This window comes from Anabrus simplex, chromosome 4 (assembly GCF_040414725.1).
Source record: "Anabrus simplex isolate iqAnaSimp1 chromosome 4, ASM4041472v1, whole genome shotgun sequence".
NCBI lineage: Eukaryota > Metazoa > Arthropoda > Insecta > Orthoptera > Tettigoniidae > Anabrus > Anabrus simplex.
Window position 1 is genome coordinate 282,824,748 of NC_090268.1, and position 576,716 is coordinate 283,401,463.

Consider the following 576,716-nt stretch of genomic DNA (forward strand, 5'->3'; position numbering starts at 1 on the left):
ATGTCTTGTCAGTGTATGGCATACATTAACGATTGCCTGGCTCTTTCTTGTCAATTTCTTCGTTTCTTTCAAAGTTTCACAGGCATATGGCAAGACTTACTTTACATTACTAGATCCGCACTTTGGTTTTAATACCGAAATCTTTTAACCTCTAGGAGTGAAGAAGAATCATTAAGTCACCCTTGGCTTTATTTATAGAACTGGCTACAACGTCAAGTACTAGGCTACATTAGCTGTTATAACGTTTCCCAGATAGCAGCAACTGTTTACCCTCACTATAGTCTGTCGATCGACAGGCATAATTAATATCATCGACCAAATCCAACTCTTCGAGACGTTGAGCAAGATTCCACTGGATATCCTAACGACTGTTCATTGCATTTATCATGATACTGTCTAGAACCATAAGCAGTAGGATGCATGACAGCAGGTATGCTTGTTTCATCTCAGTGTTCACTTTAATCTGTTATGTCAGGTAACCCTGGTATTCTACCAAGCATGTATAGTTGTCATACATGCTCCGAATCATTTTGGTAGTAGATCGACTGATTGATTGGTCGATTTACTGATTTTGAAGAACCAATTATTTACTTGTGCCGAAGTGGTGTAATCTTCTTCCTATTGTATTATTATGTAAGTAAACTGAAACCATCGTTGCCATTCCGGTGATATTCTTGTGAAAGTTATCTGATTTAGTCTATTGTAAGCTACTGTATTTGTCGTGGAGGCAGCCTCACTTGCTGCTGTGAATTGTTGTCCTCTATATCGCGCTGCTGTTTAAAATTCATACCATGTGTATGTGTCACGACGTAGGATCGAGAGGATTTATTCACATCTCTTCTTCCTGAACGTTTTGGTTCCTTGTAACTGATAAAATTTCCATATCATTGGCACGACTGCTGGTGTTTTCTCTGTTTTCAGAGTCTGTGCTTCTAGTGTGTTAAAGTGTTTCTTAAAGTGGTTCTTTGTCCTTCATGTCATTTTTCCACTCTAGGTTTATTTCTATTGGATACATTCTCACACTGTTATTTTAGTATATCCTCAAGTTTCGTAGGCTGATGAATACGGGATTTCATGAGCTAATTTACCATTCCCACCCTCTCAATATATCGATGACCACTTCGGATACTCGAAATGAGTCCTATATTCCTGTATTTTAGTAGCAATAGGCTTCTATCTATTATCTAATCTTGTCCGATTTTCCTTGGCACATAGTTCTTCACTGATTCCTAAACTTACCAGGGTATCTAAGGTCTGAAATGTCTTCTATTTGCCTTTCTCTTTTGTAAAGTGTCTCTCTTATTTTTCCAACATTTTCATCTGTTCAGTTTCTTAATGCACGCCCTGAGGGGGTCTTGGCTGCGAGTAATAACACATGGGCAAATTTTATGACCGGATGTCCTTCTTTTCAAACCAACCGAAATAATCTGAACGTTGATGCACTTCTTCTTAGCCTTCTCTAAGTTCATTGCACTGGAAATGGAAATGGTTTTCTGCTTTTCATCCAGTTTCGAACCAGATAATTGCAAGGGCTGTACATTAATTAACTGAACGGCAGTCTCCTAATCCTTTCCCGTGCTTTCGTCGCCGAAATCTTGAATGATAATAATTTTTCTAGCCTGGTGCAACCCTTGTTAGGGAGGGCTTCCAGGAAGAATGAGCTGCGTCGGTCGTGTATAGAAACTGCATTTTGGTGAGGAGGAGGATAGTGTTTTGTGTAGTATATGAGTTGTGAGCTGTAGGAATTTTGGGATCACCACAAATACTAAGTCCCTAGACCACGGTAATTTAGAATTTACAATTAAAACCTCGACCGGACCGGGAATCGAATCCGCGGTGCCGAGGACCGAAGGCCAAGACGCTGACCATTCAGCCATGGAGGCGAACGACCTCCTGAATTTGTTAGTGCGACTTCTAAATTGCTAGGAAGGCAAAGAAACGGACACGTTAATTGACTTTTAATCCGTTTTAATTACGTATTGCGATCTATGAGAAGCCAGAAATAGTTGTTTTTCAAGATATTTCCGGAGATAGAAGAACTAGAATTTACATCAGAGACTGAATTGTAGATAGTTGTACACTGACTGACAGAGCAAATGCAACACCAAGGAGGAGTGGTTCGAAAGGGATGAAAGTTGGGGAAAAAACAGAGACGGCACGGACGAATAATTGATGTTTATTTCAAACCGATATGGAGGTTACACAATGCGCACGGCATCGACTCAGTAGGATGTAGGACCACCGCGAGCGGCGATGCACGCAGAAACACGTCGAGGTACAGAGTCAATAAGAGTGCGGATGGTGTCCTGAGGGATGGTTCTCCATTCTCTGTCAACCATTTGCCACAGTTGGTCGTCCGTACGAGGCTGGGGCAGAGTTTGCAAACGGCGTCCAATGAGATCCCACACGTGTTCGATTGGTGAGAGATCCGGAGAGTACGCTGGCCACGGAAGCATCTGTACACCTCGTAGAGCCTGTTGGGAGATGCGAGCAGTGTGTGGGCGGGCATTATCCTGCTGAAACAGAGCATTGGGCAGCCCCTGAAGGTACGGGAGTGCCACCGGCCTCAGCACATGCTGCACGTAGCGGTGGGCATTTAACGTGCCTTGAATACGCACTAGAGATGACGTGGAATCATACGCAGTAGCGCCCCAAACCATGATGCCGCGTTGTCTAGCGGTAGGGCGCTCCACAGTTACTGCCGGATTTGACCTTTCTCCACGCCGACGCCACACTCGTCTGCGGTGACTATCACTGACAGAACAGAAGCGTGACTCATCGGAGAACACGACGTTCCGCCATTCCCTCATCCAAGTCGCTCTAGCCCGGCACCATGCCAGGCGTGCACGTCTATGCTGTGGAGTCAATGGTAGTCTTCTGAGCGGACGCCGGGAGTGCAGGCCTCCTTCAACCAATCGACGGGAAATTGTTCTGGTCGATATTGGAACAACCAGGGTGTCTTGCACATGCTGAAGAATGGCGGTTGACGTGGCGTGCGGGGCTGCCACCGCTTGGCGGCGGATGCGCCGATCCTCGCGTGCTGACGTCACTCGGGCTGCGCCTGGACCCCTCGCACGTGCCACATGTCCCTGCGCCAACCATCTTCGCCACAGGCGCTGCACCGTGGACACATCCCTATGGGTATCGGCTGCGATTTGACGAAGCGACCAACCTGTCCTTCTCAGCCCGATCACCATACCCCTCGTAAAGTCGTCTGTCTGCTGGAAATGCCTCCGTTGACGGCGGCCTGGCATTCTTAACTATACACGTGTCCTGTGGCACACGACAACACGTTCTACAATGACTGTCGGCTGAGAAATCACGGTACGAAGTGGGCCATTCGCCAACGCCGTGTCCCATTTATCGTTCGCTACGTGCGCAGCACAGCGGCGCATTTCACATCATGAGCATACCTCAGTGACGTCAGTCTACCCTGCAATTGGCATAAAGTTCTGACCACTCCTTCTTGGTGTTGCATTTGCTCTGTCAGTCAGTGTATATTGAATGTGGCCGGTGCTTATCTTTGTAAGGTACTGCGGGTCATTCCCATTCCGCGCTCGACTGCATAATCCTTTCGGTTTGCTGAAAGTTACATATTGAAGCGGAGTGTTAATATTTGGGACTCTAGTGGACTAGTTTGTAATGGGCTCTTGAGAGGGTGCGTTGCCTATTTAAGCTTGCTACGAATTAGATCTATAATCCGTATTTAACTTTGGTCTCCATATGGATTATTCTACTGTACTTCAATAACTTGTAGCCACTCCGAACAAATAAAATGTTCTGTGAACGTGTTGCTGGACGACGCTATAGTACCTCACTGGAACAGATATTACTTGTACAGTTATAGTTCATCCGGTATTATGAACAGCAAATGTGTCCACCTGCAACACCCCGACCCCTCCATTCTCTCTTTTACCCCTGTTTCTGTTAGTTAACTTCTCTAGCTTTTGTTCATTTCGCGTCAAGTGAATGTCATTTTTACCTGCAGTACTGCAAGGTATGCACATATCTTTTTGCCGTTAAGACAATGTAGCTGGAAAATGGAGCTACTATCAACACAGGCATAAGAATAGGTAGCCTATGAAGACCGAAGGATAGAGAAAGATATTTGGATGGATCTCCAGAATACAAATGGTATGACCAGTGAGAACTGGAAGGAGGCAGACTGTGACCTAAAAGACACTTTGTTTTCCATCTGTCAGTGGGGGAGTAGAGAACATCCACGTTATCTCCAGCCTGTCGTAGGTGGTGCCGGAAATGGCTCTACTGCATCCACGGGCTCCTAGTTGTAGGGGCGGCACTTTTCCAGTGCAATCCGTGCCCTCTCATATGGTGCCGAATGTATGGTCAGAAAAACGTCTTTCCCAAAGGATTATTTTATTTTTACCTCCAGCTATAAATATTTTGAATAAAACAAGATGATTTCGCTTTACTGAACTTGGGTAATGCGCCACTGCTGATATATTACCGTATCGGTTGCCTAAACGGTGCTAGACTGTTGACATTTTAACCTTCATTTGTAATCAGTATTTGTATTTTTCGCTTCTATAAAGATGTTATTTCCTCCCTCACTTACGCCTCCAAGAACTGGTAACGGACTCGCCCAAGTCGTTGATGCGTCCCCTCCCTAACACCTCTACAATAATGTTCGTAAGAAGAAAATAATCTGAAATTAAATTGTTTAGACTATTTTAATTTGATTTAATTTCAAATAAATTCAAGATCCAACTTTGTAAAATAACAACAATAAACTAAGATCCAAGAAATTGGTTTTTTCATGTTGAATTCTGATTATGATGTCGTATGGCTTTGAGTGCCGGGATATCCCAGGACGGGTTCGGCTCGCCAGGTGCAGCTCTTTCTATTTGACACCGAGCTCGATAGCTGCAGTTGCTTAATTGCGGCCAGTATCCAGTTTTCCGTGGTTTCCCATTTTCACACCAGGCAAATGCTGGGGCTGTATCTTAATTAAGGCCACGGCCGCTTCCTTCCCACTCCTAGCCCTTCTCCGTCCCATTGTCGCCATAAGACCTGTCTGTGTCGGTGCGACGTAAAGCAACTAGCAAAACAAAAATTCTATTTGAGGCCCATAGGCGACCTGCGCGTCGTAATGAGGATGAAATGATGCTGAAGACAACACATACACCCAGCCCCCGTGCCACTGGAATCAACCAATTAAGGTTAATCCCCGACCCGGCCGGGAATCGAACCCGGGACCCTCTGAACCGAAGGTTAGTACGCTGACCGTTCAGCCAACGAGTCGGACATTGAATTCTGATGTAGTTCCGTTATCTTAATTTAAGTTCTTGTTTAGGTTGCTTAATTGCACTTCATTTCAATTTAATTTCAGCTCGCAATGAGGGTTGCCATTTAAATTCCATTGGTTGTTAAACCTTTAGTCACCGGGCGAGTTGGCCGTGCGGTTAGAGGCGCGCTGCTGTCAGCTTGCATCCGGGAGGTAGGGGGTTCACATCCCACTCTCGGCAGCTCTGAAGATGGATTTCCGTGGTTTCCCATTTTTACACCAGGCAAATGCTGGAGTTGTACCTTAATTACGGCCACGGCCGCTTCCTTCCAACTCCTAGACCTTTCCAATACCATCGTCGCCGTAAGACTTATCTGTGTCGGTGCGACGTAAAATCACTAGCAAAAAAAACACCTTTTGTCGCATTTTTAAAAAATGCTTTCTTAGCGGGCACCTAAGGCCTAAGGGCAATATCCTTGCAAAGATTTATCTAATGTAGTGGAATGGATTTTCATAAACGTTGGGTAAACCTCGACTGCTAGATAGAGGTTAGATGAAACTTTCAGGAATATAATACTTCAAATGATGACTAATGATAAATATACGCTGCTGATTTTATTTGTGTGTGTCACTCGGCGAAATATAGAAGTTCGATTTGTATTATTTTCAGTTTATTATTATTAGGTGATTTCGCGGACTTATCAATACAATATTTTATTCTAATTAAGTCTTACACACACACCTGAGGATATTGTTAAAGGTAGCGTTAAGCCGAGTCTCTAGAATGCTCTTCCCATAACTAGCGCAAGGGTTCTACTCTTAACAAATATGAAAGGTGATTTTATTTATTTTTTACAATCTTCTTTAGCCTACATCACAATGACACAGATAGGTGTCTTATGGCGACGATTGGGTGGGAAAGGGCCAGGGGTGAGATGAAAGCGACCGTGGCCTTAAGTAAGATACAACGCCAGCATTCGCCTGGTGTGAAAATGGGAAACCACGGAAACCATTTTCAAGGCTGCAGACAGTGCGGTTTGAACCCACCATCTCCCGAATGCAAGCTGACAGCTACGTGACCCAAACCACATAGCCACTTGCTCGGTAAACGCTTTTATTGTCAGTGACCTTGTAAAGGTAGTTATGTGGACCTCCGGACTCTTTTGTAGATCTTTTTATGCTCTATAATTCTTATACTTGTACTTTGTGGATATCTTTAACACTTTATTCAATCTAAACCCAGAAAGTCTTCGCGTGCCATCACTTTTCGGCGAGTTGTTTCGCAGACACCGTTTCTACTCGGTTGTATTTAATCGCAGTGTAGCACTTAATACACGGAAACCTTCCCTCTGAGGTCCTGTTGGCAACAGCGAAAACCAGATAAAAATCTCACCAGCGGTTCTCGGGTTATAGAAAGGTCTTCTCGTACATGGCACAGGATTTCTACCGTTAACGAACGTAAACACTGCAATTGTGGTTGAACCATCTTAGGGATAATTATGTGGTACCCAGGACTTTTCGTGGAACGCGTGGATATATTGAATGCTTTAGGCAGCGTAAGCCGATAAAATATTCTTCGAGTTGTTCCTCAGAAATCGTTATTGCTGAGCTTCTTTTCGTCACAGTCCTATATTTTATATACGGAAGCCTTCCCCAGAAAATCTTCCAGGCAACAGCGAAAACCTTATAAAAATCTTCTCGATGGTTCTAGAGTTACAGATGCTATTCTCATATCTAGTGCAGGATTTCTGCTGTTAAAGACTGAAAAAAAAAGGGCCTGTAATTGTGGTCGAACTTTGGCTATGAGGTCTCAGGGACTTGTTATTAGAACATTCTATGCTGTAAAATTCTTACGCATACAGCTGGTATATACCTTTAATCGTTTAGGCAGCGTAAGCCGAGATATTGTTCGTTTACCGCCATTTTCTTCGAGTTATGTCGCATAAACGATTAAGCCGAGCCTCACGAATGACCTTGCCGCGCCGTACCTAGAACAGATTTTCCACTGATAAACATGCAAGCTGTTATTGTGGGCGAATGTTTGAGGATGAATAGGTAATCCTCAGGACTTGGTTTTGTAGAACATTTTATGCTTCCATTTCGTATGCATATAGTTTGTGGATATTTTCAACGATTTAGGTAGCATAAGGCGAGAAAATGTATAACGTGGCGTTATGTTCTTCCAGTTGTTCGGCAGAAACAGTTACTGCTCGATTTGCTTTCATCAAAGTTCAGTGTTTCATTCATGGAAACTTTCCCCAGGAGATCCTCCAGGCATCAGAGGAGCAACCTTTGGCCCCTGTATATCGGATTAGTTTTTTTTTTTTTTTTTTTTTTTTGCTAGGGGCTTTACGTCGCACCGACACAGATAGGTCTTATGGCGACGATTCGGATTAGTTCGTCAGTCCCCTATCACCAAATCACATAGGAAATTTAATTTGCTACTATTTAAGAATACTTACTACCAAATCACATAGGTGATTTAATTTGCTACTATTTAATAATACTTACTATATGGGACACATATTTGACATGACATTTTAAACATGCGTTTAGACCGCTGGCTAAAATGCTTCCACTTCCTACAATATTGTAATTACCTGAATGTGCTCACTTCAATTATGTATGTCGAAGGAATTTCTTGTTTATCTTTGGCATTAATAGTATTATTGTTATTTCACAGTATTAAATCCTAAAATAGGCGATTTGATATATATCCTTTGTTTTCTTCTAATGTTTCAGGTGGAGTATCGTCCTTGTGTGGTGGCTGCTAGCTGCTGGGAGCTCATAAGGGAGTTCCTGCAAGGCATTCTGGGATCTGTGGTGCAGAATACCCCACCACCTTATCTGCAGGTTAGTGTACGATTTTTATAATGTTGATCATCATTCAGGTAACGCATTCGTTTTATGAGTTTTCGTTCTCTAAAATATTTTTGCATGTACTAATAGGTACGAAATCAATATAAGAGTAATCTATTAGAATTTTGGTTCAAGTTTTCATATAATCAGTAAATGTTTAGTTTTTAATTTGATGTAAAATGAAAATTGGTTTTATTTATTTCTGGCAATATCAGTCAGTCAATCAATCAATCAATCAATCAATCAATCGTCACTGCTTATCTGCATTTAGGGCATTCTCCCAGGTGGCAGATTCCGTTTGTTTAAATTATTGCAATCTTTAGTTGCGATCTTCATGTAATGTACGTTAACTCAGGAATTAAGAGGAAATAATCGAACAGTTTTCATTAGGTCTGTTTAATTCTAAACTGTTTAAAATAATTGGACACAATATCTGAAAAATTTATGTGGGAGGAAATGCTAAATATTTTACTTCATTTTTTGACTGATCAGTAAAACAATGGAATATATCGAGGGCACTTAGGTTAATGAAGATGGTTCCGTACACATATAAACTTTATATCATGTACACTTAGGTAAACATTCGTAATTTTTCAGAAAGCCCGTAGTTCAATTATAAGGAGGTACTGAACTCCTAGATTTTCACTTTATCTATTCCTTCATATGCCGAAATAAAACATCATTTAAGTACTTTCTTGAAGTATGGTGACAACAGTCATAGACATGAATTCTGTTGTATCTAAAAAGAACCTTAGCGAAATACTAGATGACCTGAAATACCTCATTCACAATAATGAGATTTGCTCTATATTTATTACATTATCTGTTATTTGTTTTTGAGAAAATTCGGATGTATCAGTGTCTTGGGAAGAGAGGGAGAGAAATGAAATGTCAATTGTCGTGGAGAATGTGACTTTAACACGCAGTGATTGGCGTTCCTCTGGCAATAATTCTGCAGCCCTTTGTAGTTGTTCATGGTCGAGGTCAACAGAGTATTTCTTTCTTCTCTCGATTTCTGTTGTAAAATGGTTGGTAGCTGCCAGTGGTGTTAAAATTCACTCGGAGTGGTCAAATGGCAAGTTCTAACAAAACAACTGTGTTAATTGCGGCAGTAACTGAGATGTTGTTATTGCTTACTAGCTTCTGCACCCGTTGTTGACGGATTATTTTGTCATAGCGTCTGCGAAAACCGCTATGCGGATTATTTCAGCTTAGAATTTTGGCTTCTAGGGTTCTATATTGCGCGATAATTCTCAAAGAATTCTCGTTTTTAATGAGAGACGCTCTGCGGGTCAGTATTTTTCCAACACCATCGTCACATAGCGGTTTTTGCAGGCGCAACGGTGATTTGCCCAATTGCCGCAATAATGCCTTGTAGCGGAGAAGAGTGGCTGCAGAAGAGACCAAACACAGGTCACCTAACAATGGTCAGTCATTGTAATGGTATTGTTGATTAGTTCCAGCACTGTCCGGCTCTTTGGCTAAATGGTTAGCGTGCTGGCCTTTGGTCACAGGGGTACCGGGCTCGATTCCCAGTAGGGTCGGGAATTTCAACCATAACTGGTTAATTTCGCTGGCACGGGGGCTGGGTGTATGTGACGTCTTCATCATCATTTCATCCTCATCACGACGCGCAGGTCGCCTACGGGTGTCAGATTAAAAGACCTGCATTTGGCGAGCCGAACTTGTCGTCGGACACTCCCGGCACTAAAAGCCATACACCATTTCATTTCAGTTCCAGCACTGCCTTCGTGATGTACTGTACCTACATTACGAAGAGAGTGGTTCCAGATTCTCCCTCTCATGGTTGATAGTAAGAGTGTCGGCCTCCAGAATTCAAAATCACAGGTTCAAAGCTGAGTAGTGGTGGTATTTCCTAAGTTATTCGCGATTAAATCAAGTCAGAGACTGCGCAAAAAGCTTTTATAATATAACATGTTAAAGATTAAATGTAAAGTAAGTGTTGTGTAAAACTGACCGTTTTTGAAATATCGACAAGAAACTATTTCAACTCCCTCCCACTCTTAACTAAGTTTGAATGGTGTTCTTAAAAGCAGGAAAGATCACAATGTGAAGATAAAGTTGGAATTCAAGAGGACAAAATGGGGGGAAGTATTAGTAAGATTTATTAAAAAAAAATAAAGCGTCCGTCCTCCAGTGAGAGTGACCATAAAAGTCCGGAATACATAACTTACAGTATATAATGTCCGGCTCCGTGGCTAAATGGTTAACGTGCTGGCCTTTGGTCACAGTGTTCTCGGGTTCGATACCCGGCAGGGTCGGGAATTTTAACCATCATTGGTTAATTTCGCTGCCACAGGGGCTGGGTCTATGTGTCATCTTCATCATCATTTCACCCTCATCACAACGTGCAGGTCGCCTACGGCAGTCAAATCAAAAGACCCGCATGGCGAGCCGAACTTGTCCACGGACACTCCCGGCACTAAAAGCCATACGCCATTTCATTTCATTTTCACGGTATATAATTATAATAATGATTTTTTTTTTTGGAAAATGAATAGCAAGGAGATTATGAATTTAGGTATAAATGCAACTGCATAATTTGTAGATTATCTCTTATGATCTGTAATAAGATGTTCTATGTGGCATTAAAGGGAGTTTTAAATTTTTTAGGGGAAGAGGAGTTAGGGACCGAAATAATTTACCAAGGGAGGTGTTCGATATATTTCCAAATTCTGTGAGATCATTTAAGCAAAGTTCAGGTGAACACCTGATAGGGTCTGCCACCTGGGCGTCTGCCCTAAATGCAGATCAGCGGTGATTGATTGATTGATTGATTGATTGATTGATTGATTGATTAATTGATTGATTGATTGATTGATTGATTGATTGATTGATTATCGTAATCCCAATTAGCCCAACATTGAAGTTAACGCATTTGTATAACGGATGCTGTGTTTCATGCCCTGCTCTTTTCACGTAATTATCAAATGAACATACGTTCATACAGAGAGAACTTCTACTGGTCATATATATGACAGGGAAATTATTATTTGTCAAAGAATATTTTCTAGTGCATAGACAAACCGTTAAATTTTATTCATAGAGATTACTATCTGTCGAACTTGTAAACAATGAATATTGATTTTTTACGACCGCATTGTAATCGAAACCGTCTTTCAACCTATTAGGTCGTGTTACGTACATTTAGTACGTGTTGAAGAGATGTTAAGTACAGAACAAAAATGGCCAACTGGACACCAGTGGGATCCGAACCCACAACCTCCCGATTTCGCGTCGCTTGCTCTACCAATTGAGCTATAGTGGCATAGGCAATCCTTGTTCTGTTGGAAAGGATCCAAGCTACAGGTCTGGCAGTACTGCCATCACATTGTAGAGTGCGTTTAAGTCGCCCGTTGAGGACCAAGTCAATGAATAGTAAATTTTTACGACCGCATTGTAATCGAAACCGACTTTCAACCTGTTAGGTCGTGTTATGTACATTCAGTACGTGTTGAAGGGTCGTTAAGTAAGGAACAAAAATGGCCAACCGGACACCAGTGGAATCCTAACTCACAACCTTCAACACGTAGTAAATGTTCGTAACACGACGTAATAGGTTGAAAGTCGGTTTCGATTGTCGTTAACAGCTTAGATGTTATGCAGTTGCAGTCTGCATTGGTAATGTTCTCTAGCGGAGATGTGTGGCAGCTGAAGAGAAAAAGAGCGCATCTAAGTTAACAGCAGTCAGTGTAGTGTTTGTTATTGTTGAAGAGTTCTATCAGAACATTGTACGCTACGGCGTTTAGTTTTCTTGCCGATGGGCGATATGAGGACATCCAAGGTTAAGGGAGTCTTTCATTTCTACCTCCCTTTATATTTCTCATATTGTTTTTCTTTGCGTTTTCCTCCTCATTTCGATGGACATCTTCCTAATACATATGGGCTGACGATCACGCGGTTTTTACCTTACAAAACCAACCATGACATCGAACATCATCGATATTTAACTCGTCTCCATGACTATTTAACAATATTTCCATATCAGCGATCTTCGGTATAGATGGAAATCGCACTTAAATGAATATCTCGTGCGGTAAAAATGTGTGAAAGATAAATTTTCGAAAATTTTAGTTCCTGTAACGCTTGTAATATATAGGGTATAGATGGAAAAAGTATTTCCGGAGATATTAGGAAATTTATGAAAAATATAATAATCGCGACTATCTCCGGTATTATTATTCGTAAGTGCATAAAACATAAATTATCCGAAATTATATTTTCATAGCTTTAATAATATACAGTTTTTTATACAACTAGTAGTAATGGAGAATTTTGACATTTCCAGTTTTGGTCCCCTTAAAAGTACTGGGCCACTTATAGGAATCAAATAATAAGCTCGGACAAATAATTAGTCACCCCAAAAGGCACCGTTCTAATACTGTGTAACACCGCCTCCAGCTTTGATAACCGCCTTGATTCTACAAGTTTCTGCGAGTATGCCATAACCAGTTGTAGCCACTCACGATGATGAAATACCATAGATCTACCAAATTGCTGGGATGCTATGTCTGCGTTTCATTCGCTGTTCCAAATGCTCCCACACATTTTCTGTTTGATTAAGATCTGGGGATTTAGTGAGCCAGTCGACGTGTAACAAGGTCTCGGTGTTTTCGTCAAACTAGTCACGTATGCGTGCACCCCAGTGAACACAGCTGTTGTCATCATGGAAAATAGGAGTGTCCACAACATACTCTCAGATGTTGAATGATGAACAACCGATAATGCTGTTGAAATAAACATCCTGGTTCGTGTTCACGGTGATCTGAATGACTGTATCCAAGTCATAGTTCGAAAATCACCCCCAAAGCATCACAGAACCACCTTCGGCCCGAACTACACCCTCCACATACTGCTTGTGTAATGCCTCAATGGGGCCGGCAGTACATTTGATGCTTTGCGTCATTTAGAAATGGGCGAAATAGTGACTCGTCGGACCACACTATTCACGTCCAGTCCACTACTGCCCACGTTCGGTATTGTTCCCATCGAAGACGCTCAACTTTATGTACCGCTGCGAACTTTATGTACGAGGTACCCGACTCCAAGAGATCATTGTATGCAGTCTTCTTCCCAATGTTCGCTCGGAAACTGGTTGGACGTTCATTCGCTGACAGCAGCTATTCTGTCGGGTTTGAAACAGATTTTCATTGACAAGGCTTAACATTCTTCTCCGGTCCCTGTCGGTTAGGACCTTCTTACGACCACAGTACATACGCCGTATTTGATGGCCGCGTGTGGTACACCATTCCCGGTAGACACGTTGGACAATTCGCACCGGTACACCAACTACTTCATTCACAGTGTGGTCATGGACATGTCCAAACTCGCCAGCCCCCTTTGCCAGTCTGTCATGTCTTTGCTTCGACATACTCTCTGTAACATGCGCTGTTACCATACAACTGACCAGCGCGCGCACACCACTTCACTGTCATGTTCATATGTCAGCGGTGAAGAGACACATAACTACCTGGTACCATTATAACACATCTACATCGCTCCAAAGCGACCAGTGTGCTCCCTTCAAGGGGGTGAATATTATTTTGCGGTGTGCTTACATAACCTTGTGCACTCTCCGGATATCTCTGAACTTAAATATCGAATTTCATGAAATTCTCTCAAGTCATTTTACCGTGATGTTCAAACAAACATCCAAATAGACAGACAAAAATTGAACTTAACCCACTTTCGACTTCTGTACTCCTAATCCGAGATGAAAACGAAGTATGAGGCACACATTTGAAGCGTGAGAACAAAATTGTAATTTTATTTATGTAGATCGATGGCTGTTATTACTAGCTATAACACCTGTCTTCGACAGGTCGGCCATATACTGTAGGTGGTGCAGGTAAATGAAGTAAAAGTATGAATATGGTGGTCTTTCTGCAAAGGTCAGGCTCCTTCGTAAGATGACTTATCAATTCAAAAGTGAGGGTAGTGTGGATTGTGTGAAATACTTTGTGGGTGTTATTGAATAGCTGACTAGTGCTCGTTATCTTAGTGGAAGGGATACATTTCTTGTGGAGAGTCTCTGTATAGAGAATGTTTTCGGACTCACCTCCTGTCGCATTTGAGGACCTTCCTCGAGAGAAAGCAACGTACAAGGACACGGTTTTCACTCCTTGCAGAATCTGTTAAAATATCGGCCTCACTTGTATTCCTGCGTAATGTCCGTTCTTTGAGGCGAACACTGTTGCACTATTTCGGTGCATATGGGTTCCCAAAGTGCATTATCGGCACTCTTGTTTTTGACATAATTTAATGTGCTGGCAGATCTGGTGGAGAAACAGAACTGAGGAAAAGTGGATGATGAATTGCATCGTCGCAGTTCATGACAGAGCTGAGATGTACAACCCGTGACAATAAAGTTCGGTGTATAGTCCTGTACTATCAATATAGATGAACAATGCACGACAGTGACCTTACTGTCCTTCGAAATAGTCCCCCCCCCCAATAACTATGCACTGCTGAGATCGGCGATACATGTCATGGAGATTTTGCAAGAATGCTTCCTTTGGGGTGGTGTTCAAAAGCCTCGTCACGTTTCGTTGGATGTCAGGAATATCGTCAAATCTTTTTCCTTTCAAAGCGAGTTTTAGTCGTGGGAATAGGAAGAAGTCTGGAGGATTGAGATCTGGCTAGTATGGCGGATATTCAAGTTGCACCACCCCGTTTTTTGCCATGAACAGTTTGACGTTGTTGACTGTGTGTGGGCGAGCGTTGTCATGGACAAAAAGCCATGAATCTTGTTGTGCGTACTGGGGTCGTGCCCTGCGTAGACGATTCATGAAACGGGTCAAAATTTCAGTGTACCGTGTAGCATTCAACATCGTTCCCTCAGGTAGAAATTCCTTGTGAATAATGCCTCGACTATCGAAAAACGTGATGAGCATCGTTTTGATGTGTGACTTTTCAGCTCTGACCTTTTTCCGACGAGGGGATCCCGGAGAACACCGTTCCATGCTTTGCCGTTTCGTTTCAGGGTCGTACTTGAGACATCAAGTTTTATCCTCAGTGACAATACAGTTCAAGAAATTTGGTGTCACATCCGTTTCGACAAAATCCTGTGAAGCCTCTAAACGTGCCTGCTTCTGATCGTCAGTCAAGTGATACGGCACAAGACGAGAACACCTCATTTTCCATAACTTCTGGGTAACGATCTGTGGCACGGATGCACGGTTAATCTGCAGTTTATCCGCTATCATGCGCACAATTAATCATCGATCGTTCGTGATTAATGTCCTCACGTTCTCAATGTTTTCGTCACTGACGGCGATCGCCGGTCTAATGCTACGGGGGATGCCAGAAACACTTTCCCGGCCTCCTCGAAAACGGGCGAACTACTCATACACACACTTCAAGGACAGTGCTTGATCTTCATAAACACGTACCAGCATTGCATGCGTTTCTTTCGGTGTCTTGCCAAGCTTAAAACGAAATTGTACATTGATATTTTGGTCGTTCATGTTTCTGTTCGCAGTTCAGAACCAACGCAATAAACACGCACTGTTTCAAACAGATCTTACACGGCACACACACGATGCTCAACTGAACAACGTTGGGAGCAGGTGGTCAAAACCTGCTGCTACGCAGATGCAGCGTTGTGTGTCGCCAGAGTTGCCGGATCGACTGTTCTGACTTCATTCACCGAACTTCATTGTCGCAGGTTGTATTTTCCTTCTTTGCGCAGTTTTGGAGCCGAAATAGTTCGTTCACAAAGCTACGTACTTCGAGCACCTTGGATATTGCGAACGTTTTAAAAAACTGTCAATTAAGTTGTCCTGAGACGGAACGGTGTTAGCCAGTGGTGCAGGAATTGTAATGTTATCACCAGAGCCCTGTAATATACCATTTATATTTCTCATTAGTATCTCGTTGATTTCCTCTTCTCCCTGAATGCTAATTTGCTCACGCATGTTGGTTATGAGAAGGAGCCTGTCCCTAGACGGAATTATCCAGCTCCATGCCGAACAGAGGCTGGCCTAGTCGGCGAGGTACCTCCCATAGCTGATGCGCCATTCAAGGGTCCGTTCACGGCCGTTTTTGGACAGATTTAAACATTGAAACCTATGAACTTACTATTACAATAAACATGTATCAGGCATGAAAGGTTAGTATTTATTACTTCTCTTCAAGAGATTCAAAATGATTCTTCAGTATGATTTCATTAATCAACGATAGGACGCAGGATATACAGTAAGTAAAAACAAAATTAAAAATTTAAATATTTCCTGTATTCTTCTTCGTGAAATCAATTTGTACATTACATAAGATTAGAAATTCTATTTTCTAATTTGTTTTAAATATAGCACTTAATTACTGTATTTCAAAATGTATTTCTAGGTCTTCTCCTGAACAAGTGTTTCACCCAGTGTGAATAAAATTATTTAAAGCCTGGCTTGTGGTGCCGTCTTCGCTGTCCTTAAATACCGGTTTTTATTGGTCTGTTCAGCCGTTTTCTTGTCATGCACGTACATACATACATACATACAGACAGACAGACAGACAGACATAAAGACAAACTCAGGTGGTGGAGCGCTGGTCCTGTGATTTCTGAGCTCAAGTTGGTGGGTTCGATTCCGGCTCAGAACGGTGGTATTTGAAGGTCATCCGTGTGTCTGTAGATTTACAGGTACTCCTGCGGTACAAAATTCCTGCATCACGGCCTTTCCGAAAACAGTGAAACTAGTTAGTGGGACGTAAAACCAGTAACATTATTATTATTATTATTATTATTATTATTATTATTATTATTATTATTATTATGTGCGTATGGACCCAATGGATCACGCAAAGCTCTAACGATTCTGTTTTCTGAGTTGCCAAACAGCTCTCATCCTTTCTCCGTGGATCCTTTTTCGTTCTTCTGTCCACTTTGTTCCAGTCTTCTTTTTCACTTCGTTGTCTGGTTGCACTTTCCATCCATTAATTTTTTTCCTATAAAGGTTTCTGTCCGCGGTGTCATTTGGGTTTATCTGGGCTTTTTCCAGATCCTTCTTCACTTCTAGTACCCATGGAATATTTTTTAGATGTTCTATGTAAGTGAGAATCTTGTGTGTCAGTCTGCTTGCCGGCAATCTGTGGACGTGCCCATAGAATTTCAGACGTCTTTTGCGGATGTCTGCTGCAATGTTGGAATGCTCTTCTGTCTCTTTGCGTGACCTCAGTCTATATCCATCTTCTGTTTTTCGGGGGCCGAGAATTTTCCTCAGGATTCTTCTTTCTTCTTTTAAAATGTTTTCTAGGTCACCTTTCCCGTTTAGTGTAAGGGTCTCGCTGGCATATAAGACTTCGGGCTTTATTACTGTATTATAGTGTCTGATCTTTGCATGGTGGGACAAGCACTTTTTATTGTATATGTTGTGAACCCTACCGTAGGCTTTCCGAAATTTTTGTAGGCGAATTTTCTGGGCAGCCTTCTCGCCTCCCGTTGGTTCAAGTATTTCTCCCAAGTACTTGAAGTGTGGTACTCGGTTGATTTGCCCATGTGTCGTGTTCAAATTTTGGATGTCAAATTTTGAGCAGAAGAACTTGGTCTTTTCAAAGGAAATTTGTAGGCCAACCTTTCCAGCACATTCGCTGAGGGTTTCAATTTGTTTAACGGCTGTGAATACATCATCTGTAAGTATGGCCAGGTCATCTGCAAAAGCGAGGCATGATATCTCAATACCGTCTTTGGGTCGTCCTAGTCGTATGGGGCGCCAGTATCCCATGTCTTTCAATACCTTTTCCCACTCGCGGATGACTTTGTCTAGGACGAGGTTGAAAAGAAGCGGAGATAAGCCGTCACCTTGTCGGACGCCAGTTTTAATCGGGAATGGTTCAGAGATCTCCCCCATGAATTTAACTTTGGAGATAGTGTCAGTGAGTGTTGCCTTGATTGAGGTTGAGCGTCTTGGAATCAAGCCCCAGTTCCTCAAGAACAACGAAGAGAGACTGTCGATCAACCGAGTCGTACGCTTTCCTGAAGTCAACAAAAATGCAGATGACCGGTTTGTTCCTCAATGCTTTGTATTTAAGTGTTGTCTTCAAGTTTAAAATTTGTTCTGCACACGAGCGACCAGAGAGGAAGCCTGCTTGATATTCGCCAATACGTTGTTCAAGTTGTTCTTGCGTTGTTATTATTATTATTATTATTATTATTATTATTATTATTATTATTATTATTATTATTATTATTATTATTATTATGTATATGGGCATATAAACATAAACAAACCTTATGATACTCCTAGTTCACTTGTTTGGAAACCTACGATGACGTTTTAATAGCCTGATGATTGGGTTGAAGTGTTGTTCAATAGATACAGATGTATCGAACATTCCTTGTTACTTTCAGAAAGTAGTGTTCCTCCCTTGTGCTATTAATGCTTGAAATGGCACTTTGTGTTGTTCTGTATTACGGAGCATGACAGTTCACCAGCTATTTTAACTTCAGCATATAACATTTAAAAGTTGACGAATTTTCATTTAACGGTTATATTCCATTCCATGACTTAAGAATTTTGAAATTCAAATCGAGTGAATGTATCATAGTCTCCCACGCTAACTAGAGCTTGATGTTTCATTCATGACATCAGTGCTGCGAAGTGTTAATATTTATATCAGGAAACCTAGACTGTGTTCTCCTTCTTCAGCCTTGTAAACATGCCAATCAGTGTCAGTACTCACTGTCATGTACGTTGTTGATTTGTGATTTTGCAAGGTTGAAAGTGAAGCCTAAGTATTCAGTGCTCTTTACGATTTCCTTCTTAGCCACCATCCTTTGCTTAATCAGTTGCCAAAAAATAAGCATTCTTAATCCAGAAATTAGTTCGGTGACATGAAGCTTGAGAGGCGTACAAAATTATCTCTTCCTGTGACGGCCCTCTGCATTCGTTGATCGATACCCACGTTCTTCGTGGGACAATAATTGATGGTGCACTTGTTCAAAACAAATCATTACTGCGAGAGAGAGAAGCAAGAGCTAACCTGCCATCATTGTAAAAATGGGTTACCAAAGAATGCACACAATAGAGTCCATCACTGATCGTTCCTTGCATTTTAATCTTAATGTTGGAGTGGAATGTTATTTCAACAAACTTGGAATGTATTGCAATCTCTCCTGGTGCACTAGTACTACATTTTACTTGAAAGGAGGCTTACAGCGGTGTCACGACGGTGCGGTAGCCGGCGTCGTGGAAATGTATGACAATGAGCCGCTTCCATACTGGGGCGAGACACTGGTTACGCCACTATAGGGAAAGCCTAAAGAGCGTGAATACTTTCGATTTTACTTTGTGATATTGGCAATCGGAAGTAATGAATTATGTGCCTTACTGGGTACTTAGTTTTTGAGTACAGAGTATTCTTGTTTTACAGTTAAACGACATTTACCGTGGTCACTTCGTGGATGGGTGACCGTTTATTCGCTAACTCACTCATTCACTCTTACTGAAGAGCAGGGTGAGAGAATCTCCTACTCTACCAACCACAAACACACACCAAAGTTACAAATCCTCTACTCAAAATTGAATTTCTGAAAGTATATTAACTTCTAAGTAGCTTCAAATAGCTTGCCACTCTGTGTCAGCACTGTCGGGAGATAGCGCCCTTGAAGTGGCTCACGATCCTGCTCCACAATAAATCTATCGCCGTGAGGCACACCTACAGCACCGGAAGAGCACTTCATGCTCCGGGTCCGGAAACCTATCCTTTCCCACAGGAGGTGGGGGGAAAACTGATATCTGGATATATGTTTCTTATTGGTCTAACAAGGTAGCTAATTGCGTGTCCGGACATTCCGTACGACTTGATTTTTTAGGACATTTCGTACCACTACGTCGCTATATACCTGCGAACGGTTTTTCCGTAATCCCCAAATATTTACACCAGGACAATCCGTACCACTTGATGCCAAACTGGAATTCCAATTCTACGCTAGCGGGCGTAATGAGCCTTACAGACACACTTCAGAAATCAAACAAACATAATTTATAATATTTGCTGAAGAAAACTATATTATTTTAATAATTTCTCTTTAAACTAGACTTATCATTTATGTTTACGTAAATCAAAAGCTGTAAGGTGCTAGTCGACAAATGTGCAATCCATTAAACTCTTGTTCTTGTAGTATGTATTTCCTCACAACGGGAATAAACCCTGAAACAAAAACAATACAATAGAAATATACATCGTGTTCGGGCGCAATATGCCTGACGAGCATAAAGATGGATAATATTACTATTATTGTGAATATTTATAAACTACTGCATTAGTGTATTATCACGTAAGCGAAATAAAAGATTCTCATGAACTGGCCGATGTGGATTTGAAGGTCGCGTGAAAACAGAAACTGCTGAAAGTTGGAAGTAGGTAGTCCCCGCGAGTGACGAATACGAGATAAGAATTAACACGTGTGCCAATCAGATCACTTGCGCCCTACGGAAGGTTAACATCAGTAGTGGTCACACCGTGCGGAAGCTTCTGCTCTAGTAGTGGACCGTGGATATACAAACGAATTCATTCAGCAGGATATCGTTTTTACTTCCTTTCCCCACTCTTTCAAGTGGTGCACAATCTCCTCTCCTAAATATATTAAAGTCATTAGCTGACACTTCTCAGGTAATCATCTGGTCAAGTGGTACGAAATGTCCTAGAACCAGGTAATTGGACAGAATGGAAAAGAAATAGTCAGGCTCCAATACTTTGTAGAGTGAAAATTCTTTTAAACATAATTGTTAGGAGCAAGTTATTTATCATGCTATTTGACAATACTACATTTTCAGCCTCGTTTCTTTTCCCACGCATATCTGTCTGTATTATTATGAAATTTATTATTTCCCAGTTTCTTCCCAAATAAGTATACTGCCATTTATTTTCTTCTCTTTGGTAGGCTTAAATAATAATAATAATAATAATAATAATAATAATAATAATAATAATAATAATAATAATAATAATAATAATAATAATAATAATAATAATAGTAACCTACTGACTTCTTAATGTAGCGATCATCACAAAGATATCTGCATTGTGAATTAGGTTTTATGGTAATGTGAAACTACTTTATTCCTCTCATGTTCGTGTGATGTATGTAGCTGTCTTTTCATCGCTCTCAAGTGCTGCTGGAGCCTCAGCCGTTGCTGAGATCTTTGCCATTAATCATGTTATTCATTGTGCCCTGTCTGACGCATGTTTTACACACTATGCACACTTGACACGCGTTTCATCGTACATTGGAATCCCCTGCTACTGTGCCTGGAATAGATAAATTGTCTGATGATGACATCGCCAGGATGAAATTGTAGTATCTTATTCAGTGGAATTAATCTGTACGTGAGCCTGAGGATGCCTTTCACTTCGATCTTTACTGGGTGTTTGAAGCTTACTGCGTGTTTATCAGCTTGCGGGTGGGTGATTTCTTCAGTGAGTGCATAAACAACTTGAAGCAGGGGAATTCCGTTTAAATGAAGAGTTGAGCATCCAGACGCAAGTGTCTTCGTCATAATCGTATTTGATCAAAATGCACTACAGAGATGAAACACCATCCTAAGAATAATAATTCAATAGTAGGGGTCCTCAGCCTCTTTAAAATAGTGAACATCACACCCATGCAATACCAATTATGCTAGCAGCATTAAATGGCCGTCCATCGGCTGTGTCTAATATTCTTTTTCTGCGCGAATGGCTCACTTTGGACCACACGGAATCAATATTATTTGTTGAGCTTTTCTCCTTACCCACTAGTTCTTCATTTTCATTGATTGCTGTAATTTTCGTTCCTCCGAACAAGTACGTCATGTTGGTTTCTTTTCTTCTTCCTCAAATCCATTTGTATGAACAATTTTCCTAATTACATGTCTATCCTGCAGATTCGGTTACCCTAATTCAGTGAGGTGCTTCTCTACTTGCTTAGACCATTTTGATCTCGTGCGTTTGATTTGCAAAAAATTGTGTATTTTATAAGTAAGTCTATTGTTGTACATTATTTCCAAATGGCTTATAAATTGTATTCGTCGCAGTCTGATTGTATCAGTAAGTTTAGAAATTTTTAAGTACGGTATATTTCCGAGTTGGGTTTGGGGTAATGTATTCCATTTTTATTTCTTGGCCCTAATTTTCTCATGATTTTCCTTTCTTTAATCTCGAATTACTGGGCGAGTTGGCCGTGTGGTTAGAGGCGCGCAGCCGTGAACGTGCATCCGGGAGATAGTGGGTTCGAATTGCACTGTCGGTAGCCTTGAGGATGGTTTTCCGTGGTTTCCCATTTTCACACCAGGCAAATTCTGGTGCTGCATCCGAGTTAAGGCCACGATAGCTTCCTTTCAAATCTTAGCCCTTTCCTATCTCATCGTCGCCATAAGACCTATCTGTGTCGGTGCGACGTAAAGCCATTAGCAAACAAATCTCTAATTGTTCCTTTACTTTTTTATGATGTAAATTGAGCGTTTCTGAGGCATAAAGAGCTTCAGGTTTGATCACTGTTAAGTAATGACGAATTTTACTGTTCCATGACAAGAATTTTTTGTTATAAGCATTCTTTGTGTCTTGAAAATCAATTTCCATTTTCTGAATTCTTGAAGGTGCTGATTTACTGTATTTTCATTGGCACTTTCAGTGATCCATTCCCTTAAGGGTTTACATTTCTTTACTCTTACAATTTTATTCATATCAACGGTAAGTTCAGGTGGAGCAATTTTGATATTTGTCTTAAATTTACTTTTTTCATATGAGATTTTAAGTCCTTTTGCTGCTTATTCTTCCAGTATAGCAATCTGTTTCTGTGCATCAGAGATGTCTTTGGCAGTTAGTGCCATATCATCAGCAAACGCTAGACAGTCTAATTCATTACCCTTAATTTTTGGTCCTAATCGGTGACATGGTGCACCTGCTGTTCTCCACCCTCTGACAACTCTTTCAAGAGCACAGTTAAACAGCAGTTAAACACATTGACGCGCACCTGTATTTTTTTCAAATTCCTCACTACATCCGCTCATGAACTTTACTTTATCCTTCTTTTCAGTCAGTATGTAATCATCAAATGAATGAATGAATAAATAAATAAATAAATAAATAAATAAATAAATAAATAAATAAATAAATAAATAAATAAATAAATAAATAAATAAATAAATAAATAATCTTCCATTAAGTCACATAATTTTTAAATTACTAACTAAGCTAATGGGACCTTTGGGCTTGAATATTACTCCGAATTTCGGTTATGTCTATGGCAGTCATTTGTAGCTACATGTCCTGTAGATGTCAATCACTTAATAGTACTTTGTTCTTCAGGTATTTCGTAAGTTATTCGCACAGATAGGTCGTCCCGAACGTAGCCATCGAATTGTCAATTACTAATGACGATTGCTTTCTTGCTCTCATTGGGAGAGTATCTGTTACATTTGAGAGAAGTAGTCAGCAATACTGTATTTGTAACTTTTGATATCTCTGCCCTCTATTTTCGAACAAACACTTTAGCGTTTTGGAAGACCGCAGATCTACGTATTTAAGTTTAGTACAGGCAGCCATATTATTCTCTTGAATAACCTTGATTTCACTGATTCAACTCCCACTGGGTTACAGTATACAGGGTTAAATCTCATGTTAAACTAATGAGGGACTGAGAACAGAAGTCAGCTAAGTGAAAAATGCATTGTTTTGAGGAAATTTCTGTTAAATTATACATACTGTAAAACAATGGCATGCACGTTTTATTGCCTTCCTTTGATTTCGTACATTCTAAGGGTATCTGCTGTACTAATGCTCAGGAGGAAGAAAATTCATACATTCATTATATATATAGAAATATCTATCTGAATATACTTAACTTGTATAGAAAACAGTCGCACTGCAATGCAGAAACAAGGTCAGTGGTTTTATCATAATACTATGACATTAATATTCTTATTATACTATCCGCTAGTGACTAGAGTTCCTGGGAAGTACACTGTATTCATCAATTTAAATGTTAGCAGTCATCAGTTGATTTTTAGTAGACAGACGTCCTCTTCACCGATTGTCTGATATTTACTGGTGAATTATACTCATGAAATAGGACGTAGAAGTGATTTAAATTCCTGGAGGTCCTTGTATTTTGCAGCCCTTTTAGCTCCACCCCTGGGTAGATCTGTGAGAATATTGCTACCGATGGTCTACGTAACCCACATTTTATTACATTAACTCTTCTGAAGGGAAGTCCTCATTCAGAGTGTCTTTGAAAAGCATAGTTGAAGGATCTTTCTTTTCCACATGTGTTCATTCTATGTAGTGCCATGAAACAGCATGACCTCCATCTTTCGTTGTGGTCATCCTTGTAATTTGTCTATGGGCTGAACTATAAAGAAATATTTACTCTTCTTTGAAGCAAAACTATTTTTTTTTTAATGTTGCTTTCACAGTGTTGATCTCATGATCAGGAACCGGGACCTTAACTGTATGTCTGAAGTTTTAATGTATGATCATAACGAAAGAACCACTGCCCATGTGATCACTTATGGGTTTCTCCCTAAATAGGTAAGACATTTTACAAAGAGTGTAATGTGAGAGATGCATATACTGTATTGCAGCACTGCTCAATGGGATCGCTTACCTGATTATTTCCCAAATAAATATCAGTGAGGGCCATCACAATGTGCTCTTAACTCATTTTGTGATAAAACATAACTTACCTGCTTTTTGTTTTCAGCCCCCCAATTGTTCGTTGTTTTTTTTTTCTAAATACAAAAACGCTTATTAAATTCGTTCAAATGGATCTTGAATTGCTAGTTAGACAATTTTAGAACTATCAGACTGGGCTTAGCGAAGACTTCTCGAGTGTGTGTGTACAAGTTCTAGGAAATGTTGGAGTTCATTGTCGCTTACTGCAGAAAGTATGTTTCATAAATATAACTGAATGAAAATATAATTATTTCGGTTTATTCACCATGAGCAAGGACTTCAAAAGTATTTCGTGCTCGCAAGCACATTTTTAATTGCATGACGAGAAAGCCAAATGTCATTTAAAGAGCACCAGGTTTAGAGCATTGGTCGTTAACACATTGTACTTGTATGTGCAGGAATTGTCTGAAACCTTCTTGGCTATGGAGTCCTTGTAATGTTAATGTAACTATTTTCTTTGAGTATATGACTTGGTTGGTTCTTTCGAACGTGGACCGGTCGTAGTGTATGTCTCAAGGACATAATAGTGTCGTCTCTTTAGCATTCGATAACGACCTCTTTGAGAGAATATATCCTCTGAACAAATAAAATGTTTTACAACTTTCGCCACTCTCGGACTTGACTGGAAAGTCGCGTCAAGGCACCGTCAGCTAGATATAATAATTCAGTTCTTAGCCTGATGATCGTTGTACAAAGTGCCATTCAAGATAAAGTAATCCAGAAATAGCCTTTCTCTTTTGAGGCCCATTCGATGTTGAAGACAGCGCGAATCCATATCCTGTGACGTTCATATCGACACAAAAACCTTCTTGTGATACAATCTCCTCACAGAAAGTTAAGACTACCATGGAGTAATTTTCCTATTTTGTGTTTCCTGAATCAGAGTTGCCGTATCTTTGATGTCGAACCATTGTTGGAGTTTTCACTCAGGATAATCTTCTCCGCCCAGGACCACGGTTCCCTTCGATCTTGCTTACTACGATCAGTTGTATCAGAATGTATTTTTCATTCCAGGAGATGTGACCGACAGAGGCTGTTTTTTTTCATTTTGCAAGGATTAAATTTCACATGATTTTTCAGCACGCCCCGTTGGCGACGTACTCTACCAATGGGGCCTTGAACATTCTACGATACGTACACCTTTCAGAAGCCTGAATTCGATTCACAGACGAAGCCTTTAGTGTCCGTCCTTCAGTACCGAAAAGGAGCCTTGGAAACACATACGACTTAACGTCATGCCAATGCGTTTTGAATCGAAGGTGACGGTTGCACAGAAACAGAATAGTTGCAGTGCTGATTCTGGTTTTGATTTCTACGTCCGGATCCATTCTCGTGTTAGCCAGAATCATTATATATCATCCAGTAAAATTATCTTAGTGATCCGTCTTGTTGTTCTAATCTCTGGACACAGAATATACGTTTCCGCCACTGCTGGTGCTTCCTGTGTTATTAACTACGGCACAGCGCCCTGCTAGGGAATGGAACTATATAATTGCCCTGGTTCAAGTCTGAAGACTTTCAAGTGGTACCCAAGGTCGCAGTCATACGATTAAAAATTTGGAGAGTACCTTCACGACCAGAAAACCTAATGGTACACAGCCAACAGACTGAGAGGGTCAGAAATTTGCTTTATATCGAGTGCAAAAGAAATTAGAAGATATTTTCATTTGAAATTAAAAGCAGAATAGAGAAGGCTAAGGAGACCTTCATGAGCATCTGGCAATTCCTGTTTTGTTTAGAGTTCTCAGCCTCACACTGAAGAAGAGAATATTGCGATGTCCTTCGTCGTCTCCACTTTTCTGTACGGTGTAGAATCCTGGACGATATCAGCAATCACGGAATGGAAATCTTATCCTTTGAGACGTGGATCCAAAAACGGGTTTCAAAAACCTCGTAGATGGACTATGTGAAGAACGAAGATGCTTCGAAGGACTAGTTGCCAAGCTGAACTCATGATAACAGTTTCTAATGTAATAAGAGGACGTAAGAATATCTGATGTGAAAAGCCCGAAGTATAGCCTGCTACAAATAATATTTTTGGTAAGAATTACAGGTATATGATTTTTCACGAGAGTTTAATCCTGATGTAAACAAGCCATGTCCACGCCTCAGCCAAAGAAAGAGTTGTGATTCGCTGAGCGTGTAGTACCGACCTCCGCCCCGTCAACGTCTCGTGTTCGGACATACAGTGCTGCGCATATCACCTAAAATAGACGAGGAACAGTTTTTGAGCTGTATTAAACTAAATGGAGGGGTTTGAAGGGTGATCTACTGCTGAAGATTAGGGCCTACATTATTTATTTATTTATTTATTTATTTATTTCTGAATATTAAAGAAAGCTATCGTAGGCTAGAGCACAAAATTACACACGTAGGAAGGTTTATCTTAGGACAGCTGTTTGAAATGCCACGCAAATATTTCCGTCTCCACAATACAATATCCTCCCTATCCATTAACACAGGTTTACGTTCTCTTTTAACAAACTGGAACCCTATGTCCTTTAAAAGTCTGTACAATGTAGTTAAACTGAAGGTGGCTACTTTGCTCTACGTCGCACCGACACAGATATGTCTTATGGCGACGATGGGATAGGAAAGGCCTAGGAATTGGAAGGAAGTGGCCGTGGCCTTAATTAAGGTACAGCCCCGGCATTTGCCTGGTGTGAAAATGGGAAACCACGGAAAACCATCTTCAGGGCTGCCGACAGTGGGGATCGAACCCACTATCTCCCGATTACTGGATACTGGCCGCACTTAAGCGACTGCAGCTATCGAGCTGAAGGTGGGTCAAGTTTTATCTTTATTCACACTGTCTAATACTTTGCGTAAAGTAGGTGGTTTATTCCGAAAAAAGAATTCATGCATTTTCCTTCTAATACCACTTTTGACGATATCGTCGTACTTCTCGACTCTTTGAGGTCGTTTACGTTCCTTTCCCGGCGTTGTTAATTTCCCTGTCTTTCTAAACTGAGTCCGCATGTTATGAACCGAAATAGCCGACACACCTCACAACTCTGCACTTAGTTTCTCTACCTCTTTTACGACTAAACCTGGATTCTGTTTACTTATTTTATTAAAAGCATTCACAACGCACTGCCTATGGACACTTCTGAGCGGTTTTCCTCTTTTGTGCTTCACTACACGCGATGGTCCTACGTCTTGCTCCATTTCTCTCACTATGAATACTGACACTGACAGCTGCTGCAAGATGCAACACCTTATCTCCGCACTGTACAGCTTGGGACTTTCCCTCACTATGAGAAGACTTCCTGCATTACACCACGCCTTCTGCCTTCATATCTCGTTCTTTAATCACTGTTTTATTAAAAAAAAAACTATAGATATATACCGGTATATATGACAACCATATTTTAATTTGATTACGTACTCTTTCAGACTATCTAAATGTAATAAACTGAGATAAAATGAAATTAATGCGACGTACTAATTTTCTTCGAGCTCGCATACAGTCGAGTTAGTGCGACGGATGCTTCTCCAATCAACTACGTCTATGTCCACGTGCAAAGCCAAGGTGCTCCGCCTATTTGTTTACATCAGGATTAAACTCTCGTGAAAAATCATATAGAAGAGGACTTGCTAGAAAACAAACATACTGACTTTTTAATGATAGGGTTTATCCTTCACACTACCCTTCCGCACCTCACACGGCAAAGCCATAACCATATTGGTAGCCAGTAACCGGGTGGTGGTGGTGGTGGTGGTGGTGGTGGTGGTGGTGGTGGTTTTTAGGTTATTCTGACATTTTTTGTATATTTCTGCCACCCAAATATTGTTTCTTGTGAAATATGTACTGGTTTATAATTAATCAAAACGCTTTATATTCATAAAAATGTTGTATATTCTTACAATACTTCCCAACCGATCGATATAAATGCAAAAATGTCGAAAACTAATTTTGTCCATCTAGTTTGTATTGGACGGAACACTGTGCGCCCAACGTCTAAATCAGCCTGCTTGAGCAAGATTATCAGAATTTAACGCGTCCATAATCTACTGTTTGCAGCTAACTTCGTGACCTCGTTTATTTCCACATCTTTTATCTTGAAATTGTGAGAAATTAAGTCTAACCACCGTATCTTTGGTCTACTGCTTTGCTTACCCGCCATTATCGATCCTGTTCTTGGTATGTGAAAGTGGTAAAATACTCCAGTCTCGCGTCAGAAAATTTACCTGCACGGAAAAGAAGTTTTGCGAGACAAAATTCCGCCACCTCGGTGTCTCCGACAGTAAGTATATTTAGTCATATAAATAAAATCAATAACATATTTTTAATTTCTAACACCTGTTAATATCACATCATAATCCCATACATGTTCCTCGTTATTATATCTCTGTCTGTATTCAAAATTTGTAGTTTAAAGAGCTAAAACTTGTATCAACACGGTCAAAAATACTCTGTATGCACTGGTGAAGTAAGTTTATAACACAGAACTGTTTTCGCGGTCGTATTTTACCCGGGGGTTCATCAATCACCTCACGACGGCAGTGGTGGAGGCTTATATCATATTAAGGTTTGTTACCAGTACCAAGCTGTTCGCTAGAAGAGTTAGCAGTTTTTCATAAACACGCTGCGATCTACCAATTGGTACCCTCTTGCGCTGATGCAATCAGTGAACGATATATCACCATTAGAGAACGTAAATCCTTTACTCCCCGCAGCGACAGCGGATTGTATCCCACGATCTGTATTCAGTGTTCAATGAGTCGTTCAATAATTTCTTTTTTATTCACTCTGTTTAAGAACTCGTGCCGAGGGGAGTCTTAATAAGATTGCTTTTTTATTTTATTTTTTCATGTGGTTCTCCACAAAGGGTTGGAATTATTGCGCGGCGCGTGCGGACAAGTGAGAATCGGCCAAATGACAGCGGGAGCTGTACAGCCGTATGTCAAACCGAAAATCTTCATATAAAAGCATCCGTTAAAAGTTCGTCTTTGTGTTGCACAAGCGAAGTTGATTGAATTCACTCCCACGTCCGCCTGCCTTTCAGTAAATTGCATATGTCTGAACATTCCCTTCTCTAGCGGTTAGCCTGGCAGATTGTTTACCGGGAAACACTAGGTTCGTCTCGAAGCGTTTAGGTACGGTTTGTTATGATGAGATTAGCCAGCCTCGAGAGGTCAGTCGGTATCTGATTCAGCGGCATTGGGTGGCTTGAAGACCAAGGCAACCCCGATTCATACCGCGATTTTAATCCATCCAGTACGTGTGGGATTTTTTGAAATGAAATGTCGCGCCCCTGAGGCTCGGACTCCACGTAAAACTGGAGGTCCAGTGGCTGTATTCACGAAACAGTCACGTAAAACTATATGACTCGGAATGCTGAGTTGAAAAAGAAACGGAAACGAGGGAATAGACACTCCATGTAGTGAGATGTGTACATAAGACGGGCCCGTGGAAGTGACGAAGCTCGATAAAAATTCGAATCGACACCATCTGAAAATCTCTGAAAATAACACTAACGTTATAGAAATTGTAAGAACACCGTTTAAGATGGTTAGCCCTAGGACGATTCAACACAATAAAGAAAGCATGTGTTAGATAGGGCCTGGACAGCATCAAACCTATTGAATAACTGGAGGATGGCGACCTAATAATAACAACAATAAGAATAGGAAGAACAAGTACCTTGCCTTGTGAATACACTTGTTTAAATCCTTAGCACATTTGAACTACATATTTGTTTTCATCCTGTGTTCGATACCCGACTCTGTTACAACGAATTGTAACTCGTTTTGGGTTTGTACATTGGAATGTACTTGACGTCATGTACTACAACTAAGAAGAGCCGTGGGTTGTAATCCCGCGCTTGGTCAAAGTGACTTCTCGTGCTAGCTTACATAAAGGTCCCGAAAACCGTAAAACGAAAATTCGTGGGACGTGTTATTATTATTATTATTATTATTATTAGTATTATTACTATTATTATTATTATTATTATTATTATTATTATTATACCGGGAGGTACACCTGCCCCGTTCATTTAAATCAAGCGCCTGGAAGAACGCTATCTGCCATCCTAAAGTCGCAACAACTAATGCAAGTAGTTTGGACTTTTCTCTACAGATGTCTTTACCAAAAAAACTTATGTTATGCCCTCTGGTGTGAAGAGGGACTATTAAGATAGCAAAGTATTTTATTTTATTTTAAGGTTTACTAAACTGAATTGTTTATTCTTTGTTCTTGGTGTGGTAAAGTTTGCAACACTTCTATCCATTCCCGCCAACTCTGGATGTTGGCCAATAGAAAATTTTGTATATCTATTTTTAGCCAATAAGCTCTGTCTTGTATCCATTTAATTACCCAATGAAAATTGGGGGTGTGTCGGGCCTTAGCCCAGAGCTTTCTAGCACCTTCCTCTCGGGTATATAAGCTGGCACATTTGTCGAGCCAGGTGGTCTTATTCATCGCTCCAGTCTAGTGTGTGTGTTTACAAAGGAGGCAGGGTGCCTCGTTTATCTTCGAGCAGTCCATCAGCTCAAGGTAATGGCAGTCCGGATTTTATTAAGTGATGATCTTTGAGAGCTAGCTCGAGGGGAAGGTTTCCAGTCTTTACTAATGTAACTTTCAAACAAGTCAAAAGAACTTAGCCGAAATCAAGGAATAGAGAGTGTGATACCCTCTTGGGATGAGGTGGCTATGATTTTGTAACCTTTTTCAGTTTGGCTTGTAATTTAAATATTATCTCCATCTAGTCACCTCGGTAGTATAGGCTTAGCCTCTGTAACTTCGGGCCAGAAGCCCAAATAGGGTTTTAAGCTTTTAATTACAAATTTCAAGGAGTGCAAGCGTCCGCCTCCACAACATTTTGATTTTTGGGCCCGTAACTTTAACCTGCTGTTTTTCACACAGGGCCGGTAGATTGGCTCTTCGATACCCCTGTGAAATTCTATTTCATTCCTTTTGTGTAAAGATGTTAGACTGTTAAACATAGAAGACAGTCAATACTATTGGAGTTTCTAAAATGTAGGTCGAGCCTTTGACAGGCCTGGAAATTTCAGGACATAGATTCCGAAGTGTAAATTTTATAGAGCATAGATGCTCCTTCTATTCATGTAGGGGTGGTTGAGTAAATATTGAATGGTGGCGTTGGAAGGTTGTAACGTTGTAATGTTTGGGGGTGGTCTCCTAGATAATTTTGTGGAAGAGCGTGTATTTTGAATACTCTGTCTTCTGGTGATGTAAAAGAAAGTGGGAGGTTCGTCTCCTTAACTGTTCTTAGAAGGAGCCGCAGCGCTTCTAGAGAATGTGTAATTAGGGAACTGCAAGCTCAGGTTTGCTAATGTGTAACGGAAAATGAACCTTACCGTACTGTAGAAATATGTATGTTTGCGCGCCGAATTTACTCACTCGTTCAGTATACTGTATTTAAGGTTCATTTTCCGTTACACTACTGCATAGAAAAATTAACACAATGAACATTTAAAGTTAAAAACTTCATGATTGTTCCGTATTGAATAGAGAAATATACAATATTATATAGAAGGAAGGATCCGCCTTTCAATACTCCGTTGTTAAGTTGAACCAAATAGATGTTACAGCCTGTTCATTTGGGACCGGCTTCAACACATTTGAAGTGTCATCATCAGCCAATTAGCAAAGCAGTGCCAAAATTAAGTCATAAAGGTCTTAAGACAACTAACACAGTGATCACAGGCAAAAAATTAACACTATTAAGTGCCGAAGCAATTAAAGAGAACACCATTATTTCGTGCCGAAACAAATGCAGTTGAAGTTCATAAGCAGGTCTAGTACAATCCTGTTACGCCGCATTCACATATGAAGACGTAAGGTAATGTATTTGAGATCGATAACGAGTTAAAGGACTTGTTTTAATACGCAAACTTGAAGGATAACTCGAGTTATCACTGTGTTAGTTGTTTTTGGACCTTTATGACTTAATTTTTGCACTGCTTTGCTAATTGGCTGATGATGACACTTCAAATATGTTGCAACCGGTCCCAAATGAACAGGTTGTAACCTCTATTTGGTTCAACTTAACAACGGAGTATTGAAAGGTGGACCCTTCCTTCTATTTAATATTGTACAATGAACATTGTTCTGATGGACTGCGTATCCATCTGTGGCTGGGAGGCGTGACCAGTCTTAAGGAACATAATGAATAGGAAGAGCATTGTGACATACGAGGTTCGGTTTCTTCACCGACGATATAGTAGAACTTTCTGTACCTCAAATCTAATCACCAGAACCGTTAAGGCAGTTATTCAACTGGGTGATTGGATGGTCAATTCCATTGCTGAAAACGCTTGTGGGCTGTCGACGCAACTACATCTACACCCAGTCACATACGTCGTCGTGACATGCTAATCGGTGTCCACTAAAGTCTTTCTTCAGCTCTCCAAAAACGTGAGGGAGGTCATGAAGAGTTTCCCACCCAACTCTCCGAAGCGTACAGTATTCCTCAGAGATTTAGCGTGTGGAAGAAGGATAACGCCATTCGATAGCATGTCCGGGTGGTTTGGCTTTATAGCGCGCCTCAGTTTCTACAACATGTCTTCATAGCGCTGTGCGTTGATTGTAGTCCCGTGTTCGAGCTGAAGAAACATGCATGGACACCGGTTTGCATCGGACGACAACGTGTGTGAATAGAGATGTAGTTCCGTCGACAATCCACCAGCTTCTTCAAGGATGGATATGACTGCCTCATTATCCAGTGGGATGAATATCTTAGTAGTGTGGGTGATTACCTTTGACGTACGAAATATTCTGCCATACTTTTTGTCAGGTGACCCGTCTGTATTTGACTGCCCCTTATGAAAGAGATTCAACCCCTCTTCTATGCTCTTTGTTGATAATATGCTGGTAGATGAGAACACGAAAAGAGTGGAGGAACAGCTGGAAGAGTGGAGAAACTTCCTTAAGGAAGGAGCAGTTAAGATTGGCAGAGGAAAGACTGAATACATATGGTTCGGAACAGAAGACAGCGACGGAAATGCGAGGCTACTTTGGGATAGATTACAGGAACCAAATAATTTAATTATCTTGGCACGTTCATAATGAGAGTGGAGGATTAGACAGACAAATCATTCACAGGATTCAGGCTGGATGGAGAAATTGGTTGGAAATGGGCAGGTGTGTTAAGTGATCGGTAGATTGTGAAAAAGCCTAAGGGAAGGTTATTCAAATCAGTTGTGAGGCCAGCCATGATATACGGTAGTGAAAATGGCCAGTCAAAAAATCCACGAGAGAAAAGTAAATGTGACAGAAATGCGGATGTTAAGGTAAATGTTGGGGAAAGACACAAACTGGCAGGATACATAATATGACGAACGATACGAGAGATGTGTGGTGTTGTGAAAGTAGCAAGGAAGGTACAAGAGGAAGGACTCCTCAGATTTGGACACGTTAAGAGAAGAGAGGAGAACTGTGTGGGAAGGAAGGTAAGTAAGTGGCCTACAGGTGGTGGGAAGAGGTGCAAGACGAAGAAGGGATGGGAAGACTGTGAGGTAGACGATATGAAGAAGAAGGGACAGCGCGAGGAGGACAAAATTAACATGAAGAAATAGGAGAGGAAAACTAGGAACAACGAACCCTAATTAAGAATAGGTAAGTAGTATAATTGGACAGTTCGGCGGCCACCTCCACCTCAGGCTCCCAGTGGCCACCTCCACCTCCACCTCAGCCAGAGGCCTCCCAGATGCCTCCTCCACCTCAGCCAGAGGCCTCTTCCAGTGCTGCCAACTTAACCTAACTAGCGCGAAATTTGAATTTGTAAACAAAGCCACGTGCTTTTTGACAGACAACAACGCACCGCTAACCTCAGTACTGCCATCTTGACGGGCCTAAACCTCAGTAGTGCCAACTTAACCTCACAAGCGCGAGGTAAACAAAGCCACGTGCTTTTTGACAGCCACGTGCTTTTTGACAGATTTGTAAACAAAGCCACGTGCTTTTTGACAGACAACAACGCATCGCTAACCTCAGTACTGCCATCTTGACGGGCCTAAACCTTAGTAGTACCAACTTAACCTAACTAGCGCGAGGTAAACAAAGCCACGTGCTTTTTGACAGCCACGTGCTGTTTTGACAGCTGTCATCCGCCATTTTTGAGCACTGTGCTGCCCTCTATATCGCAGTAGCTGCAAAATTCGTCACCTGTCATCGGCAGTGCTGCCATCTTGACGGGTCTAAACCTTAGTGCTACCAACTTAACCTCACTAGCGCGAGATAAACAAAGCCACGTGTTTTTTGACAGCTGTCATCCACCATCTTTAATCTATAGAGCACAGTGCTGCCCTCTTTAGCTACTTACCTTTGAAATGTGGTGGCGGATAATTTGAAAAATGCTTTTTTGACAGCAGCCATCTTGCATCGCAAACCTCAGTGCTGCCCTCTTTAGCTAGATACCTGTGGTGGCAGACAATTCCACGTGACAGCAGCCATCTTTAATCAAGAGAGCACCGTGCTGCCCTCTATGTGGTGGTGGCAAATTCCACGTGCTCTTGTTGGGAAACAAAGCCACGTGCTTTTTTTGACAGCTGTCATCCGCCATCTTTGAGCACTGTGCTGCGGGCAATTTCGTCAGCTGTCATCCGCCATCTTTGAGAACAGTGCTGCACTCTATGTGGTGGCGGTAAATTCCACGTGCTTTACAAACCTATGCGCTTTTCTGACAGCTGTCATCCGCCATCTTTGAGAACAGTGCTGCCCTCTATGTAGCGGTGGCAAATTCCAAGTGCTTTACAAACCTATGCGCTTTTCTGACAGCCGTCATCCGCCATCTTTGAGAACAGTGCTGCCCTCTATGTGGTGACGGCAAATTCCACGTAGAAACAAAGCCATGTGCTTTTTTGACAGCTGTCATCCGCTATCTTTAATCACCGTGCTGCCCGGTGGCGGCAAATTCCACGTGCTCTTGTTTGGAAACAAAGCCATGTGCAGCTGTCATCCGCCATCTTTAATCACCGTGCTGTCCCCTCTTTAGCTACTTACCTTTGACAGCTATCATCCGCCATCTTTAATCACCGTGCTGCCCGGTGGCGGCAAATTCCACGTGCTCTTGTTTGGAAACAAAGCCATGTGCTTTTTTGACAGCTGTCATCCGCCATCTTTAATCACCGTGCTGCCCGGTGGCGGCAAATTCCACGTGCTTTACAAACCTATGTGCTTTATTGACAAAAAAAATTCTGCTCTCGAGATACTTACCGAACTATACTTACGAAACTGCTCATCACCTTCTTTCTTCTTCTATGAGTAATAAACAAAAACTCTATCTTGCAAATAAGGAGCGGGAGGAAGGTGATACCTAACCTAAAATAAAAGAATATGCTAATTCTACATTATTTATTTACATCTTGTATGTACACGTTTTATCTCGAATCATTTTACCCCAGTGATGTTTTGCGTACTTCTCGATGCAATTCTTGAATGTACAAGTTTAAACTTGCCGTACTACACTCTCAGCGTACCTCTTTGTGATGTAAGACAGCGTAACGTGAGTACACACACCTCTAGCATAATGTTTATGTAAAGTAGTACTTATCAATACTACTATGCCCCCAGGCTAGCGTGTTGGTAGAATTTGGGATGACAAACCGTTTACAATAATCGCTATTAAGGGCTACCTTACTAATTAAATGAGTGTACAACTGGTGCTTCTTGCTTCTAATGACAGACATTTGCTTATGCAAAACAGGTGGATTACTTTTAATGCAATTGTTATAGTTTTCAAAACTTAGCTGATTCTGAACGACATTCTTTTTAACCCGTTCAATCTCTTTATTTGTAATTCATTTAAGAGTTTTATGCAATATGACTTAGATTTAGTACCTACAAATGAATCGATAATATTCCCAGCACATTCATCTTTCATTTTACCTAGAACCTTTTTGTTCACTAGCGGTAGATGATATTGATTATCTGCAGGATAGTTACTTGTATCAAACCTACCCAAGTCAGGCTTTATATCATTGTAATAGTCATCAGTTTTGATTTGATAAATAAACGAATCGGTATCTGTGTAGAGCAATTGCGCATTATGCGCGTACTTCTTCATCATATAATCGTAATGGAATTCATACATGAGTGTTTTAGCCAATTCAAGTACTGTGAAGCCGACGTAGGTAGGTTTGTCATACTTAACCTTGACACGATTCATCTGTATAATAACTAAATTCTCGTGTATGATGGTGCAGCTGTGGAAATTTGGTTTACTTATTAAATAGTTAGCACCATACCTTTTCTTAATATTATCCCAGTTTGTAATCAATTTTACATCAACGCGTTTGTCAACATTCTCCATAGTCTTACCAAACACACTGTTATTCATGAGCTTGTAGAAATCTTTTTCAAACTCGTTAACCGCATTCGTTCTTAAATTATTGTTCAGATCGATATATGGCTTTAGCCACGGTGACTGATTAAATTCTAGTACGCGATGAATTTTGGATAACTTCAAACCATGCTGCAAACACTGTTTTAAATTTCGGTAATGAATGATATACTTAGATTTATCGCATAAATTAGCAATGAGCATTTTCGTCGTTGATGCAATGTACGGGGGCTTCATATTTTCAGGGCAGAACGGTAGGTCATCATGAGAAGTGTGTAACTCTTTAGGATACTGTAAGTCAACTTCGAGGAAATAACCTTTACTAGCTTCATCGCCTAGGGCGTGTAGCTGTAAAGCATCAATTTCGCACTGCGTCAGCCAGCGGAAACCACTCACCGGTAGATGCTGACTCATCGCCCACCCATACTGATTATTAGCATCCAGATAAACGATATACTGAGATTCCTGACTAGAATCGAAACTCGGCATGTACTTATTATTAGCCCTCGAATATCGGCCGCTGCACTGACTCAGACCGCCTCGAATGGATGCTTTTATAAAGTGCACCATATCGATATCGGACAGCAGTTCCAAATTCACACGCGTGTATTTTAACATCGCGTCCCAACTTAACCCAGGTGCAGTAAAATACTGACATGGGTCAAGGCTGTAGGTGTTCATGCAAACACAGCGAAAATTTTCAAAAACATCAGCTAACAAAAGTACATCTGTCTTTAAATATAAATCGGAGTATTCACCCAGCGTTTAAATGTGGAACTGCTCCCAGATATGTTGTGCATGTAAATAGTCATCATCACTAATATCTGCTGAATTCAGCGAGCTGTAAAAGGATTGTTTCGATGGTAAGGCACGTTCTTCGAGGCGGTCTAAGCAGTCGAGATATTCGTAACAAAAAACACCCTTACGCCGAAGTAAATTAAACTGCGCTTCTTCAGGGAAAACGCGTCGAATTTCCGTAAATTGTTCAGGCTGTAAATGACTAGAAAGTTTATCGAGGCTACTCGCCATAAAGCGAAACGAGTCAAGGAATCTCAGTTTTATAGAATGCTCAGCATCTACTTTTACAGACTTTGCAAACGCAATGTACCGCTCTTTATTCTGAGGGATTATATCTACTTTTTCATCCGAAGCTCCAAATTGTGAAATGATGAAATGAGAGTCGTAACCAGATAAGTTATGAAAAATTACAGGGATGAATTTAGGAACTCTATACTTAAGATTACAGCTATAACGAGCGGCACATCTGTAGAAACCAGTTAAATGATCATGATCAAAAACTTTAGGGTCATTTTCGGAAAATTCCCCATCACAAATGCTACACTTTGTAGCACGTTCATGATCATTTAACTGAATGTCGGTGAGTGGCTTCATAGGAATATTACTATTCAGAATACGACCGAGACGAACTGCATCACTTTCAAGTCTTTCTAAAAATACTTTAGCAGCATCATGTCCTCGATACAGCTCTAACTTGTTAAGAGTACTATCGTAACTACACTTGATGTAATACGCGAAGCTATACGGGACATGCATGTGCGTAGTATTAGTGAAAGAGTTGTCAGGATTAGGTGAGCATGTGTTGCATGGCGTGAGGATGGCTTCAAAGTCTGCATAAATCACGAACGGTACCCACATCTGCTTGTGAAAATTTGTAAATTTTAAAACATTATTGCCTGTAGTAGGTATCTCTGTACGTACATGATTGCAGTCATTCTTGGAATGCTTCGTTAACTGATCTTCATTTCTGAAATACTGCAAGCATCCATCACATAGCCACTTTTTACCATCATGTTTTGACAACTGATTGCCAACAAGTCTACTCAGATTTTTAATCCAGCAAAAGTGGCTATTCTCACTGTTTTCAATATAGAGTAAATTAACGTGAGTACTCTTCTTATGACATGTATAATACAGAGGACCTACTACAGACTTTTTCTCTACACCATACACATTGATACTAATGTTATTTAGTTCCTCAAAGTGCTTAATATCCTTTATCTGTACAGGAAATTCTATACTATCGAAATTTAGCTGCGTTGAATAGTGTGGATACGATGATGTTCTCTTAGCTACGTCTGATTTCGCAGGATTTAAAGCTGACATCACCGCCCATGCAAAACATGCTTCGTCATTGTTTTGGATGTTTACAACAGCTTCTTTTCGCTGAATCCATGTCGGCAGCTCGATGTACGATGAACCTCGCATGGGATTGTACTTATTGATGTTAACTTCTAGATACATTATCTCAACTAAAGCCCACCCTGATTCCTTTTCCTGAAATTCCTCGCTCTTAGTTGAAATAATGTTAGAGACATCCCTAAGTACATCACCAAAATTAGTCGACTGACTTATGACAAAATTCTTCGTATTAAATGATTTAATGTCCGTTATTTCGGATTCATCCGTGCTTTTAATGTACAAGGCGAAAAGTTCAAAATTAACTTTTAATAAACTATGATTGGACAAAGATTTAGCAAGAAGCTGTTGTACATCCGGTTGAACGCAATTTAAAAAGTTTGAAGTGCTCTGAAACTTTTGACTGGTGCGAATTCGGTATCTAGCAATCCTACTTTTAAATGCTGTATTAATTTCCTCGATGTTTGCGTTACTACCACTTCTACACGCATTATTTTTATGCGCATTACTCCGTAAGTGCCCCTGAAAATGCGAAGATGGTACATCAGTGTTACAGTGCTCGCAGTGAATAGTTTGAAGTTCATGATTTTTTCTAGGTTTTTTACTACTAGTACTTTCTACAGCTACATCAGTAGCTGCACGCTTTTTCCCTACTACTACCTGAGGGCAAGTAGATATTTGATGAACCTCTGCTAAGTGAGCCTGGTATTGCTCTACATTAGCGAAGTACAGCCCGCAAACATCACATAAAGCAGATGTTATGCTAGGGTGTTTTGATTTCATGTGGCGCATGAAGTTATCTCGCCTTGTAAACGATGTCTCACACTGCTCGCAGGTGAACGTAGACGCTTCTCTATGTTTGGTTTGTAAATGTCGTGTGAGGGCATCTCTTCTTGTAAACGTTATATCACACTGCGAGCAGGGAAACATCTGAAAAGAGAACAACCAATAGAGATTAGCCTAAAGTTGCGATGTTCAACCTATAGAGGTCGGACATGACTGTGAGTTTGAAATTATACGATTAACCTCTCCTATGGCATGCGGATTAAAGAAAATAACTATTTATCAATAGACTAAAGTTACGATGTTTTAGAAGAAACCAAGTTTCAGCCTGTTGAGGGCAGACATAGCTATGTACGCACCTCGTCTATAGCGTGAGGATTAAAGAGAACAACTATTTATCAATAGACTAAAGTTACGATGTTTTAGAAGAAACCAAGTTTCAGCCTGCTGAGGTCAGACATAGCTATGCGTGCGTGTTTGAAATTATAAGATTAACCTCTTCTATGACATGCAGATTAAAGAAAATAACTATTTGTCAATAGACTAAAGTTACGATGTTTTAGAAGAAACCAAGTTTCAACCTGTTGAGGACAGACATAGCTACGTGTACGTGTTTGAAATTATACCACGTCTATAGTATGAGGATTAAAGAGAACAACTATTTATGCTTAGCTTAAAGTTACGATGTTCGGAAGAAACCAACTTTCAACCTGTTGAGGGCAGACATAGCTATGTGTGCGTGTTTGAAATTATACTACGTCTATAGTATGTAGATTAAAGAAAATAACTATTTGTCAATAGACTGAAGTTACGATGTTTTAGAAGAAACCAAGTTTCAGCCTGCTGAGGTCAGACATAGCTATGCGTGCGTGTTTGAAATTATAAGATTAACCTCTTCTATGACATGCAGATTAAAGAAAATAACTATTTGTCAATAGACTAAAGTTACGATGTTTTAGAAGAAACCCAGTTTCAGCCCGTTGAGGGCAGACATAGCTATGTGTACGTGTTTGAAATTATACCACGTCTATAGTATGTTGATTAAAGAGAACAACTATTTATGATTAGCTTAAAGTTACGATGTTCGGAAGAAACCAAGTTTCAGCCTGTTGAGGGCAGACATAGCTATGTGTGCGTGTTTGAAATTATACTACGTCTATAGTATGTAGATTAAAGAGAACAACTATTTATCAATAGACTAAAGTTACGATGTTCAGAAGAAACCAAGTTTAAGCCTGTTGAGGACGGACATAGCTATGTGTGCGTGTTTGAAATTATACCACGTCTATAGTATGTAGATTAAAGAGAACAACTATTTATGATTAGCTTAAAGTTACAGAAGAAACCAAGTTTCAGCCCGTTGAGGGCAGACATAGCTATGTACACACCTCGTCTATAGCGTGAGGATTAAAGAGAACAACTATTTATCAATAGACTAAAGTTACGATGTTTTAGAAGAAACCAAGTTTCAGCCTGCTGAGGTCAGACATAGCTATGCGTGCGTGTTTGAAATTATAAGATTAACCTCTTCTATGACATGCAGATTAAAGAAAATAACTATTTGTCAATAGACTAAAGTTACGATGTTTTAGAAGAAACCAAGTTTAAGCCCGTTGAGGGCAGACATAGCTATGTGTACGTGTTTGAAATTATACCACGTCTATAGTATGTTGATTAAAGAGAACAACTATTTATGATTAGCTTAAAGTTACGATGTTCGGAAGAAACCAAGTTTCAGCCTGCTGAGGTCAGACATAGCTATGCGTGCGTGTTTGAAATTATACTACGTCTATAGTATGTAGATTAAAGAGAACAACTATTTATGATTAGCTTAAAGTTACGATGTTCGGAAGAAAACAAGTTTAAGCCTGTTGAGGACGGACATAGCTATGTGTACGTGTTTGAAATTATACCACGTCTATAGTATGTAGATTAAAGAGAACAACTATTTATGATTAGCTTAAAGTTACGATGTTCGGAAGAAACCAAGTTTCAGCCTGCTGAGGTCAGACATAGCTATGCGTGCGTGTTTGAAATTATACTACGTCTATAGTATGTAGATTAAAGAGAACAACTATTTATGATTAGCTTAAAGTTACGATGTTCGGAAGAAAACAAGTTTAAGCCTGTTGAGGACGGACATAGCTATGTGTACGTGTTTGAAATTATACCACGTCTATAGTATGTAGATTAAAGAGAACAACTATTTATGATTAGCTTAAAGTTACACAAGAAACCAACTTTCAGCCCGTTGAGGGCAGACATAGCTATGTGTACGTGTTTGAAATCATACCACGTCTATAGTATGTTGATTAAAGAGAACAACTATTTATGATTAGCTTAAAGTTACGATGTTTGGAAGAAACCAAGTTTAAGCCTGTTGAGGACGGACATAGCTATGTGTGCGTGTTTGAAATTATACCACGTCTATAGTATGTAGGTTGAAGAGAACAATTATTTATGAATAGCTTAAAGTTACGGAAGAAACCAAGTTTCAGCCTGTTGAGGGCAGACATAGCTATGTACGCACCTCGCGTGAGGATTAAGGAGAACAACTATTTATCAATAGACTAAAGTTACGATGTTTTAGAAGAAACCAAGTTTCAACGAATAGAGGTCAGACATACCTTAAAATCTTCGCGCTGCAAACTGTTACTCGGATGAATAAAATGCGTGCGTTCAAGCCTGAAACTTGAATGATAATATTCTGGTCGAATCGAAAAAGAAAAGAATAAACATATATGAATGCAGTGTAGGGTGTATCAGCTAGCCTAGTTATCTTTACAACTCAAAGTTCGAAAACATACCTTAAAAAAAATGAATGTGCTGCAGACTGTTACTCGGATGAATAAAATGCGTACTTTCAAGCCTGTAACTCGAACGGTACCTAAAAAAGAAAAGAACAAACATATATGAATGTAGTGTAGGGTGTATCAGCTAGCCTAGTTATCTTTACACCTCAAAGTTCGAAAACATACCTTAAAAATGCATGTGCTGCAGACTGTTACTCGGATGAATAAAATGCGTACTTTCAAGCCTGTAACTCGAACGGTACCTAAAAAGAAAAGAACAAACATATATGAATGTAGATGTCTATTACCTAGCGTAGAAGTTTCTTTGCAGACAGTAACTAACAGTTCTAGCTTACCTTAAGATAAAGGCTGAAGAATAATATTCACAGCAGACAGTACTTAGACGGGAGATGTGTACGTGATAAACGCATACAGAGAACTGTAAGCACTTCACGCAGACTGCGGTGAGTAAATATGCTGCTTGTTACCATGCGGATGTGAAAATCGCTGACAACTGCAGTACAGTCGGAACGAATGCAACAAGAGCACTCCTGTAGTCCCGCAGGCTGACGTATTTAAGCCGGAATCGAACCTCCTGTTGACGCCGAGGTGTCAGAATTTAAGAGTTCGAGCCTTGGAAAGTTAGCGTGTGATCCTCGACTTCTCGAGGGTACATCCGCGGTATTCCTTACCTGTAGGTATTGAGCTAAAGCTAGATCATGTAATGACGATCGCGCAGGCCCCTCGCCTAGCATTTACGGCTTCTAGTTCGAACCCGCTATCCCCGAAGTAGCGAGAATGATTGAAGAGTGTTTGAGGGTGATTCATTCGTCGGATGGAGGCGTTAAGCTATGTGCAGGCTTCTTCTAGTCGGGGTACGCGATTCAAATCCTGGCAACTTATACCGTCGGGAAGGGCATCCGGCTAGATCATGCAATGACGATCGCGCAGGTCCCTCGCCTAACATTTACGGCTTCCAGTTCGAACCCGCTATCTTCCGAAGTAGCGAGAATGATTGAAGAGTGTTTGAGGGCGATTCATTTGTTGGATGGAGGTGTTAAGCTGGCTTCTTCGGTAGGAGTAGGCTATGTCGGGATATCGATTTAAAATCCTAGTCAGGAAGGGCAACCGGTCGTATAAAGCTATGGTGTGAGGCGGGGTGTGCAAAAAAGCTAGCTATAAGTAAGGGCTGTTGATGGGGACGTTAAACCTTGTGCAGACTCCTTCGAAAATGATTTTTGAGTACAAGACTTGACGGTGATTCATTTGTCGGATGGAGGCAATAAGCCTTGTGCAGGCTTCTTCAGCGGGAGTAGGCTATGTGTCGGTACCGGGATATCTAGTTATAAAACCCGCTACAACAAATTTATCACGTATACTGCGATTTAAAATCCTAGTCAGGAAGGGCAGCCGGTCGTAAAACTATGGTGTGAGGCGGGGTGTGCAAGAAAGCCAGCATTAAGTAAGGGCTGTTGATGGGGACGTTAAACCTTGTGCAGACTCCTTCGAAAATGATTTTTTGAGTACAAGACTTGACGGTGATTCATTTGTCGGATGGAGGCAATAAGCCTTGTGCGGGCTTCTTCAGCGGGAGTAGGCTATGTGTCGGTCCGGGATATCTAGTTTTAAAACCCGCTACAACAAATTTATCACGTATACTGCGATTTAAAATCCTAGTCAGGAAGGGCAGCCGGTCGTAAAACTATGGTGTGAGGCGGGGTGTGCAAGAAAGCTAGCAATAAGTAAGGGCTGTTGATGTGTTTTAACCTCTCCGTACAATCGTGATATTTTACGTTAGGAACTTACATAGGCTAAATGCTACACATTCCGTGGCAGAGCCAGGAATCGAACTCGGACCTCCGAGGGTAGCAGCTAACTACTACACCACAGAGGAGTACTATTTCAGAATATTTTAAACCTTAATTAGTACTGTGTTTTAAGAGCTTACATGGGACTCAGCTAAGAAGACGTTCGCGAGTTACAAGCACGCAGTGTCCTCGTTCAAGGTCGAGCCGGAAGATACGTGTACAATTTCAGCTAACACACGCATTCCACACAACTCGCTCAGAATGACTGTGCCGATGCTTCAAGGACTGTAGAACAAATCTATAGCCTACAGTATGCATGCCTCTCACCCGGTAGTCTCGGGTTCGATTCTCTTGGGAATAAAAATGTGTTTAAATCGCATGAATTTGTTGAGTTATCCTTCCTGATGCAAAACTAGCAGTATCTAACCTCATACACTATAGTTTTCAACCGGTTGCCCCTTCCTGGCAACTCGGATTAAGAATCTGTTTTACAACGTCTAACACGGGGAATCGGGGATTTACAGCTGGATGCACTTCTTAGATTTTAAATCACGAACTATTGTTTTACGGCCGGATGCCCTTCCTGACGCAAAACTAAGATTTTTAAGTCACAAGAATTTGTTTTAAGACTAGTCGCCCTTCCTGATGCAAAACTGGCAGTATCTAGCCTCTCACGTCATACACTATTGTTTCGACCGGTTGCCCTTCCTGACGTCAAAGAACTCGGATTGAGAATCTGTTTTACAACTTCTAACATGAGAATCGGGGATTTACAGCTTAAAGATGGCGGATGACAGCTGTCAAAAAAGCACATAGGTTTGTAAAGCACGTGGAATTTGCCGCCACCGGGCAGCACGGTGATTAAAGATGGCGGATGACAGCTGTCAAAAAAGCACATGGCTTTGTTTCCAAACAAGAGCACGTGGAATTTGCCGCCACCGGGCAGCACGGTGATTAAAGATGGCGGATGATAGCTGTCAAAGGTAAGTAGCTAAAGAGGGGACAGCACGGTGATTAAAGATGGCGGATGACAGCTGCACATGGCTTTGTTTCCAAACAAGAGCACGTGGAATTTGCCGCCACCGGGCAGCACGGTGATTAAAGATAGCGGATGACAGCTGTCAAAAAAGCACATGGCTTTGTTTCTACGTGGAATTTGCCGTCACCACATAGAGGGCAGCACTGTTCTCAAAGATGGCGGATGACGGCTGTCAGAAAAGCGCATAGGTTTGTAAAGCACTTGGAATTTGCCACCGCTACATAGAGGGCAGCACTGTTCTCAAAGATGGCGGATGACAGCTGTCAGAAAAGCGCATAGGTTTGTAAAGCACGTGGAATTTACCGCCACCACATAGAGTGCAGCACTGTTCTCAAAGATGGCGGATGACAGCTGACGAAATTGCCCGCAGCACAGTGCTCAAAGATGGCGGATGACAGCTGTCAAAAAAAGCACGTGGCTTTGTTTCCCAACAAGAGCACGTGGAATTTGCCACCACCACATAGAGGGCAGCACGGTGCTCTCTTGATTAAAGATGGCTGCTGTCACGTGGAATTGTCTGCCACCACAGGTATCTAGCTAAAGAGGGCAGCACTGAGGTTTGCGATGCAAGATGGCTGCTGTCAAAAAAGCATTTTTCAAATTATCCGCCACCACATTTCAAAGGTAAGTAGCTAAAGAGGGCAGCACTGTGCTCTATAGATTAAAGATGGTGGATGACAGCTGTCAAAAAACACGTGGCTTTGTTTATCTCGCGCTAGTGAGGTTAAGTTGGTAGCACTAAGGTTTAGACCCGTCAAGATGGCAGCACTGCCGATGACAGGTGACGAATTTTGCAGCTACTGCGATATAGAGGGCAGCACAGTGCTCAAAAATGGCGGATGACAGCTGTCAAAACAGCACGTGGCTGTCAAAAAGCACGTGGCTTTGTTTACCTCGCGCTAGTTAGGTTAAGTTGGTACTACTAAGGTTTAGGCCCGTCAAGATGGCAGTACTGAGGTTAGCGATGCGTTGTTGTCTGTCAAAAAGCACGTGGCTTTGTTTACAAATCTGTCAAAAAGCACGTGGCTGTCAAAAAGCACGTGGCTTTGTTTACCTCGCGCTTGTGAGGTTAAGTTGGCACTACTGAGGTTTAGGCCCGTCAAGATGGCAGTACTGAGGTTAGCGGTGCGTTGTTGTCTGTCAAAAAGCACGTGGCTTTGTTTACAAATTCAAATTTCGCGCTAGTTAGGTTAAGTTGGCAGCACTGGAAGAGGCCTCTGGCTGAGGTGGAGGAGGCATCTGGGAGGCCTCTGGCTGAGGTGGAGGTGGAGGTGGCCACTGGGAGCCTGAGGTGGAGGTGGCCGCCGAACTGTCCAATTATACTACTTAGGTAGAAGCTGAGGAGGAGGAGAAGACGATAAAAAATATATATCTTTGAGTTGCTTTTGAAACAAGACATCACATAACCAGTGTTTGCGTAGTATTTGATCTTATACAATAAATTAACTTAGGCATTCAGTCGCTGGCGAGAATAATGATGTCTTCTGAGTGCATCAAGGTCACCAAATATTGGCTGAAGAAACCAATTCTGCGAGAACAAGCTCTGTAACAATGCTGGTTCATCAAAATTGTCAAAGCCCATTTATGATATAGAACCTGATGGTCATTTCTTCTCTAAGCTTCCATTTGTAGTTCTTCGTAATTTATGGATATCAAATAATTTGAGATGAAGTAAGATTAGGATCGATTAGTATACTTCTCACGGATATAAAACGAGGAATGGTTAAATTCTTCCTAACTTTTTGTTGTTGTTCAGAAGGAAGCCACCGGGCGAGATGGCCGTGCGGTTAGTGGCGCGCAGCTGTAAGGTTGCATCCGGGAGATAGTGGGTTCGAGCCCCACTTTCGGCAGCCCTGAAAATGTTTTTTCCGTGGTTTCCCATTTTCATACCAGGCAAATGCTGGGGATGTACCTTAATTAAGACCACGGCCGATTCCTTCCCACTCCTAGGTCTTTCCTATCCCATTGTCGCCATAAAACCTATCTGTGAGTCGGTGCGACGTAATGTAAGTTGTAATTAAAAAAAAAAAAGAAGCCATACTTTTCAGTGTCGACGCTTTTACTGTAAATGTAGCTTAAAAGCCTTTCAGTCTGTCGAACACGTAAGTTCAGTATAGACTACATATTACACTTTAACATACCTATAAGAAACCACACTATTAAACAAGGAATACACATACGCATTATTAAACAAAGCATGGCATGTTTCTTTCTTAAACGAACATCGTCAATTTCTATCAAGTCACACTCAATTTTTGGGATAATTTATGTTTATGTCTGTCCAAACACCTGTATGCTGGAGTGGAGAAAAAACAGGACTCCGTTAAGGTAACTTCCAAATTTAAAATTCCTATGTGTTCGGACTGAAATAAACATAAATATTTCCAAACATTGATAGAATCTGATGATGTTCTTTTAAGAACGAAAGATTCCATTCTTTGTTTGATAGGCCTAGTGTGTGTTTATATTCCTTATTTAATAGTTGTTGTTTTTTACAGGTTATGTTATAGTGTCATTTTTATATTGAACTTGTGTGTTCGACAGATTGAAAGACCATTAAGATACATTTAACATGTGTGTGCACAGCATCGCAGTTGATTCATTTCGAATTGAAGAGACTTGATGATTTCAAGAAGAAATTATAGACTTCTTTAGCTGTTAACTGTTGCGTAACCAAAATCGCCTGAACCATCATCTTTGTTAGTCACTTGGATGGTAATGAAGACGTTGTGCTTGATATCTTCCTTCATTAGTGTCTCCCTGGAGGCACATTGCTGTCTGAAGTGGTCTTGTACTAAATTAATTGCTAATTATGTTTGCTTAGACGGTAGGAGCGCATTAGTGAAGCCTCTGCATAGTAGGCACACGATCCCCAATTGAATGAACCCTTCGATCAGCCCTCGAGAGGTGGGTCGGGCCATGAGAATGTCTGGGTGTGACGACTAGAGTGATGTAAGTGTTGCGTGATGGTGAGCTCACTCCAGAATTCTTTCTCGAGTAATGACAGTGGAGACATTTGGAAATTGTTATTTAAATGTTCCCCACCTGAACAGTTAATCAGACCACACCATATTTTGCATCCATAATAAAATGCTCGTGATGATCATCTTACCATCACTGTTTAGCTGTGGGTAAAATCACATGTAATGTTCAAAATTTTTAATAAAGACCATGAATTTGCGAGGTCTGATAAGGAGGTTAATTGTCCGGCTCCATGGCTAAGTGGTTAGTGTGCTGGCCTTTGGCCACAGGGGTCCCGGGTTCGATTCCCGGCAGGGTCGGGAATGTTAACCTTCATTGGTTAATTTCGCGGACACGGGGGCTGGGTGCATGTGTCGTCTTCATCATCATTTCATCCTCATCACGACGCGCAGGTCGCCTATGGGTGTCAAATCGAAAAAAGACCTGCACCTGCCGAGCCGAACGTGTCCTCGGACACTCCCGACACTAAAAGCCATACGCCATTTAATTTTTTACATTAGGAGGTTAACAGTGTTGTATCCTGATGTAGCTCGAGAAATTTTAGTACTGATTCAAGTGAAGAATACAATAGTCAGATGCGTGGTGACAACACTATTACCGGTTATCGTTTTTTTTCTTTTCTTGTAATATTATTGGTTTTCTGTCTTACTGGCTACTTGTACGGGTTTTACCCAGTTTGGTGACTTCGATCCCTGCTTATTCTGGCGGTATTTGAAAGTGCCAAAATACGCCAGCTTAGTATCCATAGTTTTGCCGAAATGTAAAAGAATTCCTGCAGGGCAGAGTTTCAGCAGATCGACGTTTCTAAGAATCATGAAATTAGTCAGTGAGATAAATACCCATGACATCATTGTTTCTTAAATTTCAAAATTCGAAGCTGCATTTTCATCCCGTCCGAAAGTCGTGAACATGGAATAAAATTCTCATATTATTTTATGCTGAAACAGTGTCAATATTCTGTTATACATCTAGTTTAAACTCTCGATTAATTACAAATAAAGAGCACGGGTTTAAGGAGGTGTACAGGAATGACCTATCTTGAATTCTGAATGTCCTGATATTTATAATGGATTATACAAAAGCTTTCGATAGATGTCAGTCACGAATAGACGGTCACTGGAGTAAATAGGTACGGATGACGAATATATTAGAATCATCATCAGTCGTCATCAACCTTTACTGACACGAGACTTTAGGGCACATGACTGAACAGGTTGAAATCCGCAAAGACGTGCGACGGAGGTGTATGTTGTCCCCGGTGTTGTTTACGCAGATGGCAATCTCCAGGGCACTGCCAGACGTGAACATCGTCTGACTTCTTGGCTGAATGGTGAGCATTCAGGCTGTCGGTCCAGAGGGTCTCAAGTTCGATTCTCGGCTGGGTCGGGGATTTTAATCGCGTCTGATAATTCTTCTGGCTCGGGGACTGGGTATTTGTGTTTGTCCCAACACTCCACACTACCAACCACCACATGAACTCGCAGTAGTGATTATATCCCTCCACATACGGTTGGCGTCAGGAAGGGCATCCGGTCGTAAAACTATCCCGAATCCTCATCCGTGACACAGTTCGCACCCGCGTCCCCACATCATGGAATGCAACGGTTGGAGAAGAAGAACAGGAACACGACTGTCAGACCTGAACATTGGTACCTAGGTCAATGAAGAGAGCTTGAACAACGTTCTCTATGCTGATGATGCGGTGTTGCTAGTTGAGAACCTTGCGGATCTCCATTTGGTTTTAGACGGAGACTAGGCATCAAGGCAACTTCACTTTACCAAAACACTGCCTACAAAATTCACCCATTGGTTTCAGTGAATTTGTCAAAGATCTCGGTGTTATGATAGACGAACATCTTTCTTGAAAGCAGCAGGTTACCAGTGTCTCCAGGAAATTATTTGAGACACTTCACTCACTTAGAAGATTTCGCGACATATTTTCTCGACTATTAAAAGAACGCCTCATTTGCACTCTGGTATTACCTCATTTCGACTACTGTGACGCCGTGTACAGCGACCGGACCGCTACTCTTAACGACAAATTCCAAAGCACGCAAAATGCCTGTGTTCGCTATATATGTGACCTACGTTTCCATGACCTGCCTACGATAAACTCGGTTGGCTAAAACAGCGTCGTAATCTTCATGCTTTATGCCTTCTTCATCGAATACCTCCCTACTGGTACAGTCAATTTCACCACCCTTCATCCAATCGCAGTTTCGGAACACGGTCTAAATCTGATAAACTCTTATCTATTCCACCTCACCGCACCACACGATACACAAACTCATTTGTTATTTCTTTGGCACGACAATAGAATACACTAACCGTCTCTGTCAGAGGAGCCTCACCTGTTAGGTTTAGGCAACTTTGCCACCGATACTTACTAAGTAATAGATGAAGTCTTAAGTTGGTATTCGTATGTTAAGTAAATATTGTATATTTAGCCTTCCTCAAACTACATTCATACATACATACATACATACATACATACATACATACATACATACATACATACATACATACATACATACATACATTATCATTATAGACTGTTATGCCTTTCAGCGTTCAGTCTGCAAGCCTCTGTGAATTTACTAAACGTCGCCTCAATCCTCGATTTGCAACTAGTGTTGTGGCCTCATTTAGTTCTATACCTCTTATATTTAAATCGTTAGAAACCGAGTCTAGCCATCGTCGTCTTGTTCTCCCGCTACTTCTCTTACCCTCCATAGCAGAGTCCATTATTCTCCTAGGTAATCTATCCTCCTCCATTCGCCTCACATGACTCCACCACCGAAACCGGTTTATGCGTACAGCTTCATCCATAGAGTTCATTCCTAAATTAGCCTTTATCTCCTCATTCCGAGTACCCTCCTGCCATTGTTCCCACCTGTTTGTACCAGCAATAATTCTTGCTACTTTCATGTCTGTTACTTCTAACTTTTATTCATAAGTTCATATCCTGAGTCCACCCAGCTTTCACTCCCGTAAAGCAAAGTTGGTCTGAAAACAGACTGATGTAAAGATAGTTTCGTCTGGGAGCTGACTTCCTTCTTACAGAATACTGCTGATCGCAACTGCGAGCTCACTGCATTAGCTTTACTACACCTTGATTCAATCTCACTTATTATATTACCACCCTGGGAGAACACACAACCTAAATACTTGAAATTATCGACCTGTTCTAGCTTTGTATCACCAATCTGACATTCAATTCTGTTGAATTTCTTACCTACTGACATCAATTTAATCTTCGAGAGGCTAATTTTCATACCATAATCATTGCACCTATTTTCAAGTTCCAAGATATTAGACTGCAAGCTTTCGGCACAGTCTGCCATTAAGATCAAGTCGTCAGCATAGGCCAAACTGCTTACTACATTTCCACCTAACTGAATCCCTCCCTGCCATTTTATACTTTTCAGCAGATGATCCATGTAAACTACGAACAGCAAGGGTGAAAGATTACAGCCTTGTCTAACCCCTGTAAGTTTTTTTTTTTGCTAGCGGCTTTACGTCGCACCGACACAGATAGGTCTTATGGCGACGATGGGATAGGAAAGGCCTAGGAGTTGGAAGGAAGCGGCCGTGGCCGTAATTAAGGTACAGCCCCAGCATTTGCCTACCCCTGTAAGTACCCTGATCCAAGAACTCATTCTACCATCAATTCTCACTGTAGCTCAATTGTCAACATAAATGCCTTTGATTGCTTTTAATAATCTGCCTTTAATTCCATAGTCCCCCAGTATGGCGAACATCTTTTCCCTCGGTACGCTGTCATATGCTTTCTCTAGATCTACGAAACATAGACACAACTGCCTATTCCTCTCGTAGCATTTTTCAATTACCTGGCGCATACTGAAAATCTGATCCTGACAGCCTCTCTGTGGTCTGAAACCACACTGGTTTTCATCCAACTTCCTCTCAACGACTGATCGCACCCTCCCTTCCAAGATGCCAGTGAATACTTTGCCTGGTATACTAATCAATGAGATACCTCGATAGTTGTTGCAATCCTTCCTGTTCCCTTGCTTATAGATAGGTGCAATTACTGCTTTTGTCCAATCTTGAAGGTACCTTACCAACACTCCATGCTAATTTTACTACTCTATGAAGCCATTTCATCCCTGCCTTCCCACTATACTTCACCATTTCAGGTCTGATTTCATCTGTTCCTGCTGCCTTATGACAATGGAGTTTATTTACCATCCTTTCCACTTCCTCAAGCATAATTTCACCAACATCATTTTCCTCCTCCCCATGAGCTTGGCTGTTTGCAACACCACCAGGATGATTTCCTTTTACATTGAGAAGATTTTCAAAGTATTCCCTCCACCTCTCTAGTGATTCCCTGGGATCTATTATGAGTTCACCTGAATTACTCAAAACACTGTTCATTTCCTTTTTCCCTCCCTTCCTAAGATTCTTTATTACTGTCCAGAAAGGTTTCCCTGCTGCTTGACCTAGCCTTTCCAGGTTATTACCAAAATCTTCCCATGACTTCTTTTTGGATTCAACAACTATTTGTTTCGCTCTGTTTCTTTCATCTACGTGCAAATCCCTGTCTGCCTCGGCCCTTGTTTGGAGCCATTTCTGATAAGCCTTCTTTTTACGTTTACAGGCTGCTCTCACTTCATCATTCCACCAAGATGTTCGCCTTTTCCCATCTTTGCACACAGTTGTTCCTAGGCATTCCCTTGCTATTTCTACTACAGCATCCCTGTATGCCACCCATTCACTTTCTATATCCTGAACCTGCTTACTGTCTACTGTTCGAAATTTCTCACTAATCATATCCATGTACTTCTGTCTAATTTCCTCGTCCTGGAGATTTTCTACCCGTATTCGTTTGCAGCCAGATTTCACTTTCTCCACCCTAGGCCTAGAGATACTTAGTTCACTACAGATCAGATAGTGGTCTGTATCATCGAAAAATCCGCGAAAAACTCTCACATTCCTAGCAGTTTTCCTGAATTCAAAGTCTGTTAAGATATAGTCTATGATGGATCTAGTACCTATAGCCTCCCATGTGTAGCGGTGAATAGCCTTATGCTTGAAGAATGTATTCGTAACAGCTAAACCCATACTAGCACAGAAGTCCAGCAGACGCTTCCCATTCCCATTAGCTTCCATATCTTCCCCACATTTACCAATCACCCTTTCGTATCCTTCAGTTCTATTCCCAATTCTCGCATTGAAATCGCCCGTTAGCACTATTCTGTCCTTGCTGTTGATCCTGACCACGATGTCACTCAATGCTTCATAAAACTTGTCAACTTCATCCTCATCTGCACCCTCACATGGTGAATACACGGACACAATTCTTGTCCTAATTCCTGCAAGTGACAAATCTACCCACATCATTCGCTCATTTACGTGCCTAACAGAAACTATGTTGCGTGCAATGATATTCCTGATAAAAAGCCCTACCCCAGACTCTGCCCTTCCCTTTCCAACACCCGTCAAGTACACTTTATAATCTCCTATCTCTTCCTCGTTATCTCCCCTTACCCGAATATCACTTACTTCTAGCACATCCAACTATAGACTTTATATAATCACACTGTTATTATTAAGGTTGATATAAATTAGCTAATCATGCCATAATTGTGTGAATAATAATAATAATAATAATAATAATAATAATAATAATAATAATAATAATAATAATCGTCATCATTTTCCTATTTTTATTATTGTCTTTATCATAATATTGTATTGTTTAGTAGTTGCAAGATGTTTCAATTGTAAGTCTATTTATTTTAATTTTGCACTTGTAAATACTATATACTCGTATTCTGGTTTGATGGAAGAGAAGGCCTAATGGCCTTAATCTTGCCAGACAAAATAAATCCATTGTATTGTACTGTATTGTAATATACGGTTTGTTTCTTAACGTCAAGGGAACCAAGTCTTTCTGTCATTAGTCGAACTCCAGCTCAGGAAGGGAAGACAAGAAAATGAAAGAGTCACTTAAATTATATACAGTACTTGAGACCGAGAGTCAGAGATTGGATCGACCTTCATGACAGTGAGTCATACACATTTGCTCTATTACATAATGTGAAATACTACACATTACCTGTGTTATAATTTGGAGTTGAATCCTGTGTATTTACCATAAAATCTGAAAAGAAGTTTGAAGCCTTTCAACAATAAATTTAGAATATCATAGGTTGACCGTGTGGCTAACCATTAAGTAGTGAGCCGACTGAGTAAAGTGAAAGGACTACATAACACCATCAGACAAAGGAAGCTGAAATATCTTGGGCAATTCATAAGGAATGAAGGAAAGCACTTAATACTCCAGCTCAGCATCCATACTCCATCAGTAAGAGAAGTCGAGGATCCTGTCGAATCCCCTGGTTAAGAAATTCAAGAGATCGGTTCCAATGTCTTCAACGGAGCTGTTCTGAAACGCTACCAACAAGTCTGAAATCGTCATGATGATAGCCAACATTCGAAACGTACTAGGCACCTGAAGAATAAGAAGAAAAGGAAATACAATTAATGTTTTTCTTCGTGTCCCCATGCTGAAGTATCTCTTCTTGCGTATGTTCTGACTTGAGACAGGAATTCCACAACGCTTAAATTGTATGCGTATGTTGCACAAAAGCTGACAGACATCGGAAACAATTTCACCCCGTGGGTGGGGGCAGTAAAATAACACTCACGGTATTCCCTGGGGCTCTCAACTTGGTAGCGTGGGTTGGCGACCACGGGGCCCTGAGCTGAGTCCCGACATGCTTCCACTTACTTGTACCAGGCTCCTCACTTTAATCTATCCTATCCGACCTCCCTTGGGCAGCTCCCGACGGTATTAGGTGTCGAGGCCTAGGGAGCCTTTCATTTTCACGCCCTTTGTGGCCCTTGTCATTCTTTGGCCGATGCCTTCATTTTTCGAAGTGTCGGATCCCTTCTATTTTTTCTCTCTGATTAGTGTTATATACTGTAGACGATGGTTGCCTAGTTGTACTTCCTCTTAAAACAATAATCACCACTACCATTCAGAAACGATTGCGGCCCGCCGTGCTAGTTAAGAATAAGAGTTACCCGATATTTTCGGTTAACCGATCGCTCCACCCCATGTATTAAAATTGATAACTGATTATATTCTGGGTTTACTTACTGAAATACCAACGTTTAGACAAAGCAAGCAATCTGCACGTAATGCACGGTGGAGATGAGACTGAATATGGATCGTCATTCTGGCAAAGTCCAGTAGTGAGAGGAAATTGCTTTGGTTTCAGACGACTACGCGGAATGTTCCGAGCTGTCAGTGGAGAGATGGTTTGGAATGACATCTGTAGACGAAAAAAAAAAAAGCCTGAGTGGAGTTTTTAAAAGAAGGAAAGATCATAATATGAAGGTAAAGTAGGAATTCTAGAAGGCAAATTTGTAAAAATACTCATTTATAGGGAGAAGAATTAAGGAACCCCATGTGGGTGGGGAACGCAGGGTATCCCCTGCCTGTCGTAAGAGGTAACTAAAAGGGGCGACCAAGGGATGATGACATTAGAACCATGAGAATACTTGTGATTAGTACCATTACGTGCGGAACACCATGGGTCGACGTTACTTGCGACTAGTACCACCTTGCTAGGAAAACCATGGGTCTACGTTACTTAAGAGCAGCACTGTTATGCGAGAAACCCTACGAGTCTGGGCGTTGTTTGTGATAATGGTCATCGTGTGTATTCCACCGGTCTGCGTTACCTATGATTAGTATCACTTTATGGGAAACACCATGGATCTACGTTGCCTGTGATTAGTGCCACTAAGTGAGGAACACCACGGGTTTCGCTGGTGCCCGTGATTGGTACCACTATGTAAGTAAAACCATGGGTCTACGTTGCCTGAGTGTAGTAGTAGTAGTAGTATGTGAGGAACACCATGGCTTTATGTTGCCTGTGGGCGTTGCCATAATATGTGAAACACCATGGGTCTACATTGCCTATGATTAGTAGCACTATATGAGCAACACGTGGCCTGTCTTTAGTTCCACTGGGAAACACCACGGGAATACTTGCGCCGTAATTAGTCCCACTGTGTGAGGAGCACCATGAGTCTGCGTTGCTTGTGAGTGGTTCTCTTAAGTGCGAAACACCATGGGATTGTGGTAGCTGTGAGTGGTGCCATCGTGTGTGACATACCATGGGTCTGCATTACCTGTGATTAGTATCACCATACGAGAAACACAATGAGTCTACGTTAGTGATGCAAATTCCAGTGCCTCTGCTGGCACTGGTATGCACAGTGCCAGTGCCAAGCGCGTCACCACGCCAAAACACCGGTGCCGTGGCACTGCCAGTGCCACGATGACTACTTATTCATTGGACTCGTATAGAAACGTTTATGCTTCATGTATTGACAACTGCACATAGATATACCGTAATTTATATTAATATTTGCATGCAAAATACTACAAAATAACCCTCAAATAAAGTTTCCATTCACATTCAAGAACAGTATTTTTTCAATTCATTCACTGACAGTCTCTTAGTGAAAATTTGACCAGCTTTCGAAAACACACCTTCGGCAGGCGCGGATGTTGCTACAACACACAACTTCCGGACAGCTAAATAGTAAAGGTTGGGATACTGAAGCTTTTTTCCCAACCACCATTTTAACGGATCGGCCTGCCTAGCTATTAAGGGGTCTTCCAGGTACGATGAAGCACATACCGTTTTGAACATGTTATCGTCGATTTGAATGATATAAAAGATTTACAAATATCTCACACTGCTATGTACTGGTTTTTATCATCTGGACTGAAATAGTTCCTGGATTTTCGCCTATCTGCCATTAACACGGAATTCAAGACAATCCATAATATAGCGAAAGAGAATAAAGAATAATGTGGCACAGTCCGGCAGCACTAGTAGGACGGCGTGACCAGTAGGTACCTACTGTAGAAGCGATCTGTCCTGGCACTGCCACTGACACCGGCACGGATCTGAGATGCACTAGCCTGTACATGCCGTGCCGTTGGCACGGGGCAGTCACGTGGCTACATACAATAGTGCTTCGCTCGGCAACAGTGGCCGCCATACTGTTCGATGTACTCATGGAAAAGCAGACCTGATTGAGGTGTGTTCTTGTCCTTACTAACGGTATGAATAAGGTCAATATTCACGTCACAAACCTTTTTATTCTTGTAAACGTTTCACAGATTTATTTTGATGGCAGTGCCACTGGCACTCGTTCATTTTAAATAGTGGCACCGTGCCTACCGTGCCGTCCTGGTACCTGTGTCAAAGCACGGTGCCAGTGCCTTCCTTACATCACTAGTCTACGTTATCTGTGTTTAGTACCACTATAGGACGAACACCATGGTTCTGCTTTACCAGTGATTAGTACCATTATGACGGACCGGTGATCTGGATTTTGGACCCCTTTAGATAATAAGCATCATCCCGGTAATTAAAGCATTGTGAATTGGATCCACTGATTGTTTTTTTTTTTAAACGATCAATTTTTCATCATCATTCGCTTTAGATTCTGGTAAGTGGATATATTTGAAGTTTTAATTTTCGTTTCGTTCACCTCGTATCATTAGGGACCGATGACATGGCTGTTAGGCCCCTTTAAACAACAATCATCATCATCATCATCAAGAAATAAGGATTGGAGTAGTTTAACGTTTGATCAGTTTCACAGTTCATTGATATAATTTAAGAAAAGAGTAAGGAAACAAACGATAGGGAATATACCACGTGGGTGAGAGTCCTAAATACGGATTAGTGTCATTGATTGATTTTGAATTTGATTTGAATTTGATTTGATTTGATTTGATTTGATTTGTGACTTCGTGAGAGGGATTTCCCGCGATTATTCTGTACTTGTTCTTTAAACTTTCTCGTTCTTGAAATGTGTAGACCTATGCACTTTCAGAACCAATATAACACTTCTATGTTAAGATGTAGATATCCATAAACTAACAAACTTTGAAGGTTTCAGTATATATTGTTTTTATTTTTATCGAAAGTATGTTGGTTAATATTAGCGTAATGCTGTGCATTTTTGTGAACGTCCTTCAGTGACTGTCGACAGCATTATATCTTATGCTACATCTGTTGAACAGCTGACCGACTTCAGTTGGCCCAGTCTTGCTTCTTAGAAAGCTAATTCTTGAAATATATTTACCTTGGAAGTGAAATTTAAAAGAGGTCAAGTCTATACATTTATACCTGCTTTATTTATTTTTTTATTCGTTACTTGTAGCCAAGTGCAGGACAGGGGAAATTAAATCAGTCAACATTGAGAAGTAGAACATTAATGACGTTAGAGGTTGCTATATTTGTTCTTTGAGGTTCACGGGGAGGGCCTTTTTGGTATCAGTCTCATTTACTTGCATATGTGGGAACTGTCTTCCTGTGTTATAAGAAAATCTACAACCTGTTTTTCAGTCATTGACCGGGTCAGGGATGTGATGAATGAAACATATATAGGCTGTTGTTACAATGGGGTCGCCACGCCCAAGGTGATTTATTAATGAGTGATAAATGCTATGAAATGAGAATGGAGAGTGTTGCTGGAATGAAAGATGACAGGGAAAACCGGAGTACCCAAAGAAAAACCTGTCCCGCCTCCGCTTTGTCCAGCACAAATCTCACACGGAGTGACCGGGATTTGAACCACGGTATGCAGCGGTGAGAGGCCGACGCGCTGCCGTCTGAGCCACGGAGGCTCCCTCCTGTGTTATAATTGATTTTTATTGCATATTTACTGTAATTATCTGATATTGTAGCTATCTTGGTGGATCAGTGGTCGACTGTCCGTCCGACTCATCCCAGCCTCGCGAGTTCGACACTGGCCAAGGTAGTGAATTTGTATAGGGTAGTTAAGCATCTTGGCAGCTCATGTTGTTGTTGGCATGTTAAATCTCTCTTGTTGGACACTCAGTATTATACGAGGAAAATTAATTCCGCCATACGAACCGCCCAGTGGAATGCCGCTTTCTATGCTAAATAGCAGCACAATCACAATGTCGAAATTAGTAGGCAGACCACCTAGACAGCAACACTTCAGGCTACAACTCAACTCGGTAGCTGAGGCCGAACCACCATCATCATCATTATCATCATCATCATCATCATCATCATCATCATCATATGACAGGGAGGGATTCAGTTGAGTGAAAATATAGTACGCAGTCTTGCCTCTGCCAATGACTTGCATGGTGAACTAAATTCATAATGGTAGATTTTACTAGAAGCCTGCAGTGTAATCTTTTAGGGCATGAACGGAGCTGTAGGGAATACAGTACGATACGAAAATTAACATTTTAAAGACTGAAGTTTTCCGTAGTTCCCCATTTTCTCACCAAGCAAATGCTGCGGCTGTACCTTAATTAAAGCCACGGCCGCTTCCTTCCCAGTCTTAGCCCTTTCCTGTCCCATCGTCGCCGTAAGACATGCCTGTGTCGGTGCGACGTAAAGCCAGTAGCCTATTTTCTGTTAGGTTTAGAAATCCTTCGGCCATTCATGGCTTCCTGGGTTTAAGTTTTCTTATTTCTAGTACTTAGCTAGACACACCCACTATTTATTTTTTCACTTTCTGCCATCCCAAATTTTCTCCCACTCTTCTTACATCATCTTTCCATAAGCAGCTTCTTCGTTTCTTCATCTTTCAAGCCTTCCTTAGTCCATCTTTTGTTCATATTTCTCTTCACTCCTAAATTTAAATGAATATAACACTTTGCTAGAACTAATAGATGATCAATATATAGTTATAGTTATCCAAGTCCTGATATATATATATATGGGTTTGAATTTCTAAACCATTGTTTGACTAATATAGTCAATATGATCTCGTATATAATATATAACTTTTCTCCGCCGGAGAAGGTAGTTTGAACAGTGTGTTTGAGATCGCAATTCCTTGTTGCTCATAAAATTCAATGAACCGTTTTTCCCTTTCACTTGTCTCTCCCAGTCCACATTTCCAACTACTTTTGTATTCATTTCAGAACCTACTATGTAATTAAAATCTCCCAATATCATTACATTATCTTTGTTTTATGGTCAGCTGTAGTAACTCTTAATTTTGATCATATAATTCCTCTACTTCGTCTTCTCTTGAGATTGATGTTGGGAAGTCTGTATGATCACCAAGTCATTAGGGATGCTATGAGTTTTCTCCATTATCAGTTATCATTCTTTCGGTCAGTATGACTGCCATTCCATTATTGCCACTCTTTCCTCCTCCACTAAACATTACTCTAAAACCGTTGTAGGGATGCTATGAGTTTTCTCCATTATCAGTTATCATTCTTTCGGTCAGTATGACTGCCATTCCATTATTGCCACTCTTTCCTCCTCCACTAAACATTACTCTAAAACCGTTGCTGTAGAATCCTCCTCTTTTTCACTTTTCGCATATCCCTAAGCTATCTGAATCATTGTGTTGCCTTTGCGCTTTTACCTCTTTCGGTTTTCCTTTTCAATAAGATTCTTATATTTCATTTTTTATTATTTTTTCGTATCTCTTATCGAACCTGTATTTATTTCTTCGACTGTTCATTTCCTGTCAGGTACTCATGTCTAGTATACGTTGAGGTAGTCCCAGACCCAAGTGTGTCTTCAGAAATGGAAGTCTCATTTATAATTTTTTTGACATCCTGTTGGGAAATCGAATCCCTTCTTCTTTCTTGAATTATGTAACCATGCTGTTTCATACACTTGTTACCTTAAATAATTAGGGTCTGGGAAGTCTATTGACTTCAGTGTATCCCGTTATTGTTCCGTAGCGAGTTTTTACCACCGAATGCCCTTCCTAAGGTTAACCTCCTCAGAGGAGTTAATGAGATGAAATGAATGACGTGATATGTGATAGCAGGAAGGGAGAGAGTGGCACCCGATGCCGGCACATAGCTTACTCCTGCCGAATACTATCAGAGGGTCTGCTCAATGATTTACGTCGCCATCCGAAGGACGAATCACCATCAACAGCGTCATATGCCCACACTCCATATGAATACTGCGAAGAGGATTGGAATTGAATCCAGGCATTTGTTACCCTAACATTCTGATCGTTACCTTTTTCAACCAGCGGGACTCGAACCGGTTAATCTCGGTGTCAGACCGTATAGACTTAACGCCACGATCATGGCCACCAGGCAGGTTTGTCTTTTCACTCGAGTAAATTATCATATTGTCACGGCACATCCTAACTTGGCGAGGAAAGCAATGCTACTCATTTCCCTAGTGCGCCTCTTCAGTGACGCCTAGGCCATCTGTGACAGCTAAATCTGTTGAGGATCCAACCAGCCTTCGGGCAGATAACTCAGCATACATTGTGGTGGGACATTTTCCTCTGCCGCTGACCATACACATAAACTTAAGACAGGAGAAATTGAATTTATTTTAATTTTCATTCGATGACAAGTTTGTAAATAATATGAGTATTTTTAATATATGAGGACGTGGTGTTGTTTTCTTTGGCACGAAATGCAACTTGTGAGTGAACAGTCCCGGTTGCGCTGCGAGTTTGCATTATTGGCTCGAAAACAAACTGCTCTTTAAACAAGTCGGGGAAGCAAGATGAATGGCTGGGAGTTTACTCTAGAGCCAATAAGACAAATTATGTTGTGGAATCTTTCAACAAACTCGCTGACTCCGTACGTCACACCCCTCCAAGGTATAAACACAGTGCAGTACAGCTCACACCCGCAGCCACCCACGGCGCGGCGCTGAGTGAAAAATCGCTCTGGCCTCGGGGGATTCTGTCGAACTTGTTATGCCTTACATGAATGTTCGGCGTCTTGGACTTTGACATGATGGAGTTGCTGACAGTGCAAGAGGAATATAAGGAATAGGGCTCGTCTATCACATCTCGTGTTTGATCCTATTTAAGTTACCTGAATGACTGCGAGGGAGAGCTTATTAGAAGCTCAGCTTCCGCATCAAAGGTTGTGAGATCAAATCCCAGCCGAAATGGTCGGCGTTTAAGTGTGTTAAAATGTGAGAGCAAAATTGCATTCTTCTGCCCCCTCTAAAGAACTTCACTAAGGCATACCATTCATCTTTAACATCGTTATTTATTTAATAATCATAATGTGTACCGAGCTCGATAGCTGCAGTCGCTTAAGTGCGGCCAGTATCCAGTATTCGGGAGATAGTAGGTTCGAACCCCACTGTCGGCAGCCCTGAAAATGGTTTTCCGTGGTTTCCCATTTTCACACCAGGCAAGTGCTGGGGCTGTACCTTAATTAAGGCCACGGCCGCTTCCTTCCCACTCCTAGCCCTTCCCTGTCCCATCGTCGCCGCAAGACTTATCTGTGTCGGTGCGACGTAAAACAACTAGCAAAAAAAAATCATAATGTATTATTTTTTCGTCCCACTAACTACTTTTGACGGTTTTTGGAGACGCCGACTTGTCGGAATTTTGTCCCGCAGGAGTTCTTCTACATGCCCATGCCAGTAAATCTACCGACACGAGGCTGACGTCTTTGAACACCTTCAAATTCCACCGGACTGGGCCAGGATCGAACCTGCCAAATTGAGGACAGAAGGCCAGCGGCTCAACCGCCTGAGCCACTCCGCCCGGCCGATATTTATTTATTTATTTATTTATTTATTTATTTATTTATTTATTTATTTATTTATTTATTTATTTATTTATTTATTTATTTATTTATTTATTTATTTATTTATTTATTTATTTATTTATTTCACAACAGACAGAGTATTATACTGATGGTGAAATTGTGTGGTTGGAATTCAGATCAGTCCTCGAATACTTATATGATGTTCGAGGTGAAACTTTTATGCACTTCATGAGAGTGTCTCAGGAGCTTTCCCATGTACCGTAGAAGAATCATTTTCGATACTCCATGTATATGGCCATTTTTTCCTCATTGTAAATCGGATGCAGGCATATGATAACATACGCCGTGTTCTCCCGCTTTAGATTTCCAAAGGTCTGTACTAAAGTTAGTTGACCATACGGTACGAATCGGAATGGTCGGTTCACACCCCACCGTTGGCACCCCTGTAGATGGATTTCTGTGATTTCCCATTTTCACACCGGACGAATGTCGAGGCTGTTAATGCTACGGTCACTACCTTTGCTTTTCTACCCCGGTGTCGCCGAAATTATGTATGTATTAGTGCGATGTTAAACTACTTCAAAAGGTGGAGCAAGGAAGAATCTGCAAGTCGACTTCTGTACTGATATTTACTGAATTTGATCGACATGTTTAAAAAAACACTTTCACATAAGTATATGCTCCCAAACGGTGATGTCACTTTTAGTCTAAATTGTCTTAGGGTATTTTTCGCTCAATAGCAGTTTAAGAAATGTGATATCTTTTCTTGTCTGGTCCAAATCCAAAGCAGTTACACGAATCTGAAATCCCAGTAAGGTGATTTCAAGGGTACTTTGCTGAAACTTTCTTCGAACGTGCAGTTCTGTGTACCAGCCAGTACTACCAACAAGAGGAGAATGAAGAACGGAAACCACCTCCTGCACCAATGGGAATGAAAGTATACGCTAATTAGTTCAAGTGAATGCCTACAAATAGTAAATAATAAATAATGAATTAATTCTAACTCGGGACTGGGTACGAAAATTAATATTTTTCTGAACGAGCTATGAAATTTTCGTAAATTTTATTAATGTTTATTACACTGTTTCCAAAAATCTTTCGTGGGTCTCCAGTTGGAAACCCCTGGTTTAGAGTCTTTTACTCCCCAGCATCTTCGTCAGCCAGGAACTCATAAGAGTATGGGAAAAGCGACAGAGTAAGGTGCAAATATGTTGGGGCCTTTATGTTTCAGTATTATAGCTCAGTTTTAACCCCCCCCCCCCAAAAAAAAAGAAACATCAGCATCGCACATACAGTATATCATACAAGAACCAGCCAAATAACCAACCCGACAAACGAATAAAGCAACCAGCCTTTTATCGTTTCGAATTTGACTTACAATTTTTGGTATAAATTAGAGATTCCATTCACTTGTCATTTTGATCAACTCATCATCACATGAATTAAGTGTTTACACCCACCCACCCCCCACCCCCTGCGTTGTCTGAGAGTAGTACCATTGTGTGAGGAACACCATTGGTCTGCGTTGCCTGTGGGTGGTATCATAATGTGTGATAAGCCGTGGGTTTGCTTTGCTTATGGTTAGTACCACCAGGTGAGCGGTACCAAGAGTATCCGTGGCCTGTGATTAGTGAGGAACACCACGAGAATACTGGCGCCCGTGATTAGTCCCACTATGTGAGGAGCACCATGGGTCTGTGTTGCTTGTGAGTGGTGCCCTTACGTGAGAAACACCATGGGTCTGTGTTGCCCGCGAGTGGTTCCATTATGTGCGACATACCATAGATCTGCATTGCCTATGATTAGTACCACCATGTGAAGAACACAGGGAGTCTACGTTACCTGTGATTAGTACCACTATAGGAGGAGTACCACGGTTCTGCCTTGCCAGTGATTAGTACTATTATGAGGGGGCGGTGACCAGGATCATCTCAGAAAACAAGTTATTGTAAATTGGATCCACTGATTGTTTTGGATTCACGGTCATTTTTTTCATCATCATACGTTTTACATTTTAGTCAGTGGATACATTTTGAAGTTTTAATTATCGTTTCATTTCGTTGCACCTCTGCCATTAGGGACCGATGACCTAGCTGTTAGGTTACTTTAGACAACAATCATCATCATCATCATCATCAGTTTACATCCCCAAAGTGTTCTGAATTGCCGTCCTTCACAGAAAGGATACCTAACTTTGATCAACCTCACGAGATTCGGACCAAATTAAATCGTATTCTTTCAAGTCATGAAGATATCCTTTACAAATGAGAGATTTTCACTATGTTGTCACTGTGCCGCTGAGAAGCAAACAATGAAGTAAGATACTCAAGACTGACGTGTGAGGCCCTGCTGGGATATCTAGGGTCACCACAGTCAATTGATATGTTTGTAATTTAGATATTGAATTCTAAGTATTTCTACGTAGCCTGTATGCTATAGGATTAATACATCTGTATAAATAGCTGCGTCTGTGGATCAGCGGTAGAGTGTCGGCCTCCGAATCCCAAGAAAGCGGGTTCAAACCCGGCAGAGGTAGTCGGATTTTTGAAGGGCGGAAAAAAGTCCATTCGACACTCCATGTCGTACGATGTCGGCATGTTAAAGATCTCTGGTGACACATTTGGTGTTTACCCGACAAAATTCATTAAATCTCAGCCATAGACGCCCAAGAGAGTTTCGGTTTACTCGGTCTGCCATCTAGTGGGGGCTTAGAGTAAAACGGAACGTCGAAATTGACGAGCAGACAGCCAGATGGCGTCAAATTGAAATGTCTGCACACGGTAGCTGAGGCCATACGATTATTTTTATTATTATCTGTATAAATAAAATTGTAACGACCGTGTGTCTGTACATTGACTATTTTGGCGAAACTTTCCTACAGTTATCCGTTTAAGGTGTAATAATGACCATCTGCATGTTTGTTAGCTTTAGTTTCCTGAAAGTCCTCATTTTTGCCCCCTTGCCTCCAAATAAGATTGGGACACGATCTTCCAGAGGAGCTAGAATATTTAAATTTGGCAAAATGATATGTCTTAGCCTGCAACAGACGGAAAGCTTCTAGGATCTTTAAATTTTTCACATTTTACCCGCGAAAAATATCGAAATAATGAGACAAATTTAAGGACAGTGCAGACCTTCGTTTGAGGTATTTCGTGGCTAAACGGTAAGTGGTATCACAAAGCGGATGCCACAATCTTACTTCAACTTGGAATGGTCTGCAAGTTTGGTCCTATGACTTTTTGTCGTATCTCTATCCCCTATACGTTAGGTTTGTCTCTCTTTCTCGTTTGTACGTGAATGTTGCACTTTTTACACGTATAATTCATAGTTTGAATCACTTATACGAAAGATATAATCATCTAATTCTACACGAACATTGGCCCACCCAGTAGCCATATGTGAGCCGACTTCTATGTTTGTAGCTGCCACAAACACACTGTGAGAAAACTTTACCCAAATTGCACCCTATTCAACGTTTCTAAATCTTACCCATAAATAAATGAGGTATGAGAAAATATCATAAGCAGCCATTTCGACGCCTAAATGTGGCGTCTTATAGTACAATCCGTTTGTCGATATGACGTATCGTTTAGCAGCAGTTAATCTGTAAATGAAGGTTAGCAATATTGTAAACATGCACATACTTCGTATGTCGATCTGTATATATTCATTGAATTCGATTTGTAGCGATTTAGAAAGGGTGTCTGCCATTATAATTCATATATTACAAATAGATAGTGACTCTCAGCGGGAGGGCGTCTGCTATTGTAATCATTACTCTCTACGGCGACTTTGACTGGTAGTAGGAATGGGATCCTTCTCCAACTCCCGTGCAAGTGGCATTAGTAAGGAGGGACTATCATTGTAATGAATAATTCCCTTCTCGATTTGACTGACAGAAGGTAAGGGAGCATGCAATTTTGTTCAAAACTCCCCTAAGCGATTGTGTTTGTGAGTAAGCAAGGGTGACCGCCATTATAAATAAATTTACCCATCTAAAGTGTGACTGGCTTCAAAGTAGCCTGCTATTATAAGAAAAACTCACCAACTCGGTGTGACTGACATAAAGAAATGGGGCCTGTCATTATAATGATGACAGCACAGCTGTTTTGACTGGCATTAGAGAAGGTGCCTGCCATTATAATAACTCCTCAACTATAATCTGTCTGGAAGTAGGAAAGGGGGCCTGCAATTATAATGAAAACTCCCCAAATCGACTGTGACCGCGCATTAGGTAATGGGCCTGCTATTCTAATGAAAATTTTCCTACTCGATGGTGAATGGCAGTAGGCAACTGAGCCTTCCGTTATCTTCACAACTCCGCAACTCGCACTTTGTTTGGGAAATAACGTTTCTGGATAACGCTAAGGGACATGTAATTTTTAAAAAACCTTATTCACTGCATGTACAGTGATTTTCTTCGATATCCGTACACAATGTACAATACCGTAGCGAAGCACAGGTATATTTGCTAGTAAATAAATAAAATCGCCTCATCATTTTACAAGTTTAGTTACAATAATTCTTCCCCGTTCAACTGACTAAAGAGCGCGAACATAGCTACATGGACAGTGCCATTTTGAGGCCGCGGTTTCTCAGTGTTGCGGAATGGAAAACTTGCATACGTGGGAGGACCACATCCTGTGTTGATGAGGTCAGTGAACGTGTTATTTTCCTCTGATGTTAAAACATCTGGCAGTCAGAGTTTAAATATTTATCGCAGAATATTAGAACAGCTAGAAGAGCTCGTCACGACTTCACCACTCACCATGTCTGTATATGTATCATTGAACCGGACATGTCACAGGTATAGAAACAGAGAAGTGTAGCGGAATGTGACTTTTACTATTTTAAAACTTCCTAGAAAGTGAAAGATTTCGCTCTGATCTCAAGAACCTTAAGCCGCTCTATCAACGCCTCTTTTACGTCACAACATATCGCCCGGAAATTATAGTTTCCGGTGGTGTGCACAAAGCAACATTTCGTTTTAAGGATCCAGATGCGTTTTGAGATCTAGCTCTTTACTTTAAGACAGAAAATAAGCGATCTTTGCCTCACCACCACATGTAAACATTTTTGACAAAATCTCGTCTAAAGGGATGCAGATAACTAATCTTGGTTTAGATTGATGCTTTCCCGATCCTTGCTTGACTAAGGCTGTTCGCTTTTATCTTTCGTATTCGGCCTCCCGTGTTAAGCTCTTGTTCTCTTCTGACCCCGACAGTATTAGCTTTGCAAGGGGTAGGGAGTCTTTCATTTTCACGCCCTTCATGGCCCTCCCCTGTCATTTTCTGATACTGAAGGGTTGGAATTTATCTACACTTTCCTCTGATTAGTGAGAGAGGATGGCTCCCCTGTTGTTACTTCCTCTTAAAACAGTAATTACAACTACCTCCTTTCATGACCTAGAATAATAGATCTTCTGTTTCTATGGCTCTACAGTTCATTGTATACCTTGGCCTCTTCAACAGTCTTCCGCCATTTATCTCGATCCAACGCTCTCCATTAATCAGTCCGGCTTTCTTTTGTTGAAGTTTCGCACTTTTTTTTTTTTTTACTGAGCGGGATGTCAGTTCAACGTCCATTCTCTTCCGGAGGACAGGTAATTTTTAGGGTTTTCCTCCGTTAGCCTTTCAAGTGTCAACCCCACATACTACAATTCAGCAAGTTATTCACCAGAGCCCCGTTGGCCGCCACTTTTCGAGGTTCTTGCTGGTCCTTCACAGTTATCGAAGTGGTCACGGGGCACACGTAGTCCCCACTGTATATCACTCCACCAGGAATATACCTTACTTTATGACGTTGCCCATCTTCCACAACGTGGACGAGGGGTTGGACTTATGGAAGACAAAAGAATAGATATCTTTCAAAAATAGTTTATGCCGTGTGGAACATGACAAGCTGCATGGAACGTTAACATTTCGCGAAGACTCTACTCTGTTTCCTTAGAAGTTAATCACGATGGACGAGGACTGTTCTAAAAGTTTCCCCTTCAGGAAGCCGGAATATTTTCCACTTCCTGAGAGGCACATGGTCGGGAGATTCATTCAGCCCACACCAGATATGAGTACCAGGTTAATTCCTGGAAGCAAAAGTGGCTGGGCATAGATTTAACCACTTGATCCCTCTTAGAGCTGAGGTTGCGGATGGTGGAAGTCTTTACCTTCCACTCCTCAAAGGAATATCACGTCTGTGGTATATATTGATGAAATAAGGGCTTATTGTTCTGTTTTCGACAGCCGGAAATTCAGTTAGTACCTGCTCCGCTTTCTAAAGTAAGAAGCTTGCCTCTTACAGATTTCTTAGATATCGAGTGAGTGAGTAAGTGCGTGGGATTTCATATTTATGTGTACTAATGTACCTAACCCTTGGCTCATTTCTCTACGGGGTCGGGTATGGAGTGAGATGAATCTTCGTCTACCTTTCTGACGTCTACCTCATCTGAAAAGTTAAAGAGATGAAATGAATGACGTGATATATGATGGTGGGGGGAAGGGAGGGGGCGAAATCCGGTGCCAGCACATAGCCTACTCCTCTCGAATAGCACCAAAGGGTTTGCGCAAGGCTTAACGTCTCCAACCGACGGAAAAATCACCTTTAACAACACCATATGCCCTCCCTCCATCTGAACACTGTAGAGTGCTTTGTAATTGAACCCAGGCTTTTGGCACGCAGTGTAGTGAGTGGAAATTGTATACCACCAACTTCCTACCCTGCCGGCCAACATTCTGATAGTGAAAATGTTTTCGACCAACAGGATTCGAGCCGGCCAACCACGGTGTCAGACCCTATAGACTTGACGCCTTAACGAACATGGCCATCAGGCGGTATTCGTATTTGTGTACGCTTACGTGTCGAAAATGTGGCTCATGTAGGAATGACTATTTAGGTCGGTCTGAAACTTTGATCTTTTACATACCTACATAACATCGTTCCTTATCTTGAAAATCAACACAAACGACCAGTGCCTTCATGGTGTTGCAATTTCCATTTTCTTAAGTGTAGTTACTAAGTCTCCTCTATCACTGATACAGTATGCTTTGTTGATCATGTCCCCGTGGAAAGTACGCACTCCTCGAATGTCACTTAGCTGCTGAAGTACTGAAGACTGTTGCACTCACGCTTTCTTCTTTTATAGTCTGAGGGTAACGCCGCGTCCAATAGTACATCTCCGAGATACAAAAGGCTCCCTTTGTGTTCGGCCAGCGACCTCGCAACGGATATTTCAGACAAGTTGGAAATAAACAAAACAGGCACAGTTACATCACTTTAATAGCTCATTGTACTTCGAAAATATCAAGAGGAATTGTCCTCATCATGGATCTGTGGGATATGGCTTTGTGACATACGGGATCCAATTCAAATGATTCCACACCTGGATATTTTGTGTTAGAGGACACCGTGGCGTTGTTCGGTAGTTCCCCGCTTTCAAATCTCTCTCTCTCTCTCTGTCTCTTGCAAGCTGTTTGCTAACTCTCTTTTCTCCTCGGGTATCCAAGCTATCGACGAGGTTTACACCAGTAAAATTACGGCAACCTTCCCCGGTTCGTCTGAGGGAAATGCGCCTCACCCTGCTTTCTATGGGTTCGATACGTTTATATACACGGTCTCCAAGCGTTCCTAAGGTCGTTCCTTAGCGCTGAATTCAAAATGTTCCACAGTGTTAAATCAATCCAATTGGACCGTGATATGACACGGCTCACAAGGAAATGCAACTCATTTTATTCAGGCTTTTATTACCAAAAATAATTGTATAATAATTGAAACAAAAGTATGTTTTCATTCATAATAGCAAATTAAACAGAAAAGTTACCTGTTTTATGTCGCACCTGGTTGCCCTGGTGTAAAAATGGGAAACCACAGAAAAACATCTTCAGGCCTGCCGACAGTGGGGGTGCGAGCCCACTATCCCAAATGCAAGCTCACAGCTATGTGATACAAACCGCGTATCCAGTTCGCTCGATAAATAACAGGAAAAACACCATACTGTATGAATATGTTGTTTTTGTTGTTGTTGTTGGTGGTGGTGGTGGTGGTGGTGGTGGTGGTGGTGGTGGTACGATTCTAGGACAAACAAAGGAACTACCTGAAGGGACATTTTGACATCATCAGAAAGACCGAACATAAAACAGTAACAACCACCACCACTACCACCACCACCACCACCACCACCACCACCACCACCACCACTACTACATCTACCTCTTTCATACACCGTTGTAGTATACAAAAGTACAGTACTTCACAGAAGCATGTGGTGGTTTGCCTGTATAACTGGGCGTTAGACTAATTCATTATCTTATGTGATCTTCGTACTCGGTCATGTAGGACTTTAGTCTACCGCCTCAAATCAGTCGTGTTTTCCTTTCACATCACTGATCGAATAAGCGTAGTATAATGGAATGATATCTTGCACTGTATCTTTTCTTTCCTTTCATTTTCTCGTCTGTCATGTTGGCCATTACAGAAATTAAATTTTGTTGTATGGCGCAACGTTTGATGAAGAACTCGCTCAGCTGCACAAATAACCAGGTGAGAGTGTACTATTGTTAGTTTGCGGTCGTGTCTTAAGGACAGATTGAATAGTTCAGTGAAGGCGGAACGAAGAAATAAATGGAGTCATCGTCCTGAACATGTACTTAGAATGGTGTAGAGGAAAGTTTTATGTAAATAAATGGAATTGTTAGTAGCATATTACACGCAAGCCTCGTGCTAGTTCACAATACATCTCTGTCGAGAAACAAACTTTATTACCGTGATAAACTCTAACACGGAACTAGGAAGATACCTTAGGTTCACGTACCTTCCAGTGTAAGTCATTAATTCTTGTCGAACTATAAATAGCCCCCTGCTTTTACCTGAACAGATGTATAGCAAGCAAACACGTCTCTTCGTTAACAGAGTGAAATGCGGTTTATTTTCCTATGCACATAGCAGTCAGCTACGATGGATACCAGGACATGGCTCTTCCAGATAATGTTCTACCTTGGGTGATGTCGGCGGAAGCAAAGGTATCCGTACAGCTTTTTTCTCTCTATCGTATACACTAGCTAAATATTAAAGTAGAGACATCATCTTTATTCAGAGCTCCGTAACGAAATATAACTTACAAATATATTCCCGACGCAGTTCGGATCCCAGCCAATGCATGTGGGATTTTTGAAATGAATAATCACCTCCCAGTGGTTCAGATTTCACTTAAAACTGGAAGTCCCATTGATATGATCACGATATGAACAGTCATGTAAAACTACAAGCCAGCTTTCCTGCTTTCTATTTAATACAGATGAAAATTCATCATATAGTTAGAAACATTTCCTGTTTGTTTAAATACTACGAAGATTGAAGTGTAATAAACGAACAGCAACAACCGACTTCGTAAAGAGAAATAACTAGTGACTGATATTATTTTGTTCTGATTAGGTACTTTGTTTTTGGGGTGACAGTAACTCACGGAAATCACTGGAAGTACCTAGGTGTTAACATAAGGTGAAATCTTAACTGGATTGTAAATAATGGTTACAGATCTAATACTACCCTTTTGTGGGGAAATCACCCCGAACAAATAGTGCCATTACCTTGAGATCGTATCCAATTCTCGAACCAAGCAATCGTATACACTAGGAACTATACTCTAATTGGGGTCTTATCAGTGACTTGCACGCCGTATGTTTTACATCCTCACTACAAACCCTAAATTCTCCCTTAATATAAGGAAAGATCTTCATTGAGGTAATCACATAAATGGGATTGTATATAAAGTGTACAGATCTCTGCTCATGCTTATGAGAGTGTTTAGGGATTGTAGTAAGGATGTAAAGGAGAGGGCATATAAGTTTCTTGGAAAAATCCAAAGAAAAGCAGCTCGATTTGTTCTGGGTGATTTCCGACAAAAGAGTAGCGTTACAAAAATGTTGCAAAGTTTGGGCTGCGAAGAATTGGGAGAAAGAAGACGAGCTGCTCGACTAAGTGGTATGTTCCGAGCTGTCAGCGGAGAGATGGCGAGGAATGACATTAGTAGACGAATAAGTTTGAGTGGCGTCTTTAAAAGTAGGAAATATCACAATATGAATATAAAGTTGGAATTCAAGAGGACAAATTGGGGCAAATATTAATTTATAGGAAGGGGAGTTAGGGATTGGAATAACTTACCAAGGGAAATGTTCAATAAATTTCAAATTTCTTTGATAACATTTAAGAAAAGGCTAGGAAAACAACAAATAGGGAATCTGCCACCTGGGCGACTGCCCTAAATGCAGATCAGTATTGATTGATTATTGATTGATTATCCCGTGTTATAACAACATTGGCATGAACTCTTTTACTCTCACCCCACCACAGCACAACAAAAAATTCCAGATTTAACGATTTCTGCTACAAGAATTTGAAAATGAAAGAATGCTGGATTTCGTTAATTGTTGCGTTGACATACACCGGATGCCTCTGTGTCTTGCATTCGCGAATCTCGCGCTTGGGCTCGGCGCCCGCGGTTTGCTCGGCTACTACGAGTACACATTTCGATCATAGTACTGTTCCCTACAGGACCCTATGGTTCCGGCCAGGCGAATGCCGGTCTCGAACCCAGAGTACAGTAGTGAAAGAACTCTCACAAACGTGAGCTTGTGCACATAGTCTTACCTGAACACATATCCACGCTCGGCCGCACAGTCGCGCACATCCCAGGGATAACAAGGGTGAACAAAGGGCAAAATTAAGATAAAACAATAGGATATGTGACTAATCAGGTAAGAATCAGCTAAAATAAAATAAAAAAATATATCTAACAGAAAACATCGCTGCATTCAAAGTTTTACAATCAGAGATTTATTACATAAAAATATACTATTTACAAATATAAGAACTTTCAAATGTGATTGGGGTAAAGATAATGTTGAGCCGATGACAACCAGTTCACTGCCTTCACGAAACAGCTCTGCTGTAACAAGCATGTTACAATTGTGTAAGTAATGAAATCTAGAAAAATGGTTATCTACTGAAATACACATCTAACAGTAATTTCCATAAAATTTACTATGCCTCGTACCATCGAACCCCGGTGCAAACAAATATAAACACATAATGTACAGTGCCCTGACCCGTTCTCGAACCTTGGTCCCATGAAAAGCAAGGCGTTGAATATTCATATACAAACAAGATAAAAAGGAACACAACCAACTTGTCCAAGGGGTCAATGTCAAACGGGCAAGTATTAAAATAAAGCAGAACAAACAGAACTAAATTCTCTCCCTGCGTTCAAAACATCAAGGTCGTCTTCTCTCCCCTACACACTCGACAAGCTGCAGACAGCAATATAACCGAGTTTCAAGACTGTGACGTCAGGCACAATAACCCTCACCAGCCGTGCACTCGACAGGCTGCAGTCCACACAATTTATGAGCCCAGCTGACTGACTGCGTGCTAAGAAACTTCGCCTTTCAAAGTACCTCACATAATCTGGCTGCTAAAAGCACCCTTTTAAATACACACGGGCTACCCGCCCTCATCTCAATATCACCATCAATATAACAAATCTTATTTCCGCCTCCCATGGGCTCAACCTTGATAATACAAAGGCACAATTCAGTAATCTATAGTCACATAGCTATAATAAGGCATCTCAAATGCATCCAATACACTCTCAAACTGTGCTGGGGCTCTCTCATATTAATTCATACAGTCAGCTACATGCATAATGCCCACATCTCTCAAACATTCGGACTCGCTCGCCCTGTCAGTAAAGCTAGGTGAGTTACGGGGTAAATCCTGGTCTCAACTACACAACCTACGTCTGCAGAGACATATGCCTAAACGCTACACAATAAACAGTGCATGCCTGTCAGACTAACCTACCATGACCAAGGGAGTTCGACCTGACCCATGAAGATAACACGTACACTAATATAATACTATCGAAATGAAATATAAACACATCAACAAGGAATCTACAAACTATCATCTACCCTAATGTACGGGGTTCGAGCTTGAGGCCTAGCTCTTTATTACCAAGAATTTTCCTACCATAAACTAACCTGTTGGCTGACGGCCCCCCTGTTTCTATCTAAATTTAAATGACATGCTTGAAACAGAATTGGAAAGCTCTGACCTTATATGATCGATGACATGACGGAGCGGCCCTTCCTGTGGACCACTGAATTTACCACATCATGACAAACTGCGACGCTTGCAGCAGATACTGGTGAACAATTGGAGACATTCTATCTTGCGTGAGTCCTTCGTACTGCTCTTTAGATGGTTGGAAGATGTCCCCTTCGACGTTGCGCTGATCAGGTACGCCCAACGTTCCTGGATCGATTCCCGATGTCGTGCCGGCTTCAGCTCCCGTTGTGGCTTCCTCGCAATGATGATGTAGAAGCTCGTTCTGGCTTGATGCAGGGGTAACTGAAAACAAATTCATTTATTACAGACTGTCCAGACTCGGTGCCTGTTTCCACTACTATCGTGCCTCACACGTTACATTGACCAAGTCTTGTTTTGAATTTTAAACCTGGTACAGAATAGTTTCTTCACCACTCTTAGTAACACTGTTATTCCATCCTTTCACTCGGACAACATGTTGTGGTATAAGAACTACCCTGAGCCTATATTTATTCTAGCATTACGTCAGTTACAACTTGACCTCACAGAAATATGAAGCTACTAGTTCATCAGTCTATTATAGGCAGTACCTCATCTCACCACATCAGATCAACACAGGTAAAATCAAGAATTTAGCTGAATATGCAAGTTAATTACTTACTTCCTCGCAGGTTCAGTAGTACTAGTTGTATGTGCAGCTCGAAGATAAAACTTTGTTCGCAGTACCGACTCGCAGCAGGACGACTTCGTTCAAGCAGCCTTACGGTCAGAGAATGAGGCTGATGTGCCAGGTGGCCTTGCATTTATAATCAGGTTGGCGTAGCCACGCCGCTTGATCGCGTGCAGGATACGCGCGCCCGCGACTCGAAGTTTTCCCGCACAAAGCACGTCAAGTACCCTACTTAACGAATGCATTTATGATTGCAGCCCTAATGCATATCAAAATTAAGCATAAATTATGCAGGTTGCAATTCTTGTATCAGATCCAATGCATCTCTTCCGTAACCAAAGATATTAATTTAATTCTTTCTTCCCTCCGAAGGTTAGTTTTGCCGGGATCCGGGAAGCGTCCCCAATCTTCATTAAGAGGCTTGGTTTGGGACGTAACTCCCTTTAATGAGGTTCTGGAGATTTTCATAATGACGCTCTAGCTCTCGTCCCACGAGAACGCTTCTTCTGGAATCTTTTATGAAATAAACTATAAGACAATGACTTCATGGGTGGTCTCAGGTAATCCCAATATCTAATACCAAAATCCATACTATTGGTCCATGAACAGAATGGTTCAGTACTGAATCGCTACCTGGAGAATAATGAACTGAAACGCAGGATAAGTAAACTCTACTGTAAAGAGATCATTTTAACCATGGCAGAAGTTGGTTGTTTAAATATGAGGGGACAGTACTTAAGACTTTCAAATACGGGAAATCCTGTATAATACGGGACACCTGGTAACCGTGGTTGCGGACCCAAAATATTTGGGAACAGTGCCAGCTCGTTTCAAGTTTTTCCTTTCCACGATTCTTCCCCCCGTTTTACCAATCCAGTTCTGCTCTAGTTATGCAGAACGTTAGCTCTACCACAGTGTTAAATTTTTAGTTTGTTTTTATTTTTGTTCATTAATCGTTTTTTTTTTTTTTTGCTATTATGGAATTTATTTAGACGGGGAAAGGTAAGCCATGTGCTTTAATGCATGGTTATAGTTACAGACAATTTAGAATGAGTAAAAATGGTATTACTGTACGGATTTATTTGAAGGTTAAAACGAAGAAGTGAAAAGGAAAATAATTTACGAAAAAGGGGGGAGGGTAGTACACAGTCAGGTTGGCACTAACAGTGAATGTGTACGTACTTGAACTAGGAATGAAAGTACAACATAGATGCTTTATTTCACGTAGGCTTATCGGTATGGAAAATATGTCTGCAATCGAGGCATGTCGAGACTATTATGGGGTGTCTGCAATCGAGACTATTCGCAATAAAGAAGCAATCGAACGAGCTGGCACTCTTACCAAATATTTTGTGTCCGCAATCGAGACTATCAATGGGGTGTCCGCAATCGAGACTGTTCGCAGTTGGGCGGACACCGGTTACTGTAACCTTTATTTACAGTCCCGTTTATGTGATTGTCCTATATTAACACCTAGACACTTACTGGTATCTCCCATGAGTTAATATCATCCCATCAACACAGTAATTAAAACAAATTACTCACTAGTTATTTCTCTTTACAAGCTAAAAGATCGAATAACTCTGTAATTATGCACTTCCGGACCCTTGTTGTCATACCTCTCTCTCTCTCTCTCTCTCTTTGCCGTGGTTGCCCATTTTTCCCATTTTCACGCCAAGCAAATGTTGGAGCTGTGTCTTAATTAAGGCCACGGATGCTTCTTTTCCACTCCTAACCCTTTCCTGCCACATCGTCGCCATAAGACATATCTGCGTCGGTGCGACGTAAAGCAACTTGCGAAAAAAGCGCGCTCTCTCTCTCTCTCAGGAATCCATTCCTGAAGTTTTGCCCTTGAGTTTTAATGTATGTAAGAATTTTCCTAGAGGGAGGAAGTTATGGTCTTGTGGTTCAGATACAACGTTTGAACTGCTGCTCATGTGGCTTAAGATTACTGAATTGACGGTGACAGAAGTGTAGGTTCACTAGAGGATAAAATACGGGTAGACCTTTTCTCAACCACTCAGTGACCAATATGATTTTATTAACGAATTTTTTAATGTATTTGTAGTTATGTTTTAATCATATTTTCCTTATCATTCCATTTGTAGATGTTTTTTATTGATCATTTCAATCATTATTTCAGTTGTAGTTATGTCTTACTATATTCAGAAAAAATACTCAGATTATACGTGTTATTAAATTTCCTTTTCAAGTTTCTCAAAGCCTCCATGGCTCTGGCGGCAGCGCGCCGGCCTCTCACCGCTGGGTTCCGAGGTTCAAATCGCGGGCACTCCATGTGAGATTTGTGCTGGACAAAGCGGAGGCGGAACAGTTTTTTCTCCGGGTACTCCGGGTTTTCCTGTCATCTTTCATTCCAGCAACACTCTTTAATATTTCATTTCATCTGTCAGTCATTAATCATTGCCCCAGAGGAGTGCGACAGGCTTCGGTAGCCGGCACAATTCCTCTCCTCGCCGCTAGATGAGGGGACTACGTTCATTCCATTCCTGACTCGGTCAGATGACTGGAAAAAGGCTGTGGGTTTTCATTTTCAGATCAATATGTAAATTCTGTGAACACGGTTTTTCGTTGTATTTTTAAAATTCTGACGTGCTTTTTCTATGATATGAAATATATACAACAACGAAGTGGTGAGAAAGTTATCCATGCACCTTACTCATGTAGCAGAACGTGAAAGTCGAATTCTTCCTGTACCTGTCCTGTTAAGGAAATCACCAGACTACGATATTTTACGTTGTCCTGTGGCAACTTTGCAGGCAACATGTATCAACTTATAGCTGAGTACACTCAGTCATGTCGGTAATAAACTACGGCCAGCACGCCTACCTGATTGTATACCGATCGAACATTCCTGGATTGTGTTGAACTTACTTCTATCCCCTGTAAAACTACAGACTCACTGAGTTTAAAACTGAAGGTTGAAAAGAAAAATCTCAAGAGGACGTTCTGCTCGCATTTCATCGTAGGCATCGCAGAGTGCAGATTTATGTGTTTATACTCATGCGAGTGCAGATGTGTAAGCTATGGGAAGTCCAGCGTTTTTGGTTTTTATTCCTTACAGATGTTGAGTTTTCTCTTCCCGGTATTATGGCAGTAAAACAGTGTAGATTATAAATAATAAATTGTGTACAAACATACTCGTTGAAATGTTCTCTCAGCTATGTTATACATTACATAAAAAAGGATTCGATTCTTAATGTTTCCGTAGAATGTAAATGGAAATGGTGTTGCCCCGTGAAGTCATGTTTTGTGTGATGACATTTTTTTTTTGCTAGTGGCTTTACGTCGCACCGACAAAGATAGGTCTTATGGCGTAGATGGGAGAGGAAAGGCCTAGGAGTTGGAAGGAAGCGGCAGTGGCCTTAAATAAGGTACTGCCCCAACATTTGCCTGGTGTGAAAATTGGAAACCACGGAAAACCTGTCGTGTGTCTGCGCGCTTCTCGCTCTGCGCCGCCTGCTCCGCGCACGCAACAGCCTGGATTGTTCTCGACTCTACGAGACGTCTGCACTGCGCTTGCCTGTTACATCAGCCAGCTATATAAAGGCGCTGCCTTCCTGCCATAGGCGAGGACTTGCCAGTGCCCAGCACCAGATTACGCCAAATGTCGAACACGGAGGCTATCCCTCTTAAAAAGGTGTCTGGTACCGGTGGACTGAATTCTGAGTGTTTGAGGTTTCACCTCGGGTTACTGCCTCCGCTCCCGTTTCCCGCAGCCACGTCGAGCCCAATGACAGTATTCCCTCAGTCCCACCTAGGCTCAATCACATCAATTAGTATTCTACTAATTATGCATTTCAATGTCAGTTCCTGACAAGTTACAGAAACAACTAATATTCTACTAGTGCTAGCTTTCGCTACTGTTTACACTTGTGACGGTATAGAACAGTTTTCAACTATCAAGAACTTTCGCATCAAGATAGATTCATGTATATATGTATACAAAGCGTACATTTTTTAGGAACTTCAGTCTTCAAGCAACGTTAACTGTTTATAATTTTCATACTGCTTCGAGGAAAGTTTTATTTGAACGTATGTATATATGTTGTTAAGACTATCTGAAGCAATAAAATATAGTTGTGTTCCTGTATACCTGTTCTTGTATACAACAAAACCATCTTCAGGGCTGCCGACATTTGGATTCGAACCCATTATCTCCCGGATGTAAGCTCACAGTGTGATGAAATCTATATCAGCCGTGTTCTGTGACGAGAGTGAAGACGCGTAGACTGCAATCGAAGTCAGGACATGGTCTCTTCTTATGTTACTTATTTTCAAAATATTTTGCGATTAGATTCTCTTCTGCTTAATTTTTATGGCATGGCACCAAAATGACATCGTAGGAGATGTATAGCACTTTTCTTTTTTCGGGGGGGGGATGTGACCTGAACTCAAAATTTGATCGTCTAAACATTATCTCAGCATCTAGTACCAACACAACCGGTAGAAAGGAGCTTGGGCTTTCTTGGCTAGTTAATACATTGATGTGTACCCACACTTTTCTATCACAATAGAACCACGCAAGTTTATTGGCCAAGTGCGTATTGTTCAAATGTATATTAAAGAGTTAGGAAATATTTTGGTATGAAAGGCTATGGCACGACACGTGGTGTACAAGGTGGAGCATATAAGTTGAGACTGTACAATATCTCAAAAACTAAGCGTTGTGTGAAGAACTGTCTGAAATAAAAGTTGCTTGATATTATGGGTCAAAGAACGCGTTGTATGTCGTGTTTTATTTGGCGATTTGGATGGTCATTTGAGGGTCACGTGACGTTTTTAAAATGGGAACCAACATTCCTTATTTTGTTTTCGCGATCCCCATACAAAACTAAACAACTTTTGTATAAAGCACTTTGCAATTGTTCGTACACCAACGCGCATAACAACGAAAATTATGAACGAATTAAATGAATGTTTTTGAAGAATGAATGGTTGGACCCATTCGACACAGTCCAGCATAACACTACGGCGAGGAGGCCATGAGATAGGCCTATTGTGTTCGTTGTTTTGTCTACTTTCCGCGGTAGGACGGTTTCCTGGTATCTGTCGTTATTGGACTTGCAACCGCTTGCGAGTCCAAGTGAATCCACCGGTAGTACGTACCTACTACAATTAGTGATCACCGAGTAACAATCATCATTTCCATGTAAATCGTTAAACATTTGAATCGTACGCAGTTGTCTATGAGTTCAAATGGACCGACCTTCGTAACAAGACAAAGTGGAAATGGTTCTCATTTACGGGAAATCTAGGGGAGAGGTGGAACAGGCTATTCTTGTGTACTTGCGAAGGTTTCCTGATAGAAGAAACTCCATCAAGAGCTTCATTTTATCGTGTGGTTAAACAATTCACCAAAGAAGGCTGTGTCAAGCCAAAGAACAGGAAGCTCAGACGAACCACTACTGACGACAATAGGGCAGTTACGGTGCTAGCTGCAGTGAATTACGACCCCAATGTCAGTTCTCGCGCGTTAGCTACCAGTGCGGTAATGTCCAAAAGCATAAATTCCATCCCTACCATATGTCATTACACGAAGACTAGGGTACATGGTGATGATTTAGTCAATATACTAACGTTCTGTAGGTGGCCACAAGACAGACTACGGAATAATATTAACTTTTTCAGGTAGTATTGTTTAGTGACGTGTGTGCATTCACAAATCGTGTTGAAGTAAATCGACACAATATGCACCACTGGGGCTGTGGACAATCCACATTGGTTGCGAGAAGTGGAACATCAGAGACCCTGCTCGGTTAATGTGTGGTGTGGAACTTTGGGTGCCAAGGTAATTGAACCGTTCTTCATTGATGGCACCTTAAGAGGTGCAAGTACAGACAGTTTTTAACGGAAGTGTTCCGTTATTGTTGGAAGATGCACCATTAGATACCAGGAAGCAAATGCGGTATCAGCACGAGGGATGCCCTGCGCATTATGCACGTTCGGCTCGGAATGTTTTAAATAACGGTTACCGTGATCGTTGGATAAGACGCGCAGGTCTCGCCAGTGGCCTGCTCGGTCTCCTGACCTTACATACCCGAACTTTTTCTTATGAGATTACGTGATGAAAGATCGCGTGTATTGTGAAAAACCAACGACTCCTGACATGACAAGACGGACGATTGAGCCAGTATTGACAGAGACACCCTTTTACGGTCACATCACTCGTTCATTCACAGAGTTGGAAAATGCATTGAACGAGAAAGGCATCATTAAGAAGTTGGGTTTCTATCGTATTCCGTACACAGTGTTTACCAAACATTTAAGACTACTGCAACATAAATATTTTAATTTAAATAAAAACATAGCATGGTACACTGGTGACTGGGAAACGACACATTAACTTTCATTCAGAATGATTTCGGTTCAGTTTCTTAAGAATTAATTTACTTATCTATCGATTTGTCCGACTCATTGGCTGCATGGTCAGCGTTGAGGCCTTCGTTTCAGACGGTCCTGGGTTCCATTCCCGGCCGGGTCGGGGATTTTAATCGCCTCTGATGAATTCTTCTGGCCCAGGGACTGGGTGTTTGTGTTTATCCCAACACTTTCCTCTTCATATTCAGACAACACACTACACTGCCAACCACCAGAGAAACACGCAATAGTGATTACATCCCTCCATTTAGGGTTGGCGTCAGGAAGGGCATCCGGCCGTAAAACAGGGCCAAACTAACTAACTAACTAACTAACTAACTAACTAACTAACTAACTACTACTACATACATACATATATACATACATACATACATATATATATGTGTGTGTGACACAGTTCGCACCCGCCACCCCACAGGTGTGGGAAAATCAATAGAAAAAGAAGACGACTCATTTATTTTTTTATTTTTTTATTTATTTATTTATTTATTTTTACTTATTTATTTATTTATTTATTTATTTATTTATTTATTTATTTATTTATTTATTTATTTATTTATTTATTTATTTATTTATTTATTTATTTATTTATTTATTTATTACTGCCTTGTGACGTGGCGGAGTTCGGGTTCTACGGTCTCTCTTATACTTAACCACATTTTAATTACAATCTAAAATAATTAGAACTAAGTAATTAATAGAATTAAACATGATTTTTAAAACATTAACAACTGAATTAATATTAAAAACTGGCGTAGTATAAGTAAAATTTAAGAATAAACATTACACTAAGATCATCGAAGTTGAGTATGACAAATGTTGAATCTGTAAATTAAAGAAAATTGGGACGTTCTTTAAGAGCAAGTATAAACGTAATAATTAAACTAAATATTGAAATAGAGTATTTTGAACAACTTGAAATTAACCTATGTAGTTTAGAGGCATTCTGTACTTCTTTTCATTAAATAAATGCTTGGAAATATTTGACAGTTACAGCATCTGTCTCTTTGTATTTTTCATTGTATTAGTTACACAACTCTTGCTGGCATTCAAGTATTCTGAAGGGGTGTTACTGAACGTGCCACACCTGCTTATGCCTATTATTTTACCACTTTAATAGGTTTGGGTGCGCCTATCCTCCACTCTTGTGCTAACAATACGTACTCTACTAAGCTCAGCGTGATTCTGAAACAAAATGGAAACCTGTATACAGAAAAGGCCTGCGATTTACAACCACGACGTTTTGAACACACAACGAACTATCGGATGATTTACAATACGGCAACACTTGCTCGGTTATGCAGATACGACGAGAAGATGAAAATCAGATTGTTCACATGCCTCCAAAAATAAATAAACAGGGTAAAAATGCGCATATTATATTTCAGATCGTCGACGTTTTTCACCAGTAGAATGTTACAGTGTACTGGAATACATGGAATGTAAAATATATATACTGTAGGTCCTACATGGACAACATATTTTGTGCACACATGTGAAACATGCTCGAAACTCACTATATTTCTCAACTCCCCTATTTTTTAAATTTTCCTGTTCAAATTTGCTAAATAATATAGAGAAATTCTTTTGTCGTAAAGTACTTGTCCTATTATGCAAAATTAGATAAGAAATTACTACTTACTTAGCTTTATAACTTTTAACTCTCGGATGAATTGTCCAAGCTTCAGTTTAAACTACACCGTACGTACGGTATGGCGTAGATGTGAACAAAAAGAACGTGATAAGTTATATTTTATTACCTTTGGACGATTGAAAACTTAAATTAGAAACTGTATTTCACAACCAATGGTCTGTTGTAACTGACTGAAATATCATGTTCAGCGCACTAGAATGATTGTCCATATCACGCAAATTACACATTAACTCAGGGTCAGACTAATCATTGCGTTTGGTGCGTTCTCAGTTGTTCTTTCTTTGTGTTTTATCTTACACATCGACATTTTATTCTCTTATATGCTCTTTTGGTACAGCTGTAGACATGTGGTTGTAGGTGAGATGGCTGCAACTGTTGAGTTGTATTTTCTTCATAATTCCTGTAAGTAACATGCAGTAATTATAAGCATTGTCTTATATGAATGAATGTCCAGATTAAATTCTCTGGAACCTAAAATTATGTGAAATTCAAACACAGATCGTAATCGCTACCGCCTGATCATGAATGTCATTGAGCTAACACGTCCCTGTACAATATTTAGGAGCCGCCTGAATAACTCTAATAGTGTGACAACACCTTTACTGGTGCACCATTGTTGTGATATTAATTTAGTTGTTTGAATTTCAACCCAATGTTTTCTTTCTTCGCCGCTTTTCCTACATCATGGTTGTATCAAAGTTGCAGTCTGTGTCGAATATGTGGACTTAGAGTCCTGTTTCACGACCGCATGCCCTTCTTGACGTCCCAATTATGGGAGATCTGCCTATTGCGTGTTTCTTTGTTGATTGACAGTGCGATGTTTTGTGTGTGTAAATGAGAATCCGATGAATTAACTCGATGCGGCTTAAATCCTGCCCGGTCCAGGAATCAAACCCAGGACCCCTCAGCATCCAAGCCAGCTACACTGATCATGCAGCCAAGCAGTTGGACTTCGACTCGGACAATTTCTGGTTAAAAAATGAACTTTAAATGATGAACTTGTAAATCTTCACTGAAAACCTCGAAAGCATACTTTCAGCAGGTATTTTCGTCTGAGATAAAGGTGCTATTTTTTTCAGTGCGTATGGAGGAGTAATGTTTATTGCTAATAACAAACTATTCCCAATTAAGGCCATGTGTTCTATGCAAAGAAACACTCCTTCACAGGGGGGAGTTCCCTTGTATGACACACTTCTTTAACGAGGCCCACATTCCTACCTTACCTTAAGACACTCCCGGCTGATTTTATGTAAGGACTGAATGCAGTAAGTGCATTTTTTAAGTGTTTGCTTTGCTATTTAATTTGAGTTAATATATTAACTTGAGTTCTTCAGTCGGTCAACAAGTGGTACATTTTCAAATACCTTGAGGAGTTATCAATTTAGTAGATGTAAAACTCGGTGTATAGAATTAATACGAAACACACTATAGTGAATACATTCCTCCACAAAGGGAAGGGCATCAGGCTGTATAACTGGACCAAGTCGACATGTAGAACCACCTCAAGTGATAGGAGGGAATAAGGGCAGGAAATAATATATCGTCGTCATCATCATCATCATCATCATCACCACCTTCATTTTTGCTGGGCTTTGTGACACAGATGGTAGAGCGCTAGCTTCTGAGCCCAGCTTGGTGGGTTCTATCGCGGCTCAGTCCGTTAATATTTGAAGGTGTTCAAATCCAGTTGTGTCAATAGATTTACCAGCATAAAAGAATTGCGGATTTTGAGGTTGTCAGTCGCTTCAAGTATCTAGGATCTATTGTCACAAATACTGGAGATTGTGAACCTGAGATCCGCAAGCGCATTGCGGTTGCGAGAAATTCAACAGCAAAACTTACTCGCATCTGGAAGGACACCTCCATCACTTCCAAGACAAAGCTCACCCTCATTCGAACTCTGATCTTCCCTATCGCGACCTATGCAGCAGCAGAAACTTGAACAATGAAGACGACGGATCGCCGCAGAATTGATGCTCTAGAAATGTGGTGCTATAGGCGATTACTGCGAATACCATGAACAGCACACCGTACTAATGAATTGATCCTGCAACAGCTCAGCATCAGAACAAGACTGTCGACCATTTTCAACCAAAAACAACTCAGATATTTTGGTCATATTGCCAGAAGACAGGAGGCAATGGAAATACTTATCACAGAGGGAAGACCTAGAGGGCGTGCACCGTTACGATGGATGGACCAGATCAAGAACTTAACCAGGATGAGCTTACAGCAAGCAAGTCACCATGCCCAATGCAGAGACTCCTGGAGGAAGATCGCCAAAAGGATTCTCGCGTGATGCCACTACACCCTTATGAAGTGTTGGACTAATAGAGAGAGAAGAGAACTCCTGCGGGACAAAATTCCGCCACCTTGTAGTATCTGAAAACTGTAAAATGTTGTTAGTTGAACGTAAAATTATTATTATTATTATTATTATTATTATTATTATTATTATTATTATTATTATTATTATTATTATTATTATTATTATTATTATTATTATTATTCGTCGTGCTAGATGGGCTTTTTATAAAATATCTTACTTAGGTACTTCCCTCCTTTCTCGATAATATTTGTATACATCTGTCTGTGTCGGTTCCAAACAACTTGTAGTGTCGTTGACCGGACAGACACTGTAGAAACCCTCTCCAAAGTCTTGCAGATTCACACAAGTCTGGACTGTCCATGAGGATAGTTGGAATTCAGCTTGCGGCGCTGAGGAATGGGGCCTGCTCGCTGGTATGCACTGCGACAAAGGCTCGGATTCTCCTGTTTCTGAGGTTTGCAACCAGGCGACTGTTTAATGAAAAAGAAGAAAAAACAAATCTGAACTTTTATAATGCTACTGACTACTTATGGGAGAGGCATTCTTTGTTTCTGTAATTCTGACAGATTTTTAGTCCTAGAAACTGATCATTAAGAAGTTTGTCAATGGCTGATAATCTCTTGCCTGGTCCTTCAAAACAATAACCACCATAGATAAACTTATTGACATTACGTATTCGTAGGTTAGTTCTGGTGCTGCTAATACAGGTCTGTTAAGCACGCTGACCCCTGCGAGAGGGTTCATGTCTTGGCAAACAGCTGTTGGTGACGTACCATGCCCTGGGTCAATGTGTTGTACACACAGTATGCACAGAACAACATAACGTTGGACTTTTAAATATTTTTTTCCTTCAGTTCATAATGTACGATGTAAATGTATAAACGATGCACACTCGCTTACAAAATAAAAATAAAAATGCGCACTATGAAGGAGTCATTACGTAGCTGGGTACAGACAAAGAACATGGTTCCACACTAAGCATAATTGCAGGGTGACATACAAATGCGAGATGCACCATGGACCATCCATAGCACTGAGACGGGCGGCGATACGGTTTGGCATAGAGGCATACATACGTCGGATTTTCTCCTTATGAAGATACTGCCTTACCTGGCACAACTGACCCTAGAAATCTGCCGTAGTTGCCGCTGGCCCAAGTTGCCGTCCAATCTTGTCCCGTACGTTCCCGATGGGCGCGAGGTCTGGAGACCTTGCTGGCCAAGAAAGCATGTTGACATCATGTAGGCAGGCCTCAGATACCCGTGTTTTGTGAGGCTTGGCATTATCAAGCTGAAAAATGGAATTGTTGAGATGCACCAGTCTCAAAAAACAAAACATTTAATGCTCAGCGTCCCACGACGTTTGAAGGTGGTCAGTTACAAATTAGAAAATATTAAAGTGAAATTCACTTTCATGTACATGTGTCCGAATAATTTCGTTGTCAGGAAAATGTTATTTATTTTCAGATTTCAATTATTGACAAGAAATATAAGTATCTTTTAAAATCATTAGCCTATCGGTGCACAAACTGTTCACGAAGTGCATTAAATGTTTGTTTTGTTTACAAAATGTATATGAATATATGACAATGAAAATATAAAATAACAAGTGTCCGATTTTTTTAATTACCTGTGTGTCGAGATGGTGTTCTGTGTACAGTAGTTCTGCTATAATTTTGAAGTATGTAGCTCGCGCGCATTCGCAGACAATAGTCGTACTAAATGGAAATCATGAGAATTCTGAGTCCAGTCCCGATAGCATCCGCTATTTATTTTCATTGTTGAAATGATTTCAGTTTAAGAAGCTACCACTAACTTCAGTTTCGTTCCCGCGAGTATCCAATTAACATCTAAGTGAAAATCAATGTACGTGTATTTGGTATTTGATGAAATGAACTCAGCATCTTGATCATACATGCTTCTATCAGAATTTTCTTCTTCTATTTCTATGAATTTCATTTTTTTTAAACTCATCTTTCTTATGGCATGTCCGGTTCTACGAAGTGATGTCGTATGAACTGTTCATATCATTCTCGATAAGGCTGGCTATTACCACTCTGTACTTCGAGTAATATTAAATGTGCGTGTCAGTTTATAGGCATTTGTATCCCAGGCAATTCCCTGCCCTTCGCGAGATAAAGTGCCTGTAATATTGGAGACTCTTAGTAGAAATGACCTGATCAATGGTTACGGGAGCTACTGTATTTACATAGTAGGTTTATTGTATTTTATGCATTTTTCAAAACGTCCTCATGTGCGTGGTTGCTTCTTCGTTGATTTCCTCTACACCGAGCAACTTGGCTACGTGATACCAGACAATGGGTTCCAACCCCACTGTCGGCAGCCCTGAAAAGTTTTTCAAGGTTTCCCATGTTTTCACCAGGAAAATATGTTAATTAAAGCCACATCGCTACGTTACTGTAATTTACTGACTGGAATGATTTATACAGCTAACAGGAAATTTTTTAACTCTATTTTTATTAATCTTCTAAGCAATTGCCAACGACCGTAGCCGTGTTGAAATATCGGATCCCGTGAGATCTCCGAAGTTAAGCAACATTAGGCGTGGTCAAGATTTGGATGGGTTGCCACGCGCTTTTGGTGGGGTGTAAGGGAATGGAGGAGCGGTAAGGAACTGTCTACCCTATCGTACGTAAACTCCGGCTCAGCACACCTCGGCGGAGGTTTGGACCTGCCTTCGGGCAGAATACACCCTTACCTTCTAAGCAAATAAAAGTAATCAATACCAAAATAAAAGCCATGCTTTGAGACAGGAAGGGTAAGGGGGTTCTGTTTCCCAACCATTTTGAAGTCTTGTAACGAGAACCTGTCATCCTACAACCCCTTCCTTTGTCGGTGAGTTGGTGGATCAGTGGTGTTACATGCCGTCATGCTCTTACATGTTTCACTGATTTGGATGTTATGAAGGGTGTATCCTGATAAAATGATGTTGGAAGTTAGTTGGAAGCATTGGCAGAGCTTGACAAGTCAACATTACCTCATAATTCCGCACCTTCGTACTCGAGATCATCTCAGGGTGAGAGGGAAACAACCGAGCGAGTTAGCTATGCGATTCGAGTCGCGTTGCTGTGAACTTGAATTCGGGCGTAAGAGGGTTCAAATCCCACCTTTGGCAACTTTGAAGGTATTTTTCCGTGGTTGCTCATTTTCACATCAGGCAAATTACGCGGTTGCACTTCAGTTACGGGCACGGCCGCTATCTCTCCATACTCCGTCGCTGAATACCTTCGATCTGTTAGCGCGACATTAAACCACTACAGTAGGACAAGAAAATAATAACTTTTACAAGTTACTTTACGTCGCACCGACACAGATAAGTCTTGCGGTGACGATGGGGTAGGAAAGGACTAGGAGTGGAAAGGAAGTGGCAGTGGGCTTAATTAAGGCATATCCCCAGCATTTGCTTGGTGTAAAAATGGTAAACCACGGAAAACCATCCTCAGAGTGGGTTCGAACCCCACTGTCGGCAGCCCTGAAGATGGTTTTCCGTCGTTTCCCATTTTCACACCAGGCAAATGCTTAAGCTGTACCTTAACTAAGGCCACGGCCACTTCTTTCCCACTCCTAGCTCTTTCCTGTCCCATCGTCACCATAAAACCTATCTTTGTCGGTGCAACGTAAACCCAGTTGTAAAAAAAAAAAATAAAAAAAAAAAAATAAATGAAAAGTTAACGGGGAGTAAGTTATAGATGATCAAACTAGCCACTTAAGATAGAGTTAATTTTCCGAGTGCCTGTTGAGAGTGCCTTTGGACGTTTCATATTAAGGTAAATAAAGTAATAACTCTTCTAGCCTGCAGTGGTTCGCAAACGTTTTTGATATTAGATCCCTGTGGACTTCAAAAAGCAATTCACGAATCGTCAAACGAATCCTATTGTAAATAAGCCTCCGTAGTGTTTATAAACCGCATGTATTTTTCGAGGAATTACATGCATAATATTATAAAGTCTTACTGTCAAATAGTGTAAAACGAGCACTTGACACGAACATGGTTGCACTAAATACATATTGAAAGGTTACTTGCTAATCAAAGTAGCCGAAGTAGAACCCGCGGACGACAATATAGGAATTTGCATTTTACTAAAACCGGAGAGGAGGTATTTATTGTTGCCTAGAAATCATTGTCAACCAAATTTAAGTCTCTAAACATTTTTTTAAACATTACACTGTTGGTCTCGAGATAAAAAAAGCATATGCACACACCCCGAGCAGATATTAAGTAACCTTTACAGCTACGATCAGTCAGTCGCCACCCTTGTCCCTCACCAGACAACAGTTTTCAATGAAGTTAAACCAAACCCAAACCCCATGGTACTACAGCCCTTGAAGGGCCTTGGCCTACCAAGCGACCACTGCTCAGCACGAAGGCCTGCAGATTGCGAGGTGTCGTGTGGTCAGCACGACGAATCCTCTCGGCCGTTATTCTTGGCTTTCTAGACCGGGGCCGCTATCTCACCGTCAGATAGCTCCTCAATTCTAATCACGTAGGTTGAGTGGACCTCGAACTAGCCCTCAGGTCCAGGTAAATATCCCTGACCTGGCAGGGAATCGAACCCGGGGACTCCGGGTAAGAGGCAGGCACGCTACTCCTATACCACGGGGTCGGCTTTCAGTAGAGTTGACGACTTTAATTGAAAGAAAGAAAGAAAGAAAGAAAGAAAGAAAGAAAGAAAGGAAGAAACAGCTTGAAGGCCACCTGATGCAAGGGTGAAATATGATCACCTACCCTTGCCGGTATACTGACGTTCTCTAATATAGTCGCATACGATATTGCACGGTTGTGTCGAAGAAGACTGTTGTATTAATGCATTATTTACTTGACGAATTTATGACCAACCCGCGGTTTCCCTTTAGATTGATGGTACACTTTGTGAACCACGACGGTCTAGCGGATTTTACTGATCACATTGCAAGCCTAAGAAGAGATATTTATTGTTGACTAGAAATTATTGCCAACCAAATTTAAATATCGTAACATATACAAAATCTTACACTGTTAAACTCGAGAGAAACGTGACTGTTTATTCTGGATATTTCTAAGAAAATATTGTGCCTATGTGACTCACAATATAGTGCTAATCAATATATCGAACTGTTAAGAGACTGTGTGACTGCGATGGTTTTATTTCGCGATGTGAGGAGCCGTAATGTCTTTTATGTGGTCGGTATTGTCGTAAGTCAAGTGACTTGTCAAAAGCAGAGCTTGCAATGTAGGTCAAGGTAGGTACATTGGCGTACCGTTCCATGACAGTAAGACGGGATTAAAGACGCCAACTACCACATAAAATTTCTTATAGTGGTCTCGTATTTTTATTTTGTTTCGTCACGTTTGCTGTGTGATGTCAAGCTTCAAGAAGACAGTTACCTAATAACTGTCACTGAGGTCCGTAGATTTAAACATAGATTGTTGATCTTTATATCTCCTGTTCCTTACAATAAGGAGGACAAGCATGATCGAAGTTGCGTAGCTTTAATTTACGGACTACGAATCTCAACATTACGGCGGTCTAATACTATTACTGCTTATGTGACATCCGACCTGGACCTCATGCGAAAGCCGATAGGTAGTCATAAATGCTTATGGTGAATAAAACATCTAGCATCATAGAAATTGGTATATATTTAAAAATATTAGCCAGATCTTTGCGTAGATCTTAACCGTACATTTGTGGCAAATGTACCTTGAATTTGCAAGCAAAATATTGAGGTTAAATTTACGAGATACACTGACTGACAGTGACAATGCAACACCAAGGAGGAGTGGTTCGAAAGGGATGAAAGTTGGGGAAAAAACAGAGACGGCACGGATGAATAATTGATGTTTATTTCAAACCGATATGCAGGTTACACAATGCGCACGGCATCGACTCAGTAGGATGTAGGACCACCGCGAGCGGCGATGCACGCAGAAACACGTCGAGGTACAGAGTCAATAAGAGTGCGGATGGTGTCCTGAGGGATGGTTCTCCATTCTCTGTCAACCATTTGCCACAGTTGGTCGTCCGTACGAGGCTGGGGCAGAGTTTGCAAACGGCGTCCAATGAGATCCCACACGTGTTCGATTGGTGAGAGATCCGGAGAGTACGCTGGCCACGGAAGCATCTGTACACCTCGTAGAGCCTGTTGGGAGATGCGAGCAGTGTGTGGGCGGGCATTATCCTGCTGAAACAGAGCATTGGGCAGCCCCTGAAGGTACGGGAGTGCCACCGGCCGCAGCACATGCTGCACGTAGCGGTGGGCATTTAACGTGCCTTGAATACGCACTAGAGGTGACGTGGAATCATACGCAATAGCGCCCCAAACCATGATGCCGCGTTGTCTAGCGGTAGGGCGCTCCACAGTTACTGCCGGATTTGACCTTTCTCCACGCCGACGCCACACTCGTCTGCGGTGACTATCACTGACAGAACAGAAGCGTGACTCATCGGAGAACACGACGTTCCGCCATTCCCTCATCCAAGTCGCTCTAGCCCGGCACCATGCCAGGCGTGCACGTCTATGCTGTGGAGTCAATAGTAGTCTTCTGAGCGGAGCGGACGCCGGGAGTGCAGGCCTCCTTCAACCAATCGACGGGACGGGAAATTGTTCTGGTCGATATTGGAACAGCCAGGGTGTCTTGCACATGCTGAAGAATGGCGGTTGACGTGGCGTGCGGGGCTGCCACCGCTTGGCGGCGGATGCGCCGATCCTCGCGTGCTGACGTCACTCGGGCTGTGCCTGGACCCCTCGCACGTGCCACATGTCCCTGCGCCAACCATCTTCGCCACAGGCGCTGCACCGTGGACACATCCCTATGGGTATCGGCTGCGATTTGACGAAGCGACCAACCTGCCCTTCTCAGCCCAATCACCATACCCCTCGTAAAGTCGTCTGTCTGCTGGAAATGCCTCCGTTGACGGCGGCCTGGCATTCTTAGCTATACACGTGTCCTGTGGCACACGACAACACGTTCTACAATGACTGTCGGCTGAGAAATCACGGTACGAAGTGGGCCATTTGCCAACGCCGTGTCCCATTTATCGTTCGCTACGTGCGCAGCACAGCGGCGCATTTCACATCATGAGCATACCTCAGTGACGTCAGTCTACCCTGCAATTGGCATAAAGTTCTGACCACTCCTTCTTGGTGTTGCATTTGCTCTGTCAGTCAGTGTATATTAGTAATGATACCAACGCCCTCATAAAATGTCTTGTAGTGAATTCGTATTTCAAGTGTATATTGTCTTTTAGAAAATTTTCTTAAAAGCATATACCACTTGTGCCTGGCCGAGGCGGTAAGGGCGTACTCGGTTCACCCGGAAAGACGTGGGTTCGATTCCCCGTCAGAAAGCCGAAAATTTAAGAAACGAGATTTCCACTTCTAGGGGTGCACATGGCCCTGCACCAAAAATGACTATCAGGTTAATTATTGGGGGGCAAAGGCGACCGGGCGTTGAGCTAACCACTCTACCCCACCAAGTACCGAGGTTACGGACGATGGAAGCCTTTACCTTCCACCCGTCCCAGAGCCTTCATGGCCTGTATGGAGCTATATCACTTTTAGATGTATAGCTAAGCAAATCTAATCACATAGTTTCTCATGAACTATGTTGCAGTTACCTGTTAGTTTCAGGACTGTCCAATCTTCATATTTTAGAATGTCAACAGTACACATGTTCTTGTATATATGCGCCCTATAGTCGACCAGACAAGTAGCGTTGTGGATGGAAGGGAAGATTTAATGGGAGCAATTTTTTTTATGTTAATGAAAGTGAAAACAACATCGAACGTAAATTTCTGCGACGGCTATCAAAGCCCTATAATAATTAAGATACTATGGGCTTTATTCAAAGAATGACTTACTAGGGGTATCATTTTACGGCTGATGAATGAAAGGAATATTTTCTTAAAACCTAGAAATTTTGTATTGATCTTAAAGAGTAGATTATAATATGCAGGAGGAACATATTGTGAAGTAATTTTCATCAAAGGGCTAAGCGTGAAATTTTAAACTGTTGAACATAATTTATGAATCTCTGCTAGTTCACATATTTCAAATGCTCGAACTAATTAAGGCTATTTTTAGGCTATATTTTCATAATTTACGTTTAAATCTGAACGATACTGTCATAAGTGAAAAATATCTCTTTAATAATCGACTGACTGAGTGACGTAGTCGGTGAAGTTGAAGAAGAAGTTGGATTTCAAGAGTATTTAAATGTAAGAAACTTATGATTGTACAATTTTTTTTTTCTAGTTGCTTTACGTCGCACCGACACAGATAGGTCTTATGGTGACGATGGGACAGGAAAGGGCTAGGAGTGGGAAGGAATCGGCCGTGGCCGTATTTAAGGTACAGCCCCAGCATTTGCCTGGTGTGAAAATGGGAAACCACGCAAAACCATTTTCAGGGCTGCAGACAGTGGGGTTCGAACCTACTATCTCCCGAATACTGGATACTGGCCGCACTTAAGCGACTGCAGCTATCGAGCTCGGTGATTGTACAATCTACAAGTTGGAAGAGAATTAGATGAGTGACGACTGTGAGGTTTTCAGACGGTAGAGCGTTTCGGTTCGTAGACAAAGTTGGTGGGTTCTCAAGTAAGTCGACCTCTTGTCGGAAGATTTACCGGCACGTTAAATAACTCCTGCGGGTCAAACGTTCGGTACCTTGACTTCTACAAACACCGTAAAAGTAGCTAGTGAGTCCTCAGAATTATTATTATTGTTATTATTATTATTATTATTATTATTATTATTATTATTATTATTATTATTATTATTATTATTAAAGGGGAGAATGGACGGTAATAATAGTGAGAAAGGCCGAGACATGAATAATTTGTCAATTGTATTGTTGTGATGGTGGTGGTGAATATTGTTTTAAGAGGAAATACAACTATCCAACCATCCATCAGAAGGGAAGAAATGGAAGGGATCCGACATTTCGATAAATGAAAATATCAGCCAAAGAAAGATAAGGGCCATGAAGGGCGTGAAAATGAAAGCCTCCCTAGACCTCGCGAACCTAATACCGTCGGGGTCGGAAAGAACAAGAGTTGACCAAGGGAGGACGGATAGGATAGATTAAGTGAGGAGCCTGGCAAAAGTAAATGGAAGCAATGCCAGGACTCAGCGAAGGGCCCTGTGGTCGCCAACCCACGCTTCCAAGTTGAGAGCCTCTGAATTCCCTTTTAGGCGTCTCTTACGACAGGCAGGGGATCCCGTGGGTGTTATTCTACCGCACCCACGCACAGTTGGATGTCATTTTCGTAATAATAACTTATTGGTATAATAATTAGCACAGGATAGGGTGGCCCTCAGGATTATGTCAAGCAACATCGATCAGTCCAGCTGGTTGCTTTGCCCCTTTTGTACGCAGTGGCCTTGCTTATACTTTTTCCACCCCTACTCAGTTTCAGCAACTATTATTACGGTACAAAGGCCTGATATTTTCGCTGTCATAAGAGCAAACAGACAGCCTCTAGCGGCCATCTATTAGATAATAATACTGTAGCTATTCCTTATATACCGTCCTGTTATTTCCTTAATGCTATAGCTATTCGTTATATACCATCCTATTATTTCCTTAATAGGATCGATGTTGGAGTAGAAATACAGTGCACCTGCAAACGAATAATTGAATTAATATCCGACCAAGACTCGCCTGTAGCAGCACAACTTCTCGATCAGCTGACAGCACGCGAAGGCGCTCACATGGACACGCGAAGAGGTATTCAGCCACACCCACTCAAATCCAGTTTCGATATCTTTCATGTTTTAAAGTCTTGGAAGCAGGCTCGGAGCTCTTCAGTATGTGATGCTTCCGTATATTTACCCCTTATTTCTCGTGGGAATCGAGAATGTGAGATCCAGTGCATAGTGTCTGTACCGCATATCTGCCAACCCTTCCAATTTAACCGGAAACTTTCCGGTTTTTAACTCGTCTTCCGATTTTCCGATTTATTTTTACTTCTTCCGATTTTTTACTAATATAACCTCTAGTACGGCCAATACTCTTCCCCTACGATAAAGGATAAATTCTTACGTGTTTGTGTAATTTACGAAACCTCATTTTCAAGCGTATTTATTTGATACCTTATTTCGTAAGTGTTTCGTCCGTCGCCTACATGTATCGTGCTTCGCGCTCACCACAGCAGCGTGTGCGCTTGATGCAGCTGGGGATTCGGGGCAGCGATCGTAGTGTAAGCAATAGGCTAGCTCGCGCCAGTGTTGCCAACTCCTAAGTCCAAGTTCCCCCCAGATCACTTCCAAAATCCCTCTAAATGAGACAAAAACCCCCCAAATCACAATTATTATTTTCGTCACCATCATATTGATTAAACACAGTATTTTAAAAAATCTACAGAAATACTACGGTACACAAAAGGATGATTGGAAACATACAAGAAAATTATTAGAAACCGTGTATGCTACTGTTGAAGAGAAAACTACTCACAAGTTTGTCTTTCTTCTATTCCTGCTGAGTGATCCTCAAAATTTGCTCAGATCCTCTAGCACCTCCTCTTTTTCACTCATTTTAACGTTTTTGTAATGATACATGGACTCACTGAACTTTTTCATCACTCGAGGGGATGGTTGAAAACGAGTACAACATATTTTTTTCCTTATTAAATAATAACTAGATTCAAGTAGAGAATTTATTAGTTCTAACGATATCCTGTTCCTTAATTTGTTTGTTATAATAGAAAAGACTGAAAATGCGCGCTTCACTATGGCATTTGATACTGGTAACGTTAGCAGCCTAATTGCAAAGTTACCAATATTAGAGAAACGATCATTTCCAGCTGCATTTTTATCCTGAAGAACCTCATCCCACAAAGGCGTAGTACTTGATGTGTTGTGCCATTGTTTATCTTGGGAGATTGTTCCACTCTGAGACAATGTCATTTATATTCCCAGCCACTTTAGGACCACTGAAATTGGAGGCTAGTTGAAGTGTTTCATGTTTCTTCTGTGATGTTGCTGTGGAAGGATGTAGCACTGCCATCGTCTGTAAAATTGCTATATTTTCTGGTAATCTTTCCTGTAGTTCCTTCCACAAGTCAATTAAGAACTTCTTGCATCTTTCATGAACGTCGTTGCGTTCATCAGGTTTCAGAATTTGTACCAAACATTCAAAATCATATCTTAAATACATACCTGAAGTATGCATCACGTACTTCTCAAAGTCAAAGTATGGGAGATCTACATCCTTCAGCTTTTCCAGCTGAGTGGGAACAACAATTTTTTCAGTACTGATTTAAAGAGTAGAAAGACATCCTGCAGTGCTTTCTCTGCGTCAACTCGCTCACATTGAAATATCATATTAATCTTGCATGTAGCTTTTAACTCAGTTTTGAGGATCACCAGAAGGGCTTTATAGGCTACGTAGAGCAGTCCATTATATCATAAAGTTGTTCAGCCATGAAATATTTGTCCTCAGTTCTTGCTAAGGAAAATAGCAATTTCAGATCTTGCCATTGTTCCAGAGTTGTTTCAATGGTAGCATATCTCGCGAGCCACCGAGTGCCACAAAGCCCGTGAATCCTTTTGAGGTTGCGATGTTATTCATTGTTTTAAACAGTTGTTTGTAATGGCCTAGTCTCTTAGGACTCTAGGAAAACCACTTGCGGGTCTCCCTGATTAGAAACTCCAACTGACAAGGAAAAGTTTTAGTAGCTTTCTCGGCACAAAGATGGAGAGAATGACACACGCACTTCATGACGATAAGGCCAGGGACAGTGCATTGCAGAAGAGCTGTTACAGAATTATCGATCTCTACCATTACACTTACACCATTCACCCCAATGCCTACCGGTACTAAGTTTTCAAGTGTAATGCCATCACTTTCAAGCTATACTTTCAGTGAATAGTAAATGGTTTCTGCATCACAAGTACGGTACCGGTAGTCAGTTACAAAATACAATAAAATGTAGAAACAATGTCTTTTCAACAACAGAAATGTACCGTAACATAAAGCTAAGCAGCTTTTGAGTTGTAAGATCGGTACTCTCATCAATAATAATAGAGTAAGGGGAATTTTCAATTTCGAGAACCAAATTTTCTTGCAGAGAAGGGCCTATAACGTTCTTAATAAGCATGGTATATTTTGTTCTATGGATCTTTATACTATATAAAGTAGTAGAAGTAGAACACTCTAACAGAGAAATGAGTTCCCCCAGATGATCAACAATCTTAATGGAAGAACGTTGAGCTACATAACCAGCAATTTTAAGTTCCTGCCAATTTCTACAGGTTTGATCTCTTGGCACAATTTTGCGACCCTCTCCATCTGAACTTTATCGCAATCTTTTTTATGAGCTTTGAGTCTAGCGTGGAAATATCTGCAGAATGCTTTGGCCAGATGCTTCAGATGTTAACCATTCTGAAAAGTGATGAAGAGATTTGTTACTCATTAATTATGAAAGATGAAAAAAAACATGTTTATAACCTAACCATAACAACAAAACTGATCCACTGCGTCCGTGTACTGATGAGCGATTTACAAACATCTCAAGACAGCTGTTTATAATGACTTAATCTCTTAGGACTGTAGGAAAATCAGTTGTGGGTTACCATTGACACCTCATGTCTACCAATATTGTACCGTATTTTTAAATGTACACTTTTCTGTTTGAGATGATGACAAAATAAATATCTCATGAGAGCATTTTGTAATGTGGTATTTAACACCTTTTAAGTATACTCAAATTGATTACATTTCATATATAACTTACCTTCCAATACGGGAAATGTTTCCCATGTCTTTGTATACTTCTGTACGTATTTCTTCTTCTATTTGTATGCCATTATATATTACACCGGTACACATTCACAAAAAAGAAAAATCACTCCACAGAATTATTAACACATCAAGCAAATAACATAACAACTGCATGAACTGCACAGTCAAAGTGAAAACTGCTTCGAGTTACGCTATGAGACTGTTACATTCACGTAATGCGGGGATTTTCCTCCTACATGACATTTTTTCGACAAAACAGACCAATGAACTACAGTATGTGCGAGACCCGAAGTCTCTGATTCCCCTCAACATGTACCAATAGGTATAAATGCTGCTGCGGTTATCGAGGAGAAGGAGATACAGAGAGAAAGTGAGAGATATGCATATTTGTAATGTTTTGATGCACCGTATCGGTAGTTTGTAGTTCTTATTAATTAAAAAAAACCGCTGGTAGTCAACAGAAATGTAAAGAATAAGGCGGCTGCTTGGTTCATAAAAGAGACAAGAAGAGGGAATCCCGAGGCACGTGAAGGGATCGTACGTTAAGAGCTGCTAGAAGAGAAAATAATGACGTTGCGTGTCTGAGACAGGCTGGCCAACAGTGAAAAATTAAACCTCAAGATAAATTTGACGCACTAGCGGACCCAAGCATACTACAGCAATGAAATAAATAAATAAATAAATAAATAAATAAATAAATAAATAAATAAATAAATAAATAAATAAATAAAAAATGTCATTCGCACAACCCCTCAAAAAATAATTTTCCCCCTAAAATTCCCCCCGACTCTTTTATCCACCCCCAACTTGCCCTCCAGGACGAATAAATCCCCCTAAATTTAGGGGGAAAACCCCCAAGTTGGCAACACTGGCTCGCGCTAACGACTCAGTTAATCGGGACGAAAGAATGAGTTTTTTATTGTATTCGCTCGCTGTTAACATCGTTTCAGTGCGTAGTTTCGTCGGAGTTATAGGCCACGTGTTTTTTCTTGCATTTCTATGCTTTCCCTCTCTGTCAAAGTCATATGTTAATAATGTATGGGACATACTGAATTGTTTTGTATGTGGTAGTTTCGCGTATTTAAGTGTATAGTTTTAATGAGTTGAATGTTTTTTTTTTTTTAAGGAGGATTCGTGTCGGTGACAGTTTCTGGCATTTTCTTTTCTCGTTATGGCCAAAAAAAAGTCGAACAATCGGTAAGAAAGGAACATACAGTGTTATCAAGTGTTATCGTACGGGCTATCGGAAGAAAAAAACAACGATGTACCGGTACTGCAATGCTTGCTGTCACAGCTGATGGCAGAAAGCTTGCACCTTACATTGTTCTAAAACGAAAAACAATGCCTAAAGCAAATTTTCCGCGAGTGATCCACGTTCGTATTTAAGAGAAAGGGTGGATGGACGTCACTCGTACAAGATTGGATACGAACGGTTTGGAGTAATGTAGCAGAGTCCCTCCTTCGATGCCCGGCCCTACTTGTGTTGGATAGTTTTCTTTTTTTGCCGGTATGTCGTTCAGGTCGTATTTTAAGCTCGTAATGAGAAGAATATTTTCTAGTGTCGGTACTTTAAACCCACGTGTCTAACTTACCCCTACCTGATGTACCCTATTTGACTTTTCAGAAAAAAATCTCACCCTAGAATTTTACGCTATATGACGATAACCGCAAATGAGTTGAACCAATTTTGATTATATTATATTTGATGTATCTTTTAAATGTAAACGAATTGTAAATAATTTGTAAAGATCTGAATTCCTTGAATAATTTACGCGTGCGAAGTTTTCGCCTGTATTTTTCGTCAAAAAAGTGCGTTAATTACGAGAAAATACAGTGTTATGCATTTTGTTGCGTGTGTCGGTGTGACACAAATATTATTATTCGAATGTAAGTGTCATAAATGAGAGTGATTAGGTACATTTTCTTGTAAACATTTTTATGTTTTCTTAGTTTAAGATATTAAATTTAATTGTCAATTCGCATTGTAACTGTAGATATGTATGTCTTTTATCCTGACCTATTTTCACGTTGACTGTGGTGGAATATATGTGATGAAATCCAAGAATTAAAAAATCTTCCTATTTTTGGTTTCTAAAAGTTGGCAGGTATGGTACCAGGTGAATAAAATACTTCTCCATGAATATTTCAGGAACCAATTGATGCACTTCGTTTACTTTTCTGTATTTTTATTTTCTCCAAACGGCCAGTGACCTCCGAAAAGGGCGTGGTACAGGCACTTCTATTTGACAAACATAGCTGACCTGCGCGTCTTTGAGGATGGAGCCCTACGTAGGAAAAAATCGAATATTGAAGTCGGTACAAATACCCAGTTCCCGAGCCAGAGGAAGTAGCCAGTAAAGGTTAAGATCCTAAATTTCGTCTGGAATCTTAACTCAGAATCCCTTGGGCCAAAATCCAGCATGCTAACCAGTTAGCCATGGAACCGGTCTAAAACCTGGGTTATTGTGGTACGGCTGTTTTAAGGTATATCCGAAGGGAAGTGAGCTGCATGAATACTTGGGAACAAAACCTGACGGCCTCAGTTCCCGGAAGCGAGCTGGAAGCCAGCAGTGAATCACACTCTGCACTATGCTGAGTTAGCGAGTTCTAAGTGATCCTTGTTTGGTGTGGAGAGGTTGCCAAACCACTTTCTTCAGACTTTACCCCTTCTGCGTGTCGATTGCAGTAGACTATTTGGCAACTCCGGCTACAGTAGACGTAGTAAATTCTATGAAATGAAATGAAATGAAATGAAATGGCGTATGGCTTTTAGTGGCGGGAGTGTCCGAGGACATGTTCGGCGCGTCAGATACAGGTCTTTCAATTTGACACCTGTAGTCAACCTGCGCGTAACGATGATGACGAAGACTACACATACACCCAGCCCCCGTGCCGGGAATCGAACCCGGGACCCCTGTGACCACAGACCAGCACGCTAACTATTTAGCCATGAAACGGGACAGTCAATCCTATAAGCCGCTGTCCCTGGAGATTAGTGGTGTGAGGCGAGGTCGTCATGTTTTGTCTCCCCAAATAGGCCCCTAATCCATTTTAAGCACATATCAACCCTCCTTGCAGTCTGACTCATTGGCTGAATGGTCAGCGTTGAGGCCTTCGGTTCAGAGGGTCCCGGGTTCGATTCCCGGCCGGGTCGGGATTTTAATCGCCTCTGAATAATTCTTCTGGCCCAGGGACTGGGTGTTTGTGTTTGTCCCAACACTTTCTTCTTCATATTCAGACAACACACTACACTGCCAATCACCACAGAAACACGCAATAGTGATTACATCCCTCCATATAGGGTTGGTGTCAGGAAGGGCATCCGGCCGTAAAACAGGGCCATACACCTATGTGTAGCACAGTTCGCACCCGCGACACCACAGGTATGCGAAAAGCGGCAGAAATATCTTAAATCTCTAGAAGTATCGGGAATCCAGCCCGGACTGCGAAGACGGTAGCTATTAATGTTAACCATTACGCCACGAAGGTAGATAGATAGATATGGTTTATTTTAACTGACACTTGTCCCTGTCTTACACTTAACCAGTGAAATACATAAATAACTAAAATTAAAATATTAAAATATTGAATAAATGAAAAAGAGACGGAAGCAAATTACTATGCTACTATGCTATCTTACTGTACATAAAATATCTATTATAATACACAATAAAAATGAACATTTTGCTTCCTAAGTACAATAATACATACGGAGAAATTAACATACAACGAATTACAAAATTAATAATATCGATAAACCTACTAATATTTGCAAATAATTTGTCCAATTGGAGGCCTCCGTGGCTCAGGCGGGAGCGCGCCGGCCTCTCGCCGCTGGATTCCGTGGTTCAAATCCCGATCACTCCATGTGAGATTTGTGCTGGACAAAGCAGAGGCGGGACAGGTTTTTCTCCGGGTACTCCGGTTTTCCCTGTCATATTTCACTCCAGCAACACACTCTCATATCACTTCATTTCATCTGTCATTCATTAATCATTGCCTCAGAGGAGTTCGACAGGCTTCGGCAGCCGGCACAATTCCTATCCTCGCCGCTAGATAGGGACTTCATTCATTTATTTAATTCCCAACCGGGTCAAGTAACTGGAAAAAGGCTTTGGATTTTCATTTCGGTTTGTCAAATTCCAGAAATTTCTCACATTGACAAATGTTAGTTTTGATGTTATTACTGTGAGCGAAAAACATTCCAAAATGGGGATCGGGATAAGGATAACTATGCAGGGAATCACAGCTGAGCACTCCTTAACACTATTGATGAATGAAATAATTAAAAGAAGGAGAAGAAATACCAGGAGGAGGAGGAGAAAACTGTCGCACTACGAGCTCGCCTCATGGCGATATTTTGAGAAGCTACTTTTAAATCCTCCGTGGTTTGATATCCCTCTGACCTCCTACGGAAGGAAGTTCCATTTACGGTTGGCCACAACAGTGAAGGAATTGTTTTATGTTGAGGATTTATGCTTAGGAATAGCTAGCAATGTCGAGTTCAGCACTCTGGTGTTTTTAACATGGTGTTGAGAAAGGCTGTAAAATCGTTCGTGCAGGTAAGTTGGGGATTGTAAGATACGGATTTGATGTAATGAAGTCAGGGTAGGCAGCTAAGTCTGTCTTCAAGGCATAGCCATCCGAGGTCGTCATAAGATTGGGTAACATGATCTGAGAATTTCAAATTACGTATAAATCTTACACAGGTTTTTTGTGCATGTTGTAATTTATCTCGAAGTTCGGCTTTCGCGTCTTTGTAAACTACGTCACAATAATGAATATTAGAAGAAGGAGAGTTTCTTTAAACTGAACGGGAAAGTAAATTTGAAATTGTTTAAATTGCGCAAAATGGCAATAATTCGTCTACTCACAGATATTGTCTGATCCATCAACGAGAGGTGCTGCTTGATGATTGCTCCCAGATTTTTCACGTTCTTGCAAAAGAGCAAAGCTTGGTTTTGAAGTCGTATGTCAGGGATGGACATGCGGTAATTACTGGAAATAAGTCCTGGGTGGGCAAGGCATTGATCAGCTGTTTTCAAAGAACGGAAAAGCAGACAATTGCTCACAAATTTAGTTCATGCAGAGCTTCCAATCAGCGTTACCAACCGTACGATTCAACCCGCGGATCGTACACCTATTGTACGATCCTATGACGTATCGTAAATTTTGTCTTGTTTTCCCTTTAAAATGCGTGAGATTTTTGTTCCTTCTTTTATTCGTGCAAGTTGTGTTCTATTAAAGATGACAAGTTCGAAAGAGGTAGAGAGACTTTGCAATCCCAAAGGGAATTTACCAAGAATGGGCTATTTCCTGTATTGCAATCAGTGGGTCATAGCATTCGCCTTCAGGAGATTGGCGATGACTAGAGGAAATTACCCTTTGCCAACGTCAATGATGATATTAAAATCTACTCTGAAGTACATTAATTTTGGGCTTAGTTACAGGAGGTGAAAAATACGTTTGGTGAATTTGAGTTTCCCGCACTTCCAGAATTTGCACTCTCTAATTTGTCACTCCCTCACTCGAAAGCTGATTGTGAAAGAATATTCAGTAAAATTAATCTCATTAAAGTCCAAAAAAATGTAGGCTAATTACTTATACGGTGAATGGATGCTTGCTGGGCAGTCATAGTGTTCGAGTCAGTAATACGTATAAAGATTTCAAACAGTCGGAGAACATGCTCACAAGGATGACAAAAATTACTTAAGCAGAGTTATATAATCAACCACCAAGCTCAAGTACCGGTACTTCACAACCTGCTGTGAATGTACCTAGATGTTCCATAGAAGAAGATGATCATGATGACGATGATAACGATTTCCAGCTATGAGGTAAGGCACTTCAGTGACGTTATGTCTCATGTTGAGTACTTCTGTACAAATTACCCAATTCTTGAGTAATTAAATAAAAATTATTTTCGTATCCTTGATACTGTATCTCTCATATTAGCACAATGACTTACATTAATTTTCCACCCTCACCTATTTAAGTGTAGAGTTGCAGCAGTAGGACACCTAGCTAACGTGTTATAGGTAATCCACGGAACGTACAGTTTTACGTGCGGCCCGAACCAGAGGTTCTCGACTTCTCGGAGATTTTATATTATTAACCAAGAATCTAACCAGTCAGATTCCTGAGAAGCAAACTGCTGCATAATTGAGCTATTGCGTCTGTAAAGAGACTTAAATAGCAAATATTTTAATGGTCATTTTAAGTCGTATGATCCCCTCTTGAAAAAATATGATCTTTTGGGGGTTATTGTACGATCCTGACCATTTCAGAGGTTGGCAACGCTGCTTCCAATGCGGTTTGCTAGCACGCAGTTTGTTTTCTTATATGGAACAATGCCAGTTAACACGAAGAAATGAAGTACGACCGTCCGGCAATACCGAAATTGATGAGGAAGAACAGTACACCTGATGGCTGCCGGAATTCGTCTTCGTCCTTGCATAAGCCATGTGTATTTCACTTCTGAGTCATTGATAATTTAAAGAAATGTTCTAGTCATCGCTACACCAAGAGTAAGACTCCTGGCTCTGTAAAATTTGAAATACCGGGCGAGTTGACCGTGCAGCTGTGAGCTTGCATCCGGGAGATAGTGTGTTCGAACCCCCCTGTCGGCAGCCCTGAAATGGTTTTCCGTGTTTCCCTACTTTCACGCCAGGGTCTGGGTAAGGCCACGACCACTTCTTTCCCTCTCCTAGGCTGTTCCTATCCCATCGTCTCTATAAGACCTATCGGTGCGAGGTAAAGCAAATGTTAATAAAAAATAAACGAAAAGAAAAGAAATAGTTTTAATGTGGTCTGGTATTCGATTGCCTAACCTCATGAGGATATGTGGGACGGTATCTAATGCTTGACATATGAGGGATGTATGTATGTTCAGTCCGTCAGCGATTCCGCTGGTGGGATCCTCAACAGCTCTGCCATCAGCTGTCATAGATGGCCTAGGCATCACTGAAGAGACGTACTAGGCAAATGAGGAGTGAGGTAGTTTCCCGTTGCTTTCCTCACCGAGCCAGAGTTGCTAATACATATCATTCTGCCAAGCCCACTGAAATGCATACACCAACCGACCCTATGAGCAACATTTTCACACCATTCATAGCAGGGACTGGCTGCATAAGGATTGGCATTACGAGCACCGCTCATACCTCAGCCACTCTCATATTGTAAAAGCCAAGGATAAGACAGAGACAGATCTATGAAAGTAACAAAATTGCTCTAGTCTATACCAAAAGACATAGTGCACTGTAAACACTAGGTTCTGCCAGCAAAGGCATATGAGGGATGGTAAAGGGTTGATTACGTTATGTTACGCAATCTCGACTCAAGACATCTGTTCAGTAGACCTTGTCTCGTCGATTATTATAGGTATAGGAAGAAGTTTGACTTCACGTCAGTCTTCTCGTGGTACAGTGCAAGTCTTAATTAACACACCCCAGAGACAGATGAATATTAGTAATGAAGTATTGTAAACATGTTCCTGAGTCGCTGACTAAATTTACAAATATTATATAAAACTGCATTTAACTTGAAAAATCTGAATATCTGTATTTAAAATGGAAATTATGAAAATTAATATTCATTAAATAAAATACACATTCGTCGGACCTTATACTCACACTTACTTGTTACCTGCTTACTTACACATACGTTATTTGAAGGGCGCCAGCTGCCACTCAGTGCAGCAATAATAGAATGAGACTCTTGACTATCTCTAGGGTGTGGGGTAATAAGCTTACTTTTGACAACATACCATATAAGTTCTGGGAAAAGGAGATTGGCGTTCGGTTTCCCCATTAATTTTGAGGTTAAGAGATTTTACTGTTATTGAAATAAAACTAAGTATTCGTTTGATAGAACAAAATATATTCTTTAAATAATAAAAACGATAAAACAGATGAGAATGTGAAATTATGACTTTGCAACTGAAAGAAACTAGGCATGAATTTGAATTCTTCTTGACCGGACATTTAACAATTTATACGAAATATTTCCCTCACTGATTCACTTGACTGTACCTTCAATACTTGAGTGTAATTACGACGTAATCCTTTGATCTGGTGTTTACTGTAGATGTGTCACGCCTAACTTGGTGATACATCCTTGTGACTGCTTCTTCTCCATATCATCTGACTTCTTTGTAAGTCAATATGGTATTACCTCTTGGCAGGTCCAGGGTTGCCCTCTCTGACTCCATGGTAAGCCCTTGCGTCCGTGTCTCCCACTAAGTGACGGACCAACTTTGTCCTCACTCTCTCAATGACCAATAATTAATGGCTCACTGAGTCTTCTCCATCTCTCGTTCACACTCGTTGACTGACCGACTGAGGCCTCTTCACCTAGTAGACTTGTTCACTGTACTGCTTCCGTTTAAATAATGACTGACGCTACAATATGCACCCACCTTTTATAGACGTTGGTTGACACAGCTACGTAATCTCCAGAAATAACAATGACATACTCCCACAACGCGGCAAATTTTACATACAATGGTGAAATCCCCCAGGGCGGCTGAGTCTCTGAGCGCATTGCTAAATAAATACGATGACGTAGCCATGGCGTGGCAATGACTTGGCAGAATCGCCACCAATATTGCACAATGTACCAACGTCACATCCAATCTCTGATATATACAACAATTCTCACTGTACAGGTATTGAGTGTTATTCTACACATACGTATATATGCATACATCTAAGTACAATCTTGCAAGCAACAGGCATTGCAAAATCGAATTGAATAAAACTGATAATTACAATAATATTAACAATATCACAGATAACATAATAATAATACTAACATAATAATAATAATAATAATAATAATAATAAAAATAAAATACAGATAAAATCATACAATAATAAAAATACAGATATCCTCTTGTAACGGGATTTGAACCGTTACAGTATATGTTGACAAAATGGATATAGCCATTCTGGAATATTCAAGCCATGCACTAGTCATCGATAAGCTAATAGAGCATAGGATGAAAGTGCGAGTACAGGAAGTTAACAGTATCACAGCTTCGTGATTTCGTCGCTAACTTGTAATCAAAGCGGTGTTATTTTGAAACCTAGCCAGTGCTTGTGAGAAGTTTCAGAATTGAATATAATTCACATTTCACGTAAAAGTATTGGCTCGTGGTTCAGATCAATAATTACGTATTCTAAGTTCGCTGTCTTTCACAAGTTATTAATTACGTTTCTGCCAACCATCTGGTTACATACGGCTGTAGTAACTTCTTTCTGACAGTGAAATAATTACCAATTCCACATTGGAAAGTTGGGATTGCCAATTTAACTTCCTAATTTGAAACCTCTGATAAGGAATTTGGTATAGCTTTAGTGTGTCAATTTATAAATTAATCATTCTATCATATGTTTTTACACAGACATGACCAAGATAATGACAGCAGTATTAGTTGCAGGCAAATTAACAGAAATTGTCAACTATGAGGGTGAGTCAGAAAGTAAGTTTTTCTGTTACATTCCTAGAATATTATTATTATTATTATTATTATTATTATTTGCTATTTGCTTTACATCGCACCGACACAGATAGGTCTTACGGCGACGATGGGATAGGAAAGGCCTAGGAGTGGGAAGGAAGCGGCCGTGGCCTTAATTAAGATACAGCCCCAGCATTTGCCTGGTGTGAAAATGTGAAACCATGGAAAACCATTTTCAGGGCTGCCGACAGTGGGGTTCGAACCCACTATCTCCCGAATACTGGATACTGGCCGCACTTAATCGACTGCAGCTATCGAGCTCGGTATTCTTAGAAAAGAAATGGAACTCACTCCAACTTATGTCTCAGTTTATAGTCACTCGGATGGATTGCTTCTTGGGCACAAGACAATAAACCAGAGCCAGGGCACCGCGACAATTTACGCACAGCGAGAGTTTGCAGAATGGCGAAATTATTGAATGAGTGTTCATGAGAGGCGGTAAATTCACGATCAGAAGAATTCCGACTGGAAAGAGAAACGGGTAACGTTTGTGCATACATTTTGGCCAACCCCGATAATTTAATGGAAATATGGGCGAATTTAGTTTTTATTGCCATCTCCATCAACGACGAGCTTCGCTGACTTGGAATTATTGAACACTCGGCGATGGTGGTGGTTTTTGTGATTGTATTTTACACGTTGATAAACTACGTGGTCATTATTCCGTATTGATTAGGAATGTAATGAAGAAGACTGTCGAAATGAGAAGAAAATATTAACTAGCGATCACTCGAAGAATGAGATAAAAAATGAATCACAAAAGAAAGGGTTGCGAACCTTATCACTGAGCTGGAAGAGAAAATGTGATGACGCACGAAGTCTTGGAGCTCCAAGGGCTGCTAACTTGGGAGCGTGGTTTGGCGACCGCGGGCCCCTTAGCTGAGTCCTGGCATTTCTTCCACTTGCTTGTGCCAGGCTCCTCACTTCGATCTATCCTATCCGACCTCCCTTGGTGAACTCTTGTTCTTTCCTTTTCCGACGGTATTAGAGCACTCGAGGCCTAGGGAGGCTTTCATTTTCACACCCTTTGTGGCCCGTCTCTCTTTAGCCGATGCATTCATTTTTCGAAGTGTCGGATCCCTTCCATTTCCCCTCCGATTATTGTTAATAGTGGATAGTTGTCCATTCTTAATTCCTCTTAAAACAATAATCGTCCCCACCGCTTATCATTAACTGACTGTTGTTAGCTGAGGTGTGCTTTGTTTCTTCTGTTGCTACTCATCTCCGCTAGATGACATTACTGCCACAATTATACAACTACCCCGCGGGGGATGTTGAGTAGGGCCCACGGTCAGTGATGTCCATAAAAAGGATGGTTGAGTTGGACCCGCGTTCAGCTCGGAGTGAGGATCGAATTGCCCCCAGTAGTCACAACTTTTGGAAATCAGTTACAATATACAGCTAAATCAACTCAAAACTAGATTAGGTTGGTTAGATTAGGTTTAGTGATGAAGTAATGATTTAATCATAAATGCTATTTTTAAACCTTATTTAATGTTCATTAAAAATATACATTGACTGACAGAGCAAATGCAACACCAAGAAGGAGTGGTCAGAACTTTATGCCAATTGCAGGGTAGACTGACGTCACTGAGGTATGCTCATGATGTGAAATGCGCCGCTGTGCTGCGCACGTAGCGAACGATAAATGGGACACGGCGTTGGCGAATGGCCCACTTCGTACCGTGATTTCTCAGCCGACAGTCATTGTAGAACGTGTTGTCGTGTGCCACGGGACACGTGTATAGCTAAGAATGCCAGGCCGCCGTCAACGGAGGCATTTCCAGCAGACAGACGACTTTACGAGGGGTATGGTGATCGGGCTGAGAAGGGCAGGTTGGTCGCTTCGTCAAATCGCAGCCGATACCCATAGGGATGTGTCCACGGTGCAGCGCCTGTGGCGAAGATGGTTGGCGCAGGGACATGTGGCACGTGCGAGGGGTCCAGGCGCAGCCCGAGTGACGTCAGCACGCGAGGATCGGCGCATCCGCCGCCAAGCGGTGGCAGCCCCAAACGCCACGTCAACCGCCATTCTTCAGCATGTGCAAGACACCCTGGCTGTTCCAATATCGACCAGAACAATTTCCCGTCGATTGGTTGAAGGAGGCCTGCACTCCCGGCGTCCGCTCACAAGACTACCATTGACTCCACAGCATAGACGTGCACGCCTGGCATGTTGCCGGGCTAGAGCGACTTGGATGAGGGAATGGCGGAACGTCGTGTTCTCCGATGAGTCACGCTTCTGTTCTGTCAGTGATAGTCACCGCAGACGAGTGTGGCGTCGGCGTGGAGAAAGGTCAAATCCGGCAGTAACTGTGGAGCGCCCTACCGCTAGACAACGCGGCATCATGGTTTGGGGCGCTATTGCGTATGATTCCACGTCACCTCTAGTGCGTATTCAAGGCACGTTAAATGTCCACCGCTACGTGCAGCATGTGCTGCGGCCGGTGGCACTCCCGTACCTTCAGGGGCTGCCCAATGCTCTGTTTCAGCAGGATAATGCCCGCCCACACACTGCTCGCATCTCCCAACAGGCTCTACGAGGTGTACAGGTGCTTCCGTGGCCAGCGTACTCTCCGGATCTCTCACCAATCGAACACGTGTGGGATCTCATTGGACGCCGTTTGCAAACTCTGCCCCAGCCTCGTACGGACGACCAACTGTGGCAAATGGTTGACAGAGAATGGAGAACCATCCCTCAGGACACCATCCGCACCCTTATTGACTCTGTACCTCGACGTGTTTCTGCGTGCGTCGCCGCTCGCGGTGGTCCTACATCCTACTGAGTCGATGCCGTGCGCATTGTGTAACCTGCATATCGGTTTGAAATAAACATCAATTATTCGTCCGTGCCGTCTCTGTTTTTTCCCCAACTTTCATCCCTTTCGAACCACTCCTCCTTGGTGTTGCATCTGCTCTGTCAGTCAGTGTATTTTAATTAAAAAGTTATTCGCCCGGGGATCTGCATGTTCCACCTATCTCCGAAGAGATAGAGATAGGTGGTTAATGTCGTACCGATACCGGTGCGCTAATCCGCGCTCCTGTGTCTGTCTGTAGTAATTGTGGACTGTTGTGTGTATAATCAATTTTACCCGGTTTAGGTAATTTTGTATGCAGTATTAGTGATTTGTAGAATTATGGATGTTGGCCACCCATCCAGTGGGTGACCACGCATAATGTTGCTTAACTGTGGTACTGATATGTGTGTTTGTGTTTTCCTGTGTGTGATTAATTGTGTGTGACCAGGAAAACTAGCTTCATTCAGTAAAAATGACTAACACAGCATTTTAAGTATACGATGGGGCTTGCCCTGTATAGCTGACCATGCAGGGCTTACCTAGCATAAGGTTGCTTTTGGAAATTTGCAACACTGCATCGTATATCTGCGGGTGTTAGAATTTTGAAAAATCAGCGTCTAGTGGATTGCAGCTTGTGGCACTCCACCTCGGCTATACCCGAGTTCCAGTGCTTTTAAAGATGTTAGATAGTAATTGGAAGTGAGATCTTTTGTTTACGTTTTCTTGGCGAGATTGTGGTTGGTAGGAAGGGTTAATGCGTTATAAGCTGTCTGTTAGGCCGGGTGGGTAATAATGGTGAAAGTTCAGGTGAGAGTAGTTTTAGGAGGCGTATGTGTAGGAAGGTGGAGGTGTCGTGGTTGGGCTGGTGGTTGGAGGGGGCTGTACGAGGGCCGGAGTTCGAGGGTGAAGGTATTTAGAGTTTTAAGAGTTGGGGAGGTTTTGTGTGTGTTTTACGTGCTTTGCGTGTCTGTAGTGTCTCTAATTGCCTTTTTGAGGAAGGGACAGCCAGGGAATGAGGCGACGTGGCTGCCTTGGCAGTTCGCACACCTCGCCTGGTCTCTTGGCACCTTACAATCAGTATGGCGGTGAAAACCGCCGCGTCTGTTGCAGCGGGTGGGCTCTGAGCCGTTATTATGGTAGTCATTAAGTAGTGATGTAATAATATTTCAATAAGTGCATTTAATTGATATAAAAATATAATTTTGATACTTATTACTTGTTAAGGACGTTCAAACAAAGACGAGTGGCCGAACATTAACAAATGGAGAAACCTACCCCACTGAACAGGGGCACAACTAGATTTCGACCCTTCGAGGATCTACGGTAATCCGCAGGGAATGTTTTGACCGTGGCACCAACTCCAACGTGTCTACCCCGTCAGGGACAGGTCCAACAGCTAGTGTACAATGGTGGTGGTAATTAGCTTTTAAGAGGAAGTTCAACTGGGCAGCCACCCTCTAGTAACACTAATCAGAGGGAAAATAGAAGGAGGCCGTACCTTCGAAGAATGAATACATCGGCAATAGAAAGGGAAGAGCACGAAGGGGTACTCCCTAGGCCTTGTAAACGTAATACCGTCGGGGTCGGAAGAGGACAAGGGATAACCAAGGGATGTCGGATAGGAAAGATGAAAATCAGGAGCCCTACACAAGTAACTAGAAGTAATGCCGGACTGAGGTAGAGAACCGTGGTCGCCAACCCGATCTCACAAGTTGAGCCCCTGGTCCCCCTTTTAGTCGCCTCTTACGACAGACAGAGGATACCGCGGATGTTATTCTACCACCCCCACCACTGACCTGTTGACCTATTGAAATCTTCGGTAAAAATGCCTCTATTAACATAGCATCCAACCTGGTCGTCTGCATTCTCCATTTCAGTTTCCCTTTTAATATAGCCTATACAAATGAATAGATCGATGTGAATGGGTTAATAAACAGAGGCCAGATCTTTTTTCTATTATTTTAGCTTATGTTGTTGCTTATTTCATTGTTTGTTTTTATGTCATATTTCTGTTTGCTTCGCTGCACAGACTCTTAATAATTTACTTTGCTTTGTTCAGTACCTTCCATTTCCGACTAGCTACGCTCAGCCGACAGTGCTGCAATAAAACTCTCCGATATGATCTCCAGTGAATGAAACATGTCCTCAGAGTTCATCAGAGCGCAGAATAAGCTTTTACCGTGTATTTGAAACACTACAGTTTCTTCTCTCACTACTGGCATATAGTCTGCATATAAATTGACGCCAGTATTTCCAGTGACCTGAAAAGGAAGGATTTATTATCACAAACTGTGCGAGTGCATGGATTAACTCTTGGCATCTCTTAGGGCTCAAAGCTTGTAATCAACTGGACTACACATGAGACTGATATTGTTCACATTCTTACTCGGTGACCCCTCCCCACCTCTACTAAGGTAAAGGTGTATTCTGCCCGAAAGCAGGTCCGAACCTACGCAGAGGTGTGCCTGAGCCGGAGTTTACGTACGGTAGTGTGGCCAGCTACTTTCCGCTCCTACATTCCCTTACCCCCTACCAACAGCGCGTGGCAACTCATCCAAATCTTGACCTCGCTCAATGTCCCTTAACTTCGAAGATCTCACGGGATCGGGTGTTTCAACACGGCTACGGCCGTTGGCCCCCACCTCTACTGACTAACTCTTAATATTAATAAAGATTACCTAGCCGTCAGAAAGTGGCCAAAATTGTCTAATCACCTCCCAAGTCCATAGTTTTATGTCAAGCCAACTACTGATGGCTGAATACTATCGTTTTTATTTTTTACTTTCTTGTAAAACTGCTGTTTTGGAAACTAAGTTACATTTATTTCCCGAAGCTTTCTCCATAAAGTAATTGTACTACTACATGTGCCTGGTTGTACTCCCTTTTAGATCAATAATCACTACTACCTTAGGTACGCAACCCGCTACGGCCTCCAGCTGAGTCTGTGATTAGTATCAACGGGGGAAGATTGTACGGGAATAGTACGATTAATTGAAGAATACTATGGGTCTGTGTTGCCTATGGATGGTGTCATAACATGTGATACACCGTGGGTCTGCATTGCCCATGATTAGTACCACTATGCGAGCAACACCATGAGTATACGTGGCTTGTGATTAGTTCCACTAAGTGAGGAACACCACGGGAATACGGGCACCCGTGATTATTCCCACTAAGTGAGGAACACCACGGGAATACGGGCACCCGTGATTATTCCCACTAAGTGAGGAACACCACGGGAATACGGGCACCCGTGATTATTCCCACTAAGTGAGGAACACCACGGGAATACCGGCGCCGGTGATTATTCCCACTAAGTGAGGAACACCACGGGAATACGGGCACCCGTGATTATTCCCACTAAGTGAGGAACACCACGGGAATACGGGCACCCGTGATTATTCCCACTAAGTGAGGAACACCACGGGAATACCGCCGCCGGTGATTATTTCCACTAAGTGAGGAATCCCCAATAAGTGAGGAACACTACGGGAATACCGGCGCCCGTGATTATTCACACTATGTGCGGAACACCATGGGTCTGTGTTGCCTGTGAGTGGTGCCATTGCGTGTGACATACCATGGGTCTACATTGCCTGTGATTAGCACCACCATGCGAGAAACACCATGAGTCTACGTTACCTGTGCTTAGTACCAGTATAGGAGGAACACCATGATTCTGCTGTACTAGTAATTAGTACCATTGTGAGGGCCGGTAACCTGGATTTTGGACCCTTTTAGATAATAAGTATCATCCCGGTAATTAAAGCATTGTGAATTGGGTCCACTGATTGGTTTCGTTTCACGATCATTTTTTCATCATCATTCGTTTTAGATTCTAGCCGGTGGATGTATTTTGAAGTTTTGATTTCCATTTCGTTGCACCTCGTGACATAAATTAAATTGGGCAGGGAGGTGGAAAGAATTCGTTGTTGCATATGAATAGGGATTGTCCCGGCATTTGCCTGCAAGTGAAATTGGTAAACAACTGATAACCATTCTCAGGACAGTCGACGTTGGGGTTCGAACCCACTCGCCTCCCGAATGCAGAGCTTAGCTCCATAGACGCAGCGCCTTTAGACGCTCGGCCACTCCACACGGTTCCAGGAAGATATTTCATATTTATATGAAAAATGAAATGGCGTATGGCTTTTACTGCCAGGAGTGTCCGAGGACAAGTTCGGCTCCCCAGATGCAGGTCTTTTAATTTGACTCCCGTAGGCGACCTGCATGTTGTGATGAGGATGAAACGATGATGAAGACGACACATACACCCAGCCCCCGTGTCAGCGAAATTAACCAATTATGGTTAAAATTCCCGACCCTGCCGGGAATCGAACCGGGGACCCCCGTGACCAAAGGCCAGCATGCTAACCATTTAGCCTTGGAGCCGGACATATTTGTATGAATTGATTTAGCTGAAGAAATGCCATGTCATTCATAAATAACCGAAAAATTTTGCTGTAATTTTATAGTATGTGACAATCTAAATTAAATTAAATTGTGTATGGCTCTACGTCAGTAAAACTGGTAGAATATGTGCATATGATACTATACATTTCGCTACCTGACTGACTTCCTGTGGTCTTCTAGAGTGTGCTTCTCTCACACCCACGTTAAATGAATGATGTTGTTGGTATTTTATTACATTTTGTGGAGTACAAAGTAGTATCATCACCACAATTATGCCAGCTTCATAGAACACCGATCCTTGTACCTTTTTGTTCGTAGGAGTGTGTTCTCACAGCGCCGCCTAGCGTACACCACTCAGTTAACTATTGTACTCGGTGTTGACATAACTAACATGTTATCGACACATTACATTGATTGGTGCAATTTAACATTGTCCATTGTTCAAGTATTATGGTATGTATTATTACTCGAGGTGTAACGATGCCCCTCCAATGTAAAGACGGGCGTGTCTTTTACTTCAAGAATTCCCATTCATTTGCTCTTCCTTCCGCCATCTTTAGAATAATCTCAGGTTTGTGTAGGCAAGACAAGAATGGGTCTGTTGCCAGAACATATTTGATTTACCTTTTTCTTACGTCTTATACTCTGTTTGTAATGCACTACTTGGTAAAGTCAAGTATTGTTTGTTCTGCAATATGATAAACAATTGCTAGAGTGCCTTCATTGTTACGCTATTTGAAGAACCTAACATCAGCTGTAGTTGGTTTGATGATCTTCCTATACAGAAAAGCCATCGCAGTACGGTCCACGAAAACAACTTTCCGTAACATCAGACTGGGATGCAGGTCTTGTTTCTGCCCACTCTCAATATATAAATCATCGTATGCAGTTAACACCGCCTATGAATACGCTTGTTAATGTAAATTACCAGATATGTTCTGTAACCTAAATTCCTTTTGGTTTAATTATCATACAATTTATGACTTATCATTACGACAGAACTTACAATACAAATGATTGAGATTATAGAGGAATTATTTCTCCTTTCGTTTTGGCTGACTGTGGACCATGTTAATTCGAATTCAGCTTCATCTGTTTCTGGGCTCAAATCCTCGTCCAGTACCTAACTTATTCTTTAAACCTCTTCGTGGCCTTGATCTTCGACTTGCAAGCATCCCTGTTGCTGATTTCCGTTCCTTGTATTCCCATTTCTTTCATGTCCTTCACCTCCTGATACCAGCGCATCTTAGTTTTCCTGATCTCAAAAGTCGTATTATCTGATTGGTTAGTCTTTCCGGGTTCATTCTGTAGATATGTCCAAGGAACATGGTTTTCCTCTTCCGGATGGTATATGAGATCTTTTCCATCTTTCTTTCTATATGATCTCCTCTTTTCTTTGGGTCCCAGTGTCTTTCTCAGGATCTTTCTCTCCACTAGTTCCAACTTCTTGACCAATCCTGTTTTTATCAGGTTCAAACATTCAGCTGCATATAAAGCCTCCGGGCGGATTACTGTCTGGTAGTGTCTGAGTTTTGCATTGGTCGAGATATTTTTCTTGTTGTAAATATTCATAGTTAATTCGTATGCCAACTTCATCTTGCTGATTCTCGATAATAGTGTCTCTCTTTCTGACAGGTTATTGTTTACCCACTCTCCCAGATATTTGAATTTGTCCACTTTCTGAATCCTTTCTCTCTCAACTCTCATATATCTGAACGCTGTTTTGATGTTGGTTATGCATTGTGTCTTCCCGAAGAAGATCCGTAGGCCTGCCTTACTTGCTTCTTCCTGGAGTTGGGCAATTTTGTTCCATGCCTCCTTCTATTGACTCTACTACTGTCCAGTATTGTGCATTCTACAAACGATTTCTCAAAATCTGAAGAGAACCGTTCATCGTTAATATACTAACGTCCAGAACTTTGTTTACTTTACAGTTTTAGTTCAGATTGAAGTAAATGGGGATCATGTTCTTCCCCCATTTGCATAAATTGATAGCTGCCATGATCGCCTGTGATAACTTCAGAAATGATACTGTTTCACGTAGAATAACTTTCCTGCACGACCTTATTCATGAACAGCTTCTTTTATTTAGTTGACTTCAAGGTCTGCTTGGTAACCTGCGATATGCTGATGCCCATACTGGTGTTAAGGTTTGTTATTAATTTGTAAGGAGGTGACTTCGACCTATAATTCTCCTAAAAATGTTCCTGGAGTTCAATGATAAAGCTATTTCCATGGTTAACAACGAAGGGAGTTAACCTTGCTGACTCCATAGTCTTTTAGAGTCAATGAATGACGTCGCAAAGGACACCGTTGTTTAACTCATTGTCAGCTTATGTGATTTGTCATTTCATTACACTGTCATTTTGAACATATTTGTAAGAAACAGCAAGGCTTTTTGTACAGCCTATATATAGAGCCCTGCGCGGATATGCAATATCCGCATCCTCTCCGCATCCTTACTTCCTTCATCCGCATCCGCGAATGATTATCGGCATCCGCGAATTGTTATCCGCGGATATTGTAAATATTTCACAACAGTGTATTACACCCAAGGTATTGAAACGGATATATCTGTTAACATAATGCAATATGCCTGACACCTGGCACCGGAACTCTACAGTCACAGGTTTATGAGGGATTTTCTCTTGCGACAACTACCGACGAATTGACCTTTGCTCCTTCATTCCATAAATTGCGAGCAGGAGCCAGTTAGGCTCAGATCAGATTTACGGCTTTATGGTCTCAAGGCTCTTAATATATCACCATTCCCCCAATCGCGTAATCACCAGGAAAAATAAGAGTATACCTGAATGAAAATCAATAAACGTCATTATTTAGAAATTATCAGCAAAATTATCCGCACTGCCATAGAGTTTGTATCCGCCAAGACACTAACTTTGCGGATATCCGCATCTGTGCAGGGCTCTACCTATATATACTATTATTGCTATAACTTTTTTCTTGTATATTATAAATTCGACCTACCGGTTGACTGTCAGTTTGCATTCGGGAGATACTGGGTTCGAACCCCACTGTCGGTCATCCTGAAGATGGTTTACCGTTGTTTCCCATTTTCACACCACGCAAATGTTGGGTCACGGCCGCTTTCTTTCCACTCCTAGCCCTTTCCTATCCCATCGTCGACTTAAGACCCACCTGTATCGGTGGGACGTAAAGCACATTGTGATATATATAAAAATTCGAGATGTCGTTTCGTGTGTTTTCTCATTTCCAACTCTCCCTTCTTATGTTTTATACGGGTTCGGTGGAGCATTCAAGCTATCTACTGGACTTGACCAGGAATGCCCTATTTCTGCTATACGGTGACAACCCCCCTCCCCCCCCCCCCCAGCAAAACACACGCGCGTGCTTTTTTCAGTTTATACCGAAAATGATATATTGTTATTTTTCAGACTTAGTGCGATAGAATTTTTTTATCTGGAATGTCTTAGCTTCGATTCCCTGTTGACCGAGCGAGTTGGCCGTGCGGTTAGAGGCGCGCGGCTGGGAGCTTGCAGCCGGGAGATAGTAGGCTCGAATCCCACTGTCGGGAACCCTGAAGATGGTTTTCCGTGGTTTACAATTTTCACACCAGTCAAATGCTGGGGCTGTACCTTAATTATGGCCACGGCCGCTTCCTTCCAACTCCTAGGCCTTTCCTATCCCATCGTCGCCATAAGACCTATCTGTGTCGGTGCGACGTAAAGCCACTAGCAAACAAACAAAAAAAAAGGTTCACCGTTGAAACACAGAGTTCTGACATTCAACCTAACACCCTTACCTTTGCCTTTGTCTTCTACTGTTCCAAGTGACTTCGTAACTTTAATATTTGCCAAACTGCCACCATAGGAGTGATACAGTTATTACTTCAGGTATTGGTGTTGTCATCCAAACTGCTGGTCAGCTTATTCCGAAAGAATACCAATGAAGTTAGCAATTCCCCCGATGGGCGAGGCAGTAGTAATTAGAGAGTAACCAGCAGGACTACTCGAGGTTCAGTAGATATCTATAATCTGTGTCAGATTGGAAGCCGTTCCCGATGCGGTCATTTTTATGAAGTAAAAAGTAGTTTGGCCTGGTGCAAGTGATATTTAACGCAGTGAAATTAGCGGGTGGGATAACGCAACAACATAGCAGCCACTAGGTTAGACAGTTCTGAGCAGCCACTCGAAACCAAAACGCTTCCATTTGACACAGACTATAAGTTCAGTGTGTTTCGTTTCTTTATGATTAGGTTGTCATATACCATACCATCTTCGCATGAACGTTAAGCGGGGAGTATCATGGTGTCTGCTTCGCTTACAAGATAATAGTAGAGTGATGCTGACATTATTATTATTATTATTATTATTATTATTATTATTATTATTATTATTATTATTATTATATTTGCGATTAAGGCCATTATGACTACGCAGAGTACTTAGAGGCTTGTGTTCGTCTTCATTTGTGCCCATAATTCTTTGATTCTTTTACTGAGAGCGTCCTTTCTGTCTTCACACCAAATTTTTCGGTCTTCTGGTCTTGTAATTCCTGCCTTTTTTCAGATCAGTTTTGATTTCGCCAGTCCATCTCATTGTGTCGGTTTTCTAGCTTTACTTCTGTTTTCATAGAGTTCGACTATTATTTTGTATAACTCTCTGGGTGCATTCTTTTAATGTGTCTATAGAATCTTAACTGCGTTTTTTAATGCCACTGTGAATATTTCTGTATTATTTGATTTCCTGTCTGCCACTGGGTCAGGATTGTCCGTCGGCGAGTTTTGGGCCTAAAATTTTTTCGTATGATTTTGCATTCCTTTTTCCCTGATGTTTTCAATGTCTGCTTTCCTGTTCAAAAGTAACGTTTCTGGTCGTTAAAGACATTCTGGTTTAATGACTGTCTTGTGATGTCTTAGTTTTGTGTGCTTGGAGGTACATTTTTTGTTGCAGATATTTGGGGTTTGGCATGTATAAATTAATTGGCTTTTGTTTCGAGTCCATATTAATATTATTGTTGTTGTACCAGAGATACACCTACTTCGTACATTCAGACTGAGCGCCTTTTAGAAGATCATCTGTTAGACGAGCAGTGAACTGTCTAGCTTAAGAAGTTTCGAACTTTATCTTCAGGTGTCTCTACTATCGGCTTAAGTGCCTCCTCTGGTGGGAGGATGGACAATTAATTTTAAAGAGAATCTCGGTATTTATAAGTTTTCTGAACCGAATTTTTTGTAGATTGTTTTTGGTGTTCTAAGGTTACTAGCACTTCTATCTCCTCCCTCCTTGTTAAAATATTAGCCAATCACAAATTTTGGATATTTACTAAATTAGCCAATAGGAAATTTGGGTGTGTACAGGGCTTCGGCCCAGAAAGTTCTGGAACCTTCCTCTCCGCTATAACAGCTGGGACCTTTTGGGCCATTGTTCTCTTTCCCATCGCTCCAGTCAAGAGATTTAGAGTATGCTCGTAGCAGGGGCAGGGGGCAAGTCTCGCTTGTCATCGGAAGGCCCACCAGCTCAAGGTAATGGCAGACATATTTTAATAATGCAATAGTTTAAAACAATGACTTTAGGGGACGGTTTCAAAATTATTTCGTAATGTAAATCTAGCTACTTTTCAATGTAAATTCTCAAATAAATCTAAGGACTTTATTCTAAATTAGGGAATAAATGGTGTTAACCTTCTTATAATTTCCATTCAACTTGGTATTGGGGCGACTATGATTTTTGTAAATTTAAAAATATGTCTCTTCTTTTTGATATTTAATTCTTTCTCTCCATCTAGTCAGCTCTGTAGTATAGACTTAACCTCTGTAATTTCGGGCCATAAGCCCTTATAGTGTTTATAACGACTGTCAAGTGTATTTCAAAGGAGTGCAAGTGTTAGCCTCATAACATTTTGGTTTACAGCCGATATAATAAATATTTTCTTTTTTATTCACTAGGACCATGTAGAATGGGCACTTATTGCCTCTGTTAAAGTTTTAACTATTTCCATTTAAGTGTAACTTATAGTATCGAGCGGGTAATGTTGTGTAATGGTATAGTGTAAAATTGAGATTGTACCTTGGAGAGACTTGGTTGTAGTTTGGAGAATAGTCTCCTAGAGAGTTAATTGTGTGGAGCAAAGACGCTCTTTTGAAATTTGTAACTTGGGAAGTTCAAGCTCATTCTGTAAAATCATTGTGTACTTGATTGTTCTTGGCTTTTTCTAATATTGTTACCAGAGCTCGCGAGCTAACCTTTATCTTTCCAATTGTTATTTGATGCTGTCCATCTAAGTTTCAATTCAGAGAAAAAAGGAAAGAAATAACATTTCAAATTTTAGAATTTTAAATTATACTTTGATCTTCTCTCTGTACACCCATTCATGCCTCTGTGCTCCACGGAAACTCCGTATCAATTATTGTGCACCTTTTCCTCACATTCTAGTGGGAGCGCGGGTGTGATGCATGTCGCACATATAGACATGACCCAGTTTTACGTTTAGATGTTCTTCCCGATCCCAACCCTGTGCGTAGGAGTGTAATAACTTGTAGCGTGTTTTTGTGGTGATGTGATGTTTTGTACGTGTATGAAGAGCTGTGGATTAAGACGAACAGAAAAGCCCAGTCTTTTAGGTAGTGGAATTAACTAGGTGCAGCTGAAATCCCCGACCAGACTGGGAATCGAATCCGAGACCCTCTATCCATGTTAACCAGTTAGTAATAAATAGGTTAAATAATAATAAAATAAATAAAATAGTAATAAATAATACTATCTAGGTTGATATTTCCCGGCTCACAAAATATTATAATAGCCATGCTGTGTTCTAACACTTCGTCGTCTTAACTCAGAAAGATATTTCGTTGTTTGAAGCTTCAAACTGCGGTATAAAGAGCTGTTCGTGACCTCTTATCAGGCTGTATTCAAGGAAGATTGTTACAGGGAAGCTCGTTAAGATCGATGTCCGGAGCACTGTGTCCCTTCCTTGTTAGTCAAGAGCTTGTGACATGCAGGATCTTTCTTGGAGAAAGGAACTCTTTGTTGTTTGTCGAGCTTCAAATAGTGTAGCAAAGAATGTTCCGTTGGTAACAAACCTCTGTAGAGTTCAAAGGAAGGGCTTTTAATCTTACAAATAGTCTCTTTAGAATTAATTTCGGCAACTGAACATTTATGGATGCTGTAGTGCATTATGTTCAGCTCATTTGTGCAAACCTTGCTGTGTGAAAGCTTGTTACCACTTCATATGAGCTATCATTATTGAAACAATGGTATGAATGTTTTATTTTTCTAGTGGTTTAAAGTCACATCGAAGGCTTGTCGTGACAAAGGGATGGTAATAAGGTCATTTAGGGATATCTCGACACGCTAAGCAAAAACCTGTAATTTTGATCATGCTTTATTTGCAAAATAGTTCAATTTTTACCTGGTGAATTTGTACACAGTTAGTGTATGTTTTCTATTATTTATGGCAAAAAATAACACTTCATATCATTGTCAATTAGAAAATAAATAAACGATGCAAAAATGTCCACTTCTCCCGCACTTAGGGAGAACCTGACACTAGGTAGGACCTCGGAAGAGTTACACAACTATTGTACACAGTGGGCACATATAAACAGTTCGTCCTTTCCATTTTCCACACACATCTCGTGGAACCATTTCCTGCATTCCCCACTACACTGGACCCATGCCTCATTTCGGTTGTCGTCATAGAAATAGCCATCACATACTGCGCAGTAATTCTCCGAGCAGTTACGACTGCTTGAGGAACTAATCCTGAGAAGTCACCATGGCGGATTCTTGCACTCTTCTTTCACTTCCTTTTCCAGATAGGAGTCTTAATATCGGAACAGGAGATAACTCCTGCACTGAGCAACTCGGAGGTGTAAATGCAGGTGAGGCTTCATGTTCCTGTGATAATGTAGGACTACTGGCCTTAGCTTCTACAGCAATATCTTCTCCAACATGTACGTGATTTGAACCATTTTCGTCTTGCACAAGGTCGTATTCAAAAATGTCTTCTTGGAGGATATCGGGATTGTACGGATAAATGCCACATTTCCTAAATCCGCCGGTAAAATTTCCTGCTGTTGCCGATTTGTCCCAAGCCATCTTGAGAAGGTCTCCAAAATTATCTTTAGTGATCCCTTTTCCCGGGAGTGTCGGGATCTCCCACGCTTGTCATGTCGACATCTCCCCGAGTTACATTGGCAGGCAAGAGGTGGCAGCACTTACTACGCTGAATGATTGGCGATTTGAAAATGACATGGCCGCTTCTCCAAAACGTGCTTTGTGCGCCTAACCTCAAACATTGTCTTAAAAATATCGCATATCTACGTATTTCATTATACAACCTACTCATTATCTTATAGTACGTTACTTTTCCATCACATATCACTTACATACTCACCTTCAACTATTCAGATGTCTTGTATTTATAGTGATAATCGTCTGCTACCAGGATCACAATGAGCACAACACCCTACGGCTCCAATACATGTAGTTACTAGTTCGACCTGTAGAGTACTGTGGTCACCAGTGGCGCTAAGCTTAAAAGTGTCGAGTTCTCCCTCATGTCGGGATCTCCCTAAGTTACCTTAATAATAATAATAATAATAATAATAATAATAATAATAATAATAATAATAATAATAATGGCGTGTGGCCTCCGGAGAGGCCTTGTGCAGGTGTTTTGATTTGACGCCACACAGGCGACTTGCCCCCCCCCCCCCGCCAATCTCGCGTTATTAGATTAACTAGCATGTACAGGAACTTCTGCGGTACAAAATTTTGGCACCTCGGCGTCTCCGGAAAGTGGTAAAGCAGTTAGTGGGATGTAAAGGCCAAGAGTATAATTGTTTTCATTGACATATTAACTGATATGTTTATTTTAATCTTCTCCTTCTTGTGCCATCTCCTCTTGGAAGGTCGGCTACCACTATCATAAACATTCTTGGTCTAGATGATGCAGTGCGAAACTTCTCAATAGCTGAACAGTTGAACCAAGAAATGCGTCTTCTTCGTGGTCTTTTCTTCTTCTTCTTCTTCTTCTTTTTTTGCTTTACGTCGCGCCGACACAGATGGGTCTTACAGCGACAATGGGACAGGAATTGCCTAGGAGTGGGGAGGACGCGGTCGTGGCCTTAATTACGGTACAGCCCCAGCGTTTGCCTGGTGTGAAAATGGGAAACCACGAAAAAACATCTTCAGGACTGCCGACAGTGGGGTTCGAACCCTCTATATCCCGGATGAAAGCTCACAACTGCGCGACCCTAACCGCACGGCCAACTCGCCCTGTCTTATTTTGCCTTGCATCTTCTCTTGAATGATCAGCTGCAGTAGGTGGTATTTCTCTCCTCGCATCATATGACTGAGATACTGGAGTTTTCTGATTTAGACAGTATTTAATATTTCCTTTCTCTTTCATCTCGCTACCTCATCGTTTGTGACATTATCTGTCCAACTCAACCACAGCTAGGTCGAACACGTGAACTTGGAATCGTGAGTAGGATACGCAACTAATTTACAGATACAGTAGAGTCTCGCTCAACCGACCTTCGCTTATCCGACATTCCGTGTTATCCGACACTGGTAGACTTAATTTTCAACTTTTGGTGGAGACTAAAGGACCTGCCAATATCTGGCCCCCTTCTGCAAGAAAAGGCGGTGTATTTCCAGAAGGAGGTTTAATGAAGGGAACCCTAAATTTGCTGCCAGTGCTGGGTGGCTTCATCGGTGGAAAAAACGGCACGGAATTAGGCAGCTTAATATCTGTGGAGAAAAACTGTCAGCTAAATCCGATGAGGTTGTGAAATTTAAAAAGGAATGTCAAGTAATAATACTTGCTGAAGGATTAACCGGTTAACAGATTTTTAATTGTGATGAGACTAGGCGAAATTTCAAGATGCTGCCATCAAAAACTCTCGCAGCCCAAGCCGAGACGTCTGCACCTGGCTACAAGCGTAGTAAGGAAAGATTTACTGTTCTTGCCTGTAGTAATGTTACTGGGTACTTAAAAGGAAAATTGCTTATGATTGGTAAAGCAAAGAAGCCTAGGGCATTTATAAAAAAAAATCTGTTAATGCTCTTCTAGTCCATTACACGAATCTCAAGGTTGCCTGGATGTCTGCTGACATCTGTGAAGACTGTTTTGTTACACAGTTTGTTCCGGTTGTAGAAACATTTCTAGCTTCAAACACTCTCCCTAGAAAACCTCTTCTTCAACTAGACAACGCTCCATCACACCCAAATGAACAGCAACTTAGAAGTGGTGACATCAAATTCACGTTCCTCCCTCCTAACGTGACGTCATTATGTCAGCCAGTGGACCGAGGTGTACTGGAAACACTGAAGAGGAAATATCGGCGGAAACTCCTTTCATCCTTGATTGTTGGCAAGTTTCTTTTCGTAAGATACTTGGAATGTTTTCGTTCAATACGGCATGTACTGTGCAATTGAACTGATAATTCAATAGAGTGTTGTAAAACATGTTATTGTTTTAGTAATACAGTACGGCCTTCCTGTTTGTTTTAGTTAATTTTCAAAGTAATTCTGTATTATCCGACATTTTCGCTGATCCGACATACTCCAGGTCCCGTTTGGATCGGATAATCGAGACTCTACTGTACTCCCATAAATATTCAGTCACTCTGATTTTTGACACACTTGTATTTGGTAGCTATTGTCTGTGTCTGTTAGGTCATCAGCCCAGAGGCTGGTTGGATCCTCAAATAGCACCACCAAAGGTTATGCGGTTATAAGGAAACCACAAAAACCAATGGCAGCACCAAAATGAGGCGTACTAGGCAAGACGAGGAGTGAGGTAGTTTGCCATTGTGCTCCTCACTGGGTAAGAAAGTACTATTGCAGCACAACTGACCCTATGAGCAGCATCTTTCATAACACTCAGATGCACTAGTCATGCTCTGAATTTCATTACTCACCACCACCCATACCCCAGCAGCTTCCATATTGTCACAGCCATGGATGAGACTGGGACTTCGGTGAAAGCTACACTTTACTCTGGCCTGTGCCAAGAGAACGTATAATACAACGAAACATGCAGGGAAATGTAATACCACGTTCTATAATCATTGTGATGTAAATCAAACTCTTCTGACAGTCATTAGTTCGCCATCTGGCGTGCATTAAATAAGAGCAATAATTCCAGTGCCGCCTCAAAAATATTCGGCCACTATACAAAATGCAAAACAAACTCACATGTGCGCAATGTCCTTTTCTTTACAGCATACTGTACATCAATTCTCCGTGATTCCTCTTCTCCATAAGCAACCACATGTAGTTCCATTACTTGGACACATTTGGTTTCACATTCTGCCCATGGTTACGTTATTGTCATCACTTTTCTGCGTATTTTATCAGTGGCCGAATATTTATGGGAGTGACTGTATTTATTTAGCGTATGACTTGCATAAAGCACAAAACAATAGGGAATAAACAAAGAAAAGAAAAATAGGTTCATGATGAACAGCCCTTATAAATTACAGTCCAGGTTTTTGAGCCATTCAACTACAAATAAAATCTTGTCTCTCGCCTGCGTAACACCTAATAGCACACTCAAAGGCGATATGGCAGTTTGACGGCCAATCCCACAGTCACAGGTACTTGATGGTTTCCAACCTTATTTTTATGCAGCACAGCGTCCATTATTAGTGCGTATCCGGTTTAATCGGAGCCGTAAGGCTGATGACACACGGAGCGGTTTTTGCCGAGTCGGCGCATGTTTCTATTGTATCAGATGGGATGAAACAGACACAGCGGTGCTCGCCGACAGGCGTCAGATTTGCCGACTTGGCCTGTCATTTAGTTGGCAGTGCAGCGAGCGTTTTGAAGACTTTGTGTGCGCTCTAGCGCCACTGATTTAATACATTCAGCTGAATCACGGCCGACTTGATGCGTCGCTCTAGCGAGGGATCCAGTCGGCCGTGGCTGAATTTTCGCGGCGATTGTATCATTGGTAGGTATTCCTGTAGTATAGTAGTGCCCACGAGAGTTGAAGTCTGACAGGTGAGCGGCGAAAGCTGTAACTACGAAGTACGCTGCGTTGTCATAGTTACCTCAATTCGCGGTCTACCACCTTTCAGACAGGCTGAGTGTTTAATAAAATATGTAGGCCTAGGCCTAATGCAATTCATTTACACTTGACCGGTTCCTAAGCTCGTGTTAATAATTCCAGCATTTAAGACAGAACGCGACATTATCGATATATATAAAAGATTTCATAATCACTAAAAAAAACATCAGTTTCTGACAATAACCTCAACAAATACACATGTTGATTACAGTATAGAACAACACTACCCACATTGATAGTTTTTATTATTTAACGCCGATTGTTAACGGTACTTGTACAATTCGGGAATAAACTACGGTATAATAAACACAATAGGAAGACGATACTTCATCGAGAAAAGAAATCAGTCAGAATATGAATGACAATGATGGAATTAAGGAGACATTCGGACTTTCCCCCGTAATTGCTCAGAAAATAGCAATAAAATGTACAGACATGCAATGTACACAAAGCACTGAACCGAGATATTTGTGAAAATAAAAAGTACTCACTGCTCTGCCGACAGCAATCAGTCATCTAGAAGGGGCTCTATCCCATCCATATCATCTCCTGTACTATCCTGCTCGTTGTCACTGTCACTGTCACTGACACAATCATTTCTCTTCCCTGGCTTCGAACAGTCACACCTCGGCCAGTTGTATTTTTTTGGCGTTTCTTTTGACTTGGAAGTCATTGTTAAACACTCAAAAGAACCGATCAAATAAAACTACACGGATTCTTAACGAATAATGGAGTACTTCACACTAACACTATAGTCACACTACAAGATCGCTAACATCTACAGACGAACAAAACTAGGAAAACTGAACAACTAGCCACCGATAAACTTAAAGAAATAAACTAACACCTAACATAATATTCTGAAAACACACACATTAAGCAGCAACGACTAGCACAGCTAACACAGTACCATTCGGAATACTATCACAAAAGCGACTGAGAGCAAGCCAACCCACGTGGTGATAGCGTCCTAAAATGTTGCAACTCTGTTATCGTTGCCATAGCAACAGGCCATTTTCGAACAGCGTTAGTCAACTTTTTCTCGCCGGTGGCGCTAAACGTCAGACTTCAACTCTCGTGGGCCCTACAGTAGATAGCATGAAGTATCTTTGAAATTCAACAATATACACGTAAAAGGACATACAGAGTAAGCAGACTTTTGGAATAAGAATAAGAAAAATTATTTATTTTTGTATAATGTTAGCTAGCTTCCTCACCTAACGTCGCGCTCACTAATGTGTTTTGTCCACTGCCTGCTCGAACTGCATTTAAAATGACTGCTTATAAGCAGTCATCGGGTGCGTATCGAGCAGGCAGTGGTTTCGTCACAGTCGGCAAAAACCGCTCTGTGTATCATCGGCCTAACTGTCGGGGTAGCGAAATCCTGAGGGCCTTTTTTTATTATGCTCTTTCACTCGTTGCCATGGTGGAGGTGCCTTTGTAGCCCATTATTAATTCCATTTCTGCTCAAATTTCTTAAACTGCAAATTCCAGGAATTGTCAGCAGTGGTTAAGGAACACTCAGCCAATATAATATTAGCGGTTTAACGTTGCCTCAAAGACAGTTGTTCGGTGACAAAGGAATGGGAATGGATTAGGATCCAGAAAGTACCGCTCGTGACTGTAATTTACAGTACCGATATTTTCTGGAGGAGAAATGGGAAACCACCATAAACCACGAAAACTGCACGAACGGGAGAACTTTTCATGAGTCTCCCTAAGTTGGTGCTGAATATCCGTCTAAATAATAGCAACCATTTTTTCATAACTTAGAAATAAACCTGATGCTGAACTCAAATTGCGATGGACTTTGTTACCAGCAACAAACCCTTCAAGGAGATCACACCTATTGAGAAGTGGATAGTATTTAGGGCACCCCATTTGCGTCAAGCATTTCACCCACTTCGGCTACCCATCCTCCTACCACCTTTCAATCCCAATTATTCCTTGTATAACTTCTTATCCTTTTGATAATCTCGATCCTAATAATTTTGCATTATCCCATATGACGGTCATTGTCTTTCTCTATCCAATTCTTCGAGGGTTAGGAACCGTTCTTTCTCCAGGTAATGTTAAGAGGGCTGGCAATCTCATTCCTTCGCGCCCCCTTAGAACAGCAATCACATTATTTTCGCAGTTTACAGCGCGACTTTAGCTACGTACTTGCTTGACATTTTGCATGCTTCTCGGGCGTCATTTAGCATAAAACAGTACGTGACGAACAAACGAACATCTAAAATATGCATACACTGTCCTCGCAAAATAAATACAGAGTGGCAAACTGGAGGTATAAGAAGGTCGTTAAAAATTAGAAGTTTGTATAATGTATATCGCAGTGGACGTGCCCTCATTCTGCAGTAAGGGGATCATACGATAGAACTGGGCTTATTGGCATAAAATGAACCGTACAATTTTCTGCATCACATCCCTCAATAGTTTATATAAAGCTAAGCGAGTCGACTGCGTGGTTACAGCCGTGTAGCTGTTAGCTTGTATTCTGGAAATGTGGGTTCGAACTATACCATCGGCAACCTTGAAGATGATTTTCCCTAGTTTCTCCTTTTCATACCAGGCATAAGATGGTGCTGTTCCCTAACTAAGACCACGGTCGCTTCCTTCCCTAGCCTTTTTTATTCCCCATCATAGCAAAAAATTATTACGAGAGTTGGTACGACGTTGAAACTGTAGAAATAAGATTCAGTAAAAGATACACCCCTTGAGTTGGCCATGCGGTTAGGGTCCCGCAGCTATGAGCTTTAATTCGGGAGATAGTGGGTTCCAACCCCACTGTCGACAGCCCTGAATATAGTTTTCCGTTTCAAATGCTGGGGGCTGTACCTTAGTTAAGACCATCCCAGTCCTTGCCTTTTCCTATCCCATCGTCGCCATAAGACCTATCTGTGTCGGTGCGACGTAAAGCAAATAGTAACCAGTCGTTTGACAGAAAAACCGGGAGGTTCCAGAGTCTCAGCCTAGGCTTCGCTCTGGCTGCATTTTTTAGAACATGGTACCAGTTACGTGACGGTGTAGCTGGGAGGTCTGAGATCAAAGTCACAGCCTTGGTACCAGTTACGTGACGGTGTAGCTGGGAGGTCTGAGATCAAAGTCACAGCCTTGGTACCAGTTACGTGACGGTGTAGCTGGGAGGTCTGAGATCAAAGTCACAGCCTTGGTACCAGTTACGTGACGGTGTAGCTGGGAGGTCTGAGATCAAAGTCACAGCCTTGGTACCAGTTACGTGACGGTGTAGCTGGGAGGTCTGAGATCAAAGTCACAGCCTGGGTACCAGTTACGTGACGGTGTAGCTGGGAGGTCTGAGATCAAAGTCACAGCCTAGGTACCGCTCCCAGTGTTCACAAAAAGTACGAGATTCCCAAAATAATATCTTTATAATAATCCCATTGCACATGCGTTTAATTTTGGCGAATGTTCTGCCAAGACGACTGCTTCCCAGTTTGATGGCATGCCGATATTGGAGTGTAACGTTTTAGTGTCCGATTCGTTGGCTGAATGGTCAGCGTACTGGCCTTCGGTTCAGAGGGTCCCGGGTTCGATTCCCGGCCGGGTCGGGGATTTTAACCTTCATTGGTTAATTCCAATGGCTCGGGGACTGGGTGTTTGTGTTGTCCCCAGCATCCCTGCAACTCACACACCACACATAACACTATCCTCCACCACAATAACACGCAGTTACCTACAAATGGCAGATGCCGCCCACCCTCATCGGAGGGTCTGCCTTACAAGGGCTGCACCCGGCTAGTAATAGCCACACGAAATTAAAAAGAAACGTTTTAGTGTTACCACATCCACAGCCGTATTGCTTGGCTTTCGTGACTATGTTCACTGCCTCTAAGTTACTCTCAGTTGACCTCGAAAAAAGTGAGTGAACCCCGTCCTAGCCCTCAGTTCAAGATAATCCTTGGACGAGCTCGAGATTGAACTTGGAATCTCTGAGTAAGAGGTAGGTACGCTGTTCGTACACAACGGGCTGTCTCATTATGGTCTTATATCTTCATGTTCCAGGAGGAAAGTGAATATTCAGGGATATGACAGGAACGATCATTTGAAGCAAAAACTTTCACATGGAATATTCCGAATTGTTTTCGAGATAGGACATATTTAATGTACATTTGTTTTGGGGCTAGTGGTACGAATGTGTCTTACCCAACCAACCTCTTTGACGTTTTATTCTAGCCCAACCTACCTCATTGCTTTCAACCTCTCCTTGTTCGGGATGTCTTTCTGCCATTAAACTAGCCCGTTGTCCATGGTGTGAAGTAGTGCGAGGGATTGAGAGTGTATCATAGAGAAGGATCGGTTAACTGTGTTTGTACACACGCTGCCTCAAATGCTCTACATGTGTGGTGCATGTTTACGGCTCCTGCGTAGTTAGTGCTCCTGCTGCTGTCGAGGAACACTGTCGGCGCTTTCCCACACGTCAGATTCCTGATCGTAGAGTGTTTACCAGGGTTTTTAGCACATTGCATGAAACAGATATTCCTCCAAGTTCCCATTGTTCTTCTGAACGTGTAGTTTAATAACCTGTGTAGGAACAGCAACACATTGTTGAAAGGGTGCAGTGTAGTCCTACTACCAACACACGGCGACTTTCTTCCACGTATCAATGTCCTACGAACATTACATGCGGAAAACTTGTATCTATCTCAAAACGTCAGTGGGTAAGACACATGCGTGCGCGCCACTGCCCCCAAAACAAATGTACATTAAATGTGTTGTATATCGGAAATCATTCGGAATAGGAAAAATGAAGTTTCTTGCTTCAAATGATCGTTCCTATCATATCCCTCAATATTGACAGTTTCTCCTGCGATATCCTGTATAGAAGAGAAACATCATGAACAAAATGAATCTGCATACCAATTTCATCATGAGGAAAGACAATATTGTGGAACTGAAAATAGATTCAGTACATTAAATCCGAGGCGAAACCAGAAGTATGATGTGTCAATACTGAAAATGAAAATCCACAGCCTGTTTGTAGTCTTTCGACCGGGTCAGGAATGGAATGAATGAAGCCCCCATCTAGCGGCGAGGATGGGAATTGTGTCCGCTGCCGAAGCCTGTCGCACTCCTCTGGGGCAATGATTAATGAAATGAAATGATATAGGAGAGTGTTGCTGGGATGAAAGATGACAGGGAAAACCGGAGTACCCGGAGAAAAACTTGTCCCGCCTCCGCGTTGTCCAGCACAAATCTCACATGGATTGACCGGGATTTGAACCACGGAACCCAGCGGTGAGAGGCCGGCGCGCTGCCGCCTGAGCCACGGAGGCACGATATGTCAATACTACTTTTGAAATTTGAATTGATAATTTTATTTGCATTTGCATATTTACGTGCATTTGATACCAGTTCTCCTTTATGTGCAAGATTATTGCCGTTATTTATCACAACACTATCTTTGCTAAATTTGTATTTATTTGAGCATAATATTGTCATAATCTTTATGTCTATGTGTTTATGTTTCAGAATCGCATGAACGAGCTCTACCAGCCCATCGACACAATTCACCAGTACTTGGAGCAGTTCGGGGCATACCGCAAGGCTACCGGTGTGCGTTAGGAGAGTGAAGTAGTTGAATATGTAACTCTGTAAGCTGGACTCACTAATAAAGACCTGCATTCCTTTGAAAACTCTAGTCTATTTCCCTCAGCCCATGTCGTATCTCCTAGCTCATCGGGTTTGGATCCAACCATACCTCAGGAAGACAACTTTATTTAGATCGTTAGACGATTTTAATAATAATAATAATAATAATAATAATAATAATAATAATAATAATAATAATAAATGAAAATCCACAGCCTGTTTCCCGTGGGTCAGGAATGGAATGAATGAAGCCCCCATCTAGCGGCGAGGATGGGAATTGTGCCGATTGCCGAAGTCTGTCTCAATCCTCAGGGGCAATGATTTATGACTGACAGATGAAATGAAATGATAGTGGAGAGTGTTGCTGAAATGAAATATGACAGGAAAAACCCGAGTACCCGCAGAAAAACCTGTCCCGCCTCCGCTTTGTCCAGCACAAATCAACATGGAGTGACCGGGATTTAAACCATGGAACCCAGCGATGAGAGGCTGGTGCGCTGCCGCCTGAGCCACGGAGTTGTTAATAATAATAATAATAATAATAATAATAATAATAATAATAATAATAATAATGGTTGAATTATGAAATCAAATTATTACAATTATGAAATAGTAATAGTAGTAGGATCACGGAATTTGGAGGATGCCATAAGCATTACGATCGCCAAAAGAGACCGATTATTTTATCTCAAAAAGGCCTGATGCTAAGGTAATAATTTCGTGTGGCTATTTCTAGCCGAGTGCAGCCCTTGTAAGGCAGACCCTCCGATGAGGGTGGGCGGCATCTGCCATGTGTAGGGAACTGCGTGTTATTGTGGTGGAGGATAGTGTTGTGTGTGGTGATGTTGGGGACAGCACAAACACCCAGCGGGCCATTGGAATTAACCAATGAAGGTTAAAATCCCCGACCCGGCCGAGAATCGAACCCGGGACCCTCTGAACCGAAGGCCAGTACGCTGACCGTTCAGCCAACGAGTCGGACGATGCTAAGGTAACAGGCTGGTGATAGTGTTTATTCTTTAAAGGGGGGAGTGTAACAGATTACCCATCCACAAATCTGAGACTCGCCAAATTTGATTCTATCTAGGCCGCGGTTCGAATCCCGGCCAGTGTATGTGGGTTGTTCGAAGCGAATAGTCTCATCCTTGTGGTTCGGATTCCATATAGAACTGGAGGTCATGTGTTATGAACACGTTATCATCAATCAAGTAAAACTACCCGTTTGCCTTTTTATTTATCGTGTCCAGTTGCTCTATAGATAGAGTTAATTGGAAACTACTATGCTGAATACGTGTTATCCATGTCAATCAGAAAACGTCACAGAATTGAGTGATAGATGGCAGGATGGTATTTTGAAGTGTGAAACTGTTCCCCGTCATGCGTAGATGAGCGAGAGAGGGGTAAGGAGTCTCGCAAGATTGCACCGTACTTCAGGACTTGATCGCTCAAATATCAGATCCGTAATATCGAGCAGAGTGAACATCCTCGAGCGGCTAAGGGGACTTGTCGCCTCTCTTCCAACATACGGGACTTCGATACATGCTCATTGCGTTTTATTCTCCATCTAAGACTTTGTTGAACTCCCAGTAGAAACTCGAGGACACCTATTTTGGCTTTAACTTATTATTAAAGGAAATTTGGATAGTCTACACACACATGCAGTTTCAGGCGTGATTAAACCTGTGATGTCAACTATTCCACTAGTCAACTAACTATTAAGTGATATTTCGTACCTCACTCTCATTTTCTATGCAATAGAATGACTTTTAACTTGTGACTATTTTTACTTTATACTTCATTCAACGAAAAATAAAAATGATTTTTAGAAGTTTTGTAAAACAGTTTTTTAGTGATTGATAGCAGTGTAAAATCTAATATGATTAGTCTTGCTCACTAAATAGCTCGAAGGCAGAGTCCAGATGGAATAGACATGATTTACAAGAGGCACAGTACTTTGGCACTCCACCACTCCGCTATGAAAACCCGACTCAAATGTGGATAAGCGGAGTGGGCAATATATAGTGGAACAGAATATTCCAGAAAAGTAGAGAAGGCTACAAGCCATTGAGTTCGAGAAACATGAGGTCACGTGTAAACACAGCGCACAGGCAACGGCGAAGTGCAGCGAGGATGACGTAATCACACTGGTAGAGCACAGGTGAGCGGAGTGTTTGATGCGGCGAGGACGAGCTCGAGGCGAACAGCAGTATGTAAGGTAGGGAAATGTGCTGTAGATACGGCGATCGTAATACCACAGTCAATATGAATGAAGTGTTATCTTAATTGTGTCCGCCTTCGTAGCGTAACGGTTAGCACTATTAGCTGCCGTCCTCGGAGGCCCGGGTTCGATTTCCAGTATTGCCAGAAATTTAAGAATGGCAGGAGGGCTGGTATGTGGTTGAATTGGTACCTGCAGCTCAACTCCAATGGGGGTGTGCCTTAAAAGAACTGCACCACCTCGGGGTGAGGACACGAGTTTACTTTATCTTAATTGTGGGAAATTGTTAGAAGCTTATACACTAATTATGCGGTTATTGATTGTCACTAATGAGAACGTTAGTTCTTAGAGAACTATTATACTTTAAGTCACTAGGTTCGGGGCCCTGACCAAACTTTAAGTTAAGTTTATTATGGATGAAGATGCTTACGACAGTTGACCGAAACATGTCCCAACTTATACCACCAGTTGTAATGATCGCATTCTAAATATAAGGATTGATAAGTATTGGAAAGGTGGTTTATCTTATTATTATTGTTGTTAGAACTCGTCATTGACAATAAATGTGAGATTTTACAAAATACGCATATTAAATGTAAAATAGAACTGTGCAACTAGCCACTGATTAACTTACAAAATAATAAATTAACAACGAAAATAATATTCAGAAAGCAAACACGTAAATACATAAAGCAGCAACAATTAACACAGCTAACAAAGTACCACTCCGAAAAGCGACTGAGAGCAAGCCAACCCACGTGGGGATAGCTTCCTTAGATGTGGCATTGCTGTTATCGTTGTCATAGCAACATACCATTTTCCAGCAGCGTTAGTTAACTTTTTCTCTCCGGTGGCGCTAAACGTCAGACTCCAACTCTCGTGCAGCTTAGTATAGCCTTGTAGCTCTGCATCCGGGAGGCGGAGAAACTGGTCCCCACCGTCAGCTGTCCTGGGAATGGTTTTCCATTCTCCTGCGCTAAGGCGAATGCCGGGACATATTTTATAGGCCACGACCGCCACCCTCTCACCTTCTCCGCACCTCCGTTTCAAATCTCCTTGGCCTGAGAGAGGTTGTAACCCTCTAGGAGGTCCGCCTCACCCCTTCAGGGTACGGAGTAAAAACATTTATTAGTACTAGATTCTTAACTTCTGTGATTCAATCTGTAGTAGTAGTAGTGGTAAACTTGGTTAGTTGTCTATGCGGTAGTGTTATGTTGCTGTAAGTTCGCATTCGAAATATGTTAATTTCGAACCCCACCGTTGGCAACCCTTAAAAGTGTTTTCAATGAATTTGCATCTTCACATCTGTTAAAGTGAGGTTTTAGCCTACCTTCTCAGTCTTTGCCCTTTTCTACCCCGTCGTCGCCGAAGTAACATGTATGTTTAAAGACAGCCAACGGAAGAGGAACACTTGACGAGATGCATGGCGTACATGCTTGACAGTACTGCAGTTTAGTCTCAGGCAACAGCGTATGCTTGACTTAGTGATAATGAGATGCGAAGTTCAGGCATTTCTTTTTCCAGAAAAATACGTGTTCAGCTTTTGTTCTTATGATCCTACTTAAGTGTCAGGAATTGGAAGTTTATTTCATATCTTTGTGTTAAAATTTTACAGGCCCTTCCCCCTACTTCCTCCTTTGTAAATCCACCACAAAATTAAAATTGTAAACGTGTGGATCTGCTGATATCTTCGATTAAGTCGATGGGAATAGAAATTAAGTGCTCTATGGGAGGTTGGATGAGAATGATCCCATAAATATCTTGACGAGAATGGATTGAAGGGTTACCTGCTGTGGTTAGGGGCTAAGTCAATGTTTATTTTAACTCGAACCGGGAAGAAATGTGTCTAGCAAAAGTTACGTTCCCGGTGTGTAATTGGTGCTTTCGTCGTGAATTTTGAAATTTATGAGAACTTCGTGTAGCAATAGCAAATATAATTAGTTGAAAATTTCAGGCGGAAATTAGCACTATGATTATTTTTATTACAAGACAATGTGCCTGTTTGAATGCAGCAAATGGCTTACAAAAGCGTGTGCTTTAAAAATAAATGTCATCAAGTAGAAAACATTAACTTAAAATGTTGTAAGCGATAGCATGCCTTACCTTCATTTAATGAACTTTACTGTGATCACATTGTAACGGTAAAATTTTGTGTTTGGAGCTCTTTGATCTGTTTCAAACCTTTAAATGTGGATCAGATTGCAGGTAGAGACTTTTCATAACTTCTTGCAAGAAAAGAATCTGAATGTTGTACTCGTTAGCGAGCAATGGTGTATAATTTAAAGGTTAAATCAGAAATTAGATATGACTAGATGTGACACACTTCTTTTATTGTAATGATTCACCGGCTCGTTTTGGTACCGTTCACCAGCAGATTGGTTTTAGAAATCTCTCTGTTTTCATTTGATCGAATGACATGCCTGCATGGCTGTTCGGTGTAGTGGGTTCGAATACCATTGACGGTAAGAGTGAAGATAGTTTTCCGTGGTTTCCAATTTTCACACCAGGAAAATGCTGGGACTGTACTTTAATTAAGGCCACGGTCGATTCCTTCCCAATCATATCCCTACCCTATCGCACTGTCGCCATAAGACGTAAGTCGGTGCGACGTAAAACCAATAACAAAAGTATTAAGTTTTCATTCCAGATGGGTGTGTCTCCAGTTGTTCTGATTAAGTCATATATAACGTGAATTTATTTGTAATTCTTCTTTCTCCGCATCTCCATCACTTCTGTTTAGCACATCTAGGTATTGATCTCGGGCATCTCATTTCGCAGACCATAAATCTTATTTCATCACCTGCTTTTGTTGTTCGGTTTCCTCCGGCTTATTATAGCTCATACCTTGTCAAGTTATTGTGACGACTTGCTAGGTCGTGCTTACATGGACTAAGGAAGCTATCTCATATATAAAATATGTTAAGATTTTTAGTTTCTAAATTCTATTATTATTATTATTATTATTATTATTATTATTATTATTATTATTATTATTATTATTATTATTATTATTATTATTATTATTACTATTATTATTATTGTTACCGAGCTTTTGTGGTAGTTATGCGTGAAAGAAGGTGCGGGGTGGTGAACGGGTCTCAAGCTACGAAAGTAAAATTAATTTAAAATTTAACCAGGTTATATTTTCTTTTCAAAAACAAAGAAATAACAAGCATGGCAGGTACAAAGTAGCAAGTCAAAGGGTAGTTACAATATTTACAGGATTTGGGCTTCGAGCCCTGAAAACACAATGCTAGGGCAATCAGCCCAATTTTATCCCAAATACACTTTTCAACAGAGGGGCAGAAAACCCCATTCATGCCTAGGAGCGCTTGCTCCAAATTACACTGAGAAGCCTCCACGAGGCATACAACACTCAATTTTTAAAAGAGCCACTCGCTCTCAAATTTAAGCCTCTCCCAGGCCACACCAAACTCCACCTTCAAGCTGTCCTCAACGGACGTAAACACAGGGGTAAAATACCCAATCTACTGAGGTCTATTAAATGAAAAGGAGGTTAATTAAATGACCTCTAAAATAACAATTTGAGAGGAGGCGAACTTGCACTCCTAATACACTTTGATTAAGACCTACTTGGCACTAGGCCGTTAATACAAGGGCTAATCCCATACTAAAGAGGTGACTTAAGAAGAGAACAATTTGTTTTACGTTAACGAAGAATAGGTTGAGAAAAATAAGTTCACCTCAAAACAATATGAGTGGGAGCTCGAGAGGGTTAGCACTCTCTATCCCAGTATGTAGCTTAAAAGAGAATAGAAGAAAAGATCGTTTCATTTTAGGAAAAGGTTACATGGAGGAACGCTTCGCACCCGCCCCGAGAGTTAAACTGCTGAGCTAGCAAAGAAAGAAGTTATTAATCGGCCATTACCTTATTGATGACCGCTGCCGAGGAAAGAGGCGCTTCCCGCCTCCTGCTATGTACTTTATACACTGAAAGATGGAACAGAAGTGGCCCGGAGACCCTAAAATCAGCAGTTTATATCCTCTCGCGGAAGGTTCTAGGCGTTAGGGGAATGAAAACACCCTCCCACAAACTTTTTATTGGCTCGGGTACAGAAACATATCCAAGTTGGGGGAAGATACATCGGATTGGTCGGAAATAACTCAAAGAAATTCAGGATTGGTTAAATGCAAAACAAGGGGAAAGAGAGGGGTATACAGCCAACTTAAACAATAACTGAAAAAAATTTTAGCAAAGACAAACATTTGAAATAAAAATTTCTCCAACAAAATAGTTCTTTGACTTCGCACTAGGGTGCACTATTGTTGATCTTCAGTAGTGTCCTCTAGAAGAGAAAGTTCACACTTCTTACTTCAAGCGAAACAAAAACACATCAAAAATGACACAGTTCAAAAACTCAAAATTTTCCACGTGGTGACATCTTCTGAGAAAGTAGAGAATTAATAGCGTAGACAAAGTTCAGACTTCCTCCAGCAGAGGAGTTTCAACTGGCGCAAATTTTAAATTAGCGGCGTGGAGGTGTACCGCCCGGTACAGACCTCCCCCCCAAAAGTACCTCCAGGGGTGGCACATGAAATCTGTTTGAAACAAGGTCCAAGTTATGCTGTGGATATGAAGATTGATTGCAGAAGCATTTATAAGATTTTCTTAATTTGGTTTGATTCAGTTTCAAAATTTTGTTGTTGCAGGTGAAGTAAAGTCTTTATATTTGTAGAAGTTGAATTTCTGAAGATAAACTTTTAATACTTAGAGGTGAAGAAAAATTTTTGCAATTGCCGCCAAATATTGCTGTTGAATTCCCAAGTGTAGTCATCGCTTATCGTAACTGTCCATGTAGTTGATGTTGATTAAGTTGAATGGCCAGACCGGCCGTTGCAGCTTGCGTCCAAAGGGAGGCCGCTCGGACCCCTCAAGTACCCTGAGATACCGCTCGCCCGCACTATGAGGGGAGCAGAGGTGTTGAAACACGCCGCGCCCGCGGTGAACATATACAGGCTGCGGGCAAGTAGCAGGTCGTGCGCCGCGCATCAGCCTCGGCCGGGAGGAGAGCTCCGGCTCGCCGTGCACCTGACGTACTCGCTGGAGAAGAGGGGGCCCGTCCTCTGCCCCAGTTGCTGCACGGCGCCGCGCAGCTGCGGGGGCACTGAAACATTAAAGCTAGGCGGCAGAATTGTGTTGGACCATCATCTTTTTGAGGGCACAGGCTTGGTGAAGAGGTTGAGGGGTCAGCGGCGTGCAGATGTCCATGGCATTTAATATAATCCAGCCACAGTGTGTATTGGAGCAGGAGACGGGAGCGTGGTAATGGCCGAGGCAAGGACAGGATGGCAGTTTAACAAATCGGGGGAGGTTTCACACAAATGCTTACATATAAAACAAAATATTATAGAAGGGGCAGAAAGCCTTAAAAGTGAAACTCAAAAAAAAAAAATAACCTTCATATTCCTTTCAAAATAATATGAAGCAAGTTAACACAGAAATTACACCGGTTTCACCTGGGACAGGTGAACTCTAAATATCCTCTCGGTGGCTGGATTACTTAACAATAAGGTAACCGGCGTAAGGAAATCCAGAATAATGCATGGCCCATGGAATCTGGGGGCAAGCTTGCCCGCGGGAACAAAGTTCTTGACCATCACCTGGTCACCTACCTTCAAAGTGGTGGGTCTCCGTCCACGATCATACCTTTCCCTAACCTTTTCATGAGATACCTTAAGATTGGCTTTAGCCTTCTTCCAAAGATCTTTAATATTATCCGGATCTATTGTCTCGGGTAGAATGTCACTCAGAGACCAGAGGTTAGAGAGCGGCGAGTTGGGAACAAACTTGAACATCAAAGAAGCTGGAGTAAATTTATGTGATTCATGAACCGCCGAATTCAAAGCAAAAGCTAACCAATGCAGGGACGTGTCCCACCTGGAATGGTCATCATGATGATAGGCAATAAGTGCGGACCTGAGATTACGATTAACCCGTTCAGCCAGAGATGGTTGAGGGTAATAAGCAGAAGTAGTTACATGAGAGATGGATAAGTCAAAACAGAATTTACGAAAAAGATTTGATGTAAACGCCTTAGCATTATCGGACACAATATATTGGCACGGACCAAAGGAAGCAAAAATAGAATTTAGGCAAGTAATGGTGGACTGAGCGGTAGCCAGCTTAGTCGGAAATAACCAGGAAAATCTTGTAAAACCATCTACACATACAAAGATGAATTTGTTGGCATTTCCCTTCGACTGGGGGAAGGGTCCTACATAATCAATATACAGGCGTTCCATGGGGCGCGATGCTTGATGCGAAGACATAAGACCTACCTTGGTGGACATGGTGGGTTTACTGAGCAAACAAGATTTACAAGCTTTTACAAGTTCACGGATTTCACCGTCCATACCTTTCCAGGTGAACATTTCACGAATCTTTTCACGAGTTTTAAATATTCCCAGATGCCCCCCCAATGGGGTCTCATGATAGTATTTGAAGATCATAGGCACAAGGACGGCTGGAACGACAACCTTCATCATCTTGTCATGCCTCGAAGGGCAACATAAAACACCATTCCTCAGAACATAAGGGACGACATGTTCCCCAGAAGAAAGGGTTTCCATTATCGGAGCCAGCGTCGGATCTTCATGTTGGTATTTCTCGATATCCCTAAAGAGCATGGGGGCATCCGTTAAGATGGCATTAACATCAGATAGTATGGACTCGGGAGGTGATGAACTGTCGACCGGTTCTTGGGTCTCGACGTCGTTTGAAAACATACGGCTGAGTCCATCAGCGACAATATTTTCGGTACCTCTGATATGTCTAACATCAAACTGGAAGGCAGAAATACGGATGGCCCAACGGGCTATACGACCAGTACGACGCGGCCTACCTAAGACCCAGCTTAAGGCTTGATTATCTGTCTCCAGGTCGAATTTAACATGTTCCAGATAGAGACGGAACTTCTCTAAGGCGAATAAGACTGCCAAACCTTCGAGCTCATATATGGAATACTTGGCTTCTTGAGCCGGCAATGTCCTAGATGCATAGGCGATGGGTCGCCTCCCTAGTTCAGTCTCTTGAAGAAGGACTGCCGCTACTGCTGACGACGACGCGTCGGTTTGGACGATGAATTTCTTTGAGAAATCAGGCATAGCAAGTACAGGGGCATTACAGAGAGCTAATTTAAGGTCTTCGAAAGCGGCTTGTTGAGAAGGTCCCCACTCAAATTTGATGCCTTTCCTACGGAGAAGGTTTAAGGGCGCCGCTCTATTAGCGAAGTTAGGAATAAACTTCCTGAAGAAATTCACCATACGAATAAACCTGGCGATGCCTTTGATGTCCTTGGGAGGTTTAAAATCACGGATGGCCTGTGTTCTAGAATGATCGACGGCTACACCATCAGGTGACACAATATGCCCTAGGAAAGACATAGAGGGTTTAGCAAAGGCAACCTTGGACAACTTAACCGTTAACCCAGCTTTACGTAGGCGATCGAGAACTTCTCGCAGATGATCTAGATGCTCTTCAAAAGTCTCTGAAAATACGACGACATCATCCAAGTAGTGATATAAGTACTCAAATTTGATGTCGGAGAAGACCCTATCTAGCAGCCTAGTGAGTACAGCTGCTCCCGTGGGGAGCCCGAAAGGCACGCGGTTGTATTCATATAAATTCCAGTCCGTGGCAAACGCTGTAAGGTGTTTAGACTCTTCGGCAAGGGGAATTTGATTATAGGCCTGATTCAAGTCCAAGATAGTAAAGAACTTGGCCTTACGAAACCACGAAAAACAAGAATGAAGTTCGGGAAGGGGCACAGATTGTAACACCACCTTCCGATTGAGAGCCCTGTAATCAATGACAGGCCTGAAGCCCCCTTGGGGTTTCGGGACTAGAAAAATAGGCGAGGAATACGCTGACTTAGAGGGCCTAATAATACCATCCTTCAACATCTGATCGATAATTTCTTTCAGAGCCTTCAATTTAGGTGGAGATAGCCTATACGGTGGAAAACGGACAGGAATCGAATCCGTGACCTCAATTTTGTATTCTATCAGGTCAGTAACACCAAGAGTATCAGAAAACACCTCTGGAAACGACTGACACAGCTTACGAATACTATCAGCCTGCTCCTCAGGTAGATGTCTAAGGTCTAACAACATCTCATCCTGGGTAGGCGAAATAGAAGAACATGATGCAGAATTACACTTTAATAAAGGGATGCTACAATTAGAGGCAAATTTGAAAGTGCAAGACCTACTCTGAAGATCGAGCACAAGACCAGTGTGAAAAATAAAGTCCGCTCCCAATATAATGGGGCAAGACAAGAGCTTGGCCACAAACAATTTAACTTTCCAAGTAAATTTAAAAATACGAATTTTGACCAATAAGGAACCTAGAATTTCTAATGGGGATGAATTAGCCGAAACATATTGAACAGGAGATGAGACATAGTCAGGTAGTTTACAAACAGATTTCAATTTAGAATACCATTCAGCCGAAATAATCGAACAAACACTGCCTGAATCTAAGAGAGCTGTAATAGGCTCGTTATTTAACTCAATCTTAAGAAAAGGAACAGGTGCGGGGGAATCCGCCGCAATCCTAAGACACTCTTTGGGACCTTCAAAAGATAAATTTGAAAATTGCTCGTTCCCTGAATTTACAACCTGTTTACTAGGGGCTGAGTCTCGGGAAGATGGATTAGTCGACTCAGCCGAAGCCACTAGTCACTTTTTATTATTGGCATAGGTAGAATTTGCACCAGAAGTTGAGCAGGAGGGGGTGCTATTCGAGTTTGGGCAATTCTTGGCGATATGTGAGAAAGCCCCACATTTAAAACAGCCTTGTGCTGAACCAGCTCCATTATTTGCCCTACTAGTTTTGACCAATGGACATTTATTGCGAAGATGGTCAGGCGACCCGCAAGCATAACATTTACGGGGTGTGACTGGTCGGCGAGGTGGAGGCCGAGTATTACTAAACGAAGGAGGGGGTTCTTTTGCCACACGCAAAGAATCGGCGTACCTAACTCCTTCCGCTGAGACGGCCAACGCTTCAAGTTCAGAGAAAGTTTGCGGGCACGCCGCGAAACGCAAGTATGACCTATAAGATGGTGAAATACCTTCCACAATAGCTTGTACAATTTGATCCTCAGGGAAGTGAAGAGCAAACACCCTAGTATAAAACTTAATGTCTTGTATGAAATCAGCCAAGTTATCATCCAAGCGCTGTACACGATAATAGTACTTCTGAATCAGAGAAGACCTCGCGCGGGCGGGAATAAAATTTGCAAGCAAGTGTGCATGAAAATCTTCAATAGATGACTGTTCGGCTATGGCTCTTACTATTTTGTCAGAAAGAATACCAATTGCATAAGGATAGATAATTTGCAAAATTTGACATGGAGAAAGAGAAAACACAAGGGCATGATCCTGAAATTCAACCAGAAATCTTAAAAATGAAATTACTTCACTGGTGGTATTAACCGAAAACTTAGAGATACCTCTGAGCAACATTGCCAATGGGTGAGGCAAGCTGCTAAACCCGGGTGACATAGTAGGTAAAGGTTTCAATGGCAAGGAAGTTAATTCCGAACGGATGTTACTCAACGATGCACGGCGTTCAGATTCGTTGTCCAATGGGGCAGAGATAGTTTGAGCAGCAACGGTTATCCTATTAACTTCTCCCTTATGAGGCTCTTCCTCGCTACCTACATTCACTGTGGTGGGTAGATCGCTTTTGGGAGGAACCTCCCCTGTTAACAATTGAGTGACCTTGCTAGATAATTCAGACATATTTTCAAGCAGCGTACTAGCTTCCTTCTTCTGAACGTCATTCAACTTTAGAGACAACAGATCGTTAACTCTATTTGAAAAGTGATATAGCCTAGCTTGCACACGCTTAATTTGATTAGGAGAAGGATCATTTTCATCAAAAAACTAACTACAGAAGCTAGCCCAGTAATATTCTCCGTGATCGTGGAAAGAGAGTCGTCAATTTCTTTCTCTCCCAAATTGGGGATGGAAATGGGCAAATCTAGTGACTCTCTAAGCTTGTTTGTGTCTACTGCAACCGTGCCTCCAGATTGTACATTTCTAATAGTCAATTCATAGATCAACTCCTCCTTGCGCAAATAGTTAAGATGGAGAACATCGCGAGGGCCGGGCATGGTGACAGAACAATTTTGAAAAACTCAAAGATTCCAGCAACTGGGAAAATAGTTAGAGTTCGGAACAAAACAATGTTTAGCCGTCAAAAGGGGCTAAATTGAGACCCATTCAACCACGCTCTGCTACCACTTGTTACCGAGCTTTTGTGGTAGTTATGCGTGAAAGAAGGTGCGGGGTGGTGAACGGGTCTCAAGCTACGAAAGTAAAATTAATTTAAAATTTAACCAGGTTATATTTTCTTTTCAAAAACAAAGAATTAACAAGCATGGCAGGTACAAAGTAGCAAGTCAAAGGGTAGTTACAATATTTACAGGATTTGGGCTTCGAGCCCTGAAAACACAATGCTAGGGCAATCAGCCCAATTTTACCCCAAACACACTTTTCAACAGAGGGGCAGAAAACCCCATTCATGCCTAGGAGCGCTTGCTCCAAATTACACTGAGAAGCCTCCACGAGGCATACAACACTCAATTTTTAAAAGAGCCACTCGCTCTCAAATTTAAGCCTCTCCCAGGCCACACCAAACTCCACCTTCAAGCTGTCCTCAACGGACGTAAACACAGGGGTAAAATACCCAATCTACTGAGGTCTATTAAATGAAAAGGAGGTTAATTAAATGACCTCTAAAATAACAATTTGAGAGGAGGCGAACTTGCACTCCTAATACACTTTGATTAAGACCTACTTGGCACTAGGCCGTTAATACAAGGGCTAATCCCATACTAAAGAGGTGACTTAAGAAGAGAACAATTTGTTTTACGTTAACGAAGAATAGGTTGAGAAAAATAAGTTCACCTCAAAACAATATGAGTGGGAGCTCGAGAGGGTTAGCACTCTCTATCCCAGTATGTAGCTTTAAAAGAGAATATATAAAAAGAGTAGTTACATTTAGGAAAAGGTTACATGGTGGAACGCTTCGAACCCGCCCCGAGAGTTAAACTGCTGAGCTAGCAAAGAAAGAAGTTATTAATCGGCCATTACCTTGTTGTTGACCGCTGCCGAGGAAAGAGGCGCTTCCCGCCTCCTGCTATGTACTTAATACACTGAAAGATGGAACTGAAGTGGCCCGGAGACCCTAAAATCAGCAGTTTATATCCTCTCGCGGAAGGTTCTAGGTGTTAGGGGAATGAAAACACCCTCCCACAAACTTTTTATTGGGTAGGATACAGCAACATATTCAAGTTGGGGGAAAGTACCTATGATTGGTCAGAAATTAATAACAGAAATTCGGGATTGGTTAAATGCAAAACAAGGGGAAAGAGAGGGGTATACAGCCAACTTAAACAATAACTGAAAAAAAATTTAGCAAAGACAAACATTTGAAATAAAAATTTCTCCAACAAAATAGTTCTTTGACTTCGCACTAGGGTGCACTATTGTTGATCTTCAGTAGTGTCCTCTAGAAGAGAAAGTTCACACTTCTTACTTCAAGCGAAACAAAAACACATCAAAAATGACACAGTTCAAAAACTCAAAATTTTCCACGTGGTGACATCTTCTGAGAAAGTAGAGAATTAATAGCGTAGACAAAGTTCAGACTTCCTCCAGCAGAGGAGTTTCAACTGGCGCAAATTTTAAATTAGCGGCGTGGAGGTGTACCGCCCGGTACAATTATTATTATTATTATTATTATTATTATTATTATTATTAACAAATACATCGCAAATGGGAAAATATCCCGGTGGCAATGGTCACTTTCAGTAGTGTAATAATAAAGTAAAGTTAACATAATTACCTAACAACAACAACAACAACAACAACAACAAGAGAACAACAAGCAATTCCGTGGAAAGAAAATATTAGAAGAAATACTACTAGTTTAACATTCTAATTCCAGCCGAAAGTCGCAAATTCAGTGTCCGTCGTTTAGGGCTTTTACTTTTCACTGGCACTAATCGTCATCTTAAACGATTTGATACCGGAAGGGAAGGTAAGGGTTATTCTGTCCGAAGGCAGGTCCGAACTTCCGCAAGGTGTTCCTGAGCCGGAGTTTACGTGCGTTAGGGTAGCCAGTTCCTTTCCGCTCCTCAATTCCCTTACCCCCCACCAACAGCGTGTGGCAACCCATCCAACTCCTGACCACGCCCAGTGTTGCTTGACTTCGGAGATCTCACAAGATCCGGTGTTTCAACACGGCTACGGCCGTTGGCATACCGGAAGGGAATCTATCAAATTCCAGAAAGGAATTAATTGGTATGTTTACATGTTAATTGGAAATCCTGGCATTCTCAAAAATCAGGAAAATATCCAGTTTGGTCATATCTTACGAATTCGGCTTGATACCACTTATTCTAGAAGGCAAGATAGCTGCAGTCGCTTAATTGCGGCCAGTATCCAGTAATCGGGAGATAGTGGGCTCGAGCCCCACTGTCGGCAGCCCTGAAGATGGTTTTCCGTGTTTTCCCACTTTCACACCAGGCAAATGCCTGGGCTGTACCTTAATTAAGGCCACGGCCGCTTCCTTCCATTTTCCAGGTCTTTCCTATCCCATCGTCGCCGTAAGACATACCTGTGTCGGTGCGACGTAAAGCAAATAGAAAAAAAAAAAAAGAAGTTCGGTGCGAAACCTCCGATACTATTAATAGTTCGATATCCACGATACGGGAAAATAAGAATAATTAATCCGAAATTTTCACCAATGATCTGTGGGAAGAAGAAGAAATAATTATTCAGGGTGCCTTTGAGAAAGGTTCCAAAATGTACAGAGAAGGCAGTACGCAACAAATGAAGGAAGAAAGGTTCTATGAACATTCGTCACAAAGCCAATATCTTAGGAGTTATCCATTACCACTACTATCAATGACCACGAAATTCCAATAATAATTTACGGTGGGTCGTAAGCAACGGATGACCGAAATACGTTCGTACCTAAACAATGGTCGTAAACTTACTAACTTGTGTTATGGTCTTGTTATGATGGGGCACCGGTTCATTTTCATCGCAGGGTTAGACGACACATAACACTTGTCTTCCATGAGTGATGGATAGGTCGGGGTGGGCCAATACCTTGGCCTGCCCGTTCGCCTGACCTTAACCCTTTAGATTGTTAACCTTGGGAACATGCGAAGACCATGGTGTATGCGGTACCCATAATGATGTGGATACACTACGAAAACGCGTGTTCAATGCGTGTAATGCAATCCGACAACAGCCAGGGTTGTTCCAAGGAATGCATGATCCCATGCGACATAGGACGGAAGGCTGCGTTGCAATGAAGGACTGTCACATCGAGCATATGTTGCGAGGCGTACATCGAAGACATGGTGGCCGTTGATGGTAGTAGTACCGAACCATAACTCCGAAGATATTGGGTTTGCGGCCAATGTTTACAGGGCCTTTTTCTTCCTTCGTTTATTGTGTGCTGCCTCTCCTATAAATATTCAAGGACATTCTGTATACAGTATGCTCCAAACAAACAGTACTGAATGTCACCAGAAACCTGCCGCTCGAATGACAATGAAAGTAGCAACATGAAGCTACAGCGTACACCACGATGAGGTCACTTACCCTTCTACAACACCACTTTGGAAATCGCTTACTTTCCGAGGAATGGAATTCCCGTATCCTTCCCACTCCCCGCATCTCACACCCACAAATGCCTACATTTGGAGCATGCTGAAAAAAAACTTTTTCCAGTCATATGATCCACCTACGAATGCTCCCGAATTACTAGAGAAGATACAGTCATTTTCTGTGTCCTCGTGGCAACTTGTTTTCATCAACATGTTCGACAATGTACAAGACTGTTATGAACAACGCGTGAGACTTGAGGGTGCACATTTTTAACACATGCTGTCCTGACACAGTTATAAGTGTTGAATGTTATAGTGACGTATCTTGATGTTCAGACCATGTTTGTAATTTCAGTACTGTTTGGTTTGCCGCATACTGTTATAATGACCATTAAAAATCCACAGCCTGTTTCCAGTTTCAGCCGGGTCAAGAATGGAATCAAGAAGCTCCCGTCTAGGCCGAGGATGGGAATTGTGCCGGCTGCTGAAGCCTGTCGCACTCCTTTAGAGCAATGATTAATGACTGACAGATGAAATGAAATGATATTCGAGAGTATTTCTGGAATGAAAGATGACGGGGAAAAACGGAGTACCCGGACAAAAACATGTCCCGCCTCCACTTTGTCCAGTAGCGAATCTCACATGGAGTAACTGGGACTTGAACCACGTAACTCAGCGGTGAGAGGCCGGCGAGCTCCCGCCTGAACTACAGAGGCTACAATAATGGCCATTATGACTGTAATTGTTGTTTGAAAAGATCTGTGATTATGCTGACTCTGATCAATCAATCACTACTGTTCTGCATTTAGGGCAGTCGCCCAGGTGGCAGATTCCCTATCTGTTGTTTTCCTAGCCTTTTCTTAAATTATTTCAAAGAAACTGGATATTTATTGAACATCTCTCTTGGTAAGTTATTACATTCCCTAACTTCCTTTCCTACAAATGAAAATTTGCCCCAATTTGTCCTCTTGAATTCAAACTTTATCTTCATATTGTGATCTTTCCTACTTTTAAAGACACCACTCAAATTTATTCGTCTACTAATGTCATTCCATGCCATCTTTGCACTGACAGTTCGGAACATACCACTTAGTCGAGGAGCTCGTCTCCTTTCTCCCAATTCTTCCCAGCCCAAACTTTGCAACATTGTGAGGGTCCCATAACTGGAACCATAACTCTAGTAGGGGTCCTTCGAAAAACAGATATGAAAGAAAAGGAATGTTTTAATCCTGGGAAAAGTGACTGTATCAGGACTTGTAATAAAAGTGTGTATTACAGTGGCAGAGATTTATATCAGTGATGACCCGAAATTATAGGAGGAAAAGGTTCTCAATATGATCTACTCCAGAAACTCTCAATTCTGAAAGGACTCTCACCCTCCGAGAATATCATCGGATGATCGGTTAACCGAGCAATAATGAACGTAGGAAAGATCACAATATGAGGATCAAGTTGGAATTCAAGAGGACAAACTTTTTTTTTTGCTAGGGGCTTTACGTCGCACCGACACAGATAGGTCTTATGGCGACGATGGGATAGGAAAGGCCTAGGAGTTGGAAGGAAGCGGCCGTGGCCTTAATTAAGGTACAGCCCCAGCATTTGCCTGGTGTGAAAATGGGAAACCACGGAAAACCATCTTCAGGGCTGCCGATAGTGGGATTCGAACGTACTATCTCCCGGATGCAAGCTCACAGCCGCGCGCCTCTACGCGCACGGCCAACTCGCCCGGTAGAGGACAATCTAGGGCAAATATTAATTTATAGGAAGACGAGTTAGGGATTGGAATAACTTACCAAGGGAGACGTTCAATAAATTTCCAATTTCTCAGAAATCATTTAGGAAAAGGCTAGGAAAGCAACAGATAGGGAATCTGCCACCTGGGCGATCAGTATTGATTGATTGAACGTCACTTCGTATACAGCCAGTAACATGTGTGTGTGCTTACAGAAGTTCTCTAAACAAAATTCATATTATTACGTGCCACACGAGTTCGTATGCGTGATACACGCGGACGGGAAGTCCTCGTACTTGGGCGTGGTGTAGTATTTTCGTTTTCAAGGGCATTCATAATCAAATGTTTTACTCCTAGAAAGTTATTTGAAGGTTATCTGAACTTCCATAATCGGCAACTTTTCAAACAAATTTAATGAATGCAACGTTTCGCATATTAGAAAGGTAGATTATTCCTTACAATACCACTCTGGTCCTATATTTCAACACGGCTACACTCTTTGTTTTCTTAACACATTTCTAACATTTAGAAAACAAAAATTCACCGAGCAATAATTGGCCGTGCGTCTTGGGTCACTGTCTAAATTAGAAAGCAATAGACTATATAAATTATCTAAAGCAACAACGATGACTGTCATAAAATATGGAGGGATTTAAAACAGTTTTACTGTTTTACCATGAGTTCCCGAGTTCGATTCCCGGCAGGGACGGCAATTTTAGCCATCATTGGTTAATTTCGCTGACATGGAGCTTGGATGTATGTGTCGTCTTTATCATCATTTCACCCTCATCACGACGCGCAGGTCGCCTATGGGAGTCAAATCCAAAGATCTGCACTAGGCGAGTCGAAGATGTCCTCGGACACTCCCGGTACTGAAAGCCATACGCCAATTTTTATAACCATGAGTCATAATAAAAGGAGCGTAGGAACATTTTTGTACATTTAGTGCAATAATATTATATATCTATTTTATGAATATTACATATTTACTATATTTTTATGTACATACAGGTTCTACGAAAAGTTTAAGGACATCTGCATATTTCATGAAGATGATTCCTGTCCTTAAACTTGTAGTCTTAGGCGTATGATTGTTCACAGGGAACTAGAACATATTTAGAGAAACATATGCTGACATTTTTATTAAAATATCGTTCTTTGTTTCGAAGTTATTATGTTTTTAATGTACTAATAGTTGGGAAGAAAACAGCTATTTTTTAATATTTGAGGAGCGCTGGACAGTACAATATGGGGATTACATTAATAATTTTTGTTATGGATAAATACAGATACCTGAACAAAATTTATAGTTGTAATAGAACAACTGAATATGTTTCCGTTTAAAAATATCCCCCGTTTAATAGTTCGCAATAGAACTACAGAAGGTGGTAAAAGCAAAAACACCCCTTGACTTTGGCTGGACAGGATTCCCCTGAAACTACAGAGATTGTTGTTGTGTTACATTGTACTGTAGATATCCCGCTACAATATAGCACACACATTATCTCGGTAGCTTGAGGGGTCTCCTGTCCATCCAAGGTCAAGGTATGTTTGTTTTCTACCACTTTCTGTGGTACTGTTGTGAGCTATAAAACGGATGATATTTTTAAATGGAAATATAGTCTGTTTCTCTATTGCAGTTATAAATAGCCGGGCTGAGTGACTCAGACGGTTAAGGCGCTGGCCTTCTAACCCCAACTTGGCAGGTTCGATCCTGGCTCAGTCCGGTGGTATTTGAAGGTGCTCAAATACGACAGCCTCGTGTCGGTAGATTTACTGGCACGTAAAAGAACTCCTGTGGGACTAAATTCCGGCACCTCGGCGTCTCCGAAGACCGTGGGACGTAAAGAAAACATTATTATTATTTATAAATATTCTATAGATATGTGTTTCTCCACAGCAAAAGTTATTACTGTAATCCCCATATTGTACCCGCGCAGATTTCCTCAAGTATTAAAGCATGGCTATTTTCTTTCCAATTATTATAAACAAGAACTTCAGTAACTTCGAAATGAAAATTTCTGCAAATGTTCCTCTAAATATGTTCTAGTTCCCTACCAACAATCGTATGCCTGAGACTAAAACTTTAAGGACAGGAATCATGTTCATGAAATATCCAGGTGTCCTCAAACTTTTGGTAGGACCTGTGTTAAGCACTTTGATATTGCATAAAAAGGCCTATACACGAGTTACTTTTTTTTTTGCTAGTTGCTTTACGTTGCACCGACACAGATACGTCTTATAGCGACGATGGAATAGGGAAGAGCTAGGTGTGGGAAGGAAGCGGCCATGTCCTTAATTAAGGTACAGCCTCAGCATTTTCCTGGTGTAAAAATGGGAAACCACGGGAAACCATCTTCAGGGCTGCCGACAGTGGGGTTCGAACCCACTATCTCCCGGATGCAAGCTCACAGCTGCGTGCCCCTAGCCGCACGGCCAACTCGCCCGGTACACGAGTTACTGTTGAGTGTCCCCCAATAGGTACATTCTTGTATGTTTTACGTTTGCGAGGATACATACGCTCTGATACCTTTGATAGCTGACTGAATGTCTTCCGGTATTTCGGGAAGAACATACCTTAACGCAGCAATGAAATTATATTTTCAATATCTTCTGCACGGAAGTTATAATTAACAATTGGATGGCTAGATGTTCTTATGATAATACAAGTAACACTTAGCTCGAGCAATACTTACAAAGGCTCGCAATTACAGTTTCAGTTTTTATTGTCCTTAAAACTGTATTATGATACTTTTAATAATGCAACATTCGTCAATGATATAGTGATTAAGAGGTATATCGTACTGATGCAGTGAGGCTGAAACATGTGAACAGTTTTAGCTTCTTAGACTAAAAATTGGCCACCGCAAACATTCGCTCTCTAAACTATATCTTATTATGTAAGTCAAATATATGCCTTTGCTGGCAGGACCTAGTGTTTACAGTGCACTATGTCTTCTGGTATGGTCTAGAGCAATTTTGTTACTTTCATTGATCTGTCTCTGTTTTATCCTTGGCTTTGACAAGATGAAAGTGACTGAGGTATGAGCGATGCTAGTAATGCCATTCCTTCTGCAGCCAGTCCCTGCTATGAATGGTGTGAAAATGTTGCTCATAGGGTCGGTTGGTGCATGCATTTCAGTGGACTTGGCAGACTGATATGTAAGAGCAACGGCTGGTTCGGTGAGGAAAGCAACGGGAAACTACCTCACTCCTCATTTCCCTAGTACGCCTCCTCAGTGATGCCTAGGCCATCTATGACAGCTGATGGCAGAGCTGTTAAGGATCCAACCAGCCTTAGGGCTAAAGACTGAACATGCATACAAGTCAAATATACTATGTCCGGCGGGTAATATAACTACAGAAGCCATTCGGCGCTACTCCAAAGTGCAAACATCGGATGTCAATTCTATCCCTTGGACACAAAACATTCTACAAGTTTAATGAAGTTCAGCCATTAAGTAATATGGCGATTATCCCCAGCCCAATATTAAATTGTTTTGACGTATTGCCCGAACGTACTATATACTGTATTAATTCAGGAAGTTGGTCATTTATTCTTGAGAATGATGTAACTATGTTAAAAACCAGGAAAGATGGACTTCCTGTAGTTTTTGTTGGGACAGATTGTCCCACCAGAAGGTTTGAATGGCTGCACACACACACACTAGAAATATAACATTTGGAACTTACGCGTAAGCAACCTTTATCTCTAAGAGGTTTCAGTTTAGCAACATTCTCTTTATTCGCAGTCAGCAGGCATATGGCGTGCTTTTTGAGCGAGCAACACGTTGTATCAGAACGCATGCAATGGCTAGCGAATCTGTATGCTTTGTTGAGGCGGTTGTCTGTACTTTGGAAACTCCTGTACGAACGGGTCTCATAAGCAGTCATTTAAAAAGCTACCCCATAAATTAAGACTCCATCGCTTAATCCTGATGTCAGTGAACGTACAATAATTGAGTAATTGATTACATTTTTGCCTTCAAAAATAAATCAGTCACAAGAGTTAAGTAATAAATAACGAATTGAATGTTTCGCCCCTGGCTGTGCACGCTATGTGAGTTGATTGCATGTCTTGGAAGATTGGCGTGCTGCGTGGGTGGGGTATCGTGGCTCGGTAGCTTGGGTGTGTATCCACAAGGCACGTGCTGACTTCGCTGGTGGCGTGTCCGAACACGTAGGCTCTGTGCGTGATAGCAAGGTTATTAATTCCTCGTCCTTCGACTGCTACACTGGTATCGAATGTCTTTATACTATTTCACTGTCTAGATCAATTTGGGGTGAATATCTTCGTCTTAAGGGCCCATAACAGGCACCTTCCTCTATAGCCGTGGACTGCCAGACACGCACCGTGAGAAGAAGAGACTTCTGGATCAAAACTAGATCTCCCTGCAGATCTGCAACGACGGTACCTCCGCCGGTCAGATGAATAGGTGTCGAAAGGGATGGGAGGCCAGCTACTTGCGATATTCCCTGGTTAACGAAAAATATAAATACACCCGCAGGGTTTAACAATATGTTGACGTTATCGATGCTGGCAGAGAATTCCAGAGAATGGTCCACCCTCCTCCTTTCCAGTTACATTGGAAAGGATCCTTCTCTCACTCTCTCTCTCTCTCTCTCTCTCTCTCTCTCTCTCTCTCTCTCTCTCTCTCTCTCTCTCTCTCTCTCTCTCTCTCTCTCTCATGAATTCACAACAGGTATCAGCGATTATCATAGCGTAACATATAACATGCCAGTTGCAGTGCTTCTGCTGTTGAGCAGTAGGAAGTCTCCCGAGCTATCTGGATAAGCTCTAAGCTGACACTCGGGAATGATCTGACGAGGAGCTCTACAATCGCTTTCTAGAGAAGGCACGATATTTCAGTATTCCAGTTATAGAGAGAAATTCTGACCTTCCATGACCCGTCCTGATTCTATTGAGTCTCGAGTCCAAGCCTTGAGGAGCAGTTGGGTTCCGCTAGCAATTTGTTCTCCAGTGAATATGTTCAGGGCCATTTCTGTAGTGTTGTTCTTGCGGTCTTTCCACTCGTCCAAAGTACTGAAGTTGGTTGATGTCTTCACAGCAGCATCACAAAGGGGCGGGTGTCGAAATTACTGTCTGCGTAGACCGAGAGAGGGTTTGTGATGTAGGACATGTTGCTGAAGGCTACTGCAGATCTTTGGATGCTCTCGAACAAGAGCATTACACCTTCGTAGATCAAGTGGCATTATACCAGACAGCAGTGGGATTCAGTGGTTGAAGCAGATCTGGTGGTGCAAGATATAAGACGCGTGCTGGTATTCAGTTGCAGGTCAGTATCAACAGTAATCATCATCATCCCATATATGTATGTCTTAAGTCCTGATTCTAACTTAATTTTTCTGGCTTTCAGTGTTGCCTAGTTAACTTGAGATAGCCGGGCTGAGCGGCTCAGACGGTTGAGACGCTGGCCTTCTGACCCCAGCTTGGCAGGTTCAATCCTGGTTCAGTGTGGCAGTATTTGAAGGTGTTCATATACGTCATCCTCATGTCAGTAGATTTACTGGCTCGTAAAGAAAACTCCAGCGGGACTAAATTCTGGCACCTCGACGTCTCCATAAACCATAAAAGTAGTTAGTGGGACGTAAAGCCGGTAACATTTATTTTATTAACTCAAGAGTGATTTTCTGGTCTCTTATAGGCCCTTAACCTATTTAAATGAAATAAAAGGCCAATATACCGATACACCTATGCGGCGACTTCGATGTCGACATAACGCAGAACAAATAATTCGTCACGGTTGCGCGACACAGGTGACGACGAGTTCGACTTTGGGCAATGGGCAATACTTGTCCAGATCACTTTTGCGTGCAACATCAACGTGGAATGCCAGAATTACATCTCGTACCATCGCTTGTTGAACAGAGCGGTGAGACGATTGTCTGAGCTGCTCCCCTCTATTCCGCCTTCGCCCAAAGATGACCTAGTGTAGCTGTGACGTTCACTCAGTGATTCTCTTTCAGGAATTGCATTATAATATAAAACTACTGTTTTTTTTTAATTTATTGTAACAATGTTTTACTGTATGTATTAAAACTTAAACAAAAGCAATATCCTGATACTGAAATTATACACAGTTGTTTCGAGCTAGTAATTTTATTCAAATTATCTCCATTCACACGACGTATTCATGTTAAAAAGAAACTTGCGGCCCTGTCCCAGCACAGACTACCCGATTTCTTTTTCAATTTATCAACTGAGTGTCCCCCTTGATTTAAAATGTACCCTACATACATATCTAAATTAGTTGTGGCATTGCGTGACACTGAGAAACGTCCACCGTACAATAAATATTGATTGTTAATATTTTGTTCGTTCACCTACCCCAAGCTGTCTGTCGGCAAGGCAAGCTGTCCTCGCTGGCAGAAGATTCAACGCTGACATCTGCCGTAGGAATAGCCTAGTTACCGTTTCTGTTGGCACAGTTATGACAGTCATTGCTCCCCACGGTGGAAGTCTCACACCTCCGATGCCGAAATCTTGAAATTCCAGTGGCAGAAGCGATGAATCATAAGAAGACCAGTTCCAAAAGAGTAGCCGCTTCTTTAAAATACAAGCTCCCGAAATCGAAGCCGGAATCCTGGACTGGTAATTCAGTATGCTGTGCAGATGAACCTCCTGCTTCGAGTGGAATTAAGTGTCTATTGTCGCGGCCACCAAATTAGGCGGGTCAGAGAAATTACACTGTTGCCAAGGATATGTAGCAATTGGCGAAGAGATGTCTAACTGAACACATCATTTCGGAGTGCGAAGCAAGTTGTTCTCTCTCAAGCTCCTGATGTTACTTCATACAATGTTTCGAATCAAATTATACTACAAGCTTCAGAAAAGATTGCAGATTTCAGTGGTATAGCTATTTTCCATATAAACCACTTTAAATGATTATTAAAAATTAAAATCTTGAACGAGTAAATCCGTAGGATCATATATTGAAAATTTCAGTAAGCGGCCAAGTTTTTATTTCTTCAGCCAATAAAATTTTGTCTGTGGGAAAAATGTAAAAAATCGCCTGACTTATATTTTTTATCTGAAACATATTTCCGTGAGTCTTATAATTTTCCTGGAAAATGGCCGGGAAAGCGATCATGTAAATGTCGCTAGCTGAGGCAGTTCGGCGGGTGCGCACCAGCACTGGCTGCAGGACGCCGTAATTACTTTCGGATTACATATTAATCTCTATCAGTTTTATTACATTATAACTTTAAATATTTGAATACTGTATGTTGTACTGAGTGATATAGAAAAAGAACTACTTTAAAGAATAGGTTTACATTAATTTACAATGAAGTAAGAATCGGTTTCTAGCTTCAGGGCAATCTAAGATTTCTTAGTCACTGTCATCAGTCATCTCACTATCTGTCGAGTCGTCTTTCACACTGATGATGATGAAAGGCTCCATTCTTTCGTGCCTTACTATTTCCTCGGCCTAATCGTCTGTTTGAAGATTTTCTGCGCGATTGAAGCACTTTTCCCAGTCTGCAACAGTCACACGGTCTATGGCTTCTGACGTGAGTTTTTCTACGTCCTTTATTTTGAATGTCTTGTTCCTCTCTGCCACTTCTCTCTTGACTTGAGCCCAAATCAATTCACATTCTCTATCCATCTTTAACTGCACTTACGGTGCGAGTTCAGCAGCTGCATGACAGGGAATGACTCGGGTAAGGTGGCCTGGAGCGGATGGGCTTCAGTTTGACAGCACTGTACGATCAGCGTTGCCAATCCGTGCCCGGAGGTAAGCGACTCTCGACCATCTGTCGCTTCGCCGTTCCCATATCTGACGACAGCGCAGTTTTCCTCACGCGCCTAATTTAGTGACCGCGACAATAGTCAGAAAGCACTACCCAGGAAGACTCGACTCAGCATAATATACACTTTCTCGCGTCCAACTTTTGACTTCAACTAGTCATAAAAGAAAAGCAAAAGTGACTAATGTTAATTGAATGATGAAAATTACATTTATTCTTTCACCATGCACAACCTGAAAGTTCCTGATTTTGTAGTATCAGCAATGCTTTAAGTAATATTTTAGAAGTTACTGGATCAAACGTTGTTCTGTTTATGCTGACTGTAGGCTTTACAGTGTACAAATGTGTCATCGCACTGCGAGAAGGTTCTTCGTATTGTAATTCCTTTGTTTCCAGAAAATGTTTCGCAGACACTAAAATCTCTGGAGGTCGATATGTAGCATTTTGAAGACATTTTAGATCATTTTAAAGTCACCTTTTAAAATTTATGCATGTATTCTTGATTGTCAGGCATCTTCTTGTTCTTCTTCTTTTCTTCACGGTGCCTCAAAATATTAGTTCCTAATTACCGGCGACCTCTTAGATTTTTAGCTACCATGTTTTTCCTTCATTCCCACCTAGATATAACTGCTCCCTTTACAAAGCTGCTGGTTGTTCTTACTGATTCTTCTTGGATTTTTTCATTCTTTTTTTTTTTTTTTTGCTTTACGTCGCATCGATCTTATGGCAACGATGGGATAGGAAAGGCCTAGGAATGGGGAGGAAGCGGCCGTGGCCTTAATTAAGGTACAGCTCCAGCATTTGCCTGGTGTGAAAATGGGAAACCAACGAAAACCATCTTCAGGGCTGCCGACAGTGGGGGTCGAACCAACAATCTCCCGGATGCAAGCTCACAGCTGCGCGCTCCTAGCCGCATGGCCAACTCGCCCGTTTTTTTTTTTTTCACCTGGTAGTCTTAGAGTGGAGAGTCTGATTCTACCCAGCGCCTCACATTCGAAAAGTATGTGTTCAGCTGATTCCTCTGCTTCATTGCATTTCCTACATATATTGTCTCTTATTACTCCAATTCTATGTAGGTGTTTTTTCAGATGGCAGTGCCTGTCAACAGTCCTAATACCCATCTTATATGTTCTCTGCTTAGTTTCAACAGTTCTTTAGTATACTTCTTGTTTGGTCCTTTTATCCTTTTTCCTTTGCAAGCCTGCAGCCTGGAGTATTTTTCCAGTTCTCCATTTGTTTCTTTTGTACCCATTTTCCTTTGTAACATCGGGCTTGTCTATAGGAAATCCCGCATACAGGTTCTGGGCCTGCAAAATGTGTTTTCCTGGCCAGTTTATCTACCTTTTCATTTCCTTCTATACCTCCATGCCCCGGAACCCATATTATTTTGACAATGTTGTACTTTGAGAGCTTCAGGAGAAGTGAATGGCAATACCAGACTATTCTGGATATTATCCGGACTGCTTCTAGTGCCTTAATGGCCGCTTGGCTGTCCGTAAAAATGAAAATGTTCTTATTCCTATAGTTCATTTTCAGATGTTCTTCAAGACATGTTGTGATAGCTACCACTTCCGCTTGAAAGACTGTAGTGTGTTTGCCGAGGCTCATCTGGATTGATCTCTCAGGTCTTCCCCCGTTGATCCCTCCTCCTGTGCCATCCCCAGTCTTTGAGCCATCAGTCCACCACACTATATCTTCTTTTTCAGTTTTCCACTTGTTGAGATGCCAGTCTTCTTTTTTTATTATCTGGGTCTCAAACTGTTTTTGAAAATTGTACTTTGGCATCATATGATCAGATGGCATGTGTAGAACTTCCTCTGTTAATAACTCTGTTAATTTTACAGTGCCCTAGAGTGGATCTTTGTGCATTGCAGCACTCTGATTGTGGCAATCTATATGAACTCATTGTAGCCTGTCATTTAATGAAAGTTCATAGTGATGGTAGGTCTAGTAAATATTCGGCGTAGTTCTCATAGTCCCACTTATGGCTATGCATGCCATTCTCTGTAGGCTATCCAATCTACTACTGACTTTTCCTTGGCTTACTTTCTGCCACCAGATGATTGCAGCACAGGCCATCAACGGTCTAGTGACCGTTGATTGACCGTTGATTGTCTTAGGCCCCATGTCTTCCCGACGGCTCTTTTACATGGATACAGCAACTTCTTGGCCCGGGTTATGTTCCTTTCTATATGTGGATTCCAGGTTAGATTTTATCTAACACTACACCTAGGTGCGGTGCCTGTTTTTCCATATATATATATCTTGCCCAAAGAGCTTAAGTGGTCTCTTTCCCTCTAATTTCCTCCTCCTTGTAAAAGGGACCAGAGTTATCTTGTTCGGGTTGACTGATAGTTGTTCTTCCCGACACCAGCTCTCCACAAGGTTAAGTGATATTTGCATGAGGTCCTGTTTAACACTCATCACCTTACCTCGTACAACAATCACTAGGTCATCTGCGTATCCTTGTGTATAAAAATCCTGTTCGTTGAGCCTAGCTATGATTTTGTTCACCACGAGGTTCCACAGCAGACGAGAGCCTAACCGTCAACGTTTCTTCAAACAGGGTTGCTCGCAGCGCAGGCGATCGGGCGAGCGACAATCCTCTGAATAGATTTTTTTTAAATGTCCCTGTATATTGTAAATTCGATTTAAGAATATTTATGTACACTGACTGAGCACATGTCATGGGATAGCGGAGCACTGATGCGCAGGTGTGTTGTCTGCGCACCATACGCCCTCTGTGCCAGCGGCAGTTGTATAGGAGACATGAGCAGTGGCTGTGATTGTGACAGGTGTAACATGGAACGTCGTCGTGAGCTTGCACCGTTCGAACGGGGTATGGTGGTCGGTGCCCAACGGATGGGAAGTGCGATTTCTGAAGTGGTGCGGGAATTCGGCTTCACACGATCAACCATGTCCAGGGTGTATCGTGAATGGTTGAATGCGGGTGTCACCGTCCACAACAGACGAATGGCCGGCCGTCCAGCCACCCTCGACGACCGTGACCGGCGACATCTGGGACGAATTGTCAATATTGACAGACGGGCAACCGTGCAACAAATCACGGCTCAATTCAACACAGGCCGTGCTAAACACGTCTCCCGGTGGACAATCCGTAGGAACATGGGTTCTATGGGGGTATGGGAGCCGGCGCCGCACACGGATGCCACTCTTAACCCAACGTCATCGGACACAACGACGCGCATTTGTCGCCAGTCACCAGGGATGGATACTGGAACAATGGCGTAACGTGATATGGTCGGACGAATCACGATTTCAACTGCACCATGCCGATGGGAGGCACCGTGTATTGCGCAGACCACATGAAGCGATGGAACCCCCCTGCCTCGAAGGTGTGGTCCAGGGCGCTGGTGTCTCTGTTATGGTCTGGGGTGAACTTCCCTGGTATGGAATGGGCCGCCTAGTTGTTCTGGAAGAGACTTTGAATGGTACGCGGCATATTGAGCTGCTCGGAGACCATCGCCACGCATTTTTGGCCTTCCAGCACCCAGACGGTTCTGCGGTATTTCATGATGATAACGCGCCGCCACATCGCTCCCACGTCGCCCGGGAATGGTTCCTGGAATATGCAGCGGCGGTCCAACGACTGCCATGGCCACCCAGGATCCCCGATATGAACCCTATCGAGCATTTCTGGGATGTCCTGGAACGCAGGCTCAGTACCATGGATCCTGCACCCACGAACAGACCAGCATTGGTGGGCGCTCTGCAAACGATTTGGTGTCAGCTGCGTTCAGAGGACTACCAGGGACTTATCGACTCACATCCACGGCGTCTCACTGCAGTTCGCAGGGCCAGAGGAGGCCCCACACTATATTAGGTGACTATCCCATGACATTTGCTAAGTCAGTGTATATATATTCAAGACAATACGGAACTGATGATGAAATTTATTACATGTATGAATTCAATTTGGTCTAAGATTTTAAAGTCATATTTTACTTATTTTGTAGCATTTTTTCTAGTATTTTAACGGCATTTTATTGTTCATTTTCAGTAATGTTTAAAGTCAACAACATCTGCTCCCTAGTTATGAGGACAGCGCTTTATTGCAGTCTGGAAGTGTGATGACGACAAATAAAAATAATAATAATAATAATAATAATAATAATAATAATAATAATAATAGTTAACGATACTGGTGTAAGAATGAACTTGGCCATTGGGCACGGTTCTTGTTCGTGGTCTCAGTGAGCCTACTTTATGACGTGCTGTAAATCTCGGCGCTGAACACATAAAGCGACCTCGTCTATCACAACCTGGTCATTCGCAGCTTTCCCAAGCCGTTAACTTTAAGAATCAATTTGTAGTAAAGATAAGATAGCGAATGAGAGCTAATATTGTTCTGCCTCCATGCCGACACTTTGATTCCTGCCTTCTTGGAAATTAGGTCTTATTCTTAGACAGGATCATAGGAAATTAAATGAATTGATCATTGTATGGGCACCCATGGGGCCGCGATAACCGAGTGGCGTTGTCACTAGCTTCTGAGAAGTATCAGAATATCCTCTAGATTTCAGTAACACCAAAGTTCCTCAATACGCAAGAAATCAAATGTAAAATAGACAAGCTCTTTAGGGTGTTTTAATCGTGAAATTATCAATGTATCGCCTCAGTGTTGCAGTGGTGATGACGATTATTGTTTTTTTTTGCTAGTTGTTTTTTACGTCGCATCGACACAGATAGGTCTTACGGCGACGATGGGACAGGAAAGGGCTAGGAGTGGGAAGGAAGCGGCCGTGGCCTTAATTAAGGTACAGCCCCAGCATTTGCCTGGTGTGAAAATGGGAAACCACGGAAAACCATTTTCAGGGCTGCCGACAGTGGGGTTCGAACCTACTATCTCCCGAATACTGGATACTGGCAGCACTTAAGCGACTGCAACTATCGAGCTCGGTGATTATTGTTTTAAGAGGAAGTACAACTAGGCAATTATCCTCTAATATAGCACTAATCAGAGAGAAAAAAATGGAAGGGATCCGACACTTCGATAAATGAAGGTATCGCTCAAAGAAAGACAAAGGCCATGAAGGGCGTGAAAATTAAATACTCCCTAGGACTTGAATGTTCTAATACTGTGGGTTCGGAAAAGACTAAGTGTTGACCAAGTGAGGTCGAATAGGATAGAAGCAAGTTACGAGCCTGGCACAAGTTCAGTTCTCATCTGAGGACTCCGTGGTCGCCAACCCACGCTCCGAAGTAAATAGGCCCGGGACACCTTTTAGTCGCCTAGTGGGCTCTCAGATTGATTCCCGCACGACGATGGAGGCTAATGCACCGTTGAGACACCACCGCAAGCCTCCTTCGTAGGCCAATGCAGTGACAGTGTACTAAAGGTGATGAGTATCTACACTTGTGTTAATGCCTGCATTTGACTTTCATATCAACAATTTTCGCAGAAGAGAATCACCATTTATTTAAATAAATTCCCCACTGGTCGTTAATGCCAAATCAAGGCCCTACCCAACTTGAGGGCATTGCTTGATTATGATACCGGCCCTAAGATGTTACAAAACTGCGGAGGTAAACTTTCTCGGTCGTTCTGTCTTGTTTGACCCGATGTCGGAGGAGATTGAGGGCCGGTATTATAATAGAGGTTTAAACTGTTGGTTCAGTTTAATCTTCGGTTTATCTGTTAGTTGCGTATTACAAAACTTAATCTTAAGTTTACGTAGGGATTAACTTTACTGCCACTCATCTCCCGTTGAAACTGAAGTTTAAGAATACATAACCTTACAAAATGGCGGAACGAATGGATCTCGAAGATATTTTTGAGGGGTTTGAAGAAATGCTAAGCGATGATGAAAAAGTGGTTCAAATTATTGAACGACCACGGGCACTACGAGTTTTTCGAGCAAGGGCACGTCACTTTCATATATGCAACGAAACAGGGTTTTTAAATAGGTTTAGGCTTACAAAACAGACTGCCATAACCCTATTTCAGCAAATTGGTGCTAGAATAAAACATGCAACGAAAATGGTAAGAATGTAAAAATGACTTTTTGAACTGTTTGAACGTCAAAAGTGTAAATTTTAGAAAATAAAGTGACTTCTTTTTATTTCAGAAATCATGCTTGTAGAAACCCTCAGTCAGCTACTAATAGCATTGCGGTGTTATGCCTCTTGTAGTATGTTTATTACAATGGGAGATTTCGGAGGAATTCATAAAACCACTGTTTCACGGACTATATAAATATTTCTGTACTAATTGCACAAGCAATTATATTTCCTTAGAAGTAAAATTAGGACAATATTGTTTTTATCCGCCATTTTACCTACAAGAAGTAAACAAAACATTATCGATAGTCATCTTTTCTCGCAAGTCATGCTACCAAGATCGTATATTTTCTTCTTCACCTCAGTTTAACTTAGGTTGGATATTATAAGACTAAGTGTATAAACTGAAACTATTGCATGACTGCGGTTCGAATCCCGGTTAATGTATTTATGGTCTTTAAAATTAAAAGTTGCATCGTAGTGGTTCGGATTCCACGTAACACTGAAGATCTAATGGCTATTATCTCAGTATGAACAGTCACGTAAAATTGAAAGTTGATGTTTTTTAATGGTTATAAGTCCCTCTGCACCATTCAATTTTGAGCACAAGCCGATTAAAAGGACAATGGGAATACACGTTATATCGACCTAAGGTATTCAAATGGAGCTGTCCCGTGTGTTTGTGTCGTAATGTGTACGGCTACGAGTATTAATTTTAGCATTCAGGTTGGGTTCTGTAGTTTCTCACATGCACGGATATATCTGAAGATATATATTCAGCCCAAACCACCGTATCTCCTACCTGTCGTGAAATTGGACTAAACGGGAGATCCCCAATGGCTGTCAACTTGTAAGCGTGGGTTGGCGATCAGCGGGCACCTGGATGAGGCAGACATGTTTCCACTTAGTTATGCCAGATTTCTCACTGTCATCTTCCTATCCGATTTCCCTACATTCTCGGTCTTTTTGAACTTTGTTTTATTTTGCCAATGCCCTTCTTCTTCAACCTGTCGAAGCTCTTCAAAACTTCCTCTTGAAACAGTCACCAACGACACCACCATCAGATCCAGCCGTAAAAAAAAAGAAAAAAAGAAAAGGCGGATGGCTTTTAGTGCCAGGAGTGTCCGAGGACATGTTCGGCACGCCAGGTGCAGGTCTTTGATTTGAGGATGAAATGATGATGAAGATGACATATACACCCAGCCCCCGTGCCAGGGAAATTAACCAATGATGGTTAAAATTCCGGATCCTGCCGGGAATCGAACCCGGGAACCCTGTGACCAAAGGCCAGCACGCTAACCATTTAGCCATGGAGCCGGACAGATCCAGCCGTAGCTATTTTTCTGTTCATCCAGGATCAGTCATTACAGTGATTTCATGAGCAAGTCTTTACTTGCTTGTTTCTTTGGAAGTGTGAATTGCGTTATGGCACATACTGTACTATCTTACGCACGTTTGTCACCTGGAAACCACTTTATATCCCCCTACGTCTCTCCCTTACCCGAACATCAGTAACATATTCAATCCCATTCCGTTTGCTGACACAGTCAATTTCAATGTCACCCCTCCATTTCTCACATTCATATAATGGCGCCCCATCTGAAGCCTATTCGTTGGTTTTGGCGATATCCAGGCTTGTGGAATGGAGTCAGAATTCACTACACCGCACGTTCGTGCTAGTTTCCAGAAATCATGGCAGTATTATGATTTATATATCTGTATACATCTCTCTGCGTTCAAAAATGTCACAAAGCACAGACATCTTCTTCTTCTTAATCTGTTTACCCTCCAGGGTCGGTTTCTCCCTCGGACTCAGCGAGGGATCCCACCTCTACCGCCTCAAGGGCAGTGTCCTGGAGTTTCAGACTTTGGGTCGGGGATACAACTGGGGAGAATGACCAGTACCTCGCCCAGGCGGCCTCACCTGCTATACTGAACAGGGGCCTTGTGGAGGGATGGGAAGATTGGATGGGACAGGCAAGGATGAGGGAAGGAAGCGACCGTGGCCTTAAGTTAGGTACCATCCCGGCATTTGACTGGAGAAGTGGGAAACCACGGAAAACCACTTCCAGGATGGCTGAGGTGAGAATCGAACCCACCTCTACTCAGTGGACCTCCCGAGCCTGAGTGGACCCCGTTCCAGCCCTCATACCACTTTTCAAATTTCGTGGCAGAGCCGGGAATCGAACCCGGACCTCCGTGGGTGGCAGCTAATCACGCTAACCACTACACCACAGAGGCGGACACAGACATCTTAATCATCAAAACAATCTACATTCAACTGTAAATTGATTTAGTCTGTCTCCTTCTAAAGGGTTAGATTAACATCCGCTATATCTAAAGTTGCAGAATAGAATTCCATCACAGTCGGTCATCATTTAAGAGTGCTTGAGTCGTGCTGAGTGGCTCAGACAGTTGACGCGCTGGCCTTCTGTCACCAGCTTGACATTTTCGATCCTGGCTCAGTCCGGTGGTATTTGAAGGTGATCAAATACGTCAGCCTCGTGTCGGTAGATTTACTGGCACGTAAAAGAACTCCTGCGGAACTAAATTCCAGCACATCGGCGTCTCCGAAACCGTAAAATTACCGTAGTTAGTAGGACGCAAAAACAATAGCATTATTATTATTATTATTATTATTATTATAATATGAAGAGTGCTTGACTCGAAAATCGAGAGATCTGTCGTAGTGGATCAAGTGCCACGCTTAAGAATACTTTTAGAGAGAAATCCTTCATCCGGTAGCTGCAACAGTTGCTTAAATGTACTTTAAAATTTGCCGCTTTACAATACTAATGTATTATTATTATTATTATTATTATTATTATTATTATTATTAATATTATTATTATTTGAAATACATTACCGAGTCTTGAAATCAAGCAACAATTTATAATTTTCGTGGAAGAAAAGTTAATAACAATAAAATATTCATCATTCATTGGCAGCCCCAAATCGCTGTGTCTGGACACGGATACTGGCATTTCTGTGTTGTTTAACTATTATTTTTTCGACACAACCGTGGGGATGATTATAATTTGAAACGCCCAGTCCAAATAGTCAAATATTTGAATACAGCAACTGGCAGTACTCTTACATATGAGTGACACCGAGTACTAGCGCGTTCCCACTTGTCCCATCTCCTTGTCTTTATCGTACACTCTAACGTGCATACGTGACCTCGACCACTTCTCTGCTTATTCCGGCCAAATAACGCGTGGAGAGGCCAAGTTGCGTGCCTTACGAGAGGTCAGGAGATACCTCGTCTCCGGTTATTCAAAGTGCTTGGTCCAGTCGCTCGTGGCACTAAGCTTTTCTGTTGGAAGAAGGTGGTCATAGTGTAGGAAGTTTACGAATTAACATCAGCGAAAACTTCTCATTCATGTTCTAGTATGTGTGGTGGAGTTTGAGTGTGCGTGACGTGTGACGTGGTGGTTGGTATGGGTTGGTGTCGTGTAGTATTTTAGATAGATAAAGTATGTACGCTCAGAATATGATCTCGCCATGCACCAGAATGGGAATGGTAAGACAATGCACCAAGAAAAACACAAGGGATAAACCAGGATACTAATCCAACTGACGCAGTACCAATCGACGCACGTGATGGCGTAGCAGAAAGGGTATATCAACACTCAAAAAAAAAAAAAAAAAAAATATATATATATGTCCGTCCGTGCACAAGTTCACAGGTAGTTTACAATTTTCAAGGTAAAAGGTTTTCAGCAGAGCGCATAAATGGAAGCTTTTTCACTGAGTCCATATATTCAGAGGAACCGAGGTAGGTACAAATTTCGTGAGGGCAAGGAAAGGCGTACGACAACAAAAAAAGGGGAAAGAAGAAATAGTTTTTTTTATAATAACAATATATTAGCAAAAAACACCCAGAAGAAACATTTACAAGCCAAAGAAAACAACAATCATCCAAAGGTCAGATAGTTCTGACTTCCAAAAGAGAAAAAGCAGATGGGACAACCATGTTAATTTTCAGATCTGTTTTTCAAAGAGAACAGCTAGACTCGAAACCTTCAATAATAATACCTCCTCTTTTTTTTGAGGAGTGTCCTACACAAGGAAAACAGAAATTTACGTATGAACACGAAAAAACATTAAAATTTGAAAGACATATGGGCCACTGTACAATAATACATGTAGAAGAAAAAAAAGGGCGGAAGGGATGCGGAATAGGAAGGTGGGGAAAGGGGAGGGACGTGAAAGAAAACGGTACCAATGGCTGCCAACAGGGATTTGGAAAATAGGACCAGCCAGTATCGATGAAATTCCAAAATAGCAAACAGAAGCTAGGTGATAGTTCAATTGATTCTATTCATGCGTTTGCTCGGGAAAACAGTTGAATTTCAATGGTTCATATCGCAGCAATCACTTGACGTATCACAAAGTCCAACTTCGGAGTGAGATGGTAATGTAATTCCAAAGTAAGGTACCGCTATCAATAGCTGCAGTTAGCTTATTATCAACATGAACTGTCATTGGTAGCCAGTAACGGCAATTTGAAAATTAAGGAAGTGCAGCATTAAAAGAAAGTTCAAAGAACAACATGAAAATAAATTAAAGTTTTCGCTCACCCGTCCAGCAGTCGTAGCTTTTCAATGGTACACAAAAGCACATTTTAAAAGAAACATTGCACACAGTCCAGCTGGTAGCAAAATAAAACCAAGTCCTCCCTCCACACAAATCGTCGTGTTAATCCCAACTCGCTGCTCAAGCCCACAGCAGGCCAATTTATATTGAGGTAGAAGCGTCCAGAAAGGACGAGAGCATACAGTACCCAATGCGCAGCGAAGCGGTAGGGGAAGGAAAGAGGGAGGGTAAGCCGCACGAGCAGTTGAAACTGGACGGGCGAAGAGAGCACAGGCAGGATTAGTAGCGGCATATGCAGCGTAGTAAACGTAGAATCCATAAAACAGTAGAAAAATTCGGAGCACGTTATATATGGTAGCTAAAATTTCCATCAAACATTGTTGATGATGACGATGTAGATTTCTTCTTATTATTATTTTCCTGCCGCATATCCCACACCTGTGGGGTCGCGGGTGCGAACTGCGACGCACATGTGGATTTGGTCCAGTTTTACGGCCGGATGCCCTTCCTGACGCCTACCCTATATCGAGGGATGTAATCACTATTGCGTGTTTCTGTGGTGGTTGGTAGTGTGGTGTGTTGTGTGAGTATGAAGAGGAGACAGACGGACACAAACATTCAGTCCTCGAGCCAGAAGAATTAATCAGAAGCGATTAAAATCTCCGACCCGGTCGAAAATCGAACCCGGGACCCTCTGAACCGAAGGCCAGTACGCTGACCATTCAGCTAACAAGTCGGACGATGATGATGTAGATTCATTTTAGGAATTAGCGGCCATTACGAACTTTCAGTCCTTCTTGTTTCTTCTTCTTCTTCTAGCATGTTTTTCACAGGTGCGGGGTTCATTGTTCGGATCATACTAGGCAGCTTTCGACTCCATACACCATTTCATCAAACTGTACGATCTTCATGTCTGTGACTAGCGCGTCTTGCCAGCGTTATGTTGGTGGGTCTTCCCCTTGACGGCGAAGGTGTAGACTTCGTAAGAGACGGAATCGGGCGCAGTTTTCAGGCAATGGGCGACTTCTGTCCTTACTCTGACGGAATAACGCTTGAAGAGGCCATTATAAGTGCAGTGCGGGAGGTCAGGCAACACCTCCCGCATTATCTTTTGCTAGTGGCTTTACGTCGCACCGACACACATAGATCTTATGGCGACGATGGGAGAGGAAAGGGCTAGGAGTGGGACGGAAGCGGCCGTGGCCTTAATTAAGGTACAGCCCCAGCATTTGCCTGGTGTGAAAATGGGAAACCACGGAAAACCATCTTCAGAGCTACCTACAGTGGGATTCGAACCCACTATCTCCCGGATGCAAGCTCAAAGCCGCGCGCCCCTTACCGCACGGCAAACTTGCCCGGTCCGCATTATCTTCTGTATGGGAACAACTCCCATTGATTTGCGGATTGTGGCGTTGTTTATATGCCGAAGGAGGTAAACACCAAGAGACCAGCAAAATATGTCCATGAAATAAGGAAGATATTCTATACCAGAGTTGCTCACGCTGAGGATTTCGTCCCGCGACGAGCATACATGCTATTCAGCCATGGTGTCGTGGTTGTCACAGGCCGTGAAGTCTGTGCGAAGTTCTCTCAGTCACTCTCGATCACGGCAGCGATACCCGAGGCAGAAAATAAAGAGAGAGGGTATACATGTACCTCACTTTCAGTTTACGTTGTAAGAAATAAGTTATTTATGTTCATTCCAGTTTATGTATTTTGACCGGAATCAGTAACGTGTTAGGCCTACAACCTCTTTTTTTTTTTTACAATTGGCTTAACGTCTTATGGCGACGATGGGAGAGGAAAGGCCTAGGAGTGAGACGGAAGCGGCCGTGGCCTTCATTAAGGTACAGCTCCAGCATTTGCCTGGGGTGAAAATGGGAAACCACGGAAAACCATCTTCAGGGCTGCCGACAGTAGGGCTCGAACCCAACCAAATATTTTTGTACTGTACCAAATGAATTACAACCGAGCTCGATAGCTGCAGACGCTCAAGTGCGGCCAGTATCCAGCATTCGGGAGATAGTAGGTTCGAACCCCACTGTCGGCAGCCCTGAAAATGGTTTTCCGTGGTTTCCCATTTTCACACCAGGCAAATGCTGGGGCTGTACCTTAATTAAGGCCACGGCCGCTTCCTTCCCACTCCTAGCCTTTTCCGGTCCCATCGTCGCCATAAGACCTATCTCTGTCGGTTCGACGTAAAGCAACTAGCAAAAAAAAAAAAAAAAAAAAAAAAAAATTACAAGTTTCACTATTATATTATTTATATTATTTTAAGAGGTGCTTTAGAAACATTTCTCATATAAACGGAGTTAATGTGGATAAGCTGTGGTTTCTGATTGCTTGGGTTCAAATTATCTGATAAACTCACCAACAATCCAATCATGCCTACCGCAAACAACATCGTTTAGGTTAAAGGCATACTATTTGGTAGACGCATTTTCATGTTTATTGTACTTTAATCGTATATAGTAAATGTCAATATCCTCAGTAGTTACGAAACTCCCTCGCCATTCAGAGGCTAGGTATTATCATCGGACGCCTGATAAGTTTTAAATACTATTTTCAGAAATATAGTGAACAGAGAAAATCACATAACACTGTAACACTATGCAAAATTAAGCAGTAAACTTGTTGAATTGTATAAATATATTACGTTTTGATGAATAAATAATACGAATTATACTTTTTTTTTAAATATAAACACTTTAATTCCCATCCGAGGAATTGTAAATCATAGCTTGTACGCTTAAACCCCTGTATCTTTGTAAATTGTAACAGCAATTATAACGTGTCAGTTTTCTTTGAATATAAATACAAGGAAATAAAACTGACTGTTTACATCGAGCGCAGTATAAATCAAACCAGAATGTCCTGAAAAGGTCGGTTTTCGTGCGATTATAGTGTCTTTAAAAAAAATACTGTACCCCAACCAGCATTTCGCTGAGAGTAGAGGCGAGCTTTGTAGTCACAATCGAACGTCATTGTTCCACTTCCCTGCAAAGTGTGTTCACTTTCTCGCTTCACTATGACGTATGCTTGCAACGTAAGCTGCCCGCATTTACGTCAGACCAGCCCGGCCGCACTGGGATAGCCTCGACTGGCACCAAATTGACCACCTCTGTTCTACACTTCTGGTGACTGGCCTGCTCTCAGTCTCAACGCTACGGGGCCGACTATACTGTGATACGCATTTGTTTCGAGGTGGACCGCCTTACGCCTCATTTCCATCTCTAATAATGGGGTGTGGCCTCCGAAGTGGCGTGATGCAGGTCTTTCGAGTTGACGCCGTATAGGCGACCTGCGCTTTGATGAGAAAGGGGCCCTGTCTATAATGAATTCTAATGCTGAAGACGGCACACATACCCAGCCCCCGAGCCATAGGAATTAACCAATGAAGGGTAAAATCCCCGACCCGGCCAGAAATCGAACCTAAGCTCCTCTGGATCAAAGGCCATCACGCTAACCATTTCGCCATGAAACCGGGCTATTTCCATCTAACAAAGAGACACTAGGCACGTGTCATCTGGGATTCGGTTCATTTCTGGTGGGGTTATAGAGCATAGGCAGAAGAGTTACAGGTCAAAATATTAGGACGCAACTCGCCTCACCATACCCCACCCCATCACTACCTCCAATTTTCGAGAAATATCGATTTAAACATTTCGCTTTGGTTTAATTACACTAAAAGTTACATGTATATGTTACAGTATGCTTGGCGCTTGTGGGAGCGCGTCGATCTCCCATTCCAGCGACCTGCGTTCAAGTCCTATCACTGGCATCTTTTTTCATCACATTTGTGTTTGGTACATTATTCTCTTACCTGGAGGCCCCGGGTTCGATTCGCGGCCAGGTCAGGGATCTCTACATGGATCTGAGGGCTGTTTCGAGGTCCACGCAGCCTACGTGATTAGAATTAAGGATCTACCTGACGATGAGATAGCGGCCGCGGCCTAGAAAGCCAAGAATAACGGCCGAGAGGATCTGTCGTGCTTACCACATGACACCTCGTAATCTGCAGGCATTCGGGCTGAGCAGCGGTCGCTTCGTAGGCCAAGGCCCTTCAGGGCTGTAGTGCCATGGGGTTAGTTAGGTTAATTACTTTATTATTTTTATGTACCGGTACGTACAAACGCACGAATGTTACTAAATTCTGTTTTTAACGTTGTGCTCACACTATAAATTAATAATAAACATCCAAACATTAATCATTTTATAAAAAACAAATTAAAAAAGGAAAAAATGTCGGTTGTTGGACTTGATTGCAGTTCACCGGAATGGGAGACCGATGCGCTCCTACGAGCATTAAGCTCCCTCAAACACATACATGTAACTTTCAGATTATTTAAACCAAAGCGATTTTTTAAAGGGATATTTCTCGAAAATGGGGCGGGGGGGGGGGGGTAGGGGAGATAACATCTTGATATTTTGACTTGTAACACGTCTGACCAAGACTGAACCGAATCCCAGATGACACGTGCGTTGTGTCTCCTTGTAAACCATGCTGCTTGTAGGCCTACCTCCGCCACTCTGCAGGCGGGATCCCAAATACAGGAAGGAGCAGGTTTTCACGATCTTGACCATTAATCCTGATCACCTGATGAGTGATGGCTCCTCGCCATCAGACTGCTTAGGGCTTAAGTCTGGATAACAGATAATAGTGTTGAAGCGAAATATATCGACTGATGTTTTCTAAAGGCATGTACTGTATTAGTAAGAGAACGCCAATGAAGATCTTCGGTGTTGTATAATTGCAGACACCTTTCTACACCTTGTGGTCCTATTATCGTCGAAATCTGGAAGAGAGTTCATTGAGGAAGATCGGATAGGGAAGATGAAAATGAGGTATTTGGCCAGACTCTGCTAGGAGTACATGGATGATACTCTGAAATGATGAAGGTATTTGTTGTTCTGAATAACAAAGGAAATTTCGAGCGTCTTTATCATAATAACTAATGATCTGTCGCACAGAGAAGTAAAGTACGGGATTTTTTGCTAAAAGTGAGAAAATAGACTTACTAAGCCTCTGAAAGTTATTACCACCAGGCTTGATAGAAAACAGGAATTGACCAAGGGAGATCGGAGGTGAAATACGAAATTAATGTAAGAAATGATATATTTAACTGGAGCCCAGCAGTCGCAACAGACATTTCAGAATGTTACCGTCGCTGGATGCCTTCAACAGTTTGTATAATGAAAATCCACAGCCTGTTTCCAGTCATTCGACCGGGTCAGGAATGGAATGAATGAAGCCCCAATCTAGCGGCGAGGAAAGAAATTGCGCCGGCTGCCGAAGCGCACTCCTCTGTGGCAGTGATTAATGACTGACAAATGAAATGAAATGATATTGGAGAGTGTTGCTGGAATGAAAGATGACAGAGAAAACCGGAGTACAAATCTCAGATGGAGTGACCGGGATTTGAACCACGGAACCCAGAGGTGAGAGGTCGGTGCGCTGCCGCCTGAGCCACGGAGGCTGATAGTTTGTATATTATAATAGATAAACTGTGTATGTGCCTATCTGTTACAAATGTTTAGCACACTTCCCCATTATGCTAGAAACTTGAAGTGTGGTATGTGGGAAACTTCCATATTGGAGAGTGCACGAAATGGGCAAAATAGAATTCATATCAAGTATCTATCAAGTGTGGGACATCAACCCGCTAAATATCTAAGGAATGTGGTCTCATTGCTTCACAAGTCACTTCACTGATCATAAAAGTTCAAAATGCTGAATCAAAAACGAAATCCGTCAATGTAGTTAGCGAATCATTGTTTAACCACTCGTGGAGAATACACATTGAACCTCATTTAAACAGGGTGAATAAAAATGGCGCACTCGAAGTACAGCATACGATTCCGGCTCTGCCACGAAATTTGATAAGTGGTACGAGTTCTGGAACGGGGTCCACTCAGCCTCGGGAGGTCAGCTGAGTAGAGGTGGGTTCGATTCCCACCTCAGCCATCCTGGAAGTGGTTTTCCGTAGTTTCCCACTTCTCTTCCAGGCAAATGCCGGGATGGTACCTAACGTAAGGCCACGGCCACTTTCTTCCCTCTTCCTTGTCTATCCCTTCCAACCTTACCATCCCCCCACAAGGCCCCTGTTCAGCATAGCAGGTGAGGCCACCTGGGCGAGGTACTGGTCATCCTCCCCAGTTGTATCCCCCTGACCCAGAGTCTGAAGCTCCAGGACACTGCCCTTGGGGCGGTAGAGGTGGGATCCCTCACTGAGTCCGAGGGAAAAGCCAACCCTGGAGGGTAAACAGATTAAGAAAGAAAGAAAGAAAGAAAGAAAGAATAATAATAATAATAATAATAATAATAATAATAATAATAACATGTAAGTAAGAACAACATACGCTATGTTGATTTTGGAACTCTTACAGCTAACACGTCTCATACTGAGAACACACTCGTGACATCTGTTTGTTCAGCTTTGAATATTCGCGTGCAGAGAAAGCTTTTAAAGTCTCAGCAGAGACAGCATACTCCATATGCCAGTAGCGGACTGCTCAAAGGGATCACTATAAAGAAGCGTAACAGCAGATAAAACCTTAATACTCCACGAAATATGGATTTCATAAAACGAATAAAGGTTTTCTTTTTCTCTCTCATATGTTGGATTTAGAGTTTATCCCGGCGAAATGGAGCTCGCCCATGCGAAAGACAAAACGCATGGTAGAGCTCGTATCAGTATTCAGTTCGAGGAGAATGTGAGTGACTTTATTTCTTCAGTGCACACGATGAAGGGATCAGACTCATCACGACACTGTGATCTGCGCCACCTTCGTATCCAAGGATACATGGCAATAGCAGAACGCCAGCTTTGTCTAACATTATTTCTATTTTATCTCAGACTGCTTCGATCATCTTTTCTGATTGACCTCTCTTGGCTAGGTATAATTCTCATCCTACCCCAACACCAAAACATTTGAGACATCGGTAAGTTCACTACGGGCATCTAACAGAATCTGATATTAACTTCCACTTATTTGTGAAGGACTTCCTTCCTTTCTTCCTTCCTTCCTTCCTTCCTTCCTTCCTTCCTTCCTTCCTTCCTTCCTTCCTTCCTTCCCTTGACCAAGTTGGCGGGTTCGATCCTAGATCAGTCCCCTGGTATGTAAGGTACTCAAATACGCCAGACTCGAGTCAATCACATAAAAAGAACTCCTGCTGAACAAACTACCAGCACCTCGGTATCTCTGAAAATCGTAAAAGTCGTTAGTGGGAGTCCAATTGCGGCGATTGGGAATTAGAAGTGGAGGGAAGCACAAAAATGTATAGACAACAGAAAATACCTGACGGGGGTTGGGGGTGTGGGATTACATCAAAATTGAAAAAAAATAGCTACAAAATTGTATTTTGATGCTCCCGGAGCAAATTTCGACAGAGTGGTAAAGGTAGAACGCCATTTCCATCTACATCAACTGGGTGTAGGTGGATGCATATGAGATCAGAACTGTATGCAGCCGTCGTCGTTGAAGGTCTTCGTCGTGGGCATCGACCATCGACTTCGGTGGTTAATGTTGTTGGACCGGTGACACTTTACTTTTGAGCAGCACGTCTGTGGTGGGCGTACCACAGGAGGCGTCCCTCTCCCATTCTTATAAATATGTATGACACCCATTCACTGTCTGATTGTGTCGTTTTTGACCTAATCCCTTCTTCCTGGCCTTTTCCCAAGTTCTTAGTGTCGGCAATTAAGGTAAAACCATCTTCAGGGCTGCCGACAGTGGGGCTCGAATCCTCTATCTCCCGGATGCAAGCTCACAGCTGCGCGGCGCTAACCGCAAGGCCAACTCGTCCGATACCAACTTTTACCGAGCTCGATAGCTGCAGTCGCTTAATTGCGGCCAGTATCCAGTAATCGGGAGATCGTGGGTTCGAGCCCCACTGTCGGCAGCCCTGAAGATGGTTTTCCGTGGTTTCCCATTTTCACACCAGGCAAATGCTGGGGCTGTACCTTAATTACGGCCACGGCCGCTTCCTTCCACTTCCTAGGCCTTTCCCATCCCATCGTCGCCATAAGACATCTGTGTCGGTGCGACGTAAAGAAAATAGGAAAGAAAAAAGAAAAAATACCAACTTTTGAGACATCGGTAAGTCCACTACGGGCATCTAACGGAATGCGATATTAACTTCCACTTATTTGTGAAGGACTTCCTTCCTTCCTTCCTTCCTTCCTTCCTTCCTTCCTTCCTTACCGAGCGAGTTGGCCGTGCGGTTAAGGTCGCGCAGCTGTGAGTTTGCATCCGGGAGATAGTGGGTTCGAACCCCACTGTTGGCAGCCCTGAAGATGGTTTTCCGTGGTTTCCCAATTTCACACCAGGCAAATGCTGGGGCTGTACCTTAATTAAGGCAACGGCCACTTCCTTCCCACACTTATACGCCTTTCCTATCCCACCGTCCCATAAGATCTATCTGTGTTGGTGCGACGTAAAGCAACTAGCAAGATCGTCCTTCCTTCCTTCCTTCCTACCTTCCTTCCTTCGTATGCGGGGAGATGCATTAGTATTACGCGTTTCTGTTGTGATTGATATTGTGCTGTGTTGTATGTAGATGAAGAGAAGTGTATTAGGACGAAAACAAACACCCAGTCCCCGAACCAGAGAAATTAACCCTGCATCGTCATAATCCCCGGCCCCACCAGGAGTCGAACCAATTTCACATTTTCAATTTTCTCAAGGCAAATTTTCGGGCTGTACCTTAATTAAGGCCACGATCGCTACCTTTCCAGTTTTGCGGTCGAGTGCCCTTTCTGACACCAACCCTATGCGGAGAGATGCATTAATATTGCGCGTTTCTGTTGTGATTGATATTGTGGTGGGTTGTGTGTAGATGGAGAGAAGTTTAGTAAGACGAAAACGAACACCCAGTCTCCGAACCAGAGAAATTAACCCTACACATTTATAATTCCCGGCCCCGCCGGGAGTCGAACCCAGGGTCCTCTGAAACGAAGATATGTACGCTGACCATCCAGCCAAGAAGCCAGACTTAAAGTAATACTAAATTTATACCGAGTAAGTGGCCGTGCGGTTAGGGATCACGCAGCTGTGATCTTGCATTTGGGAGATAGTGCGTTCGAACCCCACTGTCGACAGCCCTGCAGATGGTTTTCCGTGGTTTCCCATTTTCTCATAGGCAAATGTTCGGGCTGTACCTTAATTAAGGTCACGATCGCTACCTTTCCACTCCCAGCCCTTTCCTATCCATCGTCGTTGACCCGTTAATTGAAGACTACTATGGACCCGATTCTCTACCTCATTAATAATAAATAGGTCCAACCTGGAAATATGCATTTATCCTTGAACTTTATTCTTGAAACTCGTTGCCATTTGTCTATGCAGAAGTGTCCACAGGTACCAGGAGTTCACTATGAAAATCCACAGCCTAATTCCAGTCATTCGACCGGGTCATGAATGGAATGAATGAAGCGGCGAGGATAGAAATTGTGCCGACTGCCGAAGCCTGTCGCACTCCTCTGGGGCAATGATTAATGACTGACAGAAGAAATGAAATGCTCTTGGAGTGTGTTGCTGCAATTAAAGATGACAGGGAAAAACCGAGTATCCGGAGTAAATTCTGCCCCACTCCCGCTTTGTCCAGCACAAATCTTACATGGATTGACCGGGAACTAAAGCACGGAACCCAGTGGTGAGAGGCCCGGCGCGCTGCAGCCTGAGTCAGCAAGGCTTTCTCCCACTAGTTCACTATACTTATTTTTTATAATGAAAGCCATCAGTTTTTATTTAGTTAATTTATAACTGTGAAAAAGTGTGATTTGAAAGAATCTGATGATGTTTTATCAAGAATGAAACACTGTCATTCTGTTTTTAATTAATGTTTTATTAGGAATTTTCTAAAATTATTTTATACTGGATTAGTATCGACAGACTGAAGAAGTTCACAGTTACACATTTTTAAGGTACAGTACAGTAACTATGCAGTGAAAGCAATCCAGTCATAGCTAACTGACTGTTAGTAGAACATCTTGACCGAACGCTGGAGGGAAGGTCTTGTTCCTTAATGAGATTGATCACCAGACATTCTTGAAGCTACAACACAAAATTAATCGTACAGTAGATTCAACGGAGGCAGCCACTGAGCGGGACAGTTTATTTACGAGCCAATTAATCTGAAGCTCTTTAGAATATTTTGAAGTGAACTGCACATCCTTTGTTGATATCTCAGTCACAGCTGCCTCCGCTTATCCCACCAAACCAATAGTTTTCAACCCTCCTGAATAATGGATGGATCGATTTCATCTTGCGAATAAAGGAAGCGAGAGAGAGAAGGGGCAGGAAGAATAAGAAACCTATTGGAAATTTACAAGAATCCTTCACCATTAGCTTTACTCCAAACTCTTTCCTGCAAATGTACATCTGTGTTCAAAATCAGCGTAAAGTATTATTATTATTATTATTATTATTATTATTATTATTATTATTATTATTATTATTATTATTATTATTATTAAAGCAAACTGAGCCTCCGTAGCTCAGGCAGCAGCGCGCCGGCCTCTTACCGCAGGCTTCCGTGGTTCAAATCCCAGTCACTCCATGTGAGATTTGTGCTGGAAAAAGCGAAGGCGGAACAGGTTTTTCTCCAGGTACTCCGGTTTTCCCTGTCATATTTCATTCCAGCAACACTCTCTAATATCATTTCATTTCATCTGTCATTCATGAATCATTGCCCCAGAGGAGTGTGACAGTCTTCGGCAGCCGGTACAATTCCTATCCTCGCCGCTAGATGGGGGCTTCATTTATTCCACTCCTGACCCGGTCGAAAGACTGGAAACAGGCTGTAAATTTTCATTTCGTTATTATTAAAGCAACTACTACTAAAAAGTTGCATTTTAAATGGACTACTTGTCCACCCCCCCCCCTCAAAATTTGTTTCTAAAAGTGTACGATTGCTACTTGCTCTAAAGTTGTTATCAGTGTGACCATTTTCTACTTGATCTATATCTGTTTCCTTAAGCGACCGGTTTCTTACTAAGGTTCCTACTTTATCTCCTCGAATGTTGTTTGTTAATGTGCTGTTTTCTGCTTCCTCTGAGGTTGTTTGTTCTGTGTCTGCCTTCTACCTCCTCTAAGGCTTATTCTTACAGTAGTATACTGTTTTCTACTCGTATAAAGTTATTAATTAGAATTCTTGTTTTTATATCCTTTCTTTAGATTGATTTTTAGAGTGATTGTTTTACATATTTCCTTGTTTATCAAGGACTATACTTTCTACCCTCCCACAGATTATAATATCACTATTTTCTTCCTCCTCAAAAATTGCTTCTGAAAGTAACTACTCGTATTTTCTATCCTATTTGGAGTAGTTTCTGAAACAGTCTGTTCTCCTCCGCGTAAAGGTTTATTTTCCGAGTATCTTTCTTTCCTATCTTCTCTGGAACTATTAAGTTCCACTACGCACGTGTTACATGAAATGTGGCTTTCTGGAAGTTGTGTATTGTTGTATCATGAGTTGTGCGCCGTCTGTCATTGCATGTGGTAGTAAGAGTTCCTGAGGTGACAGTGTGTTACATTAAAAAAAACTACATGCACAAATTTAAATGCACGTTCAAGAATAACTTGCAGGACTGAGTTGAAAAAAGTGACCATGGCAAAGGGTTTTATAAACCTAATTTAAATGCATTAGGGGCTGCTTGGCCGCGGTGGTAAAGGCGTGCTCGGTTCGCCCGGAAGGACGTGGGTTCGAATCCCCGTCAGGAAGTCGTAAAATTTAAGAAACGAGATTTCTACTTCCGGAGGTACATATGGCCCTGCGGTTCACTCAGCCTACACCAAAAATGAGTACCAGGTTAATTCCTGGGGGCAAAGGCGTCCGGACGTAGAGCTAACCACTCTACCCCATCACGTGCCGAGGTTAACAATGGTGGAAGCCTTTACCTTCCACTCTTTCAAGGGCCTTCATTGCCTGTACGGAGGTGACTAAAACAATTATATGCCATTGATCTGTTGCGAATTTCAGTGTGCATGCGTAGGAATAACCATAGTTAACAGAATATCTCACATCCTTTTATTTGTACCACATGCCAGTTTCTCAGGGTGCAAGGTACATGTTAGTGGTTGGTAAAGAGACTACTGATCATCGTAGGGTCATGAACGTCATGGGGTAGAGTAACATGTAGACGAGGGTCTCTCTCCATTGCTTCCCTCGTGGCGAGCAGCGCGTTTTTGTTGCCAGACCAGCACCTGCAACAGAATGAGAACCATAATTAATATTCACTTTGCAGTAACAATAGAGAAAGACATGAATATATTTTAAAGGGTTAAATATATATTTCTGCAGAATTTACTTCATTGACTTTTTCTACCATTATCTTGATCATTTAAAATCTTCATTAATAGACTATCGTGCTTATGAATATTGCAACACCATGAAGGAAGGCTGAAACGCATGTTAAACTTTACATTTACTGTAAGTATGAAAAGCAAGCAATTATAATTGCAAAGTGATTTTGTATTCGTCTCAGCAGTGCTTTCTGGACTGCTATATTAAGAGACCGCCTGTTGCCATTTCTTGATGGATCCAGTACTTTAGCATCTGTCTCTTGACATAGGCCAAAGCAAAATGTAGCTTCCTAGACAGGAGCGTACGAAGAAATTGTTTTGGGGGAGGGGTATTCAATATTGAAATTTGAGGACTTCTATAAAATAATGTTGGGAGCATATTGAGAAATTAAAAACATCAAATTAAAACTTTCAAAATAACACATTTTTTAAATTAAGACACATTTATATTCATGTTGATGTTTACAATAGAAGATGTCTCTTGGATTTTTTGGCCAGCTAATGGATTATACTTTCTACGGTCACATGTATATATACAAAGGCAAAATAGCAAAGCAAAGTCATCTCCATACAGGCCATGAAGGGCCTTGGAGGAGTGGAAGGTAAAGGCTTCCACTATTCGTAACCTCGGCACTTGATGGGGTAGAGTGTTTAGCTCTACGCCCGGCCGCCTTTGCCCCCAGGAATTAACCTGGTACTCATTTTTGGTGTAGGCTGAATGAACCTCAGGGCCATGTGCACCTCCGGAAGTGGAAATCTCGTTTCTTAAATTTTGCCACTTCCTGACGGGGATTCGAACCCACGTCCTTCCGGGCGGCGAACCGAGCACGCCTTTACCGCCTCGGCCAGGCAGCCCCTATATATACAAAGGGGGTACACAAAAAACCTAACACATTCAGTCTTTCCTATGCAGTCTTATTCTGCAAAATATACTTTTAGATATTTCAGGGATGAAATAGAGCGTTCTGGTATGGCAGTGGTTACTAGTAAGAGAGCAAACAGTTTCAGTACTCGATGTACTTTTGGGAACATATCACTGTCGCAAAATGTAAAATATATAATTATATTAATTGAAGTATCAACACATTGTTGGCAAATACGTAGTTCAGATTAGAGCAAAACAATGAGCTGCCTAAAATCTTCATTTACATGGTTCCCACAATTCATCATGAGTACTAAACTTCAACATTTCGGTGGGGGGGGGTCAACCCCCCCCCCCCGTCTGCGCACGCCCCTGTTCCCACTCACCCATGGCTGTGACAATAGGGAAGCTGCTGGGATATGAGTGGTGCTGAGTAACGTCATTCAGAGCACAACCAGTGTTTGATGTTTATGAAACGTGTTACTCATAGAGTCAATCGTGCTGCAATAGCACATTCTGGCCCAGTGAGGAGAGCAAAGGTATACTACCACACTCCACATCTTGCCTAGTAAATCTCATTTTGGCACTGCCATCGGTTTTTCCAGTTTACCCCCCAACCAGATAACCTTTGGCTGTGCTATTCCAGGATCCAACCAGGATGACCTAACAGACAGGCATATTTGGCGTACAAGTAGAGGGACGTTGAGGAGTCAAACAATTAGTGTATCAGGGTCAACAGGCTGTGAACTGTGTCACTATGCCCCGTCATGCTAATAGGGTGCAGTGTAAGCAAACTACAGAATTTGAACAGGGACTCACGATCGCACTGCGTGAAGGGGGATTTTTGTGCCCTGACACTGTTGCTCATATGAGACGTATGGCGGTTTCTGGAATAACAGTTATCTGTAGACTTAACAGTGACTTAACATGGTGATAGCCAAGGGCCGTAGCCGTTTTCAAACACCGGATCCCGTGAGATCTCCGAATTTAAGCAACATTGGGTGTGGTCAAGATTTGGATAGGTTGCCACGCGCTGTTGGTGGGGGGTAAGGGAATGGAGGAGCGGAGAGGAACTGGCCACCCTACCGTACGAAAACTCCGGCTCAGACACACCTCCGCGGAGGTTCGGACCTGCCTTCGGGCAGAATACACCCTTGCTTTAACACGGTGATATGTTTAAAATGAGTTTCCGAAAGAACAGTTATCGGCTTCTTCACAGTTATCTCCGCAACGACTGGTGAACATAGAGGTGATTCCAACAAATACCGATATGAGGCGCCACTCCATACCGTTTCGTACAAGGTCTTATTAGTTTCGTAAACATTAGTAAGTGATAATGAACCGGTTAAAGTATATTTACAGTCATTCAGTGTATTTTTAACGTGCTTGGGTGTGCTGGAGTCGACAATATTTCGGTCAGTACGTTTACTTCCACGTTATCACTGGCTTCAGTCACTGATTCCACTTGTATGGTGTCATCTGTCGCAGCTGTTGAGAGGTTACAATCTCCTCGGAGCATGACGCCCCTACTGTAGATGTATCTTCCAATACGGGAAATGAATCGTCAAATAAAATAGAACTCAAATCAAACGAATTTTCATCAGGTTCAATTTGATCTTTCAGTGTAGCCATAATGTTAAGATCTCTTTCGTCAGGCTTTGAATCATGAGTCCCACCAACAGTTAGTGAACACCCAATCTGAAATTATGGAGTATTTACTATTAATATTTACATTTGTACTAAACAGGTACCGTATGCATTTAATATAAGCTTGCTGAATAATAACGATCGATTTTTCATTGCTTTTTTTAACGTTAATATATCCTTTAACCGGTGACGTGTGGTCTCATAGACTCCCAATAAGCATAAAACATCTGGACTCAAATTACTAGTCCGTTGCAGTTATTAAGAACTACAAATTCTCAGTTCGAGGAGTACATTAGGGAACTACTAATGAAAAATTTAGTGATATGGCTATTTTCTTTTGGCTATTGGCGATCGCAGTTTATAATGCTTTCGTGTTGTTCAAGTTGTGCCATGATAACTCTGGAAAAAATGGAATTGGAATTCTTAAAGGGTTTGGCATCTGTTCAGGTCAAATTACATGCCAAAGAAGAATGATAATAGAGCGAGTTCCCGAAAGATACGAGCAGGAATCAGCAACATTTTCCACGTAAGACTCGGCGCCGAGATACGGAAGAAAAACTGAAGAAACGGTAATCTTGCCGTATATGTCCAGCGTCCTTGAAGAGAAAAACAGTATATGCGTGTTTTAAGTAGGAGTTTTCGGTTTGTTTGCAATCCACTAGAAAAATCTGCAACAGCTACAGCGAGAACAAATGGATATCGCATCATCAGTGCCGGAATGATAGGTTCCAAATTGTGCTGCACGTTTTCATTCATGTGATTATTTTCGTTTATGCTTGTTGTGTTCTGGATCAGTGAAAAGTGGTCTGTTTCGTAATTGCTGTGTATTTTTATCATTTTACTGACGACAACGTTCAAGGTGAAATTTAAGACGATCTCTGCGTACTGTGAATAAGAAAGAAGGGAAAATCTATATTTGCATTGTTAGATCGTACATATATTCATATTATGAGAGATTATTACATGTTGAATCAGACTGATTGAGATAACTGTGTTCATATTTGCCAACCATTTATCATTGTAGTAAACTTCTGCAAGTAAAAGTAACTAGATATTACCAAAATAACCCTAAAACATTTGCGTAGAGACATGTATTGGAGGACGAGAGATACTAAATATGACGGTAAATGTACTGTATATTACCAGGGCTTATAAATCTGGATTTAAGTTTCCGGAAACTCATTAAAGTTAACAGCGCAGTTAATGTTACAAGCGCATTCAGGTGACTCACAGGTAACTGTGGTGTACCAGAAACCGGCCAGTAATGGTATAACAGTGATGCGACTGTATAAGCAGTGGACCAAATAGAACCGCACCCATCGAAACTGCGTAAGTGGATCACGAACTGTGATGACACGATATTGCAATATCTCGTCCGCATGGCAGTGAAGGATTGTATAGCTCCATGGTTAAAAGGTTAGCGTGCTGGGTTTTGGTCCAAGGTGTTCCGGATTCGATTCCCGACCGTGTTGAAGATGTTAACTTCGCAGTAAATTCAAATGGTTGGGAGTAGGGTGTGTGTGCCTTTTTCAGAATTACAATTCAGCACATGTAGGGCCCCATTGTCATAGATGCGCAGGTCGTCTATAGGCGTCCCTTTGAAAGACCAGGCCTGTGCGAAGGCCACACGCCATTAAGTTATTAATTAAACACAAGTGCTAGCACAGCAGGTGTGCTTCCACTTTTCGACGAAGTCTGCTCCGGAGAGGACTCGTTGCACGCACTTCTTTGTGACGGATTTCCTAGACTCTGTTACATCGACGGCTCAGGCTACAGTGCAGTGGGCTCGTGAACACACACACAGTGGAGTGCAGATTAGCGGTCTGTTGGGTTTCCGGACGAGGCTCGCGTTAACACGGACTAAAATGATGTCCGTATACCCACTACACCAGTGGTTCTCAAACTGTGGTACGGGTACCCCTTTGGGTACGCCTGAGACTTTTAGTGGAGTACGTGAGCAGCCTTCAGGGGAAAATGAAGAAAAATTGAAATATGGAAGTGAATAAGAAGAAAGTTTAATACGCATATACGGAACTACGCTTCGCTTAAAAGTTTCACCTTGACTGGGACACATCAGAAAACTGTGTCACGCCAAGCAGACACACCATGCCATTGAAATGTTGATGGTTCGCAATGTCTGAACTCCAGAAGTAAGATCGAAATTTCGAGGCTAAAATCTAGCGTTTCGTAACTTTCATACAATCAGGGTATCCTGTGTTACTTTATTATCAAAATATCATTGTATTATACTTGATACAGTCACAAACTCTTAAATTCCTTGTGATGTGTTATAAAAATGTATTCAATTTCACAATATTTATAATATAATTTAATGCAGCCAATGGCCATGAGGTAGATATATACATAAATAAATGGATAAATGTTCACTTAGAATACAATATGTAGTTATATGTGTTAATCACTACAAAATTTGGTCAAGGGCACCACTCCTGGAGGTGATAACGATCACAACGATTCTTGCACAGGAAACACATACAATCCTCATGCGGATCATGATGTTTCATATTGTCACATATTCTGTGATGTAAGCCATGTAACCGCAAATCGTGTCGTGTCGTGTCATGTAGCTCATAATTTGGTTGTTTACGACTTTGAGTCAACATGGCATCCGTGGTATAAAACGTGCTCCATATTTCCTTTTTCTTTGAATAAAGTTCTTGTAGAACACTGTCGTAGGCAGGTGTAGAATGTAGTAGCATCCACTCTCGTAGGCCATCTACGAAGAACATTTCTCTTACTAGTTCGTATACCAATCGTGAGGGAGTATTTTTTGATAGGCTAAGAGCTTTATTTAGATAAACAGCTTTCGTATTCTGTAAATATCTTAAATTACTGTTGGTAAGATGGTCCCATATTAGCAGTAGTCCGTAACTCACTATTGGTGAGATCTTCACGTTAAAGAGCTTCATCGCTCTATCCACTGAGAGACTCCGTAGATGCTTAATTTCATTTATGGCTATTACCGCAGCAGCGGTACTCGTGACCTGTAGAGCTATTCTCAGGTACTTAAAGGAGGCGGGCGTCGATAATCTCTCACTCTTATAGTAAATTGTATCTTTCTAAGCAGTTTTCCCTCCTCGTCTGAATGTCAAAACTACTGTTTTACTTGCATTCAGCTGTAAATCGTTTCTACCTACCCATTCCACTAATCTGTCAAAAGTTGCTTGTAGATCTTCACTTGACGAAAACGTAATTGCCATAACATCTGCATAGACATACATGTTTACATTATCTGCACTTACTCTCCGGATTGCGTCCATGGTCGCTATGTTCAACAGGATTGGGCTCAACGGATCCCCCTGAAGCAGTCGTCTTGTTTGTTCTATTGGAAAGGACGTTGTCAAATTGTCGTCAATTTGAACGTAGTTCTCTGCAAGCATATTTCGTATCAGAACAAATAGGGCATTATCACTTCCAGTAAGCGGCTCAAGTTTTCCTTTTAGTAATGTTGTGTTGACCGAGTCAAAGGCCTTTGAGAAGTCGGTGAAAGCAACATGTAGTTTCTCTTTCTGTCTCTGTCTCCCTGTTGTTTCTAGTATGTAATTTTGTAAGCGCTGAACAGCCTCTGGAGTAGATCTGTCCCTTCGAAACCCAAGTTGCTCTTCCAGTACCACACGGTCCACAAGTTCTCTTAGTCTTTTTTCAAGGAGCTTAGTCAGTATTTTGAATGGAATGCATTCTAATGCAATACCTCTGTTTTATTTACAATATTTATTTAAAATAATGGTTTATAATCAATCGAAAAAGCCTTAATAATTAGCCACGTCCTCATATTCCTTAAACCTATCATTTAAGGATTTTCTTCGTGGGGTACATCGAACTTTTCGCTATGAGTGAGGGGTACAGTCTCATAATAGTTCGAGAACCTCTGCACTACACGATATCGGTCGAGAGGTATCATACAATATGTATTGTCCAATGTCATCTTGGGCGAACGCCAGACGTGATGGTGTGAGGTGCCACTGGCGGTTGCCGGACATTTGCGGTCGCCGGACATTTGCGGTCACTGAGATAAATTTGTGCCCTCTCACAGAAATTCCCTAGTTGTCACAGGACATTTGCGTTCACTGCAGCAGTGGGTGTGCCTCATTAGCTTAATTTCTGGGTATCCCCGCTAAACCTGCCTGAGCACCTGCTCGCTCCTTGCAGATCAACACTTTTCTCTCGCGGGCATTATTTAGAGATTGATATCTTCAGCCACAAAGACCATTCTATACCGAAACTTCCTGGTGTGAGTACTGTATTTATTATTTTGTGCTGTATTGGAGTTGGCAGTTACTAATCAGGGAAAACGTTGTGCACTTTACAAAGATTATATGTACAGAAAGTATAGGGAGAGTGAACCTGCTATCCTCACCTGGGTGTGTCTGAAGGAGAAGAAGAAGTGTAAAGGACGGCTGAGTACAAGAGACGAAGAAATACTTCATACCGTCATTCATCAGTGTGGGCCACCTGAAGAAGCGGCCTTCACAGTGATAAAGCAGGTTCACGAAGCAAAGAAGACTGCAAGAGAAGAAGCGACTCCACTACCACAGATTTACGTGCGGAAGTTGGGTGATCTACATAACAGGGGCTATGACTTTGTCACTGATATCCCAGTTCAAGAAATTTTAAAAATAACAATGCGTTGGCAACGTAATCATGCACGCGGAATACAAGTATAGCCAAAAACAAGTGCTCAGATAATTCTTAATGAAGAGGCGTTAAGGATGAATAATGGCAGCCCGTATCTTTTAGATGGCGACGGAATGCGAAAGAATTATAATTTTTAGTGCCGAAAAAGGTAGAGAAAGTCTTAGGCATTGTGCGCAATTTTTTATGGATGGCACGTTTAAGAGTTGCAGCAAACAGTTCGCCCAGATCTATACCATACACGCAGACCTTGGAGGCCCGGAGTAATGAAAGCAACGTTTATCCAGTCGTCTTTGCGTTCTTGCCTAACAAAAAGAAAGAAACTTATATTCGTTTCTTTCACCTTTAACATGGATGTTGTTCCCCAATGGAATCCTAAGAAAATCACTATTTATTTCGAAGCAGCTACGATATCAGTCCTACGAGAAATATTTCCGTCAGCAGAGTTAAATGGCGCAATGTCTGTGGAGAAAAGTACAGGAACTTGGCCTGACGGGCGACTACAAGGAGAACGATGATATACGTTTCCACATCCGAATGTGCGCTGCTCTGGTGATTTTGAAGCCAGATGACGTCAGTGAGGGATGGATAGTGATACATTCTCAGGCTCCTTCTACTGGCTTCCTAGACTATTTTGTAGACATATGGCTTGAAGACAGCGAGATAACAATCACTATGTGGGGCTGTTGCCAAAAGTGGCATCGAACAACAAATGCTGCAGAGGTATGGCATCACAAGATCAACTCTTTAGTTGGAAATCCACATTCTCGATTCGACGATTTGGTGGTTTGTTTAAAGAAGGAAGCAGAAGCGACGAACTGCATGAGCGTACTTACAGGGAGCTGGAATATGATAGTGAAGCAATGTCATGTGTGGTTATAGGCTCCCTGGTCTAGTGTGAACACGAATCCGATCTGAATTCATATAAACTGCAGTGATTATAGTGTGCATGTTTCCCTGACCATCTACTTATGAAAATGAAAACCTACAACCTGTTTTCTAGTCATGGACTGGGCCAGGAATGGAATGAATGAATCCTTTATCTAGCAGCGAGGATAGGAATTGTACCTGCTGCCGAGGACTGTCGCTTTCCCTGGGGCAATGATTAATGATTGACAGATAGAATGACATGATAGTGGAAAGTGTTGCTGGAATGAAATATGACAGGGAAAACCGGAGTACCCGGAAAAAACCTGTCCCGCCTCCGCTTTGTCCAGCACAAATCTCACATGGAGTGACCGGGATTTGAACCACGGAACCCAGTGGTGAGAGGCCGACGCACTGCCGGCCATTTACTTCTATTAATGCTAAATAGTCTAGTGCCCTTCGCTTATCCGTTACCTTATTAATGTCTTCTTGGAACAATCCTACCTTTCTTCGGCTTTAGAACGTCTCGCGCACATCTAATTATGGTCGTTTTCATTTCCTCCGTTTCAGAGGAACGGGTTCTGAAGAGCTCGCCAGTAAATAGAAATCTACAAACCAATTTCACTTCCACATTAAAACAGGGACGAGACTTTTCTTTTAGACCGGAGAGAAGGCAATCTCCATTTTCTATCATTATACGGTAATGAGCCAGAAACCTTATGAAGTTTGGAGTCAGTGCATTGCTGAACGCATAACAATTAGAATAAAGAGGAGATAATGTACAGTGAAATCTGAAGGAAAGACCAATCGACTACGAGAAACTCTTGCCAGTTAATTGAACTCCATCTTCTCGAGCTATTATTGATGCCAATGTTAAATTCCACGAGCATGGAGGATAAATAATTTACAAAAACATCGAAAATATAGAAAAGGATGCTGGAATGTTGTCCAACAGGAGTTGTTTTCTTCTTCTTCTTCTTCTTCTTCTTTACAATTTGCTTTACGTTGCACCGACACACATAGGTCTTATGGCGACGATGGGATACGAGCGGGTTAGGAGTGGGAAGGAAGCGACCGTGACCTTAACAAACATTTGCCTCGTGTGAAAATGGGAAACCACGGAAAATCATCTTCGGGCCTGCACAATTCTTATCACAATTCTTATCGCCGCTAGATGAGGGCTTCATTCATTCCATCCTGACCGCTCAAATGACTGGAGACAGGGAGGATTTTCATATTCATAGAAATTAATACAGTGAAGTAGAAAATCAATTTGCCTGGAACGAAAGTGGCATTTTGAGAATATTGAAGTGAATAAGAAAGAGTTACTGCTAAACATATTTTGAAAATTCTACGAAATGCCATTTCTTAGACTGACTGACTGACTGAGTACCAGAAGAAAATTATTTTATGTCCTGTGCTGGATAACTGTCATTTTAGGCGAATACAGTTTATTTCTTACGTCCTTGCCACACTCCTATGTGCTCCGTTTTTAACACGTACATCGCACATCGTACGCCTTCGTGCATTTCTTGTCAACGCCTTAATCCACACTGAACAATTGGAATTCGGTGTAAATGTACACACACCACTAGCAAAGTCATGTCAAAACGGCAATGATTCCTAGAATATTATATTAAGTGTTAACTCACCTTCTGGCCACTCCATTACTGACGTCCCAACCCAGCATGAGTTCAGCGCGGTTAGCAGCATCAGTTGTTCCGTCCAAGACAAGGCCAAAACCTCCATTGATGACTTCTCCCCTGGAATATAATGACTTCATTAACATGTCTTCTACATATACTCTGAAATTCAGTACCGTAAAATTATTAATAGATGATGAGAACTGATTAGTCACTCAGGAAAACTTCTGTTTAAATACACATACATGCCAGGCAGCCTACTATGAGGGGTGATATATATGACAGACATTTGAATATAAATGTTATGAAAATTTATAATTTTGGGACAGTTTTCGCAATACAGAAGTAATTCTAACCTGATATCAGATCTCTGTCGATTTTGTTGAAACCAGAACTACCAACCTCGAGTGATCTATCTAAATTTGACTTCTTCACTTTTGTGATTTTAGAATGGATAGCATGAGCTGGCCGTGCGGTTAGGGGCGCGCAACTGTGAGCTTTCATTCGGAGGATAGTGGGTTTGAACACCACTGTCAGCATTTATTCATCGGCTAGTTAATTTGGAACAGTTAATTAAGTTCTAAAACGAGTGACAATTCAGTAAAATTTTAATTTCGGAAAGTAGAAAATAGGTTAGGATTAAAATTTCTTCAGATATTCATATTCCTATTTTTATTGCTGGCAGCACTGGCATAATTGCATGCATATGCTCACGTTTTGTATTCGTAGTTAAATGCTCAGGGAAATTATAGCTATCGGTTTTTTTTACAAATTGCTTTACACGGATGTCTTATGGTGACAATGGCACAGGAAAGGGCTAGGACTGGGAAGGAAGAGACCATGGCCTTAATTAAGGTACAATCCCATGAATTACCTGATGTGAAAATAAGAAACCACGGAAAAGCATCTTCAGAGCTCCCGACAGTAGGGTTCGAACCCACTCTCCCGAATTCAAGATGATAGCTACGTGACCCAAACTGCGCCGTCACCTATTCGGTGATGGAAATGTGTGCATTTTCAGCGAGTAATTGTGAATGTGCGTTATTACGGGAAGAATTCCATCCAAGATTAGATCAAGCATTTCAGAACATTTTTCTCTTACTTTTGCGCAACGCCAATTTGATTTGATTCATAGAAACTGTGTTCTTTAAAAATTGTTGCGTCAGTATAACCACTAAATATATCACAAACATTTTTTATATATTTCATGTACGTTATTTCTACCAAAGAAATCATTCTGGTTTCCTCTGTTAAATGAGAGCTGCGTAGGTCAAGCGGTAAAGGCGAGCTAAATTAATCCAGAAGGAAGTGAACTCGATTCTCCCTCAGGAAATAGGAAGAAAATTCGAAGCAAAACGTTCACTTTTGGGGAGGTACGTAGCCCTGAGATTCACTTAACCTGGTAATCATGTCTGGTGTAGGTTAATTTCTGGGGGGCAAAGGCCACCAAGTATAGTGTTAAATACTATGTACCACTTAGTATAGAGGTTGTGGATGGTGGACACGTTTACCCTCCAGTCCCCTGGGGACTTTCATTACGGGTACAGAGATAGCTCTGTTCTGCTTCCTCTGTTAAGTAATATTTGCATATTTAGCTGCTGAGTGGTACAGGTCAAATACCTACAAATTGGTAATAGCTAGTTGGTTTCCTGTTATTCTTCGTTGTTCACCTCACTTCAGGAGTATCGTTTAACGAAGTGCACTTGAAATCTATCGGATGTCTATATACCTGTGGTATTCGGACAGATGTGTCAATTTCTAATTAACCGGCGTCGAGGTTAGTATAAAAGAGATCGATACCTGTTTTCTTCTATGTATAACGACATAATTCCTCCAGAACTGATGTGCGAATCACAAAGGAAAACACGTCTAAAACATTTGAGAGTTTGACTTCTAAGTTTTCTTGCATGCTCTGAAATCACAGTTAAATTTGTTGCGAGGCATGGCATCGAGTCACATGGGAAAACTGAACCTTGTACCTCAATGGTAGGGAGATATCCTCTTCTCTGGGCATTGAATAAATTGACAGTGTGTTTTTAAAATTGTAACTTAGTCACTCTGGTACTGAGTATTTAAACTGAAGCGTATTTTCAAGTCGATTTATTTACTAAGTTTACACAGAAAGCAATCACTTTAGGAATAAATACATGAGAAGAACCAAATGTGATATAATTAATATCTACAATAATTGCTGATCTCAGTGGAGCAGACGGGCACTCGCTTCATTCAATCCTCCTGATGACACGGGAGTCAAACTCAACTGAGGTCGGTGGCATCATGTGAGGGTGTTTATGCGAAAATACCGTTTAATGAACTTCGAGAAGCTTAACTAACCCCTGTGGGACAAATTTCCTACACAGCAGCATCTCCTCAAATCTAAAGCAATTGAAAGAACCTTAAACAAATCACATTATTATTATTATTATTATTATTATTATTATTATTATTATTATTATTATTATTATTATTATTATTATTATTATTATTATTACGAGTGCCTTGTGAAATGATCGATGAATTTAGCCACACATCCACAATTGTGACTGAAAACCTACAACGACAGTATTTGCCACATCATCCCTCCGTCTGTTACTGCTTCACACACATTTGGGGGCTTATTTCCTTTCTGACCTGAGCAACTTGCAGAATATACAACGGACTACAGATACAGTTAAGAATCTTATGAATTATTAAAGATGTAGTAAGTGAATTAACTTCCTATTCTCGACACTGGTAAAATACAAAACAAAAGATAAGATATATTTCTGAAACTTCACTATAACATAGGTCAGATATCTGACTATTCAAAGTGTATGTAACGAATCATATCCCTCAGGCTTGTGACCGGAGAAGAACAAGAGGTTACATCACTAAATCCTCTACAGTGAAATAATACTAGGTCTCACCATCCGACGCCTCCTCCATTATGCAGCGCCACCCAGGTGGCGCCACGGAACGAGTCTCCTATACAGTTCTGTACAGCCATATCTGTAAAACAAAACAACACACGCATATTAGGACCAGCTTGGAAGGGCTATGAAATTAATCTTACATACAAGATGTCTCGCATTTTGGTTTACCCTTCCCCATTTCATTCTAGTGTCGTAAGCCTTCAGCTCGAAGGCTGCTTAGATCCTCATGAAATTACCACCAAAAGTTATGTGGTTATAGGGAAGCTCCATAAAACTATGGCATTGCCATAATCAGGCGATCAAGACATGATGGGGGTGATGTAGTTTGCCATAGCCTTCCTCATTGGGCCAGAAAGTGTTCCTGCAGCACGAACGCCCTGTGAGTATTGCCCTTCGTAACATCCAAACGCACTAGTCGTGTTCCGCTCATATTTCAGCAAATTCCACACTGTCACTTCAAGGCAAGCCACACTTTGCTCTGCCCTGAACACAAGAGACAGATGTAAAAATCCTGTATCCATCAAGAAATAGTAACAGGCCACTTCCTACTTCATCTTGTCCTTTGTATCATTCAGTTTCTAAAGTTGTTCACTTTGATGAGTTATGTGTTAAGGTTCCTCACAGGAAGAAACGGTAGTGGTAAAGCAAAAGCAAAGCACGAAGGCCCTTGGAGTAGTGGAAGATACAGGTTTCTTCCGCACTATGTACGATAGGGTGGTTAGCTCTAGGGCCCGGCTCCCTTACCTGCAGGAAGTAATCCGTCCGGTACCCGTACATGGCACAGGCTGAGTGAACTCCAGAGCCATGTGCCGCCTCAAGAGTGGGTCTCGACTTTCTGACAAGGAATAAAACCCTCCAGGTGAACTGAACAGCGCCCGGTAGTAATGGAGCAACAGATATTTATGCTGTCCATCTCTAAAAATATCTAAGAAAATAGGATTCGACTTCCAGTATGAAATACATTGGTACGTACTAAAGAACAATGTGCGATTACGTTTATTTGTAACAAATTGATGGTCTTGATATCATCATTAAAATGTATAATTTTGTGAACATATTAATAATATATAATGTAAAATGCAGCAGTTATTTTCACATGTATATCCATAATGACAACTATAATAATAATAATAATAATAATAATAATAATAATAATAATAATAATAATAATAATAATAATAATAATAATAATAATAATAAAGTTGTTTGCTTTACGTCCCACTAACTACTTTTACGGTTTTCGGAGACGCCGAGGTGCCGGAATTTAGTCCCGCGTGAGTTCTTTTACGTGCCAGTCAATCTACCGACACGAGGCTGACGTACTTGAGCACTTTTAAATACCACTGGACTGAGCCAGGATCGAACCTGTCAAGTTGGGGTCAGAAGGCCAGCCTCTCAACCGTCTGAGCCACTCAGCCCGGCACATATATAATGAAAATTAAGTTTTGTAAAATTCCAGGTGCTAAAGATGTTATAGGTTATTTAATTAGTTTTAACGCAGTTGTTTATCGCGGGAATACACTCATAAGTTGGCTGAGCTTTGGGCTAGATACATTTTCGAATGCCTTGTGATATTCATTATTAAAAAACCTACAACCTGTTTTCCAGTCATTGACTGTGTCAGGGATGGAATGAATGAAACATATATAGGCTGTTATTACAATGGGGTCGCCACTCCCAAGGTGATTTAATAATGAGTTATAAATGCTATGAAATGATAATGGAGAGTGTTGCTGGAATGAAAGATGACAGGGAAAACCGGAGTACCCGGAGAAAAGCCTGTTCCGCCTCCGCTTTGTCCAGCACAAATCTCACAAGGAGTCACCGGGATTTGAACCACGGTATCCAGCGGTGAGAGGCCGACGCGCTGCCGTCTGAGCCACGGAGGCTCTGTGATATTCATTATCATTACTAAAATTTTACTCTCACTATCATGCGATCATTTTCCATCAGTCTGGTAAGCGAATAGTTTACTTAGTGCATTCAATAAAATACAGTAAGCCCTATTCTAAGGACAGTTCAAACTTCAAAATAAACAAATACTTAGTGTCGTTGGTGAGGCACTCGTTATCCTGTGTTCAGGGGTCGAGATGGAATTCCGGTGCAGTCTGTTGGCGGAAATGTGTCCTGAAAATATATCCTCTAATATATCATTAAATTTAATCCGTCGAATGTAAGAACCTTTAAATGGTCATAAGTTTTTTTTTTTTTTTTTTTTGCTAGTTGCTTTACGTCGCACCGACTCAGATAGGTCTTATGACGACGATGGGACGGGAAAGGGCTAGGAGTGGGTAGGAAGCGGCCGTGGCCTTAATTAAGGTGCAGCCCCAGCATTTGCCTGGTGTGAAAATGGGAAACCACGGAAAACCATTTTCAGGGCTGCCGGCAGTGGGCTTCGAACCTACTATCTCCCGAATACTGGATACTGGCCGCACTTAAGCGACTGCAGCTATCGAGCTCGGTAGGTCATATGCTAAACTGTACCAAGTGGCATTAAGAAAAGGAGGTAATGACACCGAAAGCCTAAAACTTACTATTCCTTAAGCCAGAAGTCTTTCAACTCCAATAGAAGGAAGTGAATTACAGACAGATTACGACGACCATAGTTAAGATTAACCTATAGTTCAGTGACTGAAGAAGCTTTACTTTACACTGTTCACTGGTACTACAATATATAACTCAATGCTGTTAAGAAATGCTCTCTTCTTGACATAGAATACAGTACGCTTTTCTTTTCGTTCGTGTAGGCCCTACTGTGTTCACCGTGAGATATGGAGGGTCAGACGAGAATGTGTGGTAATTTCGGCTTCATAACATTGCAACTATAAGTTAATATAATTAATTGTTAATATAATTTTATAAAAGGTGAATTATAAGAACATTCATTGATATTATTCTTAATTAACCGGCGACTTCATGGCGAGTGGTGGGGCTTCCACCATTGTGTGTTAGAGATTGCTGCGACGCAGTAAAATTAGTATAGTAGTTCGCGACTCTGAGGTTCTACAGTGTAGCAAGTGGTATCGTTATTTCCTAGTACTCAATCATACTAAGCACTATTGGCTAACATAATTTCAATTACTTAAATTTTGAAAATGATTCTAAATTTGTAAAATGTCTAAACATCCTCGGTCAAAGTGGATCACAAACTAAGGAAAACATGTTTAGGAGGATAGAGGGGAATTTGAGGAATAGTCTAAGCCAGGGCCTCTCAAACGCCCAAAATCTCACGCGTGCAGAGCGAGGCGCAAGAGCTCCGTGCACTGTGCATCGGTGCCGCTCGGTATGGCTCGGATCAACGCTTCGTCTCCGGGCTACTCGGCTATGCTCGGCTATACTCCGCTCAACTCAGCCCGGATTTGGAGCGCTACGGCGCAAGTGGGGGAGAGGGAGACAGGCGGAGCGAGCGAGACAGGCGTGAGGAAAGAGAGAGTTAGCGCTATTGCTCCAAATCGAGGAGTGGGGGGTCTGCACTCTGGTCAACCAAGCCAAGTCGTCTTTTGCACCGTGCACAGTGCATGCACCACGCGCATGCACCCTGAGAGACCCTGGTCTAAGCCAAAGCAGTCTGCAACAGACCATGGCAGAGAGTATTGGCAATGCAATAAAGTGGACGCGTTACAGCAGTGGGACTTACAGCTCAGCACTTCTACCGTGCCTGTAGATGCTGTGGATTGGGAGTCGGCTGTGGATGACGAAGCACTCGCTAGGGATCTCTCGCATACCTCTTATGGTCGTCAGCAGCTTTTGCAGGACAACTTTTGGCAGCCCGACGCGCCTCATTCAAGATCAGGCGACCAAGTTTGTTGGGATTTAGCTAGCCGTCATTAAGCGACATTGAGTTACTAAGTACTGTTGTCACATCTAATTCGATCTACTTCATTTGTCGGAAAGACGTATTTTACGCCATAAATCTTGTGATCGCGCCTCCAACGCAGCCTATTAAATCAGTAATTATTTGTACTATTATTATGCTTCTCTACTCTTGTCTACCGGGCGAGTTGGCCGTGCGCGTAGAGGCGCGCGGCTGTGAGCTTGCATCCGGGAGATAGTAGGTTCGAATCCCACTATCGGCAGCCCTGAAAATGGTTTTCCGTGGTTTCCCATTTTCACACCAGGCAAATGCTGGGGCTGTACCTTAGTTAAGGCCACGGCCGCTTCCTTCCAACTCCTAGGCCTTTCCTATCCCATCGTCGCCATAAGACCTAGCTGTGTCGGCGCGACGTAAAGCCCCTAGCAAAAAAAAAAAAAAAAAAAAAACTACTCTTGTCTCTTCCGCTCCCAAGACATCTTCATTTTCTGACTTTTGACCTCCTCCTGTCAGTCTGTTACGGTCCTCTGCTGTTTATCAGGTTAATACGTGCCTCCTGCAGTAACTGATAATACACTCGTTATCTACTCAGACCGGTCCCGTGGTGTACAGACAGCGTACCTTCCTCTCACCCGGAGGCCCAGGGTTCGACTCCCGGCCAGGTTAGAGATTTTTACCTTTATCTGAGGGCTGGTTCGAGGTGATTACAATTGTGGGAGCTATATGACGGTGACATAGCGTCCCCGGTCTTGAATGCCAAGAATAACTGCCAAGACCGAGCTCGATAGCTGCAGTCGCTTATGTACGGCCAGTATCCAGTATTCGGGAGATAGTAGGTTCGAACCCCACTGTCGGCAGCCCTGAAGATGGTTTTCCGTGGTTTCCCATGTTCACACCAGGCAAATGCTGGAGCTGTACCTTAATTAAGGCCACGGCCGCTTCCTTCCCACTCCTAGCCCTTTCCTATCGTCGTCATAAGATCTATATGTGTCGGTGCGACGTAAAGCCAGTAGCAAAAATAAATAAATAAATAAATAAATAAATAAATAAATAAATAAATAAATAAATAAATAAATAAATAAATAAATAAATAAATAAATAAATAAATGCCAAGAAGATTCGTCGTGCTGACCACAACGCACCTTGTAATATGTAGGCCTTCGGAAAGAACAACGGTCGCTTAGTAGGCCAGACTGTTTATTTAAGTATGTATTTAATTAATTAATTAATTTATTTATTTACATGCTCAAAATTATGACCGCACTGCGTACTATATAATTAATAAGGTATTCATAGAATAATTACAATCCACTTGTTTGTAAAACGTAAGGAAATTCTTCTTCTACAACTGCAGACATGCAATTACTTCGTACTGTAATGTAGAATACATCATATTTCTTATAGGTGATAATTAAGTCTTCCAGATCTTACGGAATGGCGCTGTACATGCCTCAAGACTGTTGGCCTGGTAAGTTACTTTTTTGTTTACTGTTTTCTAACGTAACTCCCATTGCCACGGTCAGTGCCTCTGACCACATACAAGCACTTGGAGCGCCCAACGTAACGACTACCTGTTAAACCGATCTGTAATGCGTAAAGCCTAAACACTGCTTAGCAGGCGTTAGTAGGATAAACATCTCTCGTTCCGCTGCTATCAAAAACCAGAACAAACCACGCTAAAACTAAATTTGTGTAGTAGTAGTAGTAGTAGTAGTAGTGCTTTAGTAGCTTGAAAGATAATTTAATAGCTCATCAGCTCCGACTACTGATGTTTGTAAGGAAACTGTATTTTAGGTACGGATTTGTGATATGATGTGGATTAGTTTTGCTCTGAAATTGGAGTATGTAGTTTCGGGAATGAAATAAGGTATATCCCAGCATTCTCCAGGAGTGAGTGTGAATAGTTGAGAGACTAGCTCATACTTAAGGTAGTTCTACCACCGTCGCGATTTAAACGACGATCCCAGAATGGCGCAGCTTTCCTATAGCAAAACGTGAGTGATAGGTACGAAAGTGAGTCGTAGTAACTTATCATACATTTTTGGAGAGAGACATCTGTTCTTTTTCTTACAACAGTACTTAGTGTCACTGTTTCGAAGAGATGTATGATGCCGAACACATTATCTTCAGAAATGAAAAGAGACGATGATAGGGACATAAGTGAGGACAACTATTTTTTCCTCACGTTTTCACCTTGGTACAATACAATGGTCATGTTATGTCCTGGAAAGCATGATACTAATAGTACATGGACACAGTACGAGATGGCAGTGTGTTGGATAGTACCACACACTGGGCGGTGGGACTGCAGTAGTGAGTATATTGACTACGGGGTACTCCAGTATCTACAGGCTATCTGAATGGGTGGGAGTCCTCTTGGCAGTCTTGGACTCTAACGAACTGTTACACCATGGGTTGGTTGTTGTTGCATTTGTTGATGTTAATTTACAATAGTTAGTAATTATTGTATGGTATACCTCCAATTGCCGGTCATACAATACAAGTAACAGCCGAGGATGTCCTGACGCTGACCATATAACATTCCAATATCTGCAGGCTCTCTGGCTGGGCAGCAGTTATCTTATTAAGTGAAAGCCCAAAAATGACTTTTTTATATCAGACTCTGCGCAGGTGTAGTATAGCCTGGCATACAAGGAAAAGTGTGCTAATGTTTAACATTTTACACGAAGATATTCTTGATAGCAGTCTGCAGTCTTCCAGCAATTACTTGCTATGAGTACCAGGTTAATTACAAGGAGGAAAGACAAATCCGCGTAGACCTAACCACTCTAATCAACTTAGTGCTTGGGGTGGATGACTGCACTGTTGCTCGCCTGGTAGCTATGATTGTTAAGGCGTCAGGTCTTCATGGCCTGACACCGTAGTTAGTTGGTTCGAGTCCCGTTGGTGGAAAAAACATCAGAATGTTGGCTGACAGGGCAGAGTGTGGTGATATACAATTTCTAATCCCTCGATTGCGTGCTAAAAGCCTGGATTCATTTCTATAACTCTTTGTAGTGTTCATATGGATTGACAGCATATGATGTGATACTCTCCTTCCGTCGGATGGGCATGTTAAGCCTTGAGTAGACTTGGTACGAGTAGGCTATGTTCCGACATATAGTCCCACCCTCTCCCTACATTAGTTTGTTCCAGATCATCACCACACGCTCAGACGCTCAGATCGTCCAGGGTCGTCAACTAAAACAGCCGCAACACACCTTTTCGCAGGCTACATGACAACGCATCACAGCGCTCATCGTCATCATCATCATCATCATCATCATCATCATTTTAATTAACAAATACAAATCACAACTGGGAAATATCCCTGTAACAATGATCACTTACAGTAGTGTGATAATAAATTAAAATTAAATCATAATTACCCAACAACAACAATAATAATAACAACAACAAAAACAACAACGACTACATCAAGAGTAAGTACAATAATCATTCAATGGAAAGAAAATATGAAAAGAAATACTACTAGTTTAACATTGTAAATCCAGCATCATCATATACAAATTCACATACAACTGTATTTCCAGTGCTTACCACTACGGTTTACAATACTATAGGTTGAGCTTACTACTAGCTTAATATTACATCATCATCAACAACAACAATTAATGTCGTGATTAGGAATGGTGGACGCATTTTCCTATGTGATTTTACCATCCGGTTATCTGGATATTAAGGACATGATAGCAGAATTGCACATACACTGGCTTCTAACCAAGGCAGCTGCAATTCGAATCCCACCCAATGCACGTGATAGTTTTGAAATGAAAATTCACATCGCTGTGGTTCGGATTCCACGTAAAGCTAGAAGTCTCGTGGTTACAATCACGTAAATATTAAAGCTTCATTTTATTCATAGACTGTATCCTGTCACGACATCCTTACGATAACTAATATTGTCGTTACGCCTGCGGAAACCGTTGCGTGATAATACTGTTGAAGAAATACCGACCCGCAGTACATGTATCACCTTACAGTAGAACGAAAAATCATTGATATAGTGCATGATATTAAAACAGCCTCTGTGAATCAGTGGTAGAGTGTCGGTCTCCGGATCCCAAGATAGCGGGTTCAAACCCGACAGAGGTAGTTGGATTTTTCAAGGGCAGAAGAAAGTCCATTCGACACTCCATGTCGTATGATGTCGGCATGTAAAATATACATTTGGTGTTTATCCGACAAAATTCATTAAAATCTCAGCCACAGACGCCCAAGAGAGATCCGGTTTACTCTGTCTGCCGTCTAGTAGGCCTAGAGAAAAATGGAACGTCGAAATTGACGAGCAGACAGCCAGATAGCATCAAATTCAAATTTCTGCATACAGTAGCTGAGGCCATATAATTATTCTTATTGTATTCTAGCTCATGCAATACTGAACCTTAGATGACAGAACCTTTTGGTCAGAGTTCTAAGCTGAAATATACCACGACGATATGTCACTTTTCTATTCAGCACCACTTCGATTATGATCCACCACCATTAAATTTACATTTTTAAAGAATTAGATCAGAAACCTAATTGTTCTGAGATTGTGATGATGTTCATTTCTACTATTTTATAACAACAAATCTATATTGTGTCGTTATGCGTTACTGTCTTCCTCGTGGGAGTTGAGACTTACTGAAGAATAATTGCGCATGCCTGAGAAGTTATTTAACATTGTACCACTTTTGTGGTCATTTACACCAGGCATCGTCAATAGAGAGCGAAATGCCTTCGGAGCCAGTTTTCTCCCCGCTTTCCAGGCACGAGAGCAGCTTAGCGAGCAATTAGGGGAAGTGCATGACGTAGTACTGTATGTGCTGAAGGCCAGTGGCGCAAGTAAAGTACGGCCACGTTATGCAATCCGCATGACTGCTTCTCTATTGTCACGTGACAAACACCTGTCCCGAGCGGAGCAAGTAACACCGGCTCCCTAGAGCAACTACGTGATGACGTCTGATTTACATGATAAATATGGTGATACTCACAGCCCATGAAAGAGCACTAGGCACTCTTTAAAGGCTCATCTGTGGCAAGGCGAGATTCGAGATGCCACTCAATTCGAGCCAAACTTAACATTGTTCGGTTACGCGAGCCATGCATTTCTTCGTACAGGTTTTATATCGACAGCAGTTCTGTGACTGGTGATTCGCCATGATTCAGAAAACCCTTGAGTTATTTTCAGTGATGACCAGATTAAAATGTTACTAACACTTCTAAAGTCTGTAAGCTCGCATCCGGGAGATAGTGGGTTCGAACCCCACTGTCGGCAGCCCTGAAAATGGTTTTCAGTGGTTTCCTATTTTCACACCAGGCAAATGCTGGGGATGTACCTTAATTAAGACCACGGCCGCTTCCTTCTCCTTCCTAGGCCTTTCCTGCCCTATCGTCGCCGTAAGACCTATCTGTGTCGGTGCGACGTAAAGCGACTAGCAAAGAAAAAACACTTCTAATTACAGATATTATTTTATTACCAATTTGGGATATTTTAAACAAAAAATCACGTTCCTGTTGTTTGAATTCGGCATAATCACGATATCAACAGTCACATAAAATACAAGCTTTCTCTCAAGATAATGAAAATTTGTTATCGTAAAGGATATGTTTCGACACTGAGATACCAGGGGCTATTGTCTTCCAAATATCACAAGGAACCGGCACTCTGTTACACTGATAATTCTTGATACACTATAGTGAGTCGATATGACGAAGGGATTTTTTTTATTTTGAAAAATTTCAGAGTTGAATTATGAAACGACAACATATTTGGGTGAAATGTGCTTGAATCGACGGCCCAGATTCACAAGAGTTAGTTTATAACTTGGGCTACATTGGGTTTCCAAGTATAACTATACTATACAACGTCCTCTAGGTTATTTTAATGGGATGGTGAACAACTATTAACTTACCTGCGGTGAATGCTGATCCGTCTTCTATGTTGGAGGTTTCTCGGAATGGGCTATCAGTGCCACTGACATCGTGATGATCTCTGCTAATTAGCACTGGGCCCTACAAAAATTATATCAAAGAATAATTTGAGCAGCGTTGTACCTTCAAGGCATTATTAGTGAAGGACATTGTAAAACTGATAAATTTTTGTAAAGGCAATGTTATTTAACTCATTTAGAAATATCTGTGAAGATTTTCGGTGAAAAGCTAGAGTGTTGCCGTTTGAGGGAAATACAAAGAAGGACGTGGCAGAATTACACAGAGAAGGGCCTGAAAATGATGGTTTTTAGACGATGGTAAATGAGAGTGACGGACAAGGGATAGTTGGATTGAAATTGTTCGGAAGGCCAAGACCATACATCGGCTGTAGAGGAAATAAGAGTAGTATCCCAATCCTTTGTTTCCTAAAGGAGAAGATCTTTTGCTAAACCAACAATTAATAGATTCTGTCAAGCAATATAAACTCCTCTACTGTCCTGGCATTCGCCTTAGTGCAGGAGAATGGAAAACTTCGGAAAACCATTCTCAGGACAGACGACGGTGGGGACCAGTCCCTTTCCGTCCCCCGAATGGAGAAGTGTAGAGCTACAGTGGAATCGCGGCCACCCGTCCTCTGCTCGGTTGGTCAGTCGGAGTGCAGAGCTCTACGGCCACAGTCCAGCTGTGGCCACTTGTGGCTCCAAGGCTACTCTGCATCCGCCGACCTCTGTCCCTAGGTGGGTAGGGTAAAGTTTTCATTCCCTACCCGGACTGGGTACGGCTGGCCTTCTAGACTGTATCACCGTCTCTCAGGTCAGTGTCAGTGGAGTGGTATTCGTAGAGGTTAAGGTGGGTGCAGCCGTAGCCTATGGGAACTATCGTGGAATTCGGCTTAGTGCAAGAGGATGGCAAACCACAGGAAACCATCCTCAGGACAGCCGACTGTGGGAATCAGCCCCTCTGCATCTCCCGATGGCCGGATTGTAGAGCCACGGTCCAGCCCAGGCCACCGGTTCAGCCGAAGCCAACTCTGCTTCAAAACGGATATCCCTTTTATAGGACTATACTGTTTTAAAATTCACTGAGAGTTTCACTAGTTCACTTCAAATTTGTCGCCAATTTGTGGCAATAAAACTTCATACGGTCAACTCTACTTCATGGATGCGTTGACGGTGACTGAAGTTTTAATATACAATAATAATAATAATAATAATAATAATAATAATAATAATAATAATAATAATCATCATCATCATCATCATCATCTTGTGGCCTCAGCTACTGTCTGCAGGAATTTTTAATTTGGAGCCATCTGGCTGTCTGCTCGTCAATTTCGACATTCAGTTTTACTCTAGGCTTACTATATGGCAGAGAGTAAACTGAATCTCTCTTGGGCGTCTATGGCTGGGTTTTTTAAAATGAATTTTGTCGGGTAGACATGAAATGTCTCACCAGAGACCTTTTACATGCAGACGTCGTCCAACGAGGGGTGTCGAATGGAATACTTCCTGTAATTCAAAAATCCGACTTTCTCCGCCGAGTTTGTACCCGCTATCTTGGGATCCGGAAACCGTGGTCATAAAGGAAAGGAAGCATCGTTACGATCCTGGGAAGTATCAAGACCAGAATGGATATAGGGCATACCACAAAGTATACTGATATAGAATGAAATGACCACCTAGGTTGCGTTACTGACTTTATTGAGGAACAAGTCTTAATAAATTGGCGTCTCGTTTGAATGAAATGTGATTAAACATTCTCAGTCAATTGTTGTTATTAACCTATCTGTTAAACGAACTTTAGAAAAAATACATGATTTACGATAGAGGATCCTTTTCACCCGCTTGGCGCATGTTGACAAACATTCCATTGTCTGTTGCTGTTCGACACAGTTCGAAGATCGATTTTCCGTACTAAGTCTCTTTTTTCCGCAATGTTCGTCTTTTACGCTGACGTATATACCTTCGCGTTTTTGTGCATGATGATGGGCAAAATATATCTCCGGATATCGCATTACAGGGCATAATACAGGGTGGTTGTGAACCGGGTATATGTGCGTTAGTGGACTTTAAAAAAAATGCTATTTGTTCGGGGCGCCCCTACTTGCACCATATGTTAGGAACCTGCGTGTATTTGGATATTGCGGAAGTGTAAAGTGTTGAATTTGAGGGTAGGAACGTTAAGGACGACACAAACACCCAGTCCCCAGGCCAGGGATATTCAATCATTTACAATTAAAAATACTTGACCCGGCCGGGAATTGAACCCGGGGCCGCCGGGTGACAGGCGGACGCGTTGCCCCCTACACCGCGGGGCCGGACACGTTAGAGGACTGGTCATACTGATAAATAATTTGAAATAAGTAATTCGATATCTCGCGTCATTGGTATTTTATTAGCTTCTGAAGTTAGCCAATCAGTTTGCTTCGCGGGCGAATTCAAATGGGCTTTGCGTGGCACTGTTGCTAAATCTGCTCGTGACTTCAGACCGCCTTGCGAACCATGCCTAGAAATCAGCACCAAAGACAAACAAACTGTGGTTTCAGCCCGTGTCACCGAAGGGCATTTGCTGTGGAGTGATCTTGACAGCTCCGAGGTCCGTGTTTCAGTCCCTCTCTGGGCAAAGTTTTTTTTCTTCCCTTGGTGCCCTCAATCCAGTCTGAAGCCACGTTCAAATTTAGCAATACCGCCTCACAAAGCCAATTTGAATTCGCCCGCGAAGCGACCTGATTGACTAAGTTCAGCAGCTCATAAAAAGACGATGGCGCGAGATATCGAATTATATTTTTTCAAATATTTTATCAGTACGGCCTACCTTCTAACGCCCATATACCAGGTTCACCTTGTTTCCGACCACCCTGTATATTCCAACATATTGATATTTCTCACAATTGTTTTTGTCTTTCCTTTGTGTCTGAGGACGTTTACATTTTTCACTATTTGTGGGTCGTAACCACCAATTAGAGGACTGAACGTACATGTCAGGATCCGTCTGAAAACTCAGCGAGACAATGATACCAACCGTTGATATAAGGGTATGTTAGAAGCCGGAATACACTTGTTGGGGACGGCAAAGTGTTCCAGTGTGAGACCTGACAGCCGTTTAAAGTATGAAAAGGATTGACTCCTCGATGATGAATGAGTTTCTCTGTTAATTGGTGTTGTATTGTTAGCCGAAGTCTTTGAGTCGCTTAATTAATTAAGTTGACGTGAGCTGTGCTATACTGTCTTATTGATTGTAACCGCAAGCTGAGCGGTCGCCGCGTCCTAACGACTTCCTTAAAGACACTGCGAACAAAAGGTGCGCAGCGAGCGATTAATTTCCTTATGCTAATGAGACAGACTTTAAACGAGCTGCAGATTATCTCTTTGTTATAAAGAGGGAGCACTTTGAGACTTTCCGTTCCAACTTTTACTCCATTTCATAAATGCTTTCTTCCAGTACCGTTAGTGATGTTGTGCTGGTCATGTTGTAGTTAGGGTCATTCACTTCATACATTAGTTTTCTATGCCACAGGACACTCTCCTAACTTTTACACCAGCACACATGTGATAATAATAATAATCATAATAATAATAATAATAATAATAATAATAATAATAATAATAATAATAATAATAATAATCGTCGTCATTCCCATATCCTTGACAACATGGCATGTGTAGTTGGAAGTATCGCATAATGCTCTGCCGACGTGAAATGGGGTTCGAACCCACCGTCAACCAAATACAAGCTAATAGATAAATGGTCTGACCGTGCAACCAGCTCGCTTGTCTGTTACCTTGCATGTTTCTTCCAGTACTAGAGGTATGATGTGATACCAGAGCGCCATACATTTGCCCTGAATGAGGGTTTCTTACGTGCCAGCAAATCATTTTAGCATGGGTCTCTTGAATGTATTTCTATTGAGTGTTAATTATTTTCAGGCAACCAGACAGTTCTATGATTATTTATCTTCACAACAGTACGCTTCGTCGTGTGTCAACGGAACCCATACATTCTTTAAGTACTCAATCATGTGATTTATGTAGCTCCATATTTACACACGAAGTTGAATTTAGCATACACATACACTGTGTATAATCGCTTCTTTGTTTTTAACACATAATAATAATAATGTCCGCCTCTGTGGTGTAGTGGTTAGCGTGATTAGCTGCCACCCCCGGAGGCCCGGGTTCGATTCCCGGCTCTGCCACGAAATTTGAAAAGTGGTACGAGGGCTGGAACGGGGTCCACTCAGCCTCGGGAGGTCAACTGAGTAGAGGTGGGTTCGATTCCCACCTCAGCCATCCTGGAAGTGGTTTTCCGTGGTTTCCCACTTCTCCTCCAGGCGAATGCCGGGATGGTACCTAACTTAAGGCCACGGCCGCTTCCTTCCCTCTTCCTTGCCTATCCCTTCCAATGTTCCCATCCCTTCACAAGGCCCCTGTTCAGCATAGCAGGTGAGGCCGCCTGGGCGAGGTACTGGTCATACTCCCCAGTTGTATCCCCCGATCAAGAGTCTGAAGCTCCAGGACACTGCCCTTGAGGCGGTAGAGGTGGGATCCCTCGCTAAGTCCGAGGGAAAAACCGAACCTGGAGGGTAAACAGATGATGATGATGATAATAATAATAATAATAATAATAATAATAATAATAATAATAATAATAATACCGAGCTCGATAGTTGCAGTCGCTTAAGTGCGGCCAGTATCCAGTATTCGGGAGATAGTAGGTTCGAACCCCACTGTCGGCAGCCTTGAAAATGGTTTTCCGTGCTTTCCCATTTTCACACCAGGCAAATGCTGGGACTGTACCTTAGTTAAGGCCACGGCCGCTTCCTTCCCACTCCTAGCCCTTTCCTGTCCCATCGTCGCCATAAGACCTATCTGTGTCGGTGAGACGTAAAGCAACTAGCAAAAGAATAATAATAATAATAATAATAATAATAATAATAATAATACCGAGCTCGATAGTTGCAGTCGCTTAAGTGCGGCCAGTATCCAGTATTCGGGAAATAGTAGGTTCGAACCCCACTGTCGGCAGCCTTGAAAATGGTTTTCCGTGGTTTCCCATTTTCACACCAGGCAAATGCTGGGACTGTACCTTAATTAAGGCCACGGCCGCTTCCTTCCCACTCCTAGCCCTTTCCTGTCCCATCGTCGCCATAAGACCTATCTGTGTCGGTGCGACGTAAAGCAACTAGCAAAAAAAGAATAATAATAATAATAATAATAATAATAATAATAATAATAATAATAATAATAATAATAATAATAATAATAATTAGAGCTATAGATCGATCAAAACTTTTGATCGGTTAACCGAATGCCTTTAATTGATTAATCGAATTTTAATTGGGTTCACACAGTATCCTTGATAGCTTTATTTAAACAATAAATTGTAGAGTGTGGGCTACGTACCGAAAATTGTCGTAGTTTGGTCTCTCAACTCCTAGCACGATATTTCTTGCACTGTCAGTGAAAACAGCGACGACTTCGTCTTCCAAACCCCATTCATGAACTCGTCTTCAAACTCTTCTGTGCAGTTAGCGACAGTGAAGATTTCTCTAACATGTTTAACTTACCGGTATGTTGAATTCCGACATTCCCCATTTGAATCAATCCAGTGAGCTGTAACTCCCATGAGGCTACGGTTAGATATGGAAGATAAAAATCCCCCGTGAGATTAACAAGTTATTCCTATTTTAGTTCATCTAATAATTTTCACCTTTGTACGTCATACAAACTGTAATCTTTGCAATTTAAAAAAATAGTCACCGTGTCTGAAGAGGGAGGTTGGTAAATGAAAAATGAGAGCTTCTTCAATCTATATAAATAAAATTGTAGGGGGACCGCTGTCTGTAATTTCTTTTGTTTTGCCAATTTTTCAGATATTTATCCGTTTTAGGTCAACTCAAGACCGAATCGGTGGTTTTTACGTTTCGTGTTTGTCTGTTTGTCTGTTTGTCTGTCTGTTTGTCTGTTTGTCTGTTCCACCATCACGTCGAAACGGCTGGATAGATCTCAACCAAACTTCATATTTAGAGTAAACTCATCCCAGGGATGGTTTCGATATGCATATCATTTTAAAATCTTTCAATACTCGGGGGGTTTATAGGAAAACCAGAATGGTTTTTCCACCATCACGTTGAAACGGCTGGATAGATCTCAAATAAACTTCATATCTAGAGTATACTCATCTCGGGGAAGGTTTCGATATGCATATTATTTTAAAATCTTTGAATAGACCGGGGGTTTATAGGAAAACCAGAATGGTTTTTCCACCATCATTTCGAAACGGCTGGATAGATCTCAACCAAACTTCATATTTAGAGTATACTCATCCCGTGGAAGGCTTCCATATGCATATCATTTTAAAATCTTTGAATAGACGGGGGGTTTATAGGAAAACCTGAATGGTTTTTCCACCATCACTTCGAAACGGCTGGATAGATCTCAACCAAACTTCATATTTAAAGTATACTCATCTCGGGGAAGGTTTCTATATGCATATTATTTTAAAATCTTTGAATAGACGGATGGTTTATAGGAACACCAGAATGGTTTTTCCACCATTTTCTCTTATACTATTGATTTTCTGTAAACTTCAATTACCGTACGTGAAACGTCTCTTCATTATAAACAACTTTCGTTATGTTCATAATTTACCTTACTCTTCACATGACGGAGAAATTTACAATTTTCCGCTGGTATCATGCTCTGCATTGAGTGACCGACAGACCGACAACGAACCTACAGGTTACCATGGCAACGTCTCTGACTGCATGCCAGCAGGGAAGTAACGTATTGCCATTTTCCTCATCATGCTTTTAAATTCGTGGTTGTTCCTTGGGTAGAAGGCAAGAAAGGCGTCAATCGGCCTATCTGCGGGATATTGGTGGAATATCGTTGGATATTATAACCGCCCTCGAATAGATTAAGTAATAACACCATTAGTCATCTTCTTATTATTTGTTTACCTTAGAATCACTGAACTAAATTTCTCCTCTGTTACCGCTTTATTATATCCATTACTCACACTAGCATAATTTATTGAGGGGCATTTGATTTTCCAATACATTCACGTGGCATTTACATATTTGTCGTTATCCGGCTGTCCTCAGTTATAATCCATTTTCTATTACTTTCAACTTTCTTAACTGTATTATTTTCTTCCTTAATTACGCCGTATGTACTGGATGTATTTCCACCAATACTCATATTTAGAATACACCTGTCCTTGATAGGTTTTAGGGCAAATATTGTTTCTAAATCCCTGAACTGACTGGGGGTTTATACGAAACCGAAACAGTGATTTTGCACTTCCAAAAAATATACACAACCGAACTTTATGGAAGTCTACCTACCTTGGTAGAAATTAATTTCTAAACCTTTTTTCTCGTGTGCATCATTTCGATACGAGGATTAATAAGGGAGATATCATTAACGGACCGTTTTTTTTGTACAAGTCCCATCGGACCTAACTCACGAGCGGGTGCGTGTAAAGCGTATTCCTTACAACTTGAAAACTACTGAAGACATTCGAACCAAAATTCATATTTAGCATCCACCTGTCCAAAGGTAGGTTTTAAACGTAAATAACATTTCATGTTCCGGAATGGACTGGCGGTTTATAGGGAACCGAAATGGTGATTTTACTCTTCCACAATATATACAGAACAAGACCAACCTGACTGGAAATCGACCAAACGTGATGGAATTCCACCTCTAAACCTTTTTTTCATGTGCATTTTTTCGTCAGGAGGATTAATAAGGGAGATATCATGAATGGTCAGTTTTGCAGGTTAAGTCCAGCGGACATAGCCAAAAAGGTGTTTTACATGGAACAGATTCCTTATCTATATAAATCAAATCGTAACGACTGTGTGCCTCTACACTGACTATTTTGGCGAAATTTTCGTACAGCTTTCCGTTTAAGGGGTAATAATGACCATCTGCATAATTTTTGGTTTAGTTTCCTGAAAGTCCTAATTTTTACCCGCCTCGCCCAAAATCCAGATTGCGGCATAATCTGCCAGAAGAAAAAGAAGATAATTGAAATTTGACAAAACTATACGTTTTAGCCTGTAACGAACGGAAAACATCCAAGATCATTAAATTTTTCACTTTTTATCCCCGAAGAATATCGAAATATGCAGGCAATTTTAATGATGGTGCAGACCTTCGGAAAATTCCTATCACATAACAGATTGCACAATCTCCGTTCAATTTGGAATGATCTACAACCTTGGTCTTATGACTTTTTGCCGTATCTGTATACCTTTTACGTTTGATTTTTCTCTGTTAATGGATGTTAAGTCAATTTGGAATTTTCACATGCATAATTCATACCTTCGATTACTTATATGAAATACAGAATCATCAAACTCTTCACGAAAATTGGCCCACCCAGTAGCCATATATGAGCCAAATGCTATGTATGTAGCTGGCACATAATTATCCGAAAATTAATGTAATGTGAGATAATCTTACAAGAACGTTACCCTGTTCCACGTTTCTAACTCAATCTGACCCAAGAATAGATGACATATCATAGGACCAGCCATTTAGGCCACTAAATCCGGCGTGTCTTATGGTATAATCCTTTGTCGATATGACGTACGTTTAGTAGCAGTTAATCTGTAAATGAAGGTCTCCAATATTGTAAACACGCATATACTTTCGTATGTCGATCTATATATATTCACTGATGTCGATTTGTAGCGATCGAGAAAGGGTGGGTCTGCTATTGTAATCAGTACTCCCCACACCGACTTTGTCTGGCAGTATGAAAGGGTTCCTTCTCCAACTCCTGTGTAACTGTCATTAGTAAGGAAGGTCTACAATTGTAATGAATAGTTCACTTCTCGATTTGACTTGCAGAAGGCAAGTGAGCATGCAGTTTTGTTTAAAACTCCCCTACCCGATTGTGTTTGGCAGTAGGCAAGGGTGCCCGCCATTATAAAGAAATGTCCTTATCTAAAATGTGACTGGCATTAGGCATAGTGGCCTGCTATTTTGATGGAAACTCACCAACTTGGTGTGACTGGCAGTAAGCTGGCTGGCAGTAGGAAAATGGGCCTGGCATTATAATGATAACTGCACAACTCAATTTCGAGTGATAGTAGGGTAATTGCCTGCCATTATAATAGAAACTCCTCAACTGTAATCTGTCTGGAAGTAGGAAAGGGGGCTGCCATATTAACGAAAACTCCCCAAATCGATTCTGTCCGCGTAGTAGGCAATGGGGCCTGCAATTATAACGTAATCATCCCAACTCGATTGTGAATGGCAGTAGGCAAGTGAGCCTGCCGTTATATCACAAATCCGTAACAAACACTTTACATTGGAAACAACGTACGGGGAACTCCCCATGCTCTTTCTCGGATAACGCTAAGAGACATGCAATTTTAAAACAATCTTATTTACTGCATGTACACTATTTACTTCGATAACCGAATACAATGTAGAATACCGTAGCGAAGCACGGGTACATTCGCTAGTACCGCAATAAGAAACAACGCGACCCACTATCCTGCACAGTCCACTTCACTAGTTTATTCGTAAATGCAGTTATACTTTGGAAAGGAAGAATGTGTTTAAGATGATATTGAAGACTTCTTGTACTTCCAGCATAACTGAACGATTTCCAGCATTTCTTATAAAACACTGTTTTTCTGTCTGTCACCTTACAACAGTTGTTTAGTTTAAGTCCGGAAATTTCACCAAGATTTCTCGCATCGATTCACAAGACACTGAAGAAAATAAAGTTCACAAATACTGACTGCGAATTTCTGAATAACAACCACACACGAACTGAGGTTTAAGTTGTCACTGTGTCTTTCTAGCAATTGGTATCTGTCCATTTGTACATTACCTGGAAATGACTTAATGACAGCCTCTTCAAGTACCTTCCCAGCATCTATCCATTATACCACCAGAACCAGATTGTGTTTTGTAAAGGTCCGCAAATATACTACAATAACCTGACCGATATTTCCTTTCCAACAGTTTGTAAAAGCAATGGTCATAACTCATAAGCCTCGTTTTACAAGAAAGCAATTATGGAGTCATTATTGCTTTTAACAATACAATACACAGATTTTGTGCTAGGAAAAACAGTTATTTTTCCTTCACCACATTAATCGGTTCGATTAATCAGCTAAAGCACCTTGACTTGTTAATCGGACTTTTAGATTAATCGATTAAATCTACAGCTCTAATAATAATAATAATAATAATAATAATAATAATAATAATAATAATAATAATAATAATAATAATAATAATCATACAAATGTTCATTTAGATTTCTTCGTCGCATGTTTTAAATACTGGGAATATCTTCAGTCATATTCAGATTCTGAACTAGAGAACGGTTCAAGTAGTCTTTCAGAAGGCCGATGATAGAAATGTTGATATACCGGTATTATATTACTCAGGCAAATGCGTGCTTAGTCGTTAGCCATTCTGAGGCACAATAATAATGAAAATAACAGCAATAGACTGGGTTATTAGGCCGTATGTGAGTAGCATTTCACCTCGGTCGTGCCATTTGGGCTCATCAGTTGGATTGGCACGCCTTTCCAAGACGGTGCTTAACATTGGGAGATCGTCTGACGATCTCGCTAAGTCAGCAAATAAGGATTGCTAGCCTGCTAAAGGGGAAAATATTCTCCATATTCAAACATTTTTACGCTCCATCGAGGTTTTTTTTATCTGCGGCCGTGAAATCCTTAATTGGCAGAATATTTCTAGGCCTAAAGACTTGTATGAGTCGCCTGGTTTCGTCTACTTCCTGTTATTATACTATCGTGTTGATAGTGATAAACCGTTTCGTCAACAGAGTTATAGAGTTTAAATACTAACAGCCTGCGCCGGGAGTTGATCCGGCAACCATAGGAACTCTAGGAAATAAATATCGTACCCATTGTACTACTCATTAGGCCGACACTGGTTCGATTTATAGCCGTATGGAAAATAAGAAATTATACGCAGAAGGGTTCTGCATTGTCTTGGTCGCTCATTAGCACGACCACTTGTAGCAGCGTGCTGGTGTTATTCTGAAGGTGTCTGAATAATTAAATATTACGGAGGCTTTGTAGACCCATTATTTTCCAAGAACATGGCAGAATTTATTTTACTTGAGTATCGTCTATACTCTCAATGTTCCGTAATGTATTCAAAACTATCTGTTGTACAGTTGCTGATGGAAAACATCGTAGAGGCGTGTAGTGAAGGAGTAGCGTGCAAGCTTATTCTAAGTGACCATGGGTTCAATTGCAAGAACTTTAATTCTAGGCTGAGGTGTGGAATAGGATTCACTCCACCTCATGAGAGCAACTGAAAAACTATCTGATGTGTGAGAGGCATCGGATCCGGTAACAAATTTTAGCCTCTCGATGAAGCCAGTAGGTAAGTTGTAAAATGCGCTGGAAAGAAAAATAAGTATGTTACTGCGTTGTACTGCGCACAGAGGATGTTTACGGAGCATGTCAACTCATTAGGACTCGTCTTGGGAACAATGTTAACACAATTATAATCAGTGACCTGTGTGGCTGGTCAGATATTCTGATTCCAGTGCAGTGACTGCAGTAGACACTAGTTTTCTTTGCTTCTCGTGAAGGCAATAAAGGATTTAGCCAATTAAGGAAGATTTGGAAAAACGAAGTCATGCTTTTAAAAAGTTGAAAACTCCGTAAGGATCTGTTGTGAAAATTGACGACAAAAGAAGACTTCATTATCAGACCAAGTACTGTAAAGTGGCTGTCACGCAGGTCTCTCTACATTACATTTATCAGCACAAAACCAATTACTACAAGTTACAAGCAAAGTCAGAATAATTGACAGGACTCTTCCGCTCCTTCTTTCTCAGAACATCTTTTCTTCAAATAAATTAGCAGTTTCCCGCTGGTTCCGCCCGCAATGTACATAGTATGGTGTTGTTCGTTACTATCCTCACGGATGTATTTGCAAAGTTTCGAGTTAATGAAATAAAGCACATGATCTGCTGTGGTAATAGAATGTAATGTTATGTCAACAAAACACTTGAAAATACATCACACAAAGAAATTTAATTAAACGTTCCTTGGAACAACACTACGCACCGAACTGTTAGAAAGTACTTCAAAGATCTTCGTCATGGAGACAAATGTACTCATAACTTTTCTCAGAATCTACCAATTTAAGTAGTTATTGCCCCAAAAGAAAGCATTTGATTCACTGAGTGTTTTTAGATCTAAACAAACTGCGTTCCTCAATTAGAACGAAGGATACGATTGCTTCAATGAGAAAAAATGTTGAAGAAATGAGACGTCAAATTGAATGTGCACTCCTAACTTTCCTCAGAATCAACCAATTTGAATAGTTAAGAGCTGAAATGAAAGAGGGTGATCCGCTGAGTGTTTTTAGGCCAAAACGAACTCCGTACCTCAATTAGAACCAAAGATATGATTGCTTCAAAGAAACAAAAAATTGAAAACTCAAATAATTTGAGGAAGGCGGAAGTTAAGTGATTTATAGAACCTGATGACAAATCCAATCTGTACATGAATACCTTTCAGTTAAAAGAATAATGAAGGAAATCGACCGGATAGAATGGCCGGACTGACTGAATTTAGTTTTCATAATTATTTTTTTTTTGTAATATCTATATAAATAAAATTGTAGGGGGTCCGCTGTCTGTAATTTCCTTTGTTTTGCCAATTTTTCAGATATTTATCCGTTTTAGGTCAACTCAAGACCGAATCGGTGGTTTTTACGTTTCGTGTCTGTTTGTTTGTCTGTTTGTCTGTTTGTCTGTTTGTCTGTTCCACCATCACGTCGAAACGGCTGGATAGATCTCAACCAAACTTCATATTTAGAGTATACTCATCCCGGGGAAGGTTTCGATATGCATATCATTTTAAAATCTTTGAATACACGGGGGGTTTATACGAAAACCAGAATGGTTTTTCCACCATCACGTCGAAACGTCTGGATAGATTTCAACCAAACTTCATATTTAGAGTATACTCATCCCGGGGAAGGTTTCTATGTGCATATCATTTTAAAATATTTCAATAGATGGGGGGTTTATAGGAAAACCAGAATGGTTTTCCTCCATTTTCTCTTATACTATTGATTTTCTGTAAACTTCGTTTACCGTACGTGAAACGTCTCTTCATTATAAACAACTTTCGTTATGTTGATAATTTAATTACTCTTCACATGACGGAGAAATTTACAATTTTCCGCTGGTATCATGCTCTGCATTGAGTGACAGACAGACCGACAACGAACCTACAGGTTACCATGGCAAAGTTTCTGACTGCATGCCAGCAGGGAAGTAACGTATTGCCATTTTTCTCATCATGCTTTTAAATTCGTGGTTGTTCCTTGGGTAGAAGAAAAGAGAGGCGTCAATCGGCCTACCTGCGGGATATTGGCGGAATATCGTTGGTTGTTATAACCGCCCTCGAATAGATTAAGTAATAACACCATTAGTCATCTTCTTCTTATTTGTTTACCTAGGAATCACTGGACCTAAATATCTCATCTGTCACCGCTTTATTATATCCATAACTCACACTAGCATAATTTATTGAGGGGCATTTGATTTTCCAATACATTCGCTTGGCATTTACATATTTGTCGTTATCCGACTGTCCTCAGTTATAATCCATTTTCTATTAGTTTCAACTTTCTTAACTGTATTATTTTCTTCCTTAATTACGCCGTATGTACGCGAGTGCTAGAAACTACTGGATGTATTTCCACCAAGACTCATATTTAGAATACGCCTGTCCTTGACAGGTTTTAGGGCAAATATTGTTTCTAAATCCCTGAACTGACTGGGGGTTTATACGAAACAGAAACAGTTTTTTTCACTTCCACAAAATATACACAACCAACGTTAATTTAAATCTACCTGCCTTGGTAGAAATTAATTTCTAAACCTTTTTTCTCATGTGCATCATTTCGATACGAGGATTAATAAGGGAGATATCATTAACGGACCGTTTTTCTGTACAAGTCCCATCGGACTTAACTCACGAGCGGGTGCGTGTAAAGCGTATTCCTTACAACTTGAAAACTACTGAAGACATTCGAACCAAAATTTATATTTAGCATCCACCTGTCCAAAGGTAGGTTTTTAAACGTAAATAACATTTCATGTTCCGGAATGGACTGGTGGTTTACAGGGAACCGAAATGGTGATTTTACTCTTCCACAATATATACAGAACAAGACCAACCTGACTGGAAATCGACCAAACGTGATGGAATTCCACCTCTAAACCTTTTTTTCATGTGCATTTTTTCGTCAGGAGGATTAATAAGGGAGATACCATGAATGGTCAGTTTTGCAGGTTAAGTCCAGCGGACATAGCCACAAAGGTGTTTTACATGGAGCAAATTCCTTATTTATATAAATCAAATCGTAACGACTGTGTGCTCTACACTGACTATTTTGGCGAAATTTTCGTACAGCTTTCCGTTTAAGGGGTAATAATGACCATCTGCACAATTTTTGGTTTAGTTTCCTGAAAGTCCTAATTTTGAAGCGCCTCACCCAAAATCCAGATTGCGGCATAATCGGCCAGAAGAAAAAAAAGAAGATAATTGAAATTTGACGAAATTATACGTTTTAGCCTGTAACGAACGGAAAACATCCTAGATTATTACATTTTTTACTTTTTATCCCCGAAGAATATCGAAATATGCAGGCAATTTTAATGATGGTGCAGACCTTCGGAAATTCCTATCACATAACAGATTGCACAATCTCCGTTCAATTTGGAATGATCTACAACCTTCGTCTTATGACTTTTTGCCGTATCTGTATCCCTTTTACGCTGGTTTTTTCTCTATTAATCGATGTTAAGTCAGTTTGGAATTTTCACAAGCATAATTCATACTTTCGATTACTTATATGAAATACAGAATCATCAAACTCTTCACGAAAATTGGCCCACCCAGTAGCCATCTGTGAGCCAAATTCTATGTATGTAGCTGTCACATAATTATCCGAAAAGTAATGTAATGTGAGATAATCTTACAAAAACGTGACCCTGTTCCACGTTTCTAACTCAATCTGACCATAGAATAGATGACATATCATAGGACCAGCCATTTAGGGCACTAAATCCGGCGTGTCTTATAGTATAATTCTTTGTCGATATGACGTACGTTTAGTAGCAGTTAATCTGTAAATGAAGGTCTTCAATATTGTAAACACGCATATACTTTCGTATGTCGATCTATATATATTCACTGATGTCGATTTGTAGCGATCGAGAAAGGGTGGGTCTGCTAATGTAATCAGTACTCCCCACACCGACTTTGATTGGCTGTATGAAAGGGCCCTTCTCCAACTCCTGTGTAACTGTCATTAGTAAGGAAGGTCTACAATTGTAATGAATAGTTCGCTTCTCGATTTGACTTGCAGAAGGCAAGTGAGCATGCAGTTTTGTGTAAAACTTCCCTATCCGATTGTGTTTGGCAGAAGGCAAGGGTGCCCGCCATTATAAAGAAATGTCCTCATCTAAAATGTGACTGGCATTAGGCATAGTGGCCTGCTATTTTGATGGAAACTCACCAACTTGGTGTGACTGGCAGTAAGCTGGCTGGCAGTAGGAAAATCGGCCTGACATTATAATGATAACGGCACAACTCAATTTTGAATGGTGGTAGGGAATTTGCCTGCCATTATAATAAAATCTCCTCGACTGTAATCTGTTTGGGAGTAGGAAATGGGGCCTGCCATTGTAACGAACACTCCCAACTTGATTGTGACCGCGCAGTAGGCAATGGGGCCTCCAATTATAATGTAAACTTCCCAACTCGATTGTGAATGGCAGTAGGCAAGTGAGCCTGCCGTTATATCACAAATCCGTAACAAACACTTTACATTGGAAACAACGTACGGGGAACTCCCCATGCTCTTTCTCGGATAACGCTAAGAGACATGCAATTTTATAACAATCTTATTTACTGCATGTACACTGTTTACTTCGATATTCGAATACAATGTTGAACACCGTAGCGAAGCACGGGTATATTTGCTAGTATAGAATAGGTCATTTTCTCTCTTTCATTGTTCCATGGTGGTGATACCTGGCAAGGAACTCACCCCATTTCCAATTTGGAAAAGCGTAATGATGTTGAATTAATTGAAAGGGCAGTGCAGTGACTTGTTCACATGGGAAATATCAGGTGCTAGTGGAAAATCTTGTGCACAGCAGAACAATGGAGTGTTTATCTTGGGATAAGAAGATTATCTATAAGAGAAAAAATTACATTTCACAAAGTGTTCATCGACAGTGTTACCAGTGAAGTGATCAAAGCAGACTACTGTCTTCCACCACTTTCAGTGAATGTAAAATGATTCAGTGCACTAATTGCAGAACTTCTGCAGTGTGGCAAACCATTTAGTTGATCAGATATTTATATTTATGTAATAACTGTCACTGAAAGTGCATTGAAACTTTTCTTCTTCTTTTCCTTTTCTTTTCTTCTTCTTATTGTTAATCTGTTTACCCTCCAGGGTTGGTTTTCCCTCGGACTCAGCGAGGGATCCAACCTCTACCTCTACCGTTTCAAGGGCAGTGTCATGGAGCTTGAGACATAGGGGCTGGTATGAAACTGGGGAGGAGGACCAGTACCTCGCCCAGGCGGCCTCACCTGCTATGCTCAACAGGGCCCTTGTGGTGGGATAGGAAGATTGGAAGGGATAGACAAGGAAGAGGAAAGGAAGCGGCTGTGCCCTTTAGGTACCATCCCGGCATTTGCCTGGAGGAGAAGTGGAAAACGACGGAAAACCACTTCCAGGATGGTTGAGGAGGGAATCGAACCCCCCTCTACTCAGTTGACCTCCGGAGAATGAGTGAACTCTGTTCCAGCCCTCATACTACTTTTCAAATTTCGTGCCACACCCGGGAATCGAACCCGGGCCTCCGGGGGAGACAGCTAATCACACTAACCACTACACCACAGAGGTGGACAGTGCATTAAATCACCAAGCTAAACTAATATAATCGTCTTGAATACTGGAGAGATTGTACCCAACAGAAGTAGAAATCGCAATTGCCTACCATTTGCAACCTACTGTATACAGAGTGTTCGGAAACAACGTAAACCGGATATATCATCGTTAGAGGGATGGCCATACTGATGAATAATTTGAAAAAAATATTAAATATCTCTCGCCGTTGACATTTTATTAGCTGCTGAACTCAGCGAATGAGGTCGCTTCGCGGGCGAATTCAAATGGGCTTTGTGAGGCGGTGTTGCCAAATCGGAACGTGACTTAAGATTGGCTTGAGATCACCAGTCGAAGAAAAAATATTGTCCCGGGCAAGTATTAAAACACGGACCTCCGGCCTGACAGGATCGTGCTACGGTGACACTGACTGAAACCCACGGTGTGTTTGTGTTTGTTGCAGATTTTTCGACATGGCTCTAAGGCCGGTCTTAAGTCACGTGCAGATATAGCAACTTCGCCTCGCAAAGCCCATTTGAATTCACCCGCGAAGCGATCTGATTCGCTAACTTCAGAAGCTAATAAAATACCAACAGCGCGAGAAATCGACTTTTTCCCGAATTATTTATCTGAATGACCACGCCTCTAACGCACATATACCCGGTTCCCGTTGTTATCGACCACTCTCTATTATTCTTAGTGCGACGAATGATATTTACCAGTTATTGAGAACAAGTTATTGGACATTTCCTTAGGTATGCATGCGAGCTAATCATGTTGAAATTAGTTAAACATAGCAAAAGTTGCACTATACGAGAAGTGTCGTAAACGTCACAATGTGAGGTAAGGACTGAGAGGTCAACAGTCGAAGACGGAGAACAGTGATTACTAGGGGCCAGATTTTTATCTATTAATAGGTTAGAATGCAAACTTACTGAAGCGAGTAGCAAGTATAGTCTACCTTCACAACGACTGTGCTATGGGGTTTGCATAAACATTAGGGGTTCGGCCCATCAGAACCCCTACAATTTATGTTACTTATGCTACACTATGGAAGAGCGGGTGGCCGACACCTCCTACTAACCAAATTAGTTAGCAAACTAACCTGTTACTGCATAAAAATCCGCGCTTTAGTGATTACCTAGTTCGTTACGAAGGAAGCCAGTGTCGACTAACTTCAAGAAACTTTAGCTTTTCAGTGTGTTGAATACGAACATAACGCTTAGAACACTATAAAATATCTAAAAGCTTATAAGTTTCTCTGTCTAATCTGTGTCTCTTCTTACTCCTTACCAACCGCCTCGGCGACCGTGGTTGAACAAGACCTCGTCATTTTATTCTGCTAGGGAAGTTCTTACTTTACGTTTCTCTGCCACTTGTTCAATGTCTCTCTAACTTCCTATGGGTCTCAGCTACGTTTAGAAAATAATTCTAGAAAGGTAATGGTCAGGTTAACCTTCAAAACACACAGTTAAAATGAGTACAGTAGGTAGTTTTTCTCTTCAGATTCAGATTCAGATTATTATTATTATTATTATTATTATTATTATTATTATTATTATTATTATTATTATTATTATTATTATTATTATTATTATTACCGTGGTTGGTGGATCAGCAGAGGTGAAGAATGTGCCGGGGTGAATGGGTCTAACTACCAAATCAAAGTTAATTTAAAACTTTAACAAAGTTATATTTTCTGAGTTTTAACAATCAATAACAACAAAATTTAACAGGATCCAAGAATTTAACTCTCTTGGGCTAAAAGCCCGTAGTTTTACAATTTCGAGCTCCTAGCTCCACGCCCAAATTTGTTCAAGGGCAGAAATCCCCTAATAACATGGAGCACTTGCTCCCACTTTACAATGTCAAGCCTCCCAGAGGCATTCCAACAACACTAGAAAAGAAACGAAACGCTCTCAGTTTTTCAAGCCTATTCAAGGAAATATCAGAAACTTACTATTACTGGCCATCAAGGCACAACATACAAAAATGAAACAGGGGTATCTCGTACCCAGCCTACAGGGCCTTCGTGTAGAAGAAATAACAGATAAATAAATGGCCCGAAAACAAAATGAAAGGAGGCGAATACTAGCACTCCTCGATGTAACTTCTTAAAACCTAACGGGCACTAGGTCGATGAAACAGGGGCTATTCCCAAACTATGGAGGTGACTCGTATAATGAGGAAATTTAAAACATTACTAAAGTGAGAAAATCAGTTACAAAACGTAGTCACCTCAAACCAAAATGAAGGGGAGCTCGAGAGGGTGAATCACTCTCTATCCCCGGATTACAGTTACAGATTTTATGAAATTTTCACATTGGCCGGCATAACTTACATTTTAGAGACGTTGGTTACATATTAAGGTTTCGGACCTTTCCCGCGGGTTAAACTGATGAGCTAGCAAGAAATAAAGATGTTAAACGGCCATTACCTTGCTGAAGACCTGCGGCCTGACGAAAGAGGCACCACCCGCCTCCTGCTTCACATCCACACACTTAGATAGATGTTGATCAAATGGCCAAGAGACGTGAAAATCCGCAGTTTATAAACCCTCGGGGAAAGTTCGAGACCTTTCATAAATAATCAAGCCACACCCTCTCACTTTTATTGGTAGATGAAAACGTTACGCGCAAGATCGGAGAAGAAACCTGTGATAGGCTGAAAATTAATTACAGTAATTAGGGATTGGCTGAATTCAAAACTGGCGGAAAGAAAAGATCAATATTGCCAACCCAAAAATGAATGTACATAATTTAGTAAAGGACAAACTTATGAATACAAAATTTCTTCAAAAACGTTCCTTAACTTCGCACCAGGGTGCATGATCATAGTTTTTAGCAGAGAGATCTATGAGAGAATGTCCACACTTCTTGAAGAACGGAAAACAAATCAAGTTGAAATGCACACAGTTCAGGAAACTTCACCATAAAAAAACTTACGGCAGTGACATCTTCTGAGGAAAAGTTTAAGTAAGTCAAGTTCCAAGTTCGGTGTTTCTCCTGTAGAGGAGGTTTAATTGGCGCAAGATTTAAAAGTGCGGCGTAGGGGTGTACCGCCCGGTACAATTATTATTATTATTATTATTATTATTATTATTATTATTATTATTATTATTATTATTATTATTATTATTATTATTATTATTATCTATAGGGTCTTTATTAAAAGAGTTTACAAAAACAGCTTTGGCGAATCTGTCCGTCCGTTCTACTGGATCGATTTGCTTCACTTGTGTTTTATTCTCTCCGGAATTACCTGCCGGTGAATCATGAGACATTGATAGGTCTCTAAGTTCAGCCAATTTTGAGTAATCATATAATCAAATGACTAAATGATCACTCCAATAATTGCAGGGGAAGGCTTACCCTAACCCGCCATATTTTTGTCTTAAGCAGATTGCTAAGCGACTGACACTTTCATTAATATTCTGATATATGTGATTTTCATCCTAAGTAATATCATTGCATGTAGCCAGGTCTGATTACTACGTGTGAAGGCCGAGAGTATACACTTCTTCTGATCACGCATGAAATGCTCTTTGATTCTCTAACCTTTTCCAGGTTCCAAATATATTCGACAGGTTGCAGAGCGTACCTAATAACATTATATCAAGAACTGCAGGACAAAAAAGCGAATATATGGATAGTTTTTTTTATCAAACAGGCGGTATGATGTTAAAATTGAATAATTGAAAAAGAGGTTCAACCTATTCAATTTTAACGTTAATACTTTCAATACGGAACAATGAAATTTTTATCTTTAAAGGCGGTATGATGACGACAGAACGGATGAATTCTGACTGCAAACTGAGGCATTTCATAACGCGCTTCTTATAAATGTTCATAAACCCACTGAAAAGGGCGGGCAAATGAATATGAGTACGAGAGGCGAGTTATCTGACCTACTTATAACGGAGCAGAATGGGTCCTCTGGTTATTGTTATTATTATTATTATTATTATTATTATTATTATTATTATTATTATTATTATTATTATTATTATTATTATTATGATGCAATTTGCTTTACATCGCACAGACATAGAAAGGTCCTATGGCGACGATGGGGCAGAAAAGGGCTAGGAGAGGGAAGGAGGCGGCTGTGGTCATAATTAAGGTACAGCCCAAGCCAGCATTCTGCCTAGTGTGAAAATGGGAAACCATGGAAAACCATCTTCAGGTTGCCGACAGTGGGGTTCGAACCCACTATCTCCCGAATACTGGATACTGGCTGCACTTAAGCGACTGCAGCTATCGATCTCGAGTATTATTATTATTATTATTATTATTATTATTATTATTATTATTATTATTATTATTATTATTATTATTATTATTATTATTATTATTATTATTATTATTATTGGGTGCCTTAGCATAATGGTCTAGCACTCGACTCTCTAAACTTGCGATCCAGTTTCCAATCCGGCGATTACGAGTGGGGATTTCAACAGACCCGGCACGTGCGTTAAAAGAATAAAAATTATCCCACCTTAAACCTCATCCAAGTCCTAAACTGGCATTGATTGCTTCCTCAGTCCAAAATGAACGTCTTAAAAATAATGTCATTAGTGTAAATACTACAGGGCGTGCGTAACCGAGGCGGTAAGACGTGATTTAGTTTCCCCATCAGGAAGTCGAGGAACTGAGAAACATTATTTGCATTTCTCGATTGATAATAATGTAATAGGTTTTACGTCCCACTAAGTACTTTTACACCAAGTGAGTTGGCCGTGGAGTTAGGGGTGCTCAGCTGTGAACTTAGTTCAGGAGATAATGGGTTCGAACCCCACTGTCGGCAGCCTTAAATATGGTTTTCCGTGGTTTCCCATCTTCACTCCAGGCAAAGGTTGGAGCTGTAACTTAAATAAGGCCACGGCCGTTTCTTTCCCACTTCTTGCCTTTTCCTATCCCATCGTCGTCATAAAATCTGTCTATGTTGGTGCGACGTAAAACCAATTGTGAAAAAAAATCTTTTACGGTTTTCAGAGACGTTGAGGGGAGATATCTTAGGTGGCGGTGAATATACCGACACCGGGCAAGCGTATATGAGAATCTTCAAATCTAAGTCAACTTAGGCTTAGAAGGCCAGCGCTCTATTGTTAAATGCACTTAGCCCAAGAATTTTAAATGATCGAATGACATAGCGCCTCAGGATTCACTCAGCCTACAGTAGAAACGGGTAAGCAGCGGGCAAATTCCTTGGAGGGAAGGTGACTCTCACAGAGAACCAAAACAATGTTTTTCTTTATTCCAGTGTGCTCCGTGATCTGTGAGATCATCAATCATCATCGTCAGTTGTGCGTCCTAGAATCGGTCAGTTGCCATGAAGTTGCTCCATATTCGACGCTTTACCACAGTTGTCTTCATTGCCACATGGCTGTCCGGCCAAATGTCATTGACGATTTATTTGAAGACGCCGTATCTGTAACATCACCGAACGAGCTGTCTACGCGTTTTGGGTCACGAAGCTCTGAGCTTGTATTCGGGAGACAGTGGGTTTGAACCCTACTGACGGCAGCACTGAATATGGTGGATTCCCCATTTCCACACTAGACTGTACCACGGTCGCTTCTTTCCCATTTTTAGCCCTCTCCTATCCCATCGTCGTCCTAAGACCTTTTTATGTCTGCGTGACGTAAATCAAAAGGCAAATAATATATGTAACATACCAACAACAATGTCGTGGAGTGCCAGGGTAGGCTGTCCACCTTTCAAAAATTCAACCTATGAACTTGAGCTCATTCGTCTGACACTCTACGATTGATCCATGGAGGAAGATAACACGCGAAGTGGTAAGAGATCGTTTAGTCAGAACGTCGTGCGCCAGAAACGAATTCTCAGATACGCCTCATTACTTCCCACCTTAACGCGTAAACTGTGTTACGAAGTAATTATAGGTTCATCATTAAAGGGCAATCAATGCTGTTATTGAGTTGTAAAGCAATTTCTTCGTTTGAACAGGAAATTAGCCATCTCGTTTCCCAAGACAAGCACGCAACATGTCAACTGTGGGGGAAGTAACAGCCAAACGCAGTTCCTTCATCTCGTATATGTCAAACGAAAATATTTATAGTATTTGTTGTGATATTTCAAATAAAGTGTGGATCTTACGTGTTATGAGCTCCATATGCGGATCAATGGTGGAGTGTCGGCCTTCGAAATGCGGCAGAGTTACTCGGATTTTTGGAAAGCGTTTAAAAGTACATTCGTCACTCCATATTTTCTAGGGTCTCTGGTGACAAATTTGGTGTTTACCCGACGAAGCTAAATAAAACTCAATAACGTATCGTCCACGTAAAATCGAACGTTAAAATTAAAACGCAGACAACGGAAATGGTGTAAAATTACAATGTGAACACGCGGTTTATACATTTATTATTATTATTATTATTATTATTATTATTATTATTATTATTATTATTATTATTATTATTATTATTATACCGGAGGTACACCTACACCATACATTTAAACTGAGCGCCTTTTAGGAGGCCATCTGCAATGTGAACCTTGAACTGTATATCAGAAGAAGTTTCGAACTTTATCTTCAGATGTCTTCAGATGGGAGGATGGACAATTAATTTTCAAAGAAATTTGTAGCCCAGATAGGGTTTACTTAACTGAAATGTTTGTAGATCGTTTTTGTGTTCTAAGGTTACTAGCACTGCTATCTCTTCCTTCTTCATGAAATCATCAACCAAATCAGAAATTAAATTAGTCAATCAGAACTGAGAGTGTGTAGGCCTACAGGGCTTCGGCCTAGCGAGTTCCGGAACCTTGCCCTCCGCTATAAAACCTGGGACCTTGTAGAGCATGGTGTCTTTTCCATCACTCCAGTCAAGAGGTTTAGAGTTCGTACGTAGTGGAGGCAGGGGACAAGCCTTGCCCGGCTTCGGAAGGCCCATTAGATCAAGGTAATGGCAGACATCTTTTAATTATTTGAGTCTTAGAAACCTGACTTGAGGGGAAGGTTTCTGAATTCTTTCTTAATGTAAAGTTCAACCTCATATTTTAAATGTAAATTCTCAAATAAGTCTAAGGACTTTATTCTAACTTAGGGAAAAAAGAGTGTTCATCCTCTTATTTCCCATTCAACTTGGAATGGGGGTAAAATATATCCTTTCTTTCGGGATTTAATATTTTTCTCCATCTGGTCACCCTCCGTAGTATAGGCTTAGCCTCTGCACTTAGGGTCATAAGCCCAGATAGGGTTTTAAGTGTATTTCCAAAGGAGTGCAAGTGTACGCCTCCTAGCATTTTGGTTTATAGCCGATATTTTGAACCTTTTCTTTTGATCACGAAGGCCATGTTGAATGGGCACTGATTGCCTGTGTTAAATTTTAACTATTCCTATTCTAGTGTAAATCAGATTGTCGAGGAAAAGCTCTTTTTTATTACGAAATTGTGCCTTGGAGAGCCTCCTTCAGTATTAATTGAATGGAGCAATGGTACTCTTTTAAATATTGTAACTTTGGAGCTACAAATTCAATTCTACAAGTTATTGTGTACCTGAACTTTGTTATTCCTTGTTATTTGAGCCAACAAGCTCCTGACCTTTTGTTATTTACAAAGTTACAAAACCTGAAAAAGGAAATCGGAAAGAAATAAAATTTTCCAATTTTACTCTTTTAAATTACGCTTTGATTATTTCTCCGTCCACCAATTCAAATCATGGTAACAAGTATTATTATTATTATTATTATTATTATTATTATTATTATTATTATTATTATTATTATTATTATTATTATTCCGGGGTTACCCGTGGAACGCAGAGGTGAAAGAAGGTGCAGGGGTGAATGGGTCTAACTACAAAGTCAAGAGAAATATAAAACTCAAACTGAAGGTTATATTTTCTTAAATAACAAAATTTTCATAACAATAAAATGTCAGCTACACTGACGAATACTAGACAAGACAAGAAATCCAAAATTTAGTGACTGTTTTTTTTAAAACTGGGGTTCAAGCCCCTCACTTTACAATTCTTGACCTCCTAACTCAAATTTACCAAAAGCACAATTTTACACAAGGTCAGAAATCCCTCAATACATGGAGCGCTTGCTCCCAACTCACTATATCAAGCCTCCCAGAGGCACTTTTACAACACCAGAAAAGAGCTGACGTGCTCTCAGTTTTCCAAGCCTATTCAAGGCAATATCAGAAAATTACCTTCACTCGCCACCAAGGCACAACTTACAAAATTTGAAACAGGGGTATCTAGTACCCAACCTATTGGGCTTTAGCGGAAAAGAACAGATTAAGTAAATGGCCCGAAACACAAATTGAATGCAGGCGTATACTTGCACTCCTAGATATGAATTCTTAAAACCTAAAGGACACTAGGCCGATGAAACAGGGGTTATTCCCAAACTATGGAGGTGACTCGTGTAAGAATAAATTAAGACATTACGGAAAGGAAGAAAACCAGTTACAAAGCGTAGTCACCTCAAACCAATATGAAGAGGAGCTCGAGAGGGTACATCACTCTCTACCCCCGATTTACAGTTAAAGATTTTATGAAGTTATTGCATAAGCCGGCCGAAGTTTACATTTTCAGAAAAGTAGGTTACATAGTTAAAATTCCGGACATCTCCCTCGGGTTAAACTGCAGAGCTAGCAAGAAATAAAGATGTTAAGTGGCCATTACCTTGTCGGTGTACTACTGCCTGATGAAAGAGGCGCCTCCCGCCTCCTGCTTGACACACACACTAGGTTAGATGACGATCAATTGTCCAAGAGACGAGGAAATCCGCAGTTTATAAACCCTCGAGGAAAGTTCGAGACCTTTCACGAATAAACCAGCCACACCCTCTCAATTCATTGGTCAGTTTGAAAGGTTACACTCCAAATCGAAGAAGAAGGCTGTGATAGGTTGAAAATTAATTACAGAAATTTGGGATTGGCTGGATTCAAAACTGGTGCAAAGAAAAGATAAATATTGCCAACCCAAAAATAAATGAACATCAATTAGTAAAAAAAACCTTATGAATACAAAACTTCTTCAAACCAAAGGTTCTTCCACTTCGCACCAGGGTGCATGATCATAGTTTTTCAGCAGTGACATATATGGAAGAATGTCCAAACTTCTTGATGAAGGGCAAACAAAGCAAGTAGAAATTCACACAGTACAGGAAACTTCACAATAACAAAATTACATCAAATTTCTGTGGTGAAATCTTCTGAGTAAAGTTCTAACTTGTTGTAATATTGGTTTCACATTTGGTAGATAGAGGAGTTCTTTTAGGCGCTCATTTTGAACGCGCGGCGTAGAGATGTACCTCCCGGTACAATTATTATTATTATTATTATTATTATTATTATTATTATTATTATTATTATTATTATTATTATTAATATGGTCCCTTTCGGAACACACGAAGGTTTATTTATGATTTCGTTTGAGGAGGATCCAGGATGCTTTCATCTGTTCACTAAAGATCTCCTTTCTTTCTCCATCCACTTGGTACCCGCTCTTTTTGGTACTTCATTCTCTGGAGTAACTTCCCACTTGTCAATTTTCTTTCTATATATATTTCGATTCAAAATTTCTTCAGGTTGAATTTGTGCTTTCTTCTTGTACGCTTTTGTTTGTTGTGTCCAAGGGAAAATCTTCACTTTATCAACTCTTTCGAGAATTTGGTCGCTTAGTCAGATTTCTGGAAGCCTCTTAACATGTCCATAAAATGTTCCTGAGGTCTAACGTAATATTATATAATGTTTCTGTGGATTTCAGGGATTGGAGGTGGTACTCTTCTTCCATGTGTCTTGGTCCTAAAATTTTATTATTATTATTATTATTATTATTATTATTATTATTATTATTATTATTATTATTATTATTCATGGTTTATGTAAGGTACCTAAAGCTGAGTTTATCTATCTAACTTTAACTTAATCAGATGGGTACCTGCACACGTCCGTCTTTGATGGCTGCGTTGATGGCAAGAGCCAGGCGGATCCTACCAAGCCTGTCCGAATAGAGAATGCGCGCCTGTGAGCCGACAACCAGCTTATGGAGTCCTGCTTCACGAATCCATCGTAGATTGTCTCTGTATTGGGCAGCCACTACTGCTTCCACACCCTCTGAAACAAGAGAAGAATCATCTAATTTATGTATTGCTGTAGTGATGGTGTTGGTTATTTAAGGCGAATTACAACGAGAAAATGATCACCTTAACATAATCACTCGACTGAGTGACCCAGACTGTAGAAACGCTGGCCTTCTGGCATTATGCACACACCCGAAGCAAACTTGACATTATACCAGTACACCAAGCGTGGCATTTTGGAAGGGTTAAGTGTATCCATTTTCACATTTCAATAGGTTATTAGATGTGATGTTACTGTTTATCTTGGCACGTAAGATACAATCCATTCCTTGGTAAGTGTGGTCTATAGCCTTGTTAGTCCCATATTTTCCCTGGATTTTTAATTGTTCATGGTGTATAGTGAGTAATTTCAAGTAAATGTATGCCTTTACTGGCGAGACATGGTCTTTTCGATACACTATGTGTTCTGCTGTGGGCCAGAAAAAAATGGTTACTTTCATTGACCTGTCTCATTCTCATCCTCATCCTTGACTCTGTCAATATGAAAGTGGTATGAGCAATTTTCGCAATGTCATTTCTAATTTAAACCAGTCCCTGTAACAAATGGGGTCGCTCATAGTGTAGTTTGGTGTGTGCATTTCAGTGAGTTTGACAGACTGATAGTGATGGGTAATACCATGGGATGGATTGATGTAGAAAGCAGTGGGAAACTACACCACTCCCCATTTCCCTTGTACAACCCTTCAGTGACGGCTAAGCCACCTATGACAGCTGATTGTGGAACCGTTGGGCATCCAACCAGCCTTCGGGCTGAGTATATAAAGAACAAACAAACAAACAAACAAACAAACAAACAAACAAACAAACAAACAAACAAACAAACAAACAAACAAACAAGTCTTGCAACTCGTTTTATTTGTCGATATTACTACTCAGCGATAACAATTAGATCAATTCGATCTGCAGTAGTAGACCTACGAAATGAAGTAATACAGTATTACATCTTGTAGTTTATATGTTCTTATTCATTATTGTAATTTATATAAACATTGAAATCTGGATGTCTTTGATACAGATAATAATAACTGTACCAGGGGTAGAACTTTCCCGGCTATTTAAACTGCGAGCCTTCCCTACGGCCATCTGTGCTAAAGGACTTGAACTTGTAAACTCCCAAAGAATGTCGTCTTCTACGGTTAGATGGCTCTACCATCGATTTGCTAGCGTACTCTGACGGAATGTAAACAACCTACTAGATAGAGTAATATTTATTTAGGGAGTTGGTAAACCTATTTCTGAGGATTGTTTTTTTAATGTACCTCTATTGTAATTTACCTGTTATAAGCTTGTTAATATGTTCTCTAGCCAATCAAACCCGGGGGTATGTATGGGAATTCAGCCTATCAGCAAAGGGTAGTTCAAATTTAATCTGGAAGCTTCCCCTTCGGAACTATAAAAGCAGGGCACTTTAGGGTCGTCTTGTCTGAATTGCTCCAGTGCTTGGGAGAGCAACTTGACGGAGGCCTAGGAGGTAGGGGCATGGCCTGATTGAAGAACATCCAGGAATACAAGGTAATGGCTGAATTTACCTAAACATGTGATAACGCCTGCGGGTGGTTTGAGGGAAAGGTTTCAGCCGTTATTTTAATGTAATTTTATAATATGGTGGTTTAAATGAAGGATTTTCGACGAAGTCTGAGGACTCTAGTTCTATTCCCTACTGGAATATACGTAATGTAAGGGAAACGTGAGTAGTGACCCTCTGTCGTCTCCCATTCAGCCTTTCAATTGGGTTACACATTTTCAACCTCTACATTTTGGAAATCATGTCTCGAAATTAAATGTTCCTCCGTTACTCACCATTTTTAGTTCGGGATTACCCTCTGTAGCATTGGGCCACCTTTCCTTTTGTTAATGGCCGGTTAGGTGCAAACATATTTTTACCCTTAAGGCCGTGTAGTATGGGTAATTATGCCCCTGTTAATTCTGTATTATTCATAGGATAATTATTTCATCGTGGTAGTTCCCTTTGAGAACAGTGACTTATATTATTGTTGAGTAATCATAAGCCCAACATAGGGCAACCGTGTATGAAAATTTTGAAGTGGGGTCACCCGATGGGTTGCCTAGTGTAATTTTAAGTGTGTCATAAGAAACTGATTGCCTCTTCGATGCTAGACGTTTGTATATTGGAGCTCAGACTCCCGTGAATTGTACCTGCTCGGAGCAAATCTTGCTCTTCCAAAATATTCTACCTGCCAGGAGCAATAATTCGCTTCTCTATGTAATTTAGCGACTAGGTATTTATCTCTAGTTTTTGTACCTGATTTAGGACTTGTAAGTCCAAGATATTATTAGAGCTGATGAGCCCTTTGTTAACCTTGCTATTGCTCCATGTTATTCTATTAGATGATCCATTTCTCAATTTTTAGAAAGGAAAGATATACAATTTCCAAATTTGTTATGTTAAATGCTGCTCTAAGTAATCCCTTGTCCAGCCATTCAATCCAGGCGCTTCCTATTCCTCTGTGAATCCCGTAAATTCAATAATAATAATAATAATAATAATAATAATAATAATAATAATAATAATAATAATAATAATAATAATAATAATAATAATAATAATTTTCCATTATTCCGTGTCTGCTTTAAGAGCAGCTACAGCGCTGGAACTTTGGACTGAAAAGTTTTCATTAATGAGTCATTAAAACTGCTGACACGGGGGTCTCTCAGTCACGCACTTTCAAGTTCCAACCGACTTCATCGAGCTTCGAACCTAAAACGTCGGTATAGAAACAAAATTTAATTTAGTTATTCCTCGAACACTTACATTGCCAAAAATATCAATCAAGCCCTTTAGACAGTGCTAAAAAAATAAGATAACATAATTAGTAACTAGTATATACAGCCTATGCTTTCATCCTCCTACATAAGGCTGACGACAGGAAAGGAATCCGGCCATAAAATGAGGCTAAGTCCCAGATGTGCGGCACAGTTCTCATCCGTGACCCCACCAGGTTGTGTGAAAAGCTGCGAAAGAAGAATAAGAATATACAGCCAATTATTTAATTGAATACAGGTGAATTAGGCCGGCGAAGAGTTCTAATTATTGATGGAATAGAGGTGATTTAAGATGGATATTGAAGATTTTAGAATGCGGAATCCCAGTTAATGATGTTTAAATTCCATACAGCAAAGCGTTTCCTTGCGAACAACGGGCCTAGTGTGTAAATACTGTAGCTCCCACTCGCTCCCAACATGCGCCCTATGACTTCAATGAATTCAAAGTTGTCCATCATCAATCAAATCAATCACTACTAATCTGCATCTCCAGGTGGCAGATTTCCTATCCGTTGTTTTCCTAGCCTTTTCTTAAATTATTGCAAAGTAATAGGAAAAATATTGAACATCTCCCTTGGTAAGTCATTCCAATCCCTAACTCCCCTTCCTATAAACGAGTATTTACCCCAATTTGTCCTCTTGAATTACCACTTTATCTTCATATTGCGATCTTTCCTACTTTCAAAGACATCACTCAAACTTATTAGTCTACTAATGTCATTCCGCGCCATCTCTCCACTGACAGCTCGGAACATACCACATAGTCGAGGAGCTCGTCTCCTTTCTCCCTTCACAGACCATTTAACATTACAACATTTTTTTACGCTACTGAATTGTTGGAAATCACCCAGAATCACTTGTAATACTATGGTGGACTTGTATTTCTTCTCTTCACTCACTTCGCGAGCTTGTTGCGCATGGGTCTCAGATTTTACAGTCTAATCGAGAAGGAAGGCCTTCTTGTTACCAAGTTTAAAGACAATCATGTCCCACGGTCAGTTGCATGGCCGTAGACTTTTTTATGCACTGTATACTGTACCCAATTTTCACAGTGAGACGAACATAGACAATAATACTGTGGAATGTCTTCAGTTCCGTAGACCTCCTTCTTCTTGTACCATATCCTACCGGCTGTCATCACGGCGATCTGATTCTTGTTCTCAGCAACTCGGAAAAGAGTGTGGGGGGGGGGTACTGAGTCCATATCATTCTCGAATATTCCATGGCCAAGATATTCTCCTTCTTCCCTTACTTCTCCTTCCTTCAGTTTTACCTTGTAAGATGAGCTGAAGGAGTCTATATACATCATTTCGAATGATCTGACCAATGTACTCCCATTTCTTCTTTTTGATGTTGTGCATGACCTCCGGCTCTTTGTTCAGGAGTTGGGCATACTTCAGTGTTATGTACCTGTCAATCCATGACGTGCGTTATAATAAAAGGATCCTAAGACGTGAGCTAATGTTTCAATCTCACCGCATCATTCGCAGTGTCTTCTGTCTGTGGGTCTGCCTGGAACAGCTCATGTGAGTTCAACATTTGTTGTCTTCTCTAGGAAATTTCTCTAAATATTCGGTATAAGTGAACTCAAGCTGTTTTCTTAGGCATCGGTTACAAGGATCGAATATTCGATAGAATATTTAACACTTTTCCTTTTCTGGAAATTACACCAATTTTACATTTCTGTCTCCTGAAGGATCTCCTGCTTTTTCACTTGATATAGAAATGCCCTTATGTATGAAAACTGGAGATACTGTCGGGAAGATTATCAGTAGGGAGTGTTGAAACGTACTGGTCAAATACTGGTTACAGACAACTAGTTTTCTACCTCATATTTCTACCTGTAATGAGAGAGAGATGTTCTTCTGTACAATGCCTTCATATCCTCTCGCATTAATTCTTCTTGCTTATTCTTATGTCGTGCTCTCTGAGAGAGTTGTCGATCTAAGTACTGCACTATGTTCTATCAGCTTCTGTCTTTAGCCAACATCCATGCTTCTACTCTACAGTGAAGAGCAGAGGGCATCAAACATCTCAACACTCTGATCTTGCAGTTAAGGTGTACAAACAACTTTCAGCCTGATATAGACCTGTCTAACGTCATCAATTCGAATTCTAATCTGTTTCAATATGCGCACTATGCATGATGCTGGGGAAAGCTTTCGCAATACTACTTGGTTCACTTGTTTTGCTGTTGTATTTTAGTTTTCTCCACGTATTTCAACGATATGGGCCAATAATTTATGCAAAACTATTTTACAGTTTTCTGCCACAAATCATTGATTATCCATCCACTGACTACATTTTCTACTTCCATGTCAATGAAGACTTTTCTGAAAAATCGATACCGAACATGCATTAGGCCCTAAATAATTAGACGGACGCCTTTCTGAATATTGAACTCCTTTGAAAACAAGATTCATACCTACTCATAGCGCGAATTCTTATGAGCTGAGCTGAGTGGCTGAGACGGTAGAAGCACTGCTCTCCTGACCCCAAGTTGGCGAGCTCGATCCCGCCTCAGTTAAGTGGTAATACGTCAGTCTCGTGTCAGTAGATTTACCACCGCTTAAGACTGCTCCTGAGAGACAAACTTCCAGCACATCGGCGTCTCCAAAACCCGTGAGTTAGTGGAAAGTTAAAACATTAACATTACAGTACAGATTGATTTTCATAAATGCTTGCGGCTTTTATAACATCGTTAACATACGTAGTACAGTCATTAAGTTCTGAGACTGACCGCATGATGCCGTTATGGTGCATTATAGGGCATAGGTGGCCCCGTGGTATGGTACCATGTCAGTTAGTCTCTCGTCCCTGCAAGAGACAGTTGAGTGAATGCACTGGAAGCAGACGTACGGGCGTTGTTGTGACGGTGATTTGAATGCGCCCGTCCAACCTTGACAAGTTACAGTTTGAACAACGTGTAAACATCAATTTCTGCTAGAAATTAGGCAAAACCGCTGCTGAAACGTTTGAAATGATGCAGCAGGTTTACGGTGAGGACGCATTGAGTCGCAGTGTTGAGTTTTGGTGGCACCGACGTTTTGTGCAAGGACGGGACAGTTTGGAAAATGATGTGCGTACTGGTCCGCCACGAACAGTTCGAACGGAACGCAAGATCCCAGAAGTTGCAACGTTGGTGCGTCCTAACCGCTCCCAATCGTAAGACGATCTCGCAGCAGCAATAGGAATCAGCCATGGTACTTCTCACAAAATTCAGACGGATGACCTCAACATGTCTCGTGTTACCCAGCACAGTGTGCCACGAATCCTGTCGCAAGACCAACGTGATGATCACATGACAATTTGTGGTGACCTCATCAGTAGTGCTAACGATGATCCGACGTTTCTCAACCGGACAATAACTGGAGACGAAACATGGCGTTTCCTTTCAGCGGTGCTTCCAGCATCTATACCAACGTTGGTAAAAATGCATAACGGCCAACGGCGACTATTTAGAGGATGGATGTGCTCCTGTATATGTGTACGTCATGTAATGCGGCATCGTTTGCAACATGCAGAGTCGTATGTGTGCCTATCCTCCAGGCGTCAAGTCTCAGAACTTAACGACTGTACTACGTATAACATTATTTATTCCCTGAAGAATGTAGAAATTATTTTATGCCGCTGTCATCATGCTACTAGAATTTAAGATTCCTAGGAGTTCTCCGTCGAACACTTTATCATTAGCCTATAAAAACACTTACAAATCATCGCTGAACCATAATTTAAATACTGTAAGGGCTTCTCTTAATCCGATAATTATGTAACCGATATCTCTTCTTAGTCTTGTCTTGTCAATGTTGGCCTTCGACCGCTATTAATTTTGTCAGGCAGTGCTGATAACTCATGTTTGCCAATGCATGGTTGAGTACTTCTGACATTAATTCACGTCCACATAATCTCAGTATGACAGAGTAATATCATGAACTAATATCAGAGTTTAGAAGTAACTGAGTGAAAGAAATCAGATTACTTGTAACGAATGCATGTTTAGTAATTTTTACTTGTACTCGTTACTTTTTGCAAAGGCTACTTATAGGCCTAATTTACTACATGAAATAAAATATTAATCGTTACAATCTATTAATTGATATACCCGGAAATGGAATCGGGGAAGAAGTAGTGAAGAGATAACTCTTTTTTTTTTGAAGTTCTAGTACAGCAGAAGCAGTAACTTCACCAATCCTGGATGATGTACGTATTTACCTCTCCAGTACTTCTAAATACGGCATGCTCATCCCAAAGATTTTCTTAAAATTAAGCACAGATATTGCTTCAAGTGCTCCTGTAGAGTGTCTTTTCTGTAAGTGCAAAGATGTACTTTCCCCCGAGGAGGACATCCAAATAACTCTAAAACTGCTTAATAGATCATAAAATTTCAATCAACATTTCAAAGGAATTCTATAAAAATTCACTTTACATATAACTAACTGGTAATACAAATCTAAGGCAAACATTCAACAAAATATCCGAGCAACGTCGGGTACTACAGCTAGTATTCTGATAAATGTGATTTTCATCCTTAGTAATGTGATTGCATGCAGCTATGTGTGGTTACAACCTCTCATGCCAGAGAGTATACACTTCATCTGATCACGGAAGAATATTCTTCCCTGATTGATACTCTTTGATTCTCTTACCTTTCCCCAGGTTCCAGATATATTCAACAGATGACAGAGCATTTCTAATAACTTAGATGCTGCTAGGAGAAAAAAGTCTACGTGCAAACAGACCCGATCATGACATAAGCCTTAGTCATTACCTGGGAACGCCAATCGAAGGTTAATCTTAAAAAAGTTCTCTGCCCGGCAAGAAATGCTCCTCCGAGGTGAACGATGAGCTCACAAGACCTCCCCCCCATGGCACTACAGCCCTTGAAGGGCCTTGGCCTACAAAGCGACCGCTGCTCAGCCCGAAGGCCTGCAGATTACGAGGTGTCGTGTGGTCAGCACGACGAATCCTCTCGGCCGTTATTCTTGGCTTTCTAGACCAGGGCAGTTATATCACCGTCAGATAGCTCCTCAATTCTAACCACGTAGGCTGAGTGGACCTCGAACCAGCTCTCAGGTCCAGGTAAAAATCCCTGACCTGGCCGGGAATCGAACCCGGTACCTCCGGGTAAGAGGCAGGCACGCTACCCCTACACCACGGAGCCGACTAGTTTACAAGACAGCCGTTCTATATAGATGATCGACGATTATTAAAAATACCATTGCCTTCTAGAACACAATACCAAGATTTACATCAACAACTGCAGGATAAAAAGCGAGTATTTGGTTAGATGTTAACCAAACAGATGGCATGATGACGTTAGAATGGATGAATTCTGACTACGAAATGCGGCATACCATGACGTGCTTCTTATTAAATGTTCATAAAACCAGTGAAAAAGGCTGGCAAAGAAATATGACTACTACAGGCATATCAAGACGAGTTACCCGACTTATTTATAACGAATGCTGCGGGGCAGCACGGGTCCTCGTATAATAATAATAATAATAATAATAATAATAATAATAATAATAATAATAATAATAATGGCGTCTTCCTCTGGAAACGCCTGGTGCAGGTATTTCGAGTTGATGCCAATACGCGACGTACATTTCTGTGAGGATACCCTCCCCCCTCCCACTACCTATTATGAATTCTGATGTTGAAAACTGCACAGTTACCCGTCTCCAACTCAGACCGGCCTGAAATCAAACCCAGAACCCCTTGGACTAGAGGCCAGCACGCTAATCATTGTCAGTGCAGTTTCAGAGAGCTTTGCCCCTTACAGGCCCTATGAAGAACGAAGGACTACGTAAGTTAAACAGAAAGTCTAAAGTTGTGAGATGCCGTGAGGCGATAGTGTTTGATAAATGTACGTTTAAGAATGTTTCGAGGCGCCCTGTGTTCTGTAAATAGTGGATTTTTTTGGAAGCGTGATCGGACATACGAGGACTGTTCAAAAATAACCGGGCGAGTTGGACGTGCGGTTAGAGGCGCGCAGCTGTGAGCTTGTATCCGGGAGATAGTGGGTTCGAATCCCACTGTCGGAAGCCCTGAAGCTGGTTTTCCGTGGTTTCCCACTTTCACACCAGGCTGTACGTTAAATATGACCACGGCCGCTTCCTCCCAACTCCTAGGCCTTTCGTATCCCATCGTCGCCATAAGACCTATCTTTGTCGGTGCGACGTAAAGCCAATAGCAAAAAAAAAGTTCGCAAATAACTGAACTTTGAAAACATCACTCATACACCTTCCAACTGCGACATGACGCTCATGTCTAACCATATTTCTAAACATTGGGATGGCTACGCATAAATGAACGAAGGAATTTTCACCTAATGACACTTGTTTACCAAGTGCTCTCGACGAACACTCCTACTTACCTCTCTTCTAATTTTCGTTTCCTTTCCTCATTCTACGAAATTAGTACCCGTTCTGGCTCCCTACTTGAAATTCCACTAAGTGGAACGAATTCCTACAATCATTTCTCTCTAGTTACTGCATCGAGACTCTGGAATACACTCCCAATGGACATTCGGCACCTTACTTCCTCTCATAAATTAAAATCTGCTGGCCGAAAGTTTTTCCTGGGAACATAAAACTGAGTTGTGTGAATCATTGTGTGTTTGTTGTGTGAATGGGTTTTCTTCATTTATTATTATTATTATTATTATTATTATTATTATTATTATTATTATTATTATTATTATTATTATTTGTATTAGTATTAGTATTGTCACACTAATTGCCGTACTGATATGTAGGCCTAACTTAGTCTTAGAATTATTTGTCCGTAGTATTATGTCCTTTTAGAATTTCTATGTCTTACTTTAATGATTGTTTACATTTGTAAATTTTACTATTTATAGTGGTTAAGTGTAAGAGAGGGCCGTGAGCCCTAACTTCGCCACAAATGCAAGTCAGGAATAAATAAATAAATAAATAAATAAATAAATAAATTGCGAAATCCGGCAAATGGCGCTGTATAGTGTATCCTTAAGTAACCAGCCATTTACCGCACGTTTCTATAATAATTAATCACTCACTAGCTGTTGGTTTGCTGCTGTGTAGAGTATTACTTGAGATTGTCGAGCTGTCAACATTACGATCTGCATATCAACAGCACGCCTGGTGGCCATGATCAGTAAAGCGTTAAGTCTGACACCGTGGATAGCCAGTTCGAGTCTTGTTGGTAGCAAAACTTTTCACCATCAGAACGTTGTCCGGCAGGGTAGGGTAAGTGGTGGTATATTTCTAATCAGTAGATTGCGTGCCAAAAGCCTGGGTTCAGTTCCAAACTTATCCGCAGTATTCATGTGGAGGTAGGGCATATGCCGCTGTTGGAGATGATTCGTCCGTCAGGTGGGGACGCTAAGGCTCGAGCAGACCCCTTTGTGTTATTCGACACAAGTAGACTATGTGCCGGTACCGGATTTCATCCTCTCCCTACATCATTATCATGATCCCATGCCCGGGCGTTCAGGTCCGCCATGGGTGTCAAATAAAAAGACCTGCACTAGGCGAGCCGAGCATGTCCTCGGACACTAAAAGCCATACGATACATAAATTAATAACACTCTTTCCGACTCATTGGCTGAATGGTCAGCGTTCAGGCCTTAGGTTCAGAGGGTCCCGGGTTCGATTCCCCGCCGGGTCGGAGATTTTAATCGCGTCTGATTAATACTTCTGGCCCGGGGACTGGGTGTTTGTGTCTGTACCAATACTTTCCTCTTCATATCCAGACAACACACCACACTACCAACAACCACAGAAACACGCAATAGTAATTACATCCACCGGGCGAGTTAGCCGTGCGCGTAGAGGCGCGCGGCTGTGAGCTTGCATCCGGTAGATAGTAGGTTCGAATCCCACTATCGGTAGGCCTGAAAATGGTTTTCCGTGGTTTCCCATTTTCACACCAGGCAAATGCTGGCTGGGGCTGTACCTTAATTAAGGCCACGGCCGCTTCCTTCCAACTCCTAGGCCTTTCCCATCCCATCGTCGTCATAAGATCTATCTGTGTCGGTGCGACGCAAAGCCCCTAGCAAAAAAAGAGTAATTACATCCCTCCATATAGGATTGGCGTCAGGAAGGGCATCCAACCGTAAAGCAGGGCCAAATCCACATGTGCGACACAGTTCGCACCCGCGACCCCGCAGATGTGGAAATGCTGCGGAAGAAGAAGAAATATATTAACACTCGCTTGGCCTTCAAGCGTTTACGGAGGGAGAAAAACACTCATAGCGAAGAAAGCGTGGCAGGTCAAGACGAAATATCAGGAGATGGAAAGAACAGACTTGAGGAGAAACAACACTGAAGCCCTCGCCATGACAACGCGCCACTCCCGCATCCCTGTTGATTCGTAAAGTTTTGACGAATACGAAAAATGCTGCGCTTCTCCATCCACCCTACTCACCTGACCTAGCCCAGCAGACTTTTTTAGAGTCATCAAACTGAAATTCACACTGAAAGGACGTCCAGTTTAGTCAACTGAAGATACGATATTCAAATAGCAGGTGCCCACCAGGACTGCTGCCATAAATGGTGGAAAGTGCGTCGTATACTTCACTGCTTAAGAAAATGAGTGCATTCCTAAAATTGTGAACAAATTGTCAAAATAAGGTAAGTCCATATCATGACAGCCCAAGGTGTGTTCTGTAGTTTGTTATCAAAACAAAACCAAAACAAACGGCGCAACGGCACCGAACGGCCTTGGCCTATCAACCGCTGCTCAGCCCGAAGGCCTGCAGATTATGAGGTGTCGTGTGGTCAGCACGACGGATCCTCTCAGCCGTAGTTTGCAATTAAACGTGTGCGTAAAAGTATAATCTATTAATCTAAGACACCTTGGTTGTTTTAGTATCGGTCCTAAATTAATTTAAACATTGTTCAAATTTCCTTTGTTTCAAAAAAAAAATTCTACAAAAACATTTCATTTAAATGATAAGTATCTGTTTCCATATAATCAATATTTGTAAGTTATCTCTTTTAGAATACAATGTTAGCACGCTAATAATACACGACCGGGCGAGTTGGCCTTGCGCGTAGAGGCGCGCGGCTGTGAGCTTGCATCCGGGAGATAGTAGGTTCGAATCCCACTATCGGCAGCCCTGAAAATGGTTTTCCGTGGTTTCCCATTTTCACACCAGGCAAATGCTGGGGCTGTACCTTAATTAAGGCCACGGCCGCTTCCTTCCAACTTCTAGGCCTTTCCTATCCCATCGTCGCCATAAGACCTATCTGTGTCGGTGCGACGTAAAGCCCATAGCAAAAAAAAAAATAATACACGAAACTTTAATCACTTGTACTGTAAATTTGCGTATTTCGACTTATACACTTTTTTCTGTTAGAGGAGGAGAACACTTCGAAGTAGACTAAGCCACCTAGAGTTCAATAATGCTGTGAACGGACGTCGTATATCTTGCTTGTTTTTCTTTTTGCGTCGCACCGACACAGATAGGTCTTATGGCGACGATGGGATAGAACAGGGCTAGGAGTGAGAAGGAAGCGGCTGTAGCCTTAATTAAGGTACAGCTCCAGAATTCGCTTGGTGTTAAAATGGGAAACCACGGAAAACCCTCTTCAGATCTGCTGACAGTGGAGTTTGAACCCACTATCTCCCGAATGCATGCTGACAGCTGAGTGCCCCTAACCGCGCGACCACTTGCTTGGTGTAGCCTACATCTTCTTTGTCTGCCTACCGATGAAATGAGTGCTTCTTATATCTACTGTAAACTGTATTGTAGTCTGTAGGTTGTTACCCACTGATATATTTGAATACGTTAGGAAGCTCAACTCTAATTTCACCTAGTTCTGAGCTTGCATTCGGGAGATGGTGGTTTCGAAGTCCACTATCAGCATCATTGATTATGATTTTCCATTGTCTCCAGTTTTCACACCAGGCAAATATTAGGATCGCTTCCTTCTCAGTTCTGTCCTATCCCATCGTCACCATAAGACCTGCCTCTGTTGTTGCGAATTCTTACTGGTGGCTGAGTGGCTCAGACGTTAGAGGCGCGGGCCTTCTGACCCCGACATGGCAGGTTCTTTCCTGGCTCAGTGCAGTAGTATTTGAAGGTGCTCAAATACGTCAAAATACGTCAGACTCGTGTCAGTAAGATTTACTGGCACGTAAAAGAACTCCTGCGGAACTAAGTTCCGCCATTTCGGCGTCTCCAAAAACCGTAAAAAGTAGTTAGTGGCACGTATAGCAAATAGCATTGTTATTATCTTTCTGGTATTATAATTTTACACTGACTGACAGTGACAATGCAACACCAAGGAGGAGTGGTTCGAAAGGGATGAAAGTTGGGGGAAAAAACAGAGACGGCACGGACGAATAATTGATGTTTATTTCAAACCGATATGCAGGTTACACAATGCGCACGGCATCGACTCAGTAGGATGTAGGACCACCGCGAGCGGCGATGCACGCAGAAACACGTCGAGGTACAGAGTCAATAAGAGTGCGGATGGTGTCCTGAGGGATGGTTCTCCATTCTCTGTCAACCATTTGCCACAGTTGGTCGTCCGTACGAGGCTGGGGCAGAGTTTGCAAACGGCGTCCAATGAGATCCCACACGTGTTCAATTGGTGAGAGATCCGGAGAGTACGCTGGCCACGGAAGCATCTGTACACCTCGTAGAGCCTGTTGGGAGATGCGAGCAGTGTGTAGGCGGGCATTATCCTGCTGAAACAGAGCATTGGGCAGCCCCTAAAGGTACGGGAGTGCCACCGGCCGCAGCACATGGTGCACGTAGCGGCACTAGAGGTGACGTGGAATCATACGCAATAGCGCCCCAAACCATGATGCCGCGTTGTCTAGCGGTAGGGCGCTCCACAGTTACTGCCGGATTTGACCTTTCTCCACGCCGACGCCACACTCGTCTGCGGTGACTATCACTGACAGAACAGAAGCGTGACTCATCGGAGAACACGACGTTCCGCCATTCCCTCATCCAAGTCGCTCTAGCCCGGCACCATGCCAGGCGTGCACGTCTATGCTGTGGAGTCAATGGTAGTCTTCTGAGCGGACGCCGGGAGTGCAGGCCTCCTTCAAGCAATCGACGGGAAATTGTTTTGGTCGATATTGGAACAGCCAGGGTGTCTTGCACATGCTGAAGAATGGCGGTTGACGTGGCGTGCGGGGCTGCCACCGCTTGGCGGCGGATGCGCCGATCCTCGCGTGCTGACGTCACTCGGGCTGCGCCTGGACCCCTCGCACGTGCCACATGTCCCTGCGCCAACCATCTTCGCCACAGGCGCTGCACCGTGGACACATACCTATGGGTATCGGCTGCGATTTGACGAAGCGACCAACCTGCCCTTCTCAGCCCGATCACCATACCCCTTGTAAAGTCGTCTGTCTGCTGGAAATGCCTCCGTTGACGGCGGCCTGGCATTCTTAGCTATACACGTGTCCTGTGGCACACGACAACACGTTCTACAATGACTGTCGGCTGAGAAATCACGGTACGAAGTGGGTCATTCGCCAACGCCGTGTCCCATTTATCGTTCGCTACGTGCGCAGCACAGCAGCGCATTTCACATCATGAGCATACCTCAGTGACGTCAGTCTACCCTGCAATTGGCATAAAGTTCTGACCACTCCTTCTTGGTGTTGCATTTGCTCTGTCAGTCAGTGTATATCATTGTAAGTTTAGTTGGCAGTGAATGTTGATACTTTTGAAATTGAAACAATAGTGAGATGAAAATATAATCGAATTCTGTGCGATCACATGAAAACAGTAACTCTAAAATCACTGGACTCAATTCGGCAATACATTTCAGTTGTTTTACGAATATCGGTCTATAGCTGTGTTGATGTCCATTTAAGTGTGATATCACACGGGATCTCTGGACAGATAGAGACATATTCCCTGCTCGATAGTTGCGGCAAGCCGAGTTGTGTTTCAATAAGATGTAGACGCAAGTGTCTGCCACCCAGCAGCGGTTTAATTAATTCCCCCTGCTCCGATAAATTGAGACTTTTGGAATTGAACTTTCCAAAGTGAGCCGGGGTTTGAATAGCAGCTGAGAGTTTATTATCTCTAACGCCGCACAAGTACAACCATGTTCTGCTTATCAGAGGAATACACTCCTTACACTTCTGTTTATCCTCAGCATGGAAGGTCAAGCAGCGGAGTGAATGTGGAAACTGGAACTCTGAAATGATCGACCGGACGATCACACTAAATTTGATGTGCAGCTCACACAACACAATCGTATCGTATAGGAGTTTGATGGTTTTGTACCAAACTTGATTTCTAATTTTCGATTAAGTTCCTTTTCTGGGTTGAAGGGTGTCGTTTTGTTACGGCTTGCTGAATGCAAATGACGTATCTTACTAAAAACACAATGACACTGTTAAACCCGGAAAGGGAACTTAGTACTAATTTAATCGACGTTAGAAGCTTCACGGAATATACGTAGGATACAAAAAATTGCCAACGGCCGTAGCCGTGTTGAAACACCGGATCCCGTGAGATCTCCGAAGTTAAGCAACATTGGGCGTGGTCAGGATTTGGATTGGTTGCCACGCGCTGTTGGTGGGGGTAAGGGAATGGAGGAGCGGAAAGGAACTGGCCACCCTACCGCATGTAAACTCCGGCTCAGGAACACCTCTGCGAAGGTTCGGACCTGCCTTCGGGCAGAATACACCCCCTCCCTTAATGTTGATGCCCTCGAATCTGCCTGCTGTCATTTCTTGATGGATACAGTACTTTTGCATTCATCTCTTGGCACAGGCCAGAGCAAAGTGTAGCTTCCACTGTAGTCCCAGTCTCATCCATGGCTGTGACAATATGGAAGCTGCTGGGGTATGGGTGGTGCTGATTAATGACATTCAGAGCACAACCAGTGTGTCTGAGTGTCATGAAAGGTGTTGCTCATAGGGTTAGTTGTGCTACAATAGCACTGTCTGGCCCAGTGAGGAAAGCAATGGCAAACTACCTCACTCCTCATCTTGCCTAGTACGCCTCATTTTGGTACTGCCATTGGTTTTTGTGGTTTTCCTATAACTGCATAGCCTTTGGTGATGCTATTTGAGGATCCAACCAGCCTTTGGGCTGATGACCTAACAGACAGACAAACAAAAAAATTGGAAACTTCGTGCACCCGTTCAAGTGCGAGCATTTAAGTTATACAACAGTGTCTGAAATGTATCTTACCATCTCTTCCCTCTTATTCAGAATGGATTCAGCCGTGAACAGAGAAAGAGCTGCGCGCACGCAGACACGGTCTTGTATTGTTAGTCGTGTTTGTTCTGCGAAGAAGAAAATATAGATATTCGAAACCATCACATGTATTGCAATTTAGTTCATTATGATTGATATTGTCGCTGTTCCTAGGTTCTGGTTTAACGATTTTTGCACCAATGTGCAATCCATATTTCTGAGTGCAAACTTTCGCATATAAGGTTTAGAACGAGTTTTGTAATGGAAGAACCAACAGGATCGCAGCGAAAGGGCAGTCCAGTTGGGTGGCGAAGGGGGCAGTAATCGCAGGGAATTGTCTATTTGGAATTCATTCCCGACAGTAAAACGAGAGCTGTATCTAGTCGCTTTACACCGTTTTTGGGGAGTTTGTCATACGCCGCCTGAGATGTCGAAGCACTGTATCCTGGCTACATAGAAGATCCAGCATACTCACGTTTGTTATATTCTGTATTATGGAGGGTCAGGTGACGATGGATCTGCTGAGGCAGGTGTTAAAGGAGATGACTGCGGAGTTAGATGATAAGATGAAGGTTCAGAGTGAAAGCCTCAAGGAGAGTCTGAAAGAATCTAGTGAGGATTTGAAGGTTAGGATTCAGGACACGCAGATAAGTTGCAAATAATTTAGTGAGGATTTGAAGTATAAACTACAGAGTGTAGATATTAGGACTGCTATAGACCAACCAAGACCATCAAAAGGCACTTGCATATCCATCTTTATTTGTTTCTCGCTAAACTTGGAACGGCTATGTTTCAACATCCTGCTTGTTCAGCGTGCAAAAGTTTGCATCCACGAATAGAGTAAGAGCAGTGTCGCTAGAAGCATTACGGAAGGTTGGCAAGAGTCAGCAGTGCTTCCAGAAGACTTTCGCACTTGTTCGACAGACATAATCCACCTCTGAATGTTGGAAGGTTCCATGCTTTTGGCCGCAGAAAACATATCGCTATACAGACCTTCTCTTGACACCATTCATTCGGTAATTTAGTAACTTTGCTACTGTCACTATTCCAAGGTTTTGGTTTACCGATATTTGCACCAGTGTGCAATCTTTTGGTATGAGAACAAACTTCCGCATTCTTGAGTTAGAATGAGTTTCGTTCCTTTGTTTCTGAGGAATAAAATAGGGAAATTTACTGTTTGAGTTACCCTCTTATATATAAAGAGCGAGTCTCTCCTCTAAATAAAAAAAGCAAGCGGGTGATTCGGAAAGTGATAAGGAAGGTAACAAAGACAAGATTTACGAGGTTCATTACACTATCGTTTTTGTACCATAACTGTATACTGCTAACACAGCAGACCTACATATGATGATGTAGGGTAAGTCAGGAAGTAACTTTCCGTAGCATATTCCTCAGGACAAAGGAACGAAGCTCGTTCTAACTCTTGTATGCGAAATTTTGTAGTCACACCGACAAATTGCGCAAATGTGCAAAATGTACAGTATGTCGTCGTTGCGCGAGCAAAACGTCGTATTCCACAATGCTCTTCCAATCCATTATTCTTCGTAAGACTGGTCACGCCTCCCAGTCACATATGGATATGCAGTCCACCAGAACAATTTTCGTTGGGTTCCTGTTCCTACACCAATATTTAAAGAAAATTAATCTTACTGTGCGTAATATAGGAATATATGTTTCCATGGCGTATTTACGCACACCTACAGTGTAATGGCCGGCCCCGTGGGGTAGGGGTAGCGTGCCTGCCTCTTACCCGGAGGCGCCGGGTTCGATTCCCGGTCATGTCAGGGATTTTACCTGGATCTGAGGTCTGATTCGAGGTCCACTCAGCCTACCTGATTAGAATTGAGGAGCTATCTGACGGTGAGACTGCGGCTGCGGTCTAGAAAGCCAATAATAACGGCCGAGAGGAATCGTCGTGCTGACCACACGACACCTCGTAATCTGCAGGCCTTCGGGCTGAGCAGCGGTCACTTGATAGGCCAAGGACCTTCAGGGGCTGTAGTGCCATGGGGACGGGGGGACGGGGGTTACAGTATAATGCATTTAAAGGTTAATTTTCCTTTAGACATTAACATAGAAAAATGAACACAACGGAACCTGTTCTGATGGACTGCTTATCCATGTATGGTCAGTCTTAAGGAGAAAAATGTATAGGAAGAGTATTGTGGGATATCACGTTTCGCTGGCGCAGCGACGATGTATAAAACAATTCAGTCTTAGTTTCAATAGTAAAAATATTCATGTTTCCATTTCGAGGTGAAAATGAGGCAACAATTGAACTAATTTATATATTTAAAAATTTTATGGAAACTAAAGTCGGTCAGTCAGACCATTCTATCCGATCGATTTCCTTCATTTTTTTAAATTTAAAGGTATTTATGCATAGATTTGTCATCAGGTACTATAAATCAGTTAACTTCCGCCTTCATCAAATTATTTCAGTTTTCAGTTTTTTGTATCTTTGAAGCAATCATATCTTTGGATCTAATTGAGGTACGGAGTTTGTTTTGGCCTACGAACACTCAGTGGATCAAGCTCTTTCATTTCAGCTCTTAACTATTCAAATTAGTTAATTCCTAGGAAAGTTATGAGTGCACATTCAATTTGACGTCTCATTTCTTCAACATTTTTCTCATTGAAGCAATCATATCCTTCGTTCTAATTGAGGTACGCAGTTCGTTTTGATCTAAAAACACTCAGTGGATCGAGCACTTTCTTTTGAGGTAATAACTACTTAAATTGGTAGATTCTGAGAAAAGTTATGAGTACATTTGTTTCCATGACGAAGATCTTTGAAGGACTTTTTAACAGTTCGGCGCATAGTGTTGTTCCAAGGAACATTTAATTCAACTTCTTTGTGTGACGTATTTTCAAGTGCTTTGTTGACATAATATTACATTCTATTACCACAGCAGATCATGTGCTTTATTTCATTAACTCGAAACTTTGCAAATACATCCGTGAGGATAGTAACGAACAACACCATACTTTGTACATTGCGGGGGGGAGCCAGCGGGAAACTGCTAGTTTTATGTTAAAAGGTAACACTTCAGACCACAGCACAATATAGCCGACTGTGAGTGAAAACTAACTTTTAACCACCACTCCCTTTAATTGACAAGGATGGTTGCTGGATTGTCAAGCTGTTACGAGTGAACATAGATGCTGGCGGTTAACAATGCAAGCGACTTAACTTATTAGGACACTCATCTTGTGTTTTGAAGATCTCCTTCGTCATTAGGAGGAGAGAAAGGAAAGTAAGTACAATTGATGTTTGGATTGTAGACATTCCACTGTTGCGGGATACTTTACAATTTAAAATAAGTGAGCCAACTTGTAGATTATGTGACTGAACAACGTGATTGCAGCCATAGAACTTCCGTAGATCCACAGGAACGTAACTTCTCGTTTCAAAAATCCTATTTGTTGTAGCGGGATTCACATCCAAGCCTTCTTGGCGAGAAGCCAGTGATAATGCCCCTCAGCTATCACGCCTCTGTAGAAAATAAACCCATCTCCCGCCTTTTTAAAATAAAATCTAGTTTATTTATCCTTCCAACAATGTGGAGTTCGTTCAGTTTGGGGGAATCCCCCAAGTCCTACAAGAAGTGTAATGGCGACAGAAATAGTCTCTCATGAATTCTTTATTGCATTTCAGACTGGGGATTGCTAGGGGGGAAGAGACTCGGTCGTCAGTCTTCTCATGCACAGCCCTCAGCGTTATAAGAGAAAAGGGGAGGGCTTTGTAAAGGGTCGTGAAGAAGAATAGCAGTTACATCTGATATTCTGTTGTATTATGCTATCTGTCGTTGAAATGAAAACTGGGGAAATATTATTCCTCATAAATCACGTTCATATTAGTTGCTATTCCTACTGTTGAAAGTTGATCTCCAACTGGAGCCATGTAGTCGCCATAGTACAGCACTGGAAACTAGAACATTGTGTTATTTTGAAACTCTATATTTTGATGACAATACGTTTTATGCATCGGCCCAAACCTGGAAAAAACTACGATCTTCAGGCATAGGAAAACCCGTAGAGAAACAAAAGCACATCTCACCACATCCCTAGATACGTTCAATAATTACTTCTCTCGATCGTCAGCCACGGGTAATAGGGGCTTTATACTACGCCTCAAAAATGTTTGGAATATTATGAGATTAGGTACGTTGTGTGGTAGGTCGTGAGTAGTCGTGCTTTAAGTGATAAGGAGAATTGTATACACACAAGTAATTCAATTGCTTGTTTACAATACAGCAGATTCCGTTGCCTACGGTCTGTTTCGAGCCTTATCCTGCCATTTCAGGTGAAGACTGGTAGTGGTATACACAGTCTAGTACGAGCTCCTATGTTTCATGTGTAATGCGTATTTCTCACTCTGATCGAAGCAGAATTGTGGCATTGATTCAAGGTGGACATACACAAGCAACAGCGTAAACGCATCGCAGGAGTTACCCAAAGTATAGTGTCAGAAATTTGGAAAAGGTACCGTCAGTTCAATGATGTGACTGACAGACCAAGGGAAGATCGACCGAGGGTGACAACGCAACGTGAAGATCGGTATATCCGTGTAACAGTGCAGAGGAGACAAACTTGGATTGCTAAACAATTAGGCCTACGAGATGACTTCTTCAGCGCAACCGAGGTCCGTGTATCTGCACACTCTATACGCAATCGGCTGCATAGTGCCGAATTAAGGTCATTTCGACCAATTCGACGTGTTCCACTAGAAAATCGTCATCGTGTTGAGGGGACAAGATGGGTTATCTAATATCTTAATTGGAGGTTGGATAAATGGCGTAATTCCGTGTTTGCAGATGAAATAGAGTATCACTTAGAAAATATTCACAACGCAAGACGCGGCGGAAAGTAGCAGCATGTTCAAGAAGTTAATGCATTTGGAGGTGCATGGTAGTCGTACACCTTTGGCACCAATTCGAGGGATATTAACTGCCCATCGGTATACCGAAAGAATTCTTAGGACATTTCTACAACGTTTTAGGGATGAATATGGTGCTGAATTAATTTTCGTCGACAAAAATGTTCACCATCGAGCAGTATCAGTGAGCAACATCAAGAAAGTGGCTGATATGAACCATACGAATTGCCCAGCTAATTCATCGGGCTTGAACTACTGCATTGAGCATCCATGGGACAGGTTGAAAAACTGCTGTTTTTGATAGTCCACAACTCCAGAGACACCCTCAGATCTCATTAGAAATTACTAGATGGAACGGTACGTTCTTCTTCAAAACGACATCAATTTACTGATCGTAAGCATGCCATAGTGTGAGAGAGACTTCAGCAATTCCCGAGGAGACCATACAAGATACTAAGGCAGAGTGAAGAAGGGACAACTTTCACTAAAAACACAAATTGTAATATTTCGTTATTACCGTTTAGTCGCGCTAGGTATTGGAAGAAATCATTTGAGTTTACATTTCCAGTTTATGTGTGTCTGTGATACAATAAACAACATTCTGAATTGCACTGCTTCCTTGCTATTCCAAACGTATTCGCGGTATACATATTTGAATGGCTGTAAGCTGATATTTATGACACATTTCCTTTTCAGTTTGTGATACATATATTGGGACCTTTCCCACCGTCCCCCATGACTCATGGGACCATGTGACAACAAACCAACCCTTTCGGGTCACGAACACATGGGACCATGCTCCACGGAAGTCGATAGTCAAGGGATCTTTTTGGTCTGTGCCGATTTCTCCTCATTGGGATTGTATACTTAATCCACTCACATGAGAAGTTATCAGCCATACGACTCAGCTAGAACACAGCTACTCTCCCGTTCCTGAGGTCTGAACACGGACTCCTCAGGGCCGAAGAACGTTCGCGGCATATAGAGGCTATCAAACATAAGCTATCTTAAAGGCCTACAATGAACGGAAGAGGATTCTGGATGCATGTTTTTCGGTATAGATAGGCATGAAATCGTTTAGAACAATTTACTATTCACTCGGTGAAATATACAAAATTTACATACACTCTTGATCTTTTTTACACAGTTGATATCAGCAATCACTTATTTTAGCAGCGGAAAAATCCGGGCTGCCATTGACATCAGATGTTACCTCCACATTCCACAGACCAAAATCTATGTGGACGGCAACGTTAACTGGTACTCTCTTTAATCCAATTAAATTTCCCTTTTGACACAGACGTAAATATCCATATCCCTCTCTACCAAGACAGAGAATTACCGAGAGGTTATTAATATGATCTCACCTTTTCACATACTATCACTTTGAATTGCCTGTGTCCTATATTGCTTGCATAACTATTACATTAGTTTGGATGTATGCTACACAAATTGTTTTGTGTATTATCGCGATTGTTTTGTGCGTTCCATCCCCCGGTTACCATAAACCACTTGAGTACGACATACACAATAAAATGACCCTATCATATTCACAAAAACAAAACAAGCCATGTTCCCCCCAATGCGAGTATTCCATGGGACTGAATCCCGTATTACACATTAGACTCTATTTACACAAAAGAAAAATGTCCGCTTTTGAATGGTCGGATAACTTAAGGGATCAATGAAGTAAATATAAAAACATAATTAATCCGAACATTCTGACCATATCAGAAATCCGTCACTAAAACACGGAGAAGGAAAATAAAAACAATGGACTCAAGTCTTCCATATAAAATTAAACAGACTTGAACAACGAATTATCATTTGCAATCACTACCAGTGGACTTTCACGAAGTCTAGATTCAAGTCGACATCGATTATAAGTAAACAAAACACTTCCTGGAAAAGAAATATATCAAACACATGTATCAATAAAGACAATAGCTGTAATTAACCCGTTGTAACCAGCTGTCTTAGCGAGCTGTTGATCACTGCTGTGCCCACACGAGGTTCGAACCTGAGACTCTGGTCGTCTCCATCCAGGGTACTGTAATCAAGCCCTAATTAATCTAATCATGTATCGAACAGTAGTTACTCTCTACATTGTTTTCCGGATCAAGGCTAATGGACAGTGTGTATTATTTACATAAAATTTGTGTCTTCTTTCACACAGTAGAACGCAACATTCTACCAGACACGTTTTCTTATCAAGGCGAGTTCTTTCTTTTCTCTGGTCATAAATTCTGACCCAAGTCCGCTCCCCTCTCGCACCACAGCGAGACTAATTCACCACATTCACAGGCGGCCTTCAAGGAGTCCATAACATCATTCAATTTAGCTAATGCAGGGTCACCTGCTCAAATTAGCTCATTACGATCCTTATGACCAATAATTATTTATTTATTTCTATTACTCAGCCAGATTATATCAAAAACTCCCTCGTTATACTAGCAATTGGGATTTACCCATACATTTCCAATCGTATCCTCATTCACACTTCCAATCGCCTTTCCTCGAACGACAACGTCTCCTAATTCCACCCGTGTGTGTATAGATTGTGTACCTGGCATAACATTAACTTGCCATTTTAATAGATCGGCATGAAATCATCGATCAAAACATGAAAGAAAATAAGAATAGTAATCATAATAATAATAATAATAGTAATAATAATAATAATAATAATAATAATAATAATAATAATAATAATAATAATAATCCTCTAACCTTTTGCTTAAAATGTATTGGCATCCAAACACTGATCAAGTTACATTAAGAAAGTAATAATAATAATAATAATAATAATAATAATAATAATAATAATGAAATTCAAATTAATTTAAATTATTAAATCCTTCCAAACCACTAACAGACCTTTTACATCTAACCTCAATAGTGTAGTGGAGGACAGGGGTTCAAACCTCGGCACTTCATTTCTTGACCATCTTCAGTTGCAGCCAAAACTTATATTATCATGCAACAAACTCTACCATTACGAACATAGTGCTGATTCTAGCCCAAGCCTTTCCTTTTTATACGGGCACTTGTTGATGACTCTGTCACCTCGCTAGTCCCTGTCTAACTTAGGCAATAGCTCAGATGAGATCTACATTATTAATCTACATAGCACTCTACTCCTTTTCCCCTCAATACCTTCTCAGCACTAAATAAACAAAATATGATAACATGCAAATATATCCACTAAAAGGGGTCCCATATTCTATACACTAACACAGGATCACTCCCTTCCCATATCTAATTAATTAATTGAAACAAAAATGAATAAAAGGATTCCCGACCATTCTTGGGCGGATTAAACCTATTTATATACGTTATTTTAACCCTATACTTCATGACTATTATTTACAAAGGGAAATACTAGCATTGGAGAAGAAAACATAACTTTGTACTCAACGGTTGCTGTCATCGGCCTGGTCCGGAGGATCCGGAGGCCTACCCATGTTGGATTACTCCATGGCGTTGGATCCTGGAATCCTGGAGTTCAGAAGTTCCATATCTTGTCTCGCGTAATCCATTTTTGTAGCACACGGATCACTGAAATTAGATTGTAATTTACACAATTTATCAATTTCTTGCACACGTGTTACCGTTCACTCCTATTACTTCCTTTTCTACCCACTGCCAGTTACATGGAGATGAATATATCGGCTACTTTCAGCTGGTCTATTACACTGTTAAGCCGGGCGCTCCCAGCATCCGCATGATGCAGAATTTTCTATCCCTATCTTTTGTATGTTTTGATAGTTCAGGAACACTTCTCACTGCCTGTTACTCAGTTAATAATCTGACCTGCGCTTTGTTCAGAAACAGCGCGGATTTATACAGATCTATGTTCTCCCACAGAAATTCTGCGTACTATCCAGTAATTGTTGCTATACAAAACCCTACTTCATATTTCACGAAGTCTTAGTCTACTTCGCAACCGAGATCTAAAGTACATCTCATTACCGTAGTCTTCTGTTGCCTATCACAAATTATAAACGAAAAAAGAGTGAAAGATTTCACCCCCCGCTTTGTTCACATAGTATACAAAGGAGCGGTAATCCGATAGCGAACCGACCGTCGTTTCCCGTCGAAAGCTCCTCAACGAATGCTGAAGCTCCCTGGAAGTGCAAAAACTTATACTAGCCCCGGCAGTAGGGGCGGTTTAGTGACTTCATCCCCACTCTTATTTCGACTGTTCCTGGATAAACCAGCCTGTCGAAATTAGCAATACGCTAGACTGTGTGACTTGGTTATGCACAAGTACGCTATGCCATGCGGAATTGGATATGTTCGGCGGATCTGCCGTAATTAATTTATCATCTTGGAGGGGAAGTAGGGAATCCCCGAAGGCATCTGGTTTTCCACTAGGCGTTCGTACGCTATGAGTGTTATATAAGTTGTTTACCAACGCCTTTCGCTTGGAGAGTATTTTCTACCAGAACTCCTGACTTTATAATTCCACCAAAATTCAGCACACTACTCTAACGGGTGCAGTATTGTTAATTAAGCCTTATTTATGCCGAAAATGCATTAAATCTTGCCCGATCGCTTTGGCATCGCTGTACACTGGCATATGTTTTCCAAAATGGAGTCGCTAAATAGTGTTCTTCTCCTGCTTCTTCTATGACGTGTGCCTAGTTCGGGAATTCTTTAAGCCACCCAGTGGGCGGGTGAAGGCGCCTCTCTGGCGGGCTTCGTATTGCACAACTTGATGATACTCCCAACATCTACACAAAGAGAGCTTGCTGCCTGCTTCCTTACCAAGCATATCACCTTGAAATAAATACTAATTGTGCCGGTACGGTCACATCTGCCCTTCCGTTGGTTTCAAGAAATTTGAAACGGAGTTGCGAATTTCTTAAACAATTACTACCTAATCCGTCTTAAGAACAATCTTCCTTAGCTGCTCTAAGTTTCTGTGATTCCAACCTCAACTGGGCATCATCTCTCTGGAGTAAGTAACATACTCGTGCCATAATGTCGCGTCTCTGGTACAGCTCTATGCACTCCTCACAACTCTGGTCATTCAAATCATCTCGTTTCTCCACCGTCATTACATGGACTGCTGGATCTTCTTCACCATCTTCTTCGTCGTCCCCTGGATCCTCATCTTCGTCTCTCTCTAGATCCTCTTCCTCTTCTTCCGCGTTCTCGTCCACCTGATTGGCGTCTATTCTGCTGCTTCCTGGAGGATGGTACAATTTCAAATTGGCGGCATTGTACACGGTCTCAGTCGTGCCGTCCATGCTCTGGACCTTGTAGGAATTATTGTCCAAATTTTCGATGATCCGATACGGCCCAATGTATAACTCCGCAAACTTATGATAAATTTTATTTGCGGGATCGGAGATCGCTGGTCGTTTGACAAGAACAAGTTCTCCAACTCGTAGTGGACGATGGTACCTTTTTCCACGCAATCGCCGTAATCGCTTCTCTGCCTGTTCTTTCAAATAATCCGCCGTCGTTTGTTCCACGGATAAGCGGGGGTCTTGAGGGCATTGGATTGCATTCACCCAGGGTCTCTTTGGAACTTCGTCGAAGTGAACGACGCTTGGGATCATCCCAGTCGATTCGTGGACCGTCCCATTCACACATTCCTCAATAATAGGAAGGACGTCCACCCATCGCCAATGTTGACGGGAACAGTAGATCCGGCAAAATTTTCCTATCTCCCGCATGATCCGCTCGGCTGGATTTGATTCGGGGTGGCGAATCGAACTCAGGTGACGCTTCACCCCTAGTCGTTCAATATCCCTTTTAAAAGCTCCGGACGTGAATTGGGAACCGTGATCTGTTAAAATACACTCCGGTTTACCCATCCTCGGAATGATTTTATTCTTTATCTGATTGATGACAGCTCTGGTATTCGCTTTTTGTACGGGGCAAAGTTGGATAAACTTCGAAAAGACATCGACGCAAACCAAAATATGCTGCATCCCGCGTCGTGCCTTGGGTAATGGACCGTAAAAATCTAGCGCGAAGAGCTCTTTGGGCTGCTTCGGCAACAAAGGTCGCGGCAGTTGTTTAAGCAAAAAGGTGTTGTGCTTCACCCGCTGGCATATATCGCATGTCATCAATACACGGAAGACAATCTTCCTCATATTTGGCCAAATGAAGGTTTCCTTTAACGTTGATACAACCTTGTCGATCCCGGCGTGACCAATGGCTCGGTGTGCCAACCAGATTAAGTCCTCTTGTAAAACGGGCGGCACTACAATCCTGTATCGAGTGTGATTATCATCGACAAACTTATGGAGAATTCCGTTGAAGTAATTGTACCGTTCTGCCTTCTTCTCTATTTCTAAGTGCTCGGCGGTACCCGGTTGTAATTTCCGCTTGAAGAACTCGATCAATTTCCCTGTTTCCGGAACTCTTTCCTGCTCCTCCCCTATAGTTTTCAACTTCTCTAGAGTGGCATGGTCTTTGTCTTCCAGTTGGATGTGAAAAATAGAAGTTTCGCTGGGATTCGGGTTTCGACTTTGTGCATCTGCGATAATGTTGTTCTTTCCAGCACAATGCTCAACCGTTAAGGCAAATTGTTGGACGAAAATACACCAACGATTGACCCTTTCGCTCGTCATAGTCGACTTGAGCATGAAAGTTAATGCCTTATGGTCTGTCCGAAGGACAATGGGGAAGCCATAGATATACTTCCGCCAGTGACCTAGGGCTGTGACGATAGCCAACATCTCGAGTTCAGTCACTGTGTATTTGAGCTCGTGAGTTCTCAATTTGCGGCTCATAAATGCCAGATATGTGATTTTTGGTTGTGCCTCCGGGTCTTCTTGGTACAATACAGCACCGACCCCAATTTTGGATGCGTCTGTTTGCACGATGAATTTCTTAAAATAGTCTGGGTAACCTAATTTAATGCTGTTGGCGAGGAGTTCCTTTGTCTTATTGAAAGCAACTTCGCATTCCTCGTCCCACTTCCAACGGTTATTTTTCTTTAGCAAATTTTGGAGGGGTGCTACGACTTCGGTATACCCAGGACAGTGATCAGAGAAGAAATTGCAGATCCCTAAAAATTGCCGAACGTGCTTGACCCTAGTTGGTCTTGGAAAGTTTTGAATTGCTTGAATTTTGACGGGGTTTGGGATCACGCCATCGGAGTCAATCACGTGTCCCAAAAATAAAATACTCCTTTGACAGAACTGTGACTTTGGAAGGTTGACTTTAAAGTTGTTTCGATCCAGATCGAGCAAGAGCTTCTTGATCTTTTCGAGATGGTCCTCGACTGTCTCAGATGCCACCAAAATGTCATCGATGTACCTTACCGTAAATGCCTTTACCTCGTCGCTCAGGTTTCTATCGAGAGCTCGGATAAGAGCGGATCCCGCGTTCATAATGCCGAACGGAAGCCGATTGAAGACGTATGTCGTTTGGTCAAACATAAACCCAGTCAAAATTTTGGTCTTCGGGTCTAACTCTACGTGATGAAAAGAGGAAGTTAAGTCGACCCCAGAAAACAACTTCATACGCCGAAATTTCTTCAGGATGTCTTTGATACAGGGGGCTTGATCATACTCGGGGACTAAGCGTTTATTAATAGCCCTCGCGTCAAGGCAAACGCGAAGAGACCCATTCGCCTTTTCGACAATTACGAGTGGGTTCAGGAAAGGCGTTGGGGACTTCATAATTAAACCACTAGCCTCCATCTCGCCAATGATTTTACTGACTTTGTCATGATACTTTTCTGGTACCGGATACGGGCGTTGCCTAAATGGTTCCCAATTGTTGACTACCAAGGTATATTGAAAGTTTGGGATCTTCCCCGGTCGTGAACCGAAAACTTCTTTACATTGATCTAAAATTTTGAGTAATCGGTCCTTCTCATTTTCCCCAATTTTGGCTTCATGAATTTTCCCTTGAATGGTTGAATCCAACGATGGTTCCTCTTCTGTCTCCAATGCTGCGATTGTCATTCCAGATTCCTCAAAGACTTTGTGGCAGATTTCGTCCAATCCTATCCCGCTTTCTTCTCCCTCTGGGTTTCCTGAACAGATCTGTGTCGTCCAAATTCTCTCCTCGGTTTCTAAGTCCTCAAAATCATTTAACTTCATCTCGGTTTGGGCCGAATCAAATTTTTAACAAATTTCGTTCGTCTCCATATTAATATGGGCTTTATATTCCCTTAAGAAATCTGAACCGATGATAATATTATATTCAGTTTTGGATAAAACGATAAATGGATGGGAAACAATGTCCTTTCCAATCTCCAGGTCCAGATACGCTTGGCTATTGCAGATTGTGGTCCTGTCCGGAATTACTCCACGAACCTTGACATTTGATATTGGGATAACCAGGATATCATTTTTAGATTGAAGTTCTTGTAATAGAATTCTAGAGACAACGCTCACGCTGGCTCCCGTGTCCACAAGACAACGAACTCGAACCACGTTAACCCTGATGTAAATAACGGGTAGTTCTCTTATGACCTTAATGTCTGTTTTCAACTGTTCCTCCAGTAAATCATCAGCTTGCACCACCCAGGTGTCTATCGTAATGACCGTCCATGACGTCTCCTGAGGATCGATAGCTTCCGAAAATCCGGCTATCTCCCCGCTTAGTAGTTGGGCTTTTTTTAAGGCGATTCCCCTCTGTGGCCTCATACTCTGGCGCACAGGGGTTCAACCTCCCTTGATTCGCGTTATGCTGCTGTAACGCAATACTCTCTGCCCCTTGACACTCATTTGTTTGGGAGAGTTGCCTTATGGGCTGCTCCCATATGTCTCCATTACTTCGCGCCTCGCGCAGTTCTTTAACGTACCGTTGAGATTCCTTCTTACGGTCGTTCTGGTCTCCTTGACGATAATCTCCCCGTGGTTGCGGATTCCTATCGTTTCTAGGTTGCCATTTCGGATAGGGTCGCCGGTCCTTACGGTAATTATCTCTCGTATAGGATTGCCGACCATAACTACGCTTATCCTCTCTCCACGGACGAGGATTCCACCTACTATCCCTTGAATGGTTATTTGTAGTGTACAACTCCCGCGTACTTGTCCCTTGGTCCTTTTGACCGACCGAATTAGCATTTCCTTGGCAGTTCACGATATTTACCATTTCAGTCTGCCTGGTCCGCATGTGTTGGCCACCTGACGTCTGGTCCAGATGCCGTAACACTTGCTCCATCTCAACAGCTGTTTTTACATCTGCCGCTATCAAAATACGCTGCACGTCAGCGGGAAATTGTTTTGTGAGCGCTGCTAATAGTTCGCCTTCTGCCGGAGGGTTGTCCAACTCCCTCATCTTCACTAGCTGTCCTGTGAAGTACTCGCAGGAGCGCGTTGGTCCCGTCATCGAGTACCGACGTGAGTACAGTTCGAGGCGCAAACCCTGCTGCGTTTGCATCCCCCAATATTTGTCTAGAAATGCCCTCTTAAAGCTTTCGTACCCGTCGAAGCAGTATCGAAATGCTTGGAACCACACAAGGGCCTGGTCCTCTAAAAATTTCTCGACAACCCGTAACTTTCGTTCAGACGAGATCCGGTTATCGCTCATGTACCCGTCCATCTCAATCAAAAATTTCTTTGGCGTCATATTGCCGCCGGGTTTGAAGCGTTTTGGTTTGTCGTCCGCCATCTTCACCATGTTATAGATAGGGATGGGTTCGACAGGAAGAAAAGTTGAGTTATGGCCTGGTATCCCCGCCATCTGATCTTGACTCACATTCATTTTCTGGAAGAGTCCTGATATTTCGGATTCGGGCTTTGTGTCGAACGGATTAAATTGACTTGGTTTCATCGGGCTAAATTCCTTCCCAACTTCCGGAAAATCCTTCCCTACTTTAATTTTCCCAATCTCTTCCTTTAATTCCTGAATTATGGCGTCATGGGTGTCTACTTTGAGCTTGACCTTCTGGGTCCGATGTGACAAATCCTCGATCCTGTCTGAAATTTTATCGTCCCTCTTGTCGATTTCTTCCCGGATCGCGGTAATGTTTTCGGACGTTAGCTCTCTTTCTTCTGCTACGCGCAGTTCGATCGTGTCGGTAAACTCCTGTCGTAACGCTTCGGCTTTATGGCGTACGTCATTCAGCTTCATCTGGGTCTGGGATATTTCCCGAGTTATTGCCTCAGTTTCCCTACGCTGATTTTCTTGGTATTCAACTGTCGCCTTCATATGTTGGTCTAACTGCTCCGCGACACTTGTGCTTTGAGCCTCAACACAGTCAATGCGTTCAATTGCCGTATCCATGGTCTTACTGATCTCCTCCTGCTTTGTCTCAACGCTCCCTACTCGTTCTTCTAAACGTTCGGTTATCTTAATGCAGCGTTCGCGATCGACCCTTAGTTGTTCTACCAATTCGTCCTGCCGCTTATCGATTCGCTCTAATCGCTTATTAATTTCTTCCCTTCCTACCTTACACTCTGTCTGCACCTGGTCTATCATTTCTTTGATGTTTTCCTGAACGTTTCCAATAGCCTGACTCAGTTTTCCCGTCATCTTTTCCTGAATATCCTCACTAGATTGATTCAGTTTTTCCGTTAAATTATCCTGAATATTTTCAATCGTTTGATTCAGTTTTTCCGTTAGATTATCCCGAATATCCTCACTATTCTTATTCAGTTTTGCCTGCATCTCCTCACTAGATTGATTCAGTTTTTCCATTAAATTCGCCTGAATATCCTCACTCATCTCCCGTAAGAGTTCCTTTAACGCCTCCATATCCATGGTAATACAACTGTTTTCATTAAAATGAGACCCCCTTCACCTTCGGACCTTGGACCTCGGGTTGATAGACACACAAAACAATGTTCATTCAAGAATGTGTTCCCCCCATTCAACTTCGAAAATTTTTTTTAAAATCAAAACATTAATTCCAAAACACCGCCTCAAATACGGCTAACTCGAAGTTGCCTAACATGTACACCCCTATTTCACCGAGAGCAAAATCACGATTTAAAAACATAGCCTTTTTCATCAATAATCAATTTTGAATAAATTAATGACGCGCGCATTAAATTACCAACACAGGTGGTATATGCCAATAAAGCAGGTCATCCGTCAAGCATTGAGGCAGATACACCCGATACAATAGGTTATAACGTCCCAAGACTTTCCGTCTGAAACCTAATTTATTGCCATTTCATAATCAGCTCAAGGGCCTGAGGTTACCCTTGCTAAATCACGAGAAATCTACCTTAATACGTAGATAACATTCACTACTAGCAATGAGGCCTACATCAAACAGTCCCTTCCGACTCATACCCGCGAATACGATTACCTGAAGTGTATCGATATTCATTTTTTCCCAGATTCTGGAAAATCATTTCATTGTTTCCTGGACTCGATTGAATCCTTATTTACCTTCCGGGTACGTCCATTGCTTTGAATGACCGTCATGGTTATTGCAATGATAATAATAATAATAATAATAACCACGACATGCCGAAAAATTTCTTAAATTAACATTTATTATTTACTTAGTCATTCAGATTTACCTACTGGTCCAATTACGTGCATCCAAGTGTGAACTAAATCAGTTCCTTGTCATAATTGGCCATTCCTATCCATTTTAACTTAGGCATAAGTGCCATGCGCCCAATAAAAGAAAAAAATTAAAATCCGAAAAAAAACCTACCGAAAAATGCCGAAAATGCCTACACGCAAATGCCGAAAATGCCGAAAATGCCAACACGGAGGGCGCCATATGGGACCTTTCCCACCGTCCCCCATGACTCATGGGACCATGTGACAACAAACCAACCCTTTCGTGTCACGAACACATGGGACCATGCTCCACGGAAGTCGATAGTCAAGGGATCTTTTTGGTCTGTGCCGATTTCTCCTCATTGGGATTGTATACTTAATCCACTCACATGAGAAGTTATCAGCCATACGACTCAGCTAGAACACAGCTACTCTCCCGTTCCTGAGGTCTGAACACGGACTCCTCAGGGCCGAAGAACGTTCGCGGCATATAGAGGCTATCAAACATAAGCTATCTTAAAGGCCTACAATGAACGGAAGAGGATTCTGGATGCATGTTTTTCGGTATAGATAGACGTGAAATCGTTTAGAACAATTTACTATTCACTCGGTGAAATATACAAAATTTACATACACTCTTGATCTTTTTTACACAGTTGATATCAGCAATCACTTATTTTAGCAGCGGAAAAATCCGGGCTGCCATTGACATCAGATGTTACCTCCACATTCCACAGACCAAAATCTATGTGGACGGCAACGTTAACTGGTACTCTCTTTAATCCAATTAAATTTCCCTTTTGACACAGACGTAAATATCCATATCCCTCTCTACCAAGACAGAGAATTACCGAGAGGTTATTAATATGATCTCACCTTTTCACATACTATCACTTTGAATTGCCTGTGTCCTATATTGCTTGCATAACTATTACATTAGTTTGGATGTATGCTACACAAATTGTTTTGTGTATTATCGCGATTGTTTTGTGCGTTCCATCCCCCGGTTACCATAAACCACCTGAGTACGACATACACAATAAAATGACCCTATCATATTCACAAAAACAAAACAAGCCATGTTCCCCCCAATGCGAGTATTCCATGGGACTGAATCCCGTATTACACATTAGACTCTATTTACACAAAAGAAAAATGTCCGCTTTTGAATGGTCGGATAACTTAAGGGATCAATGAAGTAAATATAAAAACATAATTAATCCGAACATTCTGACCATATCAGAAATCCGTCACTAAAACACGGAGAAGGAAAATAAAAACAAAGGACTCAAGTCTTCCATATACAATTAAACAGACTTGAACAACGAATTATCATTTGCAATCACTACCAGTGGACTTTCACGAAGTCTAGATTCAAGTCGACATCGATTATAAGTAAACAAAACACTTCCTGGAAAAGAAATATATCAAACGCATGTATCAATAAAGACAATAGCTGTAATTAACCCGTTGTAACCAGCTGTCTTAGCGAGCTGTTGATCACTGCTGTGCCCACACGAGGTTCGAACCTGAGACTCTGGTCGTCTCCATCCAGGGTACTGTAATCAAGCCCTAATTAATCTAATCATGTATCGAACAGTAGTTACTCTCTACATTGTTTTCCGGATCAAGGCTAATGGACAGTGTGTATTATTTACATAAAATTTGTGTCTTCTTTCACACAGTAGAACGCAACATTCTACCAGACACGTTTTCTTAACAAGGCGAGTTCTTTCTTTTCTCTGGTCATAAATTCTGACCCAAGTCCGCTCCCCTCTCGCACCACAGCGAGACTAATTCACCACATTCACAGGCGGCCTTCAAGGAGTCCATAACATCATTCAATTTAGCTAATGCAGGGTTACCTGCTCAAATTAGCTCATTACGATCCTTATGACCAATAATTATTTATTTATTTCTATTACTCAGCCAGATTATATCAAAAACTCCCTCGTTATACTAGCAATTGGGATTTACCCATAAATTTCCAATCGTATCCTCATTCACACTTCCAATCGCCTTTCCTCGAACGACAACGTCTCCTAATTCCACCCGTGTGTGTATAGATTGTGTACCTGGCATAACATTAACTTGCCATTTTAATAGATCGGCATGAAATCATCGATCAAAACATGAAAGAAAATAATAATAGTAATCATAATAATAATAATAATAATAATAATAATAATAATAATAATAATAATAATAATAATAATCCTCTAACCTTTTGCTTAAAATGTATTGGCATCCAAACACTGATCAAGTTACATTAAGAAAGTAATAATAATAATAATAATAATAATAATAATAATAATAATAATAATAATAATGAAATTCAAATTAATTTAAATTATTAAATCCTTCCAAACCACTAACAGACCTTTTACATCTAACCTCAATAGTGTAGTGGAGGACAGGGGTTCAAACCTCGGCACTTCATTTCTTGACCATCTTCAGTTGCAGCCAAAACTTATATTATCATGCAACAAACTCTACCATTACGAACATAGTGCTGATTCTAGCCCAAGCCTTTCCTTTTTATACGGGCACTTGTTGATGACTCTGTCACCTCGCTAGTCCCTGTCTAACTTAGGCAATAGCTCAGATGAGATCTACATTATTAATCTACATAGCACTCTACTCCTTTTCCCCTCAATACCTTCTCAGCACTAAATAAACAAAATATGATAACATGCAAATATATCCACTAAAAGGGGTCCCATATTCTATACACTAACACAGGATCACTCCCTTCCCATATCTAATTAATTAATTGAAACAAAAATGAATAAAAGGATTCCCGACCATTCTTGGGCGGATTAAACCTATTTATATACGTTATTTTAACCCTATACTTCATGACTATTATTTACAAAGGGAAATCAATTTCTTGCACACGTGTTACCGTTCACTCCTATTACTTCTTTTTCTACCCACTGCCAGTTACATGGAGATGAATATATCGGCTACTTTCAGCTGGTCTATTACACTGTTAAGCCGGGCGCTCCCAGCATCCGCATGATGCAGAATTTTCTATCCCTATCTTTTGTATGTTTTGATAGTTCAGGAACACTTCTCACTGCCTGTTACTCAGTTAATAATCTGACCTGCGCTTTGTTCAGAAACAGCGCGGATTTATACAGATCTATGTTCTCCCACAGAAATTCTGCGTACTATCCAGTAATTGTTGCTATACAAAACCCTACTTCATATTTCACGAAGTCTTAGTCTACTTCGCAACCGAGATCTAAAGTACATCTCATTACCGTAGTCTTCTGTTGCCTATCACAAATTATAAACGAAAAAAGAGTGAAAGATTTCACCCCCCGCTTTGTTCACATAGTATACAAAGGAGCGGTAATCCGATAGCGAACCGACCGTGGTTTCCCGTCGAAAGCTCCTCAACAAATGCTGAAGCTCCCTGGAAGTGCAAAAACTTATACTAGCCCCGGCAGTAGGGGCGGTTTAGTGACTTCATCCCCACTCTTATTTCGACTGCTCCTGGATAAACCAGCCTGTCGAAATTAGCAATACGCTAGACTGTGTGACTTGGTTATGCACAAGTACGCTATGCCATGCGGAATTGGATATGTTCGGCGGATCTGCCGTAATTAATTTATCATCTTGGAGGGGAAGTAGGGAATCCCCGAAGGCATCTGGTTTTCCACTAGGCGTCCGTACGCTATGAGTGTTATATAAGTTGTTTACCAACGCCTTTCGCTTGGAGAGTATTTTCTACCAGAACTCCTGACTTTATAATTCCACCAAAATTCAGCACACTACTCTAACGGGTGCAGTATTGTTAATTAAGCCTTATTTATGCCGAAAATGCATTAAATCTTGCCCGATCGCTTTGGCATCGCTGTACACTGGCATATGTTTTCCAAAATGGAGTCGCTAAATAGTGTTCTTCTCCTGCTTCTTCTATGACGTGTGCCTAGTTCGGGGATTCTTTAAGCCACCCAGTGGGCGGGTGAAGGCGCCTCTCTGGCGGGCTTCGTATTGCACAACTTGATGATACTCCCAACATCTACACAAAGAGAGCTTGCTGCCTGCTTCCTTACCAAGCATATCACCTTGAAATAAATACTAATTGTGCCGGTACGGTCACAATATGGATAATATTTCGAATATATTTTAAAAACTGAGTCCGCCTCTGTGGTGTAGTGGTTAGCGTGATTAGCTGCCACCCCCGGAGGTCCGGGTTCGATTCCCGGCTCTGCCACGAAAATTTGAAAAGTGGTACGAGGGCTGGAACGGGGTCCACTCAGCCTCGGGAGGTCAACTGAGTAGAGGTGGGTTCGATTCCCACCTCAGCCATCCTGGAAGTGGTTTTCCGTGGTTTCCCACTTCTCCTCCAGGCGAATGCCGGGATGGTACCTAACTTAAGGCCACGGCCGCTTCCTTCCCTCTTCCATGTCTATCCCTTCCAATCTTCCCATCCCTCCACAAGGCCCCTGTTCAGCATAGCAGGTGAGGCCGCCTGGGCAAGGTACTGGTCATTCTCCCCAGTTGTATCCCCCGACCAAGAGTCTGAAGCTCCAGGACACTGCCCTTGAGGCGGTAGAGGTGGGATCCCTCGCTGTGTCCGAGGGAAAAGCCGAACCTGGAGGGTAAACAGATGATGATGATGATGATGATGATATATTTTAAAAACTGAAATAAAAATTCTTAAGAACATTTTCTACAGTGTTCAAATAACAGATTCGTTTTGTAAATGAAATATTTAATGTTTTCAATTTTTCATTGTCTTACTAGTCTTCGTCCCGAATAATTATTTCATATTCTTATTTGTAAATGGAAATTCATTATTTTAAGTGGTTCTCGGTGAGCGGTAAAATAATTATTTCATCACTTCGAATTTCCATTAAAATAATTGTATTTTTCAACCTGGTAACTTTGATATTTGATGTTTGGCCCCTTATAAAAGGCATTCCTCTTCGTTTCCATCATCATGATAATAATACCGAGATTGGTAGCTGCAGTCGCTTAAGTGCGGCCAGTATCCAGTAATCGGGAGATAGTGGCTTCGAGCCCCACTGTCGGCAGCCCTGAAGATGGTTTTCCGTGGTTTCCCATTTTCACGCCAGGAAGATGCTGGGGATGTACCTTAATTAGGGCCACGACCGCTTCCTTCCCACCCCTAGCCCTTTTATGTCCCATCGTCGCCATAAGACCTATGTGTGTCGGTGCGTCGTAAAACAACTTGTAAAAAAAGTAATAATACTGACGCTTATCTGAGTTACCCATTTACAAACGGCTAATCTCTGATTCTGAAGGACCGAGCTCGATAGCTGCAGTCGCTTAAGTGCGGCCAGTATCCAGTAATCTGGAGATAGTGGCTTCGAGCCCCACTGTCGGCAGTTCTGAAGATGGTTTTCCGTGGTTTCCCATTTTCACACCAGGCAAATGCCGGGGCTGTACCTTAATTAAGGCCACGGCCGCTTCCCTCCACTTTCTATACCTTTCCTATCCCATCGTCGCCATAAGACATATCTGTGTCGGTGCGACGTTAAGCAAAATAGCAAAAAAAAAAAAAAAAATCTGAAGGGCGAAAATAAAGGCTGGCGACGAGAACCTCTCGCTCGAACAACACGCCACAGATGTACGTAGGACGGATTCAGAGTCACAGAATTTTGAAAAAAGAAACAACAGATGTGTGGCACCCTCATCCTGGCACAAGATCTGCACACGTCTGTTGCTTTTGTTTTCCCAAACTTTGCAGTAAATAAACGGAGAAATGAAGCAAATTCCTGTCACTCCATGTGAGGTTTGTGCTGGACAAAGCGGAGGCGGGCAGGTTTTTCTCCGGGTACTCCGGTTTTCCCAGTCATCTTTCATTCCAGCAACACTCTCAAATATCATTTCATTTTCATCTGTCAGTCATTAATCATTGCCCCAGAGGAGAGCGACAGGCTTCGGCAGCCGGCACGACTCCTATCTCCACCGCTAGATCGGGACTTCATTCATTCCATTTCTGACCCGGTCGAACGGCTAGAAACAGGGTGTGGATTTTCATTTTCACATTGGCAGTTATAATTTCGTCGTTATCTCGCAAGTTACTTATTGTAGCAATACAACACACCCACAAGTCCGGCTCCATGGCTAAATGATTAGCGTGCTGGCCTTTGGTCACAGGGGTCATGGGTTCAATTCCCGGCAGGGTCGGTAATTTTAAGCATAATTGGTTAATTTCGCTGGCACGGGGCTGGGTGTATGTGTCGTCTTCATCATCATTTCATCCTCATCAAGACGAGCAGGTCACCTACGGGAGTCAATTAAAAAGAACTGCACCTGGCGAGCCGAACTTGTCCTCGGACACTCCCGGCACTAAAAGCCATACAGCAGTTTTTAACACACCCACAAGTTTTACGTAAACGTATTACAAAATATATTAATTACAATAATAACATTTTTGTAATGCATACAGAGGCGTAGCCAAGGGGAGTAGGTTACGGGGGTTAGAACACTTTCCCCATGTTTGTTAAAAGAAAATAAACGGTAACTGACAATAAACAAGTGGAAATCGACTCAAAGTGTTCATTTTCTAGGAAGTTGGATTTTAGATTGTAATCTGAACATACCATTGCTGTAAAACTGCTGACCTTGATCATATTGTTCTTGTTCTGTATTATAATGTAAGACTTTAGTGTACTGCAAACTCAATATCAACATAATTAGCTTGTACCAGTGTCCTAATGCGTGCGCACACCACACACTGACAAGCACCTTCATCATGTTCTATCATAATTTTGTAATATAACCCAATCCATCCATAGGTTGATCCTGACTACCCTACTGACTTCTATAGTATTATGCTCGTATATCCATGTCGAATAACTAGGACAAAAATTAAATAATTATGTAAATAACTATTTGAATGTTAAAATAATAATACATATCGCATGTGATAGAGATTTAAATTACTTCGCGATGAATAACGCGAAGTCCAAGAGTATAGTAGTGCGCACGCGTGAGCATGTGATCGCTTACAACCAATCAATAACCAGAACCAAATTTCGATCTCTGATCTGTTGATAAATGTTGTGCCAACGTCGTGCTAGTTGTTGGGAACGCGTCGAAGGCAGAGGTCGGCCGACCCCAGAAGGGAAATCGGAGCCGTTACCCATGCTGTAGGATTCTAGGTCAGTTTGTTTAAATGTGGGTCGTTAACCCCTGCCTTGCGGGTTGCCTACCTCATGGTGCTACCCCATTTTCAATTCAACCCCTTTTTTTTGCTATTTGCTTTACGTCGCACCGACACAGATATGTCTTATGGCGACGATGGGACGGAAAAGGCCTAGGAATAGGAAGGAAGCGGCCGTGGCCTTAATTAAGATACAGCCCCAGCATTTGCCTAGTGTGAAAATGGGAAACCACGGAAAACCATCTTCAGGGCTGCCGACAGTGGCGTTCGAACCCACTATCTCCCGATTACTGGATACTGGCCGGACGTTGTCATTGAGATACTGGGTAATCATGTCCTAAAGTATATGTCCTAAAGTATATGTACCATGAATTTGATTTTCTAGGCACAGTGTAGAAGAAAAGATACCGTAATAATGGATCGGTCCGCCCGTGTGGTGTAGTGGTTAATGTGACTATCTCCCACCTCCGGAGGCCCGGGTTCGATTCCCAAATCTGCCAGGATGTTTTTGAAACGTGGTACGAAGGCTGGAACGGGGTCCACTCAGCCTCGGGAGGTCAACTGAGTAGAGAGGGATTTTGATTCCATCAGCCCATCCTCGAAGTTGTTATCCGTTATTTCCAATTTCTCTAAACTGAAGGCCACGGCCGCTTCCTTCGCTCTTCCTTGTCTATTCCTTCCAATCTTCCCATCCCACCACAAGGACCCTGTTGAGCATGGCAGGTAAGGCGGTATGGGCGAGGTATTGCTCCTCCTCACCAGTTTTATGTCCTTGCCCAAAGTCCCATGCTCCTTGAGACGGTAGAGGTGGGATCCCTCGCTGAGTCCGAGGAAAACACCGACCCTGTACGGTAAACGAATTAGGAAAGAAATTTGGCCTACTATCGATTTTATTACTATATTTAAAACAATTCTATCTTACTTAGGTCACTTACAGTATGTTTGTTATAGTTTGGTACATGCTAAACAAAATTTACGATCATTTTACTTGTAGAATATGACTTTGAATAATAGAGTACCAAGTAAGTGAGAGGTGCAGAGCAGCCAACAGAAACCAGTTGGACACAACACCTACGTATAAGGTGTCGTGGCGAAGACATGGACGGCTTCAGAAACTCAAGTATCTGAAATATAGAGGATGAGAAAATATTAAGTTAGAAATTCTGAAAAAAACGACAATGTCCAGGAAATGGTTCAGAAGAAACGTGATATGAGTAAGGGAATTCGTTCAAGGGTTGAATTGACAACGGGGACCAACCCGCACAACATGGACCAACGACCTACTTTTATACAAACCGACATCGAGTCCTCCCTGTATTTTAGACAGCTGAGGTAATGGTTCCGTTTCCCCTCTGGGGTCGGCCGACCGCTGTCTTCGACGTGTTTCCAACCATTAGCCCAACCTTGGCCCTAAATTGATCAACAGACCAGAAATCCGCGATTTGATTGTGGTTACTGATTGGTTGTAAGTGATCACATGCTCACGCATGAGCTCTAGGGTATATTGGGACTTAGTAATGTGCTCTTTAGAACCATCAGTCATTTCCATTTTCACTAATACCAACACGTATATATCTTATCGCTGGCAGACTACTTCGTTACATTTCTTGTTTGAGTTCCTGTATGTTTTTCATGCCGTAATTTTTCGTGCTGATGACACTCCTTAGTGATGTGTAAGCGACTCCTGTTATTAGACCCTATTGTAGATTTTATGATTTTATTTCACTATTTTTATAACCATCTGTATATAGAGTAATTATTCTTATCGTGTAAACTTCAGATACCGTAATTAAAGTATTCGTTTGTAAACGTAGAAATAAATGACGTTGAGAGGAAGAGAATCGCCAATACCTTTTCATGTGTGTGTGTGTGTGTGTTAAAATATTCAATAAGTGCTTGCAATGATTTCGGAGGTTTTACATCTTATCCAAGCGATAGAATACTCCTATGATATGTGTAAGAATCACGGAAGTCTATAACAAATACGGAATTTTCCGGATATGATGAGGTAAGAACACATCAATGAGTTATTATCCTTAAAGGATTGGCTAAATTCTACTAATTCTATTGATGTACTTGTACATGTGAGGTAGTGGTCGGTAGTTGGCCTCCAAAGAATCAGCTGAAAGTAGTGGATGAAGTGATCCACAAGATTTGACCTATTCTCAACGGAAACACGCTAATCTACACATTTATACCCATATCAGAACACTAGGATCTGATGATGGCATCTGATTGGTAGATGTAATCACGCTTCCGCAATGTTAGGAAGGTACTTCGGTATTATTCACAGTGAATTAATAAAATTATTATATATCCTCCCCACCCCCCAACACCCAATTCTTGCAATTCCCGCTCGATTCAGTGACCGGTCGCCATAGTCAGAAGAGTGACGAGTTGCCTCCTGTACATCTTACATTCACCTCTACATTTATATTCACCTCTTTCATCCCTGAGGTTTCAGTTCATTCCGGTATTCATCGTCTAATACACACAGGGATCCTCTCTTCCAACATTGATCGTCTAGAGTACATACCGTACGCGCACCTTTTAGCAATACATGCACACCGTAGTGCTGAATAGGTCGACCGCGGGTAACTTCGAGATTTTTTATTGGCAACCTTTGAATTACAAACTATGAATCGCTTATGCATCACTGTGTGACATCTGGCGTACACTTTACGTACTAGTACTGTTGTTGTTTACACAGCAAAGCCAAACTATAGAATTCATGCTGGGAACAAGATTCGCATCGAGAAATGTTATATAATGTTATAAAAAAGTGTGTATGACACAGTTGTAGGCTTAACATAATAAAGGTTTAGAAAATTCATATCGATCGATCATATTATCGATTCAATTCAGATTTCATTTTCATTCAGTTGGCAATATTACCGGAACCGTGAGAGCTCCCTCCTTACTCCACCTCCCCGTACAAAGAAATATCGCTAAAAGGTGCGCGGACTATAGTTAAGAATGTTATACTCTATTTGTTACCGCATAATCCCATTATTCCTCATCACATTAAGTCCAGTTTGTACTCTATGTGTTAAAAGGAAAAATATTTCCTTCCACATATCCATGTTCAAGCCGGCATATTTCTTTTCACGTACCCATATGCTTGATTTACACGGTAAAAATTAAACTGAAAATGTTTTTCTGATAGGCATACCTTGCAATTTCATTTTACAGTCCCGTGTTTTCCATTATTGCAGAATGGGACTAACCGAAGAAGAATACACGGATCGAAAAAGGTGGAGGAGGCTAATTGGCGAGGCCAAAAACCGACTACGGTTTGTGTGGCCAACCTAGTAAGTGTTTCCCATTATTGTTCAAAAGTTTGCCGAGTTCTTTTCAAGTATATGTGTTTCTTCATTATTACAGTCGAAATTTAAAATATTTACCATATTTCCGTCATGTTTTTTTGGATGTCTATGTCCCATCAATACCAGTGTGAGTAAAATAATCTTCATGGCATGTCCTACCCTTCAGTTGTGATATAACATCTTTCCTCTCCCTTTCTGACCTCATGCACTTCGTGATGAACTAAAATGAGCAAACGCTTGAAAGAAGTCAATTTTTCTAATATACATCACTATTACAACTTTATTGTACCACAGTCCGAATTTTCTTAAGCAAATATATAGTGTACATAACACTAAGCCTTCATGACAGTGACATCTTGCTGTCAAAATCGTGGTGTTGTGATCTACTGTTAAACGTAAAGAAGGCAGCACAGATCATAAAAATTGAATAAGAGGATTTGTGTCTGAACATAGCGGACCCATTGCGAACTTTTACCTAGGGCTTGACTTGAGAACTATTAGGAGAGATAAACTAAAGCATTTGCAGTAAATAAATATCTCCTAGTTATTACTTAAGAGGGACTTCTACACTACCATGGTCGTATATCCACGGTCGAGTAGCTAGGATAAAAATAAAATAATGAAATAAATAACTTTTTGCATCTTCTTCTTTTTCTACTGATTTTCCCACCTTTGTGATGTCGCGGGTACGAACTGTGTCGCACATGTGGATTTGACCCTGTTTTACGGCCGAATGCCCTTCCTGACGCCGACCATATATGGAATGAGTAATCACTGTTGCGTGTTTCTGTGGTGGTTGGTACTGTCGTGTGTTGTCTGAATATGCAGAGGAAAGTGTTGGAACAATCACAAACACCCAGTCCCCGGGAGAGAAGAATTAATGAGAGGCGATTAAAATCCCCGACACGGCCGGGAATCGAACCAGGACCCCTCTGAACCAAAGGCCTCAACGCTGACCATTCAGCCAATGAGTCGGACTAAATAAATTATTGAATAGAACGATAATAATACAGATCACGAGATACAGATTTAAATTACTTCGTAATGAATAACGCACAGTCAAAGTGCACAGTAGTGCGCATACGTGAGCATGTGATCATTTACAACCAATCAGTAACCAGAACCAAATCGTGGATTTCTGGTCTGTTGATAAATCTGTGGCTTGGTTCTAAAAGGGCCAATGTCAAAAAAAAGAGAACTGTTTTTGAACTATGAGCGTGTGAAATTTTGATTATAGTTTTCCAATTATTTTTTTCAACAAATAACTTTAAATAACTTTATACTTTCTTTGTGGAAGTCACCTTATTAAACGCTAATTTTTTTCTATCGTATTCTTTAAAAATTGCCAGCTCTCTAATCTTTATTGGTAATCTAACATTATTGGCAAAGGCTCATTTAATTAAACGTTAACTGTTCGTTTAATACTTAACAGAGACATTGGCGCTTTTAACGTGTTGCAAGCCAGGATAAAGCACGTTTGTATCAGTTAATATCTCAATTTCGACAAAAAATGACATTGGCCCTTTAGGGCGGGCTAGTGGTTGGGAACACGTCGAAGACAGCGGTCGGACGACCCCAGAGGAGAAACCGGAGCCATTTCCCCAGTTGTCTAAAATGTCTAAATGTCTGTTTGTTCAAAAGCAGGTCGTTGATCCTTGTTGTACGGGTTGTCTACCTCACAGGCGCTATCCCCATTATCAATTCAACCCTTGAACAACTTCCCTTACTCGTATCGTATTTCTTCTGAACCATTTCCTGGACATTGTCGTTTTTCAGAATTCGTTAGTTCATATTTGCTCACCCGCCATAATTCTTCTTCTTCTTCATTATCTGGTTACCCTCCAGGGTTGGTTTTTTCCTCGGACTTAGCGGGGGATCCCACCTCCACCGCCTCAAGGGCAGTGTCCTGGAGCTTCAAACTCTGGTTGGGGGATACAACTGGGGAGGATAACATTACCTCGCCCAGGCGGCCTCAGCTGCTATGCTGAACAGGGGCCTTGGGGTTGGATGAGAAGATTGGAAGGGATAGACAAGGAAGAGGGAAGGAAGCGGCCGTGGCCTTAAGTTAGGTACCATCCCGGCATTTGCCTGGAGGAGAAAAGGGAAACCACGGAAAACCACTTCCAGGATGGCTGAGGTGGGAATCGAACCCACCCCTACTCAGTTGACCTCCCGAGGCTGAGTGGACCCCGTTCCAGCCCTCGTACCACTTTTCAAATTTCGTGGCAGAGCGGGGAATCGTAACCCGGGCATCCGGGGGTGGCGGCTAATCACACTAACCCTTACACCAAGAGGCGGACCCCTTACTCGTATCGTATTTCTTCTGAACTATTTCCTGGACATTGTCGTTTTTCAGAATTCCTTAGTTCATATTTGCTCATCCGCCATTTCATATACTGTATTTGCTTCTAGGTTTCCGAAGCCATCCCTGTCGCCGCCATGACACCTTTTTGTCACCTGTTCCTATTGACTGCTCTGCACCTCTCACCTCCTTGGTACTCTTTCGTTGAAAGTTATATTAATTTACTATTCAGTAAAGATTCTCCGCCCTACTAGGATTCGAACTCCAGTGTTCAAAATTCATAATGCAGTACGTTACCCCGAGACCATACATCACTGTCGAATATTGCTGTTGAGATACTGGGTAATAAAGTGCAAAGAGAAGGGAGCTAAACATCCATTCTCGCTGGCAAGTGGAAGTGTAAGGGCGGGCTAGTTGTTGGGAACACGTCAAAGGCAACTGTCGTCCAACCCCACCTGTTTTAAAATACAGGGAGGAATCTACGCCGGCATATCCAAAATACGTCGTTCAAATCTACCGTGCGGGTTACCTACCTCACAGGCGCATGCTTCACTTTCGTTCCAACTGTTGAAAGCAGTCCTTTACCCATATTGGATTTCTTCCTAACCACTTACAGAACTTCCCTTCTTTAGACTTGAATCATGGTGTTCTCGCATCCATCATATTTCAGACATTCGTTTCCAAATTTCTCCAGCCCTGAATTTCGTCAGTATGACATCATATACTCAGCACTTGCGGCTAGCTTCCTATTGGCTGCTCTGCTCCACTCACTTCCTTGACATTCACCTACTAAAGGCTATACCCATTTAATATTCAGTACAAATTATCCCCCCACACTGGGATTCGAAACCCAACATTCGGTATCCGCAATCCAGCGTGTTACCACGATACTATACATTACTATCGCACAGTGGCACTGTGAGATCTTCGGTAATGAATTGCAAAAGAGAAGGGACATAGTAAGAACCATTCACACAATTATAACGAATTTGGTTCAGTAGGCACAATACTGTAATAATATAAAGAACTAGCGACATACCCGTGCTTCGTTACGGGTTTAAACTGAAGGTTATCATTCAAAGTTTTACATTTTGGAATATCCACTGTCAACTGAGCCTGTATAATACGGCCTCAGATCGTACGTCAAACGGTTTTGGAGAAATGATTATATATTTTCTGATCTAACACTAATTTGAACCCCATACGGAAGAATTTGAAGGTTTTAAACGCTATGGCTATCCTATTTAACATCTAGATTGTAAGAGCAACCACCCTTTGAAATTTTGATTTTGTACGTCGAACAACAATGGAGGAATAAATCATTGTTTAGGGGTGGATGTTTTAAATATTAACACTAGTATATAGAAGACCACTCTTCATAAAAGAGTTAACCTAGTGCCAGAAAAGGTTTCGGAAGAATGTATATCGTGTTTTTGAGAATCAACCAAAATCTAAACCCCTTAGGGAAGAAATATTTTGAAGTATACGATATTTTACACCTAGAAAATAAAAGAAAACACTTCTCATAAAGTTAAAACTTTGTCAAACTGTTTTTGAGGGATGAATGATTTCGTTCACGGAGCTTAAAACTTTACGGGTGGAACGTTAAACAATATTTCCTATTTCACACGTAGAATTTAAGATATATGCCCCTATTTGGAATGTTGTCTTCGTACGTTAAACCGTTTCAGAAGAAGGACTAAATATATTCGTTTTCAGATCTTAACCCCCATTTTACTCTCTGAATGGTTAAATTTGTTTCAAACGTTCTGTTATTTAACACCTAGGATATCATTTGAAATTTTAACTTCATAATTCAAACGGTTTCATATAAATGCAAGTTAAAACCCCTTAGTGGTGTATTGTTTTATGACCGCTTCTTATTTGTATCCTCATAAAGAGAATTCAACTCTTTTTACAGCCCCTTAAGTTGATTATCCCCCCTCCACGAAATACGTATTTCTTTATTTTTAAAGGAGATTCCAAATACCAATTTTCACGTCGAAACATCCTTCGTTTTTTCAGATACAAGTATCCTCATATAAAGAATTCAACTAATTTTTCAATTACTTTTCCACTTCCCCTTAATTGTATTTTCCGAAAACAAAAGAATACGTGTTTCTTTATTTTTAAAGGAAATTCCAAATATAAATTTGCATGTCTGTAACATCTTCAATTTGAGATATATGTATCCTCATAAAAATAATTCAACAACTTTTTCAATGCCCTCTTAAGTGCTTTTTCCAAAAACAAAAAGTGCGTATTACTTTTTTGAAGGGGATTCAAAACATCAATGTATGCGTCTGTAATATGTTACGTTTTTGTATATACTGCAGATATACTCATTTTAAAAATTCACCCCATTTGTCACTCCTGTTCATATTCTCTTAAGTAGATTTTTCAAAAACAAAAAAGTACGTGTTACTCTATTTTAAAGTAGATTCCAAGTATCAATTTTCATGAGTCATCTTCTAATTTTGAGATAGAAGTATTCTCATGAAAGATATTTAACCCTTTCTTCGCCTTTTCTTCATCCCTCTTAAGAGAATTTTTCTGAAAGCAAAGAAATACGTGTTTTCCTATTTTTTAAAGAAAATTCCAAATACCAATTTTCACGTCTTTAAACTGTTAAGTTTTTGAGATATATTCACTTTAAAACTCACCTCCTTTTTACCCCCTTAGCGACGGAATACCCAAAAATGGCCCCTTAGTGAGCACCTACATTGCAACATGAATGTATCCCCAAAATTTATTTTCTATATGTCCAGTAGTTTTGGCTCGCTGATGATGAATCAGTCAGTCTTCCAGTTAGTCAGGACATGCTATTTTATACATATAGATTACAAAGATCTAGTTATTTCAAATATAGCAATAATATTTTTGTAAGTTCTAATTCCCTATCAGTATTTAGTGAACCATACAGTTCATGGACCAATAGTATAGTTTTTAGTATTAGATATTGGGATTACCTGAGGCCACCAAGGAAGTCATTGTATTATATTTTATTTCATAAAAGATTCCAGAAGAAGCGTTCTCGTGGGAAGAGAGCTAGAGCATCATTATGAAAATTTCCAGATACTCATTAAAGGGATTTATGGCCCAAGCCAAGCCTCTTAATGGAGATTGGGGACGCTCCCCGGATCGCGGCAAACTAACCTTCGGAGGGAAGAAGGAATTAATTTAATATCTCTGGTTACGAAAGAGATGCATTGGATCTGATACAAGGATTGCAACCTGCATAATTTATGCTAAATTTTGATATGCAACATGGCTGTAATCATAAATGCACTCGTTAAGTAGGGTACTTGACGTGCTTTGTGCGGGAAAACTTCGAGTCGCGGGTGCGCGTATCTTACACGCGATCAAGCGGCGTGGCTACGCCAACCTGATTATAAATGCAGGTCCGCCTGGCACGTCAACGTTATTCTCTGACCGTAAGGCTGCTTGAACGAAGTCGTCATGCTGCGAATCGGCACCGAGAACAACGTTTTATCTTCGAGCTGCACATACAACTAGCACTACTGAATCTGGAAGAAAGTAAGTAATTAACCCGCATATTCAGCTGAATTCTTGATATTACCTGTGTTGATCTGCTGTGGTGAGATGAGGTACTGCCTATAATAGACTGATGACTAGTAGCTTCTGTAGCTTCTGTGAGGTCAAGTTGTAACTGACGTAATGCTAGAATAAATGTAGACTCTGGGTAGTTCTGGTACAACGACATGTTGTCCGAGTGAAAGAATAAAATAACAGTGTTACCAAGTTTGATGAAGAAAACTATAGTGTACCAGGTTTAGAATTCAGAACAAGACATGGTCAATGTAACGTGTGAGGCACGATATTAGTGGAAACAGGCATCGAGTCTGGACAGTCTGTAATAAGTAATTTTTTTCTGTTACCCGTGCATCAAGCCAGTACGAGCTTCTACATAATCATTGCGAGGAAGCCACAACGGGAGCTGAAGCCGGCACGACATCGGGAATCGATCCAGGAACGTGGGGCGTACCTGATCAGCGCGACGTCGAAGGGGACATCTTCCAACCATCTAAGGAGCTGTACGAAGGATTCACCTCAGATAGAATGTCTCCAGTCGTCCGCCGGTATCTGCTTTAAGCGTCGCAGTTTGTCATGATGTGGTAAATTCAGTGGTCCACAGGAAGGGCCGCTCCGTCATGTCATCAATCATATAAGGTCAGAGCTTTCCAATTGTTTCAAGCATGTCATTTAAATTTAGATAGGAACAGGGGGGCCGTCAGCCAACAGGTTAGTTTATGGTAGGAAAATTCTTGGTAATAAATAGCTAGGCCTCAAGCTCGAACCCAGTACATTAGTGTAGGTAGTAGGTTGTATATTCCTTGTTGGTGTGATTATATTTCATTTCGATAGTATTATATTAGTGTACGTGTAATCTTCATGGGTCAGGTCGAACTCCCGTGGTCATGTTAGGTAAGTCTGACAGGCAGGCACTGTTTATAGTGTAGCGTTTAGGCATATGTCTCTGCAGACGTAGGTTGTGTATTTGAGATCAGGATTTACCCCGTAACTCACCTAGCTTATCCGACAGGGTGGGCATGTCCGTGTGTTTGAGAGATTTGGGCATTATGCATGTAGCTGAGTAGCGAAGTTTCCTTGTACTCAGCCTACAAGTCAGTCAGCTGAGCTCATAAATGGTGTGGACAGCCGCCTGTCTAGTGCACTGCTGGTGAGGGTTGGTGTGTCTGACGTCACAGTCTTGAAACTCGGTTATATTGCTGTCTGCAGCTTGTCGAGTGTGTAGATGGGAAAGGACGACCTTGATGTTTTGACGCAGGGAGAGATTTTAGTTCTGTTTGTTCTGCTTTATTTTAACGCGTTGCCCGTTTTATGTTGACCCCTGGACAAGATGGTTGTGTTCCTTTTTTATATTGTTTTTTATATAAATATTCAACGCCTTGCTCTCCATTGGACCAGGGATCGAGACCGGGTCAGGGCACTGTACATTATGTGTTTATATTTGTTTGTACCGGGGTTCGATGGTACGAGGCATAGTAAAATTTTATGATGTGGAAATTACTGTTAGATGTGTATTTCAGCAGATATCCATTTTCTCTTTATTTCATTACTTACACAATTGTACCATGCTTGTTACAGCAAACCTGTTTCGTGAAGGCAGTGAACTGGTAACCATCGGCTCAACATTATCTTTACCCCTGTCACATTTGAAAGCTCTTATATTTGTAAATAGTATTTTTATGTAATAAATCCCTGATTGTAAAACTTTGAATGTAACGATGTTTTCTGTTAGAGATTTTTTTTGGTAGGATTTTTCTCTTACCCTGTATCATTTCGTATCCACCTAAGTTATCTTTTATGCCCTCATTTTCTACCCAGATACCCTGTTTCATGTTCTACTGAGCTGCGGATTGTGGATACGCCTGGAAGGTAAGACATGTGCCGTACATACATCTTTTCTTGGATGTATTGGTCACTATAATGTTCTTGGTTCGAATTCGGCATTTGCCTGACGGGAATCAAAAACATTATAGGACACATTAGTAAACTGCAAGTACTGTTCCAAAAGTAAATGATATAACAGAAAAATAGGCAGTCCATTAGATGCTAATTCAGAAACTTTGTATAGCCTAAAAATAATTGTAATACGATAATAATAATAATAATAATAATAATAATAATAATAATAATAATAATAATAATAATAATAGTGGGTGCACTATAATACAACACCTAAAAGTAAAATACAGCGTGTCATCTATCTAACGAGGACGTGGGGCGTGGTGTGGCGTGGCGGAGTGTTAATGGACTGACTAGCCAGTTGGACTCGCACCAATGACAGAGCAACCGTTTGTCAACACCTTGCATTCTATGCTAGAGTGAAGAGAAAAGAGGAATTCGTTGAGATAATTTCCAGATTTCAAATTTCTTAGTATTTGAACAGAAATAAACATAAATATTCACACATTTCTAAATATTTGAATGTGATTTGATAGAATCTGATGATGTTCTTTCATGAATGAAACCTCTCATTCTATTTTAACTTGCATCCTGGACAATTTTCCGTAGTGACTCTGTGTGATGAACATGAATGATATCTTCCTCTATACCAGAGGTGCTGACGCTGAGCATACCGTCCCGCGGGCGCCAAGCACTGTAATTGGACGGGGTGGCAGGCGATGAGCGTATGTTGTTCAACCACAGTTACGTTGAGAAAGTCACAGGCCGTGAAAGTTTGGCGAAGTTCTCCCAGCAATCTCGATCACTGCGCTGATACCCGGGCATGAAATGGAAGGCAGAAAATAATCGAGGAGAGAGGGCAGAAATACACGACATTTTCAATTTACGTTGTAAGATATAAGTTATGTTCATTGCAGTGCATGTATTTTGACCGGATACAATAAAGAGTTAGGTCCACAAGCTCAAGTATTTTTATAATGAATTACAATTTTCACTGAAAAAAAATGAAGTGGCGTATGACTTTTAGTGCCGGGAGTGTCGGAGGACATGTTCGGCTCGCCAGGTGCAGGTCCTTCGATTTGACTCCCGTAGGGGACCTGCGCGTCGTTATGAGGATGGAATGATGATGAAGACGACACATACACCCAGCCCCCGTGCCAGAGAAATTAACCAATTATGGTTAACATTCCCGACCCTGCCGGGAATCGAACCCGGGACCCCTGTGGCCAAAGGCCAGCACGCTAACCATTTAGCTATGGAGCCGGACACAATTTTCACTATTACATTTTAAGAGGTGCTTTAAAAACAGTTCTAATATAATACGGAGTTACGGTGGAGCTGTGGCTTCTGATTGTTTCGGTTTAAATTATATGATAAACTCACAGCCGGCCCCGTGGTGTAGGGGTAGCGTGTCTGCCTCTCGCCGGGAGGCCCCGGCTTCGATTCCCGGCGAGATCATGGATTTATATCTGGACCTGAGGGCTGGTTCGCGGTCCACTCAGCCTACGTGATCAGAATTGAGGAGCTATCTTACAGTAAGATGGCAGCCCCGGTCTCGAAAGCCAAGAATAACAGCCTAGAGAATGCGTCGTGCTGACCACACGACCCCTCGTAATCTGCAGGCCTTCGGGCTGAGCAGCGGTCGCTTGGCAGGCCAAGGCCCTTTCAAGGGCGTTAAGTGCCGTGGGGTTTGGTTCTTTTTGGATAAACTCACCAACAATCCAGTCATGCTTACCGGGAATAAAATCAGTGTGATTATTTATTTGAAGGCATATTGTACCACATCTGGTAGGTACATTTACATTGCTGTTGGATAGAAAATATCTATGTCCTCAGTCGTGATGAAACTCCTTCTCCCCATTTAAAGACTAGCTATCATCACCGGATGCCTGTTAAATTTTAAATACTATTTTCAGAAATTCAGTGAACAGGAAAAGTCACACAAAACTACAACACTGTGCAAAATCATTGCTGCATTATATAATTATATTACTTTTCGCTTAATGAATAACAGGAATTTTCACCTTTTAAAATGGAAATACCGTCATTCCCATCCAAGGAATTGTAAATCGTACCTTATACGCTTAAATCCTGTACCTTTGCAAATAGATTGTAACACAAAAAGTATAACGTGTCAGTTTTCTCTGAATGAATAAATATAATAAAATAAAACAGACTGTTTATATCGAGTATAAATCAAACCGGAATATCTTCAAAAGTCAGTTTTGTTGTTGCGATTATAGAGTCTTATTTAAAATCCTGTACCCCAATGACTTCTTTGAGTAGTGGAGGAGAGCTTCAGTCACAATAGCTTCCCTGCCAAGTCTGTTCGCTCTCTCGCTTCACTGTGACGTATGCTTGCTGCGTAAGCTGCCCGCATTTACATCAGACCAGCCCGGCCGCACCGGGCTAGCTTCAACGGGCACGCAGCTGAGCACCTCTGCTCTGTACTAAACGTATCACACGGACAGGATTTTGTGAATATATGTTCTTAGTGTGAACATAGCACCTTGACTCTGAAAAAAATGGTCGCTTATATACTTGTCAGTGCGCGAGTGAATGCACGTTTGTGCGTATCCTTCTATTCCTTAGGTTTCGATTAAATTTGTGTGGGTATATAAACCTAAAACACAAACTGTGTAAGTTATTTTGTGCTCAGTTTTCCTTCATCCTGTTCCGTTCCCATTAAAGTTGTAAATTCGTGTTTGGAAGAATTGCTTATGCAAGTTAAGTGTGACAGTCATGGTAAATATAAGTTATTCGTTATGAAATAATTACCAGTCATGTTCTTATTAATTTGTATTCCACAACGCGCTTCAGAGCTTATCAGGTAGTGAAATTGTGACATTCAATTGTTGCCCTATTAAATACACCGTTGTTTTCTTAAAATATTATACTATTGTATTGAAGAATAGGGGCTATACGCCACCTACGTTGAGTCAACTATAGGTGTGTGTCGTCTCAAAAAAAAACACTTGCTGCTGAAGCCTCGTTTTAAAATATTCATTTTCAATAATATCATTGAGTATGTGTTAAAGATTTATTAATTGATGCCTAAAAACTTCTAGAGTTTCTAAAATGTTCAGATTTATCCGTTTCGGATGTATGTATCTGTAAAACAGTGAGGGAATTTTGTATATTTGATGCTTAATGACCTGTGTCAAGTAGACGTACAACAACCGATGATTTTTCATGCTTAGGTAAATAGAATAAAGTAAATATTATTATATAAGCACACTCAACACTCACACAGGGGCGAAGCCAAGAGGTGGGGAAGGATACTGAGGATTAGACATCCCCTCCCCTTCATGGAAGTTTTACAAAAGAAATAAACGGAAACTGGCAATAAAAAACTCGACTGAATGTGTTGGTTGTTTTGAACATTCACAGAGACATAATTATTCTATTTCTATTTGCTTTACGTCGCACCGACACAGATAGGTCTTATGGGAACGATGGGAGAGGAAAGGCCTAGGAATGGGAGGGAAGCGGCCGTGGCCTTAATTAAGGTACAGCCCCAGCATTTGCCTGGTGTGAAAATCGGAAACCACGGAAAACCATCTTCACGGCTGCCGACAGTGGGGTTGGAACCCACTATCTCCCGGATGTGAGCTCACAGCTGCGCGACCCTAACCGCACGGCCAACTCGCCCGGTAGAGATACATAATTGTAAAACCAAGAGATCGGTTGAATCTATTTTCCAAGAAACCTCGAAAGTTGGATTTTATATTTTAATCTGAACATACCATTCGCTGTAAAACTGATGACGTTGATCATATTGTCCTCGTTCTGTGTTTGAATGTATGATTTTTCACAGTGTACTGCAATCTGAATATCAACGTAATTTACTTGCATTAATGTACTTACAATGACACTCATGCATGCGCAAGCCAAACACTCACAACCACCTTCTTTATGTTCTATCATAATTTTGTAACTATAACCCACCCCCTTCCCCATCGGTGGATCCTGGCTACGCTACTGAATGCATATTTGAGATAAGTGTTATAGTTTCTTAGAATGGGGGGAAAAACTGATTTTAATACATATTTATGCAGCAATAATCTTAGACAGAGGATGGTCAAGTGCTACATATGGTCAGCCTTGCTATATGGTGTTGAAATATGGACTCTCAAGAACATATCAGTGAAACGCTTGGAAGCCTTTGAAATGTGGATCCACCGTAGGATGCTCAGGATTTCGTGAGTTGCGCGACTAACGAACCAAGAAGTACTCAGAAGGGCAAGAGCAAGCGGGAACTCGTTCAAACAATAAAACTCCGGAAGATCTCTTACCTTAGCCACATCCTTAGAAATGACCGTTACCTCGTCTTACAGCGGATTGTACAAGGCAAAATACAGGGTCGAAGAGGTGTCGGGAGGAGGCGAACATCATGACTTGGAAACATCAAATAATGGACTGGAATTCACATCAGGGGGACCTGATACGGTACTATGAAGAAGAAGAAAAAGAAGAAGAAGAAGAATCTTATGTATGCAGACGTAATCAGTTAGTTAAATTTACTTGTGTACTAAAGTTTTCTCCATACGAACAAAGCGTATTTTTGCCAATTAAGGCTAACTATTGAGACCAAATGGAACGTTCTTGGCGAAATTCTGCGCATGCACCCTAGTTCTATTGCTGCGAATTGTTAAAGCTATAACTTTAAAATGTACGTTTAAGTGTATATATCAGACTAAAATCGAAAAATTTGTATGAACAAATTAGACTCCTGTTCATAAACATCAGAACACCTTGAAAGACTAGAGATAGGGAGTTCATATTCACAGCATGTGTGCATTTGTATGTTCTGATGAAATGATTAGCATTTGAACCATGTCGGCCCTCAGGTTCAAGGTCCACATCGATATCTCAGCGCACAACCATCGACTGGTAAAGTGTGCCTGGGGGTCTCGTTGTTGCTATAAACCGAAAGTAATGGATCACTGTGACTTGAGCAGACGTGCAGGATGCCTCGCAGACGTATGCGAGAACCGTACCGTCAAATGACTGAGTTTGAAAGAGAGCGCAATATTGGCACGAGAGAACGTGATGCATCCATCCGAGAAATGGCTGCTCGTGTGGAACAAAGTGTGTCGGGAGTGCAACGGGTGTGTACAGACTGGTTCACCACCCAGACCACTACCCGAGAAGATCGATACCTCATCCGAATGTCATTGCAGGTCAGACCTGCGTCCTCCTCGGCTCTGGCGCAACAGTGGAACAGTGTTAACACATCGTATAATATCAGGAGTGACAGTCTGTCGCCGTTTATTACGGTCTGGGTTACCGGCGCGTCGTCCAATTCTCCGCCTACTTTTGACTAATGTGCATAAACATGCTATATTGCAATGGTGTATGGAACGTCGTCACTAGGGACACTGTTTTCGTACGAATCCAGGTTCTGTTTGTTTGAAAATGATGGCAGCATTTTGGTTCGCCGCAGACAGGGAAAGAGGCATCACATTGACTGCATTCGCACAAGACATACAGCGCCAACTCAAGGCCTTATGGTGTGGGGTGCTATTGGGTACAACCACAAATCACAGTCGGTGCGTGTCCATGGCACTGTGACCAGTTTGACCTACGTGAAAGACATCCTGCGACCCGTAGCCATAATCTTTCTGCACGACACCCCAGACACCATAATTCAGCAGGACAATGTGCGATCACATGTTGCTGCACGATCACGAGCCTTCTTGTTGTCGCAGGATGTCAGAGTGGTGCCCTGGCCTACCCGATCACCGGACTTGTCTCCAATCGAAAATGTGTGGGATATGGTGAAACGACGGCGCTGTGACCCAGTGACAACCACCAAAGATGAACTGTGGAATCAGGTGAATGCAGCATGGATGGCTATACCCCAAGACGCCATTTGCGCCTTATGCGCGTCCATGCCATCACGAATGGAACAAGTTATCAGTGCCCATGGGGGACCGAGTGCATACCAGGCAACAGGACACATGCTGAACCTAGGTGACTGAAATGCTAATCGTTTCTGCAGAATATACTAATGAACATGTCCTCTGCATATGAACTTCCCATTCTGGTTTTTATGCCCATGAGTGTATTTTAACAATATACCAAAATCGGTATTACAAAACTATAAAAATATTTACGCTTTTTGAAATAATAATTCGTGACAGACAGACTTGAAGAATGAAGTGAAAATGATAATATCGTAAAGTGTCCCCACAATTTCACCAATATTACTTAAACGAAAATAAATAATATTGCACTTTAATATTTCTAAATTAGATATATTTCGGTCCGCCTCTGCGGTATAGTGGTTAGTGTGATTAGCTGCCACCCCAGGAGTCCCGGGTTCGATTCCCGGCCCTGGCACGAAATTTGAAAGTCGTATGAGGGCTTGAACAGGTTCCATTTTAACCTCGGGAGGTCAACTCAGTAAAAAAATGAAATGGCGTACGGCTTTTTTTTTCAGTGCCGGGAGTGCCCAAGGACAACTTCGGCTCGCCAGGTGCAGGTCTTTTGGTTTGACTCCCGTAGGCGGCCTGCGCTTCGTGATGTGGATGAAACGATAATGGAGACGACAGATACACCCAGCCACCGTGCCAGCACAATTAACCAATGATGGTTGAAATTCCCGACCCTGCCGGGAATCTACCCCGGGACCCCTGTGACCAAAGGCCAGCACGCTAACCATTTGGCCATGGAGCCGGACCGTCAACTGAGTAAATGGGTTCGATTCCCACCTCAGCCATCCTCGAAGTTGTTTTCTGTGATTTCCCACTTCTCCTTCAGGCAAATGTCGGAATGGTACCTAACTAAGGCTACGGCCGCTTCCTTCCCTCTCCCTTGTCTATCCCTTTCAATCTTCCCATCCCCCCACTAGCCTCCGGTTCATCATAGCAGATGAGGCAGCCTGGGATAGGTACTGGTCCTACTTCCCAGTTGTATCCCACGACCCAATTGTCTCACGCTCCATGACACTGCATTGAGGTGGTAGAGGTGGGATCCCTCGCTGGGTCCGAGGGAAAAATCAACCCTGGAGGGTAAACAGATTAAGAAAGAAAGAAAGAAAGAAAGAAAGAAAGAAAATCTATTTCATAATTAAAGATATAGCGTTTTTATTTGTTTCTTTCTCTTTGGAAGTTTCTTCCCCCGAAAAGTCCCTCACCTCTCCGAAGAAATGACTATCGAACTATTCCATGCTAGTGAACACTTTTAAGTACAACTCTCCAGATCGTCGGATTTTGAGAGACATCGAAGTACGCCGATGAACACTTCCAGAGGATGTTTTAGATTAATTTGTTAGTATCCTATCGCGATGGATCTATTAACGCATAAAACCTGCGGCAGTCTCTCAGATGCAGCATACTTCGCTTTTCGTTTTTTTCGGTGTCTTTAAGTGTTAAAACTTATCACTACCACCGTGCTTTCACTAAATGTTCACTGTATGAGACAAGTACATGAGCAGACTACGCTTTCAAACTTCGATTGCCGACTTGGATGCTTTCGGAGTCCAATCTGGTTACAATTATTTAACTAAGGGACTGTCCAATTGTAGATTATCCTTTCCAAATATTCCATAGGTTTCTTAAAATTTAATGTGTCTTCTGTTGTACCAAGTAATTTACTGTTGTTGGTCTGAAGACTTGTACAGAATATTCAAACAATGAACCTGAAGTTCTTTTTGTACGCACTGAACTCCCATTTTTTAAAGACATATCTTCCGTTGTTATTATCCTTAGCAGATAAACGTTTTGTGGAGTGTATAGTTTGTTTTCCTTTATCAAGTGTCGATCACATGTACCTAATCTGAAATACAATTAGTTATATATCCTTACTAACTTGTCACCGTCGTTTTAATCCGAATTTATGTGATATTATCGAAAATGACCACGACCGATTATCATAGAATGGCAAGCCAAATTAACGTGTTCTTCTGGAAATTATACATGTGTGAAATATCGTCTGTGGAAAAGAAAGCAGTCTGCTTGAACACATTTCAGATAAGTCAGTTTAAGAAATAACATTACTGCTCCATTGATCTATGAATCAACCAACGGGCCAGTATGACGGTAGATAATTCTTTTATCATATATAACACATATTTGATATACACGGAGAGTTGAGCTAATGTCGAAACTCGATGGAGATGAATACTTTATGGTGAACTAAGGTTCATAACCCCTGTAACAAAAGGAGTAGAAAACAAATCCATAAAGTGTGACACGTACAACTCACACAAGAGAAATGACATCATCGTCTGTCATTAAGAGAAGAATTTAATGGGTTGTAAATGGGACGCATTATAAAGCAAGGAACTCGTCACGGATGAAAGCTGTGTGTGCGGTTTATGATCTTGAGACTGTCCCGGTCAGTGCACTTGTCACGTATTCCATGTCACATCAGGTTCACACGTCCGTCTGCTTATTTGTTAGTCATGTTTGAGCTATATGCCTACAGTATTCTGGTGTAATAGTAGAACTGATTCCAAGAAGTATACAGTACCATGATCATTCGAAGGAGAATAAGAATAAGAATAAAATTTAAGATTAAGATTAAGATTAATAATAATAATAATAATAATAATAATAATAATAATAATAATAATAATAATAATAATATGGTCTCAGCTACCGTGTTGCAGACATTTTAATTTTACGCCATTTAGACTGCCTGCGTGTCAATTTCGTTCGACGTTCCGTTTTAAAGATCACATGGGAATTGAATCTGCGCTGGATGACCTGCGTATGAGTTTCATTAAATTTTGTCAGATAAACACCAAATGTGTCACCAGAGATCCTCTACATGCCGATATCGTACGATGTGGAGTGTCGAATTGAATTTTTACCGCCTTACAGAAATCCGATTACACTGCCGGGTTTGAACCCGCGATTTTGTATTCTGGAGGCCGGCATTCTAACACTGATTCACGTCAACGGCAGAAAAACCGGAGCTCTGTTAGACGACCTATTGCTGAGGTTTCATTGACTTCGTCAGATAAATGCTGAATGTGCCACCAGAGACATCCTTCACACATTTTGTTTAAAGAGAGGAAATCGTTATCGATGCAGACAAAATATACTGTATTTTACCTTCTAAGATCTTCTCCATGACTTCACCGGCAATGCTGTCTGTCTCTTCCAAATCTTCTGGTCGACCTGATGTACAAACCCATCGAAATGGTCCGAAACCCAGGGAGAAGATGTCACTGTAACAGAAAAGAATATACGTAAACATTTGATGTGGAATTAATTTACCAGTTACCAGTCGAAAACAGTTTCAAGGCCCCTCTCTTGAAATTATACCAATTAATAAACAAATCCTTCCTTCCTTCCTTCCTTCCTCCTTTCTTTCCTTCCTTCCTTCCTATATCCATTTCTTCTTTTTCCCCTTTAACGATATCCCCTCTCCATTCCTCCACAACACATTTCATCATATTCATTCATATTCTTTCATCTAAGCATCACAGTGCGAGTTTTCTAACGACAAATGATGAATTCTCAACGCGTCAAGCACTAACCTTAATAGCGCTTTCTCTTATATTTCTCTATTGGTCAGCCTAAAGATACTTTCTGGCTATAATTTCAACCTAAAAACGAATTATCAGATGCCCTTTTCCCACAAGATTATGGGCTCAGTACCAAACATTAATACCCACGTCCATTCGCGTGCCCACGGAATGTGCCACGGGTGCAGGCATGAAATGACTCCATGCATAGATGTCAATGGCGTTACTGATGACCGAAGAGCCTTAGTGTGACAGACGTCTGCTTCCTTAAGTTAAAAATAGACTACTTATGGTCATTATGAATTATAATATTATTCTTTGTCGTAATTAGTTAACAAATGTGTGCTAAATATACAATTGTAAATTAAAGCTCAACATTAATGTTTTTCGAAATTCAGATTTTTGTATTGTAACATGTACCATATTTCGCGCACGGTCATCAAAGTTGTTTTATATTATTAATGTTCAGCTTATTACTTAAGTAAATACGGAGGCAATCATGTTATTAGTATGCCAAAATTAATTTATAAATATTATAGTGTGCAAATATGGGTTATATTAATTAAGCTAGGAATTTCAAGTATTTCTTTGTTAAAATTAAGTATATACTTGGTAAGAGTTAGACATCCTTTTCTGGGATATTTCAACTTAGCCTACTTGTGTAATCTTGGGTAAAACTATGGACATGAATATCCCGGTAAAAAGAGTCATGGGTATGTGATTAATACAGAACTGAGAATTTGGCAGGGTGGGTTTATCCAAGCACCTGATTATCGAGCTATTCCCTGAGAGCATGGTATTACTTAAGTCTCTTCCAGGCACATTCACTCTCGCGTTAAACTACCTCGCTTGGTACACGTGTTCCTTAAAAACAATATACGTTCCAATAAACCAAGTGAGATGGTTTAATATTCACTCAACCAATCCGAACAAATTGGGACCGGAGTCTGTTCGGATTACGAAATGATCGGATTAACCGGAAAATATTTTCTAAAAATAATGTTAATTTTTTACATCCCGCTAACTACTTTTACGGTTTCTGGAGACGCCTAGGTGCCGGGATTTTCTCCCGCAGGAGTTCTTTTGCGTGCCAGTAAATCCACTTACACGAGTCTGACGTATTTGAGCACCTCCAAATACCACCGGACTGAGCTAGGATCGAACCTGCCAAGTTGGGGTCAGAAGGTCAGTGCCTCAACCGTACAATACAGTAAAGTACACACTGTAATTTGAAATGTCCATTCTTTAGCAGTTACTGATGTGATGTTTATGAGATGCTGGTTTAACACTGCATCTTCGAGTAGGTTCCAATCACTGCGGCAAAAGAAACTAACAGACATTGTAAAGATAAACGACCAGTGATTGATGGTTTAAGATGATTAATTATGTTTCCATTAAGTTATTCTAGTAAAATATGACTAATAAAATGCAAGTAAATCTTCATTCTATAATATGTTCTTTCATTTCAATAAGATTTTTAAAAATTAATATTTCAGTTCGGATTAACGGGACTCTAGTGTAATTTCAAAACAGAATGTATATATCTTTAAAGGATAATTTGTCGTCTAAAAAGGATCATGTTTCCAGTTGTACTTCCCGAACGACGAGACTACAATTTACAACATTCCTGGAAACACACTGTATTTTGCAGTCGCACTCACACGTGGATTTTCAACTTGTTAGACAGTGAGAAACTGCCACTGACAGGCGACACTCGAGAGTGGCATCTTTTAATTGTCATCATACCTTTCGTTTTAAGTCCCCATGTGCCTCACATAAATCGCATTATGACATAGAAAGAAATCTTGCTTCTCTTGCGGAATAAATAAAATTTCATAATCTCACTGCCTCAGTATTCGTCAGTAATCTATAGGTTACATGATTTGGACATGTAACTGGTACAAACAAATAAATAGATACGGTACGTAGTCGAAGTACAACGAGGTGAAAGGGAGTAATTTCTGTTGATGTAACACTATTTGAGAATGAAGCATTATTGTCCCACGTCAATAATAAGTTGGTTGTGACGGGCTGAACCGAGGCGGTGAAGGGCAAAGAGAAGTGCTCATACGTGACAGGTTACTTTCCTCAGTTCTTGAGTTGATTTCCACCATAGCACCGATTTCGCTCTTGTTATTTGTCAGCTAATAATTCAACAAGTATCTCTATATTTTTTTCACTTTCTGTGTGCAGATAACGGAATGTCACAAATAAGTAATGAGCGATGTCAGAACTAAAGAATCAATGAACGAAAAGAAAAAAATTTAAAGCGACTTTATTTTGCTCTTCACTCGAGGAGATCATTAACTACGACTTATATTGACTGAAATATTTATACACGAGAACTTGTTTGAGAATTGGCGTCTGTCTGGAGGATGAAAACAGAACTGAAAGTCATGGTAGTAATTTTTCCTTCGTAACTCGGAATGAAATTGCTATTTCGTGTAATAATAATAATAATAATAATAATAATAATAATAATAATAATAATAATAAGAAGAAGAAGAAGAAGAAGAAGAAGAAGAAGAAGAAGAAGAAGCAGAAGAAGAAGAAGAAGAAGAAGAAGAAGAAGAAGAAGAAGTCCAAGTCCGTTTCAAAAATTAGCCTTGTCGATACAACGATCGATCTGACCTCAGTTTCATGTTTCATTTCGGTATACTGAGAATGTTGCATCAAATTGAGAAAGTTGTTTATCGTCGGTTCTTCTTTGTCCTCTCCTTTCCAAGATTTTCTCTCCCAATAAAATAGGTAAGATGCGTGTCCGATAAATTTTGCGGTTCGCTGGTGTACAGTTAGGATCAGCTCTCCGCTCCCTCGAGTTTCCTCCGGGATATTTTCATTGTTTTCTTTTGAAAATCCAACCAATCTTTCAACAATCCTATTCAAACCTATATTCGAAATGCCTGCAGTCGTTTACAATCTTGACTGAATTGTCTAGGATTCACATCCATACATAAAAAAGCTTTGGCAAAATTCTTCGTGTCATGAAATTCTGTGTGTCTGCTAATCAAAATATGTATCTCGCTGTTGAACGCTTGTTTGGCTAGCATTATGCTCCTCTTGATCTATTTACCATACCACATATCGCGGGCGATTACAGTTTCCAAGATATGAAATAAAAGTGACTTCTTTCTAATATTCTTATTGTTATTCTTATTCTTATTCTTATTCTTATTCTTATTCTTATTCTTATTCTTCTTCTTATTACATATACATTGACACATATTCATTATAGATTGACATTCCTTTAAGCGTTCAGTCTGCAAGCCTCTGTGTGTGAACTATTTGCAAGTCGCACTATGGCCTCGCCTATTTCTATAATGATACCCGTCTCCCCCCTGATGCTACCGGTACTGAGGGCTTTTGGCCTACCAAGCAACCGCTGCCCAGCCGGATAGCTGAAGATTATGAGGCGACGTGGAGTCAACGCAACGAATCTTCTCTGCAATTATTCTTAGCTTTCTAGATCGGGGCTGCCATCTCTTCGTCAGATAACTGCTCCATTGTAATCACATAGGCTGAGTAGATGTCGAACCAGCCCTCAGGTCCAGGTAAAAACGCCTGACCTGGCTGAGTTTGGTTTGTGAAATAAACTTTAAAAAGCTAGCAATAATTACTGGTTACGAAGAGGAAAATGAAAGCCATCTCCGTACAGGCCGTGCAGGCCCGTTATGGAATGAAAGGTAAAGACATCCACTATCCATAACCTCGGTATGAAGTGGAATAGAGTGGTCATCCGCCTTTGAAATCAGGAATTCATCTGGCACCCTTCCTTGGTGTAAGCTCAGTGAACGTTCAGGAGTGGAAATTTATGTCCTGTAGTTTTCGACTTAGCGGAGAATCGAACGTCCCTCCTTGAGTGAACCGACACCCCTGAGGGCGAGGGTTGAAAGGGGTGGACTATTAATATAATAGAAATAATTCATGTGCAATGCGTATTTCCCAGTTTGACCGAGCCAGAATTGTGACACTGATTCAGGTTGGTGATGCATGAACAGCAGTATCACGCATCTTAGGGGTCACGCAAGGTTCAATGAACTGTGAGACCAATGATGTGACTGTCAGACCGAGGGTGACAACACTGCGTAAAGATAGATATATCCGCGTAACAGCGCAGAGACCAACTTCCACTGCTCAATAATTACGAGATCTCGAAGTACCGGACTCAGTTTATTTGCACAAACTGTACGTAATCTGCTGCATAGTACTCAGATAAGGTCATTTCGACCGATGCGACGTGTTCCACTAGAGAATCATCATTGTGTTTAGAATAGAAGATTGGACATGCAGCATCTTAATTGGGGGTTGGAGTAATGGCGTAATGTCATATATGAAGATGAAATACGGATATTACTTAAGGCCACATACATGGCGAAAAAGGTGCGTAGACGTAAAGGACTGGGTGCAAAGTACTAGTAAGTTCCTGAGATCATACATGGCCGTCGTACACCTTTGATACCAATTCGAGGGATGTTACCTGCCCACCGGTACACCAGTATCCTTCTTCGACAATTTGTACATTATTTTAGGGGTGAATTCATTTTCGTCGACGACATGTTTAACGAGGTGCATCAATGACGAGCTTCATCAGAGAGGTAGGTGTCTACCATATGAATTGGCCAGCTAATTCACCGGACATGAACTGAATTGAGTATGCATGGGACATGTTGATGACAACTGAATTTGCTGTCCACAACCTCCACAGACACTCCCATACCCCATAAGAGTTGCCAAGATGGAATGGGAATTTCTTCCTCAAGATGACGTCAATGTACTGATCGCAAAGAAGCTACAGCGTATTAGAGACCTGAACAATGTCAGGGGAGGTCATACACGGTGCGAAGGTAGAATGAAGAAGGGGCAACCTTCACTCTCATCAATTGTAACCTTTTCATTATTACCATTTATTTGCGTTAGATATTGGAAGATAAACATTTGAGTTTGTAAAAGTTCACATTTCCAAATTGTGTGTCTCTGTGATACAATAAGCAACATTCTTTTACTTTATTATTGTATTGCATTTTTAATATTCCGAACATTTTTCACATTATATTGTTACTTGTAGTAGAAGTTAACGACAGTCAATCCTTTCCCATTTTGAGAAGAAGGAAGAGGAGCCGCAGTCACGTACTTGTTTACTACGTCACTCTATATATGGACTTTCTCATTTTTGCTCTCCCATATAACACCCCATTTCAATGATAATTCATCGTACCAGCCCAGTGGTTCTCTCATTCTCTTGACTCTCGTTCTCACTCCAGAGGTCTGATAGTACGGTATTACAATGTAACTCATTGTTACTTGTTTACTTCGTTAGTATGTGTTGGAAAAGTTTCAAACTAATAACTGTGATAGCCTGTCGGGTATTAAACCACGCTGCTCAGAGCTGTATCCTCTTAAAGGGAACCGTCTGTTTCCACAGTCATAATACCAGAAGCCCAGGAAATTTACGTATATTAGTGCAAATAATAATAATAATAATAATAATAATAATAATAATAATAATAATAATTTTATTGTTTTTTACGTTCCATCAAAATATTTTGACGGTTTTCGGAGACGCCAAGGTGCCGGAATTGTGTCCCGGAGGAGTTCTATTAGATTGACTGGCACGAGGCTTACCTATTTAAGAACCTTCAAACACCACCGGACTGAGTCGGGATAGAACCTGTCAAGTTGGATTCAGAAGCCCAGCGCCTCAACCGTCTGAGCCACTCAGCCCAACGTTACTGCACGCAATTATGCCAACATCAAGAGATAATTGTGATAGAAATCTGATATATTTACTTTTTATTTCTTCATATTGTTATTTTATTCCATTGTCTTTCTCCTTTCCCTGCAATGCGTCAGATAATTACGTATTATTTCCCCCTGTAGGTGAGGGTGGTATAACAACACCCATGGTATCGCCTGCCTTTCGTAGGTGGTGACTAAAAGCGGCCTCCGAGGCTCTTAACTTGGGAGAGTGGATTGTCAACCACGGGGCCCAAGCTGAGTCCTGGCATTGCTTCCACTTAATTGTGTCAGGCTCCTCACTTTCATCTCTCCTATCCGGCCCCTCTTGATCAACTCCTCTTCTCTTCGACCCCGACGGTATTAGGTTACGAGGCCTAGGGGGTCTTTCATTTACAGTCGTCTCCTGACCTTGTCCTTCTTTGTCCGATACCTTCATTTCTCTAAGTGTCACGCCCCTTCCATTTATCCCTCTGATTAATGTTAATAGAGGATGATTGCCTAGTTACACTTCTTATATAAAAAATAATCACCACCACCATGATGTATTATTATTATTATTATTATTATTATTATTATTATTATTATTATTATTATTATTATTATTATTATTATTATTACACTTAATGGTACGGAGTTTCCAACATTACCCTGAAGGAAAGAAGCATTTGAAAAGAAAACTACATCCAGTTAATCATTACAGAAATATCTCCCATATACTTCCCGATGGTACAGTACATTAACAATTATCTACATGTTTAACCACACAGTCATACTGTGCTCCATACAGCTGTGTTCCATTTCACGTCTCGACTTAGGGCGTGCAGCTGTTAGCTTGCATCCGGGAGATAGTGGGTTCGAGCCACTGTCGGTAGCCTTGAAGATGGTTTTCCGTCGTTTCCCATTTTCACACCACGAAAATGCTGGGGCTGTACCTTAATTAAGGCCACGGTCGATTCCTTACCACTCCTAGACCTTTATTAACCCCATCGTCTCCATAAGACTTATCTGTGTCGATGCAACGTAAAGCATGTTTTACGTCTCGTTCGCCATTATTGAAGCCGGCACCGTAGAACCACATGAAATAATAGTTTAATGTTAGATGGTGTCGAATTTCTGGGAGGCGCTGTCGCTTTAATTAAGGATGTGATGGTTGGCTTCACTGTACACTTATCGAATATCGTATTATCAGATTTCTACAGTTTACTCGTGCTGTTTCACATTAGAAAGTTCGAGTACAACTGATTTCAGGCTACACTCTAGCTTTGAAATGACTAGTTGCTCGGGCAGTCGAATCACCACGTTGCTGTTTTTTTTTTTTTTTTTTACTTTGCTTATTACTTACTTAAAACAATTGCCAAACACAAACTACTCTCTCTAATTGAGTAACGTTTCATACACAAAAGCGACGAATTCTTAAGCCACAGTCAGGTAATGAAAGAAGCCTGAATTAAGACACTCTTGAAACGATGCGCCGGACTGCCAAGGCTGACCGTGAACAACCACGACACGTGGTAACCACGGAAAGTAATAGCCACGATAACTCGCATGCCTAGACAATAAGGCAAACTGTAAATGGCTCCATAAATCATAACCTGTGTCCAGCTATTCTGCAGGCCGATTGGCACTATGACGTAGCATTCCACTTCAAATCATTTAATATCATTGTAAGTAGTTTATAAGTTATAAAGTTGTACAGAACAGTGGATTCAACTAAACGCTCATGATCCACACTCATACCACGTTATTTACTGATCGTTCTGACCGTAAACAGATGTGAAACCACACTGCAGTCCTTGGCAAATTTTTACCATGGAAGATATTTCACTTCGCCATATTTTGTTGATTTCCACCTTTAAAAATTAATTGATTTCTTCGAGATAGATGTTGAACGCCGGCCCCGCGGAGTAAGGGTAGCGTGCCTGCCTCTTACCCAGAGACCCTGGGTTCGATTCCCGACCAGGTCAGGGATTTTTACCTTACGTGAGGGCTGGTTCGAGGTCCACTCAGCCTACGTGATATACTGTATTATTGAAGAGCTATCTCAAGGTGAGATAGTGGCCCCAGTCTAGAGAGCCAAGAATAACGGCCGAGAGGATTCCGTCGTGCTGACCACACGACACCTCGTAATCTGCAGATCTTCGGGTTGAGCATCGGTCGCTTGGTAGGCCATGGTCCTTCGGGGATGTTGAGCCATGGGGTTTGGTTTGGTTTGGTTTGGTTTGGTTTGATTTGGTTTGGTTTTGGTTTGGTTTGGTTTTAGACGTTGAACATTGTCGGTGATAAAGAGCAGCCCTGCCTTACACCTCGTCCTAATTTAATTTCTTCACTCTTGCTCTCTGGCTTAAATGCAAATCATTTATTAGCTTTATATCCCTCCAATCTACTTCATGTTTCTTTAGGATTGTCATCAATTTGTCCCATCTGACACAGTCAAAAATCCTTCAAGATCAATAAATACAGCGTAAAACTTCCTGTTTTTTTGTCTATGTTCCCCTCACCTATCACCCTCAGTAGCCCAATAGCATCTCTTGTTCTAACTCCTCGCCTGAAACCAGATTGTTCTTCACTTATAAAGTTAATCATCTTTTCATATATCCTTCTGTTGAGCGTCCGCCTCTGTGGTGTAGTGGTTAGTGTGATTAGCTGCCACCCCCGGAGGCCCGGGTTCGATTCCCGGCTCTGTCACGAAATTTGAAAAGTGGTACGAGGGCTAGAACGGGGTCCACTCAGCCTCGGGAGGTTAACTGAGTAGAAAGGGGGGTCGATTCCCTCCTCAGCCATCCTGGAAGTGGTTTTCCGTGGTTTCCCACTTCTCCTCCAGGCAAATGTCGGGACGCTACCTAACTTAAGGCCGCGGCCGCTTCCTTCCCTCTTCCTTATCTATCCCTTCCAAAGTTTCCATCCTCCTACAACGCCCCTGCTCAGCATAGCAGGTGAGGCCACCTGGGCGAGGTACTGGTCATCCTCCCCAGTTGGTTCCCCCAATCCAGAGTCTAAAGCTCCAGGACAATACCCTTGAGGCGGTAGAGGTGGGATCCCTCGCCGAGTTCAAGGGAAAAACCGACCATGGAGGGTAAACAGAAGAAGAAGAAGATAATTTAGCTCAGGACAGGCAAAAGTGGAAGAGGTTCATCCCATGAGAAGACCTGTCATAAGGCAGAATACCTGGATGATGATGATGACCTTAAAAATGGTAAATACCCCACTCGCTCTCGATCGGACACCGATTATCTACACTGTGCACCGCTTCAGTATGTACTTAGCAATAGGAAATGTCTTGGAGGGCCTCCCCAAGAAAGTGTGTGTATTCGGTCCCAATCGGAAGAAGTCGATCTAAACCCGATGTTTTAAATTGGGTGTTATCACGACCTATGCGCATTCCGTGAATTGAAAATGTACAATTCAGCTACAAAGTTAAAACTGAACACGAATGCATTACATTGTTATTGAGAGGATCTAACGTTATTTGGTCTCTTGTGAAAAGAACTCTTAACCCATTACATTCTATATTTCATTTAAAAAAAAGCACCTATACATATAATTATTTAGGTATATTTTACGTTGTACTCGTATACTTTGCAGCCTACGTGATTAGAATTACGGAGCTATCTGACGGTGATATAGCGGCCCCGGTCTAGAAAGCCAAGAATAACGGCCGATAGGATTCGTCGTGCTGACCACACGACACCTCGTAATCTGCATGCCTTGGGGCTGAGCACCGGTCGCTTGGTAGGCCAAGGCCCTTCAAGGGCTGTAGTGCCATGGGGTTTGTTTATACTTTGCAGCCAACGACATTTGAATTACATTTTAGATTTCTAGTTTGACCTGTAGTGTTATGAACTTCCATACATTGGTGACCGAAGGGGAAGACAATTTTCATTCGAGTTCTCATTTTCAAACTTTTGGCCTTAAGTAAAAATCGAATCTCCAAGGTTGAACAACGTTTTAGCTCATTTTTCTCAAAACCTCCCTTATTAAGAAAAAAATCGTAAATGTTCTTCTCTGCTTCGTGAATGATAAAATGATGTTATTTGCTTTACGTTCCACTAACTACTATTACGGTTTTCGGAGACGCCAAGGTGCCTGTATTTAGTCTCGCGGGATTTCTTTTACGTACCAGTAAATCTACCGACACAACGCTGACGTATTTGAGCAGCTTCAAATACTACCGGACTAAGCCAGGATCTAACCTGCCACGTTGGACTCAGAAGGCCAGCGCCTCAACCGTCTGAGCCACTCAGCCCGGCTCTTGTTCGTGATAACAGAACATATCACTTACCAAAAATTAACTCTATGAATAACATAACCAATTTTAGATGCAACGTATACTTGCAGAAATGGTCTTTGGATGACAAAACGGCTTGGTAATGAGCTAGTGCTATCCCTAAAAGTAATATTAATCTAGACATTCAGAATTGCAGTAAATCGCCACATAAATGTATGCATTTCTAGTGGTAAGACGTATGAATGGCTGTACCCGTCATCGCAGCGGGACAGGTTAATGATAAAAGGGTAAACTAAAAGCCTGAAGTCGCAGAGAAAGAATTTCTGCCAGCTCAAATCTGAGAAATTACTGTGCAAAAAAATTGGTTAAAGCAGCCTAAGACGGTAAGACGGTAAGAAGTGGAGAAGGATTATGCTTCAGGTAGTCACAATATTCCTAACGTGGGTACGTATTGATGAACAATAATAAACATTATACACTCACCCCATAATATCCTGGACGTAGGATGGGTACCGGAATTTGAGGGCGTTGTCCTTTTGCGCCCCTACATCAGCACCAGCGCGTCCTGCTTCCAACAGGAAGGCGTTACCGTAATCCCAGAAGAACATTCCAGCGTCTGCTAGTTTATTAATGGACGCGACATGCCTAACAAGCGATTCCTGAACCAGTGCCTTGAAGCGTTGCGGATCGTCAGCCAGCACCTGTAAAAGAACATAATACGAATATATGAATGTATGTTTTTGTGACATGGAAGTCTTCCTCAACAATTGACTTAAGTTCTGAAAATACAAAATATATTGTTTATACAGTACTTGAAGAATTGCGACTGATCTGGAGGGAAGTCTCTTCCATGATCTGGTACTTTGACGAGTAGCAGGTGGTTTGAAAGTCTCAGTGGTCATAAGAACGATGCCGGCAAGAGCTTCCGCACCAATTGGTGTCATCCATCGGAAAAGGTCGCTGGTGCAGTATCACACTAACAGACAACACAATTTTAAGATGTAATAAGATATCAAGTATGACTGGAGGCCGATGAGAAACATGTGCACCAAAAGTGCTACTAAGATATAGTTCAGCAAAGCGGTTGGAGTTATGCGAAGTGTTCGTTTTGAGAAAATAATGAGCGCTCTCATAAAATTGTAATTAAAGAAACTGAAGAAATATATTGCTGGATTAATTTCTTGTTGGCGATTTTTGGCACGAAAATCTTATTTGGTAAGAGGAACCTGACTAATATAAGAGGCAGAGGGAAGTCGTTCTTGGAGGTTCCGTTCTCCGCATGTAGTACAAGGAAGTAGTTTAAGTCAAAAGGGATGAAATACGACAAAACTGTCAGTCGACGAATAGTCAAACAGTTCTGTGAAGATCGAACAATTTCACTATCTTAAAGGATTCTAGAATATATTGATTATACAGAATGGCCCATAACTCAGTTGGCAAAAATGCAAATAGCACATTTTTGTAGAGGTGCAGCGAGGGTACAGATAATCATACAGATAACGTATACAGATAGTTATAGCAGAGTTCTCGTGACCTACAAGAAATGCTTAAAGTGGCCTCCATCCTTTTCTTTGCATATTTTGCATCTTCGAAACACTGAAGCACAAATTATATCCGAAGTATTCAGGGACTGTACGAGTTGAAATTCAGACTGAATGCGTTCCTTCAATTGTTCCACATCGCGAATCTTCAGGATCACCATTTAGGCCTTTGTGTGAAGTGGGCTTATATGGTCTCAACGCCAATGTTTCCTGCAGCATTTGCTAGCTTGTTCGAGGCTTTCCATACTCAGTGGACGCTTTCCGCATTTATTTATTTGGTAACTGCACAAAACATAGCGCAACGATATTTAAATTATCTTGTATTGTAACTCTTTTGGTCTATCTAATTTAGGAAGTTCCGCTACCATTCCACTTTGTTCACATATCTTATACCGTTTACGAATACCTTCTCGAAATGGAGGTGCGATATTCCTGTTTCCACCACATCTGCAATACGAAAACACGCTGCTCTGTAGATATTTTGTATTCATTGTCTCGCAAATAACACAAACACGAAAACAGCAGCATACACATCAACATCAATCTGACCTCATTACCTTAAATGCCTGCAGAATTATTGAAACAACTGCTCTAGTCAAGTCAAGTAATTGCTATGCTAGTCAACCGAGCGTCTACATACTGCTAGTGCCAACTAAATTATAGGCCAGTCTGTAGATCTTTCAATCATTCCAGTGAAAGAATGATAAAAATATTCAGTGAAATGTATTATTTATAGTGCAAACTTCACTTAGTTGTAAAAATTAATGTACAGATTTGACAAAACTTTACAACTCAAGCAGGGACATGAACCTAGCGATACGTACATTTTGAATTAAAGCTTTGATGTGTTCATTAATGTCTCCTTAAATTCTGAAACATTTTCAGTTCGAAGCGATGTGCCAGGTCATCTACGCGTTCCTCAAAGCTACTTTAAGAAATGCACATTAAATCTTCAAATAAAAATCTAAGCATCAAGTTTTATCAATATAGACACAAAATATGTTCGTGGGAAAATATTTGGAAATTTCAAGACTGTATTCGTACACTCTTGACTTATTTCTCTTGCCATCCCATACACGCATATCACTTGCAATTACTATGATAATTATGTATTCATTTTGTGTCTGTGCTGCGATTGAATGATGAGTGGGGCATGTAATACGAAACCATAGGCTATCTAAATGAGGTACGGCGTACGTCAGCAACACGTGGACCTTGGTGTATGCATACAATATGATCATTCTGCATGCTTGTCGTATAGTTCAACATACCAAGAGCGTGGTGCTGGAAAAATATAAAATGTGTTCCATATTGGACGCTATGCATGCTACCGACTATGAACAAAAATAAGTCGAGGAATGAAATGGTCTTTAAGATTCGGCGGCTTTGCTATCTTATTGCGCATGCGCGAGATTCTTAGTGCTCTCCCCACGCTTTATTGCTGGCCTTTTCCCAATTACCTGTGGTCGCCACTTTTCTGGATTTAGTCTAGTTTCACGGCTGATTGCCTTTCCTGATGCCAATCCTCTGTGGAGGGACTTTTTCACTATTGTGTGTCTCTATGGTGTTTTGTAGTCTGATGTGCTGTATGTAAATGAAGGTGTGCATTAAGACGTACACTAATACCCATCTCCCGAGCTGGAAGAATTAACCAGACGCGGTTTGACCTACTATAGGTTTGTGTACAATTTCACAAGTTTGCATCCAAACAATCATGAATGATAATCGTTGTTATTAAATTCACAATAAATTTGATAAACGTTTACAATAATTCAAGCAGGGGCATTATTACATGGGCGCCCGCAAGGGGGGGCAATGGGGGGCACTTGCCCCCCCACTGGAATTCTAAAAATGTTGATGTTCAATTGTTTAATATCATACCAGATTATTTCATAAACTGAACTTACTGACAGTCATCTAGCATCTGTTATAACTGGAAATTTCTGTAAACAATTTAATGTTGCTGACGTTAGATTGGTTTTATATTCAAGAAAATTGTTAATGTGCTCCCCCCCCCCCTGGAAAAGATCCTGTGGGCGCCCATGGGCATTAATAATGACCTACGGATACGTACATTTTGAACTGACCCTTTGATACGAGGGGTGCCAGAAGAGAAGGGCGAACCCGCCACGAACATCTCTTTAAAATAATCATACTCCGTACTCTGAGATATGAACATGCATATTTATTTAATTACATATCATATACTATTAAGGTGTCATTAGGGTGGTAATTTTAATATCGGCGACGAGGTGAAAGATGAGGTCCACAACTTCCGTAACAGCACGGTGGCGAGCTCGTATGACATCGACTGATATGGTGATTATGTAGAAAAATAGCTAGATGTTCAAGCTGTAAACTGATGTAAACCATTGTAAAAATAAACAGGTCTATGTATATATAAAAAACAGAAGGCCTTATTTTGGAATTACCTTCGTATACAATTCATCAGAGCAAATAAAGGCACATAATGAACTGATTAACGGGAAATAACCAGGTATGCCAGGACGAGTGTCGTTTTCACTGTTACTCATAATCATACCTCTATAAATTATGTACGTAATAAATCACTAGGGTTACACTCGTATGTTCGCTTTGTTACAAGGCTGACTGCGTGATCAACGGTTAAGTTTGGAGAGGATCCAGTGGCAAGCTCGCCCTTCTCTTGCGGAGCAATGACCATTATGAATCTGTTACATGCTAGCACAGGGTCCTAACGAAGGTGATACGAACCCGCCTGCAAAAATTAAATTCGGGCCCCCTCAAATAAAATGTAAAAACCTATAAATAAAACCAAACCAAACCAAACCAAACCAAAACAAAACAAACCAAACCAAACCAAACCCCATGACGAAACAGCCCCGAAGGCCCATGGCCTACCAAGCAACCGCTGCTCAGTCCGAAGGCAAACCTATGAATAACTAACACAAATACAGTCACAGCAGGAAGAAGTAATGAAGGATATTGTCAATTTATATGAACAATTATTGTACCGGACGAGTTGGCCGTGCGGTTAGAGGCGTGCTGCTTTGAGCTTGCATCCGGGAGATGGTGGGTTCGAGGAGCCCTGGAGATTGTTTTCCGTGGATACCCATTTTCACACCAGGCAACTGCTGGGGCTGCTCCTTAATTAAGGCCACGGCCACTTCCTTCCCACTCCTAGCCCTTTCCTATCCCATGGTCACCATAAGACCTACCTGTGTCGGTACGGCGTAAAGCAAGTTGTAAAACAATTATTGTAAGATTTAAAAATATATTTAAGAGATCTTGACTGCCTGCGTGGTGTAACGGCCAAACTGCGGAACTGCCAACTATGAGGTCCCGGCTCTTTCAAAACTGAGTTTGACTCGGTGAGTGTCATTTACTGCTTCAGAAATGAGATTTGATTTGATAGATTAACTGTTGATGAGTCGAAAGGAGAACGGTATGCTAGTAACGCAGTTAACAGGGAGGTGTTCACACGCAAGGTATACCAGTTAATTTACGATGTAGTCATATTCGATTCTAAGTGTAATTCTATACATGAAATAATCCCCATAAGACTTATAATTGCATGCGAGCTTAAAGCTGATGCTGACATCCAAATGTTGTCATCAACTCATCAACAACATCACAGATAAATGAAAGTTACCTACCGGTATCTTCTTTCCCTTTACAGGACGTGTGTGCGTGGGACAATCGGTCTCTGATAAACCTTTCAAAAATAATATGAACTCACGCCCCGCATGGGTGAATGAATCATGCACTCAAATGCCATTAATTAGCAAATGCATAGATTAGTACTGTATATCGCATCACGCGCCCACGCGATTACGCGATGTGCAATAGTAATGTTTACTTGGCTCACCAAATTTATCAAGTCATAAATTAAAATCCATCAGAATTATACCTTGTTTTTATTTTTTTATAAGGAGCAGCTTTTGTCAAGCTAATGTATAGGGGATGATTTCAGCTGCCTGGAGATGCAATAAAAATATATCGACGACTGGAGGGTCCGCCCTTCTCTTCCGGAACGCCTCATATAATGATTGTTAAGTCCTAAGGCCGGAGGCTGATTAGATCCTCAAACAGCACCACCAACGGTTATGGGCTGTAGGAAGACCGCTAAAAATCTATGGCGACGCCATAATGAGGCGTAATGAGGAGCGAGGTATTTTACCATTGCTTTCCTCACTGGACCAGAAAGTGCTATCACAGCACGACTGGTCCTACAGGCAGCACCTTTAATAACATTCAGACACATTGGTCGTGCTCCAAATTTCGTAACTCAGCACTATCTATACCCCAGCAGCTTCCATAATGTCACGCCCAGAAATGAGACTGACTTCGGTGGAAACTACGTTTTACTCTGGCCTGTGCCAAACAACGGATACAAAAATACTGCGTATCAATAAATGGCAAATGTGTTAATTAATGACCATTAAAATGAGGAATGGGATTTACTGACCAGTTCATTTAACTTCTCAGAAGGTTGTAATGCCTGTGAAAAGTCAACTCACAGGTGTGCAGTGACAGGCAAGAGATGGTCAATACCTGTTTTTCAACTGTCAAAATCGAAGAAGTTGAAAATATAACCGAAAGGAAGAGACAGAGGTGAAGTCATGTACAGGCGGAGACGATACTTACAATCCACACATTCATATATTATTTCAACTAGTTGACATGTTTAGAGAACAAAAAAATAATAATTAGTTTCAATAATAGTTTTCATCTAATTATCAAGACTAATAAAATGATACCACACCAGTAAATACTGGTGAGATAAGCGATACAATGCAAGGAGGACTCTGACGTATTACTACGAATTGTATTCTATGATCTCTTGCTACTGATATATTCAGCGAGTACTGTTACCGTGTCATTTACATCCTTAAAGGACTAATGAAATCGACTGTACGTGCGTGCACATGTGATAAAAAGAAAGTAGAAAGGGAGATCTAGAAAATAAAGGTTTGTCTCAATATAACTCCATATTTTACCGTAAGAGAGGAACGTAGAGGTGATTAAATGCTATCAGGACCGAGAGAGTGGCTGCGTGGTTTGAGGTACATTGCTGTCAACTTGCATTCGGGAGATAGTGGCTTCGAACCCCACTGCCGACATCCCTGACGATGGTTTTCCGTTTCCCATTTTCACACCAGCAAATGCTGCGGCTGTACCTTAATTAAGGCCACGTTCGCTTTCTTGCCGATCCTAGCCCTTTCCTATCCCATCATCTCCGCAAGACCTGTGTCGGTGTGACGTACAGCAAATAGTACAAATGTTATTATGTACTGGTATACTAAACAGCAAAACGGATTAACTCGATACTGTAAGAAGTACTGAGATATTGGTCCTTTTGGTCGGTAACATGCATTAAGTTACAAATTAATTTAAAATGAAAGATCTAATTGAGCAATGTAAGAACACTCCTGAGATAGGACAGAAATACAACCAAATCATGGATCCAATTGTTCAAAATAACTGACATTACAATAAAAATAGACAGAAAATGTATGGGAGATGAATAATACAAAAGTTACAAGCTCTTGAGAGAGGAAGATATTTCTAGAAATAATTTAGAGAATATACACTACAGTATTATGAAAGGTATTATTATTGAATATCCAAAGCAGTTTGGAACCCTATTTTACGTAGTATACTAGGGTTGTAGTTAAAATACGTATTCACTTTTACAATGAAAATGATTTCATGTATTTAATCGATGGAAAATGAAGTGGATGAAGTTAATAAAATATTTGTAACAGCACGACTTCTTAAACAAATGATACAGGGGTTTTGATAATGCAATGTTGCAATAATTCAAATGAGAGTTCAAGTCATGCCTTCTTCTTTCAAATGCAGCCCATTCAAATAGTTTTTTTTTCTATTGGCTTTACGTCGCACCGACACAGATATGTCTTATGGCGACGATGGGACAGGAAAGGGTTAGGAGTGGGAAGGAAGCGGCCGTGGCCTTAATTAAGGTACAGAAATACAACAAAATCATGGATCCAATTGTTCAAAATAACTGCCTGGTGTGAAAATGGGAAACCATGGAAAACCATCTTCAGGGCGGTCGACAGTGGGGTTCGAACCTACTATCTCCCGAATACTGGATACTTAAGCGACTGCAGCTATCGAGCTCGGTCATTCAAACGTAGGTGGTCCACTGTTTGTGGGGATCCTCAAATACACACGTAGCCATCAGGGCGATTGATTCTGAATCGATGAAAATAATAACTAAATTTGCCATTACCAGTCAAAAATTGAGTAATTTCAAGGTAATAAAGGAGTTAAATATTTCTATGTTCAAGTAATGATCTTCAGACCGAATATGAATTCGTAAAATTCCTGGTAAAACAGATGAGAGCTTTGTTACACGTTCTTTACATCTTGAATCACATATACTGTGAAGTAGTTAACGTACATCGGGCTTGCCCTTTTTTCACTACATCACCAATAAAATATGTATGATTTGTGGTAAATAAATAAATAATAATAATAATATGTTAACATCTTTTTTCAGTTTATTCTTAATAATCTATGTAAGTTTCATTTTAGCGGCAGAGATGTTCCAAGTTACCTGCTCAGCCTCCTGATAGCCAAGTTGCACAGGATAGTAGCCTCCTCGGAAAGGGTTATGACATGAGGTCTGATCCGAACCCAGATCCACGAGTCGGTCTCCAGTGCGCTCGAACTCCTCAGCCAACTTCTCCCACAGGGCAACCGCGTTACCACTGTAACCGATACTGACGGCCTGTGGAAAAGAAAGAGAACATTTTCATCATACCCTACAAGTCAAACTATTGCTCATTTGCTCTTCCTCGCTGTTGAAGAACAAAAACACTGGGCGTACTTAGGCACGGTGAAAGATACGTAGTTATTCAAGTTCGGAAGACCTCAGTCTCCTCCTGAATCGGAGCGTCCTTTTGAAAGGACACCGGATTTAACGATCGAATATTTGTTGTCCGACTCCTTGGTTGAATGGTCAACGTCGAGGCCTTCAGTTCAGAAGGCCTCGGGTTCGATTCCCGGCCAGGTCGGAGATTTTAATCACGTCTTGATTAATTCTTCTGGCTCGGCGACTGGGTGTTTGTGTTTGTCCCAACACTCCCTTCTCCATATTAAGACAACACACCACACTGTCAACCACCACAGAAACATCCCTCCGCATAGGGTTGGCTTCAGGAAAGGCATCCGCCCGTAAAACAGGGCCAAATCCCCGTGCCCGACACAGTTCACACCTGCGACCCTACAGGTGTGGGAAAAGCTGTAGAAGAAAAAGCGACTGTGCTTACACAAGTTGTTTTAGTTAGCGATAAAAAAAAGAGGATAGCAAGCACTGGGTAGATTCGAATCGCTGCGGTTGATAGCTTATCGCCTGTACCAAATACGCTACTAGATCCCAATGTCGGAACAGGTCCCACAACCTCCAGTTACTGATGAGGTTTTTTTATCAAAGGGTTTATCGGGAAGATAACTACCTTTACCTTGTAGTAGAAGCAACTTCTTGTGCTGCTTTTCTCTTTTATGCGTAATACGCCGATCTAGAAATCTGATCTCAGTGATGTCGTCAAGCCAAATACTACAATACTCTCGTTTCATGACCAGTACTGCACAGGTTTACTCTGACTGGTGGGTCTCTAATGTGGCAGATTCTTGAATTTTAGCTAGCTCCCACATTTTGAACAGTTGAGTGTGCACAGTTTAGGTAAATAATATTTCCGGCGATATTTGGAAATTTATGAAAAATCTCCGTTATTATTCCTGCACGGTTGTCACACTCGGCTTTTAAATCCTGGTTACATTTTTATTCCCCGTGAAGAAATTTACGGAGCTCAAAACTCATAATTTTAAAGTATTCCTCCAGCCAGTCAATGGTTGTGGCAAACACGGTTGGATCCCACACCTGTTCCAACTAGATTCATCTTATAACAAGATTGAAGCAATGAACATTTCTAAACATGGATTTTTTATTACAGTTGCTGATTGTATATTATCTCATTTCAGTTTTTATGTATCACTTTTTATACATGTTTTTCATCCTTGTATATTTTAAACTGAAGATGATCTCTAGGCAAGGTCGAAACATGCTCTACATTCTTTTTTCTTTTCTTAATCTGTTTATCCTCCAGGGTTGGCTTTTCACTCGGACTCGGCGAGGGATCCTACCTCTACCGCCTAAAGGGCAGTGTCCTGGAGCGTGAGACATTGGGTCGTGGGATACAACTAGGAAAGAGGACCAATACCTCGTCCAGGCGGCCTCACCTGCTTATGCTGAATAGGAGCCTTGTGGGGGGAATGATAAGATCAGAAGGGATAGACAAGGAGGAGGGAAGTAATCAAGTTGCTTAACGTCGCACCGACACAGATAGGTCTTATGGCGACGATGGGATAGGAAGGGGCTAGGAGTGGGAAGGAAGCGGCCGTGGCCTTAATTAAGGTACAGCCCCAGCATTTGCCTGGTGTGAAAATGGGAAACCACGGAAAACCATCTTCAGGGCTGCCGACAGTGGGGTTCGAACCTACTATCTCCCGAATACTGGATACTGACCGCACTTAAGCGACTGCAGCTATCGAGCTCGGTAGGGAAGTAAGCGGCCGTGGCCTTAAGTTAGGTAATATCCCGGCATTTACCTGGAGGAGAAGTGGGAAACCACAGAAAACCACTTCGAAGATGGCTGAGGAGGGAATCGGACCCCCCTCCTCCTCTACTCACTTGACCTCCTGAGGCTGAGTGGACCCCGTTCCAGCCCTCGTACCACTTTTCAAATTTCGTGGCAGAGTCGGGAATCGAACACGGGCCTCCAGGGGTGGCAGTTAAATACACTAACCACTACATGTCCTACTATGTAGAATTTTAGATAGACCATGTAATAAGTGGTAATAATTTGTATTGAATAGGTGGGCTTAATACATGTAAATTATTTTTAAGAATTTTATTCTAGACATTTAAAGTCAATACGGAACCGAAATGAAGTTCATTACTTGTAACAATTGTATCATGTCAGCATCAGCCTTGAATGTGAAGAGCCAAGTCTTGCGCAAATTTTATTTTGCACAACTTTCACTATAAACAATATTTTCTCGAGGGAGCTGGCCATGCGATTCGAGTCAGTAGCCATGAGTTTGCATTTGAAAGTGGTGGGTTCGAATCCCATCGTCGGAAGCCCTGACGATGCGATTCCGTGGTTTCCTGTTTTCACACCAGGCAAATTCTGGGGCTGTACCTTAAGGCCACGGCCGCTACATTTCCAATCCTAGCCCTTTCCCGTCCTTGCGTCGCCGAAAGTCTTTGATGGTTAGTGAGACGTTAAACCAAAAAAAAAATTAAGGCACTATATTTTGATACCCTTTTCTGTATTTATCATATTAATATTGCTACGCCACTGCATACTTCTTGTATGATATTTAGCCTAGTGCTGAACTCAGCTATCCCTCAGCCGAGCTAGAAGGATCTTTTGCTCCTACTTGCACCATATATGAGCAACCTGCGTGTATTTGTAAATGGCGAAAGTGTAAAGTGTTGAATGTGAGGAAAGGAACGTTAAGGACGACACAAACACCCAGTCCCCAGACCAGGAATATTAATAATTTACAATTAAAAATCCCTGACCCGGCCGGGAATTGAACCCGGGGCCGCCGGGTGACAGGCGAACGCGTTGCCCCCCTACATCGCGGAGTCGGACATCCCTCAACTTAAATACAGATTTTCAGAAAATATAATACACCATTTTTCGTGATGTGGCAAACTAACAGACAAACAAAAACGAGAAAAAGGAATAAGTATGAGGGGAAAATTTGAAGTGTACAAACAAAATTATAATTTTACGACAATAGCCTACCTCTTTGTTTTGTCGAGCTCGCTTGATCCGGGCCACCAACTTGTCGAGGTCCTTCTCCACCTCCATGAGCCAACCCTGTTCATGACGCTTCTTTAACGCCGCCTCACTCACCTAGAACCATACAACAACACTCAAGCTAAATTAATCATTTCAACGAGACCTTTATACAAAAGAGAATATCGAACAATACTTGCCTCTGCATTATAATAAATACATATGTCACCGGATAATACAACACTATGAATCGAAGTCACACCTTTACATAAAGCATTTTGAACGAAAGTTAATGGAGATCGATGGACACTTTCTCGTCAGAATTGCCGATGTTAGGTATCAGCCTGACAGTCTACTGAATTGCGTCGCCCTGTTCCACTCCCACAAACTTGTATTACATTTCTGGATAAGCCTGGGATCGAAAACTGGTCAACTGGGTGAGAAGCTACCATGCTAACCCCTTAATGTAAATAAGGTGGCACCGGGCGAGTTGGCTGTGCGGTTAGGAGCGTGCAGCTGTGAGCTTGCATTCGGGAGATAGTGGGTTCGAACCTCAATGTCGGCAGTCCTGAAGGTAGCTTTCCGTGGTTTTTCATTTTCACACCAGGCAAATGCTGGGGCTGTACCTTAATTAAGGCCACGGCCGCTTCCTTCCCATTCCTAGGCCTTCCCTATCCCATCGTCGCCATATGACCTATCTGTGCCAGTGTGACGTAAAACAAATAGCAAATATGGTGGAGAACAGTTACGGCCCCTCGTAGAAAGAGTATCGTGTAAAGAAAGTGAAAGGTAAAAAGAATGCAGGCGGAAACAAGTGAAGACTGACTCCCTGGATTTCGTTTATCACAATGGGACTGGTACGCCCTGTATAAAGATAATCAATTCAATGATGTACTCACAATTGGTCAGACATTGATATGAAGCAAATTAGGAAATTGTAACGGTTTCGACCTGCGCATAACTTTCTCCGTAAGAACCATACGGCAAGAGTTGTGGTACCAACATATGGAGGTCGGAGATATTTCTAACGAGAACGCACTGATGGTCAAATTACCGATTTTAGAAAATCACCTTCCAATTATGTGTCCCTCCATCGCTGCGTTTTTCTTTTCGCCTTAGAACTATTTTTTACGTGAATGCAGGATGTCAAATGTTCTATCTTTAGACATTTTAAACACCTCTGTATATCTTTCAGTATCATGTACATCAAAATCGTCGCTCTTTAACACCCCTCCCAAATTATTTTAGTGGGGTCCGCAGAGTAGACCCTATCACATTCTACCTCATGTCCCACATCTCTAATCAAACGATACTTGAAGCATTCCGATCGGATCTCTAGTTCTGGAGCTAAAAGCATGAAAAGATTAACTAAGTGCATTACAGCTGATAGCTCTGTACACAGGAGACATGTGGGTTCAAATCCCCCGTCGGCCATGCTCGAAATGGTTGTTACGCCAGTACTGCTACGATGAGCAAAGACAACAGAACAGTTCATCAAGCTAGCCGTTGCAGCCCAAGCATTTGTTTCGTGTGAAAATAGGAAACCACGGAGAATCATCTTCAGGGATGCTGACAGTAGAGTTCCAATCCTTCATCCCCGGATGCAAACTTACAGCTACGTCACCCGAATCGCGCAGCCAACTTCCTCGCTTCTTGTGCTAGAACCCTAGCTACACCCCGCGCGTATATCATAATACAATTATCTATACTGCGTAACAGAAGCAACCCCTGCAGTGCAGTGTCTCCTACCTGGAAGTCCTAGGTTCTATTCTTGACCTTCCCAGGGGCTGGGACGGTGTCACACAACCTCGTTAGACCAACTGAAGAGCTGTCTGATACAAGAGGCAGCGGATTCTGTCACATAAGCCAAGCAATAGGCTGAGGCTATCGTCAATCTGACCACGTGACACTCCAGTATCAGCAGGCCATATAGTCGAGTCGTTTTCACAGGCCAAGGGCCTTAATGGCCTGCATACACCACAGATCTGTTTTGTATAATAGAATGTAAAACTACAATCTTGTTTGCTTGAAAATCCCAGAGCAGTTTTACATTCGACAGCTTCATTTGTTGAACTGGCTCTAATTATTATGAGTCGTACTTCCTGGTCTTTTTCCCAATTGTTCAGGATCGGCACTTCATATAGATTTAGCCCATTTTTATGGCCGGATGCAATTCCTGACGCCAACTCTATGTGGAGGGATGTTTCTGTGGTGGTTAGTCATGTAGTATGTTGTGTATGTGTAAATGAAGAAAGTGTACTATGAAGAGCACCAATGCCAAGTCCCCGAGCCAGATGAATGAACCATATGCAGTTAAAAATCTTCAACCCGGCCGGGAATCGGACTCTGGTTCTTATGAACTGAGGTCCAGTACGCTGAATATGCTACCAAGGAGCAGGAAGGCTACAATTGTGTTATTCTATCTTATTTTCTGTTGTCTGTCTGGTAAGTCTGAACGCTGATTGGATTCTCAAATAGCACAGCCGAAGTTTATGGTGTTACAGGGAAACCGCAAATACCTACAGTATGGCAGTGCCAACACAAGGTGTAATTAGGAGTAAGGCAATTTGCTATTGCTTTGCTCACTGGGCCAGAAGTGCTATTGCAGCACAATCTTATGAGTATTACCTATGATACCATCCACGCGCGTTAGTCGTGCTGCGAACTCCATTACTCAGTACCACCCATAGTCTACCTTAGCAGTTTCCGTACTATCACGGCCATAAATTAGACAGACTCCGGTGGAATCTGTGCCAAAAGACAGATTTAGAAGTATTAAAAATAGGTACAGGCGGTTTTTCAGTCAATCCTTTCAGAGCCTAATTTAAGATATTTTTATCTTTTAACTGTACTCCACTTATGAATTTATTAAATAGGGAACTTAAACTTAATTAATGAATGAATGAATAAATAAATGAATTAATGAATTAATTAATTAATGGCAGAGCGAGTTGGCGGTGCAGTTAGGGGCGCTCAGCTGTGAGCTTGCATTCAGGAGATAGTGGGTTCGAACCCCATTGCCGGCAACCCTGAAGATGGTTTTCCGTGGTTTCCCATTTTCACACCAGACAAACGCTTGGACTGTACCTTAATTAATGCCACGGCCGCTTCCTTACCGTTCCTAGCCCATTCCTGTCCCATCGTCGCCATAAGACCTATTTGTGTCGGTGCGATTAAAGCCAATTGTAAAAGTAAAATTTAAAAGTAATGAATGAATGAATGAATGAATGAATGAATGAATGAATGAATGAATGAATGAATGAATGAATGCTCCTCTCTCACAATCACGAATGACCAGCAACCGGGAAGAGGGTATTCATTTATTTTAATCATTACGAATACATGCAGTTAGTTGGTTATAATGAAAAATATCAAAGATATTCCAACTTACAGAATGTTACGGTAATAGTTAAGAAATAATTAATATATAACCCAAAATCACCCTATGGTAGAGAAGCTCTACGAAATAACAGAAACCATAAAATACGATCTGTCATTGCTCAAGCGTTAAGGGACTCGGGCTTTATAGTCTTCGAGGAGGTTCACGGCCTCTATTACAGGCAGCATCCGTCGAATTGACATGATAGCCTTGAAGCGCCTTATAATAGATCCGACGATCAGATTCGGTACATCCGAAAGACAACCCAATGAGGTACATGAGGAAAATAAAACAATATATGAACCAACCATCCCATTCTACTAATAAGAATAACTTACCGGCTGGATGATATCGAAGTCATAGGATTAATGGATGGCTCTAGAGGAATCACCCCTCCCTTTTTCGTCCAGTTCTGAAAATCATTTAACCTCAATCAGGCACTAATTAAAGAAACTGCAGTGACTGCCTTGAAAGAACGCGATTTTGAACAACCGTATCTCCCAAACGTTTCAATGCAACAACATACAGCGTGTTAAATGTACTAACCAACTCACAATTACATTTAATATTAATTTTGTATTTTCTGTATACTTTGTCCTCAGGTGCAATCTCCAATTGGGGAAAGTCGAAATATACACTATGTGCATAAAAGAGACGGGTAATATTGAGAATTAACTTGAATTCCCAAGTCCTCGCTTAACTGCGGCCAGTATCCAGTATTCGGGAGATAGTAGGCTAGGTTCGAACCCCACTGTCGGCAGCCCTGAAAATGGTTTTCCGTGGTTTCCCATTTTCACACCAGGCAAATGCTGGGGCTGTACCTTAATTAAGGCCACGGCCGCTTCCTTCCCACTCCTAGCCCTTTCTTGTCCCATCGTCGCCGTAAGACCTATCTGTGTCAGTGCGACGTAAAACAACTAGCAAAAAAGAAAAAAAGAATTTTCAAGTCCTGTTATTGAACAGAGACTGGAAGAAACCAGGGAGAACAGAATTCTTCTAATGTTGCTTCCTGTTACGTTGTAGGCGCTTATAAAATGTACTTCGCTACATAAATTAAACAGGATTTATTTCGCCAAGATATTGTACGTTCATCAGCGGTGCTAAAAGCCGGGCCACCCTGGGGATCTTTTAATCAGGCCTCCATTGTCCTCCCTGGCCTGTTGTCTGAAGTAAATTAACCGCTGCGTTTTCCATCAAAACTAATAGAAAATTCTCTTGCTCTTTGAGAGAAACCATCTCCTTCGCGGGAATTAATTAAATGAAGCGCGTCGCTTTTATGTATCATTTTATACCAAAATAAAAAAAAGTCCCTTTGAGTGCTTCTTTCTCTGGGCCTCAGTAGGTCGCTTAGCCCGGACGATAAATTAAATCAAGCCTGAGTCTCCATCGGATTTTATTTTCCGATACGGGACGACGTTAAGCGTCAGTCCCAGCTACAGTGATTGTTTACATTGTTGCTTTCACGACCAAGTATACTTGGAGTGATTCTCTTTTGGATTTATGTCGTATGAAAGAGACAAACAACAAGGGAACTGTACGTTTTGCAAAGACTCTTCTCCGCTTCCTAGGACCACGTTCAGAATGAAGCACCATGCCTTGCAACGCTCTTGGCTCAGCCCCCTAGTCTCGCACTGAACTGCAAAATGAGACTTATCAAATGGTGGTGGTCATAATACAACACCGCACTTCATACAACTATTGCTGCGACTGGCCAATAATAATAATAATAATAATAATAATAATAATAATAATAATAATAATAATAATAATAATAATAATAATAATAATAATAACAATAATAATAATAATAATAATAATAATAATAATAATAATAATAATTACGTCTCTGGATTGTTCACAACACGTTATTATTATTATTATTATTATTATTATTATTATTATTATTATTATTATTATTATACATCCCACTAACCCCTTTTGACGCTTGTCGGAGACGCCGAGGTACCAGAATATTGTCCCGAAGGAGTTCTTTAAGGTATCAGTAATTCTACACGAGGTTGGCGTATTTGAGCACCTTCAAATACAACCCGACTGAGCCAGGATCGAACCTGTGAAGTTGGGGTCGAAAGGTCAGCGCCTGAAAGTCTTCTCAGAATTTTTCTTGTTCCACTAGGCACAGACACGAAATAAGCTACCACCATATCTAAGATTTTTAATACGAGGTGTATGGCTTAAGTCATGGTAACTTCCTTTTGCACCAGTGCGGGATCTGTATTATGTATGTTCAGTCTTCAGCCCTAAGGCTGGTTGGATCCTCAAGAGCTCCGCCATCAGGTGTCACGGATGGCCTAGGCATCACTGAAGAGGCGTACTAGGGAAATGAGGAGTGAGGTAGTTTCCCGTTGCTTTCCTCACCAAGCCAGAAGTTGCTATTACATATTAGTCTGCCAAGCCGACTGAAATGCATACACCAACCGACCATATGAGCAACATTTTCACACCATTCATAGCAGGGACTGAACCAAACAAAAATGGAAATATCAAGATTAGTGTGGGGTGCGGTGAAAATACTAGTAATGCCGAGTAGGTGTAGGATATACAGCCAGGTAACTGTCAGCGATGACAAACTTGTGCTACACAATGTTTATTCTCAGAGAGTACAGTGACCTTTACGGTAAACCCTCGAAGTAGTCCTCTAGATTGTCAACTATGCGGGAGACGTCGGATGCTAGTCGCTTCCCATGTGTGAATTTTGCAATCTCATGGTCTTTTTTTTTTTTGCTAGTTGCTTTACGTCGCACCGACACAGATAGTTCTTATGGCGACGATGGGACAGGAAAGGCTAGGAGTGAGAAGGAAGCGGCCGTGGCCTTAATTAAGGTACAGCTCCAGCATTTGCCTGGTGTGAAAATGGGAAACCACGGAAAACCATTTTCAGGGCTGCCGTCTCGTCTTGTACGCAATGGTTCTTTCAATTTGGGGATGAAGTGAATCTCGCACGGAGAGATATCCGGTGAGTATGGTGGGTGTTCCACTATTTTCCACGCTGTTCTTGACTCGTCACATCCATTCTGCACGGAGCCTGACTCACTATTGCACTCCCATCGGTCTGTGCATGGTTCTTGTCAATAACTGCCATCTCGTGCTATGTCTTGCTTTTCAGGACATACGACCATTGTATGGTAAGGTGAGGGTGTATTCTGCCCGAAGGCAGGTTCGAACCTCCACAGAGGTGTGCCTGTGCCGGAGTATACGTACGGTAGATTGGCCAGTTCCTTTCTGCTCCTCCATTCCCTTACCCCCACCCCCACAAACAGCACGTGGCAACCCATCCAAATCTTGACCACGCCCAATGTTGCTTAACTTCGAAGATCTCACGGGATCTGATGTTTCAACACGGCTACGGCCGTTGGCATTGCATGATAGAACAGTGTAAATGTGACGAAACAGTAGTTTCCATGACTTATGTCGCAGCCCTCGTATATTACGATGTTTCCTGGTTTAATTTTACCGAGCAAGTTGGCTACACTGTTTAGGCACGTAGCTGCTAGCCTGCATTCGGGAGATAGTGGGATCGAACCCCACCGTCGGCAACCCTGAAAAGGGTTTGCCATGGTTTCCCACTTTCACGCCAGACAAAATATGTTGGGGCTGTGCCTTAATTAAGGCCACGATCGCTTCCTCTCAGTCCTAGCCCTTTCCTACTCCAAAGTCATCAGAAGATCTTTCTCTGTCGGTTGCGACGTAAAAGATCGTAAACCGAGCTCGATAGCTGCAGTCGCTTAAGTGCGGCCAGTATCCAGTATTCGGGAGATAGTAGGTTCGAACCCCACTGTCGGCAGCCCTGAAAATGGTTTTCCGTGGTTTCCCATTTTCACACCAGGCAAATGCTGGGGCTGTAGCTTAATTAAGGCCACGGCCGCTTCCTTCCCATTCCTAGATCTTTCCTGTCCAATCGTCGCCATAAGACCTATCTGTGTCGCTGTGACGTAAAGCAAAATAGCAACAACAACAAAATAGAGTCTTTTCATAACAGTTTTAACAAGATATTTTACTCTGTCCATCATGATATTTATACAAAACAGAATTTATTTTATCATTTCTGTATAATCTACATAAATGATCGGGATGTAACTGACTGATACAGTGTATTTAATCCTGACGATTGTATTCTCCGTTTAAAGACGATAAAATTGCATATTCTACAAAGGTCACCGATAGTAAAGTCCACATAAGGCTGCTATAAGTGTTTCGACTATTTGCGACCTAATTTCACGACAATGGTTGTTGGCATTGAATAAAGAATGGGAAACAGGACAAAATAAATAATTTTTTTCAAATTAGATGCATGTTTAGATAGGAATTGAGCTGAGGTAACGTTTAAACGTAAATTCTGTCATATTTTATCAAAGACACTTTCAGGTTGCCTAACTACAGGCAACAACTACTCCTTTCATTAATACGAAACAGAAAGAACACCGAAATAAACTAGGGGAGACTGGGGACAGATGATACACGTTTTCTTCAATTACACATTAAAAATATAGTATTTGTGTGAAAACAGCCATTTTTATTCTACTGCCTTTGTATGGTTATCTTTTACCACTGTGCCTAGTTATACAATGGAATTACTGTCTAAATGTTAGTAATATTACATTTTTAACTACAATGAAAAATGTATCAGTGCTCCCCCTGCAAGGGAGGTTTGATACACATAATGGGGAGATGTGATACAGTCATATATAGGAGAGAAAGGTAAGGTAAGGGTGTATTCTGCCCGAAGGCAGGTCCGAACCTCCGCGAAGGTATACCTGAGCCGGAAATTACGTACGGTAGGGTGGCCAGTTCCTTTCCGCTCCTCCATTCCCTTACCCCCACCAACAGCGCGTGGCAACCCATCCACTTCTCGACCACGCCCAATGTTGCTTAACTTCGGAGATCTCATGGGATCCGGTGTTTCAACACGGCTACAAGCATGAATAAAATAATCTATAAAGATAAAAAAATACTGGTGAAACCATCATGAAGAAATATTTAAGCCTGAGAAAGAAACAAAAGTGCAGAATTAAGCCTGTGATATAATTAAATAACAATAAAACGTTACCACATAAACAAAATTTGCATTAAATGATTAAAAAGTCCTGTATTACAAATTATTATTGATTTTCTCATTCAACAGCTAGCCCCTGATGGCTCTAATTAAAATAAAACATAGGATCCTTTCATTTCTCTCAACAAAGGTTGGCTGTGATAACATCGTGTCTACCTGATCATGATCAATTTCAGTTATATCATATTTTTCAGGCCATTTGAATTTCCTCTCAAGAATATGCCTAGCAAATTTCACGGTCCATGAAGACAAAGCACATACCTTACATTCACATGATGAAAAAAGATGTGACAAAAAAACAATTTCTTCTTTTATTACAGAATCACAACTAACAGGAAATAAGTAGTAGGGGGAGGAAGTTATTAAATCCTACCAATAGTATAAACAAAAAATTACCCAACTCTATCATACCTCCCTATGTATCAGACCTCCCCAGTCTCCCCTACTTCACGGATGTTACTTTTACCTCTGTGCACGCATTGTTACCCATTTTCATAACAATCAGAAGCGGGAAAAGTCATAGAGTTCTCTTGTGAGTGGCACTGAAGCTTAAGAAAGGTTGAGAACATTTGCGTTAATGTATGCTCGTGGTTTACAGAGTGCTCGTAATCCTCGAACTTCTAGATACTACTTCGTTTGTTAGTGAGAGGATACACTGGACTTCGATACAAAAACCTATGCTATTTTACATTAGATATCCGTAAATTAATTCTCATACTTTAGTTCTATTTTATACCAGTGACAACTCAATCAACATAATAGTGGGGTTGCTTTAGAAAGTTTGTAGTGTTGTGGAGAGTTACAGTAGTTTCTCTTTGTGTACAACTTCCCTGTTTACATCAGATGTGCTTCCCGATGAATGCATATTTCATCATATGCAAAATTAGACTCAGTTTGTAGAAACAGTGGAATAAATTTTAGTTGAACACACAACAGAACTTCTAGGTCAAAGTTGTTAGAATCTACATTAATGTAAATGAAGTTTTCATTCATATATCTGCTACAGGAAATACAAGAGTTGCTGATTGTTCATGTGATGTGGATTTATTTTCGTGAATTATTATAACAGCCGCAATGAAAAAACTATGATTGAGGGGTGTTGGCTCTAACAAGACATCTGTTTGGCTTGTACCAGAAGATTTTAATGAAACTTTGGTGAATGATAAACTAACATATTAAACTAAATTGTCCGGCTCCATGGCTAAATGTTTGGCGTGCTGCTCTTTGATTCAAAGAGTTCCGGGCTCGATTTCCGGTGGGGTCGGGGATTTTAAACTTAATTGGAGTGTGTGCGCCGTCTTCAGCTATAGGGTAATTCATAACAGATAGGGCCCCGTCCTCAAAGGCGCACAGGTCGCCTACAAGGCGTCAACTTGAAAAATCTGCACCAGGCCTCTCCGGAGTCAACACGCCATTATTATTATTATTATTATTATTATTATTATTATTATTATTATTATTATTATTATTATTATTATTATTATTATTATTATTATTACATCCGAAATTTCATTTTGCGGTAGAATCAATGGTAGTGTTATAATTCTTTGGTGAGATATAACTGCGTGGCTCGGAGCATTTATCTGATTCTGACGTTGAATGACCTTGCTGTGCAGTGTAGAAGTATAGGCCTATTGACAGTTCTAAAGTTGCATATAAGGGTGTATATCGAAAATAAGATTTTCAATCTCTACAATACAAACATGTTTTACTGTATAACAAAAAATCGACGCACCAGGAAGGAATTGTCCGATGGCGATAAAAATCGGTGGATGTGAGGAACAGACATAGAAAAACAAACGATCAGAAGTGCAGAACAATCGAATGACTTATTGCAGAGTTGGAGCGTTACAAATTGAGGACGTCAATAAGGTGTTGGTCCACCCCTGGCCTGGATGAAAGCTGTCACTCGATGTGACATAGACTGATAAAGTTCCCGGATGGTGTCCTGCGAAATTTTGTGCCAAATGGTCTCCAACTCTTGGGCTTATCGCCGACATTCCGGGATATTCGCAGTCCCCTTCCCGTGATGTCCCAAATGTGCTCTGTGGGAGAGAGATCCGGCGACCGAGCTGGCCAACGAAGGATAGGGCAAGCTTGAAGACAGTTCATAGCAACGCGTGCCGTGTGTGGCCGGGCATTATCCTATTGGAAAGTAAGGCCTGGATGTCGCTGAAAGAACGGTAACATAACCGGCCGTAGAATGCCATCAACATACCCGCTGTGCTGTTAACGTGCCAGGTATGACTACCAGAGGGGTTCGGCTATCAAAGGAGATGGCACCCCAGACCATCACCCCCTGTTGTGGGGCTGCGTGGCGTGCGATAGTCAAAGCAAGATCCCCACGCTGGCCTGGACGTCTCCAAACACGTCTGTGGTTGTCGTCGGGGCACCGTTGGAAACGGGACTCGTCATTAAAGACTATACCTCCCCAGTCAGCGCAGTTCCACGCTGCTCGAGCGCGGCACCACTGTAATGTGGCTTGACGGTGAACAGGCGTGAGTGGTAAGCGGCGTAACGGGCGGCGCGAGCGCAAATTCCTGTCGCTGAGGCGTCTGTTGATGGTCATGGTGGACACATGTGTGCGGGTCACACGAACGACGAGTCCGGTGCTGTGACAACTGTTCTGACAATCGCTCTGTCTGTCCGTGCTGTTGTGGCCCCCGGTGGACCACTGCCGTCCTGACGCTGATGCCTGCCGTTGCTGACCCACGTTTGCCAGCATCGTCTGATCGCCGCATCGCTTCGACCCAAATGTCCAGCGACAGCTCGATTCGACCAACCAGCTTCTATCAATACGATCGCACGACCTCTTTCAAACTCTGACAAATGCTCGTAATGGCATTCTTATAGCCGACGATAAGATAGCGCAGTCGAATGCAACAGCTACTTTGAAGATACGCTTCAGAATCGCGCCTTATATACACCTGATGCATGCGTAGTTCGGATGTGCGGGATCTCCCGCTATTCATTCATTAGACACGAAACTTTAATCATTTGCATGTTCGGTCCGAATGTCTTTGCATAAGTAATTTCCTTACAATCGGACAACACCTTCCTGGTGCGTCAATTTTTCTTATAGAATCACTCATTTTACCATGCTGTGGACAGCCAATGTTACGATGGTAGGCGTGCAGCGATATTCTGATGTCATAATTGATCCTCCTACCACTATTCATTGCAATCGCTCCGACCTAAATTCGCTCGTAAGTCAATTCTACATGAGGGATGATCTTCACTCCTCCTACTCCTTGGACGAATTGTCTGCGTATTAGCTTTCGATTCAGATAGGACCGGGTTCGATTCTTAGATGAACCTGTTAAATTATAAGGTTAATTTGAGTATGAAGGACCGTCTGAGCAGGATATTAAATCTGCCTTCATACTACGCCTCATACACGTATTGACTGCGCGGTAGCTGTAAACCTGCATTCGGGAGATGGTGGATTCGAACATGACTGTCAGCAGCCTTGAAGGCGATCTTCAGTGCCACTGTAACCACTGTCACCTATGCTGTACTTTTTAATTTGTATATTTGCGAAGACACAAGAAAATGGCTGGATGGATCATCAACAAAGTTAATGCGGGTATAGGGAAACCGCAAGGACCGATGGAGTGACACCATAATGAGGCACACAAGGCATGTTGAGGAGTCAGCTAGTTGCGATTGCCTTTCTCATTAGACCATTTGGTGGCTTTGAAGCATAACTGGTCCTACGAAAATCACCTTTCACAGAATCCAGATACACCAGTTGTTTTCCGGAAGTCTCTTTTCAGCACCACTCATACCTCAGTAGTTTCCATACTGGCACAGCCACAAATAGGTTAAGTTACATTTTTCTCTGGCCTGTGCTAAAAGACCTATCCAAAATAGTAACAGGCGTAATACATTACTTGCACTCATCAAACAACGACACCCCACTTGGTGGTCATGATCGTTACAGCGTCGAGTCTTTATGATCTAACCCAGAGCCTCTCAAACGCCCAAAATCTCACGCGTGCAAACAGCGGCGCAGAGTTCCTGTGCACTGTGCATCGGTCCCCCTCGGCTTGGCTCGGACCAGCGCTTCGTCTCTGGGCTACTCGGCTAAGCTCGGCTCAACTCGGCTTGGATTTGGAGCGCTACGGAGCAAGTGAGGAAGAGGGAGACAGGCGGAGCGAGCGAGGCGAGACAGGCGTGGGGAAAGAGAGAGACAGCGCTAATGGTCCAAATCGAGGAGTAGGGGATCTGCACTCTAGTCAACCAAACGAAGACGTCTTTTGCACCATGCACAGTGCATGCACCAGGCGCATGCACCCCGAGAGGTCCTGGTCTAACCGGTTAGCCGGTTCACGTGCCGTTAGTAGAAAACATTTTCACCAACGGAATGTTGGCAGGTAGGGTAGGAGAAGTGGTGGTGTACAATTACTAATCACTACGTTGCGTTCCAAGGCCTGGGTTCAATTACAAACTTATCCGTAATGTTCATACGGAGTGAGGGCACATGACGTTGATCGTGATTCGTCCATCGGTTGGGGACGTTAAGCCTAGTCGCCAGGAGTGGGCTATATGTCGACAACGGATTTCAACCTCTCCCTACCTCATTATAATAATCTCCCATCTAGGCGCACATGTCGCTCATGGGCGTCAAATAGGAAGACCTGCGCCAGGTGAGCCTAACATGTCCTCGGACACTCCCAGCACTAAAAGACATAACGCTAAATGGAATTCAAATATTGATTACATTTTTAGGAAGCCTAACAGAAACAAAGTCAAAACATCTTGGGTCACTTCGGAAACTCATGAAGTGTTGTGTGTTACGGAAGCTGCTGTACGATGTCGAAATATGGACACTAAAGACTTCGTCAATGAACGTAAATAAAATGACTGAAGAACTTTTAAATGTGGATTTATCCTAGAATGTTCAAGACGCTCTGGAAGATCACGTCACCACCGGGAAATCGTGCAAAGTCTTAACTTTCGTAGGAGAACAGTAAATACAGCCTGTTACAACTGATCATACAGGACTATCCTCCGGTCGGCGGGAGCAGAGTGGTCACGCCTGGTCCGTGGTCCGACAGCTCTGCACTCCGACCGACCAACCGAGCAGAGGAGGGGTGGCCATGGCTCTACCATGACTCTATCCCTCCGTCGGCTGTCCTGAGAATGGTTTTCCACAGTTTTCCATTCTCTTGCACTAAGGCGAGTGCCAGGATAGTTCCTAGTAGAGGCCACGGCCTCCAGCTCTCTCACCTTCTCCGCACATCTTCTTCCCCCATACAAACCTTCTGGTCTGAGAGACGGAGTCACAGTCTACGAGGCCCGCCTCCCACTTCAGGGAAGGAATGAAAATATTGTGTAGTAATAGTAGTAGTATCTGCCGACAGTGGTTCGAAATCCACGATACGGCAACTCTAGTACGGAAAATACAAAAGAGAAAAATCTACTCCGTGATGATCATCAGCATTCTGTGAGGAGACAGCACCAGAAGAAGAAGAAGAAGAAGAAGAATTGTAACCTGACAAACCCCGGTCAGATATTATTATTATTATTATTATTATTATTATTATTATTATTATTATTATTGTTGTTGTTATTATTATTGTTGTTATTATTATTATTATTATTATTATTATTATTATTATTATTATTATTATTATTATTATTATTTATTCATGTGTATATTTCAATTATGTGTGTATTTAGCCGTCGCGGCTTAGTAACTCTTTTTGGAACTCTCATTATTGTATATAATCTCGATATTTATTTGGGACTAGCGTGCTTAGTTCACTCAGTTTATCTCCTGGTTGTGTACCTACGTGACGATTCTCCGAGTGGATGTTTACGTGTTGACGGAGCTGAGGTAGAGAAATTCCCGGAACTGGGCTATTTTAAGATGCTGTTGTGTTGGCTTGGGCTAGTGTGGTGCAAGCACGCGTCAGTAGTTGGAAGTTGCAGCTTGCAGTGTGCAGAGGTGATACTGGTGGTAATCGGAGAAGTGTTTGGTACGAGTTGAGGGAAGAGGTCTCATGCCATGTTGGGAGTTTTTGGAGATCTTCAGTTGATGGAACCAGGAAGAGTGATGCTGGAGTGGGACAATATTCTATGGTTAAGAATATCTACATGAGGTAACGTCTTGGGCCGTTCCAAAATACAGTATATCAACGCTATCAACAAAAGGGAGTCCATTTTCGAAAAAGTCATGACTGCGTGTGTATAATATGCGTTTCGGGATAAACTGAGTCCCTATAGAGAGAGAGTTACTTCATAATATGGAGACATTAATTATTCATATTAATATTCTGTTTATTTTGCTATATATATATATGCCCAGATTTTAAGATATATTCTGGTTTAATTGATTAAGTAAATTTGTCTGATATTAAGATATATTCTGTTTAATTTTATGGGTGGGGGAAAGTACCAGATGGACTCCTTTTCCAATATTATTTTCCAGGTATCAGTGATTCAGATCTCCTTGTTACAAGGCAACGACCCTCGAAAATGAGTCTCAACAGCCGGCAAATTTTAAGAATTATTTATTTGTATATTTATGGTTCCCAAATTCCACTAGTCATTATCAGTTTATATTTTAATAGAAAGATTTAAATGTCGGTAGCAACGTGGGGCAAGACTGATCTGAGTCACGATAGGGTATGCACACAGAAATGGTATAGTTGCTCTCAGATTTCATGATATGTACAGTTGTTGTGGAGATTTCTTGTTCGCTGTGGAGTGTATAATATGTCTTGTGGAAATTTTGCGTATGTGGGAGACGCAAGGTGATGAGTTGGACGAGAGAAAATATTAATCTGTTAAAATTAAGAAATAGGAGTGTGGAAAGGAAAGTGCATATTAATTGTAGTACAGGGGGAGCAAACTATACCGTTGACATGATTAATTCAGAGAGTGAAGCCACAATGGGCGATAATAATTTAAATGTTGTGTTAGATTCGATGGTAACCGGGGACAATGCTTCACCATCTCTATCAGAGCAGAGTAGCGATAGTAGTGACCAGCAGCTAGACCAATTAGTTCATATTTTGAGTGAATTTACAAATAAACTTGAAAGTAAACTTAGAGAGCAGAGTGATGAGTTAACACAGAAACTTGAAAGTAAACTTGAGGATAATAATCAGAAAATGGAAATTAAAGTTGCTAAAATTGAAAAACAAGTTCAGGAAATTAGTGATAGGATGGATAATCAAGTAAAGAGTTTAAGTGAGAAAGTCGATTCAGGTATTATTGAGATGAGGAAGGAATTAAACTCTCAATGTGTAGAAATTAATGGTAAATTGTCTGAGCATGATAGGCAAATTGAAGAAATTAGGGGTATATCTGAATCAAATAAAAGTGAATTTAACCGAGTAATTTGTAACGTTAAAATAATCTTGAAGCTAAACTTGTTGAAAATAATTCTAAATGTCAGGATAAAATTTTAGATAACTTTAACAGTATTCACAATGTGATAAGTAAACAAGGTGTAATTGAACATCAGGTCAGAGAGAACGCTAGTCATATTGATGTATGGAAGACAGATGTATTACAGAGGGTTGACGAAAAGATTCAATCAGTCAGGTCCTCAGGTCATGTTCAGAGTTCTAGCATACAAAGGCATATTATTAAGGAAATTGAGCTGCCTAAGTTTAATGGTAAGCTGTTCAACCCTCTGGAATTTCTCAAGGTAGTGGAGAAACGTTTTAATAGGAGCTTGGAAGAAGGTGTGTTAGAGTGGGACTTGGTAGATGATATGTTAGCAAGTGCGTTTACGGGTGAAGGTAGGAGTTGGTATGATATTGTTGGTATGATACTGTTAGGAGGATGGCTAGACAGTTTAATGAAGATATTCAGTTGGCCATGTGCATCCAGCAGTTTAAGACCATTAAGGGAATGGAAGGGCTGTTGCAACGTTTCGATTCTTTGGGTAGGCAGCTAGGAAATAGGAGTGTGGGGGAAAATAATGACAAGAGAGGAGTAGCATTTGAAAGTAATCGTAGGAATGGGAATGACTATAGCAGAAGGGATCAGGGTAATGGGAAAGGGCAGGAAGAAACCAGGATTAATTTCAGGAATCAAGATAGTAGGAATTTTAATTCTAGTAATCAGTCTAGGGATTTGAATGATAGGGGGAGAAGGAATGAGAGAGGTAATAATAGTGGTAATCAGCAGAATCAGAATTTAAACTCCAACGGGATGTCCTAAATAGGTCCGTTAGGAGATCCCCACTTGATGTGCAAATCCATGTTATGAAGGAGGCTTTTGAGATTGATGTTGGTAAGGATTTGTTGTGTGACCAGGATAGTGCTAAGTAAGGTGGTTCGTCTGAATTATTGATCAACCCAGCTATGGAGGCTACCATATGGGGTGTTAAGGAGAAATTGCTTGTAGACTCGGGGAGTCATAAGTCTTGTGTAAATTTTAAAGTTTGTGAGGAAGCTCGTCGCAGAGGTGAGATTATTGAGGAGATTCCTTTGAGGAACACATTTATTATCACAGCAGCTGGTGCTAAAAGTAATCATATTCGTAGTCAGGTTATTATTCCTATTGAGGTTGGTGGTCAGACCATGTTGCAATGTTGTCTTGTTGTGCCTAATCTGGTATATTCCGTTATACTGGGGAATGACTGGCTATCTGAAACCAAGTGTGTGATTGACTATGATACTGCTGTTTTGAAATTTCTTGTTGGTGAAGAACGTAAACCGATTAAGCTTAATTATCAGGTGGATAGGAGTAGTTTTGTGCTTCATTGTAGTCATATTCAGGTTATTGAGGAAATTGTTGAGGATGAAGTCGATGTTAAAGTTAATAGTGCAAGTATCAGAATTAATGACAGTATGGTATGTGAAAGTCAGGAGTTGGTCAGTGAGGTGGAGAAAGCGGTGCGACAGACATGCCTGGAGGAGCAGCAGAAGAGGGAACTTTTGAATGTTTTGATGGAGAACAAGGAGGTGTTCTCTGGTAAATTAGGGTGTGCTACTGTGTACGAACACTTTTGATATTTTAGATAGCTCAAGTTTTAATAGTCCTAGATATCCGATTCCTCATGCTCATGCGGTACAGGAAGTGATACATAATATGCTTACAGGTAAGATTATTGAGCCTTCCTGTAGCAAGTACGTTAATCCTTTGGTTGTTATTGGCAAGAAGGATGGGTCTGTGAGACTGTGTTTAGATGCTAGGCTTATGAACCGTCGGATAGCTGAGGATCAGCAAAGGCCTGAGAATATTGAGAGTTTAATTCAGAGATTTGAAGGTTGTCATTGGTTTACTGCGGTTGACTTGCGTAGTAGTTTCTGGCAGGTACCATTACGGGTGTAGGACCGGCCTTTTACTGCTTTTCTCTATAAGAACAGGTTGTTTCAATTCACCAGAATTCCTTTCGGAACCAAGACGTCGTCATCAGGGCTTATTAGAGCCCTATCTATTGCACTAGGGTCGGACACAGAGGAATTCACTACGTGTTACATTGACGACTTGGTCCTTGCATCTCGTACATTTTCAGAACACATGACACACTTACGGAGTGTTTTTACAAAATTAAGGGAAGCGGGCTTCACTTTGAAGCTATCTAAATCTAATTTCGCAACGCATCAAATTAGTTTTCTGGGGCACACCATCAATCGGAACGGGGTCACACCACAGGGGGAAAAACTGGACAGCATCTTCAATGCTAGCACCCCACGCAATGCGAAGCAGTTAAGGTCCTTTTTAGGTCTCTGCAATTATTTCAGGCGCTTTGTAATCAGATACTCTTGTTTAATTGAACCTTTCCGCGAGTTATTAGTAAAGAATGCGAAATGGCGATGGAACCATGACCTCAATGTGGCATTTGAGCGCCTGAAAAGTGGATTCCGCCAAGCTGTCACGCTGAAATTTCCATGTACTGAGAAGCCTTATATTGTAATGACGGACGCGTCTAATTCAGGTATAGCTGGTGCTCTCTGTCAGCGTGATGAACAAGGTAATCTAGGCATTGTTTCCCTGGCAAGTCGAGAACTTAGCACAGCGGAACGGCGGTATACTACGAGCGAACAGGAACTTTTAGCGATTGTTTATTCTTTAGAGAAATTCCGCATTTACATTTTAGGCCATTCTTTTGAGATCCATACAGATCATAATGCTCTTGTCTTTATGAAAACGTGTAAGTTAACCTCCAACAGGATGTCACGCTGGATTCTGGCGATACAGGAGTATGACCCTAAAGTTGTTCATGTTAAGAGTACTGATAATGTGTTAACTGACTATTTGAGTCGGAATATTTCTGTGACAGCTGATGAGGTCAGCACTGATTTTAGTGAGAATATCTTGGTATGTGCTGATAAGTATGACAAATGTAGAGAGGAGAGAAGGAAACTCTCGAAGATGAAATTGTAACAGGGACAGGATGAGGAGTTGTGTGATATTTTATCTGAGTTAGAGGCTGCTGAGCCTGACACTATTGTGGAAAAAGGGAATATGGGTATAAACTTCTGAGTGGTTTAGTAGCTCGCATATGTCATAAGGATGTATGGAGGGTTGTAGTGCCTCAAACCTTGCGGAAAGACATGATTTGGTATTTCCATAAGGAATTAGGTCACTTTGGTGCGGAGAAGGTATTATGTGCAATTCAGTAACACTTTGTGTGGCGCAATATGGGTAGACAAGTCCGTCAGACCTTGGCTACTTACGATGTGTGTCAGAAGTGTAAACACCCAAATAGGTATATGCACGGGCCGAGGCAGGCTGTGATAACCGAGGATATAGGTGAGTTACTGTGTGTGGACATCTATGGACCGTTGGTTAAGTCTAGATATGGCTACCGATATATATTTGTAATACTTGACTCGTTCTCTAAATTTGTTAAATTATACCCACTTCGGAAGGCTTCTGCTAGAGGATGTGCCAATGCAGTGAGTAAGTATTGCGAGGAATTCGGTAACTCTAGGAGGATCCTATCCGATCACGGCTCATAGTTCACTTCGAACATCTGGAAGAAGACTCTACAGGACAGAGGTATTCAGGTAACATATTCGTCTATAAGGTTTCCTTGTGGAAACATGTCTGAGAGAGTCATGAGCGAACTTGGACGGATGTTTAGGACCTATGTAAGTCATAATCATAACTCTTGGTGTGAACATTTAAGTAGGATGGAAAATTGGCTCAATGTCACAAGACATGAGAGTACTGGTCTTACACCCATTGAGGTGCACTTTGGGAGAAAGCCTGATTTTGAGTTGGCCAAGTTATTGAGGTTGGAGAACGTGGAGGAGGTTCCTCAGGACGTATTTGTACAGCTTGCTAGGGAGAAGCTGGTAAAGTCTGGTCAGAAACGTGCTAGGATAGTTCAGAATAGGTGCTCTGATAGTTTAGAGGTAGGAGATGAAGTATTGTTGCGAGTGCCTCACCCATCTAACGCTGAGGATAAGACCATGTCTAAGTTTTTTCAATTGTTTAAGGGTCCTTTTATTGTTGCGAGAAGGATAGGGAGGTGTGCATATTCCTTAATTCATGCTAATAGTAAATGTATTGGAACTTATAATGTGTTCAATTTGAGGAGATACCATCGGGATCCGTAATGTTGTATATTGTATATTTAATGGGTATATTGAGGAGCTGTCCTTGAGCCATCAGCCACCTGATTTGTGTTGTTTTGCCAACATTTGCATCTGTTGGAAAACAAAGGGGGAGTATTGTAACCTGACAAACCCCGGTCAGATATCATTATTATTATTATTATTATTATTATTATTATTATTTATTCATGTGTATATTTCAATTATGTGTGTATTTAGCCGTCGCGGCTTAGTAACTCTTTTTGGAACTCTCATTATTGTATATAATCTCGATATTTATTTGGGACTAGCGTGCTTAGTTCACTCAGTTTATCTCCTGGTTGTGTACCTACGTGACGATTCTCCGAGTGGATGTTTACGTGTTGACGGAGCTGAGGTAGAGAAATTCCCGGAACTGGGCTATTTTAAGATGCTGTTGTGTTGGCTTGGGCTAGTGTGGTGCATGCACGCGTCAGTAGTTGGAAGTTGCAGCTTGCAGTGTGCAGAGGTGATACTGGTGGTAATCAGAGAAGTGTTTGGTACGAGTTGAGGGAAGAGGTCTCATGCCATGTTGGGAGTTTTTGGAGATCTTCAGTTGATGGAACCAGGAAGAGTGATGCTGGAGTGGGACAATATTCTATGGTTAAGAATATCTACATGAGGTAACGTGTTGGGCCGTTCCAAAATACAGTATATCAACGCTATCAACAAAAGGGAGTCCATTTTCGAAAAAGTCATGACTGCGTGTGTATAATATGCGTTTCGGGATAAACTGAGTCCCTATAGAGAGAGAGTTACTTCATAATATGGAGACATTAATTATTCATATTAATATTCTGTTTATTTTGCTATATATATATATGCCCAGATTTTAAGATATATTCTGGTTTAATTGATTAAGTAAATTTGTGTGATATTAAGATATATTCTGTTTTCTTTTATGGGTGGGGGAAAGTACCAGATGGACTTCTTTTCCAATATTATTTTCCAGGTATCAGTGATTCAGATCTCCTTGTTACAAGGCAACGACCCTGGAAAATGAGTCTCAACAGCCGGCAAATTTTAAGAATTATTTATTTGTATATTTATGGTTCCCAAATTCCATTAGTCATTATCAGTTTATATTTATTTAATAGAAAGACTTCAGAATAAATAATTACTTGTAAATATTGTATAAAATGTCTATATTATTATTCTTGCAGCAAAATGAGATTTGATCCCATTGGTGAAAAAAAAAGCACCATCAGGAGTTCGCCAGCCAGGTAGGAGAGCTTATGTTATACAATTTTTAATCACAAAATTACGTACAAAAGCCTTGGTTCAATTCCAAACCTCTCGGCAGTGTTTTTACTGAGTTAGCACATGTGACATTGTTTATGGTGACTAGGGACGTTATACCTTGAGCAGACCCCTTCGAAAGGAGTAGGCTATGTCCGACACCTCGTTTACTCTGCCTCATTACGTGCAGGTCGCCTACAGACATCAACGAGAAAGATCTCTACCAGGCTCCTCCGGAGGCCATATCTAATCGTCACCTTCATTACGATAAATGCTACAATTCACTGATTAGTATTTTTTGCTGAAATAATTTGAAGACATCAATAAAATAATGTACAATCTTTAAGATTTTCCTCCAGAAAATGTGTGTTTTCTTAGTGGTTACACTTCATACATTTTTTCTAATTTTTGCAGTACTAATTGATTTTTAAAGAATAGATAAGTAATCGATTTTAGAGCATGTTGTATACATAAATAAAATACACTAGCATGAACAATTTCATAGAGATGTCTTCGACAAGCTTTTAAGCATGATGTTTAAAAACAAAAATTACGGAAAATAGGCAAGATATATATGACAGAGAGGGACATAGAAAATGATAGAAACAAGCATTTACACACATAGCTTTTAATTTAAAATACTGTTTGTTCTTTACAATTTACTTTACGTCACATCAACACAGATGGTTTTTATTTCAACAACGGGATACGAAGCGATCGTGGCCTTACTGTCCAGCCCCAACATTTGCCTGAAGAGAAAATGGTAAACCACGGAAACCATCTTCAGGGCTATCGACAGTGGGGTTCGAACCCACTATCTCTCATATGCAAGCTGATAGCTACGCGACTCAAACTGCGTAATCACTCGCTCTGTTAGATATATTTTTAAGTAGTGGAGATAATGTATTTTCACAGATCAAGTTTGAAAGTTTATTCCTTAAAAGAGAAAGGAAAAGTGACAGGTGTTTGACCTATAAATATGTATATTCCCTTGGTCCAGTTTGGTTAGACTCTCACCCAAGGCAAGTTAAAACAATTATTACCTAAGCTGGTTCAAAAATGAACGATACTGTAAGAAACCGCTGTCAGTATAATACATTCAGGTATTCTTTAAAAATCACTGCGTTATAGCCTACTTCAAAACGTAGTGTTTTTCTCGAAACAGGAGCTAATTGATTAGCAAAACAAAGCAAAGTCACCTCCGTATAGGCCATGAAGGCCCTTGGAGGAGTGGAAGGTAAAGGCTTCCACCATTGTTAACCTCGGCACGTGATGGGGTAGAGTGGTTAGCTCTAGGCCCGGCCGCCTTTGCCCCAGGAACTAACCTGGTACTCATCTTCGGTGTAGGCTGAGTGAACCTCAGGGCCATATGCACCAGCAAATTGAATAGACTTGTCTAAAACTGTAAAACAATGCATTGTAAATATTTCTTGCTTATCGAGATTCGTACTAATTCCAGCTTGCTTCAGTTATCTAAAATGGTGAAATTGTCTGGGATGAACTGCTTCATACTCACCTCTGCGACGACGCCGACACAACCTGCGATGACGGCTGCTTTAGCCTGAGCACCACTCATACCTCCCAGACCGGAAGTGACGAACACTTTCCCCGCCAAGTCGCCGGAACCCAGATACTTGCGGCCAGCATTCAGCACAGTGATCTGCAACAAGTAGGAGAGGAAAATACTTTACTGCGATTTTACCCCAACGTAAGGAGAAGGTCTGGTCGACTTATTTCGCCCTCAGCGTCTTGTACTCTGATGGTAAAGGTGGTAAATTGTGTGGTGGATTCCTTTGGTCGTAGGATCAAGGAATTTCAGTACTTATTCTGTTAAAATATGTTTCTAAGACAAGCTTCTTTAAGGAGGGTGCTTCTGCAATATTTATTACTACATCCAAGTAGTGTTATTTGCAGTGTCAATAGCCATGAATTCACGGACTATTGCTCAATTAGCCATACATTACTGCGGGATTACTGTAATGTAATTACTGCAAAGGTGAAGAGGGTGAAGAATAAGAATGCTGTAGGGGAAGGATTTTCTTAGGAAACTTGTAAATTTTGATATCATTTAAAAATTGTGACGGTCTTAGTTTTGAAAATTGCCGAAATTGAATTTTCGTTGTCAGTGAGTTAAGGTCCTCTGTGTTTATATCTTATGTTGGATTCCTTGATTCTTGGAACCTTTTTCAATAACGTCATCTAGAGTGGCTACGGCCGATCCAATACTAAGTCAGCCTTCGAATCTGATAATTCGTGCTCTTTCTTTCGTTTCTTTATTCCTATCAGAACATTGCAAAATGAAATCATTTAAAATACTTGGGTAATTTACGAATGGGAAAACGTTTGTCCTTGATCACAGATTCAGTCTTTTTAAAGGTGGCTAACGTCTAGACAATCTGTCTCTCTCACATAGTCTGTCCCTGTTATTCATGCATTGCTGCTAACGTCTCCCTGTTTCCAAATTTACAAGCAGATACGATACGAAGTTCCTTTAAAAACGATCACCACCATTGCCAACTACCATCGCATCACCATTATTAAGAAAGGCATAAGAGTTCTCGAGAAGGAAACCACTATTCGTATTATTTCGCAAAAATTTTATTTGATGCAGTCTAGGTTACCTGCATGTCAATTTAGACGTTCCGTTTATCTACCAGAAGATCTGTTGGGCACTCTATGCCTGCGATGTGTGTGTTCCTACCCTTGCTGCTTTGTGCTGCGTGCAACTACCCCTAAGCTTACGTATTACTAGCGTTCTTCGTAATTAATTTTGTCGATAGTCGAGTAAATACCAAATGTGTCACTAGTGTTCTTTAAATGCCGACATCGTACGACTCGGAGTGTCAAATGGACTTTCTTCCAAGATTCAAAAATCCGACTACCAGTGCAGAGTTTGAACCTGAGACCTTAGGATCCGAAGAGCCACCTGCTAACAATGAAACACAATGGGAGCTTTTCGCCGTATGTGGTTATAACGTACAGATCTCCGAGAGCAGTATATCTAACAGATACTCTTGCCGAGCTGAGAAATCCTTGTTCTCTTATCTTCATTCTCTTGGAACAAAATTTCAATCTCGTTATGTTCAATTAATGTCACTGTTATTTCACGCTTTTCGAAAAGAACAGTAAATTTTACTCTCGGTTGTTCTTAACGCTGCAATTCGCAAAAAATAAAATGTCTGTTACCTTAATTAGCACTGCAAGGTACGTTAAAATATTTCAAAGTAACTTCAAAATATAATTGTCGCATTGACATTGAATGCAAAATGGTGAAGCCTCTAATTATAACATACCCACGAGGTTCGAATGGAATACCAAATTGCTGAATACACGTAGTGACTAAGTTCTCCTTTCACTTCATAGAACAGGCAACCCGTTATACAGCTCGGCATTCAACAGCTTTTATACATAAGTTAGTTCAACAGGCGTTAAATCTTCAAACTAATTGAGTGCGCTGTCAGATTATACAAAAAAAAAAAAACAGTCGTTTGGTAGAAATAAAAAATAAAATAATCGCATCAATTATTCTTAGTAAGTGATATGAAATGGAAATTAATGACAAAAGCCACGTGACATATTGAGTAAAGAACATAGAAATGACTAGTACCTGGAAGAGAAAGACATTTATAATTAAAACTCTCTGATATAACGTTTAATGTATTACGCGTTGACTGACGGAAGAGTCCATATCAACTCTTACTGCTAATGTCACTGAATGATATGTCTTCTGAACATACCTCACTCAACAGCAAAATTATTGGTACACAAGACTGGAGACCACCCACAACTCCGAACAAAATGCCTTCGTCTTTTTGTTGCTGTTACTACTATAAAGATGGTTCCGAAAATGATTCGTATTGAGAGATCTCTGTTCGCCATACTCTGGCAATTATCGGTAGGTGTGTGTTTGTGGAGACCGTCTAATATTATTTTGATGTCTCAGGAAGTAAGTTACAGTTGAGATAGATAAATAAGAAGTTGATCTTACACTTCTATTTCCAAATGTATTGGGATCGGCACTTGATGTTGATTTGGCTTAGTTTTACGGTCGAATTCCAGTCTCATGTGTGGGTATATATTCACCATTGCGCCTTTCTGTGGTGGTTTGTAATGTGGTGTGTTGTATGGAGACGAAGAGAGGTAAATAGGAACACAAACATCTAGTCACCGAATCAGAGAAATTAACCGTATGAAGTTATAATTTACGCCGCGGCCGGAAATCGAACTCGAGGCACTCTGAACCGTAGGACAGAACGCTGAATATTAAGCCAAGGACCCAGGCAAAATAAGATACTATTATAGAGTTTTACTTTCATTTATTGAGACAGAGGAAAGAGGGGGTCACTCTCAATGCCGAGATACGAACAGTAGATATTCGATGTTAGTTTCTCAATCTTATCGTGCAGCGTGGTTGTAAGTGATTATAGTTATAAAGGGAGATACAGTTTGAGGACACTTTACAGAGGAGAACGCAGGTAAGTTACAGGTGAAAGAATGTCAGCTGGGTTTTCATGACTTCATGTCCCTGTGCAAGTCTGACTTAGTGAAATGAAAGACATGCTAAAGAGTCAATTCAACACAATTTGATTTACAAATGGGCGATGATAACTACAGTGAGACTGGGTTCTTACTACGCCAATAAATAAATAAATAAATAAATAAATAAATAAATAAATAAAATAAATAAATAAATAAATTTAAAAAAATAAAAAATTTAAAAAAATCTATATACATAAAAATGAATGTTTGTTTGTATGAAAGTCTCGAATGGACTCAAGACTACTGGCGCGATCTTGCTGAAAATTTCACAATTTGTTCTTATTACTCCTGGGAAGGTTTAGGAAGTAATTTGAACGAAAGCTGATGCGTAGTTTGGCATAGGAGGTGAGAAGGGTGAAAAAAACAAGAAAATAAGGAAAGGTAAGTAAGCCACATGACAAGTCTGATAAGCGGGTTGCCTGGCCAACAGTGAAAAATGAAAACATACATCATGTTTCCAGTCATTCGACCGTGTCAGGAATGGAATGAATGAAGCCCGCATCTAGTGGCGAGGATAGGAATTGTGCCGGCTGCCGAGGCCTGTCGCACTCCTCTGGGGCAATGATTAATGAAAGAGAGATGACATGAAATGATATTGGAGAGTGTTGCTGGAATGAAAGATGACAGGGAAACCGGAGTACCCGGAGAAAAACCTGTCCTGCTTCCGCTTTGTCCAGCACAAATCTCATATGGAGTGACCGGGATGTGAACCACGGTATCAAGTGCTGATAGGCTGGTGCGATGCCGCCTGAGCCACGGAGGCTATACACAACAATTGGTTAGTATAAATAAACAAAGATCTACAAAAAGTTGGTATTACCGAAGGAACCATTCAATTTTAAAGAATAATAAGCAAATAATAAATCTGCAGAGAAAACTAGTAGGAAAAATACATAGAAGAACGCAAAAATGAAACTCAGCCTACGAATGAAGAGATACTGCGAAGAAGAAACAGTGTGCTAAATAAGTTCAAACGCGCTTTATTAGTTCGGCGTAACGAATAAATTAATAAATTACTTGTTTCATATTCTGCCGAACGCTTCAGGTTTAGGCAACTTCTAGATATCCAAAGTTTATCCTGATACACAATATCTGCCAAAATAACGGTGCACGCTGGAATATCATGAAAGGAAGTGTGCTGGTCTGATAGGCTATGACGGGCTTTCTGATCTCAAATTGGTGGATTTGATCCCAACTCAATCCTCATTGCTCATATACGCCAAATTTATCGGCACGTAAGATAACTTCTGCGAGACAAAATTCCAACTCGTTGACGTCCTGAAAATCGTAGAAATGGGTAGTGGGACGTGTGACCAAAAACATTACTAGTTAATGGAAATGGGAAGAGCTGTGACCGAATCGTACGTTTGGAGTTGCGAGGCAACTCTGTACCCAGACAGTCAATTAGCGCGATGCCAATGCCATCACTACGTCATCCACGATATTCCAAGTCATCGAAGGTCGATTTTCCCATCCTGACTAGATATTATTTATTTATTTATTTATTTATTTATTTAATTTATTTATTTATTTATTTATTTAATTTATTTATTTATTTATTTATTTATTTATTTATTTATTTATTTATGTACCCTCCAGGGTTGGTTTTCCCCTCGAATTCAGTGAGGAATCCCACCTCTACCGCCTCAAGGGCAGTGTCCTGGAGCGTCAGACTCTGGGTCGGGGGAATATAACTGAGGAGGAAGACAAGTACCTCACCCAAGCGGCCTCGCCTGCTATGCTGAACAGGGGCCTGGTGTGAGGAATGGGAAGATTGGGAAGGATAGGCAAAGAAGAGGGAAGGAAGCGGCCGTGCCCTTAAGTTAGGTACCATCCCCGCATTTGCCTACAGGAGAAGTGGGAAACCACAGAAAACCACTTCAAGGATGGCTGAGGTGGAAATTGAACCCCCTCAACTCAGTTACCTTCCCGAGGCTGAGTGGACCCCGTTCCACTTTTCCAATTTCGTAGCAGAGCCGGAAATCGAACCCGTACCTCCGGAGGGTGGCAGCTAATCGTGCTAACCACCACACCACAGAGGTGGATATTATTATTATTATTATTATTATTATTATTATTATTATTATTATTACTAGTAATTTACCGTGACCGTTGATATCGTAATCTTGGCTAAGTGAACTCTAGTTTTATGAGCAATTTGAACCACAGAGAAGCGAAATTATCTTTGAATATTTTCACTTCCATAAACCAGAAACTTGATGTGATGCCAACGACTAGGCCTATATGCCTGGTCTATCATGCTATTTGTTTTGCGTCGCGCCGAAACAGATACTGTATGTCTTATAGGATAGAATTGGGAATGAAGCGACTGTGGTTCTTAATTAAGTACAGCTGGTGTAGAAATGGGAAATCACGGAAAAACATCTTCAGGGCTGCCAACAGGAGGGTTCGAATGTACCATCTCCCGAATGCAGCTCACAACTACGTGATCCAAACCACGTGGCCAACTTGGACCATCATCCCTCCTACGTCCGGCTAGATGGCTACATGTTTAGCGTGATAGTCTTTGGCCACAGGGGTCCCGGGTTCGATTCGCGGCTGGGTCGGGAATTTTAACCATCATTGGTTAAAACCGCTGGCACGGGATTGCGTGCAATGCCATCTTCATCATCATCATCATTTCATCCTTATCACGACGCGCAGGTCGCCTACGGGAGTCAAATGAAAAGACCTGCACCTGGCGAGCCGAATATGTCCTCGGACACTCCCGGCACTAATATAATGTTATTTGTTTTACGTCCCACTAACTACTTTTTAAGGTCTTCGGAGACGCCGAGGTGCCGGAATTTAGTCCCGCAGGAGTTCTTTTACGTGCCAGTAAATCTACCGACACGAGGCTGTCGTATTTGAGCACCTTCAAATACCACCGGACTGAGCCAGGATCGAACCTGCCAAGTTGGGGTTAGAAGGCCAGCGCCTTAACCGTCCGAGCCACTCAGCCCGACACTCCCGGCACTGAAAGCCATACACCATTTTATTATCCCTCCTATTATTATTATTATTATTAATAATAATGTTATTTGTTTTACGTCCCACTAACTACTCTTTTACGGTTTTCGGAGACGCCGAGGTGCCGGAATTTTGTCCCGCAGGAGTTCTTTTACGTGCCAGTAAATCTACCGACACGAGGCTGACGTATTTGAGCACCTTCAAATACCACCGGACTGATCCAGGATCGAACCTGCCAAGTTGGGGTCAGAAGGCCAGCGCCTCAACCGTCTGAGCCACTCAGCCCGGCATTATTATTATTATTATTATTATTATTATTATTATTATTATTATTATTATTAAAATGGAATATCCGTGAAAACAGAGTAATTTAAGGCCAGTACAGCACATACTGGAAAGCTTGTAAAATACTGTACCTTAGCAGGACTTTGATGCTGCTGCATGTAGTACAGACTCTGACCGTCACAGCGCTTCAATCCAGGCTGTACACGACGGGAACTGGAGCCAACTCTTCCGGTGGCGGCGGCTCTGTCGGCTTATACAGAATACTCTAGGCTTCTCGAAATGAAACTGGTCGGGACGTAAATCCATGCGTTATACAAAGTTTTCTAATGATCAGAATGCAAGGTGTATTAACGGCTAGTTTCAAAACAGTTCGTACTATCTATTTAAGAAGCATTTTATGTAATCTATCTAAAAAGAAAATTCGTGATAAAATCCGGATGTTGAACAAAATTTTAAACAATAAGCACTGAGATTGATAGCTTTGGGTAGGCTTGCTGGGATCATTTTCTTTCTCGTGGATGTAATGTTGTAGCAACAGTTACAGGTGATAGAACACAATGAAGGTGCTTGTGCGGGTTTGTTTTTCTTTACGTCGCACCGACACAGATAGGTCTCATGGCGACGATGGAATATGGAAGGCCTAGGAGTGGGAAGGAAGCGGCCGTGGCCTTAATTAAGGTTCAGCCCCAGCATTTGCTTAGAGTGAAAATGGGAAATCACGGATAACCTTCTTGAGGGCTGCCGATAGTGTGATTCTAACCCACTATCTCCCGGATGCAATTTCACAGCTGCGCGACTCTAACCGCAAGGCCAACTCGCCCGGTAAAACTTTTATTTTTTTGCTAGTTGCTTTACGTCGCACCGACACAGATAGGTCCTATGGCAACGATGGGACAGGAAAGGTCTAGGAGTGGCAAGGAAGCGGCCATGGCCTTAATTAAGGTACAGCCCCAGCATTTGCCTGGCGTGAAAATGGGAAACCACGGAAATTCATCTTCAGGACTGCCGAAAGTGGGATTCGAACCCACTATCTCCCGAATACTGGATACTGGCCGCACTTAAGCGACTGCAGCTATCGAGCTCGGTCCCGGGAGAGACTTGTCATTATAAAGACACTGATACAAGTGATTTGGTTGATATTCAAATTGCAGTACACTACAAAATCTTCCATAATAAAACACAGAACAAGAACAGTACGATCAAGGTCGACAGTTTTACTACGAATAGTATGTTCAATTTACAATCTAAAATCCAACTTGCGAGGCTTCTTAGAAAATAGTTTCAAGATATCTGTTTGTTCTACAATTATGTCTCGGAATGTTTATTTAGTTTATTTTTTTATTGCCAGTTTCTGCGTATTTTATTTTTCGGAAAATTTCCCTGGGGTTTCTATCCCCACGTAACACCCCCCCCCCTCTTTGCCTACGCCCCTGCTGAGATGAGAAAAGACCTGGGATTGCGAATTAACGGTCCTTTCGTAGGTTCATCTCCGGCATTTATTATGTAAATGGCGAAATTCGAACCCACCATCTCCCGAATTCACGCTCACTACTACACAACCCGTACCGCGTAGCCGACTTCCTGTGTGATATTATGACCAGGGATCACCTGTCTACTTTCAAAGATTAACACAGAATGTTGAGCTCCCTCTATCTCTTTTATGTCTTTCATGTTAACCTGGAGATGCAAAGAAAATTCCAGTTAATCAATGCACACGCCAACTACAGTAATATCGGATAGATGATTATGATGATTGTTGTTTAATCGGCCACAGTATCCTGATCATCGGTCCAATAACGGACAGAAATACCAATAGAAAGTACACGGCATTTTAATGTAATGAGTGAGTTGTGTGATGCACCCTGATGAGTCACATGCAAGGTTCCAACGTGGAGTTACTCAACATTCTGATTAAAAAACAACGTAGTGCGGAAACTGATACCCGTTGACGTTGGATATTTCTATGTTTCAGGCTCGGTTAAAAATACAATTTCAACTGCTTTGATCTTCCTGCCGACACATGGTAAATCTAAATCATAGAAACCATTTGGCAACTAGATGAATCACATTTTAGCGATGTTAAACAAACAGGCCGTTGACCTTTGAAATTATGATATTCTCATAAGATTACAGCCATGTTTATTTTATTGTTTATAACAATTTTTTCTACGACAGATTAGAAATATGATTGTCTTCAGCCGCAAATCACGAAGTTGTCGCAAGCATTATGTCAGAAGCCACTTCTAAACATATTGAAAGTTACTTTGATTACCTCGACCCCGACTCAGTCCAGTGGTATTTGAAGGTGTTCTAATACGTCAGCGTCGTGTCGGTAGATTTACTGGTGCTTAAAAGAACTCCTGCGGGACTAAATTCTAGCCCTTCGGAGTCTCCGAAAACCGAAACAGTAGTTGGAGAGACCAAAACTAATAGGTGTCCGGCTCCATGGATAAATGGTTAGCGTGCAGGCCTTTGGTCAAACTAATAGGTCTAAGAATGTAGGGTTCAATCTTAATCCTGCTTTTATACAGGGTCGGATGAATTTTTGTAGCGATGTTTTACGACCGAATGTCCTTCCTGAGTTCAACCTCATAAGAGGAGTTGAGATCAAATGAATGTCGTGTTATATGACAGCAGGAAGTGAGAGGGTGAAACCTGGTACCAACACATAGCCTACTCCTATCGAATTGTACCAAGACGTCTGCTCAAGGCTTTACGAATCACCATCAACAGCAGTATATGCCCTCAATCCATACGAGTACTGCGGACAGGTTTGGAATTTAATCCAAGCTTTTGGCACCCATTCTAGTGATTAGAAATTGTATACCATCACTTCCCGTACCCTGTCGGCCAATGTTCTGATGATGAAATTATTTTTGACCAACGGGACTCGAACCAGGCAACCATGGTGTCAAACCATTTATACACTTCACGCTTTAAGGACCATGGACACCAAGCGGGCTACGAAGTCTAACCTAACCCAACCCCATGGCACTGCAGCCCTGAAGGGCCTTGGCCTACCAAGCGACGACTGCTCAGCCCGAAGGCCTGCAGATTACGAGGTGACGTGTGGTCAGCACGACATCTCGAATCTTCTTGGACGTTACTCTTGGCTTTCTAGACCGGGGCCGCTATCCCACCGTCAGATAGAGCCCCAATTCTAAACACGTAGGCTGAGTGGACCTCGAACCAACCCTCAGATCCACGTAAAAATCCCTGACCTGGCCGGGAATTGAACCCGGGACTTCCGAGTAAGAGGCAGATATGCTACCCCTAAACCACGGGCCGGCTACTAGGTCTAACAATAACACTGATACTTTGAACAACATCCAGTCACAATCAAAATATACAAATAAGGACTGCAACTACCATAGGAAAAGCGTCTTCTTTGAATGAATTTAGTTTAATTGGACACACAGATATTTGATATTTCACTTCTTGAAGAATGGGAACATTGAATAAATAAATGAAAACGTCTGTGAAAGAGGCAGGAAAGGAATGGCTACTCTGGCATCACATGCATGTGTCATCGAAGTCCAGCAGTGTTGGTCAAGGAGACTGGAAGCAGGAGAACGTAACACAAGTATATAACTGGAAATATTGCCAGATACGCCGGTCCCACGGTCTAGGTGCAGCGTACTTTCCTCTCACCCGGAGGCCTCGGGTTCCTTTCCCGGCCAGGTCAAGTATCTTTACCAGGATCTGAAGATTGGTTCTAGGTTCTCTCAGCCTATGTGATTATAATTGAGGAGCGGATTTGCCGCACTGACCATGCGTCACCTTGTAAACTGCAGGCTTTCGGGATGAGCAGCGGTCGCTTGGTAGGCCAAGGCTCCAGCGCCGTGGGGTTTGGTTTTTGTAGTCAGGCACAGTAATATCCTCAAAATAACACCCACGTCTATCAAATCTGATGGTAATTATAATAATGTTCGTACTACGCGCTACTAACTACAGTACTTTAAAGGGTTTTGAAGACATCAAAGTGCCGGACTTTTGTCCTTGAGTTCTTTCACGTGCTATTAAATCTATCAAGACGATCCAGACATATTTCAGCACAGGACTGAAACGGGATTGAGCCTGCGATTTTGGTCTCAGAAAGTCAGTGCTCTACCATCTGGACCACTCGTCTCGGTATAATTTATGATATTAAAGAAAAGTTCATATTTAAATACTAGAACAAGAAACGTTTCGACTCAGAATGACATGGTTCTCTAATTTTCGTTTCCTTTCCTCATTCCATGAAATTAGTACCCGTTCTGGTTCCTTACTTGAAATTCCACTAAGTCGAACGAATTCCTACAATCATTCCTTTTTAGTTACCGCATCGAGACTCTGGAATACACTCCCAATGGACATTCGGCACCTTACTTCCTCTCATAAATTCAAATCTGCCTGCAGAAAGTTTTTCCTGGTAACATAAAACTGAGTTGTGTGAGTCATTGTGTGTATGTTTGTGAATGGGTTTTCTTCATTTATTATTATTATTATTATTATTATTATTAATAATATTGTTATTATTATTAGTAATTATCACATTAATTGCTGTACTGATATGTAGGCCTAACTTATCGGTAGTCTTAGAATTATCTGTCTGTAGTATTATTTCTTTTTAGAATTTCTATGTCTTAATTTTATGTTTACATTTTTAAATTCTGTTTATAGTGGTTAAGTATAAGAGAGGGCCGTGAGCCCTAACTTCGCCACAAATGTAAGTCAGGAATAAATAAATAAAATAAAATAAAATAAATAATTAAGGCCACGGCCGCTTCCTTCCCATTCCTAGGCCTTTCCTATCCCATCGTCGCCATAAGACCTATCTGTGTCGGTGCGACGTAAAGCAAATAGCAGAGATACTCTTGTATGGAAGAATCTACATTAAATATTTTATACTTCGTCCTGTATTATAACCCTTCCTTTCCCTCCCTTTCTTATCTCACTCTGTAATATACATTCCTTCAATACATACTTTTTGGAGTAGAAAAGATGTACAGTTTCGGAACCGTCAAATAAAATATAATAATAATTTTAAAAAATTGAAATGGAAATAATTTCTAGATAACCAGTGCATTAGCAGTGTTCAATATATCACCTAAAAAGGAAGAACCAATGTATCTAGCAACAAGAGTCTCACTTCTGCATGATGTCATCAGGTGATGCTGCCATCTTGAGGTACTAAAGTCGCTGTGCCGTGCGGGATAACAATTTATTAGTGTAGCTCTGGACTCCGGGATGGTAGCGTAGCACGCCTTATGAGGTGTAGTTTGTTTCATCTCTGCAATTTCTACAAGTATACGTCGAACAAATATTAAAAAATGAACTTTGGAGAAAATTGTGGTGCGCAGAAGAGCAAACAACTTCTTTCATTCGCAAAATGTCGCTACATATAGGCAATAAATGGCTCTAAAAGTATCTTGAACACATTGAATAGGATAGAGGGGCTTGTACGAATTGCAAGAGATACAAAATGACCTATGTCGACGCCGAAAGGCTTATCGGGATCGTGTCAAGTTAAAGACGCCCGAGGGTCGTAAGGCGAGTTCCACGCAACTGGAATTCCAGCTGAGCACACATCTACTGCCCCAGTGGTGGAAGAATGTCCAAGCCCATTCTTTTATCATGTTATTAGTTTGTTTGCGTTCCACTAACTACTTTTACGCGTTGTAGAGACGTGGATGTGCCGGAATTTTGCCCCTCAGGAGTTCATTAACTTGTCGGTAAATGTACCGACACAAGACTGACCTATTTGAGCACCTTCAAATACCGCTGGACTGAGCCAGGGTCGAACCTGCCAAGATGGTGCTCAGAAGGCCAACGCTCTACAATCCCGTGATACTCAGCCCGCAAGGCCAAGCTAAGCAGATACTTTATTTCGACAAAGCCTATCACATGGTAAGCATTCTACGTCATAACTGGTGGCCCTGTCCCCAACACAGCCTCGTTGGAAATTCGTTCAATATTATGTTTCTTTTCACTTAACACTGGTCTGTATTTAGCACAGTGTCCCAAGTAGCAGATTCCATATCGGTTAGTTACCTAGCCGTTTCTTGAAAGATCTCAAAAAAGTTAAAAATATATCAAACATCCCTCGCCGTAACTTATTCCAATTCCTCTTCCTATAAACGAATATATGCACACTTCTGAAGAGTGAGGAGAGGTGGAGAGAGCTAAATACGGGAAATTTGCATGAAGGAGGGGAAGGTACTTGCTTCCCTGCCTGCCCGCCCGCACATCGCTTTGGCACGACGATGAAGAGAGAGAGGGGAATGAGGTGAGGAACCACATGGCTCCTTGAAGGCAACAGACATACTGTGAATGTCAACTCATTGAGGGTGAAATTCCCAGTTTCTTTGTAATACTTGCGTGCCAAGGCTGGCTGAACTGTTAGCGGTCTCGACCATGACTTCATTATCAAATGGCATCACGCTCAGCCACTGAAAGAAAGAATGACCCTTATTTTCGTCAATATAAGCCCTACTAAGTTAAACTAATTTTAAACACTTGCAAGCACTGTCAAAAGAAGAATTAATATACTCTGCACTAAAATATGCACGGATATCAAATTTGAACGCAAAATATTAACATGAAAGGAAGTAACCATTTCATTTAAAGACCTAGGACCTACCCTTTTACTGAAATAATATACCATTCCTTCTTAATATAATTATGGAAATGGGAGAGAAATTAAGTGGGACAAACGACATGTAAAAATAAAAGACAGAGACAATGCTTCCATTTACAAAGACTTGTAAATTAATATTCTTCACAATAAAAAAATATGAACAATGATAGGTGAGTTCTAATAAAGAAAAGTAAAATATTCTCAAAATATCATAATAAACTGTCTTAAAAGAAACAAAGGAGCGCATTTTGTAAGAAAATACATAAATAAAATGAACGCTTCCTGAACACGACAAAGACAAGACAAAGACACCTCCGTACAGGCCATGAAGGCCCTTAGAGGAGTGGAAGGTAAAGGCTTCCACCATTGTTAACCTCGGCACGTGATGGGGTAGAGTGGTTAGCTCTACGCCCGGCCGCCTTTGCCCCCAGGAATTAACCTGGTACTCATTTTTGGTGTAGGCTGAGTGAACCTCAGGGCCATATGCACCTCCGGAAGTGGAAATCTCGTTTCTTAAATTTCACGACTTCCTGACGGGGATTCGAACCCGCGTCCTTCCGGGCGAACCGAGCACGCCTTTACCGCCTCGGCCAGGCAGCCCCTTCCTGAACACGAAATAAATTATATTTGTATAAAATGAAAATTAGAGTATAATCTTAAACAGTGCACTAGTTTTCCACCAAAGATAATACTTTTCTAGCCAATCAAATGATTGGAGGGAACTAATTAAGGAAAAATGGAAACTGAATGGTTCTTCATTACTTTGTTAATAGGAAAGGATTTTCATTTCCGGCTTTTAAAAGGGCTGTCTTGCCTTCTAGTTGCCTTTTCAAGTTGCCCCGATTTTCTGCGGGGTTTAAGTCCCTCCGTGCCCTCTTCCTGGCATCACCTTATCTAAAACCAAACTGTGTGTTTTAGTAAGAGTGTAGAGAAAAAGCGCTGAAAACTCATAACGGTCACCAACTACTGAAGCTGTTTAACTCCATTGTTTTAGCAGTTTGGAAGCACTGAATACATGAGATATCCGTATTCAGTATTCGAATGGGTCGAGGTGAAATGAAATGGCGTATGGCTTTTAGTGCCGGGAGTGTGCGAGGACAAGTTCGGCTCGCCAGATGTAGGTCTTTTGATTTGACGCCCGTAGGCGATTTGCGCGTCGTTACGAGGATGAAATGATGATAAAGACGACACATAGACTCACCCCCGTGCCAGCGGAATTAACCAATTATGGTTAAAATTCCCGACCCTGCCGGGAATCGAACCCGGGACCCCAGTGACCAAAGGCCAGCACGCTAACCATTTATCCATGGAGCCGGACAAGGGTCGAGGTGCTGTGTGCTATTCTGTATTGCAGAAAATACATTACAGATCCATAAGTTATTCACAGGGGAAAACGTGCTAAGTTTTTATTTTACACTGACTGACAGAGCAAATGCAACACCAAGAAGGAGTGGTCAGAACTTTATGCCAATTGCAGGGTAGACTGACGTCACTGAGGTATGCTCATGATGTGAAATGCGCCGCTGTGCTGCGCACGTAGCGAACGATAAATGGGACACGGCGTTGGCGAATGGCCCACTTCGTACCGTGATTTCTCAGCCGACAGTCATTGTAGAACGTGTTGTCGTGTGCCACAGGACACGTGTATAGCTAAGAATGCCAGGCCGCCGTCAACGGAGGCATTTCCAGGAGACAGACGACTTTACAAGGGGTATGGTGATCGGGCTGAGAAGGGCAGGTTGGTCGCTTCGTCAAATCGCAGCCGATACCCATAGGGATGTGTCCACGGTGCAGCGCCTGTGGCGAAGATGGTTGGCGCAGGGACATGTGGCACGTGCGAGGGGTCCAGGCGCAGCCCGAGTGACGTCAGCACGCGAGGATCGGCGCATCCGCCGCCAAGCGGTGGCAGCCCCGCACGCCACGTCAACCGCCATTCTTCAGCATGTGCAAGACACCCTGGCTGTTCCAATATCGACCAGAACAATTTCCCGTCGATTGGTTGAAGGAGGCCTGACTCCCGGCGTCCGCTCCGCTCAGAAGACTACCATTGACTCCACAGCATAGACGTGCACGCCTGGCATGGTGCCGGGCTAGAGCGACTTGGATGAGGGAATGGCGGAACGTCGTGTTCTCCGATGAGTCACGCTTCTGTTCTGTCAGTGATAGTCACCGCAGACGAGTGTGGCGTCGGCGTGGAGAAAGGTCAAATCCGGCAGTAACTGTGGAGCGCCCTACCGCTAGACAACGCGGCATCATGGTTTGGGGCGCTATTGCGTATGATTCCACGTCACCTCTAGTGCGTATTCAAGGCACGTTAAATGCCCACCGCTACGTGCAGCATGTGCTGCGGCCGGTGGCACTCCCGTACCTTCAGGGGCTGCCCAATGCTCTGTTTCAGCAGGATAATGCCCGCCCACACACTGCTCGCATCTCCCAACAGGCTCTACGAGGTGTACAGATGCTTCCGTGGCCAGCGTACTCTCCGGATCTCTCACCAATCGAACACGTGTGGGATCTCATTGAACGCCGTTTGCAAACTCTGCCCCAGCCTCGTACGGACGACCAACTGTGGCAAATGCTTGACAGAGAATGGAGAACCGTCCCTCAGGACACCATCCGCACTCTTATTGACTCTGTACCTCAACGCGTTTCTGCGTGCATCGCCGCTCGCGGTGGTCCTACATCCTACTGAGTCGATGCCGTGCGCATTGTGTAACCTGCATATCGGTTTGAAATAAACATCAATTATTCTTCCGTGCCGACTCTGTTTTTTCCCCAACTTTCATCCCTTTCGAACCACTCCTCCCTGGTGTTGCATATGCTCTGTCAGTCAGTGTATTTTCGCGAACTGCCATATGGTATAGAAATATTCCTTCTTACTATGCCCATTTTTCCACCTTTATAAAGCCGTTGAATTTTTAATAACTGCTGAGTTATTTTCCGTAGGGTGTATTATTATTATTATTATTATTATTATTATTATTATTATTATTATTATTATTATTATTATTATTATTATTAATATATTTTAAGCCTCCGTGGCTCAGGCGGCAACGCGCCGGCCTCTCACCGCTGGATACCGTGGTTCAGTCCGACTCGAACCCGTCCTGGGATGTCCCGGCACTAAAAGCCATACGACATTTCATTTCATACCGTGGTTCAAATCCCGGTCACTCCATGTGAGATTTTTGCTGGACAAAGCGGAGGCGGGACAGGTTTTTCTCCGGGTACTCCGGTTTTTCCTGTCATCTTTCATCCCAGCAACACTCTCCATTCACATTTCCTTTCATCTATCAGTCATTTATCATTGCCCCAGAGGAGTGCGACAGGCTTCGGCAGCCGGCACACTTCCTATCCTCGCCGCTAGATAGGGGCTTCATTCATTCCATCCCTGACCCGGTCAAATGACTGGAAACAGGCTGTGGATTTTCAATATCATATTTTATCCTCAACAACCAAAGTAAAAATAACCTGGAATTAAATAATTATGATCATCAGAGACGCAAGGGTGTTTGAAAAACCGTTCCTATGGAGTTATTGATGAGAATGATCAAACACTTGGGGTGGAATTTCATCGTCCACAGTTCTTCACAATTAAATTACTGTGAATTAATTGTTTTTCTTGATTAGGAGGAGCCAGTAGCCTATAGCCAGCATATTCAACCACAGAAACATCTTTATCAGTTCCCGAGGAAATGGTGTTGGGAATGACCTCTGAGTGCGTAACGTCGCAGGGCACACCTCCTGGAAGATGAATATATGTGACGTTGCCTCGCTTACGTCCCCTTCATCCTCAGGGTTTGCAAAATCTACGCCCAAACGTTACCCGTTTCCCTTTCCACCAGGAATTCTTGTGATCACGAGTGTACAACTCTGAAATTCTTAGGTGATTTTGTTCTTATTTGATGTCTACTCGATTGGATATACCAATGCACTTAGTAACAAGAGTCTAACTTCAGTATGATCTCATCGCGTGTTGCAATAATACCGCCATACTGCGGTACTGAAGTCGCCATGCCACGCGATTAACAATCATTAGTGTAGTTCTGTATTCGGGCGTGGTAGCACATCGTGTGACTTTGGAACGGAGTGACTACGACTAACTGACTTCACTAGTAAAGACAGCTCTAATATTATCTTTCCTCTGACACGCACAGCATCAAGTGCAATGTACCACAAGAGAGTCTCAGTATCAGCCAAAATCTCAGATAATAAAAATAAAATAAATTGTTATTCTTTCTGGCCTTTTCCTCAATTTATTGGAGTCGGCACTTGATACGGATTTGGCCTAGTTTTACGTCCCGATGCCCTCTTTCACGCCAATCCTATGTGGAGGGATGTATTCTTTATTTATTTATTCATTCATTTATTCATTCATTCATTCATTCATTCATTCATTCATTCATTCATTCATTCATTTATTTATTTATTTATTTATTTATTTATTTATTTATTTATTTATTTATTTATTTATTTATTTATTTATTAATCTGCTTACCCTCCAGGGTTGGTTTTTCCCTCGGACTCAGCGAAGGATACCACCTCTACCGCCTCAAGGGCAGTGTTCTGGAGCGTAAGACATTGGGTCGTGGGATACAACTAGGGAGAATGACCAGTACCTCGCCCAGGCGGCCTCACCTGCTATACTTTACAGGGGCCTTAGTGGGGGATGGGAAGATTGGAAGGGATAGACAAGGAAGAGGGAAGGAAGCGGCCATGGCCTTAGGTACCATCCCGGCATTTGCCTGGAGGTGAAGTGAGAAACCACGGAAAAACACTTCCAGGATGGCTGAGGTGGGAATCGAACCCATCTCTACTCAGTTGACCTCCCGAGGCTGAGTGGACCCCGCACCACTTTTCAAATTTCGTGGCAGAGCCTGGAATCGAACCCGGGTCTCTGGGGGTATTTATTTATTTATTTATTTATTTACTTATTTATTTATTTATTTATTTATTTATTTATTTATTTATTAAACCAAACCCGTAAGATACCGAATTGCGTGTTTCTCTGGTAGTTAGTAGTGTGGTGTATTGTGAATAAATGAAGAGATGTGTATCAAGACTAACACCCAGTCTAGGAGACAGAGGAATGAACCAAACGCAGTTGAATTTTTCGATCCGAATGAGAATCGAACCCGAGGCCCCTCTGAACTAAAGACCAGTACGCTGATAATTATAATTCAGTCAAGCAGCTAGAAAGAAAGGGTAAAATATTATTACTAACAAAACCAAATTCCATGGCCCTATAGCCCTTGAAGGGCCTTGGCCTACCAAGCGACCACTGCTCAGCCTGACGGCCTGCAGATTACGAGGTGTCGTGTGGTCAGCACGACGGATCATCTCGGCCGTTATTCTTGGTTTTCTAGACCGGGGCCGCTATCTCACCTTCAGATAGCTCATCAGTTCCAATCACGTAGGCTGAGTGGACCTCGAACCAACCCTCAGGTCCAGGTAAAAATCTCTGAACTGGCCGTGAATCGAACCCGGGGCCTCCGGGTAAGAGGCAGGCACGCTACCCCTACACCACGGGGCCGGCTTTATTATTATTATTATTATTATTATTATTATTATTATTATTATTATTATTATTATTTTATTATTATTATTATTATTATTATTATTATTATTATTATTATTATTATTATTATTATTATCTTAATCTGTTTATCCTCCAGGGTCGGTTTTTCCCACGGACTAAGCGTGGGATCCCACCTCTACCGCCTCAAGAGCAGTGTCCTGGAGCTTCAGACTTTGGGTCGGGAGATACAACTGGGGAGAATGACCAGTACCTCGCCCAGGCGGCCTCACCTGCTATGCTGAACAGGGGCCTTGCGGTGGGATGGGAAGATTGGATGGGACAGGCAAGGAAGAGGGAAGGAAGCGGCCGTGGCCTTCAGTTAGGTACCATCCCGGCATTTGCCTGGAGGAGAAGTGGGAAACCACGGAAAACCACTTCTAGGATGGCTGAGGTGGGAATCGAACCCACCTCTACTCAGTTGACCTCCCGAGGCTGAGTGGACCCCGTTCCAGCCCTCATACCACTTTTCAAATTTCGTGGCAGAGCCGGGAATCGAACCCGGACCTCCGGGGGTGGCAGCTAATCACGCTAGCCACTACACCACAGAGGCGGACTATTATTATTAATATTATTATTATTATTATTTTTATTATTAAAATAATTTCGTGTGGATATTTCTAGCCGAGTGCAGCCCTTGAAAGGCAGACCCTCCGATGAGGGTGGGCGGCATCTGCCATTTGTAGTTAACTGCGTGTTATTGTGGTGGAGGATAGTGTTATGTGTGGTGTGTGAGTTGCAGGGATGTTGGGGACAGCACAAACACCCAGCCCCCGGGCCATTGGAATTAACCAATGAAGGTTAAAATCCCCGACCCGGCCGGGAATCGAACCCGGGACCCTCTGAACCGAAGGCCAGTACGCTGACCGTTCAGCCAACGAGTCGGACATTATTATTATTATTATTATTATTATTATTATTATTATTATTATTATTAGCCTGAAGACGAAGACAGGTCACAAAAAGTGTTAACTATCAGATTTTTTAACTCGTCTATTTTTAAAAGTCAAAATAGGAGTCAGCCACTATATCTATCTAATTCCGTTGCCTTATATTCCCCATTCATATATCGATTTTCGTATGTGCATGTTGGCACACCTGGTACTTCTTGGTTTTGAAGCAAGTGGTTCGCTGGAATCCCGTTAGATGGCTCTTCAAGTACCAACTGTTCTAACAAACATTCTGCCGCCGTATCTTCAACGTAAACGTGGAAAAAGAATACAGTATCCTAATTCCACGTACTCCAGTTGACTGTCTCTTACAGCGGCATGTGATCCTATTGTATTAATATTATTCAATTAACAAGGAATGCAATAACAATTAAGAAGCCTGTTTTTTTACTAAATCATAATAACCATCAAGGAACCGCAGTTCGGAAGCTTACTCAGCTTACCCATCAAATGATAAAAGGTAATGCCACATACACTGCCGGAACTTTTCAGAACCTTGTATTCTTCTTGGTTCATTCTTGCTAGTATTTAACACACTCATTAGCCAGCATACTATTCTTCACTACTTAATTTTTCGATCATCAGAAATGTTCAAATACTTGCATTTGTACTTCAGCAGGAACTTTACGGCAACATCATGACAAACAACAGTCCAAAATAACAGAAAATGATTTAACTTTCATGAGCCTCCGTGGCTCAGGCGGCAGCGCACCGGCCTCTCACCGCTGGGTTCCGGTCACTCCATGTGGATTTGTGCTGGACAAAGCGGAGGCGGGACAGGTTTTTCTCCGGCTACTCCGGTTTTCCCTGTCATAATTCATTCCAGTATTCCACTATAATTTTATTTCATCTGTCATTCATTAATTATTGCCCCAGAGGAGTGCGATAGGCTTCGGCAGCCGGCACAATTCGGCAATTCCTATCCTCGCCGCTATATGGGGGCTACATTCAATCCATTCCTGACCCGGTCGAATGAATGGAAACAGGCTGTGGATTTTTCATTTATCTTTCATCTGTTTACCAGACATAATTCATGCTAAAGGTAAGAATTTATAGAAACGCAGAGCCAACGAATTTCTGGCCAGTGGCTTACGAGAAAAGAACGTCGGAATATTACAATACTCTACTAGTACATATCACGTCAAACTGATGGAAGGAGTTAAAATAAAAATTATGACACTCTTTGAAAACATATACTTGCAGCAAGGCGGACCGGGGGAGGGGCGACAGACTTACCGTGGTTCCATGCACTATTCCCTGCGGTCCGATGTAACAGTAGCTTCCAGCTGTCATTTGGCCGTACCTATGAGAACAGGAAAGGATTTCCTGATTAATGGAGCCTATAAGGCTACAAGAGGGGATGGTGAATGGTTGAGATAGAAGTAAACCGAGGAAGAATACGATCATTCAACTTACATGGTGACACCTAAAGCAAACATGTCATCATAATGCTGCCTGCTGGAGTAATTTGGTATTACCATCCCGTTGGTAATGACCGCCCGAGGAGCTGCAGGCGTGCTGGGAAATAGTCCTAGTGGATGTCCTGAATACATAACCAGCGTCTGGTGGTCGTCCATCTGAGACAGATATTGCATCACTAGCCAGAACTGGAAAAGAAACAATTTTACATTATGTGAAAATCAAGTTAGAATACCTCAGTCTCATCATTCATCGAAAATTATCATACGTTTAATGTGCTACACATGAAGATAAATAAAATCAGAAAACAACCCGTGGTAAATGAGCTTAATAAGAACCTTCGCCTGGCAAGACAACTGCTGCCCAGCCGGATGTGCTACAGATATTAGTGTTGCGGGATAATACCCTTGCAAGGTTTCTTGAACGACTTCACTACCTATCGTATCAAACAGATCCTCAGGTTGAGCAAGCCCTGTCCCAGCCCTCAGCCCTGTATTAAAATCCTCGGACAGGCTGGGAATCGAACCTGTGTCATTTGGGTAACAGGTAAGCGCGCTAACCCTCCCTTATTGGGCTGGAAGCCTAACAACCCTTTTAAAAATATTCGGACAAAGTCGTACAATACCCATCCTTCATTATTGTAATGAAGTTTACAACAGCCGGGGCGCATCACTTTCTACCAAGCTTGAACCAGCCCATAATGTACACGGTACGCCGGATTCATTCTTGATTTATCCTATGTTTGGTCATACTCCTCCAGCGGTCTGCACGTTCACGCGTTTTAAGAGCGGCAGTATAATACTGGTGTCCGCCTCTGTAGTGTAGTGGTTAGTGTAATTAGCTACCGCCCCCGGAGGCCCGGGTTCGATTCCCGGCTCTGCCACGAAATTTGAAAACTGGTACGACGACTGGAACGGGGTCCACTCAGCCTCGGGAAGTCAACTGAGTAGAGGTAGGTTTCAATTCCCGTCCCAGCCATCCTCGAAGTGGTTTTCTGTGGTTTCCCACTTCTTCTCCAGGCAAATGCCGGGATAATACCTAACTTTAGGCCACAGCCACGTCCCTCTTCCTTGCCTATCCCTACCAATCTTCCCATGTCCCGCATGGCACCCGTTCAGCATAGCAGGTGAGGCCGCCTGAGCGAGGAACTAGCCCTCCTCCCCAGTTGTATCCACTCCCAAATGTCTCACGCGGGAAAATTCCCTTGTAAGGTGTTTTTTTTTCTTTTTTTTTTCTTGGCTTTGGGTCGCACCGACACAGATAGGTCTTAAGGCGACGATGGGATAGGAAAGGGCTAGGAGTGGGAAGGAAGCGGTCGTGGCCTTAATTAAGGTACAGCCCCAGCATTTGCCTGGTGGTAAAATGGGAAACCACGGAAAAACATCTTCAGGGCTGCCGACAGTGGGATTCGAACCCACTATCTCCCGGATGCAAGCTCACGGCTGCGCGCTCCTAACCGAACGGCCAACTTGCCCGGTGTAACGTTTCTTGAACGACTCCACGACCTTAAGGCTATAGAGTTGGGATCCCTCGCTGAGTCCGGGGGTAAAATATAATACACACAACAAATAGTTTATCTAGGTTCCTACGTTCAATCAGTTCATGAGCTGATGTTTAATTTGTTTTATTTTTGAGCGACTGTACTTTTCCGATCAAGAGTCCGCTCAGTTTTTGTGTTAGAATGTGTGCACATTAGAGAGAACCAAATGGGCTTTATATTGTGCCAAATCTCCGAAGAATTGTACAAATATACATTTCTGAAAGATATTAAATACCTGCAGTGGGTTTGATGTGGAGAGGCGTTCTGTGGTCAGCAGACTGCTAGGCACTTGGGAAGATATAATGATGGGGGTCTCATTATCTTAGTGGCTTAACTGCTGACTTCCCACCCGGACGGCGGAGGTTCAAACCTGGTCGATACTGGGTTGAAATGTTCATCTTAAAAACCACGTGGCTCCAAGAGTATTCGACCTTAAATCAAAAGGAAACTGGATGGCTCCAACGAGAAATAAAGGAAGAAAGAAACAAAGAGAAAGGAAAATCGGTGTTCATGTTTAGGACAAGAAGGATCTTAGCTACACGCTGTTCAAAATAGTTCAGCTGGAGGAGGAGGCCCCTCATAAACAAGTGCCTTAAATAGATGCGTATCACCGGCTATTTTTTTAAATCCCATTCAATTGCATTCTGTCTAGAATGCTCAATAAATGGTCTACAGAAATGTAATCATGCAAAAATCATATTTGTGCGTCAACGACGGGTGCCAACGGCTGGTATATGATAATTATTTTCACATACTGTTAAAAAATCAACACTTTGAATAGACAAGTCAACTGGGTCAGCCTATTCACGGAGTTAGTTAAAAATAAAGAGAATTTTATGATGCAACTCTGTAAACCGACGTTAATACTGCAGACCATTCAGGGATTCACATGCAAACTGAATGCAAAGTAATGAACCGCCAGCAGTGGCTGTTTGACTGAATGAGTCGGATTGGAATTTATAATGATATCGCAACCAGAGCATGTGAAATTACATTCAGAGCATGGCATTAACACTGATGTTTGAAAATTCTCTCGTTATTTTTTACTAATGAAGCATTAAATAGGAATGAAGTATTGCTTATTGATCCGAAAACTTTGTATTAAAGCCATTTAAAGGTCTGTTATATTTTGTTCCACTACCAGAATCCTGTGAGACATTCGCCGTGCTTATTCATATTCAAATATGTTATGGCATTGCTCTAAATCACGACTTCTCAATTTTTTTTGTGTTTGGATTGCGGCATTCTCTTTTACTTTGTGGAATATTGCGGCATATTCGCCGTGCTTTGGAAGGATTCAAACGTCAGAAAGCAGTCCCTAGCAGGAATTATACAAACTACTGGAACGTCCGAGACGAACACAGACACAGACTCCCAGTCCCCGAGGTAGATGAATTAATCAGACAAAGCTAAAAACCCGACCAGATCGGGAATCGAACTTGAGTTCCTCCGAACCGAAGACCATGATAGCTATCACAACATTTTTTGAAGAAAATCTGAAAATGAACTATAGGAATAAGAACATTTTCATTTTTACGGGCAGCCAAGCGGCCATTAAGGCACTAGAGGCAGTCCGGATAATATCCAGAATTGTCTGGTATTGCCACTCACTTCTCCTGAAGCTCTCCAAATACAACATTGTCAAAATAATATGGGTACCAGGGCATGCAGGTATAGAAGGAAATGAAAAGGCAGATAAACTGGCCAGGAAAGGGGCAGAAACACATTTTGTAGGCCCAGAACCAGTATGCGGGATTTCCTATGGACAAGCCCGACACTACACAGGAAATTGGGTGCAAAAGAAACAAATGGAAAACTGGAAAAATACTCCAGGATGCAGGCTTACAAAGGAACTGATAAAAGGACCAAACAAGAAGCATACTAAAGAACTGTTGAAACTCAGCAGAGAAAATATAAGATGGGTAGTAGGACTGTTGACAGGAATTAGAGTAATAAGAGACAGCATATGTAGGAAATGCAATGAAGCAGAGGAATCAGCTGTACACATACTTTTCGAATGTGAGGTGCTGGGTAGAATCAGACTCTCCACTCTAGGACTACCAGGTGAAGAGAGAGAAAAAATCCAAGAAGACCCAATAAGAACAACCTGCAGCTTTGTGAAAGGAGCAGGTATATCTAGGTGGGAATGAAGGAAAAATATGGTAGCAAAAGAATTTAGAGGTCGACGTTAATTAGGAACTAATACTTAGAGGCCCCATGAAGAAATGAAGAAGAAGAAGAAGAACCGAAGCCCACTATGCTGACCATTCAGACAAGCATGCAGTTACAGTAGAATTCCATTAGTGCGGTATCTAATAGTCCGGAACGCCCGATGGTCCGGCACCATTCCAGGATTTTTAATATCATTATCTCTTAATAATGATCCCTCCTGAACAATTTGGTGCATTTGTCGAAACCATTGGAAGTGTACTTTTTATTATTTCAAAGTAAATAGTGCAAATGTATCTGATACAATCCAGTTGCTATGCATTGACTTCCTTAAATATCTCTATCTCTGGAAATATTCAGTCTGGAAGGCTGTGTGCTATACTGAGTACTGGAAAGCCAACCATATGATAAAAAACGAGATTTAAAAAATTGAACGTATGGGCCACGTTCAAAAACGGATGGGAACATGCCTTCAAAAATTGAAGCGGACAGAAGGAAAAGGGAAGTTGTAGATGGAAAGACTCTAAATGGTAAAGGAAGACTTACAGATAAAAATATCGATGAACTTCGGCATTATTATGGAATGACAATAAGAAACAACACGATTGAAAAGAGGAGTGTGTTATTAAACTAATGATTCTGCTGATCAACATTTTACTGCAAAACGCCGTGTTAGAGCTGTTTTCCCTGTACGCCTTAACCTATATCGTAGTAAGAGGTACCGCCCGATAGTCCGGCATTTTCGGTAATCCGGCACCGGGCCGGTCCCCATCGTGCCGGACTATCGGACTTCTACTGTACTCAGTCCACCCACCCCTCAACAGCTTCCATATTGTCACAGCCACAAACATGTCGATCACTCATCCCCTCATTGCGCCTGAAAAATCCGCTATCAGCTTAGAATTCTGGTTCTATCATCTCAGGTTCAGTATTGCATGAACTATATCAACAAATTTTCGTTCTCTGATACATGTGCTGCGGGTCAGTATTTTCCCCGTCAACAATGTCACATAGCGGTATTTCGAGGCGCAACGACGATATACTATTTCAGTTCTAATGTTGAAAATATTTCTTAGCACATACTACGAAAAACGCGTCGACAGTTGAAGGGCTAAATGGCCCGGAAAAATTTTAAATTGTGAGTCTTGGATAACTATCAAACTAAAAATGTAAAAACATTTCAAAAATCACTTCCGACCTAAATGCAGTTCCGGAAAAACAGCCTAAAATCTCTTGTTTTTTTACTCGTATTCGTTTGTATTCAAATCCTAGCCTAATTATTTACATAATTATTTCTGTAATGTGTTCCTTAGTTTAATACCCTCAGGCCTTTTTGAGTTTTTGAAAAAGTCCACACCGAACGTATAGTTATAAGGGCTTAAGTGAAACTCTGCATTGACTCACATTAGCGCTCGTAGTGGTGGAAAAATGCGAACTGCTAAATCGACGTGATAACGATGATTAAGAAAAGGATTTTAATTTTGATTTGTTTTGCTATTTGCTTTACGTCGCACCGACACTGATAGGTCTTATGGCGACGATGGAATAGTAAAGGGCTACGAGATGGAAAGAAGCGGCCGTGGCCTTAATTAAGGTACATTTGGCTGGTGTGAAAATGTGAAACCACGGAAAATCATCTTCAGGGCTACAGACAATGGGATTCGAACCCACTATCTACCGGATGCAAGCTAACAGCTGCACGCTCCTAACCGTACGGCCAACTCGCCCGGTTTTTTTTATGAATAAATAAAATATATTGTCATACTTCATTATAAATAAAACATTTATTGCAGCAAAATAGCCATACATTAGTGGAAGGTGTTATAACAATTTAACACTTGCACCATTGGTCGCATAGTCTCTGATTGATCTAGTCCTCTTGTTGCAGAGTTCTAAGTGATATCGTTCACATAACTGTCCACATAATGTACACTTGCATGAGTTTGACGGTTCGTGGTATGTTGGGTTTTCGCAGATGACATGGTGGAATCCATGTACTGCAAGTCTTATAAACACGTGCCTCGTCTCAAAATTTGCTGCTGTCCATGTACGATCGATTATGGCCCCAGTTCCATGCAATTCCGTGGGTACTTCTTCTCTTTTCCTTATTAGTGTCCTTAGTAGGTTCTCCGATGCCGTTGTGTTAGGTAGAGGGTACATTGTCCTTAAATCCTCTATGAGGAAAGTTTCCTGCGCGAGAAGGTAGACTAATCTGAATCTTGTTGTTTTTGCCACTCCGATTGCTCTTTTGATGTATGTTGCTTTAACTCTTTCCAGTGTTGCTAAGTTCTTTTCATTCAGGTGTGTCCATATAATTTCAATCCCATACGTAAGTATTGGAACAATTTTCGATTTGAAGAGCGCCATTGCTGTGTCAAGACTTAGTGTTCTGATGAAGCTTATGTCGTTTATCGCTCTAATTGCTTGTGTCGCTTTCTCTATTGTGTGTGTAGTGAAGCATTTTGCAGACGGCTGGAGTGTTATCCCTAGATATTTGTATTCTTTGGTGATCGATATTATTTTCCCGTCTAAGGTGATTCTTGTCGATTTTGGTATTTGCCCTCCTGATCTGAACACCATCATTTCCGTCTTCTCAGTGTTAATTACGAACTTGTGTTCAATGCACCATTTTCCCACTTCGTCTATAGTGTTCTGCGGTTTCTTTAAGCTTTTTGAGCCAATCACAATATCATCCGCATAGGCGTATGCTGCTACATCTTCATTTTGCGCAGTTTCCATAATGTCCTTCGCTGCCAGTATGAACAGCAGAGGGCTTAGTGGGTCCCCTTGGAGTACACCATTTGTTTGAATTATTGGTTCTGAAAGGTCTAGGCTGTCCGAGACTCTTATCTTGTTCCATTCATTTGTAGGTCATATCCCTAGGATGTTTTCAACACCGAGTTGCTTGGCCGAACTGTGGATTTTTAACAACGAACCTGGGTGAACAGAGGTTTTCGTCATTTATTAACATTAAAATATTTATAATTATCCCTGTTGCAATTTCTTGATGGATGCAGTATTTTTGTATCTGTAACTTGGCACAGGCGAAGGAAATAGTATTTCCACCCAAATCTCAGTCTCATCCTTGGCTGTGACAATATGGAAGCTGCTGGGGTGTGGGTGATGCCGAGTAATGGCATTCAGAGCATGACTCGTACATCAAAGTGTTATGAAAGGTGTTACTCATAGGATCGCATGCCCCGTGGTGTAGGGGAAGCATGCTTGCCTCTTACCCGGAGGCCCCGGGTTCGATTGACGGCCAGGCCAGGGATTTTTACCTAGACATGAGGGCTGGTTCGAGGTCCACTCAGCCTACGTTATTAGAATTGAGGAGCTATCTGACGGTGACATAGCGGCCCCGGTCTAGAAAGCCAAGAATAACGGCCGAGAGGATTCGTCGTGCTGACCACACGACACCCCGTAATCTGCAGGCCTTCGGGCTGAGCAGCGGTCGCTTGGTAGGCCAAGGCCCTTCAAGGGCCGTAGTGCCATGGGGTTTGGGTTGGGGTACTCATAAGATCAGTCGTACTGATACAGTGAGGAAAGCAATGGCAAACTACATCACTCCTCATCTTGCCTAGTACGCCTCAATTTAGCGCCGCCATCGGGTTATATATTTTCCCCGTAACCACGTAATCTCTGGTAGTGCTATCTAATGATCCAACCAACTTTTGGGATGATAACCTAACAAACATAATGATTTATAATTACGGGTGTGTTTGCGATTATTCTTCCGTGTATTGATCAACTGTGCAAAAGTAAATACCCGCGCATTTCTCACTGGGTTGCAACAATAATGTAATTACTGAACATTATTTCTATGCATATTGATTTTCAGTATTCACTTTATCACAGTCTACTCATTAGTCCATAGGGTTTCAGCCTGTGCGCCATAGCACCCTGGGGCGACTTGAATGTGCACCAGGAGCGCCGTGGAGTTTTCCGTATTAATGATGAAGAAAACAGCTATGTCAGCTTACGAAGAAAACTCAAAATGTACTTCATTCGTAATATATTCTTCTTCTGCTTCTTCTTCTTCTTCTTCTTCTTCAAGACGCCGTCTCCATACGGAGGTTGGCGATCCACGTAACCAGCTCTGATCTTTGCATTGTACTGAGCCATTACTAAGTGAATTTTTAGAGATATGAGGATCTTGAATGCAGTGATTTCCCTTTGCCTTCTGCATCCTAATGCCGTTGACCAAAATTTGACTCCTCGGCCTTTAGGGATAATTCCCTGCCGCCAGGACAACACAGTGCTCTAACCTTTACCTGCTCATCTACTCTCAGGGAGACTGTTGGCATTTGAGCTATAGGGAATCTCTTTATACCGGGAGATATTCTGTCCCTACGCAGTTTTACGCAGTAAGGGCAGAATGTGTAGATAAACAATACAAACTCTGCGTCCTAGGCAACGCAGAACATAAAGTATCATAGTTTCCATGGCTATGGTTTTAAAGCCCTCAAAATGGCCGACACTTAGGGCATTGTGATGGAGAAAAATAATAAATTACCTTTCTAACTGGTGTTATCTATGGATTGATTGTAAGAAATACACTTAGGGCACGACAATATAGCAAAATATTGTAATGGTTATAGCATCCGCCATGCCAACTTGCTATCGGCCGTATCGGCCCCACCCCCCTTACGCACGACCGCGCCAATCACAAGCAGCGATTAAGTGATGGGCGGGCCCTTCTCTCTTCTGTCCGTGGTCGCGCCGCATGGGACGACGGAAATTACTCGACTATTAATCTGGAGTCTTCCATCTCGCGAGGTTCCTGGATTCATTTGAGCATCCGGACTGTTCTAGAAGGGCTGGCGCAGGTATATAAGAGCAGTTACTTGCCTGCAGTTAGTGAGTGAGAGTTAGACAGAGAGTGAGTGAGAGCTAGACGGAGTGAGTGTGTGAGGAGCGAGATTGAGTTCGCTGATGTGAATTAGCGAAGAGCGCAGTCAGTGGTAGCCTGGGCTGAGGTGTCAGTCTGATGGAGTATCTGCCTGTTGGAGCCGAGGACTCGTTCCTGTTTCGTTGACGTCGTGCGTGTGTATCTCTTGGGGCCGGCTGCTGGAGAAGAACCTTGGGTGTTCTGGAGTAGCGCGAAGGGAACACTGGGTGCCGACGTGTGAAGACTGCGGAGTTCGACGGATTTAGTGAACAGCGGATACTATCCCGACCTGCGAGACTGACGTGTAGGCTATGGACCGTGACAGCATTAACGAGTGTGACTGAGTGGCTGAGAGAGTGCACTGTAAATAATCGATGACTCTGTGTGTGTGTGTGTGTGTGTGTGTGTGTGTGTGTGTGTGTGTGTGTGTGTGTGTGTGTGTGTGTGTGTGTGTGTGTGTGTGTGTGTGTGTGTGTGTGTGTGGAGTCATTGAAAGTCATAAGACAAGCAGATTTAAGCTAACAGCACAGAAGTAATGTGAATCACCGGCATCCGGCTGATTTATGCGTTCCATCATGTACGAAACCCGAGACAACTCGCAAATAGAAGAGGGAAATTAAGCTCAGAACCCCGTGGTATATAGAAGATTGAATGGGGTATAATTCAGACACAAACACAGGTTAGTATGAAAATTATATCAACAGCTGAGAAGAGGAAAGGTCAGACATTGTATTTAGTCCGGAAAGCGTCGCAGAGGACCATGGAATAACTTGGAATCATGCACGGTCAACCATTTAGAAGGCGTACGATGTGACGTATCACATGTGTTAGAAGAATTAATAATTGTAGGCTGTGTTCCTTTGTGAGGTTCTGCGAATAAAAAGAACGACCGCGATGACAAGTTCCTCAAATGTCAAAATCAGGTGTGATGGAAATTATAATATGGTGGTTCTATGGATTATGAAAAGCGAATCATTTATTATTGTAAGATAATGAAAATGGAATTTTGTTTTTTCTGACAATACATGGAAGAAGAAAGCAGTTGCAAGCCAATATTGAGGATAGCTCTGATATACGTTTAGAAATTAAGAAAATCTGTTGAATTTGAAGGCCATATAGCGTTAATAAGATTAATAATAGGTTATACAGCATTGACATATGCAGGGAAGTGTCAACTAATGAAAGTGGAATTATAAGATCTGTATAAACTCTGTTTAACGAATCTTATGCAAGTTTCAGGGTTGGAACCAGTAAGATTGTCCACAATTATGAACCAAGACAATAACAAAGTGGAGATGTACGCTTAAACTGGCAGAGTCCCTGATGGATCCGAGCTCTGCTGAAATGTCCGAGATAACATGAACAGATGACCAGGATACCACTGCTTACATGATGAGATGAACGACTGGATCTTCAAACGATGAGTACCCGTACATTGTCTGTCCTAGCTCTATTTTGTAGTTGTTTATTGTAGGAATAGATGTTAATATCACACAGGTGACTTTAAAGGAATAACTTGAATAACCTAATGGGTCAGTTGTTAGTAATTTAGTGATGTGTTGTCCGACCGCTCATGTGATAGAATTTCGCTTGCCGTCTGTAACTGATAGGGTTTGGCGATCACGTTCATTCGTTGCTCCTGCACTGATGGAATAATTGTGGAATTTAATTGTAAGATAATCTCGAGCGCTGCAGTAAGTAAGACATGTGTGATAATTAGTGTTGTGATCCTTTATATGAATAGTTCGCAGAGTGTTGTTATGTGTTTATTCAGTAGGAATTAAGTGGTGTTTCGTATGCATGAAATTAGGCTCTTCGATTGCCTTTGCTTGTTTATTTAGGTAATGATTTGATGCGGTGCATATTATGATGGTGTAAAACAAGTGTAGGATCGTCTGAAGTTATGATTTAGTGCGATATGTTTGTGAATTAGATTTGCTGGATTATTTACTACGATGGTAGATTTATTCTTCGAGATGGTCAATGTGATAGGATGGTTTATTGAGTGATATGTTCGCCGCGTATGTTAAGTGTCGGATAAGCAAGTGATGTATTTATTGCTGAAATTGTAAGCATTTCGAAGAGATTACGTTGAGAGCATATGAACTGTCACGGTTTGAGTTTTAGCATGACATAAATAGTGGAAGAGACGAGTGGATATGTAGGTGGGATCTTCGATAATTGTTACACCTGAACGGTAGATAGAATTATTTGTGGTCGATGTCACCTGTGATTATGAATTGATACTTGTAGTACTGCTTGAGGTAGCTATTTGTGCATTTGCATTATTTTCAGCATCATGGAGAGGAGCTGACGCAGTGCAGATCTTATGGCATTGGATTATTTAACATGTCAGTAGTTAGTTGTTGATTTTTCAGGTGCGGCGATGCGGAACATCCAGATGAATGATGGCATGTGATCATTCAGTTATGGAATAATTACATTATGGTTGTTCATTAGAGATGATTCTGTAGTTATGTTATAATAATTTCTTGTGGCTATTTCTAGCCGAGTGCAGCCCTTGTAAGGCAGACCCTCCGATGAGGGTGGGCGGCATCTGCCATGTGTAGGGAACTGCGTGTTATTGTGGTGGAGGACAGTGTTATGTGTGGTGTGTGAGTTGCAGGGATGTTGGGGACAGCACAAATACCCAGCCCCCGGGCCATTGGAATTAACCAATGAAGATTAAAATCCCCGACCCGGCCGGGAATCGAACCCGGGACCCTCTGAACCGAAGGCCAGTACGCTGACCGTTCAGCCAACGAGTCGGACTGTAGTTATGTTGAAAGACCGTTAGGGAATTCAAGTTATTATTAGCTAGCTAGATATTCATTGAAGGAGACAGATAGAACAGGGAAGACAAGCTACGGATGAAAGTGAATTATAGTTGAATGAACAAACAATTAAGAGGAAGTGGAAGACTCAAGTGATTAATAATTTAATAATTTTGTTGATGAATTTTCGGAGAGTGTAATGAGTTATTGTAATATTTGAATTCAGTGTTGAATAATTCTTTTAAGAAAAACTTTGATTTAACAGAGTATGACAGGATTTACATGAGAGTATCTTCCAAGGTGTTGCTTATTCAGATTATTATAATTATACTTAATTAGAATTGGTTATTAAATTTAATGTCCTTCCAAATTTTTATTGCAATTATCCTTTCTTGCCTGGTATATGAGAACCTAGAAGTAATGAAATAAGGTGTAGAATCGTCAGTTTTGATTAACTATTGAGAGTTTGTGACCGCTTTTTCGTCGAAGGGCCATGCCCTCGAGTGGAGTTTTGTGCAAACCACTGAATTCTAGCTGAGGCCTATTGAAAAGATTATTATTTCGAACCATACGCGTCCATGAACGGTCACAGTATGCTTGTGTAAGTTGTGGATCGGCTTTAGTTAATAAATCTTAGAAATAGGTTGCTACCAGGTTCTGTACTCGTTTATTTACTTATTTACCCCGCCAACACGTTACAATATGACCCAAATATTACTAATAATAGATCGTAGTCACAAGATAACACCAATACACGGTAGGCACATATAATCAAACCACAAATAGCTCCTAGAACCCGCAACTGAGGCACAGTAGTTCTTAATAGACCGACATATTACTCAGCACATCTACACCTGATCTTATTCAAGACCTTTGTTATATTTTTTTATTTTTCTCATACTGCACTTTGTGTGCACGAGATTTTTCTTGTACTTTGGTTAGTATTTTTTTCAAAGATTCTTGGAGTAAATGTCAAAATATCGACAGTTTTTACTGGGTATTCCACAGGGAATCCGCGGAAAGAATGCTGTTGTTTAGGGTAACCATGGGCTCAAAGGTTGAAAACCACTGCATTAGTATTTCTTCACAGCTCAAGATCATAGATCACATACTTGTTTAACAGTTAGAACAACCAGAACACCTAACCAAAGTATAAATTATATAATATACTTCTGCTCCGTGCTGGGAGCACATTAATCTATTCTCCTTCTGCGAGAAGAGTAACCTCGGCGAAACAGAAAGGAAGCTGGCGGAGGAACTTCACTCGCGACGGAAGTTTATTGTGTTGCAGTAGTAGTGGAAGTATTTTACGTATGCATATCAAGCAGCACATTCAACAGAGAAGAAAGCGAACTACTGCATTTTATGAAAGTGTGTTTCAGTATTCGTATTAAACAAGCGACAATAAAATGACTTTCTGAAAATGATATTACCAGGCGAGATGGCCGTGCGGTTAGGAGCGCGCTGCTGTGAGCTTGCATCCGGGAGATAGTAGGTTCGAACCCCACTGTCGGCAGCCCTGAAGATGGTTTTCCGTGGTTTCCCATTTTTACACCAGGCAAACCTGTACCTTAATTAAGGCCACGGCCGCTTCCTTCCCATTCCTAGGCCTTTCCTATCACATCGTCGCCATAAGACCTATCTGTGTCGGTGCGACGTAAAACAAATAGCCTAAAATTATATTGTCTTTTCTTATATCAAATAAATTCGTGTCATCTTGCTTTCTTTGTCCAACCCTTGTCCTGTTTCTATGGGGTCGGGTATGAGGTGAGATAAATCTGTTGTGGCGGATTTTTATGACCGGATGCCCTTTCCCGACGTCAACCTCATCAGAAGAGTTAATTGAGATTAAATGAATTGCATGATATATGATAGTAGGAAGAGAGAGAGAGAGTGAAGCCCGTTGCCGGCACATAGCCTACTCCTATCGAATAGCACCAAGGGGTCTGCTCAAAGCTTTACATCTCCGTCCGACGGACGAATCCCCATCAACATGCCCTCACTCCATATAAACACTGCGGAGAGGTTTGGAATTTAATCCAGGATTTTGGTACGCAATCTAGTGATTAGAAATTTTATACCACCATCTCCGCACCACCTCCCCTATCCTGCCAGCCAGCATTCTGATGGTGAAAATGTTTTCGACCAACGGGACTCGAACCGGCTAACCACGGAGTCAGGCCGTTTAGACTTCTACGCCTTAACGTTCATGGCCACCAGGCGGGCTGAATTCATGACATCTTGTACTTTTAGAAAATGTACAGCTCTCAATCGCGAGTTAAATTCCCTATAGACCTCATAATACCGTGAAAGGAGACAAAATGCGTGGAATCTTCACGTTTCGCTAAGACTTTACTTCCTCACATATATGACATGAACAAAGACCAAACACGACTATTCATGTAACATACGTACATTTATTTATTTATTTATTTATTTATTTATTTATTTATTTATTTATTTATTTATTTATTTATTTATTTATTTATTTATTTATTTATTTATTTATTTATTTATTTATTTATTTATTTATTTATTTTGCTTCTGAAGGAACACTCACAATAATGAGAAACAGATTTACTGATCGACTACCATTGCATTAATCGATCGGATTATACAAACTTAAATGGTAACAGATACATATGTTTAAATACGAATAGTACAAAGAAACAATTTGTGTGATCCGACATTATAAAGTTTGATTCTAATTGAGTCGTCAGAAGTTGTCACACCAGTCAAACGCTGGGACTGTGCCTTATTTAAGGCCACGGTCAGTTTATTCCTAATCCTCTTTCCTACCCCATCGTCGCCATAAGATCCGTTTGTGCGATGTAGAACAAATAGAAAATATGTGATATAAGAACACCTGAACATTTCCAAAGGCAATGCTGACACAAGGCGTATTAATCCAAAAGTCAAATATCACAGAGTGACCCAGTCTTATCTCCTACTGTTGTACACAGTACTGTATGACATAAACTGCAAGTGTTTCTGTTTTTATTACCTGAGCCCAATTGGAAAAGACCTGTCCATTACCACCGTATGTCACCAGCTCCTCGGGAAACTGAGCCACTCGTGGGTCCAAGTTATTCATGATCATGAGCATGACAGCAGCTGCGTGAGGGCTTTTAGCTGGGTATTCCTTCAGTGGATAGGCTCTGAAACGAAACTCAGTCTCAGTTTGCACGTAGCACTGATGTTTTAAGACATGTGTAAATTCTATTAATTCTATTATAAACAATGCTGCGATAATAAGGCAATGTTGGACAAAATCCAAATTGTATTAATCTTCAATGCATTACATCTTAATGGTAATTATGAGCAAGAATATATATATATATATATATATATATATGTGTGTGTGTGTGTGTGTGTGTGTGTGTGTGTGTGTGTGTGTGTGTGTGTGTGTGTGTGTGTGTGTGTGTGTGTGTGTTTGTTTTCGTTTCCGATTATAATTGTAAAGGTGTATGGTATGGTGTATGCTATATGTATGGTATGGTATGGTATGGCATGGCATGGCATGGTATGGTATGGTATGGTATGGTATGGTATGGTATGGTATGGTATGGTATGGTATGGTATGGTATGGTATGGTATGGTGTATGTGTATGGTCGCTCCTTGGCTGAATGACCAGTTCTATTAACGGCGGCTAGGTCACTTTCGTTGCGTCTGGTTAATTCCTCTGTATCAACACACACCTCTTCATATACACACGCCACACTACACCATACTACACTATGCTGTACTATACTACACTACCAACCATCTGAAAAATACGCAATAATTGCCATATCTCTCTAAATAGGGTTGACGTCAAAAAGGGTATTTGGCCGTAAAACAGGGCGAGGTTCACATGTGCTACGAAGTTTACTCCTGAAAAATTAACAGGGTATAGAAAAAAGTGTTAAGATGAAGGAAAATAAAAAATAAAGATTAATTTTATGCTGGCAATTAATAATGGTAAAAAATAAAACCTCAAGGAAAGTGAATCTTAATATTCTTACAGCTAAACCATATATTAAACTTTTCCTATTTGTTTCACGTCGCACCGACACAAATAGGTTTTATGGCGACGATGGGATAGGAAAGGCCTAGGAATGCGAAGGAAGCGGCCGTGGCCTTAATAATGGTACAGCCCCAGCATTTGCCTGGTGTGAAAATGGGAAACCACGGAAAACCATCTTCAGGGCTGCAGACAGTGGGGTTCGAACCCACTATCTCCCGGATGCAAGCTCACAGCTGCGCGCCCCTAACAGCACGGCCAACTCGCCCGGTACTAAATTTATTAATGAACGGAGGTTTTCGTAGCTATATCATTTATTAAATGAATGATGTTATTTCCGGATTGAGGCCACGTATATACATATATTAGCAAGTCTTTAGCAAAAAGTCAGTATATGGCCGTTAATAACGTGGTCGTGATTCGCTCACCAGAATACCACATCCCTTGAAACATTTCAATCAATCCTCTTCTAAAGCATGCATAATTATATTCAACAATGCAGGTAATTGTGTTCTTGTATCAGGACCCCCGTGGTCACTTGCTATGTGTAAGCTGATATCTCTATTGGCTTTGCCCTGATGAAAGCCAATGAAACTTTTTGTTAAAGACTTGCCAATATAGATACGTAGCATTAATCCATAAATAATATCTATTTAATAAATATACAGGGTCTTTCCTATAAACCCAGACCGTCCAGCGGCCTTTCTGCTCTCCGAGACCTAAGCAGTATGGGAGGAGCGCGCATAATTCTTGACATTGCAAGGAGCGTGCACGTGTTCGACATAGTATCAACAGCCAGTCTGAATCTCAGCTGTTAACATGATAAGGCAGTTACCATTACAACACCGTATTTTCGTATGTAAAAGTTATTTTTAAGTACCTACGAGTCGGCTCGACGGGTACACGATGCATTTGTTCAGCAATTTCTTGGTGAAGTGCCACCTTCAAGAGCACAGATTCACGTAATTGTAAATACATTTGAAACTACTGGTTCAGTGCTCATTAAAAAGCATGCGCGCACACGAACAGTTTTAACAGAGGAAAAACTAGATGACATTGGTGCGAGTCACCGAATAAATCACTCACAAAATTAGCACAACAAGTAGGGGTTCCGGTTTCTTCTGCATACAAAGCTGTTAGACATCAAACCATACAGGTTTACACGGACCCATTCTTTAAAACCTGCTGATCCAGCCACAAGAAGGAAATATTGTGAGTGGTATCTTGCATCATTGAATTATTGTTTCGACCCACAGCTTGTGTTCTTTACGGATGAGGCCAGGTTTCACATTAATGGTCGTGTGAACAGTCATAACTCTCGCTATTGGTGTGCAGAAAATCCTATTGGTGTTTATGAAGTCCCTCATTATGAGGGATGATACTTCCAGCAACTTTTGTAAGATTGCATACACGGTTAAAGCAGGGCGGCCGTGCGCGACGTAATTTGGGCTAAGGCAGCTGCTGTAGCGCAGAGTACAAACACCGTACGCTCGGTCTGGGTTTATGAGACCCTGTACTATTCTTATCATTTATATTTAAGCATACAGTCATGTTTCACCTTTGTATTATAAACAGTAAATCAACAACCGTCACACCCTTGCAATTTGTTTACGGTATTTGAAGTTCTTAACCTCCGAACTGCATCGCCTTTCGGGCTTTTAAATATTTCTACGTAATTCTAAATATAATTGTAAACGTTTTATGAACACTCTTTGTGGGGTCCTGACATGAGTAGCGCTCTCTTTCGCCACAAATTAAGAAATTTGAACAAAATAACACATACAAAGTAAACACGTATTGGATATGTATCTCTGTTAGACAATATTTCAAAAATTTTCAAAATATTTTATTGTGTAGGGCTACCATTTTATTCTTAAACGAAGAAAAATTCACTGTATCACAACAGATCGTATACTAAAATCCAAATGAAACCGTTCTTGGAAGCAGGTATGTTTGGTACAAAATTTGACATCCGCAAAGTGAACAAAAAGAATGAACAAGTAGATCATTACAAAGAAAAGAAATGAAAAAGCATTACTGTAAAGTAGAGAGTAGAATATCTAGCTGGCTTGGCACAAAATCTGTTCGGATTTCCCTATTTACGAATCCTACCCAACTGCAGTACAAAGTGAAATATCTGTAAATATGACAACTGTAATATCATGCTTCCCGAGCGATGTTACCCAGTAAAGACATATCTAAGTTTGCAAAATTGTAGACATTTCCCGACCTGAATGATAGAAAGTTCTGCTAGATTAACAAGATTATTCAAGTTACCTTGTAAATTTCCCCCACAGACCTCCAATTCAGCATCAATGATCTGAATATGATTCTTTCGTGTAGAGACCGACCAAGCAGAAACAGGTCTTGCACCTCTTCGTACATCGGCGAGTACTCGAGTCCCGAAGAGGTTACATTTTCAGCTCATTCGCATAAAACGATCTACCATTTACAAGTACTAACAGGAAGTATTACTAATCATAAACATAAAACTTTCCCGGTTGACGACGAGGCGAACGCAACTACATGTTACTACTTAGGGGTCCCTATTGGCGGAATTTTCAATATATCGCAACGGAATGGTCAGGAACCTTCTTGTACAGTTCCGATTGCTAGATAGTGAGTTGGAAGGGATAAATGTCGATAAAAACGAACTACTATGTTTAATGCTGCTGTTATCAACGGAGACAGAAACTGTCTAAGTCAGTATTCTCAAACTGTGGTTTTCGTGCACCTAGGGGTACGCCTGAGAATTTTAGTGAGGTTCACGAGCAGCCTTCAGGCAAAAAAAAAAAAAATATATATAAGAAGAAAGTTAAATATGTATAAATGGAGACACAATTCGCTATAAATTTTCACCTAGACTACAACACCAGAAAACTGTGCCACGCCATGCAAACACACCCATCCCATTGAAATGTTGATAGTTCGTAATGTCTAAATTCCAGAATTAAGATAGAAAATGTTTCATCCATATCTACAGTATTAATTTGATATTGAGGCTAAAATCTAGCGTACCGAGCTCGATAGCTGCAGTCGCTTAAGTGCGGCCAGTGTGCAGTATTCGGGAGATAGTAGGTTCGAACCCCACTGTCGGCAGCCCTGAAAATGGTTTTCCGTGGTTTCCCATTTTCACACCAGGCAAATGCTGGGGCCGTACCTTAATTAAGGCCACGGCCGCTTCCTTCCCACTCCTAGCCGTTTCCTCTCCCATCGCCATAAGACCTATCTGTGTCGGTGCGACGTAAAACAACTAGAAAAAAAAGAAATCTAGCGGTTTTTAATCTTTCATACAAACAGGATGTCCTGTGTTACTTTATCACTGTATTATACACTGACTGACAGAGCAAATGCAACACCAAGAAGGAGTGGTCAGAACTTTATGCCAATTGCAGGGTAGACTGACGTCACTGAGGTATGCTCATGATGTGAAATGCGCCGCTGTGCTGCGCACGTAGCGAACGATAAATGGGACACGGCGTTGGCGAATGGCCCACTTCGTACCGTGATTTCTCAGCCGACAGTCATTGTAGAACGTGTTGTCGTGTGCCACAGGACACGTGTATAGCTAAGAATGCCAGGCCGCCGTCAACGGAGGCATTTCCAGCAGACAGACGACTTTACGAGGGGTATGGTGATCGGGCTGAGAAGGGCAGGTTGGTCGCTTCGTCAAATCGCAGCCGATACCCATAGGGATGTGTCCACGGTGCAGCGCCTGTGGCGAAGATGGTTGGCGCAGGGACATGTGGCACGTGCGAGGGGTCCAGGCGCAGCCCGAGCGACGTCAGTACGCGAGGATCGGCGCATCCGCCGCCAAGCGGTGGCAGCCCCGCACGCCACTCCAACCGCCATTCTTCAGCATGTGCAAGACACCCTGGCTGTTCCAATATCTACCAGAACAATTTCCCGTCGATTGGTTGAAGGAGGCCTGCACTCCCGGCGTCCGCTCAGAAGACTACCATTGACTCCACAGCATAGACGTGCACGCCTGGCATGGTGCCGGGCTAGAGCGACTTGGATGAGGGAATGGCGGAAGTCGTGTTCTCCGATGAGTCACGCTTCTGTTCTGTCAGTGATAGTCACCGCAGACGAGTGTGGCGTCGGCGTGGAGAAAGGTCAAATCCGGCAGTAACTGTGGAGCGCCCTACCGCTAGACAACGCGGCATCATGGTTTGGGGCGCTATTGCGTATGATTCCACGTCACCTCTAGTGCGTATTCAAGGCACGTTAAATGCCCACCGCTACGTGCAGCATGTGCTGCGGCCGGTGGCACTCCCGTACCTTCAGGGGCTGCCCAATGCTCTGTTTCAGTAGGATAATGCCCGCCCACACACTGCTCGCATCTCCCAACAGGCTCTACGAGGTGTACAGATGCTTCCGTGGCCAGCGTACTCTCCGGATCTCTCACCAATCGAACACGTGTGGGATCTCATTGGACGCCGTTTGCAAACTCTGCCCCAGCCTCGTACGGACGACCAACTGTGGCAAATGGTTGACAGAGAATGGAGAACCATCCCTCAGGACACCATCCGCACTCTTATTGACTCTGTACCTCGACGTGTTTCTGCGTGCATCGCCGCTCGCGGTGGTCCTACATCCTACTGAGTCGATGCCGTGCGCATTGTGTAACCTGCATATCGGTTTGAAATAAACATCAATTATTCATCCGTGCCGTCTCTGTTTTTTCCCCAACTTTCATCCCTTTCGAACCACTCCTCCTTGGTGTTGCATTGTCACTGTCAGTCAGTGTACTTGATACGGACAGAAACTCTTAAATTTCTTGTGATTTGTTATAAAAGTATATCTCATTTCACGATATTTACGATGTGTATTTAAACGAATGGCGTATAATCAATTAAAATGCCTTAATAATTAGCCAGGTACTATTTTTAAACCTATCATTTAGGTATTTTAGTGGGGGTACACTGAACCATTAGCCATAAATGAGGGGTACAATCTTATAGTAGTTTGAGAACCTTTGGTCTGAGGAGTCCACCTTCAACCGTTATTTTCTAATGCTCTTCACGATCCTTTTCCTTAGTCGACGTCTTCATTTTTTCGAAATGTCGACCTTCTTCCTTTTTTCTCTTTAGATTTGTGTTACGAGTAGTTGGTTGCTTGGCAGTCGTTCTCCTTTTAACGACAAGCCATCAACACCACTTATCCCACGTGAGGTCGATGCTTACCCACTGTGATCAATAGTCACAGATACAAGTTAGGTGTAGAACAGGACTAGGACTTCGTCAGTCTTGACATTACTTAAGTTACAACTTTAGTGTTTCTCTGGAGTGAATGAAATGAAATGGCGTATGGCTTTTAGTGCCGGAAGTATCCGAGGACAAGATTGGCTCGCCAGATGCAGGTATTTTTATTTGACACCCGTAGGCGACCTGCGCTTCGTGATGAGGATGAAATGATGATGAAGACGACACATACACCCAGCCCCCGTGCCAGCGAAATTAATCAATTAAGGTTAAAATTCCCGACCCTGCCGGGAATCGAACCCGGGACCCCTGTGGCCAAAGGCCAGCACGCTAACCATTTAGCCATGGAGCCGGACTCTGGAGTGAAAATAAGAAACCACAGAAAACCTTTCATGAGGCTGCCGGGTATATCTCCCATATGAAATCTCTCACAGCTACACGACCCGTACCGTGTACATCATTGGCTGAATGCTTAGTTAATGTTAGTGTGTGGATATATATTATTCACACAAGGCTACTAAGTGCAATAGATATAACACTTCATCCAAGTATTGAAAAAGTGGTCACCAAACAAATATTTTTCTAAGCAAATCTGACAGAGGTAAGTTAGCCACTGGCATCCCTGGATGATGATGATGATTATCATTATTATGCTTGTTGTTTAAAGGGGCCTAACATCTAGGTCATCGGCCCCTAACCTGATGTACGTATATGTTTCAAACATTGTGAAGACATTTGAATCAGTTAATAATAATAATAATAATAATAATAATAATAATAATAATAATAATAATAATAATAATAATAATAATAATAATAATCATCATCATCATCATCATCATCATCATTTTCAACGAATTTGGAAATTTATCGAACATGTCCCTGATAGTTTATTCCAATCCCTTACTCCTCGTCCTATAATTTAATATTTCCCCAATCTGCCCTCTTGAATTCCAAATTTATCTTCATATTGTGATCTACCCTATTTTTAAAAGCTCAACGCAAACGTATTCTTCTACTTATGTCATTCCAACTCACCACTGACAGCTTGAAACATACCACATAGTCGAGCATCTCGTCTCCTTACTCCCAAGTCTTCCCAGCCCAAACTTTGCAACATTTTCGTAACGCTGCTCTTTTGTCGGAAATCATACAGAACAAATCGAGCTGCTTTTCTTTGGATTTTTCTAGTTCTTGAATCAAGTAATCCTGGCGAAGATCCAATACACTGGAACCATATTCTAGTTGGGGTCTTACCAGAGACTTATATACCCTCTCCTTTACATCCTTACTACATACAACCCCTAAATACCCTCATAACCATGTGCAGAGATCCGTACATTTTATTTACAATACCATTTATGTGATTACCCCAATGAAGATCTTTCCTTATATTAACACCTAGGTACTTACAATGACCCCAAAATGAACTTTCACCCCATCAACGCAGTAATTAAAACTGAGAGCACTTTTCCTATTTGTGAAACTTACAACCTGACTTTTAACCTCGTTTATCATCATGCCAATGCCTACTGTCCATCTCACAATATTCTCGAGGTCATTTTGCAGTTGCTCACAATCGTGTAACTTATTTATTACTCTAAACAGTATAACACCATCCGCAAAAACCCTTACCTCTGATTCCCCCCTTTTTTTACTCATATCATTTATATGTACAAGAAAACATAAAGGACCAATAATACAGCCCTGCGGAACCCCCTCTTAATCATTACAGGATCAGAGAACGCTTCACCTACTCTAATTCTCTGAGATCTATTTTCTAGAATAGCCACCCATTCAACCACTCTTTTGTCTAGTCCAATTGCCCTCGATTTTGTCATTATTCTCCCATGATCTATCCTATCAAAAGCCTTGGATAGGGCAATAGTGATACAGTCCTTTTAACCTTCTGAATCCAAAATATCTGCTATATCTTGCCGGAATCCTACAAATTGAGTTTCACTGGAATAACCTTTCCTAAACCCGAACTTCCTTCTATCAAACCAATTAGTAATTTCGTAAACGTGTATCATATAATCAGAAAGAATGCTCTTCCCAGAGCTTACAAACTACACATGTCAAGCTGACTGACCTGGTTTTTTTTTCTTTCCACTTTATGTTTGTCAGCCTTTCCCTTGTACACTGGAGTTACTATTGCAACTTTCTATTCATTTGGTTTAGCCTAGCTCCTGGATATTGACTCATCTATATTTCAATAAACCACTTTGAATCATTCTTTGTCCGGCTCCATGGCTAAATGGTTAGCGTGCTGGCTTTTGTTCACAGGGGTCCCGGGTTCGATTCCCGCCAGGATCTGGAATTTTAACCATAATTGGTTAATTTCACTGACACGGGGGCTGGGTGTATGTGTCGTCTTCATCATCATTTCATCCTCATCACGACGCGCAGATCGCCTACGGGAGTCGAATCAAAAAGACCTGCATCTGCGAGCCGAACTTGTCCTCGGACACTCCCGGCATTAACATCCATACGCCATTCCATTTCATTTTTTCTTTCTTTAATTTTTTAAAAATGTATAGGAAAATATCTGGAAATATACAAATAACTGAAAGTGAACGAATTAGTCTCGACCTTCCACCCCAGCCCAACCCCCGCCCCGGCACCACCCACACATGGAGAGCGCACGGTAGATGAGTGCCATCATCACTGGCTTCTCACCAAGGCGACCTCGGCTCGAATTCCTGTCAATGAAGGTGGGGATTTTGAAATGAAAGAATATATTCCTGTGGTATGTGGTCCACCTGAAACTGGGGGTCCTGTGGCTATCATTGCGATATAAACATCCACGGAAAAGATTACAAGGTTTCTTTTTAATCGTTCATACGCAGCCATAACCATGTGCTATATAGTGCAGATTATAAAGTTGTGTAATATGACAGCGTTAGGAACAAAACGAATACATTCGAAGGAATTTAATTACAGAGCTGGTGTGGGACGGGAGTACATCTTTTACTTTGTACTTCACAATACAGTATCTACAGAGAGTTCTTCATGCGAAATGTCCTTGAATAATAAGAAACAGGCATATCAGCTGGAGGGCAAGAGATCAATAACTTTCGATATGCTAGCGACACCGTTATGATTGCTTCGTCTGGAGAACTAGAAGAGAGAATAAAGAAACTGCCTCAAGTTAGACAGTTGATCGAGCCAACACCACCTCGCCTCATATCAAGAGAAATAACTTTGAAGTCAATAAGATTGTCAGTTCCAGAACTCCTATAATTTCAGATCCTTGTATGAATGGTCAGCGTAGTGGCCTTCGGTTCATAAGACTCTGGGTTCGGTTCCCGACCGAGATGGGGATTTTAGCCTCATCTGAATAAAGTTCTCTTTTCTCCAAGTTGCTTTGTCTCAATGGGATGGGATGAGATAGGCAAAGGCTAGGAGTGGGAAGGAATCGGCCGTGCTCTTAATTACGGTACAGCCCAGCATTTGCCGGTGTGAAAATGGGAAACTACGGAAAACCATCTTCAGGACCTAACCGCGCAGCCAACTTGCTCGGTGATAATTTCTTTAGCTCGGGGACTCTCTATGTTTGTGATCGCCTCAATATATGCCCTCATTTACATAAAATACTTTACACTGTCAACCACAGAAACAAACGACAGTAAATACATCCCTACACATTGGGCTGACGTCATGAAGAGCTTCTGAGCTTAACCTACATTAGTGTCGAGCCCTGATTACTGGAAAAGAGGCTAGGGCGAAGAATTTGAAATATCTTATAAATAATTCTGGAAGCAGCACGAGAGAAATCTAGCGCGAGACAGCTATGAGAAGAATAGTTACGAGAGATTTAACTAAAATTTGTAAAAACTCGAGCACTTTAAAGTAATCAAGGATGGTGTTGGTGATGATCATGATGATGATGATGATGAAGAAAGCAGAAGAAGATAGCTTTAAATTTCAAACATGGCCCCTTAACTAAAGAAATGCTGGCCGGAACACTGATCTTTCTCATCGCAACATGTGCCGGTGAAAAAAGCGGTAATTAAAAGTTACGACCAGAAAAGAATAGCCTGCTTCAAATTATGACTGTACAAGTGTACCTTTAAAATATTTCGGCCTAAGCAACGGGTCACTGAGTCTATCTACATAAATAAAAGTTAAGTTTTGTCTGTATACTTCAATATTTTCTTGTCATACTTCGTTTTGATCTCGGATAAGATGTACAGAAGTCGGAGGATGGTTCAGTTCAATGTCTATTTGTTTATTTGTATGTTACGAGATCGCGAGAAAGCAGATAAGCAGAATTTCTCGAAACTTAGTATTTAAGTGCAGGATAACTGAGTGTTGCACTAGGTCACATATTATTAGATTTTTAATAATAAAGGGGTTAACACAATGAATGTCAAATTGCTCCGTTAATATCAACTGTGTCGAAAAATGTTACATGCCAAATGTTTTAGAAAAAAATTATGTCCGTCATACTTTTTATGCAATTTCTTATTGTTAAAACCCTCAATGATCAGCGTTGGAGAGATTTTCAATCAACATCATACAGTATTCTGTCTAATGGCAGATTCCAGAAATACTCTTTGGACGCTTGATATTTTCTTCACATCGCTCATCACATTATTCTTCCCCGCCCTCTTTCTATATCTCCTTCCACTGTACCTTCCAGAGCTATTTAAGGAGGCCTCCCGTCAGAATGTAGACTATGCTACGCTATTTAGTCTCCTCTTTAAATCACTATTTATCAGGGTTCTATTACCCTTTACAACACGTCTTTTTGTTACTCTATTTATATTCCTTGCTTCCTCGATCAAACCCACATTCCGGTAGCCTCAGTTCTAATCTTATCTCTCTCATTCAGCCAAGTATCACAGCCGTAACAAAGCTAATGCAGTGAGTTCACACTACAATCAACGATCGATCGACCTCCAACTATGGTGTACCGAACTGAACGCTGTGTGAACTCACGATGCTGAATTAATTCCAGTACAGTCCGGCTCCATGGCTAAATGGTTAGCATGCTGGCCTTTGGTCACATGAGTCCAGGGTTCGATTCCCGGTGGGGTAGGGAATTTTATCCATGATTAGTTAATTTCGCTGACACGGGGGCTGGGTGTATGTGTCGTCTTCGTCATCATTTCATCCTCATCACGACGCGAAGGTCGCCTAAGGGCGTAAAATAACACGACCTGCAACTGGCGAGCCGAACTTGTCTTCGGACACTCCCGGCACTCAAAGCCATACGCAATTTCAATTGCAGTAGAGCATCAATTATTGAGACAGTTGAGATTGGCGGTACACGAATAAATGATTTTTCGGATAACCGATCATTTACGAAAAGAAATTGCTGTTAAACACAAAACTGTACATATTTTGAACCACACATCTTACAAATACCTTGCATAATGGTATACTTTTAAGTAGGCCTACAGTTTAAGAAAAAAAACCAAATTTTATTTTGCTTCGTAGCTGAGACTAGGATTATTCCTTGGCCGCTAAATGTCGCAAAAGTTTTAAGGACAGTAATTGGACAGAATCACATTCTTCTTATTCTTACAACCATAACCGTCTCAAGGTAGTGGAAAGCTTCCTCACTAGTTGGGAAGCTTCCATCTTCACTGTCAATTACGCTCGTAAATTCTATAATGGCATCATTGTTCTTTTTAATGTCCGATGTTGTCGCATTTCCAACTCCATATTCCCGAGCTAAACTTGATCCACTAGCATCAATCCTCAACTGTTCTAATATCTAACTTATTGGAAACACTGAGAACAACGCGTTTGCATTTAGTCGTCATTGCGAACAGCACAACTAGCGGAACTTCTACATGGCGCGCCATATGGACCTCCGGAAGTGGTAATCTCGTTTCTTTAGTTTAAGCGATGTTTCTGTTGATCGGTATTCAGATAATCCATAGTCTACTGCCCCTTGAAGTAGAGATAATGATTGTGGTAAAAACAGGTGGGAACAATACCAGAAAGTACTCAGAATTAAGAAATAAAGGCGAAGTTACGGATAAACTCGATGGATGGAACTGTCAGAACAGTCTTCGGTGGTGGTGTTATGAGGAATAGGACAGGTCACCCAGGAGAATAAAGGACTTCGGCTGAAGGATGACAGAATCACAGGGAGACAATTAGATGACGATGGTTCGAAGTGTTTATGAATTACTTAAACCGTAATAGGTGCGAAACTAAATCATGCTGTAGAGCTAGTTGAAAACTGAGGGCTGCGGGGACGCTAGTTATTAGAAATGTAACTTATCTGTGAATTTGTGGTTGCGTTGTAATTATTATTCTTACACTTCTTTTAATGGAATGTTGGTAAATTTTGAGTGACTGCACTGTAACTATGTCACGCTACATATAGAGCAAAGCAAAGCAAAGCAAAGTCACCTCCGTATAGGCCATGAAGGCCCTTGGAGGAATGGAAGGTAAAGGCTTCCACCATTGTTAACTTCGACCCGTGATGGGGTAGAGTGGTTAGCTCTACGCCCGGCCGCCTTTGCCCCCAGGAATTAACCTGGTACTCATTTTTGGTGTAGGCTGAGTGAACCTCAGGGCCATATGGACCTCCGAAAGTGGAAATCTCGTTTCTAATTTTACGACTTCCTGACGGGGATTCGAACCCACGTCCTTCCGGGCGAACCGAGCACGCCTTTACCGCCTCGGGCAGGCAGCCCCTCTACATATAAAGGAATATTTTAAATTATTGTCCGTATATTTCGTATGGATTTCTATGTGATTGCAAGATTGAATTTTTTACTCTACTCCTAAGATTTTTAACCGACACATATTTTGATTTCTTATTTTGATGTATAGTACTTTCATTCTTCTTGCGTTGCAATGCAATTTCTTGCAAAAATATCTTCACGTAGGCCCTAACTGTTTGTTGTGATAATATTTTGCTATTTGTTTTATGTAGCACCGACACAGACAGCTCTTATAGTGACAATGGGCGCTGTGAGCTCGCATCCGGGATATAGAGGGTTCGAATCCCACTGTCGGCAGCCCTGAAGATGGTTTTCCGTGGTTTCCCATTTTCACACCAGGCAAATGCTGGAGCTGTACCTTAATTAAGGCCACGGCCGCTTCCTTCCCATTCCTAGGCCTATCCTGTCCCATTGCCGCCATAAGACCTATCTGTGTCGGTGCGACGTAAAGCAAATAGCAAAGAAAGAAAAAAAGAAGTGACAATGGGATAGGAAAGGGCTAGACCTGGAAAGGAAGCGACCCCTAGCGGACAGCAGGGTTCGAACGCACTGTCTCCCAAATGCAGACTCATAGCTACGTGATGCGAGCCGCATAGCCAACTCGATCGCTGTGATGTTTACTGTTTATGTATATATATTTTTTTTTTTTTTTTCATTTTAAGATCTCGTTGCTATACTATTGTAAGCAACCATTCCCGTCTGGATATCTCCCAACTGCACCGATGGAGTTGGCCGTGGGGTTGGAGTCTAGCAACTGTGAGCTTTCGTTCGGGAGATCTGAATGTGGTTTTCTGTGGTTTCCCATTTTCACACCAGGAAAATGCTGGCGCTCTACCTTAATTAAGGCCAAGGCCGCTTCCTTCCTACTCCTTGCCCTTTTCTATCCCACCGTCGCCATAAGACCTCTGTCTGTCGGTGCGACGTAAAGCAAATTGTAAAAAAAAAAACTCCCAACTGCAATATAATTGTTTTTGTTGTTAGTAATAATAATAATAAAGAAAATGGTGAATACTGAAGACGGCAGTGAGGAACTTCACACCGATCCTTTAATGGACACACGACGCGAATAAACCAACCAAGATCAGCCAATCGGATCACTTAACTACTTTAAGGGCAAGAAAATAAAGAAATCTTGGCCTGTCGATTTCGATGTTGCGTTTTACTCTAACAGATGGCATAGAAAGGGATATCTGCTGGGCGATCTATGGCTTAGTTTTTATTTAATTTTTTCCGGTAAACACCAAATGTGTCGGCAGAGAATTTTTTGTACGCGGACATCGTGCGACATGAAGTACCGAATGGCCCTTTTCTTCCGGCCTTCAAAAATTCGAACACTTCTACTGAGTTTGAACCCGTGACTTTTGGATCCGAAGACCTACATTCTACCTCCGATCCACAGAGAAGGGTTATGAATAATGATGGAATTCATATATTCATACATTTGCAATAACCACAAAAATAAACATTTTGCAAACGAAATAGACCTCTGTGGCTCAGGCTGGGTCGGTGGTTCAAATCCCGGTCACTCCATGCGAGATTTGTGCTGGACAAAGTGGAGGCGGGACAGGATTGTCACCACTTAACCGGTATTCCCTCTCATCTTTCATTCCAGCAACACTCTCCAATATCATTTCATCTGTCAATCAATCATTGCCCCAGGAGAGTGTGACAGGCTTCGACAGCCGGTACAATTCCTATCCTCGCCGCCAGATGGGGCTTCACTCATTCCATTCCTGACCCGGTCGAATGACTGGAAACAGGCTATGGATTTTCATTTCATTTTTCACGAACGAAATAGTACTAAATTCCGTGTCCAGGGTATTTTACTGGATCTAATGCCTTCTGCTAGTGACGAACGAGAAGGAAAATTGGGGAACCAAGATGAAGAGATAATCCCTGCGTAGCCGTTTTAATTATAGACGAGGAGGGATCCGTCTTGTGTCCTCCTTGGCATTTCCCATGGGTCTGGAGCCAAGGCTTAGCACAGGAACCTCAGCTCGTCCATTATTAATGAGAGGTTCGTCTAGCTTCCTGTCAGACCGACAAGCTACTCCCTGCTTTGTGCAAGCCGCCTTAACCACTTGCTGGTCATAGCTGTCCAAACTTCAGTTCACGGCTTCTCATCAGAGGACAAATTAATTCGACTTAATGGAATTTTATTTACTCGGAGATTTACTCTTTACTCTTTGTTAAGCCATGGATTGTCTCTTGGCTGAATATATACCGACTGAGAGATCGGTCATATTCGTGATAATTTGAGATCTTGACGTTTTAGTGTTCGAACTACTGTACTAGCTTCCTCAAATCTAAGGAATTTCAGAGGGGATCTGTGTTATGGCCCTTTATATATATTCACACAAAGATACAAATCATGAGGTAATAACAATCATATGGCCTTAGCCACCGTAACTTTCACGTTCTCCTTTCCTCTACCAGATGGCAGAGTAGACTGATTTCTCTTAGGCGATCTATGGCTGAGCTCCTAATTAATTTTTTCGGGAGAACATTAAATTTGTCACCAGAGATCTTTTACATGCTGAAATCGCACGACATGGAGTGCTGAATAGACTTTATTCCCTCTTTCAAAAATCCGACTAACTCCGCCGGGTTTGAACCCGCGATCTTGAGATCTGGAGACCAACACTATACCACTGATTCACTGAGGAAGAAAACCATGAAATAATAATAATAATAATAATAATAATAATAATAATAATAATAATAATAATAATAATAATAATAATAATACGTCCATGCCTTTCGGCGTTTGGTATGGAAGCCTCTGTAAATTGACTTCGTACCTCCACAACCCTCTATTTGCAACTAGCTCTGTGGCCTCGGTTAAGACCACTCCTCTTATCTTTAAATTATTAAAGACCGAGTCCAATATTCTCATAGGTAACCTATCTCCCTCTACTCACTTCATATGACCCCACATCCTAAGCTCCTTATACGAAGAGAATAATAATAATAATAATAATAATAATAATAATAATAATAATAATTATAATAATAATAATAATAATTCTAAATTTTTGTACATTTTAATAGTTCCGTGGTGTAGTGGTTATCACAATAATAACAATGTTATTTGCTTTACGTCCAACTAACTACTTTGACAGTTTTCGGAGATGTCGAGGTGCCAGAATTTAGTCCCGCAGGAGTACTTTTACGTGCCAGTAAATCTACCGACACAAGGCTGATATATGTGAGCACCTTCAAATACCACTGGACTGAGCCAGGGTCGAACCTGCTAACTTGCGGTCACAAGGCCAGCGCCTCAACCGTCTGATCCGCTCAGCCCTGCTTTTAATATTAAATTTATTACGAATCTTGAGACTGAGAAGATATTTTTTAAAATTCAGTCCGTACGTTCGTATTCTGGACCCTTTCGGCCAGACGAAAATTATGTTTTATTTCTCTACAATATTTTTACCTGAACTCTAAATTTCACTCTATAATGAAAATGATGAAGATATTCTTTATATCAAATTAGGTAAACTAAAGCTTAAAGTAGTTTCGTTTCGTTTCGTTTATCGGTTTGATTGATACGTGACGATTCAGTAAGATCGGTACTGGTTTGTCATTAAGACAACCGCGATTCGAATCCTGTTCAATGTATGTGAGTTCCTTTAAAAATAATATCACGTCCCTGTGGTATGTATTCCGTGTACTAGCTAGGATCACAACATCGTCTCGTAAAAATGAAAATTAGTCTGCTTTTCTGTTTGTACATCAGGACATCGTGTTTTAGAAAATCATAATTGTTTGAATCTCTGTCTTTAACTTTTAAGACCGATGATCTGTAATATAGTCTAAGTAATTTAGTTAGCGCGTACTGGTGTAATAATTTGGAGAAATAATTCTCAACATCTCTGTGACTTCATTTTGACGACTGATTTTCGAATTTTGGAGGATTTCGTGTTGGAATTGTTACCAGAAAAAATCTTATGGCGACGATGGGATAGGAAAGACCTAGAAAGGAAGCGACCTTGCTGGGAATCGAACCCGAGACCCCTGTAACCAGAGGCCAGCACTCTAACCATTTAGCCATGGAGCCGGACATATCACATGTATTGACATTAATTTTCGCACCAGAAGGAGTGAATGTCCACACCTTCTGGTGTGAAAATGATTGTTCTTGGGGAGATTTCTGAAAGGTTTTGTATGTTTTGTCACATGCTTATCAACAAACAATTATTTAGTTGTAATTGTATTAAATAGTCTCCTCTTGACCCTTCTTCAAAATACGCCGCGTACATAAAAATATGCGCGCAAAACCACATAAAATGGAATTCACTGATTTTTTTTTTCGATAAATCGGTAACTGCGACGACCCTTCTGTGGATGGTGACGGATCAAATGTTATTGAACTACAAGTCAGAACTGTAGCACATGTTGATATCGTGATTGGAATTTATAGCAAAACGAACACTTCTGCGAGAGATGCCATCATTTTTCGAAAGTTGCCATTCTTGCAGTTCAAAACCATACACTACCGGGCGAGTTGACCGTGCGGTCAGGGGCACGCGGCTGTGAGCTTGCATCCGGGAGATAGTGAGTTCGAATCCCACTGTCGGCAGCCCTGAAAATGATTTTCCATTGTTTCCCATTTTCACACCAGGCAAATGCTGGGGCTATACCTTAATTAATGGCATGGCCGCTTCCTTCCCACTTCTAGCCATTTCTTTTCCCATCGTCGCCGTAAGATCTATCTGTGTCGGTGCGACGTAGAGAAAATTTTAACACAGATAGGTCTTATGGCGACGATAGGATAGGAAGGCCTAGGAGTTGGAAGGAAGGAAGCGGCCGTGGGCTTAGTTAAGGTACAGCCCTAGCATTTTCCTGGTGTGAAAATGGGAAACTACGGAAACCATCTTCAGGGCTATCGACAGCGCGATTCGAACCCACTATCTACCGGATGCAAGCTCAGAGTCGCGCGCCTCTAACCGCACGGCCAACACGCCCGGTACAAATTAAAGTGGAAGGAATGTCATATACATCAGTAAATCCTTCAATAAATATTTACCCCATTAGCCGTCATGTCTTGATGGGTTTCCAAACAAACTAAATCCCATGGCACTACAGCCCTTGAAGGACCTTGACCTACCAACCGACCGCTGCTCAGCCGAAAGGCCTGCAGATTACGTGTGGTCAGCACGACGAATCCTCTCGGCCGTTATTCTTGGCTTTCTAGACCAGGGCCGCTATCTCACCGTCAGATAACTCTTCAATTCTATTCACGTAGGCTGAATGGACCTTGAAGCAGCCCTCAGGTCCAGGTACGAATCCCTGTCCTGGCCTGGAATCGAACCCGTCGCCTCCGGTAAGGGGCAGATACGCTACCCCTACATCACGGAGCCGGCTCTTGATGGGTTTCAGCTAATTATTATTATTATTATTATTATTATTATTATTATTATTATTATTATTATTATTATTATTATTATTATTATTATTATTATTATTATTATTATTATTATTATTCCCTGGCCTTTACCAGTCATCTGGAATCGGTATTAATGTATAATTATCCCAGTTTTACGACCGGATGCCCTTCCTGAGGAGGGTTGTATTCACTATTGAGTGTTTCTGTAGTGGTTGAAGTGTGTGTTTTGTACGCAAATGAAGATGTGTATTAAGGCGACTGCCGGGCTGAGTGGCTCAGACGATTGGGGCGCTGGCCTTCTGACCTCAACTTGGCAGATTCAATCCTGCTCAGTCCGGTGGTATTTGAAGGTGCTCAAATACGTCAGCCTCGTGTCTGTTGATTTACTGGCACGTAAAAGAACTCCTGCAGGGATAGGCACCTTGGCGTGCCCGAAAACCGTAAAAGTAGTTAGTGGGACGTAAAGCCAATGACATCATTGTTATTATTATTATTATTATTATTATTATTATTATTATTATTATTATTATTAAGGTGACAAAAATATCCAGTCCCCGAGCGAGAGGAATTAATCAAATGTGGCTAACATCACTGAAACGGTCGGGAATCGAACCAGGGTCTTATGAACTGATGGCCACTACGCTGACCATTGGTGGTGGGAGTTATGTGAATCGAAAGAATAAATTGAACATACTCAATAGTCCTACACCAACTTGTAATTCTGACTGGATCAGAATTGCAAGAAGGTATTCAACACGAAGTAAAGTAGTTAACAGTCGATGAACTTTAACATAATATGTCACAATAATTATTAGTATAACAACCTCTGATTCTTATCATACAGATAAGACGGATATAGTACTTTCGCATCCATCTCTTGGCACAGTCCAGAGCAAAGTGTAGCTTCCACCAAAGTCCCAGTCTCACCCATGGCTGTGACAATATGGATGCTGCTGGGGTATGTGTTGTGCTGTGTAATGACATTCGGAGCATGTCCAGTGCGTCTGGGTGTTAAGAAAGGTAAGTAAGTAGTAAGCTCGTGTCCTCATCCTGAGATGGTGCATCTCTTTTCAGGCACACCCCCCAATGGAGGTGAGCTGCATGTACTATTCCAACCACATACCAGCCCTCCTGTCAGTTTTAAATTCCTGGCAGTACCGGGAATCGAACCCGGGCCCACGAGGACGGCAGCTAATGACACTAACCGTTACGCTGCGAAGGCGGACGTTAAGAAAGGTATTACTCATAGGGCTAGTCGTGCTACAATAGCACTGCTTGGCCCAGTGAGGAAAGCAAAGGCAAACTACCTCAGTCTTGCCTAGTATGCCTCATTTTGGTGCTGACATTGGTTTTTGTGGTTTTCTTATAGCTGCATAACCTTTGGTGGTGCTGTTTGAGGATCCCACCAGCCTCTGGGCTGATGACCTAACAGACAGACAGAAATATTTACACATTTAAAGAAATGAAGGCTTATTCTATTACTTCAATAATAAATAGCAATTTCTCCTTCCATCTTCGGGGCTACCACGAGTGAATTCACAGTGCCTATCAGGGAAAGTTTCTCCCTACGTCCAAGGAGAATGGTAATGAAATTATAGTCCCCGTTCAAATAAATACTTCGTGGATTTACTTGAAGACATGTCAGCATCCTGTTCCTTCCGATCGCCCGGAAACAGTTCTAAAAGCTTTTCTAATGGAATTGCACTGCGGACACGAAAGTTTTCTGCCAACAAATAACATCCCTCAGGCAACAGAGTCTCGTCTCACTGGGAAACTCGAGTATCTAAAACGTATTGGTAAGATGATGACTGAAAACCTCACATTAATATAAAAAACGTAAACAAATTTATGTAAGTGTCTAAGCGAGATAAATTACCGTTGACATTTAACCCTTTCAGGACTACTGATTTTGAATCGGAAAATGAAAATGTATTTCACTAAACTCTACTTAATTCGAAAATATTAAAACCGAATAATATTACAAGCAAGCAAATTATTGTTTGTGACTGTATATTGTGATCATGACCACGGTCCTCCAGTTTTACGACGAATCAGAACCACTGGGAAGTGATCATCTCAGAAATACCATAGACCTATGCATTGGCCGGGATTCGAACCGTGGCTGTCTTAAGGAGAAATTAGTGACTCGGACACTCGGCTATCACACTCTTCGGTGAATATTGCAGAGTGACTGAGAGAACCTTTCGAATAACATTACTTTGTGCATCACGCACAAATGAGGAGATTACATAATTTGATATAAAATAAATAATTTGTTACAGCTGTCTGCAATAAGTAGAATTAAATAATAAATTGTTAAAGTTGTCGGCAGTTAAATGTATACAAACTACTGATATTAAAATAATTATAGACGAATATTTGATACAGTTACTGCATTTTGATAATTTACGCCAGTACCTGACAATGTTGATGGCTTTGAAATTCTGGAACCGTATGCTCCAATCTCCGAAATTCGAACATGTAGCGTCTCCTCCCCCCTCCCTCTAATGTTATTCTGCAATTTCTGACGTCATAGTGTTTATTTACTTTAGGTATATACCACTACAATAAAGAACTGTCGACAACCTTCTGACAGCGTCAACGACGGCTATCCAGTGGCTGTAACAACTAGACATCCTAGTTTAGTTCACGTTTTGGATTTGTTGATTTCTGTATATTTATATATTTTGCTTAATTTCGTTGTTTTTTCCTCTTTTCTGTACTGTACATGCCGGCCCCGTGGTGTAGGGGTAGCGTCCTTGCCTCTTACGCGGAGGCCCCGGGTTCGATTCCCGAAACAGGTCAGGGATTTTTACCTGGACCTGAGGGCTAGTTCGAGGTCCACCCAACCTACGTAACTAGAATTGAGGAGCTATCTGACGGTGAGATAGGGCCCCCGGTCTAGAAAGCCAAGAATAACAACCGAGGGGATTCGTCGTGCTGTCCACGCGACACCTCGTAATCTGCAGGCCTTCGGGCTGAGCAGCGGTCGCTTGGTAGGACAAGGCCCTTCAAGGGCTGTAGTGCCATGGGGTTTGGCTTTGGTTTGGTTTGTACTGTACATATCTCTCCATTTCCGTATGGCGTTTTTCTTTAATTTTTTAAAATATTGTATTCCTTCTTGTAAATTATTCATTGTGCTTTTATCATGTTCTTTCTTCACCAGCATGTGTGCGGCTAAGTTGTGGGAGAAGACATCTACTTTGACAGAAGTAAATGGAGAGCGCTCATTCACCACATCCGGCAATATGGAGCTGGTTCAAGCCCACCATGAGATAAAGAAGTTGATGTAATTCGATGTATGTCTTAACGAATAAGATGTGGTCTGCTCTTTATATGCTTCTCGGATAAGATTGTCCATGCGGCGTAGACCTGGTGGAAAGATGTGGCTAAGAAATTATTTTATAATTGGGTTATTATGTACTGTACATGGTTTATGGCAAATATATAAATATAATACGAATCACCCGAATACAATCAGCCAGTTGGTTTTCGCTGATCTATGGGATATTATAAATCATTGTAATGTGGTACGGAGACTGCCTGGATACCCACTACATAGAAAAAAATTATGTAGTAGGCCTATATACACACCACTGTACAGTATTTCACGTGGTATCTCTGGCACCACTGTATATTTCTGAAAAGAATAGTATTAGAGGATATTTTTATGAACAGTTGAAGAATGTAAAATGTTCTGCTGTGTGGCCACACTCTCTAGTGTTAAAGTCAATTTTGGAAATAAATTAAAATATAGCATGATATTCTAAAACTGGCAGGGGAAGGGGGGGAGGAGACGCTACATGTTCGAATTTCAGGTATTGGAGCATACGGTTCCAGAATTTCAAATCCATCAATATTGTCAGGTAACTGGCGTAAGTGTATCAAAATGCAGTAACTGTATAAAATATTCGTCTATAATTATTTTAATACCAGTAGTTCGTATACATTTAATTGCAGACACGTTTAACAATTTATTCTCTATTTATGCTTATTGCAGACGGATTTAAAAATTTAGTATTTATTTTATATAAAATTGTGTAATCTCCTCATTCGTGCGTGATGCATGAATTAATGCCATTCGAAAGGTTCACTTAACGCGTTGTTTTACTGCGGTCAGGGCCAAATTGCACATGTTTCGGCCTCCAGCGAGGAAATGAATGGGACCCGATCTATAATATTTCAGTAATAATAATAATAATAATAATAATAATAATAATAATAATAATAATAATAATAATAATTCCCAGAGCACAACAGCCCTGATGGGTCTTGTTCTACCAAGCGACCACTGTGCAGCCCGAAGGCCTGCAGATTATGAGGTGTCGGGTGATCAGCGCGACGAAGCCTCTCGGTCGTTATTCTTTGCTTTCTAGGCGTGGGTCACTATCTCACCATCAGATAGCTCCACAGTTGTAATCACGTAGTTTGAGTGGACCTCGAACCAGCCCTCAGGTCCAGGTAAAATCCCTGACCTAGCGGAAATCGAACTGGGGACCTCCGGGTAGGAGGCAGACACGCTGCTCCTAGATCGAGGGTCCGGCATATAATAATAATAATAATAATAATAATAATAATAATAATAATAATAATAATAATAATAATAATAATAATAATAATGTACTCACCGATTTTGAAGTCACAAGTAATTTCACCAATGGATGTGAAGGCAATATTCAAAGCAAAATAACATACTATTTCACTCTTGCCCACTTTCATGCTTCCCCACAGCAAAATTAACGTTATATAGTGACGCTTTCTTCATTTCGATGCGGCCAAATCATGTATGAGGTCATCTAATATTTTGTAATAAATATTATTTAATCACAACTGTGCCATGGTGTTTCATGCTTCATGTTTAGTAATTTCATTTCCGAAAATTTTCTTATTCTGCTCCATCTTTTCCTGATCTTGGGAATGGGCACGCTTGTGCTGATTTGGCCCTTTCTTGACGCCAACTCCATCTGGATGGATGTATTTACTATTTCGTGTTTTTGAGGTGGTCCGTAGTGTGATGTGTTGTATAAATAAAGATATGTATTGAGACGAAACCACACACCCAGCCCCCAGTCTAGTAAAATAAAAATTCCCGACCCGACTGGTGATCGAATCCAGGTGCTGCGAATCTAAGGGCACTTCGCCGACCATTTAACCAAGAAGACGGGCATGTTCGAGGCTTATTAGAGATGACTTGATCGTAACTCTGCCATGCTGTTTCTTATTCATGAAATGGGTTCGCCGTTATCTTAAAGGATTCTTGAGTACGTAAGCTACTTTACAGATTATCGTAGGAAAATCATATCGTCCCTGCTGTGTCAAAACCGCGAATATGACAATGCTCTTCCTATCCATTAATTCCCTTAAGACTGGAAAATGAACCTTACTGTACCACACTGTAGGAATGTGTGTCTGCATGACTTTTTTTTTTATTGTTTTGTTTTGCTAGTTGCTTTACGTCGCACCGACACAGATGGGTCTTATGGCGACGACGGAACAGGGAAGGGCTAGGAGTGTGAAGGAAGCGGTCGTGGCCTTTATTAAGGTACAGCCCCAGCATTTGCCTGGTGTGAAAATGGGAAACCACGGAAAACCATTTTCAGGGCTGCCGACAGTGGGGTTCGAACCTACTATCTCCCGAAGACTGGATACTTGCCGCACTTAAGCGACTGCAACTATCGAGCCCGGTGCATGACATATTTACTCACTCCTAGATTATGATGTATTGAAGGACACATTGGAAACTTTAAGTATGATCGCGGGCCTCACTTTAATAGCAGACCAGTTTTCGTAAAATTTCACAAATAGAACAGATGTTGCAGTATGAAATAATTTGCATAGTTCAATTGAAACGAACGTTTAATAATTTTAACTACTTAAAACGCTATTTTCCGATTGCATAAAAGAATGAAATTAAAAATATGCACTATTATACCCAGGACAATTTAATTTTGAAGAAGAGCACCCAACAATGTCAGTTCATTTGAATAAATATTTGACAAATGACAAAAAGAAAAGAAAAGACCTAAAAACAAACCGAAATTATTAATGTAGCCAAAACAAAACGTAAGGAAGGAGAATTTTGTGGGAGTAGTTTGAAGGGAACAATGATATACAGTTGTAAGAGCCTAAAATTTCAGCAATGTACTTCCAGGAGTACTTCCCTGAAACTTTCTTCGAGTATGCAGCACTGTTTACCAGTCAGTACTACCAATGAGAGTTGAACGAAGAAATGCTACTTGCTTTACGTCGCACCGACACAGATAGGTCTTATGGCGACGAAGGGATAGGAGAGGCCTAGGAGTGGGAAGGAAGCGGTCGTGGCCTTCATTAAGGTACAGCCCCGGCATTTGCCTGGTGTGAAAATGGGTAACCACAGAAAAGCATCTTCAGGGCTGCCGACAGTGGAGATCGAACCCACTATCTCCCGGATGCAAGCTCACAGCCGCGCAACCCTAACCGCACGGCCAACTCGCCCGGTAACGAAGAAATGAAACCGCTTCTTATACCAATGGCAATTAAAACATTTCTTGATATTCATTACATGCTACGTTACAAAAAACGTCCACAGTGAGGTTGGCATGGATCTCATAGCCATTTTATAAAGGTTAACACCTAGCACTGGTAATTGTGAGGGCTCATTTTCCGCCGAAGTTTGGATTTTAAGTTTTTAGTTTTGACTTGGGTCTGTAAAGGGTATAAAAATTAATACATTTTTGAACGAGTTATGAAATATTTTTTGTAAATTTTTCTACATTTCTTAAAATACTTTTTAAAATCCCTCGCTGGCCGCCATTTGTAAACCCCTGCTTTACACTATAGGATAGGAGAATGAACACAACGAAAATGTTCTGATGGACTGCGTATAAATATGTGGCTAGGAGGCGTGATTAGTCTTAAGGGAAATAATTCATACGAAGGGCAATGTCACATTCGCGGTTTTGGCACCTCAGCGACGATACGTTCAACTATTCATCTGGTTGTACTGGAGTTCCCCCAGTTTATTGACAGCTCTATCTGTTGTCACGCAGCAGTACCGCACAAATGCAAATCCGAACTTCAGTGTTGAATGCTGATCAATATTCAGTTTTATGGCACAGTGCTTTCCAAACAATTTTTTGCTGCATGGATTTTAGAGCACATCTAAAACTTCGTATAAAGTTCTGTATGAAACAACATACGCACGGAAAAATGTACCGCAGTTTCAACACTGAACTACAATTTTATCGCAGTAAGATGAGCAAGTGTTAGGAAGTAATTCCCTCATTTATTTAAATTAACATTGTTCCGGCTGTACGCATACAATAAGAATCCTTTTTCCCATTTATCAAACGTTCCAGTGAAGTCCGAGCACAATGGATGAAGCGTCAGGCATAATTGTAATGCATTACTAATATATTACCATTCGTGAATGGGCTTTATGAACAAAGCGATAGAGATCTATACTAATTATCGTCCTGCAAACAATGAAGGGCTCACAATGATCCTGTGACTACTGCAGCTCCAGCTGAGCATACCAAATCTCTCGCAGAATGTTGACCTGCTACTGTATTGTGTATCCTTGTTCGCGAGAACTCTTACGGGAGAAACCAGTAACCATAAAATCTAAACCAGGCGTTCTCAAGCTGGTGCTTTCGAGTACCATCGTGCTCTTAAAGTGGCATTTAGTAAAAAGAAAGGGTTCACGAGCACGAGCGCACTTGACGTCCTTCATTCAACTGAAATTTTATTAATGTTACTATTTATATGGTTTTCGCAGATACAGAAGTGCCGGAATATTGTCCCGAAAGAGTTCTTTTACGAGGCCGTAAATCTACTGGCATAACGCTAATGTATTTGAGGACTTTCAAATACCACTGGTCTGAACCAGGAATGAACCCGTCAACGTGAGCTCTACCGTCTAAAACTCAATATAGACTTTGCTGTAAGATCCGGAATAATAGTGTTGATATCCATCCATCAAAATAGTTTAGCATTTAGAGACTTCAAATCAGTTAACTTCGTTATTCTCTCAGTAGCTTAATCTTATTAGAAAGAAAACTTGGAATTATTTCTTTCTACAGCGAGTAACCATGAATTGCTACATTTCCCACGACTTGCACACACAATTTGGAGTTTAAGTCGAGCCAGTCTGATTGTCCAAAAATTTTCCCGCTAGAAATTCGAGATATTTTGAACGAATTTGATTGGTCCTTACATATTTTGGGAGAAAATGAAGAGTATATACGTATATAAACGCAAAACTCTTTCGATTCAATGTGAAATTAACCAGAAAAATTAAGGTTATTCAGGAAAATAATAATGTGGTTGCTCATTTGAAGTGGATGACTTGAGCTAACATATTTCTCAACATGGTGGGATGCCTAAAAGCGAAGGGAAACTAGCTGGTAGTTTTAGATGATCACTGATATTGTGATCAATGCCATGGGATCTCCAGTTTTAGGTGAAATTCGAACCGCAGAGACGTGACTTGTCATTTCAAAAATCCCACCTGCATTGACCGGGATTTGAACTGCGCTTGCTTTGGTGACAAGCCAGTGGCAATTATCACTCGGCTACCACCCCAACTACTGGATATCTAGAACTCCAAAATGTTCGATAATAATAACTGTATGTTTAATTGCGCAAGATATGGGTACATGTGAACAGCTTGAAACCTATAGGTAAATTGGATGAATTCCAAACCAACTCATGGTCAGTGGGAATCCAAGGACATGAGCCATGAGCTATTGACAGTGTGCTTGGCGGCCAGGAACAAGTTAACAGGTCAGCCGATGTTATCCAGGCTTGTACGAACAACAGGGTCTACAGTAGTATAGAACAAACCACGGAACACGCTGCTTGTCGTAAGAGGTGACTAAAACGGACCCCAGGGCTTTCATCTTGAAATCGGAGCCCCTAACTGAGTCTACAATTGAATCCACTAACTTATGCCTGTCTTTATTTTTATTTTATTTTTTACCTTCTGGACCTCCCTTGGCCAACTTTTGTTCTCTTCTGATACAGACGGTATTAGGTTAACGGGGCTTAGGGTGTCTTTATTTTATCGTCTTTCGAGGCCCTTCCGTTACCTTTCCACATACCTTCATTCCTCGAAGGTTGGCCCCGCTCTAGAAAACCAAGAATGGCCGAGAAGATTCGTCGCGCTGTTGACGCGTTACCTCGTAATCTGCAGGTCTTCGAGCCGAGCAACGGTGGCTTAAGAGACCAAGACCCGTCGCGGGGTTGTGTTTGATTTTGATATTTTAAAATATGTTCTTCAAGAGAAGTTACGCGTCTAATTGTTCACCACGCCGAAAGATTTTGCTTTTGATTCAGATCAAGTGGGTTTTTTAAGTAGTGCAGGAAAATCCTCTTCATTCGCTACTTATAGTCCAAATTAAAAATCTTCTTTGACTGTCTTTAAAGAAGTGAAAATAAGGATTATAGCCGTCCCCAGGTAATACCAACGGGCCAGACCGCCCGCTGTGCAAAAAGAAGAGAGACTTGTAAATAGACAGCAATTAGTGAGTGTGGTCGTTCATGGCTGAATAGCGCGCGCGCGCGCGCGCGTGTGTGTCTGTGTGTGTACAAAATGTAAGTACTTACCGCACCGCCCAAACGTAAACTCTCCATCGTTCTCCTGTAGACAAGATTTTCCCTCGGCAGTTAAGACTGTACATGTGTAAATTAATTAATTAATTAATTAATTAAACGTCGAAATTGACATACAGACAGCCTAAATGGCATCGAAAAGAAATGCCTGTACGCAGTAGCTGTGGCCTTTTATTAATATTATTATTAACAACAACAACAACAACAACAAAATATATAATAATTTAAGGACAGCTAGCATTACTAAAATTTACATTAAACAATGTTTACAGTTGAACATTAGTCTTATTCAATACTATTCGAATAACTGACTGGCTGTCCGCAAATATTCGTTCCTAGAGTTAGTTTACATAGCCTTCGTCAGTTCCTTCTGCATTATCTTTTGAATGAATGAAGGAAGGAATGAGTGAATGGGAGAAAGACAGACGAGAGTAGCTGCAGATAGATTGCTTTAAATCCACTACGTGAGTACAAGCAGATTTTTACAAATACATTAATTATAAGGAGATGATACCGCTTCCTCTTGCGTCTGACCTAAACAGCAATTGAACGACTTGCCGTGTCTTTCTCTGAAAGCAAAGCAAATTCATCTCTGTACAGGCCATGAAGGCCCTTGGAGGGGTGGAACGTCAAGGATTCCACTATCCATAGCCTTCGCACTTGGTGGAGTAGAGTGGTTAGCTCCATGCACGGCCGCCTTTGCACCCAGGAATTAATTACTTCCCCTCTCGTGGGGGCGGTAAAATAACATCCACGGTATCCCCTGCCTGTCTAAGAGCCAATTAAAAGGGGCCCCAGGGACTCAACTTGGGAGCTTGGATTGGTTACCACGGGGCTCTTAGTTGAGTCCTGGCATTGCTTCCACGTGTGCCAGCCTCCTCACTTTCACATATCCTATCCGACCTCCATTTGTTCTCTTTTGACCCCGAGGGTGCTAGGTTCACGAGGCCTATGAAGTGTTTCAACTTTACGCCCTTCGGGGCCCTTGTCTTTCATTGGCCGATACCTTCATTTTCCGAAATGTCGGACACTTTCCATTTTTTTCTTTGATTAGTGATAACAGAGGATGGTAGCCTAGTTGCACTTTCTCTTAAAATGGTAATCACCATCACCACATCCAGGAATGAACCTGTTACTCATTCTTGGTGTACGCTGAGTTGAACCTGAGGGCCATGTGCACCTTCGAAAATCTATATCTCGATTCCTAAAGTATTCGTATCTTTTTGTCTCCGAGAGAAATGCGTTTGAATGTTCGACGTATGTCATGTTAGGGAAATACGGACGTAATTTTTAAGAGTTCGTTGTTGTTTGTATTGTTACTTCTTCATCATCATCATGCACGGGGCTTTGCTTCATGTATTTAGTATACATGAACTTAACTTCTATAACCTATGTGCTCGTGCTTCGTACTGCTGTGTGAAGGTGTTCAAATACTCCAGTCTCGTGTCATTAGATTTACCGGCACGTAATATATCTCCTGCGGGACAAATTCCAGCAACTCGGCGCCTCCGGAAAGAAGAATAAGGGTATCGGCTAAGAAGGCCAAGAAAGAGGACTTCTGAACTCGCCAAAAAGAACTGTCGGAGATAGAAGAGAACGACAGTTGACCAAGAGATCAGTTAGAAGATGGAAAAGCGAAATTTGGCACAAGTCAGCAAGAACCAGATTAAACCTATTCTTACATCAGCGTTTCACTAACTCGCAGCTTCTGAGTAGTTAGGATAGTTACTGGTTTTACGTGTACATTGAAGTACATGAAGGTGTTGACCACAATGTCCCAAGCTCATAACATGGAGTACAAAAAGGGCAATAGCAACAGGACTTACCTTATTGGAAACGTTGGCAGGAAGCGATACATGTAGATATGTCCATAGTTCAGCAGCTCATCTGCAAATTCTGTGGCCAGCTCAGCGTGTGTCTCCGGGGGAAAGTATCGCAAGGCATTTTTCACTGCCAACTGCAAGCACAGAGAAATATGAATCCCTTTAACATGGAATTCTGCTTTGGTTCGACTGTTAATGTAAAAGAAAAGTATATTTGAGATGGTCGTGGTGGTGATGGTGATTTTAGTTTTAAGAGAAGTACAAGTGGACAACCGTGCTCTACTAACACTAATCGGAGAGGAAAAAATGGAAGGAGTCCAAAACTTCGATAAATGAAGATGTCGGCCAAAGAAAGACAAGGGCCAAGATGGACGTGAAAATGAAAGAACGGGAAACCACGGCAAACCATCATCAGGGCTGCCAACAGTTGGGTTCGAACCCACTATCTCCCGAGTACTGGATACTGGCCGCACTTAAGCGACTGCAGCTATCGAGCTCGGTTTTTCGAGGGAAGTGTTTGACCGGTTTTAAAAATAAACACAACGCCGAATTTCCAATGCCTGTAAGCATAAGACTGGATGTAGACAGCAACGTATTTCCATATCGTCCCCACAACGGCAAACTAGCGAAAGCGACAAACTAGGGAAAGTGTAGTTGTGAAGTTTTGGTCTAGATTTTATTATTTATATAATGTCTAACCCTCTAAAAATGTATCACATTTGCAGCTCGTTCTGTATGTCTAACACATGAAACCAATCATTAAATATCAAAATTGATTTGACATGAGTAATCACAACTTCTTTCAACTCTCCTAATTTTTTGCCAATTTGCAGATTCGTTAGTTTGCCAGAGCAGGGACGATATTTTAAAATTATTCTCGTACCTTTATATCAGTAGATATTAACACCCTGAAAAATATACTGCAAATTCGATTCTGAGCTCCTTGCTACTAATATTGAAAATGAAAACAGAATTTCGATATCTTTAACAGTTCACAAGCTGTTTGAGGTGGACATCTTAGCTGAATAACCCAATACAGTCTATTATAATCTGGAAGAAATTAATTTTCTAACGGTGAAAAAAAAAAAATTGCTGAAATCCATCGAGTGTTTCCCAAGATTAACCTACGCATACATACACACACGAACTACAAACTCACGAACTACTACTCTTTATAACATTAGCACAGATACATCCGTCCGGGCGAGTTGGCCGTGCGCGTAGAGGCGCGCGGTTGTGAGCTTGCATCCGGGAGATAGTAGGTTCGAATCCCACTATCGGCAGCCCTGAAGATGGTTTGCCGTGGTTTCCCATTTTCACACCAGGCAAATGCTGGGGCTGTACCTAAATTAAGGCCACGGCCGCTTCTTTCCAACTCCTAGGCCTTCCCTATCCCATCGTCGCCATAAGACCTGTCTGTGTCGGTGCGATGTAAAGCCCATAGCAAAAAAAAAAAAAGATACATCCGTGTCGCAAAGACATTTAAGACATGTAAGCTGAGATTAATATAGCCTATTTGGACAATTCAGCATGCGCAAGTAGGGGCTATACGCAATCACGTCACAATTGTTTGATTCTTCAATGAACGTTCCAGCTGGTCCCATGACTATAAATAGATTTAAAGAAGTCTTAAGGACTTATATTTAATTTGAGCGAAAGCTTTCCGTGATGCATGTTCTATGTAATAAAGAAGTTTCTTCTTCATTCATTTATTACATCTCTTCCTAAAGAATGAAAATAATACCTCGCTGCCTGTTTAAATTTATTCTGTGTATAATCTAGAAAATGATGCTTAAGAGAACGTACAATTTATATCTTGGGCGAGTCCTGGAACGGAACAAGACGATTATTGACGAAGTATAAATAAAACAGCGCCATGTAACTCCGTAATGAGAAGATTAGATAGTATGAAATTCGACCCGCCGGATCAGTCTGGGGCGCAATGTCGTCTGCAATCTTGAGTTCAGCCACGTGCATGAGGGTCATGCAAGGTTGAACAGCACGTTATATATGGCTGGACATCATTTGATGAAACATGCCATCTATCTACAGGTAACTCATAAATGGAAGTCAAAGTGAAGCAGTATAAAAGCAGGTATAAAAATCCACAGTCCTAGCCCTTCAGGCAAGCAACTCAGTGTTGAAAACATCCTACGGATATGAGTTACGAATTTTAGGCAAAGAAAATAATTATTATAATAAAGTATGAGAATATATTCTTTATTTATTCCAAAAATTTGTAATTCTTTTCTTTATCATCGTTATCCGGTCGATTAGGTTAGGAATTTGTCTTTTATTACCACTACGAGCGCTATTGTTTCACTTAAGCACCACTACGAGTACTAATGTGAGGCACTGCAGAGTTTCACTTTCTACATTCTGTGTAGACATTTTTCAAAGAATCAAAAAATCCTGAGGGTATTGAACCAAGGAATACATTACAGAAAGAATTATGTAAATAAGTTAATTTGACTAGGAGTTTAATTAAAAAATGAAATGAAATGTCGTACGGCTTTTAGTGCCGGGATATCCCAGGACGGGTTCGGCTCGCCAGGTGCAGGTCTTTCTATTTGACACCCGTAGGCGACCTGCGCTGCGTGATGAGGATGAAATGATGATGAAGACAACTCATACACCCGGCCCCCGTGCCGTAGGCATTAACCAATTAAGGTTAAAATCCCCGACCCGGCCGGGAATCGTACCCGGGTCCCTCTGAACCGAAGGCCAGTACGCTGACCGTTCAGCCAACGAGTCGGACTGAATAAAAAAGAAAACGAGTAAAGAAACGAGCGACCTTAGGCTGTGTTTCCGGAATTGCATTTAGGCCGGTAGTGATTTTCGACTTTTTTTTTTTTTTTAGTTTGTTACAATTATGTAAGATCCAACTGACGGCACAATTGAGAAAATTGCTAATTTTACGTTTTTCGTACGTTGATAAGAAATGTTTTCAACCTTAATAAAACTTGGTACGTACAAGGTCCCTAGAATACTCGACAATTCCCAAAACTTCCCGAAGTAGTGTTTAGAACTATGCGGCAGTCTCGATATTTGCTTGCGACTAAATGTAAAACACTACGAGGAATGTACCATCCTGGCAAGTGCCTGGAATAAGTGTCGAACAATCCGGGAATTATGCCATCTCTGTGTTGCCTGCAGAGAATGTAGGACAATCCGTACCGGGCAAGTTGACTGCATGTTACGCGCCACTTAGCTGTAAACTTGTATTTAGGAGATGATGTTGTTCGAACCCGATCGTCGGTAGATCTAATGATCATTTTCTGCGGTTAGCCATTTTGACACCAGGCATATTCTGGGGCTGCACCTTAATTAAGGCCATGGACACTTCCTTCCCATTTCTATACCACCATTCTCAAAAATCTGAGTTAGTGTGGTGTTAAACCACTAGCACCGAGCGAGCTGGCCGTGCAGTAGCTTGTGAGTTTGAATTCGGGAGATGGTGGTTTCTAATCCCACCGTTGGCAGGCCCGAAGGTAGTTTTCCGTGGTTTCTCATTTTCATACCAGGCAAATGTTGGGGCAGTACCTTAATTAAGGCCACGGCTTCTACATTCCCCATCCTAGCCTTTGCCTATCCTTGCGTCGCCGAGAACCTTCGACGAAAAATGAAATGGCGTATGGCTTTTAGTACCGGGAGGTACCCGAAGACTTCGGTTCGCCAGATGCAGGTCCTTTGACTTGACGCCGTAGGCGACCTGCGTGTTGTGATGAGGATGAAATGATGAAGACGGCACATGCATCCAGTCTCCGTGCCAGGGGAATTAACTAATTATGGTCCCGACCCTGTCGAGAATCGAACCCGGGACCCCTGTGACCAAACGTCAGCGCGCTAACCGTTTAGCCATGGAGTCGGATACCTTCGATGTGTTAGTGTGACGATAAAAAACCACTAGTAAAATAAGAATTCGGGAAATATGTCATCCCTGTATTTGCTTAAAAGCACATAAAGAACACTCTGGGGACTATTCCATCCCTGCATTTGCTTGAAGTAAGTGAAGAAAAATCCGAGAAGCATTCCATCCCAGTATTTACTTGACAAAAGGGAAGAAAACCTATATTCGCTTGGGGTAAGCGAAGACCAATCTGGAAAATATTGCATCCCTGTATATGTTTGGATTAAATGAACAATCGTAGAATTATGCCATTCCTTAATGAGAGGTTACTTTCTAGAAATCAGTAATATCATGAATGCCTCTTTTATTAACATAAACATTATTTACAACAATTCTTATACATTTATAACATTATTGAAATAGAAAATGCCACAGTCAGTGTTAATTTCAGGTTTCATCCTTGATGAAGGCGGTAACTGGAAACGATCGTAAATTTAAATAGATTCAGACGATACATCAATTATTTGGTTATTATAAACCGTATGAGGATGATTATGTATATATAATCTTTGAGCTTTGCCATGAACTTGTGAACCTTTAGGTATGCCACTGCTCTTAGATATTGTTTTTCGGTAAAAGGAACTGATCACCAGATACTTTTCCTAGTAGTTTAACGTCACACTAAAACATGGTTTTCGACGACACGAGGATAGAAAAGGGATAAGATTGCGAAGGTAGCGACCGAGGCCTTAATTAATTAAGGTACAGCCCCAGCATTTTCCTGGTGTCAAATTGGAAAACCACGGAAAACTATCTTCAGGGGTGCCAAAAGTGGGATTGGAACCCACAATCCCCAGAATGCCAGCTCACACCTACGCGACGTGAACCGTGCAGCCAACTCGCTCGGTACACAAGATTTATTTCATCAGGTTGGTGCGACATAATTAGGGATGGTTATTTTTTCGCAATAGCGATATGAAGCAAAATGTTTATAAAGGATTGTGTTTCCGTATCTTCAGTTTTCACAGCCTGCAAATGTGTCTTGAAAACAAGATAAAATACAAGATTTATACTGATAAATGCAAAATAGGCGATCCTTAAAATAAAGCTTTTGTTGTATTTCTCTCATTTTTCTTCTGGATAATTAAACCGAGTAGTTTGTGTCCCTCTAGATAGCCTGCAAATGCTATTGGCTGTTCAGCCCAAACCTCAGATACCCAGTTTATCAAAGCAGCTCTGCAATGTATTTAGGGTCCTGTCGAGATTGTAGATGCTGAAAGATATTTCAGTAAATACAATTCAATTCAATGAAATGAAATGAAAAATGAAATGGCGTATGGCTTTTAGTGCCGGGATTGTCCGAGGACATGTTCGGCTCGCCAGGTGCAGGTATTTTGATTTGATTCCCGTAGGCGACCTGCGCGTGGTGATGAGGATGAAATTATTATGAAGATGACACATATACTCAGCCCCCGTGCCAGCGAAATTAACCAATGATGGTTAAAATTCCCGACCCTGCTCGGAATCGAACCCGGGACTCCTGTGACCAAAGGCCGGCACGCTAACCATTTAGCCATGGAGCCGGATAATACAATTCAATTGTAAGATACAATGATTCGTATGAGGATGACTTAATTTTGGATGTGTTTTCATTTTATTATTCTGATGTTATGTCAATATGAAGTTAATTTTTTTTACCGGGCGAGTTGACCGTGCAGTTAGAGGCGCGCGGCTGTGAGATTGCATCCGGGAGATAGTGTGTTTTCTTCAAAACGCTGAATTACAAACATATAAAACACTACAAAATACGGAATGCACAAATGAATATTTCTAATTTCAAAACGCTGAAAGCTACTACCCCCAGGAATAATATCCGCGATTCGTTATTGAGGGAAGGAAACTGTATTTATAGTGATGAAAATACAAATTCCCTCGTCGGTCTAATCAAGATAATAACGACCAGTCAAGTTGACAGAACAGTTAATACGCCTACGCACCTTCCGCTGGTACTGCTCCTGTGAGGTGTGCTGCGACGCTTCGTAGCGTTCACTGCGGAAGTTACAACGAACTACAGTAATCTTGCCTGGATAGTGGCTCTCCTGGCGATAGTGTGAAGTACTACTTCGGTTGGCATTTGCATTCCTTTCTGCGCTGTTGCAGCATGCATCGACTGTGGACTACTGTCATTTTATACACGCAACACGTATTTAGGAGCAGGGGAATAACCAAACACCAGACAATATCTCGAAACAAGTCCAATACTCATAGGAGTTATCGCAGCCCGTCATTCGCCTGTACATACGCCACTGTGATGGTTTCCCGAGTTTTAAGGTGGTAGTGTGTCGTGCTGTGTGTGCCACCTTCGGCTGTATATTAAATATATATATTCTGTTCAAGTGCCTCACCTCGCTATCGCAAACTGATTTGTTATTGTTATGTCATCGAAGGAGCTACATCAGTGCTAATACGAATAAGATAACATTGTTTCGTTATCTGTGTTTCGACGTGAGAGTGTGAATCAATCAATCATTCATCCAGTCAGTCACCAGTGATCTGCATATGGGGCTGTTGTCCAAGTGGTAGATTCCCCATCAATTGTGAAGTTCTGGTAGCTGTTTAATTTACTTTTGAACTAGTCAGTGTAAATGGATGCGATGTTGGTAATTCCTCACCATGTTCGGGCGATAATAGTGCCAATGCTGCAGTTGTTGTTGGGTATCTGGAAATTGTTGGCAGTGCTTTTGAAACCGTTCTTGGCTCTCATTGGCCATTTGTTTTTAATTGGAGTGGAATATGTGTTAAAATTCGTACTTAGACCGTCAGTTGTCATGGGTCTGGTAATTTCATTTTCGATTTACAGAACATTTCCATTCTTAAACGTGTACGTGACTGCTGTTCTAGTTCTGTTTGCATTGTTTTATTTTGGATTGTTCTAATAATTCAAGATCAGTATCTTTTTTTTTTTCCTCGTGCTTAATATTTGTAAGAAATATACTAATGCATCGTAATTATTCCAGTTCATTGGAAAGAGGCTCTCCTTAAAATACCCTTATAATGAACCTTAATTACTCCAGTAACTTAACAAATGTTGTACTCCACCACTGGAAAGGGGTAAGTTGATTCTTCGATATTATTATTATTTCTCTTTTCTTCTTGCGTTCCGGCCTTCTAAGGACCACGTTACAATTTCAATTCATCCTCCTTAGTTGTTCTTTCCTTTTCTTCCAGTATTTTTTCATTGTTTCACTGTGCTTGTTTTTCCTGTCTTCAGTCCACTTTGTGCCTGTTTTCTCTTCCTTCCTCCCTTGTAATCCTTCCATTTGTAAGACTTTCTTCCTAAAAATCTTCCTTTCCAATAATTCTTCTTCTCGTATGTTGTTCCTTTCCAGGTCTTTCTTGACTTCTTGAATCCAGGTGGTAGTTGATTTCATTTCCCAAAGGTACTTGAAGATTCGTTTAGTTAGTCTGTCATCCATTCTGTAAATGTGTCCAAGAAATTGCAATTATTATTATTATTATTATTATTATTATTATTATTATTATTATTATTATTATTATTATTATTATTATTATAAATTGTTTAATTTTGTTCCAACATTGATAGGTTTTCTGTGGCACTGGGAGAGGAGAGGGGTGGGCTGGGAAGACAGCGGTCGAGGTAAAGCCCCAGAAATTGCCTGGAGTAAACATGAAAAACTAAATTTATCATCAAGGCTGCTGACGATGGGGTTCGAACCCACCAACTCCTGACTGCAAGCTTACATCACAATTCGTACCGCTTATACAACTCGCCCGGTATTATTATTATTATTATTATTATTATTATTATTATTATTATTATTATTATTATTATTATTATTATTATTGAAATGAAATCGCGTATGGCTTTTAGTGCCGGGAGCATCCGAGGACAAGTTCGGTTCTCCAGGTGCACGTATTTTGATTTGACACCCGCAGGCGACCTGCGCGTCGTGATGAGGATGAAATGATGATGAGAACGACACATACACCCATCCCCCATGCCAGCGGAATTAATCAATTATAGTTAATATTCCCGACCCTGCCGGGAATCGAACCCGGGACCCCTGTAATCAAAGGCCAGCACGCTAAGCATTTAGCCATCGAGCCGGACATTATTATTATTATTATTATTATTATTATTATTATTATTATTATTATTATTATTATTATTATTATTATTATTAATGTTATTTGCTTTACGTCCCACTAACTACTTTTACGGTCTTCGGAGACGCTGAGGTGCCGGAATTTAGTCCCGCAGGAGTTCTTTTACGTGCCAGTAAATCTACCGACACGAGGCTGACGTATTTGAGTGCCTTCAAATACCACCGGACTGAGGCAGGATCGAACCTGCCAAGTTGGGGTCGGAAGGCCAGTGCCCCAACCGTCTGAGCCACTCAGCCCGGCATTATTATTATTATTATTATTATTATTATTATTATTATTATTCAGTACCTACATGTTCTATTACATTTTTGGATTCGTTGTGTACCTCATTTAGATGAGGAAATTGCACTTCAAGTTACGCGATAGAAACTCGGCGCAGTTCGATTGACTTCACCGAGCGAGTTGGGTAAATACGTGGCCCCAGTCTAGTACACCTGCATTCTGGAGACGGTGAGTTTCAAACCTCAGCGTTGGCAGCCATGAATATGACTTTCTGTGGTTCCCCCATTTTCACACCAAGCAAGTATAATTGGCCATGGCCTCCATCTTCCTGCTCCTAGCATTGTCCCACCCTAGTGTCACAAAGAAAAGAAGTGTTAGTGCGACTAGAACGAGTAGAACGGCTAGAAATAACAAAAATCATGAGTGATTAAATCTGAGAAACTCTTGTGAGTGAATTTTCTAGCACGTTACAGAGCCTTTCCGGACCTCTTAAAGCCGAGGGTAGCTAATAATAATAATAATAATAATAATAATAATAATAATAATAATAATAATAATAATAATAATAATAATAATAATAATAATTTAGCAATTGTTGCGTTATTTTTTTTAAGAAACTCTGGGAATATTGTTCTGAAAAGGTCGTTTTTCAAGTACCAGGAAATGAACACAGATCCCTCGCAGCACGAAATGACTCTCCCAGGATTCGATCCTGGAATATATTCTGCATTATTTGCCAAGAAATGTCGTAGGTGACTCCTCTGTTTGTCATATCAATCATGACATTGTGCATCGGTAGACCTTCAACATATTCGTTCTTCGGTCCTGTGTAAGTATTTCAACAAAGTGTTCATGAATCTCTGGAATAATGTCTATTATGTAGTTGTATTTACTTGGACTCTGAATTAGAAGTACCTACCCTTGACTTACAAAGTAAGGTATTATCGACAGCAATATAACGAGAACTCCAGAATTTATCTGAAGAGAACCTAGGGCTCGATGTATACTTATTTTAATTATTTAGCAGAAGCAAAACTTAAAAAGGCATGATAATAAAAGTGCATAAATATAAAACAAACCAAATCATTCATAGGTATTCATAACCTATTGGTGTTGTTGTTTGAGTCATCAGTCCATAGACTGGTTTGATGCAGCTTTCCATGGCACCCTATCCTACAATGCATCCTACATCTGCTCTAATCTGCTTGTCATATCCATACCTTGGTCTACCCCTACCGTTCTTACCGCCTACACTTCCTTCAAAAATCAACTGAACAAGTCCTGGGTGTCTTAAGATGTGTCCTATCATTCTATCCCTTCTTCCCGTCAAATTTAGCCAAATCGTACTCCTCTCACTAATTCGATTCAGTATCTCTTCATTCGTGATTCGGTCTATCCATCTCACCTTTATTCTTCGGTAATACCACATTTCAAAAGCTTCTGTTTTCTTTTTTCTGAGCTAGTTATCGTCCATGTTTCACTTCCATACAATGTTATGCTAATTCCTATATCAATGTTCGAAGTGAGCAAATTTATTTTCTTAAAAGAAGTCTTGTGTCAGTCTTCATTGTTATGACCTCCTTACTTCTGTCATGATTAGTTATTTTACAACCCATGTAACAATATTTATCTAATTCTTTAAGACTTCATTTCCTAATCTAATATTACCTGCATCACGTTAGACTGCAGTTCATATTTATGTTCATCATGTACTCCTTATCCAAGACTGTTTATTCCATTCAGCAATTTTTTTATATCTTCTGCAGTCTCAGATAAAATATCATCAGCAAATCTCAGAGTTTTGATTTCCTCTCCTTGGATTGTGATTCCCTTTCCAAATTCCTCTTCGATTTTCTTTTATTGCCTTTTCCATATAAACATTGAAAGGGAGGGGGTACAGACTGCAGCCTTGCCTCACTCCTTTCTGGATTGCTACTTCTTTTTCAAAGCCCTTATAAGCCTCATAACCTATAACTTGAAGAAAACAAAACTATCAGCTTGTAGATATACTGTTTTATTTTTGCATTTACACACTTTGGACCGCAGTTTCCCAATTTGTTGACTGTCGTCGGCTTAATCAGAATAACCCAGAATAATCCTGCAGATTGTGCGGTCTGTGGTCATATGTAATATAAGAGATCTTTCAGTGCGCTATTTTGACGAATTTATATAAAAACAAATGCACGTGAATTCGATAATACGACAACAATAATATTGTGACGGTAGAAGTTCCTGATATTCTTTTTTTTTTTTTTTTTGCTTTACGTCGCACCGACACAGCTAGATCTAATGGCGACGGTGGGACAGGGAAGAGCTGGGAGTGGAAAGGAAGCGGTTGCCTGGTGTGAAAATGGGAAACCACGGAAAACCATCTTCAGGGCTGCCGACAGTGGGGTTCGAATCCACTATCTCCCGAATACTGGATACTGGTCGCACTTAAGCGACTGCAGCTATCGAGCTCGGTTATTCTTATTCTGAAATGGTCATTGCAGTCATGAACTAAATAATCTCTGCAATTCCTTTAAATTAGTTTGGAAAAACTCGAGAGAGACCGATTCCGTAATGGATTAAAGCTGACCATATCTACTTCGGCTTCTCTGTCATTACTAGGGAAAGGCTTTTAAGCTGGAAAGTATGGTAAGAAAAGGGGGTGTGTGGGGGGGGGGAGGTGCTGAAAATACATACAAAAAGGTGCAAAAAAGGTGTTTATGAAATGACTTTATTAAAGTTGTGAAGTTTTGTACCAACTTGTGGCTGGGCTCCACCTTCCACAGTTGCCTTGCAAATCAAATGCTTCATATGTTTACCTTATGGACTGGAATTCCTGACTGGATTAATGCCATTGCAAGATCCGCACTGAATTCAAGCAACGACCGCTGCTTTTCAGATCCTGGAGCGAAGGTGTGTATCAGACAGTGGCGTATACTGAGGGCTACCAAGGCTACCAGTGAAGCCCAAACCTCAAATGCGAACGATGGAAATCTAAAGCACATTATAATGTAAGCATCTGACACATTGTTCCATTTACAGATCTTGAAAGCAATGAGGGAAAACGTCGAACGTATTTCTGAGAAAAAGGCTTCAGAGATTGAAATTGCAGCCCAGACTCTCGTCCCCCCTCCCTCGACTCACCTCACACGGCTTGCTGCTGTATGCCTGATAGGTGCGGGGACCGGGTGGAAAAAGTGTACTAGGCTTCGGTCCATCAGATCGCCACTGCTAACTATCAATCATGCGTTACTCATCCTATATACTTCCTCACCTCATCCTTCTGAGTTATTTATATGGATATCAGAGTGCTGGTATTTCACTCCCGTTTACTTCTACATCCTTGTAGGAAGACTCTGCAGGGCTGCTGTTATAGGAGTAACATCGTTTTATTTTTAAAGGTAGATCTACTAAAATAAAATCCGATCTTTCAGGTTTAGTGTTCTCTTTTGTTGGTTGGAATCTAACCCGTGATCATGGGTCGGACACTACCAGTGATCTCCGAGGAAGCTAATTAACCAGTGAATCGATGGGCACGACCGCTGTAAAATTCAACATTTTTATTTAATGATGATGATGGTAATAATAATAATAATAATAATAATAATAATAATAATAATAATGGTGCATGGCATCTGTATAGGCTTGGTGGTGACCTAATGAGGATAAAAAGAATGGCGAAGACGTCATAAACAATCAGTCCCCAAGCCAAGGGATTTAACAGTATGAGGAGGTGATTCTGAAAATTGAACCGGGGCCATCGGACCAAAGGCAAGCATTCTATCCATTTAGCCACAAAGCCGGACTCGAATTTGCTAAACCTTAGCCTACCATCTCGACTGATCAGGTGTTGAGTATTGGCAGTGGCAGAGGCCAGGGCAGTAACTTGTGAAACAGCAGGCTACTCCGTTGGCTGCAGCTCAAAACGCTTAAGGCTTGACATTCACTAAACCAACTATCGAAAAGGGGTAACCTAAGTCTATTTAGTGGTAGCCCATGTCTTGATCCCAGCACACGTCACTGGTATTAAGAGTAGTTTGCTTAGGTTTCGACTTGCTAATTTCAATGTTGTTTACATGTCCGCTCTACTGTATGTGCGGTTTATTCTGTTTCTTTGATGCTTGTCGTCGTTTGTACTATTTATTTCGCAGACGGTTCCGCGAAGAATGATTACATCATTTTCGATAAATTGCATCTTGAAGTCTTTTGAAAGTGCATACAACTTCTCCTTTTTAACCTTCGGTATGATTTTATGTTGTGAAAAATACATCCTGGTCCGGTCTCGTAAAACATTACCAAGGCCAACAGAAGAATACACAGTCCATAGGCCCAACTGTTAAACACATGCTACTACTAACTGAACTTAGTATAAATTGTTGATGTAAAAAAAAATTAATTTGATTTCACAGCTGCAGGTTGTCCATTGTTGCTGGGATATGAATTACAGTACTGATGATTTCCATAAATTATACTTTAATATTTATTTATGGACTGCTGTTTAAGCACAATCTTAAAAATATATTCGAGCAGAGAAAAAAACCTGTCAAATCTCTTATAAACACAGATAAAAGTGTGGGGAAAAAAGTGCTGAAGCAGTGTTGCCAGGTCTCCCGAAATTTCAGGAGATCTCCCGATTTTTTCGTAACACACCAGAAAACCTCCGCAGAGTTGTGCCTGAGCCGAAGTTTACGTACGGTAGGGTGGCCGGTTCCTTTCCGCTCCTCCATTCCCTTACCCCCACCAACAGCGCGTGGCAACCCATCCAAATCTTGGCCACGCCCAATGTTGCTTAACTTCGGAGATCTCACGGGATCCGGTGTTTAAACATGGCTACGGCCGTTGGCGAAAAAAACCCAAGAAATCTCCCGAAATTTCTTCTAATCCACATTTAAGGAAAATAAATAATAATGATTAATGGTACATATATTTGTGCCGTAAGAATCTTTCCGCGTGTCACTGCGTGACGTTTTATCGATAACATCACTCCTTAGGTACTTCCCCGCCTTCATTTTAGGCTCGAATTACATTTATATTCCCTCTTATTGAACTCAAAGCTCACGCTTGACGGTATCGTTCGAAGGGAAATCCCCGACTCGCATATAGATCTGTATCTTGCTACGACTTCAAAATTGGCACTCAATTTCAACGCCTGATGAATAACTGCATCTACAGGAAAAGTGGGAGAAAGAGGAGAATAACAAGAAGAATAGAATGGCCAGAGAGTACGGGTGAGTGAAATTGTATATTTTTTTCATAACTTCACATTACTATTGCATTCTTTAATTTAGTTACATTCCGTTCTCAAGAAACTAGCTAAATTTTCGTTAAAACTTCCGAATTTTTTACGTGCAATCTACCGATTTGTTAATTTTTGGATCTGGCAAACACTGTGCTGAGGCATGAAATAGAAGGGAAAAGGTGGGAAAATGTAGGTAATCTCACAGAAAAAGTGCAACAATTTGTGTTTATTTCGCTTCATTTCATGTCCCCATATACATATACCTGTATGAAAATAGCTATATTTTTGGAAAGGTAGTGTACATTAAAGTCCTTTCACTAGTCATTATTATATTTTTATCAACCTTAAGTGCACGTAGAACTATAAAGGTATGTGTCATCATCTGTATCGTGAGGTTTTTTTTTTTGCTTTACGTCGCACCGACACAGGTACGTTTTATAGCAACGATGGGACAGGAAAGACCTAGGAGTGGGAAGGAAGCGGCCGTGGCCTTAATTAAGGTACAACACCCAATATTTGCCTGGTGTGAAAATGGGAAACCACGGAAAACCATATGCAGGGCTGCCAACAGTGGGATTCGAACCCACTACCTCTCGGATGCAAGCTCATAGCCGGACGCCCCTAACGGCACGGCCAACTCGCCCGGTGGTATGTTCATTACAATCTAAAATCCAACTTTCGAGACTTCTTAGAAAATTGATTCAACAGATCTGTTGGTTTTAAAATTATGTCTGAATATTTAAAAGAGTCGACTTTTACTTGTTTAATGTCAGTTTTTCTTTATTTTCTTCTGTAAAATTTCCATTGGGGGGTCTAACCTCCAGTAACCCTCCTTGGCTACTCCCCTGCTCTCTGGCCCCTTTGTTGAATGGTCAGCGTAGTGGTCTTCGGCTCAGAGGGCTCCGGGTTCAATTCCCGGCCAGGTTGAGGACTTTATTCTTAAATTCATAACGCAACATTCATAACGCAACACTATCCTCCACCACAATAACACAGTTTCCTAAAGAGGGCAGACGCTGCCAACCCTCGTCGGAGGTTCTGGCTTACAAGGACTGCACCGAGCTAGCAATAGTCACAAGAAACGATTATTATTATTATTATTATTATTATTATTATTATTATTATTATTATTATTATTATTATTATTATTATTATTATTATCATTATCTAATATTTTACAAATTTTTAAACCAGGTTTTACACTGAATATGCTTCTTCAAGGTCTCGAATATTTCTTGTGCTTGATCACATTTTTGTAATCTAACAAGGGACTGTGTAGATTAAACCTTACCGACTGCATGAAACTTGGTAGGGTGATCAATAAAGACACGCTGGACACCTGCTGTTGTTACACAGGCTAACCGTAACGTGACGAAAAGAGTGATTATGAGCAGGAATTCGGCCGTTCGCCATTTGTACTGATAAAACATTATATAAATATAATGCACGTTTATATCCAGATGGCCGAGATAGCATATTTAATATTTTAGAGTTCCGTTATAAAGAATACAGAAGTATTAACATCTTTATTTTCTTTCTTTCTTAATCCGTTTACCCTCCAGGATTTTTTTTTCTTTCTGAGACTCGGCGAGGGATCTCACCTCTACTGCCTCAAGGGCAGTGTCCTAGAGCGTGAGACTTTGGGTCGGGGGAGTAAAACTGGGGCGGACGACCAGTACATCGCCCAGGCGGCCTCACTGCTATGCTGAACAGGGGCTTGCGGGAAGATGGGAAGATCGGAAGGGATAGACAAGGAAGAGGGAAGGAAGTAGCCGTGGCCTTAAGTTAGGTACCATCCCGGCATTTGCCTGGAGAAGAAGTGTGAAACTACGGGAAAACCACTTCGAGGATGAGTACGGTGGGAATCACCCCCCCCCCCCCTCTCACTCCTCCCCTCTACTCAGTTGACCTCCTGAGGCTGAGTGGAGCCCGTTCCAGTCCTCCTGCCATTTTTTAAATTTCGTGGCAGAGCCGGTAATCGAACCCGGGCCACCGGGGGGTGGCAGGTAATCACACTAACCACTACACCACAAATTAAAACCTTTATATTTTGATATATAATTATAGTAGGCCTGTGTGTGGTGGAAAAAGAGGTTTGTAGACGTGAAAATTCGTGCGTGTTGACAAATTCTCATTTTCTGTATAAAGTTTTTATGTAACTTTAAAATCAAACTATTGGTCTTCTGTGTCACCGGCAACTAACTGTTCTGAGTCGCCCGTCAGATATTCACGAATAGATTATAACATTACCGTTGATTTTACGGCAAAATGAGTGTTACCATTACTTTTAGGGTATGTTAATTGATCATTCCCTTGTAATATTCGTTTCAAGATTAAGTTTTAGAGTCTTAGGCTTTATAATGCGTAGTCCACTACAGATAAGCTCAATTTATTAGCGATTTAAGCCTACTAGGGAGCGCTTGTGACCAGTGGCAGCTGGTGCAGAAAATCAGTTGTGTGCTGTAACCCATCCCCAATCCAAAAAATAAAAACATTTAGAAACATACCGGTATGTGGTTTTCAAGAAGCTCTCCACTGAGTTTTCCACACTGAACAACCACGCAAACAACCCCAATACATATACACATTCCTCATAAAAAGCTATAAAACTATATAATTAAACACACAATAACACCTGCAATGGCAAAATATTCACGATCTCAAACACTTGGTGTGAGCGCGCAAAAACAGAACTTCCCAATGTTACCAACATCATTGAAATAAACCAGCAACGGCGTAATGCAAAATTATATGTTAAGTTTTTATAGTGTCGTTTATGAACTAGACATTTTAATTAAAGAAAATCACATTATCATGTTACGTTTTTATAGTGTCATTTATGAACTAGACATTTCTAATTAAAGAAAATCACATTATCATGTCCTTATTTTGACATCATAAAAAGTACATTTTTTATAGTTCATCGATTTACAAATGTGGCTATGGAATAGGCAAGTTGGTAGTATTCTATCCTCCTTGCTATTAAAAGACCTGGTGCGAACAGCTCTATAGTATTTTGTTTTCCCGTTTGCTTTGAGCGATCCCCTGTTAAATACTTACCGCTGAGTCAAGAGGATGCCAGCTGCCACGTTCTCATATCGTTCGTAGTGCAAGTGCTGCTTCTCTGCGGTCGCACGAAGAATCGCTGTGAGGTGATGTCTTGGCTGTTGTTTCCACAGCCTATCGGAACAAATTATCTTTGTATCGGAAAAGTTCGGCACGCATGCGCAAAAGGCAGAGGAGATCCTGGTTTCTGCCTAAAAGCTCGCTGAGCTGTGATCGCACAGCACCCGGCGTGGAGCCAAGGCCGCACTAGATAGACAGGCCACAACGCTCGGACCGTGACGTCACAAGAGTGGCTGGCGTTCAGCATGGCAGTGTAGGGCCCGCTCTCACTTTCACCATGATATTGTTCATTTATTCAACCTTAACGATATAATTGAACACTCCTTCAATTGTGGCTTTACTTAGGCTTGTATACTATACGAGTTTTATGCGGGGAGAAAACTGGCTGGGCAGTATACGAACATTTCTTTACGTAAAATTATGCTGACGTCTGTCACTTGTAACTGAACACGGTATCATGTAAAAGATTAGAACGCATAATACGTATACAAATAGTTGTAATGTTACTAGGAAAATACTTGATGGCTATTCACAACAATAGTCTGAAACTTTTTTTAGAAATTAAGCTGCAACTTAAAACTTACCTAACAATTCCTAAGGCTTCAGTTTATACATTTTTTACTTTCCTGAGGTTTTCTTCTTCTTAGCCATGGGTTTGTCTACGGTAACTTTTCTATTGTTATTCAATAATATATACAAAAGATGTATATACATTTGTCAACGAAATGTTTAAAACTATTTATTTAATAACTGCATGTTTTAAACATGACGTTTTCGTTTTCCAGAACATTGTTGACAAGCGAAATCAGATTTTTTCTCTGAGAATCCTCATGTAAAAACTTTAGTATACAGGTTTACATTTTGTAGCTCTAAAAGAGTCTGGTACAACACCTTTTGGTCCAGGGCAAGAGTAAACCAAGGCCGCACTAGATAGACATTTTTTTGTCTGACTCAGGGTTGTCAAAGTCAGGATAAGCTGTCAGCTTGATTAAGCCAGTTATTTATTAAGATTCAAAATAAATGACCAGTATCAAACAATTATTTATTTTTTGTGTTTCGTCAAATGGGTTTTGAAAAGTGGTTTGTAAATTGCTTTTGCACAGCTTTTCAAACATTTTCCTACTAACACTGTTATTATTAGAAATTATGCATGCTGCCTTATAAGCTATAGGCCTATCTGTTAATACTTTAAAGACTTGCAAAGTTAGTTCTTCTAAGAAATGTCACGTTAGGTTCTTACATGGAAACAAATCAACAACGTCTTTTTTTTTAAAGACTGGATGACAACATAAAAGTTTGTGCAGTTGTAGCTGATGAAGTGTTGTTTTCTCCACTTTTACTACTAAAAGCAACTCCCTCTACCTTTCCTCCTACCGGGAGATTTGGCCGTGCGGTTAGGGGCGTGCGGCTGTGAACTTGCATCGGGAGATAGTGGGTTCGAATCCCACTGCCGGCAGCCCTGAAGATGGTTTTCCGTAGTTGCCCATTTTCACACCAGGCAAATGCTGGGGCTGTACCTTAATTAAGGCCACGGTCGCTTCCTTCCAGCTGTTAGGCCTTTCCTATCCCATCGTCGCCATAAGACCTATCTGTGTCGGCGCGACGTAAAGCCACTAGCAAAAATAAAAACAAAAACTAAAATCTGACCTCCTTTATAGTTCAGCTCACGTTTTACGTAGACTCCATCCAACAAGTTACAAAATCTTTCATGCTCCTTTAACAATTTTAGTTTCTTTTTCAAGTAATTCCAATGTGAATCATCAATACCCGAATTTCCCGTGCCTAGTTTTGCAGTAAAAGACTGTGAATAACCGGGTGAGGCATTGTAAGAAACGTTGACTGTCTTATCTTCTTTTACGCCCCAGGAAATGCGAAAAATATTGAAGTGAACCATGTTATTGATATACAGGACTAAGATACTTTCTTTGCAAAGGCTATATTTAACTGTTGCTTACAAAATTATACTTCTATTTTGTCGTGGACAGTCACTTTTGAGTTACAAGCAGGTCTAAACAGGAAGTTATAAATACTTTTCTAATATGACCATTTTAATATCTTGCCCCCGTCACCTAGTGCACGTACATATATCAGGGTTATCACTCATGAAAATATCATGTTTAATGGATTTAAAATCAACGGCGTCATTTAATGTTAAGGAAGTGCCAATTTTCGGAATATTTTCCTCAGTCATATCATCATCATCATCATCATCTGTTTACCCTCCAGGTTCGGCTTTTCCCTCGGACTCAGCGAGGGATCCCACCTCTACCGCCTCGCGGGCAGTGTCCTGGAGCTTCAGACTCTTGGTCGGGGGATACAACTGGGGAGAATGACCAGTACCTCACCCAGGCGGCCTCACCTGCTATGCTGAACAGGGGCCTTATGGAGGGATGGGAAGATTGGAAGGGATAGGCAAGGAAGAGGGAAGGAAGCGGCCGTGGCCTTAAGTTAGGTACCATCCCGGCATTCGCCTGGAGGAGAAGTGGGAAACCACGGAAAACCACTTCCAGGATGGCTGAGGTGGGAATCGAACCCACCTCTACTCAGTTGACCTCCCGAGGCTGAATGGACCCCGTTCCAGCCCTCGTACCACTTTTCAAATTTCGTGGCAGAGCCGGGAATCGAACCCGGGCCTCCGGGGGTGGCAGCTAATCACACTAACCACTACACCACAGAGGCGGACTCAGTCATATACATTTTGAAAATACAGAGACTTTGGCTGTTAAAATTGACGAAAACTTTGTCCAAATCTAATTTGCGTTTAATACTGAAATTACCCTGAACGTCAACGAAGTCCTTAATCCTGTCATATTCTTCCTCAGCTTTCTTTTTTCCTTCCTCTTCCCGTTTTTCAATTTCTTCTTGTCTTTGAATAGGATTTTTGCTTGGTGTTGGAAGACTTTTAGACAGATAGGCAGGCACATTTTCAAACTTAGGAACAGCGTCGTTTGAGAGTTTTAAATGGTTAGATTTTACAGTTAAAATAAACTCATCAGGTCTTTTAACAGAATCGTCCCTAATTACGAAACTTCGTCGAAGTATTTTATGCACACAACTGAGCTTGCTGAAAGGACGAATTCGGCTCGATGGATGGCTATGATCCATTTTTGTTTCTGAAACAAGTCAGTAGGAAATTTAAACACTGAAATACAACCAGCTATACAACACGACGTGGCCATAATTCACAATGTTCACACACGTTTAAATCATTCAACACCATCGATAGCCTCACTGCTGCGAGGTTCAGATCAGCCTACAAGTCACTGGCGAGAAATGAAGCGGCTGGCGACTTGTGTGACGTAGCGTCCGAAGTGGAGGGGGAGCCTTATGGCCTGTCTATCTAGTTGGCCTTGGTGGAGCGCAATTACCTGATTGTGAGGGGAGTTGAATAGTTTCCTATTCTTTGGCTGACGTCTTTTTCAATGCACTGTATTTGATTGTAGATAATATTTTTAAACTAATTTATTTTCCCAATAGGCAATGTGCTGCAGCACTTCAGCACATAAGGTACGGCCGCCCCTGCTTATGACTAGTTCTTTTTGGATGCTCGCTTTCACTCCAATACCTCTTGAGTCCTGTTATTAGTTTTTTCTTTCTTTTCTGTGAAAGAGGTTTGCGAAATTTAACAACCTTTGGTAGAGGAGACTACGAGATTATCTTTTTACAAATTAGGGCAGTCAGAGACATCGGTATCAGAAATCCCAGCGGAAGCTAATTTTTTTAACTTCATTGAGCCCAAATAAGCTAATAGTCTGTATCAGTGAAAAATCCCCATAATGCCCGTATATTCCTAACAGATTTCCTGAATTTAACGTGCAGTCGAGTTGGCCGTGTGGTTAGGGGCGCGCAGCTGTGAACTTGCATCCGGGAGATAGTGGGTTCGAATCCCACTGTTGGCAGCCCTGAAGGTGGTTTTCCATGGTTTCCTATTTTCACACCAGGCAAGTGCTAGGGCTGTACCTTAATTAAGGTCACGACCACTTCCTTCCCATACCTAGACCTTTCCTATCCCATCGTCGCCGTAAGACCTATCTGTGTCGGTGCGACGTAAACCAAATCCCGGTAGTAATAAAAATAAAATAAATTGAACGTCAGTAATAATATAGTCTACTATGAGTGTGTTATCTCTGCCCTTGCATATATTGTGGTCATTACCCTAAAAAGCATACCGAACCCCACGGGGCAATTACCCCTGAAGGGCGTTGGCCCACCAAGCGAATGCTGCTCAGCCCGAAAGCCTGCAGATTACGAAGTGTTGTGTGTGGTTGGCATAACGAATCCTGTAGGCCGTTATTCTTAGCCTTCTAGACTGGGACGCTATCTCATCGTCATATAGCTCCTCAATCGTAATCACGTAGGCTGAGTGGACCTCGTACCATTCCTCAGATGTAAATTCCTCGACCTGGCCAAGAATCGAACCCGGGGCCTGCGGGTGAGAAGTTGGCACGCTACCCTAAACCAAGAGGCTGACTGTCATTAAAATTAATTTGTAACGGCTAATCCCACACTAATTCATGAACGTTTTCCACTCGCGTTCCCTCCATATCGTCCTTACATTTAAACATCACCTTATCAAGTCCTTCGCGTCTATTTTCAATTGTATTGCTAATGATTTAACGTCACACCTAAGTTACTCAGGTAGATTTTCGGCAACAACTGCATAGAAAACTGAGAGGAGTGGGAAGGAAGCGTCCGTAGTCTGATTTAGGTACAGTCGCTGTGGAAATTGAAAACCAAGGAAATCCATCGTGAGGGCTTGAAATGGCGAAGCTCGATTAGAATCGACCATCTCCTGAATGCGTGCAGTCAACTCGCTCTTTTTCTTCTTTCGATTCTGACGTAGCAAAAAAAATTGGCGTATGGCTTTTAGTGCCGGGAGTGTCCGAGGACATGTTCGGCTCGCCAGGTGTAGGTCTTTCGATTTGACTCCCGTAGGCGACCTGCGCGTAGTGATGAGGATGAAATGATGATGAAGACATAGACCCAGCTCCCGTGCCAGCGAAATTAACCAATGATGGTTAAAATTTCCGACCCTGTCGGGAATCGAACCCGGGACACCTGTGACCAAAGGCCAGCACGCTAACCATTTAGCCATGGAGCCGCACTCTGACGTAGCAATTACCCACGGACATCAACACTTGCTGTCGAACCTGAATGCCACAGCACACAGTTCATCAAAAAACCTATCAACATCGTCATCATCTGCTCCTTCAAATGCCGAATACTCTGATAAATTTCTAGTCACCAAATCTCGTTAATTTATGTTCCTAACAATTTTTTTTCTATTTGCTTTACGTCGGACCGACACAGATAGGTGTTACAGCGACGATGGGATAGCAAAGCGCTAAGAGTGGGATGGAAACCGTCGTGGCCTTAATTAAGGTGCAGCCCCAACATTTACTTAGTGTGAAAATGGGAAATCACGGGAAACCATTTTCGGGCCTGCTGACAGTGGTGTTCGAACCCACTATCTCCCGAATGGAAGCTCACCGTTGCGCGTCCCTAACCGCACGACCAACTCGCTCGGTAGTTTTCGTTGTTAATCCTTATCTATCACTATGTAATGGACATCAACACTAGAAGGAATAGATTGCAGTTTTTTCAACTCTCGTATGTTTGTAAGAAAGATAAATGAATGTGTTATGTTCGTTCCACAGCCCTAAGGCTGGTTGGATCCTCAGCAATTCCGCCATCAGCTGTCATACATGGTGTAGGCATCACTGAGGAGTGGGGTAGTTTCCCGTTACTTTCCTCACGGAGCAATAATTAGCTATTACATCAGTCTGTCAAGCCCACTGAAATGCATGCATCATCCGACCTTATGAGCAACATTTTCACACCATTCATAGCAGGGACTGGCTGCATAAGGAATGGCATTACTAGCATCACTCATACCTCAGTCGCATTCACATTGTCAAAGCCAAGGATAAGACTGAGACAGGTCAATGAAAGTAACAGGATTGCTGTAGCCTATACCAGAAGACATACTGCGCTGTAAACACTACGTCCCGCCAGCAAAGGCATAGATAAATGGATATTGTATCAAACTTATTAATAGGGGTAAATATACATGCACCAAGCGAGTTGGCTGCGCGGTTAGGGTCGCGTAGATGTGAGGTTGCATTCGTTAGATAGTGGATATAATCCCACCACCAATAGCCCTGAAGATGGTTTTCGTGGTGTCTCAATATCACACCTGTACCTTAATTAAGGCCACGGCCGCTTCCTTCCCAATCCTAAACCTTCCCCATCACTGCATCGCCGAAAACTTTCGATGTGTCAGTGCGACTTTAAAACACTAACAAAAAAAAAAAGCATCATACATGCCAACACAATTTGTTTCGCATTTATCTCACGCGAAAATGGTGAGTTCACACCTCGACTCCAAAGAAAGCCTTCTTTCATAGGAAGGAAACAGCTGAGGTAAGTTATGAACTTCTACAAAAGGAATTACATACTTTGAACGTTGAACAGGACATAGATTGTGACTGGAAAGAGTCCTAAATAAATAATAACTAGAGGACTCGTGCTGCTCAGTAGCATTCGTTACAAATAGGTCAGATAACTCGTCTTGATATGCCTCTTGCAGTCATATTGTTTTGCCTGCCCTTTTGAATACTTTTATGAACATTTAATATAGGTACAGACGTGCACATTAATGGTGTCCCGACATAAACAATCAACACTGCCCCACTCCAGTACTGAAAAGAAGGGGAGAGAGTGAAGGGGTAGTGTTGAAGGCCAATCCAGTACAAAACATGGGGGAAAGGAGTGAAGGGGTAGTGTCGAAGGCACAATGACTCACCTTCTCGCTTAACGCATTGCTGCATGGACTGCATGCAGACAGCCCGCTACACGACATCGTTGTGATCGAAATGGGCACAGTGGCGGATGTATTGAAGTACAGCATTAGGTTACCTACTCGCCCGGCCCCGCGGTGTACGGATCAACGCGTCCGGCCGCTCCGGATTCGATTTCCGGCCGGGTCAGGGGGTTTTAATTGTAAATGATGAATATCCCTGGCCTGGGTACTGCGTGTATGTGTCGTCCTTAACGTTCCTCACATTCACACTCAACACTCCGCAATTCCAATTACATGCAGGTTCATATATTGTGCAAGTAGGGGCAAAAGAACTCTATAGGTCGACGCCCCGAACAAATAGTATTTTAACATTAAAAATTAAAAAGGTAACCTTCTCTGATAATTACAGTATTAAGACGTAAAGGAGGTTTTAAACCAAAAAGTATATTATACTAGTTAGGAATATTTTGTAGCTGCGTTATATAGGGTCTACCAATCCTTCTTCACCTCGTTCTTGCCATATTTCTATCCATCTCCAAACTGTCTTAAGACTGCATGGTATTGCTTGTGCTACTGCTTGGGGGACCATGTGAGCCTCCCACATGCCAATAATACGGCCTCGATTCACCTGTGATAGGATAGGAGCCATTTTATTACAATGTTACAGTATAACGCCGCAATACACACACTGTGTATTCAGCACTACCTGTTCACTCCCTTCCCTTCCTTTTCAGTACTGGAGTGGCCTTCAACACTATCCCTTTACTCTCTCCCCTCCTTTTCAGTACTGGAGTGGGGCAGTGTTGATTGTTTATGTCGTGACACCATTAATGTGCGTGCGTGTACATAATACCTGATCCATTCGCAATTTAGTTTATAACACTTCTCTGTGCTTCGACCATTCGGTGGTCTGGATCTTAACATTTTCAAACGATCTTGCCCGAGATAGTGCAACATACAACTGGTCGTGGCTGAACACTAGTTAGGGTAAGTAGACTAGCCACTTTTTCAAGAGTTTACCCCCTGCGCTTTATTAATGGTCGTGCAGAAGGCTAGTCGACTTGATACCTTCTCGTCAGTACGTACGTAGACGGTTTTACCTTAGCAGTATGTAAATGATTAGGAACATTCTGCCATCTGTTGAGTATAATCAAAAGCTGGGGAAGGTCAGAGAATCAAAGTCGACTTGATACCTTCTCGTCAGTACGTACGTAGACGGTTTTACCTTAGCAGTATGTAAGTTATTAGGAACATTCTGCCATCTGTTGAGTATAATCAAAAGCTGGGGAAGGTCAGAGAATCAAAGTCGACTTGATACCTTCTCGTCTGTACGTACGTAGACGGTTTTACCTTAGCAGTATGTGAGTTATTAGGAACATTCTGCCATCTGTTGAGTATAATCAAAAGCTGGGGAAGGTCAGAGAATCAAAGTCGACTTGATACCTTCTCGTCAGTACATACGTAGACGGTTCTACCTTAGCAGTATGTAAGTTATTAGGAACATTCTGCCATCTGTTGAGTATAATCAAAAGCTGGGGAAGGTCAGAAAATCAAAGTCGACTTAATACCTTCTCGTCTGTACGTACGTAGACGGTTTTACCTTAGCAGTATGTGAGTTATTAGGAACATTCTGCCATCTGTTGAGTATAATCAAAAGCTGGGGAGGGTCAGAGAATCAAAGTATCTAGCGAAGAATAGTATACTCTCTGGCTTGACAGATAGTAATCAGATATGGCTGCATGCAATGAGCAATGGCATTTCTAAGGGTGAAAATAACGTATATCAGAATATTAATGAAAGTCTTAGTCGCTCAGCAATCTGCTAAGTGCAGTATGTATTGAGGGATAGGGTAAGCCTTCGCCTACAATTATTGGAGTGATCATTTAATGATTTGATCTTGAAAAGAAATGTACTTCCGTTGACTTTTCAAGATATGCAAGATTTTTCGTGTACTACTGAAGATTTTGATACAAACCACGCCTTTTAACTTCCTCTGGTTTTGTGAAACATCCATATTAGCGTTTTTTATAGAGAGAAGAAAATATAATCATCATCATCAACAACTGAAGACTAAGCCTTGTCACTTCAACCTTACTTACCTCTCACTAGCTTGGACGATCAGTTCCTGATATGAACTGCAACTCCCTTGACACTCGAAGTCGATTCGTGAACGAGAGTCTTGGTTGCCCTCTTTACTTTTACCCATAACATCTTCCAGTATACAGCAGATGAAATTATTGTGCCTTATTATGTGCCCTGTTAATATCACCTTCCTCTTTCCTATTTCACTTATCAATGATCAGCCATCTTTTCTCGTTTTTAATTTATCATAGAAATAGTACTATTTTTTAAAAACATTTTTGTATGTGTTATAATATGTCAACTCGATCCTCTAATACGGCACATTTCCATGGAAGTTGTGCGTTAACATGTACTGTAAGATGCTCTTCATCCTCCTAAGGGCTGACATCCATTTGAAAGGACACAGACTTTAAAAATTCGAATCCCTCGGAAATACAAAAACATCGAATATACGTTTTGGTTTGTGTGATCTGATTGCGCCTTCACTGTTCCAAACAAAACATGGCTATAGAGTTACAAACAAGAAGGAGCCTCTAGAATTTACACCGTTCAATACAAAGCTCAGGTAAGTATATTTTCCGCTATTGAAAACATTTTCTGAATGACTGAAATAATGACGAAGTATTTGTTAAACTGTAGATTACATATTCGCATGTGTAAAACAGTTCAGGAAACGTTAGTACGTTGTGCTGAATAATGAAGCACTTGTAAAATGAATTTGGGTCTCTATGTAGTGCGATCCAAATTAAAAGTACAAACATTTTCTTGTTCCTATATTATCGTGTAGAGTAGTTCCATATGTTCGCAATCCCTTATCAACTCCTTACTGACCTTCATTCCTACCCACCACAATAATAAAAGGAAAGGTAATCTACAGCTGGAGTCCAGCTCACTGTAGATTACCAAATGTCTAAATTGCTCTATAAATGTTACCATGAAATGAAATGGCGTATGGCTTTTAGTGCCGGGAGTGTCCGAGGACAAGTTCGGCTCGCCAGATGCAGGTCTTTTGATTTGACTCCCGTAGGCGACCTGGGCGTCGTGATGAGGATGAAATGATGATGAAGACGACACGTACACCCAGCCCCCGTGCCAGCGAAATTAACCAATTATGGTTAAAATTCTCGACCCTGCCGGGAATCGAACCCGGGACACCTGTGACTAAAGGCCAGCACGCTAACCATTTAGCCATGTTACAATGAGTTATTGTTATGCAAGTGTACAGACTGCCAGGCGCGCCGACTTCGTGTAATTATTGGTGGGGGGGGGGGGGGGGGCGGCACGATTAACATGAACACAGGCTTGTGAAATGAGGAACAACTATTACTGCAAACATTCATATACAGTATATTAACAATATTCAAAAACAAACAGAAAACAGAGTAATAGAGCTTATTTCTTGAATATGTTTTTGAACGAATCAAATATACAGCGAAAGTTAAGTCATCTCCGTACAGACCATGAAGGCCCTTGGAGGGGTGGAAGGTAAAGGCTTCCACTATCCGTAACCTCGGTACTTGATGGGGTAGAGTGGTTAGCTTTACGCCTAGCCGCCTTTGCCCCCAAGAATTAACCTGGTACTCATTTTTGGTGTAGGCTGAATGAACCTCAGGGCCATGTGCACCTCCGGAAGTGGACATTTCATTTCTTTACGACTTCCTGACGGGGATTCGAACCCACGTCCTTCCGGGTGAACCGAGCACGCCTTTACCGCCTCGGCCAGGCAGCCCCTCAAATATACAGAGTTTTCAGTAATATTCACAAGTAGGCCTAAACAGAAAAATAAAGCTTTATTCATAAATAAATATTTTGAATAAATATCTTATATACGAAGCTAACAAAAATTTTCACAAGTGAAAACGTAGAACTTGTTTCATAAATACATTTTCTGAATACATGTCCTGTAACTGTATTTCATGATAATAGCTCTACCACCGCCTCAGCAGTCTCCATTGGAAAATGTAGTCCTTTGAAAGAATGCCCGCTTTCTAATCTCATTCCTTGATATAAAACCATCTACCAAACCCATTGGGAAGAGCTCACTGGACTCTCTGGGTATAACCACATCAGCGCAGCTCAATCTATCCCGCAGCAGACCTGAGAGAACGAACCTTGGGACTTCCTTTTTAAATCTTGTTAGGCTGTAGTTCTCGACTCAGTGCTCCTAAGACTACCACACGCTACGTTTTAAGGGGACTTAACATCTAGGAGGAGAATTTTTGGGGAGGGGCAAAATGGCACTCTACCCCGCTTAAATCATTTTGGGGGGCAGAAAAGCCCCCCCCCCATAGTCGGCGCCAATGCAGGCAGCGCCAATTCTAGTGGATGCTGATCAGCTACATGACTTCAGTTTGCTTGTTCGTAAATGAATCGATCTTTCAAAAAGACAGTAAATTTAGCTGGGATGATAGGTGGAGGATTCTGGACCCCTTCCAAGTACATTCTTGACAACAGAGAATATAATAATAATAATAATAATAATAATAATAATAATAATAATAATAATAATAATAATAATAATAATAATAATGTTATTTGTTTTACGTCCCACTAACTACTCTTTTACGGTTTCGGAGACGCCGAGGTGCCGGAATTTAGTCCCGCAGGAGTTCTTTTTACGTGCCAGTAAATCTACCGACACGAGGCTGACGTATTTGAGCACCTTCAAATACCACCGGACTGAGCCAGGATCGAACCTGTCAAGTTGGGGTCAGAAGGCCAGCGCCTTAACCGTCTGAGCCACTCAGCCCGGCAGCAGAGAATATAGCATGGTAAGTTGAAGAGTGAGCAGATTAAGGTAAGTAAGGTAAAGAATGAAGAGTAGTCATTTTAACATTATTTTTGCATATTCATTCCACAAAATACTGATTTTTCGTACACTGGGGGTTAAGATCTTGAGTTTCCGTAGTAACGGATTTTTTTTTTTTTTTTTTTTTTTACTATTTGTTTTACGTCGCACCAACACAGACAGGTCTTATGGCAACGATGGGATAGGAAAGGCCTAGGAGTGGGAAGGAAGCGGCCGTGGTTTTATTTTACGTATAGCCCCAGCATTTGCCTGGTGAGGAAATGAGAAACCACGGAAAACCATATTCAAGGCTGCCGACAGCGGGGTTCGAACCCACTATTTCCCGGATGCAAGCTCATAGCTGTGCGCTCCTAACCGCACGACCAACTCGCCCGGTAGGGAAATTCTAACCGCCCCTGTTTCCTAACAGGAGGTGTTTCACTCAGGTGGGTTAAAATTGTATTAAACGCGCGGGCATGTGTACTACAAAGATATCGATTGCGTGCGAGGTAGACATGACGTGTAAGGAAGAACAGAATAAAAGTAGTTTAATGTGCTTGGCAATAATAAATTAGTGTAATGTATGGTAATACTGATAACGCTAGGGAGTTTTTTCCGAGTGTATAAAATGGGCACGTTGTGCTTGCAAGTGTGAAGTTGTATGCATGTGTTCATACGTTGAGAGAAATGGAGGATAGACAATCCTCCGCAACATGTCAAAGAGGTCCAAGTTTGATTGTCACAAATTCAGAAAAAATAGAGAAACAAAACGTGGAGTGGTTTGGAGGTGACTGTTAAATCATGTGTGTCACGAAATTATTTAAATGATACATTTTATTTAGTACTGAAATGTAGTAAGTCATAATCGTGAAACAGGTGATAATTCACATAGAAAAGTTATTTCAAACGGCGTAAGTGAATTATCTGGAATACATTTAGAATGAAATGGAAAAGAAGTTACCCCTGAGGAAGTTGAAATATCGTCTAAAGACTTTATCTATATTCGCAGATGTGTTTTTCGCGCCGGAAAGACGGTGTTACAGCCTTTACAACAATCCTTAAAAGAGGGAAATGAAAGAACAAGAAAGGAACACTTACTTCTCATTAACGAGAGTACATTAAATATTGTTTGCTTTGCAGCTGAAAATAATCTACGACTGCTTTTTCAAACCATACTGAGTGCAGTTGTAGCTTGGAGTTATGCTTTTACATGCATAGATCTGCGTATTTTTGAGAAACACTAGAGTGGGGAAATGTATCCCAACTTTAGTGTCCTGTCGTGGTGACTTACCGGTATTCAGTATGACGGAGAGGCTACATTTAGAGGAAATTGCCTCCATTTGAAAGTGAATGGTATACCCGGATTCTAGGTGTTAAACCTATTCTTGTAATAAGAGACTTTCTTCCTGAAACCGAAAACGTCTAAATTTCTTCATGAACGATATTTTTGTATGGCTTCCGTAGATTTGTTCTCGTTCCATTGTACAAACCAAATTTATTAACTTCATTACTCACGAGATCCGATGCAGAATTGAGCAGGCCAGAACTTCTTTTCAGAGACTTAGGAAACTTTTGACAAGCCGTGACCTTTCCATTTCACTACGGACACGACTACTCCGGTGCTACGTTTTCAGCATTCTGTTATACGGCGTTGAGGCATGGACGCTAACTGAGACCATGTGCAAGAGATTGCAAACATTTGAAATGTGGACGTACCGAAGGACGCTGAAGATACCTTGGACAGCTAAAATGACCAATATAGACGTTTTGCACCGTATGAACAAAGAACCAGAAATTCTCACTACCGTCAAGAGAAGGAAACTAGAATACTTTGGTCATATGATGCGGAACTCTAAATACCACCTTCTGCAAATAATTCTCCAAGGGTAAATTAATGGAAAACGTGGTCCGGGGAGAAGTAGGACATCATGGCTCGGCAACTTGAGCCAGTGGTTTGGGGTGACAAAGCTTACTCTGTTCAGAACAGCTATGAACAAACAACACATCATGCTACTGATCGCCAACGTTCTGCGAGGACATGGCACATGAAGAAGAAGAAGAAGAATAAGAAGAAGAAGATTAACATCGCCCCACACTATTGAGTCAATGCTAATGTACGTTATTTGTTCACCTATCAAATTATTCAGGAACTATTCGTTGATGAAGTTAACTTGCTTGGTTCTTGGGCAAAAAATATTGCTACCTTGGAAAACAATGTGCCCTTGTTTGGATGAAAAGAAGAGTGAATTTCATCAAACATTTTTAAATCCAGTTTTGTGGAATCTCCATAGTCCATTTGTTTTAGTTCTCCGTTTCCGAGTGTTAGAAGCCATTCAGTGAAGTTAGACTGGACTTGACTGTGACGAACTATCGCCAGCACTGTCGGAAGTGTGCACCAAGCAAGATCACTTTTCTAGCGAAAGGTGATTTGTTGTTCATTATAAGTAGCTGATCTACTGCCGAAAGAGCGCAATGGGGAGCCATGGTTGCCTCGTCCTATATGATTAACTTAGCCTGTCTCATTTACTTCGCGTCTTCTGACATTCTTATGTTAGACGTAGAGGTCTGCGCATTTAGAATCATTACTCTCTCTTTCCTGTGACGTAACATTGCTCTCAAAACGTCAAAATGACAACCTCACCTCGTTGAATGAGAGGTATTTTGTCGAGAAAGAACCAAGCATACGAAGTTCCATCGCATCTGAATCATATCTCTACCATAGAATCATCTACAACGAAGCATCCGAGGTAAACATTTGTTAAGATGTCATTCCTCAAACTAAGCGGAAGGCGTTTCATCTTGTGCTTATACGTCCAACCCTTGCCCCGTTTCTCTTCGGGATCGGCTATGAAGTGAGATGAACCTTCGTAGCGAGTTTTCACGACCGATTGCCCTTCCTGATGTCAACCTCATCGGATGAATTAATGAAAATGAAATGGCGTATGGTTTTTAGTGCCGGGAGTGTCCGAGGAAAAGTTCGGTTCGCCAGATGCAAGTCTTTCGATTTGACTCCCGAAGGCGACCTGCGCGTAATGATGGGGATGAAATGATGATGAGAACGACACATACACCCAGCCCCGTTCCAGCGGAATTAACCAATTATGGTTAAAATTCTAGACCCTGCCGGGAATCGAACCCAGGACCCCTGTGACCAAAGCCAGCACGCTAACCATTTAGCCATGGAGCCGGACGGATGAGTTAATGAGATGAAATGAATGGCGTGATATATGATAGTAGGAAGGAAGAAGGTGAACACCGATGCCGGCATTTAGCCTACTCCTGTCGAATAGCACCAAGGGGGCTGCGCAAGTCTTTACGTCGCCATCCGACGGACGAATCACCGTCAACAGCGTCATATGCCCTAACTCCATATGAGCACTGCGGAGAGGTTTGGAATTTAATCCAGGCTGTAGGCACGCAATCTAGTGATTAGAAATTGTGTACCACGACCTCCCTTAGCCAACGGCCGCAGCTGTGTTGAAACACCGGATCCCGTGAGATTTCCGAAGTTAAGCAACATTGGGCGTGGTCAGGAGTTGGATGGGTCGCCACGCGCTGTTGGTGGGGGGTAAGGGAATGGAGGAGCAGAAAGGAACTGGCCACCCTACCGCACGTAAACTCCGGCTCAGGAACACCTCTGCGGAGGTTCGGACTTGCCCTCGGGAAGAACAACCCTTACCTTACCTACCTCCCTTAGCCTGCCGGCTAACATTCTGAAGGTAAACATTTTTTCAATCAATGGGACTCGAATCAGCTAACCACGATGTTATCAGACAATATAGTGTTCATGCCTTAACGACCATGGCCACAGACAGACTTTACTATCGTGCTTAACGATGGAGATAATGTGTTTTCATACCCCAGAATAGGATTGGGAAAGTAGCGGCCGTGGCCTTACCTTAAAGTCCCAGCATTTGCCTGGTGAGAAAATAGGTAACCACGGTAACCCATCTTCCGGGGCTGGCAACGGTGGGATTCGAATCCACTATCTCCCAAATGCAAGCTCACAGCTGCGCAGTCCTAACCACACGGCCAACTCGCTCGGTTTCTTACGGTATAAAAACATCCTGTCCGACAACCGAAGAGGCTGGGAACGATTGCCAGGTTCGGTTGTTTTATTCTCATTTTTATGAATAATTTGCTGATTAGACACTAGCCAAACACTTCATAACTGATAGTTATTTCCTCTCTTATCTTTTCAGGGTACATAACTTGCGGAAGGCTAAGTGAAACAAAGAACTTTCTGACAGATGACAGAAATAATATGTAACCAGTATAAATTATGAGATGTTAGTTTAACAGAATGCGTTCTAATTAAGCTGTAAGATCACATTTTATACATAAATTAATTAACCTGAAGGGTCATATTTGAATATGTCTTCTTTCTTCCTTAATCTGTTTACCCTCCAGGGTTGGTATTTCCCTCGGACTCAGCGAGGGATCCCAACCTCTATCGCCTCAAGGCCAGTGTCCTGGGATACAACTATGAATGAGGACCAGTACCTCTCCCAGGCTGCTTCACCTGCTATGCTGAACAGGGGCCTTGTGGGGGATGAGAAGATTGGAAGGGAAGGCAAGGAAGTTAGGTACCATCCCGGCATTCGCCTGGAGGAAAACCACTTCGAGGATGGCTGAAGCGGGAATCAACCCCCCCCCCCCCTACTCAGTTGACATCCGAGGCTGAGTGGACCCGGTTCCAGCCCTCGTATCAGTTTTCAAATTTCGTGGCAGAGCTGGGAATCGAACCCAGGCCTCCGTGGGGTGGCAGCTAATCACGCTAACCACTACACCACAGAGGCGGATTTTAATGTGTTAGGTCATTAAAATTCGCCGCTAATTATTGTTATTATTACTATTACTATGTCCGCCTCTGTGGTTTAGTGGCATAATAATAATAATAATAATAATAATAATAATAATAATAATAATAATAATAATAATAATAATAATAATAATAATATTGGCGTGTGACCTCCGAAGGGGCCTAACGCAAGTCTTTCAAGCTGACGCCGTACAGGCCACCTGCCCATCTGTGAGAACGAGGCCCTACCCATGATTGATTCTAAGGAAGGAAGCACACACACACACACACATACACACAACCGCGAGCAATCGGAATTAACCAATGAAGGTTAAAATTACCGACCCGTATAGGAATCAAACCCGGGACCCACTGGACCAAAGGTCAGCACTCCCTAATAATAATAATAATAATAATAATAATAATAATAATAATAATAATAATAATAATAATAATAATAATAATAATAATAATAAAAATGTGTTTGACGCATTTTTGACTACTGTCGGATTTAAGAAACACCTCGCATCGGAATTTGGTCCTAAAATGTACTGTTACATATTAGTCAAGCATGCTAAATGTCAACCTGGGTTCGATCCTGCAACCTTCATTGCAGGGTCGAGCGCAAGCCAAGTATTAATTTTCTTAACACCACAGTCCAATGACTTACCCTTTTTTGGTCAGTGTTGAGACGGTGGATGCGTACTGGAGCATGCGGCAGGGCAGGGTTGCGAGTTCTCGGCTTGGGCAGTGGGTTTATCTGTAAACCCGCTGTTAAACATTCTAACGTCTTCTCCATGGTGTTCCCACGTACGAACTGTCACATTGGCTGTTACTGGGGGCTTGTCAGGCGTGACCTTCACAGACCTGTTCTACCAGCAGCACCTCGTTCTGTCATAAATTAATTTGTTTACTCCTTTCTGGTATCCAAGTGCGCAAAATGACTATTCCACGTGTTGTCACGTGGTCACACGTTTTAACCTGGAAAGACCCGTTTATTCCACTGCCCTAGCAACTGAGAAGAGAAGAAACTATCTGGCACCCAGTAGGTTCAATAAGTCGTTTAATACAAATTTCAAGCGTCATCTTGGCGACGAAGATCAGGATTAACACTCTCATAAAACGGAAAGCGAGTTCCCGATGAGAGAAATATATTTTTCACATCAATAGTGCATTATTAAAAAAAAATTAGATGTACGGCTTATCTGGTGTTTGCTCAATGAAATAAGCGTTTCGTCGTAGGCCTGACACTAGACTCAGAGTTGGATGCGTCAGGCCCTACCAACTGACTCTGGGGTGTATGCAGGTGAATTTAGTCAACGCTATATATATATATATATATATATAGGTGGTGTTGATTTAGTAGTGGACTATGACTAAAACGAAACGCTGGTTTTATAGACCAAACGCCTGAAAAGCCTCACATCTAACTTCCATAAAATTTAGAAATTCTCTAGGCCTATTTATTTCCTATTTTATTAGACTACCTGGATTGCGTAATTGTTTGAAGGTTTGCCTGCTAATCTCAAGGTTGCAGGAATGAATGCCGACGTCGGGCCCGGTGAACGGTGAATTGCCACAAAATTCTAACATAGATATTTGTAAAATGGACACAGTTTCCTTTTGTTTGTTTGTTTGTTTGTTTGCTATTTGTGTTACTTGTCTTTTCGTCGCTTCGACAAAGGCATATAATTTTTCTTTTTACAATTGTACGTCGTGCCGATCCAGATGGGTCTTACAGCGACGATGAGATAGGAAAGGCCTACGAGTTGGAAGGAAGCGGCCGTGGCCTTAATTAAGGTACAGCCCCAGCATTTGCCTGGTGTGAAAGTGGGAAACCACAGAAAAACTATCTTCAGGGCTGCCGATACCGGGGTTCGAACCCACTATCTCCCGGATGCAAGCTCACAGCTGCGCGCCCTTATCCGCACGGCCAACTCGCCCGGTCAGACATATCTTATGGCGACGATGGGATAGAAAAAGGGTAGGACTGGGAAAAAAGCAACCATGGCCTTAATTAAGGGAGAGCCTCAGCATTTCTTGGTATGAACATGGAAAACTTCGGAAGACCATCTTCAGGGCTGTCGACAGTAGGGGCGCGAACCTACCATCTCCCGAATGCAAGCTGACACTACGTGACTCAAACCGTGTAGCCAACTCACTCGGTTGGACATACGTGAAATGCAACAGAAGTACGTGTAGAAGGATATGTGAATTTCTACAATGTAATATACCCTCCCGCATGTGCCAAGGTGGCGTTGTTTCGGTGGAGGAATGCCTGCATCAAGTACATATACTTTTACATCGCTCAAGACCCCATTGTTTGCTCTGTTCTACTTTGCAATGGAGGTGCACCTGATTTAGAGCGAATTTAAACATCAATAATTTTAAATATTATGTAAACATCAATAATTTTAAATATTATGGAGTCGTGTGTTTCGTAATGTCAGCGGAGTGGTCACGCGTGTTAATGCGCTATGGCTATGGAGCCAAGCTCTGCATTCGGGAGAGGAGTGGGTTCGAACCACACCGTTGGCTGTACTGAGAATAGTTTCCTTCCACCTTCTTACCCAGTTTCATTCATTCACCATCATTCATTTCATCTTCATTAGCTCCTCAACTGAGACTGCTGTCAGGAAGGGCATCCAGCCGTAAAAGCATGCCATATTCATCTCACCTCATCCCCGACCCCGTTCCAGGGAACGAGACTAAGAGGTACCTATACACACATATCTTACATACACTCATGTTCATAAGAACCAGAACACCTTGAAAAACTTGAGATAGGAAGTTCATATTCGCAGGACATGTGCATTAGTATGTTATGAAGAAATGATTAGCATTTGAACCATGTCGGCCCTCAGGTTCAAGGTCCACATCGATATCTTGCCGCACCACCACCGACTGATAAAATGTGCCTCGGCTCTCTTTGCCGCTATAAGCTAAAGGCAATGGATCAGTGTGACTTGAGCAGACGTGCAGGATTCCTCGCATACCATGCGAACACCATGCCGTCAAGTGAGTGACTTTGAAAGAGGGCGCATTATTGGCATGAGAGTACGTGATACATCCATCCGGGAAATGGCTGCTCGTTTGAGACGAAGTGTGTCGGCAGTGCAACGGGTGAGTGCAGAATGGTTCACAGAAGGCCGTAGAACACGACGAGATGGGTCTGGTCTCACCACACAGACCCCCCCCCCTTCCCCCGAGAAGCTCGATACCTCGTCCGAATGGCACTGCAGGACAGATCTGCGTCCTCCTCGGCTATGGCGCAACAGTGGAACAGTGTAAGACATCGTACACTATCAGGAGTGACAGTCTGTCGCCGTTTATTACGGTCTGGGTTACCGGCGCGTCGTCCACTTCTCCGTCCACCTTTGACTAATGTGCATACACATGCTAGACTGCAATGGTGTCTGGAACGACGTCATTGGGGACAGAAATGGCAGCAGTTAATGTTATCGAACGAATCCAGGTTCTGTTTGTTTGAAAATGTTGGCCGCATTTTGGATTCACCGCACACAGGGGTAAAGGCATCACACTGACTGCATTCGCACAAGACATACAGCGCGAACCAGTAGCGTATGCTGAGTCCAAGACGTGGGCAGCCACTAGACTTAGGTTACCCCTTTGCGATGGTTGGTTTAGTGAATGACAACCCTTTTAAGCGTTTTGAGCTGCAACGAAGAACAGTTGCCTTCTGGATAATACAGGATAAACAAGGCCATTATTACCCATACTCCATGGCCTTATGAGTAAAAGAGAAAAGGTTGCATATAACTGGCCATTAACAAATGGCAAGGAGGCGAAACTCCAACACTCCTTATATAAATTACTAAAAACCTAAATAGGCTTACGGCCCAAAGATACAGAGGTTAATCCCATGCTACAAGAGGGTGACTAAAAGAGGAACCTCTACAGCCAAGACGAGATTTACAAAATTTAGTGTTAGAAAACTTTAGTCACCCAATCGCAAGGTTGAATGGGAGACGGCACAGGGCCACCACTCTTCTTTCCCTTACAATACATATTTCCTGGTATGGAATAGAAACAGAGTCCTCAGACTTCGCCTGAAAACCTACATTTAAACCACCAGTTTACAAAATTACATTAAAAGAAAACGGCTAAAACCTTCCCCTCAAACTACCCGCAGGCGCTATCACATGTTTAGGAAAATTCTGCCATTACCTTGTATCGCTGGATATTCTTCAAGCAGGCCGCGCCCCTGCCTCCTAGGCCTCCCTCAAGTCACAATCCTAGGCACTGGAGCAATTCAGACAAGACGGCCCTAAAGTGCCCTGCTTATGTAGTTCCGTAAGGGGAAGCTTCCCGATTAAATTGAACCACACTGCTGATAGGCTGTATTCCTGTACACAAGCCCGGTTTTAACTGGCTAGAGGACATATTTACAAGCATCTGATATTTAGATTACAGTAGAGGAGGAACCAGCTGACGTGTTGACAACTTCGGTACACTAAAAAACAAACGGTCTTCAGAAATGGGTTACCAATAACAAAAATGAAATTTCCTAAGTTCTAGGTTTGTTTTTGGTGCGTGAGAGTGAGCTAGCAAATCGATGTTAGAGCCATGTAATTGTAAAAGACGAAATTCTTTGGAAGTTTACAAGTTCAAGTCCGTTGGCATAGATGGCCGTAGAGAAGGCGCACAGTTTAAATAGCAGAGGAACTGCTGGTATTATTATTATTATTATTATTATTATTATTATCTTCAAACACTTAATGCACACTAAACACATCACACTACCATCCATCACAGAAACACGTAATACTGATGACGTAACACCACATAGCGTTGGCGTAAGGAAGGATATTCAAACGTAAAACTAGACCTAACGACGGTACGGGCTGACTAACAAATTTAGTAATAGGACAGGAATAATAATAGCAGTAATAATGTTACTTTCCCCCTGTGGGTGGGGCCGGTAGAATACACTCACGGTATCTCTAGCCTGTCGTAAAAGGAGACTAAAAGGGGTCCCAGAGACTTTCATTTTTGTTGCATTTTTGTGCCTGATATTGCTTCCAGTTATTTGTGTCAGGCTACTCGCTTTCATATTTCTTATCCGACCTCCCTTGGTCAACTGTTGTTCTTTTTCCGTTCCGACGGTGTTAGGTTTCCGAGGTCTGGGGAGTCTTTCATTTTCAAGCCCTTTATGGTGCTTGTATTTATTTGAATGGTACATTCATTCTGAGCATTGCTGGAACTTTTCAAATTTTACCTAGGGTAGTTGCCCAGTTATACTTTCCCTTGAGTCAATAGAAACTTGATACACTGCAATCCTTCAGACCATTTACAAATGAAACTGACCAATTAAAGGATACTTGAAATACAGGCATTAGTGTAAGTAACCACCAAACACACACTTTCCTTGAAATACAGTATACTTGTGATTCAAATTTTGCACAATGAACGATGATGACATTACATAATAATAGTTTGTATGTAGATACGATAATAAGCTTTTGGGCTTTTCTTTTTACAGAGTACTTTGATCTGTGTCTTCAAAAGGTAATCTCGTCTGTTCAAGAGTAAGACCTCTAAAAATAAATGAAGATTTGAATGACTTGAACTTAAGAATGCTTTACCGTTGTCTATAGTAAGTGGTACTCTCGTTCGCCACTAGATGGCTCCCTGTGCGCAGTGCGAACCACCTCGTGATGAGGAGAATAAGAATTTGGAAAAAATCGGAAAGAAATAAGAATAGTAAAAGGACACCTATATAAATCCTTAATGGCTGGCAACCACGTATTACTTAAGTGACAAAGAGTGTTCCTGTTGAAATTCGTATTTCCACAGCTTCCCGTATAATCCCAGACCTTTGGTGTTTAGTATGGGTAAGAGCTCAAACACCGGGTCGGCGGATGCAGGGTGAGTCTGGGCCTACAAGTGGTCACGGCTGGTCCGTGGTCAACAGCTCTGTACTCTGACCGGCCAACCGAGGAGAGGAGGGATGGCCACGGCTCTACACCTCTGAATTCGGGAGACGGAGAGCGGCTGATCCCCGCCTTCGGCCGTGTTGAAAATTGTTTTCCGTGGTTTTCCATTCTCCTGCACTAAGGTGAATGCCGAGAGAGTTCCTAGTATAGGCATTGAACGCCTACCCCCTCGTTTTCTCCAAGCATCTCCTGGTCTGAGAGGCGGCTTCACTGCCTAAGAGGCTCACCTCCCCCTTCAAGGAAGGAATGAAAACATAATAGTAGTAATTGAACATCTTAGAACGCGACATCATGACCCGTTGATAGGGCGTGCTCAGCTATTGCTGATTTGTCTGGCTGGTTGAGACGGTTATTACGTTGGTGTTCCTTGATACGAGTACCAATGGAATCGGAATGTTTGGCCAATGTATACCTTGCCGCAAGTACAGGGATTTTTGTACACCCCAGGGTGTATTTGTATGGCTTATTACTAAAAGTGGTGCAGCCTTTGTAAGGCAGACCCTTCAGCGATGACGGGCACCATGTGTTATAAGTACAATGTACATTTATAAAATAAGAAAACTAGATCTTGCACGGAGAAACTTTATTTTACAGGCAGATAAAAGAATACATGGTAGTACACATTGCTATTCAACATACTCACTATTCTTATCCAAGCTCTTGTTTCTCTTCATCAAGACATCGATGTTGGTTAAGGTAGAAATCTGCTTCCAGTTTCTGAAGCCACGTCATGACGGTCATCCTCGTGTTTCATCAACGATCCGAAGAGATGGAAATCACTGGAGGCCTGGTCGGACCGTCATCGCTCAGCCCAGCTCGACAAGGTTTGCCATTTCTAGGTGAGATAAAGGATGTGTCTTTTTGAGGGGGGGGGGTGCCGTGAGGCTCCGCCCCGCCTCACAGCCCGTGGTGACCTACCTGTTTGGACAAATGACCGACATGCGAGTACTAACGCAGGGACATAGCCTAGTACAAGAGTACAGAATAACTTGAGGTGCAAAGGCTAGTCTTCTGCCAGCTACTTCCACCCCTCCGTAAAGGAGAAGTTATGAGAAACCTCCCTAAACCCACCAGGCAATACCATATCTCCTTTCGGCACTGGTTACCCTGTCGCGGTCATACCAAGGCATCCCCGGCGCTAGACCACTGCCGCTCAAGAGCCACTGTCACCCCCGGTCCATGGCCGCCTGCAAGGCTTTCAACGTAGAAAATGGTGAAGATAACATAAAAAAGAAATTTTGACGCGCGGTCGAGAGTAAATAAATAAAAATTAGTCTTGCAAACGACCATGCGGATGGCCAGTAATGCGAAAGCTCTTCCCAAAGGAGCTACTTCCCATACCCCCTTCAAACCAGGATATTATTGCAGCCACCACTTATAACATTAAGGACGGACCGCATAGAGAATGTGGTGCCGCACCATTGTTGTCACAGCGCTGGTGATAAATATTGTTTTCAGAGGACGTATAACTGGGCAATCATCCTCCGATAACACTGATCAGAGGTGGGGGGGGGGGGGTAGAGGGGATCCGGCAATTAGAAAAATGAAGGTATCGGTCAAAGAAAGACAAAGTCTACTACGGGCATGAAAATGAAAGACTCCCTAGGCCTCGTGATCTAATACCATCGGGGTCTGAAATGAACAAGAGTTGATCAATTGAGGTTGGGGAGGACAGATGAAAGTGAGGAGCCTGGCACAAGCAATGCCAGGGCTCAGCTAAAGACCCCGTGGTCGCCAACCCACACTCCCAAGTTAAGAGTTCCTGAATCCCCTTTTAGTCGCCTCTTACTATGGGCAGGAGATATCGTGGGTGTCATTCTACTGCCCCCACCCACAAGGTAAGTTAAAGTATATTAAAGTTCTCCCACAAACTTTACGTCTGGTAGAGGAGAAATAACTGACATGGCGAACATCACATCTCGACTAGCATTCATCTCTGGTCTTCTGGAGGCAATTCCCGTAATATTAACGTTGTTACTGCTGATTGTTTGTCTAGATACTAACGAATAGTACAGGGCAAGGATTATTGCGGATATCATGTTAAGGAGGTTGTCAAGAAAGGTTACAGATTTCTCCACACGGTTATGAGGTATTTAGGGGGTGTAGTAAGGATGCAAAGAAGAGGGCGTAGAAGTCTCTGGTAAGACCCCAGTGTATGGGATTCTCACCAGGACTACTTGATACGAGAACTGGAAATAATTCAAAGGAAAGCAACAGAACTAGTTCTGGGTGTTTTCCGACAAAGGGGTAGTATTACGAAAATGTCACAAACTTTGGGCTGGGAAGACTTGGGAGTAAGGAGACGAGATGCTCGACTGTGTGGTATGTTTCGAGCTGTCAGTGGTGAGTTCGCGTGGAATGATATAGGCAGACGAAGAAGCTTGAGTGGTGTTTTCAAAAGTAGGAAAGAAGTATGAACATAAAGTTGGTATTCAAGAGGAAAAATATTCGTTTATAGGAAGAAGAGTTAGGGATTGGAATACTTTACTAAGGGAAAAGTTCAATATATTTCCAAATTCTTTGCAATTATTGAAGAAAAGACTAGGGAATGTGCCACCTGGACGACTAACCTAAATGCAGATCAGTGGCGATTGATTGATTGATTGATTGATTGATTGATTGATTGATTGATTGATTGATTGATTGATTGATTGATTGATTGATTGATTGATTGATTGATTGATTGGCAGGCAGGATATATTATTGGTGTTTTCTACTGCACCCACCCAGGAGATCGATCAATTGATTGATTGAATAATTGATTGAGTCATCAGTGGTTTATACTGGGATCAAGACGTGGGCTAACGGTAGACTAACTTTACCCCTTTCCATTGGTAGGTTTACTGAACGTCAAGTCTTCAGCGTTTTGAGCTGCAGTCAATATCCAACGGAAAAGCCCGTTGTGTTGTGAAATCTGCTTCACAAGCTACTGCGCTGGCCTCCGCTGCTGCCAATACTCAACTCCTGCTCAGTGGAGATGGAAGCCAAAGGTTTAGCAAATTAAAAGTCCGGCTTTGTGGCTAAATGGATATAATGCTTGCCTTTGGTCCGATGGCCCCGGATCAATTTCCAGAATCAACCCCCTCATACTGTTAAATCCCCTGGCTTGGGGAATGGATGTTTATGACGTCTTCGCCATTCATTTTATCCTCATTAGGACACCACCAACCCTACACAGATGCCATGCACTATTATTATTATTATTATTATTATTATTATTATTATTATTATTATTATTATTATTATTGTTATTGTTATTGTTACCGTGTTTTCGTGAAGCAGAAAGAGTTGAAAGAAGATGCTGGTGGGAATGGGTCTATCTTCGATATCAAAGATTAACTTAAAACTTTAAAATAAAGGTTATATTTCTTTTCAAATCACAAACTTAACAAACTTTTCACTACGTGAAATAACAAGGTTACAGGTACAAATAGCAGTTTGGAAATAACAAGTGCTGAGCTCCCAGCTCCAAATTTACAAATTTACTACATCGCAAATGTTGCGCCTTGTTAGTCATGGAGAGAAATCTCCCAATTCAAGAGCACTTTGCTCCAAAGGTTACAAATACGGCCTTCCAAGGCCCCACTCAATTCTACACAAAACCAGCAAGAGTTTACACTCTCTCCGAATTCCACAAAGGAGACTGGCTCCCAATTTCTTACACAAAATGCTTACAATTTCCGGCTTCTCTAGGCCCAACCTACAAGTTACAATTTTTACACAGGGGTATCTATTGCCCAAACTACTGCGCCTTCGTGGAAGGAAGAACAGGTTAAATTACTGGCCCGAACACAAAGTGAATGTAGGCGTACACTTGCGCTCCTAGAAAATTAAGTGAAAAACCCTAATTGGGCTCTCGTCCCGATGATGCAGAGGCTAATCCCAAGCTACTGAGGTGACTAGAATGAAGGTTAATTTAACGCTTTACTGAAAAGAGAAACAGTTACAAAATCGTAGTCATCTCAAACTAAATTGAAGGGGAACTCAAGAGGTTAACGCACTCTCTATCCCCGATTTACAATTGAAGTCCTTATGAAATATTACTTTAGCCGAAAGAAAACAGGAGGTTACATAGTTAGAACTTAGAACCTTCCCCTCGGTAGGTCTGCGGAGGTAGCTACGGAAAAATAAGACTGGTGGCCATTACATTCGCTGTTGAACTGCCTGGCGAAGAATGAGGCGCCCCGCCTCCTGTCTTCACACACTCAGTAAGACGACGATGAATAAGACAAGGAAACCAAGAAAGCCTCAGCTTATATATCCGAGGGCACAGTTCTAGAGGGTTCTGGACTAAATCCGGACACACCCAGGGGCGAAGCGTCAAGGGAGACGGGGTAGACAGCGTGTACCCTTAACATTTTGTGAAATAAATATTGTTTAGTTAATTCAATTACTTTTTAGAACATTTCCAGATTCGTTTCCCCGCTTTACTTATTTTCGTCTCACTTCGGCAATGCTAAGGCTCGCGTTAGTTACACGAAGCACGTAGGCGAAAGTAGACGCTGTCCATTCTGTGTATTTTCCCTTTGATTTTCAAAGCTTTCAGATAGAGCAACACTAGCGCTATCTGTAGATGCTGACTGTGGACCTATGACTTACCTATAGCGAGATGTCTCCGCCCAGTAGACAGACTTACCAGCGTCTCTTCTTGCTCTCATTGGCTAGTATTTGCTCTCTCTTATAAAGGTGCTCTTATTGGCTACCATCTTAGACATGCTTTTAATGTTATTAATTTGAATTTACTTTATTATAAGACACGTCTAAAAATAAATTAACAATATTTAAATACGAAGTATAGTAAACTTACACCTAATAAATGAATGACAGCATCAAAATCCTTCAAGTACGTGCATTTTCTTGCCCGACAATATTAGTTGCGGTATTTTAACCCCAACAACTATTGGCTTCCAGTCTTAATAAGGTACTCCAGAGTACGCATACGGAAAAAATTGTTTAACTTGATGCTGTATATTCCGTTAAAGTCAGTTTCTAGTGAACGCGCTATGAGTGCATTCAAATGAATTAAAACGTATTTAAGGAATTGGATGACTAACCAGAGACTAACTTGGGAACTGCAGCTATAGAGAAGAAATTTCTATGGAATCTTAGCAAGACGCCTGACTTCAAGACCCCGAAATGAAGGACAGGGGGATTAAACTCATTTACAAGAATATTTTTTAAGGTGGCTTGTACGAACAACTACTTATTTCTTATTTCTCTTATTAAATCTGCATAACAATGAAATATAATGCTATTTTTGTTCTAAAAGTATGTTGTTATTTGACAACTCCCGTGGCCTATTTCGTCTATATTTAAAAATAAAGCAAGTGCACGTTGGGTTATAGGTTGTTATAGGGTTCGTCTTATTTTCAGAGTCATTAATATAATACTGAATACAGATGTGTGCGTCGAAAACAAAATTCCATATAATAATATGATTAAAACAGTTTAAATAAAAGAAATCTCTGTCTACCCCCTTACTTAGTTCACGCTTCGCCACTGGACACACCATCTCATTTTTATTGGCCAAATTCAAAAGGTACAAGAAACCTATTATTGGCTGAAAAATAATTACAGAAAATTCATGATTGGCCAGATTCAAAAACTGGCGGAATGAGAAAGAAGTGTTGCAAACCTTGAAATAACAAAATAAATGAACATTAATTTAGTTGAGAAAACATAAGAACACAAAACTACTTTAAATCACTAGTTCTTTTACCTTGCACCAGAGTACATTACCTCAGTTTTTTGTAATGACATCTATGAAGAAAAGTTTAAACTTCTTGAAGTAAACAAGCACAAAACAAATAATTCCAGCCAGTTTAGGCAACTTCATAATAAAACATTACTCAATAATTCAATGGTGACATCTTCTTGTCAATGTCCCAACTTCATGCAGTAACTGTTTCAGGTTTAGTAGGAGAGATAGCGTTTCTTAAGGCGCTTCTTTTAAATGTGCGGAGTTGAGGTGTATCACCTGTACAATTATTATTATTATTATTATTATTATTATTATTATTATTATTATTATTATTATTATTATTATTATTATTAAATACAAATGCTGAATTTTAAAGCGGTCGTACCCGTCGTTCACTGCTTTATTAGCTTCCTCGGAAGATCAGTGGTGGTGTCTGACCCATGATCACGGGTTCGATTCCAACCAACAAAAGAGAGACTGAACGATTGCATTTAATTTTTGCAGTTGTACCTATAAAAATAAATAAATCAAATCAAATCAATCAATACTGATCTGCATTTAGGGCAGTCGCCCAGGTGGCAGATTCCCTATCTGTTGTTTTCCTAGCCTTTTCCTAAATTATTTCAAAGAAATTGGAAATTTATTGAACATCTCCCTTGGTAAGTTATTCCAATTCCTTACTCCCCTTCAGCTAAATGAATATTTGCCCCAGTTTGTCCTCTTGAATTCCATCTTTATCTTCATATTATGATCATTCCTACTTTTATAAACGCCACTCAAATATATTCGTCTACTAATATCATTCCACGCCATCTCTCCGCTGACAGCTCGGAAAAAACACTTAGTCGAGTAACTCGTCTTCTTTCTGCCAATTCTTCCCAGCCCAAACTCTGCAACATTATTATAACGCTACTCTTTTGTCGTAAATCACACAGAACAAATCGGGTTGCTTTTCTTTGGATTTTTTCCAGTTCTTGAATCAGGTAATCCTAGTGAGGGTCCCATACACTGGAACCATACTCTAGTTGGGGTCTTACCAGAGACTTATATGCCCTTTCCTTTACATCCTTACTACAACCCCTAAACACCCTCATAACCATTTGCAGAGATCTATACCCTTTATTTACAATCCCATTTATGTGATTACCCCAATGAAGATCTTTCCTTATATTAACACCTAGATACTTACAATGATCCCCAAAAGGAACTTTCACCCCCATCAACGCAGTAATTAAAACTGAGAGGACTTTTCCTATTTGTGAAACTCACAACCCGACTTTTAACCCCGTTTATCAACATATCATTGCCTGCTGTCCGTCTCACAACATTATCGAGGTCACGTTGCAGTTGCTCACAATTTTGTAACTTATTTATTACTCTATACAGAATAACATCATCCGCAAAAAGCCTTACCTCCGATTCCACTCCTTTACTCATATCATTTATATATATAAGAAAACATAAAGGTCCAATAATACTACCTTGAGGAATTCCCCTCTTAATTATTACAGGGTCGGATAAAGCTTCGCCTACTCTAATTCTCTGAGATCTATTTTCTAGAAATATAGCAACCCATTTAGTCACTCTTTTGTCTAGTCCAATTGCACTCATTTTTGCCAGTAGTCTCCCATGATCCACCCCATCAAATGCTTTAAGACAGGTCAATTGCGATACAGACCATTTGACCTCCTGAATCCAAGATATCTGCTATATCTTGCTGGAATCCTACAAGTTGAGCTTCAGTGGAATAACCTTTCCTAAAACCGAACTGCCTTCTATCGAACCAGTTATTAATTTCGCAAACATGTCTAATTTAATCAGAAAGAAAGAATGCCTTCCCAAAGCTTACATACAATGCATGTCAAACTTACTGGCCTGTAATTTTCAGCTTTATGTCTATCACCCTTTCCTTTATACATAGGGGCTACTATATCAACTCTCCATTCATCTGATATAGCTCCTTCGACCAAACAATAATCAAATAAGTAATTCAGATATGGTACTATATAGCCACCCATTGTCTTTAGTATATCCCCAGAAATCTTATCATTTCCATCTGGTTTTCTAGTTTTCAACTTTTGTATCTTACTGTAAATGTCACTGTGATCATATGTAACTGTTAATACTTCTTTAGCATTAGTCTCCTCCTCTATCTGTACATTATCCTTGTAACCAACAATCTTTATCAATCAATCAATCAATCAATACTGATCTGCATTTAGGGCAGTCGCCCAGGTGGCAGATTCCCTATCTGTTGCTTTCCTAGCCTTTTCCGAAATGATTTCAAAGAAATTGGAAATTTATTGAACATCTCCCTTGGTAAGTTATTCCAATCCCTAACTCCCCTTCCTATAAATGAATATTTGCCCCAGTTTGTCCTCTTGAATTCCAACTTTATCTTCATATTGTGATCTTTCCTACTTTTATAGACGCCATTCAAACCTATTCGTCTACTAAATGTCATTCCACGCCATCTCTCCGCTGACAGCTCGGAACATACCACTTAGTCGAGCAGCTCTTCTTCTTTCTCTCAATTCTTCCCAACCCAAACATTGCAACATTTTTGTAACGCTACTCTTTTGTCGGAAATCACCCAGAACAAATCGAGCTGCTTTTCTTTGGATTTTTTCCAGTTCTTGAATCAGGTAATCCTGGTGAGGGTCCCATACACTGGAACCATACTCTAGTTGGGGTCTTACCAGAGACTTATATGCACTCTCCTTTACATCCTTACTACAACCCCTAAACACCCTCATAACCATGTGCAGAGATCGGTACCCTTTATTTACAATCCCATTTATGTGATTACCCCAGTGAAGATCTTTCCTTATATTAACATCTAGATACTTACAATGATCCCCAAAAGGAACTTTCACCCCATCAACGCAGTAATTAAAACTGAGAGGACTTTTCCTATTTGTAAAACTCACAACCTGACTTTTAGCCCCGTTTATCAACATACCATTGCCTGCTGTCCATCTCACAATATTTTCGAGGTCACTTGCAGTTGCTCACAATCTTGTAACTTATTTATCACTCTATAGAGAATAACATCATCCGCAAAAAGCCTTACCTCCGATTCCACTCCTTTACTCATATCATTTATATATATAAGAAAAAAGGTCCGATAACACTGCCCTGAGGAACTCCCCTCTCAACTATTACAGGTTCAGACAAAGCTTCACCTACTCTAACTCTCTGAGATCTATTTTCTAGAAATATAGCAACCCATTCAGTCACTCTTTTGTCTAGTCCAATTGCACTCATTTTTGCCAGTAGTCTCCCATGATCCACCCCATCAAATGCTTTAGACATGTCAATCGCGATACAGTCCATTTGACCTCCAGAATCCAAGATATCTGCTATATCTTGCTGGAATCCTACAAGTTGAGCTTCAGTGGAATAACCTTTCCTAAAACCGAATTGCCTTCTATCGAACCAGTTATTAATTTCACAAACATGTCTAATATAATCAGAAAGAATGCCTTCCCAAAGCTTACATACAATGCATGTCAAACTTACTGGCCTGTAATTTTCAGCTTTATGTCTATCACCCTTTCCTTTATACACAGGGGCTACTATAGCAACTCTCCATTCATCTGGTATAGCTCCTTCGGCCAAACAATAATCAAATAAGTACTTCAGATATGGTACTATATCCCAACCCATTGTCTTTAGTATATCCCCAGAAATCTGATCAATTCCAGTTCCTCCACACACTTTCCCCACGTGTCTAACGATGGAATCCCCCATGACCAGAGCCTCAACCCTACCCACCTCATTTGATCCACTCTCCTCCTGGTCAGCCCTATCTTTCCTGATAGCTGCAGAAGCTACTTCCTCCTCCCTTTTCTCCTTCCCATGACCCTGTTCCGCTTGTCTATTCCTATCCTTTACTCTACATTTCCCTTTCCTACCTTTTCCCTCCCTCCTACTTCCACACATCTCAGCAACAGTTCCCTGTCCCTCATCTTCCCTCTGTTGTTCTACCTGGAGTGACTCGTACCGATTTCGCACAGACACCTGTCCTGAATTCTGATCCTGAATAGAGCCCTTAGCCTGCAATCTCCTTCCCCTTAGAACATTAGATTACTTATCTTCTACAACTCCCCCCTTTCCTTCCCCTCCCTCTTGTACACCTACTGTAACCTGTATATTGTTTAAGGGATTCCTGTCTTCCTTCCTGTCTTCTGTGAAAATCCTAATTATCTCCCTCAATCTCTCCAACTCCTCCCTCATATCTCCCAATGCCTCGCCACACCCACACTTCGTACACTTGCACTCCTTCACCACTCTTTACGGAAAAAATGAAAATAAAAGGAAAAATAAAATAACGTACATGCAAAAAGAATAAACGAACGGAGGGATATGTTGTCTGGGATAGTACTCAAAGATCACACGACAATAAAGTAATTAATATACGACTACACTATAATACTACTTAGTCTTACCCTATTTTTATCCTACAGCCTCTAACAAGATAAAAACTGCTCTTAATTACTGAATACCGAAAGGAATACACAAGGACTACACAATTCCAAACTGCAATTAAGCCTATCCTAATTACAACAACAGAATTTTAGTAAGAGTTTCTACGGATACCTCTACTACACCAGTACTACACAAATATTTTACAAAAATAAGCACACTAAATTCTAATAGGATATTACTCGTATACTACTGTACAGTACACTACAATCATTTTTTAACTTCGTTCAGACGTATTCTAATTTCAATTCCGGTACCGTATGTCACTACAAAGCACAAACAGAAATGAAAATTGCAAGTTTGAATTTAACAGGAACTACTGTACTGAAAGATTACGAACAAAGGTAATTGCTTAGACAGGTTATTATTAGTATTATGCTCTAATAGATACACGCGAATATAGCAGAAAAGGTACGGTACTATCTAAATATACTGTATCTACACTAAACTTCTCAGATGAAATGTGGTTATATGAATTTTTACCGCTGGTGGATTACTATTATTTTCCCTACTACGCGGGACGGAGAATAAAAGTGTCTTTAAATACTGAAAAATAAGAGGTTGTCTACAATAATTTCTGTCAAAACTACGCCGGGGGCTTGAACTGCAATATTATTGGGATATAGGAATTTGATTATTAACTTTTACTCGATGAATAAACGAAGGTGGAAAGTACAAAAGTATGCAGGGAACTAAGACTACAAATTATCGGAATATAGTAATCAGCTGATTTGTATTTATTTACACAACTACCATGTGCATGTAGCAACAATCGTCAACAATCCAAAAACTGTTAAGTATCTTAATTATCCAGTGAAATTACCGTGTATTCTCCTTAACTTCTTTTTTAAATCAAAGTTTACAGGCGAATCGTGTTATTTAATTTAATCATTTTTTACTTTCGTGATAGTTTCAACGGATATCTATACGAAATATCGGAAAAGTTGCGGCGTAAGTTACAATGAGTTACAGCTCCTTATGATAATCTGCCTTTGTACGTATTATACCAACGAACCTACAGATATTTAAAGATATTGTTTTAAAATTTAAAATTGTTATCTAAAGTATTTCCTGAACCTAAAATTCGAACAAGGTACACCTAGCTAGCCTACTTAACCTAGAAAACGTAATCTACTGAACACCAAATGAATTACTTGTTAGAAAATTTAAATAAATATCACTACTCCCAATTTCTACCAACAAGCACTAAACACCAATATATAAATAGCACTAAATGGAACACACACACATAAAATTTAAACAATTTCAATAGGTTTTAACTACTTTTTCACTACAATAATTCAGGAGCTCTCTCAACAGCCAACCGTTCACAAGCGCATCCAACAATGGTGTAGCCCAACAATCGGTGTAGGACTATATTGCTCCTATAACAGCAGCCCTGCAGTGTCTTCCTACAAGGATGTAGAAGAAAACGGGAGTGATAAACTAGCACTCTGTTATCTATATGATTAAGTCAGAAGTATGAGATGAGGAAGTAAATACGATGAGTAAGGCATGGTAGTTAGTAGTGGCGAACTGACGGACCGAAGCCTAGCACACCTATCCACCCCTGTCCCTGCTCCGATCCGATATACAGCAGCAAGCTGCTATGGGTCAGTAGAGGGGAGAGGGACGAGAGTCTGGGCTGCGATATCAGTCTCCGATGCTTAGCTCTTAGAAATACGTGCGACGTTATTTCTCACTGTTTTCAAGTTCTGAAAATGGAACAATGTGTCAGATGCTTACATTATAATGTGCTTTAGACTCAATTGAGGTTTGGGCTTCACCGATAGCCTTAGTAGCCCTTAGTATACGCCACTGGCGCGAACTCAAGCCCTTTTGGTGTGAGGTGCTATTGGGTACAACCACAAATCACAGTTGGTGCGTGTCCAGGGCACTGTGACCAGTTTGACCTACGTGAATGACATCCTGCGACCCGTAGCCATACCCTTTCTGTACGACACCCCAGACGCCACATTTCAGCAGGACAATGCCCGACCACATATTGCTGCACGAACACGTGCCTTCTTGTTGGCACAGGATGTCAGACTGTTGCCCTGGCCCGCCCGATCACCGGACTTGTCGAAAATCTAGAATGTGTGAGATATGGTGAAACGACGGATGCGGCGCTGTGACCCAATGCCAACCACCAAAACTGATGAACTGTGGAACCAGGTGAATTCAGCATGGATGGCTATACCCCAGGACTCCATTCGTGCTTTATGCGCATCGATGCCATCACACATGGAACAAGTTATAAGTGCCAATGGAGGACCCAGTGCCTACTAGGCAACAGGACACATGCTGAGCCTATGTGACGGAAATGCTAATCGTTTCTGCAGAACATACTAATGAACATGTCCTGTGCATATGAACTTCATATCTCTAGTGTTTCAAGGTGTTCTGTTTTTAAGAGCATGAGTGCTTATACATACATATAGTGAGTCACAGTGAAACTCATACACGATCGTAATTTATTTATTTCGTTATGAACAAAAAGTTGGGTGATTATAGTTGTCATATTTTTATGTGCAATGTAACGTGTATATGTTATATTATTATGGCACTACTTCTTAGTTATCTTGTCCATAAATTAACACAAGTATATCTGATTCTTTGGTATTATGCTGCTGCTCATTGTCACAAGGAAGTTCATACAGACCTCGATGGACTGGTATAAACATTGTAAGTTTGACTGTCGAGTGCAATACGAAACGCAGGAGACAAATTCAGTCTATCGTCAAGCGTTGCGAAGTAAAGACACGTTGTAATGTAATCATGAGCTTACGAAGAGGCCAGTCTTCGAAAGAAGAGAGAGAGTTGATGATTTTTCATTAATAGTAGGAAAATCATGAAGGGAAATAGGCAAAATTGTGAACAGAAGTCATTCGACTGTTCAATGTGTTACAGATAGGTATAACCGGATTGAAAATAAGGAAAAAGTAAGTCAGAAAAGAATCTAATTCCACAGATGAACGTTGGATACTACGAGAGGTTAAGAAGAATCCAATGATCAGTGCTTCAAAACTTGCTATGATGGTTGAGTAACATACAGGGAAGAAAGCTTATCCAAAAACAATTAGGCGCCATTATCAGGAAACGTGATAGGCACGGAAGAGAAAATAGGAAAATGCCATTGGTCAGCAAACTGAACAGGAAGAAGAGGTTCATTTTTATCCGTATTGAACTGAGATTACAAAGCTTTAAAAAGTTTTAGGGTCCACCTTATTCAATACTATACAATTTGTTGTGTAGATATAAATTACAACTTATTAACCTTATCACATTAAGATCTTATATAATACAATTAAAATGAATACATATTTAAACAGATAAAGTGTTTTCATTTCTCAACAAGTCGAAGACTTGCGGATCTGTTATACAAATTATTAAAACCGTATGCGATCAGATTTGCTATAATTATTGTAATATTATGGTAAGCTTAAATTAAAATTCACCAATAGTTATAAATCTCGTTCTGTTCATAAAACTCTTTGTGCTTAATTGTCCTAATTGAAGTGTATTTAAATAAGCATACTTGTCTTAATTGTCTTAATTGAAGTGTATTTAGTTAAGCACAAAGAGTTTTATGAACAGAACTATTTTAATTACTGTGAACTTTAATTTGAGCTTACCATCATATCACAATAATTATAGCAAATCTGATCGCATACGGTTTTAATAATTTGTACAATAGACCCGCAAGTCTTCGACTTGTTGAGAAATGAAAAACACTTTATCCGTTTAAATATCTATTAATTTTAATTGTATTATATAAGATCTTAACTTGTGATAAGGTTAATGTTGATAATATTTATATGGTTGCCAATTTTCCCATGCCCTTGTTCAGCTGATGATGAGATGTAGTATAGCGTCGAAACTAGTTCTGAATAAACGTAATATGTTGTAATTTACACCTACACAATTGAAATGTCGTATGGCTTTTAGTGCCGGGATATCCCTGGACGGGTTCGGCTCGCCAGGTGCAGGACTTTCTATTTGACACCCGTAGGTGACCTGGGCGTCGTGATGAGGATGAAATGATGATGAAGACAACACATGCACCCAGCCCCCGTGCCATTGGAATTAACCAATTAAGGTTCAAATGCCCGACCCGGCCGGGAATCGAACCTGGGACCCTCTGAACCGAAGGCCAGTACGCTGACCGTTCAGCCAACAATTAATTGTATTGTATTGAATAAGTTGGACACTAAAACTTTTTAAAGCTTTGTAGGTTACAGTTTGTTCGAGAGCACATAGGAACAGATTTTGACTTCTGAAAAACGCTGATGTTTGCAGGCGAAGCAAAATTAATCTCTATGGATCAGATGGGAAAGTGACTATCTGGAATAAACCGAATGAAGAGCTAAAACCTACCAGTATGTGTCCAAGTGTGGAGGAGGTGTTAATGTTTGGAGGTGTATGGCAGCTAGTGGGGTATGGAAGTTGACTTTCATTGACGGGATAATGGGTAAAAATGTGTATTTGAACATACTGAAAATAAACTTGCAGTTCGTGACCTATACAAGTATTATCAGGATAACCACCCCAAGCACAAAGCTCATATAGTGAAGATGTAGCTCCTGTATAACTGTCCAAAGGTGTTTGAAACACTTCCTCAGTCTTCTTCTTCTTCTTCTTCTTAATCTGTTTATCGTCCAGGGTTGGCTTTTCCCTCGGACTTAGCGAGGGATCCCAGCAGTGTCCTGGAGCTTCAGACATTGGGTCGGGGGATACAGCTGGGGAGAATGACCAGTACCTCGCCCAGGCGGCCTCACCTGCTATACTGAACAGGGGCCTTGGTGGGGGATGGGAAGATTGGAAGGGATAGACAAGGAAGAGGGAAGGAAGCAGCCGTGGCCTTAAGGTAGGTACCATCCCGGCATTTGCCTGGAGGAGAAGTGGGAAACCACGGAAAACCACTTCCAGGATGGCTGAGGTGGGAATCGAACCCACCTCTACTCAGTTGACCTTCCGAGGCTGAGTGGACCCCGTTCCAGCCCTCGTACCACTTTTCAAATTTCGTGGCAGAGCCGGGAATCGAACCCGGACCTCCGGGGGTGGCAGCTAATCACGCTAACCACTACACCACAGAGGCGGACACTTCCTCAGTCACCAGATTTAAATGTTACAGAGAAATTGTGGCATTACTTAGAAGTGGCAATAAGGAAACATACGATTTCCAACAAAGATGACTTGAAAGCTGCTGTGCGAATAATGGGAGAAAGTAAGTTCATCATACTGCGAAAATTTGGTACGATCCATGCCAGCCGTTTGAGAGATATTAAACGAGCCAAGGGATATCCAACAAAATACTTATTTTGTAGGTCTTATTCCGAGCTTCAAGTACCTAGCACAGGGTGTTTTAGTTACACTGTGATCTCTTTTTGTGCATGTTTGAGAAAAGCTTTTTAATTTCCTCTGTAGATGAAATATATTTATGTTAATTTCGAATACTGTCGTAGAAAATTATGTATTGGTAAAACGAGCATCAAATAAAAAAATATACATTTGTTGGTAAATGCTCAAAGTAATATTTTCCTGATGTACGAGTTTCATTGTGACTCACTGTACCTGTTTTTCATTACGTTCACTGCGTACTACCTATGCCTCGAGTCCCTCCATTCAGATTCGAATACAAAAAAAATGATAAAATTACGTACGAAGTGCCATGCAACAAATTAAGGAGAGATCAGTTAGAGGATATTTTTTTAGATAAGGCCATGCACGAATACTTCAGAGGACAAATTACGCATTTTAGATTTTTTTTACAAAGTGTCACAGAAATAATATATTAAAAAGAAAATGAAACAATGTTTTAATTATGCGGACAGGACTGCCTTCAGCATCCATCTTGCTGTTTATGAGCTACACATTTTTTAATATTTATGGTAAAGTATTTTACCACAGAGTCACGAAATGAGGGGAACATATTGTCGTTAGAGATATATGATTCTGGCAGTACATGCATACTCCATGGCTAAATGGTTAGCGTGCTGGCCTTTGGCCACAGCGTTCCGGGTTCGATTCCCGGCAGGGTCGGGAATTTTAACCATCATTGGTTAATTTCGCTGACACGGGGGCTGGATGTATGTGTCGTCTTCATCATCATTTCATCTTCATCACGACGCGCAGGTCGCCTACGGGGGTCAAATCAAAAGACCTGCACCTGGCGAGCCGAACATGTCCTCGGACACTCCCGGTACTAAAAGCCATACGCAATTTCATTTCATTTCACTACATGCATATGTTTGTGACAGTTTGTATATCTGAAACTGACCCAATCGCAAGTAGTGGCCGTTCACCTGGCACTGTCAGAGCGGAGCTTTTGATTCTTAAAGAGGGAGGTACACCTTTTGTTAGATTAAATTTAGTAACTACGTGTTAGGATTTTTATAGCTGAGCAACAGATTCTACTTGAACAAACTTTTGGGTGTCCATTACCGTGCATGTTCAAATTTTTAAGACTGACTTCTTCTTCTCCTTCCATGCCTTTTCCCAATTACGTGGGCTTGGCATGAAAGGATGGCTTTACTATTACGCAATGCTGTGGTGGTTAGTTGTGTGTTTTATTGTATGTTAATGAAGATTTGACACGAACCTGGAGGAATTAACAAGAGAAAGCTTAACTCCTTGACCTGGCCGGGAATTAAACCCAGTTAAATCTAACTGAAGGTTGACCAATCAGGTAAGGAGCTAGATATTTTTAAGATTGCTTAATAAATACGTGCAAATATTCTATCAAATTTGCATATTAATTTGTGAACCTTATTTATTTATTTATTTATTTTTTTATTTATTTATTTATTTATTTATTTATTTATTTATTTATTTATATTTTTATTTATTTATTTATTTATTTAATTATTTATTTATTTATTTGGTAATAGTTTGACGTCGCACTAAAACATCGAAGGTTTTCGGGGACGGAAGGACAGGGAAGGAATAAATAATATTATTGTTTTAACGTCCCACTAACAACTTTTGCGGTTTCCGGATCCACCGAGGTGCCGGAATTTTGTCCCGCAGTAGTTCTTTTACGTGCCGGTAAATCTATCGACACGAGGCTGGCGTATTTGAGCACGGATTGAGCCGGGATCAAACTCGCCAACTTGTGTTCAGAAGGCCACCGCTCTACCACCTGAACTATTCAGCCCGGCGGACGGGGAATGGGTACGATTTGAAAGGTAACGGCCGTGGCCCATAATTAATGTAGAGTCACAGCATTTTCCTGGTGTGAAAATCGGAAACCACGAAAACTATCTTCAGGGCTACCGGTTTTTTAGTTTTAGCACTGGCGAAGTTAGGTCTCGTGGCCCTCTCCTACACTTAACCACATAAATTACAGGATAATACACATATAAAAGTGATATAAAAAATCAAACCCCATGGAGCAACAGCCCTGAAGCGCCTTGGCCTACCAAGCGACCACTGCTCAGCCCGAAGGCCTGCAGATTATGAGGTGTCGTTTGGTCAGCGCGACGAATCCTCTCGGCCGTTATTATTGGTTTTCTAGACTGGGGCCACCATCTCACAACTCAGATAACTCCTTAATTGTAATCACGTAGACCTCAGATCCAGGTTAAAATCCTTGGCCTGGCCGGGAATCGAACTCGCGGCCTTCAGGTGAGGCAGACACGTTAGCCGTACACCGCGGGGCCGGCATAAAAGTAATATACTATTATATTTTAAAGTCAAAGATAATTGAGCTAAATAACAGATTTGGAGAAGATATAATGAAGAAAGAAAGCAAAGGTCAACAAAGAAAAGAAATCCGGAGCATAAAAGTAAAAAAGAAACAATACATAACAAAGTAAGGAACAAAACAAGTATGGCAATAAACAGTGATCTATGTAGACCTACATGAGCTAAAAGCTAAAAATTTACACCATAATAATGCCAACGGCCGTAGCCGTGTTGGATCTCCGAAGTTAAACACATTGGGCGTGGTCAAGATTTGAATGGGTTGCCACGCGCTGTTGGTGGAAGAGGGGGGAGGTGGGTAAGGGAATGGAGGAGCGGAAAGGAACTAGCCAGCCTACCGTACGTAAACTCCGGCTCAGGCACACCTCTGCGAAGGTTCGGACGTGCCTTCGGGCAGAATACACCCTTACCTTACACCATAATAATAATAATAATAACCTAATATTGTCCGCCTCTGTGGTGCAGTGGTTAGTGTGATTAGCTGCCACCCCCCGAAGGCCCGGGTTCGATTCCCGCCTCTGCCACGAAATTTGAAAAGTGGTATGTGGGCTGGAACGGGGTCCACTAAACCTCGGGAGGTCAACTGAGTAGAGGTGGGTTCGATTCCCACCTCAGCCATCCTGGAAGTGGTTTTCCGTGGTTTCCCACTTCTCCTCCAGGCAAATGCCGGGATGGTACCTCACTTAAGGCCACGACCGCTTCCTTCCCTCTTCCTTACCTATCCCTTCCAATCTTCCCATCCCCCACCAAGGCCCCTGTTCAGCATAGCAGGTGAGGCCGCCTGGGCGAGGCACTGGTCATTCTCCCCAGTTGTATACCCCGACCCAATATCTCACGCTCCAGGACACTGCCCTTGAGGCGGTAGAGATGGGATCCCTCGCTGAGTCCGAGGGAAAAGCCAACCCTGGAGGATAAACCGATTTAGATAGAAGATAACCTAATATTAATTATAAGATACAACAGTGGTCTTAAGTTGTACAGTAAAAAAGCTATGTTACTAATCTGGATATCACAATCACACAACCTATCGTATGTTACCAATCATACGAAATAATAGGCGGCATTCAGCAGGTATACTCTGCGTGCAAGTTTTCGGCGACGCAATGATGGGAAAGGTTTAGGATTGGGAAGGAAGCGGCCGCGGCCTTAATTAAGGTACATCCCCAGTGTTTGCCTGATGTGAAAATGGAAAAACCATGTTCAGGGCTGCCGACAATGAGGATCAAATCCGAATGCAAGCTGATAGCTATGCGACTCAGACTGCGTAATGTAATAAATGTGAAAATGTGTTTGGGTGTTCGTGAAACTATCACGACTGGATTGGATTACATTTCACAAATATTCAGAGTACAATCTTGGATAATGTATAGGCTACTTACTACTGTAACATGCTGTCTCTTAACGGTGCCATACGATGAAAGAAAAGTGAAGCAAGTCGAGGAATATGTACGCCTGGGACTCGTAAAAGTGAATACGCTGTCTAAACGATTAGTCCTGTTAACAAACGAAGCTACCAAGTATACTTAAAATTCAGTTTCCTACAAAAAGGTTCATGCGCATTTCTTTGTTCAACACACAAAATGTTATGGAAATGAAATGAGCCAAACCTTGTTAATTTGGTGTCTGAATACGAAAGTGATGTTAAAATTAGCAATTTAAGTCCAGTTTTCAAATTGCTAGTGGCTTTACGTCGCACCGACAAACATAGGTCTTATGGCGATGATGGAATAGGAAAAGCCTAGGAGTTGGAAGGAAGCGGCCGTGCCCATTAAATGTAATTACGCTTTTTGCACTAAATATTGGGTCTTCATGCAAAATCAGTTCGCAACGCTGCCTGAGCACGTCGTAATACTCACAGCATGATTTGAATTAATACTAAGGAAGGGAAGACAGCATGGTAATCTTTTAAGTATGTTTCGAATGTTTTTGTGGGCAACTTCAAAGCGGAAAATTGCAAAGAGCTTGTGGATGATCGGATGCACTCGTATGAACAGTTGCACTTTCTTTTGCAATCACACCTTGATTTCTTCCTGCCAAATTATGGTGATGTGAGCAATGAACATGATGAGCGTTATCACCAAGATATTTCAGTAATGGGGCAAAGGTACAAGGCAAATTGAGTGCTGCCATGTTAAGTTACTACTGCTGGATGGAAAGGGACGCTCCTGCAACGCAGTACTTGAGACGGGCCAAAAAAGGCGCTATTAAGGTAAGACTATTTTTCATCTCTTTCGTAAAACGCATAGAATAAATGTCATTATCCAAAAATGAGAGTCGATCAATAAATTTAAGCTTCATTTTCATGTTCTATGACCCACAAAACAAATAAATAATGTCCTCTTCACCATTGCATTCAACTCTTCACAATGTGTGTAACTGTGTTTTCTTCCGAACTCCTGTTTTAAAATGAAAATATGCCTTTATACTTTTGATGCATGTTTTACCCGATAAATACCAAAATATTGAGCAAACAGTTAGTCTTATCAGGAAAGGAGAATAAGTTTAGGATTTTGAATTAATTTGCCATAAAAATCTACATATGCATTCTCTTCATAATTATAAACCGTTTAAAAAGTAAGAGGTAAAAATGTCTCCTGCCAGAAGTTAACAGAATACGATTTTTAGATTAGGACTTACTCGAAATTACACGTTGCTATAGAGTCACAATTACATTCTTCCAATGCTCTCATACAGTTCCATGTCTCTTAATTACCTTTCACCACTGCTATCTAGGCCAACGGCCGTAGCCGTGTTGAAACATCGGATCCCGTGAGATCTCCGAAGTTAAGCAACATTGGGCGTGGTCAAGATTTGGATAGGTTGCCATGCGCTGTTGGTGGGGGTAAGGGAATGGAGGAGCGGAAAGGAACTGGCCACCCTACCGCACGTAAACTCCGGCTCAGGCACACCTCTGCGGAGGTTCGGACCTGCCTTCGGGCAGAATACACCCTTACATTACCTTACTGCTATCCACGCATCCTCACCTTTATGAGTTAGTGTGACAAATAGCAAGTGACACTCCGCAAGACGTCGAGTTAAATTATATTGGTGATTGTCTGAGAGCAGCATATCCTACAAGAAATTAGGAAAGTGTGTTGAGAGAGCCTTTGCTTCATGGGTTCAAACCGACGAGGAAACTGTACGCGGTCTCTACCGCACAGCAAACTCGCATAGTTCGATACCTTTTAGTCACAATGCATTACAAACTTGATCTGCTCATAGGATTTGGCAATGGATTTAGAGAATCTGTTCTCTCCCACGAACGTGCAAGACGAGGAGGGCCAAGGACGAATGTCTGCCGTAAATAATGACGCTCTCTAGTACATATTCTTATATCACTGTCAGAGAGCTCGCTGTAGAACGCAGTCTGTCAGTGTCAGGAACATATCCACCAAATTGGCAAGGAGAAGCTCTTACTCAGGGTTAGTCAGATAAAATGTTCATTTAAAAGGAACTTCCAAACCGTTAACGATATCGAAAATCTGTTCTCATTTCTAGCAATGATTGCAGAAGAACGGGGGCATGATTAGCTGAGTGGCTTAGCTGTTGGCTTCCCACCGGAAAGCTGAGGTTCGAATTCCGGTCGATTCTGGGTCGAGATTTTCATCTCAAGAATCACGTGACGCCAGGAAGGGTATCCGGTCTTAAAAATCCCGGCCAAAACCAAAATGAGCCTAGGTGGCTCCAGCTACCCCAGAAATACCTGGGATAAGCTGAAGAAAGTTTTTGAAGCCTCCGTGACTCAGGCGCCAGCGCGCCGGCCTCTCACCGCTGGGTTCCGTGGCTCAAATCCCGGTTACTCCATGTGAGATTTGTGCTGGACAAAGCGGAGGCGTGACATGATTTTTTTTCGGGGACTCCGGCTTTCCCTGTCATATTTCATTCCAGCAACACTCTCCAATATCACTTCATTTCATATATCATTCATTAATCATTGCCCCAGATGAGTGCGACAGGCTTCGGCAGCCGGCACAGTTCCTATCTTCGCCGCTAGATGGGGCTTCATTTATTCCATTCCTGACCCGGTCGAATGATTGGAAACAGGCTGTGGATTTTTATTTTCATTACAGAAAGACACTACCTAATGCAGTGCAGTTTTTTTCTGAGTGTCAATAACAGATGATGGAACCAACATTGCTTTTTAAATGAAACCACATTGTTATGATGTCGAACTGTGTGTCCAACCCTTTTTCCGTTTCTCTATGGGATCGGCTGTGAAGTGATATGCATCTCCGTAGAGAGATTTTACGACCGGATGCACTTCTCGACATCAACCTCATCGGAGGAGTTATGATATGAAATGAATTACGTGATATATGACAATAGGAAGAGAGAGGGTGAAACCCATTCCAGCATATAGCCTACTCCTGTCGAATGGCACTAAGGGGTCCCGTTCAAGGCTTAACGTTCCCATCCGACGGACAGTCACCATTAACAGCGCCGTATGCCCTCATACTATATGAACACTATGGAGTGGTTTGGAAATGATTCAAGGACTTTGGCACGCAATCTAACGATTATAAACTGCATACTACCACCTCTCCTAGCCCGCCGGTGACCATTCTTATGGTGAACAATTTTTCCGACAAATCATGGTGTCAAACTATATAGATTTGATCACGGCCTCCAGATGGATATTGCTATGATTTGAATGATATTATACTAAATGCAAAAAATCCAGTCACTCGGCATTCTATTACTTTAAGTCTACTCACGTAGTTTTTAATCTAGTTGATGGGTTCTCGTTACTTTCGATACTTAGATACCCAAGATGAGCTGTATACTTTTTAGAAGCTATATTAACAGAATACTAACATTTTAAATGAACATTGTCAACTTGCTAGAAGTAGGAGATTTTAAAGGTGTCGCAAGCAGCACTTGTCTCAACTCGTCTTTCTTTCTTTCTTTCTTTCTTTCTTTCTTTCTTAATCCGTTTACCCTCCAGGGTTGGTTTTCTCTCGGACTCATAGAGGAATCCTACCTCTACTGCCTACCGACGGGGAATATAACTGGGAAGGAGGACCAGTATTATGCTACCACCCCTGCTATGCTGAACAGGGGCCTTGTGTGGGAATGGCAAGTTTGGAATGGATAGACAAAGGATGTCGTACCAGATGCGACCCTTGCCATTGGTGACCGCATAATCTGTAATCGTGCCGGATGCGACCGGTGTTGATAACCCAGTCTTAATTTAATAAACTATGTCATCAACCAAGATGTATGTTTGTTGGGTATTCAGCCCGAAGGCTGGATTGATCCTCCACAGTTCCGCCAACAGCTGTCATAAATAGCCTAGGCGTCACTGAAGAGGCATACTAGGGGAATGAGGAGTGAGGCATTCCTCACCGAGCCAGAAGTTGCTATTGCATATCAGTGTGCCAAGCCCAATGAAATGCATGCAGCAACCGATCCTATGAGTGATGTTTTCACACCATTCATAACAGGAACTGGCTATATAAGGAATGGTATTACTAACATCGCTCATACCTCGGCCACCTTCATATTGTCAAATCCAAGGATGAGACTGAGACAGGGCAATGAAAGTAACAAATTTATTCTAGCCCATACCAGAAGACATAGTGCACTGTGAACACTACATCTCGCCAGCAAAGGTATCAACCAGGATAAGGTACGCTAAATTAGGAAAGGTTAGAAAGTAGGCAAAACATTTATAGTAAGTTACTGGTTACCGGGTTGGGAATGAAGTTGTCCTTTGTTCTATGCAAACAGCGAACAACTATAGCCACAAACCGTGCACATTTGATTACGTACACTGAATTATTCATCGTTAAAATAATAATAATAATAATAATAATAATAATAATAATAATAATAATAATAATAATAATAATTGGGGTATGGCTTTTAGTGCCGGGCATGTACGATGATATGTTCGGCTCGCCAAGTGCGGATCTTGTGATTTGACTCCCGAAGGCGACCTGCGCGTCGTGATGAGAATAAAATAATAAGGTGACACATACATCCAGCCCCCGTGCTAGCGGAATTAACCAATTATGGTTAAAATTCCAGAACCTGCCGGGAATCGAACCCCGGAGCGCTGTGACCAAAGGCCAGCACGCTAACCATTAAGCCATGGAGTCGTAGACGTCGGTAAATACAGCCGATGTAAGTGTTTACGGAGAACAATCCCAACGACTGCATGAAAGGTTTATAAATAATAATTGATGATGATGCTTGTTGTTTTAAGGGGCCTAACATCGAAGGTCATCAGCCCATAAATAATAATTAATAAGTACATTTCTATGACGAAAGTTCAAATAAAACATGCATACAGTATATCACACACAAAGGTAATATCTAAAACAAACTCAAGAACTCGTCGTTGAAAACAAAATCAGTGTAACTTAAAATTTGGAATGCATAAAGAGAGATATTCCTCCCCAAGAGAAAACATAGATTGGCTATAAATAATGCAATAATGCAAATAATGCGAGGGGGGGGGAATATACGATCAGGTAATTCTATACTGAATACTACAATAACACAAGTTCAGTTATATTTTAAGGAAGATTATATTTGTAAATAATAATAATAATAATAATAATAATAATAATAATAATAATAATAACGCTGTTATTGGCTTTACGTCCACTAACTAATTTTTCGGTTTTCGGGGACTCCGAGATGCTGGACTTAATGAGTTCTTTTATGTGCAAGTAAATCTACTGACAAGAGGCTGACGTATTTGAGTACCTTCAAACACTACCAGACTGAGCCAGTCGCCGTAAGACCTCGACGTAAAGCAAATAGACAGAGCCAGAATCGAACCTGCCAAGTTGGGGTCAGAAGGCTAGCGCTTCAACCGCCTGAGACACTCAGCCCGGTGATTAGATTTGTATTACAGTTACCTTATCTATAAACACAATTCTTGGGGATCATGAAGCTGCCCCTGGATTCTCGGGAAACAGAAATGGCAGAGGAGCACCTTCCTAAGATGCTTTTGAAGAATTTACTGCGGGAAACGGGTAGTTTTTTACAACACGAAATATGGTGATGCGTTTACGTTTTATCTTTCAACATGCCCATATAAAGAGCTGCGTTTCCATGTCTGAGAGAAGTTATCGATCAGGATATCTCAGTGCGTTGTTACGGCACTACTTGTTACAGCTATTTGGGGAGACGGCTGGGTTCGAATCCGCCATCGGCCATCCTCGAAAATGGTTTTTCGTGGTTTCCCATTTTCATTTCCAGATAAATGCCGGGATGATACCTTTCTCATGGCCACGACCATTTTCTTCCCATTCCTAGCCCGTAGAATTACAATATTATAGCCACAGACAACACCCTCACACAGCAGTATTTGTACATAGCTCACTCCCATGAAGTGTACTGGGAAAAGGAGCTACAGATCTGGCGAGCCGAATGTGTCCTCGGTCATTCCCAGCACTAAAAGTCACGCGCTAAAAAATAAAATTTGAAAACGTCGAAGGTACTCATACGAAATGGTAGCTATTATTCAGATACTTTGAAGTTTCATGAGATCATGTTACATAATCAAACCGCATTTCAGTATATACAGCATGGAAGGTAACTAATGCATCAATTTAACGCAATAGATCCTGGAGAGAGGATCACAGTACCGTAATTTGTAGGTCTGTAGCTTGCACCGTTACGTTAAGACTTGGGAGCAAGGAGACGAACTGCTCGGCTAGGGGTCTTGCTCCAAGCTGTCAGAGGAGAGATGGCGTGGAATGATGAATACGTTTGAGTGGTGCTTTTAAAGGTAGGAAAGATCACAATATGAAGATGAAGTCTGAACTCCAGAGGACAAATTGAAACAAATATTCGTTTGTAAGAAAGGGAGTTATGGATTGAAATCATTTCTTTCTTAATTTGTTTTCCCTCCAGGGTTGATTTTTAACTCTGACTCAGCGAGGTATTCCACCTCGACTGCCTCAAGTGCAGTGTCCTGGAGCATGAGACTTTGGTTCGGGGGTGAAACTGAGGAGGAGGAGGACCAGTACCTCGCCCAGGCGGCCTCACCTGCTATGCTGAACAGGGGCCTTGTGAGGGAATGGGAAGATTGGAAGGGATAGACAAGGAATAGGGAAGGAAGCGGCCGTGGCCTTAAGTTAGGTACCATTCACCTGGAGGAGAAGTGGGTAGAGCCGGGAATCGAACCCGGGCCTCCGGGGGTGGCAGGTAATCACACTAACCACTACACCACAGTAGTTATTTAAAAACCTTGACAGAGGCGAACGTCTCAACTCGTAAGTTTCAAGCTATCAGGTAACAGTTAGAGCAAAATATTTCAGCTCGTTTATAGCTCTACTGATCCCATAACGAAAAGGAAATTCTTTCCAATGTATGCAAATAAGTATAAATTACTTTCAAAGTCATGTAACGGGACAATAAAACGTGGCGAAATTTAGCTTGAGGAAGATATTTTCGAACGTGGCTTTGCACTAATTTGTAGCATTATTTAATTTAAATTTGCACGGCTGTGAGAAACCACACTCCGTCTAAAAGTAATCTAGTTCTGAGGGCAATCAATAGCAGACTTTCAGGAAATAAATGCCATAGTCTATTTAAACTACAAAATCACAAGCAATCATACACTGGATATGATTAGCGTCCCACTTTCGATTCTCGCCATATGCCCTTTTGAGCAATAAATATACTACAGTGGATATAATTAGCGTCCCCTTTCGACACTCTCACCACACGCGTATTGGGCGCCAATTAATATACCCTTTAAGGCTTAAGTAAATGGATGAATTACAGAAAAAATGGTGGGATTGATAACTTACCTCCTTACCTGTCCAAAAAATTGCACCGAACTAGCAGTCGAATAGAGTTCGTGTTTGGTCCTTGCGACGAGAGTGTTGATAGGGCAGATATACCACCGTATTATTAGCATAAACGAGGAACCACTTAAAATTCGAACCATTTAATTGACGAAAGCAGAGTCAATTATTTAATAAAAATCAATGACAACATTATTTACAGCCTGACGCAATCATCGTGCAGAAAATGCCAAGAATGGCTTACATTAAATATTTGAGTGACGATGTTCATATGTTTCGACGGATGTGAGCTAAGCGAACCGGTCTTCAGTGTACAACACCATTGGACCTAAAACATGAATTATAGTACTAGGATTAGCAACGTTTCGCAGAAAATAAATTTAACACTGAAGTTAACACGGGACATATTTACAACATAACATGAACATAAAACCAAGTTAAATCCCAACCAAAAGGGCACAGAATTTACTTGTGGGCGCGGTTCCACTAAGATGGATGAGTGTTAACTCACGACCCCTGGGTAATCTTTACGGTTACTAGACAATCTAATAATGAAACATAAAATCAAATAATACACAAGAATATCACCCAATTATGTACACACAGATATTGACAGACGGAGAAAACCTCTGTCACATAAATAAATATTTCGGCTGGAAGGGAAAAGAACAAGTACTGCATGCGACTTTAAAGATGGGCGGTCGCCTCCCCCCCCCCCCCACTGGGGTGAAGTAGCTGTGTCAGCGACCTACCAAGTGGGAGGAGGAGAGCTCCCAAACGAGCAAAAATTATAAACAAACTCCTGTCCTGATCTAGTCTCCACCACCTTCTTCCCTCGACACCAGACAAGGGCTCTCTCTTCCGTCTTACCACGACGAACATTTGTGCTCCTACACATCTTCTTGCAACAAGCAAGGAATCAATTCTCTTTCTAAATATCAGTCTCAGTTATCGGACCGCTTCTAGGGTCTAATTCATTTAATCAAACTACCATTACGTACTATTTACTCACAGAAATACAGCGCGACTCACATATTGCGCAACCCCTTGCCCTCAAGACCCAGGTTCGAGTCTAGTGTTTGGTGGTGTGAAACTCGGTCAGAAAGTTTGACATAATTACTACACCCTTCCGGGCCTCGAATGGAAGACCCGCGCATAGGAATGCCTCCACATAACTGGGCAAACACCCACGGATGAGACTAGAGTCAGGGGGGGCTCGACTTGCCTAACGGGCTTCGAACCGATCCCCTTCCTACTTTCTGTGCTGGCCGCGGCAGCTCCAGCACTTGGGGAGTGGTTACGTTCGAAAAAACAATGAAAAAAACAAATATTTAAGATGGAGCCTTATGTAATATGAAAGTAGGATTCTCCGGGTTCAACTGTTACTGGATACTGCTTAGCATAACTACAAATGACAAGAATCATATAATGGGGGTTTACGAATACTAATTTATTCAGAATTATAACATAAAGAAACAACCCTATACAATGAATTCTCCACATACGGGAGGAAAATAAAATAATGAAGACTTTAAAAATTGACTCGCCTGAGGGGGTCGTCTAACACAAAGGTGTAATTGAGGGTTTGCAACCAATATCGTCTTTCCCTCATTAGTTTCGTACCTGTGTCGTTAATTTTATTCTTCTGTCGATCACATCGTGGAATATGAGATGATGTCCACTTACATAATACATTCTATTCTTAGCACGTAATCAACCGGTCCCTACGCTACATAATTGACATATCAAAGAGATATTTTACATAATACACAAACAAAAACACACATATCATCTAGCTAAACCCCGGACTTCCCGTATCTGTCACCAAGACCAGACAACGCTGAACAACGGTTCTGTTTGAACTCAAAATAGATGCACATTACATACTAAACACACACAGATATATACACTTCATGCCGAAAAGAGGTCATTCCTGTAAGAAAAATATGGTCATCAGTATCTTCTGCCTCAGCCCATCCGACCTGGGCTCGAACATATGACTCCGACCGAGAGGTGCATTCCTGAAAGAGAAATCCCTGACTCGCTACGGTCTCATATCACCGGACATTGGGGGAGATTCATATTCATTTATTAATTACCTTTTAAATCACCGTAATATTATCATTATATAAGTATTCCTAGCTAAGCCATTTAAACCAGACAAAAGAGCACGGTGAAAACCCAGAGCCCGAGTCTTACGACAATAGGACAGCAGGTCCCCTTCTGTTACTAATGGAGCGAACAGACACGCACAAAAAAATAAAGGAAGGGTGGGTCATTCGCCGTACTGCAACTAGCACTCATTCATTAGCTACGTCGGTTTCTTGACTCCTCTCAATTATAATGGCCAGCCCTCTTTTTCCTCGGAGACACATCTCTCTGGCCCATTTGTTTATTCATCTTCCCGTAGAATTCCCATGAAATACTCATTTATTCTATACCTTCTCATTCTTTTCATGAGCACCATCAGTTCCGAATTACCTCATCAGAAACTATCTGGGCATTCGGCCCTCTCATTACGTCTCATATCGCGTATCTTCTTTCCTTGGGCATAGGACTCTTATGATTCCTCGATTCCACGTATTTCAATTTCTTTGCTCACCGCCCAGTGTTATGCATATATTTGTATTTCTACCATACATAAGACTCTGGCTTCCCTGGATCTCAGCCGGTTGCATACAAAAGTCCATACCTTTCTGGTTAAATAATCAAGAATCACGGGAAACTCGCGAACTGTCCCTCACTATTATACCTAAATAACATAATGCACCTCTCTCTCGGTCAGGATTTCTTCTCTCTTGTTGTACATGCACTTATTATATGTGTACATTACGCATGCATCGTCTGATTGGCCCATGAGTTTCCCCAGCAAATACGATAGCCATCTTGGACATTAACTAGCAACCTCTGGACATGATTTTCCCTGCTAATTTATTATTGTTCCAGCCACCCCTAAGGGGAACTAAAATATTCTCCTATCCTTGTCTCCCTTACTTGCTAGGATATACCACATATTACTAAGAATAACCCCTCACGATAAACTAATCATTAAGAAGAAAAAATGGGTCGTCCGGGGAGTTAGCTCCCTTGGATTTACGTTAACATTTTAAAGAACAATAAATTCCCATATTAGGACATGCATTATTTTACAACATTTAAGTATTTACAAAGGAAAGCTCATCCTATCCCCGGTTATACATTATCGTGCTTAAGGAATTAATATTTTGACATCAACTCATCTGTTTGGTGGCCGTGGTTTTTCCTTCCACGGGAGACCCATGGTGGAATTTACAGCTGCATGACCTCGGCGCTGGCGTCAAGTGTGCTGTCCTGTGACCCTGGTACACACAGGTCCGACATTCTGGCTGGCTCGTTCACTGCTGAAATCTTAAAGTAATCCAAGGGGTAACACTCCACAACTCGTCACACGGTCCTGCTGTTACCATGACACGAACACAGAGTTTACACCACGAACAAGCAGGTCATACCACTTACAGCGAGCGCGTTCACAGCATGAATCGGGTAGCTCACAACACCCGAGCACCCTGACTTAGAGTAGCAACTTGGGTGATACCAATTTACTAATATCACGGACTCATTTAGGCCGGCATTGTACATAGCCGAAACCACTACTCGTTTATAAACTCTACTCGCAGCTTATTTACTGACACGCGGCACAGAGACATTCGCCTAGGCTCGCTTGGCTTCCCGTCCGCACTTCACACAGGCTTCGTATTTCACGGCCGCGACGGACACAATAGCACTGACTTAATATGCGGTCAGTGGGGCTCTGACTGTAAACTGGGGCACATCGTGACACAATGTCCCCTCTCAACGACCCGCTAGGAACTGTCTTCAGCGAGGGTCAGCTCACCTTTTATGGTATACGCACCGGAAGGTAATGGGCGTAAACGATTCACGGTTCATTAAGGACAGCAGCTCCTTTCGTCCCAGGAATTGAAGACATTTAAATAGTGGATACTGTAACCCTCTTTTTCCTCTCCTAATTGATTCAGGTGCGCTTAACCAACGATCGGCAGTTATCACGTAATTCGACTCCCGCCTTTAATTATTTCATTAGCGTCCCTTGGGGGTGGAGTCATCTTTTGAGCGCGACTCTTAGCGTGGGTGACGCTTTCTCGTTCACATGTGTTTGCAATCTGTTAAATCTGGACATCTGGTGATATTTTTAGTCGGGGATATGCAGAAAATTCAGCTCTATTCACTGGTGTACCTCCCATAATTTTCCTATGTCTGGATCAAAATATCATCTCATTTTTACGCGCCAAAATTCGACGTTGGCACCCGTGAAACGTGCATAAAAACCGGAAGTTTCTTCTGGGAAGCTAGGCCACTCCTCGGGACGTATCTGACTACTCCAGCATCGCGTCATCTCTCCAGCTCTCTTTGCAAGTTGAGAGGATCTTTTCGCGGGGGCTTGGCTCCTGCTCAGTCTTCCCTTTGTTTTCCAGGCGCTCTTTCGCGGGTTCCGTTCTAACCGGGCTCCGCTCGATCCCCATCGCCCATGCTACTGCCAATGACGCGACCTTTAGAAGTGATTTTAATGAGGTAGAAAGGCACCTGTGATTCCAATGAGCTGTACAGGACACTGTACGGTTTCATTACTTACAACGTGGTATCATCCTTCTCAATAGACCTCAATTCGTAGTGAAAACGTGCAGATCAACCATGCGCGTGCATCATATAGATTTAACATTAATTTAACTTTTCGACACTTCCCGACGTCTGAGAATGACAAGCTTTCCTTTTGATGATTCTTATTTACAGCAAAACAATCCTAAGTTACTCCTAACTCCCTTATCACCCGTAAAATACTATAACAAACTGTACAAGTCCCAAGATGATTATGCCTAAAGGGCTTTAATAACTTCAAAATTATCTTATAAAATTACTGATAGACTCACACAACATGATCTTAATCTTATACAATAGCCTGAAGGGCACCATTAGCATCTCAATTATATTACTATACTTGCCAAAGGGATTAACTAACTCATATTACATAACTAATCACTAACTCTCTGCGTAACTGTCACTAATCCTACCACATGCTAACAACCTTGGTTCACTTAGCTCATTTTTGGCGACTCTCTGCTCTATCCATCGAGACCTGGCTATACCATTTATCCAGACATGATGAAGATATTGTCCATGATTGATCCTCTCGTACTGATTGCCGCAGGTAGGCCCATCATAGGCATATTGATGCTCGGCTTGAAGTTCGCGTACACACGATGTCGAAAGTTGTTGCGGGAATTACTGGAATGAAATACTCAGTTATTTAACCGCACAACACGACATTCACTCCAACTCCGTTTCTTGGGTGTGACAGATAGGTTACAAGCTTGGTGAAGTTAAAGTCATACGAGTCGTAGTTTCTCTTACTGTGGAGCCACGCATGGATATGTGTGCAAGCCTACTTTACTGAATATGAGTTCGTAGCCTTATTTGTCGAGCTAAATTGTTATTTTAACTCACCCACACATTGCGTCAGTCCAAAACAACCTGCATAATTTCAGCTCGCAGTTCAAATCCTATTACCGATCAGCATCCTACTGTAAGCCTACCCGTGCCGCTTCTGTGAAGACGTCTATACAGATGGCAAAGTTTATGGTCGAACTATTACAGATTCATGACTGCACTGTGATAAAAACCAAATCTATCCTCACGATAAAACCGTTATTCAAATCACTTCTTCTCTGAATAAAGTTCGCGTGACCGCTCAAACGTAATTACAGTCTTTGTTCAAACAAAGGTTTATGGCGCGATAATCAAGACAGACAAAGATACACTCGACACGCACTGGCAGCGATGTTGCAGATGAATGAGATGCTTCCCTCGAAATATCCCAGTTCTTATAAGGTGCAGAAACCGAAGCCAAGCCGGGGATCCACAGCTATACACACTTGATTTTGATATGTGGCTACTTGACTGCTTCCCACGGTGGTTTTTTAATGTATAATTATCGAATTTCTCATATATTAATGGCGTTAGACATACCATAATATTCACAAAATTCCGGGAATTATATTCGTCCTTTTATCACCCCGAATAACCCTCAGGGAGACGAGATATCCCTCGATTCCCGTGACGTGGTAAACCTGTCTCTTACAGTGTTAAATGCTGTTAAGGTGACATGGTACTTCCCAAAACAAAATTCTTATCTCTCCTTCCTTCTCCAACACGTCTTCTATTTCACTCATACATGGTCACACTCTTCCTAGGGAACCGCATCCAAGCCCCCGCGTTCTATTCAGCTTCGCGCCCATATGCTTGGCGTCCTATTGCGCAATATTACAATAATTGCGTTAAGTATCGCATATCAAGTCATGAACAGTATGATTCAATATGAACATACTTTACTTCAGGCTTTCTTCAAAATATGGATTACCGATAGGTTTTTAAAGACCACAACACACACAGAGAAAATGCTACTAAAAGTTATGGTGTGATTAAAATTGTGTACAATATCAAGGGAAAATTATTTTGTTTATAGATTGCGTTTCCGTAATTATAAATATTCACACTAAAGGCTTTGTAAATTTGGAGATGCTAGGTTGAGTACATTTAGAGAAAAGTGGCGTGAAAAGTTTAACTTTGGAGATATCAACTCTTCTGAAGGTGGCAACATGGTAGACTACAGTATTATCCGCGAGACTTACAGTGACACTTCGTTTTACGGGGGTGAGGAGCAAGAAGGGAGCTACAACGGTTCCGGTAATACTGCCAACTGAATGGAAATGAAATCTGAATTGAATCGATAGTATGATCGATCGATATGAATTTTCTAAACTGTCGTTTCCGTGTAGGAGTTCTAAGTTTTTCTTGTGGTGTACTTTGATTTTCCTCACTCATATTCAAGCTTAACCTATATTTTGACTTTGCTGTGTAAATAACAACAGTATGTAAAGTGTTGCAATTATACCGCCAGATGTCTCACGGCGATGCATAATCGATTCATATTTTTTGTGTCAGAGGTTGCCAATAAGAATTTCGAAGATAACCGAGGTCTACCTATTCAACACTAGGGAGCCGAAGTGTCACTAAAAGTTTCGCGGAAAATACATTCCATTCATAAACCTTCATATCATCACTGTACAGTCCGCCTCCGTAGCGTAACGGTTAGCACTATTAGCTGCCGTCCTCAGTGACCCGGGTTCGATTCCCGGTACTGTCAGGAATTTAAGAACGGCAGGAGGGCTGGTATGTTGTTGAAATGGTACATGCAAACTCACCTGCATTGGGGGTGTGCCTGAAAAGAGCTGCACGACCTCAGGATGAGGATACGTGTTTACTCTCACTACAGACAGTGACATCACATGACGTAGGGGTCACTTATGTGGTTTTATGACGACTTGGTGATGAAGTTAGCAGGATTTTTGAAGTTTATTGCAGTCCAATGTGAAGCGACGACTGTGAAATTGGCTCCGTGTCGAAATGCAGCAGCCTGATGGACTGTGTAGCATTCCCTAGCGCTATCCTCTTTCACTAGAATCAACACACGTTTTTTTCTATCATTCATACCTACTGACAGCCATTGGTATATGGATGGGAATGTTTTCTATGATTTGCACTCAATCTTCTTCTCATTCTTCTTTTTCTTCTTCTTCTTCTTATTATTATTCGTACTCTTTTTCCCAATTTATTAGGGTCAACAATTGATGTGGATTTGGTCCAGTTTTAAGGCCGGGTGGCCTTCTTGACGCTAACCCTACATGGAGGGGTGTGTTCATCATTGCGAATGTCTGTTTTATTTTTTTATTTATTTATTTATTTATTTATTTATTTATTTATTTATTTATTTATTTATTTATTTATTTATTTATTTATTTATTTATTTATTTATTTATTTATTATTTATTTATTTATTTATTTATTTATGCAACGTATGACTTTTAGTGCCGGAGAAGTGTCCAAGGACATGTTCGGCTTGCCTGGTGCAGGTCTCTCTATTACACCCTTCACATGTAGATAACTGCGATGAGTCCAACTTGTTGGGTTCTGCCACGGCTGCAACCTTAAAAAAAATACTCGCCGCAGGTGACTCTCTTGTTCAGAGTGTGGTGACGTTCTCGAGATTGTCGTGGGTGCATAAGACATTGGGAAGTTATGACAACTAGGCTATTCTAATCTACAGAAATGACGACAAACTGGCCCAGACTCTAGTATAAAATTATGTTTATTCAAATAAAGAAACTGAGAAAAATAAATTAACAGAACAAGGTCAATAATGATGAAAATAATAACTGAATAATTTAAGTTGTGTGTGGTAAGTAAAACTCAATGAAACAGAATCCAAAATAACTGAAGAACATCAAGATTATATTTCCAGATAACAACTGGTGTTCAATCGACATTAACAAATTCATGAGGTACACTTGATTGTATAAAATTATAATAATCAAAGTGACGTTAATATTTTCTTGCTGACCCTTATCATAACTGGGTGTCAATGAATTTGTGTGGCTAATCACTGAGACAAATCCAGACTTGTCAATAGAAATGAGAAATTAATTTAAAATTGCCACCTCTCACAGTCAACTGAAATCATCAATAAAAATAAAGACAACGCAGAATATTCTCCCATCATGGGTTGAATGTCCATTATTAAATTTCCTCAAATCAATTATCACGACCTTACAACTAATTGTAGGCGACTGAATGCCTTAAACTGGTACTCTTAATTAAAATTATCCAGTGAGTGAAAGATAAACCCACTGATTACGCCAACAAAATTTAAAATCACTGTGTTGAACCATTATTATTTTGAGGTTTATTACCTCCAGATAATTTAAATAACTACCCCATTGAACAGACGTTTTATATCTCCTTACTAACAATAGTACCCATATCACTTCTTACTGGTCGCACATGGACCCAACTTTATCATATCCAGACCTGTTTCATTACCAACACAAATTATCATAAAGACTAGCTGTCTAACTTCATACAATCAATATTAACCTGGTCTAGTTCTTTATACAATCAATATTCAAATGACAGACATGCTGTTCAATGGTATTACGATTGTGTTTGCTGAGGACTATGATACTAAGTGTGGCGCTACAACATTGGTTAACTGGGTTTGACGCAAGCTGTCGTCCCTTAATCTATATTACCATCACCACGGAAAATCATCCGTACAGTTATAGTAAGAAAATTTACTTGTGCAATTCACCACAGTTAGTCACCACCTACACTAGCTACAATAAACAAAGGATGTGAATTTGAAATAAACACACGGAAAATCCTAACTAGCTTACTTACATACATTACACGCACGTGAACGTCAATATTCTCCATTAAATCAGATGCATAATCCATTCGCTGCCCTACACCGTATTGATTTTTATCGTCCATGGAATATTCTTCGTAAAAATCAACGGTGTCCATGACCCAGATCGATGTAATTCATGGTTGTGACTGGTTTAAGTAACCTCTCATGATTAAATGAAGCCTGGTAGTATTAATAATAGATATAATTCGTCACTTGCATACAAAATACTGTCAATCAAAAATCAAATAAGCAATAGGAATTTTTAAAAATCCTCCACTATAGTAGTTCTAGTACGAACACAGAATTTAGGTATCATTTGAAATCCTTTCAGTGAATTTAACTATCAATCAAAGCTCCGCTCTACACGTCAGCGTATTTAGTAAGTTCATATCTGAACACACGTTAGATAATTCTGTTGTGTGGATTGTTAGTCATCAACTAGATCCATCATATCTCTAAAATTGAGTATTAATACTTCAACTCAGTAATTCTTCCGTACCGAGCTCGATAGCTGCAGTCGCTTAAGTGCGGCCAGTATCCAGTATTCGGGAGATAGTAGGTTCGAACCCCACTGTCGGCAGCCCTGAAAATGGTTTTCCGTGGTTTCCCATTTTCACCCTAGGCAAATGCTGGGGCTGTACCTTAATTAAGGCCACGGCCGCTTCCTTCCCACCCCTAGCCCTTTCCTGTCCCATCGTCGCCATAAGACCTATCTGTGTCGGTGCGACGTAAAGCAACTAGCAAAAAAAAAAAAATTCTTCCGTTCTCCATATCCGTATCCATTATTCCGTTAGGAAAAACAACTTATACACATCATTACCGTAAAAACCACTTATATTCATTATTGCCGTATAAAAACAACTTATTTCCATTAATTATTCTTTCAGCTTTCATGCTGATGTATTATTATCTCTCTAATCTCCTATCTTTACGGCTTATTCGTCAGCTCATCTGCTGATCTTACATATCTCTTAAATTGCTCTACGGAAGTTTACTTCTTCGCTCATCCTGCTTAATTAAAATGGATAACACACAAATATGACAATCCACCCACAATAGAAATTATCAAACACCAGGTAGCTACAGTGGCAACCACAATGATAAACAGAAAAGAATTCAAGCAACTACACATGATTTTCGGTGAACTATTACTGTCATACACGGTCACATAAGTTATGCCCGCAATAAACCAATAAAAATCAGAACTAATCCCAGTAAACATTAACTATTAAACTATACTTCATTACGTCACAAGAATCTAACTCTACTGAATTGCGATGATGTAAATAAATGTTATCAGCCACTAAACCGTCATGAAATTTATCTCATCATTCGGATAAATCAACATATGACATAACGTAGAATAATACTGCCAAGTAAATGAAGCAATGCGTATGATAGTGCGTGGATGTCAAAAACGTTATCTACAAGGTGACTAAATGGGTTGTAAATCTGACTTGGTTAGACTTTGTTAAACTTTAAACTACCAAGCTGCGACTTAGACAGGTTGCGTCCTACATAACTATTATTTACAATATTTATAATAAACAAACGTCGTAGGTCAAAAATCACATAGTGCTGCGTTGTTCGGCTCCTCCATCGCCCTCGCGGCTGATTGGCTTAGAACTTTATGATTACAGGATACAACATGATCTTGACGTATCCAAACATGGTTTCTTGATGGATTCACACACGATTAAATAGACGCACACAATATCTTGAGATTAATGCTTGTTATAAAATAGATCATATAATATTACATTAATCAAATATATACAGGCTTTGCACTTGACCTAATAACACTCTGAAAATATTCAATTGTAGCCTTATCCTAACAGCGAAATCTTCCCTGCAGCTGCTGGTCAGCTGGCTTGGTCATTCAGTTCCTATTACGGAGCTCTGTCGGAACGTCTCCCTGCTGCGAACTGCCATGTAGTGTTGTCCTTCGGTCATACACCCCAAGTTCCGAGAATATTTGTCGCCATGGCTGAGTTATCGCAAACAATAGCTACCTGCTCCCTCAAGTTGAACAAATAGAGTTCCTCGTATTTTAAAGATGTCCGCATGCTTTCCTTATTAACTGAATAATTTTCCTTGAGCGGCGTGAATTATAAAATTAAAAGTGCTGTAATATGTGTCGACCATATAGTTCAGAAAACGAACACATATAATTGTCAACCAGATAAACGAAATTGTGATTGAACAGTTTATCGTCCCTCTGGAGTTCCTACAGTCTACTTTCTACTGTCTCCATTTATAACACTACATGCTCATGTAATCTTCTACTGTTTAATAAGTTGGCTAGGTGAAAATTTTAGTCTATCACCATCGTTGACGAAATAGTTCAGGAAATACAACGTTCAAGCGTAACTTACTTCTTTGACGACTTCAATGAGCGTAGAATATAATTCAATGTTGTTCTCCCCATAATGAGAGTTTGACTGAGTACACAAAATTTGTTGTGTGTACCGCGAGATAAAACAATCGCGCAATTGATACAAAGTCGGCACGACACACTCGGAGAGACTGATTGACTGAGACTGTGTTGGGATGACCAAGGACCAAGGGGGACGTTTTCATTCCCCTTCCCGAAGGGAAGGGGCGGGCCACCTAGAAGGTTACGCCTTCTCTCTGGCCAGGAGATTTGGCGGGGTTTGGGGATTTGATTGGGTTGGAAGATAAAAAGGACGGAGCTTTAGTTTTGGTGTGTGAAAGTAGGGTCTCTTGGTTAAGGGGTGCAGCGTCTGTTATCTTGCTTTTTATTGATTCTTATTACATGGTTTACATACATTGGTTGGATATTAGAATGGTTTACAAACATACATTGATTGGTTACAAGTTACATGAGTTATAATTGTATTCTATTGCGGGGTACGGTTATTCGGAAGGAGTAGATGGATGATTTGCTGGAAGAAGGAGGTGATATTGGCTAGGGAAGTTAGTAGTAGTAGAAGGAGCTGGGAGTTGGGACGTGTGTTGGGTAGGGGGGAGAGAAGGGGATGATTCTGAGAAGGGTTAGGTTTAGGGCGGGAGGTTTGTTGAGGGGGAGAGCGTGATGGTTCCACCCGGTGTTGCTTCCCGAAGAGCTGGATCCCGTGTTGTATAAGACGCTGGGTTTCTTCGGGAAGCTGGAGTTGGAGCCGAACCATGTAGGTGGGCCCGGCTGCGTTATGCATCCTGGTTGCTTTTTTCGGTTGGAGTCCCGTTTGTCGTATCTCTTGGATTATGAATTCTGGCGGGATAGCTGGATTTACGCCTCGGATGACGCAGCTGGAGTTGTGCTCAGGTGCTGGTGGCGGCGGGGTTGTTCCGTTGGGCTCGGACTCGGACTCGGGAGCTGGTGGCGGTGATGTCGGTCTGCCTGTTTCCATGGTGACGTTGTGGGCTTCTTCTTCAATCGGTGGCCGGGTAGGACTGGGGAGGGGATGGGTATTGGGGACATCATGATGGGGGAGGAGTGGGCCATGACAGTAGTGTGGGGGGAAATGCGGGCGGGAGTAGTAGCAATGGTGGTAGTAATGGTAGTAATAGGGGTGGTGTATGGGTGGATCAACGGCTGGGGTGGTGGAATATATGGGGGTGTCCTTGTTGCTGATCGTGGTTGCTGTTGGGGTGGCTTGGTTCCCGGGTCAGGTCCGTAGTCATTTGCCATATGTGGTGGACATGGCTCTGCAAAGTGCGACTTTCCATTTATGTAGATCCCAAATCTTATGACTGTCTGGACGGCTCGTTCTGATGCTAGTTGGATGAGGACTTTGTCGGTGGGTTGGTAGTTCACTTGAATCCGGCTTAAGTTGGTTATAGGTATACCTTCGTTCTTGAGGCACGTGAAGAGGGCAGCTTCTGTGAAGGATAGATCTACGCCAGGTAAAATACAGTTGGGCATGGTGGAGGGAGGCCGACTTCCAGTTTGGTGTCTAGGCCTGATTTTGCTTTATTGTCACGGCTAGGGCACGAAGTTGAAGCTGGAGTGCTCCCTAGCCGTGGGCTGTGGGGTCTCTTTTATAGCAAGTACACCCCATGTGGATTTGCGCGGGGCCCTCAGGGGTTATACCACGCTGAGATTCGTGCGCGCTCGGGATATTTTTCCCTCGAAAAATTATTTCTGTTTCACTTGTAACTTGGAGAATTTCAGAACTTGTACCAGAATCGCAATGTTGCTGACAATCCTTTCACTGGTATTTTATCACCTGTTAGTCGTAGGTTTCATCACGAATCGAAAGGCATTGGTGGTACTATATTATCTAAGCGATGTACTGTACTTCGGTGTAAAATGTCTGCCGGTGGTTTGTAGCGCGGGATATCCATTACAACTACGCACATTCACAAATAATGTCATAGAACATTATTTTAATTACCATAATTGCACTGAAAATATGTTAATTTCGCCTGCTTTCAGGAACACCAAGAATGTGTGTTAATATTTGCCAGATGTCGACGATCAACTAAATTATTTTGAGCGCTAGAAATGAAAGAATATTTTCACGCTCTCTGATTGGCTGGATATCGTCTCAGGTTATGCGATTTTCGTCTGTTCGGAACAAACCATTTCTGTCCGAGGGAGGTCTGTCATCACTCCACCTCACTCGCACAAAACATGTGGTCTCCCTCTATTTCTGTCACCTTTGTTCAGTTACTGGGTGCAGTTTTATGACGGTAGCGCCCTGGTACCCGTGAGAATGCGCTGACACATGCACTTAGCTGTCGGCTTCAAAGTTTTATTTGAGGGTAGTTTGGAGTACAATTATTTTCGCTGCACCCTGGAACGTGCCTTAAGCTTGTGACAGGGCTCGACTTTCTGTCGCCAACTTTTATTAGACTTGCCATGCCGCCTGCCGAAAAATCTACCGCAGTGGCTGTCTCATATGCACACATATCGAATAAAATAATTCATTATTCAATGTTAATTCGGCATATGGGTGCACTATTTGACGGCAATGGGCGACGTGCAAATGTGGTGTGAGAAGATGACTTTTAGTGCCGGGAGTGTCCAAGGACATGTTCGGCTTGACCGGTGCAGGACTCTCTATTTGACGGCCATGGGTGACGTGCACGTGTGGTGTGAAGAGAAGATGATGATGATGAGGTAGCGAGAGCATGAAACCAGGTGTCAGCACACAGCCTCCACCCGTCGAATAACAAGGGGTCTGTCCAAGTCTCCATTCGGCGGACAAATTACTATGAACAGCATCATATGCCCTCGCTCCATATGAATAACTAGCAAGATACCCGTGCTTCGCTACGGTATTATTCTGAAATTTATAATTGAATGCTTATTGTTTTATATATAATCAGCCGAAATTCGCGATCTGACTGGTTTTCTGAGAGAATCCGCCAAATTTCGCGATCTGACTCGTTTTCTAATAGATTACGGCAAGTTTCCACCCATTTTTCAATCTTTCTTTCCAGGAATCGATTTCGTACTTCCCGGGCTAGGTCCAGGTATTCCACCCGGTCAGTTGGGTCCCTAAATCTTTGCCATCTTTTCCTATAAGCATTTTTAATATGGATCAAATCCTTGAGGAGATCCGGCGTGGTTTCGTCTTGGGTGCCTTGGCGGTACTGAACCCGCGGCCGGACTGCATTCTTAGTCATTACCCGTCCAGGACCCGTTTCAAGCGCGGTCCGCACATTTGGCGACGGTCCAGAACATTATTATTATTATTATTATTATTATTATTATTATTATTATTATTATTATTATTATAGATGTTCTGGACCCCATAGGAAGATGCAAGACCGCTACTTGGCGGTAAATTACATCTGCTGCCATTGTCATTGTTGAAATTGTGACCAGCACCATTGTCGCGCGTAGGCAAGTGTGCGGGATTTCTGGTGATACGAATGACATACTTCCGTGTATTATTGACCTTATTATAGAGGTGAACAATTGGACGGTCAATCTCATTCCTATCGTTTATTTCAAAGGTGTTTACAGGACTGTCAGCTAACAACTGTGACACATACTTTATAGACAGTTTTATTAATGGCCTCGGACTGAAACAGTTTAATATGTACCCAACCCGTGGACCCAACACCCTGGACTTCATACTCTCCTCATTAGAACTTAAAACAATAACCCCAGGCAGAAACCTTTTCCTGTGCGACCACCAGTCTCTCGATGCTACATTCCTTCTTCCCCACCCCTCCTCAAAGCCTCACAGCAGGACATCCTACCGCCCTACCTACATCTGGCGACGTGCCGACTGGCCTGCAATGTGTCGTGCCCTGGAATGCCTTCCCTGGAGTCTGCTCGAAATAGCTGACATCGAATCGGCTCTTGACTTGCTGTACGACTGGCTGCAAGCTGCAATTAAAGACTTCGTACCTGCACAACGGGCTACTACCAGCAAACATCAACACTGGATATCACATGAGACCAGACTGATACTGTTTAATAAAAAGAGAGCTTGGCGCCTGTGGAAAGACTTCCCTAACCCACACACTCACAATACTTTCGTTAAAATCCGCCGCCACGCGAGGTTTATGGTCAGAAGAGACTACAAAACACACGTAGACACTGTCACTGAAAACGTCCGCAGCAATCCCAAGCGCTACTGGAGTCTCATCAACACACGAAGAAGGACGGAGCGGATTCCTGTCAGCGTGAACCACAACGATGCAACAGCAGACGGCGCCGATCGCAATGAACTGTTCAACAGGTATTTCTTCTCCAACTTCTCCCCTCCCTTACAAAACCAACCGCTCCCACCCATTGGTACAGCCTCAAACAGAACCCTATCAAGCATAACTACCACACCAAGTGAAGTTCATGACCTTCTTCAAACTCTTCGTATCAACAAAGCTACCGGTGCCGACACTATAGGTCCTCTTTTCCTAAAAAAATACTGCCAGTACTCTTTGCGTCCCTCTATCTAAATTATTTAACAGATGTTTTGCCGCGGGCTATTTTCCTAATACCTGGAAACAGGCAAATATTGTTCCACTTCTCAAATCAGGCAACAAATTTAATGTTTCATCTTACCGACCAATTTCTATTCTCCCCACACTATCCTTTATCTTTGAAAAAATTATACACCAGCGTCTCCTCGCATTCACGTTGCCGTATATCTCAACCAAGCAGCATGGTTTTCTACCAGGTGGCTCTTGTCTAACAAACCTAGCCACTCTGCATAGCTTTGCATCACACGCCATTGCAGCTAAATCGCAGCTGGATATCTGCTACGTAGACATTTCGAAAGCTTTCGATTCTGTAGACCATACTCTGTTGCTCCATAAACTCTCCGAACGATTTAATATACATGGCAGTCTTCTGACCCTTCTTTCTGGCTTCCTACATAACCGTTGGCAGAGAGTGGTAATATCAGGCACTTCATCCTCATGGTTACCAGTCACGTCCGGTGTCCCACAAGGCAGTACTCTTGGCCCCTTGCTGTTTTCTTTGTTTATGGACGATCTGCCGTCCGAACTCAACGAAACAGCCAATACCCTACTCTTTGCTGACGACTGCAAGATATTTAGGGAGATCAGGAATCCAGGAGATGCAGCTCTGCTACAGTCCTCACTTAATGCCCTCTCGAACTGGTGCCGTACTTGGAAACTTATCCCCAATCCACAAAAATGCAGCCACATGACCATAACACTACGTAAATCTCCTCTACCGACATCATATTACCTACTCGACAAGCCCATCACCGTAGTTACGCAACAGCGTGACCTAGGTGTAATATTTGATACAAAATTACAATTTAAGACCCACATAGAAACATATACAACCAAGGCCATGAAATTACTAGGCATTCTCTATCGCTTCACAGAAATTTCTGACCCCATTGCTCTTCGTCACTTCTTCCTCACGATCATTCAACCTCTCTTAAACTACTGCTCTCCTATTTGGACAACAGCCTCCCCCTCCAATACTAAGCAGTTAGACAGAGCAGTGTCCTTCTTTGCTGCAATTGTAAGGAACAGAAACCCCAAGCTCAGAAATCTGTCTACGCAGCAGGTATTAATGGCAATTAATATGTCACCGCTGCACATCAGGCGACAGGTAACTGACCTGAGTTTCCTCCACGGGATCTTAAATGGGCATTACCGCTCGGAACATCTTGTCTCACTCTTCTCTCTCCGCGTTCCTTCCCGCTCCACCCGAACCAAAGACCTTCTCCACATTCCCCACACTCAGCACTCAATACTTCAACGATCTTTCCTAATCCGCCTCCCGACACTCTTTAACAATATTAACAGGAGACAAGAACTCGATATAGCATCGAATAAAAGTGTATTCGAGAGGTGTGTAAATAGCCTCTTAAAGATAAGTTGATGTGAAGGGATTATACCGCCATCTTGACCCACGACGACTTGGCTATGAATATGGACATTCTTATGGTTTTCGATTTGGACAGTTGTTATTAGTAGGCTGTGTACCTGATCTTGTTATATTTTGTTATGTTTGTTATATTTTATTATGAAAGTTTACGTTGGTTAAATAGTCTGTTGGCAGTGCAAGTGAAATTTGCTCAGTGTAGCTGTATCTTGTGCTTTGTGAATAAATAAATAAATAAATAAATAAATAAATAAATAAATAAATAAATAAATAAATAAATTTTTATTTATTTGCCAGGAGAATCTACTGTAATCTAAGAACGTTCTCCGAAGAAAAAGATGGCTCTTGAAAACGAACCCAGGAAAGATTAAAAATGATCGGTTTATGATCAGAATAAGTACATCGAAAATCTACAGCCTGTTTCCAGTCATTCGACAGGGTCAGGAATGGAATGAATAAAGCCCCCATCTAGCGGCGACAGTTGGAATTGTGCCGGCTGCCGAAGCCTGTCGCACTCCTCCGGGGCAATGGATAATGAATGACAAATGAAATGAAATGATATTGGACAGTGTGCTGGAATGAATGATGACAGGAAAAACCGGACTATCCGGAGAAAATCTGTCTCGCCTCCGTTTTGTCCAGCACGAATGTCACGTGGAGTGACCGGGATTTGAACCACGGAACCGAGCTGTGAGAGGCCGGCGCGCTGCCACCTGAGCAACGGAGGATCCTTATAAGTACACTGTGAACAGTAAAATCAACTGGACTCACCTCCTTTTACACCCCACCGCCGTCAAGTTCACTTACCCCCCCCCCCCCACAAAAAATTAAAAGAAGGCATGTTTCTTTATGTTTAAAGGAGATTCCAAACACCAATGTTCACGTCTATTACCTTCAGCTTTGGGATATAAGTATCCCCATAAAAATTATTCACTTTATTTCTCTCCTTTTCACACTCCTCCGCCCCCCCCCCCAAGTGAATTTTCCGGCAAAAAACTTGTTTCTTTAATAGTAAAGGTTCTTCTAAATACCAATTATTACGACTCTAACTTCTTCAATTTTTGATTTCTGTGTCCTCATGAAAGGAATTCAACTCCATTTTACTCCCGCCCCCCAAGATGATTTCCCCCCCAAAACGCGTTTTTCTTTGTTTTTAAAGGAGATACAAATACCAATTTTCACGTCTGTAACAACTTTAGTTTTTATTAGATGAAAGTATTCTCATACAATTAAGTCAATTAATTTTTCAATTCTTTCACCTCACCCCCCCCCCCCACTTCATTGGATTTTCTGAGAATACGTGTTTCTTTATTTTTAAAGCAGATTCCAAATACTAAATTTCACGTCTGTAACATCTTCATTCTTGAGATATCAGTAGCCTAATTAAAATAATTCAACATTTTCAGACACTTTTACCCCCCCCCCCCTTCCACCCAAGTGGTATTTTGGAAAACTAAAAATACACGTTTCTTGATTTTTAATAGAGATAAAAAATACCATTTTTCACTTCTGTAACATGTTATGGTTTTTGAGATATACTGTACAAATTCTCATTTTAAAATTTCACCCCCTTTTTAGTTCCCCTTAAGTGGAGTTTCCAAAAACAAATCACCTATGTTTCTTTACATTTACAGGAGATTCCAAATACCACTTTTTACGTCTGTAACATTTTACGTTTCTCAGATATTCTGTAGATATAATCTTTCAAAGAATTCACCCCAATTTGTCACTCCTGTTTAACTGCCATTAATTGGATTTTCCAAAAACAAAAAACACGTGTTTCTTTATTTTTAAAGAAGATCCCATATACAAATTTTCAGTTCCGTAATATCTTCAGTTTCTGAGATATATGTATCCTCATTAAAGACATTCAACCCATTATTCACCCTTTTACACCCCTCCTATTGGGATTTACAGAACACAAAAAAATACGTGTTCCTTTATTTTTAAAGAAGATTCTAAATATCAATTTTTACATGTGCAGACTTTTAAAGTTTTGAGATATAAATACAGACATTTTAAAAATTCACCCCCTTTTCACCCCCATTAATTGGATTTTCCAAAAACAAAAAATACGCATTTCTTTATTTTTAAAGGAGATCCCAAACACCAATTTTCAGGTCTGTAATATCTTCAGTTTCTGAGATATATGTATTCTTATTAAAGGCATTCAACCCGTTTTTCACCCCTTTTCATCCCTCCTATTGGGATTTTCCGAAAACAAAAAAAAATACGTGTTTCTTTATTTTTAATGAAGATACTAAATACCAATTTTTACATCTGTAAACTTTCAAAATTTTGAGATATAGATAGGCCTACACTAATTTTAAAAATTCACCCTCCCATTAATTGGATTTTCCGAAAACAAAAAATACGTGTTCCTTTATTTTTAAAAGAGATCAAAAGTACACATTTTCAGGTCTGTAATATTTTCAGTTTCTGAGATATGAGTACCGGTATCCTGATTAAAGGCATTCAACCCCTTTTTCACCCCTCGTATTGGGATTTTCTGAAAACAAAAAAATACGTATTTCCTTATTTTTAAAGAAGATTCTAAATGCCAATTTTTACATCTGTAAACTTTTAAAGTTTTGAGATATAGATACACTCATTTTAAAATTTCACCCCCCCCCCCCTTTTCACCCCCTTAGTGACGGAATATCCAAAAATCATCTCTTAGTGAGCACCCACATGTTAATATGAATGTATCCCCAAAATGTCATTTCTGTATGTCCAGTAGTTTTGGCTCGGCGATGATGAATCAGTCAGGACAAGTTACTTTATATAATATAGATTTGGAGAGGTTTTCGATTGAATCCAGGCTTTTGTCTCGCAATATAACGGTTATAAACTGTATATCACCATCTATCCTCCCCTGCCAGCCAACATTATGATGGTGAAGACTTTTCCCAACAACGGGACTCGAACCGGCTAACCACGGTGTCAGACCTTGGAGACATGACGCCTTAATGTTCACGGCCAACAGGCGTCCTTTTACTGTGGTATTTAGATGAAGAAAAAGTGTTTTGCTATTTGTTTAACGTCGCACCGACACAAATAGGTCTTATGGCGACGATGGGATAGGAAAGGTCTAGGAGTGGGAAGGAAGCGGCCGAGGTCTTAATTAAGATACAGCCCCAGCATTTTCCTGGTGTGAAAATAGGAAACCACGGGAAACCATGTTCGGGGCTGTCGACAGTGGGGTTCGAACCCACTAACTCCCGGATGCAAGCTCACAGCTGCGCGCCCCTAACCTCACGGTCAAAGAAAAAGTAACCATACACAGTTCAATACTCGGTTTGGCTCGAATCGAACCCATGGCTACATAAGATTATTGGCCTTCTATTCCAAAGATTGAGGATTCGAAATCAGCTGAGATGGGTAGCAATTAGGTCCAAGGGTCTTGAAATGCATTAACTGTGAACCGTTGTTGACCATCCAGCCCTGGAGCGGGACGCATCCAAACATAGACGTGACGTCTTCTCAACTACATTACCTTGCTTTTCTGAATGGGTCCGCAGTCTTATATATCAGAAAATTCGTCACTTGCTGTCAGGAAACTGAGTGAACCCCGTTTCAGCCCTCAATCCAAATTAGAGTTGGGAGTTGCCATTAGGTAAGCGACAGACATGCTACTCTTATAATATGGGGTAGTTCGAGGGATGTTAAGCAGGCTACATAACATTATGGCCTTCTATTCCAAAGATTGAGGATTCGAAATCAGCTAAGATCGGTAGCAATTAGGTCTAAGAATCTTGAAATGCTTTAACTGCGATCCGTTGGCTTCCAGTGCGATAAGGAATATTTTAAGTTACTATAAGTAATTTCTTTCTTTTAGTACAGTTTAGTATGCACAACCATAAAAAAAAGGAAATTCACTTCATGTACAATATCCATGCCTTTGCTGGCAGGACGTAGTGTTTACAGTGCACTATGTCTTCTGGTATGGGCTAGAGCAATTTTCTTACTTTCATTGATCTGTCTCTGTCTTATCCTTGGCTGTGACAATATCGAAGTGAGTAAGGTATGAGCGATGCTAGTAATGGCATTCCTTCTGCAGCCAGTCCCTGCTACGAATGGTGTGAAAATGTTGCTCATCGAGTCGGTTGGTGCACGCAGACTTGGGCTTGGCAGACTCATATGTAATTGCAACGTCTGGCTCAGTGAGGAAAGCAACGGGAAACTACCTCGCTCCTCATTTCCCTAGTACGCCTCTTCAGTAATGCCTAGACCATCTATGACAGCTGATGGTAGAGCTGTTGAGGATCCAACCAGCCTTAGGGCTGAAGACTGAACATACACATACGTGTATTTAAAGAGACCTGTAACTTTATTTAGGTATCTAGTTGTAGCTCACGGTTCTCTTTTAATTGTGATGTACCAAGCACTCAAATCTCCAACACATCCAGCTCCTGCTATTGAGCGATAAAGCAATGTGATACAAGCTGCGGGTAGCCTCTTTTCAGGCTCACTGTAGTCGAAGAGAGTAAGCACAAATACTAATTATTGTTGTATGCAAGGCTTCTACTCCACTACAATATGAATACAAACGGTAGCGTCATATCTTTTACGTACGTGCTATCCGTTCTTTCGCACCGTCTTGTATACGGGGTTCAACAATTTACTGTCGAGCTCTCATTCATCCCCTTCTATTTTACGCTCTCGAGCCGTGAGAAAGAAGAGTTCTGAATTAAGTTTGACACAAGAGAGAAACCTCTTGTGTCTTCTTCACTATGATGAGTATTTCTAAATTTGAAATATGGTCTGGTAAAAGTAATTACAGAGGAAAGCATTGTTGAAGTATAAAAGCAAATAACCCAGTCAAAATAAACATAAATTAACAGTCAAGAGTCTAATACTAGATCATCTTCTCGAACCCACACTGAAACATTTAGAGAACTCAAGAAGAAACATGATACAGTAAGTCCAACTTTCATAATTTTATGCATATCCTGAGAGTTACTTTAGGTAGTTTAAACAAGAAAGGCAGAAGCTCAGGGGTCGTTGTAGCCGAGTGGAATTGTCACTGACTTCTCATTAGGCCGGCCATAGTTCGAATCCCGACAGATACATCTGGAATGTTTGAAATGTAAATCCACGTCCCACTTTTGCGGTCGAATGCCCTTCCTGACGCCAACCGTATGTGGAGAGATGTATTCACTACTTTGTGTCTCTATGATGTTTCGTATTGCAATATGTTGTGAGTATATGAGGAGGTGTATATTAAGATTAACACAATCACCCAGGTGTGCGAGCAAAGAAATTCACCAGACGCGGTTAAAATCTCCCGCCCGATCAGGAATCGAACCCGGAATCTTGTAAACGGAAGGCCTTGTCGCTGCCCATTCAGGCAAGAAGAAGAAAAGGAATGTATAATTTACTTATATATAGTACATCCAAAAGATGTCCGGTTCTTTGGTGAATGCTGAGCGTAGAGACCTTCGGTTCGGAAGGTCCTGGGTTCGATTCCAGAACGGGACGGTGATTTTAACCATGTTTGGTCCACTCCTGTAGCTCGGGGTGTGGGTATTTGTGTTCGTCTTAATGCACATCTTCATTCACATACTACACGTTGCACTACAAGTCACAGCAGAAACATGGAATCGTCAATAATGTACATCGCTCCACATAGGGAAGGCACCCGGCTGTAAAACTGAGCTAATTCCATACAGTGTGCTGACCCTAGGGAAAAGGCCAGGAAAAAAGAAAAAGAAAATAAATGTATCACATAAATCCTTCTTGGACATATCTTTAATAATCAGACAAACTTATACTTTAGGGATGCTCCACCCGTCGATCGCCATAGCATCACGAGTCGATCTTCAGGTTATTTTGAAATAGTTATTCCGAAATCTGTTTAAATAAGCCTCGAGTTTAAGAAGCAAGTGACCGTGCGCTTAGGGTCACGCAGCTATGAGGTTGCATTCGGAAGATGGTAGGTTTGAACCCCACTGTCGGCGGCCCTGAAGATGGTTTCCCATGGTTTCCCGTTTTCCATTTTCCGGTTAAGAATTGGGGCATGTCAGACAACAGCAGAACTGAAGTTCAAATACATCATGTTTGATGGCAGAGTCTGTCTACATTTTAGTTCAAAAGTTTGATGTGTCTCTAGTTTGATCTGGTATGCAATAAAGATGTGCCGCACGTGAGAACTTCAACGATCGATGGACGACGTAGAAAGACAACACCCCAGGAGCGGCCTGTTGTAAGCTGTTTATAAATGATTCTGTCACATTCGTTCTCTCGGGCACTGAGCTTTTACTAGTCTTAACAAACGACACTGCTTTCTTCAATGTCATTATACGTTAATTACTTCATATTTCATCAGTAACTTGCCGAGTTTGCTTAAATACCTCCTTTTCCGACTCTGTACACGACACAACAAGCACACAACGTTTTGCAGGGTATGAAATTCAACACTGTTGTATTCTATATATTCCTTTTAAAAAATGCTTATTCGGTACTACTACACAAATAAATAAATGGCGTATGGCCTCCGGAGAGGCCTGGTGCAGGTCTTTTTCTAGTAGACGGCCTATTAGGCGACCTGCATGTCTGTGAAGATGAGGGCCCTACGTAGGCTGATTTCTAATGTTGAATACGCCACACACACCCAGCCCCCGAGCCATTGGAATTAACCAATTAAGGTTAAAATCCCCCACCCCGCCGGGAATCGAACCCGGGACCCTCTAAACCGAAGGCCAGTACGCTGACCATTCAGCCAACGAGTCACTACCACACGATACCTCTACGATGACTGAAAATATGTGTTCAATTGTGCTCGTGCTCCATTAAGAACTTCGAGAGTTACATCAAGAAAAGTATGCTGATCCAACATGTAGAGAAAATTGCTCAAGTTCAGTATCACTAATATATTTAGGCTTGTGCCACATGAGCCGGCCCCGTGGTGTAGGGGTAGCGTCCCTGCCTCTTAACCGGAGGCCCCGGGTTCGATTCCCGGCCAGATCAGGGATTTTTACCTAGACCTGAGGGCTGGTTCGAGGTGCACTCAGCCTACGTGATTAGAATTGAGGAGCTATCTGACGGTGAGATGGCGGCCCCGGTCTAGAAAGCCAAGAATAACGGCCGAGAGGATTCGTCGTGCTGACCACACGACACCTCGTAATCTGCAGGCCTTGGGGCTGAGCAGCGGTCGCTTGGTAGGCCAAGGCCCTGCAAGGGCTGTAGTGCCATGGGGTTTGGTTTGGTTTGGTTTTGTGCCACATGAACTAAATCAATCTTATCTTCCCATCACATGGGTCGTATCTACATTGAATACGTCAGGAGAAACTAAAATAACAGAGCGAAATATTCTACGTAACGGAGTTTACGTTTGTAACAACGTTTCTTTCTTTCTTTCTTTCTTTCTTTCTTTCTTTCTTTCTTAATCTGTTTATTCTACAGGGTTGGTTTTTCCCTCGGACTCAGCGAGAGATACCACCTCTACCGCTTCAAGGGCAGTGTCCTGGAGCGTGAGATTTTGGGTCGGGGAAATATAACTGGGGAGGAAGACCAGTACCTCACCAGGCGGCCTCATCTGCTGTGGTGAACAGGGGCCTTGTGGGGGGGGGGATGGGAAGATTGGAAGGAACAGACAAGGAAGAGGGGAAAAAAGTGGCCGTGGCCTTAAGTTAGGTACGATCCCGGCATTTGCCTGGAGAAGTGAGAAACCACGGAAAACCATTTCGAGGGTGGCTGAGGTGGGAATCGAACTCTCCGTCTACTCATTTGACTTATAGAGGCTGACTGGACCCCGTTCCTGCCCTCATACCACTTTTCAAATTTCGTGGCAGAGTCGGGAATCGAACACGGGCCTCCGGGGGTGGCAGCTAATGACGCTAACTACTACACCACAGAGCCGCAACAACGTCTCTTTAAAGAGCTATATTCTGCTTGACAATGCTTACAGGAAAATTAAATTGAAGATGTTAAATAATTATTAAAACTACAAAAATAGCAAAGCATTTTCAACTAAAACAGCATTAATTTAGATTAATTCAGGTTAATCTAGATGAACTAAAAAAGAAAGCCATTTCCGTACAGCCCATGAAGACCCTCGGAGGTGCTGAAGGTAAAGGTTTTCATTATCCGTAACCTCGGCACTTGGTGGTATAGAGTGATTAGCTCTAGACCTGGTCACTTATGCCCCCAGGACTTAATCTGATACTCATTTTTTGTGTAGGCCGAGTAAAGCTCACGGCCATGTTTACCTCCGGAAGTGGAAATCTCGTTTTATAAATGTTTCGACTTCCTGATGGGGAATCGAGCCCACGTCCTTCCGGGTGAACCAAGCACACCTTTACAACCTCGGCCAGGTAGTATGAAGCTCGTGGATTCTAAAACCAAACCACATGGCACAGCAGCCCCGAAGGGCCATGGCCTACCGAGCGACTGCTGCTCAGCCTGAAGCCCGAAGGTCTGCAGAAGGTCTCACCACCAGATAGCTCCTCAATTGTAATCACAGAGGCTGAGCGGACAGGGAACCAGCCCTCAGATCCAGGTAAAAATCCCTGACATAGCCGGGAATTGAACCCGTGTCCTCCGGGTAAGAGGCAGGCACGCTACTCCTACACCGCGGGGTCGGCGTATAGATTCTACATTAGCTATATAAATTATTCCTAAGGAGACTTGTAGAACGTTTCACAGCATATAAATACACTTCATTAATCAAAGTGTGCCTCAGGCCGTTTTACAGAAATTGACACCCTCTACTAGTATTCATCAATCCTATGATTTCAATACACTTTAATTGGTACTTTTCTCGGAAGTATGGCATGGCGGAGTTGTAGATTTTACATTTTTCTTAATGTATTTCTAAGGGCTGGGGTCCATTCGTTTCCATTCTGATGGTAGAATCAATAATGAAACAATTAGTTGCATCGTCCTGGTTAGTGATCGTGTCAATACGTCTATATGAACCAGGGGTGTGTTACTGGGGGTTAGAGCCTCTTTCCCCCACCACGGTATGTTTACAAAATAAAATAAACATTATACACGTGAAAATCGATTCAATAGGTTCGCTCTTTTGAACATTCATAGAGACATAATTGTAAAATTATCAGATCCCTTGAATCTCTTTTCTAAGAAAACTCGAAAGCTGGATTTTAGATTTTAATCTGAACATACCATTCTCTGTAAAACTGTTGATCTTGATCATATTGTTCTTATTCTGTTCGTACAGGTATTGCAACCTGAATATCAACATAACTCACTTGTATCAGTGTCCATATAACGACACTCATGCATGCGCCCACCATTTACGCACAAGCGCCTTCATTAAATTCTAAAATAATTTTGTAACTTTAACCCCCCAGCACCATCGGTCGATCCTGGATACGCTACTGAGATGATCCTATTTTCAGCTAACCTTCTGTTCCACCAGACAGATTCTGTTACGTAGGGCTGATGCTACGAAGGCTGTCATTTTTGAACTTCCGATGGGCTATAAGAAAGGACACATTGAAATAACAAAATGATTTTATCACTAAACGTTTAGTAGTTTCATACTTATTTTTTCACATAATCGCCAAAATGATTTAGGCATTTGTCGTATCGTGACGTGAGCTCTTCGATGCCCCCTGCAAAGAAATCTGAGGCCAGTGAGGTAATGTGCGTTTCTTTTATTTAATTGACCTTTGTTGTAACAACATTTGATCATCGTCCATGTACAATGAACACTCACAGCATACATTCAAAAATATGAGTTGTCAGCGCGAAGTACGTATAAGAAATGAAAACAAATCGTCCACATTCTTCAAGTACATAAAACCACACTGAATCTCACTTCCGAGAGGAAAGGGAGTGAACAAACAAAACACTGGCAACAATGCGATGAGCACAAAGTCAAATTCTTATATCCGTAGTTCTAAAAAATTCCATCTCGGCATTGAAAACGGAATTGTTTTCACCTTGCAATACCAATGCAGCGCTGCTCGGGAACGGCACTTGTAGATAACATAGTTCAGATAGAAAACTGACATCGACAGCGCAGTGAATCCAAAACTCTATGCGATGTAGATGTGAAGGAAGTGATTCATGATTTAGCCTCATTAGGATTACTGAAACCGTTAGACCTCGTGACCGATGACACTTATAACACCATGGATTAACAATAATGTTATTGCTTTTACATCCCACTAACTATATTCGGTTTTTGGAGAAGCCGAGTTGCCAGAATTTAGTCCCAGAGGAGTTCTTTTTACGTGCCAGTAAATGTACCGACACGAGGCTGATGTATTTGAGCACCTTCAAATACCACCGGCCTGATCCAGGATCGAACCTGCCAAGTCGGGGTCAGAAGGCCAGCGCCTCTTCTGTCTGAGCCACTCAGCCCGGCATACCATGGCTTAGGAGGGATGTTGGGTTGTATGAAAGCATAAGCTTTACCTTTGTACAGTTGAGATGTTTCCCATTCCGTAGACCACTTGTGACGAATTTGCTGTCGAATAGTGGGATTAAAGTCCATCCATGGGAGTTGCAGCGCTGTAAGTAGAACTTCCGATGCATCACGTTTGGCTAGCACGTCAGCCTTTTCATTGCCAAAAATTCCAGTATGTCGTTTGACCCAAAGAAATACTACGGAGCAACCTGAAGAGTAGATGTCAAAAACACGCTCCCCGATATCACACAAGTATGTTCAATCAATACTGATCTGCATTTAGGGCAGTCGCCCAGGTGGCAGATTCCCTATTTGTTGTTTTCCTAGCTTTTTCCTAAATGATTTCAAAGAAATTGGAAATTTATTGAACATCTCTCTTGGTAAGTTATTCCAGTCCCTAACTCCCCTTCCTATAAATGAATATTTGCCCCAGTTTGTCCTCTTGAATTCCAACTTTATCTTCATATTGTGATCTTTCCTACTTTTATAAACGCCATTCAAACTTATTCCTCTACTAATGTCATTCCACGCCATCTCTCCGCTGACAGCCCGGAACATACCACTTAGTCGAGCAGCTCTTCTTCTTTCTCTCAATTCTTCCCAACCCAAACAATGCAACATTTTTGTAACGCTACTCTTTTGTCGGAAATCGCCCAGAACAAATCGAGCTGCTTTTCTTTGGATTTTTTCCAGTTCTTGAATCAGGTAATCCTGGTGAGGGTCCCATACACTGGAAGGGAGATTCCACTTGAGGTTTTGTAATTTCTTAATAAAACTTTGGGAGTCCGTAATTATGAGAATGGAAACGAATCGCTTGTTTTGACAAAAACGAAGTGCAGCAGCTGTAGCTAAAATTTTCCCTGTATAAATAGAGGTTTCGGGCGGTAGTTTGAAGATACCACGTTTTCCCGTTTGTTAGCATTAATATGCATATCCCAACGAGTCATCGAATTTGGAACCATCCATGAAGATATGAGTACTATTGGGCCACATGGAGCGAATCCGAGCCGGAATGTACTTCCATGTATGAGCTTCTGTGGTGAGATGTCTAGGTGGATAGTATATAGGCAGTCGATGTGAAGAACACTGAAAGTTGGCTTCAAATCCGGGCATGTTTCGTGTTTTGAAAATCAATGAGAAAATCGTTTTCAGTTCGTTGTAGCAGCGTAACGCCGTGGCTTGTATCGCGAGCGTCGTCCATGTCTCTCCTGGATAACGGTTGAAGTGCAATAAGAATGGGATGCTTTGAAATAGCAGAACGTTGCAACAGAAATTTCTTGCCTATCATTTCTAGGCGCATTTTCAAAGATAATTCTCCAGCTTCTATTAAGAGAGCATTTGCTGGTGTGGATGGTATAGCATCCAAACAGATCCGGATCACGTACGTGTCACAAAGCGGAGAATATTAATCGCTCGTTCAATTTTTGGAAGAACGTGAGTAATATGGCAACTCCAAGTTATCCGAGAATCAATGTGCATACCCAATAGGCGTAATGATGATTTCACTGGAAATGTGAATGGTCCAAAATGGATATCACGAAGCTGAGGTAAAGTCATCTTCCGGGTAAAAGTCACCACAGTAGATTTCGATGGAGACAATTCAAGACCATTATTATGCAACCATTTTGCTAGATCACAGGCCACATAATATAAACGAAGAGATGTAACCTCGAAGCCAGAGGAAGTAGTGCAAACACACACATCGCCGCGTATTGTAAAACTTGAATCGAGGGGCTAAACATATGCTCAAGATCAGCAGTATAAAGTGTATACAAAGTGTATATAAAAAGCGGGCTGAGCACAGCGCCCTGTGGGAGACCTTTACCCACGCGACAAGGGCCATGTAAACGACTGTGTCCATCTCATACGTAGACATATCGTTTTTGTAACAATGCCTGAAGACCATATAAAAAAGCTGGTGAGATATGGAATGTTTGGGGCTTACTGAAGAGAACTGGTATACTGACGTTATCATAAGCTGGACTGATATCCAGTGAGAGAGCCGTAAGGTTTCCATTAATCGCGAAAGCATGTTCTATTGCAGAACTGAATGTTCTGAGATGGTCCAATGTTCCTCTCCCACGGCGGAATCCATACTGCGACTGAGGAAGCAGCTCCAGGTGTTCTAACCACCACTCGAATCGTGTTTTCACCATCCTTTCCAGTGTCTTCACCACACAGGAGGAAAGAGCAATTGCTCTATAAGAAGAAGTGCCACTAGGGTCCCTTCCAGGCTTCAGAATAGGGATGCCAATTTGAGTAAACCAGTCCAAACGTAATTCTTTTCGCATCCATTTGTTGTTAAAAATGTCCAAAAATAGAGCATGCGCTGAGCGAGGGAGATGGGATAACTTCGAGTACTGGAGGTAGTCCTTACCAGGGGCATTGTTGTTGTTATGTTTTAACGCCAGTTGGAGTTCCGTGTTAGTAAATGCCCGTAACAGAAAATGATTGCGATCCCATTTGGGTGAAAGTCGCCATCCGGACAATTGCGGCACAGTCGGCGGAGCAAGATGAGCATGAAAAGCTTCGACGCAATCGGACGGAAATGAAGAACGCAGACAGCTACTCCGTACCCATTTTAAGGCCCTTACTTTATTCCAGATTATAGTAAGCGGGGTTTCTCCGCTAATTTCTTCACAGTATCTTCGCCAACTGGATCGTTTTAGTTTTGTTTTAAACATATTTTGATCTGTGCATCGATACGTTGATAATTAGAATAATTTATCTCGGAAGAAAGACGTCGATATTGCACAAAAGCAAGTTTTCTTCTTGCAATCATTCGAGAGCATTCTATGACCCACCGCGGCATAGGGGTATGTTTCAGAAAACATTTTCTTTTTCTAGTTGCTTTACGTCGCACCGACACAGATAGGTCTTATGGCGATGATGGGACAGGAAAGGGCTAGGAGTGGGAAGGCAGCGGCCGTGGCCTTAATTAAGGTACAGCCCCAGCATTTGCCTGGTGTGAAAATGGGAAACCACGGAAAACCATTTTCAGGGCTGCCGACAGTGGGGTTCGAACCTACTATCTCCCGAATACTGGATACTGGCCGCACTTAAACGACTGCAGCTATCGAGCTCAGTTTTCAGAAAACAGAAAGACTGTTTCAGTGGGGTACTAACCGAAGCTGCAGCATTTATGATGTGTATTAAACAGCCGTATTTTTAAGAGGTTTGGTAGGGAGAGTTGCAGTACGAAGTTCGGAGTCTATTTTCCCGCCGAAGGCAATCCAACTAGCGCGTTTGGTGTTCTATTTTGTGGTGGGGTAGAAGATTGTAGTAAAGGCGCAGCTATTTTGTAAATGAATTTCGATAGGAAGATGGATTCGAGGGAGTATCCTCGTGATTACCAGGTTAGGTTGGCAGCAATTTCTGTAGAACAAATAGTTACATCTAGTGCCGAAGGTCGATGTCCAGGCCGAGATATAAGGGTAGGACTACCGTCGTTGAGTATGACCAGGTGTTAGTCACCCATCGTATCTTTAAGTACTATTCCAGCACGGTCCGTAAAAGCACATCCCCAAGCTATACTATGGGCTTTAGGGTCTCCACATATAATGTATGGAGGTTCCAGTTGGTTAAATGAACTGTCCCATTCTCCTGGTTGAATTACAATACGTGATGGATAATATATAGATATAAATGTAAATGCCACCGTGGGGAGGAAGATACGAGCCGCTACCACTTGGAGTTAAAGGACTCCGGGAAAAGTAAGGGATATTTCACTGTGAGGAATATTGTTGCCTATTAACAGACCACTGCCTCTATATCAGTCATCTCTGTCTGAACGCAGAACACGATATCCAGGAAACATAACTGGTATACCAGCACGAATCCAAGTCTCAGATAATGCTACCAAGTTGATGTACCGACCACATAATTCTCTTTGAAGACTATGTTTATGAGCTAGCACTGATTGGCTATTTTTTAATGTGCGTCTTGACGTCCTTCTGCTCCATAAAGTCCAACACGACACCTTTATGGTCCCAAAATCGGCAGCCATAGTTTTATTTTTCCTCAGTCTCAGTTAACCTTTATTGGCTTGTTTGGAGAAGAAGGATGCATCTACTGCTTAGACTGCTCTTTGGCTTCTGGAGTGTCATACAGGACCCAAGTTTCATCGGCATTAACGATAGACTTCGAAAAACTCTTCCCCTTAACAATGGCAACGCGTAAGAAACATTACGGCTGACACCATTAACTGAGTTGTGTGATCGTCAGTCAACATTGTTGGACCCAACGTGAACAAAGTTTCCAGTATCCTCAGTGTTGAGTCACTACTGTGTACGGAGAAGACCTTGAAATGTCTGGGATCGCTGTAAAAAGTTTACTGATCATAAAGCTCCATTTGTGGCGTACAAACGAAGAACTTCAGGAGGCTGTCGAGACGCACATTACCTCACTGCCGGCAGATTTCTTTGCAGAGGGCATCGGAAAGCTGGTGACACGATGCGACAAATGCCTAAATCATTTTGGTGATTATATGGAAAAATAAGTATGAAACTACTAAACTTTTACTGATAAAATCATTTTGTTATGTCAGTGTGTCTTTTTTTATAGCCCATCGAAGGTTGAAAAAAACAGCCCTTGTATAACTGATCTTAGCCTATTACACAAATTCCAATGTCACTGTCACAGTGAGTCAGATATTGCGCGGATGCGAATAATTTTTCCAAATGTCTATGAGTAGTTATTGTTTTTTACCAGTTCGGCTTCAAACGTTTATATTTGTATTCTTATATAAACAATTGAAGTTAAACTTTTACACGCGTGAGAGTTTTTTACACATTGTTTTTACGTTGCACCGACACAGATAGGTCTCATGGCGACGATGGGATAGGAAAGGTCCAGGAGAGGGATGATTGGTGGTGGTGATTATTGTTTTAAGAGGAAGTACAACTAGGCAACCATCCTCTATAAAACACTAATCAGAGGGGAAAAATGGAAGGGATCCAACACTTCGAAAAATGAAGATATCGGCCAAAGGAAGACAAGGGCCACGAAGGGCGTGAAAATGAAAGACTCCCTAGGCCTCCATACGTAATAACGTCGGGGTCTGAAAAGAACAAGAGTTGACCAAGAGATATCGGATAGGATAGATGAAAGTGAGGAGCCTGGCACAAGTAAGTGGAAGCAATGCCAGGACTCAGCTAAGAGCCTCGTGGTCGCCAACCCACGCTCCAAGTTCAGAGCCCTCGGGGCCCCTTATAGTCGCAGGGGATATCGTGGGTGTTATTCTACCGCCCGCACCCACAGGGGGACTAGGAGAGGGAAGGAAGCCTCTGTAGCCTTAATTAAGGTACAGCCCCACCATTTGCCTGGTGTGAAAATGGGAAACCACGGAAAACCATCTTCAGGGCTGCCGACAGTGGGGCTCGAACCCACTTTCTCCCGGATGCAAGTTCACAGCTGTGCGTTTCTAACCGCACGGCCAAATCATCCGGTACGCGTGAGATATTAAACTATATAGTTCAGTTATTATGAGTTTCGACTTGACGTTTGAGCGCTGCCTTTTGGCGGAGGGTAAGTGAATTAATCAACAGCCAATCATAGGCAGCCGATCGCTCCGATAGAGCGCGTTAGACTCCAATTCCGGTTAGCATTGTTGTCGTTCTGTTGTTTACTGTAACCACGTGCTATCAGCTGTGTGTTCGTGTTGTATTGTGCTCAGTTCTTTTCGCTGTCTTTGTGTGTCTTTGTGCTAGGTTGTTGTTCGTTTATATTTCGAGTGTAGAGTTTATAAATGTACTGTTTAGTATTTTTAATAGTACAGCGCGTTATATTGTAGTGAATAGTGTGTAACAGGTGATCTATGTTATATAGTAGCTTAGTTTAATATTTCGTTCGGTAGTTATATAGTAAGTTAATTTTAGGCCCATGTGTGAATTTGATGTTCTGTCATGTCGACGCCTACGTCTAAGGATGAAGCTCCCAAGAGAAGAAAGCCCTTCGGACGCGGTACTCCACTACGGACTCAGGCCCGGGAAATTGTTTGTAAAGTTAGGGAGTCATTTTTGACAAAGCACCAACAATGGCGGCTAGAAAGAATGAGTTTATTAAGTGGTTGAAGGAGCACAATATTTCGGTTCGCGATGACGTGGGGAAGGGGAATCTTATACATCTCTTGAAACAAAGCAAGCCCCAGTGCCCAGTTTATGTGGTAGATAGCCAGAAGGAACGGGCATAAAGTAGTTCACCTTCCAAAATACCATTGCCATTTTAACGCCATAGAACTGATTTGGGCCCAAGTGAAGGATTATGTAGCTGAGAATAACCGACTCTTTACAGTTTCGGAAGTTGAAAGACTTATTTTCGAAGCCGTAGGCCGTATAAGTGTGGAGGACTAGAGCAACATTGTGAGACCCACGAATTCCGAGATGATTAAAGCTTGGGAGAAAAGTCTCACAGACGATTATATTCCAGACTTTATTATCTCTTTAGGATCAAGCGAGAGTGAAACCTCAAAAGACGATGACAAAGCCGATAGTGACTCAGAAGGCCCCAGGGGCTCTGAACTTTGGAGCGTGGGTTGGCGACCACGAGGCGGGGGCCTAGGGAGTCTTTCATTTTCACGCCCTTCGTGGCCCTTGTCTTTCTTTGACCGATATCTTCATTTTTCGATGTGTCGGATCCCTTCTATTTTCCCCTCTGATTAGTGTTATATAGAGGATGGTTGCCTAGTTTCACTTCCTCTTAAAACGATAATCACCACCACCACCACCAGTGACTCAGAAATGAGTGGTATATTCGCTTTGTAGGATTATTTCCTTCGTTAGGGGAAAATGAATCTAACAGCAACGCGAGATCTTCTACATGGTGAGTAGAAATTTTATTTAATTTTCTCACATTGTATCTGTTCGAGCATTGACATTTTTTCTTGTAGCCTTATCCTAAATGTGTTGTGTATTATTGATCTTATGTGAATCATGTATGTTGCTACAAAGAATAACTGATTATGGACTTAAATTCCAGTATTTACATTTCTGTTCGTCTTGTGTATCGTAAATCAGCTGTTTGTATTCGTAGCAAATTGGCACCACCGGCTGACTTCCGGCTAACTGTCAAGTCGAAACTCATAAAAACGGAATTATAGTTTGGTATTATAACTTTCACACTGTTAGCACTTGCTTCCTTAGGCGCAGCCTGCCGCTGGTGGTGATCGTTTAAAGGAAAGTACAACCATTTCCACTTAAGTCCAAGGAGAAGAGAGATAACTTCGCACTCGTAGATTTTCTCCGCTATACGGAAAAGGAGAGAATCATGGATGCGTTTTTTGGACTTGGAAGAGAAGGGAGCGAGTTCACACTCACAATTCTACTCTCGAAGTTAAGAACACAGTGGGTTTACCCAGCTGACGGATCATCGCAAACACGTCCTTCCTTCGTTGCATCCAAGCCACTACTGTATCGAGTTGGGAATCGATTTAAGGAACGAGGGATTCCGTTCGATACAGCCCTCCGTAAACTTCTTGTCTTCTACGACGGCGCGAGTACGGTTTGCTCTATCGCCGGTGATTTTGAACACGGCGAACAAACCTTCGGTCAAACGCATAATCTCCATCGCCATGTAGAGGACGTGCTTGAGCGTTTCGTCTACGAATTTCACTCGTAACCGTCATAAACAAAGCGTTGTGCTAGACCTTGATTGTACACGATTCGCCGAGGTAGATACTTGATACTCGACGATGATGGTGATAATGCTTGTTATTTAAAGGGCCTAACAGTTAGGTGATCGGCCCCTAATGGTGCGAAATGAGATGAAATGCAATGATAATTTATAAGTCTAAAATCATCCACTGGCCAGAATTCAAAACATGATGATGAAGAATGAATGAATGAATGAATGAATGAATGAATGAATGAATGTGAATTTAAAACAGTCAGTGGATCCGACCGGCAATGCCCCATTTTCCCAGAAACTATCTTAAAACAATAGCATTACTGACCAATGGACTGCTTCAAAGCACCATCCAGAATCCATGATGCGTGTTGTCTAAAGGGGTCCAAAATCCAGTTCAACGGTCCCTCATAATGGTACTTATCGCTAGTAAAGTAGAACTATGGTATTTGTCATGTTGCGGTACTAATCAGAAGTAACGTAGATTCACGGTGTTCCACATGTTATAGTACTACTCACAAGTATTGTACGTCACACAGGTAACGCAGACCCATGGTGTTCCTCACCTAGGTGTGCTAATCACGGGCGCCGGTATTCCCGTGGTGTTCCTCACATAGTGGGTACTAATTAGAGGCAACGCAGACCCACGTTGTCGTCCATATAGTGGTACTAAACACAGGCAACGTAAGCCGTGGTGTTCCGCATATAGTGGTACTACTCGCAAGTAAAGGCGACCTATAGTGTTCCCCGCGTGATGGTACTAATCACAAGTAGTTTCGTGGCTCTAATTCAATCATCCCTAGGTCGTCACTTTTAGTTACCTCTGACGACAGGCAAGGGATACCGCGAGTGTATTCTTAACCTGCGTCCCCCATCCACACTGGATAGAGAGAGGAAAAAGAAGGGATCCGTCACTTCGAAAAAAGAAGTAACGGACGATGAAAGGCAAGGGCCACGAAGGGCGTGAAAATGAAAGACTCTCTAGGCCTCGAATGCTCTAATACCGTCGGGGTCGGAAAAGAACAAGAGTTGACCAAGGGAGGTCGGACAGGATTGAGAAGCCTGGCAAAAGTATGTGGAAGCAATGCCAGCACTCAGCTAAGGGCCCCGTGTTCACCAACCCATGCTCCCAAGTTGAGAGCCCTTGGGCCACTTTTAGTCGCCTCTTACGATAAGCAGGGGATACCGTGGGTGTAATTCTTCATCTGCGTCCCCCACTCACAGCCAGTAAACGAAAGCTCTTTGGCGTGTTCGTCGTACAACAAGCTGATCGGTTTCTGTGCCATGCCCGTTGCGAGATCCAAATCCTTTTCTTCTGTCCACATTAGTGTGTGTTACTTAACGAGAAGCAGCTCCTATAGAAATTCGTTATCATCTAGAATCGAACTAAGAGATAAACGGCATGTAACTAAGAGCTTGCGTTCTTATAGCAACGTATAGATTACGCTACTGACCTAGTATGAACACTGGTTGCCATGGTTACAATGATGTCGGGAATTGATAACATTAATTCCAGATGGACCCCATCCGAAAAATATAACATTTTAAAAGAGGTCCAACCCTTCGAAAAGCGAAGATATCACCAAAAGGAGAGATATACGAAGGAGAGCGGGGGTGGGGAGATGAAATACTTCCCTAGGCCAAGCAAAAATAATACTATCAGGGCCGAAAGAGAACAAGAGTTTACCAAGAGAGGTAAGGACCTGTCATGAGTCGAAGTGATACCAGGCTCAGTTAATTACTCCCCACTCCCAAGTTGAGAGGATCTAGAGGATTAGATACAGAATTAGCAACATACTTCTTTCTTTAATAAGATGCATCCTGCACACTAAATGTAGTGCCGTACTGAGTGGCTCAGACGGTTAAGGCGCTGGCCATCTGACCCCAATTTGGCAGGTTCGATCCTGGCTCAGTCCGGTGGTATTTTGTGCCCTACAGGACCCTAGGGTTCCGGCCAGGCGAAAGCCGGTCTCGAACCCAGAGTACAGTAGTGAAAGAACTCTCACAAACGTGAGCTTGTGCACATAGTCTTACCTGAACACATATCCTTGCTCGGCCGTACAATAGCGCTCTTCTCAGGGATAACATGGGGAACAATGGGCAACATAAAGATAAAACACTAGGATATGTGACTAATCAGGTAAGAATCAGCTAAATTTAAAAAATCTCTAACAGAAAACATCGCTGCATTCAAAGTTTAACAAACAGGGATTTATTACATAAACAAAATCTATTTACAAAAATAAGAGCTTTCAAAATGCTTGGGTAAAGATAACGTTGAGCCGATGACAACCAGTTCACTGCCTTCACGAAACAGCTGTGCTGTAACAAGCATGTTACAATTGTGTAAGTAACGAAATCTAGAAAGATGGATATCTGCTGAAATACACATCTAACAGTAATTCCCATAAAATTTACTATGCCTCGTACCATCGAACCTCGGTGCAAACAAATATAAACACAAAATGTACAGTGTCCTGACTCGGTCACGAACCCAAGTCCCATGAAGAGTAAGGCGTATAATATTCATATACAAACAATATAAAAAGAACACAACCAACATATCCAAAGGGTCAATATCAAAAGGGTCAGTGTTAAAATTAAAGTAAAACAAATAGAACAGAAATCTCTCCCTACGTTCCAAAACATCAAGGTCGTCTTCCCCCCTTAACACACTCGACAAGCTGCAGACAGCAATATAACCGAGTTTCAAAACTGTGACGTCAGACACACCAACCCTCACCATACGAACACTTGACAAGCGGCAGTCCACCTAATTTACGAGCTCAGCTGGCTGCAGGCTAAGAAACCTCGCCTTTCAACTCACGTAATCTGGCTGCTAAAAGCACTCTTTTAAATACACCTGGGCTATCCGCCCTCATCTCAATATCACCAGCAATATAACAAATCTTATTTCCGCCTCCCATGGGCTCAACCTTGATAATACAAAGACACAAATCAATAAGCGATAGTCACATGGCCATGATAAGGCATCTCCAATACATCCAATACACTCTCAAACTGTGCTGGGCTTTCTCATATCAATACATACAGTCAGCTACATGCATAATGCTCACATCTCTCAAACATTCGGACTCGCTCGCCCTGTCAGTAAAGCTGGGTGAATTACGGGTTGAATCCTGGTCTCAACTGTACAGCCTACGTCTGCAGAGACAAATGCCTGAACGCGACACAATAAATAGTGCCTGCCTGTTAGACTAACCTATCATGACCAAGGGAGTTCGACCTGATCCATGAAGATAACACGTACGCTAATATAATACAATCGAAATGAAATATAAACACACCAACAAGGAATCTACAAACTATCATCTACCCTAATGTACGGGGTTCGAACTTGAGGCCTAGCTCTATATTACAAAGAATTTTCCTACCATAACTAACCTGTTGACTGACGGTCCCCCTATTCCTATATAAATTTAAATGACATGCTTGAAACAGAATTGGAAAGCTCTGACCTTATGTGATTGATGACATGACGGAGCGGCCCTCCCTGTGGACCACTGAATTTACCACATCATGACAAACTGCGACGGTTGCAGCAGATACTGGTGAACACTTGGAGACATTCTATCTTGCGTGAGTCCTTCGTACAGCTCCTTAGATGGCTGGAAGATGTCCCCTTCGATGTCGCGCTGATCAGGTACGCCCAACGTTCCTGGATCGATTCCCGTTGTCGTGTTGGCTTCAGCTCCGGTTGTGGCTTCCTCGCAATGATGATGTAAAAGCTCGTTCTGACTTGATGCAGGGGTAACTGAAAACAAATTCATTTATTACAGACTGTCCAAACTCGATGCCTGTTTCCACTACTATCGTGCCTCACACGTTACATTGACCAAGTCTTGTTCAGAATTTTAACCTGGTACACTATAGTTTCTTTACCACTCTTAGTAACACTGTTATTCCACCCTTTCACTCGGACAACATGTAGTTCTGGAAGAACTACCCTGAGCCAATATTTATTCTAGCATTACGTCAGTTACAACTTGACCTCACAGAAATATGAAGCTACTAGTTCATCAGTCTCTTATAGGCAGTACCTCATCTCACCATAGCATATCAACACAGGTAGTATCAAGAATTTAGCTGAATATGCAAGTTGATTACTTACTTCCTCGCAGATACAGTAGTACTAGTTGTATGTGCAGCTCGAAGACAAAATGTTGTTCGCAGTGCCGACTTGTAGCATGACGACTTCGTTCAAGCAGCCTTACGGTCAAAGAATGAGGCTGATGTGCCAGGTGGCCTTGCTTTTATAATCAAGTTAGCGTAACCACGCCGCTTGATCGCGTGTAGGATACGCGCGCCCGCGACTCGAAGTTTTCCCGCACAAAGCACGTCAAGTACCCTATTTAACGAATGCATTTATGATTGCAGCCCTAATGCATATCAAAATTAAGCAGAAATTATGCAGGTTGCAATTCTTGTATCAAATCCAATGCAACTCTTCCGTAACCAAAGATATTAATTTAATTCTTTCTTCCCTCCGAAGGTAAGTTTTGCCGGGATCCGGGAAGCGTCCCCAATCTTCATTAAGAGGCTTGGCTTGGGACATAACTTCCTTTAATGAGGTTCTGGAGATTTCTCATAATGACGCTCTAGCTCCCTTCACACAAGAACGCTTCTTCTGGACTCTTTTATGAAATATACTATAAGACAATGACTTCGTGGGTGGTCTTATGTAATCCCAATATATAATACTAAAATCTATACTATTGGTCCATGAACAGCATGGTTCATAGCCCTCCGTGAACGACAAAATAAAATTTTGCCAAAAATTTTATTTTCCTCAATGTCGAGATCATCTTCTCATTGCAATCATTTATGCTGTAAATTTTCAAAACTTCATGGCACGGGACTATCTTCGGCTACAGACATAATAGCCTCCCTATACTTCCTAACTTGGTAATAGGTATCAAGCAGGGCTAGAAATCTCCGATGGTTACTCTCGCAGCCTTGACATTCAGCTTCTTCTCGCTGCTCAGATAGCTGTTTATTACTGTTTCCTGAAGAAATCATATTTACCTCTTCTTCTTCTTCTTCTTCTTCTTGTCCTTCACCACTGGGTACCTCTGGTTGTTCTTCTCCGCCGTCATGTTCATCTTCTTCCGGAATGACAACCTCCTCTCCTGCAACATCTTCGGTGTCTTCCTCTTCTTTTTCTCCAAGTTTAGTAGGTTACAGAATCCCATATGTGTGAGTAACGAATTTATGTGGGTAACTGTTATGATATCTTTCTTCCCCCTATCACATTTTGTTACATATGCCAATCCCTGCTAACTTCATCTTAATTCTCTTCATTCTTCATAATATTTACTTAATACAATTCACAAAAAATAAATTTATATCTACTGGTTGTACTACAAGTTTTCTATTTACTAATCTATTTATATACAGTGGTCATCATCTATATGGCTCTCCTACTTGTCAAGCTTACTGAAGTTCCTTGTATTATGGCCGTTCCGCAACTTTCCTTACACCCTGTCTCATTCAGTCTGCCTTCTAGCATGCGGAGGTTCACGCCACTTCGTGTTTGTTTACTTCTGTAGTTAGAGAGGTTCCCTCTCTCTGTTCCGCTCTCTACTTTGTGGAGTAAGAGATATTCCTTTCTCTCGGTTTTCCAATCAATTTTCTTCCGCCTTATTTCACGACACGCGGAAAGCCACCTCTTTGTAACAGTACGTTTTCTCCTCAACTGTTCCACGTAGCTTCTTGGTTTAAGCATTCGTCCCTCTTTCATTTCTTCCCTTCGCCGCTTCTTCTTTCTTCTGCCGATTCTAATCTTCCACCTACGGCGTATTCTTACTTGCCTTGCGAACCAACCAAACTGGTATCGGTATTTTTGGTTCTTCTTGCGTCTCTTGTATGACCTATTTCTCTTTCCTTTATTTTGCTTCGAATGCTGGTTATACCATTGATCGTCCCTTTCATTTCCGTCTGCTATCTCTTGAAGATCCTTTCCAACCGTTTCCTTCTGACTATTTTGTGCGTCCCCGGTCGGGTCTCCAATTTCTAGTTGTACAGAAAGCCCAGTAACGTCGTTTGCGATCTCCCTTCCTATATCATCTGCCTCGACCTTGGATGCTGTTACACATTCCAGACTCTCTTCTTCCACAGCAGAATTTACGAGGTCTTTGCCCTCAGACGTCGTCGCGTGGCACTTGAGTTCGTCCCCTTCTGACAGGACTATGGCTATGTTGCCGGATCTCCGCACACTGAGATTCTTTAGCTGTTTTTCTTCTCCTTCCTGTAGCCAAACCAAAGTTGCCGTTTCCCCAGCTTCCTTGCTTTGGTCTGTCTCCACTTCCGTGCTTGCCGTGTAATTCACTACTTCTTCTGAGGCTACTGTAATCTTCTCGTTTCCTGGTGTGTCTTCCCTTTCTGCTTCTGCCTCCTGAACCATTGGACTGTTTGTATCTGATTGCTCCATTCGCGCCTCATCGATTTCTGGCGGTTCAACCGGTGAATCCGACTGCTGCACTTCTTCTTTCTGCTCTACTTTTTCCAGCCTCTCTTGCGTATAATCTATGCGATCTATTGCTGCTACCAGGTCTTCTTTAACGGTTCTCAGTTCAGTCTGTGTCTCCTTGTCCTTTTCTTCTATAAGCTGTTTTATTCCTCCGATACTGCCCTTAACTTCACACATCTGTTCATCTACTGTCCTGTGTGACTCTTCAACCCGTCTATTCAACTCTTCTGTAGTGGTAACAAATTGTCTACGATCGGTCTCTATCTTCGTTTCTAACTTGGCTACGGTTCGCCTAGTCGCTTCATTTCTAAAGGCCAATTGCTCCAAACGAATGCTAGGATGTTCTTTTAGCTCAGTTATTTGGTTCGCTATCCGTGTCTCTGTGAGCATTAATTGTTTGGTCATTTTTTGTGTAACCTTTTCTCCGAACTTCGCGAATATTTCTGTAAGTTGCTCGGTTAAGTGTTCCTTAAGTTCTTTAAATTTTGTACTGACTTGGTCGTTCAAACGCTCACTGTCCTGAACCATTTGTCCTTTAAAAGCTCGTAGGTCCTCTCTAAACGCCACAAACTGTGCTTCGCTTTTGGCAGCCTGTTCATTTAATAGCTCACTATCCCTAACCATTTGTCCTTTAAGAGCCCGTACCTCCTCTATAAATTCCTTTAGCTGATCGCACAGGTGCCTCAGCCCCTCATCTATGTCTACCGACATTCAGCACTCACTCGTCATACGGTCCGGCGGAAAAACCGCTCCGTATGTCACCGATTAAATTTCAACTACTATCAATTTCCCTCAATTCTAGTTTATCAAAATGTTCCTAACTGCCAAACGCTCGAACTTCCAAAGCCTAAGTAGGCTACCTCAATATAACATCATGTCATTCAAACACAGGGTAACCGTCAGTACAACACTATGATACAAAATATATACAACACAGACACAAAATTCTCCAACAAATGTCATAAAAACAACAAAAAACTTCAACATGCAAAAATCAAAGCTATATGATTATACACCTGTTAAACACAACACCCTACAGGTCAAATCCCCACACGAATATCATCCAACACTCCACGGTGACCACTAAATCAGCACAGCCTCGCTAATATCAACTGCAATATCCATATTCTAATGGTAAGACCAAGGGACATATAAATCACGAAATACCTCTCTCAACTGGCAGTCATACAACATCACAAGTCTCAACGAGATACTCCTAATACATCACAAAGCTAACAGTACAGATCAAAGACCAAACTTGGTATACCTGCACTACACATAATTGAATGCAGCTGCCATAACATATGCCAGAAATCAAGCCTTGCATGACCTTTATTTACCGAAATATCAGGTCCTGCTTTTGTAGACACAAGTTATGACCTATAGCCCTATTTACGGAGAACATCAGCAAAATACAACTTGGCTGTGTGAGCTCGTTTACACAAATATCAAGCATCAACTGACGGCATAATAAAACAAGCTGTATGACCCTCATTACTGCAATATCGGGTCCTCAGTTAGCCACACCAAGTTCACTATAATTGGGTAACCCTCATTTACGGATATCTCAGGCCCCATAGATGGCTTGCGACATGTTTACTATGGCGCTAAATTTCTCTGGCGCTATGGTCCCTTTTACTGAAATATCGGGCCCACACGTTGCTCTGCGTCATTAATAATATGGCGCTATGGTTAGCCCTCATTTACGGAAATATCGAGCCCCACAGTTGCTCGGCGCCATAAATACTATGTGCCCTACGGGACCCTAGGGTTCCGGCTAGGCGAAAGCCGGTCTCGAACCCAGAGTACAGTAGTGAAAGAACTCTCACAAACGTGAGCTTGTGCACATAGTCTTACCTGAACACATATCCTTGCTCGGCCGTACAATAGCGCTCTTCTCAGGGATAACATGGGGAACAATGGGCAACATAAAGATAAAACACTAGGATATGTGACTAATCAGGTAAGAATCAGCTAAATTTAAAAAATCTCTAACAGAAAACATCGCTGCATTCAAAGTTTAACAAACAGGGATTTATTACATAAACAAAATCTATTTACAAAAATAAGAGCTTTCAAAATGCTTGGGTAAAGATAACGTTGAGCCGATGACAACCAGTTCACTGCCTTCACGAAACAGCTGTGCTGTAACAAGCATGTTACAATTGTGTAAGTAACGAAATCTAGAAAGATGGATATCTGCTGAAATACACATCTAACAGTAATTCCCATAAAATTTACTATGCCTCGTACCATCGAACCTCGGTGCAAACAAATATAAACACAAAATGTACAGTGTCCTGACTCGGTCACGAACCCAAGTCCCATGAAGAGTAAGGCGTATAATATTCATATACAAACAATATAAAAAGAACACAACCAACATATCCAAAGGGTCAATATCAAAAGGGCCAGTGTTAAAATTAAAGTAAAACAAATAGAACAGAAATCTCTCCCTACGTTCCAAAACATCAAGGTCGTCTTCCCCCCTTAACACACTCGACAAGCTGCAGACAGCAATATAAACGAGTTTCAAAACTGTGACGTCAGACACACCAACCCTCACCATACGAACACTTGACAAGCGGCAGTCCACCTAATTTACGAGCTCAGCTGGCTGCAGGCTAAGAAACCTCGCCTTTCAACTCACGTAATCTGGCTGCTAAAAGCACTCTTTTAAATACACCTGGGCTATCCGCCCTCATCTCAATATCACCAGCAATATAACAAATCTTATTTCCGCCTCCCATGGGCTCAACCTTGATAATACAAAGACACAAATCAATAAGCGATAGTCACATGGCCATGATAAGGCATCTCCAATACATCCAATACACTCTCAAACTGTGCTGGGCTTTCTCATATCAATACATACAGTCAGCTACATGCATAATGCTCACATCTCTCAAACATTCGGACTCGCTCGCCCTGTCAGTAAAGCTGGGTGAATTACGGGTTGAATCCTGGTCTCAACTGTACAGCCTACGTCTGCAGAGACAAATGCCTGAACGCGACACAATAAATAGTGCCTGCCTGTTAGACTAACCTATCATGACCAAGGGAGTTCGACCTGATCCATGAAGATAACACGTACGCTAATATAATACAATCGAAATGAAATATAAACACACCAACAAGGAATCTACAAACTATCATCTACCCTAATGTACGGGGTTCGAACTTGAGGCCTAGCTCTATATTACAAAGAATTTTCCTACCATAACTAACCTGTTGACTGACGGCCCCCTGTTCCTATCTAAATTTAAATGACATGCTTGAAACAGAATTGGAAAGCTCTGACCTTATGTGATTGATGACATGACGGAGCGGCCCTCCCTGTGGACCACTGAATTTATCACATCATGACAAACTGCGACGGTTGCAGCAGATACTGGTGAACACTTGGAGACATTCTATCTTGCGTGAGTCCTTCGTACAGCTCCTTAGATGGTTGGAAGATGTCCCCTTCGACGTCGCGCTGATCAGGTGCGCCCAACGTTCCTGGATCGATTCTCGTTGTCGTGTTGGCTTCAGCTCCGGTTGTGGCTTCCTCGCAATGATGATGTAAAAGCTCGTTCTGACTTGATGCAGGGGTAACTGAAAACAAATTCATTTATTACAGACTGTCCAAACTCGATGCCTGTTTCCACTACTATCGTGCCTCACACGTTACATTGACCAAGTCTTGTTCAGAATTTTAACCTGGTACACTATAGTTTCTTTACCACTCTTAGTAACACTGTTATTCCATCCTTTCACTCGGACAACATGTAGTTCTGGAAGAACTACCCTGAGCCAATATTTATTCTAGCATTACGTCAGTTACAACTTGACCTCACAGAAATATGAAGCTGCTAGTTCATCAGTCTCTTATAGGCAGTACCTCATCTCACCATAGCATATCAACACAGGTAGTATCAAGAATTTAGCTGAATATGCAAGTTGATTACTTACTTCCTCGCAGATACAGTAGTACTAGTTGTATGTGCAGCTCGAAGACAAAATGTTGTTCGCAGTGCCGACTTGTAGCATGACGACTTCGTTCAAGCAGCCTTACGGTCAAAGAATGAGGCTGATGTGCCAGGTGGCCTTGCTTTTATAATCAAGTTAGCGTAACCACGCCGCTTGATCGCGTGTAGGATACGCGCGCCCGCGACTCGAAGTTTTCCCGCACAAAGCACGTCAAGTACCCTATTTAACGAATGCATTTATGATTGCAACCCTAATGCATATCAAAATTAAGCAGAAATTATGCAGGTTGCAATTCTTGTATCAAATCCAATGCAACTCTTCCGTAACCAAAGATATTAATTTAATTCTTTCTTCCCTCCGAAGGTAAGTTTTGCCAGGATCCGGGAAGCGTCCCCAATCTTCATTAAGAGGCTTGGCTTGGGACATAACTCCCTTTAATGAGGTTCTGGAGATTTCTCATAATGACGCTCTAGCTCTCTTCACACAAGAACGCTTCTTCTGGACTCTTTTATGAAATATACTATAAGACAATGACTTCGTGGGTGGTCTTATGTAATCCCAATATCCAATACTAAAATCTATACTATTGGTCCATGAACAGTATGGTTCAATTTGAAAGTGCTCAAATATGTTAGCCTCGTGTCGTTAGATTTACTGGCGCGTAAAAGAACTCGTGTGGGACTAAATTCCAGCACCTCGGCGTCTCCGAAAACCGTAATAAAACGTAGTTAGTGGGAAGTAAAGCCAACCACATCACTAAATGGAATTGTTTTGCCGAACAGACTTATCCCTAAGACAATCAGTAATACTGAATGTCCACCATTAATTCCAATTACTTTGTTGATACTCAGATCCCTCAATGCTGCATCAAATTATGAACTCAAAAATAATTGAGTCTCCCATCTCATCGGCATCGATAGACTCCTCTCTTTTCAGTACATTTCATCCATTTCTTTCTCTTGATACACAATACGTTAGTAGCGCAATGTGTTCCTGCCATATTTCTGTCTTGTCTTCTTTCTCGACAAGTGTTTTTTTCATCTGAGTTCCTCATATCCATGCATTTATTTTTTTCTCTAAAGTTGGTTTGATGTCCGTATCCTTGGCTGAATGGTTAGCGTAGTGGTCTTCGGTTCGATTGGGTTCAGAGGGCCCCGGATTTGATTCCCGGGTGGGACAGGTATTTTAACTTTGTCTGGTTAATTCCTCTAGCTTGAGGGTTGGGTGTTTGTGTTCCTCCTACATATTATACCCTTTAGGGGCTTCAGTGAATGGATAAATGAAATAGACATGGGAGGTTTCGATAACTTACCTGCTTACCTGTCCAAAATGCACTGAACTAGCAGCCGATGAGCGCGTGTCTGGTCCCGTGGCGAGAGGTTAACTAAAATGAACTTAAAGGTCTAACTGGATAGGAGTTCTTTCGTATTATGTGCGTAAATGAGGAACAACTTAAAGCAAAAACTGTTTAATGAACGAAAGCATAGTCAACTGATATATAAAAATCAAATAATTTACAAACATAATGCACTAGACTTGTGAGAAAATTGCCAAGAAGGGCTTACATTACAAATCTTGAGATCGGTGACGGTCCTTCTTCTTTTGAGCTCTAAGTGAACCAGCCATCAGTGTTCAACACCGTGGCATCTATGAAGAAAAGTGTAGTGTTAGGATTAGTAACGTTTCGCAGAATAACAACATCAACCCTAGAAAATTCCCTTGCGTTCGGGATATATTTACAACAGTATATAAACATAGGACAGAATTATACCCATCCAAAAGGCACAGAATTTACTACGGACACGATTCCGTCAACACAGATGAGTAATTGAACTTACGACCCTTGGTAACATACGGTTACCTAACTCTCTAACAACAAGCATAAGATACAACGATACACAAGGATATCACAAATAATCTACACACAAATACAGATGAGCAGACAATACATCTGTCCTCTGAAAAAGATATAACAACTGGGAAGGGAAGAAACAAGATATTATGCATGCGAAAATTTAAAGATGGTCGGTCTCCCCGGGCTAAGTAGGTCTGCCAAAGACCGGCGGAGTGGAGTGGGTATCTCTCCCTTTCTAGCAAAAAAAATTGCAAACAAACACGCCCCCCTAACCCAGTTACACCAGCTCGGTTGACCTCGACACCAAACTAGGGTTTAACTTCCGCCTTAAGCATAGCGGGCATATATGCTCACAAAGCCTCTTCTTGACAAAAACTAGGAATCATTCTCTTTCTTGAATGCAATGCTCAATCACTGGACCATACATCGGGTCTACATCATTTAATCCAAGTACAGTCATGTACTACTTATTCATAAAAAACCATGGCACAACATGGTGCAACATCTTACCCTCGAGATCCATGTTCGATTTATGTGTATGGTGGTGCAGAATTCGGTCGGAAATTTATATAACTTTAGTTTCAACGTTGCATCAACCTCCACTACTAGCCCAAAATCATAGGAAAACATGCCAACCAATCATGCTCGTGGATCATGCAAATTCTACAATCTTCCCCGATATCTGAGAATAATAAACTATCCTTTTGATGATCCTTGCCTTCCAACAATTTACATTATCATGTATAAGGAATACACTGAACTGTCTCTAGAAATCTACGTTACTCCTAACTCCCATATTACCCGTAAAATATAATTAACTATACAAATTACACATGCGATAATAATTTAATTTCGTGTGGCTCTTTCTAGCCGAGTGCAGCCCTTGTAAGACAGACCCTCCGATTATGGTGGGCGGCATCTGCCATGTGTAGGTAACTGCGTGTTATTGTGTTGGAGCGTTGCCTACGAGATACATCAAGGCCGGGAAATACAGCACTCTAAACTTGTCTCAAGAAACTTCCGACAAGCGCCGCTAGAGTTCTCTTTACTATTCTGTCTCGCGCGCTCATTGGTTTGCGAAAAACTATAAAATTTAATTAAAACTAGTAATTTCAGAGGACACCAAACAGATATAAAATAAAAAATAGACTAAGAGCAATTGTATGACTTATTTTCTAGAACGTAGGCCTTTGTCTCACACTGTGTTAAGATGAAATAAGTAATTCACGAAAACTTCGTGATCAATTAAGACAAATACATATCAGCAGCATTAATGTTCAAATAATCACAAGAAACAATTCATTTAATCTCATAGAATATTATCTATAATGTATGACGTACCGATACATAAGATTAGCTTACCTGAGGTGCAGGAAGTTATCAAAATTTCAGCACTTTGCGGTTCAGGGATTTCCTTCGGAAATTCTTGAACGCATCATCCTGATCGGAAATTTTCGATGTTGAGATATCTTAAAACATTTTTTCTGATTTCATTGCCCATATCCTACTTCTCAATTTTAATATTGTTTCCCTTAACGTGGTATTTGAATTTCTCGTCAATAAATATTTCGATTTAAAAGAGCTACTCGTAGACTTTCCCTTACATAGAAACGAGACGTGTAACCCTTTTTCGTTTGTGACTGGTGTAGAACCGTTATTTGTTGAAGATATATCATTATCTGAATCAGAAATTCTACTAAATTTTGATGGTACGTCATTTCTGGGAGCTGGATCCTTCCTGCGATTGTTACTGTTCTGTTTATGAACAGGGTACACACTAAAAACAGAAGGAACTTTGTTGGGAAGAATTCGCTTGATTGATGTGCTTACACTAAAATCTGACTTTTTTTTTTGCTAGTTGCTTTACGTCGCACAGACACAGATATGTCTTATGGCGACGATAGGACTGGAAAGGGCTAGGAGTGGGAAGGAAGCATCCGTGGCCTTAATTAAGGTACAGCCCCAGCATTTTCCTGGTGTGAAAATGGGAAACCACGGAAAACCATATTCAGGGCTGACGACAGTGAAGTTCGAACCTACTATCTCCCGAATACTGGATACTGGCCGCACTTAAGCGACTGCACCTATCGAGCTCGGTGAATCTGACGTATTAAAATGCGAGCTACACACTCGATAAGAATTGTTAGGTACCTAAAGACATGCTAGTTTATCACCTTGCCTGGAAATGGCTTGCCTCCACTTCTCTCTTAAACCGCGCTCCGAAGGGAAGCTATGAAACGTCACATTTTCTTGCTTTTTAGCAGTATCGGTGGTACACAGAGGTACACAACAGTTCGCCATCTTCTCAACCTCACATACACACACCGACAGAAAAAATACTGACAATAAATTGCACAAAATCAACACAACATCACTATTAGTCCGCACATCACAATGTTAAAAGTCCGCCAAGAACAGAACGGAAACCTGACATCTAGCGGCCAAGCCGTGAACACGATCGGGCCGCTTTTTCAGCGGCAAATTGCTTCCTATTTCCCGGCCTTATGTATCTCGTAGGCAACGGTTGGAGGTAGTGTTATGTGTGGTGTGTGGGTTGCAGCGATGTCGGAGACAGCACAAACACCCAGCCCCCGGGCTATTGGAATTAACCAATGAAGGTTAAAATCACCGACCCGGCCCGGAATCGAACCCGGGAGCCTCTGAACCGAAGGCCAGTACGCCAACGAGTCGGACACACATGCGATAGTCCTATGAGACTTATCTGCTTGCCTTAAGAGCTTTATTAATCTCATACCATATTATTAGATTGCCTGATGGGCTTGTATAACATGAACATAATACAATTCAACAGCCTGAAGGGCCAAGGTCGCATCTCAGCTACATCAAATACTTGCCAAAAGGCTTAATTAGATCCTATTTATATTACTAAACCATAACTCTCTGCGGAGTTGTTACTAGCCCTAACTCATGCTAACAATCCTTGTTCACTTATCTCATTGTAGGCGACCTTTCTTTTTCCTCCATCGAGACCTGGCTACACCATTTTAGTCAGACATGTTGAAAATGTCGTCCTGGATCGATCCTCTTTTTTCCGATCTCCGTAGGTGGCTCCATCCTGAGGACGTCTTCCCGAAGTTCAGCTTGAATATTTCGTGCACTCGGTCTCGAACTCGTTACGACACTCACTGGAATGACATGTTTAGTTAATAAACAGCACAATACCTCCGTCTCTCCTACTCAGTTTCATGGGCGTAGAAATAATGACTGGCGTATCATGACGTTAACATTATTGTCCTGTCAACAGACGAAATTACGCACTATTATGTGTGTAGGCCTACTTTAATGAAATATATAACTAGTAGCCTTATCCGTTGAACTATATCGTCACTTTAGTTAGCTCATCTCCACCACACATGTGTGCCCCATAAACTAACCTGAATAATTTTAGTTAGTGGCTATGATCCTATTGCCGATTAACGTCTATTGCTACACTTGCTCGTGCCACTTCTACGAAGAAGTCTATACCTACGGCAATGTATCTGGTCGTATGCTTGTAAACTCGCGACCGCACAGTGAAAAATCTGAATATAGCCACATATTAAAATAGTTGTCGAACAGGCTTACAAATCATTTCTCCGCAGAATAAAATTAGCGCGATCGCGCTGAAATAATTAGTCTTTGTTCAGACAAAGGTTTATGGCGGATAAGCAAAACAGACAGACGTACACGCGACACGCACTAACAGCGACCTTACTGCAGACTGAGATACCTCCCTCGAAATCCTTCAGTTCTTATAGGGAGCAAAAAGTGAAGCCACGCCGTGCCGAAATACACACTTCACTCTGGTATGCAGACCCTTGACTTCTTCCCACGGTGCGTGTACTAATGCAGATTTAATGAATCGGTTATACATCATTAGCATTAGACACACCATAATGTTCATAAAATTCGGGGGATCATTGTCATCCTTTTATCTCACCTAAAAGTCCTCAGGGAGACAAGATATCGCTCGATTCCCACGACGTGGTAAACCTGTCTCTTCCCCCGTTAAAGTTTGTTAAGGTGGCAGAGGACTCCCCCAAACAAAATTCACATATCTATGTCCTGCTTCTGACAGATCTTCTGTCTCAGACACACTCAGCCACACCCAAGCTTCTGCGTTCAATTCGGCTTCGCGCCCATATGCTTGGCATTCTATTGCGCAGTATTACAATTGCGTTAAATATCGCATATTTAGTACAGTTCAACATACAATACATTACCCTACAAAGCACTACAGAAACGCGCAATACATCCCTCCACAGGTGTGTTGGCGACAGAAAAGTCATCCGGCCGTAAAAATAGGCTAAATTCTTACAATGTGCCAACCCCAAGTAATTGGGAAAAGGCCAAGATGAAGAAAATGATGAAGAAGAAGGTTTATTTTATATTTCTGTATGCAGCATCTACCGTCCCTACAACCGATCTATAATCAACATCTTTCAGTCATCATCTATATACGGTATTTAAAAAGTTTACTAAGAACAGTTTTGCCCAGTCCGTCTGACCGTTCAACTGGACTGATTGGCTTCATTTCTGTTTTATTCTCTCGGGAATTATCTGCCGGTGAATCATCAAGCATTGATAGGTCTCGAAGTACAGCGAACTTTGAGCAAGACACGTCATCTGACCTATCTCTAACGAATGCAGCAGAGCAGCACGCGTCCTCTAGTTCCTTGTCTTTTAGTTTTTTGTCTACTGTACATTCCTGATTCACTTGTACTCCTATATTCTCTCCTTCATTTATCATATTCCCCCATTTCCGGTCAGGTCCAGTATCTCAAGAGTTATCCATTGGTTTCCACTTGATCTCGCCTTCCATCCTAACTTTTTTCAAGCGATCAACACAGTGTTTATCGAAAATAATTTCGAGTCATTGCAAAGTAGACTGATGATGATGCTTGTTGTTTAAAGAGGCCTAACATCTAGGTCATCAGCCCTTAATTGTACGAAATGTAATGACAATTTGACAGTCCAAAATCCTCCAAAAAGCAAAGCAAAGAAAAATCACCTCCGTACAGGCCATGAAAGCCTTGGAGGAGTGAAAGGTAAAGGCTTCCACCATTGTTAACCTCGGCACGTGATGGGGTAGAGTGGTTAGCTCTACGCCCGGCCGCCTTAGCCCGCAGGAATTAACCTGGTACTCATTTTTGGTGTACGCTGAGTGAACCTCAGGACCATATGCATCTCCGGAAGTGGAAATCTCGTTTCTTAAATTTTTACGACTTCCTGACGGGGATTCGAACCCACGTCCTTCCGGGCGAACCGAGCACGCCTTTACCACCTCGGCCAGGCAGCCCCTCCAGAATCCTCCATTGATCAGAATTCAAAACGTTTTGACGAAGAATGAATGGATGGATATGAATTTAAAACAATCAGTGGATCCGACCCGCAATGCCCCACATTCCCAGAAACTAGCGTTAAACAATAGTATTACTGACCAAGGAGGGACTGCTTCTAAAGCACAATACTGAATCGATGATGCTTGTAGTCTAAAGGGGTCCAAAATCCAGGTCATCGGCACCTCATAATGGTACTTATCGTTAGGAAAGTAGAACCATGGTATTTGTCATGTTGCGGTACTAATCAAAAGTAGCGCAGACTTGCGGTATTCCACACATTATGTTACTAATCACAGGTAATGTAATGCGCACACGTAACACAAACCTGTGGTGTTTCTCACATTGCGATGCCATTTACAGGCAACGCAAACCTACGGGGTTCCTCGCACAGGTGTACTAACCACAGGGACTCGTACTATCCCGTGGTGTTTTTCACATAGTGGGTACTAATCATAGGCAAGGCAGACCCATGGTGTCGCTCATATAGTGGTACTAATCACAGGTACTGTAAAACCCACCCTGATCACAGACTGTCGCCACTAATCTCAAACCTATTGTGTACCTCACATAGTGGTACTACGCGCAAGTAAAAGCGTCTCATGGTGTTCCCTGCGAGATGGTACTAATTACAAGTAGTCTCATGGCTCTAATTCGATCACCCCTTAATCGCCTCTTACGACAGGCAGGGGATACCGTGGGTGTATTCTTCGTCTGCGTCCCCCACCCACAGTGGGTGCAAAGTAAACTGACTGGAAAGTGTAATCCAGGGATGGCGAGGCAAAGAGACGTTTCTGTTGCACGCCGCACAGCATACTAGCATATTTTAATGTTTTTAACATGTAAATGATAGGTAAAAAATTTACCAACGTAGCATATTTTAACAATATACTTAAATAAAGAAGTATGTCACAATTAATTCTATGGCCATCTTGTTTACACATTTTATTAGGTTAAAGCTAAAATAGATGTTATTTTTAAAATTGATCCGTTTTTTTGAAACGTAATATTCTCTGGGGTTCTTCCAAAATCAACCATTTGTTTTTTTACGTCGCACCGACACAGATAGGTCTTATAGCGAAGATGGACTAGGAAAGGCCTAGAAGTTGGAAGGAAGCGGCCGTGGCCTTAATTAAGGTACAGCCCCAGCATTTGCCTGGTGTGAAAATGGGAAATCACGGAAAACCATCTTCAGGGCAGCCAACAGTGGGGTTCGAACTCACTATCTCCCAGATGCAAGCTAACAGCTGCGCTCCCCTAACCGCACGGCCTACTCGCTCGGTGCGATTGAATTCAAAGGAATAGTTAATCGGTATAGGGAGAATCCTGTCAAAATAGGGTTTCTATGAAGTGCTCTCACTTGCAACCTAGAACCTGGTTTGGGAGAGTGAGTAGATTACGCAAAAGCATAGCAATTGCTCTAACGTTCAGAGTAATACAATGTGCAGGAAGAGCGGGAGCAATAAAAGTATTTAGCAATTTGGCAGGATACTGCACAGCATCAACCTGATTTCAAATGGCGATAGACTTCACATCTTGGTCGTCCCAGGGTATTTTCATCCTAACGATATCTTACAGTGAAAATAAAAGTTACTTTAATATTTCAACTAAGTTATTTCTATTCTAAAACATTTCTTCGTAAACACAATACCTGAGGAGATAAAGTATTTGGATGGTTTCTTTACGCTGACTGTACATATATGGATTTTGAAATGATGTACCGAAAAATTTTGTATCCTTCAGTTGGTACATTCCAACTATAAAGATGAAATTCCTCTGGTAGATTTCCCGTTATACGCTTACAAACAGACATACACACAGTTAGACCAAAGCAATACTTTTTCTCACATTGGTCTTTAAATAGTCTGAAACATGTAATAAACACCAAACATGGAGGGAATTCGCAATATATATATATATAAATTTTTAATGCAATTGGAGGGTCGGACTGTCGTGTTCTAGAACGGCTTCACTTGTTTGTGTTGTAATTTCCATTGTCGTTCAGAATGGAAAGAAATAATACGGATACGATAGAATACAAAGGATATCTTGAGAGTCAATGACCGTGGATAGAATAAGTGAGCTTGTGTACTTAAAGAATAGCTCCTTTCAAAGGAGGTTCTCCAGTAAACTGGGGCTGACGTAGCACGAATATCAATACAATTTCGTTTTTTATAGGCGCTGTAAAGTAGAAGCGAGCGGACTAAAATAGTAAGAAGCCGACCGGAGCCTCAAGCCTTTCACATGCCGTCCTCTGCGTGATTCTTGTCCAAGTATGCGTCTTCCTTTATTGTAGCTTCTAACAACTGTTTATAGATTCCTTAGTGCAGCTCTTTTAACACGTTGACTATAATGTCGTTGATAAACTAATGCTACTTACATCTTCAATTGACGGTGGTGCAGATTTTTACGGACGTTTTAGAGCATGGCCCTCAGGGAACATACAGGTACACTTCGTTTGGCTAAACTAGTAGAAATGGGAATTATATTGAGTGCATAAATAAAGGAAAAATTTAATATTAAACTTTAAGAATTGCATCAACGCAGTAAACTGAAAATAATTATTCCAATGTGACATTGAACCAATCCAAAAGGAAAGAACAAACAGTAAATTGTTGCACTAATATCAGTTGTTCATTGCTCCTAGCCTCCTCACGTCCTTTCATCTTTGCAGTTTGGCGAACTTAATAAACACAGAAAATATGAGAATATTTTGCAAGAACAAAATTAACATCATAGTCATCCATGAAGGTTGAAATGAATACCATTACTCCGAAACCTTCATATTCCTCTACAGATCTAAATAATAACTCTCGGTTATCATGTTGAGACTTGCCTCCTGTTTTTAGCTCCGAATCGAATGAAATGAAATGAAATGTCGTATGGCTTTTAGTGCCGGGATTTCCCAGAACGGGTTCGGCTCGCCAGTTGCAGGTCTTTCTAGTTGACTCCCGTAGGCGACCTGCGCGTCGTGATGAGAATGAAATTATGATGAAGACAACACATAAACCCAGCCCCGTGCCATTGGAATTAACCAATTAAGGTTACACTCCCCAACCCGGCCGGGAATCGAACCCGGGACCCTCTGAATCGAAGGCCGGTACACTGACCATTCAGCCAACGAGTCGGACTCCGAATCGAATGTTGCGTTGGTAACAGATAAATTATGTGTAGCAGCAGAAGCCCATTGCTCAGACATAATTAGCATGATGCTGAACATAATACTGATGTAAACTCTCTAGCCTCAAAAATATTAATAGTATTGTCAAAACTGACGTTCTGATATTTAAATATTTGATTCCGTTTAGTATGCACCTTCATTCTATCATTCCATTGAATACACGAAAGAATCATGTGGGGTCTTCTAATGAATAGTAGGCATCTTGGACTGTTCTTTCCAATGCTGCGTTGTTCTAATCTAAGTAAGTATCTAAAACCCAGATCAATTCTGGAGATATACGCTATAAATTTTACAGAGCACCATGCATTGTTGTATAGGCTCTTTTGTTACTTTCATTGTCATCTCACAGTGTCATCTTTGGTTTTGACAATAGGAAGGGTATGAGCGATATCAATAACGCCATTCCTTCTGTAGCCAGGCCCTGTAATGAGTGGTGTGAAATGATCGGTTGCTGTTTTTGTTGTTGTTATAATTTGCTTTACGTCGTACCAGCACAGATAGGTCTTATGACGGCGGTGGGATAGGAAAGGGCTAGGAGTGGGAAGGAAGCGGCCGTGGGCTTAATTAAGGCACAAGCCCAGTATTTTCCTGGTGTGAAAATGGGAAACTGCGGAAAACCATTTTCATGGCTGCCGACAGTGGGGTTCGAATCCACTGTTTCCCGAATGCAAAGTCACAGCTGCACGCCCCTAACCGCACGGCCAACTTCCTCGGTAACGGAAGGATCATCAGCGTCGTCAGGGCTCAGCTCAGTTGTCTGGTGACTGAACATGCGGTTACAGCGCCATCTGCACTCAGCGTGGGAAGTGGGCTTGTGCCCTAATCAAGACCACTTCCTTCCCACTCCTAGCCCTTTCCCATCCTATCGTCGCCATAAAACTTATCTGGGTCGGTGCGACGTGAAAAAGAAAAAAAGAAGGCAGACCCTTCCATTGAAGAAGAGGAAGGAGTAAATCACACAAAATCCATTTGAATATTCGATGACATAGTAGTTTACGTAGAACTACAAAACGAAACATCCCCTGCTGAATTGTTTCTTGATTAAACGTCTTAGAGATCGAGCTGATAAGAAGAGTTCATATTATAATCTTAAGCAAAAGATAACATTAATACCTTCACAAGGTGAAATAATCTTAAGTCGTACGGCTTTTTGTAGCGGAGCATTAATGTTTCATGTTCTGGAGTTAAACGACATATACTGGATTTGTAGCAACATGAATTACATCACTAACCTAAAGTGTGTGATCTTCGTTTGAAACATAAAGGTTATTTTATTTATTTATTTATTTATTTATTTATTTATTTATTTATTTATTTATTTATTTATTTATTTATTTATTTATTTATTTGCGGCGAACTTAGGGCTCTTGGCCCCCTCTTACACTCAACCGCGTTATACGGCTTGATACTGAATACATTATATACTGTATGTTCAAACTTAATATACTATATATAATATACTAACATAACTTAATATAGACTAAAACTAAAAGATCTATCTCCTAAATCTAAAATGAGTAACATTAATTCAATATAACTACTCCACGTGGAATTCATATAACATAACAGTAATTTACGGAAACATTTGGAAACTATTTACTCAAGACATTCACACATAACTACATAATATAGCTTACGTATTCAAGAGGAAATCTTCAAACTGTCTTTTGAAGGTAATTAATGAGGAACAGATTCTAATTTCAGGGATAAAACATTCTATATTCTAGCGCCCGACATAAAGAAAGACTTACTGAAGGCACATGTGTGATGTGGAGGTAATGCAATTACAGACCCAGATGGCGTGTCACAGTCATGAAAGGAAGATAGAAAACGGAAATTACTGGAGAGATATTCTGGTATATTTTCTGTCAAGATTCGATGAATTAGGATTGATGCAGGCTGATTTATTTGCTGCTCTACTTTTAATCAAGAAGGTTGTGCAAAAAAAGGGGATACATATGAGGCAAAGATCAATAAAAAATGTGAGGCAAAGATCAATTAAAAAATAAATCTAATGCAGAAGTTTCAAGCTCTCTGCAGTTTCTTATTTTGTTCACTGGTAGCATCTAGCAACACAACATCACAATATTTAAAAGTTGGATGTATCAGTGTTTGAACCAGTCTTATTTTTAAGTTGAGAGGTAATACGGTCTGGTGAATCCTAAGGGGATGAAGTGATGAATGAACTTTCCTGTATACATTAGTGACATTCTCACCCCAGTTTAAATTTTCATTTATAGTGACTCCAAGGCTTTTTACTGATTTACAGAATGGGATAGCAACGTCATTAAGTGGAATGACTGGAAGATGTAGACTGTGTAAATGGGCAAGCAGTTTTCTCTGCCCTATTATGATAGCTTGTGGTTTAGTTGGGTTGTTGGAGAGAAAATTCTCAGCTGCATAACAGCTGATCTGCTTAAAGATTCAGTTCATATTTTCAATAGCTGCATTTATGTCATTCACTTTTGTCTGGCATTAAATTTGAAGGTATCCGCACAGAGACAGTAGGTGCAGTTTTCCAGCTTAGCAGAGACGTCATTCAAATAAAATATTTATAACAGGGGGCCGAGCATCGAACCTTGTGGCACACCAATAACTTTGTACTTCCACTCCATTCTCTTTTAATTCACGAGAACACATTATCATCGGTTAGGGAGGTAGGAGGCGAACAAACTGAGAGTAGCGTGGCTAATATGGAAAGAGTGCAATTTCGCTATTAATATGTCCGTACTGATAGTGTCGAAAGCACTACTGAAGTCTAGGAGAATGAGGACAGTCTTCTTACATTCATTCATTCATTCATTCATTGCTTTCCTTACGTCATCCGTAATTTTTAGAAGAGCAGTAGATGTAATATGTCCTTTTATAAATCCAGATTGCAACTGATCAGTCAACGAATGCTGCGTCAAATACTGGAGCAGTTGTTCATGCATGAGTCTTTCTAAGACTTTCGAAAGTAAAGAAAGTATGCAGACAGGCCGATAGTCAGATGGAGAATTTGCTAGGGATTTTTTGGTAGTGGAAAATTAAAGCATCCTTCCGAACTGTTGGGAAGTAGCTTTCTGAAAGACACGAGTTACATATGTGGATTAAAATTCGCAATACTACATTATCAAGGTAACGACGAATGATATCAGGATGTCGTCCATTCCGATTGCTTGCGATTTGATTGATGTTAGTTTTCTCCTTACATCAGTTTCATTTACTTTACAAAATTTGAACGAAGGCTGTTGTGGTAATGGAGTAGATTGAAGAGAATTTATTGTTGTTTGTATAATTTGAGGATGGGTACTAACTATTTATCTGGTAAAGTGTTTAGCGAGTTAATACAGTAAATTAACGCCTGTAGTTGTTTTGAAATCCTATTATTCCGGCTTAACGGATTTTTCGTTCAATTGAAGCACTATAGGTCCTATCAAATTCGCTTAAACTGAACTCTAGTGTAAGTGTAAGCGCCGAGGACACTCTGTACTGTTAGAGCAAGTAAACATTTTGATCTTATATACTGTATATTGCACACTTCAAGTAGCATTCGATCAGATGGAAGCAACATCCGGAGCTCTTTTGAATCCGAAGGGCATCACAATTAAATGCATCACAGTTAAAGAAAGGAACCGCAGATTGTGTGTTTCCTCTCTTATCCTTTACTTCCGTAATACAGTACCTATTTCCGGTTCTTGCGTTGAGTGGTTATGGACTGTTCCGCTGAGCTAGCGTACCATGTCATCATACTGTGGCTTTTCTTGTGACCTATCTGAATACCCTGTGTTTACATAAGAGTATCTTCAATAATAATAATAATAATAATAATAATAATAATAATAATAATAATAATAATAATAATAGATTAAAATTATAATCCCTAGGTCGTACAACAATCCATATTATATATTTTTTATTATTATTATTATTATTATTATTATTATTATTTCTCCGTTATGCCCGTATACAGAGCGCGTTGGAACTTGTTAGCTTGATGATGGTTTTCCTTTCTTCTTCTTCTTCTTCTACTCCCAAAATCTCTTCATGAACTCGCTAAGCTTTTTCTTGCGTTCTTCCATACATTGCTTCCCTGTGATTCTTTTAGCCTTTTTCCCTGAACGTGTGCTTTGCAACCAGATTCCAAAAAGCCTTGCGATCCCTGATGATATCTTCTGTGATATTCATTTCTTTTCTTTTAAGTCCTGCTTTATTTCCTCTAACCAGCTTATTTTGACCTTCTTTGATTTAATTATAACAAGCAGCTTTTTTTGCATTTCTAGTGTCGTCCATTCTACAGATGTGGCCATAGAATTTCAATCGTCTCCTGCGTACGGTATCGGTGAACTTGTCGATTGCTTTGTACAAATCTACAGTTTCCCTTTTGAACCATATACCATTTACATGTGCGGGGCCAGATATTTTCCTAAGAATTTTTCGTTCTTGTTTTTCAATTTCATCAATTATTATTATTATTTATTATTTATTACCTCCGCGCCGCTAATTCAAACTTTGCGCCAGTTGAAACTCCTCTACTGGAGGAAGCCTGAACTTTAACTCTCGTGTTAATTCACAAGTTTCTCAGAAGATGTCGCTACTTGTAAATTTTGAAGTGTTCTGAACTATGTCAATTTCGATTCATTGTTGTTTTCTCTGTAGCAAGAAGTGTGAACATTCTCTTCTAGATGGCACTACTGAAGGACTACAATTATACACCCTAGTGCGAAGTGAAAGAACTGTGTTTTTGGAGAAATTTTGTGTTCATAAGTTTGTTCTTTGTTAAATTTATTTCAGTCATTGTTTAGGTTGACTGTATAACCCTTCACTTTCCGCCAGTTTTGAATTCGACCAATGAGTTATTTTTATAATTAATTTTCCACCAATCCTGGTTTTCTTCTTCAATTTTGACATGTAATCTTTTGGCCGTCCAATAAAATGATTGTGGGCGGGTGTTATCATTCCTGAATGTTCCGCGAGGGCATATAAACTGCTAATTTTCGGGTCTCTGCGCCACTTCAGTAACATCTATCAGTGTGTAAATTATGTAGCAGGGGGCGGAAAGCGCCTCTTTCTTCGGGCAGCAGTTCAACCACCAGGTAATGGCCGTCTTATAACTTATTTTCTTGCCAGCTCAGCAGTTTAACCCTCGGGGCGGGTTCGAAACCTTCTACCATGTAACTTTCCTCTAAAATGTAAAAGTCTCTTGATTTAAATTCTGCCACTGTAACTACATATGGGGATAGAGAGTGCTTAACCCTCTCGAGCTCCCACTCATATTGCTTTGAGGTGAACTTATTTTCACTACCCTTTCTTCCCTTCTAATGTAATGTAAATCGTTTTCTTATATAAGTCACCTCTTTAGTATGGGATTAGCCCTTGCATTAGCGGCCTAGTGCCAAGTAGGTTTTAATAAGGCGTATTTGGAGTGCGGTTTCGCCTCCTCTCAAGTTGGTATTTTGGAGGCCATGTAATTGTCCTGTTTCTTTACTTAATAGGCGTCAGTAGGTTGGGTATTTTTACCCCTGTTTTCATGTGTTTGGAGGTCAGCTTGAAAGTTGAGTTTGGTGTGGCCTTTGATAGGCTGGAACTTTGAGAGCGGGTTGCTCTTTCAAAAAAGGTTTCTGTGTGCCTCGAGGAGGCTTTACTGTGTAATTGGGAGTAAGTGCCCCCGGGCATGATAGGGGTTTTCTCCCCCTTTTGTTGAATCTTGTATATTCGAGTAAAGTTGGGCTAATTGCTCAAGAATTGTGTGTCTGGGTCTCAGAGCCCAACCTGTAACTACCGTAATTGTACATTCTTGATTGGTTGCTAGGCTACTGTGTACCTGTATTTATTGATCTTGAAAAGAAAATATAACCTTGTTAAATTTTAAATTAACTTTAATTTCGTAGATTGAGACCTATTCATCCCAGCACCTTCTTTCACCTCTAACTACCACGGATAACTCCGTAACAATTATTATTATTATTATTATTATTATTATTATTATTATTATTATTATTATTATTATTATTATTATTATTATTATTATTATTATTATTATAGACTGTTCTACTTTTCACCGTTCAGTCTGGAAGCCTATGTAAATTAACCAAGCTTCTCCACAATCCTGTATTTATATTCTTTCTTATACCCTCCACATCCGAGTCTGTTATCCTCCTAGGTAACCTCTCCTCCTGCATTCGCTTCACATAAGGGACCTTGTACACGACGCAGGCTGGCATTCAGATTAGGTACAGGCAGGTTGTGAAGGTACCTGACTTGCGCCGTGTGACGTACCTGTGAGTTAACCTGGTGATAGTAACCTGCAGGCCGTTTTCCAGCAAAGCAGGTAGGTCCTCAGAAGTGCAGTCTACTTCCGTAGGTTGCAATCCCCAGCTCATACAACAATCCATGTACTTTAAAATAAACTAGCTGATGTACCCATGCTTCGCTACGGAATTCTACATTGCATACAGAATTCTGGGTTAAGTAGTGTACACGTTGTCAGTAATATTATATTAAATTTCATAGCTCTTAACGTTGCCCAGAAACGTGACGGGAAAGTCACCATACGTCTTGTGAAGACTGGGTAAGGGAATTTTCATTGTAATGGCAGGCCCACTTGCCTACTGCCAGTCAATTGAGTTGGGCAGTTTTCATTATAATGGCAGACACTCACCCACCACCTGCCTTTTTTACGTCCTCAGAAAGACTGTCTTTGTGCTTTTTCCAACTTAAATCAACATAGGTCACAATGAAGTCAGTAGGAAAGTCGCGATTAAAACAATGCTATCATACGAAATACTCCATCAAATGAAAAACCGCACACTTTCTCACTTTTAACAGTAGGCTACTACGCCGCCGACCTAACAGTCCAAAGTTTCCGAGCTGGAATGACCAGGCTGCAGACAGCCGTGAACACTCCTCTGCCACGATTCCTTCCAAGTGTGCACACTGCTCATTCCAATCAGCGCCTCGGAGTAGGGATACAACAGCTGGAATACTATGACGAACCAGTGTGTTACCTACCAGTAGTATCAGAAAATGTATGAATCAGAGGGATGGCATGCTAAAGAAGAAAGTTATGTAACTCCCCAGCTACTTCCCGCCAGTATCCAGGCAGGTGTCATACTCCGTACGCCGCAGTATAATCCCATTTATCGAAGATAAGTGGCAATAGAAGAGACAAAGAATACCACAAAAACAATAGTCAATGTAATGTTATTGTTGATCAGTTTAATGAGCTTTCGATATTGTAGACCTTCACATTTAGTTTTCTTCCCGACTCTGTGATGTTAGGGCATCTGATGTAAAGAGTCCTTCCTTCTTTCATGACTCCCCCTTGTCTTATTCTTCAAGCGATCATTCCTTTACGGTCTCCGTAGGTCAACTCTTGTTCTTTTCTGACCCCGACAAAATTACGTATGAAAGCCTAGCGAGTCTTTCATTTTCGCGCCCTTCGTGGCCTTTGTCTTTCTTAGGCCGATACCTTCTTTTCTTCAAAGTGTCGGACGCCTTCCATTTTTTCTTTTCTCTTTGATTAGTATTATATAGAGGATGGTTGCCTAGTTGTACTTCCTCTTAAAACAATAATCACCACCACCACTCTTATCGTCGGTACTGTAAAATTGAATAAGATATAAATGATCGGAAATTGTATTCTCTTTAACTTATGTCATGTAGTACTTTTTGATAGGATAAATAACATACAGTAGGTATTTAAAAATTAAATTTCAGGTGCTTTCCCTTAAACTACCATTTCATTCAGCATGAATAAAATTATTTATAGCCTAGACTACAGTTCCTTATTCCCCGACTTTACATACCGATTTTCATTACATTCTGTTCACCCATTTTCTCGTGGTTCGGCGTTGATATGGTCTTGGCAACAAAAAAAGCGAAATTCATGAATATCTCTGTTATCATAGCCAGTACGGCAGAAATGTATAATAACCGAGCGAGTTGGCCGTGCGGTTAGGAGCATGCAGCTGTGAGCTTGCATTCAGGAGATAGTGGGTTCGAACCCCACTGTCAAAAACCCTGAAAATGGTTTTCCGTGGTTTCCCATTTTCACACCGGGCAAATGCCGGGGCTGTACCTTAATTAAGGCCGCGGTCGCGTCCTTCTTATTCCTAGCCCTTTCCTATCCCATCGTCGCCATATGACCTATCTGAATCGGTGCGAAGTAAAGCCAACTGTAAAAAAAAAAATGATAAGTGTATAAGACCAGTGTTGCAACCTTATATTTTCAAGATCCACTAAATACTACTAAAAATCCGCTGAAATTCCGCCAAGAAATCCGATCTCAAATAATGAGCAATAAAAATGAGCAATAATAATAATAATAATAATAATAATAATAATAATAATAATAATAATAATAATAATAATAATAATAATAATAATAAAAGTGCCGTGCGCGTAGAGGCGCGCGGCTGTGAGCTTGCATCTGGAAGATAGTGGTTTCGAATCCTACTGTCGGCAGCTCTGAAGATGGTTTTCCGTACCAGGCGAGCCGGCGAGCTAAAACTTGTAGGCGTTTTACTGCCGGGTGCAAACTAGGTGAATCCCCTACCTCAAGGGCAACACAGAACAGGCCAGTTCATTAAACGGTCTTATATATTATATTTCTCCGCCGACAGTCTTCTAATTCCGCCAAATTTAGCGGAAAATCCGCTGAGTTGGCAACACTGTATAAGACATAAATGATAGAAAATTTAATTCTGTATAACTTTATTTGTAGCCTCCGTGGCTCATGCGGCAGCGCGCTGGCCTCTCACCGTTGCGTTTCGTGGGGTGCAAATCCCGGTCACTCCATTTGAGATTTGTGCTGGACAAAGCGGAGACAGGACAGGTACTCCGGTTTTCCCTGTCATATTTCATTCCAGTGACACTCTCCAATATTATTTCATGTCATCTCTCTTTCATTAATCATTGCCCCAGAGGAGTGCGACAGGCTTCGGCCACCGGCACAATTCCTATCCTCGCCGCTAGATGGGGGCTTCATTCATTCCATTCCTGAACCGGAAACAGGCTATGGATTTTCATAACTTTAGTTGTGTAGTATTTATTGATAGGACCACTAATAAGATAACTATTTGAGAATTAAATTTTAGGCTTCCCCTAAACTACCATTTCACTTAGCGTGAATAAAATTATTTATAGCCTAGATTGTATTGGTTTATTTCCCGACTTTACATACCGATTATCATTAAATTCCCTTAAGCCATTTTCTCGTGATGCCCGTATAGACAGACAGACAGACAGACAGACAGACAGACAGACAGACAGACAGACAGACAGACAGACAGACAGACAGACAGACAGACAGACAGACAGACAGACAGACAGACATGGCGGAAATGTGAAAGGTGCACTTCCTTATTATTGTGGACACGACCGATACAGACATACCACTCTATTTCTAAATTCTGAGCAATGTACAGACAAATCTCTCATTTTATATATGTAGATGACTATGGTTTGGTCTACAATAAATGATGGTTCCACTAATACAGTATATTTGAGCTCTCCTAGAAAATTATTCGTTGTCGTCACGTAAGTATATACTAAAGACAATGGGTTGGGATATAGTACCATATCTGAAGTACTTATTTGATTATTGTTTGGTCGGAGGAGCTATACCAGATGAATGGAGAGTTGCTATAGTAGCCCCTGTGTATAAAGGAAAGGGTGATAGACATAAAGCTGAAAATTACAGGCCAGTAAATTTGACATGCATTGTATGTAAGCTTTGGGAAGGCATTATTTCTGATTATATTAGACATGTTTGTGAAATTAATAACTGGTTCGATAGAAGGTAATTCGGTTTTAGGAAAGGTTATTCCACTGAAGCTCAACTTGTAGGATTCCAGCAAGATATAGCAGATATCTTGGATTCTGGAGGTCAAATGGACTGTATCGCGATTGACCTGTCTAAAGCATTTGATAGGGTGGATCATGGGAGACTACTGGCAAAAATGAGTGCAATTGGACTAGACAAAAGAGTGACTGAATGGGTTGCTATATTTCTAGAAAATAGATCTCAGAGAATTAGAGTAGGTGAAGCTTTATCTGACCCTGTAATAATTAAGAGGGGAATTCCTCAAGGCAGTATTATCGGACCTTTATGTTTTCTTATATATATAAATGATATGAGTAAAGGAGTGGAATCGGAGGTAAGACTTTTTGCGGATGATGTTATTCTCTATAGAGTGATAAATAAGTTACAAGATTGTGAGCAACTGCAACGTGACCTCGAAAATGTTGTGAGATGGACAGCAGGCAATGGTATGTTGATAAACGGGGTTAAAAGTCAGGTTGTGAGTTTCACAAATAGGAAAAGTCCTCTCAGTTTTAATTACTGCGTTGATGGGGTGAAAGTTCCTTTTGGGGATCATTGTAAGTATCTAGGTGTTAATATAAGGAAAGATCTTCATTGGGGTAATCACATAAATGGGATTGTAAATAAAGGGTACAGATCTCTGCACATGGTTATGAGGATATTTAGGGGTTGTAATAAGGATGTAAAGGAGAGGGCATATAAGTCTCTGGTAAGACCCCAACTAGAGTATGGTTCCAGTGTATGGGACCCTCACCAGGATTACCTGATTCAAGAACTGGAAAAAATCCAAAGAAAAGCAGCTCGATTTGTTCTAGGTGATTTCCGACAAAAGAGTAGCGTTACAAAAATGTTACAATATTTGGGTTGGGAAGAATTGAGAGAAAGAAGAAGAGCTGCTCGACTCAGTGGTATGTTCCGAGCTGTCAGCGGAGAGATGCGTGGAATGACATTAGTAGACGAATAAGTTTGAATGACGTTTATAAAAGTAGGAAAGATCACAATATGAAGATAAAGTTGATATTCAAGAGGACAAACTGGTGCAAATATTCATTTATAGGAAGGGGAGTTAGGGACTGGAATAACTTACCATGGGAGATGTTCAATGAATTTCCAATTTCTTTGAAATCATTTAGGAAAAGGCTAGGAAAGCAACAGATAGGTAATCTGCCACCTGGGCGACTGCCCTAAATGCAGATCAGTATTGATTGTATTGTATTGTATAAGTCGAATGTCAAAAAGGGTATGCAGAGAAGTTTATAATGAAATATTAGAACGTGTGCAAGAAGTAAGCGATCGAATGTAGAAGGAGAAAATATGGGTTACACGACTGGATTAAAGAAAAATACACCGAGTTCGATAGCTGCAGTCGCTTAAGTGCGGCCAGTATCCAGTAATCGGGAGATAGTGGGTTCGAGCCCCACTGTCGGCAGCCCTGAAAATGGTTTTCCGTGGTTTCCCATTTTCACACCAGGCAAATGCCGGGGCTGTACCTTAATTAAGGCCACGGCCGCTTCCTTCCACTTCCTAGGCCTTTCCTATCCCATCGTCTCCATAAGACATATCTCTGTCGGTGCGACGTAAAGCAAATAGCAACAAAAAAAAAATACCATACTCTCCGCATTTTTTTTTGTCCTTTTACAAAATTCCTTACGTCGCACTGTGGTGATGGTCGGATAGGAGAAGGCTAGGAGTGAGAAAAAAGCGACCGTGGCCTTAATTAAGGTACAGCCCCGGCATTGACCTAGAGTGAAAATGCTTTTTTTTTTTTTTTTTTTGCTTTACGTCGCACCGACACAGATAGGTGGCCATTCTCCTTCTCGAATATCATCTGCTCGAGCTGCATGCAGGCTAAAAGCAGTTTTATTAGTCTGACATTATCATGAGTAGAGCCCGAATATTAAGCTAAATACCTTTTTTCGGGGGGGGGGGGGGGGATGAGATGTTTATATCCAAGTGTCAAATAGAGACAAGCGTGTTTCCGTACGTTTGGGAACGGTAGACCACTTTTTTAATTTGTCTTTTATGTCTATTTTAGCTTCCATTGCCTATTTGATAGTTTAATGCATTTTTGCCTCCTTTTGGGCTGTTGTGGATATTTTCTGCGGTTATTTATTGCACACAAACGCCTATATATTAAAATTAATAATTGGAAAGAAAAGAAAATATTCCAATGTACTGTGTTAGTTCGCCTCTATGATGTAGTGGTTAGTGTGAATAGCTGCCACGCCCGGAGGCCCGGGTTCGATTCCCGGCTTTGCCACGAAATTGAAAAAGTTGTACGAGGGCTGTAACGGGTCCACTCAGCCTCAGGAGGTGTCAACTGTGTAGTGGTGGGTTCGGTTCCCACCTCAGCCATCCTGGAAGTGATTTTCCGTGGTTTCCCACTTCTCCAGGCAAATGCCGGGATGGTACCTAACTTAAGGTCACAGCCGCTTCCTTCCCTCTTCCTTGTCTATCACTTCCACTCTTTCCATCCCCCGCAAGCCAGATCAGCATAGCACTGGTCATCCTCCTCAGTTGTATTCCCCGACCCAGAGTATGAAGCTCCAGGACACTTCCCTTGAGGCGGTAGAGATGGGATCCCTCGCTGAGTCCGAGGGAAAACTGACCCTGGAAGGTAAACTGATAAAGAAGAAGAAGTACTGCATTAATAATAAAGAAGACAATTTCATTTTAACTTAATAGATAAAAATCGAGCTCGATAGCTGCAGTCGCTTAAGTGCGGCCAGTATTCAGTATTCGAGAGATAGTAGGTTCGAACCCCACTGTTGGCAGCGCTGAAGATGGTTTTTCCGTGGTTTCCCATTTTCACACCAGGCAAATGCTGGGGCTATACCTTAATTACGGCCACGGCCGCTTCCTTCCCACTCCTAGCCCTTCCTTGTCCCATCGTCGCAATAAGACCTATCCGTGTCGGTGGGACGTAAAGCAGCTAGCAAAAAATACATAGATAAAAAAATAACATTTACACAAACTATAGTGTACTATTAAACAAATCTCTACTGAAAACTCACTCCACAAGCCAAATGGTCGAGAGGGTTGTCAGGTCCCGTTGCTGCTACGTAATATTAAGGGGTTGTGGTTATTGTTGTAAGAGGAAGAACAACTTGGTAATCATCTTCTATTAACAACATTCTGAAGGAAAATGGAAAAGGTCTGACACTGCGAAAAGTGAAGATATCGGCAAAAGAAAGGGCCACGAATTGCGTGAAAATGGAAAAAAAACCAAGGGAATTCAGGTATGAAGATGAGAGAGACAAACTTGACACAAATAAATGGAAGCAACTCCAGACTCAGCTAGGGGAACTGTGGTCGCCAACCCACACTCCCAACTTGAGAGCCTCTGGTATCGCTTTTAGACGCCTGTAACGACAGGTAGGGGATACCGTAAATGTTATTCTTTTACCACCTACCCACCCACCCACCCACCCACCCGAGAACGTAAGATTAAGTAGTAAAATGGGATGCAGATGTGCATTGCGTAGCTTACATTAAACCATGTTTTTTTTTTCTCTTGCAAATTGTTTTACGTCGCACCGACACAGATAGGTCTTATGGTGACGATGGGGCAGGAAAGAGCTAGGAGTGGGAAGGAAGTGTCCGTGGCCTTAATTATTAACGTACAGCCCTGGCATTTGTCTGGTGTGATAATGGAAAACCACGGAAATCCATCTTGAGAGCTGCCGACAGTGAGGTTCGAACCCACTATCTCCCGAATACTGGATAGTGGCCGCAATTAAACGACTGCAGCTATCGAGCTCGGTACTCTTTATTATTTTAGTGCCTATTTTTGTCATTATAAATGCCTATTTTAATTATTTTACTGCCTATTTCCTAAATTTTTATTGCTTATTTACCTGCCTATTTTAGCCTAAATAAATGCCTGAACTCTCGGGCTCCACTCATGAGCTTCATAACAAGCCAAAGTTTTTACGGCTATGATCACCCAGTAATAAGAAAATGTTGTTTAACAAAATTTACAACAACCTTCTTCACAAATATCAGATGAAATAACAAATTAGTATACAGATCAACAATAATCTACTTTAAGACGTATAAAGTTTGGTAACGATCAGATCAATACTTCTAAAGTTATAAATTTTCAAAGTGAGAGTTCCATTGGAAATGGAAAAAATACTGGCACTTTTTTGTTCAATCTGGATACGATAAAAATGCCTACTCCATATAATTAAACGTAGATTAAAATCAGCAAAATTTTGGTGTAGATTGTTTCTATGTGGGTCAAAGGATAAACTTTCTATTAACGTATTAACTCGAGTGTCTACTTTTTTCCTTGACAGTAACATTCTTTATTGTATCATTAAATCTACTGACACGAGTCTCACACTCTTAAAAGCCAACCGACAGCGTCGAAATTCGAACCCGAAAACTCGACTTCGACTTACTTACACATAGAGATGGTCAATAAATCATAGCCTGCTAGTTTGCCACCGATATTTTTCTGTCACCGATATTTCAGATACGCTATCACGGAAGTTTCTGTGCCAAAATATCGTTCAAGTTGTGTACTTCGATCACGTTCACAGGGCTATGTTAGGCCTATATGCTGTAGCTCAAGATCTGTATCCGTTTTTTATTTACCAGCTACCTATGGCGATATTAAAGGTGTTCAATCATACATTTTATCATAGTGTGGCCTGTGGTCACAGGGGTCTCGGCAGGGTCGGGAACTTTAACCATCATTGATTAATTTCGCTGGCACAGGGGCTGGGTGTATGTGTCATCTTCATCATCATTTCATCCTCATCATGACGCACAGGTCGCCTACGGGAGTCAAATCAAAAGACCTGCACCTGGCGAGCTGAACATGACCTCGGACACCCCCGGCACTAAGAGCCATACGCCATTTCACTTATGACCATAGTAGAGAGAATATCTAAAAATATCTAGCAACTCTGTATGTCAACAGGTAGCTCATGCTTCATACGTAGTGCGAATCGAACAGACCAGTGCAGCCCCTCCTAGGAGGTGCTGCCCAGTCCTCGGCTGGCAAATGAAGCACGTTTGAATATAATACTTTTTTCGAGAAGTACTTATCCGGTTTCCAAAATAATCACGGTGCTGAATTTGTAATGTTTGTAAATTTAAGGCTATGTGTATGAAATAGTGTGGTACCGTTTACAAAAGCGAAGTTAGTAACATGATCTCAGAAAATATTGACGCTATGATACAGTACTGTAAAAAAACAAAGTCACCTCCGTACAGGAGGAGTGGAAAGTAAAGGCTTCCACCATTTGTTAACCTCGGCACGTGATGGGGTAGAGTGGTTAGCTCTAGGCCCGACCGCCTTTGCCACCAGGAATTAACCTGGTACTCATTTTTGGTGTAGGCTGAGTGAACCTCAGGGTCATATGCACCTCCGGAAGTGGAAATCTCGTTTCTTAAATTTTACGACTTCCTGACGAGGATTCGAACCCACGTCCTTCCGGGCGAACCGAGCACACCTTTACCGCCTCGGCCAGGCAGCCCCTGATACAGTACTGTAAGTCGGATTAATTATTAGCCCTTTGGTACCATTACTGAAAGCGAAAACAAAATGGCACTATCTCTTTAACCGTTCACGAGTTATTTAAGGTGGACAACTTTGCTGAATAACCTGTAACTTTTTTGATGAATATAATAAATATAAATAAAATAAAGCATGAATAAAAATATATAAATAAAATTACTCAAAAACTTAATAAAATTAATAAGCATAATTAACCGAAATGTCCGTAGTATGGGCGCCAGAGTTCACCAGAATGGATCCCTCGAATTTAGATAAGAGCATCATAAACTTTATATCCCAGGGCGTGTACATAATGCTGCGTACTGGTACATCTGCTGCAGGCCTTACCTAACCTCCAGAAAACGACTAATTAGGTAGGAACTGCACCTAGGTTCATCAATAAGACTGATTCTAAAATAGCTAACTATATTCTGAACAAATTCCGTGCACGAGCACCTCATCAACATACAACATTATACATATAATACACACATAAAATATTGCTGGAAGACTCCATATTTACAACAACAATAATGAAAACCGTGGGAAAACGAAAGCGAGAACTAAGCTACCATTTGTAGATAGTCCGATGAACAATGTACATGTATGAAGATAAATACCCTTCACTGTCTCTATATCAATTCGACTTACCGATTCTCATAATCGGCAGTTATTTTAACACTTGTTGTAAAGATATATACACACGTCTGTCGATCCTCAACATAAATTTATGGAAAGTCTGAGATAGCTTTCACCAACATATAATGCTAGGCCGCCACAAGTGCTACAATACTTAATGCGCAAGCATTCTCCACGATCAGTCACTTTCCACGAATATAAGAAGACTACGCTCCACGAACGTTTGAAGTCCAGTCCATTACAGCCGTGTCACTCCAGTACCGAGTATCAGCACCACTTCCTTCCCGTACAGTGTGTCAGTTGTCGTTCCTTCATACAGTGTTACTGCTTGTAGTTGTAGTAGTTGTCTTCCTTCTCGTTCCTTTACAATCACCCTTACAATCACCCTTACAATTTCTCTCATAATGTCCTGGTTGCCGCCGTATCATCAACCTTTATAGACATCAACATCCCCCTCCTCTCAGATGATACGTCTGGATTGGTGCTTGCCAGCCAATCATGAGTAAACCTCTTCTTTCTCCCAAGTTATAAAAAAACACTCGGGAGTTTTACATGAATCATCAAATTTCCCTGGTACAACAACAAGCTCATCTCATCAGGCTGGGATATATACATGACTAATGGAATTTCCTGACACAAGTACATCAACAAACACTGGGGTAGCCAGATGACTCATTCAAATTACCAGAGTTCTTAAAGCAATGTTTTCCCACTCGTGCAAAACAAATTACTCATACCTACTGAACCATTCTGTTCATGGGAGCAATTGTATTAATTTGAGTATTGGATATTGGAATAATACTAGGCCACCCACGAAGCCGATGTCTTACAGTCTATGTCATAAAGGGGTCCAGAAGAAGCGTTCTTATGTGAAGTGAGCGCAAGCGTCATTATGAGAAATCTCCAGAACTCATTAGAAGGAGTTATGTCCAAAGCGAAGCCTCTTGGTGAAGCTTGGGGACGCTTTCCAGTTCCCGGCTAAACTTATTCTAGGAGGGAAGAATGAAATAAATTAATATCTTTGGTTACAGAAGAGTTGCATTGGATTTGAGACAAGAATTGCAACCTGTATTATAACTGCTTTATTTTGATAGGCATTAGGGCTGCAGTAATTAATGCATTCGCTAAGTTGCGCTCATGATAATTAATGCGGGAAAATTTTCCCGGGCACGCTAAGATTGCACGCAGCCAAGTGGCTTGATGACGCGACCCGGAATTATAAATTAAGGCCGCCAGGGCATATCAGAGTCATTCGTAGACCGAGAGGCTGCGGGAACGAATCGTCATACGGCGTGTTGGTACTGAGAACAACGCTTTGTCTTCAAGCTACAACGACTACCTGTACTGCTATTTCTGCAAAGATGTAAGTAATCAACTTGAATATTCAGATGAATTGAAGATTTTACCTGTGAGATTATGCTATGGGGAGGTGAGGTACTGCTTATAAGAGACGAATGAGCTAGTAGCTTCATATTTCTGTGAGGTCAAGGGATTTCGGACGAAATGCTAGAATTAATATTGGCTCAGGTTAGGAATTCTAAAACTATATGTTGTCCATGTGATTGGGTGATAGAGCAGTGACGGAGTGTAGTGAAGAAACTCTTGTGTACCAGGTTAAAACTCTGAACGAGACTTGGTCAGTGTAACGTGTGAGACACGCTAACAGTGAAGACAGGCATCGAGTTTGGACAGTCTGTAATATATGAATTTATTTTCAGTTACCCCAGCATCAAGTCAGAACGAGTGTGTGACAGCATCATTCCAAAGAAGCCACAACCAGGAGCTGAAGCCAACACAACAACGGGCATCGATCCAAGAACGTTGGGAGCACCTGACCAGCACAACATCGAAGAGGACACCTTCCGACTACAGAGGGAGCTGTACGAAGACGCCACACCAGCAAGAATGTCTCCAAATGGTCAGCAGTATCTGATGCAAGCTCTGCAGTCTATCAGAATGTGGTAGATCCAGTGGTCCACAGGGATGGCCGCTCCGCTATGTCCTCTTCAGAATGCTAAATTAAGGTCAGAGCTTTCCAATTCTGTTTCAAGCATGTCATTTAAATTTAGATAGGTATATGGGGGCCGTCAGTCAGCAGAAATTTGTGGGAATAGGAGAATTTTCCCTTGTAATTTAGAGCTAGGCCTCAAACTCGAACCCCGTACTTTAAGGTAGATGTTATTGGTAGAGTCCTTGTTAGCGTATTTATAGTTCATTTTGATTGCGTTATTTTAATGTACGTGTTTTTGTAAGGGTCTGATTGAACTCATTTTGTCATAGGAGGTTAGTCTACAGATAGGTACTTTTATTAGATCACATTCAGGCATTTGTTTCTGCAGACGTAGAAGTGTATAATTATGACCAAGTTGTGACCAAGTTGTGACCAGTAATTCACCCAGATTCATTGATAGAGCGAGCGAGTCCATATATTTAAGAGATTTGAGCCCATAAGAGGCAGAAGTAAAATTTGCAGTCGGCATGAGAGAGCCCAACCATTGAGAGTTTATTGATTATATTTTGGAAATGCCAAGTATGGCCATGTGACGATCGCTTAAGGATTAGTGTTTTGTAGCACCAGGATTTAGCCCATGAGAGGCATAAGTAGGATGAGCGAGATTGCGGAAGGTATCGAGACGAGGGCAGATCGCCCAGGTATATTTAAATGAGGGCTGTAGCAGCTGACTACGTGAAGTGTTCTTTTGAAAGGCAAGATTTTAGCCTGGCTCCCCGGTAGAGCTCATAAATTAGGGGGCTGCCGCAAGTGGTGGGGTGAGAATGGAGGTCATTGAGCTTGACGTCACAGGCGGGTGTGTTAGTCGTCTGCAGTATTTCAAGTATGCCAGAAGGGGAAGAAACGACCTTCATGGTTTGAGAGCAGAGAGAGATTTGTTTTATGTCCTATTTGATTTACGTAATCTTTTAACACTGGCCCGTTTTTTGACTGACACCCTTGTAGGTGTTGATTGGATCCTTTTATATTGTTCGCATAGGTATCTTGGACGCCTTACCTGTCATAGGACTAGGGTTCGTGACCCAGTCAGGTCATTGTAAATTTTGTGGTGATTTTGTTTGCACCGGGGTTCGACGGCGCGAGGCATTGTAAATTTTTATGGGAATCATTGTTTTTGTGTCAGTAAGCAGATATCCATCTTTCTAAACTTCGTTACTTACCCTATGGTTACATGCTTGTTGCAGCTCACGGATTCTCGTGAAGGCAGTGAACTGATAGTCATCGGCTCAGCGTCATCTTTCCATCTCATATTAAAATGATATTTTATTTGTAAATAATTCAATTTTATGTAATAAATCCCTATTTGTTAAAATTTGAATGCAGCGGTGTTTTCTGTTAGATATCTATATTAATTCTTTTTACTTAGTCGAATTCTTACCTGAGTAGGCACATGTCCTAGTGTTTGAGCTTTATGTTGCCCCATTATACCCATATTATCCCTGAGAAGAGCGCTCTCCCGGCTGATTGAAGAGGACAGTGTTCAGGTAAGACTATGTGCACCAGCTCACGTCTGTGAGAGTTCGTTCACTACTGTACTCTAGGTTCGAGACCGGCCTTCGCCTGGACGGAACTTTATAGTGCAGTAGGGCACATAGTATAATTGGCGCCGAGCAACGTGGTGGCCGAAATTTCTGTAAAAGGGGCCATAGCGTCATAGTTTAATTGGCGCCCAATACTCGTGGAGCTCGATAACTTAGTAAAAAGGGGGCCATAGCGCCATAGTTTATGACGCCGAGGAACGTGATGGCCCGATATTTCAGTAAAAGGGACCAGAGCGCCTTTGTCTACATTGTGAACTTGGTGTGGCTAACTGAGGACCCGATATTGCAGTAAGGAGGGTCATACAGCTTATTTGATTATGCCGTCAGGTGATGCTTGATATTTGTGTAAACGAGCTCACACAACCAAGTGGTATTTTGTTGATTTTCCCCATAAAATAGGGCTATAGGTCATAATGTGTGTCTATAAAGGCAGGACCTGATATTTTGGTAGATAAAGGTCGTGCAAGGCTTGATTTCAGGCATCTGTTATGACAGCTGTATTCTATTACGTAAGGGGCAGGTATACCAAGTTTGGTCTGTGATCTGTACTGTTAGCTTGGTGATATATTTGGAGTATGTTGTTAAACTTGTGAGGTTGAATGACTGCCAGTTCAAAGAGATATTTTGTGATGTTCTGTCTTTGATCTTACCATTAGTTTATGGATATTGCTGTTGGTGGTGTTTAGCGAGGATGTGTTGATTTTGTGGTTTTCTGGGAGTGATGGATGATATTCGTGCGGGGATTTGACCTGCAAGGTGTTGTGTTTTACAGGTGTATAATCGGATAGCTTGGAGTTGTGCATGTGGTAGTTTATGCTGGTTTATGACATTTTGTGGGAGAATTTTTTTTTTTGTTTGTGTTGTGTATATATTTTTATATCATAGTGTTGTACTGACGGTTACCCTATGTTTGAATGACATGATATTAGATTGAGGTAGCCAATTTAGGATTTGAAAGTTCGAGAGTTTAGCAGTAGGAACATTTTGATAAATTAGAAAGTGTAGGAAAGTTATAGTATTTGAAATTTAATCGAGGACATACGGAGCGGCTTTTCCCGCCGGACTTTATTACAAGTGAGTAGAATGTCGGTAGACATGGGGGAGGTGCTGAAGCACCTGAGCGAACAGCTTGTGGCGCTTAGAGAGGATGTAGGAGAGATTAAAGGACAACAGATTAGGGATAAAGAGCAGATGAAAGAACAATTTGTGGCGCTTAAAGAGGAACTTAGGGAAGATATAGGTGAACGTTTGAACGAACAAGTGACTAGGAATCGTGAGCTATTGGTTCAGAACGGTGAACGTTTGAACGACCAAGTCAGTGCTCAATTTAAAGAACAAGAAAGTAGGAACTCGGATCAGATAAAAGAACTTAAAGTACACGTAACCGAGCAACTTACGGAGAAAATCGCGGAGTGCGAAGAAAGGGTGACCGAACAAGTAGTACGCACCGAAACACGGGTAGCTAACCAAATAACCGAGCTAAGGGAACACACTAGCATTCGTTTGGAGAAATTGGCCTCTGAAAATGAAGCAACTAGGGAAACCATAGCAGAATTAGATACCAAAATAGAGAATGTACGGCTGTGCTGTGTTACCACGACCGAGAAGTTGAGTCAGCAGATGGAAGAATCGCACAGAACGGTAGAGAAGCAAATTCAGGAAGTAAAGAATAGTATCGAGGGAATAGAACAGCGTATGGAAGAAAAAGATAAGGAGACTCAGTCCGAATTAGGAACATTTAGAGAAAACCTGGTGGCCGTAGTCGTCCGCATGGATCATACTCAAGAAGAACTAGTCAGAATAGAAGAAAAACTAGAGGCTAGGACTCAAGAAGTGGTAGACAAATCTGAAAGAACGACCGAGAAAAATAAGGCTAAAATTGCTGGACTAGAATTGGATTTACAACGATCTAGGAAGGAAATCAACGCGGAGGTCCAGGGTTTGAAGAAGTGCCGTGAGCAGGAACAACGGTCAACTGAGAAACGTATACTAGGGTTAGAAAATGAAATGGAGAATATACGGGATAAGTTGGACCAATTACAAATTAAGGAAGACAACGGAGTAAAGAAGCGAAAACTGAGTAGGACTCACAGCCCGATGGTACGCCAGTATGGAGAGCACAGCCTGAATGAAAGTCAGGAAGAGGGACATGAGATACTAGGAGAATCATTTAGGGCTAAGCCAAGAATAGGAAATTCAACCCTATTCAGTCAAGACAGTGTATTCCCGGGTTACCATTGGATTAGGGCACCCGAGGAGAAACCGAAGAAATTTGAGGGGAATGGAGAGGTCACACCCCGTTCATTCCTGAAAGAGTTAGAGACCTACATGGACGAAGGACAGATACCACCGGAGCGCAGACTACGCACGGCAGAAAAGTATCTTGGAGGGATTGCTGGAGCTTGGTTTAAAGCGTTTGGGCAATCATTTAGGAATTATGATGAGTTTAAACGGGCATTCCTGAATAAATTCTGGAATCAGGGACATCAGCTGGCGCTCAGAATGGAGCTCTACGCACGAAGATATGCGAATAGTACACCCACTAGACTAAGCGAGTTCTTCATTTCCCAATATTTACGCTTGCAAGAGCTAGATCATCAGCCCGAAGAGCTGGAAATCGTCACAACCATCATCAGACAGCTGCCTGTAGAGGTACAGAGGGCTCTTATCGCGGCTAATGTTACGACGGCGGTAGCAGCGGAAGAAATGCTTAGGCTCTGGGACCAAACGTCTGCACTACATCAACCACGGATACGGGCCATAGAGACGGTCCATAATGTGAACATACAGGCAGAAGCGCAGATGGAAGAAAGAAGCCACAAGGAATGTCAAAATTCCGGCACTCAAACACCAACCCGGAGGGAGCGAGATGACGAAAATCCTAAACCCAGAGGAGATGCGAACTGGCGACCTCGAAGATGGAGCACATGGCAGGAGGAACCGGACCGATGGAAAGGGCAAGAACACCGAAGAAATTCATTCGAACAGCGGCGGAATGACCGGCCGTACTGGAGACGAGACGGTGAACGGTACAACTCTAGAAGCAACCGCCAGCGATGGAATGGGAACCGAGCGAGATACGACAGGCCGAGGGAGAGTTCACTGCGCCCGAGAAATGGTGAGAGACAAGACGGCGTCTACCACTCAAGAGGGAGAGAGTCGGGGGAGATGTCAACGCGCGACACATGGCAAGAAGCGATCCGGAATCACAGTGCTGCTAACTCTCCTGGAGCTGCGAGCTTGGCATACCAAGAATTTCATAATGGCGCCAGGCCGAGGGGTCTCAACCCAAATGCACCTAGCTTTGCCGAGATCGAGAGAGAGGATAAAAAAAACGAGAAATTTAGTGCCAGGAGATAGAATATTTCGCGAGGATGCCGGTTGGATGACTATAGCTATTCATAATTGGGTTATCACTCCTGATGATCTATTAGAGGATCCGAATAAAAGTAATTTGCCCCGACCGAAAGAATTACCTGTAATTTATACCAGAATTCACGGTTTAAACGTACGCTGTCTGGCTGACACTGGAGCCACGGTCAGTGTAGTATCACAGGCCTTAGTTTCGGACATTCAAAGTAGAGTTCGTATCCCGTCTATACCAATTTCAAAGGTCAAAATTAAAGGGATTATACCTGACAAAGTAACGTCCTGTAAGGAGCAGGTATTACTTGACATCCAGATTGGAGATTTACTGGTGTCCCATCCATGTATTGTGCTGCCTAAAATGGAATACAATCTTATATTAGGAGCCGATTTCTTAAGAGAATACGAAGCTGTAATTGACATGGGTACGAACTCTATCCTGTTAAAATTAAATGGTAACCAGGAACGAGTAGAATTAAACCAGAACCAGGATTACCAACCCGGGGAACGTATTTGGACAATGGACATGCAGACGGAAGAACTTGATTCAGAAAGGTGGCTACAGGATCACGAGGAAATTATTCCTGAGTTCGAAATTATGGTATCCGAATTGGAAGAACAGCGAGAGAAAGAAAAGTTTTTGGAACTGTTGCCGAGTAAAATCGAAGAAGCAAAGATTAGTCCGGAAGACAAGGGACGGCTGCAGGAGTTATTGATGAGGCATGAGACGGTCTTTGGTTCGAAGCCTGGAAAGATCCCGAATTACCAATACAAATTATGTGTAAATAACTGGGAGCCTTTCAAACAGCGACCATATCCAATTCCAGAGAAGATGTTACCCCAGGTCCGGGAGGTAATCGAAGACATGGAGAGGAACGGGATAATCGCCAAGTCCCCGAGTCCGTTTTTAAATCCATTATGTGCAGTGCCCAAGGCGAATGGAACGGTGCGCGTGTGCCTTGACGCACGATCTTTGAACCAACGCCTAGTCCCCGAGTATGAGAGACCTCCAAACCTTAAGGATATTCTCAAGAAGTTCGGAGATATGGAATTTTTCAGTACGGTAGACATGACCTCAAGCTTTCACCATATCGTCTTGGATCCAAGTACAAATATGCTCACTGGATTTTTATTTGATAACCAGACGTATATTTTCCTACGTCTTCCATTTGGCCTAGTCTCAAGTTGTGCTGCTTTGATACGGGCACTGGAATCGAACCTCAGTCCCGAGGTAAAAGAGTTTACGATTCGGTATATCGACGATATTTTAATCTGCACTAAAACCCTAGAAGAACTCATGGAAAAATTGAATTTACTATTTCAGGACCTCGAGAGATGCAATTTCAAGGTTAATTTTGAAAAGTCACACTTCTGTCAGCGCAGGGTATTGTTCCTGGGGCATGTAGTCGACGGTCAAGGCATACGGCCCAACCCAGCTAAAATTGCGGCGATACAAAATTTTCCTAGGCCGATCAAGATTAAACATGTTAGGCAGTTCTTGGGCTTAACGAACTTTTTCTCCAATCATTGTCCCGGTTACACGGATACAGTGGCGCCTCTTCAAGATATGTTGAAGACCAATAATAGATGGAAATGGGGAGAAGAGCAAGAAAAAGCTTTTGTAAACACTAAGGTGCTTTTAGAAAATTCTGTAAAATTGGGATACCCTAGCTTCGATAGGAAGTTCATCATACAGACGGACGCTTCTGCAGTTGGAGTCGGAGCAGTGCTGTACCAGGAAACACCCGAGAGGGAGCATAAAATATCATATTTGGCTTTCATGAGTAGAAAATTACGAGGACACGAGTTGAAATATACGACCACCGAGTTGGAGATGTTAGCCATAGTTACGGCCTTAGCTCACTGGAGAAAGTATGTGTACGGATTCCCAGTAGTGATTAGAACAGATCACAAAGCACTTACCTTCATTCTTAAGACGGACATGGCTAATGCACGGGTCAGTAGATGAGCACTTTACGTCCAGCAGTTCGACCTCACGGTAGAACATTGCCCAGGGAAACTGAACATACTAGCTGACGCGTTGAGCAGAAATCCTAATCCGGAGGAACTTACAATACACTTAACTCTGTTAGACCAAGAGGATCAAAATATACTGGAGAGACTGCGGAATATTCATGAGGAACAGGAAAATTACCCAGAGAGCGGACGGCTAATCCAGTACTTTCGGAAAGAACTCCAACACGGGACTCCACAGTACGCTGAAGCGGAGCGCAAAGCGGTAAATTATCACTATTTTAACAACATTTTGCATAAATTTGTGGATGAGAATCATACGAAATTTAGAATTGTGGTACCTCCGCGATTACAGATTGACTTAATATGGATAGCTCATCACTCTACAGGACATTCAGGAATTGATAAAGTGGTAGCAACACTGCAGGAAACTTTCGTGTGGCCTAAAATGAGGTCGATGGTACAGAAAATCCTGCGTACCTGTGACATTTGTCAGAGGGTGAAACCAAATCCGTACCTTCTGAAGCAACCGCCACGACCACTGATACCTACGGGACCCCGTAAATTATTCGCAATAGACTTCTTCGGTCCCTTACCCTCTGCTACTAGGGGCTTAAAGTACATCCTTGTTTGTATGGACGTCTTCAGTAAATTTGTTACATTATGCCCTATTCAAAAGGCGAATACTCGTTCAACGCTATCGCAGATCAAGAGAAAGATAATACCCATTATGGGTAAGCCTGAGAGCATCCTAAGTGATCATGGGAGCCAATTCACTGCTGCAGGGTTTAAGCGTGAACTAGAAAGACTAGGGATCAAGCATGTCTTATCCAGCATCAGACATCCGCAAGCTAACCCGAGTGAACGTATCATGAGGGAGATATCCAAGTATTGCAGGATATACTGCCCTAGAGAACATTATAAGTGGAACACTGTAGTGCCCATTATTACAGAGTGTATTAACACAACTAGACACGAATCGACCGGTATGATTCCAGCATGGATTCACAATAATGAGCTGCCTAAACGTCCTTGGGAAAATGTAATTCCGTGCCCTAGGGATCCTCAACTAGCTCAAGAGATATGTGTTAATAACGTGGCAGAACACTTAAAAGCACAGGCTGAGAAGCGGCTGCGTAGAACTAGGAATAGAAGATTCCATAGACCTTTACAAGTGGGCGAGTTAGTGTTAGTTAAGACACCCACTGTCTCTAACCCTACAGAGAGATACTACCATAAGTTCGCTGAGCTATACACTGGACCGTATAGAATAATTCATAGTTATGAAAATAACTCATACAAGGTACAAAGCTTGGACGCTACAGTGACTAAGGTCTTTAACTCATCAAACCTTAAGCCCTTTTTCCAACCCGGCCAATATCAATTAGACAATCAAGTAGAAGAAGAAGAAGAAGGAGGCGAAGAAGAGGAAGAAGAACCTGAGGACGAAGAGACCGAAAATATGGCCAGAGAGGAGGTTATCATTCCGGAAGAAGATGAAAATGACAGCGAAGAAGAACAACCAGAGGTACCCAATGGTGAAGAAGAAGATGAAGAAGAAGCAGAAGAAGAAGTGAATATGATTTCTCCAGGCGACCAGAACCAGCTATCTGAGCAGCGCGAAGAAACGGAGTGTCAAGACTGCGAGAGTAACCACCGGAGATTTCTAGCCCTGCTGGATGCCTATTACCAAGTTAGGAAGGATAGGGAGGCTATCATGTCTGTCGCTGAAGATAGTCCCATGCTCTGAAGTTTTGAATATTGACAGCAGATATAATTGCAATGAGAAAATGATCTTGGAATTTGGGAAAATAAAATTCTTGACAAATTTTATTTTGTCGTTCACGGGGGGCTATGAACCATTCTGTTCATGGGAGCAATTGTATTAATTTGAGTATTGGATATTGGAATAATACTAGGCCACCCACGAAGCCGATGTCTTACAGTCTATGTCATAAAGGGGTCCAGAAGAAGCGTTCTTATGTGAAGTGAGCGCAAGCGTCATTATGAGAAATCTCCAGAACTCATTAGAAGGAGTTATGTCCAAAGCGAAGCCTCTTGGTGAAGCTTGGGGACGCTTTCCAGTTCCCGGCTAAACTTATTCTAGGAGGGAAGAATGAAATAAATTAATATCTTTGGTTACAGAAGAGTTGCATTGGATTTGAGACAAGAATTGCAACCTGTATTATAACTGCTTTATTTTGATAGGCATTAGGGCTGCAGTAATTAATGCATTCGCTAAGTTGCGCTCATGATAATTAATGCGGGAAAATTTTCCCGGGCACGCTAAGATTGCACGCAGCCAAGTGGCTTGATGACGCGACCCGGAATTATAAATTAAGGCCGCCAGGGCATATCAGAGTCATTCGTAGACCGAGAGGCTGCGGGAACGAATCGTCATACGGCGTGTTGGTACTGAGAACAACGCTTTGTCTTCAAGCTACAACGACTACCTGTACTGCTATTTCTGCAAAGATGTAAGTAATCAACTTGAATATTCAGATGAATTGAAGATTTTACCTGTGAGATTATGCTATGGGGAGGTGAGGTACTGCTTATAAGAGACGAATGAGCTAGTAGCTTCATATTTCTGTGAGGTCAAGGGATTTCGGACGAAATGCTAGAATTAATATTGGCTCAGGTTAGGAATTCTAAAACTATATGTTGTCCATGTGATTGGGTGATAGAGCAGTGACGGAGTGTAGTGAAGAAACTCTTGTGTACCAGGTTAAAACTCTGAACGAGACTTGGTCAGTGTAACGTGTGAGACACGCTAACAGTGAAGACAGGCATCGAGTTTGGACAGTCTGTAATATATGAATTTATTTTCAGTTACCCCAGCATCAAGTCAGAACGAGTGTGTGACAGCATCATTCCAAAGAAGCCACAACCAGGAGCTGAAGCCAACACAACAACGGGCATCGATCCAAGAACGTTGGGAGCACCTGACCAGCACAACATCGAAGAGGACACCTTCCGACTACAGAGGGAGCTGTACGAAGACGCCACACCAGCAAGAATGTCTCCAAATGGTCAGCAGTATCTGATGCAAGCTCTGCAGTCTATCAGAATGTGGTAGATCCAGTGGTCCACAGGGATGGCCGCTCCGCTATGTCCTCTTCAGAATGCTAAATTAAGGTCAGAGCTTTCCAATTCTGTTTCAAGCATGTCATTTAAATTTAGATAGGTATATGGGGGCCGTCAGTCAGCAGAAATTTGTGGGAATAGGAGAATTTTCCCTTGTAATTTAGAGCTAGGCCTCAAACTCGAACCCCGTACTTTAAGGTAGATGTTATTGGTAGAGTCCTTGTTAGCGTATTTATAGTTCATTTTGATTGCGTTATTTTAATGTACGTGTTTTTGTAAGGGTCTGATTGAACTCATTTTGTCATAGGAGGTTAGTCTACAGATAGGTACTTTTATTAGATCACATTCAGGCATTTGTTTCTGCAGACGTAGAAGTGTATAATTATGACCAAGTTGTGACCAAGTTGTGACCAGTAATTCACCCAGATTCATTGATAGAGCGAGCGAGTCCATATATTTAAGAGATTTGAGCCCATAAGAGGCAGAAGTAAAATTTGCAGTCGGCATGAGAGAGCCCAACCATTGAGAGTTTATTGATTATATTTTGGAAATGCCAAGTATGGCCATGTGACGATCGCTTAAGGATTAGTGTTTTGTAGCACCAGGATTTAGCCCATGAGAGGCATAAGTAAGATGAGCGAGATTGCGGAAGGTATCGAGACGAGGGCAGATCGCCCAGGTATATTTAAATGAGGGCTGTAGCAGCTGACTACGTGAAGTGTTCTTTTGAAAGGCAAGATTTTAGCCTGGCTCCCCGGTAGAGCTCATAAATTAGGGGGCTGCCGCAAGTGGTGGGGTGAGAATGGAGGTCATTGAGCTTGACGTCACAGGCGGGTGTGTTAGTCGTCTGCAGTATTTCAAGTATGCCAGAAGGGGAAGAAACGACCTTCATGGTTTGAGAGCAGAGAGAGATTTGTTTTATGTCCTATTTGATTTACGTAATCTTTTAACACTGGCCCGTTTTTTGACTGACACCCTTGTAGGTGTTGATTGGATCCTTTTATATTGTTCGCATAGGTATCTTGGACGCCTTACCTGTCATAGGACTAGGGTTCGTGACCCAGTCAGGTCATTGTAAATTTTGTGGTGATTTTGTTTGCACCGGGGTTCGACGGCGCGAGGCATTGTAAATTTTTATGGGAATCATTGTTTTTGTGTCAGTAAGCAGATATCCATCTTTCTAAACTTCGTTACTTACCCTATGGTTACATGCTTGTTGCAGCTCACGGATTCTCGTGAAGGCAGTGAACTGATAGTCATCGGCTCAGCGTCATTTTTCCATCTCATATTAAAATGATATTTTATTTGTAAATAATTCAATTTTATGTAATAAATCCCTATTTGTTAAAATTTGAATGCAGCGGTGTTTTCTGTTAGATATCTATATTAATTCTTTTTACTTAGTCGAATTCTTACCTGAGTAGGCACATGTCCTAGTGTTTGAGCTTTATGTTGCCCCATTATACCCATATTATCCCTGGGAAGAGCGCTCTCCCGGCTGATTGAAGAGGACAGTGTTCAGGTAAGACTATGTGCACCAGCTCACGTCTGTGAGAGTTCGTTCACTACTCTACTCTAGGTTCGAGACCGGCCTTCGCCTGGACGGAACTTTATAGTGCAGTAGGGCACACTACATATGTGGATATCTTCCAGCTTACCAATATAAATGGCAAAATATATAAATGAAATAATAATAATAATAATAATAATAATAATAATAATAATAATAATAATAATAATAATAATAATAATAAATCGAATACTGACAATAATATCTCTACCTTCTACATATAATTCGGAGGTGTGATATATGTACTATCACATAACGCCCCCTTGGTGAATTGATGATATCACATATTATGATTCACCATAAAACAGAACTTCATACATAACCTTATAATGGCATAACTGAACACTTAATTTACTGTAATAATGATATATACATTGCGTCTGCTGCATTGTATTCGCACACACGAAATACAATTTGTCCAAACAATAATAATAATAATAATAATAATAATAATAATAATAATAATAATAATAATAATCATAGTATGGCTATATACACACAACTCCGATTGTTTCATATACCATTGAACACAATCCCTTCTTGCTACTGTACACATACATTAAAATTGATAATATATACATCCAAGGTGCAGATCCTATCTTTTATATCTGCGAAGGCTATAGATATTACATGTCCCAAGAACCTTATTTTCAGCGGTTAGGAGCCTATAAGCACACTTGCCTATTCTACTGTCCACAGTATACGGACCCTGATATAAATGAAAAAAACTATACATAAACTTAACATTGGCATCGATAAGCGAGGAATGCGTACCGTAATAAAACTAACTACTTCTAGAATACACTCTATCTCACACACAAAGATTCGTACCATCCAGTCACACAAGAATCATACAAACTTTCATTCGGAACATAGAAATCCCAATTTCTGAAATGCGCGGGAATCTCACTACGTTTACTCTTCCACAAAACCATAATTAATGCAAGCAAACAGGTCACATACTTTTTCACACATTCCACCTCGATATCACTCAGCACGTCGTTCACATCATTCACACATCTCTCAGTCTTAAATGAAACATTACGCACTCGCTTGAAAAGACTTTCTTTCATCTCACGCACACTTCCATTCTCAAACACGCTCACTCTATCACAGAAATTCTTACCATAATACACTTCAAATTTCTGTCATTACCACCTAATGACCCAACAATTAAACCATCTTCACCACATTTCATATCAGCTCCTACTTGCACCACTTTCATGCCAACAACACTGCTACTCTCGACTCTCTTATCAGAAGTTTCATTAATCTCAAAGTCACCATTTTCACACATAATGGACCTAACTTTACTCTCCTCACGTACACTTAAATCAACAAAAACATCCTCATGATGTATACTCTGTGAACACTCTTCTCTCACAAAACAACCTTCATCAACTTCACAAAAAACTTCGCTTTCAATTTCAGAAACTTCCACAAGATTATCGATCGCAACACCGCTATTACCATCACCACTAGCACAAAGTAAGACATCCGACACATCTTCCTTACCTTCATCACGCCCCCTATTCTCAAAATCTCCCTGAACACAAAACACATGGTCATACAATAATTCCTCTTTCACGTCTACCTCGTAACTTACCTGTTTCATCGCGTGAATAGGAATTTCGGTATCGGACTGCCTATCTGACCCAACTAAGAAGTCCGATTCCGGTTTAAATTACTTGACGTGGACTGTTCACTGTTATCATTTCTCGGCACTTGATCTGGAGGTCTTTGATCCGTACGCCCCCTACTTTCTGATTCCCCTTGATTAGGTCTTCTGCCATAATATTCCTGGTGATTACCTCCTTGGTTAGAGTGTCTGTTTCCCCTTCCGGAATTACCACCCTGATTCCCTTGCCTAGAATGACTGAAATTCTGATTATTCCTATCTCCCGCTACCTGATTACCTTGTCTCCCATTATCCCCGTAATTTCTACCTTCACTTTGCCTAGTCCTCCCCTGCCCTTCCAAAGCATCAAACCTCTCTAACAGCTGCTCTAATTCCTTAATCGTAACAATATTCTGCATACATGCAGCTAATCCGACCTTCTCAGGAAAATGCCTCAACATCTGGCGGACTGTATCTCTCTCCGATGCTAGACCTTCAATATTCTGGCTGATCAGAACATGCGCCAAGAAATACTCCGTCATTTAGAACTAAATTTCTCCCTAAATTCCTCTAAACTCGAAATACCCTGTCTATAAACTTGAAACCAAGATCTCGCTTCTCCAACAAATGCAGCATCCAACAGCTCATCAACCATACTCCAATCAATCAAACCATCGTCAAGATTCTTGGAAAACCGTTTCTCCACCGTTTTCAAGAATTCCATCGGATTAAACTGCCGACCATTAAACTTGGGTAATTCAGAGTCCTTCGTACAAGATACGTACCTATTACATATACTGCTACCTACTTGGATTTGACTGATCTCCTGCCTTAATTTCACATGACATGATTTAATTCCACTACCATTCTGGCATTTCCTTCTATTGACTTGAGGTCCTCTTTTACCGACTTAAGGTCTTTCTCCAATTTCTCATTCTTCTCATCTATTCGCTTCGCTAAAACATTCTGATTGGTTTTAATTCTATCTATTTCTTCGACTTTATCTTCCACTATTTTTATTCTCTTATCACATTCCTTGCTGTTTTCAACAAATTCTTTCCTAACTACATTAAATCGGCCTTCAATTTTCTCAGTCAATTCCAAGCGTTGAGCTTCTATCTTATTGTTGACTTCCTGAATTTCCCTGCTTTGATGGTCAAACTTCTGGTTTAATTTGTCTATTCTACCATTCACAGCGCTACTTGAACTATCAATTTTACTAGACAATTCAACACTAGCTAAATTTAACTCTGCACTCTGCTTCTCAATCTTACTGGACAGCTCCGTACTAACTGAATTTAATTCACTATTAATACTGTATATTTCATTACTTAAAAACTCAGTTCACTCTTCAACTCTTTACTCTGACTATCAATCTTGCTAGACAATTCAACATTATTATTATCAATTTTACTGGATAATTCATCACTCTTACTGGACAATACATCACTCTTACTGTTAAATTCACCTTTCAACTCTTTACTGAACTGATTAAATAGTGATTGAAGCATACTAAGAGTTAAGGTCGCCCCTTGATCCCCTACATTCTGAGTTTGAGACGGGTTACTCGGTTCCTCACCTATCGTTGTCAATTGATCTTTCCTACTATCAGCCATTTCGCTATTCTCACTTAAATTAGATAAACTCAATGTGGTGGAATTCTTTTGACTTCTCTTATCCTGATTCTTAGTACCAGCAACTTTAAAAACCTCTCTACTTCTCAGTCTTATAATACTCGACTCGCTACAACATTTCTTCATACTCCAATATACATATCACGTACATATAAAACACTTCACTCACATAGTTTGCAGAATTCCAACCACACCTGACAAGTGCACCTACGCTTATAAGCCTAACAGATGTACCAATCATTCAGCCACACGTTGGGAAGCCAATTGTAACTTTTTGATGATAATAATAAATAAAATCATAAATACAAAATATAAAAATAAAATTACTCAAAAACTTAATAAAATTAATAAGCATAATTAACCGAAATGTCCGTAGTATGGGCGCCAGAGTTCACCAGAATGGATCCCTCGAATTTAGATAAGAGCATCATAAACTTTATATCCCAGGGCGTGTACATAATGCTGCGTACTGGTACATCTGCTGCAGGCCTTACCTAACCTCCAGAAAACGACTAATTAGGTAGGAACTGCACCTAGGTTCATCAATAAGACTGATTCTAAAATAGCTAATTATATTCTGAACAAATTCCGTGCATGAGCACCTCATCAACATACAACATTATACATATAATACACACATAAAATATTGCTGGAAGACTCCATATTTACAACAACAATAATGAAAACCGTGGGAAAACGAAAGCGAGAACTAAGCTACCATTTGTAGATAGTCCGATGAACAATGTACATGTATGAAGATAAATACCCTTCACTGTCTCTATATCAATTCGACTTACCGATTCTCATAATCGGCAGTTATTTTAACACTTGTTGTAAAGATATATACACACGTCTGTCGATCCTCAACATAAATTTATGGAAAGTCTGAGATAGCTTTCACCAACATATAATGCTAGGCCGCCACAAGTGCTACAATACTTAATGCGCAAGCACTCTCCACGATCAGTCACTTTCCACGAACATAAGAAGACTACGCTCCACGAACGTTTGAAGTCCAGTCCATTACAGCCGTGTCACTCCAGTACCGAGTATCAGCACCACTTCCTTCCCGTACAGTGTGTCAGTTGTCGTTCCTTCATACAGTGTTACTGCTTGTAGTTGTAGTAGTTGTCTTCCTTCTCGTTCCTTTACAATCACCCTTACAATCACCCTTACAATTTCTCTCATAATGTCCTGGTTGCCGCCGTATCATCAACCTTTATAGACATCAACATCCCCCTCCTCTCAGATGATACGTCTGGATTGGTGCTTGCCAGCCAATCATGAGTAAACCTCTTCTTTCTCCCAAGTTATAAACAAACACTCGGGAGTTTTACATGAATCATCAAATTTCCCTGGTACAACAACAAGCTCATCTCATCAGGCTGGGATATATACATGACTAATGGAATTTCCTGACACAAGTACATCAACAAACACTGGGGTAGCCAGATGACTCATTCAAATTACCAGAGTTCTTAAAGCAATGTTTTCCCACTCGTGCAAAACAAATTACTCATACCTACATATGTGGATATCTTCCAGCTTACCAATATAAATGGCAAAATATATAAATGAAATTCTAATAATAATAATAATAATAATAATAATAATAATAATAATAATAATAATAATAATAATAATAATAATAATAATAATAATAATAATAATAATAATAATAATAATAATAAATCGAATACTGACAATAATATCTCTACCTTCTACATATAATTCGGGGGTGTGATATATGTACTATCACAAACCCTGTAGATGGGAGGAATCTTTGTGTTAAGTTCATACATTTATTATTTTTAAACCTACATTAAGTACGGTACTGTAAATAATTGGTGACCCGGAGACACACGGGTAATGACATTCCATTTGTTAATTTACTGCGCGTCATGTTAACAAACTTTTCCCTATACATTATTAAAATAAATTACAAATGTGAAAATTATTTTTTTCACTTCTAATGTCCCGAATCTTACGAAAAATACTACCCGACATTGTCATCATATCAACTAGAAGTATTTCCATACTGGCCGCCCGCGACCAATGAGTGACCGTGACGATAATCATCTTCTCGTGCTTCCTGTGACTGAATCACAGATAAAAGTCACAGATATTTTTGTCACAGATACCCCGGTCACAGATATTTTGAAAAGCTCATGTCTACTTACATAGCCAGTCTACCGAGCGCAGTGACGGCGCATGTTAATAATTGATGTAAAAAAAAAAAAAAATGTGCTGCGGCTATGGAGGTGTAACAGCAAGTTACCTTCACATTCCTGAAGTTCTACAAACATCAAGAATCTCCTCATTTTATAATTCTACGTCACGACCAGCTCTTACGAAGAAGACCATCTTTACTGTTAATCGGCCCGCATCATACTACGATACTACCTCGTGATGTTTTCCTGTCTGGCTACGTTACGTCACCACATTGAGAGGCTTTTACGACGTTCTCGTTTCCCTTGCATTTCATTGGCTCACACATGTATGCCTATTTCGAGTATGTCCTGCCTTCCACCCTTCATCGGTCCATGTTGTAGTGCGGTATCCGATTGGAGAGGAACGGAAGCGTAACTATCAGTACATCTATACCAAAATGCCGGCAAGCGCAAACTTAGTTTTTTTAATACAGTAGTTGTCGTAGGAAAGAGATCGCTATATGGGAGTCCTTTTACGCGTCTGTTTCCTTGGTTACACTGATGAATCGGAAGAGTCACTTTTTACCTACTACAACGAAATTGTTTGCATTCCTCCCTGAAGGTGGAGGCGGGCCTCTTAGACGGTGACGCTGCCCCTCAGGCCATTCTCAAGGCAGCCGACGATGGGAACCAGCCCCTCTCCTTCCCCCAAACAGGGGATGGTTGCCTTGTTATACTTCCGCTCAAAACAATAATCACCACCACCTCTCCCGAATACAGAGGCGTAGAGCCGCGGTGGAACCTTTACCACTTCTCCTCTGCTCAGTTGATCGGTCGGAGTGCAGAGCTGTCGGACCACTGACCAGCCGTGGCCACTTGTAGGCAGAAGCCGACCTTTTTACCTCTTGTTACCTTTTTTAAAAAATTTATGTATTTAAAAATGCTTTCACTCTTATTTTCAGACATTGGTGAAGACAGTATTCTCTAAGAAATGTTACTAGAGTCATGAGGACAACTTCCTTTTATTAAGTCGTGTGCATCTTTGCGATACGTTCTTACATTGGTGATATTCATTCTGATGAAAATCATTCTAAATGAAACTAATGTTTCTCAAGAATGTTATTTGAAGAGGACTACTTCGAAGTTTCTTATACTAAACGTTTCATTTTGATTCTCTTCGCTGTTTGTATACAGCTAGTAACGTCAGGCCTTCGAGTGCCCTGTGTGATTCCATGATCTTGAATTTGTTTGTAACAGAAGAAGAAACATTTTGACTTGATCTAATCAAGACGGTTTTGTAATTTAATGTTTTTTCTTAAGTTATTTTTGAATTTTTCTCATTTGTTTAAAATCGTTTTTATATTTAATGAGCGCCGTCTGGTTGAAGAAAAGTCTTGAGTCAATTGAACAAGGTATGAGAAGCTCATTATACTCAGTCTGTATTTGATTGTAAAACAAAATTCCTCGTTTTGAGACTTTGTGATAAATTTGAATTGTATCCGCATTTGAGATAATTTTATTCAAAGTGAATTCAGTTGGTGTAAATAGCCTAATTGAAAGTTGAGGTTTCCTTTCTCAGACTTCGTAATATTTAATGTGGTTATATTTACTTTTGGCAATCTCCTCTTATTATGAAAATTTGCACCAAGCTACTATACAGCGAAGTGAAAGGAAGTGATTTCTTTTGTTGCTACACTATTCGAGAATGAAGCAATATTGCTCTACGTCAATAATAAGTTCTTGTGGCGGGTAGAGCAGAGACGTAGAAGGGAAAAGGAAGAGGTCATACGTGGAGGATACTTTCCTCAGTTCTTGTGTTGACATTGGAATACAATCATTACTAGTTTCTTAATTAAGATTTGTTTTGATCTCCTTCTTCTCCTGTCACTCGCTAATGAGAGTAAACTATTTTTCTTCGCGTTAGAGTACTTACTAAGTTTTGTATTATTTCCTGATCCCTCCACGATTTCCTCTGGATGGCCCAGTCTCTTTGCAACACGATACGATAAATTAATATATTTAGCATAAAAGGCTTATTTACCTTTGTCGCTTAATTTTTTGTTGTTGTTGAACTTTTATGGTAGCTTTCCACTGCAGCGATTCACCTTTGTTGTCTCTAAAAATTTGCCAATTTATGAGTTTCAATTCATTAGTCATTTCTGTGCGATGATGGATATTTCAATTTACATTTCAATTACAACGTTTCCTGCCCCAGTGAAATTAGGTACTTCCGTAATTACATATTTTGTTTGCACTAAATATATGCTCCTAAGCCGTGACAGGGCTCACCTCTGCATTCGGGCTGGAGTGGGTTCGAACCCCACCATCGGCTGTCCTGAGAATGGTTTTCTTTGGTTTCCCATTTTCACTTCCAGGCAAGTGCCGGAGCAGTTCCTGTCCATAGGCCACAGCGGATTCCTTCTACCCCCTTACCCTACTTCATTCACCATCATTCATTCTATCTTGATTAGTTTCTCAATTACGTTTGCCATCAGGAAGGGCATCCGGCCGTAAAAACACGCCACATAATTTCATATCGTCTCATTCCCGACCCCGTATCAAGCAAGGGAACTAAGGAGAGATACACGTATAAACATTTTCACAGTCAGTCTATGTCTGCACATACGAATCCGAACCTGGACTATATGAACGCGACATGTACCCATGAAATGGTGGTGATAGCGCTGATGATTGTTTCAAAGGGAAGTGTAACTATTCCCTCTTAACCCTAATTAGAGGAAAAATAGAAGAGTTCGAAGAATAAGGTGTCGATGATAATAATAATAATAATAATAATAATAATAATAATAATAATAATGATGTCCGCCTCTGCGGTGTAGTGGTTAGTGTGATTAGCTGCCACCCCCGAAGGCCCGGGTTCGATTCCCGCCTCTGCCACGAAATTTGAAAAGTGGTACGAGGGCTGGAACGGGGTCTACTCAGCCTCGGGAGATCAACTGAGTAGAGGTGGGTTCGATTCCAACCTCAGCCATCCTGGAAGTGATTTTCCGTGGTTTCCCACTTCTCCTCCAGCCAAATGCCGGGATGGTACTTAAGGCCACGGCAGCTTCCTTCCCTCTTCCTTGTCTATCTCTTCCAATCTTCCAATCCCCCAGCAAGGGGCCTGTTCAGCATAGCAGGTGAGGCCGCCTAGGCGAGGTACTGGTCATCCTCCCCAGTTGAATCCCCGACCAAGAATCTGAAGGTCCAGGACACTGCCCTTGAGGCGGTAGAGGTGGCATCCCTCGCTGAGTCCGAGGGAAAAACCGACCCTGGAGGGTAAACAGATTAATAATAATAATAATAATAATAATAATAATAATAATAATAATAATAATAATAATAATAATAATAATAATAATAATAATAATAATAATAATAATCGTATAACATCAACTAAGCATGTGCAGACGTCATAAATTTACTCTACGCAGACTGCCTGCGCGACAATATCGACGATTCGTTTTACTCTACCAGATGGCAGATTAAACCGGATCTCTGTTGGACGATCTATGACAGATTAAATTAATATGTCAGCACACATATTTTACATGCCGACATACCGCTGTAGGTGGGGGAAGTAGAATAACACCCACAGTATCACTTGTCTGTCTTAAGAGAAGACTAAAAAGGGCCCAAGGGGCTCTCAACTTGCGAGCGTGGATTGGCAACCACGGGGCCCTGAGCTGTATACTGGCATTGCTTCCACTTACTCGTGCCAGTCTCTTTACTTTCATCTATCCTATCTATCCTATCCGACCTCCCTTGGTCAACTCTTGTTCTTTTCCTACACTGACGGTATTAGGTTACGAGGCCTAGGGAGTCTTTCATTTTCACGCCCTTCGTGGCCCTTGTCTTTCTTTGGCCGATACCTTCATTTTTCGAAGTGTCGCATCCCTTCCATTTTTTCTCTCTGATTAGTGTTATATAGAGAATGGTTGCCCAGTTGTACTTCCTCTTAAAACAATAATCACCACCACTACCTGCCTACATCATACGATACGGAGTGTCGAATGTTATTTTCCGCCCACATAAAATCCGACTACCTCTGCCGAATTTGAAACCACGATCTTGGAATCCTGAGGCCAACCCTCGACCACACAAGGAGTCCAGGTATTGGTAAAGAAAGGGCTACAATGGGCGTGAAAATGAAAGAGTCGCTAGACCTCGACAACCTAGCACCGTCCGAGCCGGATGGGAACCAAAGTTTTGTAAGAGCGGTCGGATGAAAGGTGAAAGTGAGGAGGCTAAGACAAGTAAGTTTAAGCAATGTTATGCTCAGCTAGAGGCCCGAAGGTCTCCAATTCACGTCTGAAATTTGACAGCTCCTGGGGCTACCACTTTTAGTCGTCTCTGACGACAGGCAGGACATGGATGAATTCTACCACCCCAACCGACAGGGTGGGGAGGCACACACACGCGCACACACACACACACACACACATGTCATATAATTACTTTCCAATGAAAGGTTTGACTGCGAGATCATTTATGTGAGTTACGAATGATCTTGTTAAACTGGTAACTGGCTTCTAGGTACATTGTTCTCATGGGATGATTTTAGTTCCTGTCCGGTGAAAGAGTGGATTAGCTACTGTACTTCCGCCCTAAAGGTCGCAGATTTGACTCGATTCTTGAGAAGTAATTTCGTTATCCATGTCAACGAAGCAAGAGAAGGAAGGAACTGTACTTTCTGTCGCATTTAACCTACAGGTTAGCACATCTTCTTCGAGAAGATAGTGCCCAGGTCATGAAAATGACCTCAAAGGAGCTGTGTATGGCTAAATGGTTAGCGTACTGGCCTTTGGTCACAGGAGTCTCGGGTTCGATTCCCGGCAGGGTCGGAAATTTTCACCATAATTGGTTAATTTCGCTGGCACGGGGGAAGGGTGTATGTGTCGTCTTCATCATCATCATTTCATCCTCATCACGACGCGCAGGTTGCCTACGGGTGTCAAATCAAAAGACCTGCATCTGGCGAGCCGAACTTGTCCTCGGACACTCCCGGCACTAAAAGCCATACGCCATTTCATTTCAGGACAAACATCTCTTTCATTTACTTTTAAAGAAATAACCTCATCCATTCAGTACGTTTCTAACAGAAAACGTATTCCTTTCTTTGTTTTCTACTGTTGTGACGCCTACTTGGTCAAATGCTATTCGGGCTAGAACCTCACTCCTGGCAGGCATGAAGATGGTTTTCCATGGTTTCCCATGTTTACACCATTCAAATGCTAGGGGCTATACTTTGATTAAGACCACGGGTGCTTCCTTGCCACACCTAGCTCCTTCCCATTCCTTCGTCGCTGTAAGACCTGTTAAAGAAGAAACTACTTTTACGGTTTTCGGAGACGCCGAGGTACTGGAATTATGTTCCGTAGGAATTCATTCACGTTCCGAAATGCCAACGACACGGGTGTGTTTGCAGTTAAACATCTTTAAATGGCATCGAATCCGGTATATTGGGAACAGAGGAACAACGACTAACCTACGGCGCACTGATGCTGGCTGTGAGCATGTAGTTACGACTATCGCACACGAACTGATTCTCGCATTTATTTTTCTTTGTTGTTTTTGACTCCTGTCCAGCCTCTCTCATGCCGGCTCCGTGGTGTAGGGGTAGCGTGCCAGTCTCCTACCCGGGGTTCGATTCCCGGCTAGGTCAGGGATTTTTACCTGGATCGGGCTGGTTCGAGGTCCACTCAGCCTACGTGATTAGAACCGAGAACCTATCTAGCGGCCCTGGTCTAGAAAGCCAAGAATAACGGCCGAGAAAATTCGTCGTGCTGATCACACGACACCTCGTAATCTGGAGGCCTTCGGGCTGAGCAGCGGTCGCTTGGTAGGACAAGGCACTTCAAGGGCTGTAAGTGCCATGGGGTTAGAGGTTAATATCCAGCCTTCCTCAGTCGGTTCCCATTCTCTTTTGACCTCAACTGTATTTTATGTTCATGAGGCACAGAGAGTGCCTTTTTAGCCCTTCCTATTCTTTAATCGTATCTTCATCCTTCGAAGAAGAGAACTTCTTTCCGTTTCTCCTACTAGCTGTAGCGTACTCGTCATTGAGCTGTTGGTTTTTGTAACTGCAGCAGTATTGACCTAGGCTTTTAATTCTCCCTCCCTTTTGTAATTTCACTTTCCATCATTCTTCGAGTGATGGTACCTCACGAATTTATTCTCGTTTCAATAGTCATCTGCCTGATCAGTAAGGGCTAACGACCACGCTCTTTTTCAGCTTATACGGCAATCGCAACAATCGCCATTTAGTTCATTACCAATACGATTGAGCAATAATTCCATTTCAGCGATTCGTCACTGATGTACTTGTTAAGAGTCATTTAAATTTGTAAATATCTTCGTTATTATACCTCGTGCGATAAATTATATTCCTTCTTTCTTTCGTTCTTAATCTGTTTACCCTCCAGGGTTGTTTTTTTTTCCTCGGACTCAGCGAGGGATCCAACATCTACCGCCTCAAGGGCAGTGTGCTGGAGCGTGAGACTTTTGAGTCGGGGATACAACTGGGGAGGAGGGCCAGTACCTCGCCCTGCTAAACAGGGGCATCGTGGGGGATGGAAAGATTGGAAGGGAAGGGATATATATGGAAGAGGGAAGGAAGCGGCCGTGGCCTGAAGTTAGGTACCATCCCGGCATTTGCCTGGAGGAGAAGTGGGAAACCACGGAAAACCTCTTTCAGGATGGCTGGGGTGGGAATCGAACCCAACTCTACTCAGTTGACCTCCTGAGGCTGAGTGGACTTCGTTCCAGCCGTTCATGGCAGAGCCGGGAATCGAACTCGGGCCTCTGAGGGGTGGCAGCTAATCACGCTCACCACAGAGGCGGTCGATAAACTATATATCGAATCTAAAACACTGCAAATTATATGTTCTATTTACTATTTTACATTTTTTAAACAGAGCTAATATTTCAGTAGATATTTGGGAGGTTGTAAAAAAAATGTGATAATCACGAATAACTCCGTAATTATTCTTCGTACAGTAAAAGTGTATGAAACATAAAATAGGAAATTATATTGTGCACAACTTTTATTATTTACAGTGTTTCGGAACAGCCACTATTAGCGGTGAAATCGGGCATTTCCCGTTTTGGCCCCCTTAATACACTGACTGACAGAGCAAATGCAACACCAAGAAGGAGTGGTCAGAACTTTATGCCAATTGCAGGGTAGACTGACGTCACTGAGGTATGCTCATGATGTGAAATGCGCCGCTGTGCTGCGCACGTAGCGAACGATAAATGGGACACGGCGTTGGCGAATGGCCCACTTCGTACCGTGATTTCTCAGCCGACAGTCATTGTAGAACGTGTTGTCGTGTGCCACAGGACACGTGTATAGCTAAGAATGCCAGGCCGCCGTCAACGGAGGCATTTCCAGCAGACAGACGACTTTACGAGGGGTATGGTGATCGGGCTGAGAAGGGCAGGTTGGTCGCAGCCGATACCCATAGGGATGTGTCCACGGTGCAGCGCCTGTGGCGAAGATGGTTGGCGCAGGGACATGTGGCACGTGCGAGGGGTCCAGGCGCAGCCCGAGTGACGTCAGCACGCGAGGATCGGCGCATCCGCCGCCAAGCGGTGGCAGCCCCGCACGCCACGTCAACCGCCATTCTTCAGCATGTGCAAGACACCCTGGCTGTTCCAATATCGACCAGAACAATTTCCCGTCGATTGGCTGAAGGAGGCCTGCACTCCCGGCGCCCGCTCAGAAGACTACCATTGACTCCACAGCATAGACGTGCACGCCTGGCATGGTGCCGGGCTAGAGCGACTTGGATGAGGGAATGGCGGAACGTCGTGTTCTCCGATGAGTCACGCTTCTGTTCTGTCAGTGATAGTCACCGCAGACGAGTGTGGCGTCGGCGTGGAGAAAGGTCAAATCCGGAAGTAACTGTGGAGCGCCCTACCGCTAGACAACGCGGCATCATGGTTTGGGGCGCTATTGCGTATGATTTCACGTCACCTCTAGTGCGTATTCAAGGCACGTTAAATGCCCACCGCTACGTGCAGCATGTGCTGCGGCCGGTGGCACTCCCGTACCTTCAGGGGCTGCCCAATGCTCTGTTTCAGCAGGATAATGCCCGCCCACACACTGCTCGCATCTCCCAACAGGCTCTACGAGGTGTACAGATGTTTCCGTGGCCAGCGTACTCTCCGGATCTCTCACCAATCGAACACGTGTGGGATCTCACTGGACGCCGTTTGCAAACTCTGCCCCAGCCTCGTACGGACGACCAACTGTGGCAAATGGTTGACAGAGAATGGAGAACCATCCCTCAGGACACCATCCGCACTCTTATTGACTCTGTACCTCGACGTGTTTCTGCGTGCATCGCCGCTCGCGGTGGTCCTACATCCTACTGAGCCGATGCCGTGCGCATTGTGTAACCTGCATATCGGTTTGAAATAAACATCAATTATTCGTCCGTCCCGTCTCTGTTTTTTCCCCAACTTTCATCCCTTTCGAACCACTCCTCCTTGGTGTTGCATTTGCTCTGTCAGTCAGTGTATTTCTTCACCGCTGTATACTAATGAAATAATATATGGCCTAGTGCACACCGCGGCTATCCCTGAACTTGTATATGTTTGCAGAAATTCTCTTCAGCCGTCTTCTCCTGATGTCTTAACAAACAAACAGACAGAAAAAATTAACTGAGCCTACTTTCGTAGGCAAAAAAATTAAAGTGTACAGACTAAACTATTTTATTGATAATAATGTTAAATGTTAGCTGCTAAGTACTGTTGTTTCAATCCGTAAACTATCAGCCAACGCCACCATCACCTTACCATCATCCTAACTGAACACGAGTTCATAATATTCGAACCAATGAAACAGTCGTCGACTAAGTAGGCCTAATCGTTTTTAAATATATACATTTCTTTATGGCTTTCATTCTTTTTTACAATTTTTTCAATTTGCTTTACGTCACACCGACGCAGACAGATCTTATGGCGACAATGGGATAGGAAAGGCCTCGGAGTGGGAAGGAAGCGGTCGTGGCCTTAATTAAGGTGCAGCCCCAGCATTTGCCTAGTGTGAAAATGGGAAACCACGGAAAACCATCTTCAGGGTTGCCGAAGTGGGGTTCGAACTCACTATCTACCGGATGCAAGCTCTAGCTTTCATTCCGAACCCATAGTGGTACGGCGTGCCTCTTACATGGTGATGCTCTCTCTTAGGCCAAGAGACTTCTGGTGATTTGTGGCGCATTGAAGACGAAGGATAAGGGATCATCCGTGGCCTATAAATAGAGACTGTCGCGGTATTTGCCAGGAAGTGAGAAAGGGAAACGACGGGAAATCATTTTCAGGACAGCCGACAGTAAACTCACCCGTCTCCCAAATGCCGAGTATCTCCACAGCGATGTGTTCGGTCGCCTACTTGTTACACAGTACTTATTTACCTGTAAATTGCCTCATAATTCTGCAGTTGCTGGGGTTACATTGTCCGGCTCCTTGGCTGAATGGTCAGTGTAGTGGCTTTCGGTTCAGAAGAGAGTGGGTTTGATTCCTCGCCAGATCGGGGATTTTAACTGTGTATGGTTAACACTTCTGGCTCGGGGAATTATGACATGGTCATGTTTGCCCGAGTACACATCTCTTCATCAGCATAAAAGTCCGGCTCCATGGCTAAATGGTTAGCGTGCTGGCCTTTGGTCACAGGGGTCCCGGGTTCGATTCCCGGCAGGGTCGGGAATTTTAACCGTAATTGGTTAATTCCGCTGGCACGGGGACTGGGTGTATGTGTTGTCTTCATCATCACTTCATCCTCACCACGACGCGCAGGTCGCCTACGGGAGTCAAATCAAAAGACCTGCACCTGGTGAGCCGAAGTCCTCGGACACATCCCGGCACTAAAAGCCATACGCCATTTTATATCAACATAAAACACACCACACTGCAATCAACCATACAAACACGCAATAGTGAATACATATCTCCACATAGGGCTTCGACTCAAGAAGGGCACCTGGCCGAAAAATTGGGTCAAATCGACATGAAGTACCAAGCAAAATTCCTGATTACATTTCAGACTACCGAGCAATGACGCTGGTAAATCAGATTTATTAAAATAAAACATTGTTTTATCTTTCATCTAAATATTATTGGCTTTGAAATTCTTGTAAAAGAATTGAATGGAATGCAATGCAATATTCATCTTCCTACCTCTTGCGATGAAATCTCCAGCGGCCGATTGAGCTAGGTCAATAACGGGTGATGTTGGTACCACGACTCGCCGATAGATGTCGTTGCCTGCCGCATTTCCTTCGCTCCGCTCAGCTCGTCAGTGGCATTCGCCATTTTTGGAATGGCCAGACGGGTTTGAAGCAGGGAGGGGTTCAGAATGAAGTTTGTTCTGTTGTGAGGTGGTGGTTGCGTGTGCTTTATGCTGAAATATACCGCTAGGATTGTCATTCTGCCTTACAACTCTTCGTTCTCATCCCTCTCAAGGTAAGAGGACCAACATTTATGTTCAATTTAGTCACAATTTCTTCTCACTAACCTTATGATTGCGTTCTGCACCTGGTTTACCGGCCGCCTGACCCAAATAGGTGAAGATAGGGTCAAGGTACTCCATCTATTTGGGGAGTGAGACATCACATGTGGTAGCGGGTAGTAGTAGGATCCTTAGAAGAGTGCCGACAAGTTCTTGGCTTGTGTTCGTAGAGCACGCTGGAGTCACATGCCTTGCCATTACTCTCCCTGACTTGCACACTGTTTGCTTACAAATCAGAATGTCTTGTTTTGTTTCACTGGGCGTCTGGTCTTTCTAGCCTGTGGAGTACGCTCAGTGATTAGATAACGAGTGGAGAGACTACTACTCTTCATAGTAATTATTACAAACATATAAATAAATTCGTATTGCCGGACGAAAAGATGTTAGAATGATATGGCAATTTTCTTCTGTTGTCCAATGCATTTTTTACTTACCAGTGAATTTAAATATATTCCTTCTCTATATGGATAACATTTAAATCGATCCAGTAATAATAATAATAATAATAATAATAATAATAATAATATGGTCAAATGTGATAGTCGGATAATAAATTCTTCAGCTACATGAATGCATACTGGATCGAGTCACATTTCAGTTTTGTTGAGTTTTATTATTCGTAGCCTGTTATATCTCAGTCATATGTTAACATGCATGTTTTGTGAAGTAAGTGGCATAACCTCTATTATTGTAGGGGTGTGTGTGTTTTTTAGGTGCTTCTTTGCCTTGGAGTGAGAGTAAAAATCTTTGGGGAAATCTACTCCTTAATTCTGCGTCAGGGCCGGGATTCGAACTTTGGCTGAAGAGATAATGTAGCTTCGTATCCTGTAATCTAACACGCGTAATTTACGCATTAGTGTATAAGGAAATTTCTTGTTTTCATTGCATTATTATTATTATTATTATTATTATTATTATTATTATTATTATTATTATTACAGAGTTAGTTGCAGATAGAAGAATAGCATTAAAAAAACAGCAAATAGAAGATTGAGGAGTCGTTCCGTTATTTCAGAAAGGCTTGCAGACTGATCGTTGAAAGGTATAATACTCTATAATGAGGATGTATGTATGCATGTATTTTTATTTTTGCTAGTAGCTTTACGTAGCACCGACGCAAATAAGTCTTATGGCGACGATGGGATAGGAAAGGCCTAGGAGTTGGAAGGAAGCGACTGCGGCCTTAATTAAGGTACAGCCCCAGCATTTGCCTGGTATGAAAATGGTAAACCACGGAAAACCATCTTCAGGGCTGCCGACAGTGGGATTCGAACCCACTATCTCCCGGATGCAAGCTCACAGCCGCGCGCCCCTAACCGCATGGCCAACTCACCCGGTCGTATGTATGTATGTATGTATGTATTTTACAGGGGTATGTGGTTACGATAGTGGCTTACCTGCTGCTTTCTACCCAGGCTTCTGAGGTTGAAGTTCTGATGGGTCCCGGGTTGGAATTTTCTCCTGAAAATTCACATGGCATCAAGAATGGCAGCCAGTCTTAAATCCCGGGCCACAACTCGACTCGAAAAGAGCCGGAGCGACTCCAGTGATCCCACAGCTACCTGGGATAAGCTGAGGAAAGATTGTTTTTGTGTTTGCTATTTTACGTAGCATCGGCTGGCATTGGTCTTACGGCAGCGGCTGTGGCCTTCAGATATAGCTCCAGCATCTGCCGACAGTGAAGGTCGAATCCACAACCTTCCGAACACAAGCCAACAGCTAGATACCTCGAATTATTATGAAACCTAGCTCTATTTTCTTATAATACTTTATTGCCAGTTTATGACGAAAAAAAAAAAAAAACTGCAGTGACCTGTTTAGGAAATATTTTTCTTCTTCTTCTTTTTCTTCTTCTTAATCTGTTTACCCTCCAGGGTTGGTTTTTCCCTCGGACTCAGCGAGGGATCCCACCTCTACCGCCTCAAGGGCAGTGTCCTGGAGCGTGAGACATTGGGTCGGGGGATACAACTGGGGAGGATGATAAGTACCTCGTCCAGGCGGCCTCACCTGCTATGCTGAACAGGGGCCTTGCGGGGGAATGGGAAGAATGGAAGGGATAGGGAAGGAAGCGGCCGTGGTCTTAAGTTAGGTACCATTCCGGCATTTGCCTGGAGGAGAAGTGGGAAACCACGGAAAACCACTTCCAGGATGGCTGAGGTGGGAATGGAACCCACCTCTACTCATTTGACCTACCGAGGCTGAGTGGACTCCGTTCCAGCTCTCGTACCACTTTTCAAATTTCGTGGCAGAGCCGGGAATGGAACCCGGGCCTCCGGGGGTCGCAGCTAATCACACTAACCACTACGCCACAGAGGCGTATGGTTTGATGCAGACATGGTAACGGTGGACGAATCCTACTCTGGAGAGTATTCGCTTCGGTGGTACACATACTCTGAGGTGGTAGCATTTGATATCCCAATAATAAATAGACGCGAGTTTCTCGCATTGAAGCCCTCATTCTTTACCTCTTTTTTTACAATTGGCTTCATGTCGCACCGACACAGATAGGTCTGTCCGGCGGCTCCATTTCTAAATGGTTAGCGTGGTGGCCTTTGGTTACAGGGGCCCGGGTTCGATTCCTGGCAGGGTCGGGAATTTTTAACCATAATTGGTTAATTTCGCTTGCACGGGGACTGGGTGTATGTGTCGTCTTCATCATCATTTCATCTTCATCACGATGCGCAGGTCGCCTACAGGAGTCAAATCAAAAGACCTGCGTTTGGCAAGCCAAACTTATCCTCGGACACTCCCGGCACTAAAAGCCATTATATGCTGTGAGCTTGCATCCGGGAGATAGTAGGTTCGAATCCCACTATCGGCAGCCCTGAAGATGGTTTTCCGTGGTTTCCAATTTTCACACCAGGCAAATGCTGGGGCTGTACCTTAATTAAGGCCACGGCCGCTTCCTTCCAACTCCTAGGCCTTTCCTATCCCATCGTCGCCATAAGACCTATCTGTGTCGGTGCGACGTAAAGCCCCTAGCAAAAAAAAAAAGCCATTATGGATAGATCTCGGAGTGGCCTTAATGAAGAGACAACCTCAGCATTTGTCTTGCGTGAAAATGAGAAAGCACGGTAAACCATCTTCAGAGCTGCCGACAGTGGGGTTCGAACCCACTATCTGCCGAACGCAAGCTCACAGCTGCGCGCCCCTAATCGCATGGCCAACTCACTCGGTTGTGTTATTATTCTACGTCTTCTGCCTCTCAATAGAGGTAGCTCTGGGGATTCAGTATACTCTCCTGCTATTTCTATACTCTTCTTCTTCATCCCGTCCGGCTCCATGGCTGAATGGTTAGCATGCCGGTCTCCGGGTCAGAGGGTACCGGGGTCGATTCCCGGTAGGGTCGGAGATTTTAAGCCCCGTGGTGTAGGGGTGGCGTGCTTGCCTCTTACCCGGAGGCCCCGGGTTCGATTCCCGGCCAGGTCAGGGATTTTTACCTGCACCTGAGGGCTGGTTCGAGGTTCACTCAGACTACGTGATTAGAATTGAGGAGCTATCTGACGGTGAGATAGCGGCCCCGATCTAGAAAGCCAAGATAACGGCCGAGAGGATTCGTCGTGCTGACCACACGACACCTCGTAATCTGCACGCCTTAGGGCTGAGCAGAGGTCGCTTGGTAGGCCAAGGCCCTTCAAGGGCACTACAGCCCTTTGAGGGGTCTTCTTCATCCCGGCTTTTCCCCCAATTTCTTGGTGTAGATTTGGCCCAATTTTACGGCTGATGTCAAGCTTTTCCTGTTTCTTTTTTTTTTTTTTGAGCGATTGTTTGTGTGGTGTTTTGTGTATAGATGACGAGAAATGTGTTAAGACGAATACAAATACCGAATCCCCGAACCAGAGCAATTCGCCATACACAGTTAAAACCCCTGGTCGGGCCGAGTATCGAACTCGGGACCCTCTGTGTCGAAGCAATACAGCGGACACAGGCCGCGCCTTGTATGACCCTTCTTAAGAAAGGGGTGGCTCTAGCTGTTGTCTGGTGACAGTCCAACGCTCTCACTCCCTGGAATAATTACCCGCTCATAAAGAGTTTACTTCATCTTGTCAGGCAAATAGGAAATCGTGCCTTATTAAAACCAAGACGTTGGCGACATAGTCCGTGCCTCCAGCTAAGCCAAGGTATCCTTCACACGGTACCATATGCCGGAGTTCTCTTGAGTCCGGCTCCTTGACTAAATGATTAGCGTCGATGTCTTCTGTTCAGAGAGTGTCGGATTCGATTCCTGAATGGGTTGGGGATTTTAATCGCGTCTGGTTAATTCCTCTGAGATGGGGACTGTGTGTTGGTGATTTTCCCAACATTCTCCTCGTCATATACACACAACACACCACACTACTAACCACCACTGAAACGCGTAATGGTGAATTCATCCCTCCACATAGGGTTGGCGTCAGAAAAGACATCCGGCCATAAAACAGTTCGCACCCATCATCCAACCAGGGTGTAGGAAAAGCGGTAGAAGAAGGCTGGTGAATTCGTATTCCCCTCTCTAGAAGCCAACAAGACTCGGCCTTCCCATGCACGAGGTCCATCGTGAACAATAACAATAATTATTCCTCTACCACACGATATCATGTGAGAAGCGCTGCCTGTAAGGATCCTAGTCAGATAAATAAAATAAATAAATAAATAGAACTCCTCTCTGTCGATCACGGATAACCACCAACTGGAGAGAGAGTACTCATTTATTGTTATCATTAATATAATGCTAGGCAATGCAACACACTAAAGTGTTCCAAAAACAGAATTTTACTGACACTCTGGTTCATCATAGTATTCCGTCTATTAGGTCCCTGCTATGAAGCACTTATTGGAATGGACAGGGTGCGTACTTCACGGAAAGTTTCAGAGTAGTGTTCACCACCTCTGTGGCGGGGTCATTCCAGCTCTGGAACTTACCAATGTTAGAACGCCAAGGGAGGAATTGTGCCGTTTTTCATTTGTTCGAGCATTTCACATGATATTGCTTTTAAACGCGACATTCCAGTCAGTTAATATTGTACTCTGACAAGTGTTCTGACATGATTGTAACGACCTGTGTCGAATTCACTTTAATATTTGTCTGTCTGTTACAGCATCACGGGAAAAATGGATGTATGGATTTTAATGAATTTTGTTATTCGATTTAGAATAAGGTTGAGTATGATTTTACGTTAGCCCGGCTGAGTAGCTCAGACGCTTGAGGCGCTGGCCTTCTGACCCCAACTTGGCAGGTTCAATTTCGGCTCAGTCCGCTGATATTTGAATATGATCAAATACGTCAGCCTCATGTCGGTAGATTTACTGGCACGTAAAAGAACTCCTGCGGGACAAAATTCCGGCACCTCGCGTCTCCGAAAACCGTAAAAGTAGTTAGTGGGACGTAAAGCAAAATAGCATTATTATTATTATTATTATTATTATTATTATTATTATTATTATTATTATTATTATTATTATTATTATTATTATTATTATTGAAAATGGAAATCCACAGCCTGTTTCCAGTCATTCGAACGGGTCAGTAATGAAATCAATGAAGCCCCTATCTAGCGGCGAGTATAGGAATTGTGCCGGCTGCCGAAGCCTGTCGCACTTCCCTGGGGCAATGATTAATGAATGACAGATGAAATGAAATGATATAGGAGTGTGTTGCTGGAATGAAATATTACAGGTAAAAACGGAGTAACCGGAGATAAAACAGTCCCGTCTCCGCTTTGTCTAGCACAAATCTCACATGGAGTGATCGTGATTTGAACCACGGATCCCAGCGGTGAGGGCCGGCACGCTGCCGCCTGGACCACGGTGGCATCATCATTATTATTATTATTATTATTATTATTATTATTATTATTATTATTATTATTATTATTACCTTAGTTAAAGTTGTTCAAAAAATTTTCAGCAGGAGGGGATGCTTCAGAAGGGGTCTCAAGTATAAAACTTGATGTATTTCTCTTACGGTGTCCGGCTCCATGGCTAAATGGTTAGCGTGCTGGCCTTTGGTCACAGGGGTTCCGGGTTCGATTCCCGGCAGGGTCGGGAATTTTAACCATCATTGTTAATTTCTCTGGCACGGGGACTGGGTGTATGTGTCGTCTTCATCGTCATTTCATCCTCTTCATGACGCGCAGGTCGCCTAAGGGAGTGAAATCAAAAGACCTGCACCTGGCGAGCCGAAGATGTCCTCGGACACTCCCGACACTAAAAGCCATACGCCATTTTTTTCTCTTACGGTTGGTTTTACACGAAAATAGCTCATGGCAATTTTTTTGTTTTGTACCTTTTTCCGACACAGTCCAAAATATGGGAAATATCAGTGGCAGTCGTATGAAAGTTTAAGTCCAAGAGCAGGTAACTAACTCTATGTACTGAAAAGAGAGTTGCTCTGAAGATTGTTATGACAGCGTTAGGCTTTGTACATCTGTCAGTAGTTTTTAATTCAATATTAACCCTGTACCTGGCTTTCTTTTATACGGTAAGGAAGCGGTCAAATCATTGTCAACAATAATGCAAAAGAATAAAGAACAACGAAGCAATATCACAAGAAGCGGCTGACAGGTAGAGCCGTGTCGACTAACGTCTCAGAATCTGGGGAACAATATGAGGGGTGGACACATATGTAACCATGCTCATGTTAAGTGATTGTCCCGTGAAATGAAATGGCGTATGGCTTTTAGTGCCGGGAGATCCCAGGACGGGTTCGGCTCGCCAGGTGCAGGTCTTTTGATTTGACTCCCGTGGGCGACCTGCCCGTCGTGATGAGGATGAAAGGATATGATGACGAAGACAACACATACACCCAGCCCCCGTGCCAGGGAAATTAACCAATGATGGTTAAAATTCCCGACGCTGTCTGGAATCGAACCCGGGACCCCTGTGATCAAAGGCCAGCACGCTAACCATTTAGCCATGGAGCCGGACAATATTTCCTATATTTAAGTCATAGAGTGTAGGATACCTCTTATTGCATATCTTTTGTTCTAGCTATATCTTTTTGTTTCTGCTTCCTTCAAACAAAGGCTGACAAGAACAAAGCTTACTAAACAGTGGAAAGAGTCATAATCGAAACGAATGGCTCTGACAGCTTTGACTATGATTTTTTTGAGTTTGCTTTACGTCGCACCGACTCAGATAGGTCTCATGGCGACGATGGGATAGCAAAGGCCTAGAAGTGCGAAAGAAGTGCTCGTGGCCTTAATTAGGGTACAGCCCAAGCATTTGTTTGGTGTGAAAATAAGAAACTACCACAAGCCATCTTCACGGCTGCCGAGAGTGTGGTTCGAACCCACTATCTCAGAACTGTGCGCCCCTAACCTCACGGCCAACTCTCCCGGTACTATGCAATTTCAATAACAGTTCCATCAAATGATTTTTATTTGTCTAGATTTTCTTTCCTACATTCCTTTGAGTGATAGTTTTACTGCTCGCCCTTGTTCCCCCCTCCTTTCACTGTTCAGAAGAACGTGCAGTTGAAGTTCATTTTCTATTTTTCGCGTATCTTAGGTATTTTTTCGGGTTTTACTCGTTTCTTTGTAGTCTTCAGGTAGGTGTTATACTTTCATAATATTATTGCATAAAAGACATAGATTTTCCCTGTTTTTTGTCTAATTATATTATTCTTATACAGACCTACTCCCATTGATCATCAAAATCCTCCTCGCTTGTTTCTTAGTCACTATTTCGGCACTAATAGTAATATTTTTTTGTTTCTTTACAAAGTCTTCTAGTGTTCTCTTTCTGAGAAGGGTTGGTGATTACTAATCTACGCGTAATAACTACAAAACGTGTACCGTACTAGCACCTTCCTACTGAAAAAAAATAAATGAAATGGCGTATGGCTTTTAGTGCCGGGAGTGTCCGAAGACATGTTCGGCTCGCTAGGTGCAGGTCTTTTGATTTCACTCCCTTAGGCGACCTGCGCGTCGTGATGAGGATGAAATGATGATGAGGACAACACATACACCCAGCCCCAGTGCCAGCGAAATTAACCAATGATGGTTAAAATTCCCGACCCTGCCGGGAATCGAACCCGGGACCCCTGTGACCAAAGGCCAGCACGCTAACCATTTAGCCATGGAGCCTAAAATTAATATTACAATACTTTATTTACTTTTTTCCGAAGATTCTCTCATTCGAATTGTACCACTATTGAATTATGTTAGTACTTCACATTTATATCCTTGCATGCATGCTCATAGAATTACATCATCGGCGATAATAATCTACTAGCTCCTTGTACGGCGTTTCTTATGCACAACTTCGAAAGCATGGGTGTCTTACGTATTAACAAGACATGTTTTGCACACTCGTTACTCTTCTAGCACAGACGTCTCGACCGTAGACTTGTTTTTGTTTTGTTTTCAGTAAATTCCAAGGTCGGAAGAAATGGCAGTTGCTGCATGGTGAGACTGTCTACCTCACCAAACAAATAGCTGCGGTGAAAGGGGTTAACGACTTGAATGAAGTCCGCTATTACGAGGATGATTTTCTTTTTACAAAATGTACTTATAATCGTCCCTCGGCTAACATCAGGTATCATTACCCAGATATGCTTCGTTTCTGCAGTCACTTTATCCTCCTGCCTTTCAGCGTTCAATCTGCAAGCCTCTGTGAATAATGAAACAATCACCTCCACAATCCTTTATTTGCTGCTAGCTCTATGGCCTCGATTAGATCCACAATTTTTACCATAAGTCATTACAAACTAAATCTAATCATCATCACTTTAGTCTCAAACTCTGCGAGTCGATTATTTTTATGGATAACCTGTCCTCCATTTTCATCACATGCGTACAGCTTCATCCATCGAGTTCATTCCTACCTTCCTTTATTTCCTTAACCCTTAGCTACTGACGTGGATTCTCTCTGACTCCTGCACATAAATGTTCAGATCTTTCACTTTACATTCATGTTCTTCCTGGTACCATCCTCTTTCACCGTCTTAAGCAATCACACAGCTGACCAATGTTTGTTTGTCCAACCCTTGTCCCGTTTCTCTACGGAGTTGGGTATGAGGTGAGATGAATCTC

The 576,716-nt window shown here is 41.6% G+C and overlaps 2 protein-coding genes across 3 annotated transcripts in view; one reads left to right on the forward strand and one right to left on the reverse strand.

The window, feature by feature from the left end:
* Nucleotides 1-133,530, forward strand: part of MED20 (Mediator complex subunit 20) — a 920,200-nt gene extending 786,670 nt beyond the window's left edge. For both annotated transcript variants that reach the window (XM_067146463.2, XM_067146462.2), the window contains 2 exons: nt 7,988-8,098; nt 133,374-133,530. In XM_067146463.2, coding sequence (XP_067002564.1) covers nt 7,988-8,098; nt 133,374-133,466 — 204 coding nt within the window. In that variant the 3' untranslated portion in view covers nt 133,467-133,530. The remainder of the gene's footprint in view (nt 1-7,987; nt 8,099-133,373) is intronic.
* A 47,966-nt stretch (nt 133,531-181,496) lies between these two features.
* LOC136871883 (urocanate hydratase) lies at nt 181,497-434,065 on the reverse strand. Its single transcript, XM_067145541.2, has 15 exons — nt 433,915-434,065; nt 400,162-400,292; nt 370,463-370,616; nt 356,085-356,275; nt 355,905-355,971; nt 335,247-335,390; nt 312,499-312,609; nt 309,237-309,410; nt 301,614-301,831; nt 290,754-290,869; nt 230,985-231,160; nt 204,108-204,207; nt 194,373-194,454; nt 191,476-191,586; nt 181,497-181,695 (listed from the first exon to the last, which is right to left on the reverse strand). Exons 1-15 carry the CDS (start codon nt 434,041-434,043, stop codon nt 181,563-181,565), a joined length of 2,037 nt encoding a protein of 678 aa, XP_067001642.2. The 5' UTR covers nt 434,044-434,065; the 3' UTR covers nt 181,497-181,562.
* Between the last annotated feature and the right edge of the window lie 142,651 nt (nt 434,066-576,716).

Coding starts and splice junctions, on each gene's coding strand:
- LOC136871883 (XM_067145541.2), bottom strand. CDS start 434,043: ATGGAGAAGACGTTAGAATGTTTAACAGCGGGTTTACAGATAAACCCA. Junction 335,391..355,904: donor GAATAGTGCATGGAACCACG/GTAAGTCTGTCG, acceptor TACTTGTTGCAG/ATCACTGTGCTGAATGCTGG. Junction 309,411..312,498: donor GAGCTCGACAAAACAAAGAG/GTAGGCTATTGT, acceptor TCTTTTCCACAG/GCCGTCAGTATCGGTTACAG.